The 429,873-nt window shown below is 37.8% G+C and overlaps 6 protein-coding genes, 1 long non-coding RNA gene, 2 other non-coding genes and 2 pseudogenes across 30 annotated transcripts; 6 read left to right on the forward strand and 5 right to left on the reverse strand.

The window, feature by feature from the left end:
- The first annotated feature begins 13,313 nt into the window (after positions 1 to 13,313).
- Positions 13,314 to 160,838, forward strand: RUNDC3B (RUN domain containing 3B). 6 transcript variants are annotated; one of them, XM_067746130.1, is made up of 12 exons: positions 13,315 to 13,825; positions 37,221 to 37,336; positions 73,185 to 73,235; positions 79,075 to 79,208; positions 86,127 to 86,212; positions 96,827 to 96,916; positions 99,280 to 99,360; positions 113,347 to 113,515; positions 119,490 to 119,647; positions 134,735 to 134,881; positions 142,733 to 142,851; positions 158,363 to 160,838. In XM_067746130.1, exons 1-12 carry the CDS (start codon positions 13,704 to 13,706, stop codon positions 158,506 to 158,508), a joined length of 1,419 nt encoding a protein of 472 aa, XP_067602231.1. In that variant the 5' UTR covers positions 13,315 to 13,703; the 3' UTR covers positions 158,509 to 160,838. The 6 variants fall into 6 exon arrangements, with proteins under 6 accessions (XP_067602233.1, XP_067602231.1, XP_067602232.1 ...); XM_067746132.1 differs by lacking the exon at positions 134,735 to 134,881 and having other exon boundaries at positions 13,314 to 13,825; XM_067746131.1 differs by lacking the exon at positions 73,185 to 73,235 and having other exon boundaries at positions 13,316 to 13,825.
- Positions 52,011 to 53,561, reverse strand: LOC137228954 (sugar phosphate exchanger 3 pseudogene; annotated as a pseudogene).
- SLC25A40 (solute carrier family 25 member 40) lies at positions 154,079 to 219,586 on the reverse strand. Of its 7 annotated transcripts, none has more exons than XM_067746137.1 (13): positions 219,429 to 219,581; positions 206,374 to 206,491; positions 196,856 to 196,921; positions 194,104 to 194,224; positions 192,761 to 192,820; positions 190,934 to 191,040; positions 176,414 to 176,481; positions 174,600 to 174,724; positions 173,761 to 173,934; positions 169,899 to 170,008; positions 167,395 to 167,476; positions 165,020 to 165,100; positions 163,464 to 164,660 (listed from the first exon to the last, which is right to left on the reverse strand). In XM_067746137.1, the coding sequence occupies exons 4-13, from the start codon at positions 194,198 to 194,200 to the stop codon at positions 164,548 to 164,550; spliced, it is 1,017 nt and encodes a 338-aa protein (XP_067602238.1). In that variant the 5' UTR covers positions 194,201 to 194,224; positions 196,856 to 196,921; positions 206,374 to 206,491; positions 219,429 to 219,581; the 3' UTR covers positions 163,464 to 164,547. The 7 variants fall into 7 exon arrangements, with proteins under 7 accessions (XP_067602244.1, XP_067602238.1, XP_067602240.1 ...); XM_067746139.1 differs by lacking the exon at positions 206,374 to 206,491 and adding an exon at positions 202,290 to 202,527 and having other exon boundaries at positions 219,429 to 219,580; XM_067746138.1 differs by lacking the exon at positions 206,374 to 206,491 and adding an exon at positions 202,290 to 202,596 and having other exon boundaries at positions 219,429 to 219,580.
- Positions 219,587 to 219,848: 262 nt separating this feature from the next.
- Positions 219,849 to 243,163, forward strand: DBF4 (DBF4-CDC7 kinase regulatory subunit). Of its 7 annotated transcripts, none has more exons than XM_067746123.1 (12): positions 219,849 to 220,138; positions 221,413 to 221,585; positions 228,127 to 228,306; positions 230,328 to 230,378; positions 231,085 to 231,154; positions 231,357 to 231,433; positions 232,101 to 232,137; positions 233,347 to 233,389; positions 236,247 to 236,375; positions 236,915 to 237,029; positions 240,078 to 240,202; positions 242,014 to 243,163. In XM_067746123.1, exons 1-12 carry the CDS (start codon positions 220,093 to 220,095, stop codon positions 243,005 to 243,007), a joined length of 2,040 nt encoding a protein of 679 aa, XP_067602224.1. In that variant the 5' UTR covers positions 219,849 to 220,092; the 3' UTR covers positions 243,008 to 243,163. The 7 variants fall into 7 exon arrangements, with proteins under 7 accessions (XP_067602224.1, XP_067602228.1, XP_067602225.1 ...); XM_067746127.1 differs by having other exon boundaries at positions 221,413 to 221,508; positions 233,344 to 233,389; XM_067746122.1 differs by having other exon boundaries at positions 219,850 to 220,138; positions 233,344 to 233,389.
- Positions 239,127 to 239,233, forward strand: LOC137229596 (U6 spliceosomal RNA). The gene has a single exon (XR_010945753.1). It is a non-coding gene; the product is annotated as a U6 spliceosomal RNA (small nuclear RNA).
- Positions 243,164 to 254,742: 11,579 nt separating the features above from the next.
- On the reverse strand, positions 254,743 to 256,183 carry LOC137228691 (ATP synthase subunit alpha, mitochondrial-like; annotated as a pseudogene).
- A 15,049-nt stretch (positions 256,184 to 271,232) lies between these two features.
- CCDC126 (coiled-coil domain containing 126) lies at positions 271,233 to 379,875 on the reverse strand. Of its 4 annotated transcripts, none has more exons than XM_067746149.1 (3): positions 379,778 to 379,875; positions 297,792 to 298,180; positions 271,233 to 273,040 (listed from the first exon to the last, which is right to left on the reverse strand). In XM_067746149.1, exons 2-3 carry the CDS (start codon positions 298,027 to 298,029, stop codon positions 272,856 to 272,858), a joined length of 423 nt encoding a protein of 140 aa, XP_067602250.1. In that variant the 5' UTR covers positions 298,030 to 298,180; positions 379,778 to 379,875; the 3' UTR covers positions 271,233 to 272,855. The 4 variants fall into 4 exon arrangements, with proteins under 4 accessions (XP_067602250.1, XP_067602249.1, XP_067602248.1 ...); XM_067746148.1 differs by having other exon boundaries at positions 379,660 to 379,799; XM_067746147.1 differs by lacking the exon at positions 379,778 to 379,875 and adding an exon at positions 325,551 to 325,823.
- LOC137228564 (uncharacterized) lies at positions 330,172 to 334,438 on the reverse strand. The gene is made up of 3 exons (XR_010945306.1): positions 333,182 to 334,438; positions 331,646 to 331,772; positions 330,172 to 331,182 (listed from the first exon to the last, which is right to left on the reverse strand). It is a non-coding gene; the product is annotated as an uncharacterized lncRNA (long non-coding RNA).
- Positions 367,561 to 369,198, forward strand: LOC137228957 (nucleosome assembly protein 1-like 1). The gene is made up of 2 exons (XM_067746144.1): positions 367,561 to 368,685; positions 368,924 to 369,198. Exons 1-2 carry the CDS (start codon positions 367,670 to 367,672, stop codon positions 369,084 to 369,086), a joined length of 1,179 nt encoding a protein of 392 aa, XP_067602245.1. The 5' UTR covers positions 367,561 to 367,669; the 3' UTR covers positions 369,087 to 369,198.
- On the forward strand, positions 369,262 to 369,368 carry LOC137229597 (U6 spliceosomal RNA). Its single transcript, XR_010945754.1, has one exon. It is a non-coding gene; the product is annotated as a U6 spliceosomal RNA (small nuclear RNA).
- A 69-nt stretch (positions 379,876 to 379,944) lies between the features above and the next one.
- On the forward strand, positions 379,945 to 401,039 carry TRA2A (transformer 2 alpha homolog). 2 transcript variants are annotated; one of them, XM_067746145.1, is made up of 8 exons: positions 379,945 to 380,174; positions 390,535 to 390,668; positions 394,102 to 394,267; positions 395,762 to 395,950; positions 398,106 to 398,221; positions 399,302 to 399,448; positions 399,919 to 399,986; positions 400,154 to 401,039. In XM_067746145.1, exons 1-8 carry the CDS (start codon positions 380,139 to 380,141, stop codon positions 400,162 to 400,164), a joined length of 867 nt encoding a protein of 288 aa, XP_067602246.1. In that variant the 5' UTR covers positions 379,945 to 380,138; the 3' UTR covers positions 400,165 to 401,039. The 2 variants fall into 2 exon arrangements, with proteins under 2 accessions (XP_067602246.1, XP_067602247.1); XM_067746146.1 differs by having other exon boundaries at positions 399,323 to 399,448.
- The last annotated feature ends 28,834 nt before the right edge of the window (positions 401,040 to 429,873 follow it).

Here is a 429,873-nt window from a genome sequence, read left to right on the forward strand (position 1 = left end):
GCTTGGTAAATACCTGAATGATAATCACAACATTCTTCTTCTCCGTATGTTACTGAGCTCAGGTTCAGCTGCTCACCGCTCAAAAGCCAATAATTGCGGGACAAGTGTCGGTAGAAATGAAAGGTGCTTTATTCAGAAAAGCCGGCGGTCCGGGGTAGAAGGTGAACTCTTCTCCAGAGACCAACTCCGAAGATTCTGCGCAGCCATGACAATTTTTAAAGGGAAAGAGGTGTAACAATCTCAGTTAATCATTAAGGTAGGAGGTCAGATTCTTCATCATCTTTCCGTTGCATGCAGACCTGCTGACTTCTCCTGATCTCCCTTTGGACACTACCTTGCTCCTGTGGTCTGCCTGCAACTGGATTCTCTCTTGCCACTGTAGTCTGCTGGCACCCATGGGGTCTGCGTGCAAACTTACCAAGGGGAAGCAAGGGATAGACAGCTTAATTCTTCTTAATTAACTACTTAATTCTTCATTCTTACTCCTTCTAATCCAGGAAAGGAATCAACAGGTTAGGCAAGCAATTGTGTACATTCAGTAAAGCAAAAATCAGGAGCTAGGTTAAATGTTACCTAGTTACCTAATCATTTTTATGATTAAGGTTTAAGGGGAACAGAAATAGACAAACAGGCAAGGGGCAAAAGAGCTGCTTACACATATGGGCAGAGCAAGCTACAATTATTCTAATGCCCACAACGATAGATTATTATGAGCAGTAGTGTTAATCTCATTCTTTTTTTTTTTTTTTTTTTTTTGCGGCACGCAGGCCTCTCACCGTTGTAGCCTCTCCCGTTGCGGAGCACAGTCTCCAGACGCGCAGGCTCAGCGGCCATGGCTCACGGGCCCAGCCGCTCCGCGGCATGTGGGATCTTCCCGGAGCGGGGCACGAACCGGTGTCCCCTGTATCGGCAGGCGGGCTCTCAACCACTGCGCCACCAGGGAAGCCCTAATCTCATTCTTTTATCAGTCACTGAGTCTCTGACTCTGTTGTCCTAATCATTAACTGCTTGGGCCTGTTCCTTTGTGACTCTGAGAGGCCTGGGAGACTTCAGCTTTTCTACGAAATAGAGGCAGGAGACATAGAGGGGTTTTGTACTTGGGAGTGACCATGCAGTGTACTGCTCGGTTCCACTTAACTTTAGGTTCATTGGTTGGCACAGGGAAATATACTTGGCTAGAGCTGAAGTATGCAGCTGTCCAATTTTTGAACAACAAGCAGCAATCTTAATGGTCATAAGGTAGTATATATGTATATATATAATAATATATATAATAATATATTATATATATATATATATATATATATATATATATATATAAAATGAAACCGAGCAGGACCCTGTGAGGCCCTCCTGGGTACAAATCCTTTCCGTGTCCTCCCCACCCCCTTTCTTGTTTGTTGAAAATAGGCTTCATTCAGCCTGCTTGACCTTCCCTGAGTTCCAAAGGGCAGATCCTAACATATGTTAATTGGGGAAGGGAGGGAATGCAGAAACAATGGAGGAGCAGTCAAGAAACAATAGTGCAGCAATAAAGCAGGGTCCTGGTTCCTCCTCAAGGGATATATATAATAATACCTTTGAGTTTTTCTGCAGGAGCTAAGGTCCCACTCAGGTGGAGAATGGTAACTTCAGGCTGAGTACAAGATTCCTAGAACACCGCCCTGTTACTTCACCACCAACCAATCAGAAGAAAGTCTGCACACAGTGGTAGATAATGAAGACTCTGACCCCCTCCCCAAATGAATCTCCCTTTAAAAACTTTCATGGTCGAGCAGAATCTTCAGAGTTGGTTTTTGGACACAAGTCTACCTTCTCCCCAGGTCGTCAGGGAAAAAAGCAACTTTTCTTTTCTAACCAACATTTGCCTGTTTAGTATTGGCTTTTGAGTGGTGAGCAACCAGATGTGAGTTCAGTAACAATATAATTAACGTGACCCTGAAAATTCAGGGAGGCAATCATTACTGTCATTGTCTTTTTGATATATTTTAAACATGTTTACACAGAATTCAACTGTGGACATAGTAAACTGGTACCAAAATGTATTTTAATTCTCTTAACTTTAAGAATCTCTCAAGGAGAACTTCCCTGGTGGTACAGTGGTTAAGAATCCACTTTCCAGTGCAGGAGACATGGGTTCGATCCCTGGTCAGGGAACTAAGGTCCCACAGACTGTGGGGCAACCAAGCCCATGCGCCACAACTAGAGAGAAGCCTGCTCGCAGCAACAAAGAGTGGGCATGTGATCCTACGTGCCTCAACTAAGAAACAAGGCAGCCGAAAATAATAAATAAATAAATTTTTTTTTTAAAAGAAGCTGTCAAGGAGAATTTTCCTGAAAATTGTTTTAAACTTAAGAAGTCTCACTTAGTCTACCTGCAGAAAGAATTAAAGCAATATATATTTTTTTATATCCTTGACATCATAGTTTAAAATCCTATTTGGAAGTTTGTAAGTAACCCGTTTCTCACTGATGTTTAGCTTTTGCCAAATATCCCCAAGATGATTATTTTTAAAGATCTTACGTTTAAATAAGTTAGATAACTTGCAGAAATATACTTTATAGAATTGGCATTCACACAGTTTTACCTATGAAAATGAATTCTTGATATTAAAGAGATTTGTGTGTGTACTTCACTAACTTCTCTATTAATCTTTCTGTTTTTGAGCTAGTATCTTGCTATTTTATAGTATGTTTTTATATACTTTACAATAGATTTTAATATCTGATAAAGCAAGTCTTCCCTTGTTACTCTCGTTTTACCCAATGATCTCGGCTATATATGCATGTTTATACCACCTTTAGATGAAACTTAGAATGATTTTGCCAAGATCCAAAAATATAAGCCTACTTACTTCATCATGGACAATTTAGTCTTTCTAATAACTTACTAATATAAATAGTAATAATCATAATAATTATATCTAGTGGTTATTGCATATGTACCAAGTGCCTGTCAATATTGTTAGTGCTACATGAATAAACTCAGATGATATAACTGTTTACCTGGAAAACTAAGAGAATCTACTGAAAATATATTAATAACAATAAACACACTTAAAAAGATAATTGTGCAAAATTAAATATCTTTCCTATGTAAAAATTATAACTAGTTAGACATATAATGAAAGAAAAAAAACTAGTCATACTATCACTGGAACTTTACAACAAAAGCTCCACAAGTGAAATAAAAGAATATGCAAGGACATGAAGACACATACCTTGGTCTTAGAACATTGTGAATATTGCAAAGATGTTTATATTTTTTAACATAATCTATTAATGCAGTGCATTCTTATCAGAATTTCTATAGCCTTTTTTGGGAGAAGAATGTGTCAAAATGATTCTAATGTTGTGAAGAACAGACATTCTAAAATTGCCTAAGAACCTTCTGAAATATATTAATTAGGAGATAAGCCCTACTAGATATTTAAAGTAATTATAAGGCTTCAGTAATTATGAAATTTTGGTACCAGTAGCTCACAAATGATAAATCAGAGGATCAGAATAGAAAATCCAGCAATAGACTCAAATATATATAAACATTTAGAATCTAACAAAAGTAGCATTTTATATCAGTGGGAAAGAATGCATTATTTAACACCAGTATCAAACTATCGGTCATTTGGAAAAGTTATGCTTTTTTACCAAATGTCTCTTACACCAAGATAAGTTCTGTAAGTATCAAATATACAAATGCAAAAAATAAAGAAAGAAAGAAAATTAAAAAAGGAAAAACACACTGCAGAAAGATAGGTAAACATTTTTATAATCTAAGCATAAAGAAAAGCTTTTTAAAGCATGAAAACCCAGAAAACATAAAAATAAAAATACATAAATTTGACTATAAAAATACAAAATTTTTGAAAGGAAGAAAACTTTGTAAACAAACACATACAAATAGTCACAGGTGGTGAAAATATATATTGACTGTATGTAGCATGAGCCCATCTGGATAAAATTCAGTACGTATATTTGTATTGTGTGTCTGGAGAGATATCTAGAAAAAAGCTGCTGTGAAACATTTATGCAACATAAGTTCATTGTCTCTGTGGATTTATTATCATGAGCACAAATCTTTATTACAAATGTAAAATTCTTATTAAAATTATTGCATGATAAATTTAATATTTCAAATCAGTAGGGAAAAGATGAATCATTTAATAAGTAGAATTGGACAAATGGCTAATCATTTGGAAAAAATAAACATATATCTTAATTTCACACCTTCATGTATTTCAAATAGATGAGTTATCTTTTTCATTCAAAAAATATTTATTGAATTTTAAAAACAATGTGCCAGATGCTAAACATAATGAATGTGATATCTGTCTTCCTGGAGCCACAGTGTATAGAAATTTTTACAGAAATACGGTTTTCTGGTTTTTTTGTTTTATTTTTTAAATTTTATTTTATTTATTTTTTTATACAGCAGGTTCTCATTAGTTATCCATTTTATACATACTGGTGTATAGACGTCAATCCCAATCTCCCAATTCATCCCACCACCACCACCACCCCCCGCCACTGTCACCCCAGAAATACGGTTTTAAATGAGAACAATAGATGAACTATTTTTGATGTAAAAAAGAAACCATAAAATATCTTTATAATCTTGGGGGTGGCAAAGGCCTTTCTAAAATGACCAAAGGAAAGACCAATAAAGGAAAAGAACGATGAATTTAATTTATATAAAATATTTTCAACATCTCTCTATACAATAACTCTACAGGCACCATAAACGAGGCAACAGCAAGCTAGAAAAAGTATTTGCTATACATACAATAGACCAATATGATAATCACTATAAAAAGACTCACACTCTTAGAAAAAATGGGCAAAGGACATGAATAGGCAAAGACAAAATATAAGTGACAAATCAGCACATGAAATAAATGTACAATTTTACTACTAATAAAAAAAGTTAAGGGACTTCCCTGGCGGTCCAGTGGTTAAGACTTCGCCTTCCAATGCAGGGGGGTGCAAGTTCAATCCCCGGCCAGGGCGCTAAGATCCCACATGCCTTGTGGCCAAAAAACCAAAATATAAAACATAAGCAGTATTGTAACAAACTCAATAAAGACTTTAGAAGCGGTCCACATCAAAAAAAAAAAGAAAAAAATTTTTTAAAAGTTAAAATTTAAACAAGGGACTTCCCTGGTGGTCTAGTGGTAAAGAATCTGCTTTCCAAAGCAGGGGATGAGGGTTCGATCCCTGGTCGGGAACTAAGATCTCACATGCCTTGGGACAACTAAGCCGTGCCAAAACTTGATTCCAACTACTATATTATTTTAGACAACATCAGCATCGCAACATCTGTATATCCACAATTTCTGCTTTAAGACAAATTGTTGCATACAGTTAGTTGCGCGCCTCAATGAGAGAGCCCGGCTGCTGCAAACTACAGAGCCCACACACTGTGGAGCCTGTGCGCCACAACTACAGAGAGAAAACCCACACGCCACCACTAGAGAGAAGCCCACGCACCACAACGAAGACTCGACGCAGCCAAAAAAATAAATATTTTAAAAATTTAAATAGGATATTGCCCTTTGCTTATTATATGGAAAAACAGCCAAAAGAATGATAGTTCTCAGAATAGGGGAGGGTTTAGGAAAGCTCTTTTACGTACTGTTAGTAGACATGTAAATTGGTAAGACAGCTCTAGAGAAAAATTTAATTTCTAACCATTAAAATTTTCATATCCTTTGACTCAGTACATAGCTGAGTGTATGCAACAATTTCTCTTAAAGCAGAAATCGTGGATATACAGATATTGCAATGCTGACGTTGTCTATAATAATATAGTTGGAATCAAGCTAAAAGTTTAATAATGTGGGGTTGATGGAGTAAATTATGATACAACCACACCACGGAATAGTGTTTTGTTATTATGATGGTGTAGAAGAGTTTTTATTGTCATTAAGATGACATAGAAAAATGTTGATGATGTGTGATAGAAACACAGAAGAGGAGGGGACTGGGTAGAAAACAAAGTTAATGTACTGGAAAATGCTGACAACAGTTCCCTTTGGCACAATTTCCTTTGGCGTAAAGTAATTCAGTTTGGTGCAACATGAGGCTGAGTTTCTAGTTCAAAAAGAATGGTAAGAAGGAGGAGAGAAATGAAAGAACTGCTGCCCTCCCTAAGCTGGTCAGGTGACTTTCTTGCTGATTCCAATGGTGAAATGCATTCTATATTTCTTATAAAGCATTATCGAAGCCTGAGCTCTGGTGCTCTCAACTCCCTGGAGACTGTATTGCACAAGGCATGCAGTTGGTCATTGCCTACCATCCTTCTTGATTCTTAAGTACTCTGTGTGCAAAGCAGGGGTTTTATGTTAAGCCTTACCTGGAGCTACTTTCTCAAAAAGATAGTAAACATGTTAGGAAAAATAATGGACCTTTGCATCTAATAGATCAAGATTTCAATCTCAGCTCTGCCACTTATTTTGTGACTGTGTTACTTAGACTTTCTGCTTCCTTGCTTGTAACTGGGAGAATATAACTACCTATATCAGAGAATGGCTCTGAATATTCATTGATATAACCCATGCAGTGTCTGGAGTCTGTAATTTTTGGTTTATTAACACCGCTCTCCAAGACAAAAAAAAAAAAAAAAAAACCAGAAGAAGAAAGAACCCATATTGCCCTCCTCAAAGAAACTGTAAGACCAAATCCAACTTGTTTTTATCAACCTTTATTCAAAGAGTAAGCCTTTTCACACAGAACAATTTGTGAGAGCTGTCAAGGTACTCTTCAGCATAGCCTGTAATGCCAGCCTCACCATCCACACCAACATGTTTTGCACTTCCTTGCCCTGGACCTTGTCGGCCACCCTCTTCCATCACGCCCTCTGGAACTTTTGCTGTATGACTAAGACTACCTTGTATCCTCCATGGGTACAATGGAAACATGGATCTCCCATAAAGACTCTGCTTCCCTTGTCAAGCTCTCAAATGGATATTTTTGTTTTGTTTTGTTTTGAATAATTTCATCCCTTTTATACCTCTGGCCCAGAGGAGTCGTGTTTTTCCTGGTTTCTGCTGCCACTTCTAGACCATTATTTCTCCACCTTCTTGTAAAAAGCAAGCAAGCCAACAAAATTTGCTCTCAATGCTTGAGGCTTAGGTAAGTTGACAGTATTGTTATCTACTAATCTCCCACTTATTTTCACTGAATTATTGACGATAACTGGCTATTGTGTATTCTAAATCCTGTCGTAATTCTGGATGACTTCATAACAACATAAATTGCCATTCAACACTCTGACTTACGAATTTTTTTTTTTTAACCTCTTTTCATCACCAGCTCTACTCCTCAACCCCTCCACTGGTACATATGACCATGGTTACAAACCTTGGATTTTGTCATCACCCATAACTGCTCTAATTCTAAAACTGCTATTCAAGCACATCACTCTCTGACCACAATCTCCAATCTCCGCCCCTACCTTGCTTATCCAACTATATCCGTTATGATTATTCTTCGGACTTAATAGATCATCCAGGCCTTTGATCCTTCTTCTCTACTCCAACCCATCATTTCTCTCTTTTCGTCTTTCCCTCTGTGTCCAACCTAACGTGCTTTAGAATCACACTGTTCATATCCCAAACTTCCTTGTATTTTTGTCTTTTCCTTTTACCCTTTCATAAAGATCTCATTCCTGAATGAAATCAACATTTTCCTTATTACCTGCATGCCAGCAGTCTAATCGTTCTGGGCTGAATGTTGTGTTCATCCCAAATTCATACATTGAGGCACTATCCCCCGCCCCACCCAGTGTGATGGTATTTGGAGATGGAGCCTTTGGGAGGTGATTAGGGTTAGATGAGGTCAGGAGGATGGGTCCTAATAATGGATTAGTGCCCTTCTAAGAAGAGACACCAGAGAGCTTGCTCTCTCTCTCTCTCTCTCCCCTGCTACCCCACCTTCTGCACACAAAGAGGTCTTGTGAGCACACAGGGAGATGGCGCCACCTACAAGCCAGAAAGAGAGTTTTCACCAGGAACCAAATTCGCACCTTGATCTTGGACTTACCAGCCTCCAGAACTTTGAGAAAATAGATCTATATTATTTAAGCCACCACACTATGGTGTTTGTTACGGCAGCCTGAGATGACTAATACACTAATAGTATCAAGGAAAGTCACACAATAGGATGGATATGTCCATTGTAAATTCATCATCGCCAGTCTTAAATAGGTCCTTAAACACTGACCAGGAGTCCTAAATTTCATTAGTCAACTCATTCTACTATTCACTGTAAGATGGACTGTTTGAATCTTTCAGCGGGTGACTTTGTCTTTTAATTTGCAGATAAAGCAGAAGTTACCAGATGGGAACTTCCTCAACCTCTTTTTTTTTTTTTTGCGGTACACGGGCCTCTCACTGTTGTGGCCTCTCCCGTTGCGGAGCACAGGCTCCAGATGCGTAGGCTCAGCGGCCATGGCTCACGGGCCCAGCCGCTCTGCGGCATGTGGGATCTTACCGGACTGGGGCACGAAGCCATGTCCCCTGCATCAGCAGGCGGACTCTCAACCACTGCACCACCAGGGAAGCCCTTCCTCAACTTCTAATAATAAATGCTTAAAACTACTTATGTTTGCACCTGTGCTCCCACCCTTCTCTTACGGTTACAAGTGAGAATTAGTACCTTTAACGGAAGCTCAATCCATGCACCTGTGCCTTGGATCCCAGTGCTCTTCCACATTCTCACTTCTGGTCATTTTTTCTCTCTCTTGCATTTCTAACGTATCCCTCCCAGTGGATTCATTCCATCAGCTTTAAAATGTGCTGAAGTCATTTCCATGAAAAGTAACAACACAACGATAGGGATAAAATACCAATATCCCAAGTGAGGGGTGTGATTCCCACTTCCCACTCCTTTAGTCTCTCCTATTTGGCTTCCACCTTCATCATTCTACTGAAATTGTGCTTAAGGATCTGCAGGAACATTGTGTATAAAAGGAAGCTAGCTATTTGTCCATGATGAGAATGTCAAATATGTTTTCTCGGTCTGTCATTTTTCCTTTGTGTTTATGGTGAAACTTGCTTCATGGATTAAAAAAAATGTCTCTTCAATTTTATCAATCTTTTCTGCTGGGTTTGGGCATACACAGGAAGTCCACTTCTTTGAGGGACTTCCCTGGTGGTCCAGTGGGTAAGATTTCACACTCCTAGTTCAGGGGGCCCAGGTTCAATCCCTGGTCAGGGAACTAGAGCCCTCATGCATGCCACAACTAAGAAGCTCGCATGCTGCAACTATGAGCCTGCATGCCACAGTTAAAGATCCCGCGTGCTGCAATGAAGACCCTGTGTGCTGCAACTAAGACGCTGTGCAACCAAAATAAATACATAAATGTATTTTTTTAAAAAAAGAAAGTCCACTTCTTTGAGATTATAAATGATGCTTTGGTAATCTCTCTGGCTTGTAGTATTGTAGATTTGAAGATATTTTATATGTCACAGTTGTAATTTTGTCTTTTTTTAAAAAAATCTTTGTCTTTTTTGATGGGGAGAACAGGTGATTGGGAAAATGGCGAATGAGTATGATCTGCCCATTCAGTTCTACAGAATTCTTGTAGGTTAAATTTGGCATCTACTGTTTTCATTATTATTATTGTGTATTTTTACCTCTCTGAATAACCTTTGTGCAAATTCTTGGATAAATAAAGAATTGCAATAGGTGCCCAAAAAAGTTCAAAAAGTAATGTGAAGGTTCATGTGGCTGTATAGTATTATTTTACTCTGCACTGCATATAATTGTTTAGTTATCACCAGATTAGTAATCTGGAGAAAGAATGAGACCCAGGACCTATAGCTCAAGATAATTAAGAAAAAAGCTTTAGCACATAAGGCCCCCATGTGGCAGTTTAATGGCACACTGTACATAGAAAAGATGGTTTAAGGCAAAATCTTGTTCAGCAAGTGCCAATGTCAACTGAATCCCCCTAAAAGTAGCATTTGAAAAAATAACATCATCACCTAATCATCTAAGATGGAGTTTTACCAAGTCTTCAGTCATAAATATAAATTCATAGTACAAAAAACATGAAAATGTACTTGAAAGGCTAGAAAGCCAATTTTGAGAATAATGACACCTCACTTTTCTCTATTTGACATGACCACTCATTTTTGTCTTCCTGATAAATGTTTCAGACATATGTATTCTCTGACTCCTGCAGGACAAACCAGCATGGAATTTTCTTGATAACTGATGGCTTTCCACTCTCTTTTCTATGCAGTTTTCTTTTTTTTTTTTTAAACATCTTTATTGGGGTATAATTGCTTTACAATGGTGTGTTAGTTTCTGCTTTATAACAAAGGGAATCAGTTATACATATACATATGTTCCCATATCTCTTCCCTCTTGCGTTTCCCTCCCTCCCACCCTCCCTATCCCACCCCTCCTGGCGGTCACAAAGCACCGAGCTGATCTCCCTGTGCTATGCGGCTGCTTCCCACTAGCTATCTATTTTACGTTTGGTAGTGTATATACGTCCATGCCACTTTCTCGCTTTGTCACAGCTTACCCTTCCCCCTCCCCATATCTTCAAATCCATTCTCTAGTAGGTCTGTGTCTTTATTCCTGTCTTACCCCTAGGTTCTTCATGACATTTTTTTTTCTTAAATTCCATATATATGTGTTAGCATACAGTATTTGTCTTTCTCTTTCTGACTTACTTCACTCTGTATGACAGACTCTATGTCTATCCACCTCATTACAAATAGCTCAATTTCATTTCTTTTTATGGCTGAGTAATATTCCATTGTATATATGTGCCACATCTTCTTTATCCATTCATCCGATGATGGACACTTAGGTTGTTTCCATCTCCGGGCTATTGTAAATAGAGCTGCAGTGAACATTTTGGTACATGACTCTTTTTGAATTATGGTTTTCTCAGGGTATATGCCCAGTAGTGGGATTGCTGGGTCATATGGTAGTTCTATTTGTAGTTTTTTAAGGAACCTCCATACTGTTCTCCATAGTGGCTGTACCAATTCACATTCCCACCAGCAGTGCAAGAGTGTTCCCTTTTCTCCACACCCTCTCCAGCATTTATTGTTTCTAGATTTTTTTGATGATGGCCATTCTGACTGGTATGAGATGATATCTCATTGTAGTTTTGATTTGCATTTCTCTAATGATTAATGATGTTGAGCATTCTTTCATGTGTTTGTTGGCAGTCTGTATATCTTCTTTGGAGAAATGTCTATTTAGGTCTTCTGCCCATTTTTGGATTGTTTTTTTGTTATTGAGCTGCGTGAGCTGCTTGTATATTTTGGAAATTAATCCTCTGTCATCTATGCAGTTTTCATCTGTGTTTAAACAACAGTTTCAACTTGAGTAGGGTAAACCTCCTTACAAGCCTCTATGTCACCACAGAGCCAACAAGAAATGTTTGGCAACAAGTGCACTGACCTGGAAAAACCTCCTACTTTTTTTATGTGAAAGATAATGTTTAAAGTCTGTCTGAATTGTTTCTTATAATTTTAATATCTGAATATTTATCGTAGTAAATTAGTTAAGAGAGTTTTTTTCTACATGTATTTTCATTCTACTATGATTAGGATGAGTGGATGAAAGGGCTCAGTCTTTGCCCTAATGATTTAAAATTTTTTACAACCTCGGAAATTAGTAACCTACAGCTTTAATATACATAACTCTGTTTTAAAAGCATTCCACATAGAGTAACAGTAACCTCCTGTAGTACTTTGTATAATATATAAGAAGTACAGAGGTATCTACACTATATCTATATATCTATTCTATAATATTCTTTGACAGGAATGTCAAAACCAGAGCTGGAAGTTTAATGGATTTTAGAACCACCCAAACTGTAAAATTAGAGTAAAATAATTCCAAATGTGACTTCCAGTTAAATTTAATGAACATTTGCGAACCTGTTCTATGCACAGCACCGTGCTAGGCTCCACAGGGATAGCTGTCAATGAGGATTTCACTCTAAAATCTGCACATATTCATTTGCAGCAACATGGATGGATCTAGAGATTGTCATACTGAGTAAAGTAAGTCAGACAGAGAAAGAGAAATATATGATATCCCTTATATGCAGAGCCTAAAAAGAAATGATACAAATGAAGTCATTCACAAGACAGAAACAGACTCACAGACTTAGAGATCAAACTTACGGTTACCAGAGGGGAAGGGGTGGGAAGGGATAGTTAGGGAGTTTGGGTTAGACATGTACACACTGCTAAATTTAAGATGGATAACCAACAAGGACCTACTTAGAGCACAGGGAACTCTGCTCAATGTTATGTGGCAGTCTGGATGGGAGGGGAGTTTCGGGGAGAATGGATACATGTATATGTATGGCTGAGTGGCTTTGCTGTGCACAAGAAACTATCACAACACTATAATGGTCTATACCCCAATATAAAATGTAAAGTTAAAAAAAATCTGGGCATATTGATGCAAAGAGAGGTGAACGGCCGACCTAGATGAGCACCAGAGAACTCGGGCCGAAGCCAGGACCTCCCTGCTGGTAAGGCCGGAGGGGTGGAGAGGCTCTGGAAAGTGGGCGCTAGGTTCCAAACACTGCCCGGAGGCTCACCGCCCCCCCCACTAATTCCGGGGGCACTGCCCAGGACGGGAGAAGGGTGAAAGGAGCAGAGTGTACACTCGCACCGCTCTCGTTCTTCTGTGGGTGGTCAGTCCGGGCTGCAGGCCTTGCTGGGGGCTAGGGTAGGAGCGAAGTGGCGGCAAAAATCCCACCACCAGACGCCGCAAGAGGGATGTTCTGCGGGCAGTTTCCCTCTTTGGGCTATCTGTAGCTGTCTACTAGGCCAGGGGAGGGCGGTAGGACAAAAGAAAATCCGCTCCCTTCCTGGGAGTCAGCCCTGGGTCAGGTGCGGGAGCCGGCGCTGCTGCTGGCTTGGCGTTGTAGCTCCGGATGCCACTAGGCTGGGGAGTCGGATTCTGGGAACGGGATCAGCCGTTAGAGCTAGCGATCCCAGCCGTTAGCTGAGCTCCTGGCAAGGGTCGTCAACACGCCCGGAGCAATCCCGAGTCCCGCATCCCACAATCCCCAGGCCAGCTGCGGCGCTGCTCCCCTGAGTGCGGACTGCCTGCGGCTCACCAGCTGAGAGCGCGGGCCGGGAGTCTTGACAGCTGCCCACGCGCCTGGGCGGGGCTCTAGCAGATTGCTTTAAAGATCTGCGCGGCCAGCCCCGCCCCTCGCGCGCTGCGATTGGCTCCAGCTGGGGCGGCGTTGGCCCGATAGAGGCAGGGAGGGCGGGGCTGCGCGCGTGAGGCCCGTGGCTCTCTGCGGTGCCCGCAGCTGGGGAGCCAGTGGCGGCCGAGCGCGGGTGGTTGGGCCTGCGGGGCCGGCGGGCACGCGCCTGCGCGGCCGCCGAGGTCCCTGGGGGAAGTAGGGGAGCTGCTGACGCCGGCCTGCACGCGCCTCCCGGCGGCTGGCGGCGCGCGCAAGGGCGGGGGTGGTGCGTGCGTGTGTGTGGTGTGTGTGTGTGTGTGGAGCTCTGGCGCCGAGCGCCAGCCACTAGTCCCCGGGTGCGAATCCCCCACCGTCCTCCACACCCTCCCTCCGTCCCCCCCTCCTTCCCTTCCACCCTCCCGCGGCCCCACGGCCGCAAGCAGAGCGAGAGCCCGGGGAAGCAGGTGTGGGCAGCGGGCGGGGTCGCACGAGACAAAAGGGGCGCGGGGGTCAGCCCGCCATGGCCTCCCGGAGCCTGGGGGGCCTGGGCGGGAACCGCGGCGGGGGCGGCGGCGGCGGCAGGAAGAGCCTGAGCGCCCGCAACGCCGCGGTGGAGAGGAGGAACCTGATCACGGTGTGCAGGTACGGAGCGGCCCGCCGCTTGGGAGAGAAGAGGGGGGCCGCCGGCGCCGCGGGCTCACGGTTGGGGCGAGCGCGAGTCCCTGGGGGTCCCGGAGATAACGGGCTGTAGCCCCGGCCGCTACTGCGCCGGGTGTGTCCGCAGCGCAGAGCGTCCAGAGGGGGGCCGGTCTGGGTACCGCCAAGGCCCCGGACTTTCCATCAATTTCAGTGCTGGGAGCAGCTGAGGGTAGGGCTTGGGGCGGGGCTGGGGGAGGATTTGTTTCGAATGTGCAATCTAGTGCCTGAGTAAAAGAGGAGGGCAGGGAAAAAGAGCTCTTTCATTTAGTGCGCGTTAAGCTGTTGGGCAGCTTTTAGTAAAGTAATCTTTACTGTGATTGTTTACTGTATTGCCTCAGAATCGGAGTGCGTTTTGTTTGTGTTTTGGCTTGTTTACATATATATTGTCCTTTCGTGCCACAAATATTAAGTGCCTACTACATGCTAGCTAAGTGTGTGTGTGTGTGTGTGTGTATCTCCGTCCGTGTCCTCTCCACTCTAAATTGCAGTGTTAGTGCTGTTTCTGCAGTTGAAAGCAAGAGTGGGACTGTCGAGGATACCTAGTCAGTGATTTATTTCAAGATCTGCCTTTCTTTAGTTGTTTTCTAACTGTAATTGTAGTATTCCCTTACTTTAGAAAATGTAGAAACATAAGAGGCGTAATGACTTTCAGCCAGCCCAGTATTCAGAAATAACTAACTTTTAACATGCTGACATTTTCTTTAAGTCTTGTTTCTGGGTATTAAAAAAAATTGAAGTCCTAAGCATTCATTCCTTAGGAACTTCTTTAAACCATTAAGTTGCTGTAAAATTACGTTGTTCCATCAAATCCCTCTTCATCAGCTGTCGCAAATCTTGTAAGATGAGAGAATGATGAGACCTTTTCCTCCTTTGCAATTTATATCTGTATTTTTTTCTTTTCCTTGTGTAAATAATGTCTAGCATCTTAAGCAGAATATAGGTATTTATACGATGACTATATTCAATAACTTTCAAATATATATTCAAACTTTCAAAATAACAAGTGATTTTTTTGTTTTTTTACCTTAGACTATTACAGCTGTTTGCCCATCTAGCAGGAAGACCTGCCTTACTGACTTATATGGCACTTGGAGTTATAAACAGTAAAATATTAATATGGAATCTGTTGAATTTACCATTTGTGCTGTCTAGCATGCAACCTTTGGAGGAAGATAGGTTGTATGAAATTTTTTTTACATCTAAGCAAATTTCTAAAAATTAGGTAAATAGAACAGTAAGCAAGGCTGATTTTCTTACCTTTACAGGTATTAAAAAGAATTATTTTTTAAAAAGAGGACGTTTTCAGGCAGACCCCAACATATACACTGATTCTTGGGGTGATGTATTTCATAAAGGCTCCATAAGTGTTAAGCTTCACAGGGCAGCGACCATGTCTGCTTTTTGCTCAGTTTTCTTTTTTCTTTCATTCTTCCTACCATAGCATCTGACACTCAGTAAATATTTATTGTATGAGTAAATCCAGTGGAGGGTAACAGTTTTTGTTTTGGGGAGTTTTGTTTTGTAGTAGTGGCAGCTGAAGTGATTTTGAGTGTTTGCAGCATGGTGTTAATTAACCAAATGTTTCAACCTAAAACTTTAAACACCTGGGCTGACATATATTGCTCTGAATCAGTGTGGCCATCTTTGGAATGGTGGATGTTGAAGATTTGGGGTAAAACACAGTACATGGGAAGAGGTTTTATGCTCCACTCATTTTTTAAGACAGAATAAAAACAGATGAGAAAAAAATATCAGTGGAGGGTACTATTCCCTTTGCATCTCCATTTTTGTCACGGCATCAGAGGCAGTTCAGGAGAAGAAAGGGACTTGTACCTCAACCTTATTTAAGATACATATTAAGTTATGTTTTAAGAAATTTCAGTCACATCACACTGATTTGTGTGGACTGTTGTCTGGGCTAGCTGTATTTTTGTTACGTTTATTTGCCTAATTCTTGTTCTCTACTCTGAAGTGAGTATAAGTGCTGACTTTAGTTACAGTTTACATGTAAATTTAGTATTGTAGCTAAAATAAATTTTAATTTCTGTCTTAGATTTCAACTTGTGTATTTATTTATGTGGATAATACTACAAACACTGTTCTTTACATCCAGATAGTTGATGGTGCATATAAATTATTATCCTTGTGTAGTAATGGGATGTATTTGATAGGCTTTGTCTAAAAGCCTTCTATTTTTTGGAAAAAAGTCACTGTAGGCCATTTGGATGTTTTAAGTATCCCCACCTAAATTCAGCAAAATGAGCAAATCAGTATTTATGCATTTCTGTCGGTTTTCACTTTCAGAGTTAACCAAACCCTGGGTATCTCACCCATGTCCCTTAATGAATTTATTTAAAAATTTTTATGTAGCAGATCAGACGTGATTTGGTATTTAAGTTGGGAAGAAGCTGGTTTAGTGGACATATAATTGAGTTCTAAGTTTACTTTGTCATTAATTGTGTGTCCTTTAATAAGCCCATTTTCTAGTTTTCTCATCTGTAAAATAAACTTGGACTAGATCATTGGTAATCTTCAATGATAGCCCTGAAACTAATAATAGTCTTCAAGCAGAATGAGTTTATATTTGGTTTTGAATTTCTCCAAACATGATCAGGGTAATGGTAGACATATGTTTAATGGTAGCTGGATGAGGCATGTGCATTTTTTTCTGTAAACAAAAACATTTTGAATTGTGCCTTCCGTATTGTGACTCTCTGCTGATATTCTGGAAAAATGGAACAGTATAGAAAGCCAAACCAAACCAAAACAAACTCCCCCCGCCCCCTGACTATCATTCTATCATATGTATTAATACTTGTAGAGTAATGATTTTCATTACCCCTTAAACAATTTAGGCATACTGTACTCTCAGTTTAGGTTTACAAGCTTATTATGTAACTACACAATTTTTTCAGTTTAAAAACGCCTTATATAAGAACAATATTATTACAGTTTAAACTTTGGAAGTGAGTTATTTTGTTAGGTGGGATAGTCAGGAATTGAATTTTGGTTCATTGTGATTGTGTATGTAATTATTTCATCAGTTGTATTTTTTCATGAACATTTATATATTATAGACTAAGAACACATAGTACTTCTCTCAGCAAATAAGTACTCCTTTATCATATTTTTCACAGATTGTGGTGGAGAGAAAGTAGGTCATTTGAGATCTCTAAATGTTCCACACTCAACTCCAAAATATTCATAGACTGTCTTTAGTTCTGTGTACCAACTAGTATTTTCCCTGCATATTCTCTACCATTTAGAAAAATTAAATTGTTAAAGTCCTTCAGGATGTTTTTTAACCTTCATTTTTCATCCATAGAAAATCAGGTACTACTCATTTTTTTCTATCATTTTTAAGCTTCATAGGTTATTGAAAAACGTACATATTCCTTTGATTTTAGTTCTGGTGACAAGGAGAATTAAAATATAAATTCTCTTTCTGTGGGTTAACATCAGTTTATGAAAAATAAATTATTAAGATAAACATTTAAATATACATGGATAAATATTTTAAAATAACATTTGTTAAATGTTCAAACCAGTTCTTTAAGAGAAACTCCCCAGACAAAGTCATAAGTTTCCCGTCTTGTGCATGGAAAGGATTGATGAGAGATTGAAAGAGGTAGTATGATGAGCTAAGCACAGTGGAGACCAGTGATGATTTTCAAAATTAAAGTACTTTTAATAACATGTACATAGTTCTTAGTTTTCTATAGGTCAAGATATTATTTCATAACATGAATGTTAATTTAAATAACAGTAGCACCTCATTTTCTCAGTGTTTTTGGGAAATGAGATGCTCATATTTTTCATGTAACTGATGTTTGAGTTAAAATTCTCCTATCAACTGCAGTGCTTTACTCAGCATTTATTGTGGGGTGCAATCTTCCGTATAACTGAAGCTTATAAATTAAGTGTTCCGATTTAAACTACAATAAAGAATATTTTAAACATTTTGGATGAACTCCTTTTAAAAAAGGATTATGCAGGGACTTCCCTGGTGGCACAGTGGATGAGGCTCCACGCTCCCAGTGCAGGGGGCCTGGGTTTGATCCCTGGTCAGGGAACTAGATCCCACATGCATGTCACAACTGAGAGTTTGCATGCCACAACTAAGGAGCCAGCGAACTGGACCAAAGGAGCCAGCCTACCGCAACTAAGACCTGGAGCAACCAAATAAATAAATAAACATAAAAAAAAAAGGATTATACATTTCCCTACCTTATTTAAAAAAACTCTACGTAGTATAATATAATCCTTATCAGTGACTTTACTCTGGATCTGTTTCCGTGAATATACCCTGTGTAGTGGTTGCCCTTGGAGACTCTTGAGGCATAGAGCTGTTTGCTACATGGCCTCAGAAGATTGTGTGTTTGGAGTTCTTGGTCTGTTTTTGCATTTACTGTCTCCTCCTACCAAGTTAGCTGTTATTTCTTGCAACTCTGCCTGTTTCTACCAGCTTTTTTCTTTGTGCTTCTCATCCTGACTTGCTCATTATAATTGGTTGTGAACTAGGAAAACAGAGAAGTAATTTTATTTATTTTTTTGTTAAAAAAAAAAAAAGTCACTGAGAGGCCTGAGTTCAGTGAGTGAGCTTTAGCACTCTGAACTTCTTAACATTCTGGTTGCTGAATAATCGGGAAAAAAATGATCTATTCCTGTGTTTAAGCAGGGTGGAGGCTTTGCAAATATGTGAAATATTACTGAGTATTATTGGTGGTATAAACCTCTAAATAACTTTAAATTCAGTGACTTACTTTCCTTGTTACTATTGATATTTGCTTGAGAATGCCCTTTTAAGACTGTTCATACCTTGCCTCTCGTGATTATATTTTTGGCTAAAGCTCTTTTAGTCATGCTTTACATAGTAGAACTTTGGGTTGGGACTTTGAGCAACATTACCTGAACTGTATTGCTTCGGAGCAGATTCAGTATCATTTCTAAAGATTCTTAGAGCCCTAGTAGTAGGTTTTCACAATGGAGGTAGGATGATCATCTTACCAGTCGGAGGTAGGCTTCTCAGCATTCACAGAAGGTCATTATCTCTTCCCCTAGCTTAACTGGGTTCATATTCAACTGACAACAGAGAATAGCTCTCCCCTACATGTTTATTAGAGGGTATTATCTTCACTGCTGACTGATAAATGTCAGAAGTCAGGTGAGAGATATGATATTGAGGGGGGAGATATGTGAAGCTTATCCACTATTATATGCAGTCTTACAGGTTTATAAAATGTATCTCTGGATCAGTCCAGATCATCAGAGAGCAGTTGAGTATGTAGACTGCATTGCTTTGCTCTCTCCTATCCCAGTTGCTTTTGCCCCTCTCGTGCATTGATAAGATTCCATCAGCCTACATTGAGGGTCAGCAGAAGAAGCAATTACAGAGGATCTTCTTGAAATTGTTGTCAAGAACATTGTTTATTATGTCAAAAAGTATCTTCTTTGTGAAGATTTTTATGAGAAGTATCTGTCTTTTTTTAGTGCCAAGAATTGTAGCTTTAGGTAGTTGATTTATTTATAGCTACTGGGCATGAATGTGTAACTGACAACTTCTCTTTTTCTCATACAGCTATTAGAAGTCTTAGTGTTAAATCTGTGGCCAACCTCTAAAACACGTGTAGAGCATCATAGTGATGTATCAGTATTTAGTCTCATTTCTAGCTACAATTTTTCTGTATGCATATAAGTCAATTTTTATTGACTTATATGCATACAGAAAAAAAGTACACACAGCATAGGTGTATAATGAATTGTTTTTGCAAAGAGAACACAACATTGTAACCAGCACCTAGGTCAAGGAAAAGAGCATTACCCCGAGGAAATGAAATCACTATGTCAGAAAGGTATCTGCACCCGCATGTTCATTGCAGCATTATTTCCAGTAGTCAAGACATGGAAGCAACCTAAGTGTCCATCGATAGATGAATGCATAAAGAAGATGTGGTACATAGATACACAATGGAATATTACTCAGCCATAAAAAAGACGGAAATCCTGCCATTTGCCACAGCATGGATAGATCTTGAGGGCGGTATGCTAAGTGAAGTAAGTCAGAGAAGGACAAATACTGTATGATCTCACTTATATGTGGAATCTTAAAAAAATCATACTCATAGATACAGAGAACAGATTGGTGGTTGCAAGAGGCAGGGGGGTGGAAGGTTAACAGAAGGGTGAAGGTGGTCAAAAGGCACAAACTTCCAGTTTTAAGATAAATAAGTTATGGGAATGTAATAATAATAATAAAAGAGAGTATTACCCAAATCCCCAGAAACCTCTTCCTTGCCTTCTTTCATACTACTCCTATGAAGGGTAACCATTCTCCTAGCTCTCAACACAGTTGTATAGTTTTGCCTTTTTCTGAATTTGAATGTGTTGGGTCTTTGTCGCTGCACGCGGGTTTTCTCTAGTTGTGTTGAGCGGGGTCTACTGTTTGTTGCCTTGCGCGGGCTTCTCATTGTGGTGGCTTCTCTTGTCGCGGAGCATGGGCTCTAGGTGCTCAGGCTTCAGTAGTTGTGGCTCGCGGGCTCTAGAGAGCAGGCTTAGTAGTTGTGGAGCACGGGCTTAGTTGCTCCGCGGCATGTGGAATCTTCCCCCACCAGGGGTCGAACCCCTGTCCCCTGCATTGGCAGGCGGATTCTTAAACACTGTGCGACCGGCGAAGTCCATGTACCTTTTTCTATTTAGCTTATTTTGCTCAACATTATGTGTGTGAGAGTCACCCTTTTTCTTGCACGTAACTGTAATTTGTTAATTTTCATTGCTGTATCTTTTTCCATTGTATGAATATACCGCAGTTTATCCATTCAGCCTAATGGACATTCGAGTTGTTTTCACTTTTTTGACTATTACTAATTGAATATTCATGAATATGTATTTTGGTGAATATATGTACATATTTCTGTCAGATATATACTTATGAGTGGAGTTCCTGGGTTATATGGCATGCATATGTTCAGCTTCAGTGGATATAACAGTTTTCCAAAGGCGTGGTACCAGTCTGCATAGTAGTGAGCAGTGTACAGTTGACCCTTGAACAATGCAGGGGTTAGGGGTTCTGACCCTCAGCGCAGTCAAAAATCTGCATATAACTTTACAGTGGGCCCTTTGTATCGGTAGTTCTGCATTCTCAGATTCTACCAACCGGTGATTGTGTAGTGCTGTATTTATTGGAAAAAAATCTGCGTAAAAGTGGACCTGTGCAGTTCAAATCCATGTTGCTCAGTGGTCAACTGTAGAAGAATTCCAGTTGCTCTACATGCTCACCAACCCTTGAAGTTTTGTATTTCCCTGATGTCTATTGAAGTTAAGCACCCTTCCATAAGTCTGTTGTCCATTTGGAGAGTCTCTTCTGTGAAGTGCCAGTTCAAGTCGTTTATCATCTGGAATATCTGACTTTTTGTTTGTCTGATGTGTAACTCTTTGCACGTTCTATGTGGGTCTTTTGCTGGATATATTTAAGGCAAGCATCTTTTCCCATTTGGTGGCTTGATTTTTCATTCTCTTTGCAGTGTATTTTTATGAATAGAAGTTCCTAATTGTAAAGTAGTCCATAACTTTCCTTCATGGGTTGCTTATTGTGACATGAAATTGGCAGTAATGCAAATATTATTCTATTTTCTTCTAAAAGATTTATTGTTTTGCTTTTTTACATTTATATCAACAATCTACCCATACTTGATTTAAGTATTTACCTTAGGAAAATCAGTTTGACCTGTTCCCATTTATTAAAAAGACCATGCTTTCCCCACTACACTCAAGTGTCACATTTATCGGAAGTCAGGTGACTGTTCTGGACTCCCTCTTGTGTTCCATTAGTCTATTTGTCTGTCCTTGAGCTAATATCATACTGGCGTAATAACTATAACTTTATAATATATCTTGATGTTTGGTAATGTAAGTTCTTCAGCTTTGTTGTTCAATATTGTCTGTTCTTGGGCTTTGCAAACTAGATTTTAGAATCAGCTTGTCAATTTCCATTAAAAAATCTGCTGGATTTTTATTAAGATTGCACTTAATCTATAAATCAGTTTTTGGAATTGTCATTTTTATGAGACTTAAATGCAATCCATGAATATACTATATCCATCCCTTCATATATTTAACTATTCTGAAATTTTTCTCGAAGATGTTTTGTAGTTTTGAACATATACATATTATATCTCTTTTTAGATTTGTCCTTCCATATTTGATATGTCTGTATTATTATAATAGATCGTTTAAAAACTTTTTTGGGCTTCCCTGGTGGCACCGTGCAGGGCACATGGGTTTGATCCCTGGTCCGGGAAGATCCCACATGCCACGGAGCAACTAAGCCCGTGTGCCACAACTACTGAGTCCGCACTCTAGAGCCTGCGTGCCTAGAGCCCTTGCTCTGCAACGAGAGAAGCCACCGCAATGAGAAGCCTGTGCACCGCAACAAAGAGTAGCCTCCGCTTGCCGCAGCTAGAGAAAAGCCCCTGCGCAGCAACGAAGACCCAACGCAGCCAAAAATACATAAATAAATTTATAAAAAAAAAAAAAAAACCTTTTCATTTTCTTTCTTTTTTGCTGATACATAGACATGGAATTTACCTTTTAAAATACTGGTCTTGTAATCTAGCAATTTTACCAGATTTACTTATTAAATCTAATAGATTTTCTGCAGTTTTTTGTTTGTTTATTTGTTTTAGCATTCTGAGTACATTGTCATGTCTTGTGCCTGTTTTATTTCTTCCCTTTTTAAACTTTATGTCTTTTCTTTTTTGTCTTACTGCACTGGCTAGGACCACAGTATTACAGAAAGCATTAATAGTTTTACCTTTAAGTAGGATGTTTGCAGTAGGTTTTTTTTTAGTTCCCTTCTACTTGTAGATTGCTGAGAATTTTTTTCATAAGTGGATTCTGAATACTCTGTTAACAAATATTTTTTCTATCAAGATGAACGTATGATTTCTCTCCTTTTTTCTTTTTATGTAGTGAATTACATTGATTGACTTTTTAATGCTAAACTACCCTGGAATAAAAAAACTGGGTTGTGCTGTATTATCTTTTTTACATATATTTACATTCAATGAGTTGATATTTTATTTGGGATTTTTGCATATTTGTTCATGAAAGTGATTGGTCTGTGATTGTTCTTTCTTATAGTTTCCTTGTCTCGGTTTGTCGTTAAAATTATCTGACCTTACAAAACAAGTTGGGAAATGTTCTTTTGTGTTCTGTAGAATAATTTGTGTAAGATTAATATTATTTCTTTCTTAAACTTTTGGAAGAATTCACCAGGGAAGAAATCTGAACCGCAAATTGTCTTTGTGGGAAGTCATTTAGTAACAGATTCAATTTATTTAATAGATACTGAACAATTGAGATTTCCTGTTTCTTCTTTTATCAGTTTCAGCGAGTTCTTCAAGGAATACACCGATTTCATGTATGTTATCAAATTTAAACTTAAAACTTTTCTTAATATCCTCTTAATATCTTTCTATTGTTTAAAAATCTGTAGTCATTTTCCATTTTTCTCTCCTGATATTGGTAATCTCTGTTTTTCCCATGTTTTTTTTTCTTACTCGGAGTATATAAATTTTATTAATATCTTCAGAGAACCAGCCTTTGGCTTTGTTAATTTCCTCTGTTGTATATTTCTTAATTTATTGATTCCTCTTCCTGTCTTTATTTCCTTCCTTCCACTTTTTTTAAAGTTCATTTTCTTTTTCTAATTTGAGATGGGAGTTTAAATCATTGTTTTTCAGCCTTTTTCATCTTTCCGTTCTATACATTCTAAGACTGCACATTCCCTTGTTTGACATTGCTTTGAGATAGCAAACAAGATTTAAAATTTGTATCTTCACTATTAATTAGTTTAAAATGTTTTCTACTTTCTGTTGGGATTTCTTTTTTGACTCATGGGTTATTTTAAAAGATATTGTTTAATTTTCAGACAGCTGAGGATTTTCTATTTTTAGTTATTGAATTCTAACTTAATTCCACTGTGCAGAGAATATTCTAAAAGATTTTAAAGTTTTGAATTTTTATTTATGCTTTTATGATGCAACATATGGTTAATTTTGATAAATATTTTATATGCATTTGAAAAGAATATAAACAGCCCTCTGTATCCACTGGTTCCACATCCGCCTATATGGAGGTCCAACTTTAAGGGACTTGAGCATCTGTGGATTTTGGTATCCTCAGGGGTCCTGGAACCAATTCCCCACAGTTATCAAGGGACGACTGTATGCTGTCATTGTTGATTGCATGTATGCCAATTAGGTCTAGTATGTTAATTGTGTTTATATCTTCTGTATCCTTACTAGTTGTTTGTGTGCTTAGCCTGATATTAAGAGAGATGTGTTAAAGTCTATCTCTGTGAGTGTAGATTTGTCTTTTTCTCCTCTTAGTTCTGTCATATTTTTAAAAATTTATTTTCTTTATTATTGTTATTATTTTTCTTTGGCTGTGTTGGGTCTTCGTTGTGGCATGCGGGTTTCTCTCTAGTTGCGGCATACGGTTTTTCACTCTTTAGTTGTGGCGCATGGGCTCCAGGGTGCATGGGCTCTGTAATTTGTGGCATGTGGGCTCTCTCGTTGAGGTACACGAGCTCAGTAGTTGTGGTACGTGGGCTTAGTTGCCCCGCGGCATGTGGGATCTTAGTTCCCCACCAGGGATGGAACCTGGGTCCCCTGCCTTGGAAGGTGGATTCTTTGCCAGTGGACCACCAGGGAAGTCCCTGTCATTTTTTTTTTGTTGTTGTAAGTATTTTGTTGCTCGATTACTAGGTGGGTGCAGATTTAGAATTGTGATCTCTTCCTAGTGATTTCATTCCTTTGTTACCATGAAATGTCCTTCTTTATCTCTAATACTGTTCCTACCTTAAAGTCTATTTTTTTCCCTGCTATTAACGTAGTTAAAACAGCTTTCTTGTTGTTAGCATTTGTATGATGTACTTTTTCCATTCTTTTTTTCCCCTTAATATTTATTTATTTATATAGGCTGTGCCAGGTCTGTGTTGCAGCATGTTTAGTTGCAGTATGTGGGATCTTTTAGTTGTGGCATGTGGACTTCTTAGGTTGCGGCATGCATTCAGGATCTAGTTCCCAACCAGGGATTCAACCTGGGCCCCCTGCATTGGGAGCGTGGAGTCTTACCCACCGGACCACCAGGGAAGTCTCTACTTTTTCCATTCCTAAATTTCAGTATTTCTGGGTCCTTAAATGTAAAGTGTCTCTTGTAGGCAGGATAGAATTGAATTTTGAATTTTATCTAGTGTTTTATTTAGAGTATTTAGCCCATCTCTAATGTTATTACATTTGGGTTTATGGCTACCATTTTACTATTTATGTTCACTTTTTCTCTCTTCTTGTTTTGTTATATATCAGTATTTTTTATTATTTCATTTATTCCACATAGAGTTTTTCTCTCTATGAACTTGTTGGTCATATATTCTTTTCTGTTTTCTATACAGTGGACCCTTGAACAATGTGGGGGTTGCGATGCTGATCCTCCACAAGTCAAAAGTCCATGTGTAACTTTGCAGTCAGACCTCCATACTTGTGATTCTGCAGCCACAGATTCACCCAACCGTGGATCATATACTACTGTAGTATGTATTTATGGGAAATAAATGGTCCATGTATAAGTGGACCTCTGCAGTTCAAACCTGTGTTGTTCAAGGGTCAACTATTCATATATTTGGTTTCTATGCTTTGGGCAGTTACCCTTGATTTATTACATATAATGCAAATTTAAATTTTATTGCCTCTCCAGTAGTGTTAGAACCATTTATCCCCGCTCATCCTAAAACATACTTTTAAATAAATATGGCTCTCATTATGCTGTAATCTAATTATCTTTTTGTCTCCTATTAGATTGTGCATTTCTCAAGTCCAGGAATCATAGTTTATTCAGCATCTGTTTTATTCCCAGCATCTAGTATGTAGTGGGCATGTTTATCAAATGAGGTAATTCTCCCTAACTAGTGAAGAATAATAGCAGTGGACATTTCCAAAATAAGGTTGAAGGTGAATTAAAGAACCATCCTCACTTATTTTTAAACAGTCACCCTAGGGACTAATCTCTAATGATAGTAGAGTTTTAAACATCTAATAGCTTTAGACTCACAGATATAGAGAACAAACTAGTGGTTACCAGTGGGGAGAGAGAAGGGAGGAGGAGGGGCAATATAAGGGCAGGGGATTAAGAGGTATAAACTATTAGGTATAAAATAATCTATAAGGATATATTGTACAACACGGGGGAGATAGCAAATATTTTATAATAACTATAAATAGAATATAACCTTTAAAAACTGAAAACAAATAAAAAGCTTTCAAATTTAAAAAAATCTAATAACTTCAGTAGTAGAATTGTCTATCTAGTTACTGGATAACTTACCTATGTTAAAATATATTACTTGAATATTTTCACTTGTCATTGAGTAAAGAAGAATTGGGTTCCAAAGGGATATGTGATCCAAGTGTACAGTGAAAGTATTCTTTATTAAAATGATTTTAATTGGGAGTTATTTCATATAAGAAGTCAAATGAGATATTTTAAGATGAGAAATTTTCTTGGTTTGAATACTTTGTAATTTTAAATAAATTTTTTAAAATTGTCCTTTTTTTTGAAGATAGTGCTTCAATGTTATTTTTCATGTTGTGCAATCTTGCTCTCATCAGTCTGCTTATACAGCAGGACAAGATGTTAATAATATACTATCTCAGCCTTAAGGTACCTAGATTAACAATTCTATTTTGAAAGAAATTTTGACAGTAGAGGGGGGGAAAATATTTTAAAATATACTTCTCTCCCTTTTTTTGATTTTTACATTGAGCAAAAGTTAAAAAAATGGTAAACACTGCCAAAATAGACTTTTGAGTTTCACAGTATATATTCCAGATGGTTGGAACTTTTTTATTCTGTGTTTCAATAAAACTTTATTTACAGAAACAGGCAACTGGTTGGTTTTGGCCTGTGGACAATCGTCTACAGACTGCTGCTAAATGGATCTATGAAAAGTATTTTTTTCTCCTTACCAAGGAATTTAAAGTATAGAAAAAAATAAAGGGGAAAATACACATGATGGTTGGGAGTTCTTAACTTGCATAAAACTTGAAAAAAGAAGGCAAATTGCTGATTCAAAAAGATTTGGGGGGGGTTCTTTTTTTTTAAATTTAATTTAATTTTATACAGCAGGTTCTTATTAGTTATCCATTTTATACATATCAGTGTATACATGTCAATCCCAATCTCCCAATTCATCCCACCACCACCCCCACCGCCACTTTCCCACCTTGGTGTCCATACATTTGTTCTCTACGTCTGTGTCTCAATTTCTGCCCTGCAAACTGGTTCATCTGTACCATTTTTCTAGGTTCCACATATATGCGTTAATACACGATATTTGTTTTTCTCTTTCTGACTTACTTCACTCTGTATGACAGTCTCTAGATCCATCCACAACTCTACAAATGACCCAATTTCGTTCCTTTTTATAGCTGAGTAATATTCCATTGTATATGTGTACCACGTCTTCTTTATCCATTCGTCTGTCGATGGGCATTTAGGTTGCTTCTATGACCTGGCTATTGTAAATAGTGCTGCAATGAACATTGGGGTGCATGTGTCTTTTTGAATTATGGTTTTCTCTGGGTATATGCCCAGTAGTGGGATTGCAGGGTCGTACTTCTATTTTTAGTTTTTTAAGGAACCTCCATACTGTTCTCCATAGTGGCTGTATCAATTTACATTCCCACCAATAGTGCAAGAGGGTTCTCTTTTCTCAACACCCTCTCCAGCATTTGTTGTTTGTAGATTTTCTGATGATGCCCATTCTGACTGGTGTGAGGTGATACCTCATTGTAGTTTTGATTTGCATTTCTCTAATAATTAGTGATGGTGAGCAGCTTTTCATGTGCTTCCTGGCCATCTGTATGTCTTCTTTGGAGAAATGTCTATTTAGGTCTTCTGCCCATTTTTTTGATTGGGTTGTTTGGTTTTTTTAATATTGAGCTGCATGAGCTGTTTATATATTTTGGAGATTAATCCTTTGTCAGTTGATTTGTTTGCACATATTTTCTCCCATTCTGAGGGTTGTCTTTTCACCTTGTTTGTAGTTTGCTTTGCAAAAGCTTTGAAGTTTCATTAGGTTCCATTTGTTTATTTTTGTGTTTATTTCCATTACTCTAGGAGGTGAATCAAAAAAGATCTTGCTGTGATTTATATCATAGAGTGTTCTGCCATGTTTTCCTGTAAGCGTTTTATAGTGTCCGGTCTTACATTTAGGTCTCTAATCTATTTTGAGTTTATTTTTGTGTATGGTATTAGGGAGTGTTCTAATTTCATTCTTTTACATGTAGCTGTCCAGTTTTCCCAGCACCACTTATTGAAGAGGCTGTCTTTTCTCCATTGTATATCCTTGCCTCCTTTGTCATAGATTAGTTGACCCTAGGTGCGTGGGCTTTCTATGCTGTTCCATTGATCTATATTTCTCTTTTTGTGTCAGTACCATATTGTCTTGATTACTGTAGCTTTGTAGTATAGTCTGAAGTCAGGGATTCTGATTCCTCCAGCTCTGTTTTTTTCCCTCAAGACTGCTTTGGCTATTGGGGTCTTTTATGTCTCCATACAAATTTTAAGATTTTTTGTTCTAGTTCTGTAAAAAATGCCATTGGTAATATGATAGGGATTGTATTGAATCTGTAGATTGCTTTGGGTAGTATAGTCATTTTCACAATATTGATTCTTCCAATCCAAGAACATGGTATATCTCTCCATCTGTTTGTGTCATCTTTAATTTCTTTCATCAGTGTCTTATAGTTTTCTGCATACAGGTCTTTTGTCTCCCTAGGTAGGTTTATTCCTAGGTATTTTATTCTTTTTGTTGCAGTGGTAAATGGGAGTGTTTCCATAAGTTCTCTTTCAGATTTTTCATCATTAATGTATAGGAATGCAAGAGATTTCTGTGCATTAATTCTGTATCCTGAAACTTTACCAAATTCATTGATTAGCTCTAGTAGTTTTCTGGTGGCATCTTTAGGATTCTCTGTGTATAGTATCATGTCATCTGCAAACAGTGACAGTTTTACTTCTTCTTTTCCGATTTGGATTCCTTTTATTTCTTTTTCTTCTGATTGCCGTGGCTAGGACTTCCAAAACTGTGTTGAATAATAGTGGCGAGAGTGGGCAACCTTGTCTTGTTCCTGATCTTAGAGGAAATGCTTTCAGTTTTTCACCATTGAGAATGATGTTTGCTGTGGGTTTGTCTTATATGGCCTTCATTATGTTGAGGTAAGTTCCCTCTATGCCCACTTTCTGGAGAGTTTTTATCATAAATGGGTGATGAATTTTGTCAAAAGCTTTTTCTGCATCTATTGAGATGATCATATGGTTTTTCTTCTTCAATTTGTTAATATGGTGTATCACATTGATTGATTTGCGTATATTGAATCCTTGCATCCCTGGGATAAATCCCAGTTGATCATGGTGTATCATCCTTTTAATGTGTTGTTGGATTCTGTTTGCTAGTATTTTGTTGAGGAATTTTACATCTATATTCATCAGTGATATTGGTCTGTAATTTTCTTTTTTTGTAGTATCTTTGCCTGGTTTTGGTATCAGGGTTGATGGTGGGCTCATAGAATGAGTTTGGGAGTTTTCCTTCATCTGCAATTTTTTGGAAGAGTTTGAGAAGGATGGGTGTTAGCTCTTCTCTAAATGTTTGATAGAATTCACCTGTGAAGCAGTCTGGTCCTGGACTTTCGTTTGTTGGAAGATTTTTAATCACAGTTTCAATTTCATTACTTGTGATTGGTCATATTTTCTGTTTCTTCCTGGTTCAGTCTTGGTAGGTTATACCTTTCTAAGAATCTGTCCATTTCTTCCAGGTTGACCATTTTATTGGCATAGAGTTGCTTGTAGTAGTCTCTTAGGATGCTTTGTATTTGTCTGGTGTCTGTTGTAACTTCTCCTTTTTCATTTCTAATTTTATTGATTTGAGTCCTCTCCCTCTTTTTCTTGATGAGTCTGGCTAATGGTTTATAAAGTTTGTTTATCTTATGAAAGAACCAGCTTTTAGTTTTATTGATCTTTGCTGTTGTTTTCTTTGTTTCTATTTCATTTATTTCTGCTCTGATCGGTTTCGTTTGTTCTTCTTTCTCTAGTTCCTTTAGGTGTAAGGTTAGATTGTTTATTTGAGACTTCTTGTTTCTTGAGGTAGGCTTGTATTGCTCTAAACTTCCCTCTTAGAACTGCTTTTGCTGCATCCCATAGGTTTTGGATCATTGTGTTTTCGTTGTAATTTGTCTCTAGGTATGTTTTTTTTTTTTTAATTAATTTATTTATATTTATTTTTGGCTGTGTTGGGTCTTCGTTTCTGTGCAAGGGCTTTCTCCAGTTGCAGCAAGCGGTGGCCACTCTTCATTGTGGTGCGTGGGCCTCTCACTGTCATGGCCTCTCCCATTGCGGAGCACAGGGTCCAGATGCACTGGCTCAGTAATTGTGGCTCATGGGCTTAGTTGCTCCGCGGCATGTGGGATCTTCCCAGACCAGGGCTCGAACCCGTGTCCCCTGCATTGGCAGGCAGATCCTCAACCACTGCGCCAACAGGGAAGCCCTCTAGGTATATTTTGATTTCTTCAGTGATCTCTTGGTGATTTAGTAACGTACTGTTTAGCCTCCATGTGTTTGTGGTTTTTTTACGTTTTTTTCCCTGTAATTGATTTCTAATCTCATAGCATGGTGGTCAGAAAAGATGCTTGATATGATTTCAGTTTTCTTAAGTTTACTGAGGCTTGATTTTTGACCCAAGACGTGATCTATACTGCAGAATGTTCTGTGTGCTCTTGAGAAGAAAGTGTAATCTGCTCTTTTTGGATGGAATGTCCTATAAATATCAATTAAATCTAGCTGGTCTATTGTGTCATTTAAAGCTGTGTTTCCTTATTAATTTTCTGTTTGGATGATCTCTCCATTGGTGTAAGTGAGGTGTTAGAGTCCCCCACTATTATTATTTTACTGTCGGTTTCCTCTTTTATAGCTGTTAGTAGTTGCCTTATGTATTGAGATGCTCCTATGTTGGGTGCATATATAGTTATAATTGTTATATCTTCTTCTTGGATTGATCCCTTTATCATTATGTAGTGTCTTTCCTTGTCTCTTGTAACATTCTTTATTTTAAGGTCTTTTATGTGATATGAGTATTGCTTCTCCAGCTTTCTTTTGATTTCCATTTTCATGGAATATCTTTTTCCATCCCCTCACTTTCGGTCTGTAGTGTCCCTAGGTCTGAAGTGGGTCCCTTGTAGACAGCATATATATGGGTCTTGTTTTTGTATCCATTCAGCGACCCTGTGTCTTTTGGTGGAGCATTTAATCCATTCACATTTAAGGTAGTTATCAATATGTATGTTCCTATTACCATTTTCTTAATTGTTATGGGTTTGTTTTTGTAGGTCCTTTTCTTCTCTTGTGTTTCCCACTTAGAGAAGTTCCTTTAGCATTTGTTGTAGAGCTGGTGTGGTGGTGCTGAGTTCTCTTAGCTTTTGCTTGTCTATAAAGCTTTTGATTTCTCCATTGAATCTGAATGAGATCCTTTCCAGGTAGAGTAATCCTGGTTGTAGGTTCTTCTCTTTCATCACTTTAAATATATCATACCACTCCCTTCTGGCTTGTAGAGTTTCTGTTGAGAAATCAGCTGTTAACTCCTATGGGAGTTCCCTTGTATGTTATTTGTCATTTTTCCCTTGTTGCTTTCAATAATTTTTCTTTGTCTTTAATTTTTGCCAATATGATTACTGTGTGTCTCGGCATGTTTTTCCTTGGGTTTATCCTGCCTGGGACTCTCTGCGCTTCCTGGACTTGGGTGGCTCTTTCCTTTCCCATGTTAGGGAAGTTTTCGACTATAATCTCTTCAAATATTTTCTCTGGTCCTTTCTCTCTCTCTTCTCTTTCTGGGACCCCTGTAATGTGAATGTTGTTGCGTTTAATGTTGTCCCAGAAGCCTCTTAGGCTGTCTTCATTTCTTTTCATTCTTTTTCTTTATTCTATTCCGTGGCAGTGAATTCCACCATTCTGTCTTCCAGGTCACTTATCCGTTCTTTTGCCTCAGTTATTCTGCTATTGATTCCTTCTAGTGTATTTTTCATTTCAGTTATTGTATTGTTCATCTCTGTTTGTTTGTTCTTTAATTCTTCTAGGTGTTCTTTAATTCTTCTAGGTCTTTGTTAAACATTTCTTGCATCTGCTCGATTTTTCCCTCCATTCTTTTTCCAAGGTCCTTGATCATCTTCACTATCATTATTCTGAATTCTTTTTCTAGAAGGTTGCCTATCTCTGCTTCATTTAGTTGTTTTTCTGGGGTTTTATGTTATTCCTTCATCTGGTACAGAGTCCTCTGCCTTTTCATTTTGTCTATCTTTCTGTGAATGTGGTTTTCCTTCCACAGGCTGCAGAATTGTAGTTCTTCTTGCTTCTGCTGTCTGCCCTTTCGATTTGGGGGGTTTCTGATGTGAAATATAAGAAAAGAAATAAACCTTCTTTCTAATGAACATATACCTGAATACTGTGCTCATTATCATCCATAGTCACTATTTTACATTACATTTGGGGTGGACTGTATCATATCTCCTTGTTGATTATTAACGGTAGGTATTATATTAATGGCAGAGGATCATTACCCCCACACCTTGGTAAAGACTGATAGTGATAATAATATATTATAAGGAATCCTGTAAATTTGGTCTGAAGTAGTGGAAAGAATTCTCTCTTACAACTTGGATACTTATGTTCTTTTAAAAAATATCACTCTTATGAATGACTGTATACTTTTCTGAACCCCTTTTAGTTTAGGTTTTTTTGGCTGTTTTGGGTCTTTGTTGCTGCGCGCAGGCTTTCTCTGTGGCGAGCGGGGGCTATTCTTTGTTGCGGTGCGTGGGCTTCTCATTGCGGTGGCTTCTCGTTACAGAGCACGGGCTCTAGGCACGTGGGCTTCAGTAGTTGTGTCATGCAGGGTCAGTAGTTGTGGCTCGCAGGCTCTAGAACGCAGGCTCAGTAGTTGTGGCTCACTGGCTTAGTTGTTCCACGGCATGTGGGATCTTCCCAAACCAGGGCTCGAACCTGTGTCTCCTGCATTGGCAGGTGGATTCTTAACCACTGTGCCACCAGGGGAGTGCCCCCCCTTTAGTTTTGAAATGTGATGATGCTGTATGCTTTTATGTACTTTACTTATCTTAAGGTATAATTCCATGTAAAGGGATATAACAATATAGATAAGAAAATCTGGTTTTTGTGAAATGATTTTTTTTCTGAAGCATGTTTGATAAATGGTTAAGATTACATAAGCTTGTTGTAAAGAGATGGGAATACATTTCTTTCCTACTCGATTGCTCTGTGTATATGGGACTATATCTAGGTATATTACTAATGCAGGGCCTAAGTATTAAAGGTGAATTTTCATTCTTTAAATAGTTTCTTTCCAGTAAAGAGTGTACATATTTAACACAGTAAGTTATTTTGGCCTGCAAGAAATTCTTTTTTTATTATTGAAGTGTAGTTGATTTACAATATTGTGTTAGTTTCAGGTGTGCAGCACAGTGATTCAGATATATATGTATTTAGATATATATATGTGTATATGTATCTATATATAGATATATACGTATTACTTTTCAGATTGTTTTCCCTTATAGGTATTACAAAATATTGAGTATAGTTCCCTGTTCCCTGTGCTATACAGTAGGTCCTTGTTGGTTATCTATTTTATATATAGTAGTGTGTATATGTTAATCCCAAACTCCTGATTTATCCCTCTGCCCACCCCCTGTTCCTCTTTGGTAACTGTAAGTTTGTTTTCTATGTCTGTGAGTCTCTTTCTGTTTTGTAAATAAGTTCATTTGTATGATTTTTTAAAAATTTCATATATAAACAATATCATATGATATTTATCTTTCTGTGTCTGGCTTACTTCACTTAGTATGATAATCTCTAAGTCCATCTGTGTTGCTACAAATGGCATTATTTCATTCTTTTTTATGGCTGAGTATATTCCATTGTATATACATACTACAACTTCTTTATCCATCCATCGATGGACATTTTGGTTTGCTTCCATGTCTTGACTGTTGTAAATAGTCAAGTTAATAGTGCTGCTATGAACATTGGAGTGCATGTATCTTTTTGAATTATGGTTTTCTGAGGATATATGCACAGGAATGGGATTGCAGGATCATGTGGTAGCTCTATTTTTAGCTTTTTAAGGAAAAGTAATTTTATTTTTGACTTTATTGTCACATTTTTTGCTTTTAACTATTTGTTGTTACAATTATGTTACAAACTTATGAGCTGTGGAAGGAATTGATATGGGTGTAATGAATATTGTTTTAAACATAGTTTTGGTAACCATCTCACCTTTCTTGGTATGTTTCCAAAGGGAAAAAGGTAGTTCCTGCTTTAAGTTTGATGGTTTTAGTCACATTTTTTCTTATTTCTAAGCTAACAAAAATTTCCTTTGGACATTGAAGGTGGGAAAGAAAATCTTTTAAGAGAGAGACATTTCAAAAACCACACTTAATTAAAAGACCCTTTCATGTAAATTTTTGACTTTTTAATTCTTATGTAAAAGCTGTTACTTAGACTTGATTTGGTATTTTTAGACATTCATCAAATTGTCATTTCATTATTTTAAAATCAGTCCTTTTTGGGAAATAGATGACTAATATTGTCATCATTATCAGGAAATAGCTCAGCATCTGTGTGGTGTTTTTTGGATGTATTGAAATTCTTTTTACAGGTTTGGTTTTTATAGCATGTCTTAGTTACTGTGTTATGGAGGAAAAGCTTCTCACTCTTCTGGCATGATGGAACTAGCCACATGACTAGAGAAGTAGATGTTGAGTGGGAAGACCTGGCTAGCTAGAAGTAAAACATGGACTCTAAGGAACTAATTTGCCTTCTGAAGTTTTGATTTGTGTTGACAGGAGGAGAGTAGGCTATAAATGATAAAGCAATGCTGGGAAACATTATTTTTCTTCATTATTAACCTTGTTAAAATAGAAATTATTTAAAAAGCTTTCTCACCCTTAAAATAGCTTCATGCTTAGAAATAACAGAAATTGTGTCTAATGATATGCTTTGGGATATTTGCACCTTTGTTTTAGTTTTTAGCCAGATACTGAGTTACAAGTAATATAGTGCTCTGAGGTTCACCATTTTAGGTTTTCATCATGCAGATAGTGTCTTCTAGAGGAGATGATGCACTAATAACATGATAGAAAGGCATGTTTTATTGACTGCTGATTTATCTGTACATGGCTCTTGATGCTACAGAGATATATGTTACTCTCCATGGCTTTTCCTTCCTATTACATTTACAAAGAAGAAAATTTCTTAGGTAATTTTGTGTTATTCCTGGAGGACAGTAGTGGCTAAAATCTTACCAGGCTGTTACAGGTGGAAATTGAGTTCTATCCTAGCTCGTTTTGATGAAATAAGCACTCTATTATTTTTATCTTTAAATGTCGTTTTCAGTTCATTTCACCTATGTGCTTACTATCTTAGATGCCATGCTTTTTTGAAGTGGTAGATTACTCCTACCTCGGGTGTGATTGCAGAGTTAGATTTCCCATTCCGTTCTATCTGTTAGAGATTAGAGGGAAACATTCAGAAGTTTCCTTCTTTTTAGGTCAAAGGTGGAGGTGGAGACTGTATGGTTTTTGTTTATTCATTTTAGGAACACTTAGCGTTTCATTCTTTTACTGAATAAGAACGTTATACTTATTTATTCTTATTAGAAGTTTGCTGCAGATTGGCAGCACTTTTCTAGTGTATTGTCAATGAAAAGGGCATAGGACACAAAAATGAATTCTTAGTATTGCTAATGTTCTAAATTACAGTGTAGTAAATAAATACGTTTGACTGTTTTTTTCCATTTCCCTATACATAATAACTGGCAGTGAGAGAGTTTTTAATGTTTTGACAAAAATTTGTAAAGGGCACAGAATAATTGTAATTCTTTCCATTGATTATTGGGATCACTTTGCATGGTTTCAGCTTGCACAGTCATTTTTATGTGCAAAGGGAGGACTGCCTGTATTTTAGACATTACTCAGTTCTAATATAGTAGTAAATGTTGATAGATATAACTCATATAAACAAATCTCTTTATATTTGCGTTTATACTTGTCTCCTATATTTTTTTGTCCTGATTGAATAAGCATTGCCAATAAGCCTAAAACCTAAGGAACAATTTATACTCCTTTATCTCCCTCATAGTTTACATTTCTAATGATTTAACAACTCTCATCGTTATCCCCTTCTCTTCATACCCTATTGATTGTCTTTACTTAGGCACTCACATATCACCCTTCATAGGCTATGACTGTAAAGGGATGGTATGGTTATAAAGGGATAGCATGAGGGAAATGCTAGGGGCAACAGAACTGTTCAGGATCCGGATTTTGGTGGTGGTTACAGGAAGGGTATACATGTTAAAAATCATAAACTTCCTTTTTGTCTTGCTGTGACGTTGGCCTTTAAATGTTTCTTTGCCACGCCTTCAAAATAGATCTTAAAAATAAATCAACAAGTACTTACAGAGTACATCGTTCAAGGCATTGTCCTATGTGCTGAGGAAGATATAAATACACAGAAGCAATGTTTCTGCCCTGAAGGAACTTATATTCTAATAAAATAGAGTTAGACCACACAAGTAACAGCAGTAAGATAAATTGTACTCATCTCTTAAAGGAAATACCAACAAAATGCTAGTTTGTGCTAGGAATCTGTAGGAGGATAATTCTTCATTGAAGAGATGGCATTTAAGCTGAGTCTTGAAAAATGCACTGGTACTTGGCAGTCAAAAATAGAGACAAAGGACGTTCTGAAGAGAAGGAAAAGTATAGTGCACTTTACAGAGTTGTAAGTTTTCCTATTATAGCTCATAAAAACTTGGGATCTACACCTCATGAATACTCACAACCTGTTTTATTCCATTTTGTGCTCGAAACTCTTAGAAACATTTTGGTCTGACGCTGCAGTCTCTTACAAGTAGTATTATGGCTTTCAACTTAATAATTTTGTTCATCTTTCTTATTCTGATTTTACTGGTTCTGTGGACAATGAACTATTTCTAACTCTTAATGTAGTCAACAGATAGTAAATATATAAGTGAAAAGTCTGATATTTCTGTAAAATTTTCTATTGACAGAATGAATTTGAGTAAATGGAGTTTTCAGAATATATAATGTTATAAAGTATTTCTGTAATACTTCTCTCAATTGCTTTCCTCTAGTTTTTCCTATTTAGGTGAATGAATCAAGTCTACTTAAAAGCAATCGTAATCTCTTCTTTTCCATAGGTTTTCTGTGAAGACCCTGATTGATCGGTCCTGCTTTGAGACAATTGATGATTCTTCTCCTGAATTTAACAATTTTGCCGCTATTTTGGAACAGATTCTAAGTCACCGGCTGAAAGGTAATAGCGCTAATGTATTATTTATTCTGCCAACAGCTCTCATATTAACAAGGTTGAAATTTTAGAAACCATACAGTCTGGTGTGTGTAGCAGCCAAGCAGCATCTTGAGAAACATAAAACTGATTTTAGAAGGTCTAATCTTTTGGCTGTGTTCCTGTAAAGAATCTCTATTCTTGGATTTATACCCATTTCCAGGATGCATTAAAAATATTGAATATATTAATTGACACATACAAGAAGCAGGATCACTTTCTATATGCAATTAAAATAAAAGTTTAAATTAAAAGGTAGCCCATCTTCAAAGATTACTAGTTGGTATTTTAATTAGTTTACAGAGAAGCATCCAGGCATTAAGTTTGTTTGCTTAATCTTTTCTTCATTAAACTCAGAATCTTTGAAAATTTTTTAGCTGTAAGTAGGTTAAAAAAGAGCTATGTAAAAGAGATGCTGGACTTTAAAAAAAATAAATCAGTAAATGTATTAATGTCAGAAATGTAAATCTCTTAAAATTTAAAAGGGAAGATGGGAGCTGTGTTCTCTCAGAATTATAAAATATTTTTAAATTAAAAATATACATCTGTAAAACATAGCTGATAACATCAAGAAATATTATGTAGTATAAATTTTCGTAATAATAAATAATAACTTTATCACAATTCCATTATCTAGTTTTCCTAAAGGAGACTTGATCTTAGATGTTTTCACTTAAGTTTTTATTATCTTTACAATCTTAATAGTATAGTAGTTTCAAATAAGTAATCTGTGTGGTAATATAATTTATGAGAATCTCAAATTTAATCTGAAGGTTAATCTGTTTTGTGCTTTTTGATGCTGAAAGCATCAGTTGAGCAGTCCTGTGGGCTTATAACAAATGGTTGGATTTAATAAATGGGGAAACAAAATCTGAATTCATTCAGCCCTTTGCAATTTAAAATGAGATCCATAAAAATCACTGGTGCTTTTCTGTTAAAAGTTTGTTGTTCTGTATTTTTAAAGGGTTATTTATTTTTCTTATTTTGCTGTTCTGTATTTTCTAAAATTTCTGTCATTAGTGTGTTACCTTTTATGAGAAAATAAGTTTTTATGAATGCAGAGCGTCTGAAAGTATTTTGAAATATTGTCATGGTTACTATATTGTGTGGTGATCGTATTTTAAAATTTTATACATAATCTTATAAATAATACTTTAAAACACATCAAGTACAGCAGAGCTTGATGTATCCTAATGTTCCAAGGATTTTATCATAAGACCTCAATTCCCTTGATTTGGTGTACCATTTAGCATTTAATTCGCTCACAAAATACGTAAACAACTCTAACAGAAAACAATTAGACCGTGTTGATATAGCCGTGCTGAGTTGCGGGGTTGACTAACTACCGCATAAGTGGACCCCTCCTGCATGCCTGTGTGCCATCTTCTGAGTCATGCCTCAGCAAAATACAGATCATAGGCCTTTAGACTTACTTCATCACCATGAATGTTATTTCTGAGAAGCCAGTGAACTACTGTGTTGAGAATAGAATCTCTAGTTGATTTATGGATAAGAATTCCACGAGTATGACAGTAAGACAGTAAGAAAGATGATCCAATGAGGTTTGTGTGAATTTTTTAAGCTAGGTAAGATTAATAATTCAAAACATGCTTTTTAAAAAAAGTACCTGTTGGGACTTCCTTGGTGGTGCAGTGGTTAATACTCCACACTTCCACTGCAGGGGGCATGGGTTCGATCCTTGGTCGGGGAACTAAGATCCCGCATGTCAGACATAAATTAAAAAATTTAAAATAAAAAAAAAGTTCCTATAGGCCGACTATGGTGGTCACTGTTATTACTATAGATATGAATTATGAAATGATCTGTAACTCTCAAGATGAGGTAGTTTATTAAAGATTCAAGTGTCTAGAAACTTCATATAATATTGCCCATTTTTTGGTATTCTAATATGTAATAAATTGCTTTTACTTTTGGAGATGTTATGTAATTATTTGGGAGGTTTTTTTGAGTTTTTTGGTTTTTTAAATATTTATTTATTTGTTTTGGCCGCGCCGGGTCTTAGTTGCGGCAGGTGGGATCTTCTTTGCGGCATGTTTAGTTGTGGCATGCAGACTCTTAGTTGCGGCATGTGAACTCTTATTTGTGGCATGCATGTGGGATCTGGTTCCCCGAGCAGGGATTGAACCCAGGCCCCCTACATTGGGAGCATGGAGTCTTACCCACTGGACCACCAGGGACGTCCTGAGAAGTTATATAATTATTTCAATAGTACAGTGTGTTCACTTAAAATTTAGTTATTTTTTATTTTTTTGCGGTACGCGGGCCTCTCACTGTTGTGGCCTCTCCCGTGCGGAGCACAGGCTCCAGATGCGCAGGCTCAGCGGCCATGGCTCACAGGCCCAGCCGCTCCGCGGCACGTGGGACCTTCCCGGACCGGGCACGAACCCGTGTCCACTGCATCGGCAGGCAGAGTCTCAACCACTGCGCCACCAGGGAAGCCCAAAATTTAGTTATTATAACAACTCATTTTTTCAATGTTTTTCTTGATAGAAGTACAAATTTAAAGTGTATAACTTCATGGGTTTATAAGATTTACTTTTCTCTAGCTACTTTTTATTTTTGAAATAAAAGGGTGTTTAGTTTATCAGTTTTTTTCAGAGAAAACCAAAATTCATCCCCAGACACAATGTAGGCTGTGCTGACACAGGTAACGGGGAGAGCTTCATTCATTCTAACAGCCCCATTATTGAAAAAAAAAGGAGGCTTTTAAAACCACATATATTAATCTTGTTTGCAGTAATTCCTTAATAAGATGATGATCTTACTTTTCTGGACTATATTTGAGAACTAAGAATTAACACACCACCAAATGTAAAATAGATGGCTAGTGGGAAGCTGCTGCATAGCACAGGGAGATCAGCTCGGTGCTTTGTGACCACCTAGAGGGGTGGGATACGGAGGGTAGGAGGGAGATGCAAGAGGGAAGAGATATGGGGGTATATGTTTATGTATAGCTGATTCACTTTGTTATACAGCAGAAGCTAACACACCATTATAAAGCAGTTATACTCCAATAAAGATGTTAAAAATAATAATAATAAAAACTATTTATTTCCTTTAAAAAAGGAAAAGAAAGAATTAATCACAGAATATAAAATTCAAAGAGGCCTTAGTTCATGTCTTCAGTTCAGTCATTTTTGGACTTTTACTTTAAAGCATACTCCTTCTCTCCAGCCCACTCCCACCTCCCCTAATAAAAGACACTGCAGATGCTGGACATGTAAGCGGAAGGTCTGGTTGAAGCTGAGTAGGGAAATCGGGCATTTTGTCAGCTCGGCAGCAGTCACACCCCAGTTCCACAGCACCACTTCAGGCAGCGCTGTGAATCATAGCTTAAAAATCACTACTCCAGTTTCCCTCCTACTGAAGCCATCCACTCAATGATATTTACAACCTGTGGACATACAGTCTTTGTTTTAATACTTCTGATATTGGGGAACTTAGGACAGTAAAGTAGGGCCATCAATTTTGGGGCAGTTTAGATTGTTAGAAAATTCTTATGTATAAGAAGCCAACTTATATGACTGTGCTTTTCTGCCTCTTTAAAATTGTGGGCCTCATAAATATTAAACGGTTGCTATTCTATAATTCTTTCTCCTTAGTTACCCTTTTTCTTTCTTCCAGGTAAAGTGTCTCTAGTTATTTCGATCTTCTGGAACCACTATAGTCTTAGTTATTCTTCTGGTTTATCACTGGTTTACCGAGATCTTAAAATGTGGTACTCAAAGCTGAGTAAAGTGCTTCAGATAGGCTAACTTCTGTAATTTGAGATTACAGTGACTTTTTGATTCCCGCATCACACTTTTGCTCACATTGAAATTAAGGCCAAGTAAAATCCCAAGGCTTTTAAAAAATTGCTTGTTTTATGTTTTAGATTCTCTAAATTAGTTGCCTGAGATCAAGTTTGAAAGGAATAAATGAAGTGTTATTTTCTTCATCATTCACTTTAGAGATAGATGAGGTGGCTATAAAATTGAAATTCTACTTCTGGGAAGATAAAGTGAACATACTTTCCCCTATTTCTCCTACTTACTGTAACCCAAAACCCTGGACCTATAAAACACAAGACTCTGAAAGGTAGGGAGAAGTCTAGGGACTTCAGGACCTTAAGAATGGCATGGTGGTGGGTTTCTTGGATTTTCTGGTTGCTTTACATCTGACACTGAGTACTGGATACGCCAGTAGCTTGCAGACATCAACAAGCACATGTACACACACACAAACACACAGTCTGACAAGGACCTGCTCTTTCTAGCGAAAGGACCAGGAATAGAACAGCCTGGCAAGACAGAACACTTTTAGACAGTATCTGCTCTAGTTTAGTCAAATACCACAGAAAAAGTGTGGCACTACCCCTAGCCAGGCCTGAAGAGGCTGAATGGAGAACCTAGAAGTCCACCCTCATGAGACTGTAACAGGGCACCTCAACACCACCACAGTGTGGTATCAAGTAAGACCAAGCAGAGAGCTGGCACTTCTTCCCTTTTCAGTGGTTGTGAGCCTTCTCTTCCCACCTGCCCCCACAGTGTGTCAGTGGAGAGCCTGGACTTTCATCCCCACCCAGCAGTAATGAGGTTGTGTCGGAAGAGGTGTATTGGAGAGTTATATCTTTGACCATCACCCAGCGGGTGACAAGGCTACCCTCAGTGCATTGTCAGTTAGCCTGTACTCCCACCTCCACCCAGCGGTAATGAGGACCCCTCCTTCAAGTGTCAGTGAAGGCCAACTAGGAAACTTGGACTTCTCCCTCCACTTGCCAGGAATGAAATGTGGTGCCCTCCACCCTCCAACCTTCCCCTGATGGAGCAGTGTCATAGAACGCCAGTTAAAACAGGTTTAGGGACTTCCCTGATGACGCAGTGGTTAAGAATCCGCCTGCCAATGCAGGGCGCACCGGTTCAATCCCTGCTCCGGGAGGATCCCACACGCTGCGGAGCAACTAAGCTCGTGTGCCACAAGTACTGAGCCTGCACTCTAGGGCTTGTGAGCCACAACTCCTGAGCCCGCTTGCCCCAACTACTGAAGCCCACGCACATAGAGCCCAGTGCTCCGCAACAAGAGAAGCCACTGTAATGAGAAGCCTGCGCACCACAACAAAGAGTAGCCCCCGCTCTCCACAACTAGAGAAAGCCTGCACGAAGCAATGAAGATCCAACGCAGCCAAAAATAATTATTTAAAACAAACAAATAAACAGAAGGTTTAAATAAGATCATAGTCTCATAACATAGTATGAACATATCCAGGTTTCATTTGAAGATCACTTTTCATACCAAGAACCAGGAAGATCACAAGTTGCGTAACAAAAGACAATAGATGTCAACACTGAAATGATAAAAGGTGGTAGAATTACTGACAAAGATCACAGATCAGTCATGATAAAAATGCTTCACTGAGCAATTCCAAAGACACTTGAAACAAGTGAAAAAGTAGAAAACCTAAGCAAAGAAATAGAAAGTAAAAAGAAGAAGCAAGTGGAAATTTTGATATGGAAAAGTACAAAACTAAATTAAAAAGCTCAGTGGATAGGCTCAACAGGAAAATGGAGGGGAAAGAAGAAAGAATCAGTGAACTGGAAGACAAAACAATAGAAATTTCCTAATCAAATAACAGAGACTCAAAATAATCTAAAATTAGAAATAAGAGACTGAAAAAAAAAAAAAAAAGCCTCAGGGATCTGTGGGACCGTAAAAAAAGATCTAAAATTCCTGTCATCAGAGTCCTCAAAGGAGAGGTGAAAGAGGAAAAGACTGAAAATGTACTCCAAGAAATAATGGCTGAAATTTTCTCAAATTTGGCAAGAGAGGTAAACATACAGATTCAAGAACCTAAGTGCATCACTGAGTAAATCCAAAGAAATACATGCCACAGCACATTATAATTAAACTTTTTAGAAATAAAGACAGAGAAAATGTTGAAAAGTAGCCAGAGGGAAATGATATCTTGTCTATAAGGGAAAAACGATTTGAATGATAGCAGATTTCTCATCAGAAACCATGGAAGCATTTCTGTCAACTGCTGAAAGTAAAATGTCCACACAGAATCCTATATCCAGCAGAATTAACCTTCAGTAATGAAGGGAATATCTAGACATTCTCAGATGATGGAAAACGAAGGGAATTTATCGCCAGCAGACTTAACTCTAAAACTGTGGCTAAAGAACCCTCTTTAAGCAGGAGTGAGTCATAAAAGAAGGAACTTTTAAAAGGAAAGAAGAAACATGGTAAACAAGAATGTGGGTAAATACAATAGGCTTTCCATTTTATTTTGTAGTTTTCTGTTCGTTTCCTCTGGTTTTGGTTTCTCTGTTTCCTTTTTCCTATTTTCCTGTGAGTTACTTGAAAATTTTTTAGAATTCCATTTTTATTCATCTCTAGTCTTTTTGAGTGTATTTCTTTGTGTATATTTTTTAGTGGTCGCTCTAGGTATTACATTATATATACATAACTTGTCACAGTCTGTTAGTGTCATCATTTTCCAGACTGAAATTTAAAAACCTTACCTTTCTTCATAGACATTACTCTCCCTCATCTATAATTGTTTTAGATATTTCCCCTACATGCATTTAGAATTAGTGTTATAATTTTTGTTTCCACCATCAAATTTAATGTAGAAAACTCAAGAGGAAAAGGCAAGTCTGTGGTTTCAGGTTGCTGCTTTGTCCAGCACACAGTCTGGGATAGACAAGGCAAAGGGACTTAACTGCTGTGTCATTTCTTGAGTTCCAAGGTCCCTAGACAATCTTCCTTTTATTCTCCACCTTCAGAATCTTCTTACAGTTTTTTTTTGCGTATAATATCCAGGATTTTTGGTTGTATTTAACCGGAGGAGAGTACATCTACTTTATCTTTTCCGGAACCAGCAGTCTCCTTTAATTTTGTAATGTGAAGAATTGCATCAATAGTTTTTCTAATGTTAATTCATGCATATATACTTGGGAAAAATCTAACTTGAACCTCATGTATTGTTTTAGTATACTTTATTTAGGATTTGGTTTTGATTCTGAGTTTATGAGCAAAATTTGTCATTTTTCTGTTTGGTACTTGTTTTGGTTTTTGTTATCAAGATTATATCACCTCATTAAACAAATGAAGGTGTTTTATCTTTTATTATTCTTTGGAAGAATTTTGCATGAGCTTGCAATCATCTGTTAGGGAGAATTTGCCAGTAAAAACTGGGTCAAGCAGGGCGGGGCGGTGTGCATGCACAAGTGCACTTTAACAGCTAATTTACCTCCTTTAATGCTTATAGGTCTGTTTAGGTTGTTGATTTCTCTATTCTATGTTCTGTTCTACAGTTGTCAATGTCTTCTATATCCTCTTAATTATTTACTCTCTAGTGAGTTGCCATTTTTCATTTCAGTGTGACACACTTAAAGTAGACGAATTCAACTGTGAATGGTTTAAAAAAGTCAAAGCTCACTGAAGAGATCTAAAGATAAGTCACATATTCATCCTTATGGCATTGTTAAAAGCTAAGATTCTGCTTTTTAAAAAAAACCCACTCCCTACCCTCATTGTTTGCCAGCTGTCCCCCTCCTCTGAACAATAGGGTATACAGTTGTTCTTTAATATCCATGGAGGATTGGTTCCAGGACCCCCTGGATACCAAAATCTGCAGATGCACAAGTCCCTTATATAAAATGGTGTAGCATTTGCATATAACCTACGCACATCCTCCCATAGAGTTTGAATCATCTCTAGATTACTTGTAATACTTAATACAATGTAAATGCTATGTAGATAATTGCCAGCACCTGGCAAATTCAAGTTTTGCTTTTTGGAACTGTCTGGAATTAAAGAAATTTTTTTTTCCGTTCATGGTTGGTTGAATCCATGGATGCAGAGGGCCATCTGCATTTAATTCAGTCTGCTGTTAAAGAACGAAACAAAAGCTCCATTAGTGAATACCTGGTATTATTTTCTACACAGATGTCCCCTTTTGCGTCCCTAATATTGATTATTAGTTATTTTTCTCTTTTTTCATGAGCACTATTGCCAGAGATTTGTTCATTTTATTAGTCTTTCAAATAATTAATTTTTGGCTTTGTTGATTTCCTTCTCTCCAAATACTGCTTTGGCTACATTTACAAGTTTGGATATGTATTATGTTTACTAATATTCATTTTTAAGTAATTTCTACTTTTCATTATTATTTCTTCTTTGGCTTAGTGTTATTTGGAAGTTTAGTTTTAATGTTTCTGAAAATAGCTTTTCATTTTTACTTCTATGTTAATTGAATTATGGTCAGAGAATTTGTTCTGTATGGCAGATTTTTTTGAAAGTTGTAAGATTTGCTTAATGGCCTAGTTTATGATTAGTTTTAATAAATGTTCCATATTGAGAAGAATGTGTATTCTCTAACTGTTGATTATGTTTTTCAAATGCTAGTCACATTTTTGTCAGTTTGATCTGTTGATAACTTAGAAATTTTGAACTATTTTATTATTCTGATGGATTTATCAGGTTATTCTGGTAGATATGTCTCTTTTTGCTGTCTGTATTTTGAGTCTATTTGATGCATTCAGTTTCAGGGTTTTTGTAAATTCCCTTATTTTCTGTTTATTTTTCATTTTTGGCCTCTTAAGTATTTCCGTGGGGTTTTTTGTATGCTTGCTATGTTTAAAAGTGTATCTATTATATTTTATCCAGCATTTCTAATTTCCTTTTGTTTTGTGTTGGGAGGAAAGATTTTCCTATAATTACATGTTTCCCACTTGAAAGACAAATTCTTGCTATTGCTAAAGAGAGTTCTAAAACTTTTTCTTTTCTTTGAAAATTATCATTGCCCTTTGTTGTTGATTTTATAGTGAACAGTTAAACTTAATGGTCAAAATGTATAATGTTGAGGTAAAACAAGTCTGGCACCAATAGTAAGTATTCATTATTTCCTTTTAGATAGTTTCGATTGTCATGTAATTAAAAAAAATTTTAATTAAAAAATACTCAGGTGTATATATCTGTATATTATATATCACAATGCTATAGTAATATATAATCACTACATTATATATATTCATATTTAGGTAATACAGTATATAATGTATTATATATTTTTTTAAGTTTAGATCCTTTTTCCTATTTCCCTTTTTATACATAAATTCACCCATTTCCATCCTCTAGCCCTGGCTTTTAAATACTTTTTTGTTCCTGTAGATACAAGGTTTTTTTCTACTTGACATTGAGGTCTATTTCTGGTTATTACCCACTGAAACTATTACCTGAGTAACCATTTCAATTTCCACTTCAGTGGCGCTCTTCTGTTTCCTCTTTATTCCCTTCTAGCCAGTTCCTAATAAGCTTTTCCTATAGGTGGATTTTCTCCTTCCTCTTCTATGTATTACTGCGTTCTAAACTATCCATTTCAATTTTCTTAGCTCTGGAAATTTTTCTAAGAAAACTTGCCTGATTTTTCTACTGTATCCTTTTTCAGACAGCATGGGTTCTGTTTATCTTATGTCTTTTAGTATGCCGTACACTTTACCATACTATAGCCTTCAAAAAGTTAACTCAACTTATGATGCTAGAGAAGGTGGAGTAAGTCCACTACTACCCTAACTCTCTGTCTTAGCATGCTTGGGCTGACAGGACAAAATGCCACAGACTGGGTGGCTTAAACAACATAAATTTATTTCTCACAGTTCTGGAGCTTGGCAAGTCCAAGACCAAGGTGCTGGCTGATTGAGATTCTGGTGAGAGCTCTTTTCCTGGCTTGTAGATGGTTGCCTTCTTGCTGTGTCCTCAGACGGCAGAGAGAAAGAGAATGAGAGTGCTTTGTGGTGTCCCTTCTTATAAGGACACTAATCCTACAGGATCAGGACCCTACCCTTATGACCTCATTTAACATTAATTACCTCCTTATAGGCCCTATCTCCAAATATAGTCACATTGGGTGTTAGGGTTTCAACATAAGACTTTGGGGGGAATCAGTTCAGCCCACAGCACTCTTCTACCGATTGCAGTTAAAAACTCTGGACAGAATGCAACAAGCAACTACTTATCTACTTTGGAAAGTAAACAATAGCAGCCAGGTTGGGGAGAGAGATCAAAATCTGAAGAAGAACCATCATAGGAATGAGTGTCCTTTGTATTTTTTTCCCTCCTATATCCTCAGCCTTAACCTGAGGGGCCCTTTGTCTTTAATTGTGCTATGGATGCAGACAACAGCAAAGACTCCAACAGTAACCTTCTCTTTCTGGCCAGAGTATCTGGAAAAGGTCCCTCTGTGAGCCAGAGAGTATTGAGGCTTCCCATTTTTTCTCTTTTTTCTTGCTGCTTTTCCCCAAGAGCTGCTTGAGTTGCCCAGGATTGTGCCGTAGTGTGAGAGGCTAAAACTCTAAAACTTTTTATTTACATTAATGTTGCAGGAAAAGGAAGGATCTGGGGGCTGGAGTCTATCAGGGAAGAGAGCCCTGGAAAGGGGAATGCCCTAATTCTGTATGTAATGACCAGCATAAGTTCTGGCCTCACACCCAAGAATGTGAGGACTGAGCTAGGATACAAACCACCACCCAAATCCCAGAGCAGCATATATATCGGTAAGGCCCAAAGAAGCATAGCTAAGGCTTTACAAACTGAACTTAAATTGTAACCACTGCCCACATAAAGCAAGAAAGAACTTGGCTATCTGAATCTAACTGGGTCTATTGCCTACCAAAAAAACCCAAAACAAAACAAAAATCAACATATTTTAGGGATTTTAATAGGATTTAGAGTGTCAAGATAATATTTAAAACATCCAATATAAAACTTAAAGTTACTTCACGTATAAAGAACCAGGAAAATATGACCAATTGTCAGAGGAAAAGACAATCAAAGATGCCAATCCCGAGATAAGTTATCAGGCAAAGATGTTAAATCAACCATTAAAACCATGCTCCATGATGTAAGGTAAATATTCTTGAAATGAATAGAAAGATAGAAGTTCTGAATTGAGAAATAAAAACCTCATAAAGGACCACGTGGAAATTTCAGTACATAAAAGCAAAATATCTGAAAACATTTACTAGGTGGGGTTCTATAGCAGAGTGGAGATAATAGAGCTGTGTATGAATTTGAAAATAGATCAATAGAAATTATCCAAACTGAAGAACCAGAGCCTCAGGGACCTGTTGGACAATAGCAGAAGATATAATGTTTGCATCTTTGGAATCCCAGAAGGAGAGGGGCAAGAGATTGGTGCAGAAAATACGTTAAAAAAAAAATAAAGCTATAAGTTCCTGGATCTGGGAAAGGAATAAACTTATTGGTCCAAGAAGCTTAGCAAACTTCTGAAAAGGTAAACTCAGAGTTAAGCACTCCGAGATACATCATAACTAAACTTCTGAAAATAAAAGATAAAAAATCTCGAAAGCAGACAGAGAAATATAGTACATTATGTACAGGGAGGAACAATTCAAATGACTATAGGTTTTTCATCAGGAACCGCAGAAGAGAGTGGAAGAACATCTTAAAATTCTGAAAGCAAAGAACTGCCAACTCAGAATTCTGTATGCAGTGAAAACATACCTCAGAGATGAAGGCAAAATAAAGAAATACTCAGATGAAGGAAAAGTAAGAATTGTTACTAGTAGACCTGGTCTAAAAGAAGTGCTAACTAAAGTTCTTCAGACTAAAAGGAGATGATACCAAGGAAACTTAGAACTTTGTGAATGAAGAAAGAGCAACAGAAATGAAGAAAGAGCAACAGAAAATATAGCAGATTTTTTTCCTTCAAGATTTTTAAAATATAACTGTTGAAAGCAAAAATTACAACATTTCTTGAGAGGTTTCAGTGTTTGCATATATAGTGTAAATGACATTTAAAACAAAGAGGGGAAAGTAAAGGGACCTATGTGGTCATATATTTTACTTGAAATGGTAAAATATTAACTGTAAGTAGACTGTTAAAGGTTAGTTTTTTTTTTAATTGGAGTATAGTTGATTTTACAATGTTGTGTTAGTTTCAGGTGTACAGCAAAGTGAATGTTATATGTATACATATATCCGTTCTTTTCCCATATAGATTATTACAGAATATTGAGTTGAGTTCCCTGTGCTATACAATAGGTCCTTATTATCTATTTTATATATAGTAGTGTGTTTATGTTAATCCCGATCTCCTAATTTATCACTTCCCCCGACACTTCCCCTTTTGTACCATAAGTTTGATTTCAAGATCTGTGAGTCTGTTTCTGTTTTGTGAATAAGCTCACTTGTATTTTTTATTAGATTCCACATATAAGTGATATCATATGATATTTGTCTTTTTCTGTCTGATTTACTTCACGTAGTATGATAATCTCTAGGTCCATCCATGTTGCTGCAAATGGCGTTATTTTGTTCTTTTTTATGCCTGAGTAATATTCCATTGTATATATGTACTACATCTTCTTTATCCGTTTCTCTGTCAGTGTACATTTAGGTTACTTCCATGTCTTGACTATTGTAAATAGGGCTGCAGTGGACACTGGGGTGCATGTTATCTTTTCGAATTACGGTTTTCTCTGGGTATATGCCCAGGAGTGGGATTGCTAGATCATATGGTAGTTCTATTTTTAGTTTTTTAAGGGACCCCCATACTGTTCTCCATAGTGATTGTACCAACTTACATTCCCACCAACAGTGTAGAGGGTTCTCTTTTCTCCACACCCTCTCCAGCATTTATTGTTTGTAGATTTTTTGATGATGGCCATTCTGACTGGTGTGAGGTGATACCTCATTGTAGTTTTTTTTTTAAGGTATTTAAAATTTTTTTTTTATTTATTATTTTGGCTACATTAGGTCTTTGTTGCTGTGCGCGGGCTTTCTCTAGTTGCGGTGAGCAGGGGCTACTCTTTGTTGCGGTGCATGGGCATCTCATTGTGGTGGCTTCTTTTGTTGTAGAGTATGGGCTCTAGGCACCCGGGCTTCAGGAGTTGTGGCTCCCGGGCTCTAGAGCACAGGCTCAGTAGTTGTGGCGCATGGGCTTAGTTTCTCCACGGCATGTGGAATCTTCCCGGACCAGGGCTTGAACCTGTGTCCCCTGCATTGGCAGGCGGATTCTTAATCACTGCGCCACCAGGGAAGCCCCTTATTGTAGTTTTGATTTGCATTTCTCTGATAATTAGTGATGTTGAGCATCTTTTTGTGTGCTTTTTGGCCATCTGTATGTCTTCTTTGGAGAAACGTCTATTTAGATCTTCCACCTATTTTTTGATTGAGTTGTTTGTTTTTATATTGAGCTGCATGAATATATTTTGTATATTTTGGAGATTAATCCCTTGTAGGTCGCTTTATTTGCAAATGTTTTCTCCCATTTTGTGGGTTGTCTTTTCATTTTGTTTATGGTTTCCTTTGCTGTGCAAAAGTTCTTAAGTTTAATTAGGTCACATTTGTTTTTTAGTTTTTTTTAAATTATAAAAGTCAGTTTATTTTCCCTTTCTGTGTTTTGTATTTTCCCTTTTTGTCAGTAATGAGCAATTAACTGATTGGGAATCTGCTTGATTAAATAAATTAGCAAGTTCATAAACACACCACATTTAAGAGTATAGAGCAAGAGGTTGAAAAATATTCAGTAACCCAATGCAAATTAGGCAGTCCTCAAAATTGAACATTTTTCGCCTGTTAATTTCCATAATTTAAAATATATATACAGTATGACCTTAAAATATTTATAATTAGTATAAAATTCACAGCTTTGAAGACATATATTCTACAAACTTCTAAAGAATAGATACCTAGGTATGCCTCAGGCCTTAGTAATCCATTAATGTGATTCAGTGTCACATACTTAACGCTTACAGGGCCAAAAGGTCTTTCTTCTTTCTCTAATTCTAGTCTTCAGCTGAGGTAACGCAAGGAACCCGGTTGTGACGCAGATCAATCCTCTGAAAATAGGGCTAAGCCAATTACCTTCCTAGTGGATCCTAAAGTTCCCAGAGAACAAATCTGGGGTTGAGTGCTTTGGTTGTAAGTTACACACTGGAATGTTCACAGTTGAGGTACATTATGGTCCTTGAAAGGAAGACTAAAGACTTCCAGGAGTCAAAGGGAATTCTGAATGAAGACAGAGGAGAGCAAGTTGGCAATCATTTGAAGGTATTTCTGCTTCTGGAGCTGAATGACTTTAGAGCAGATACAGAGTGAGAGCCAATCAGCATGTAGTGTGATTTTTTCCCCACCGTGGTTAACAAAGGGATTCTCTGTCCAAGGCATGCATACACTGGACCTGGCTGGAGTGCTTTATCCTGATTTGATGCGTCAGAGATGAGCCACTCTCTGCAAACTCGTGACCAAGCAAAATGCAACAATCCTTTCTATTTGTGGAGCATGTCGTTGGTACAAACCATGCATGAATGCCTCGTGGTCACTTGGCTTTCCAGGCTGGAGAACTAGGTCCGAGTCCAATATAGCATTTACGGTTAAAAGGATAAACCTTCACAGGCCACCAAAGACACTGGCAGGTTCATAGGCCATTCAGTACATTCAACAATAGCGATAAAAATCATTAATTATTCCTGTAGTGTAGAAAAACAGCCCAGCCTTCACTTTGGTCAGCATCTACGGTGGCTGACACTGTTGAAAGAGGCTTGACAGTCTGAGGTTATGTTGGAGCTCTTAAGACAACCCCAAAGTAAGGTGAATGAAAAGGAATAGTCCTGATGTGTCTCCTATTTTTCTTGTTCTTTTGTGGGCACTGGTCAGTCACTCAATATGCGAGCTTGTCGTCCTTGCGTAAGATAGCATATTTCCCTCACTATTAATGGTGAAATAAATAGAACTGTGCAAATTGTCATAAGAATGAAAAAGTAGAAAACCCACATCCATCCTGGGTTGTCCTGGACCAAAGACACTAAATACTGGCTCACCGCAGCTCCAGTGCTCCCGGTTCCATCAGCTATTCTGTGATGATCGCCAAAGCCTCACTGCTCCCTTGGATCAGCTCTTGATGACCCAGGTCCTCAGAAATAGCAGAGCTAATCATATTAGAAGGTCCACCAATAAAAAATCCTGTGACAGCCGTCAGAAGTGCATTGATAGACTTATTGTTTGGAGAATAACTACATCCAACGAGGGACCCGACTGCCAGAAGCAGACTGAGAGCTAACACCGGGGCTCTCTTCTGTAGCACATAAGAGATGAAGCCTTGCAGAGTTCCACCTATAATTCCTCCAACATTGTATCAAATGGACAGCTTGTCGGCTTCAGCCTCCTTCCATCCGAAGTTATTACTCAGATAAAAGGGCAACCAGAAGAAGAAGGAGTAATTCACTAACTTCAAGCAGGCACAGGCCAGTGAATATGCTATAACTCCGGGAAGGCAACAAGCTTGGTAAAAGCTTATCGCCTTGACTTGGGTAACAGACTTGCCTTCTTGGATTGAGTAATTAGGATCAGCTTCATCTTCATTTTCAGCACCATTAATTAATGGCCTGTGCAAATCTTCTTCAAAATCTTCTGCCTCAATACCTGGGAGACCAATTTCTTTGGGTGACGCGAGGAGTCTAAAGAAGATGATGATCCCACCAGCAAACTGCACAGCCGCTGTCACCACAAAGCCATACTCATAACCATACTGCAGAACAGAAGAAGCTAGACACGGTCCCAAAATATTGCCCACTGAGGCACAGGCACTCCAGAGACCAAAAACAACTCCTCGTCCAGCTTTCCCAAACCATTTGCCCATAACAGTAACCACACAGGGCCAACCAGTGGACTGCAGCAGGCCATTCATGATCCACAGGCTGCAGTACAGCCCCTTGCTGTAGAAATGCAGCCATTCTGTGAGAGTACCAGAGACAAACACCACGAATGCAGAGGAGCACATGCCAAAAGACAGAACCCATCACAAATTAAGCTGATCCCCGACGATACTGCTGATGAAAAGGCCCACAGCGTAGGAGAGGAAAACGGTGTCGAGTGTTCCGAGGAAAAGAATGGCTTCCTCTGCACTGGGAAACAAAAGGTTGCTGCTCCAGATCTCTACAGGCAGTTCAGTTGACTTGTTAAAAGCACTTGGGGTCCACTGCTTAGAGATACTGACTTTGACATTGCTAAGTGTTTTTCTTGATGCATGGAGCAACGAGTAACTGAAGAAGGTGAGCAGGAACATGAGCACATGATGATGGCTGAACCGGGAGAGCAAAGTTCCTCTTTGAAAAATATTTGGCCAGGCCATGTTCCTCCTGACCTTCCTTCTCACCTTGACCTTAAAGTCAGGTGAGGCCAGGCCATGTTCCTCCTGACCTACCTTCTCACCTTGACCTTAAAGTCTGGATAATGAATGGTTTACATCGTTTCTTCTTTCCGAGTCCTGCAGTAGTCGTCGTGCTCCAGCCGGCTGCTCTGCTCACTCCACTGCGCCTGCAACCCCGCCACTCACATGTTTGTTTTTGTTTTTATTTTCATTACTCTAGGAGGTAGATCCAAAAAGATATTGCTGTGATCTATGTCAAAGAGTGTTCCGACGGATTTCCTCTAAGACTTTTATAGTATCTGGCCTTACATTTAGGTCTTTGATCCATTTTGAGTTTATTTTTGTGTATGGTGTTAGGGAGTGTTCTAATTTCATTCTTTTACATGTAGCTTTCTAGTTTTCCCAGCACCACTTATTGAAGAGACTGTCTTTTCTCCATTATAAAGTCTTGCCTCCTTTATCAAAGATAAGGTGACCATAGGTGTGTGGATTTATCTTTGGACTTCCAGCATTGTACATTGATCTATATTTCTGTGTTTTGTGCCAGTACCTTACTGTGTTGATTACTGTACCTTTGTAGTATAGTCTGAAGTTAGTTAGCTGATTCCACCAGCTCCGTTTTTCTTTCTCAAGATTGCTTTGGCTATTCAGGGTCTTTTGTGTTTCCATACAAACTGTAAAATTTTTAGTTCTAGTTCTGTGAACAATACCATTGGTAATCTGATACAGATTGCATTGCATCTGTAGATTGCTTAGGGTAGTATAGTCATTTTCACAATATTCTTCGAATCCAAGAACGTGGTATATCTCTCCATCTGTTTGTGTCATCTTTGATTTCTTTCATCAGCATCTTACAGTTTTCTGAATACAAGTCTTTTGCCTCCTTAGGTAGGTTTATTACTAGGTTTTTTTATCCTTCTTGATGCAGTGGTATACGATATTTGTTTTTCTCTTTCTGACTTCAGATGCATTGGTAAATGGGATTGTTTCCTTAATTTCTCTTTCTGATCTTTCATTGTTAGTATATAGGAATGCAGGAGATTTATGTGTATTAATTTTGTATCCTGCAACTTTACCAGATTCATTGAGGAGCTCTAGTAGTGTTCTGGTAGCATCTTTAGGATTTTCTATTTATAGTATCATGTCATCTGCAGACACTGACAGTTTTATTTCTTCTTTCCCAGTGTGGATTCCTTTTATTTCTTTTTCTTCTCTGATTGCTGTGGCTAGGACTTCCAAAACTATGTTGAATAAAAGTGACAAGAGTGGACATCCTTGTCTTGTTGCTGATCTTAGAGGAAATGGTTTCAGTTTTTCACCATTGAGAATGATGTTAGCTGTGAGTTTGTTGTATATGGCCTTTATTATGTTGAGATAGGTTCCCGCTATGCCCACTTTCTGGAGAGCTTTTATCATAAATGGATGTTGAATTTTGTCAGAAGCTTTTTCTGCGTCTATTGATATGATCATATGGTTTTTATTCTTCAGTTTGTCAATGTAGTGTATCACATTGTTTGATTTGTGTATATTGAAAAATCCTTCCATCCCTGGGATAAATCCCACTTGACCATGGTGTATGATCCTTTTACTGTATCGTTGGATTTGGTTTGCTAGTATTTTGTTGAGGATTTTTGCATCTATGTTGATCAGTGTTAGTGGCCTGTAATTTTCTTTTTTTGTGGTATCTTTGTCTGGTTTTGGTATCAGGGTGATGGTGGCCTCATAGAGTGAGCTTGGGAGTGTTCCTTCCTCTGCAATTTTTTGGAAGAGTTTGAGAAGGATGGGTGTTAGCTCTTCTCTGAATGTTTGATAGAATTCACCTGTGAAGCCATCTGGTCCTGGACTTTTGTTTGTTGGAAGATTTTTAATCACAGTTTCAATTTCATTACTTGTGATTGATCTGTTCATATTTTCTATTTCTTCCTGGCTCAGTCTTGGAAGGTTGTATGTTCCTAAGAATTTGTCCATGTCTTCTAGGCTGTCTGTTTTATTGGTATATAGTTGCTTGTAGTAGTCTCTAATGATCCTTTGCATTTCTGTGGTGTCATTTGTAACTTCTCCTTTTTTGTTTCTAATTTTGTTGATTTGAGCCCCCTCCTTTGTTTTCCGTGATGAGTCTGGCTAAAGGTTTATCAATTTTGTTTATCTTTTCAAAGAATGAGCTTTTAGTTTCATTGATCTTTTCTATTGTTTTCTGTGTCTCTATTTCATTTATTTCTGCTCTGTTCTTTTTTATTTCTTCTACTAACTTTGGGTTTTGTTTGTTCTTATTTCTCTAGTTGTTTTAGGTGTAAGTTTAGGTTGTTTATTTGAGATTTTTCTTGTTTCCTGAGGTAAGACTTTATTGCTATAAACTTCCCTCTTAGAACTGCTTTTGCCAGGAGCCATAAGTTTTGGATCATCGTGTGTTCATTGTCATTTGTCTGTAGGTATTTAAAAAAATTTATTTATTGTATTTATTTTATTTTTGTCTGTGTTAGGTCTTTGTTGTTGCATGTGGGCTTTCTCTAGTTGTGGCAAGTGGGGGCTGCTCTTTGTTGTGATGCACGGGCTTCTCATTGCGGTGGCTTCTCTTGTTGCGGAGCATGGGCTGTAGGCACATGGGCTTCAGTAGTTGTGGCATGTGAGCTCAGTAATTGTGGCTTGCGGGCTCTAGAGCGCAGGCTCAGTAGTTGTGGCGCATAGGCTTAGTTGCTCCGCAGCATGTGGTATCTTCCTGGACCAGGGCTCAAACCCATGTCCTCTTCATTGGTAGGTGGATTCTTAACCACTGCGCCACCAGAGGAGCCCTCTCTAGGTATTTCTTAATATCCTCTTTGATTTCTTCAGTGATCCATTGGTTGTTTAGTAACATACTGTTTAGCCTCCATGTGTTTGTGCTTTTTACAGTTTTTTTCTTGTAATTGATTTCTAATTTCACAGCATTGTGGTCAGAAAAGATGCTTGATATGATTTCAACTTTCTTAAATTTACCAAGCCTTGATTTGTGACCCAAGATGTGATCTATCCTGGAGAGTGTTCCATGTGCACCTGAGAAGAAAGTGTATTCTGCTTTTGGATGGAATGTTCTATAAATATCACTTAAGTCCATTGATGTAATGTGTCATTTAAGGCCTATGTTTCCGTATTGATTTTCTGTATGGATGATCTGTCCATTGGTGTAAGTGGGTTGTTAAAATCCCCCACTATTGCTGTGTTACTGTTGATTTCCCCTTTTATGGCGTTAGCATTTGCCTTATATATTGAGGTGCTCCTATGTTGGTTGCATATATATTTACAATTGTTATAACTTCTTCTTGGACTGATCCTGTAACCATTATATAGTGTCCTTCCTTGTCTATTGTAACACCTTTATTTTAATATTTTAAAGTCTCTTTTGTCTGATACGAGTATTGCTACTCTTTCTTGTGATTTCCATTAACATGGAATACCTTTTTCCATTCCCTCACTTTCAGTCTCTGTGTGTCTCTAGATGTGAAGTGGGTGGCTTGAGAGCATATATATGGGTCTTGTTTTTGTATCCATTCAGCCAGTCTGTGTATTTTGGTTGAAGCATTTAATCCATTTACATTTAAGGTAATTATTGATAGGTATGTTGCTATTGCCATTTTCTTAATTGTTTTGGATTTGTTTCTGTAGGTCTTTTTTCTTCTGTTCCTCTTTTTGTTCTCTTGTGATCTGATGATGGTCTTTAGTGTTGTGTTTGGGTGGGGTTTTTTTGTGTGTATGTATCTATTGTAGTTTTTTGGTTTGCAGTTCCCGTGAGGTTTTGATATAGCAGTCTATATATATACAAGGTTGTTTTAAGTTGCTGGTCTCTTAATTTCAAATGCATGTCCCATTTCCTGCATTTGTACTCTCCTCTTATCATGGCTGTTGGTTTTGATATCATATTTGTGTGTGGATGATTTCCTACTTTTACTGTATGGCTGCCTCTACTGGTGAGCTTTCACATTTGTGATTTTCTTGTTTTTAGTTGTGGCCTCTTTTTTTTTTTTCCTGCCTACAGAAGTTCCTTTAGCATTTGTTCTAAAGCTGGTTTGGTAGTGCTGAATTCTCTTAGCTTTTGCTTGTCTACAAAGCTTTTGATTTCTCTATCGAATCTGAATGAGAGTCTTGCTGGGTAGAGTTTTCTTGGTTGTCGGTTTTTCCCTTTCAGCACTTTAAATATATCATGCCACTCCCTTCTGGCCTGGAGAGTTCCTGCTGAAAAATAAGCTGTTAACTTTATAGGGATTCCCTTGTATGTTATTTGTTGCTTTTCCCATGTTGCTTTTAATATTTTTGTGTTTAATTTTTGTCACTTTAATTAATATGTGTCCTGGTGTGTTCCTCTTTGGGTTTATCCTGTATGGGACTCTCTGCACTTCCTGGACCTGAGTGTTTCCTTTCTCACTTTAGGCAAGTTTTTGGCTATAATCTCTTCAAATATTTTCTCAGGCCCACTCTCTTTCTCTTCTTCTTTTGGGACCCCTATAATGCAAATGTTGGTGCATTTAATGTTGTCCCAAAAGTCTCAAAGGTTAGGTTTTACATTGTAATCCCTAAAGCAATGACTATAGAACAGCTAAGAGATCCAGTAAAAATCCAATAGATAAATTAAAATGGAATGCTGAAAATATTAAAATTACCCAAAGAAGGCAGGGGGAATAAAGGATAAATGGAAAACAATGAAATGGTAGACCTAAATCCAATTGTATTATTAATTACATTGAATATAAATCATCTAGACACACCAATTAAAAGAGATTGTTTGGATTAAAAAAATGTTAATTTTTTAAAAAAACGTTTAATATAGTGATACAGATAGTTTAAAAGAAAAAGATATTTTTATAAAACAGAGCTTTAGGGCTTCCCTGGTGGCACAGTGGTTGAGAGTCCACCTGCCGATGCAGGGGACATGGGTTTGTGCCCCGGTCCGGGAAGATCCCTCATGCCGTGGAGCGGCTGGGCCTGTGAGCCATGGCCACTGAGCCTGCGCGTCCAGAGCCTGTGCTCCGCAATGGGAGCAGGCCACAACAGTGAGAGGCCCGCGTACCACAAAAAAACAAAAACAAAAAAAAAAACCCCAGAGTTTCAAAGAGCAAAAGCTGGTAGAACTGACTGGAGATTAAAGACAGAAAAATCCACAGTTGTACTTATCAACTACAGCACTCTTTTCATGATAATCAGTAGGTCAAGTAGACAGAATATCAATAATACAAGAGATCTGAACAGCATTGTTAACCAACTGACTTGATTGACATTAATAAAACACTCCACCCAGTAACAGCAGGTTGTATGTTCTTTTCAAGGGCAAATGGAACATTCAAAAATATCTTATTCTGAGCCATAACACCAACCTTAACACATTTGAAAGAATTAAAATCATTCAAAATATGTTCTCTGACTGTAACAGACTTAAACTAGAAATTGAGAACGGAAAGATCTGAAAAATCACCAAATATTTGGGAATTTAAAAAAAATTGTAAGTAACTCATGGGTCAAAGAGGAAGTCTCAAGGAAAATTAGCAAGTATTTTGAACTAAATGAAAAATGAAATGCATCATATCCAAGTTTATGGGATGCAGTTAAAGCAGTGCTTAGAGGCATATTTAAGTCATTAAAAGCTTATGTTAGAAAAGAAGAAAGGTTTAAAGTTAATAAGCTAAGATTCCACCTTAAGAAACTAGAAAAATGAGAAAACTAAACCCAAAGCAAGTGGAAAGAACAAAACAATAAAGATAAAAGCAGAAATTGATAAAATTAAAAACAGTAGATAAAACCAATCATGTGAAAGGCTGTTTTTTTTAAACATCAATAAAATTCATAAACCTCTAGTTAGAGTGACCAAGAAAAAGAGAAGACGCAAGTTACCAGTATCAGGAATGAAAGTGGACATATCATTATAGACCCTATATTCAAAGGATAAGTAAATTCTATGAACAGCTCTTAACATAAATTTGACTTGGATGAAATGGACCAGTTTCTTCAAAGACAAATCCTAACAAGAGTTACAAAGAAATAGATAAGTTGACTAGGCCTATATCTATTAAAGAGATTGAACAGGTAGTTGAAAACCTTCCAACAAATGAAACTCCAGGCCTACATGGTTTTACTGTTGATTGTGACCAACAACTTAAGAAAGAAATAATAATAATCCCACTCAATCTTTACCAGAAAATAGGAGGGGAGAGAATATTTCCCACTTCATCTTATGAGGTCAGCGTTAGCCTGATGCAAAACTAGACAAAATATTACAAGGAAAGGAAACTGTATACCACTACCCCTCATGGAAATAGATACTGGAATCCTCAATTAAATATTAACAAATCAAGCCCTGGATGCAAGGACATTTCAGTATTTGAAAATCAGTTCATGTATTTCATTTTATTAACAGACTAAAAACATTAATTCATGATAAAACTACTCCGTAAACTAGATATGAGAAGAGAACTTCCTTAAATGGTCTTAGTGCATTGGATTACTTTAACAGAATACCATAGACTGGATGGCTTATAAACAACAGAAATTTGCTGTGTCTTCACATGGTGGAAGGAGTGAGGGCTCTTTCTCGGTCTCTTTTATAAGGCCCTAATCCCATTCGTGAGGGCTTATGATGTGATAACCTCCTCAGCACCCCACTTCCAAATACCGTCATCTTGGGGATTAGGTTTCAATACTGGGGAGACACAAACATTCAGTAAGATACAAACATTCAGTAGCAGGCATCTACAGATGTCTGCAGCAGGGTTTCTCAACCTTAGTACTATTGACATTTTAGACGAGATAATTCCTCTAAAACTCAACATTGTTAAGATGTCAGTTCTTAACATTGTTAAGATGTCTGTATTGATCGATAGAGTCAATGCACTTTCATAATCTTAGCAGGTTTTTTTGTAGATATCAAGCAGATTCTATAAATGGCTAAACAAAGTAAGTAGAAAAGGCAAAACAATTTCACAAGGGAAGAACAAAGTTGGACACTCAAGCTCTCTGATTTCAAGACGGTCAGGATACAATGATTAAAAGAGTGTGTTATTGGTGAAAGCTTTTACATATAGATCAGTGGAATGGAACAGAGTCCAGAAATAGAGGCACACAAATATGCTTGATTGGTTTTGGCTAAGATGAAGAGGCAATTCACTGGTGAATTGATAATCTTTTTCAACAAATGGTGCTGGAACAATGGGATTACTGTATGTAAAAAATGAACTATGAGTCATACCTCACACCACATACAAGAATTAATTCAAAATGGATCATAGACTAAATGTAAAAGTATAAAAACCTTAAGAATATAAAACATCTTTGTTACATTCAATTAGGCAAACAGATTTTAGATAAAACAATAGAAGCATAATCCATAAAAGCAAAAAATAATGAAGTGTTGACCTCATCAAAATTAATAACTTTTGTCTTCCAGAAGACATTGTTAAGAGAGTAAGACAAGCCATAGGCTGGGAGAAAATAGTTGCGAATCACATATTTGACAAAGGGCTTGTGTCCAGGATATCCCAAGAACTATAAACATGTAATAGTATGAAAAGAACTAACCCAATTTAAAAATGGGCAAAAGGTTCGAACAGATACTTCACCAGTGAAAATACACAAATGGCAAGGAAACACATGAAAATGTGCTCATTATCATTAGGTACTTGGGAAGTGCAATTAAAACCACAATCAGGCCCTACTGCACACCTATACCAAGTTCTAGTGGGGATGTGGAGAAACTGGAACTCTCATGTGTTACTGGTGGGAATGCAGAATAGTTTCCCAGAAATCTCACTCCTTTATTCAAGAGAAATGGAAACTTATATTTACACGAAGACCTGTTCATAGCAGCCTTATTCATAATCACTAAAAACTGGAAACAGCCCAAATGTCCTTTATGTGATGACTAGATAAACCAACTGTTATATATCCATACAATGGACAAAGTGAGCGATAAAAGGAAAAAACTTCTTTCTACACACAACAACCTGCATGAATCTCAAATGTATTATGCTAAGTGAGAGAAGTGAAACTCTTAAGGTTAGATACTGTATGCTTCCATTTATATGACATTCTAGAGAAAGCTGAACTATTGTGTCAGACTTCTCTGGTTATCAGGGGTTAGAGTTTGGGGGTGTTGATTATATAGTGTCAGCATTAAGGAGGTTTTTTGGGTGGTTGGAACTGTTATGTGTCTTATGGACATGGTCACATGACTGCTTGCATTTAAAAAAAATCATAGAACTGTATACCAACGGTAAATTTACTGTAGGTTAAAAAATATATTTATAGCTCCCTCAAATTTTATCACTTTCCATTAAAACATATTAAAATGGCAAGGATCCCGCTCTTTCATTGTAATACTTAAAATTACCCCTTATTGATCCCGACTTACTTTAGGAAGTTGAGTAGTTTTTCATAAAGCAGAGTAGAAGGAAACCCCAAGGAAAATTCCTTTACTATCAGCCCTTCACATGTTTCTTGGCTAAATGTAACTCAACTTTTCCTCTGCTTTGGAAATGAGTCATAGTATGAGTTCCCTATACTTTTTCTGGAGCAGATGCTTTAAATTTGACATTGTACTAATGCCCTCCTCTTTTGTCCGTTTTCCCTAATCTTTTCCACACATACACACCCTATTCTCTTTATCCCTTTCATTCTCTTATTTAGCAGTCCATGTAGGCCCTGTGCTAGGGGATGGGATACGAAGATTAATCAGGCATGCTTTCACATGAAACTCAGTTTTGGAGGGCAAAGGGAGGATACATTAAGAAATAATGATGTATAATATTGTCGTTGAGTCATAGTAGAACTATTAATGAGGGTGATGTAGTGCAAAAGGATGAATAATCCTTTCTGCTTGGATGGGTCAGGGAAGGCTCCACACAAGAAAGGGGTATAAAAGTACCTCAAATAAAAATTAAAATTTCATTTTTTATGGGAGATTGAAAAAAATAAAAATAAATTAAAAAAAAAGAACGACATAATGGCATTTGCAGCAACATGGATGCAGCAAGAAATTATCATACTAAATTAAGTAAGTCAGAAAGAGAAAGACAAATACCATATGATATCACTTATGTGTGGAATTTAAAATATGATACAAATGAACTTATCTATGAATCAGAAACAGACTCACAGACATAGAGAACAGTCTTGTGGTTGCCAAGGGGGAGAGCATTGGGGAGGGGATGGAGTGGGAGTTTGGGGTTAGCAGATGTAAGCTATTATATAGAGAATGGATAAACAACAAGGTCCTACTGTATAGCACAGGGAACTGTATTCAATATCCTATGATAAACCATAATAGAAAAGAATATTAAAAGAATGTATGTATGTATAACTGAATCACTTTGCTGTACAGCAGAAATTAACACAATATTGTAAATCAACTATATTTCAATTTAAAAAAAGAAGCTCGTTAATCATTCTTTTTAAAAATTTGTTAAACTTATTTTCAAGGGAAATGTTATATTTATGTCTATTCACCACCTCTGGACACTAGGAAAATGTTATGTCTATTCACCATCTCTGGATGCTACTTCGGTAAATGCTGTGAAATAAAGTCTGCTTCCTGTAAAAAAAAAAAAAAAAAAATCTTGCCCACACATACTGAATTCTTTGTTGATTAAATTACTCTAATCTCCCTTAAAAATGTTAAGCATAAGATATATGTAAATATCAAGAAGGATATCACTTTTCTGGAAGAAAGAACATTTGAAATATTCCAGTCCACCAAAAAACTAATCAAGATAGTGGTATAAAATATCTCAACCATCATTTACATATAGAGTTAACAGTCATTAAAATGCTTATAAAATACAGCAAATGTCTAAAAAATAATTTCATTTTTTAAAATGTCATCTGTGACTTTGATTATAGTAGTGTATTGTAGACCAGACAGTTTAAGAAAAATATGAAATTTAGCAGTAAAGTGGTCAGAAACAATCTTGAAAACAAAAGGAAACAATCTCGTAAACTTCAGCTAGGTGGTGTGGGGATGGAATACAGTAGCGAATTTTGTAAAGGTTATATGGAAAATAACTGATTAAAATGAAAAATCTTCTGAGTATCGTAGAGGACTAAAGCCTATCAATTAGCAATACACTACTAATTGAAGAAAAAATGACCAAATATAATGACATACTATTGAATATATCAAATTTCCTATGAATTAATCTGCTAATTATACTTACTAACATTGGGCTTGCTGACTCACATTCAGTTTAGATTTTCGTCTTGATTCCAAACATTGTTTCCGCATTATACTTATGTACAGAGAATCCTTTTTTTGTTTTTAAATTGGTGTGCTCTAGCCTCATGGGTCTTTTCCTTTTTCTTGACTATACCAGACACATTGCTGTCATAGAGCACCATTGCACTTCTCCTAGATATCCAACTGGTTAACTCCCCATCTGTTTCAAAACTGCTCATTGAAGCCTAAACCCTTCCAGCATATTTTATTTTATTTTATTTTTTAATATCTTTACTGGAGTATAATTGCTTTAGCAGTATATTTTAAATTATAACTCACCTTTCCTCCTTTCACCCCAAGCACTTCTGACCTCTTTTCCCTGTCCTATTTTTTTTTAATTAATTAATTAATTTGTTTTTATTTTTGGCTGTGTTGGGTCTTTGCTGCTGCGTGTGGGCTTTCTCTAGTTGCGGTGAGCAGGGGCTACTCTTCATTGCGGTCTGCGGGCTTCTCTTTGTCGTGGTTTCTCTTGTGGCAGAGCACGGGCTCTGGAGCGCAGGCTCAGCAGCTGTGGTGCACGGGCCCAGCTGCTCTGCAGCATGTGGGATCCTCCCAGGCCAGGGCTCGAACTCATGTCCCCTGCATTGGCAGGCAGATTCTTAACCGCTACGTCACCAGGGAAGCCCCGTCCTACTTTTTTTTTTTAAGTCTTAGCTTCTAACATATTACGAGATTTACTCATTATGATTATTGTTTATTATATTCCTTTACCTCTGCTAAAATGTAAGCTTCGTTAGGGTAAAGATCTTTGTCTGTTTTGTTCATTGATGTATCCCACATTTCTATAACAGTGCCTGGGATATGGTAGGCACATAATGAATATTTGCTGGAAAACAGAACTCTGAGAAATTCCTACTTCTTGAGCCCCAGAGTACTGAACTCTGGGTTGGTTTTTTTGGGCTTTTTTGTTTTTGTTTTTTTCTCTGATAGTATCTGGATTCAGACTCTTAAAATAAGGTAGAACGCCTGTGACTTGACATTTTAGAATTTCTCCAATCCAGTTGAACTGTTATGATACCTAAGCATTGTTCAGGAACACTGGCTTGAACCTCAAAGCTCTTCCTGACTTAAATGATAAACAGTTACCTCCCCATGAGGCCACCTTTTGAAGTGTAGTAATAACACTTTTAGAAACAATGGGTAAAGATAAACCTATCCATTTGGCTTTTGAATTTTCTTTGTTCATTTTTGAAGGTTTTCCAACTTTTGATTCTTGGTTTGCACACAAAATGAGACTTGAATTGTTTCTGTTGTAACATAAGAACACAACTCACCCAATAAAACCCACCTACTCCGGCCAAAAAAATATGATACAATAGATAAGAAAGTGGCTCCGACGGTTACCAAAATTTGGCTTTTAGACAGTGGACAAGGCCACTTTGAACTTGGAATGTACTTCCATTATATACTTGGAAATGTAGGAAACCTTCAGCAGATTTTGTATCTCAGGAAATCATAATATTCAAAAAATTCTTGAAACATCCAGGGTTATATGTAGCATGGTAAATTTGGTTCAGTGTCTTAAATTGTATAGGAAATAAAATTAACCTATATATAATATAGTAAATTTAAGGTTTGGTAGTAACTAAACAACTATGTAGATTCTAAAAACAGAGAACTTTAGTCTCTAAAGCAAGTATGGTTAAAACAAAAAAGGTAACTGGAAAAATTTAAGTGTCACTCAGATTTCCATATTCCTCATGTAGCTTTTTTGATTAAAATCATATTCCTAAACTTTTATTTACTTCTAAGCTTATAGCCCTTATCATTTCTTGTTTTTCTGATGCCTTTTGAAAAACCTCTTTCTTCATTTTAAGATTTTAGCCCATACTGGCCATGTAGACTACTTGACTTTGTATTCTTGTTAATGTTCTACTATGTTTTAAAAAAAAGAAAGAAAGAAAATTATAAACCTCTAGCACGATTCCTTAATTTAACCCCTTTCTGTATATATATACTTTTTGTGTTCTTGGACTGCCAGTCTTTTTTGGCCTTCCCTCTTACCCCTACTCCATGTAAAAATAACAAGAGGATCAAATATAAAGCCATAGGAAGTATTAATAAAAACTTCCAGAAATACCAGATATAATTGCAGCTGGCAACTTTTTGTATTTCTGTCATGTAAATTATCTGCGTATATACATATGAATGTATATACATAGACAATATGTGTATTTTCTTCGTTATGACCTGTATTTTGCCCTTAGTATTGGCCATATTATATTTTTCCATTTCATTTTGTTTTATTAGTATTTTAAGACTTGAAATTAAATTCAAATAACATAAAGTTCACAAATAACATAAAGTTTAAAATTGTACATTTTAAAGTGTACAATTCCTTGGATTTTAGTATTCACAGTGTTGTGAAACTATCACTACTGTCAGTTCCAGAACATTTTCATTACATTAAAAAGGAACTCTAGGGGGCTCCCCTGGTGGCGCAGTGGTTGAGAGTCCGCCTGCCGATGCAGTGGACACGGGTTCGTGCCCCGGTCCGGGAAGCTCCCACATGCCGCGCAGCGGCTGGGCCCGTGAGCCATAGCCGCTGAGCCTGCGCGTCCGGAGCCTGTGCTCCGCAACGGGAGAGACCACAACAGTGAGAGGCACGCGTACCGCAAAAAAAAAAAAAAAGAAAGAAACTCTAGGGACTTCCCTGGTGGTCCAGAGGTTAAGAAACTGCCTTACCATTCAGGGGACGTGGGTTCGATCCCTAGTCGGGGAACTAAGATCTCACATGCTGCTGGGCGACTAAGCCTGCGCTCGGCAACGCCTGAATCCTCGCGCTCTGGAGCCCGTGCGCCGCAACCAGAGAAGCCCACACACAGCAGTGAAGAACCTGCACGCCGCAACGTAGACCCAGCGCACCACAACGAAGACCCAGCACAGCCAAAGTAAAAAAAAAAAAAAAGTACAAAGAAAAGAAAAGAAAGCCCAGTTCTGATTAAATCCCTCTATTTCAAATTCTTAGAATAAAATTAAATTTCTTTACAAAAAAATGTATACCCACTAAGCACTCACTTCCTCTGCTCTCCTCCCCACCATTTCCTGGAAACCACTAATACACTTTTGGTCCTTATGGATTTATTTTTCTAGACATTTCATGTAAATCAAATCATAAAATATGTGGCTTTTATGTTTGGCTTCTTTCATTTAGCATGTTTTTAAGGTTCGTCCATGTTGTACAGGTACGAGTACTTCATTCCTTTTTATGGCTAATATTTCGTTATATAGACACACCACATTTTGTGTAACCATTAACCATTTTAATTAATTTATTATTAATATTATTTAATTATTTATTTTTGGCTGCATTGGGTCTTCGTTGCTGCGCGCAGGCTTTCCCTAGTTGTGGCGAGCGGGGGCTACTCTTCCTTGCGGTGTGCGGGCTTCTCATTGCAGTGGCTTCTCTTGTTGTGGAGCACGGGCTCAAGGCATGCGGGCTGAGCACGGGCTTAGTTGCTCCACAGCTTGTGGGATCTTCCCGGACCAGGGATCAAACCTGTGTCCCCTGCATTGGCAGGCGGATTCTTAACCACTGAGCCACCAGGGATGTCCCTCCATTAATCATTTAATGGACATTTAGATTGTTTCCATTTTTTCTCTTATAACTAGTACTGTTGTAACATTGATGTACAAGATTTTGAGCATCTGTTTTCTATTTCCGTGTGTATATTTCCATTTCATTTTTAAACAAATATATAATATTCCATTGTATGAATGAACCATAATTAATATCATTTTTGCTTACCAAAGTTTTTTACCAAATTTCCCTTTCATAAACATACTGTCATGTATCACTGAAAATTTTTTTACATAGTTTTCTAATTTCTTTAAAATTATTTTATATTAATGATAATAGCTAATGAATTCTTAGAATTGTAATTACTGAAATTAAAGGGTATGCACATTATGATATATATGCTGTTATGTTTAATATATGTTGCTATATTGTCTATCAGAAAGGTTGTACCAACAATAATATATGTGGTTATTTTTCTCATATCCTCATTATATTATTATATTAATATTTTTAAGTTTTAATTTGGTAAGGGGAAAATATCTTTTTTTGGTATTCTATTAATATGAAATATATAAAACATTTTGTTATTTTAATTTGTTTTTATTTACAAATGAGATTGAATGTAAGTTCATGTTTATTCATCTTTTTTCCTAATATTTTTATTATGACCTTTGCCTGCTTGTTTTTTTCTTTTTTTTTTTGCGGTATGCGGGCCTCTCACTGTTGTGGCCTCTCCCGTTGCGGAGCACAGGCTCCGGACGCACAGGCTCAGCGGCCATGGCTCACGGGCCCAGCCGCTCCGTGGCACGTGGGATCCTCCCGGACCGGGGCAAAAACCCGTGTTCCCTGCATCGGCAGGGGGACCCTCAACCACTGCACCACCAGGGAAGCCCTGCCTGCTTCTTTTGTGGAGTGAGTTTTTTTAATTAGTCTGGAATAGAAAAGCACTAATTATTTACATCATGTGGAACTAGTTTTTATATAACCCATTTTGATCAGTGACCTTTTTTCTCCCTTGATATTAGTCTTCTTACATGATTAATATTGGTAGTTTATTATTTTACTCTTATTTTTCATTTGAGAGTTTATTTCTGTTTTGAAACGTCTGAAATACTTTTCTTATCTTAGTTTTGTAATACTTTATATGGTTTTGAATGTCTAAAATTCTGAAACAGACTATTCCCACATACTTGGTTATTTGCTTCTCTTTGGAGCTATGTGATTGTCATAGTACTCTTAATAACTGTATTTGTTGTAGGCATTTTGGGGTGAAGAGCAAGAAAAGTATCTCAAATATTTGTACTTATTAGGAGAAGCAGACTAAACAGTTTTTATATTTTGTAACCAAACCATAATTTTCAAGGAGTCATTTTAACCTCCAAATTTAAATATTTTTCTTATTTATAGAAGGAGAGATTTATTAATGGTTTTAAACTTTGTTATCCCTGGAGAATTTTTCAAGTTTATTTTACATGAACTTCACTTTCAAAACCCCTTCAAGAATTCCAATTTAGATTTGGCTTCTGAGAGGGAGTACTACATAGAAAGTATTATGAAAAGATTAATTAAATAATAGCTACTATTGATAAAATTGCCCAGGATATTTTTAGTGTTTTTTTTAAATATATGAGAGAGTTAAAAAATTTGTGATTCTACCAGGTAATTCCGAATTCTTGGATTTAGCAGGAATTGATGGTCTCTGATGGTAGTTCATGTTTGTTTATCTGTGTTTGTAGCCCTTTGAGTTTCCGCCAGAAGAATAATGGGACATTTCCAGTTTGACCTTATGATTTTTGCAAATTAGCATAGAGCAACTTACAGTACTTGTAATAATCAAATCATAGTTTATTTTCAGTAATGGAAAGTTGTTTTCTTGAGAAAATTTTTTGTTACATAATTTCAGCAACAGTTTTGATCACTTTAAATGCTCAAATATTGCTCATTTAAAGGAAGTAAATATTTCTCATTTTATAGAACATGGAAAAGATTGCACAATTTAATGGACTTTAATTCATCTTTGGAAAGCATCATAATTTCAGTTCCTACACCTTTCTGATTTTCTAATCTCAATGAGTTGTTGATGCATATAATCTAATATTTTTATTCTTCGTACATTCCTTTTCTTTCAAGTCACTATGACTTTTCAAATGTAAAATATTTGCATGATTTTGGTGCTCAGTTTTTAAAAATTGTTGAATCAAATAGCCAAATACTTTTTCTAATGTACCTAGCATCTACCTGTAAATGGCATTTTAAAGTAAACTTATAAAAAGTTTACGATGTCATATATAATATTAAATTTTAATTTCAGAAGCTATTAAAAAATGGAAAATGGCTACATAGAAAAGAAGATAATATTGTTTCATTGTTAGCTTAATTACAGTACATAATGCAGTTGTAAATATTGCTTCACTGAATGATTTTTCTCTTACATATAAATACATGGTTGAAGATTCAAAATGTCAAACAATAAGAACTTGCACATTATTATTATCAATGACAGAAGAGAGTATATGCTATCTGGTATTGCTAGTTTAAAAAGAAAACTTGTGAAAATTCTGACTTACTATCTGATCATTTATAATCAGTTTTGTTATTTGCCTTATAAATAGCAGTCAGTTTACAAATCACTCCATCTCGGGATCTTTTCAGGAATCCATCTTGGATCACGTAAAAATAAAGTCATCTACCTGTAGCCTTATTAGCAGAGTATATACACAGAGAGAAAGAAAATTAGACTAAATACAACAAAGGCAAAAGGCTCACCTTCTACATAGTTGTCAAATTTTATCAATCATGATAATGTAGCTCAGTCGTCAAAGAAATCAAAATAATTAGAAAGCTGAAGTTATAACAAGGGCTAACATGAAAAAATGGAATAAATGTCATATTTATGGATTAGAATTATATTCAGTCTTATCACCAAGGCTGATTCATGTGTTTAAAGCCGTGGTCAGGGGGCTTCCCTGGTGGCGCAGTGGTTGAGAGTCCGCCTGCCGATTCAGGGGACGCGGGTTTGTGCCCCAGTCTGGGAAGATCCCACATGCCGCGGAGCGGTTGGGCCCGTGAGCCATGGCCGCTGAGCCTGCGCGTCCGGAGCCTGTGCTAAGCAATGGGAGAGGCCACACAGCAGTGAGAGGCCCGTGTACCGCAAAAAAAAAAAAAGAATAAAGCCATGGTCAGTAATCTTTTCTGTATGATGGCCATTTTCCACCTTAATATAAAGATTATAAAGTTGATTTACTTTCATTTATTTGTTTTTGAAAAGTATATACTTTTTGAGTCAGAAGACACGGTATCTTCAGTATGATTAAGCATTCTTTCATTGCATATCTATTTCTTTTTTAAAAAATATTTATTTATTTATTTATTTTGGCTGTGCTGGGTCTTAGTTGCGGTATGTGGGATCTTTGCATGCAGGATCTTTAGTTGTGGCATGTGGACTTCTTAGTTGTGGCCTGCGGACTTCTTAGTTGTGGCATGCATGTGGGATCTAGTTCCCCAACCAGGGATTGAACCCAGGCCCCTTGGATTGGGAGCGTGGAGTCTTACCCACTGGACCACCAGGGAAGTCCCCGCATATCTGTTTCTGAGTAGGTTCTTCTTTTGGCTGAAATTTCAGAAACTAACACCTAATATCACAGTATATTATATAATTATAATGGTACATTTGAATGAATTTTGTTCTTGAACAAAACACTTTCAGTTTATTTGGTCTTGTCTCAACTGTCTTAACATCATATATTTTAAATATGTAAAGAAATTTTATGTATTTTATATATTAATATCCTATATTTATATGTGATATTATGTATTTTATGTTATAAATATATTTAAATAAATATTTAATATTGTATACTTTAAAACAAAAGTTTTAATTTCAACTGCAAATGAGAACGTTTTCTAACAAGCACTCCTTGAGCCACTTTGAAATAATGTAAGCTTTGTCGTTCATTTATATATATATTTTGGGGAGCAACTAAGCTAAGACTTTAAATTTTATATGAAAAATGTTTACCTCATTCTCAGTGCATGTTTACTGCCCCATTATTTTTCCTATTTCTAAGGCTGTAGTGAGAACTCATATCCAACCAGAAAAGCCAGCTGACTGATTCTCTCCATGTGTCAGATCTTGTCTGTAGCCAAAGGAGTAGATCAGTATGAGGCTACAGGGAACAGGGGTGTGCTGGGTCTAGGCAGGCTCTCTCTGGGCCTCTCCTTTCCCATCTACAAAATGACAGTGGTGTTGAAATTTGACTACAGATAATTTGGAATCTTGTGGATTGTCATTTGGTCTGGATGCTTCTTGTTGCTTATAACTGACCTAGAGTGAGATATTAAATTATGATTAAAGCAATTAATGCCTACAAATAAGTGAAAATGTTTTAATTGTTAAAATTTTCACATGGTGTTCCATAGCCAGGATCAAAATAACATGCATAACCAGGGCATAAAGGCTAACATATTAAAAGCTTAAAAAAAAACACTAAACTATAAATTGAGCTTCATAATAGATTCAGTAGTTGTTTCCCATTTTGTACCAAGGATTGATTAAGCCATGACATAAATCTGGACATGATACATTTTACTTGATACATTTTTTGAAGTAAAATTACTTTAAGTACAGTTTTCCTGGAAATTGTTTTTACTTTGATAACTTTTGATTACGTAAATGACTACAAGTAAGATACATAACTTTCAAGGCAGAGCTAGTAAATATGGTTTAAACATTAAGAATTGGTATTCTTAATATTTTCAATGAAAAGCATTCTGTTCTGATTTACATTTAATGCGGAGAGATTTTCATTTTGTTTGTTGTAGTTATAGAAAGAGCATTATGTTTTAACATGGGCTTAACTAGGGTACCTTTTGGTTATAGATCCTTTTGGATATGTGTTTCCAAATTTAATATTCATTTACAGTGATACAAATAGGAGGATAGAGGTGAATAGTAGAGACATAGAAGTGACCAATAGCACAGCTATATATATATCTCCTTCCTTTCATTTTTTTTATACACTACTGACTGTGTTTGGTTGGTTGGTTTTTGTTTAGTTTCATAAAGTATTTGGAAAGGTGTGGAACCATGTCCTATGGGAGATTTCAGTGTTTGCTTATGAAACAAAAAGATATCATCTGTTGGGAATATGACTTCAGAAATTTGGCTTTGGAGTTTTCCTGTATAGGAATTGCCAAACAACATAGGCAAGAATTTATAGTACTTTTCCAGATGGTGATTGTTAAACAATAATTGGAAGCTGTAGGAAAAACAGTATTTTGCATGAAGTAGGCATTTAGTCAACGTTGGTTAAACTGAAGAACATTTTACTAGATATTTAAGTGCTGTTCTCATAATTCTGAAAAAAAAAGACATACAAACTTTAACTCTGCTTAGACCAAAAAAAGAAACAACTGCTCTTCAAAATGAATTTTATAACTTTTAGAAAAGTTAACAGTAAAAAAAGTATATTTATTTTTAAAGTTGAAACCTTTCTAAGCCGTATAGTTCAATAAGTGAGTAATTTTTCTAACCAATCGTATAAATTTTGAGGTGCAAAGCTAGCAAATTCAGTCAGGCTTCTTTATGTTTGTCTAAGAATAATGGAGGTGAAAGTAGACAGGGAAAAATAGCTTCTCATTTATTTCTGTGACTTAAAGACATCCTATCATCTCCAATAGAATAGGCTACAGGAACCAACTTGATTTCCGTGCTGAGTAGAGCATGAGCTCAATTCATCTTCATTGAGTTCATTTTATTTATTAGGTAAAAGTGATGTTTACTGCATCAAGATTATGTGTAGCCATCTTATTGGGGCCGTTCAGTTTGCTATTGTAAACTTGATGTCAGGTTTCTTAAATATCTGTGTGTTGTTGTTGTTTATTTTTTTTAAAGAGATTTCCCAAAGTTGCCGATGGCTGGCTCATCTCCAAATACCTCTTCAAGGTACTCTATGCTGGTGATGCCTCCTGCCACTGAGCTGCACGGCAGCATGGAATTGACTTACTGGGGAGGGCTGTATCAGTTAAGTGATCTTTCTTAGTACATTGCATGGGTTTTGCAAAGCTTTCTATTTTTGTTTTTGTTAATCCAGAGGGCAGAACTATGCTTTATGCTAATTTTTAAATCAAAAGCTTTTTGTGAATCCACACAATATAATAATCCATTTGCTCTCCTTCTCCTACATGACCCCTCTATATTTCTATTAAGTTTCATGGTTTTAAGCACAATTTTATTAATCATGCATCTCTGTGTTATTTATATTTTATTATAATATAAGACTTATTGGTTATTTTCTCAGTTTTATAAGTGCTGTGTAGTAATATTTGTATTACATGCAAACTGGGTCTCAGGGAAGCTGTGTGAATTTCCAGAGTTACTCAGTAAAACATACATGGGCGCTGTCAACAGTAACTGTTTCACTGTTCTTGAACCACTAGTGGAAGTATATTTCTTAGTTTCCTTTCTTCCAGGTAGAATATATGCCTTTATTCACTTACTCAAAACTTTTTTATTGAGTTCCTGTTGTATGCAAAGCACTGCTAGGCCTCTGTGCTAATGACCTAGCCTTTTATTATATTTTTCACTTAGAAAAGAAATACATAGTTATTATTTTTAAAGATTACTTATAATAAGAAAGGTAGAAAGTAGAAAACAAATGTCTTCTCATTTCCTCAATCCTGATCCCCACAAACAATCCTTTAAACAATTTAATGTCCCCTATGTATAACCTTAATCACTACTGAAACACATTATTCTTGATTTCTTCAGGGCTACACGTTTATGCGTGGCTCTCTGTGTGGACGTCAGCCCTCGGTACTCTAATTCAGTCTACTGGTATTCTAAGCTTTATGTTAAAAAATGCTGGTGGAAGAAAAAAACAAAACCTTTGAACTCTGCTTGGAAAGATGGTAAAATTACCTGGATAAAAAAGCCTATGAAGTAAAATTCAGTTTTCAGATTTTTGGTGAACCTGGTTATCTTAATATTTTTTTGTTTTGGAAGATTAAGAATTGACTAATTTTTATGGTGTAGATACATACTTTAGATGTTTGTTTGTGATCAATTCCTTACCAGTGAACAAGACATTAATTGTCAGTACCAAAGCGTAGTAATTACATTTTATAGATTAGTGACTGTGATTCATAGTTGCTAAATGATTTACTTGAGGCACCTTGTAAGTAACGTAGTGAGCTAGCTGTATTAAGTACAGTTGAGTATCTAATCTAGACTCAGACTTCTTCAGATCAGCTGAAAGTGTAATTAAAGGGTTTTTTTAAAGTGTTTAAATTTGTTCTTTTTTTTAAAAACATTAACATGAGACTTTATCTAGAAAATTAATCAAGGTCGTAATTTTACTTTCAAACCTGGGTTGTCTGATAAATATAAGCTTCAACTAATAGTAGTACTTTTTAAAAGGAAAAGATTCTGACCTTTTGTTGACATGGGAATTTTCTCTATTCAGTAAAAAGATAGTAGAAAATATTAAACTAATTTTCATAAGTTAGCAGTAAGAAATTTAGGATTGCTGCTATAAAATTTACAGTGAAAAATTAAGTACTGAAATATTAATATACTGGCAACAATAAATCCATAAGTAACCAGTTTCCTTTAAGTATCTGAAACTTTTGCAATATCAGAGTAGCTTATTAAAATTAAAATGGGACTGTATTTTATTGCTTGTCTAGATGAATAGCAGCTCCAAGGTAATAGTCTTTGTTGTTATCATCTAGGTGATATATTGTAGCACTAACAAAACTTAAGCTTGTGAGACCAGTCTTACATTGGCTCTTTACATAGCGAAGTACTAATACAAAGGGTGGAGAAAGGAAGTCACTTAACAGATTCATTTATATTTTATATTATCAAACGATGATATGTCATTAGCCACTACTAAATAGAGAACCACTTTGGAAAGTTTAGTTCTTGTTTTTAGAAGGTCTCATCTTGCCATAAAATAAGATAAAAGCAAAACACGAGTATATTGCATGATGTGACTATATTATTTAAGTTAGATACCTTAAAAAATATTAAGGTAGGTATCTAAAGTAATATTAAGTTAGGTGTCTAAGTTAAATAAAGAAGAGTAATTTTAGAATAACATTGGATCTTAGAGATCACAGGCCATTTTAAGTTGCTGAAAATGAGGCAGTTTAGTGGGAAAGACATCACGTAGCTGGTTAGTAGCAGATCTTTTAGTCTAGCAAACTTTCATCATTTATTTCTGTGCCTAAAATGCATTAGAGTTGGATTGATGGGTTGGGAATAAGTTTTGAAAAGCTTGTTTAACTTTGTCTTTGGTAAAAAGTCAACTACTAAAAACATATAAAATTGAAAGCACTTTATACACTTACACTTGTCAGCAACGTTAAAAAGAGAATTGTTAGTGACAGCATAATTCTTCTCCTGAATAAAATTTCTTCAAAATGTAGGCTAGTTAGCTTCTTGCTATGTGATTTGCTTTTCTGATTCTTTTTAAAGGAAATGAGAATATCTTTGGAGTGGTTATTTATTACCTCAATAATTATTTTTAAAGGCATGATCACCCTGTAGCTTTGTTTTTTAATTTTCCTGTTGAATACTGGTTACAGACTAATAGCCCAAGTACATCTTTTGCTAGCAGTTAATCTGTGTTTAAGTAAAAGTGATGTTCAAGTAATAATATCTCAAATAACCAATTGAACACTTCCATTATTTTTAATTAACTTCAACCTTTTTCATAGATGCAGAAATTATTTAATTATTTAAATAAAACCCTAGGATACATGGACAATTTACATGAGAGTTCATTTGGAGGTTCTAACAAGGGACTCTTAACCCACATCCTTCTGAATGTGAAAAATTCAGGGTCTTGATTTAAAAACTTCATTTTGGAAATGATGCACATGAAAGAGAAAGGAAGGCAGAATCAAGCCAAGTCATCCTCTCATCTAGTTTGTTGAGTAGGTAGCAGTGTTGGGAAGATACTACTGGTATACTTAAGGCCCTGCAAGTCATGGCAACATGTCATTTTGTTAATTGTTTAGTTTCTCAGTTCGTTAGCTAGGAAATCTTGTCATTGTCTCTTGGGTGAACGTCTTGTAGACAGCATATCCTACACATAGCAGGAATCCGAAGGATTTAGCGCCCATTCCTTTTCTGTTTAACCTAAGCCTAGACTTTTAGTTTCTCAATATCTTTGTTTCCTCTCCTCCAAAAGGGGGCTCTGTTATATTCTTTTGGTTTTCAACAGCTCTACTTTGAAACGTCTCATAAATTAATTTAGTCATGCCAAACTCATGAGAAGATTTAAAATAAAGTCACCAGAGAAATCTTGTGACTCTCCTTTTGAGGTCCCTGGCAGTGTATGGTACTCCATTTCTTGAGGGAAGTGTGGTAGCTATTCCTCATTTTTAAATTGCGGGACAATCCCAATTAATAGAAGCCAAGGAAAATTAGTCAAGACTAGATTTTAGAGAGGTAAATTTAGAATGGTTGATATGGTAAAAGGTTGGATTAGGGAGTAAATTTTAAAGATTTTTCTAGATTCTAAGCAAGTAATGGGAAAAACTTCACTGTGCATCTCATTCCCACTTTGGAATGCAAGGGGACCTTGGGTCTCTTGACTATTTGTATGATAATAGTAATAACAGTAGTAATCATTGTTAATATTTGTATTAGGCTGTATACTAATTGCTGCACATACATTATTTAATCCTCACAGCAGTATTATCATGTAGATACCACCATTATTGTCAATTTATAGAAGAAACTCAGATTGGTAGAGTGAAGTTAAGTCATTTGCTTAAGATTGCATGTCTAGAAAGTGATATAATTCTGGCCCACCAGGCTCAGAAGCTCATATTCTTACCATTAGGCATCTTGTTTCCTCTCCAAATGGCTAACAAATTGACAACATGAAAATTGCCCCAAAGACAGACTATACTGAGATCCTGTTCTAGGAACTTTTTTTAACTAAAGAAGAGAGGGGGCAAAGAAAAGTGATGGGGAGAGATTGAGAAAAAGAAGGAAGACTATAAACATTCCTATAGATTTGTATTTTTTGGTAGTAAGATTTAATTTTTAAGGAGACATTTGAGTTATATAGATGTTTGAGTAAAGATTTCTAGATGCTTTTGTATTTTTAGTTATTTGTAGACAAAGCTAAATGTATTTGTCCAGAATATTTGATATCTGTAATCTAGCATGCAGACATCTTGATACCAGGTTGTCACTGAGCTGTTTCTGTAAAAAGATACTAATTAGATTTTTTAAATTCAAATTTCTATATGCATTGCAATTAAGATTTTGTTTTGTGCTGATTAACCAGTCGATTTGTTTAGTAAATATTTATTAAATGCCCACTATGAGCCAAGCACTGTGTTAAGTGCTGGAGATAGAATTGAGGACAAATAAGATACAGTCCTTGTCTTAGTGATCTTCCCACCTAATATGTGAGACAATCAAGTAAGCAGATAATTATAAGGGTAAGTAAGCTCAGGGTGATATGCCAGCACATAGGGAGGAGTAACTTACTGCAGAGATCACACGTGGCTTACCAGAAGAGGAGCCCTTGGAAATGTCCTCCATGATGAATAGGGGTTACCTATCATGATATGTGAGCTTTCTGTTGGTTGAGTAACCATACTATTAGAAATACCAGGGGGATCTTTTAAAAAATACCAGTGTGTAGGCCCACCCCCAAAGATTCTGATTATTTAGTTTGGGTAGAGCCCAGACATGAGAACTTTTTAAAAGAAGCCCAGTCATTCTTATGGGCTGCCCTGGTTGGACACCACTCAAATATTTCAGACGTTGTTCCTAAAATGCTGCTTGTGGACGAGAACACTTTAACTCTTTTTGATGTTGCTTAGAGAGAACGTGTTACTGGGGAAAAGAAGATTGAGATAAATATTAACTGAAAACAAAGAAGCAGAGATTTTAAAATATAAAAGCTAATCTTTCTTCATTAAGATTGAACAACTTCCCTAGGTAAGAATAATTATTCCAGACACCTGAAGAAATATTAAGATGTCTCTCATGTCCCATTTAAAAATATTCAGAGTAAAAAATTGTTCCCCTGGACCCACTACTCAAAGTCCTGCATAGAAATATTAATACTAATATAAGATACACACAAAAGAACATTTGTTCTTGAACAATACATAATTACCCAAATCTGGAAGATTAGAATAGTAAATGCCTGAAGGACTTCTCACAGGTTGGTGACTAGAAGAGAGCAGATGAATGACAGTTAGATGAAGGTTTGGTAGAATGGTGGTGAATGGGTGGGGATGATTAGTGAATGTAGGAGTCTCACTGATTATAGGTACTTACAGACCACACATTGTTTCATTTCTTTGAAGTATCCCTCTGAAGAGGAGAAAAAGTGTTGCCTTTTAAGTTTTTTCTGTTTTTCCAAGAAGAGGAAGCTTCAGGATGCAACTGGTGAAGTTTAAATTAACGCTTAACTAGAACCACAAAGAGGCATACCTGTGTGCTCTCTGAAAGACTGTGTTAGAATAACAGGATATTAACCTATAAGAGATTTTTTAGTGTCTAGACCCTTTTTACTTCATTTAATTTAATTTTATTGTTGAGAAAACTATGATCCAGATACATTAAATAAATTGCCCAAAGTAACACAACTAGGTAAAGGTAGAACGGGACCAGACTTAAGGCTTTTTGACCCCAGGTGCCCTTTCCACAATCGCACACTCTACTGACATTTATTTCTCAGAGTTTTATTCTTGAGTTTTGAATTTCTAGTCTAGTTTTATTTTGTATTACAATTTGTCTCCTGAAGGTCAAGTAACCTGGTTTGGTTATGAAAGTCCTCGTAGCTTCTGGGACTATATCAGAGTGGCTTGCCGGAAAGTTTCACAGAACTGTATCTGCAGCATTGAAAATATGGAAAATGTCAGTTCCTCTAGAGCTAAGGTAAGGCATAAATAATAATGTGCAGTATGTGTAATCTAATCCTAAACAATTTTGACCCAAATAGAAAATTTTGAGCTCTTTGCTATATAAAAGCTTTCTTTTCTTTGTTGGAATTAAGCACTTGACCAAATTTAACATCTTTCAGAGGCTTGTTTCATTTTTTATTTTTAGTAGCATGTAGTTATTTTAGAATGCTCTTGAATCTTCACTGTTGCCTTATAAATAGCAGGAAGGTATGAAGCTAGTAACTATGAATTTCTTTTTTGAGAAGCACAGTAAAATATTTCCTAGTCTATGAAGTTTCTACATTTCTTGAATTACCTAAATCAGTGACTCTTAGTGTCCTGCGCTGGCAGTCCATAATGTCAAAACTATTTTCACATAGTACCAAATTGTTACTTGCCTTTTGCACCGGGTTGATACTTGCACTGCTTATGCAGAAGCAATGGTGGGTAAAATTAACTGGTGCCTTAGCATAAATTAAAACAGTAGCATCAAACTATACTAGTAGTCATTGAGTTCTTCCTCACCATACATGCAGTCTTAAAAACAAAAACAAAAACCAGTTTCACTTAATGTCCATGATGGTGAAGTAAACATTATTAATTTAATTAAATCTCAAGCTTTGAGAAGCTGTCTTTTTAATATCTTGAGTGACAAAATGGGAAGTACGTATACAGCGTATTGACATGTGATGGTTGTCTCAAGGAAACGTACTCATGCAGTAGTTTGAATTGTTAACTGAACTAGACACTTTTGTCATGTAATACTATTTTTACTTGAAAGAAAAACATTCAAACTATAGCCTTTTTAGACGTAGGCATTTTGTAGACATTTCATAAGTAAAGATGAATGAAGTAAACCTGTTCCTTCAAGAAAAACAGCTTGAGAGTATTTGTTGCCAATGGTAAAATGAAAGCTTTCCAGTAAAAATTAGAATTTTGGAAAACTTGTAGTGTATTCACCATCTTAACTCGATAACTTCCTAGTACTTAAATGCTTTTCTAATAACACTGATGTTGATATTAACAAAAATATATATTATTTAATGGAATGTGTCAGTATTTTGTAGACCTGCATAACTTATATTTTTTATTTTTTTAACATCTTTATTGGAGTATAACTGCTTCACAATGGTGTGTTAGTTTCTGCTTTATAACAAAGTGAATCAGTTATACATATACATGTGTTCCCATATCTCTTCCCTCTTGCGTCTGATGTGTGGAATAATAAAATCATGCATGGGTAAAATATCCATTCAAAGTGTAACAATGTAATACAGTATGAAACATTCATTGATATGGTTATAGAGTCCATGTTGCAATTAACCTTTAAGAAATTATCACTTACTGAGTTTCGATTAGAACCAAAGGAGAATATCATCCACAATTATCTGAAAAGGCTATTAAATGATTCCTTTTTCCAATTATGTATCTGTGTGAGGGTAGATTTTCTTCACATGCTTCAACCAGAACGACCCATTGCAACAGATAGAATGCTGAAGCAGATATCTAGTTCTCTTTTATTAAGCCATACATTAAAGAGATTTGTAAAAATGTAAAACAGAGGTCTCTTCTCTCTAATATTTTTTTTAGGGAAAGATATTTTTTCATAAAAATATGGTTTTCAGTGTTAACATATAATGAGTTCATTATTTTTTTAATAACTATATATTTTTAAAGTTTCCAGTTTTGACTTGTAGTGCAGTGAATATGGATAGATATAACCTATGTAAAAACCCTTTGGAGTCCTCAAAATTTTTAAGATTGTAAAGGTCTGAGCTGGTGACATAAGGTATGTTAGCTTTAGTATAGTAGTTTATTTATTTTTATTGGTTTGTCATAATAACTTTCCTTACCATTTTTGACACTTAAGAATTACAGAATGAAATAAAAATGAAGTAGAAAATAAAGGTTGAAAATATTAGATAGTTTTAAGTCGACATAATTTAATTCAATTCATTATTTGACAATCATAACCTAATAAATTACATGTCTGTATAATACACAAATGTATAACAATCATCTTTCAACAGTGTAGTTTCTAAGTTTATTGTTCCTGTATCCATTTTTATTTAGAAAGATTTTTTTTCTTATGGAAAATTTTTGGTTAGCAAAATTGACACATATATTGAAATTAAATATTTTGTAAAACATGGACCAAGTACCTAAATTTTAAAACAATTTATTTTTACTTTTTTTAATATAATTTTTAAAGGTTACTTTCCATTTACAGTTATTACAAAATATTGGCTCTATTCCCTATGCTGTATAGTGCATCCTTGTAGCCTGTCTTACACCCAGTAGTTTGTACCTTCCACTCTCCTACCCCTATACTGCCCCCCCATCCTTGTTAGGATAAGCAACCTTATCCCTTGTTCCTTCTATGATATAAATTTAACATATTAGACCAATTTCTGAATATACTACTCACATCAACCATTTACATCCATGCATCCTTCCACCTGATAAATTTTTATTGAGCACCTATACCATGACAGAACTGTGAGTGTAGTCTTTAATACATTCTTATGACTTATGTCCCTAATCCTTCCTAGTTATTCCTGGTCTCATCTTCTTGTTTACTTTTTCCTTGTTCAGAAGCTGGCCTTGTCAGTGCTTTGTCCCAGAGGCTGGTTAGCCAAATTTTCTACTGAAAGAGGCAGAGACAGAGAGAGGGTGTTAATCACAGATACACCAGAATTACCAAATACTAGAACTTTGCAATAAGATATAGTATTGCAGAGAGGTCATTTTTATGTTCATTTTCTATTACTGATTCACAAATCTACCTCCTCTTTTAACTACCACTCGACTTTTCCTATCCCTAGTTCTTTAGTGTGATGGCCCCAAACCTGGAAGTGACACAAATTGGAGGGGCCCTGTAAACACTCCAGGCTTTTATTTGTGACCCCAGAAAGGCTATACCTTGGGAGTAAGGGGAATTCAGATGAAGACTAGCCTTCAAAAGACCTAAAAGCGGTGTCCTTAAGTGGTACAAGGTGATTTTCAAGTACACTGTCTGTCTACCAGAAGAAAAGCAAATCTACTCTAGAGAAAGGTAGCACTAGAGTTGCTACAAATTTTCCTCCACAGTGTCCATTATTTAATCAGAAATCACCAGGTATATACGGAAACAAGATTAAATGAATAAAACTAAGAAATATAAAAAAGACAATTGAAACAGACCTATGGGAGATGCAGATAATGAACTTTTAAGTAATTATGATATAAATAAAGAATAAAGATTAAGAATACTAGAGAACTGGAGTATATAAGAAAATCCAAATAGGAAGCTACAGGATATTCATTCTTATAGAACTTGTACAAAAATCGGTCGTTTGCTAAGTTGTAATTCACCTCAATGAATTTCAGAGGATTGAAATATAAGTATGTTCTCTAACCACAGTAGAATCAATAATAAAAAGATAACTAGAAAATGCTTATATAAGTTGAATTTGAGAAGAATTTCTAAATAACTCATGGATGAAAGAAGAAATTACACATGAAATTGAAAAATATTTGGTAAGTAATGATAATGAAAATATATAAAAAATTATGCTTAGAGGAGAATAGATAGGCTTAAATAGGCTTTTATGTATTTTTTTTAAAGAAAGGCTGAAAAATCAGTGATCAAAGCTTTCATCTCAAGAAGCTTAAAAAAAAGTAATAAACCCAAAGTAGAAGGAAAGAAATAATGAAGAGCAAAAATTCAATTAAATTGAAACAAATGTACACTAGAAGCATATCAACAAAACCAAAAGTTGGTGTTTTTTGGTTTTTTTAACTAATTAATTAATTTATTTTTGGCTGCGTTGGGTCTATGTTGCTGTGTGCTGGCTTTCTCTAGTTTCGGCCAGCAGGGGCTTCTCTTCATTGTGGTGCGCAGGCTTCTCGTGGCGTTGGCTTCTCTTGTTGCAGAGCACGGGCTCTAGGTGCGTAAGCTTCAGTACTTGTGGCAGGCGGGCTCAGTAGTTGTGGCTCACAGGCTCTAAAGCGCAGGCTCAGTAGTTGTGGCACACGGGCTTAGCTGTTCCGTGGCATGTGGAATCTTCCTGGACCAGGGATCAAACCCGTACCCCCTGCATTGGCAGGTGGATTCTTAACCACTGTGCCATCAGGGAAGTCCCAGTTGGTGTTTTTAAAAAGATTAATATAACTGTTAAGTTTCTAGCAAGGCTACTCAAGAAAGAAAAGAAAAAGAGAGATTATAAATTACCAGTATCAGTAATGAAGAAGAGGTAAAACCCATCGACCCTACAGACATTAAAAATCCTAAAAGAAAATATTATGAATAACTTCACACCTATAAATTAAAAAATTTAAATGAAATGGGCAGATTATTTGAAAACTGTCACTTACAAAGCTAACACAAAAAGGAAGAAAGCCTCTGAATATTCTGATGTCTACTAAAGAAATTGACGCTATAATTTAAAATCTTCCCCTTGCAGCTCATTTTTAAATTGAGTTATCTTTTTCTTATGGATTTGTAAGAATTTTTGGCATTCTACAAATGAGATTCTTTTGTCAGATACATATAATGCAAGTATTTTTGTCCACTCTGTGATTTGTCTTTTTACTATCTTAAATGATTACAGTTCATCCCCTGAAATAGGAGGGAAGGTAGAGTGTATGGGTATTAGTTCAATTAGGTTGGTTGGTTTGGTGGCATGAGTTTCCTGTCTTCCAGTTGTGTCTATTTTTTGTTTCTTCATATAGTAAAGTAGGGATAGTATTGTAACCTGACTCACACACAGTTCTTGTGAGGATTAAATATCTTAATGTGTAAAACGCTCTTAAAACAGAGGTAAGCATGTATTAATTACATTCTTAAGAAGTGTTGACTATGTTTATTTTTTGGAAAAACCTTTAGTGGCAAACAAACAAATATTTATGTCTCCCAAACAATAACAGCAACCTTCAGTGGTTCACCATTATCTGATAAAGTCTAAAATCTTAAACCTAATTTTCAGCTTTTCCCCCTTTATGGCCCCAACAAGCTTTGTATCTTCTGTTTCTTTTGTTGAAAGAAAAGAAACTGTTAAAATCAGCACCATTTATTATGACAATATAACAAAGAATTCTACAAACATCTAAGGACAGGAAACTAGGTGCAGCCCAGTTCTGTGTGGATTGAAATTAATAAATCAGGAAGCAGGACTTTCCCCCATATTTCTTATCTTAACAATAGCACAGTCTCCTGTGTCTAACTTTCTCTGGAGAGCAGCTTTTCCCGCTTCTGTTTTAGAATGTAGCTTTTTGATTCAAGCCACTACTACTAGTCTCTGTGTCTTTTAGATGAAATTTTAAGAAACTTGAGACTGGGAGCTCATGCTTGCCTCTTCCTTCCTCTGTTCCAATCTGCTACAACTAACTGTAGGTTTCCCTGGGCTGACTCAGCAGAAACAATGGACTGAGCACAGGGCAAGCTAAGGGATTTTTAGGTTAAAAAAGGTGGGCAAACTGACTGGCATACTAATCACACCCATATCATTTCTTTATTTCCCAACAATACTGCTGCTTGTAGCCTGCTAGGTTGTTTTTTTTTTTTTAATTTATTGTAATTTTTTTTTGGCTGCATTGGGTCTTTGTTGCTGTGCGTGGGCTTTCTCTAGTTGTGGCGAGCGGGGGCTACTCTTTGTTGCGTTGTGTGGGCTTCTCGTTGCGGTGGCTTCTCATTGTGGAGCACAGGCTCTAGGCGCACGGGCTCAGTAGTTGTGGCTCGCGGGCTCTAGAGCACAGGCTCAGTAGTTGTGGCACACGGGCTTAGTTGCTCTGCGGCATGTGGGATCTTCTCGGACCAGGGCTCAAACCTGTGTCCCCTGCATTGGCAGGCGGCTTCTTAACCACTGCACCACCAGGGAAGTCCTAGCCTGCTAGGTTTTTCCACGTCTCGATTAACTCCGTTTTCATCCTTCTGTCCGACAGTTTTGGTGAATTCACTAGAGTTGTAGACACTTCTACAACTGTAGACATTTCAGTGCTTCTTTTTCTATACTGGTAGTCGACCATCATATATATTGGTTAGCGACACCTTTATTCTTAGCTGCCATTGCAGTGTTTTGAATTTCTATATAGTTAATCTTCATAGATTTTCTGGAGATGTGTGAAAGGGTTGAGTGAAAAGGAAAGTAATTGAATTATAAAATTCCCACTAAAAAATATAATCTTTATAGTCTTTCATTCTAAACAAAGAATCCAGAAGAAATGCTTTGGATTATAACAAAACTGGCTAGTCCCAACTATTGAATGATGTTATCTCTTTTCAAAAGTAAAATTAAATTTTTCATATTTTGTTAGAATTGTGTGTTTTCTCTGATTTTGTTCTAGAGTATGCTTCTGGGTGCTTTTGTTGTGCGTTTGTTTTTTCTGGTTTAAATTTTCGGTAATAGTCTTTAGAATATGCTCTGGAGGCACCAAATTCAGTAACTCATGATTTGGATGCATGATAAATAATGAAATTTGGTTGTCTGAAACGTTCCTCTGGAAAGACTAAACAAGTGGTGTGAAGGTGATTATTAATGAGAACGGACTCTTTTCTTCATGTTTTATAAGGGGGCTCATTTTAATTGGCATGTTGATTTGGGCATTGAAGTAAAGAGATATGTCTTGTGATTTCCTTCTATAATTCACAAGAAGTCTGTAACCCAAGTTAAGTCAATATTAATGGTTTTGTCCCTTCAGATGCTAGAAAGTTAATCTGACATGATCTACCCTGCACCTTCAGAGAACAAAGTATATACTATATATAATTAAAATTTACCTCATCTTATCTACTTATTTTTTAGTCTTTATCAAATGCATATTTTGAGTTATTCTTTGCATATTAAAATGTTTATATTTTTATGACATAGCAGGCAAAATATATTTTAACTTCTAATTTTTTTTTTCATGTTTGATTCTTTCTTCTTCCTTTTAGGGTAGAGCCTGGATCAGAGTAGCACTCATGGAAAAACATTTATCTGAATACATCTCTACAGCTCTGAGAGACTTCAAAACAACCAGGTTTAAAAGTCCTTTTAATTTTCAATATATATTTAAAAGATTTACCAGAAGACTTAGCAGTAAGAATAGATGAAGACGCATTTGTTTTTAAAGTCCTTGCCTATTTTATTTCCTCCTTTTTGTACTTCTCAGATAAATCCACTGTCTTCTCAGGAAAATGCAGTTTCTCAACTAAACATACATCTTACCTTGGTTTATCTTTTCAGGCCTCACATTCTGCCTGGAATATCTTTTTTCTGAACAATTTCTGATTCTTACTTTTTCAACACGTGAAGTTTCATTTTCTCCACAGACTTTTTTCTAACCAATTTGGAGAAAAATCTGTGAAATTCCTATAGCATTCTTTCTCTTTCCACACCACAATATTTATTTCTTTAATTCTTATATAATATAATTAATGGTTGCTCAATTGTCTTTTTAGGGCAGTCTATACCAGTGTTCTTCTTGGGTTGTAAGATGGTACATTGTGCAAAACAGGACTTTATTAATTTTTTATGATGGTCAGGAAAAGGTTCATATTAGGACAACAGTCATTCCTACTCAGCTGTGGTCTGCTAATCTATATTTATAGCTTTTGTTAAAGAAACCATTTTTTTTTCCATTTCAGTAGTATTTGTAAATGAAAATATTCAATATTTTCAATATCCTAGATATGTACTATTCAATACAGTCACCACTAACCACATGCCACTGTGTAAATTAAAATTGAAATTAAGTAAAATTACTGGGTTCCCTGGTGACGCAGTGGTTAAGAATCCACTTGCCAACGCAGGGGACACGGTTTTGAGCCCTGATCCAGGAAGATCCCACATGCCGCGGAGCAGTGAAGCCTGTGGGCCACAACTACTGAGCCTGCACTGTAGAGCCCACGTGCCACAACTACTGAAGCCCGTGCACCTAGAGCCCATGCTCCGCAACAAGAGAAGCCACCTCAGTGAGAAGCCCGCGCACCGCGATGAAGAGTAGCCCCCACTCGCCGCAACTAGAGAAAGCCCACACGCAGTAACAAAGACCCAGCACAACCAAAAATAAATAAATAAAATAAATTAATTTATTTTTTAAAAAAGTAAAATTACTGATTCAGTTCTTCAGTTGCTTTATCACATTTTAGGTGTTCACTGGCCTTCTGTGGTTAATGGCAGCCAAATTGGACAGCACAGATATAGAACAGTGCTTCATAGCAGAAAGTTCTATCAGACAGCACTGCCTTAGACACTTCTAAATTACCATACTTATTGCTACCTCGTTAATTGTATTTCTTAAAGAAGAGAGTGTCTGTAAACCAGTTTTGACAGAAAATAAGGAATATATATACAGAAATCATGTATCTGGAATCTTAAGTTCATGTCCTGATGCCATATTTGACATTTTGGATTTTGAGAAAATCTGGTCCTTTATTATGACACATTCTTTTAGCTAACTAGCTAATATAGATTACAATATCTTTACTTAGGTGTCTTTATGTTTTTAGGTAATAAAACAATAAATTTTTTATTTGGAAGATACAAAGAAAAAACTATCATTATAAATTTGACCAGGATATAAAGACTTCTAACTCCAAGAAGCATTTGCATAAAGTAAATCTGATATATGCTTATTGAATTCTTTTAAAGCAGTATGATACTCTTGAGATATTTCTAAAGATAGACAGTGAGATGATGATAAACTCTTAGACATTTGAAATAAGTCTTATGCAATGAAACATTTGTTTTATTTATCATCACTAGTAAATACGTTTAATTATGGAAGATAATAAATATTGAAGATAATAAGGCTTCAAAAATAAAAGTAGTATCAGAATCTCATAGATCAAACCTAAAAATCCTAAATTAATGAAATCAAAACCAAGTTTATACCATAATTATTTCCTGTACAATAACAAGATAGTCTTTTCTAAATAGAAATTAAAGCATTAATAATCTCTCTAGGGTTTCCCTGGTGGTGCAGTGGTTAAGAATCCACCTGCCAATGCAGGGGACACGGGTTCAAGCCCTGGTCCAGGAAGATCCCACATGCCGCAGAGCAACTAAGCCCATGTGCCACAACTACTGAGCCTGCTCTCTGGAGCACGCGAGCCACAACTACTGAGCCCATGTGCCACAACTACTGAAGCCCACATGCCTAGAGCCCGTGCTCCGCAACAAGAGAAGCCACTGCAATGAGAAGGCCACGTACCGCAACGAAGAGTAGCCCCCACTCGCCGCAACTAGAGGAAGCCCACGTGCATCAACGAAGACCCAGTGTAGCCAAAAATAAATAAATAAATTTAAGAAAAAAAAATCTCTCTAAGTTGTTAGTCTTGTTTCTTAGTTTACACAATTGGGTGGAGTAGAAATAGTACTTGAATAGACTATTTTTAGAGTGAGTAGCTTAAATTTTTTAAGGGAAATCCTTTTTGCCTTGTTTTTAGGTATTAGCTGGGTTTTTTTTGAAAAAAGGAAGTGATTCAGCTGTAAAAAGTTCATGAAGTAAAAATATTCTTGTAACAATATATAAACATATATTACTCAAATAGAAACATGGCTTAGTATATGTTTATACACGCACAGAAATACATCATATTTATATACACACACAGTATTTAAATGTGACTATGATGGCTCTGTAATTATCAAGAAATGAAGTAAGTAGTTACTTCAGAACTCTCATCCTAAAAGTTAACTAAAAAAGGCAGTTGCCAAAAGACGAAGTCTTTTTTTTAACTCTTTACACTACTTATTTTTTATTAACTGAAATCAAACCAGAGAAACTTAATTATAAATAAATTTGATTGTGAACCCATAGCGAAAACATATGTATTTGGAAGATTACGTTTGTAAAATAACAAGCGTACTTTTAGAAAGAAGAGTTATTCCTTACCTTTTGTCTGGATGCTCCCTGACATAAGCGCTTGTAGAACAATAAAAAATGATCTCTAATTCTTTAGGAGTCTTGAGAGTATCTGAATCAAGTGATTTCTTCTTGTTCTACTCTTCACAGATAGAGAGTAATGAGGTCTTTTAAAATGGTGATACAAGTGTTTACCCCAGTACAGAAGGAGGAGCTACATGAGCTAAGACAGGCAGCTTGAAAGTACTGATCAGTGAAAATCCAAGGATAAGGACTGGGTAGAGGAACTGTGGGGAGCACAACTACGATAAATCTTCTGACGTACGTGACGATCGCTCCAAAGTATTAGAGAAATTCATGTGATCTTTTTGCTATGGTGGAGGATATCTTGGTGAGCAATTGAAAAAATCCTTGAAGAGTTTCACGGTTTACGGATTGGGGTGTTGTTGGGAAAGAGCCAGAGGTGGGAAGTTGGCAGACTCAAGAAGAGAATCCAAGCTAAAAAAAAAAAAAAGGAATTATTTTGGTAGGTTACTGGGAAAACCTAGAGATAGAGAAGTAAGGTAGAAACTGAATAATTTGCTCAAAGTTTTACTTTCTCCTCACCCGTGGCCTGAAAAATAATTAGAAAAGTTAAGCTAAAGAATACAAATGTGACATTTGAAACAAGATCGAAAATATTCTGGTAAGATTTTGAAGTAACAACTGTGGAAAATATAAAGTAGAGAAAAAATTACTCTGTGGAATCCTGTTTATTACCTTGCAGTTGCACCACAGTACTTCATTTATGATGACAAAAGTAGTGTTCAAAAAACGTTAATCTTCTCGATATGATAGTAGGAGTAAGAGAAGAGGAACGTATAAAGTAAAACTTCAAAATTACTCAGCTGTCACAAAGGGGGAAGAAAAAGGAATGGATAAACACTTTTCTAAAGGATAGAAGAGTAGATGGGGTAGTGATAAATTACCACACCTTTCAAGAACTAAGAAGGTCTTTAGGAATTTGAATGTTTGAAAGTTTTACATTATTAAGATGAAAAAAATACACGTGATTAAAATGTGCTTGTGGACTGCTGCCACACAGCACATATAAAGTTAACTCAAAATGGCTCAGACCTAAAAGTAAAGCTCTTAGAAGAGAACATAGATGTAAATCTGCATGACCTGGGATTAGATAGTAGTTTCTTAGACATGTTACTAAACACCCAAGCAGCAAAAGGAAAATAGATAAATTGGACAGAATCAAAATGAAAGCTTATCGCTTTGAAGAATATCTTCAAGAAAGTGAAAAAACAATCCACAGAACTGGAGAAAATATTTGCAAAGCCTATATCTGATAAGAGACTTGATTGTGAAATATATATGAAGAAGTCTTACAACTCAGTAATAAAATATTTTTAAATTTTAAAATGGGCAAAGAATCTGAATAGACATTTTTCCAAAGAAGGTACACAAATGACCAAGAAACACATGGAAGATGTGTAACATCAGTAGGCATCAGGGAAATGCAAATCTAAACTGCAAGATACCGCTGCGCACCTGCTAGGATGGCTATGATCAAAAGAACATATATGGGCTTCCCTGGTGGCACAGTGGTTGAGAGTCCGCCTGCCGATGCAGGGGACACGGGTTCGTGCCCCGGTCTGGGAGGATCCCACGTGCCGTGGAGCGGCTGGACCCGTGAGCCATGGCCGCTGAGCCTGCGCGTCCGGGGCCTGTGCTCCGCAGCGGGAGAGGCCACAACAGTGAGAGGCCCGTGTACCGCAAAAAAAAAAAAAAAAAGAATATATAATAACAAGTGTTGGCAAGGATGTGGAAACATTGCAACAATTATACATTGATTGTGGGAAAGTAAAATGATGCAACCACTTTGAAAAACAGCCTGGCAATTCCTCATAAAGTTAAACGTAGAGTTACTATATGTCCCAGCACATGAATCCTAGATAAATAGATACAGATATCCAAGAGAATTAAAACCATGTGTTCACAAAAAAAACATGTACACAGATGTTCACAGCAGCATAATCCATAAGAGCCAAAAAGGCGAGAGAACCCGAATATCCATCAACTGATGAAGGGGTAAGCAAAATGTCCATTCCATGCGGTGGAATATTATTCAGCCATAAAAAGGAATGAAAAGCTGCTGCTGCTGCTCTCCTGGTGCTTGCTTATGTGCTTGTTCTGTGGGACCCAGTACCTCATTTGTGAAGTGGTAGCTGAGGAGGATCTGGACCTCGCCACAGCCGATGAAAAGCCCAAGGAGTCAAGACTGAAGACAACAATCATATTAACAATCAAGACAATCTTTTTTTTTTTTTTTTTGCGGTACGCGGGCCTCTCACTGCCGTGGCCTCTCCCGTTGCAGAGCACAGGCTCTGGATGCGCAGGCCCAGCAGCCATGGCTCACGGGCCCAGCCGCTCCACGGCATGTGGGATCTTCCCGGACCGGGGCACAAATCCGTGTCCCCTGCATCGGCAGGCGGACTCTCAACCACTGCGCCACCAGGGAAGCCCAAAGACAATCATTTTTGTTGTGATGGAATGTGTCTCCTGTCAGAGGCTGCTTTCTTCTAGATCCTATCCCCATTCAGTTCTTCCTTTAGTTATCACCTCTCTCTTTCCTCATCCTCAATCTCTTTCCCATTGCTGGATCATTCCCACCCACGTAGAAGCATATACTGGTATCTCCTACCTTAACAGCAAAAACTTCTCCCTTGAACCTGCATTTCCCTCTCATACTGCTCATTTCCACGTTCTGCTTCATCACCAGACTTCTCAAAAATCTTTATACACACTTTCATCTCCTTACCTGAGAGTCGCTCTTTATTCTCGTCCAGCTTCTGCCTCTCACCACTCCACCAAGGATAATTTTAAAAGAATACCAATAATCCACAAGCTACCCAGACGTAATGGACATTTCTCTGTCCACATTGTACTTCCTTGTACAGCTAAAATAGTTGAAAACTTCCTCTTTCTTGAAAAACCTCTCTGCTTTTAACTTATATAGCATTCCCTGGTTTTTCTTTCTCCCTCTGTAGTTGCCCTTCCTCAGGCTTCTTTTACTCTTCACAGCTTCTTAGTGTCAGTATTCTCTGGGCTCAGTCCTCTGTTGTCTACTCTTCTCAGAATTTCATCCATCTCCCTGGAACTTTACCAGCTGTATGGTGGCGGCACCACATTTACCAACTTTACCACCATACCTGCTGTATGGTGGCGGCACCACATTTAAACCTCTAGCTAGATAGTTCAGATTTCTTGATTCCGTGCCCCACCCCATCCTACAACCCCGTTGACCCACTTCTTGGCAAATGGTTTCGCTGCCCTACTTACATGGCTGACGAAGTCAGAATCTGAAATTCATGTTTGATTCCTCTTTCTCCTTCATTTTTTAAAATATAAATTTATTTTATTCTGGCTTCATTGGGTCTTCGTTGCTGCATGTGGGCTTTCTCTAGTTGCGGCGAGTGGGGGCTACTCTTCGTTGCAGTGCGCGGGCTTCTTATCGCGGTGCTTCTCTTGTTGTGGAACATGGGCTCTAGGCGCGCAGGCTCAGTAGCTGTGGCTCTCAGGCTCAGCCGTTGTGGCGCACGGGCTTAGTTGCTCCACGGCATGTGGGATCTTCCCGGACCGGGGCTCGAACCCCTGTCCCCTGCATTGGCAGGTGTCCCCTGCACTGCGCCACCAGGGAAGCCCCTCTCCTTCATTCTTTCCAGTCGTTCCAGTAGCAACTCTTTTCGATCCTATCTCCAAAATTTATCTCGAATCTACCCATTTACCTTTATCGCCATGGCTGCAAGTGTAATGCATACCTTTCTCATCTCTTGCTTATACTCCCCTATTGAAATGGTTTCTCATTACTTTAGCCAGCAGGCTCTGCAAATACATTCCCTGGAGTCAGACCCTGGATTCGCCACTTTCTGGCTGTGGAATCTTCGGTAAATTGCTTACTCCCTCCATGGCATAGTATTTGGTGGTAAAGTTAAGCAAGATAATTCACGTAAAGCACTTATAACTGTGCCTGGCACTCAGTAAATGTTTACAATTATTGTTAATGTTATGTGGCCTACAGAGCCCTGGGTGATCAAACTTCTCTGGGCCTAAGGTCTCAGACTAAACACTTGAGAATGTCTTTCCTAATGACTTTCTTCAAAGTTGGGTTCTCCTTTATTTTTTCTCTACCTCAACAACTTATTTATTTACTTTATACTACTTACCATCTCTGATTATCTTTTTTCAGCCTGTCCTCTCCCCTAGACTATAAGCTCCATAAAGAGGGGTCATGTTTACCTTGTTCACCATTTTATCTATAGGATATATAGCACAGTTCTTGCTATATTATGTATTTATTGATAAATATAATTAAAGAATCTCACATTCTTAGCAAGACCTTTTGGAGATTTATTTTTTGGCCAGTTTTTCATCCTGATTCCATTTGACTTAGAATAGAACATTTCTTTATAATGCTGTAATTTGTTTTGTATGTCATGAGGGAGAATCTTCTTTATCTCCTCCCTTCAAGTTTCTTATGTAAGGGCTAAACTGGGGAAGAGAACAAGATGTTGATAAAGAAGTTTCTTTGGTTTATAAGATAAGCTTTCTCATATTTTAATATTGCACTTTTAGTGTGTGGAATAACTTATGACTCAAAAAAGGAAATTTTGAAGCATGATATTGTGCAGTATCAACATCATCTATTCTGGTTGTTCACTTTGGATCCCACCCAAAGGATATTTGTTATTGAAGTACCTGAAAGGCCTTAAAATAGTCTTTCAGAATGAACACTAAGGATGGCATTATAGACACATATTTCAACTAAAATTAAATTATATGTGTTAATAAAAAGTATTATTCTTATTAGGGTATTATTTTAAATACTTTTTCTAGTTTCTAATATATTTCTAGTCAACATACAAATAATTGGAAAGAGTATACCTAATAGAAAGTGGGAGCTTTTCTTCCAGACCACAGTAATATCAAATAGTTGCTCACAGTTTTCCTTTGCTTCTAAAATACAAAACTTCTTTAAAGATATAGTCTACTGTATAAATCTTTAAACAGAAGTATTTAATATATTTTTCACCTTGGTACTTTCAATATTTATAATACATTTTTGCAAGTCAGTATGCTCTTTTGGTTAGATCCTGCTCATAAAAATATTTTCTTTAGAACAAAAAATATTTTCAACAAAAAAGGGAATTTTTTTAGTATATACCTTACTATTATTGGATTAGTCATCTTAGGCTTTGCTCTTGGCTCATTGGTTACATAATCTTGGTTATATAAGCAAACTTTATTAATGTTCCAATTTTTCTATGAGATAAAATGAAGAAATTGAAAGCTTACAGTCTTTAGAAGTCTTTGAAAATATTGATAACAAGAATCAGATTTTCAGTCAAAATTATTGATATGTTGGTTTAAGGGAATATAAAATAAATTTTTCCTAATAGCTTCTACCTCTCTAATATACATGAATGAGTGTGTTGTCTTTGATTAATTCTTTGATTAAATGATAGAAATATAATCTTTTGCAGATCACTTAGTATTCTTTTAAATATTGTTATTTTAAAAATTTGTTATCTCAAAGTTAGAAGTACATTTACTGAAAATTTTTTGTTTTTTTAACCAGGACTAATAATGAAAAGTTCAGCATACAATGGACAATTCTCTTAACTAGCCTTTCCTCTTCCATTTTTCCTCCCTTCCCTTCTGTTGCAGTGAAAACTGTTAAATTAAATCAGGTCTTTGCAGCATTATGCTTCATGCTTGGTTTTATTTGAGTGGAATTATTGATTTCACGTATAGCAAGCACTTCACTTATATAGGTTAGCTTAAAAAAATCAGTAGTAAAACAAAAGCCAAAAAACCTCAGTAAAACAATATGATATACACACACATAAATGACCTTTAGGCTTAAAATTTTTTCTAAAAACCAGTTAGTTTTTGTTTCAGGTATTTTTCATTAGTTCCTAATATAATATTAACATTAGGAAACAAGCAAGAATAGTTTTGATCTGACTCCTAGAATGTACTTTAAAACATGGTGGGCTCAAGGTAGCAAATAAAAGTATACCTTTTCTTATATAGGGAAGTACTAGGAATAATGGGTGATTGCCAGTGTCAAAAGCCAGAACAAACACCTGTGTCCCATAGAATGTGGTGGTCTAGAACCACTGGAATCATAGTTCTTCCAGGAGTTGATAAAATATTCAATCAACGGCCGAATTAGCCATTGGGGCAGAGACAAGATCTCAGATATATAGATTTGTCTAAATATCTTTTAGACAAATCTATATATCTTAGATTACCTTTTTGTGGAACACCTCAGTTGAATATGTAGAAATTACTTCCATTTATTTTACTAATCTTTGTTAGGCTGGAACTTTTAGTTTTTCTCCTTTTATGTAAATGAATGAAAACAATTCCCATATTTCCAAGGAAACAGAAAACATCTAATCCAAGCTAGTCTTCCCACCATGTTTGTTGGCAGCCTTACATCTGTCAGAGGGTAAAGAGTCTTTTATTTTTCTTTGTACTCTTTATTCATGTAAAATTCCTTAAGGTCCGTAACAGAGGTTAAATTCTCTTTAAATATTTTTGTTTTAAAAGAAGTATTATGGTTTAATAGAAAATATGCAGAACTTAAAGTAAGAAGGATTGGTTTTCCTCCTTGATAAGTTTATCCACATAAGCTTGGGCAAATTGTTTTAACCTGACTCACTTCTTGGTGGTGAATTTGAAATGAATGACAATTCCTTCAGCATTTACTTCATGGGCTTTGCAATTATTAAATAGTATGATTGTAAAAGTATTTGGTAAACTGTGGACTGTTTCAGTATTGATGCTAGTATTATAAACTTTACATGCAGCCTTTATAAACTCATGAATATGGAAAAGAGCAAGACAAATTTCCTTTAATAAGAAACTTTCCTTTTAGTTAGTGGGGTGTTACAGAGTGGTGTTGACTATGTGTAATATAAATAGTTATAATAATTTAATTATCCCTGTTACTGGACATAAACTAGTTTTTGCATACTATTATTCTTAAAAAGAAGTAAATTCAATGATCTTACATTCTTTTGTGGAAAAATACCTTAAGCCCATATTAAATAATATTTTTTTCAAAATATTTATTTTAAATATTTTAAAATAAAACTTTAGTATTTTAAAAATTAACATTGATCAAAACAGAAAGCTTTCAAGGAATTAGCAAAATAGATTCATATTCACTTTTTGTCAAAGATATGATGAATACTTTTTTTCCATAGGCAGCCACCTTGCTAGCCCACCTGCCCTATTAGTATTGTAGTGTTAAAGGTTATCATAAATTACTATTAATCACACCTTCCTAGTTCTTAATTTAGTTAATAACCTTTGGAATTACAGAAAAACAGAATGTGTGTTTGTGTTTGTTCTATGTATAGAATAATAATCTACCTAGTATTGAAAATAGACCAGTATAAATGACTGTGAATTTACCACCTTTCAGTTGACATTTATATTGCTTCACTCTTAGAGAAAAATGCTAGACACTGTAGACCCCTTGAATGAGTCACTTTGGGGATTCTTTTTAAGAGAGGTATAAGCACTTAGAATGATTTTCTTTGTTACAGTGGCAGCTTTTTTTCCTAAGTATCTGCAAGACTTGAGTGATCCAAGTTTGTTCTTGTTGTGACAAATTAAATAAAATTTAGTTCTTTCTACTTGAGCTTGGGCTCTAAGTGATTTCTGTAGATGAAACTTCAGTCCGTTTTTAATATTTATGTGTTCACCCATGTCATTTTTTAGGAGATTTTATGAAGATGGAGCAATTGTCTTGGGTGAGGAAGCAAATATGCTTGCTGGCATGCTGCTTGGACTCAATGCTATTGATTTCAGGTATTTCATCTACCTATATGCATTATGACTTAAAGTTATTCTACCTCATAATAGTTTCCACTTATGATTCTTTTCTTTCAGTTTTCTAAGTAAAGCACACTGTTGGATATTGATTTGATTTATGTTGTTCCCTTTCGAATGAGATCAGTTTTCTAAATAGGTTTGCTCTCAAAAAAGAGGCTGTCTCAAACTTAGGGAATGAACTGACAACCTTGCTCTCTAGTTTGGGTAAAAAGAAAGCTTGGACCACATCCTGCCAAGCAGAGAAGTCATGCGCTCTGGTAGCACTGAAGGAAGGTTTTGGATCTCATCTCTTAGTATTTTTCAACTACTGCTTTAAAATGAAAAAGAAATACACTAAAAGAAGATTCAAATCCAGAAAGATTTTCATTGTCTCATGTGGTGAGATAAAGAGGATATTGACAGGCTATCTTAGGTATGTTATGTTTCTTGTTTTGTATCTAAAATATTAAAAATTTTGTTAATATTTGCTTTTATTATCAACAAGATGAATTGATTTCAGAATAAGATTACAAGTACTAAAAATGGACATTGTAAGTTCTTTTTAGGTTGATGGCAGCATCCTTTTGCATTTCTTTAATTGATCTAAGATTTTACATTGTACTAAAAGTAAAAGGTTTGTCTAGAATAAGAACTGAAACATGAGAATGAAGGAAGTATTATATGTATATATATATGTGTATATATATACACATATATATATATTTTGTGTGTGTGTGTGTGTGTGGTATGCGGGCCTCTCACTGCTGTGGCCTCTCCCGTTGCGGAGCACAGGCTCTGGACGCGCAGGCTCAGCAGCCATGGCCCACGGGCCCAGCTGCTCCGCAGCATGTGGGATCCTACCGGACCAGGGCACGAACCCATGTCCCCCGCATCGGCAGGTGGACTCTCAATCACTGCGCCACCAGGGAAGCCCTATATTTTTATTGAAATATATCACTTAAATATATCGCTTAAAATATATCACAAGAATGTTAACAAATAAGTATAAAACTTAAATGAAAATCTAGTTTTCATTTTTAGTTCATTTTTTGAACTAAAAAATAATGCTACCCAGTTTCACTGAGGTTAACTTTTTCTAGTAACTCACTTCTTTTGCAAAATACTTTTCACTTTGTAAGTGTAACTTTCCTCTATTTAAAATTTGATAAGTGGGATTGGGTTAATTAGCTTAATTCTTTATGATGAATGTGATAGATGCAGTTTTGAAGGTTGTCTTTATGATCCCTCTAAGGGTGTTAACTTTTTACATGGCATGTTGCTGGCTCTGTCCAAATACTTTACAACTTCATTTAGTTTTTGGTTGGGAAAAAAAAAACCTGGGTTAAGAATCTAAACTCTTGGCTTATTGTAACCCACTGATAATGTATAGAGAGAAAGTGTCTTAAAGATGCATTAGTAATGTTTCTATAAATGAAGGAAAACCCATGTAAAATGTTGCCACTTTGATTCTTTCCTTAGTCAATTCTGGAAAAATACATACTGCACCCTTGCTATTAACATATTAGAACAAGTATTTCAACAGGCACATTTCCCAAAGAAACCGGAAGGTAGTGGTTCATATATGAATTTTTTTCTTTTTTTTTAAATTAATTAATTGTATTTATTTATTTTTGGCTGCACTGGGTCTTCGTTGCCACTTGTGGGCTTTCTCAAGTTGAGGCTAGCAGGGGCTATTCTTCCTTGCAATGCACGGGCTTCTCATTGAGGTGGCTTCTCTTGTTGCAGAGCACGGGCTCTAGGTGCGCGGGCTTCAGTAGTTGTAGCAGGCGGGCTCGGTAGTTGTGGCTTGCGGGCTCCAGAGCTCAGGCTAAGCAGCTGTGGCGCACGGGCCCAGCTGCTCCGTGGCATGTGGAATCTTCCCGGACCAGGGCTCAAACCCACGTCCCCTGAATTGGCAGGCGGGCTCTCAACCACTGTGCCACCAGGGAAGCCCCATGAATTTTTTTCTAATTAGGAGATTTTCTTTTTAGGAGATATTAAGTATCACCTGAGAATTTGTAAATGTGAACAACAAGGCTTCATCTGAAAATTCTCTAGCGATGTCTTAAGAATTTAGTAAAGACGAGGATAGTATGAAATAAATAATGTTTGAACAGATTTCTCAGTAAATTTTACTTTTGCATGATATATTTATGTAACTGTTATTAACTCATACAAGCTTTTGTTATTGATATGGAAGGTAGAATATCTTTATGAGGTGTTTATAACAAGTCACATTTAAATTACAAATAAGAAATTCACCTGCAATTTGATGAAACAAATGTCTCTAACAAGAGATTGTTTATAACACTTTGATTTAAATTTTAATGTATTAATATATTTACTGTCTATTGTCTTAGCTTCTGCCTGAAGGGAGAAGGATTAGATGGCAACTTTCCTGCTGTAATAGACTATACACCATATTTGAAGTTTACCCAAAGGTATTTGACATTTTGAAATATGTTATTGAAATCTTAATTTATAATTGAATGTCTTGTGCAATATATTCATCTGATTAAAACTACTTTTTATAAAACATTTATTTCAGTATCAGAGATCATTCAAAAATATAAACTCCAGTTGTGTTTTTAGTGTATATATAAATATATAGTTTTTACATAATTGTAATCCCAGTGTAAATATAGTTTTTAAAAAATAGCGTGTATTTCTACTGCTGTAGTCAATATAATAACTTTAATAGCTCTGTAATAGTCCATTGAGATTACAAAACTATAATTCATTATTTAAATTGTTTTTCATTTATCTCCATTATAATGAAAAGAATAATGAACATTTTTGTGCAAATAAATTTTCCTTTTGTTTCTGTTGTGCATTTATAGAGTTATTCAGGTAAGTACAGTGAAAACTTTTGTGGCTCTTAAAGTCTGTTCTTAGAGTTGTATCAATTTATCCTGCTACCAGTATTTTGTGAGAGTTACGGATTTTCCATAATCTCATCAGCATTGAAAATTAATCAGATGAAATCTATTCTGAAGATCTTCTTGCATAATTGACTTCCCAAATAGAATAATGATCTTTATATACTTCTTTCTTTTTCACATCTTTATTGGAGTATAAATGCTTTACAGTGTTGTGTTAGTTTCTGCTGTACAACAAAGTGAATCAGCTATATGTATACATATATCCCCATATATATCCCCATATTCCCTCCCTCTTGCGCCTCCCTCCCACCCTCCCTATGCCACCCCTCTAGGTCGTCACAAAGCATCGAGCTGATCTCCCTGTGCTGTGCAGCAGCTTCCCACTAGCTATCTACTTTACATTTGGTAGTGTATATATGTCAGTGCTACTCTCTCACTTCGTCACAGCTAACCCTTCCCCCCTTGTGCCCTCAAGTCCATTCTCTACGTCTGTGTCTTTATGCCTGCCCTGCCACTAGGTTCATGAGTACCACTTTTTGAAATGCCATACATATGCATTAGCATATGGTATTTGTTTTTCTCTTTCTGACTTACTTCACTCTGTATGACAGATTCTAGGTCCATCCACCTCACTACAAATAACTCAATTTTCTTCCTTTTTATGGCTGAGTAATATTCCATTATATATATGTGCCACATCTTCTTTATCCATTTTTCTGTCAGTGGACGTTTAGGTTGCATCCATGTCCTGGCTATTGTAAATAGTGCTGCAATGAACATTGTGGTACATGACTCTTTTTGAATTATGGTTTTCTCAGAGTATATGCCCAGTAGTGGGATTGCTGGGTCATATGGTAGTTCTTTTTTTAGTTTTTTTAAGGAAACTCCATACTGTTCTCCATAGTAGCTGTGTCAGTTTACATTCCCACCAACAGTGCAGGAGGGTTCCCTTTTCTCCACACCCTCTCTGGCACTTATTTTTTCTAGATTTTTTGATGATGGCCTTTCTGACCAGTGTGAGCTGATACCTCATTGTGGTTTTGATTTGCATTTTTCTAATGATTAGTGATGCTGAGCATCTTTTCATGTATTTGTTGGCCATCTGTATATCTCCTTTGGAGAAATGTCTATTTAGGTCTTCCACCCATTTTTGAATTGGGTTGTTTGGTTTTGTGATATTTAGCCGCATGAGCTGCTTATATATTTTGGAGATTAATCCTTTGTCCATTGTTTCATTTGCAAATATTTTCTCCCATTCTGAGGGTTGTCTTTTCGTCTTGTTTACGGTTTCCTTTGCTGTGCAAAAGCTTTGAAGTTTCATTAGGTCCGATTTGTTTATTTTTGTTTTTATTTCCCTTACTCTAGGAGATGGGTCAAAAAGGATCTTGCTGTGATTTATGTCATATAGTGTTTTGCCTGTATTTTCCTCTAAGGGTTTTATAGTGTCTGGCCTTATTTAATCCATTTTGAGTTTATTTTTGTGTACGGTGTTAGGGTGTGTTCTAATTTCATTCTTTTACATGTATCTGTCCATTTCTCCCAGCACCACTTATTTAAGAGGCTGTCTTTTCTCCATTGTATATTCTTGCCTTCTTTATCAAAGATAAGGTGACCATATGTGCGTGGGTTTATCTCTGGGCTTTCTATCCCGTTCCATTGATCTATATTTCTGTTTTTGTGCCAGTACCATACTGTCCTGATTACTGTAGCTTTGTAGTATTTATAGTCTGAAGTCAGGGAGCCTGATTCCTGCAGCTCTGTTTTTCTTTCTCAAGATTGCTTTGGCTATTCAGGGTGTTTTGTGTTTCCATACACATTGTAAAATTTTTTGTTCTAGTTCTGTAAAAAATGCCATTGGTAATTTGATAGAGATTGCATTGAACCTGTAGATTGCTTTGGGTGTAGTACAGCCATTTTCACAATGTTGATTCTTCCAATCCAGGAGCATGGTATATCTCTCCATCTGTTTATGTTATCTTTGATTTCTTTCATCAGTGTTTTATACTTTCCTGATTACAGGTCTTTTGCCTCCTTAGGTAGGTTTATTCCTAGGTATTTTATTCTTTTTGTTGCAATGGTAAATGGGATTGTTTCCTTAATTTCTCTTTCTGATCTTTCATTGTTACTGTATAGGAATGCAAGAGATTTCTCTGCATTAATTTTGTATCCTACAACCCTACCAAATTCATTGATTAGTTCTAGTAGTTTTCTGGTGGCATCTTTAGGATTTTCTATGTATAGTATCATGTCATCGGCAAACAGTGACAGTTTTACATCTTCTTTTCCAATTTGTATTCCTTTTATTTATTTTTCTTCTCTGATTGCTGTGGCTAGGGCTTCCAATACTATGTTGAATAATAGTGGCGAGAGTGGACATCCTTATCTTGTTCCTGACCTTAGAGGAAATGGTTTCAGTTTTTCACCATTGAGAATGATGTTCGCTGTGGGTTTGTGATATATGGCTTTTATTAGGTTGAGGAAGGTTCCCTCTATGCCCACTTTCTGGAGAGTTTTTATCATAAATGGGTGTTGAATTTTTTTAAAAAATTGTATTTATTTATTATTTATTTCTGGCTGCATTGGGTCTTTGTTGCTGTGCGCAGGCTTTCTCTAGTTGCAGCGAGCAGGGGCTACTCTTTGTTGCGGTGCCTGGGCCTCTCATTGTGGTGGCTTCTCTTGTTGCGGAGCATGGGCTCTAGGCACACGGGCTTCAAGTTGTGGCACACGGGCTTCAATAGTTGTGGCTTGCAGGCTCTAGAGTGCAGGCTCAGTAGTTGTGGTGCACAGGCATAGTTGCTCCGTGCCATGTGGCATCTTCCCAGACAAGGGCTTGACCCAGTGTCCCCTGCATTGGCAGGCGGATTCTTAACCACTGTGCCACCAGTGAAGTCTCTATGATTTCTTTCCTTCTACTAACTTTGGGTTTTCTTTGTTCTTCTTTCTCTAATTGCTGTAGGTGTAAGGTTAGATTGTTTATTTGAGATTTTTCTTGTGTCTTGAGGTGAGTTTGAATTGCTCTGAACTTCCTTCTTAGAACTGCTTTTTCTGCATCCCATAGGTTTTTGGATCGTTGTGTTTTCGTTGTCATTTGTTTCTAGGTATTTTTTAATTTCTTCTTTGATTTCTTCAATGATCTCTTGGCTGTTTAGCAGCACGCTGTTTAGCCTCCATGTATTTGTGTTTTTTACAGTTTTTTTCCTGTAATTGATTTCTAAACTCACAGCATTGTGGTTGGAAGAGATGCTTGATACGATTTCAATTTTCTTAAATTTTCCAAGGCTTGATTTTTGTCCCAAGATGTGGTCTATTCTGGAGAACGTTCATGTGCACTTGAGAAGAAGTGTATTTTTCCGCTTTCAAGTGTAATGTCCTAAAGATATCAATTAAGTCTGTCTGGTCTATTATGTCATTTAAAGCTTGTGTTTCCTTATTGATTTTCTGGCTGGATGATCTATTGGTGTAAGTGGGATGTTAAAGTCCCCCAGTATTACTGTGTTACTGTCAATTTCTCCTTTTATGGCTGTTAGCATTTGCCTTATGTATTTTGAGGTGCTCCTTTGTTGGGTGCATAAATATTTATAATTGTTACACTTTCTTCTTGGATTGATCCCTTGATCATTATGTAGTGTCCTTCCTCATCTCTTGTAACAGTCTTTAATTTAAAGTCTATTTTATCTGATATGAGTATTGCTACTCCAGCTTTCTTGTGATTTCCGTTTGCATGGAATATCTTTTTCCACCCCCTCACTTTCAGTCTGTGTCCCTAGGTCTGAAGTGGGTTTCTTGTAGATAGCATATATAAGGATTTTGGTTTTATATCCGTTCAGCCAGTCTGTGTCTTTTGGTTGGAGCATTTAATCCATTTACATTCAAGGTGATTTTCGATATGTATGTTCCTATTACCATTTTCATGACTGATTTGGGGTTGTTTTTGTGGGTCTTTTTCTTCTCTTGTGTTTCCCTCTTAGAGAAGTTCCTTTAGCATTTGTTGTAAAGCTGGTTTAGTGGTGCTGAATTCTCATAGCTTTTGTTTGTCTGTAAAGCTTTTGATTTCTCTGTCAATCTGAATGAGATCCTTGCTGGGCAGAGTAATCTTGGTTGTAGTTTCTTCCCTTTAAATATGTCCTGCCACTCCCTTCTGGCTTGCAGAGTTTCTGCTGAAAGATCAGCTGTTAACCTTATGGGGATTCCCTTGTATGTTATTTGTTGCTTTTCCCTTGCTGCTTTTAATATTTTTTGTTTTTATTTAATTTTTGATAGTTTGATTAATGTGCGTCTCGGCGTGTTTCTCTTTAGGTTTATCCTGTATGGGACTCTCTGAGCTTCCTGGACTTGATTGACTATTTCCTTTTCTATGTTAGGGAAGTTTTTGACTGTAATCTCTTCAAATATTTTCTCAGTCCCTTTCTTTTTCTCTTCTTCTGGGACCCCTATAATTCAAATGTTGGTGCGTTTAATGTTCTCCCAGAGGTCTCTGAGAGTATCCTCAATTCTTTTCATTCTTTTTTCTTTATTCTACTCCCCACCAGTTATTTCCACCATTTTATCTTGCAGCTCACTTATCTGTTCTTTTGCCTCAGTGACTCTGCTATTGATTCCTTCTGGAGTATTTTACATTTCAGTTACTGTGTTGTTCGTCACTGTTTGTTTGCTCCTTAGTTCTTCTAGATCTTTGTTAAACGTTTCTTATATTTTCTCCATTCTGTTTCTGAGATTTTGGATCATCTTTACTATCATTACTCTGAATTCTTTTTCAGGTAGCTTGCCTATTTTGTCTGCATTTATTTGATCTTGTACGTTTTTACCTTGCTCCTCTGTCTGTAACATATTATTTTGTCATTTCAGTTGTTTTTTTTGATGGTTGGGTTGGGGCTTTATTCCTGTCTTACTGGTTGTTTAGCCTGAGGCGTCCAGCACTGGAGTTTGCAGGCAGTTGGGTAGAGCCAGGTCTTGGTGCTGAGATGAGGACCTCTGGGAGGCCTCACTCCAATTAATATTCCCTGGGGTCTGAGGTTCTCCGTTAGTCCAGCAGTTTGGGCTTGGCACTCCCACCACAGGAGCTCGGGCCAACCCTCGGCCTGGGAACCAAGATTCGGCAAGCTGCATGGTGTGGCAAAAAAAAAAAAAAAAAGCAAGCAGTACAATAACAAAGAATAAAAAATAAAATAAAATTAGAAAGATAAAAAATATATTAGAAAAAATAAAAATATAATTGAAACAACTTCAACAAAGTAAAACAAAACCACAACAGAAAAAAGAAAATAAACAAATAAATAAATAAATTTAAGAAAAGGGAGGGAACAAGCCAAAAGGAGCAGAGCAGTAACAAAGTGTAAAGAATACAATAAAATTAGAAAAATAAAAGATTTATTAGAAAAAATAAAAGTATAAATGAATCAACAACAGGGTAAAATAGAACCCCAACCTAAAAGAAGAAAAAAGAAAGCCTTGACTAAGTGGGGCAGAGTTCAGGCAGGGTTTGGAACATAGGCAGGGGTGGGGTTTAGGGTGGGGCGGAGCCTAGGTGGGGGGTGACATTTCAGCGTGGGGCCTGATGTTTCAGTGTGGGGCAGGGTCTAGGCTCAAGACCCACGCCAGCTGGAAAAGGCTTTGTGGGCGGGGCCTAGGCTGGCGACGTTCAAGTGTAGGGCAGGGCCTCTGCTTAGGCCCCGCCCAGAAGGGGAGGAATAGCACGTCCAAAGAAGGGCCTCTGGCGTGTGGGGTTCCAGAGTTTGGAGGTAAGGTCGTGGGTGAGGGCGTGTGGGTGGGGTTTAGGCCCAGCACGTTGGAGGGGGTCTCTGAGGTGTCTCCAAGCGTAGAGGTAAGGCCCTGGGTGGGGGTGTAGGGGCGGGGCTTGGGTTCTGCGGGCAGGAGGGAGGCTCCGAGGGCAGAGGATTAGGCCCGGGAGCCCAAGAGGCTCCCCGGTGCCTAAGTGGACAGGGAAAGCCTGGCCCCGTTCCCTTCCATTCCTTCACGCCCCTCCCCCACTGTCTCCCCCAGGGTCTCCCCCATCTCGTGGGTGGGTCCCACTGGGTGTAGGAACTCCTCCCCTCCCCCAGCCGCCCCTCAGGGCCGCCAGTCCAGGGCTGCCAGTCCTTTCCCGCCTCCACTTCTCCTCCCCCGTCCCTTCCACCCAGGCCCCATGTCCTACCCGGTCGCTGGGGGTTCCTCCCGTCCCCTTAGGTGTCTGTGGTCCCCCACCGGTGCCAGCTAGGTGCCCTAGTTGTGCGGGAGATGCGAATTCCGCGTCCTCCTAGCCTGCCATCTTGACTCTGCTCCCCTCTCTTTATATACTTCTGAAATGTTATGATCAGGCCAAAGCTGTAAGGGAGATAGAGTGAGTAATATATGTATATATGTAATATATGTATATGTACACACAAACGTACACACACACCCAAGATACATTTATTGAGTGCCTAAAGAAACTTTCCTAGGGATACATACATGTCAAGACTATAGGAACTCTGTGAACTTCTAAAAAGGAATGCAATCCCTGTATCCAAGATAATCACCATCTAGTAAGAGAAGTCACTATGATTTCAGAGCTAGGAGTGTGAAGATATTTTAGGTGATGAAGGAGAAGGAGGAATAGAGTATTATGGTACAAAGATTTCTAACTTAAGTAAGTAGATCCCTTGGGAAAAGGGATAAGTCTGTTACATTAGATCTAGAAAAGAAATACACCAAGAAGATGTTTTTAACAGGCATAAAATTGTACTCTTTTGGGATATGTTTGGATTATAGGACATTTTGTGAAGATAACGGATAGTTCAAAACAATACTAGTAAAAATGTCAATACCATTTATTGCATGTTTATTATATAGCAAGCATTGTTTTAAGTCATTTACTGCTATTAACTCATTAATCTCCTCAGAAGCCAGTGAGGTAAGCACCACTGTCCTTATTTTTAAATGAGAAAACTGAAACACAGAGAGGTTAAATACCTTGGCCATAGTCACACAGCTAGTTTGTGCAGAGTGGGCCTCAAGTCTGAAATTAAAGAGCAAGATGACAGTTGGAGAGAGGAGTTTGGTCATCAGAATGCAGTTAGAAAGGCTATTTTTAGCGATTTAGGAAATAATTTAAATTAAAATATGAAGAAAAATGTAAATACAGATTTTTCTCTTTTCGTACCTAAGAGACTGTAGTAATTATTACAGTGCTTTTAAAAAGATATGATAATGAAGCCTTCTCATCTGGTGCCCTCAGAATGAGTTTAATGACCTATATTCTGTGTCCCCAGCTGCTTAGCCACTTTTGTCTGATTTTTTTGTGCAATTTCCTCTTTCTTTGATGCACTAATCCAAACATATATGTATAGCTTCCTCTTCTTTGTATACTAAAGGATTCCTACCATCTTGTTATATAAACAAGAAAGGAAATACCAATTCAACCTAGTCGTAACCCAGTTAGCATTACAGACCATGGAGCTTTTCTTTTTAGAAAGATTTAAACTATCCTAATAGTCATAAAGAGCCAATATTTTAAAAATTGAATTACTTCCACCCAAATGTACCTGTAATTAGACACAATTTTTAAAAATTCTATTTGATGCCTCATTTAAGAAACCATAAAAGTCTGTCCCTCCCCAAATTACTGCTTTTAACTTATTTGGAAAATTAAGTGTTTATTGTAGAATAGTTGGAAAGTACAGAAAAGTAGAAAGTAGAAGAAAGCTTAAGTCACTCATCTTACATTTAAGGAGCAACTGCTAGAAGCATTAACATTTTGATGGATAGCTTTCAGCCTTTTCTGTACATAGGAATATTTTTAAATTAAAATGGAAGCATAATATACATGTAACTGTTTCCCTTAATACTGTATAATGAACATTGTTGCACGTCTTTAACTGTCCTTCTATAGCATCATTTCCTAAAATAAATAGAATTCATTGTTAGTATAGTATGTTAACCCAGTTATTGTACTTCTGGAGTGCATTTAGTTTCGTCGTATATAGTATTGCAGTTAATATCCTTGTCACTACATCTTTTTATGCAGAACCATCATTATTTCTTTAAGTTAAAATCCTGGAAGTAGGGGCTTCCCTGGTGGCACAGTGGTTAGGAATCTGCCTGCCAATGCAGGGGACATGGGTTTGGGCCCTGGTCCAGGAAGATCCCACATGCCACAGAATAAGTAAGCCCGTGCACCACAGCTACTGAGCCTGTGCTCTAGAGCCTGCGAGCCACAACAACTGAGCCCGCATGCCACAACTACTGAAGCCCGCGCACCTAGAGCCCATGCCCCGCAACAATAGAAGCCACTGCAATGAGAAGCCCTCACACCTCATCGAAGAGTAGCCCCCGCTTGTTGCAACTAGAGAAAGCCCACGTGTAGCAACGAAGACCCAGCACAGCCAAAAATAAATTTAAAAAAAAATCCTGGAAGTAGAATTTCTAGTATATATGTCATTGAAACTTTTGAAACATGCTGTCAAGAGAGCATGTCCAGAGAGGCCATACTAATGTAGATCCTATCAGCAATATGTGACAGTGCCTGCCTCCACAGTTTCCAACTTAAAGGTGTGGCTAATTCTGTAAGTAAAAAATGATATCCTGTTGTTGTTTCGGTTTGCATTTATTTGATTGCTGGTGAAGTTGAACTTTAAAAAATATTTATTAGCTATTAGTCTTTTGAAATAGAGTTTTATCCTTCTGAAGCTAAATACATGAAATATGTTAAGAGAAAACATCCTAAAATATATTTCATATTTAAAATTGGTTTAATTAAGTTTTAGGTTGTGTACCAGTGAGAAAAGTTAAGTTTTTTCTGAGTTACTGCTTGGTGTAACTTTAAACATTTTTTCCTTGAATGGATTTTAGGCCAAAAAAGTCTAGTAGTAGCCAATGATTATTGGTCTTTTATGATGCCTTCAATTTTTCACTTTAAAGTATAATATTCTAGTAGCTAAGTCTTTATACTTAGAATGATTATTTCCTAAAGAGGTAAATTTCTGCAAACAAAATTGCTGAGTTAGAGAGACTGTAAACGATCCAGCATGCTGTTCAATTGCCCTTCCTAAGCGTAGCATTCCATGTACTGTTGGCTGTCCATATCTGCAGGTTTCACCTCCATGAATCAACCAGCTGTGGATCAGATGTATATGGGACTTGTACATATAAGGGACTTGAGCACCCATGGACTTTGATATCTGGGGTGGCTCCTGGAACCAGTCCTTCATGAGTACTGAGGGACCACTGTACTCTGCCTTTTCCCCCTCTTAGTAGGGAGACGCTAATCATTTGCTACCAAAGGCCAGTCTTTTCGCCTGTGTACTGCATCCCATCCTGTCTTTTCTGTTTAAGGTCTTAGCTCCAGCGGTTGTCCCCTTCCATTAATTTTTCCTTTTCTAGATCTTCCCACACATCACAGCATATAAGCATGTTGTTATTTTCCCCATCTTAAAAAATGAAACAGAGAAACTTTCCTAACCCCACATTCACTTCTAGCTTTTTCTTAGTACCCCTTCCTTTATTACAAAACCATGCCTCCCTTTTTTTTTTTTGTCTCCATTCACTCTTGAACTATTCATATGAGCTTTAATACCTACCACTGAAACTGCTATTTTCAGAGTCACCAGTAATTGTCTTGTTGCGAAATCCAGGGGTTAGTTTCCTCACCTTACTTGACCTTGGAGCAGTGTTTGATACACATGACTGCTCTTGTCAGCACTCTTCTGCTTTTCCTCCTTTTTACTCCCCTTCACTGCTTTCTCCTCATTTCCCCAACCTCTAAATGTTGGACTGTTTCAGAGATCAGTCCTGAATCATCTTCTCTGTCTGTACTAAGTAGTTTCATCTAGTTTCATGGCTTTAAATACTATCTATGTGCTGCTCTTTCCCAAATATATACTTCCACCTGGAACACTACTCTAAACTCTGAAACTCATACATCCAGCTGCCAAGTTGACACCTCCACTTGGATGTGTAATAAGTACCTCAGATATAACAGGTACAATAATGAACTCCTAATCCCATCACCCCACACCCCCTCACACAAAACAGCTTTCCTTCCTTTAGTCTTTGCCATTCCAAGAATGGTAGTTCTAGCATTCCAGTCATTTATGCTCAAAAACTTTGGAGTCATTGTTGAATTCTCTCTTCCGTAATCCACATACGATCCATCAGCAAATATTTTTGCACCACCATCACCTCCTAAATTTAAACCTGGAGATTTGCAAGAGTCTTCGTGCTCCACCTCTTGCCTCCTGTAGTTTATTTCTCCATAGAGCAGCCAGAGTGATCCTTTTGAACTATAAGTCAAATCACTTCATTCCTCTGCTCACAACTTTCCAGTAGTTTCTTTCCTTCTGACCCGAAGTGAAAAACAAATTCCGTAGTTGATCTGGCCTTCAGTACCTCTCTGACCTCATGTCTTAATCCCTGCCCTGTTACTCACTGTGCTTCAGTAACACTTGCCATCTTGTTATCCCTTGAGCACACCGGGCACACCTGTGCATCTTTCTGTCCTCTACCAGGAGCACAGTCTCTCTCAGATATTTGCATGGCTAGTTCATTCATCTTCTCTAAAACTCAGCTTAATACCACCTTAGTAATGAAGCCTCCACTGAATGTTCTGCCTAAAATAGTGATACCAGTTCCCCTTACTGGTGTGACCTCAAGCATCTGCTTATCATCTCATATTCTCATTTTCTTCATTTGCTGAATGAACCTATTAAATAGTACAGCAGTACCTCATGGGGATATCATGAGGATTAATGAGGCGATGTATGTGAAGTGTTTATATAGTTCCTTGGACCACCGTAGTTAGCATTTATTTTCTTCCTTGTCCTTATAAGGAACTTCCTTGTTATCAGTTCTCCCTTTCTACTCTTGGATTTTTTAATTTATTTTTTGTTTTTTAATTTTTTTGTGTATTCATTGCTTTTTTTCTTTGTTTCCACAAATATATCTATTTATTTATTTTTATTTTCGGCTGTGTTGGGCCTTTGTTCCTGCACACAGGCGTTCTCTAGTTGTGGTGAGCGGGGGCTACTCTTTGTTGCGGTGCGCAGCCTTCTCATTGCGGTGGCTTCTCTTGTTGCGGAGCACGGGCTCTAGGTGCATGGGCTTCAGTCGTTGTGGCACACGGGCTCAGTGATTGTGGCTCACAGGCTCTAGAGCACAGGCTCAGTAGTTGTGGTGCATGGGCTTAGTTGCTCTGCAGCGCGTGGGATCTTCCCAGAACAGGGATGGAATCCATGTCCCCTGCACTGGCAGGCAGATTTCTAACCACTGTGCCACCAGGGAAGTCCCTCTTGGATGTTTTTAAAACTTACTGATTTATTTATCATCTTTCCAGTTTCTATTATTGGTTCAGTTTTGGTAAATTTTATTTTGTTAAAATTTTCAGAATTTTATATCATGATGTTCAGAGAATTTCTTTTAATATCTTTTAAATCTCTTTTCATCTCTAGTTATATTATCTTTTGCTTTTTGTTATTGTAACTTTTATTTTTTTGTCTTTTAAATCATCCTTACCAAAGCTTTATCAATTTTGTTAGTCATTAAGTGTTTGTTTTTCTTTGTTGATCCTCTGTTGTACCTTTGCCATCTAGCTCATTAATTTCTGTTTTTATCTATATTATTTTGTTTCTTCTACCTTCTTTGGGTTTGTGATGATCTTTTCTTACTCTTTTGTAAAATCAGCTTTATTGATGTATCATTAACAAATAAAATTCTGAGATATTTCAAGTGTACATTGTGGTGATTTGATACTGTATTTTGATAATGTATACCTTGCGGAAGGATTTCCCCCGTGTTGTTAATTAACATATCCATCACCTCATGTATTTATCTTTTTGTGTGTGTGTGTGAACATTTAAGTTATACTCTCTTAACAAATTTCAGTTATATAATACAGTGTTATCAACTATAATCACCATGTTTTACAGTAGATGCTCAGACTTTATTAATCTTACAGCTGAAAGTTTGTACCCTTTTACCAACCTCTCCCTATTCCTCCTCCTCGCCCCTGGGAACCATGTTCTAGTCTCTATTTCTATGAGTTTGACTTTTTTTTTTTTTTTTAAGATTCTACATATAAGTCATACCTCCAGTATTTGTCTTTCTGTGTCTGGCTTATCTCACTTAGCATAATGCTCTCAGGATCCATCCATGTTGTTGCAAATGGCAAGATTTCTTAACCTCTCATGGCTGAACGGTATTCCACTGTGTATATGTATACACCACATCTTCTTTATCCATTCATTTATTGATGGACACTTAGCTCATGTCCATATCTTGATTACTTGTGCTGCAGTAAACATGGGAGTACAGGTATCTCTTCAAGATTCTGTTTTCATTTCCTTTTGATACATTCCTGGAAGTGGGATTGCTGGATCATATGGTAGTTCTATTTTCAATATTTTGAGGAAACTCCATTCTGTTTTCCATAATGACCGTATCAGTTGACACTCCCACAGCAGTGCACAGGGGTTCCCTTTTCTCCACATCCTCATCAACACTTATCTTTTTTGTTTGTTTGTTTTTTTGCGGTACGCGGGCCTCTCACTGTTGTGGCCTCTCCCGTTGCAGAGTACAGGCTCACGGGCCCAGCCGCTCCGCGGTATGTGGGACCTTCCCGGACCGGGGCACGAACCCATGTCCCCTGCATTGGCAGGCAGACTCTCACTGTGCCACCAGGGAAGCCCAACACTTATCTTTTTGATGATAGTCATTTTTTTTTTTTAAGATGATAGCCATTATGACAGATGTGAGGTGATATCTTGTGATTTTGATTTGCATTTCCCTGATGATAAGTGATGTTGAGCACCTTTTTATGTACCTGTTGGCCATTCGTATGTCTTTTTTTGAAAAATGTCTATTCTATTCCTCTGATTATTTTTCAATCACGTTTGTTTTTTGGCTGTTGAGTTCTCTATATATCTTGGATATTAACTCCTTATCAGATATATGATTTGCAGATATTTCCTCCCATTCAGTATGTTGCCTTTTCATTTTGTTGCTGGTTTCCTTTGCTGTGCAGAAGGCTTTTAGTTTGATGTAGCCCCGCTTCTTTATCTTGCTTTTGCTTTTTTTTTTACTTTTTTTTTTTTTGGTGTCAAATCCAAAAATCGTTGTCAAGATTGATGTCAAGGGCTTACCCCCATGTTTTCTCCTAGGATTTTTACAGTTTCAGGTCTTACATTCAAGTCTTTAATCTATTTAGAATGATTTTTGTATATGGTATAAGATAGGGTTCCAGTTTCATTCTTTTGATCTACGTGGGACAGTAAAAAGAACACAGCTAGACAGGTCTTCTCAGCACATGTGGAGTTTCTGGTTCTCTTCTTTAGAAGTGTTTTCTCTCTCCTCAGGACATTCTCACAGTTTCTGTGTTAGTGCCCTTAGGTCTGTAAACCTCACTTGAACTTCTGTAGCATCTCTAGGCTTGATGATAATATCATTATTATTGCATAGTCAGTGATGAATATTTTGGAGCTTGCTCACCAGTAGCTTGCAAATACAGAAGTGTTTCTAAAAAATCAAAGTGGAACATATTATGAATTTTGTTTCTTTAAAAATTTTTAATCTTCTCAGTTCTGACAGCATCAGCAGTGATGAGGAAGAGCTGAGGACTTTGGGAAGCAGTGGTAGTGAAAGCAGCACTCCAGAGAACATCGGGCCTCCTTTCATCATGGATGAGAATAGTTGGTTCAACAAGTGTAAGAGAGTTAAACAAAAGTATCAACTAACACTGGAACAGAAGGTATTTATCAGTTGTCAAAAGTCATTTAATTTGGTTCTAGTACTACCTTTAGACTGTCACTACCAAAAGACCTTTTAGCTGTATAGAAGTATTTACTTATTGCTACTTCCTTTCTGTTCTTGGATTGTCCTCCTTTTAATTAAAAATCAGGGCCTGGGCTTCCCTGGTGGCACAGTGGTTGAGAGTCCGCCTGCCGATGCAGGGGACACGGGTTCGTGCCCCGGTCCAGGAAGATCCCACATGCCGCGGAGCGGCTGGGCCCGTGAGCCATGGCCGCTGAGCTTGCGCGTCCAGAGCCTGTGCTCCGTAACAGGAGAGGCCACAACGGTGAGAGGCCCGCGTACCGCAAAAAACAAACAAACAAAAAAATCAGGGCCAGTTTTAGGAGAGGCTTTTGTTTCTTAAATAATTTTATGTTTTAATATATATAATAAGCCATTTATTCTTCTGTATGCAGTTTCATTTGTCTGAGGTATTAGTTTCTATGATTAATTTTATAAAGGATTATTTGGTTTATGAAAATGCAGTAATTGCCTAAGAAATTCCATATATGTGTCTCACTCTTTTTTTTTTTTTAAATCAGGTATTTTAGCAGCTCTTGTGGGTTAAGCGCTGTAGTAGGCAAAGTGGGGTACATAACAGAATGGAATATAAACTCTATCATCTTGAGTTGTAACCTCTTCTTTTTCACTGTATGATTTATTTTCCTTCCTACCCTTCCTTTCAAATTATCATTATTCATAGATGAGCTGTGTAGGGAGAGCCCAATTGAATTATCCATAGAATTATCAGAACAATAAAAAATACACTGAGGAAAATGGTTACAAAGGAAATTTACAAATATGAAGAGATTTCCTGTAGACAAACAGCTGCTAGTTAGAAATATAAAGAAAACTTTAATACCCTGTTAAAGGAGAATTCTGGTACCAGCTACCAGCCGGAAGTCACGCTATGATAACTGAAAGCCTTTACATTGCGAAAATCTGAAAATGCCAAGTAGGATAAAATTTGAAAGAGTTTCATACAGAGCTGCTCTCTCAAAGAATAGGAGCTCACTAAGGACTGTAAACAAAGAAGGGCCTAAAAAATAGGAGCTCACTAAGGACTGTAAACAAAGAAGGGCCTGGAATAAGTCATGAGTTACAGTCACTGCAGGCTTCTGGGGTGGGGGTGAGGGGCCATTCCCTTAACCTAGGTACTTGTGTTTTAATACCAACCGGGGAGCAGCAAACCTAGGCCCGCTATCATTCGAGTTGGAAACTGAACCTAGAAGGCAGGATGCGCTGCAAAATGGCAGAGTAAGCACAGAAATTGACAAATAAACCTTGACTACATGAAACAGCAACAGCAATATTAGTGACCATTATGGGGTGGCAGTGTTGTTCTGGGATATGATTAACAACTTGCTTTGCAGAGGAATTAGATAAGCCCTGATTTGTAGCATTTGCTGATTTCTCTGGGATGAATACTCCCATCATGGCCAACTTAAAACTACCAATTTGATGTCACTGAATGTAGAATCAGGAAGAGAGGCACAGTAGCACACCATACCAGGCAGACACAGTAAATATAAACGACTTGAAGAGCACAGATTGTAATAGTAAAATATAGTAAAACACTTGGGAAACGATAGGTTTTGTAGTTATTCTGTTTTTTGATATAATTTACTTAATGGTAAGTTTATAAAATTTAATTTTTTATAATAGCAGTGTTTTAACAGCTGAATTACAAAATATCTGAAGCTTAACAATTAGTTCAGGCTTCAGCCTTCTCTGGGAAGTAAAATGGAACTAAAACACTATCTAATAGTGTCAGAAAGAGAGAGAGAGGGTGATTGAAGCTAAAGCCTTTTGAGGTCTTTGTATTACAGCAAAGGAGTATAGACATATTTTTTAATGTGTATTCCTGTTTCCAAAGTTGCAGTTAAAAGAAATAGAATATTTAGCTTTTAAACTAATAATAAGAAAGAAACAAAATAAGGAAAATTGATTAACACAATAGCAAAGAGCAAATGAGAAAAAATAAGGATGGTATAAAGAAAACACAAAATAAAGTGGTAGAAATAAATCTCAATACAACCAAAAGAGTCAACATCACCATAAAAGTAAATGGTGTAAACTTGCCAGTTAAGACAAACTCTTGGGAATTCCCTGGCAGTCCAGTGGTTAGGGCTCTGTGCTCTCACTGCCGAGGGCCCGGGTTCAACCCCTGGTTAGGGAGCTAAGATCCACAAGCCTCATGGTGAGGCCAAAAAATAATAATAATAATTTTAAAATTAAGAGAAAAAAGACAAACTCTTAAATTTATGTTTTAAATCATTAATTTTAGTTATATGCCGTCTGTAAGAGGCATACATAAAAGAGGGACACAAAAAAGTTGAAACTAGGAGTATAAAAATAGAGTAGGCAAATACTAACCAAAATAATTCTGTATCAGTATCATTCAAGATAGACATTAAGGCAAAAAGCATCATTAAGACTAAAGAAAGAATTGCCTTTTTAAAAAAGAACAATTCATCAGGAATGTTGTTTAACAGTGCTGAACTTACATGCATTTAACAATGTAGCCATGAAAAATATGAGATAGAAATTGTTAGAATATCCATGAGAAATGGATAAATCCATAATTATAGTAGAAAATTTTAACATCCTAATAATTACAGATTAAACAGACAAAAAATTGATAAGGATGTAATGAACAACACAGCTAGTAAGCTCAATCTAAAATATGTTAAATGCTAACAATTAGAACACACATTCTTTTCAAGCACACATGGGACAACTATTCAGTTTTTATGGACTATGCTAGATCACAAAACAAATGCCGTTAAATGCCAAAGAAATGATGTAATAGTGATCACAATGCAATAAAGTTAGATTCAATAGAAAAATTTTACCACACCCTGAAGTACACCAATGGGGATTTAAAAAAAATAAAGTCTTCTAAATTTTGGGTCAAAAAAGAAATGTGGAAATACTTAGAAGTGAACAGGAATGAAAACAATGCATACTCTTAGTACTAAGTTGCAACTTGTTCAGTGCTTGGAGAATTACTTATCTTAGAAAAGAAAGAATGAAAATTAAAGAGCTAAGCATCCAAGAAGTAAAAAAACCAAACCAGTTCAAAATAAGAAAAATAAGAGCAGATATTAATGAAATAGAGATACAGAATTAATAAAACCAAAAGCTGATTATCTGTAAAAACTAATGAAATATACAAATCTCAACCATAATTAAATTTAAAAGAGTTAAGGCACAGATAGACAATTTTAAGAATTAAAAGAGACTAGACAGGGACTTCCCTGGTGGTCCAGTGGTTGAGAATCTGCCTTCCAATGCAGGGGATACAGGTTCAATCCCTGGTTGGGGAACTAAGATCCCACATGCCGCAGGGCATCTGAACCCGTGCGCCACAACTAGAGTGCCTGTGTTGTGCAACTACAGAGCCCACGTGCACTGGAGCCCGCATGCAACAACTACAGAGCCCACATGCTCCGGAGCCCGCGTGCCACAACTACAGAGCCTGTGCACCCTGGAGTCCGCGCACCAGACAAAGCCTGCGAGCCGCAACGAAAGATCCCGTGTGCCACAGCTAAGACCCAATGCAGCCAAAATTAAATAAATAAATATTAAAAAAAAAAAAGAAGAGGCAGCATAACTATAAATGCAGTGGAGACCCCCCATAATTATTAACGAATAATTTTACCAATTTTATGTCAACACCTTAGAAAACTTAGATGAAGAATTTTTATAAATATTACTTCTCAAAACTAATAGACCTATAATCATTGAAAAAATTAAGCAAGTAGTTTAAAATCTATTCCCTCCTCTCCCCAGAATCACCACACTTGTTTGGTTTTTGAGGTAAATGATACCAAATGTTCAAAAGGCAGTAATTCCTATTTTATACTGACTGTTCTTGAGAATAGGAAAAGAAGGGATATTTTCCAATGAGTTTAGGAAGTCAGTATAACTTTGATACTCATGTAAAGTCACGTGAATTAATACAGGATGTGATTAATATAAAAACCATAGTACGAACCATTTGGTGTTATCTAGTAAATGTGGAGATATGTGTGGCCTGTGGCCCAGCGACTCTGCTCCTAGTCCTGTCTCCTAGAAACTCTCAGATGTGTGTCCCAGCTGTCTCATAACTGACTGTTCACAGGAATATTGTTTATATTAAGAAAAATCTAAAATGATCCATATGACCATTGATAGGAGAGTGAATAAATAAGCTGTAGTATTCATGCAGCAGAACGCTGTCCACGATTGAGAGTGACGAGTGAGCTACAGTTAGACTCATCACTGTAGACGAAAAAGCAAGTTTCAAAAGAATATAGATAAAACCCATCCAAACTAAATATATTGTTTTTTTTGTTTTTTTGTTTTTGTGGTACGTGGGCCTCTCACTGTTGTGGCCTCTTCCGTTGCGGAGCACAGGCTCCGGACGCGCAGGCTCAGTGGCCATGGCTCACGGGCCTAGCTGCTCTGCGACATGTGGGATCTTCCCAGACCGGGGCATGAACCCACGTCCCCTGCATCGGCAGGCGGACTCTCAACCACTGCGCCACCAGGGAAGCCCAATATATTGTTTAAGATGACATACATTTGTGGTAATGCTAGAAGGGAAAGCAAGGGGATGATAAACACAAATCTCAGGGTATTGTTATCTTTGCAAAGGAGGCAGGGGATGTGATCAGGGAAAGACATTATAGGGGCTCTGAAAGTATTGCTGGTTGATCTAAGTGCTGGGTATTTAAGTATTGTTTAATTACTGATGTTTATAAATAATCATATTTATATAGTTTCTGTTAAGCTGTGTATACCTACCGAATTTCATTTGTAAAAATTAACTTTAGTTTTTGAGATTTTTATTATGGAAAAAGCAAATATTTGAGAATTGTCAGGAAAAAAACCTGAAAAAGAAGTTCGGTAACAGGAACAGTGTTAGTTACTATTAACATGTATCATGAAGCCAAAATAGCTAAAGCAGTTTGTTAATGGCACGTGAAAAGGATAAGAAATGGAATAGAAGAATACTCTAAGAAAAAAAGATTCTAATTGATATCCTGAGAGGAATTTTAAAGCACACTGATCTAAAAAGAATAGGATGCCATGAGAAGGGAACAGTCAGAAAACAAACAAAAAAAACTGGAAATGAAAAATAAGATTCCCTGAGTTCAAAAATTTAGTATAAGGATTTGGAGGATAAATCCAGTGAAGACTCCCAGAAAGCAGAGCAAAAGGACAAAGAAACAATAAATGGGTGAAAAGATAAGAGAGGATCTGTTCAAAAAGTCTCATATCTATTAGGTGTCTGCTGATAATAATAGCTAGGAATTATACATTGCATACAGGGTACCAGCTAGTATTCTAAGCACTGTATTAATTCATTTGATCTTCCCAGCTAGGTACCCTTATTGTTCCCACTTTTTTAGATGATGAAAATAAGGCACAGAGAGATTAAGTAATTTACCCAAGGACACTTAGATTATAAGTAGTAGAACTGAGTATGACACGATATAATCCCTAAGCCTGCAGGCCTAACCTAGACAGTATACTGCTTCCCACTAATTTGTTAATGCTAAAATGTTAATAAGTGTTTTTGAATAATAATCACAGAGAGGCAGCTTTATAATTGATCATTCTGTAATTAGGTCTGTATTTTGAAGCTAGGAGGCATTGAGAGTGTTTATCACTGTTGTGGAGCTTAGAAATTATAATGTTTTAATGAAGTTTTACCTTAAATTACAAACATATTTTATTGAACTTTAGAGAAGAGCTTTAAATAATGGAAAACATATATTAAATTTTTAATTCAATTAAAGCTTTTTTTTCTATTTCTTCAGTGATACTTTGAAATTGTTTCATTACAATATAGATAAGAATAACATTTAAGCTACTCAGCATTTGTCTTCAAGATACATATTAGAGTTTTGCACTTGCTATATCTTGGTGATCTGTATTTCCAGGGTTATCTTGAAGAACTCTTACGACTTCGAGAGAACCAGCTGTCTGAATCTGTCGCTCAGAATAAAATACTACTACAGAGGATTGAAGATTCTGATCTGGCTCATAAATTGGAGAAGGAACAACTAGAATATATAATTGTGGAGCTTCAAGATCAGCTGTAAGTGAGTCCTTTTGGAAAAATTTTGGCAGTAAAGTTAAGCAAAATGGCATGTGTGGCATAGGATTCAGGTTCCAAGAAGTCTGATTGCCTTCTGTTTAGTTCTTTTTCACTTACTCTTTTTAAAAAGTTTACTTTTTTCTTATAAAAGTAATCATGGTCACTGTAGAAACTTTACAAAATATGGGAAGAAAATAAAAATCACCTGCAGTTGTGCTATCCAGAGTTAACGCGATAACTTGGTGTGTATTATTCCAAATGCACATGCATATTTTTAAAGTATTTATTTAGTGATTGATTGATTGATGCAAAAAGATGGTATATAAGGTCATCTATTCGAAGTACACTGTACTATTTAAGTACAGTGCCATTATAGAAACTGTTTGTTACCAGGTTGTGCCAGGATGTCACTAAGCACAGTTTAGTAGAGCTGACTTTTTTTCATAGCAAGACTTTTTTTGATGAAGAAAACTGTGTATTGATCTACATTCTGGTACAGCTCCTTAACTTATTACTGTTCAAATCAGTTGCACTAACCATACCATTTTGTCAAGCTTAATTTTATCAATTAGTTGTTTATGGTGAAAATCTTCTCATATTAATATTTACTTAATCTTAAGGATGACTTTTAAATTTTTTACTTTGAAATAATTTCAAACTTTCAGAAAAGTTGCAAGGATAGTACAAAATAATTCCCACATGCCCCTTCTTAGATTCACCGATTTTCAGCATTTTCCACATGTCATAATTCTCTCCCTCTGCTTGTATATACAAACATTATTTTTTGAACTACCTGAGAGGTTGCATACATCATTATCTCTTTACCCCTTAGTACTTCAGTGTGTTTTTCCTAAGAACAATGGCATTATCTTAAATACCCACACTTTGGATCTGATTTTAAGAAATTTAAATCAGTAAAATACTTCTTTTACCTGTAACTCATATTTCACTTTCATCAATTGTCCAAGTAATGTTTCTTATTGCTTTTGCTTTTTTGGTACAGGATCCAATCCAGGATCACATTTTGCATTTGGCTGTCATTCTCTTTAGTCACTCTTAACTTAGAATAGTTTTTCAGTGATTGTCTCACATGAGATTGTTATTTCTGAGAATGCAGGCTAGTAATTTTATAGACTATCCATCAATTTGAGTTTGTTTGCTTTTCCTTGTGATTAGAATGAGCTTATCCATTTGTGGCTGGAATATAGCGTAAGCAGTGTGTCCTCAGGATATCACATGCAGAGGTCAATGAAGTCTGTTGGCCTTTTATTAGTGATGTTAATTTTAGTCATTTGGTTAAGGTGTTTTTCTCTTCTGTATAGTTACTGTTGTTCCTTTTGTAATTAACAACTAATTTGCAAGGAGATACTTTGAGACTAAAAGCATAAAAAATGATTTTTTTAAGTAAAGTTTTATTAAGGAGCATAAAAATTAAATGTTTTCTGGGAATTTGTATCTTGATAAAAAGAATTATGTTCGCATATTGTTTTTTACTTTTTTTCTAATTTTTTAAACATATTTTTAATTTTATTTTATTTTTTGGCTGCATTGGGTCTTTGTGGCTGCATGTGGGCTTTCTCTATTTATGGCGAGCGGGGGCTACCCTTCGTTGCGGTGCATGGGCTTCTCATCGCAGTGGCTTCTCTTGTTGCAGAGCACGGGCTCTAGGCACGCAGGCTCAGTAGTTGTGGACCCGGGTTCTAGAGCACAGGCTCAGCAGTTGTGGCGCACGGGCTTAGTTGGTCTGCAGCATGTGGGATCTTCCTGGACCAGGGATCGAACCCGTGCTCCCTGCATTGGCAGGCAGATTCTTAACCACTGCGCCGCCAGGGAAGTCCCATTTTTCTAATATTTTAAAGAGAGTGTGTCGTATGGGGTATCAGTCACTGAGGGGCAGATTAATACCTCCCGTAGCCCCTCACTACTATAAGCAGAGAGAAGAATATTATGAAGCAAACAGTAGAGATTTCTGGTTATTTCTTTACAATTAAAAGATTAAGAAAATAATTTTTCTTTTGCAAATAATACTGGTAGTTTGTCTAAATGCTTTTAACTTATAAATAATTATGTCGTCGGTTTTTATTTCATCACAGAGATATTTTCATTTGAAGAATTAAATCTGACTGTATCACATTTATTTTGCTTCTGATAATTTAAAGGAAACAGTCTCAAACTTTTTAGCTTGAAAAAGAATCTACGAGTTATGGTTTTATCTTACTTTTGTGATACAAGTGTCATTGATCTTCCTGATTTTGCAAAGAAACCTTAGAGTTATTTTTAATCTCTTTAAGTTAATAGAGCAAAAAATAAAAAATTAAGGCCACTGATGAGAATTAGACTATTGAGTTTAGAGGTTAAAGATTTATTTTCACATACCATGGCTACAATCTCTGGCTAGGTTGTAAATTGGTGTCTTACAAGGTTCCTTTGTACAAAAACCATTACAAGAATACTTAATGGAAGAGTAAGATATATGCCTTCCAGAATGTTTACGATTTACTTCGTTATCAGAATCATATTTAAGGTGCAGATAATCTCTGGGCACCTTGAAACTATAGGGAGAGAGTAGACATTTTTTCCTTCCTGATATTTTTTTTACCAACAGTTAGGAAGGCCTGCAGTCAAAGTTGGGCACTGAAGTTCCCTTTGTTAATCCAGAGGAGATAAAAGTGGCCTTGAGAAGATTAAAATGTATAATGTATAAAGAAAAAGGTCAGAAAAGGAGCATTAAATAGAATATGAAGCATGAAGTATTTGCTTCTACATTATGTTGATTAGCTTTTCCTGGGTGATTTAAATAATTTGTCACTTAGCTTTTTATATATTTCTCAACAGTTATCTGTGTTGTTGAATTACTGTTAAAGTATGCTTTAATAATGTCTTTGAATACTCATAAAATCTGAACATCTTGTAGTTTGGGCAGTAGAGTGCACAGTGTGATATGGTAGAGGAGTACCCCAAAGCTTTCTTGCAGATCAGGACTGTGTTCAGATACTGGCTCTGTCCTTGCCTAATATGAGCTCAATCTTGATTAATATCTTGGAGCCTCTGTTTCCTTATTTGTAAAACTGAGATAATATTCACCTTGTGGATTATTATGAGTATTAAGTGGTATCATGTTTAACACAGGTAGGACAAAGAAGGTAGTCAAGATTATTAGCCTGTTTTGGCTTACAGAAACCTTAAGATCTCCTTGATAAATTCACTCGGATAAATAGTGAGTTTAAAATGCTTTACCTTATCATGCCCAGACCATGAATTTGGACTTGATTGTATTATTCCTGAGTATCACTTTTGAGATCTAGTTTCTAAATGGTAGTTGGATTAATATTTATAATAATATTATGGATCTGTGATAGACCTTCAGATAGATGTTCTACTGTACAAAAGATTCTTTGTAAAACACTGATTGCAGACCTCAAGAATAGACAGCTTCAGAACAGTATGCAAAAGCTAAATTCTTTGTCATAATTAATACCAATAAAATGTGTAATAGGGAGTCTTTTATATTTAGTTGATGAAATTTTTCTATTCATGATTTGAAGAATAGGAATAGTAAAATGTCTTAAGGGCTTCCTAGAGAAGGGACTGAAGAGTCTAAATAGTAGAGTGAAGAATCATGCATTGCTAAAACTAAGCCATTGTCATAGTTCAACAGCCAGTTTGGTGTAGTTCATGGTGAGTAGTGATGGTTTGATCTGTCGGCCTGCAAACCAGAAGCCAAGGATGCTGTGGCATCCTGGTTCACAAATTTTAGGATGAGTGGTATGGATTCTAACAGGAGAATGCAGTGATGTCATCACAGCCCAGTTAATAATGGACAGATCATGACAGTTGCTGGTCATATATATTTTTGGCAGGTAACAGTTATTAAAATAGTAAATTACAATCATGCTAATATATATTACATACTCTATTATCCATATAAGAACAGAAAAGTCAAGAAAATGCATCCAGAAGAGAAAAAGGCCAGGTACCAGATAGGTAGAACCATTTCTATTGTATTTTCTTGGTATTAGTAAGAAATTATATATTACAACAGGAAAGGGGTACTTATTTGATATGAATGGCATTCCATTGCCTTTATAGTCCTGATGTTAGATTAAAAGTGCTGGCAGAGTCTCTTATATCTGAGCAGATGTCCTTATATCTGGGCCAGGGGCCTCCAGCAGTTAGAACTGCCCTACAGATTTCATGGAGAAGTGACTCATTTTATTTGGCAAGTGTTTTACATTGAGTACATGAAAAAGGGAAGCATCCCTAAATTACAATTTATAAATAGGACAATATCACTATTAACATATAAATATTGTTTTGTTTAGTTATTTCTGTTATTTAGCATTTAATACTTATAAAATTATAATTAGCATTTAAATTCTGAAGCTATTATTATATTTTTAATTTTTTATTAAGAAATTTTCAAGGGACTTCCCTGGTGGGGCAGTGGTTAAGAGTCCACCTGCCAATGCAGGGGACATGGGTTCGAGCCCTGGTCCGGGAAGATCCCACATGCGGCAGAGCAGCTAAGCCCCTGCACCACAATTACTGAGCCTGTGCTCCTGCACCACAATTACTGAGCCTGTGCTCTAGAACCCGCAGGCCACAACTACAGAGCCCACGTGCCAAGAGCCCGTGCTCTGCAACACGAGAAGCCACCACAATGAGAAGCACATGCACCACAACCAAGAGTAGCCCCCTCTCACTGAAGACCCAATGCAGCCAAAAATAACTAAATTTATAAAATAAAAAAAAAAGAAAATTTCAAGTATCCACAAAAGAAAGAATTGTAGAATAAACCCCTGATTGCCCGTCACCCAGATTGAACAGAATTTGTCACATTTGCTTTACTTGTCTTTTTTCTTTTTCACTTTTTGCTGAATGATTTTGAAGCAATCATGCCCTTTGATTCCTATGTACTTCATTGTACATCTGTAAAAACTATGGATACTTTCTCACATAATTTCATAATCACACCTGATAAAATTAGGGACAATTGTTTTTATCATCGAATGTGCTTTCATACCAAGTTTCCGTAATTGTTTTAAAAGAAACTTTTTTGTAGTTGATCTTTTTCAAATCAGGATTCACTCATACTTTACGTATAGTTATGTCTCATAAGCCTCTTAATTTAGAACAGTTTTCCCCACTTTTACTTTTCCTGTCATTGTCTATTTGCAGACTTTTCCTGCATAGCATCCAGCATTCTGGATTAGTTCTTTGTAGTTTATTTACCTTGTTCCTATATGCCTATGCCTCCCAGTATGTAGCCATTAGCCACATGTGACTGTTGAGCACTTGAAATGTGGCTAGTCGGAGCTAAGTTATGCTGTAAGTATAAAATCCACACCGGATAGTGTGAAATAAAGAATGTAAAATGTCTCCTTAGTAACTTTTTATATTGACTACCTATTGAAATGCTAATGTTTGGGATGTATTGGGTTAAATAAGTGCATCATTAAAATTAATTTCACCTGCTTTTTAAGGTGGCTACTAGAACATTTTAAATTCCATATGTGACTCTTCTTGATTGGTGCTGGACAGCTGTATTCTCTGTACTATATCCTCTCTTCTCAAAGTGGACTGGCTACATTTGCATCATCTGGGAGCAGATTCTCAGGCCCCTCCCCAGACCTGTGGAGTCAGAATCTGTATTTAATAAGATCCTCAGGGGATTAATCGACACATTAAAGTTTGAGAAATCACTGCTTTGTACTGTTTTTCTGTAAAGTATATCCTCTTAACTCTGGATTAGTAGTTCTCAATCTTGGTTGCACGTTTAGAATCCTTCAGGGAGCCTTTTAAAAGTATATTTTGAAAAATGAGGATGCCTGCCTGAGCCTTACCCCAAGAGATGTTCATTTAATTTGTCAAAGGTGGGACCCAGGCAAGTGTACAAGTGTTTAAAAGGCTTCCCAGGTGTTTCTGATGTCCAGTCAGCATTGAAAACCACTGCTCTGAGGTGCTGGGCTAAATTTGAGTTTAATTTTATGACAAGAATATTTTATAGGTAGTGCTCAGTACTTCCTATCGGGAAGCAGACAAGTTGTCCCACTTTTATTGATCTTAAAATAGGACAGTGGATTTAGGTGGTTACAGCCGTATTTCTCCTTTGTGGAGGTTCTCATCAGCCTTTCATCTAATGGCTTGACCATGGATAAGCATTACTTGGAGCAGTTGGTTCATCAGGATTTGTAAAATGGTGATTTCCTAATTGTTATTCCCTCCGTGCTTAAAGGCTAGAATCATCTATAAAGAACTTTTCCTTATTAGGGCTATTTGGTGGTTACCATGACAGTTCTTACAGGGTATTATTAATTTTCAAAGTAAGATGCTGATGTCCTGCTTAGCTCCTAATGAAGTGAAGATTTTGCTTTGCTTTCTCTCTTCTGAGATTATGAACTTGTTACATATAATCTCTTCTATAATGTGAATTAGCGCATACAAGGTTCATAAGTAAGGGGATGATGTTAGTATAGCAAAGAAATCGCCTTGATTCATAATTGATTTTTTCCTAGAGGTTTAACATTTCTCAAAAAAGTAACACCAGCAGGGACTTACCTGGTGGGTAAGACTCCAAGCTCCCAACACAGCAGGCCCGGGTTCGATCCCTGGTCTGGGAGCTAGATCCTACATGCACGCTGCAACTAAGAGTCCACATGCCACAATTGAGAAGCCCGCAGTGTGCAACTAAAGATCCCGCACGCCACACCTAAGACCTGGCACAGCCTAAATAAATAAATAAATAAATAAAACACCAGCAGAATGCAGAATACATTAATACAGGCAAATACTGCAGGCCACCAACAGATGGCACTCTCTCACTGTACATAATACTCTCTCACCGTGCTTTCCTCTAGCTCAGTTGAGCTAGAACTTGGAGGTGCTTGTTCTGTAGTTGTCCTTGCCCCCATGGCAAACCTCAGCCTCAGCAGCCTTGACCCTTCCTTGCACCCTCTTCCATCAAATGGCTTTTACTTTTTTGTTGTTGTTAAAGCTGTTGTCGTTGTAAAGTTATTGTAATATTTCTTTAATTAATAGGAATTTAACAAATATTTTAAATTGGGTTTGAAGTTTTGTTAGGTTTGTCACAGTTTTTCTTAGTGTTGTAGTTGGAAGGTTGAATAGACTTTGAGTTGTCAGCCCCTAACCCTGTTCTCCCCATAAGGCCAGCTATTTTCAGTGTGTAATTGCAGAACGCTGTTTTGTTTTGTTTCTGCACTATAGCAGAAATGCCTATATTCAGGGTATTTCTGTCCCATAAATTTATTTTTCTTTTTGATGCTCCAATTGTCCTATCTTTGACTAATGGAAATGCCTTTATATTCATTCCTGTGTCCTTCTGACATGACACATTAGTCTTTGCTAATTTTCTTGCTTTCTGGTACAAGATATCCCAGGCTCATCTTCTATATTTCCTGTCCTGGAATCATCCATTCCTCTAAGGATCCAGGGTTTATCTTATATTATAAAATGAGAGGGAAAAGGAAGCATTTGAGGGAATTCCCTGGTGATCCAGTGGTTAGGAGTCTGCGTTGGGGGCCTGGGTTCAGTCTCTGGCCGGGGAACTAAGATGCCACAAGCCACACAGCACAGCCAAAAAAAGAAAGAAAGAAAAGGAGGCATTTGAGTGTTTTTCGAGGTTCTAAATTACTCATTAGGGCTTTCCCGGTAGCGCAGTGGTTAAGAATCCGCCTGCCAATGCAGGGGACACGCGATCGAGCCCTGATCCGGGAAGATCCCACATGTCACGGAGCAACTAAGCCCGTGCGCCACAACTACTGAGCCTGCGCTCTAGAGCCCACGAGCCACAACCACTGAGCCCACGCACCACAACTACTGAAGCCCGCGCACCTAGAGCCCATGCTCCGCAACAAGAGAGGCCACCGCAATGAGAAGCCCGCGCGCCGCAACAAAGAGTAGACCTGGCTCGCCACAACTAGAGAAAGCCCGCGCGCAGCAACGAAGACCCAGCACAGTCAAAAATAAACAAATAAAATAATTTTTAAAAATAAATAAATAAATAAATTACTCATTAATGTTTCTTTCTTTTCAAAAGATACTGTCAAGTTAAGGTCTAAAGTGCAACCAGGATAAAATAAATAAGATACAAGGATGTAATTTATAGCAAAGGGAACATAGCCAACATTTTATAATAATTTTAAGTGGAGTATAATTCATAAAATATCGAATAACTACACTATATACTTGAAATTAGTATACTATTGTAAATCAGCTATACTTCAATTTTTTTTAAGTGTAAACAAGGTTGAAAAGCATTTAAGAGACTTTGATTTGGGGTTAACTTTTTGGGCAAGAATACTTCATAGGTAAATAATTTAAGATTTTGGGGTATGTGGCTCCTTTTTAGGCTTCTTTTTTCAAAATGTTTTATTTGAAGGGAAATAATTGTAAAGTGATACAAAGTGAGTCTTTATCCCATGGCTGTGTCTAAAATTAACAGAAAACAAAACGATTTATTTTTTAAAAATATTTATTTGGCTGCGTTGGGTCTTCATTGCGGCGTGCAGGCTTCTCTAGTTGCAGCGCTTGGGCTTCTCTAGTTGAGGCATGTAGGATCTTAGTTCCCAGCCAGGGATTGAACCCGCATCCCCTGCATTGGAAGGTGGATTCTTAACCACTGGACCACCAGGGAAGTCCCAAAGAAATTTTTATATTAAAATTATGAAGAAATTAGGATATTCACAAGCTATGTGAGCATTTTCCAATTCTGGTAAACTTTAAATTAAGATGAGTAGGGACTTCCCTGGTGGTCCAGTGGTTAAGACTCCATGCTTCCACTGTAGGGGGCACAATTTTGATCCCTGGTCAGGGAACTAAGATCCCACATGCTGTGCGGCACAGCCAAAAAAAAAAAAAAAGTAACTCTCATTATTTCTTTTGGTGCTAAATTGCTTTTGTAACTTCTCTGGCCTTTATTCATTCATTTGACAAATAAATATTGAGAATGCCATGAAGAGCCAGGCCCTGCTCTAGGTGCCGGTGATTCAGGAGTGAATAAAACAAAGTCCCTGCCCTCATAGAGTTTACACTGAGTGGACGGCAGCCACCAACACCGACAGTAAACAAATAGTGCCTGAGTGGTGGTCCTCTTCCTCTTCCAGGGTCGTCAAGAGAGGCTTGGAGGCCGTAACTCTCTTACCCTGTGTTCCTAGGAGAGTGAGGTGTGGAGTGTATCAACACCTGGTGTTCGGTGGCTTTCCCTTTCTGGAACTTCAGTGCTCTTTACCTCATTCTCATTATTCTCATTATGATTCTCAATATTACGCTCATGAGCATAAAATTTTGCACTCCTGTAGTCCTGCTAGATTAGGTCCTTTATTTTCATGAAGGTTGTAGCCTAAGATTTTCTCAGTGTGCCCTGTCACAAATAGTAGTGGACTATATCCTGAGAATTACAGTACATCAGGAAATAAATAGTAAGTGGAAAGTAACAGAGGTGTGCAGCAGGGGTGTTGGGCATTTTCTAGACTCACTCTCAGAACTTGCCTTGTAGCCATCGGCGTCCAATGTATTGACTCATCAAAATTGAAAGTTGCCTCATGCCATGGACCTTTGGGATTACTTAGGAGCACGTGGAGTCACAGATATTAAATGCTAAGTGCCAAGGGCTATATGCCTTATGTATCTCTAGAGGCTGAAAGTAAAGCTTCATCATGAGCATCAGCACAGCATCTGCGGTAGGTGGGAAAGGAGCTAAGTGAGGGAGAGAGGATAACCCTCAAGTTTGGAGACACAGGATAAAGAATCAAGTAAGTGAACAGAATAATATGGACAGCTTTGAATTGACTAAGCACTGCTCTCAAAATATAGAGAATGGGATTCTACATCTTTTTTTTTTTTTAACATCTTTATTGGGGTATAATTGCTCTACAATGGTGTGTTAGTTTCTGCATTATAACAAAGTGAATCAGTTATACATATGGGATTCTACATCTTTTAAAAGAGCTTGTAAGTAGCAGTAGACTTGAGCCTAATCTCTGAAAGGAAGGAAAGAGACCAAACTGTGGAGATTTCATCTTTTTGTCTTTCATTAAAATAATGAATGTAATATTGAGGGCTCAAAAGAATGTAAGATCTAGTTTTTGAAGCTAGGGTGCTCTGGCTGAAACCCTCACCTTAAATACCATCTTCAGCTAAAGACAAAAGAGGGTAGGATGTTGGAAGTAGTGGTTTGGGACTTCACAGTGGAGGGATGAAATTTACATGGAGATGAGAAAGTAAATGTTTGGTAAACAAATGTTTGCTTGACCATGCAGAGATAGTGAGACGCAGAGTAGACTCTGATCTCTCCCTTACCACACCTAGCCCATATTCTTTGCAGGTGTCTTTGGTGATAGCTCTGTTCCTGGAACCAGACCCATTATCTAAATTCTTTAGGTAGCTAAGGGGATGGTAAAAATAAAGACTTCTGAGTCTTCTTTTTCTTAAAAACAATCATTCTAAATTAATTCTTATGCCAAAGAGACGTATTTTGGGGTGGCAAACATTGCTCCCTTACAGAGTTAATATCCAAAATATATAAGGAACTCGTACAACTCAATAGGAACAAACAAACGAACCAATTAAAAAATGAGCAAAAGATTTGAATAGACATTTCTCCAAAGAAGACATACAGATGACCAACAGGTACATGGAAAGATGCTCAACTTCGCTAATCATCAGGGAAATGCAAATTACAAGTACAATGAGCTATTACCTCACACCTGTGAGAATTTCTGTTAGCAGAAAGACGATAGATGATAAGTGTTCGCAAGGATGTAGAAAAAAGGGAATCCTTGGTCAATGTTGTGAGAATGTAAATTGGTGCAGCCTCTTTGGAAAACAGTATGGAGCTTCCTCAGAAAATTAATAGAACTATCGTATGATCCATCAATCCCACTTCTGAGTATTTATCCAGAGGAAGGGAAGTTAGGATTGTTGTCAAACCCAAGTTCATGTGCCCCACGCACAGTGAGGCCAAACAAACTGAAAAGTTGGAGTTTGGAGCAGAGAAAGGTTTATTGATCGAAAAGGGTGCTGAAAAGATGGGGAGACAAAGGTTTGTCTCAGATCCATCTTACCAGCTGGCCAGGGCATAACGTTTTTAAAGGCAACATTTGGGATGAGGGTTGCAGGGGACTTGACTTTCTTCTGATTGGTTAGTGGTGAGGTAACAGGGTGGTGTTTCAGGAATCTTAATCATCAGGCTTCTTGTTCCACCCAGTCTGGGGTCCCGTGCTTGTGCCCAGCCTGTAGTCACCATCCTCCACCTGGGTGGGGGGGCGGGGTCTTAGTTCCTACAGAACAGCTCAAAGATCTGTGTCAGATTGTTTTGTATATGCCTCGAGGAGGAATTCAGACTCTGTTTTATCACTGAGCTCTTGTTTCTCAACTGCTTTTCCTTTGTTTCTGCATTCCCTCACTTCCCTAATTAACAACTGCTTGAATCTCTTCTTTGGAACTCAGGGAAGGCCTAGGAGACAAAGCCTTTTTCTACAAACAAGAAACTGGGGACACGGAAAGCCTTTTGTACCCAGGAGGACCCCTCAGGGTCCTACTCTTTTTCAGAATCTTGAAGAGATGTCTGCATTGTTATGTTAATTTCAGCATTATTAACAGTAGCCAAGAGGTAGAGGTGACTTAAGTGTCCATGTGTCCATGGATGAATGGATGAAGAATAATATATATATAAAGACCCTGTGTCTGTATACACACATAGAGGCACAATGGATGATAATTCAGCCTTAAAAATGAAGGAAATCCTGTCATTCATGACAACATGGATGACATTATGCTAAGTGAAATAGACTAGATGCAGAAAGACAAATATTGCACGATCCCACTTATATGTGGACTCTGAAATAGTCAAATTCAGAGAAACAGAATAGAATGATTGTTACCAGGGCCTGCAGAGAGGGGAAGTTGGGGAGATATGGTTCAGGAGTACAAAGTTTCAGTTATGCAAGATGAATAAATTCTGGAGATCTAATGTATAACAATGTGACTATAGTTAACAATATTGTATACTTGAAATTTTCTGAGAGGGTAGATAAGTGTTCTCATCACACAAAAAAGAGGTTAACTATGAGGTGTTGGATGTGTCAATTAGCTTGAGTGTGGTTATTATTTCACATTGTATATCAAATCATCAAGTTGTACACTTTAAATGTATACATTTTAAATTGTCAGTTATACCTCAGTAAAGCTGGGGAGGAAAAGATTGAATTATATTTGTGTGTGTGTGTGTGCGTGGCCAAATTCCTACATAATTCCTACTGAGAATCTAAAGAGAAAATAGCTGACTGTCTCCCAGTTTAGAGGTAGATACTACAGGAAAGTTCTTAAAATTAGCTGGAATACATATATGATTTCTACTTTCTTAGTAAATTAAACAATTTCCCCTTAGTGTATTTTTCTGTAGAATTATTACTTTAATGAGAGAATGTTAAATTGACTTATAGACATAAGCGACAAGTAGTATCTGTCTCATATGGAATGATTTAGTTTTTAGATTAGCTCAGTAATGTTAGCGTTGGTTAGAGTTTTAATTAGTTAAATGCTAATTATCACATAGTTTCACCTTTAATTGCCCTTGATTTTGCACTATGAAATAACAGTAATTGTTGAGTAATTTAAGATGAACCCATTTTTAAACTTGGCCAAATGAGAAATTTCTTCATTCTTCGTATATTAACATCAGTTGGATTACCGCTGAGTAGGTCTTGAAGTTAACTTGGTACGTTTTGCTTGTTCTAAGGTAAGTAATGGGATTCTTTGATTGCAAGCCGTCACAACCAACTCTTAAAGCACAAATGGAATTCATTAGATTGATATCAATAACTCATGGAATGGATAAGATACTGGGAAAGTAGGCCTGGAGAGAGGTAGGCTGAGCTACTTCAGAGGGTTGGGAAGTAGGAACATCTGGAATATCTCTTTGCTGGTACATTTTGGTCAGGACCTCACTGCAAGAACAAATAAACTGCTTCGTCTATTTATCACTCTAAATGGACTCAGGTCAAGATTCAAAATTCAGGGATGGGGTTTTCAACCTAACTTAATTCACTTGCCTGCCCCCTAGTGTACTGGAGTGGTGAGAGAAGAGGCCTGCCTTACACAGCATCCTCCAGGAGGCTTTCCTTTTCATAGTAGCAAGGCAAGTGCCAGGATTTACTGTGTCCACATTCCTCACAAACGGTGGAACACAGATGTGGCACGGATGAAAACTAGGCCTATTCAATACGCTGAGATTTCTTATCTCCTGTTTCAGAGGACCAGGCAGCTTCCCATAGAAAAAGGCGGTACCTTAATTCGTCATAGGGCAAAAATTCTCCACAGGCAAATAGTGTGTAAAAACTCTTGTGAAACTTCAGTTCCTTTTTCCATTTTATATGCTGTAAGACTTTTCGCTTTCCAGAAAGAATATATTCTGAAGTGGAAGATCGTTCATTTACTTATCATTGAGTTCTACCAATGGCGTTTCCTCAGATGCACATTTGCCTTTCTTCCCTTCTGCTCTGAATATTTCCTGTAGGCCAGTTATGACATTGGAATTGAGTTCTCCAGTGACATTCACTGGGAACCCTAAAGAGGGAATATGTGAAAGAGAGAAATCTAGTAAGAGAACCCAAAATAATGGTAGTTTATTATAATAGATTCTCTGGCCAGTGATCCCCATTTCTGCTTTATACTATTTTTCTGTCAATCTTAGAAGATTTCTAATCACTCTTTACTGTTTTCATAAAAACCGATGTTAAATTACCTTAAAAGCCTTTTAAAATTTTTTCATTCCTTTTCTAGTGAAATGAAATCGTTGGACCTAGCCTGAAGGAATACCTTGATGGGAGACATTCTCACTGATTCTGCCTATTTCACTTGTAGTATTTCCATTGTAAGAGAGAATCTAGTGTTGACATCAGATAATGTTTCTTTATGGACATAGTGGAGCAAATATTTATAAATGCACACAGATATTCCGTAAAATAAGAAATATTTGTATGGAGCTTGCTAGAGACATTAAAAAAAATGGGATTATTCCATTAGAATCATGGTTAATAGCCAGAGGTGTTGCGCCGGCGGATTTTCTCCAGTGTAGGAGCGTCTTGCTAGCGCACCACTGACCCTCTGCCACCCACAACAAGACTATGATCTCTGAAAGTTAGTGGCAGGCACGTTTTACTTCCTGCTTCTGAGCCGGTGGGTCAGGACCTTGGGACGCTAAACTCGTGGACTCCTGTTTGAGAATGCAGGTTGCCTAGGTGGTATTTTAAGGCATTTTAGAGGTAGAATAAGAGCTTTCCAAACAGAATTATGCTTTTAAACGAACTACCAGTTCAAATGTTGAATTAGTCTTGTGACAGTTGGTTTGTGAAATTGAAATCTTGGGAGAAAGCTAGTTCTTTTGCAACTTGTTACTGACAAGTAACAGCTCTACAAAAATGGAAGTAAACCATGAGTTGTTATAATGGCTTCGTTCTGTGGTTGAAATATCTCCAGTAGATTATATTGTTCAATGTAATTGTCATTGATATAATTATGTTCATGAAGATTTATTAGTAGTCACTTTTATCAAAAACAATTACAGGAACCTCATGGATTTTTTATTTTATATTTTTCTGTATTAGTTTTATTTTTATTCATTTTAATTGTGTTTGTTTGTTTACTGAGTTAAATTACTTCAACAGATTGTGAATTTTGAAGCTAGAGAATCATACACGTGGACTCTTTACTCTCTTCTGTATTTTAACTGGCGTCTGATCACCTGTAACTCTAAGATATCACCATTGTTCTTTAGTTAAGATGTAAAATGCATCTTGAGTCCTTTAGTAGTATCTCTGGGGAAAAGATAGGAAGTCTGAATTTCACAGGTAGTGATTTATTGTAGCAGTAGAGAAAGAATGAAACACACATATTGCAGGAGACGAAACAGTCATAGCCCCAACTAGCCTTCCTGTAGTTCTGGTCACATTCTGTTAACATACCATTTTAAAAAGGTGAATTTGGGGGCCTAAGTTGATACCATTATCAGGTTCCTGTGCCAATGCAGAACAGTGAAGACAAAAGCACTCACCATCTTAATATTCACAGGACTGTGCTAAAGAATAATGATTTAAGATCAAGACAAGAGTTAACTGCCCACCTCACCAACCAGTGGCCTTCCCCAGGAGCTCTGGATGTCAATGCTGTTGCCTTGGATACGTTGCTTTACCGAAAACACAATAAACAGTGGTATGAGTAAGTGTGATACTTTTTTTTTCCAACTAATTACGAACTTAGTTGTACCAAACACATGGCTATCCACTTTGGTTTCTCATTCTTTCTGAATTCGTTATTAGCTTAGAGCAAAAGTAGGATTTAAGACTATTGTGGCTTAGTAAGTTTAGATTAAGGCAGTGAATGTGGTAATGTTATGAAGCCAAGGCACCCTGGAGAAGTAAAAAAAATTTGAGAAATCCACCAGCTACCTACTTCTCCTCTAGTTAATCTTCAGGCAGTCCTTCAGTGAAATCTGTGAGCCTGTATTTTATGAGCCATCTATTTTTTTTTTTTTTTTTTTTTTTTTTTGCATCACGCGAGCCTCTCACTGTTGTGGCCTCTCCCGTTGTGGAGCACAGGCTCCGGACGTGCAGGCTCAGCAGCCATGGCTCATGGGCCCAGCCGCTACGCAGCATGTGGGATCTTCCTGGACCGGGGCACGAACCCGCGTCCCCTGCATTGGCAGGCAGACTGGCAACCACTGTGCCACCAAGGAAGCCCGAGCCATCTATTTTTTAATTGTAGCTTTGGTGTTTGTGTTAGGACTAATTTTCATGCTTGTTATAAAACATAAAATTCCATCTCATGAAAGGGTAGAAAGAAATTTACTTGTTCTTGATGGGTCTGGAAGACTTTTGTTCATTTTCAGTAAATCTAATATTGGGGGGATATTGAAGATATAATCACTCCACCTATAGGCCACAAGATCCTTCTCCTGTTTCTTTGTCCCAGTGTTCAGGACTATTTCGTTTCTTTATTGTTTCCCAGTGTTGAGAGAGCAGCAAAATTTTAGGATCTCTTTCTTTAGGTAGTCTTCATTTTGGAACGTGTAAATTGTATTACCTTCTTTTGGCTTTTAGCCATTTCCCATCATGGTAATTTTTTTTCAATATCTTTATTTTCCTATATGTCTTCAGCTAATTTTCTGATTATTTTCCCTGCTCTCCCTGCAACTCCTTCTGTTCTTTCCCTTCCCTTCCTCCCTTTCTTCTTTTGTCCCTCCTTCCTCTCTTTCCCTCTCTTCTCTTCTCCCTCTTTTTCTCTCTCTGTTTTTCTCTCCGCTTTTCTTTTAGAGCCCTTGCTTTAAATTTCGCTGGTAGAGCAACACACTTCTTTCCCTGCTTCATAGGGTGCCTTTCACTAGGTAATTAGTAGCCAGACTGTTTCTACAAGGAATGTTTTAGCATAGACATAATTTCTGCCTGCTTTACTCTGTGATTTTTTTCATTTATCGGAGGTAGAACTCAAATTTTACCTTTCGTTGTTTAAAAAAAATTGCTAGAGGCTTTAATGTTTGTTTCACTGATTGTTAGAGATACGTAGGGAAACATAAGCCAGTTATTTACAGAATGAATCGGTAGAACTCTCTTCAGCATCTCCTGCACCGCACTTAGTATGATTCAAGGTGTTGACTGGACCTTTCATGGATTGGAACTGAATTCCCCTTACATCCTTAAGAAAGTCATAAATAACTGGAATATATCTTATTATCCTAGTATATAATTTTATCTTTCTGTGACATTGAATGAATGGAAGAATATTAGTTTATTTGTATTTCTGATTTATAGTTGAAAAACTGAATTTATAGCAATACTTGGTAGACTTACCCATGTATAACATAAGATACTCCAGCTTTTTTAACTGCAAAAATATTATAATATTATATCCTGACAAGTTAAAAGACTAATAACTATGTCTTTTTATTGCAATACCTACATGGTCACTTTAGACAGTGGGAGGGAAAATATTTTAGCCAAAGACATGTATGTACCACTGCCTGCCCATAGAGCTACCTATTGAAGAACGAATAAGGACATCTAAGTGGAAGATTTATTTCCAGATTACCTTTGCATGCAGTAATAGTGACTTTTTTTACAGAATATTGTAGCAGCAACAAAAGTTATTGCAGTCTCAGAAAAGAATGCAGTGAAACTGCCTGTTTGTCTGTTTAGAATGGATCTAGATTTTATACCTCTTGACTCAGTTACTCCATTAGTTTAAGAAGGGGCACCCTTTCCTTCCCAGCATCATCCTTTAATCTAACCTGCCCTCAGATGTTGGTATTGCTTTTCTGTGGCCCTATCGCCAAATTGATATCCCTGAACAAAAAGTATGCACGAGGGGGTAGCTCTGAGATCCCTGGACCTACAGTTTAAAGTCAGGACTTAAAAGTATCTCTGCTGCTTCCTTGCTGTGTAACACTAAGCATCACTTCCTCTCTCTCTCTTTTTTTTAAAATATATTTATTTATTTGTGACTGCGTTGGGTCTTCATTGCTGCACCCAGGCTTTCTCTAGTTGCGGCAAGCGGGGGCTACTCTTCGTTGCGGTGTGCAGGCTTCTCATTGCGGTGGCTTCTCTTGTTGCGGGGCACAGGCTCTAGGTGCGCGGGCTTCAGTAGTTGTGGCACGTGGGCTCCATAGTTGTGGCTTGCGGACTCTAGAGCACAGGCTCAGTAGTTGTGGCTTGAGGGCTTAGCTGCTCCACAGCGTGTGGGATCTTCCTGGACTCGAACCTGGACTCCAGGGCTCGAACCCGTATCCTCTGCATTGGCAGGCAATTCTTAACCACTGTGCCACCAGGGAAGTCTCACTTCCTCGTCTTCCCTTCTGTTTCTGCACATGTAATGTTGGAGGGTAATGCCTATTTAAACAGAATTGTAAGTCATATGAGGTAATAAATTGCCTGAAACCTAATCATTTCCTGGTAAATCTTTATTTATTTATAGCCTATATAATCTTTTTTTGTTTATACTCTCACATAACCTTGTATCTTTCATGTTTGGAGAATATACACTCACCCAACATCCCAAGCTCTACTTTCTTAGAGAGCTTGTAAAACCCTATATAAAATTAAAATGACCAGCAAATCCCCAGTTGTTCAAAGTACATAATACCAACTTTTTCATGTAAAAATGGAGACTTCGGATTTTCAGAACAGAGTAGTGCTGTATAAATCATGTTTGAAACAAATCATAGCTTTTCATCGGGATCCAGTTTTTGCTCTCTTCAAATTCATAATATAAGCCAGAGCTCTCGAACTGACTTGGTAACTAATTCCTCTTCATTTGACCAGTATCTTAAATAAGTCCAACACATGTTTCTGAGAGACTGCACATTATGGAGGTGGTAGCCAAAGCCTCTTTAGTAAGGAGTACTAGCTCTCTTGATAATATGGAGAAAGAAACTGGCCCTATAATGAGTCATCATAATTTTCTGCTAAGAGTATGGGATGTCTATAGTTATTTCTCTGGGGCTCTGGAAATTTATTCGCCCAGTTGGCTTTGAGAAGAAAGAGAGCGCACTGTTTGATTTAATGAATTTCATGGATTTGTTGACATTTCTTAGAATGAGCCAGATAACTTGGCTATGGTCACCTGGTCGTGGAAGGATCCCTTTCACAATAGATCTTAAATTTATTTCCATTTAATATACTGTTTATAAAACTTTAAAAATATCATTTCCAGTTTATTTCTTTATTATTTAGACCTGGCAAGATTAGTTATGATGGATTTTACTATATCTTTTCCTTTATTTCAAACATAGGAGTATCATGTTTGATATTATAGCGTTATAGGCTCACTGTAGAAGCTCAACAATAAATAAATATGTAAAGCACACTCCCAGACACACATAGAGCAATTGATTCTTTTTTGTCTCCAGTGAGTTCTGTTTTAATATGTATCTTTTTATGTAAAGTCTAGGTTACATGAGCTTGTTAGATATTTGTTATATAATCTTGTTAGATTATCCGTTACATAGCCTTGTTAGATTATTGCCTAACGCATCATTCCCATCCCAAAAGATGAGATTCATTGTCACTTTTTTGCGGTACGCGGGCCTCTCACTGTTGTGGCCTCTCCCGTTGCGGAGCACAGGCTCCGGACGCGCAGGCTCAGCGGCCATGGCTCACGGGCCCAGCCGCTTCGCGGCATGTGGGATCTTCCCGGACCGGGGCACGAACCCGTGTCCACTGCATCGGCAGGCGGACTCTCAACCACTGTGCCACCAGGGAAGCCCTACTTAAGCTTCTTTTAGTCTTCTAAATTTATCATTGTCTTCCAGTTTGGCTATTATTCACAAAATTATTAAGAATTATGAGCCTTTATGTGCCCTTTATGATCTATCATTTAGGCCTACTTTTCTTAATGACTCCGATGCATCAGATATAATCACTTCAGGTGTATTAGAGGTTCTCCTTCTCTTGTGTGTCTTTCCAGTCTTTTTAGAAGAGGACTCCCTAAGGCACTGAGGCTGTAGAAATCTCTTTAAATAAGTTTTGCATTGACCTGACTCACATGTATCCTTTCAAGCTCCCTTGCATCCTTCCATTTTGTAGCAAATTGAGACTTTATAGATGTTCTGCTCTACCAAATGCTTAGTTTGTTCCTTTAACATACTTCTATGAAAATCAAACCAAGAATAAAAAGAATGGCATATTTCTGTTTCCACACACAGTCATGTGCCTCTGTGTAGACAGTGCACATTATTTGTTTTTATTTTGTACATGTGGATAGTTTCTTCTTCTATCTCTCTGTTGCCCAATGACTACCAGATAATGTGAATTATCATTGACCTCCGTATGTCTACTGGGCGAATAAGTAATGTAGATTATCCATATCATTGCATCTGCATTGATATAAAGTATAAAATTGTAGAAAATTTTACTTATAATTGAATTCAGCCCTGTTGCTCAGTTTCCTTTTAATTTGCCTTTATTTGGTACCCAGTTCTATGTATATAAGTCTAAACTTGAATGATTTTATTTTTTTATTTTTTATTTTTTTGGCTACAACACGCGGCTTGTGGGACCTTAGCTCCCCGACCAGGGATCAAACCCATGCCCCCTGCAGTGGAAGCGCAGAGTCTTAACTGCTGGACCGCCAGGGAAGTCCTGATTTTGAGTGGTTTTAAAATGCTTATATAGTAAGATATTGAATGCAGTGGATTTTATTATATCCCAGGTACTCATGACAATTCCTACAAGTTTAATTTAAATTATATTTAACAATGTAATGGCATAGATTAAACTGCAAACTTTTATATAGTCATAATGCATGACTCTTACTATCTTGGGTTCTTATTTTGATTAAACTCTTGCCGTTTAAAAAATTATACTCTGTGAGAAACAGAGACATAGATGTAGAGAACGAACGTATGGACACCAAGGCGGGTAAGGGGGCTGGTGGTGGTGGTGGGATGAACTGGGAAATTGGGATTGACATGTATACACTAATATGTATAAAATAGGTAACTAATAAGAACCTGCTGTATAAAAAAATAAATAAAATTTTAAAAAAATGTATCAACCCCCAGCAACACATTAAAAAAAAAAGAAATTATACCCTGAGAAATAGGAACAGACTGTTAACTGGTTTGACGTATCTGGTGGGTTACACTTAAATCTTTCAATGTGTTTAAAGTGAGTCTAGAATTCTAAGATAGGACTTAGTGATGACCTTTTGAAGACAGAACTCCCATAGACAGGTAGTTTGCTCCATGACAACAAAACGTTTGTCAGATGGAGCTGCCGGTCGCATTGGAAATATGGTAAAAAATGAGGAAACCACAGCCATTCTTTGTCATTACTGAAAGCAGCTGAACTAGATTCCTACCAGGTGGTGGGAAGTAGTTTCGTGCAAGGAAGACATTGTATGGTACTATTCTTAATATCTTATGAATAATGTGCTTAGTTTTGGCTTGGAATTTTTACTTCAGAACATCATTGTCTACCAAATTTTATTTTTATATTCATTGACATTTGGTTAAGTAAATAAAGCCAATAAACTCAGAGTTTATTCACTGAAGGGTAGAAAGGTCCCTAAATCACTTTGGGCTTAGAAGTGTGGTATTCTAAAAGGTACTTCAGTAGGTCACACAGAAAGCTCATTTTGTGTTGCCATTACCATAGGATGCTTTCACATGCTTTCCTCCCTTGAGAGTCTGTAAATGTGTGCTGTCAAGTTCTCAGTCCTTACTCGCCAGAGTCTTTTTTGCTTCTGGGTATCTTGTTGTTTGTAAATACTTCTACGCATAATTTTTTAAATTTAATAATATTAAGTTTCCTATAGTGAAATATCAGTGTCAGAAACTCATCTTAAGCCCTTCATTTTTAAAAGCAAGTCCTCTGCCTATTAGGCACAGAAAAATAATTTGGAAAAGAAACTTATTTATAAATAACTTCCTTTATTCAATTCCTCTGTTCCTGATTTCTGCTATAGCTAAAGAAATAAGATTTTACTGGAAATCAAGTGAAATTTTCAGTGATTTGATTAAATACAGTATAATTTACATGGTCTATCTCAGCAAACAAGGCTATTCTTTAAGAAGGGTTTCTAATAAAATAGGAAGACATCTTTTCTTCTTACACTAGAGAGGAGATAGCATAGTAGTTAAGGGGATAGAATTAGAGCTAGGCTACCAAGTTCAAATCTCATCTCTTGTGCCCCAGTTTCTTCTGCTGTAAAGTGGGGATAATAATAATTCCAACCTCTTCTGGTAGTCGTGAGGATTAAATAAGTTAATGTATATAATATATGTAGAACAGTGCCTAGCGTTTGGTAAGTGCTATATAAATATCGGTATCATTTTTTTGTTACATGTTGTATAGCTTATATATGTGTCATCTATTATAATTATCAGAAGTTTCCTACAGTAGACTTTCCTGCTACTTAAAATTATAATTAAGAACTTTTATACTCTCACCATTTAAAAAATGATGTTATAACGTGAGAATGCTGCTCGCATTGTAGGCTGGGAAGGCTATTCCATCACCTCATCCTTCACCTCATTTCTTAGAGGAGAAAACAAATAGATGCCTGCTGTATATATCCCCCTTAATATACATACACCTGATAAATTTGTAAGTCTACTCTTATGTGTATGAATAGAGAGTAGCTATGTAATAGATATATGTTTTCTATAACATTATCATAGACTATATAACATTTCTAGGAAATTAGATAGGGTTTGGTTACCTTGGGAAATAAATATTGAACCTGAAAAACATATTCCCTTTCCTGGATCATTTATATTTAGAAATAAAAATGAATTTTGTTCACGTACTTGAAATGTCAGTAACATGAAAGCTGCATATATCTCTTGAGTTGGTTTTATGTTGACAAAACAAATATGAGGAAGGTTTAAACATTTGCACATAAACATTCATTAACATTTAAACATAAATATTTATTAACTTTCCATTTATAGCTGAATTTTTTCATCTATTATAATTTATTTCTAGTGAATTTGTTTACTAGAAAATGAGCTCACAGTTATAAATAGATGATGGAAGGAGGTTAATTATCTTGATGGTGTATTAACACAAGTAGGTATTTTACTACCCAACATTTTTTAAACTTCTCAGTTACAGGAATTGATAACAGTAATTTGTTATTATTTTTATGTAATAACCATCTGTAACGGTATCAAGGCACTGTGCTTAGGAGATACACAATCATCACTAAGTTATGTCAGTTTTGTTTCTGTATTAGGAGAGATGTAAGATTTTCTGCACCTTTGACAATTAATAATGACCAGAAGTCCCTATTTCTTAGCTAACTTGATCATCAAAAATTGGTGTAAGGAATTAAATTTGTTTGACAAGTTATTTCTCTTTTCCTTTTTTTAGTGGATTAAACAGACCTCCAGAGAGGGTGGAGGGAAAAGGATAAGGGAAATTCTATTGCTGCCACGATAAAGACAGTTTAGGGGAGAAATTGGGGAGAAATTAACCAGAAACTCAATAAGTTGGAGAAAACCATTAAAGACTATCTCTAGAAATGCTTTATTGTGAGAAGAAGGTAAAGTAGTATCTCACCCTTGTTTTACAGAAAAAGTTGTCAAAGTCTTGACCAGTTATCAGCTGAAGTTAGCCTTTCTCAGACTTCACTGGATCCAGGTCAGTCACAAGGAGATGGAAAACGAGACACATTAAATTTAATCAGTGAAGGTAAGAAAAAAAAAATCTATTTAAAAATTGCTTTTTCCTGAACTATACATATTTTGGTTGCAGAGGATTGCTAAAGAATAATAGTGACATTTCCGTGAAGCATGCTAGGAATTAAGCTGCCATTATGATTAAAAATAGTCTGCTCTTGTTTTTTTCTCATGTGTTTGTAGCTAACCTTCTCGATAGATATTCTGTAATTGTTACCTTTATTTCCTCATTTCCTGTATTCTTTTTTACCCACTCCGGTTTGGCTTTTGTGTCTCTACCACTTATTAAAATGACTTTTATCAAGGTGATCAACCACTGCAGTAGTGCTGACATTGGTCCTCTGTCTTCATTCTTTTAAACTTCTCAGCAGCTTTTGATCCAACTGATGATTTCCTCATTCTTGAGTCACTTTTGGTACTTCATTTTCTGAGTATTCTGAAAAACTTGGGGAATAAACATAAAAGAGTTTTCTTTCCCTGTTACTGCTTTCAGCTGTGTTCTAACCACCCCTCTTTCCAGTGGGTTGCATCTTCCTGAACAACATATTGATCCAATTTCATAAGTTTTCAGGCCACTTTCAATTATATGATCACATTTCAGTTTCTAAGACACAGTCTATTCTTTTGTTTTTTGGTACGTGGGCCTCTCACTGTTGTGGCCTCTCCCGTTGCGGAGCACAGGCTCCGGACATGCAGGCTCAGTGGCCGTGGCTCACGGGCCCAGCCACTCCGCGGCACGTGGGATATTCCCGGACCAGGGCACGAGCCCGTGTCCCCTGCATCAGCAGGCGGACTGTCAACCACCGCGCCACCAGGGAAGCCCCAGTCTATTAATTTGTAAACTTCAGTAAAATAGCTGGTTCAAAATCTTTTCTTCCCGTCCCCCCCTCTCCCCCAGTATAGGCTAGATCTGTTACTCTAGCACTTTGGATTGGACACCTGGCGCTGATATGATCTCATGCTCACATATTTTACCTCTCCTTCTTCCCAGTTCCACACCTGCTGGTGTGTGAGGGCTAGGGAAAGACAGACAGTTCCTTACCTCAGAGGAACCTGTATTCCTCTATGCCTCCTTTCTTCTCTTGTCTTCTCCATTGCAATAAATGACCACCGTAGACATTATCTTAGACACTGCTCTTTCGCCTTATAACTGCAAGTCAGTTCATTAGCAAGTCCTGTCAGCTTCCCATACAACATGTGCTGTATACATTGATTCATCATCTCCATTACTACAACTCTAGTCTGGGCCACCTGGGTCAAGCCTCTTGGATGGACTGCTTTCGTCTCTCCTTCCTGCCTCCTCACAAGTCATTCTCCATGTGGTGAACAGTGATCTTTGAAAACATAAATCAGAATCTACTATACGCCCCCCTTAAAATTCTCCAGTCGCGCTCAGTGACAATCAGAATAAAATCCAAACTGCTTATCTTGGATGGCTTCCTTCATAATCTTGTCCTTACCAGCTTCTGCCTCATATCATACCATTCTTTTGTTTGTTCTCTACACCACAGCAAACTGACCTCCAAACTGTTCTTCCAAGCTGGTTTCTGCCTCAGCTATCTTTACACTTGCTTTTCCCACTGCCCTGAAACTACTTTCTTAAGGTCTTTGCATGGTAACTTCTTTATCAGGTCTCTGTACAAATATCAGCTCTTTAAAGTAGTTGGGTTGTTTTTGTTTTTGTTTCTGTGGTACACAGGCGTCTCACTGTTGTGCCTCTCCCGTTGCGGAGCACAGGCTCCGGACGCGCAGGCTCAGCGGGCATGGCTCACGGGCCCAGCCGCTCCACGGCATGTGGGATCTTCCCAGACTGGGGCACGAACCCGTGTCCCCTGCATCGGCAGGTGGACTCTCAACCACCGCGCCACCAGGGCAGCCCTAAAGTAGTTTTCATTGGCCGCCACACCTTAATTAACCACCCATGTCAATGCCCACCCCATCCCAGGCACCTTACCATATTGCCATACATTATATTATGAGTCTTGTCTATAACTCCCCACTAAAATAGAAGCTTCATGAGGGTAGGGTATCTTATCCATATTTTCGCCAGCATATTATTAGAGTCTGACACATAACAGACAACCGTTAAATATTTGTTGATGGAATAAGTATATAATGAATAACTGTCATAGAATATGAGGAACAAGTTACAGGTAGTATAAAGTAAAAATTCAATTAACCAGAAGTCTCAGGCAATGGGAAAATTGTGATAAGATGAATTCTGCTTCCTTTAAGATGGTTGTTGAAATGTTCTCAAAGGACCTTAATCTGTTTTACGAGCTTAGTAAATAGTGTATATTGACTACAGATAAATCTTTTTTTTTGATGATGTGGAAAATAAAAATAGCATATTAGAGTGTCTTAGTGGCACTAATATAAATGGGAAAGAGTAAACTGATTGTCATTATTTAGAATATGTATGTTTAAAAAAACTAATCCATACTGTGAGTGGATTTCTTTGTGTTGACTTTTCATATAAAAATACATTTATTTAGGATTTTAATCTAATTTCTAATTATATGCATTTTAATATCAATAAGACAAGATTAATAATGAATACTTTTATACTATAAAAACAAATGTGGGACTTCCCTGGCAGTCCATTGGTTTAGACTCCGCGCTTCCACTGCAGGGGGCACAGGTTCAATCCTTGGTCGGGGAGCTAAGATCCTGCATGCCGCCTGTCATGGCCAAAAATAATAAAATTTGTTTAGAATAAACAAAGGTATGGAGGAGGAGGGAGGGATGAATGGGTGGAACATACAGAATTTTTAGGGCCATGAAATGGCTCTGTATGATACTAAAATGGGGGACACATGTCATTGCACATTTGTACAGCTCACAGAATATACAACGTTAAGAGTGAACCCTAATAGGGACTCTGGGTGATAATTTTGTGTTCATGTAGGTTCATCCATTGTAACAAATGTACACTCTAGTGGGGGTGTTAATAACAGGGGAGACTATGCATGTGTGGGAGTAAGAGGTATATGAATACTCTCTGTACCTTCATGCTCAGTTTCTTTGTGAACCTAACTACCCTAAAAAATAAAGTATATATACATATACATATATATATATATATAAAGTACTGGCTTTAAGAATTCAAGCTGGTTCTTCAAAAAGGTAAACAACACTGATAAACCTTCAGCCAGACTCATCAAGAAAAAAAGGAAGAGGCCCAAATCAGTAAAAATCAGAACTGAAAAAGAAGTTACAACTGACATCACAGAAATACGAAGGATCATGATAGATTACTGTGAACAACTGTGTGCCAGTAGAAGGGATGACCAAGAAAAGATGGACAAATTCCTAAATGCACCGTCTGCCAAGACTGAACCAGGAAGAAATAGGAAATAGATGAATTACCAGTAATGAAATTGACTCAGTAATTTAAAAACTCCCAACAAACAAAAGTCCAGGACCAGATGGATTCACAGGTGAGTTGTACCAAACATTTAGAGAAGAGTTAACACGTATCCTTCTGAAACCATTCCAGAAAACTGCAGAGGAAGGAACACTTTTGAACTTACTCTATGAGGCCAGCATCATCCTGCTACCAAAACCAGACAAAGATATCACAAAAAAAGAAAATTACAGGTCCATATCCCTGTTGACCATAGTTGCAAAAATCCTCAACAAAATACTAGCAAACCAAATCCAACAATCCATTAAAAGGATCATATACCATGGTCAAGTTGGATTTATCCCAGGAATGCAAGGATTTTTCAGTATCCACAAGTCAATCAGTATGATACACCACGTTAACAAAATGAAGAATAAAAACCATATGATAATAGATACAGAAGAATTTTTTTTATAAAATTCGATATCCATTTCTAACAAAAACTCTCCAGAAAGCAGGCATAGTGGTAACATACCTCAACATAATAAAGGCCATATATGACAAACCTGCAGCTAACATCATACTCAGGGTGAAAAGCTGAAAGCATTTCCTCTAAGATCAGGAACAAGGCAAGGATGCCCACTCTCACCACTTTTTTTTTGGCTGCGTTGGGTCTTCGTTGCTGTTGTGGGCTTTCTCTAGTTGCATTGAGCGGGGGCTACTCTTCGTTGCGGTGCTTGGGCTTCTCATTACAGTGGCTTCTCTTGCTGTGGAGCATGGGCTCTGGGCACACGGGCTTCAGTAGTTGTGGTGCGTGGGCTCAGTAGTTAGGGTGCATGGGCTTAGTTGCTCCGAGGCATGTGAGATCTTCCCCGACGAGGGATCGAACCTGTGTCCCCTGCATTGGCAGGCGGATTCTTAACCACTGCACCACCAGGGAAGTCCTCTAGAAATTTACCTTGAAGATATATACTTAAGTAGTACAACTGTGTATGCACAAGGTTATTCTGCCCACTTAGTATTCGTTCACATTCTGTACTTTTCCGCGATTATCACTTTAAGGAATTTTTCTAGCTACCTCCTTTTTAAAATTTAACTTTTTATTTTGAGATAATTATAGATTCACATGCAGTTTTAATAAATAATACAGGGAGATCCATGTACCCTTCACCCAGTTTGCCTCAGGGGCAACATCTTACAAAACTGTAGAACAGTATCACATCCATGGAACTGACAGTACAATCCACTGATTTCACACAGATTTACATGTACTCAGTAGTGTGTATGTTTTTAGTTCTGTGTAGTTTTACCACATGTGTAGGTCCATGTATACCCCACCATAGTCAAGACATGGACAGTTCCATCACTACAAGGATCCCTTGGGCTGCCTTTTTATAACCATACCCACCTCCTTCCCAGCCTTGCCCTATCTCTGCCCCTTCCCTAACCCATGGCAAGCGCTAATCTGTTTCCTATTACTGTAATTCTGTCATGAAATTATGAAGAATATTATATAATGAAATCACGAAGAGTGCTGAATAAGTCAGATAGTATATGGACTGTTTGGATTGGATTTTTTTACTCAGCATAATTCCCCTGAGATCTTTCCAAGTTGTTATGTGTATATTCATTCCTTTTTTATTGCTAAGAATATTCCATGGTATGGATGAACTATATCATTTTTGTTTTGTTTCTGAACCAGTCACTGAGGAACATTTGGGTTGGTTTACGTTTGAGGGCTGTGAAGCTGCAACTATTGGCTGAATGTCTGTGTCCCCCTAGATTCATATGTTGAAATCAAATCTCTAGTCTGATAGTATTAGAATGTGGGCTTCGGGTGGTGATTAGCTATGAGGGTGGAGGCATCATGAATGGGATTAGTGCCCTTAAAAAGAGGCCGCAGAGAGCTCCTTTACCCCTTCAGTCATGTTAGGACACAGTGAGAAGACTGCTGTCTGTGAACCAGGAAATGGACTATCACCGGACAGTGAATCTGCAGGCACCTTGATCTTGGATCTCCCAGTCTCCAGAACCGTGAGAGATAAATTTCTATTGTTTATAAGCCACCCGATTTATGATATTTCTGTTATAGCAGCCCAAAGGGACTAGGCTGCTATGAACATTTGTTTATAGGTTTTTGTGTGAACTTAAGTCTTCATTTCTCTGGGATAAATACCTTAGGAGTACCGTTGCTAGGTTGTGTGGTAGTTGCATGTTTAGGTTTTTAAGAACCTGCCAAAATATTTTTCAGAGTGACTGTACCATTTTGCATTCCCACCAGCAATATATGAGTGATCCAGTTTCTCCACATCCTTGCCATCTTTAGGTGTTGTCACAATTTTTTATTTATTTATTTATTTATTTATTTATTTATTTATTTATTTAGCGGTACGCGGGCCTCTCACTGCTGTGGCCTCTCCCATTGCGGAGCACAGGCTCCGGACGCGCAGGCTCAGTGGCCATGGCTTACAGGCCGAGCCGCTCTGCAGTATATGGGACCTTCCCAGACCGGGGCACGAACCCGCGTCCCCTGCATCGGCAGGCGGACTCTCAACCACTGTGCCACCAGGGAAGCCCACAATTTTTTATTTTAACCATTGTGATAGGTATGCAGTAATATCTCACCATGGTTTTAATTTGCATTTGCCTGATGTCAGATTATGTTCTTCATCTTTTCACGTGCTTATCTGTATCGTCTGGTGAAATATCTCTTCGTGTCTTTAACCTGTTCTCTAATTGAATTACTCTTTTTTTAACTGTTGAGTTTTCAGAGTTCAATAGATAATTATAAAATTGATACACTCAAACTTGATGGGTAAAACTATACATTTTTTCATGCTCTCGCAACATAGGTTACTCTTTCAAAAAATATTAACTCTTGAGGAAAAAAATTTTATTGGAAGTTCAGCATTTCTTTTCCTAGCCTTTTCTTATATTGCATTCCAGTAAAAATAAAATGAAACTTTTAAATTAAAAGACATTCATGACATCATCCCAATTTTATAATATTATGTATACCTACTTTTCTGTTTGAATGTAAGCTGGATGGTAAGTTCATTAAAATTTCTTTTGTGCTTTGCTGCACTGATTAAATTTTTATAATGAACATGTCATTTTTACAAACATAATAGATGTGTTTTCCCTTCTGAAAACAAACACGAAGTCAAATACATCAGATGTATTCGAAGTGGTTAATTTAATGCTAGAACTGTAAATGATTGTTACTTTTACATATTTTATGCATTTTTAGTTAAAAGTGTTATTAACATCTTCGTTTGAAAAGTCTTAAGAAATAGAGCTTTGATACTTACTACTTGAAAAAAAGAGATTTATCCTTGTACTCTAAAACTTGGTTCAAGTAGAAAAACCTTTTATGCCTTTATATAGTACCTTACATTCCTCAAGGCTATATTTTAATGAATGGTATAGTAAAAAAGGTATAAAACAAAAAGCAATTCTATATTCCTACTGATTATTAAAAGAATTTCAAAAAATGTCATAAGTTAAAATGCACCATAATTGTTGATAGGAAGGGTGAGAAGTTGTCATTTTTCTCAAGAAGCATGTATTAAGCCTTTCTTATGTGACAGGTATTACGCTAGAAACTACTAGCAGATACCATATTTCATCAAATCTAATCAGATGCCTTAGGTTTTAAGATATACTCATTTTATGTACCACCAAAAAAAAAAAAAAAAAAAGAAGAAGGGGGGGTGGGGAGGAAGGAATATGCCAACAGTTAAACTATAACACATTGTCTCCTTATCCTGTAGCACTTTTGTTTATCTTAAAAGATCTTTTAGACTTTTAAAGAACTGTTTTATTATAATTCTCATAACATAAAATTCACCATTTTATAAAATAAAATTCACCAGTTTAAAGTGTACAGTTCAGTGGTGTTTAACATATTCACAGTGTTGTGTATCCCTCACCACTGTCTAATTCCAGAACATTGCCAGTAAAGAAACCCTGTTGTACCTATTAGCGTTCAGTCCCAGTTCCTCCCTCCCCCTCCCTTTGGGTAACTACTAATCTACTTTCTGTCTCTTTGGATTTGTCTATTCTGGACATTTCATAAAATGAAATCATACAACGTGTAGCGCTTTTTTTTGGTCTGGCTTCTATGGCTTAGCATAGTATTTTCACAGTTCTTCCATGTTGCAGCATTTATCAGTGCTTCATTCCCTTTTATGGCCAGATAACATTCCATTGCATGGATATACCACAGTTTGTCCATTCATCGGCTGGACATTTGGATTGTTTCCACTTTGGGGCTTTTATGAATACTGCTGCTGTGAACATTCATGTACAAGTTTTTGTGTGAACTGTAGTTTTATTTCTCTTGGGTATATAACTAGGAACCAAATTGGCTGGATCATATGTTTAACCTTTTGAGGAACTGCCAAACTATTTTTTGAAGTGATGATATGTACCATTTTATAATCCCACCAGCAATTAGGGTTTGTTTCTCTATACCCACAGCAACACTTATTATTGTCTGTCTTTTAATATAGCCATCCTAGTAGGTGTGAAGTGGAATTCCATGGTTTTGATTTGCATTGCCCTAGTGAATAGTAATGTTGAACATCTTTTCATGGGCTTATTGGCCATTTGTATATCACCTTCAGAGAAATGTCTGCTCAGATCCTTTGACCATTTGAAGATTGCGTTGTTTGTCTTTTTATTGTTGAGTTGTGATAGTTCTTTGTGTATATTCTGGATGGTAGACCTTTATCAGATACACGAATTGCAAATATTTTCTCCCATTCTGAGGCATGTGTTTTCACTTTCTTGCTAGTGTTCTTTGACTCACAAAGCTGTAAGTTTTGACGAAGCCCTGTTTATCTAGTTTTTCTTTTGGTTGCTTGTGCTTTTGGTGTCACATCTAAGAAACTGTTGCCCAATCCAAGGTCATACAGGTTTATTATACATGTTTCCTTTTAAGAGTTTTATGGTTTTAGACCTTACATTTAGGCCTGTGATCCATTTTGAGTTAATTTTTTGTATATGGTGTGAACTGAGGTTCCAATTTCATTCTTTTGCATGTGGATATTGAGTTGTCCCTGGACCATTTGTTGAAAAGACTATTCTTTCCCTCACTGAATGGTCCTAGAACTCTTGTTGAAATCCATTACCCCTACATGTATGGGTTTATTTCTGGATTTTCATTTCTATTCTCTTGGTCTGTGTGTCTGTGACAGTGCCACATTAACCTTGCTCCATACCACACTGTCCTAATTACTGTAGCTTTGTAGTAAGTTTTGAAATCAGGACATGTGAGTCCTACAACTTTGTTCTTTTCCAAGGTTGTTTCAGGTATTTGGGGTCCTTTGCCTTTCCATATGATTTGAGAATCAACTTGTCATTTCTGAAAAAAAGGCAGTTAGAATTTTGACGGGGATTACATTAAATTTGTAGATCAATTTGGGAAACATTGCCATCTTAACAATATTGTCTTGCAGTCCACAGAAATAAGGGATGTTTTTCCATTTATTTTGACCTCGAGTTTTTTTCAACACTATTTTGTAGTTATCAGTGTACAGCTCTTGCATACTTCTGGTTAAATTTATTCCTAAGTATTTTATTCTTTTAGGTGCTATTGTAAATGGAAATGTTTCTTGATTTTATTTTCTGATCATTGCTTCTTTTAGACTTTAAGCATAGGTTTTAAAAATTAATTTCACTCCTCTGTAGCTGTAGAAGGGAGAATAAAAGTGAATTGAGTTGTCAAGAACTTCTTCATGTTCAGAGCCCATCTATTCTGAACCATTTCTTAATCAAAATTGTCAGTAGCTATGTCTTTCCTCACAGTATCATCCTCTGTTCCAACAGTGAACCATTTCCTAAAATAGTACTCCACTGCTGTAGGGATTTTCTTTCAAATTATCAACAAGTATCCTGCACATTTTTAATGCAGACACTTTCCTGTTTGCCTTAGTTTCATTTTCTTCCTCAGTTAGATCAGATGCTTCTGAAAGTTAAACAGTGTCTCTTCAAAGACCATAGGAATTCCATGATAAACTGATGTTTGACATTTTAACAGAAATCCTGCATGATTCATGAATCGGTCACATCAGTTGCCTATGCTTCAAAATTTTTTATCTGTTCTGAGGGGTTTCTTCTGCCTTCAGTTACATGCCTGGCATGTGAATAAGCAGTTCCTTTGCATATGTCACAAAGCTTCATCAACTTCCCTGGTTTTTCTCTTTATTACAGATTTCTTTTTTTCACAAGCACTTTTATGCTGTTTTACAAGAAATTATGAATTGCACTGATTCCTGTAATGAGTATTTGTTTTACTGATATGAAACTTATATCCTGCTGTCTGTTTGTTTTCATGCTTTTCTTTGAACAAACTCTTAATTTTAAGGGCAAATTATACTACAATGTTTTTGAAGGCATTTTAAGCGACATACAAACACAACTAACTCAAAGTGATATCAGTACGAATACCTGTGACCAAGTTCATGTACGTTCATGCAAAAACAACTATGTCAAAGCTCCCTCTTGGCTAGCTACAACCACAACACACATTGGTTCTAATATTTTGAAATTCTATTGCATAAAATTATGACCACCCATTTTCTTGACTGTTGATCTCAAAAAAGGTGACGTCGTCCTTGCACAACAGTTTAATGTAACATTTTCTCTATATTTATGGGTGTATGATAGTGGCTAAGTAATCTCTTTAGGCGTTCCTTAAAATTAGGATATGTATTTACCTCCTCTTCATTTCTTCACTGACCCCTTTCCTCCCTACTCCAGACTTCTCTTCCTTATTATAATGTTGATGATCTCACCATTCACTTATCACTTCTCATAATCTACTGAATCGTTCATGGCTCCTCCCACCTACGTTTTGCCTTCACCAACTCCTACCAGTTTAACTTTCTGAAGATCTCTGCACGTGTTCCATTCTGTGTCCCTTCTACTGCTAACATGGTTCAGGTAGCTGCCATAGCCTTCTTACTGGTTTCACTATATCCATTTTATTTCCCTCAAAGTCATGTTTCACAGAGTCCTCACGTATTTAAAATACAAACTAAGCATGTAATTCCCTTATGTAAAAGTCTTCAGTGGCTCACTTCCGTCTAAGAGTACGATGAAGAATGTAGTCTCTGAATTTGAAGACTTGATTTCAAGTCACAACACAGATGTATTGTTATGATTACAACAAGATCCTTTCCAGGCTCCATAACATCACCTCTCAAGTCTCCTGTGGCCTTTGTCTATTCTTCTAGTCTCATTTCTTGCTTGTAGCTCCCTGTACCTTGGGTGCTGCTTCTTCCCTCTCTGCCTTTGTTCATGTTGTCCCTCTGCAGAGCCTCGTCTGATTTTTGCCTCCTTGGGCATGAACGTCCACTAGGGTTCAGTTTAATGGTCACTTTTTCCCTGAAACTTCCCAAATTACCCCCCAACCCATACCTTCTGATTTGGTTTGGACACTTGTCCTTTGAGCTTCCATAATACCCTTTACTTATTATTCTTACACTTACTGCATTTGATTATAATTTTCTGTTTGTATTTATTTCTATCATATACTAAGTTCCCTATGGGCAGGAAGTGGGTTTGATCACTTCGGGATAGAGGACACATAAAGAATACCCAGTAAATTGGGCTGAATGAATGACTTCTCATTTAATGATGTTTGTATTATTACCATCTGAAGACTTGTATAGTCCAGACTCCATATCAAGACATTTAAAACAAGACTGATCTTTCTTGGTATAAAACAAACATCCATTTTCTGCTCCTGATGACTAACTTATTTCTGCTAGGAACTACCACTCTCCCAGCTGTCTGGGCTAGAAAGTTTCATTGACCCTGACAAGTTCTTTCCTCCCCATATCAGTAAATTGCTTTTAAAATATCACTATTAACTCACATTTTAACATGCTTGTTATTTTTAATCGACTGTAGTAATTTTACATGCATTTAGGTCTATGCATATATATATACACATACATTAGCTGCTGTTGACATTGCAACAATATTGAAGAACATTTTGGAATAATCACCTGTCATCCTCTACCTTAATACAGTTTTGCTTATTTCCTTTTATAAGCGTAGTTGCATAGCTGCAGTCACAATGAACATAACCATTTTGGATCCTTATGCACCTTTTTAAAATTTTTTATTTTTAAATGAAGTGTTGGAATGAAGCTTCTTTTGGGGTTCCTTGAGGGCACCACACTACCCTGAAGGCTCCATAGCATCCGTATTTTCAGAGGTCAGCTGTCGGTCTTGGAAGGCTGGCATCTGTAGATCTCCCCATGCTTTCCTTGCTATGCCACTCAGCTCTGCTGTATGGTTTATTTCCTTAAGGCATAGCTGAGGACTTCATGTACCTTGCCTTCTTTCCCCACTCCAACTTTTTGTTTTGGGTAATTTCAAACCTACAGAAAAAGTGAAAGAAAAGGAGAATGAACACCTATATATGCTTTACCTAGATTTGCCAGTCGTTAACATGTTACCACACTGCTTTATCTTGCCCGTGTGGGCACATGCTCCCTCCGTTTACTCGTGTATCTGTGTTTTCTGTTTTGCTCAACCATCTGAAAGTAAATTGCAGAGACCATGACACTTTAAATACATCAGCATGTATCTCCTAGGGATAAGGATGTTTTCTTACAAAGCCACACCATTATGACCTCAGGAAATTTTTTTTTTTTTTGCCTTTTTAAAATTTATTTATTTTTATTTTTGCTGTGCTGGGTCTTCGTTTCTGTGCGAGGGCTTTCTCTAGTTGTGGCAAGCGAGGGCCACTCTTCATCGTGGTGCGCGGGCCTCTCACTATCGCAGCCTCTCTTGTTGTGGAGCACAGGCTCCAGACGCGCAGGCTCAGTAGTTGTGGCTCACGGGCCCAGCTGCTCCGCGGCATGTGGGATCCTCCCAGACCAGGGCTCGAACCCATGTCCCCTGCATTAGCAGGCAGATTCTCAACCGCTGCGCCACCAGGGAAGCCCTAGGAAATTTAACCTTAGTACAATATTACCTGATAAGTATTGAATGTTATGATTTCTCCACTTTTCCAGTAATATCCTAGCTTTTTTTTTTTAGGTCCAGTCCAGTCAAGGATCCCACAACGCATTTAGTTTTCAATCTCTTTGGTGTCCTTTCATCTAGCAGAGCAATCCCCAACTTTTCTTTTTCTCTCACTTGACATTTATATATTTTAGGCACCCAAGCCAGTTGTTTTGTTAAATGCCTGACAATTTAGATTTCTCTGATTGTTCATTGCTATCATATTCAGGTTAAACGTATTTGGCAAGAATACAACATGAATAATGGATCTTTTTCAGTATGTCTCATCAGGAGGTCACTGTCCTTTTTGGACACTGAGAGACCCTTATGAAAAAGATGGCCCCTATGTCCTTTTGACATCCTGGTAGTCTGTCACAGCTTCCTTGCTCTGTGTAAAACAAGATGATCTGAGTTACTTCGGTATATTTCATGCCCATACCCAGGATCAGCTATTTCTCCAAGAAGTCCTGTTTCCTTACACTAGAAAATGATGTTAGAGAACATAATCTGGGCCATAGGGGTGCCTGTTGTGACTGAATTGGTCATTGTTTCTAACCCTCTTCACTAGACAGTTAGGAATTTTTTTTAAAGAAAAATGTACCTTAAATTTATCTTATTTTGTAATTCACACATAAGAGTCCAGGTTTCCATGTACTTGATTTTGTATTTTTATATCTTATGATAAAATATTGGCTCCTAATTTATAGAAACATAATGACTTATTTGCTTTTTTCTATTATATGTTTTAATTTCAAGCTAATAGTATCTATATTACTAAAATAGGGTAAGTTAAAATAGCTTAAGATTTGTTTTTAATTATTTTATCTTGAGAATATATCCCAGAGTCAAAGTACTATGTTTAAACTTCACCTCAACTCTGTTCACTTCTACTTTTGTAAGTAACCATTTTTATTTTTAAATTATCTTTCTATTGATCTTTAAAACATATGCAAATTTAAATAAATTCATATTCCTTTTTAAGATAAAAGGTAACATACTATGCACTATTTCGCACTTTTCTTTTTCCACTAAATAGTACATTCTGGAAATCACGACACAGCAGTAGAGATCTTTCTCGTTCTCTTCTACAGCTGCATATTACTCCACTGTGTAACTATGTTAGACATTTAGGTTTAGTCTTTTGCAATTACTGTGTTATAATCTTTATATTTGAGAAATATGTGTAACCTAAGTATATACTCTCAAAGAACTGAAAACAGGATTCAAACAGATACTTGTGTGCCAGTGTTTACATCAGCATTATTTCCAGTAGTCAAAAGGTGGAAGCAACCCAAATGTCCATACAGGTGAATGGAGAAGCAAAATGTAGTATGTACATACAATGGAATATTACTCAGCCATAGAAAAGGAATGAAGTTCTGATACATACAACACGGATGAACCTTAAAAAACATTATGCTGAGTGAAATAAGCCAGACACAAAAGGGCAAATGCTGTATGATTCCACTTATAAGAATAAATCTAGGATGGGCAAATTCACAGACAGAAAGTAGATTAGAGGTTTCCCGAGACTGAGGGGAAGGGGAGAATGTAGAGTTACTGTTTAAAAAGGGCAGGGATTTTTTGTTTGGGCTGATGAAAATTTTTGGAAATAGCGGTTGGTGATGGTTGCACAATACCATGAACGTAATTAATGCCATTGAATTGTACACTTAAAATGACAGAAATGGTAAATTGTACGTGACATATATATTTACAATAAAGGAAATAGTTATATATACATACATATGTATATGTAATTAGTAGTAAATCTCTTTAAAACATTACAGGTCAGTAATGAATTAGAAATTTGGGAGAGACTATCCAAAGCAGTTGAGTTCCTGGAGCATTTAGCAGGAACTCTAGAGCTCATTTTGGCCTGAAATAGGTCTCTAAACTTAGACATTAAAAGGGTTCTTGAAACATCTATATCTTTTGATCCTGACATAAGATGATAAAACATTTGAAACCTGAATGTGACAATTACTCTTCTATATCTTTTCCTAACCCGTTGTATTTTCCTGTATTTTTTAGTCAGCAAAACTATGAAGTTAACGTTGTCATCTTTTGGTACCTGTTCTCATTTTACAAAGGAAAGAATAGGCTCAGAGAAGATGCCTTTCCCCAGGGCACATAGCTGTAAAGAACACAGGAGTTCGTTCGTGTCCCAGTGCAGTTCTTACTGAATTATCATTAATTACATAATTATTTAATGAGTGTCTACTGTGTGCTAGCACTGGGAATATAATAACGAACACAAGAAATTCCATGTCCTTTCTCAGAGTCTATAGTTTAATAAAGGAGAGAGCCCCACAGTTATCATACAGTATGACAAAGTGGGTTAAAGCATTAATACGACAACTATGAGAACAGTGCAGAGGGACTGTTTGAAACAATGTGTAATATTCAGAAACATCTGATATCTGGTTCAGTTTATACTTCTATAACCACGTGAGTAAAACCTAAGCTTTCCATCTTCTTTGGAAAACCGCTAGTTTTCAAAGACGTTATTAGCCTTTCACAGCCTCAGACCAGCCACTTATCGCTGGTACTTGCACACTGTGGGTTGAAACTTACTCAGCTCTGGAAAGAACTTGTTTTCCCCGGCTGCGGAAACAGATCTGCTATTCCTCCTTCTTGGGCCTACTGAAGTCCAGCACTGTGTAACAATACTCCTGATGCAGAGTAGGTGCTGAATAAACATTTATTCAGTAAGTGAATAAAAACTTCCCAGATCAAGCCCTCCAACTGAATTGAAGCAATTCTGCTTCTGCTGTATTACGTTACCTACATACGGATTTCCTGGTATTCCTGTGGCCTGAGCACTGGTATTGTTACTTTAATTTTTTGTTATTCTTTACTAATTGAATATGATCATATTCTCCAAAACAAGGTAAACTTTCTTGTTCCAAAACATCTCAAACTTCCATATCTAGAACTTTTACAAGAAGCACAAATATTCCCTCTGTAATGTTTTATAAGGGTACCACTGAAAGTACTGAAAGATCAAACATGTTAACATATAGGTGTTTGATTTTATAGTTAGATGTTTGTACTGTTTTGTAGAGTATGTAAGATTTTAATGGCTTTAGGATCTTTTTGGTATTATGCTTCAAGGGAAATTAAATATTTGTTATTTTATCCTAATTTTCAGGTAAAGAAGATACTCCCTCATTACTTGGTCTCTGTGGGTCTCTAACATCAGTGGCAAGTTACAAATCTCTAACAAGCCTAAAATCTAATGACTACCTTGCAAGTCCTACAACAGAGATGACAAGTCCAGGTCTAACTCCATCCTGAAAAATTTTATGTAAAAGCCAAAAGTTTTTATGTTGCAAATGTTCTATTTATGTAAGTTTGACTGCTGGGAAAACATCTGGAATTTTATATTGCTCTGGCACATGTCTGGAATTCTGTCGCTTATATTAGAGAATTCAGTCCACTCCATGTAAACTTCTAAGTGAAAACAAAATGACTCTGCCACTTTTCATTTTAAAATTCCTATATTTGTCACTGAGGAAGTTTAAAAATGAATAGGCTTGAAAAAAACTTTCAGAGATCCTCTAATCATCCATGGCAAATTGTACACATTTATTATTGAGCTGATTTTCATATATTTAAACGTGTCATAATTGCCAGAGACCGAGTTCAAGGTTTTATTCTAGAGACTTAAGCTAAGTATTTTCTTTTGCTCTTTTATTCAGTGATTAAATTTTCTAAGAATGAGTTACTTCATTTTTCATGAATTTCTTCCCAAGTTCTGATATTGAAATGCCTTGTCTTTAAAGTGAAGAGAAAGGTTCTTAGCTGCAGTTTCACAGTGGCTTATTCAGTTTTTCTTTATCATTTGGCATCAACCTAACATTCCACTTAACATTTTATACATTTTGTAGGATGTGTCGTTAGGCAGTTACTAAAGTTGTTAGGGTCACAGGGAAAGTGTTTTACAGTATTTTAGACCATTAAGGTAAAGTGAATACATTTCTTGTTTTTGTTTTTCCAAGATTTTCTTAAAAGTTTATCAATTTCAAAATTGATCAAATTTATGTCTCATAAACTGGAAACATTTAAAAATGTAGAACAGATTTTGAAAAAGTATTTTATCAGGAAAGAGTTCAAGTTCATTTAAGGATCTGAGAAGCTTTTAAAGTTAAGGATCAGTAGGCTAATCACCATACTTAACAATGTGTCTGACATCCAGTGCTGTTTTTCTGCCTCGTATGCAAGAATGAATTGTGTCATACATGCTTTACAGCTTCCGTCATTAATCATACCATAATCTCATTTTAAAATTGATGTTAATGTTAAAAGTTACTCCACTTCTACAGGTAAAAAATTATTTTTTTTTAAAAAGCCATGAACCATCTTTTAAATTTTTGCAAATTTTGGAACTGTTCATTTGTCCCTAAAAATTCCACCATGTTGAAAGAGAAAATGTATGAAGTATATTTTCTGTAGTAAGTAATATGAGGAAAACATGATCAGCTGTGCCAAAGAAGTTTTTATACATTGTTTACATGAAGAGGCTACTACAGTACTTATTGGGGACTTCATATGCCATTTTTATTTGTTAACAAAACACTACATTCAAACTTAGTAACTTTGACATATAGAATGTTCCTCCTAAAATATTTGATTGAGAGGAGACAAGAAGCACTTGTTACAGTCATTCTTTGTATTAGAAATGTGGGAGTGTGGTGGTTCTCTGAAATATTTAGAGCTTTATGCTCATCATTTGGAATTTAAGATAATAAATAGTAACAAGGCTAGTCTTATATGTAAGACCATTCAAACAGGGTCATTTCAGGGACAAAGAAGCCCTGAAATCCCTTAAAATAAATTATCTTAGATGTACCAGAACATATTCAGAGCTTTATTCCTTTAGCTTGAGGCTTTAGTACTTGCAGTAATGCAAATATTGAGAAATGGTACCTTTCTTCTTAATTCTGTACACATTATTGTGAGTGAGAGGTATCTAAAGCAATTTGTAATCAGCCTGGGGGAACAGAAGGAAGGTTTAAATGAGGACAGTGGAAACCTTGGGAGGAGGGAATGAGAATGGTTAAGGAGGGGAACTTCAAAAATTTTAGGCTAGCCTTAAGCACTATTGCTGCTTTCCTAACAGCTATCAGAATGTTTAAATGCTTTCATTCATGGTCCACTCTCAAATGTCATTTATTATCCTTCAGTAATTAAAAAAAAAATCATTGTTAAATTTTTTCCATACATTTTTATAATATAGAAACACAAGGTTCCATAATTGATCAAGTTTTTCAGATTTGCCTAATGTGTATAATAACTTGTGCATCTTAACATGCTGCTAAATGCAGATTTAAACATGACATCTGAGGATAATGACTTTTTCTCCTTTCTTGGAGCTCTTGGTATAAAATTCATCTGCTAATGTGACTTCAGGTTTCTACACAGTTCATTTCACACTAGTTATAGAGGTAGTTTGTTAATGTTTGCATGAGGTATGTCTCAATCTCTAATTTTAGGTGGTAGTGTTTCTTGTTCACACACCCTCCCCTAAATAGAATGCTGAACTATATGCTACTATTTCCATGTGTATTTTGTTGCCTTGATGTACGACACTTGTTGCATGTATATTAAACATTTTGTACCATGCAGTAGCAGTCTTATTTTTTTCCTTGACAAAAAGTTACTTTATTCAAGATGTACAGTGAACTTTCGTTTCAACAAATGTGGTAAGTGTATATCAACACCTAAAATACTAATATGAAAATGGTTTCGGAGAAATCCTCATTTTGTATCAAATTAAATACGTTTTATTTTTTTTTTAAATGACATGATATGCTTTAAAGCTGACAACATCTTTTGAAGTGGTACAGTACAGTAGTGGTTTTGGCAGTGTTCTGATTTTATTATGTAACAACCATGTTTGTTTTCTCACCTGTAAAATGGAAACATCACCATCTTCTCAGCACCTGCCTGATGGCATCAGGATGTCAACATTAAATAAAATCATATGTATAAGTTGTTAAGCGGTAAGTACCAAATACAGACTACTATTAATTATGATTGACAGAAACCTTAAAAATCCAAGTAGACTCAGCTGGTTTTTATTTAAGTCATCTTTATTAGATTTACATACAAGTTTTCAAGTGGTTAAAAATGTTTCTCAAATTTACAACTTATGTAAATTCTTTGTTAAATTTCCTGCTGTTGGTTACAGTTTCTAGTTTTGATAAACTAATACATTGGATTACCTTGGAAATGTCACATGACTGCTTTGAACATCAGGGCTCCTTATTTTTAAACTAGTCCACTTTGCTCTTCTGTAAGCAAAGCTCCTTGTATTTTGCTTTAGCATTTTTTTTTCACTGATAGAAGATAAAATTATACCAATGTCACAGTGGTACCTTTTAAAAATATATTTTAATCCAAACCCAAACTTCTGTTTTTAAATAGATCACCTTATTATAAGTCCTATTTTTCATACTGCCAGTTATTTTTCTAAAACCCAACTAAAACCAAAGTTTCACTACACAGCACTTGGCCTTAACACGTGACACATTCTAGTGTTTTCTGTTCTATAGCTGTGCTAAACTGTGCTACTCTGTTTTCTTTCAGTTAAAAGAAAATACTGGTCTTGGGGGGAAAACAAAACAGAACACAACTGTAACTTCTAAAGCTGTGCCAAAAATACTTACTTGGCTCCCTGTTGCTTCTTGTTCCTCCTTTGGCGGACAAGGCCCCTTGGACTCCATCTCCAATCTTATCTCCTACCTCATGGCCATGTATACTCTCCGCTCAAGCCACTGGTGCTAAATACCACTGCCTGATTGAAGACTCCCAACCTCCAGGTATGTTTAATTGGATCGCATGTCCTAATCTTAGAAGCATCTCCTGACCAGTCCCTCCACCACAGGCTGAGGGGAGAATTCTTCAGCTTTTCCATCACTCCTTTTGTATACTTGTAGCAATCACAGCTGAAACCTGAAGGCCAGTGAGAGTATCTGAAATGTCATCTTATCTCCAGTGCTTTTTATACTGCCTACCACATAAAAGGTCTCAGTAAGTGCTGAATGATAGATTAAAATATAACAGCAGTAATTTATTTTTAAAAGTTCATTTTGGAAAAAAAATTTCAAGTGATACACTAAACTTTCCCACATCCCTGTAATTTGTGCCCCAGAAAAAAAGAGGTTAGGATTTAAAGTAGTCAAATGTGGCTAAATAAGCATAGTGAATAGTCTTCCTAGAAATAAAAGAAAATTTTACTTTAATTCTATATTACTTTTTTAAAAAGTCAAACGTGTATTATATGAAAGGTAGCAAACATGTAATACTTGCATAAGACATTTTTCTTAAAAGATTTAAATGTGTAGGTTAGAAATTAACATTAACAGAATGAAACTGTTTCCTTTCAGAAACATTACCAAGGACACAATTTGTAACCAAATGCTTTTCAGTTGGTACTGTTAATGCTTCTGGACCACTTAAGTATAGAGAAAGCTTCAGTTCAGCCTTCATTTCATTCAGATACATTGCATGTAATGTATGTTAGAAAAACTGTAGGGAATTAGATTTATTTAAGTTATTCTAGTCATAAAGTAAGAATTTTTCACAACTGCAGTCAGTAGTGGGGTGGGGGGAGGATGAAAATTTCCCTTCCGTTGTTTATAAGTGACATTAAGTTGAAATACGTGACCGCTTTTTTGAAAGCATTTCAAAACCTAAATTTTTCTGCCTTTTTCTACCAGTTATCAAAAAGAAGCCTAGCAGAACCAAGGTAAATTTAAATTTAATACTGTTAAACATCAGTGTTCAAGATAAACTTTCATGTGTGTGTGTTTTTTATGTATATGTGTGTAGTATAGCATTAACATAATGATTTTATATGAAAATATTTAGCTAGAAGCACAGTGATATTTTAAGAAAGCACAAAATATTTTAATGAAAATATAAGTCAAAGTTATAAATATATTTTTATGGATATATATGTTGCAAACTTAAGGTAACACAGGATAAAATAAACACAAAAGGTTAAAGACAAACCCTACAGAGTTTATTTCTGGTGAAACATAAACAGTTTTCTGCTATATTAGAAAATAACATTAATTCCTCTACCAACACTAGAGATTTGGCACTTAAATATATTACTCTATTTTAGGGAAAAAAATGCTTCACATTTTCATAAAATTCACAGAGACTGCAATAAAGTGCTTTTTCTCCCAGGATACAGATCCTGAGAAAAACAAAAATATTAAAAAAGAATATTGTTTCCTGTCTTGAAATCATATCCTTTTTATTTCGTTCTTACATTCATTAAATTATTTAGGCATTAGCATCCAGTGACCAAAAGCTCTTTCTTCAAGGAAACTGCTGCCTGTTTAGTTCTTGGTCTAGCATACTAATGTGAGATGTGTAAAATCAAGGGACATTTTGGAAATACTCTGTGACTGATACTGTAGTAATAGTCTCAATTTTGCTAGAACAAGCCAATAGAAATGACCTAGAGAACTCCACAAATGGTAATATTTACATTACAGGACAGCTGAAACCTGTGCTGACAGAGCATTTTTACTGGTCTGAATATAATGTGGTTTTCCACTGTACACCCAAGTTTGACTGAAGTGAACATCTGATACAGGCAGTAAAAGCTCCCTCTCTCTTGCAGAGACAGTAGATAATACAGGGTCTTCAGTCATCAAGAACAGCAGCATATCATACAAATTAGTATATTTTTGGTTCATGAAGATAAAATAACCATACACCTCTGATCAGAAAAATCCTAATATTCATGAGGCCTTAGAACAGTAACAAGGTAAAAAAACAAAATACCAAATGCATGTGAATTTAAAAAAATAATAGGTAATATGTGGTATATGTGAATAATGTTATCTGAAGACTGCCTTCCATTATCTACTTTGCTGAAATACTTAAATATCTATGTCCGTGATTTAAATTGTATAAAAGATTTGCGAATTTTTCTTTTAGACTCTCTACATCATTCAGCACACAATTCAAAATGTTCTGTTGTCTCTGACACACTCCCAATAGGATTAACTTAAACCAAGATTTGTATCAAACTCTGAGATTATTGCTTTCAGTGTAGGATAATTCTTCGTTTCTTTACAAGAATGCTCAATGGTTATGATTTCTGGATTTTTTCAAAATCTCAAAAATTAGGATAAAAAATTTATTTAAAAATTAGGATTATGATTTAAATGCAAAGTAGAAATTTTATTCATTTAAATTATAGATAAGAAAGATATAAAACCACTGTAAGATAATGGTGAAAAAAAGCTCTTCTCTAAGATTCTCCATTTTATTATTTGGCCATGGTTGTTATTTCAGGTTGAAATAGCATCTCTAGTATTGCTGTCTTCGAGCATTTTGTTTCTGGAAAAAAGACTTCGCAAATTCATATGTACTGATCATAACAGCACAAGCAGGAGCAATTTTAATTAAACGAGGAATTAGGCCTGAAAGAGAACAGAAAAAATTCACAACAAATTTTACCTTATTTTTTTAAATGTAACTTATTTGGTTTCGTTCTGATGATAGTTATCAAAGTAAGTGAAGTGATATATGAAATACTGTCCCATAAACTGTTGTCAAAGAAGAAGCCGAACTGCTCACTCCTCACCTCCCTAGAAATATCAATAGTAAATCTACTGTTACTTAACATTTTTAAACTTTTATAGCAAAGATATTTAGGAGGAAATAGTAAATGTGAAATATTTTCAGTTATTTCCTACTGAAAGGTAATTTAGGAAGGTGATAGATTTAAAGGTAAAAGTAATCATTTTAGTCAATGGTTTGATAAAGGAAATATTTTTACCTGTAAATAATCCGGAAAATCCATTCTTAGCAACAATGTTCTTCATTATAGCCCACGTTGACATTTGCAAAGGCATAGAAACTGTTAAAATAAAGAAATGATGCTATAATAAATTACCACTTAATTTCTAATACAGATAATACACATAAAAGAGTGTTTATGGCCTTTGTGGTATATCGTTTCACTATAGTAAGAACAGATCTGTTTACCTAAAGAGCTATTTTAAATCTTATTTTTAATAGTTGGATTCATTAAAAAGAAAAAATCATGAAGGCAATAAGTTTTAAGGTACACAGGACCAGATGCAGTCAAGGAGGAAAATACAGAAGACTTCTTCTGAATGGATGATGTCTGTTTCTTAAGCTTGGTGGTATGTATATCCTTTGTACTTTTTTCCACATCTTAACAATCTTTCTTTCATAATGAAAACTTTTAAAGATGTACAGAAATCTTCATGGGGTTCCCAAAGCCAAAGTAAAGCCCTGATAACCATTTTTCATGAATTTTTATTGCATACATTAAAAAAAAATTTTTTTCCCCAAAAAGAGGTTTTTTGAGGAAAACAGTTCATTCCTCTCTAGTGAGGTCCTGCTTTATTAAAACCTTTCTGAATACTAGATGAACCAGTCTTGAAATAAATTAAAGCAGCACTGTCTCCTCCAAAGGGAAGATTTTTCCTGTAACTAACAGTAACATCTCACTTATTTGCAATTACTCAAATATCTGGAACACAGTAAAAACTAATTTATGTATCTTTTGAAAACAACAAAAACAGATGTTACTGAAGTTCAAACATAAACCTCATGAACAAGCTGTTCATACATAAAGTTTGCTTACCTTCATTTTACACAACGATTACAAACATCTGGCTTAGCCCACAGACTACTAGATGCAACAGGTGAAAAAAGTCGGCCGAGAAGTAGGCATACTACCATGTGAAAACTGTGAAGCTGAAGATTTCAAAGTCGTGGTCTCAGACCACTGAATGTTGGGCAAACACTCCTAAGTGATCCTCACTAGCTTCTGAGAGCTGCATTATGAAACTCTACAGTAATCAATGTGTACAATGATGACAACTCTGTCATGAAGAAAGACTAAAGTGTGTATTATTAAGTATGCCTAGGAAAAGGAAAAATTAGAGAAAGATAGCTTTCAAAAACAGCTTTTTAGAATTTGCCACTTAATGAAGAGGGGCTCATTATCTCAAAATTTCTTTCATATAAAATATCAGATTCTCTGCCTATGAAGATAAATGAGGTCTTGTTGATTTACTTAAGAAGCTAAACTATCAATATAAATAGTGTAAGTATAAATATAGTAATTACATACACATTTTAAAACCAAGAACAAAATATTTATGACTAGAATTTAACTTTCTAAAAAAAGTCAATGACAAAAACTTTACAAGTTGGTAACTTATACTTCATGTTTAAATTATTTCATTTAAATTCTGGAAACAACTGGTAAAAGAAAGGAGGCCAAGTAGCTGGGTATTTCTAATCTTATAGAACTCAAGTCCCAGACTGGTCTCTATTTTAATAGGGTGAAATTAATGTAAAAGAGAAAGAACAGAAAGAGTTATCAACTGGAGGTAAGCCACTGCAGAGCTCTAACAGAACCTTGAAAGTATCTCCTGCCTAAAGATCCAACATCAAAGAGCTAATCCTACAGGTGATAAGCAACTTCTTACAGTGTAAGGAAACACCGTGATTATTAAATATTTCAAGCAGAGACAACAATAAAATAAACACTCATCTACTGACCATTCAAATTTATCAAATCCTAACAATTGTATGTTTCAGAAACAATCGAAGCCCCATTTCCAGTGGGCTTGCTATACTTTCTATAACAACGACAGACTGGATCTAGTAGAAGCAACTAACAGTATGCTTTTGTTCTAGAAGAAATTAGAGGTTATAAAGAAGTAGATGGGATAATAGGCAGAGAAAACACATCAAAAGAAGGGAAGCTAAAAAATCAACAACAACAACAAAATGTGTATGCATACGAATGAAACAAGATGCACTAAGAAAAAAGGTTTCCCAGTAATTGCCTATCCTTCATCCTGGTTTGCCTACATTTATTTCAAAGACTACTTACATAATTTAATCTTCTACATAGCAGGTATGAGACTTAACTCATGGCAGGCAAAATACATAGTCTTTAAGATTTCTTAAATTTTTTGTTTAGGTTTAGAGTATTTTTTTCTGGGTATTCCATTCTGACCGAGTATTAGTTTGAGTTAGATAAAGAGTAAGGTAACAAAGGAAAAAAAAAAGTCTTGTTTTCCCTATTTTAGATATTCCTAACTTAGTATCTGGAAAGAAAAAATTTTTCATGGCATCTTAAAAATGTTGTAAATTCATTACACTTACTTTTCCGACTGTCATACATCCAAAGTTGTGTCTGCTTTTGTGTTTTTACCACATCAAATGGCAAAGTTACAACAGCTGCAAACTAACAAAAAGTAAAACTGATTTAAATCTATTTTTCCTAAAGTATTTTAATATTCTAATTAGCACATTACTTAATAAGGATAGTAATAAAAATCACAGCTAAACTGAAACATAAAATGAAACCAGAGGTATTTTAAAAGAAGCTCTATTAAAGAAAACAGATATATGTCTTACATATTCCTCCCAAAATTCAGGAGTAAGTAAACAGTCTCAGAAAAGTTCCCCTATTCTCCTGAGGTCACACAACTATCAGTGGCAGAGTCAGAATTCCAACCAGACCTCTTTGACTCTGAAACCAGTATTCACATTTTCTGATGCTCCTGTGTGTTCCATTATTCCTTTTCTACATATGAAGGTATAATATTTTAAAGTGGAACTTCTCAAGTATCTAGTAAGCATTTAAAATTTTTCAACAAATGTTTTTAAAATAAATATAATTTAAAATTAAATTTAAATAAAGAAAATGTACTTTTAGTTCTATATACCTTTTCTTTATAGGTTTCAACATATTTATCAAATGTAGCTCACAAGTCACATTTTTTAAAACTTACCTCAAAATGAATCAATTTAACAATTATTTTCATAATGCCCTAATTAAGCAATGAAGGTTTTTTGAAATAATAAATTCCCTGAAGAATGTCTCATAATATTTGATACAACAATCATACAAAGTAAAACCTGGTCTCTATTTTTTGCTTCCCAACTCACATTTGGCCAATATGCTCATAAAATACCCTTTAAAATCATTATATTTATTTCACCTGTCAATGTTAAAAGATTTAAGTTCTTGAAATCAGTTTCAAAGATCTCAGGTAAGATAAAATCAATTATTGTGTCTCCATCTCCACAACCTAACACATACAGTTGTCCCTTAGTATCTGGGGGTATTGGTTACAGATACGCAAATCTGCAGATGCTCAAATCCCTTATATAAAATGGTGCAGTAGAGGCGGCCCTCCATATCTGCGGTTCTGCATCCGTGGATTCAACAATCAGGAATCGAATAGGTTGACTCTGCAGATGCAGAACCTCTGGATAGGGAGGGCCGACGGGAGTATCAAAGGTAGCAACAATGTGGTATGAGCCTGACACTTGGTAAAATGATATGGTTTAGGCTATTTTGTTTTCTGACAGAAAGCCTAGACATTGTCCCACTGATGTGCTTTTTCTGCTGTTATTTGATAACAGTCAAAAGGCAGCAATATTTTCTAAATCATTAAAATTTTTTAAAATAAATTTTCTATGTTAGGCAGAAGTAGTAGAATAGAGAACGTTCCTTCGTATTACTGGAAAGCTGGGACAACAGCCTATAGCCATTATTCAATGGCTATAGGATATATAGCCTTTTTTTTTTAAGATATAAAGCATTAAGTACAGAATTGGTTCTATAATTCCAACTGTTATGAATCTCTAAATATAAATAGTACTTGTTTTTCTTCATTCGTGCTGGATTAATATATAAATAAAATAAAATCAAGTTACTTTTAATCACCTCACAAATAAGAAAGATAATGAAAAGATTTTGCTGGTATTCTAACTACTTAAATTGCTAAAAAGAATTGCTCTTTTACCTCAATAGTTTTATACCCCACTAGGCTTAATTTGATAAGATCTCAGACCCGGGAATATTCACGTCTAAATTTTGAGCACAATCTCAGGGGCTTCCTTAGCCTAGGTTTTCTGACACAGTTACTCCAGTATTTTTCTGCAGGTCTCCATGACCTCACTATGCTCCTTCACTCTTGTTTTCATTTGGTTCCAATATGTCAGCACATCACTCTGTGTCATCACAAATTCATTTTCTAAGTATGTGGGTATAAGAAAGCTCTTTGTGAGCAAGATCATGGTGATGAGAATGTGCATAAAGGAAGTCCACTACACAGCTTTTCATTATGTGGAGGGGTGGCAAAAGGTGAACTCTCTACTACCCAAAAATGGTCATTTGAGATTTCTCCCTTCTGACTATAACTTTTATTAAAATTCTTTTAAGAGGTACTCAGCCAAAATGTTCCCAAAGAAACAGGAATTAGCAGCAAAGGATGAAATTCCTTCTATTCAATCCGATTATACATATGAGATGACACTCTATAAAATACTAACTAACCAGATCTACTGGCATTTAATGACCAAACTGCCAAATACCTTGTAAAGAATAAAGTACTATTTAAACTCTTACCATTATCACAACTGTCATCTAACAAATCCAGAAGATTCAGAAAAATATAATGTATTTGCATTTTAAAATATTTAATGGCTAGTAATTTATCTTCAAAATAGGGTAGTAAGTACTTATAAAAATTTTAAAGCACTGCAGCCCCAAAGTACTATCTCAATAGACATGAAATGCTACATAATATTTTGTTCTATTTTAGTAAGACAATTATCACTATTGTGGAATATTAACAACAAAAGAATAAACTTACAGAACCAGATAATGCCCCTGAAGTAAAGTTGATCATAAACGTCGGTTCACATAAACCAGATTTTGCACACAACCACTTCTTTAAAACTTCATAGTTATACCAGTACATTGCTGTAAAACAGAGAATGAGATGAACACATATTTTTAAATGTGGACTTTAAATAGTTAAGGAATACTGTATGTTAAAGGAAAGAGAATTCTAGTCTTGACACACCTTGCTTTCTGCTTAGACACATACTAGGTGAGATTTAAAAAAAAAAATTCTCAATTATATTCTAGTCGTCTTCTTATAAACAAAAAAACTATGCATCAGTAAAAAGTAGGACTTTAATTTCAAAACCTGACAAGGACAGGAGAGGAAAGGAAAAGTACAGTTCCATCTCATTCATGAACATTGATGTAAAAATCCTAAAAAATAAAAAATAATCAGCAACTGAAGCCAGACTATCTCATAAATGATCACATGCTATGACTAAATTGAGTTATCTGATGAATGCAAAGGCAGTAAACATAATAAGCACTTTAGATGCCATATACCACATTAACAGAATTGTATGATCATCTAAAAATGATGGAAAAGCATTTTATAAAATTCAGTACACTTTCATTTAAAGCAAATAAATGTCTTAGAAACCTAGGAATAAAAGGGAAATTCTCCAACTTGATAAAGGATATGCGTCAAGAACTTGTAGCAAAAATTATTAATGGTGAAACAACAGAACTATTCCCTTTAGAATGAGGAAAATGATAGGGATGCGACACTATCGCTGCTATTCAAAATTGTACTAGGCAGCACAGGAAGCACAGTATTCATAGAAAAAAAGCTGTAACTATTAAAAAATGAAGAAATAAAGTAGTTACAATTTACATATTATTGTCTACATAGAAAACGTAAAAGATAGGCAAATTAGAATCTATAAGAGTTTACAAGTAGCTGAATATAAGCTAACAGACAAGAATTGACGGTAACACTGCAGCAGCCACAAAGATTCAGACAGCTTTTTTTTAAATAGGTCTTTTAAAATAGGCACTGAAAGTTGTGGGTGAGTGGTACCTATAAATGAATGTTAGAAAAAGAGGTTATATATGTAACCTTTATAAAGAAAATTTTAAATCTCTACTAAAAGACTTTAAGAGTTATAAAGAAAAAGGACATTCCTACGGCAAAAACAAAAAAAGGTATCATGAAGATTTTTTTATTACGCACTTTAATTTAGAAGTACCGTACTGTTAGCACAGGGTTAAACAAATTGGCCAGTGAAACACATCCATGCATATATGAAACTTTGATACGACAGGTGACACAACAAATCCCGGCAGCAGGTGTGGTTATTCAATAAATGATGCCCAGATAACTATCCATACGAAGAGGAAATGAACACTTACTTCAGCCGTAATCCCTAATCAATTATGGATAAATAAATGGCCAGTGAAACATGTCCAGCCTCATTAATGAGCAGGGAAATATAAGTTAAAGTGAGATACCATTTTATATTACTAGGTAAACAAAAATTAAGAACTTTTGGCAATAAAAGTGCTGGTGAGGGTTTGAAATGAAGCAGCAGGAAGCTGGTGGTTGTGATCTGCACAATCACTTTAGAAAAGGGTTCGATATTACCACATAAAATTTAAAATGTGTATATTTACATGAACCAGCAAATCTAAAACTGAAGAGATTCTTACACCCATACACATTAAAAAAAAAATGTTCACAGCACTGTTTTCTCAGACATAAACACGAGTGAAAACAAAACAGTTACACATGAAAACCAAGAATGAATCTTACATTTTTGAGTAAAATAAGTTATAAACCTCAAAAATAGGCAAAAGTCACTAACATTATTTAGCAGTAATACATACATGGTAAAACTACTTTTTAGAAATCAAATAAACGATAAAAATTCAGTGTGAGTGGTTACCACTGAGGATGTAACAGTGGAGGTGGACGTATGTGGTTTCATGATTTTAAAAATTCAATATTCTAATTCATATATTGAAGTGATGACTTCACAGGTGTCCATTTTATTAGTGCACTGCATAATTTATATCTTCATTACTTTTAATGTATCAAATATAATTTAAAAAATGAAAAAGTATTGGTCTAGGAATTTATGATGTTTCTAAAAAGCATAACTGAACACAAAACGTTGAAGAAAAATACTAATGGAAAGGGAAAGATGCAGAGATGTGAATGACAGCCCAAGAAAAGGAGTAAGTCAAAGGGAAAAAGAAAGGAATGTTAATACAAGGGTTCTCAATAATTATTTCTTCCAGGTTTTATATTTTATTTTTTTAAGATATTTATTGGAGTATAATTGCTTTACAATGGTGTGTTAGTTTCTGCTGTATAACAAGGTGAATCAGCTATATGTATACATACATCCCCATAACCCCTCCCTCTTGCGTCTCTCTCCCACCCTCCCTATCCCACCTCTCTAGGTGGTCACAAAGCACCGAGCTGATCTCCCTGTGCCATGCAGCTGCTTCCCACTAGCTATCTATTTTACATCTGGTAGTGTATATGTGTCCATGCCACTCTCTCACTTCTTCCCAGCTCACCCTTCCCCCTCCCCGTGTCCTCAAGTCCACTCTCTACTTCTGCATCTTTATTCCTGTCCTGCCCCTAGGTTCTTCAGAACCATTTTTGTTTTAGATTCCATGTATGTGTGTTAGCACACAGTATTTGTTTTTCTCTTTCTGACTTACTTTACTCTGTATGACAGACTCTAGGTCCATCCACCTCACTACAAATAACTCAGTTTCACTCCTTTTTATGCCTGAATAATATTCCATTGTATTCTATGTATGTGCCACATCTTCTTTATCCACTCATATGTCGATGGACACATAGGTTGCTTCCATGTCCTGGCTATTGTAAATACTGCTGCAATCTTCCAGGTTTTAAATGGAAACCTCTGAGATTCACGAGAGAAATACTGGGTTGGCCACGGGATTTTCCCATGTTACCAAAGACCCAAAAGAACTTTTTGGCCAACCCAACACTACTGAAGTATGCACATTCTACAAGTTATTTGTTATTTTTGCACTTCTTATCATGATTTTTCTCCCTTTGTATAATTCAATGATTAGAACTATCTCAAATCTGATTTATTAACAGTCCCTACAGGACACTCAGTGGGGGAGATTTTTATCTTTAATAACTGAAAAAAGTAGGAGTCAATATAATTCACAGGTGGTCTTAAACGTATGTATGTATGTATGTATTTATTGCCACATTGGGTCTTCGTTGCTGCACACATGCTTTTCTCTGGTTGTGGCGAGCGGGGGCTACTCTTTGTTGTAGTGTGCAGGCTTCTCATTGCAGTGGCTTCTCTTGTTGCGGCGCGCAGGCTTCAGTAGTTGTGGCACATGGGCTCAGTAGTTGTCTTGCAGGCTCTAGAGCGCAGGCTCGGTAGTTGTGGCACACGGGCTCAGTTGCTCCGCGGCATGTGGGATCCTCCCGGACCAGGGATCAAACCCGTTTCCCCTGCATTGGCAGGCGGATTCCTAACCACTGCACCACCAGGGAAGTCCCTTAAATGTATTTTATAATATCTTGATTTGTAGTACTTTACTTATCTTACTAATTATGACTTAATTTTAAAGGTACTTTGCATTATCTAACTATGAATACACACCAATTAATGTTTAAAAAGAAATTAAACATAAACACAAAGAGAAAAGAAAGCCAGGCTTGAATTAGAAACTGTTCATTCAATAAATACTTATCAAGATCTGAGAGCCCAACACTGAACTAGGAGTGTGTGGTCACTAAAGAAGATAACTTACCTTTAGCCTTAAAGGGTTTAAAATTTACTTGATTTAAAAGTGATATGTAAGGCAAACCTGCAGATAAACCCTACCTGAGAATGGTACATCTCTAAGAACGGTAGGAGCCCAGCCCTTCCAGAGGGAAATCCAACCATCTTCAGACACTTTCTTGCTGACAAATTGATGCAGTTCCTCGTAAGAAAACTTCTTAGATTGCATCTTGGTTCTAATCAATTCCAGTGGACTTATTACAGTTACTGCACCAACTAGTACAAACAAGCAAATACAACAAAAATAAAGCCATGCATTATGAAAACACACATGCAAAAATTAATATTTCATGCATTTTTTTATTTTAAGCTTTTATTCTGAAATGAAGCAAACCTTAAAATCAAATATCTTATGATACCAACCATACTGGCTCAGATTTTTTTCCTTGATAAAGCTATTTCACATACCTTACTCTTTCTGGTTTCAGCTCTTTCAAGAGCAGTTCCAACAACCCTTATACATCAACCAGGACTACTACAAACCTCACTTCCACTGCACAGAGAAAAATGTTCTTCTGTGCAGAGGCAAATTTCCTTATGATTAAACTCTGAATCTCAAAGTCTATAAGGAAAATGATTAAAGACGTTGGCATTAATTTGACAGCTATTTGTTATCATCCTAAAATCTAGAATCTAAAGTCTAAAATCTCAAATCTCTGTCCAAGATTTGACAGGGATAGGTTGATCCCATCTCATTCTGATAGCAATCACCATACAATATGACTTCTAGAGTATAGATATTAACAAATCAGTACAAACTACAATGCAAAATATATCTTTACCAATACTCTGTATTTTAAACAAATTCTCTATGAATATCAAAATTTTAAAACAAGCGTTAAGCAGAAATCAGAATGAAAATACAGTAATTTATTACTTACGTCTAGCCACAATTCCAGCAACAATTGGTATGTGGCTTTCACTTTCTCCTAATTTAGATCTCAGAAGAACAGTTAATTGATCATAGCAGGTAAAATAAATAACTGTGGCAGGAACTGCCATCACTCTGTTAGAAACACAAAAAGATTTGTACAACATTGTCAAAGGCTTAAGCATATTCTTATTATTAATTATAAGATAAAATCCTTCTATTTTATATAAGCTGAAAACCACAACAAATCAGCCATGAGATCAATTTTTTTTTTAATTTAAAAAATTATTAGTGTTTAACTTAGGCAACAAAAAGGTGTAAAGTAGGTATGTGCTCTCCAAAGGTTTATATTGTAGTTGGGAAGTTAAGTTACAGAGCACCCAGTCAGGTCATAAATAGGAAAAGACAAATGAGGACTTCTCTATCTCCTTGACTTACTCTGTTTCTGGTCTTCCTTCCCAACTACATTACGATAACATGAAAATCACTAAAGTTAAAAGTACAAGCACAATTGTAAAATTCTTTTGAACTGTGGACCATATACCATACCTATTTATAACTGAAAATAAATTACAATTAATGTCGCTGGAATTATATATACTAGAGTTTTGAGGAAATTCCAATGACTTACTCTTTTAAATGAAAATATTAAGAGGGAGTCATTAATTAAACACAAAGTTGCAGGTACTGTCATGTCATAAATATTAATGCAACAAAAAACCAGTCTGTTTATGGCCTAACCAAGGACATTAACAGACCACACATGGAAATGCCTGATGTTCTACGGTGAAGTGTGACGATGAGAATGTAGGAATAAGACCGACTGCTGCTCTTGGATCTACCGCTAACTTTATAACCTCAGGCACTGTTTAGAATATATGCCTCAAAACTGACTAATTTGCTCTATAAAAAGATAAATTAGAAAGAAAGGAGGCAGAGAAAGTCAAGATATTATGGGATTTTTACATCCAGCCTTACTAGCTTGTCATGTTAATTCATATAATAGCTAGTTAGTAGAGAATTATAATTATCTGGAAAAGGAAAGTATACATAGCACAATACCTCTCATTATTTTAGTAAAATAAACAGTCAAATGAACACTAAATTCTTAATTTCTGAACATGAAAAAAAAAGTTATGCTTGTGCACCAAAGTGAACACAGCAGGCCTAGCTGCTCTAATCTGTATCTTCAGGAGGACCTATCTGCCTGCTTGACCTTTGGTCACCCCCAAGGAATTTAGCCCTTGGAATGTTCCCTGTAACAAGGTTTTTCTGTATGTCTGGAGCACTAAACCAGCTTGTCTAGGTTGGTTTGTGCAAATGATGTGATTTTTGGTAAACATCTGCTTGCTTTTTGGGGCGCTGGAGTTTTGGTAATCACAGCTGGTCACAAACAGAATGTGCCTATGTCATCAGCCCGCAATACAAGCCCTAGACTCAGACTCCAGGGCTGCATGAGACAGAAACACTGCGTGTGCTGCTGCAGCTCGGTGCTGGGAGAAGCAGCACACGCTCTGCAGTGTCACACTGGAGGGCTCAGGGTGCCTTTGCCTGGTCGACTCCTGTTGTGTCCTTTCCCCTTACTGATTCTGCTTCGTTTCTTTTGCTGTGATAAACCACAGACATGATTATCACCTTCTTTAGGTCCTGTGAATCCTTCCAGCAAATCATCAAATATGTGGACAGCTGTGAGATTCACAAAAAAATACTCTAGAAAATGAAAAAGCACTAACATTAAAAATGCATGATGTTGTCCAACGAGGCTGATTATAAGGCAAAATAACAACCATCATTTAGTAAGAAAAATATTAAATTTCAACTTACAAGGTGGGAGGAAGGCCACTCCACAGGGATTTAATGCCCTCATTTCGAATGATTTTCAAGAAGGCATCCTAAAATTATAATAGAAAGAAGTGGTCAAAATATATACCTGAACCTTATATACAAAAAAGTTTGTAGTGATAATTGATTGGTAATTTGCTTCTTTCAAGCACTTATTTCTAAAATAAAAAGCTTCTCAGATTTATGTATGCCCATTCTTTAAAAAAAATAAAAAGAATTTTTCTCAACTTTCAAACACAAGTAGAGCATTTCTGGATGATACTTCCTGCTTACAGAATAAAATCTATATTACTCAGCTTGGGATTGTTCTACTTTAGGGCTTAGAAGCAATGTTTTCAAAGATTATTATAAAAAGGAAGTGGACGAATAGCAGAGATTAACTCTCCTGTCCAATTATGAAATCTGAGAAAATATTACTTAAACCCAATATCTGAAATCTCTGGAGAAGAACCAAAAGCAAGTAGAAACTATAGGGAAGCTTACTGTTGAAAGACAGAGTGCAGTGAGTGAGATTTGCAAATTTACAGCTTTTTGCCTGTGGGAGTTCCAAGGAAAAGCACATTTACTTGCTTGAGATGGCAAATATTAGAGTTTAGTCTGGTAGACTAATCAGAAAGTTACAAGGGGAATCGTAGGGAAAAAGCCTGCAGAGGACATAAGCCCCCAAATTTAGAGACAAAATCAGCCACAAAACGTGGCTCACCACTAAATTATGCAACCCCAGGAGAAGACAAGAGTTCTGGCAGAAACAAACCAAAAAAACCCCAGCAACTAAAGGCTGGGCGGAAATTTCAGCTGCAGCCCACCACAATGGTGCCTGAGCGTGAAAGACTGAATCCAGCCAAAGTTAACTGCCTTCTAGAACAGAACCAACTCTTCAGAAGAATATAAAAAAATCCACAGTCTTTACAATGCATTCTTCATAATGTTCACTATCCAAACAAAATTCATTAGACATAAAAAGAAACAAGAAAATGTGCCCATACTCAAAGAAAAAATAGTCAACAGAAACCAACACTGAGATGATTAAGATGATGCAATCAGCAGACAAGCACTCCAAAGCACCTATTATAAACACGTTCAAGAATTTAAAAGATGATGTGTGCATAATGAATGGACAAATTTGTAATTTCAGCAAGGAAATAGTTACTATAAAGAAACTGCCAGGGCTTCCTGGGTGGCGCAGTGGTTGAGAGTCTGCCTGCCGATGCAGGGGACGTGGAGTCGCGCCCCGGTCCGGGAAGATCCCACATGCCGCGGAGTGGCTGGGCCCGTGAGCCATGGCCGCTGAGCCTGCGTGTCCGGAGCCTGTGCTCCACAATGGGAGAGACCACATCAGTGAGAGGCCTGCGTACCGCAAAAAAAAAAAAAAAAAAAAAAAATGCGAAATGAAAATTCTAAACCTGAAACTAAAAATTCACTAAGTGGGCTTAACAGCAGAAAGGAGACATCAAGGAGTCATTGGAGTTGAAGACAGAACTTATTAAATTTGAAGAAGGAAGAGAAAAAGAATGAAGAAAAATGGGAATTTATTGGCAGTCCAGTGGTTAGGACTCTGCATTTTCACTGCCAAGGGCCCAGTTCAATCCCTGATCAGGGAACTATGATCCAGCAACCTGTGCAGCGTGGCCAAAAAAAGAGAATGAAGAAAAATTATCAGGGCCTCAGAGACCTGAGGGGAAATACCAAGTGGTATAACACAGGTTAATGTGGAGTCATAGAGGAAAGGAAACATAATAGAACAGGAAATTACCTGATAAAATGATGACCAAAAACTTTCCCCAATTAGTGAAAGATATCAGAGCCCCAAATCTCAAAAAAATCCCAACTGAATAAAAACAAACAGGGACTTCCCTGCTGGCGCAGTGGTTAAGAATCTGCCTGCCAATGCTGAGGACATGGGTTCGATCCCTGGTCCAGGAAGATCCCACATGCCATGGAACAACTAAGCCCGTGTGCCCCAACTACTGAGCCCACGTGCCATAACTACTGAAGCCCATGCACCTAGAGCACATGCTCCGCAACGAGAAGCCACCACAATGAGAAGCCCACGCACCGCTACAAAGAGTAGCCCCCACTCGCCGCAACTAGAGAAAGCCCGCACACAGCAACAAAGACCTAACACACCCAAAAATAAATAAAATTAAAAATAAATTTTTAAAAAATGCTGTGAATTCAGAGCACGATAAAAAATTATTTAAAAAACCAAACCAAAACATACAAACAAAAAGCAAAATGACAAAATACATATAGGGAAAGGATGATAAATGAAGACTAACTTCTCATCAGACACATGAAATTTTGGCCAAAAGACAATGTAATGACATATTTAAGGTGCTGAAAAAGAAACTAAGCCAGAATTCTATATGCTGCCAAACACACTTCAAAAATGCTTTATAAAGACATTTCTGTAAGAACAAGAACTTAAGAGACTGCACTGCCAAAATACCTTCACTAAAGAAATGCTGTAAAAAGTTCTTCAGGATAAAGGGTCATGATGGCACATTGTAACCACAATCTTCAGAAAGGCAGGAAGTACAAAAATGGTAAATAAGTGGTTACATGTAGAATATGTATTTCTCTCTTTTCTCTTTTTAACTATTTAAAAGACATAAGACTATTTAAATCAAAAATTCTAATTGTGAATTGTGGAATCTGTAAGGTAACAAGATGGACTATCAATGAAGCAATAGCACAAAGGAAGAGGTGGGAGTAAAGGATGTCAAGACTGTAAGGGGTCTGAGATTTCACCCTACTTCCTAGTTAGCTAGTCAGCCTGCCACGGTATCATGAGAGATGGTAAAGACAAAACTCTCTGGGGTGAGACAAAGTTTATTACTTGCGGCAGTAGCAGCAGAGTATCAGCATTTTGATGCCTGTTTCCTGAGCCCCAATTTCCAAAGGGCAATGTGAAGAAGGATAGATGACACCCAGACACACAGTGGGACTGCATTACAGGAAAGGAAATCTGACCTTAGGGAATCTAAATCCTTTAGAATAGGAAGTAAGGATGCCACCCCCTTGCTCTAGAGGGAAGCACTGAATCTTCCAAGGTTATTCACTCTACAAACATCCTTGAAAAGATGGTCAGGAACAAAGGGCAGCCAATGCCATGCTCACAAGATATGAAGAAATGTGAAACACTTTTGAAGAACTGTCTCCCTAGAAATGGGAATAGAGAAATCAATGTAATATTATTAAAATTCAAATAATCCAAAAAAAGGCAAGAAATGAGGGAAAAAGGGAGCAGTTAAGGGAAAAAAAACCATACAGAGATAGTAGATTAACACCCAACCACATGAAAAATTATATTAAAGGACTAAATTTCCCAATTAAAAGCCACTATATCAACAGGGCTCCTGTAAAACAACAGACGATCACAGCTAAAAGAACTGCAGAAGTCTCAGATCCTATCTGAAGAGTCTCTAGGGTAAAAAAACAAGGCACAACTATATCACTGTCTTGGAGTAAAAGAATGGAAAAAGAGGCCATATAAACACTAATATGAGAAAGCTGAAAGGTGGCTATATTACGTACAGATAAAAGACTTCAAGATAATGAACATTACGAGTGATAAAGAGATTTCACTATAATAAAAATGTATCAGAAAACATATCAAGTGAATGTTCCTAATGAGAGGTTCAAAACCCATGAAGCAAACCTGACAGAACTAAAAAAGAAAACAGACAAATCCTCAATCATAACTAAAGTTTATTATATCCTCTATCAGAGAATGATAGAATAATTTTAAAAATCTGTAAGAATTCAGAAGATCTAAATGAAGTATCAGCCACCCTGACCTAATGGTTTATAGAACACTATACCCAACAACTACAGAACACAGGTTTGAAAGTGCACTAGAAATAGTCACCAATGGGCTTCCCTGGTGGCGCAGTGGTTGAGAGTCCGCCTGCCAATGCAGGGGACACGGGTTCGTGCCCCGGTCCGGGAAGATCCCACATGCCGTGGAGCGGCTGGGCCCGTGAGCCATGGCCGCTGAGCCTGCGTGTCCGGAGCCTGTGCTCCGCAACGGGAGAGGCCACAACAGTGAGAGGCCCGCGTACCGCAAAAAAAAAAAAAAAAAAAAAAAAAAAGTCACCAAGAGAGATCATACGTAGGTCCATTACACAAGACTCAATAAATTTCAAAAATCTGAAAACTTAAGAGTATGTTCCTTTGACCACATTGGAATTAAATTAGAAATCAGGAACAATAAGATATCTAGAAGAAAATCCAACATTGGGAAATTGAATATTGGACTTCTAAATAATCCATGGCCAAAAAAATTACAAAGGAAATTAGAAAATATTTCAACTGATTGATAATGGAAACACAACATCAAAATTTGTGGAACACGTCTAATTTAGTGCTTTGAAGGAAATTTACGGCATTAAATGCTGAGCTGAGAAAAGGCAGGCTTAAAATCAATAATCCATGTTTCCACCCAAGAAAGCAGAAGACAATGACCAAAATAAATCCAAAGAAGAATTCTGATTTCTGGTCCTATATGTAAAGAGCTTGGAAGTCGTCACTTCCGTCCTCACAACAAGAAAAAACCTGAACAAAATGAAAAATGAACAACTCCTCTTAGACTGGTCGGAGGATTGAGGTCACAGGTCAAACTGCTGCCTTGAACATTGGAGAGATGGACAGACAGATACAGAGACTCACTCACAGCTTAATAGAGTAGAAGCCCAAAGTAAGAATCAGGACCAACAGGTAAACTTTATAATTGACAGATTGCTCAGTGTATACTAACTCGAGAATCAAAAACTCTGAGGAGGCTACTGTAGGAGGGTCCTTATGCTTTCATGAGTTTCAGTTCCATGAGCCCTACCATATTCTCACTGTTAGGATCAGAGAAAAATCCCCTCCTGTTTCCAGCAGGGTAAGGGGAAAAGTAACCATTTTTGACATATGCCCCAAATCTTCATTCTCCTTAAAAAAAAATCTTACACTCAAGGGAAACTATTTTACTATCTGAGGAGTCTCCAGGAAAACCCAAAGACAACAGGCAAGACAAAAACTAGGACAGTAGAGGAAATTTTAGCCTCTGACAACACAGCTATAACAAGAAGTAAACACAGCCTAATGTCTAGCCAGATAAAGCTCACATTAAAGGTCTATCTACCTCAGTCTTTTAACCAAATACATCATGTCCAGCTTCCAACGAAAAGAATTACAAAGCATGCTAAAAGGCAAAATATATCGTCTGAAGAAACAAACGAAGCATCAGAACCAGATTCAGATATGGCAGAGATTTTGGAAGGATCAGACTGGGGATTTTTAAATAACAATGGTGAATATGCTAAGGGTTCTTACAGTGGTATCAGAGAAGGAGTAGTGGAGAATCAGGACTTTTACCATCACTTGACAGTAATGAGACTACCCCCCAACCAGTGGCAGTGGAAATCACAAGGGGAGTCAGAAATTCCACGCCCACTATCTTAGTCTGTTAAGGCTGCTAAACAAAACACCACAGACTGGATAGCTTATGAACAACCTAAATTTATTTCTCACAGTTCTCAAGGCTGGAAGTCCAAGATCAGGGTGCTGGCAAGGTCAAATGAGGGTCCTCTTCTGGATCTCAGACTTCTCACTGTGTCCTCACAAGGCAGAAGGGGGAAGGGAGCTCTCTGAGGTCTCTTTACTAAGGGCATTAATCTCATGAGGTCTCTGCCCTCATGGCCTAATCAACTCCCAAAGGCTCCACCTCCTAAAACAACTGCATCAGGCTAAGGATTTCAGCATATGAATTTGCGGGGGGGGGAGGGACACAAACATTCAGACCATACTGTCCAACAGCAAAGAGCCCTCTCCCACACCCTATGTATCAGTGGAGGCTGAGTGAGGAACCTGGACTTCAGTTCTGCCCAGACATAACAGGGTGGCACCCCTCTTCCTCTGAGTTAACAGTGTCAAAAAGGCCAGTTAAAATAGAATGTTTAAATGAGATTCAGAGTTGCATAACATAATACTCAAAATTTCCTGGTTTCAGTAAAAAAGAAAAAATCATTTGTCATTTTAAGAAGCAGGAAGAGGGAATTCCCTGGCGGTCCAGTGGTTAGGACTTGGCGCTCTCAGTGCCAGGGGCCCGGGTTCGATCCCTGGTTGGGGAAATAAGATACCGCAAGCCACACAGCGTGGCAAATAAATAAATAAATAAGCAGGAAGATGTCAGACTGAATGAAAAGAGACAATAAACAGATACCAACACTGAGACTGACAGAAATTAGAATTATCTGACAAAGATTTTAAAACAGTCAACATATGAATCATTGAATGATCACTTACAAACATGTCTGAAACTAATGAAAAATTAGAAAGCCTCAGCAAAGGAATATATACACAAAAACCTATAAGTCAAAATGGCGTCTTACAACTGGCACCACAGAAATACAAAGGATCATAATAGATTACTATGAACAACTATATGCCGTAAAATGGATGACCAAGAAAAAAAATGGAAAAATTCCTAAATGTACACTCTCCAAACACTGAACCAGGAAGAAATAGAAAATACAAACAGATGAAATACCAGTAATGAAACTGAATCAGTAATTTAAAAACTCCCAACAGGGCTTCCCTGGTGGCGCAGTGGTTGAGAGTCCGCCTGCCGTTGCAGGGGACACAGGTTCGTGCCCTGATTCGGGAGGATCCCACGTGCCGCGGAGCGGCTGGGCCCGTGAGCCATGGCCACTGAGCCTGCGCGTCCGGAGCCTGTGCTCCGCAATGGGAGAGGCCACGGCAGTGAGATGCCCACGTACCGCAAAACAAAAACAAAAACAAAAAAAAACTTCCAACAAACAAAAGTCCAGGACCAGATGGCTTCACAAGTAAATTCTACCAAACACTTAGAGAAGAGTTAACACCTATCCTTCCAAAACTATTCCAAAAAATTGCAGAGGAAGGAACACTTCTGAACTCATTCTATGAGGCCAGCATTGCCCTGATACCAAAATCAGACAAAGATCACACCAAAAAAGAAAATGACAGGCCAGTATCACTGATGACATAGATGCAAAAATCCTCAATGAAGTATGAGCAAACCGAATTCAACAATATGATAAACAATGATCAAAAGGGATCATACACCAGGTTCAAGTGGGACTTATCCCAGGGATGCGAGGATGGTTCAATATCCATAAATCAATCAATGATACACCACATTAACAAACTGAAGAATAAAATCCATATGATCATCTCTACAGATGCAGAAAAAGGTTCTGAAAAAATTCAACATTCATTCATGATAAAAACTCTCAACAAAGTGGGTATATGGTTATAGAGGGAGCATACCTCAACATAATAAAAGCCATATACAACAAGCCCACAGCTAGCATCATATTCAGTTAAAAGCTGAAACCACTTCCTCTAATATCAGGAACAAGACAACGATGCCCACTCTTACCACTTTTATTCACTATAGTTTATTCAACATAGTTTTGGAAGTCCTAGCCACAGCAGTCAGAGAAGAAGAAAATAAAAGGAATCCAAATTGGAAAGGAAGAAGTAAAACTGTCACTGTTTGCAGATGACATGATACTATACATAGTAAATCCTAAAGATGCCAGCAGAAAAATACTAGAGCTCCTCAATGAATTTGGTAAAATTGCAAGATACTAAGTTAATATACAGAAATCTGTTGCATTTCTATACACTAACAAGCTATCAGAAAGGGAAATTAAGGAAATAATCCCATTCACAATCACATCAAAAAGGATAAAATACCTAGGAATAAATCTAAGGAGGTAAAATACTGAACTCAGAAAATTATAAGAAATTGAAGATGACACAAACAGATGTTCTTGGATTGGAAGAATTAATACTGTTGGGACTTCCCTGGTGGTGCAGTGGTTAAGAATCCACCTGCCAATGCAGGGGACACGGGTTCGATCCCTGGACCAGGAAGATCCCACATGCCGTGGAGCAACTAAACCCGTGCGCCACAACTACTGAGCCTGCACTCCAGAGCCCACGAGCCACAACTACTGAGCCTGAGTGCCACAACTACTGAAGCCCGTGCACCTAGAGCCCATGCTCCACAACAAAGAGAAGCCACCGCAATGAGAAGCCTGCACACTGCAATGAAGAATAGCCCCCTCTCACCGCAACTAGAGAAAAAGCCCGTGCATAGCAACGAAGACCCAATGCAGCCCAAAATAAAAAAAAATAAAATAAATTAAAAAAAAAAGAATATTGTTAAAATGATCATACTACCGAAGGTAATCTACAGATTCAATGCAATACCTATCACAATACCAATGGCATTTTTCACAGAACTAGAACAAATAATTCTAAAATTTGTATGGAAACACAAAAGACCCTGAATCGTCAAAACAATCTTGAGAAAGAACAACAAAGCTGTAGGTATCATTGTCCCTGATTCCAAACATATTATAAAGCTACAGTAATCAAAACAATATGGTACTGGCACAAAAACAGACACACAGATCAATGGAACAGAAGAGAGAGCCCAGGAATAAAACCACACACTTATATGGGCAATTAATCTATAATAAAGGAGGCAAGAATATACAATGAGGAAAAGACAGCCTCTTCAATAAACAGTGTTGGGAAAACTGGACAGCTACATGCAAAAGAATCAAACTGGACTACTCTCTCACACCATGCACAAAAATAAATTCAGGGACTTCCCTGGTGATACAGTGGTTAAGAATCTGCCTGCCGGGCTTCCCTGGTGGCGCAGTGGTTGAGAGTCCACCTGCCGATGCAGGGGACATGGGTTCATGCCCTGGTCCGGGAAGATCCCACATGCCACGGAGCGGCCAGGCCCGTGAGCCATGGCCGCTGAGCCTGTGCATCCGGAGCCTGTTCTCCGCAATGGGAGAGGCCACAGCAGTGAGAAGTCCGCATACCGCAACAACAACAAAAAACCGGCTTCCAGTGCATGGGACACAGGTTCAATCCCTGCTCCAGGAAGATCCCACATGCCACAGAGCAACAAAGCCTGTGCACAACTACTGAGCCTGTGCTCTAGAGCCTGCGAGCCACAACTACTAAGCCCGCTTGCCACAACTACTGAAACCCGTACGCCTACAGCCCGTGCTCCACAATAAGAAAAGCCACCTCAGTGAGAAATGAGAAGCTCATGAAAGCCCGCATGCAGCAACGAAGACTCAACACAGCTAAAAATTAATTAATTTAAAAAAATTAAAATGGATTAAAGACTTAAACTTAAGACCTGAAGGCAAAAATCTTAATAGAAAAAAACATAGGCAGGGGATTTCCCTGGTGGTGCAGTGGGTAAGACTCTGTGCTCCCAATGCATGGGGCCTGGGTTCAATCCCTGGTCAGGGAACTAGATCCCACATGCATGCCGCAACTAAGAGTTCCCATGCCACAACTAAGAAGTCTGCATGCCATAACTAAGAAGCCCACATGCCACAACTAAGAGTCCACATGATGGACTTCCCTGGTGGCGCAGTGGTTGAGAGGCCGCCTGCCGATGCAGGGGACACGGGTTCGTGTCCCGGTCCGGGAAGATCCCACATGCCACGGAGCGGCTGGGCCCGTGAGCCATGGCCGCTGAGCCTACACGTCCAGAGCCTGTGCTCCGCAACGGGAGAGGCCACAGCAGTGAGAGGCCTGCGTACCGCAACAACAACCACCAAAAAAAGAGTCCACGTGCCACAACTAAAGATCCCACATGCCGCAACGAAGATCCCGCGTACTGCGACTAAGACCTGGTGCAGCCAAATTAAATAAAATAAATAATTTTTTAAAAAGAAGAAGAAAACATAGGCAGTATGCTCTTTGACACTGGTCTTTGCAATATTTTTTTGGATATGTCTCCTCAGGCAAGGGAAACAAAAGGAAAAATAAACAAATGGGACTACATCAAACTAAAAAGATTTTGCACAGCGAAGAAAACTATCAACAAAACGAAAAGGCTACCCACTGAACAGGAGAAAATATTTGCAAATGATATATCCAACAGGTGGTTAATACCCAAAATATACAAAGAACTTATAGAACTGAACATCAAAAAATCCAAAAAAACCTGATTAAAAAATTGGCAGAGAATCTAAACAGACATTTTTCCAAAGAAGACATACAGATAGCCAACAGGCACATGAAAAGATGCTCACCATCACTAATCATCAGGGAAATGCCAATCAAAACCACGATGAGATATCACCTCACACCTGTAAAAATGGCTATTATCCAAAAGACAACAAATAAACAAGTGTTGGCAAGGATGTGGAGAAAAGGGAACTCTTATGCACTGTTGGTGGGAATGTAAATTGGTGCAGCCACAATGGAAAACAGTATGAAGCTTCATCAAAAAACTTTAGGGCTTCCCTGGTGGCGCAGTGGTTGAGGGTCTGCCTGCCGACGCAGGGGACGCGGGTTCGTGCCCCGGTCCGGGAAGATCCCACATGCCGCGGAGCAGCTGGGCCCGTGAGCCATGGCCGCTGAGGCTGCGCGTCCGGAGCCTGTGCTCCACGACAGCAGAGGCCACAACAGTGAGAGGCCCGCATACTGCAAAAAAAAAAACCACTTTAAATAGAAGTACCACATGACCCAGCAATTCCACTCGTGGGTATGTATACAAAGAAAACAAAAATACTAATTCAAAAAGGTATATGCACCCTATGTTCACTGAAGCATTATTTACAATAACCAAGATATGAAAGCAACGTAAATAGATGAATGGGTAAAGAAAATGTGAGATACAGATACCTATCTATTGATAGGTCGATAGATAGATAGATAGATAATGGACTATTACTCAGCCATTGAAAAGAATGAAATATTGCTATGTGTGACAACATGGATGGACCAAGAGGGTATTATGCTAATTGAAATAAGTTAGAGAAAGACAAACACTGTATCATTTCCCTTATATGTGGAATCTAAAAAAACAAATGAACAAACATAACGAAACAGAAACAGAGTTACAGATACAGACAACAAACAGGTGGTTGCCAGAGGGGAGGGGGAGGAGAGAGAGGAAAGAAATAGGTGAGGGAGATTAAGAGGTATAAACTTCCAGTTACAAAGTAAAGGATTCAAGGGGATGAAATGTATCTTGTGAGGAATACAGTCAATAACTATGTAATATTTTTACACGGTGACGTATAGTAACTAGAATTATCATGGTAATCATTTTGATATGCATAGAAATATATCAAATCACTATGTTGTGTAACAGGAACATAGTATTGTAGGTTAATTATACTTCAAAAACAAACTCATAAAAAAGAGATGATTTTTCCTAGCAGACATTAAAATCTTTTGTTTGTTTGTTTAAAAACAAGCTCTGGCCAGTTTTACTAAAGAAAATTTGTGCATGATTTGCCTTTCAAAAAAAAAAGAGATGAGATTTGTGGTTACCAGAGTTGGGGGGTGGGGGAAGGGAGAATTGGATGAAGGTCAAAAGGTACAAACTTCCAGTTATAAGATAAATAAGTACTAATAAATGATGTACAACATGATAAAGATAATGAACATGGCTGTATGTTATACACCGAAGTTGTTAAGAGAGTAAATCCTAAGAGTTCTCATCACAAAAAATTTTTTTTCTGTTTCTTTAATTTTGTATCTGTGAGATGGTGGATGGTAATTATTCTGGAAATCATTTCATGATGTATGTAAGTCAAATCATTATGCTGTACACCGTAGACTTATACAGTGCTGTATGTCAATTATATCTAGAAGAAAAAACAGACTGGAGCACTCAGCACAGTAAATATGTCATTTCTCTCCAAATAAGACATACAGGTTTAACACAATTCCTATAAAAATCTCATCAAGATTTTTTGTAGGTATATACAAGATTATTCTAAAATTTATATGGAAAGACAAAGAAACTTTGGAAATAGATAAAACAACTTTCAAAAAGAAAAATAAGAATAAAGTGGGAGGAATCAGTTTACCTGATTTCAGGACTTATTCTATAGCTACACTAAGACCGTGTGGTATTGATGTAGGTAACAGACAAATGTTACAGAATAAACAACCTAGAAATAGATCCACACGATATGCCCAAGTGATTTCTGACAATGTGCAAAAGCATCTCAATGGAGGAAAGATAGCCTTTTCAACAAACGCAACTGGACAACCACATGCTAAAAAACCAAAAAGGATCAAACTTCAACCTCAAACCCATACATTATATAAGAATGACTCAAAATGGATCAAGGACTTTAAAAACAGGAGAAGAATCTTCAGATCTTAGGGTAAATAAAGAATTCTTAGATTTGACACCAAAAGCATGATCTATAAAGAAAAAATTGACAAATTGGACTTCATCAAAATTAATAACTTTTACTCCATGAAAGACCCTGTTTAAGGGTATAAGAAGGGAAGTTAGAGTGGGAAGGAATGTTTAGTAATCACACATTCAACAAAGGACTCGTATCTAGATAGTATAAGGAGCATTTAAAACTTAACAGTAAAAATACGAACAGTTAAATTAGAAAATGGGCAAAAGACATGAAGAGCCATTTCACTGAAGAGGATATACTGATGGCTAAAAAACATATGAATAGGTTTTCAACATCACTAACCACCAGGGAAATGTAAATTAAAACCACAATGAGATACTACTACACACCTATCATAATTGCTAAAATAAAAATAGTGACAACACCAAATGCTCGTGAGGTTGTGGAGAAATTAGATCAGTCATACATTGCCACTGGGAATGTAAAATGGTCCTACCAGTCTCATAAACAGGTTGGCAGTTTCTTAAACCTTAAACATGCAACTACCATATGACCCAACAACTGCACTCATGGACATTTACCCCAGAGAAATGAAGACTAACACTGATATTATGATTAATAATAAGAAATATACATTTTGGCCTTAATCCATGGTTCCTGGCACACAGCTCCAAAACTCCTGTAATTTCCTAATTAATACAGAGCAAAGGAAGCATCTTTTGTTGATAATTTTTGGTCTTTTGTTCTCAGTCCTGAAATAGCTCCAGGAGATAAGAGGTGAAAGTAGCGTCTTTTGTTATTCACAACAAGCCTCTTTCAACTACACCTAAGTTTATGTTAATGAGGTGATTTTTGGAAAGGCCCTAGAGAACCAAAGGATGGGGGCTGGTTGCCAGGAGGAACCAACCACTTGATTAGAAGGCTGGAACTTTTAGTCCCACCCTCCCCACCCTATCCCAGTCCCCAGCCTCAGGGGTTCTGGGAAGGGAGGCAGAACTGGAGGTTTAGTCAGTCACCAAGGGCCAGTGATTTGATCAATCGTGTCTATGTAATGAAGCCTCCATAAAAATCTCTAAAGAATGGCATTTGGAAGCTTCCAGGCTGGTGAACACAGGGAGGTGCTGGGAGAGTGACACACCTGGAGTGGACATGGAAGCTCCACACCCCTTCCCCCAAGTCTTGCCCTGTGCATCTCTTCTGTCTGACTGTACCTGAGTTGTATCCTTTCATAATAAACTAGTAATCTAGTAAGTAAACTGTTTTCCTGAGTTCTGTGAGCTGTTCTAGCAAATTACTGAACCCAAGAGGAGACCTTGGGAACCTCTGATTTACAGCCAGTCATTCAGAAACATAGGTGACAACCTGGACTTGGGAGTGGCATCTGAAGTGGGAGCAGTCTTGTGGGACCTGACACTAACTCCAGGTAGATGGTGTCAGAATTGAGTTAAATTGTAGAATACCCAGTTTGTGAACCCTGGAGAGTTGCTCGGTATGGGGGAAAAAACCCACATATCGGTTCAGAAGTGTTCTAAGTAGAGTGTTCAGAGAAAAAAACGTGAGTTTTTTCTTACACTTACTTTCACACAAAAACCTGTGAATGAATGTATGTATCAGTTTTATTCAGAGCCAAAAACTGGAAACCACTCAGAAAACAAACTGTGGTACACATCCATACCATGTAATACTAGTGAGTAATAAAAAGGAACAAACTATTGATACATTAAACAATTTGAATGAATCTTCAGATAATTAAGGGAAAAGTGCCAAACCCAAAATGTTCTGTTATTTCATTTATGTAACATTCTTAAAGTGACAAAATTATATAAATAGAAAACAGATTAGTGATTGCCAGGAGTTAAGAAGTAGATGTAGCTATAAAAGGGAAATAGGAAGGATCCTTGCTGTGATGGAATTGTCTGTATCTTCACTGTATCAATGTCAATATCCTGTGGTCTACTGTACTCATCCTGTCACCTGTTACCACTGGGGGAAACTGGAAAAAGGGTACATAGGGTCTGTCTGTATATTTTTCTTAAAATTGTATATGATCTACAAGTATCTCAAAATAAAAAAGTTTAAAAAAACCCACTCCCTAAGCATAAACAGATGAAAATAAAGTTAGCAAAGAATTAAAAGCAAAAAAAGCACTTTCCCTTTCCTGCTTCAATGTCTACTTTTTAACTGTGGATAAGTGTGCCAACTACCTGATGGACATTTTACTCTCCTGTAATCGTTAAATATTTCATATATAAGAGTAAATATTAGAATAGAAAACATACTGTGATTATAAATAATATAATCTCTTTACCAATGTTCCCTGGAAACGTCCTGGCTTCTTATACCATGCTTTGTTGCCTTCCTCGTCACAGACACATAGATGATCCATAAGTCCATTACTATATAAGAAACATTTTCCTAAGAAAGAAGATTCTAACAGTCAGTGATTATTTCACAAAACTGTATTATTTTTACATATGAACAAAATGAAAGTACGATGAGCAGGCTACACAAAGACATAACTTTGTCTTCACCTTTTAGGATGAAACATAAATAATTTGACTTGCTTAATGACATAGCACTGGGCTCTAAACTCACAGTGGTGAAAAGCAATTGAGTAAATTAGTGGATTATGTTTTCAGAACTGCAGTCAGCAAATGCACATGGAAATAAATTCTTTTCGGTTATCTGAGGGAGCGGAGAGGGAAGACAGAGGAGAAAACCTGTTTTGAAAAGACAGCATGGGTGTACGTCTTCTCTATTTGACCAGAAGAAAACCCTGTGGTATGTAAGGGCAATTCAGACAAAAATATATTATGAAATCTAATGTATATCTGAAAGTTGCTAAGAGAGTAGATCTTAAAAGATCTCATTACATGGAAAAAAATTTATTAACTATGTGAGGTCATGAAAGTTGACTAAATTTATTGTGGTAATCATTTTTCAATATATACATATATGAAATCATTACAGTGTACACCTAAAACTAATACAATGTTATACATCAATTGAAAAAAGACTATGAAAAAATGTTTTTCTCAACCAATGTAAATAATGCTGTGCTTTGTCCCTTTCTCTGTATTTATACTGCTCAATCTAGACATTTGTCAGCTCCCTCTTAACTGACTACAACTTTCTCTAATAACAATCCTTCCCATTATTGGATTCATTCTTGCTGCCAAAACTGTCTTCTCTATTCTACCATATATAATTCTGTCAATTTCATAATACATTAGTCTAACTTTAATGTACAGGAAACCACTTTACTTTTCAGTCTCTTCCTACAACCCATCTATCCTCTCATCCACCTGAAACAAAGCTAGCTTTCTCACAGTCTGTTTTCTGCTATTTAAACATGTTTGAAACAGCATTATCTTTATAAAACCGCAAAATATTGATCAAGGAATCACTAATTTTGCCCATCTAATAAAAACATATAACTACTCTTTCTTCTCAAAGTCCACATAAGCTATAATGTCCAGCAATTAACCAAGCTGCCTGGTAAAATAATGACTTTCCTATCACTATTCAAGCAACAATTAGATGACTGTTGGATGAATACTGTAGGATGAGCACAGCTCTTGGACTAAAGTAGGAAGCTAGATTCTAAGATGCCTTACAAGTTTAATTCTGTTCTTACTTGTGAGGCACATACTCAAATATAAAATTGTCCTCTGCTTTAATCAGTAGGTTCACGAAAGTGTTATATGTTTTATATACACATATACACAGGCAGTTGACCCTTGAACAACACAGGTTTGAACTGTGAAGGTCTACTTATGCAGATTTTTTTCAATAGTAAATACTGCAGTACTAGACAGTCTGTAGTTGGTTGAATCCAAGGATGAGGAACTGCAAAAACACAGGAACTGTGGACACTGAGGGCCAACTATAAATTACAGGCAGACAACTACGTGGACAGTGGGCAGTGTTAACCCCCTCATTGTTCAAGGGTCAACTGTATTTGTTTTCTGCCTAGACCTCATCATGTACAACTAAGAAATGAGAAAATGTTTCTGCATGAGGATAAAGGCATCAATTTTTAAAAACTAACAAAAAGAATATTATTCAAACAAAAAAGAATACAGTGACATTTAAAAATCTAACATAATGTTTTCAGGATAAGCAGAACACATACCTTTGGAGAATGGGTTGTTTTGGGCTTGGAGTCGAATTTTAACAACATCAAAGGGTGTCACTATGAAGATACATAAATCTCAATTAACAAGTGATACCTATAAATTGTACAGACATTTGTCCAAAGAACACAAAATACACTGAATGATACCTTTCCTCGTGACTACACAATGGGTAAGATTATTTATCTTAAAGTGGTTTTGAGTGTTAACATTCTGATTTCTTGCCCTTGAATTTTATTTAGAGTACCAGTGAGAAAATGTAATTAGTCCTCTCACAAGTACTAAACTCTCATTTATAATATTTCTACAACTATAATTCCATTAGCATTAAAACTAAAATACTAGTATTTATAAGAAAATATGTTATCTAAGGTAAAGAATGAAAGTTCCAAAAGTCCATTTAAATATTTGAGAATAACTTTGTACAAGTAATAACTTTGTACAAGTAATCAATAACTTTGTACAAGTAATCAATAACTTTGTACAAGTAATCAATAATCAAACAATATAAGTCTTCCTATTCTGTTAAATTCACCTATATCAAACAAAAACTATAGATAATGCAAATTTGAGTAAGCTAGTCATAAATCATCCTTCCTACCACATTGTGTAACTCCATTTGGGAACAGTGAAGCAAAGGAGAATGGTTTTAATTTGCAGGCTGTATTTCCTCTTCTGAGAATGAAGAAGTCACATTAGAAGATCTCTAAAGCCTTTACAACCCTAGCATTCTGACCTAAAGACACTACATTCTAAAGCAATTAGTTTACATTTTTTCTAATCATCTGCTATCTTATTTAAATAAACTAGCCAAGTTAAAGTCATTAAAATGCTAAACTGTCACCTAACTATGTCATTTGGCTGTGTCTACAAGAAATTCATTAAAAAAGACATAAAAATGTGGTCCAGAGGAATTTAAGCAATTCACTGTTACTAAAGCAAAGTAAAATATAATTTGAATTTGTTGCCACTATAAGTTGTCCAATTTCTGTATTTTTCATTATGCTAATATTTTATTCCATCTTCTTACTGTCTATTAAAAAAAGGATAATAGAGTCATAAAAGTTTAATATTGATAGGGACCTCAAAGAACTCCTGATCTAAGCTCCTAATTTTAGAGATGGAAAATTAATTTCAAAGAGAATAAGGACTATCCCAACGTGCATTCACCCTGAGAATGGCAAAGCAAGGACTAAAATTCTGTCTCTTGGTTCTCTGTCCAGGGTTCTTTTCATGTTATCATGATGAAGCATGAATGATAATATTATCATTATTTCACAGATGGTAAAACTCAAATGGAATCAATGATTCATTCAGTTACATGATCTACATATTATTTTACCCATCAGTGATGTCAGTATAGCTCCAGTACAAGAGGCAATCATTTGTTGAAGAGGAGTCACTTTGATAATTGGTGGTCCCTCTGCTTCAGGATTCATATTTTTAACTAATAGAAGAAAAATCTGTTAAAGAAAAGCAAGATGTAAAATAAAAGTGTAATAGAAAATGCCCTTAAAATCAACAGCTAAGAGTTAAATAAACTATAAAAACAATAACCAGTATTACTATCAAAGCACATGTTGTTGGACTTCCCTGGTGGCGCAGTGGTTAAGAATCCGCCTGCCAATGCAGGGGACACGGGTTCGAGCCCTGGTCCAGGAAGATCCCACATTCTGCAGAGCAACTAAGCCTCTGCGCCACAACTACTAAGCCTGTGCTCTAGAGCCCGTGAGCCACAACTAATGACCCCATGTGCCACAACTACTGAAGCCTGCACGCCTAGAGCCCGTGCTCTGCAAAAAGAGAAGCCACCGCAATGAGAAGCCCATGCACCACAACGAAGAGTAGCTCCCACTAGCCACAACTAGAGAAAGCCCATGCATAGCAACGAAGACCCAATGCAGCCAAAAATAAATAAGTAAATTTACTTAAAAAAAAAAAAAGCACATGTTGTTGACCACTATCAGAAGTAAACGTGTAAGTTCTATACCCCAAGGCACTAAACAATCATCATTAATAGAACATGTTCTCTATTTTCCAAAAATGGTAATGTACTTCAGCTAAGCTATGTGAGCAGCATCACATTTGAAAGACAATTAATAGATCATTAAGAAAATGGACCCTGGCCATGTAAAAGAATGAAAGCAGCTGACCAACAAGGCTCAAAATCTGAATTTAGCCTCAAAAGAACTACTCAGGTACTCGAACCTAGTACAGAATTATCAGCAAATATAGCACTATTTTTACTGCATATCAAACACTGTTGCAAAGGTACAAAATAAAATCAAAAACATAACCTTCGTAAGAAGTGTTATCTTAGAAAACTTTAATGAGAAAAGCAACATATATACTCTGTTGAAAAACTCAGTTAACACAAAAGAATACAAAAATCATTTAGAAACTTATTTTTAAGAAATAACCACTTGGGGCTTCCCTAGTGGCACAGTGGTTAAGAATCCGCCTGCCAATGGAGGGGACACCAATTCGATCCCTGGTCCGGGAAGATCCCACATGCCACGGAGCAACTAAGCCCGTGCACCACAACTACTGAGCCTGCGCGCCACAACTACTGAAGCCCGCGTGCCTAGAGCCCGTGCTCCGCAATAAGAGAAGCCACTGCAATGAGAAGCCCACGCACTGCAATGAAGAGTAGCCCCCGCTCACCGCAACTAGTGAAAGCCCACGAGCAGCAACGAAGACCCAACGCAGCCAAAAATAAATAAATTTAAAAAATAAAAAATAACCACTCATGGCCAAAAAAATAAAATAAAACAAGTTTTTTTAAAAAAAAGGGGATTCCCTGGCAGGCCAGTTGTTCAGACTCCATGCTTCCACTGCTAAGGGCCCAGGTTCGATCCCTGGTCCAGGAACTAAGATCCCGCAAGCCGCACGGTGCAGCCAAAAAAATAAATGAAAAAGTAACCACTGGCAACATACAGTATCACCTTTCCAAATGTCTATGTGCATAAAAATACATATATGTGTATGTATACACACACGAAGATTACATCTAACTAATCAATTACGTACAAACATTCGTATTATCTGTGTATATGTATTCCTGTATCTGTGTACATGCACCTTTTTTGAAAGACAAAATAGATTACTACTACTCATATTGTTTAGTAGCCAGCTTTAACACTTAAAAATGTATTACAAACATGCCAATAAATAGATTTACATTATCATTTTTAATGCTTACATGGTTTTTAATTATATTTATTTAGTCATCCTCATATTCTTATTTAGGCTACTGCCAATTTATCATTAATTCATTAATTTCATAAACTCTCATATAAATGTCCTTATACATACATCTTACTGTAGTGTTCCTACAATTACTATAGAAAAAAAAGTAAGATTGCTAGGCTAAGCTAAAAACTTGAGACAAATTGCCAAAATGCTTTCCAGAAAGATTGGACCAACTTATACTTCCATATTGGCAATAAATGAGTTCCTATTAGCCCATAAACTCACCAAACGCCCTCTCATATTACATATCATTTATTTTTTCTAAACCATTTGGAAGTAGATTGCCATACATCACACCCCTTTCATCCTAAATACCTCAGAATATTCCTATATAATCAAGGTACAATTATCAAATTGAGGAAACAACGTTGACAGTACTCTACAGTTCATTTTCCAATTTTGTCAATTATCCCAATAATGACCTTTATAAAAATGAATGGTAGTTGTATTGTTTATTTTTTTTTATTTATTTTATTTTATTTTTGGCTGCGTTGGGTCTTCGTTGCTGTGCACGGGCTTTCTCTGGTTGGGGCGAGCAGGGGGCTACTCTTAGCTGCAGTGCACAGGCTTCTCACTGCAGTGGCTTCTCTTTGTTACGGAGCACAGACCCTAGGCATGCGGGCTTCAGTAGTTGTGGCACATGGGCTCAGTAGTTGTGGCTCACGGGCTCTAGAGTGCAGGCTCAGTAGTTGTGGCGCATGGGCTTAGTTGCTCCGTGGCATGTGGGATCTTCCCGGACCAGGGCTCGAACCCATGTCCCCTGCACTGGCAGGCGGACTCTTAACCACTGTGCCACCAGGGAAGCCCTGTATTGTTTCTTTAGACTTTTATTGTTTACCTACCTGGTTTAAGTCTTTTCCTCAACTCTATGCTCCAATATTTTGTTTGTAACATCAGTAGCTGAAAATCTGTAGTGAAAAAAGAAAGTAACTGTCTTATCTTTTCAGACAGGAATGGGATAACAAGCCTAAAGGAAAGGAGTATATAAAAACTTTAAAACACAAATCAGCAAATATTTATTAACTATTATTTTTTAAATATTTCTATTAAGTGCTTTGAGGAATATGAAGAGCACTCCACAAATGTTATCATTAGAGTTATGAAAGTATTTTCACAAAAATATCTTCATATTTTCCCAGTAAATATACTCTGCTTTAAAAACAATTCTAAACCTGAACATACGGACCCATCTTAGTTTCAAGAGAAGTTGAACAACCAGATTTTGTGACACTTACAGGAAATTCAGAGACTAAAGTAACATGGTAAAGCTTGCCACAAAATATAGGAGAAGGTGTAATACTCTGGTCTACAGGACTACTGTCTTAGTTTCTTCAACAGGTCAAAGTAGGGTGGGAAAAAAGGTGGCAGGGGAGGTATAACCATTCTAGAATAAAGGAATCCAACCAAACGCATCCTGGTTTGAAAAAACGAACTTTAAAAAGCCAGTCTGAAAGTAACTAAAGAAATCTGAACATGGGCTGGATATCAGATAATATTTTTAAATTTTGATTTTGTTAGTGAGATGTTATTACGGTTACGTAGAAAGTGTCTTTTTTTTTAAAAAGGTTCATACTGACGTATTAAGGGCTGAAGTGTTATGATAGCTGTAGTTTATAATAATTCAGAAAAAATATATTATAATGTTAATGATCTGTTAAATCTAGGTGTTAAGTATTTCACTCTTCTGAATTTTTCTGTATATGGGAAAATTCGCACAATAAATTTTTTTTTTAATTCCTGAAATGTATGTAGAACCTTCAAATCTAAGCACCTACTTCTAACATTTGAACACAGGTCTTTTAAGTGGAAAAATAACACACATATGCTATAATACAGGTATATGCCTCCTCCAGAAAGGTAAGAAGACGTACAGTGCTTTATTTTGGCACCATCCTAGCAAAGTTGGCAACCTGAATATTCTCACCTTAAATTAAGGCCAGAAAAATTGACATATTTCTAGCAATTATTTAGGATGTAAGGGGAAAAATCCAAAAATTAGATGTAATTTTTTAGAACCAAAAATTAAGGTTATTTGAACTTTTATTTCTTAACATATATATATTTCAGAAAAATGTCATATCAACAATCTCTGAAGATCATAACATGAATCTACTTATGAGATCTGAAAAATTAGTCTCCTTTTCAAAATATTGTGGGTCAAATGGATAACATACCCAAAGATTCAGTAAATATGAAGGAAAAAATGGCAAGTTATATATATATAATCTTAGTGGAATGTCTAGAACTCAAAATGTATTCTCCAGTGCTTTAAATTCCCTCCAGTCCAGGGGGACTTCCCTGGTGGTCCAGTGGTTAAGAATCCATCTTGCAATGCAGAGGACGCCGGTTCGATCCCTGGCTGGGTATTAAGATCCCACAGCTACTGAGCCCGCGCACTGCAACTACAGAGCCCACGCACCACAACTAGAGAGAAGCCCGCACGCCACAACGAAAGATCCCGCGTGCCGCAACTAGGACCCAATGCAGCCAAAAAATAAATAAATATTAAATAAATAAATTCCCTCCAGTCCAATCAACCTACTTATCTTTTTTCTTTGTATCCACTCTTTTATGGGCAGGTACCATCCCTTTTTTAGGGAGCACACGGACTAGTGAGAAAGATGACTTTAACATTAATATCTCCTTTAACTTTGTGAGTCATAAACAAATCTTCTAGAAGAATAGCTTCCTTGCTCAACTATACAAAATTCCTATACAACTATACAAAATTCCTCTTTTCTATACTTTTTCTGCATTCTGTACTCTACTTAAGTTAATATTAATGATTTGCTATACCTGGCCAAGGTGGACTTCAAATATAAATGGCAAACATTCTTAACATGAAAAATCAATGAGCCCCTGTTGGGGGAAGAAAGCTACCTGATGACAAAATCTACTCAATCAAGCGATGAATGGAGATGCTTTAGTAAAAGGATTAGAGCAATATCCAAGTCAGAAAATAGTAAATCAATATATACTTAGTATCATCAGAACTTTAAATTTTTTCCATCAAATGTGTGTTAAATGCTATCTTATTATAGTTTTATGTTCCCTGATCATTAACGATGCTGAACATCTCTTCATATTATTACCAGTATGTATTGCCTCTTCTGTACTATGTCCATTCATATCTTTTGTCCATTTTTCTCCTGGGGCATTTACTTCTTTTTATTGGTTTGAGGAACTTTTTATTCTTAGTACAAATTATTTGCAGGCTGTGTGAACTGTCTCTTCTCAGAGTCTATGATTTACTTTTCCTCTTTCTTTAAAGTATCTTTTGATAAAGTTCGTAATTATTTTTTGTGGTTAAAAAAAAAACACAACATGAAGTCTACCTTCTTAACAAAATTTTAAGTGTACAGTACAGCACTGTTAACTATATGCACATTGTTTTACAGAAGATCTCTAAAACTTTTTCATTTTGCATGACTGAGACTCGATACCCATTAAATAGCAACTCCTATTTCCCCCTTCTTTTCAGCCCCTGGCAACCACCATTCTATGTTCTTCTGCTAAGAGTTTGACGACTTTAGATACCTCTTATGATTAGAATCATGCAGTATTGCTCCTTCTGTGACTGCCTTATTTCGTCCAGCATAATGCCCTCAATGTTCGTCCATGTTGTAGCATATGACAGGATTTCCTTCTTTTATAAGAAGTATATAATACTCTATTGTATGTATGTACCACCTTTTCATTATCCATTCATCCACTGATGGACATTTACATTGTTTCCATTTCTTGAATTATGCATATTGCTACAATGAACGTGGGAATACAAATATCTCTTTGAGATCCTGATTTCAATTCTTTTGGATAAATATCCAAAAGAGGGATTGCTAGATCATATAGTTGTTCTATTTTAAGCTTTTTGAGGAATCTCCACACTGTTTTCCATAGTACACCATTTTACATTCTTACCAACAATGCACAACGTTCTGATTTCTCCACATCCTCACTAGCACGTTATTTTGTTTTGTTTTTTAATAATGGTCATCATAACAAGTGAAGTGATAACCCTTTGATTTTGATTTCATTTGCTTGATGATTAGTGATGCTCACCGTCTTTTCATATTCCTGTTGGCCATTTGTACATCTTCTTTGGGGAAATGTCTATTAAGGTCTTTTATCCATTTTTAAATCAGATTATTTGTTTCTTTGTTGTTGTGTTGTAGGTGCTCCTTATATATTTAGGATACTAATCCCTTATTTGATATATTGTTTGTATATATTTTTCTCAACCCATAGACTGTCTTTTCACTCTATTATTTACTTCCTTTGGTGTATAGAAGCTTTTCAGTTTGATACAGTCCCACCTGTCTTTTGTTTTTATTGCTGTGTTTTTGGTGTTACATCCAAGAAATCACTGCCAAGATAAATGCTATAAGGTTATTCCCCTGTTTTCTTCTAGGATTTTTTAAAACTGTGGGTCTTATATTTAACTCTTTAATCCATTTTGAGTTGATTTTGTATATGGTATAAGGGTCAAAATTCTTAATGTAGCCAAATTCATTGGCCTTTTCCTTTATTTTTTTAAAATAAATTTATATATTTCTTTGTTTGTTTATTTATTGGCTGTGTTGGGTCTTCGTTGCTGTGCACAGGCTTTCTCTAGTTGTGGTGAGCAGGGGCTACTCTTCACTGCGGTGCGCAGGCTTCTCATTGCGGTGGCTTCTCGTTGTGGAGCAAGGGATCTAAGCGCACGGGCTTCAGTAGTTGTGGCACGCGGGCTCTGAAGTGCAGGCTCAGTAGTTGTGGTGCACGGGCTTAGCTGCTCCGTGGCATGTGGGATCTTCCCGGACCACGGCTTGAACCCGTGTCCCCTGCACTGGCAGGCAGATTCTTAAGCACTGCACCACCAGGGAAGTCCCGGCCTTTTCCTTTATGGATAACACTTCTTTTGTGTTTTCTTTAAACAATCTTGCCCTACTCAAAAGTCCAAAAGATATTCACCTATATTTTCTCCCTAAAAGTTTTAAACTTTTGCTATTGACAAATTTTAAGTCCTTAATCCACGCAGAAAAGTATTTTAATAGCAAGTGAAGTAGTGACCTAATTTCATCTTTTTCCATGTTAAAATAGATAACTACTTTATCCAGCTCCAAGTATTAAATAATCCCTCCTTTCTCCTTTCAGCTGACATACTACTTGGTCATAACTAAGTTCCATTCCTGTGTGGAACTGTTTCTAGTCTCTCTATTCTATTGGTCAACTTATCCATCCTTAAACTGTACCACACTGTATTATTATTGTGTCCTAATAAGTCCTCATATTTGGTAGGGCAAGTCTTTCCTCCCTGTTCTTCTTCAGAAGTGTCATGATTATTCTTGGCCCTATGGTCCTTCATGTAAGTTTAAAAATCAGCTTACCATTTTCCTTGAAAAACCTCTTTGGGATTTTGGTTTGAATTGAATTGAATCTACAGATAAAACTGGAAAGAATTATATCCACAAATAGTCTACTCCTTCATTTATTCAGGTCTTCCTTAATGTTGTTCTGAAAAAATTAATTTGTCCTATAGAGATACTGCATATTTGTGGCAAATCTAACTCTAGATACTTGATAATCTCTAATACTAACAGTGTCTTCCTTTTAATTACACGTTCTCCTTGTTGCTAGCACATGCAACTAATTTTGTATATTCAACATGTATCCAGCCAACCTTGCTAAAAAAAATCCTCTATTATTTCTAATTATTGACTTATAGACTCTTGAGTTTTTCATGTTGTCTGCAAAAGTATATATTGTAAGTTTATACTGTTTGCAAACAATGACATTGATATCTGCCATTCCCAATCATTATGCTACCATTTGAAATTTTCTTACTGCACAGACCAGGATCTCCAACACAGTATTTGAGAAAGAGTGGTGAAAATGAGTATCATTGTTCCATACCTGAATTTAAAAAGAATTCTTCTAAGATTCCCCATTAGGATGATGTTTGCTCTAGACTTTTTATTTATCTATTCATTTTTAAACGAACACTCTTCATCACATTAATGAATTTTCTTTCCAATCCTAATTTATTATACTTTCTTTCCTTGATACTTAGTTCCTTTCTACTACTAAGTAGTATGCCACTGCATGGATATACTACAATTTCTTTATCCATTCACCGGTTGATGGAAATCTGGGTTGTTTCAAGTTGGGGGCTAGTACAAATAAAGGAGCTATGAATATCCACATCTAAATCTTTTTTTTTTTTTTTTCTGGTTTTAATAGATTTTTTTTTACTGTTCCATTTTGATCCCTTACAGTTCTATTTCACATACTTACTGTCATATGGCGCTGTGCCTGGGGCGTGGAGATAAGTCCTCGTAAACTCTGGCATCTATCCCATGGTCATGGGATAAGCCTGGGCCTTGGACGTGGATTCAGAGCCGTCACCAAGGAATCAGTCCGACAGACCATCTCCTCGGCAACTGACTGCTTTTGGGAGGTCTGAGGTCTTCTGCCAGCCTTCAGTAGGTGTTCTGTAGGAGTTGTTCCACGTGTAGATGTATTTCTGGTGTATCTGTGGGGAGGAAGGTGATCTCCGCGTCTTACTCTTCCGCCATCTTCCCGACTATTCCCACATCTAAATCTTGAGCAAACAAGTAGAAATAAACTGGCTGGATCAAATGGCAAATGCATGTTTAAATTCTTAAGAAATTGCCAAAGTATTTTCCAAAGCAGTTGTATCATTTTATATTCTCACCAGTAAGTTCTGGTTACTCCACATCCTTAACAACACTTGGTATGGTGATTTTTAAAAATTGTACCCATTTGAATAGCTGAGTAGTGATATCTCAATGTGGTAGTACTTTGCATTTTCCCAAGGGAAAATGATGTTTTACATCTTTTCACAGGGTTATTTGCAATATCTTCTTTACCCAGTTTTTTCCTTTTGTTCCTTGTGCCACTTCTAAAGAACAGAATAGGACAGAGAGACAAAATGTCACTTTTAAGATTATGTTATAAATGACTGTGACATTCATCCTACTTGACTCTTTGCTCTCTCTCGCTTGCTCTGATAGAAGCTGTTATGGTGTGAACTGCCTGACGGAGAGGCCCACTTGGGCACCAAGGGCCAGCATGGAACTAGGGCCCCTCCAGTCCAACAAGTAATAGGAAACTGAATCTTGCTAACAAGCACATTTGTGAGACTGGAAGCAAATCCCTCCCCAGTTGAGCCTTGAGATGAACGTAACCTCAGCTAGCATCTTCATTGCACCCTTGTGAAAGACCAAGTTTTACCCACTTGAGCCACATCCAGATTCCTGACACACAGAAACTGTGAGACAGTAAATAATTGTTGCTTTAAAGCACTATATTTTGGAGTAATTTGTTACACAGCAACAGACAGGTAATATAGCATCTATTGGGATGATTGTATGGCCTTTCCTTTTAAGCTGATTATATGGCAATTTACATTGCTTGACTTTTTAATGTTTAAACTTCTCTGCATTCCTAGGATAAACACCACTTGATTATGTTTTATCCTTTTTGTATAGCATTAGTTTTGACTTGTTAAATTTTTGCTAAGAATTTTAGTATCATGTTCATGAGGGATACTGGTGCATAATTTTTTTTTATTAATTAATTTATTTTTAGCTGTTTTGGGTCTTTGTTGCTGTGTGCAGGCTTTCTCTAGTTGCAGCGAGCAGGGGCTACTCTTCGTTGTGGTGCAGGGGCTTCTCATTGTGGTTGCTTCTCTTGTTGCGGAGCATGGGTTGTAGATGCACGGGCTTCAGCAGTTGTGGCTTGCAGGCTACAGAGCACAGGCTCAGCAGTTGTGGCACACGCGCTTAGTCGCTCTGCAGCATGTGGGATCCTCCTGGACCAGGGCTCGAACCCGTGTTCCCTGCATTGGCAGGCGGATTCTTAACCACTGCGCCACCAGGGAAGTCCACTGGTGCATAATTTTCTTTTCTTGTATTGTTTTTGTCTTATTTTGATTAATATTGGACAGAATTGAGCCTGGGGTTTTCTTTAGGAGATATAAGGATATTTGGGTTATTTCTTTCTTCTTGTGTAAGTGTTGGCAGTTTGTGTATTTCAAGGAATTTGTCCATTTAAGTTGTTAAACATATGAGCATATGATCATAAGGTTGTTCATAATATTGCTTTATTGTCCATTTAATGGCTATAGGCTCTGTAGTTATGTTGCCTCTCTTTCTTTATATTAGTTAATTTGCATCTCCTCTTTCTTTCCTGATCTATCTGGCAAGAGAGTTGTAAATTTTATTGACCTTCGCAGAAAACCAAATTTTGATCTCATTTCCTACATTGTTTTTGTTTTCTATACCACTGCTTTCTCACATCATCTTTATTTCTTTACTTTTTACCTTGGGTTTGTGGACATTATTGATTTAATATCTTTCTTCTTTTTAAGATAGGCTTTGTAGGGCTAAAAATTCCCTTTCAAGCACTGTTTATATTGCATCTCACAAATCTGGATATATTGTGTTGTCATTTTTATTCTGCTCAAAATATTTTCTAACTTTCTGGTATTTCTTATATCATACCTATTGGGTTTTAGTATCAAGGCTATGCTAATCTCATAAAATTAGGTGGAGAATATTTTCCTTTAGAAGAGTCTGTAAGGTTGGGATTATTTGATCCTTAAATATTTGATAGACTATAACTGTGAATTATAACTGTATCTGTGAATTTTATTTTGTGTTTTCAAAATATGCATAATTTTATTATTTGTTAAACAGATACTCAGAAAAATCCATGCATTTTTTTGGTGATGAAAAGGCTATGATTATTTTGTACATAAACAATCACCAACCTTACCACAAAAATATAATAACATATACTAAACCAAAGAAGAAGAGAAATCTTCATTGAGTTTTATAATTTTTGGTCATTTGAGTCACTACAATGTAAACTAACCACTGTAACATAAGAGATACAATATTATTCACTATATACATGAGTTTCTCATAGCCACAAGTATTCGATTCCACAAATCACTGAAAAGTTTAAATGCATAAATAACACTCTATTTGGTAGTAGCTACTTCCATAGGGAATTTTGGACGGGCTATCTAACATTCATTCTTTAAAACACCCTCAAGTACGAAACTACTCTTGCTACTGGGAAAATCAGACACACACAAAACCAATTTACCACGATAGGCTTCAATCTGGGCCATGAGAAAAGTCTCAATGAATTTAACAGGTTTTAAGTCATATAAAGTATGTTCTGTGACAACAATGGAATTAAACTAGAAAACAAAAACAGAAAGGTATCCGGAAATCCCTAAATACTGGGAAGCTGAATAGCACACCTCTAAATATCTCATGGGTCAAAGTAGAAATCAAAAAGCATTCTTACACATAATAATGAAGTGTTGAGGGGACTTCCCTGGTGGTCCAGTGGTTAAGAATCCACCTTCCAATGCAGGGGACGTGGGTTTGATCCCCGGTCAGGGAAGTAAGATCCCACATACCACAGGGCAACTAAGCCCGTGTGCTCTGGAGCCTGCACACCACAACTAGAGAGCCTGCACTCCACAACTACTGAGTCCACACCCTCTGAAGCCCACACACCACAACTAGGGAGAAGCCCACACACTGCAACGAAGACCCCATGCGTCGCAATGAAAGATCCCACATGCTGCAACGAAGATCCCGCATGCCACAACTAAGACTCAATGCAGCCAAATAAATAAATAAATGAATATTTAAAAAAATAATTTAGTGTTGAAGGTTTCCTTTTGACATCAAGCACATGATAAAAATACACATTACCGCTACACATACTTAATATTTTATTAAAGTTTTTCTAGCCATCTAGGTAAAGCAAAAAGTATATATAAAGTTTAGAAAGAGAAAAAAATCAATATTTGCAGATGACATAATTGTGAACACAGAAAATTTAAGCCCATCATTGAATTATTAAAACGAGTAAGTTAGCAGTGTTGCTAGCTATAAAAACCAATATTCTAAGTTAAATACATTTCTATATACCTGTAACACATAGCAAATTAAATTTAAAATAAACAGCATGTACAGAAGCATGGAAGAATTTCACGTACTCTGGCAATAAATCTCACAACATATTCTCAAGACATCTGTAAAAAATATATATAAAATTTAACCAATTTAAAAGTATTTATAATTCAAAAAGATACATGCACCCCTATGTTCATAGCAGCACTATTCACAATAGCCAAAACATGCAAACAACCTAAATGTCCATCAACAGATGAATGGATAAAGAAGATGTGGTACATATATACAATGGAATGCTACTCAGCCATAAAAAAGAATGAAATAACGCCATTTGCAGCAACATGGATGCAACTAGAGATGATCGTATTAAGTGAAGTAAGTCAGAAAGAGAAAGACTAATATCATGTATCACTTACGTGTGTAATCTAAAATATGGCACAGGGACTTCCCTGGTGGTCCAGTGGTTAAGACTTCACCTTCCAATGCAGGGGCTGCGGGTTCGATCCCTGGTCAGGGATCTAAGATCCCACATGCCTTGCGGCCAAAAACACCAAAACATAAAAACAGAAGCAATACTATAACAAATTCAATAAAGACTTTAAAAAATGGTCCACCTCAAAAAAAAAAAATCTTTAAAAAAAATAAAATAAGGGCTTCCCTGGTGGCGCAGTGGTTGAGAGTCCGCCTGCCGATGCAGGGGATGGGTTCGTGCCCCGGTCTGGGAAGATCCCACATGCCGCAGAGCGGCTGGGCCTGTGAGCCATGGCCGCTGAGCCTGCGCGTCTGGAGCCTGTGCTCTGCAGCGGGAGAGCCCACAACAGTGAGAGGCCCGCGTACCACAAAAAAAAATAAAATAAAATAAAAAATAAAATAAAATATGGCACAAATGAACCTATCTACAAAACAGAAACACACTCACGTACATAGACAACAGACTTGTGGTTGCCAAGGGGGAAGTGGGTGGTGGAGGGAAGGACTGGGAGTTTGGGATAAACAGATGTAAACTATTATATATGGGATGGATAAACAAGGTCCTACTGTATAGCACAGGGAACTATATTCAATATCCTGTGATAAACCATAATGGAAAAGAATATAAAAAAAAGAACGGGGCTTGCCTGGTGGCGCAGTGGTTGAGAGTGCACCTGCCAATGCAGGGGACACGGGTTCATACCCCGGTCCGGGAAGATCCCACATGCCGTGGAGCGGCTGGGCCCGTGAGCCATGGCTGCTGAGCCTGCGCTTCGCAACGGGAGAGGCCACAACAGTGAGAGGCCCACGTACCGCAAAAAAAAAAAAAAAAAAAAAGAACGTCTATGTGTATAACTGAGTCACTTCGCTATACAGCAGAGATTAGCACAACACTGTAAATCAACTCTACTTCAATTAAAAAAGTAAAATTTTGTTAAGAAGTCTTAATATAAAAAAAAAAATACGATTTCGGACTTCCGTGGTGGCTCAGTGGTTAAGAATCCGCCTGCCAATGCAGGGGACACAGGTTCAAGCCCCAGTCCTGGAAGATCTCACATGCCATGGAGCAGCTAAGCCCATGCACCACAACTACTGAGCCTGTGCTCTAGAGCCCACAAGCCACAACTACTGAGCCCACATGCCACAACTACTAAAGCCCGCGCACCTAGAGCCCATGCTCTACAACAAGAGAAGCCACCGTGATGAGAAGACCGCGCACCTCAACAAAGAGCAGCCCCCGCTCACCACAACTAGAGAAAGCCCGCGTGCAGCAACAAAGACCCAACACAGCCAAAAATAAATTAATTAATTTAAAAAAATACCACTTCATGAACTGAAATAATGAATGCTATGAATATATCAATTCTTCCAGATTATAAATTCACAGGAATCACAACTAAAATCCCCAATTTTTTTTCATTTGTGGATTTGATAAAATACTTCCCCAAACCTATATGGAAGTAGAAAATGACAAGAATTGCCAAAAATTGTGAAATGCGCTAAAGCAGAGCTTACAAGGAAATTTATAGCATTATATGCTTATATTAGAAAAAATCTAAAAACCAATGGTCTAAGCACCTCCCCTAAGAAACCAGAAAAAGAGCAAATTAAAACCAAAAAAAGCAGAAACAAACAATTAAACTAAAAACTGTAACAATTCACTAGAGAGATTCAATAGCATATATGAGGGGGCAGAAGAAAGAATCAGCAAACCTGAAGAAAGATCAATTGAGATCACTCAATCTGAGAAATAAAAAGAAAAAGAATGAAGAAAAATGAACGGTCTCAGAGACCTGTGTGACATTATCAAGCATACCAACCTACACATAATGAGAGTCCCAGGAGAGGATAGAAAGGGAAAGAATACAAGCCAAAAACTTCCCAACTTTGATTAATGGGGGGGGGGCTGGGGGGGAGAAGAAAAAGAAACTATACATCCAAGAGGCTCACCAAATTCCTGGTAGGATAAACTGAAAGAAAGCCACACTGAGAACCTTATAATCAAACTGCCAAAAGCCAAATACAATGAGAATTCTGAAAGCAGGGAGAGGAGCAATTCATTATATTAAAAGGATCTTCAATGATTAAAAGCTGATTTCATATCTAAAACCATGGAGACCAGAAGGCAGTGGAATACCATTTTCAAGCAGTGAACAAAAAACTTAACGAAGAATTCTATACCTAACAAAATTATCCTCCAAAATTGAGAAAAAAGTTAAGATATTCCCAGATAAACAAAATCAGATAGAACTTGTCACTACTGATCTTGTCCTACAAGAAATACTAGGAGGAATCCAGTCAGGATAAAATGAAACACACCACTAGGTAGTAACTGGAATTCATATGATGAAACAAAGAGCACTGGCAAAGGTAACAACATAGATGAATATAAAAGAAAACTGGATAAAGCAATAAAATAAATCTTTATTGATAGGCATTCAATATTATAAAGATGTAATTTGTATGACAACAATAGCACAAAGGAAGGGGGAAGGGAATGGAGCCATATACTGTTGAAGTTAAAATCATACTAATCTGAACCAGATTGTTATAAATTAAAATACTAATTATAATTCCGTAGGCAAACACTAAGAAAATAACTCAAAAAAATATAATAGAAGAGACAAGAAAACTAAAATGGTATATGAGAAAACATCTATTTAAAACAAGTGAAGGCAGTAATAAAGGAAGAATGTGACTATACAAATGTACAGAAACAAATAGAAAAATGGCAGACATAAATCCTTTTAAATGTAAAATGGATTAAACAATCCAATAAAGGGCAAAAATTGGCAGAATTTTGAAAAAATCAAAGTATACCCTATCTATAAGAGACCTATTTTATATTCAAACACAAAAACAGATTGAAAGTAAAAGAATAGTACATAAGTAAAGGCAACTACATACATAAACATAAAAGTCTGCATTAATGGATTTTTGGTTAGTAATTCCTCTTTTTCCCTTCTAATGACTTAAAATACAATTATATAAAACAATAATTAAGGGCTTCCCTGGTAGCACAGTGGTTAAGAATCTGCCTGCCAACACAGGGGACATGGGTTCGAGCCCTGGTCCGGGAAGATCCCACATGCCGTGGAGCATCTAAGCCCATGTGCCACAACTACTGAGCCTGTGCTCTAGAGCCCGTGAGCCACAACTACTGAGCCTGCGTGCCACAACTACTGAGCCGACGCACCTAGAGCCCGTGCTCTGCAACAAGACAAGCCACGGCAATGAGAAGCCCACGCGCCACAACCAAGAGTAGCCCCCGCTCACCGCAACTAGAGAAAGCCCGTGCGCAGCAACAAACACCCAATGTGGCCAAAAATAAATTAATTAATTTTTTTAAAAAATTAAAAATCTATGTTAATCACTGCCATTTATAACATTGTTATTTGTAACATACAATGTCATTAACATTGCATATTTATTTATATATGTTATATGTTTACTATATATATCAACATAACATATACAAATATAATACTTATATTTATTACATATTTATAATATACACATTTAAATGCACATTATATATGTGCTTATACATATTGCATACATTATATATGTTATACATACAACAGTAACAATATGTCATTTATAACAATAACAACGTAAGGGGGTTGGGGGAATGGAGTTATACAGGAGTGAAGTTTTTGTATACTATTAAAAACAAGTTGTTATTAATCTGAAATCACTGTTATAAATGTGAATTGTAATCCTCAAGACAACCACTAAAAACATAACTAAAATATATACAGAAAAAATGAGAATGCAATCAAAACAGTACACTAGAACATCTAACACAAAAGAAGGCAGTGAAGGAACTGAGTAACAAAAACATATGACATACAGAAAACAGAGCAAAATGGCAATGCAAGCCTTCTATTTGAATAATTTCATTAAAGATAAATGGATTAAACTCTCTAAGAGACAGAGACTGGAAGGTTAAATATAAAAAGTGATCTAACTATATGCTGTCTACAAGAAACTCATTTTAGTACCAAATACACAAATAGGTCGAAAATAAAAGTGTAAAAGATATGTTATGAAAGTGGTAACCAAAAGAGAGCTAGAGTGACAATACTAATATCAGACAAAATAAATTTTAAGACAAAAATTGTTAAAACAAAGAAGAATGTTATATGATGATATAAGAGTCAATCTATCAAGATAAAAAAATTATAAACATATATAAACATATATAACACCTAACAACAGAGCCCCAAATTATATGAAGCAAAAACTGACCAGAAGATGGCCCAACAATAGTTGGAAGCTTCAATATATTTCACTTTCAATAATGAACAGAACTAGACAAAAGATAAACAAGGAACTAGAAAACTTAAAACAATACTGTAAGGTCGGATCTTAACAAACGGCACCGCGAAACAGAGGAAAGCTTCAAGTGAGCTTTATTAGGGAGCGCTCCCGGGCAAGGTTCACTGGTCCGAGAGAAAGGGGCCAGAGAAGTCGCACCTGGGCGAGGGTTGGGCAAGATTTTATAGGGAAAGAAGGTAAAGGGGTGTGGTGAATCTGGGAGGGCGCAGGGTATTCCTTATTTGGTGGTCTTTTCGGGTATCCTGGGGGACCGTTAGTCCCGCCCCTCGAAAGGCGGGATGGCTGGGCTGGGTTCAAAGTCCCCAGGTCAGTTCCTGGAACTGGGTGGTCCGGAATGTCTCCAGGGCAGTTTCTGGAACTGGGTGGTCCGGAGAATTTCGGTCTGATGCAACCTGTGAATCTGATTGTGTTCCCCTGCCTCGGGCCACTTGGCCTTACAAATACTATAAACCAACTAGACCTAACAACACACAGAATACTCCACCAAACGAGAAAAATACACATTCTTCTCAGGTGAACATGGAATATTCTCCATGATAGATCGTACGTTAGGGCACAAAAAAAGTTTCAAGAAGTTTAAAAAGACTAAAATAATACAAAGCATCTTCTCTGACCACAGTAGAATAAGAAATCAGTATCAAAAAGAAATTTGGAAAATTAAAAAATGTTGAATGAAACAATACACTCTTAAATAACCAATAGGTCAAAGAATCCATTACAAGGTAAATTAGAAAACACCTTGAAATGAATGAAAATACAACATATCAAAACGTAAGGAATGCAACAAATGCAGTGCTAAGAGGGAAATTTATAGTTGTAAAAGCCTACATTAAAAAAAAAGAAAGATCTCTCAAATCAATGGCCTAAAATCCCCCTTATGGAACCCCCAAAAAGAAGAGTTACCTAAACTCAAAGCAAGAAGAGGAAAGAAATAGTACAGATTAGAATGTGAATAAACAAAATAGAAGAAAAACCATAGAGAATCAATGAAACCAAAAGTTGCTTCTTTAAAAGGATCACCAAAGTTAACATTTAGCTAAACTGACCAAGAAAAATGAGAAGACTCAAATTAGTAAAATCAGGCATGAAAGTAGAGATATTACCACCAGCTTTACAGAAATAAAAATTATTATAGGAGAATATTACAAACAAGTATCTGTCAACAAATCATTTAACCTAGATGAAATAAACAAATTCCTAGAAACATACAAAGTACCAAAAGTGATTCAAGAAGAAAGGGAATACTTTCTAACTCATTCTATAAAACAAATATTACTCTGATACCAAAGCCATAAAAAGACATCACTTGAAAACTACAGACTAATAATGTATCATATGAAACAGGAGGGAAGGGGGCAGGGCACAACTCTTAAAGAATGACAGAGGGCTTCCCTGGTGGCACAGTGGTTGAGAGTCCGCCTGCCGATGCAGGGCACACGGGTTCGTGCCCTGGTCCGGGAAGATCCCACATGCCGCGGAGTGGCTAGGCCCGTGAGCCATGGCCGCTGAGCCTCTGCGTCCGGAGCACAGGCTCCGCAACGGGAGAGGCCACAACAGTGAGAGGCCCGCGTATCGCAAAAAAAAAAAAAAAAAATTACAGAGCCGTTGAGGATACAACATAAACTGGTTAAAACCAACTAGGTCCAAGATGGTGGAAGATTCCACTTCCAATAGACCTTGAGCCTCATCATACTGTCATTGTAATACATTAGCATGCTAAATGACACACCCACGGGTGTCATGACAGTTCCGAGGCTGACCATAAAAGGACAAAAAGTGGGTGGCAGCCCAATTCCTAGAAATCCCCGCCCCTTCCCCGAAATAGTTGGAATAATCCTATGAAATTACCCGGGCCCGTAAAAACTAACCTCCCCATATTCTGGGCCACTCTCACCTTTTGAGACAGACCTCATTCTGTCTATGGAATGTGTATCTCTCTAAATAAATCCACTTCTTATCTATAACTTTGTCTCTCACTGAAATCTTTCTGCTACGAGACAGAAAGAACCTGAGCTTCATTAAGTCCTGAGACCAGGTGTGCGATCTCAATCAGAAGACAGTGGGTTCCAGTCCCAGTCTGACTGAGTTTTGGCTGAGCAAAAGTCTCAGCCTGTGGGTTCAAGTCCCAATCTGAGTTTTGGCTGGGTTCGAGTCCCATCTGAGTTGTGCAGTTTCACATAGATGCAAAAGTTCTCCACAAAATACTAGTAAACTAAATCCAGCCTTATATTGAAACAATTTACACCATGACCAAGTTGGATTTAACCCCAAACATGCAAAGGTGGTTCACCTTACGAAAATCAATCAATGGAATTCACCATACTAATGAGATAAACAGAACCACATGATGAACTGTTATTACAGTAAAAATTGAAAAAAAAAATCCAACATCTTTTCATGATACAAACGCTCAAAAATGTAGGAAAAGAAGGGAATTTCATCAACATGATAAAGGGCACCTAAGAAAAACCCACATATAACATCATACTTAATGGAGAAAGACTGAAAGCTTTCCCCCTAACATTAGGAAAAAGACAGAGACGTCTGCTTTCTTGCTAATCATGGAAGTTCCAGCTAGCGGCAATTAAGCAATAAAAACAAAGACATCCAGACTTGAAAGAAAGAAGTAAAACTATCTCTATTCACAGATGACTAGATTTTATCTCTTGAAAACTCCTAAGAATCCACCAAAAAAACCTATCAGAGCTAATAAATAAATTCAGCAAACAAAATCAGCATATAATAATCAATTGTAATTCTATATAGCAATTAACAATCTGGAAATGAAACTAAGAAAACAATTCCAGTTAGAAAGCACCTGAGCATAACTTTATAGTTATGCCCTCTGGCCTCCTGTATCTGAGCTTCCTTGGATTCAAACAACTGCAGACCATGTAGTACTGCAGTACATATTTAATGAAAAAAAAAAATCCACATATAAGTGGACCTGCACAGTTCAAACGTGTGTACAATGAAAATTACGGAACATTGCTGAAACAAACTAAAGCGGACTTAAGTAAGGGGGAAAACATCCTGTGTTCATGGATAGGAACCCATAATACTGTTAAGATGGCAATACTATACAAATTCAATGCAATCACTCTCAAAATTCCAACTGCTCTTTTGTAGAAATGAATAAGCTGACTCTAAAATTCATATGAAATTTCAAGACCCTTTCAATAACCAAAACAATCCTGAAAAAGGAGAACAAATTTAAAGGACTCAGACTTCCCAATTTCAAAACTTACTATAAGGCTACCAGTAATCAAAGCAGTGTGGAAGCAGCTTAAACATATAGATCATGGAATAGAACTGATAGTCCCAAACAACCTCATACATCTATGGTCAACTGATTTTCAACAGTCTTTTCAAGAAATGGTGCTGGGACAAATGGATATCCACATGCAAAAGAATGAAGCTGGACCCTTAGCTCACACAATATACACAAATTAACTTAAAATGGGTCAAAGACCTAAGCTACTACAAAACTCTTAGAAGATGAAGTAAAGCCAAATGACCTTGGATTTGGCAATAGTTTCCTAAATATGACACTAAAAGTACAAGAAACAAAAGAAAAACATAAAATTGAATTTTATCAAAATTAAAACTTTTGTGTATCACAGGACACTGCCAATAAAGTGAAAAGACAAGCCACAGGATTGGAGAAAATTTTTGCATATCTATCTGATAAGAGTCTAGTATATAATGGCCACGTTCCCTGCATCGGCAGGCGGACTCTCAACCACTGCGCCACCTGGGAAGCCCTACAAAATCTTTAAGAACACTTACAACTCAACAACAAAAAGACAAGAGCCCAATTAAAAAATGGGCAAAGGACCTGAAAAGACACTTATTCAAAGAAGATATACTAATGGCCAAGTAACACATGAAAAGATGCTCAACATCACTGATCATTGGAGAAATGCAAATTAAAACCACGATGAGATACCACTTCACAGCCATTAGGAAAGCTATAATTAAAAAACAAAAAGGAAATATAACAAGTGTAGGTGAGGATGTGGAGAAATAGGCAACCTTTTACACTGCTGGTGGTAATGTACAATGATGCAGCCACTGTGGAAAAGCTTGGCAGTTCCTGAAAATGAAAGAAGCCAGGCATAAAAAAACACTTATTTTATTATGCCATTTATATCAATATGAAATGTCCATAATTGGCAAATCCATAGAAACAGAAAGCAGATTAGTAGTTGCCACAGGTTGGGGGGTGGGGGGGGATAAGGAATGACCGCCTAATGAGTACTGGGTTTCTTTTTGAAGTATTGAAAATGTCTGGAATTATATGGTGGTGATCGTTGCACAACACTGTGAATACACTGAAAGTCACTGAATTATACACTTCAAGATAGTTGAAATGAATTTTATGTTAGGGAATTTCATCTCAATTTTTTAAAAAACTACATGAGATAACCAGTTCACACCCAGTGAGTGACAAGGATGTTTAACAACTGGGACTCTCATACATTGCTGCAAGGAACAGTTACTAAAAACTTCTGTAGTTTCTCACCATGTTAAACATTCAGTAAACATATGATCTATCAATTCCAAGACAAATAAAAGCCTATGTCCACAAAAAGACCTATATACAAATGTTCATAGCAGCATTATTCATAATAGCCCCAAATTAGAAATAACCCAAATACCCATCAAGAGGGGATGGGTAAACTGTGGTATATTCACAGAATGGAATGCTACTCAACAATAAAAAGGAATGGACCACTGATACATGTAGCAACATGGATGAATCATGAAAATATGTTATGCAAAATAATGGAGATGCAAAGCATATAAATTACATGATTCCATTTATATGAAGTTGAAATACAGGAAAAATTATTTATGATATTAGAAATCAGAAGAGTGGTTACCACTGGTGAAGGGAGATTGGAACAAGGAGTGAAATAACTTTCTGTGGTGACAGAAATGTTCTTTATTTTGATGGGGGTTGGTAATTACATGGATATACATATTTGTTAGAACTCATCAATCCGTACGCTTAAAATGGGTGCACTTTATTGTATGTGGATTATAAAACATACTAGAAATTTTTAAAACTTACATGATGAGACTTCAATGGGAGTCTTAAAGTAAACAAGTCTCACTGGGCCTAGCCCACTGCAGGTGCTCAATCAATATAAAAGGAAAAAAAAAAGTGGGCTAGGAAGGTAGATTGTTTTATAACCATGGCTGGGAGTTCCCTCGTGGTGCAGTGGTTAAGAATCCGCCTGCCAATGCAGGGGAAACGGATTTGATCCCTGGTCCGGGAAGATCCCACATGCCGCGGAGCAACTAAACCCGTGCGCCACAACTACTGAGCCTGCGCTCTAGAGCCCGTGCTCTGCAACAAGAAGCCACCGCAATGAGAAGCCGCGCACTGAAGAGTAGCCCCCGCTCGCCGCAACTAAAGAAAGCCCACACACAGCAATGAAGACCCAAAAAAGTCAGAAAAAAATCACTGCCAAATATGTATTGTGTAATATCCTAAAGGAATTTACAATCTAGTTCAGAATGTAATACAACCTATGAACCAACTCAGTATTCTTAACAGCTCCGACAGGTACCACAGCAGCCTCTGAAGTATACTGTCTCAACGTGATTCACTCTCAAATTTTGAATTTTCCTGTCTTGCTTATTCTCCATTTTTGACCCTTCTCTTAGGTTATGTTCAGGGACTTGATATGCTGAATTTTCCTTGGTTTCCCAGCCCAGCCTCACCTGAGACACGGACTCCAGCGCCACAGCCACTAACCAACTCTATCCCTTCATATGCTTAGCTTCCAAAACTAAGAACTTAATCTCAGAAAAACCTTAGACCCTCCAATTCACCAGGGTAATGAGACTCTAAAATATGAAAATTAATTAATAACAATAGCAACAGAACACATTCCAGGAAATAATATATCAAGAGCTGGCAAATAAATCAAACTGGACTATTACTGAAGTCCCCAAATGAGCAGGAGATAAAGGCTAAGTCAGGCTTGTTATGAAAAGGAAAGAGGAACACCTGTGAGCCAGGTGGAGAGGCTTAAGGAAAAGAAATAAGGAAAGTGGTATTGCAGAAAAATGAATAAATCCATTTGTCTAGACTCTAGAATAAAAATTATACTTGTATATTCATGAGGCAGTCTGAAAAAGCAAATTAAGGCCTCATTGGATAATTACAGAAAGTTGTGGAGTAGACAGAGCACATTATTTTCATTTACAGATGAGGAAATTGTAGTATGGCAAGGTTAGTATTTGCCCAAGGTCATAAAACTACCTAGGAATAGAGCCAGTACTGAATGAAATTCATTTTCTCTTGATTCACAGTCAAACATTCATTTACTTAGACCATGATTCTACTCAATGTTTTCCAACTTTGTTTAATAGAATTCTTTAAGCAACTTTTCACAAGTAACGCTGCCCCCATTTATTTCTTCTTGCATGTATACCTTTCACCTGAAGCACATCTCAAGACATACTTTAAATAAATCTTATTCTTTGACCAATAGCCCTGATTATTTGCATGATAGTAAGGAGGTTTCTATGTTTACAGGCCATAGATATATGACCACATCCTTCTTCTGGTGGCTACTACAAGATTTGAGTTCCAATAATAATTTTTTTTAAATTGTCCTTGGGTTACAGATCAAAAAATTTCTAACACTGTCCAGCAAAACAAACTTTCTGCTTATTCACAGCTTGACATTATCTCCTGCAGTGCAGTCAAGGGTGTGTCTAAAAGCCTAGGGTGCCACTATGTTACTGTCCTTCCTCATTGTAGTAAATAAGAAAGGTACCTCATCTTTCACTGGAACATAAAATGGGCTTCCTGTTTTTATTTTCTTCAACAGAAACCTATCTTTCCCATATCCCCTAAACCTTCCAAAGACCCTAACTTCCCTTCCTATCATGATAATTTCCTACACTGACAAATTTTTTGCAAGAGTATAGTCAACCCATCTCCACTTCAAGCCTATCTTTTTTATCTAGTACTTACCTTAGCCATCTCCTGAAATTCTCACTAAGGAACCAATGACATCTTAAACACCAGAATCGAAGGCCTATTTTTCAAGTCTTAGCCTTTTGGAACGCTTGAAGATGGAGAGAGGCTGATATATAGAGTTCACCAGAATGACAGCACTAACTCAGCTCTCACTCTGTGCCAGGCACTGTACTAATTAAGGTTCCAAAAATGTTTCAATTAATTCTCACAACGTCTGAGAAGTGTTTATTACCTCCATTTTCAGATATTAAAATTTAGGATCAAAATTACCCAAAACCATATAGTTAGTGAAGCCTGCACGATCCCAAAGTTTGTAATTCTGTGACATTTGAAGATTAGTTCCCAGTTCTCTTCCTAACTCTGTGGCCTTTTCTCCGTCTCCTTCACTAGCTCATCATCCTCCGCTCACCACTACCTCTCTTATTTCACATGCTCTCCTGGGCAATTTCCATTTCCTCCCGTGGCTTTAACTACCTTCTACACTAGTGTTTCTCAATCTTTTAAGACTTTTTATAAACATAAAAATCATGTGCTCTTTTGGTAGCTTACATTTTGAAAAGATTGTTTTTCCCAAATAGAAATTCTAGTGTTGTTCAAACTACACCTCCTGCCTTTTAAGATCTGATAACCTCTTAGGCATCACCCCATGACTGAGAATCAGCGACTGGTCTGTATGACGTCTCTCAAATCAGTCTTCCCTCTCCTGACCATCCCCACTCTCTCCCAGACATCTCTCCTGAATTACAAATATTACCCGGTGTCTAATAAAAATAGATCCATTATCGTCTCCCCAAACTAAGATCATCCACAGCAAAACTCATTTCCCTTACCAAACCTGAACCACCTCTTTGTGTTCTCCATTTTGGCTAAAGGTATTACAATCTACCCTTTTCTATGCTTTTAAGGTACCTATCTGTGAAACGGCAACACTGGCACTAACTTCCCTTAGCTACTAAATTAAAAATCAACCATCAAACAACGAGACACTATCGTGTCCACGAGGTAAGGAATGTAAAGCATAGTACAAGATTCAACGCTTTTACTCCTTACGAAGTTTACGAGAAAAAAACACACCAAAATCCATTTTTTGTGTGTGAAGCGTTTCCCACTTACCAAACAAAATTAATTTACTTTCCAAAACATTTAAATGTAATCCTTACTACAAATCCCATTTTAGAGATGAAAAAACCTGATATTCAAAGGGATTAGGTAATTTAACCCAAGTTTTACAGCTGGTCGGTGCAAGGTCCAGACCCTAAACCCTAGACTTGAGATTTCAAATTCCCTTTCCTGTTATTGTTGAAATAAACTTCTACACAATAAAACGAAATCTCGGGTGTGCACAACAGAGGTCAACGGAGCAGCGCACGCAAATACCAGAAAGCACAAGGCATCCTGGACGCGCTCTAGGCCGGGGTCCTCCTTGCCCAACCCTCGCTCCGACGCCCCCCGGCCACTCTTTCCCCGCCAAGACCCTCTGCGGCCTGCCTCCAGCCAGCCCGGTGACCGCGGGAAAACGGCGCTCTGAGACTCGGGGCGCGCTGGGTAGAGGCTGCCGCCGCCGCCAACCGCCCCACCCCAATCTGCTTCCCGGCTCGGCCGTAGCCGCCGCGCCTCCAGCCGCCGGGACAGCCGACCCGGGGGGAGCAAGCGTACCTGGTGGAGGAAACGGCTGAAGGGCAGGCGGTCCCGGCAACCTTAGAAGGTGGGAATGACCTCGGAGGCGAGTTGGTCTGGCTGGCGGCGCTAACTGCATTCACTCCCTTTGGCCACCTCGGGGCCACAAAGACTCTTCAAACCAGTACCGGGTACAGTACACCGGCGACGAGAACCCGGGGCGGATCTGAGGGCGAGAAGGCGTAGCAGTGGGTAAGGCGCAGGGGCGGAGACGCGGCCCGTGGGGGCGGGGCGCAGGCGCGAGGAGGCGGGGTGTGAGGGGCCGGATGCGCAGCGCGAGGAGGCGGGCACCAAGGGGCTGGGCGCGCGACGCGAGCACGTGCGGGAGAGCGAAGGCGGAGCGCGCGGCGTGAGAGGGGGCGGGGCGCGCGTATCGGCGCCGCGGCCGCGTGACGCGTTTTCAAATCTTCAACCGCCGCAGCCCACTCGTTTGTGCTTTGCCACTTCCTCCTTCGCGCCCGGAGGCCGCATTCCGCCCCCGGAAACTCGGCGGGCAGACGCGGCATCTCTACTGCGTGGGTGTGGTGGCCCGCGGAAGCGGAGAAGCTACCGGCCGGTCAACGGGCCTTGAGGAGCTGTGTTTCCGCGGCCGCCCGGCGCGACACCCTCTCCGGACCCAGCATGTAGGTGCCGGGCGGCTGCCATGAACTCCAGAGCCATGAGGACCCACAGCAGAGGACATTTCCAGGGTACGAAGCCCCTCCTCCGGCTGCAGTCCCTTTAATCCTTTCCTTCCCTCATGGTTCCATAATTGATTCTTCAGAGTTCTCACGCTGGGTTTCTGCTTTTCTCTTCTGACACGTGCATCCTGCTCTGGCCTGAAAGAAGGCTTGCTTCAGGGTTTTGCCGCAGGAAGGGAACGGATCCCGGCCCGGCCCCTGGCGCTCTCCACGCTCCAGCCTCGGCCGCAAATTCCCGGTAGCGCTGTCGGTTATAAAACTAGAAGACAATGCGGGACCCGGGAACCCGCCGGGGCTCCCACAGATGCTGCGACCCTTTGAGGCTGCCGCTTGAGCCTCGATTTAAATGCAGATGTGCTCGGGGCTTTTCGCTTCCTGATTAAACTGGGTGATTATGGGTGGATTTTTGGTCTTACTCATGAAGTTGAGGGAAAGTGTTTGTATTTCAAACACACCGTTGCTGTTTTCAACATTACAGACAGAAACAAGAGCAAACTTTCATTTTCAATCACTTCTATTTGGTAAAGCATTCCAGCCTGTTTTTCTTTTTAACATGTATAGTGTGTGTGGGTATATATTGATATGTATAGTGTGTATATATGGTCTCCTACTTATGAACAGATTGAGTTCTTAAAGTTAATTTTTAAGCAGCTGTTTGGATCTGATGTTTTCAAAGGAAAGAATGAAATGAATGGTGATTTGGTTCTTCAAATGGACCGCCGAGTTCTTCATAATATACACACTGACTCTATGTGAAACTCAACCTTGAGCAGTCAGGAACCTTTGAGGTCTAGGTCATTCTGAGTAACAGGTTTCTTGCATTATTAAATGTTCAACATTTTAAGTACCAGTTGTGAGTGTTCAACAGAATGGCAGACGCTCCATGAGTATTTGTTGAGTAAATACTCCATGCAGTTTACATACTAGGAAAACTCTTTCAAATTGGTTTTACATAGTTCACTGCCTTCAAATTGGTTTTACATAGTTCACTGCCTTAATGCATAAAACACGGATAAACACATGAATATTTCTTGCAGAGTCAACTGTTGACTGTGAACAATAGTCGTTTTGCGACATATAATATCTGTTAAAATAGAGTATTTTGCCTTTATCTTAAGTGATACCACAAAGAAATATATTAAAATGTTAATGACTGCCTAAACTAGTAGGATTATAAAGATTTTTCTCTCTGTGATATTATCATATAAACAAATATTTTTAAAACAGTAGAAATTTTCTGTCTGCGTAAAACATGATCTAATTCTAAATTTTTTAAACAATAGGTGGAATCCAAGTCAAAAATGAAAAAAACCGACCGTCTTTGAAATCTCTGAAAACTGATAACAAACAAGAAAAATCCAAATATGAGCCACTCTGGGGTAAAGTATTTTACATTGACTTACCTTCTGTCACCATATCTGAAAAACTGCAAAAGGACATTAAGGATCTGGGAGGGGTAAGTCAAAACCATACACTGTAACAAAAAAGGAAAACTTGTTAATTTGTAATCATTTAACATTTTCCTTTTGGAAAAAAACTTTTATAAGCACCAAGCTTAACATTTTTAACAGCTGTTTATCATTAATGAACAGTCATTTGTTTTAACCTTTTGTAGGCTGACAAAACTTTCAGGTTTCTGTGATTATTAGTCTGGTGTGAAGTTCACAAGTGTGAGAAATGAGACTCCCTTGTCCTGAAGGAACTGCTGATTGCCTTCTCATGGTAATGTTGGGATGTCCTCCAGATGGCAGAAACTCCTTGATTATGATTATTGGGAAGCTACATGAAAGTAAGATGTTATTTACAGAACAAGGAAAACCTGTTCAAACCACAAAGAGTTAAAATTTCTCTTGACTGATACAGTCTCAACAGAATGAATGTCATTAAGGGAACGATTTTGGATTATAAATATGGAAAACGTGCTTCTTTCCTACCTTATACATTGAGTAACTGGTTAGGAAATTAGAAAATTTGGGTAAAATTCTAAGACTTTCTTAGGATTAAGGGTAGTACTGGGTAAATTTTAGCAAGGTTAAGATTTTATTCATTTATTTCCTGATTATTCCTGTTTCAAAGATTTCTGCTGCACTTTGTCATGGTTAACATTTTTTGAATAATATGAACAAATCCTGCCATTACTGGAATAGAAATTCGCAGAACATGTAACAAGTTTTTTGGAATCATTTTTTGATATGATATTTTACTTAACTGTCTTTGAAAAGCTATTCTACGTTTTTGCTATTCATTTTCTTAAAATAAAACATTGTTACACATTTGTCATAGTAGTAGCATGTACCATAATGACCATATGACTGCATTACTAAAGTTCATGTTTTATAACCTGCCATCATTGAGTAAAGATCCCTTATTTTAAAAATTAAGTACTTAAGTGTCCAGAGAAGTAAGTGACTGACCCAGGGTAGAATCAGCCTAATACCTGGACTCATGCTACTGCACCATTCTGTTCCTCTAGCAATCAGTGGCTACAAAGTAGCTATCTGATATGGTTTGAGAGCTTTCTTAAATATAATGGAAAAACTTATTAACCCTTCTAATCTAAATCATTAATTTTAGATTTGTGCTTTTAGCAGTGGAACCCTTCAAACAAAATCATGTTCAGAAGTCCAATGTGTAAAGCCAATAAAGAGGGAATTGCTGTAGCTAAAACAGCAGTATAGAAGCTAGTGCAGGGACTGCCTGCCCTACCCCCTTTTTCTCTCTTCTCTCATCCCCATAGCAGTTCCTGAGGCACTTGCAAGAAACAAATTTTGAATTCACTTATGTGTTAGATAATAGCTGAGAAAGAGCTGAAAGTTGGTTTTATACACTTCAAATTTTTATCCTAAAATGGTTTGAAATACGTCAATGAAATGAGGAGCATATTAATGTCATAAGTTTCCAAATTTTTCCCCAAAGCTGTGGATTTTCAACTGAATTTGATTTACTGACTTTATTCTTTTAATTTCTCCTAATATTTTTTATCAAATTCTGATCTCCCCCCACACTATCTTTCCAATAATTCATGATGTCATGATTTCTGTCTCTAGCACAGTACTATTTCTATCACTGAAAAAGACTGTTACGAAAATCTCGTATGGCAGCTATAAAGGAACTTTGATTTCTATACACTAATTTAAGATTCAACTTTAAGAAACGTGTAGTTAAATATTGATAGATCTTCCTCAAAAGGACTGTGCTTATTAATTTTTAGGATTACTTAGATCCTTTAACCATTTGTAATTTATTTTGCCTCAGGTTATTAACAATGTCATCTTTTTTTGAACTGTCCATTTTATGCATTTGCTTTCTCTAGTCTGAATGAAAATATCTAAATACACCTTTTATTTGGAGAGTACACTTCTGAAGATTCAGCCACTGAGAGCACATCAGTGAAGTGCTGACATAATGGGGGAATATCTCTAATAGTGGCAAGAAAGGTTGCTGTTGTAAAACCAACCATGCTTAAGCCCATATCTAAACAGTTTGGGCTAAAATAAGACAGCTGGAGAAGAAAAGAGATGTAGGGTCAGATACCTTGGCATAGTTCTGTCCTCATGAACTTGAGGACAGAATTACTTGTTTTGGATGTTCAGTGTGACCTTGAAATCAGAAAATAAGTTTTGAGTTTACTCTTTTAAAGACCTAGATTCCACAGTAGCTAATAAATTAAAGGCCATGATAAAACTAACTCAACAGTACAGGACACAGTATTAAGTACTTTGGTAGATTCAAAAATGAATCTGATGTCCATCCCACCCTCAATTTCTAATCTAAGCAGAGATGGCATTGGTACAATTAATTGTAATATAGAATGTTATAAGAGGGAAAGATTGCTTCCAACTAAGGAATCTTGGAGACCATTGTACAGACACAAGTTGAACTCAGCTTTGAAGAATGGTTATGATTTGGGCATATGGAAATTCATTCATAAATTATTCCACCAGTGTCTCCCATATGCTAGCACTATTTTAGATGCTGGGGAATGCAAAAATAAGATGTAGTCTAATCCTCTAGGAATTCTCAGTCTATGGGAACATCAGACACCTAAATCAATAAATTACAGTATAGCATTGTCAGTGCTTTAACAGAAGTTATGTAGAAATTGCCATTAGAATATAGAAGTGGAAATATTAACTCTGCCTTTTGGATTTATAGCAGGAATAAAATTTGAGCTGAGTCTTGAAAGCCTAGTAGGAATATACCAGGTAAAATGAACAAACTAAATAGAGGAAAGAACATATTTAAAATATAGGTCTGTGTGGTTTGTTTGAGCAACTGCTAATATTAAGAATATGACTTGAGCTTGGGATTTAGATGGGGGATATGGCAAGAAACAGTGTTACATTGGGACCAGATTGTAAAAGATATTTTTCATTATTAAAGACTTGTAATTTGAGGTACAGGAAATGGAAAACCAAGGGAAATGTGTCATATTAGCATAAGGACAAACATGTAGACCAATGCAATAGAAGAGAGAACCCAGAAATCCTCTCATATAGTAAGGTGATTTTCAACAGGGGCACCAAGACCATTCAGTGGGGAAAGGATCATCTTTTTAACAACTGATGCTAGGAAAACTGAATATCAACATGCAAAAGAATGAAGTTGTACCCTTACTGTACATTATGTGCTACAATTAATTAAAAATGGATCAAGATCTAAAATATAAGAGCTAAAACCCATAGAGGAAAGTATTGGGGAGAATCTTCATGACGTTAGATTTGGCATTGAGTCCTTGACTATGACACCAAAAGCACAGACAGCAAATGAAAAAATAGATAAATTGGACTTAGTAAAAATGAGAAGATTTTGTGTATCAAAGGACACTATCGAGAGGGTGAAAAGACAACCCACATAATGAGAAAAGAAATATTTGCAAATCATACATCTGATAAGGGATTAATATCTAGAATATAAAGAACTACTACAACTCAACAAAAAACAATCCAATTAAAAAATGAGCAAAGGACTTGAATAGACATTTCTCCAAAGAAGATATATACGTATAGATGGCCAATAAGCACATGAAAAGATGTGCAGCATCACTAATCACTGGGAAATACAAATCAAAAACATAGAGACAGACATAGAAAACCAACTTATGGTCACCAAAGGGGAGAGTGGGGGGAGGATGTAAATTAGGAGTTAGAGATGAGCAGATAGAAACTACTATATACAAAATAGGTAAACAAGGTCCTACTATATAGCATAGGGCACTATATTCCATATCTTGTAATAAACTATAATGGAAAAGAATATGAAAAAGAATATGTATATATATGTATAACTGAGTCACTTTGCTGTACACCAGACACACAACATTGTAAATTAACTATATTTCAATTAAAAAAAAACACACACTGAGGTACCATCTGACATCTGTTAGAATGGCCACTATCAACATAGGTGTTGGTGAGGATGTAGAGAAACTGGAACCCTCGTGAACTGTTGGTGAGATTGTAAAATGGTGCAACTGCTACGGAAAACATTATGTAGTTTCCTCAAAAAATTAAAAATGGAATTACCATATGATCAAGCAATTCCACTTCTGGGTATATACCCAAAAGAACTGAAAGCAGGGTCTGGAAGAGATACTTGTATACCCATGGTCATAGCAGCATTATTCACAATAACCAAAAGGTGGAAACAACCCAGATGTTAATCAGCAGGTGAATGGATAAACAAAACGTGGTTTATACATACAGTGGAATATTACTCAACCTTGAAAAGGAATGGAATTCTGATCCATGCTGCATCATGAGTGAACCTTGAAAACATTGTACTAAATGAAATAAACCAGACACAAAAGGACAAATACAGGATTCCACTTATATGAAGTACCTAGAATTATCAAATCCATAGAAACAGAAAGTAAGCATCAAAAGGGGCTGGCAAGGGACTCCCCTGGTAGCGCAGTGGTTAAGAATCCATCTGCCAATGCAAGGGACACAGGTTCAAGCCCTGGTCTGGGAAGATCTCATGTGCCACAGAGCAACTAAGCCCGTGCGCCACAACTACTGAGCCTGCACTCTAGAGCCTGCGAGCCACAACTACTGAGCCTGTGTGCAACAACTACTGAAGTCCGTGCACCTAGAGCCCGTGCTCTGCAACAAGAAAAGCCACCGCAATGAGAAGCCCGCGTACTGCAACCAAGAGTAGTCCCCGCTCGCCACAACTAGAGAAAGCCCACGCACAGCAACAAAGACCCAGTGCAGCCAAAACTAAACAAATAAATATACTTTAAAAAAAAAAGAAAAGGGGGGCTGGCAAGAGGGGAAAATGGGGAGTTATTGTTTAATGGGTACAGTTTCAGCTTAGAATGATGAAAAACTTCTGGAAATGGATAGTGGGGAAGGTTATACAACATTGTGAATATACTTAATGCCACTGAATTGTACACTCAAAAATGGTTTAAATGGTAAATTTTATGTTACGTATTTTATCACAATTTTTTTTTTTTTTAATGGTTGGGAGATTGGGCAGATCTCTTGAAAAACTGGAAGCTCTGTCAGTGCTGGGGCCACATATTTATGAAGATGAAAAGAGTATTGGACATGTAATCGTTCATTCGTATTCTTGCTGGCCCTTGTAGGCATTTGAGTCCGTCATCCTTAGAATATATAAATGTACTTTATTTACTGGTGGATGAAAATGTTACTCAGAAAAAAAGGAACTAGTGATTTGCATTTAACCAAGGCAGCTGGTGGTCTTAGCAACAAATTGTGCTTAATGCTTAGATGAAATTAATTACATACTTTGCTTCATTTTTTATCATCTTCATTTATGTCGTGAGACCCTACAGAAATTAGATACAGCTGCTTAAAATACTTTGAGTCTCTCATTTATGCAAATAGTTAATGATTAATAGTATTTTTTCTACTTAGTATAATTTTCCTGCCTTTGGATGGCAGTGATTTTCAACACTGACTTATTGACTTTGGTACATGTGTTTATAAATTCAGACATTTAAGCAGTGGTTTTCAAACTAGGGAAATTCTCTTCAAAACAGTCATACACTTTTTTTTGGGGGGGGGGGGTTGCTATGTTGGGTCTTCATTGCTGCATGCAGGCTTCAGTAGTTGCAGCATGCTCAGTAGTTGCAGTACAGGGGCCTGAGAGCCCTCGGGCTTCAGTAGTTGTGGCGCACGGGCTCTAGGGCCCCCAGCGTTGGTAGTTGTGGCACTCAGGCTCAGCTGCTCCACAGTATGTGGGATCCTCCCGGACAGGGATCGAACCCGTGTCCTCTGCATTGGCAGGCAGATTCTTAACCACTGCGCCACCAGGGAAGTCTCAGTCATACACTCTTAAAAGTAAGGGTTTCCTACCTTTTAATAGTTTAAGTCTTAAGGAAAGATGTTATAACTTTATAAGTTTGAATTGTGCTATCCAGTATTATAGCCATTCACTACATGTGCCTATTGAAATTTAAGTTAATTAAAATTAACAGTTTAAAATTGTTGCTCAGTCACATTAATTACACTTCACGTACTCAGTAGTCACATGTGGCAGTTGTTACCATATTGGACAATGCTGATAAAGAACATTTCCATCATTACAGTGAGTTCTATTGGACAGTAGTGCTTTAGAGCATGGATATGAAACAGAATACCTATGTTCACACAACGTTGTAAATGAACTATACTTCAATTAAGAAAAAATTAAGGTTAAAAAAAAAGAGTACCTGTGTTCAAATTCTCTTACTACTGGTGTAACCCTCAAGGCAAGTCACTTAACTTCTGTTTTCTTCTCCACAAAATAAGGATAATATTAGTATTATGGGTTGTCATGTGGATTAAACTAATTACGATATATAAACTACATGCTGTTGTTGTGTTATTAGAATTCTCATTGTACTTTCTCAACTCTAGGTTCAGAATAATACAGTATAGAAATTTAGAATATTAAAATGCATCAAATTGGCATTTTCTACTGTGCCTAGAATATGAAAGAGTTTATGGTTTATATGACTTACTTAAAAATACTTTGTTTTCCTTTAGCGAGTTGAAGAATTTCTCAGCAAAGATATCAGTTATCTTATTTCAAATAAAAAGGAAGCTAAATTTGCACAAACCTTGGGACGAATTTCTCCTGTACCAAGTCCAGAATCTGCATATACTGCAGAAACCACATCACCTCATCCCAGCCACGATGGAAGTTCATTTAAGTCTCCAGATACAGTAAGTCTCTGAAATATGGTTTGAGACTCTGGGAAAGGCTATAGGATTTTATAATTTTCAAGAGTGGGCTGATAGCAGAGTTCACTTAGGTAGAATAATATCTACACTAAGTGTGGCTTTCCAGTCGTTAATAAGGTTGCTGTTGTATATAGAAAGGTGATTTTTCTCCTAACAGTGCTTGTGTAGTCACACTGATTCCTAAAATATGCCCTTGCATTTAGTGATGGCTTTTATTTTTAGAGTAATTTACAACTAAAGAGTGACAGCAGATCATTTTTTAAAGAAGGAATAGAAACCTTTTGTTTGTTTCAGAGCAGGGGTAAGCAAACTATGGCCCATGGGCCAAATCCATCCTGCCACCTGTTTTTTTTTTTTTTTTTTTGCGGCACGCGGGCCTCTCACTGTTGTGGCCTCTCCCGCTGCGGAGCACAGGCCCAGCGGCCATGGCTCACGGGCCCAGCCACTCCGTGGCATGTGGGATCCTCCCGGACCGGAGCACAAATCCACGTCCCCTGCATCAGCAGGCGGACTCAACCACTGCGCCACCAAGGAAGCCCCAAGCCTGCCGCCTGTTTTTTACAGCCTGCGAGCTAAGCATGGATTTTACATTTTCAAGTGGTTGGGGAAGAATTCAAAAGAATACTTTGTGACAAGTGGCAATTATGTGAAATTCAAATTTCACTGTCCATGAGTAAAGTTTTATTGGAACAGAGACATACCATTCATTTACATATTGACTGGTTGCTTTACTGCTGTAAAGGCAGAATGGGATAGTTGCAACAGAGACTATATGGCCTGCAGAGCCATATAAACATGTACTATCTGGCCCTTTAAAGAAAAAGTTTGCCAGCCCCTGTACTAGAATTACTAACATCATATCCCTACCACTCAGTTGCCAGTAAGTTGTAAGATACAGTGAAGGATAAATTAAATTGATTTAATTGGGTATGAAAAGGGCAAGAGGTTGAAAAATAGTGTTTATCTCATTTTTAGATTGAAATTAATTATTTAAAATTATCCTCCCCGGGGCTTCCCTGGTGGTACAGTGGTTAAGAATCCGCCTGCCATTGCAGGGGACACGGGTTCAATCCCTGGTCCAGGAAGATCCCACATGCTACGGAGCAACTAAGCCCGTGTGCCACAACTGCTGAGCCTGCACTCTAGAGCCCGCGCGCCTAGAGCCTGTGCTCTGCAGAAAGAGAAGCCACCATAGTGAGAAGCCCGCGCAACGCAACAAAGACTGAATGCAGCCAAAAATAAATAATAAATAAATAAAATTTAAAAATAAATTTAAAAAATATCCTCCCCAACTTATCTACTGCAGCCGTTTGGAAAACAGGGAAAAATGGGAGCGGGGGAGAACAGGTAAAAGAAATGATTGTTACATAAAAGATATCTCTTGAAAAAAAAGAGACAAATACAAAGAAGAAAAAACGTCAAAGAAGAAGAGACCAAGGAAGCCTCATACATTCTTTCAGTTAATGCTTTTTTGGAGGAACACAGTTGTACACCAGTGACTAGTTCCAAATTAACTGCTGCTATTAGCATTTCAACTGCTTTTCCTACTGTTTTGTTTAAAAAATGAAATGCTATGTAAAAACAGTATATATGGTTTACTTATATCCTTAGATCTTTGGTTAAATAGGAAATTAAAATGTAAACTTACTATTTAATTAGATAGAATTTCAGATCAACCTATTTTATTTTTCATGTTGAATAACATTTACTACAGAACTGACCTTTTTTTTTTAAGCTGAGTTTAGGCTCTACCAAAAAAAGAAACAAACTTTTTAATAGATCTTACTACAAACAAAGACCCTAAGGAAATCACTTTTTACGGTACATTTATTATGTTGATGGTCATTAAGACTTGTACAAATAAACTTTATGTATTTTAAATTTCATATTTATATTAAAATTCATCTTTAAATTTTATCTACTTGCTTTAGCTATTTTATCTTTTAAAAATTTTTTCCAGTGAGGCACTATGTTACAACTATTGTTCTCTGGTCTTTTTATAGGTGTGTTTGAGCAGAGGAAAATTATTAGTTGAAAAAGCTATCAAGGACCATGTAAGTAGGAATTTTAAAAATTCACAGTGTATATTCTATTACTAAAAACTGAAATGTAAAATAGAGATGTTCTTGAAATCTCTTCCTCATTTTTAATAGGAAAAGCCTAAATATCAGCATGTATCTCATAAAGAACAGAATCTGCTTTTCATGAAGAAACGCCTCCATCTTGTGGCCTTTTAAAATATTACTGGCCACTTCTGAAGCCTGTGGCATTTTTGTGTCTTTAAAAGAAATAATTTCTTGAAACTATTAACTGTAAGGCTACAGGGTACATTAATTGTCAAGAATATGGGAGTAAGGCTTCCCTGGTGGCGCAGTGGTTGGGAGTCTACCTGCCAATGCCGAGGACACGGGTTTGTGCCCTGGTCCGGGAAGATCCCACATGCCGTGGAGCGGCTAGGCCCGTGAGCCATGGCCGCTGAGCCTGTGCACCTGGAGCCTGTGCTCTGCAATGGGAGAGGCCGCAACAGTGAGAGGCCCACGTACTGCAAAAAAAAAAAAAAGAATATGGGGGTATATTAAACAGAAATGGTTTTAGAAATTTCAGAAGAAAAAAACTGATGTCCTCAATGCTATTGTAACTGTATAGGGTCTGTTCTGAATAACCATCTCAGTGACATTAAGCTTCAGATAATATTTTTAATTTAGCTCATTTAAAAGAGTAATTTCCTAGAAAAAACTATCAAACTTTTTTTTTTAACAGGATTTTATTCCTTCAAACAGTATATTATCAAACGCCTTATCATGGGGAGTAAAAATTCTTCATATTGATGGTAAGGATTTTATTACTGCTTTTGACAATATTTGTTATAAGTGTCTGTCTCTTCATTCCTAATTTTAGATAGAATTCTGATAGCAAGAGATACCTCTAAGGGTAATTCTTTCATCTAAATTTACTACAATTATAAGAAAATAGCAGCATTTAACTCCAAAGGTAAAAATGCTAATCTTAAACCCTTCTTTCTTTTAATAAAGACATTAGATACTACATTGAACAAAAGAAAAAAGAATTGTATTTACTCAAGAAATCAAGTACTTCTGTAAGAGATGGGGTATGTTATTTTCCTTAATTTTTAAACTAATTAAAGAAAATGGTAAGCTTGGTTTTTATTTATGTATCTATAAATTTTTTTGCCAAGTGGAAAATATTACTGCCAGAATATCCTAGGGGTAATCCTGTGTACTATATGCATGTTTCTGTCATTTGAATAAATTGTTGCATATCATTTTACTTTAGGATTTACTCATGAGGTAAAAGTTGTTCCACCTTTGATGAGTTTATCACAAAGGTTTTGCTGAATGAGGGCATAAAAATAACTTACATGACTATTTTTAGATTATTTTACTAACCATGCCTTTTCTCTATTGGTTGATTTCTTTCTGTGAAGACATAGCTAAAATGCAAAATGTTTGTTGGGGGTATTGTAAAAGTGAGCTTGTATTACTAAGTTCCATACCACTGGATAAAATCTTTAATTCCTGAATGATCTTTGTTTCCTTTCATTTCTTTGGTTGAGCTGATTTTGAAAAGCAGCTTTTTCTCTTTTTTCCCCATGAAACTGCAATAATCACCCTTCCTTTATTTAGTTGTTTTCCTATATGATTTTTTAGTCTTGAGAATATTGAGCAATTGCAATAGCTGTTTTCACTGTACTTTCAAGCCCAGTGTTTTTACCATGTATATGTTTTTTTATATATATATATACATTTTTTTTTTAGGGGAAAAGAGTAAGTATTGGCACACAGAAAGCAAGAAGTAAGTATTTTGATTTCCTTATGTGTGTTTGTTTTGCTTTTAGAAAATAGAATAAAACTTATAAAAATCTTCTAACATATCATGTAACCAACCCTTTAAATGACTTTTTCAGTGATTCTTAGCCTTTTTTTTTTCTTTAGAACATTGACCCCTATTGGCAGTCTAGTAAATTCTACGGACCTTTGTTAGAATAATGTTTTTTAAAACATTTTTTCTTATCATTATATCACTAAGAAAATCAATTATATTGAAATTCAGTTATCAGAATATTTTTCAGTATAAAATAGTTATATACTTGTTTTTATTACACATTAAAAAGTTCTAGCAGTGATTATAATTGCTACTGTAATTTTGTTTTGAAGTGATGAGTATAAATGATGCTTTGAGATATTTGTAGTAACTAATATGATATGAAAATATGTTTCAACTGATATCAAAATTACAAGCACTGGGCCTCCTTGGTGGCACAGTGGTTTAGAATCCACCTGCCAATGCAGGGGACAGGGGTTCGAGCCCTGGTCTAGGAAGATCCCACATGCCGCGGAGCAACTAAGCCTGTGTGCCACAACTACTAAGCCTGTGCGCCACAACTACTAAGCCTGTGCTCCAGAGCCCGTTAGCCACAACTACTGAGCCCGCATGCTGCAACTACTGAAGCCCGCACACCAAGAGCCCATGCTCCGCAGCAAGAGAAGCCACTGCAATGAGAAGCCCACGCACGGCAACAAAGAGTAGCCCCTGCTCGCTGCAGCTAGAGAAAGCCTGTGCACAGCAAGGGAGACCCAACACAGCCAAAAGTAAATAAATAAAATAAATAAATAAATAAAAATTACAAGCACTGCTAATACTACTGTGATTCTTTTGCTTATATGCAAAATTGAAGGACATGTTACATTTCAGTTAGAGAGTAGTGAACATAAAAGTTAAATTTTTTTTCCTGTTCTAGCTCAAAATCCTCCGGAATTCTGCTTATAGATCCTTTAGGAGATCCATTCCATTTAAGAATCACAGAATATAGACAGAGCTTCTGTCATTTTGGAAATGGATTTATAATTGCAGGATACCTTACCTGAGGCTAAAAACTTCAAATTGAAATGAAATGGATAATGGATACATAGTTGGATTATTTTAGCCAGAGTAGTTTTGTTTAAAAAAAAAAATTCTGGATTTGTAAGCATCTAATATCATGTTTTGTATATTCCCAAGCAGGTAGACTCAAAAAGCCTTTTGTAAAGGTGGAAGATATAAGCCAGTAAGTATCTTAAATTCAATCTGTATGATTTAATACAATATTAAAGGAGAAAATCTAACTAATTAAACTGTTCCCGCTAATACTGTTAGGTCCCTTTACGTTAGATTTATATGATATTAATATGCATGTGGCACAGTTTCAAAAAGTAGCATTACTTCGTGCTCAAGGACTGAATTAAGTTTCAGTAGGTTTTAGATAATAATTCCTTGAAAATCTACTTTAGAGCAATCACGAGACCAGCTCATTTTTCAGTATTTCAAATAACCATTCTCTAGCTAAAGGTAATACCATATGATTTAGAACTACTACTTAAAGACTGCATCTACATTTGTAAAAAAGAAATTATTAGTTACTACTTGGAAATACAAAATCTGAGTATAACATCTAATTTGGTAGTTTCGCAAACTCATTCTGAAGCTCTATAGAATAATCTTAATGAAGACTACAGATATAAGTAGACTAATTTGGCATGGGAGAATTAGATTTCTTTCCCTACACATTCTAGTTACTCATTTAGACATGTGTGATTAATTCTCTTGGGTGCTCAATGAGGTGACAAAGATGTGTTGAACGCTTCTTTTTTTTAAATGTGCTACTGTAAGGAAAAAAAAGTACAATTTAAAATTAGGCCTGGAGGGACTTCCCTGGTGGCCCAGTGGTAAAGAACCCTCCTTCCCATGCAGGGGACACAGGTTCAGTCCCTGGTTGGAGAACTAAGATCCCACATGCTGCGGGCAGCTAAGCCCTCGCACCTCAGCTATAGAGCCCGTGTGCTGCAAACTACAGAGCCTACATGCCCTGGAGCCCACGCACCACAACTAGAGAAGAGAAAGCCTGCATGCCGCAAGAAAGAGCCCACGTGCCACGACTAAGACCCGACACAGCCATAAAAATAAATATTTTAAAAAATAAAACTAGGCCTAGAGAAGCATCAATAAGTGGAAAGACAGCCCATATTCATGGATTGGAAGACTTCATATTTTAAGATGTGAGTACTACCCAAAGTGATCTACAGATTTAAAGCAATCCCTATAAAATCCCAATGACTTCTGTTGCAAAAAGAGAAAAATCTGTCCTAAAATTCATATGGAATCTCAAGGGACGCTGAACACCCAAAGTAATTTTGAAAATGAAGAACAAAGTTGGAGGTCTACACTTAACCAATGTCAAAACTTACTACAAAGCTGTAGTAATCAAAAGTTTGGTACTGACATAAAGACAGATATATAGACCAATGGAATAGAATAAAGAGCCCAGAAGTAAATCTTCATATATATGATCAAATGATTGCTGACAAGGATGCCAAGAACATTCAGTAGGGAAAGGACAGTCTTTTTTAATAAACAGTATTGGGGGCTTCCCTGGTGGCACAGTGGTTGAGAGTCCACCTGCCGATGCAGGGGACATGGGTTCGTGCCCCAGTCCGGGAAGATCCCACATGCCGCAGAGCGGCTAGGCCCGTGAGCCGTGGCCACTGAGCCTGCGTGTCTGGAGCCTGTGCTCCGCAATGGGCGAGTCCACAACAGTGAGAGGCCCGCGTACCGCAAAAAAAAAAAAAAAAAAAGTAATAATAATAAACAGTATTGGGAAAACTAGATAGCCACATGCAAAAGAATGAAGTTGGACCCTTACTTTATACAATATATAAAATTAACTCAAAATGAGTCAGAGACCTAAAACTATACAACTCTTGGGGAAAAAAACATAGGGGGAAGCTATATGACATTGGAATTGGCAGTCATTTCTTGGATATGACACTAAAAGCAGAAGCAAAAAGATAAAAGAACTAAATTGGATTACATCAAAATTATAAATTTCTGTGCACAAAAGACATAACACAGAAGGCAACCACAGAATGGGAGAAGATAGTTGCAAGTTATGTATCTAATAAGATGGTAATATGAAGAACTCAACAACAGAAAATCAAATGACCCAATTAAAAAATGGGCAAAGGACTTGACACTGCTCCAAACATACCCAAATTGCAAACAAGCATATGAAAAGATGTTCAACCTTACTCATCATCAGAGAAATGCAAATCAAAACCACAATGAGAAATCTATTACCTCACAACCATTAGGATGGGTACTATTTTAAAAAGAAAAAAGTTGGTGAGGGTGTGGAGATATTGGAACTCTTATGCAGTTTGTGGGATTAGAAAATGGTGTAACCACTATGGAAAACCATATGGAGAGTCCTCAAAAATTTTGAAATGCTTGCTGTATGATCCAGCAACTCCACTTCTGAGTATATATCCAAAAGAACTGAAAACAGGGTTTAGAAGAAGCACTTGTACATGCATGTTCATAGCAGCACTATTCACAATAGCCAAGAGGCAGAAGCAACCCAGATGTTCATCAACAGATGAATGGATAATATGGTATATACATAAAATGGGATATTATTAAACTTTAAAAAGGAATGAAATTTTGACACCACAACATGGATCAACCTTGAGGACATTATGCTTAATGAAATAAGAGGAAAATACTACATGATTCCACCTAATGAGGTACCCAGAGTAGTCAAATTCATGGAAACAAGGTAGAATGGTGGTTGTCAGGGGCTGGTGGGGAAGAGAGAATGGGGAGTTACTTATTTTATATGTGGGTACAAAGTTTCAATTTTGAAAGATAAAAAGAGCTCTAGATATGGACAGGTGTTAATAGTTGTAAAACATTGAATATACTTAATACAACTGAACTGTGCACTTAAGAATAGTAAATAGTAAATTTTAACTGATTCCTATTGTTTATTTCAGATTCCAGGTGAATTACATGATTTTGAAATATAAGACTTCAAACATGTTTTCTTTCATCATAAAGATTCTCATGTATTTGTCTTTTTATTCTTTTAGGCTTTATAGGCCATTTTATCTTCAGCTGACCAATATGCCTTTTATAAACTATTCTGTTCAGAAGCCCTCCAGTCCATTTGATGTAGATAAGCCATCTACCACCCAAAAGGAAACTCAGGTTAAACTAAGGTTGGTTTAACCATCAAGTAATTTTTTATCTTTTTAAACAAATATTTAAAATAATTCATTTAACGCCATGGTGTGTGTGTGTGTGTGTTGGGGTGTGTGTGTGTGTGTGTCTGTGTGTCTGTGTGTGTCTGTGTGTGTGTGTGTGTGTTGGTTTGTGTGTGTCTGTCTGTCTGTCTAATCACTGTTGTGCTTTCTCCCCTGGATATTTTTAATGCCCCTTTGCTAGATTTAAAGTCTGAATCTCTTTTTCAAGTATGTCACATTTAGCCACTTTAGATGGGGGCTCTGGGGAGGAGCTTAAAAATATTTGCAAATAATTCAAATGTGTTGTTTCTTTTCAGTGATCTGAGATATTCTCCAGAATAATCATTACATTCTCAGTTTGCTTCTCAATTTCTTAAAAAGAAAAATGGCTAAAAGTATTTGTTTATATAAATCTCTGCAAATTATGGCAGATGCTGTTTGATAGCTGAGGAGTAAATTTTTTAAAATTATTCCTTACGTTCAGCGGTTAATCTTTTACCATATATTTCTATCAGGATCCAAACAGATGGTGATAAATGTGGTGGAATCCCAGTTCAACTCCAGTTAAAAGAGAAGAAAAAAAAGGGATATTGTGAATGTTGCTTGCAGAAATACGAAGATCTCGATACTGTAAATGTGATTTTGTATTTAGAGGGTTGATATTTCCAAAACTATGAATAATATTTGCTGTTTAAATTTTAGTTTATTCTTTTGATTGTGGTTTACAACTTGGTAATTATTAAGTAGTAGATACTTCTTTTTGGTAGAATTATCTTGAATTTTAAGAACCCAAAGTGGGGAAATGTGTATTGAAAAATCATTTTTATCCATTCAGCAAATATTTATTGAGCACCTGCTGTGTACCAATTACTGCTCTGGGTGAACAGCATTGAACAAAAGTGACCAGTTCACAACCCTTGTGAAGATTACATTCTGTGGAAGGCGAGGAGAGAGAGCTAACCACAGGATAAGAGAATAGTGAAGTATATAGAGAGAACATTAGATCAGTGCTATGAGAAAATAAAGCAGGAATGAAGGTGTTGTTGCTATTTATTTAGACTAGACAAGGAATACCTAACTGATGAGGTGGTATTTGAGTAGAGACCTGAGAGAAGTTGAGGGAACAAGACTTGTGAATGTTGAAATAAGCAATGCAAAAGTGCTAAATGAAACTGATTGCCAGGATCAAAGAACAGATGTTGGTGGACTGAGCAATGGTGGTAGAAGTCAGTTTGCGGATATGATTGTAAAGGCGAGGCCAAGAGGATGTGCAGTGGATTGGATGTTGGGAGGGAGAGAGGGTGGGTCATGGGTCACTGCATGCTTCAGGCCTTAACAATTAAAAAATGGGCAAGTGATTTACTAATGGGAGGATGAGAAGAAAGTGGAGACAGTTCTTTGAAATAGCAGAAAAAGAAATTGTTGAAAATATATATGGGATGAAGAGAAAGTTTAAAAAATGGGAACAATTACAATTTGTAAACTGATAAAAAGAGCAAGAGCTTTGGATCCAGGCTAGCCCAAGGTTGAATCCTGGCTTCCTGTCTATGAGACTTTGGACAGTACCTGGCACTGTGCTTATTAAATATTAGCTGTTATTGTTTGAATTGTTAATTTTTAAAATACTGGGACAGTCTGTTTTGGTGCTTGGTTTTGGTAGAAGATGGTGGGAAAGTTGAGAAAAAATATTTGAAAATATCTGATCCATAAACTACCTCTGTCTTCAGTTTCTAAATTGGAAGTTTGTTTTATAACTGAAAGTTTGTGTCAGTTTTTTGTGTTCAGTTTATATAATAAAGTAGAAAAATAGTTAATTTTAAAGTTAGTTTAAAATTATTTTTAATCATAAGCTGACCTTTCTCAGAAATATTTGCCCTTCTCAAAAATCATTTTGAAAATTTAAATTGTAGATTGGTCCTGAAATTTTACTTTGCTGTTGCAATAAATTAATCTAAAATGGATGTTTTCCTTAATATCAGTTTGTGGATCCTAATTTGATGCTCAGAGGATGTTGGGGCTAAAAATCAACCACAAGAAAGGAAAATCAAAGTAGAGGCTGTGATGGATATTTTTTAATTTTTAATTTTTTTTTTTTTACAGTTTTTCATGTATATGATCCCTAGTCACTAAGAATATAGAAAATATTTTGTTTTTTGAAACTTTGATTTCACAGTGATTCAGTTCCACCTGTGTCGAGGCATTCATTTAACAAATCTGATCACAGGAAATTAAGCAGCAAACAAGGCAGATATATTCCCTACCCTTTTACCATCTTACGGTCTGACAGAGGAAATAGATATGAAACATGTATTTGCAAGTAGGATGAAAAGTGAAGTATGAAGTGCAGTGGTAATAAATAGAGTACTGAATGTAGAATGAGGGACAAGGAAGGCTCAACTGAGAAAGTGACATTTAAATCAAGACTTAAAGGATGAAAAAAAAGAGTTAGGTGGAGGTAGAGAGGAGCTACACAAAAGTTGGAAGTCGTTTTTCTTAGTTCAGTTAGTACTTTTTCCTTCCAAGAACATGAATAAACAGAATCTGAACTTACAAAGTTAATGTTTCGTTTCTCATTAGTTTTAACATTACTGAGCATACATAATTTGTATATGGTAAATTTTGCAAGCAAGGAAGGAATACGTTTATATTCCAGAATACTGTATTTTTTGTGACCAGTGAAGAATTTCATTTTTGGAATTAAAATCAAATCATCGCAAGTTAAAATTAGTGCTTGCTTCGGCAGCACATATACTAAAATTGGAATGATACAGAGAAGATTAGCATGGCCCCTGCGCAAGGATGACACGCAAATTCGTGAAGTGTTCCGATGTTTTTAATAAAGATGTTAAAAAAATAATAAAATGGATAACCAAAAAAAAAGTTAAAATGATATGAAACTAGGGAAACAGAAATGAGGTTCTTCCATGATCACCTTGATACAGGCTTCTAGTTACAATTCCCTGATCAGCTGATAGACAAATGATAGAATTAGCCTGGAGATTCCACCTATTCAGAAGGAACTTTGTTTCCTCTGAGTTTTATCCCAATACACTGAACTTGTTGACTTTTGTTCTTAACCACCCTTAAGATTGAGAAAAGCTTCTCGGTACTCAGTTATAAGCACTGGGTAATTGAGATCATTTATTCCCTCATTCTCAAAATTTTTTTTATTCTTCACAGCATTAGTTGTACTTCATCTTTTTTTACTTAATCTCTCTTCTAGATTCTTGTTTTAGATTCTTGTATGTTACATAACATTTCATGTATTTAATATTTTATAAGCCCTACCTTACTTATTACTTAGTGGTAATTGCATAAGGATAAAGTAGTAAAGAGAAGTGTTTTCAAAAATATTAGCACACTAAATGCTATATGTTACGGTTTTTCTTCAGCTTTATCTTCATTTTCTGATGTAGCTCATTGGTTTTCAGTTCCCTTAAACTACTAATTAATTAGTACTTGACTTTTCTGATTGAAAAACAGAAGACTAAAAACCAAAGTACTTTTAGTGGTTTCTCAGCAGTTACTTTTATTCTACTTATTTTAAGTTCTGATAAAGGATATTTCTTTGGAGTAGTTATTAGATACTTAATTTTAGGGGCATAAGAATATTAGAAAAAAGTATCTATTACTTTTAAAATACAATTATGATTTATGTACTTTTTTGTTTTATTTTAGCATCTTCTAAGTGAGCAACACAGAAACTTTGCACAGAGTAATCACTATCAACTTGTTGATGACATTGTATCTAAGTTAGTTTTTGACTTTGTGGAATATGAAAGGGACATGCCTAAAAATAAAAGGTAATTATCAACCCAAGTTTTAAATTTTACAAGAATATTAAACCATTAAACTAAAAATAAATCCAATGTTTTCTGTTCTTAGAAGGATTATATTTTCAGCATAGAAATATGGTTAAGAACTGATTGCTTCTTTTCTCTCCCTCCTCCACCGCCACCAAAAACGCTTACCTAATTATTACTTTTAAGGCTCTCTTCTTAACATAGTCTAAAAGGGGAGTTGGCAAACTTTTTCTATAAAGAACCACATAGTTAATATTTTGTGAACCACAAAAAATAAATAGATGGCAGACTAGATTTGGCCCGAGCTGTATAAAGTGTGAATACAGTGATGTTCAGTATACAGTAACTGTACATTGACAAAATGAGCCTCATTAAGATTATTCCCATAAATCTAAAATAAAAAGAAATGCTTTCATATGAATATACCCTAGAATTGGTAATAACTCAATAGGTTGTTTAGTCCTTATATCTGTTTTTAGACCAATCTTAAGGCATAAAGAAGACTATAAAATGATACCAAGCTACAACTCCTGAAAATTAACTAGAAAGTTTTTTGGCTATATCTGGGTAGAACAGTTCCTAAACCTCTTATTTCTGTAACATTCAGAATGATTGTTCATGACTGATGTAATATTTGGAGAGGAAGCATATTTCCAACTATTAAAACTTATATGGGCTACTGTAAGAATTTAGAATTCCCTAAAAACTCATTCTGCAGCAAAATTCTGAACTAGTACTTATATATAAACTGGTTTATTCCTTAATTATCTTATCATCTGCACAATTTTTATCTCTATAGACCAGTCACTTAAACATCTCTGGACTTTAAAGAAGAGTGATGTTGGACTAGTGTTTTTACATTTTATATCCTCCATTTGTTCAAGAGGAGTCTTAAGTGAAAGTATCAACAAAATAAATAGAAAAGTAACCATTCTGGTTTTGAAGGGGCAGGTGGAATTCTATATTTCTCTTCATTATCTGTGACATGTATAACATAAAACATAATTAGTGAGCCGTTAAGTTTTTTTCTCTTTGTAAGTAATTTAGGATTGTCTAATACAAACTAGCATCCCAAGGGTATTAAGAGACTCCATGAAGAAGAGAGTTTTAAGTCAAAAATGTGTGTGAAACTTAAGGATTACTGACTTGTCATCTTTAGAAGTATAATGATATAAGGTTTCTGGCTTACTATAATATTGGATTGTTTATTTTTAAATATAAATAAATATCCATTTCTGCCTTAGGTTTCCCAATACTCATTCTCCACATGCTAAGTCAACATTAATGTAAATCAAAGCACAGAAATTAAGAAATTTTTCAGGATAGTGAAAAAATTAAGAACAGACCCAAATCCCTTTACTATCATCTTTCTTTGATTTATATGATCAAAGTAGTTTTAAATACCAAAGTCAAGAAACTGCTTACCTCTGGGAGGAAGTGGAAGAATGTGGATGAGGAATGGTACACTAGAGTTTTTAGCTATATCTGTAAAGTTTTATTATTTTAAAAACATCTAAAGTGGACTTCCCTGGCAGTCCATTGGTTAAGACTCCCCACTTCCACCGCAGGGGGCATAGGTTTGACCCCTGGTCGGGGAACTAAGATCCTGCATGCCACGTGGCGTGGCCAAAAAAATAAAGGCATCTAAAGTAAATGTGGCTAAACAGTAAAAGTTCTGTATTTTTGTAGTGTTTTCTAAGTTAAATAAGTTTTATACACAGTTTTTAAAGATTTTTACTAATTTAGTTTTTAAATACTCAGGAATTTTTGATAGCAATTTTAATTTTTTTTCTTTTCTTTTTCCTCTAAAGAATAAAATACAGTGTTGGTTCCCTTTCTCCTATTACTGCAAATGTTTTGAAAAAGTTTGAACGTAAAGAAAAGATGGAATTACAACATACTTCTCAGAAAAACTCCAGGGAAAATGTACAGGTGATGGAGCACGGTTTCCTGGATAAAGAAACCCAGGAACCTGAACAAAAGTTTATGTCTACTTCAGAACACATCCCACACCCTTCAAGTGAATTAAGAGGACATGATGATAAAACATCTAATAAATGTTCCATGTTAAATCCAGCTGAAAATGACATAAAAGAAAATTTTGTATCTCTAAATTTTATATCTCTATCTCCACATAAAAATAAACAGGAATGCATTCTTAATGTTCCTAAACATAAATTAATCATAAATGAAAATGACTTAGAAGTAAGGGTGGATCACTGTCCACATAGGCAACAGGCATCTGTACAAGTTTCTCATTTCAGTACGGATAATAGTGCATCTCAACCAAAACAAAAGTCAGATACTGTACTTTTTCCAGCAAAGGATATGAAGGAAAAGGACCTTCGTTCAGTATTTCATCGTGATTCTGATCTGTTAGCAATAAACAGTTCACAGAAGCACCTAACAATTCAGGCAAAGGCTCCATCCCAAAGCCCTACTGAGGAACCCAACCCATGTGACATCAAGAATATGGATAGTTTACCTTCTGGTAAAATCCATCGGAAAGTGAAAATACTATTAAGAAGAAATAAAAAAGAAAACCTGGAACCAAATGTGGAGTTAGATAAGAAAAGAACTGAATTTCTTACTACACAAGAAGAAAACAGAATTTGTAGCTCATCAGTACAGTCTCTACTGGACTTATTTCAAACCAGTGAAGAAAAGTCAGAATTTTTGGGTTTCACAAGCTACACCGAAAACAGTGGTATATGTGATGTTTTAGATATTTGGGAAGAGGAAAACTCAAATCTGTTATCAGTGTTTTTCTCTTCCCCTTCAACTTCTACATTTTCTGGTTTTTAGATTTTAAAAAATAAATACCTTTCAGAAGCAATGCAGATCATATTCTTGAAATTTTTAAGAATATGTATAAAAATTCTTAGTTTTGGGGGTGAGGTTTTGCCAATTTTGTTTACAGGATGAAATGTAAATATTAACAATAAAGGTGACTGCATTTTTCTACAGAATTGAATATTCTAGAAAAATTGTAGAATAAATTGTGACTCATTTTGCATACTATGTTCATAACTGTTTTCTAAGAACTATTATGAATAATAAGTTTGCTTTATGTCAGTGAAAACTAATTTCAAGGGAAATTTTGAGAATATCAAAATTTAGCATTATAAATTTAGATATTCTAGTTATATCTATTGTCTATTAAAACAGATTTCCATGATAACATGATAATATTGCTTTTAAAAACCTAATTTTCATACAGAAAGGAAAAATTGTATTTCAGTGTCTGAGTTCTGGAAATCATTATTACCAGAAACATTGACACATGAGGGTGAACTAGTTGGACCATGCTAGGGTGTTGGCACTGAGGAGTTAGGTTATTTGTGGAGATAAATAGAAGCCATGAGGGAAGAACTTAACCAGGCTAGCATATGGAGTGAAATAATTTTTCCACTGTTCTTATTTACCTTTGGAAATAATTTCTTCCAAAAATGACTCTTTAATCCCTAATTTGGTATCAAGAAAGGAAAGGGAAAGGATGGCAATGAACTAGATATGTTTTGAAACATGCAGATTGCCTTTGATCAGTTACTTGGCGATTCAATAATTTAGAGAAGAGAAAATTCAAATATCAGGAAAATTTCAACTCTCACCGGTAGATGGTTCACAATAAAAATTAGTGCCAATGAATATTATATGAACACACTGTCAACTAAAATTAACAGTTTTATTGTTCATGCCAGTACTTAAAGGAGGATCACTGAAATATCCTTTATAGTGCATACGTGCATTTATGTTTTAAACAAAAAACCCCTTGGAAGATTTTTATGCAGGACAGAAAATTCCATTTATAAGTAGGAGGGTTCTTATAATGACATATCATTTTCAGTAGTAAACTCATGTAACAACAGACAAATAGCCATTTTCAAAATGCTCTCATATCGTGACCATTTCAAAAGCAGTTCCTTCTCTTATTGTTAACAAACATCTTTAACTTTGAAGGGACAAATTAAGTGGTTGGTTTTTTGTTTTTCAAAAACTCTTTGAGGTCCCAAAGACTACATTAGTTACCCCTAATAGTAATCCCATAAAATCTTTTCCTTTACCTTGTCTTAGCACTTTCAAACAGTATAAAAACTGAGTTGTAATGGCAACTCATCACAGGTTGGGTTCCCACAGGAAGTAAACTCTATGATGGAGTTTAGCATGTAGGATGTTTTCTAACGACTGCCTTTGGACATAGTTGGCCCCACAAGAATCTCAGAGTTGCTAGGTGAAGCTGACTGGTAAATCACTGAACGGTTCAATGACCACTCAGATGGGGCATGACCAGGCAACGAGGCTCTGCAGATGAGAATGCCTTCAGGAGCTGACAGCTGTAAGCTGTCTACTGCCTGTACTCCCAGCAGCTGGGGCAGCACCTTCTTTATTAAAGATGGATCAGAATCAATTACTCCTACCAGGATGGTGACTCCTTGTCTGGGGGTCTCTTGGAACAAGGAACCCAAAGGGGCTAGGTGGTAATTGCAGCTTATAATTCAACAGGAATTGCTAAAATGGGAAGCACAAATTACAACAGGGACACAGGAATAATAATGGCAAGTAGGGACACTCAGCTTCCACCTGTTGGTTCCCAGACGCATGTATTCTTGTATCAGAGACATAGCACCATATAAATGTTTTGAACTCAAAAGTGTATCCTGCATCCTAGGTTGATACCCCATCCTCAAAAATATCTCCTCCAAGCTAATGCTACAGCTGTGCCTTTAACAGGCCATTCCAATACTCTATCATTTAGGAAGCTTCTGGGTGATTCTATATGAGTTAAGACCGTGGACCACCTGACCGTGGGCACACTCCCAACACCTTCGCCATAAAGTCAATCCCCTGGTGTAACATGAAATTATGTATGATTCCATGCCAATAAATCAAATCCTCAAAAAGTGATGGCGTGAGCAAGAAAGACAATCTCCTACCTGGAATATGTCTGTTACTGTGCCTAGCGTGATCAACTTGTCATCATGTGCCAGGCTGGTCTCCTGGAGGGATTGTGCCGTATCAGGAGCTCAGTGTTGGTCGCTGTTTCTGGCAAGTTGAACTTCAGGCAAAAGCAGAAACACTAGATCAACCTAAGTGAATAGGAGCCCATACCATTAAGCCCATACATGGCTTTCATCCCTGCCACCGTAGCCCTTTTTCTTATGTACCCATCGTGTCAGCATTAGGGTGGTATTAACGTATGATATGGAGATGCTCACACTCCATGCCCACTCCCATATGCCACGTGCCTCTACCCCTTACATGTAATCTTCCAATCTGTCTCTCCACAAATCACTTAACAGCCAGTCATTTCTCACTGCCCAAGAAGAGTTCACATATATTCTGAACTCAGGCCACTTCTCTCTCCACACAAAGGGGGTGACTTCAAGCTTCACCTCTTGAAGCTCTGCCCATTGGGAAGATTTTCCCTTGTGACTGGCTTTCAGTACCACCCCTGAGTGGAGCTGTATGGAGGATGCTATCTATTTTCAGCTTGCAACCACAGAAGCAACTAGTCCATGAACCAAGTTTGGGTTTTTCCTCCTTTTTACATCTGGTCTTAAAAGATGGCCCATACACCTGTAGGTGTGACATGGGGGTCTGGGCTGCCTGCTCGTGCAATTTCCATGAACCCTCGGGTCCTGCTTTTGCTCAACCCTGTATCTACCAGTTCCATCTTACCATGGATTACTGCTGCACCTGCTGCAAGTTATGACTGGATGGTTCTGATAGAACCCCAGCTCAAGATTGCCAGTTGTAACCACATGGTGATTTTGCCCCATGGTCAGGTAACTCATCTCTCATACATCATCATCTCATACAACAAACTAGCTTCATTTTTCATAAAGTATATAATTCTCCACTGAAGATGGCATGGCCTTATCCTAAAACCCCCAGGGCCTCGGTTGTGATTCCCTATTGACGGTGGCCATAAACTGCAACTTTCCTACCACTGATGTCTAGAACCTTTGAACCTGCCTGGTTACATGACTGCAGAGCCCTTTTCTGCTCATAGCTGGCAGCCTTTCATGCCACTGGGTGGAAGCAGTATTCCCAGTTGGAATATACTGCCTCCAAGATCTGAAGAGGCCTACTAGGCATTATCCTTCCTTTTTCATGTTTAGGAAGTTCAGGGTGCAATAATTTGTCCTTTACTTTGGATGGCATGTCCTGGAATGCCCCTGACCAATGGAACTCTAAAAATATTACTGATGTGACAAGGTCCCTGAATCTTCTTACGGTATCTCTCTCACCCTCTAGGGAGGGTGTCTTATCAAAGCTTCCAATATGTTAGCGACCTCTTGCTCATATCGTCCAATAAATATGTTACCATTGATATAATGTATTAATGTGATGTTCTCTATGGCATCCTCTTCAACTTACTGGATGACAAAGGACAAGAACGTTTAAATAGCCCTGAGGTAAAACTACCGTCATCTTTTCCCTGTGAATACACACTGTTTCTGATCTTTTATTTTCCTAACAGGGATGGAAATTATGCATCTACCCAATCAATGTCTGCCTACCAGGTACTTGGGAGTATATTCATGTGCAATGGAAAGGACACCACACCTGGCACTTCAACTGCAGTTGAGCCTATGACTTAGCGCAGTTTGTGGCAGTCTGCTGTCATTCTTTACAGCCCAGATGATGGGAATCAACCATCTTTTAGATACTTAACAGGCTCACTAATCTCCTCCACCACCACCCCAGGTTAAGATAGTGTTTTTGATTTATTATTTGGCTGAGGGATAGAGGCAGTTTCAGAGATTACCACTTACTTGGTGTTTTCCTTTTCTTTTCCTTTTCTTCTCTTCTCTCTTCCTTCTTTCTTTCTTTCTTTTTTTGTCTCTCCCACTATAATGATTCTTGTCCTGTAGGTCAGGAACACAACGCGAGGGATTTTATGAAGTACTAAGTATTCGCTCTAATAAAATATTCAGAGGCTCAACAAATGACATTGTTGACCCACTGTGAGCCAAACCTTGGCCAGGACTCCATTTATTACCTGGCTGCCATATGCATCCATTATACGAGGTGCTTTGGACCCCAGGTATCACTGTGAATTCAGACCCTGCATCCAACAAATATTGGGTTATTCTTACCCTTTTCCCCAGTGCAATTACTCAAATACCTGGAGGTAAGTCCCTTTGGGGAAGGACTAGGGGAATCATTACCACATGTATTTGACATGTGTTGCAGTGTCCTTCTCCTGGGGACATAACTTTTCCTCAGTCAATGGTTTCTGGGTTGAGAAACTGACTCAAGTTTGGAAACAGAACAAGACAGCGTGACTTTATTGGAGCAACTCCTCTCAGCCTCCTGAGGTGGATTTATTTTAATGATACATATTGAGTAAATTCCTTTGTTATTGTCCATCCATTTCACTCCTAAAGGAACTGTGTTCTATTAACCAACTCCACAACTCTCTGAGGATCAGGCCTCCTCTGGCTTAACCTTGCCAATTATTATTATGGTTATGTGCACATGGCATCTGTATATGTGATGGGTTTCATTCAAATATATATAATTATATATAGATATACAGAACAGGCAAGATGTGGCCAGAAGCACACACCTGCAACAACAGTCAAAGGAGATTAATATGATACATCACACAACAAAATGAAGGTTAAAAATTGTATGATCATCTCAACAGATGCAGAAAAAGCACTTGACAAAATCTGAAATCCATTCATGATAAAAACTGTCAACAAACTAGGCACAGAGAGAATGTTTCGCAACATAAGAAAGGTCATATATGATAAGCCCACAGCTAACATCATACTCAGTGGTAAGAAAGTTTTTCCTCTAAGATCAGGAGCAAAACACACATGCCCACTCTTGCCACTTTTATTAAACATAGTACTAGAAGTACTAGCCAGAGCAATTAGGCAATAAAAAGACATAATAAGGATCCAAATCAGAAAGGAAGTAGTAAAACTGTCTCTGTTTGCAGATGACGTGATATTATATATAGAAAACCCTAAAAACTCACCCCCAAAACTGTTAGAACTAATAAATGAATTCAGCAAAGTTGAAACATGTCTTTGAGAGCTCCAAGCAAAGTCCTGAGCTAGTTTACTTAGCTGAGGGTTCTAAAGAATGCATCAAGAGTTCTGTAAAAAAGCCTTCCTTGTCTCTAGTCTATCAGGGACATTGTAGTAATCAAGGAACTACAGGAATTGCTCCAAGTCCTTCCAAGGCAGGGAAACCCCAGCCATTTTCCACCACAGGGGCTGTAGAGTAGACAGCAGTGCCTCAGATAGGTCACCCTGCGTGTCTTATCAAAAAGATCCTGGCTTAACAACTAGCACTTCAGGGGTTCTTTCCAAGTTTTATCTCCATTCGACTCTGAACCCACTAGCTATATCTGGCCTGGCAGATAGCAACAAAGGAGTAAGATAATGATTCTGGGCGATGTAACCCAACGAACAGAGAATGTTTCTTTTATGGTGGAGAGATATCTCACTGGCCTTTACCAGGACCTAGGACAAATATTCTATGCCGATTCCCAGCAAACAACTTTCTGATTCAAAATTTAGCATCTCAGGCATCTTAATACCAAAAAAGTAGAACCTAGGAGACTCTTAGCACCATGAGAAAAGAACAAAGTTCACTTTAAATGAACAAAGTAGCATTTTTGTTTAAATACTAGTCTCAAGTAATACTAGTACTTAGTACTTATACAGAGCTTCCTATGTACCAGGCACTATTCTCAGAGCTTTGTATCTATTAACTTCTTTTATCCTCGTAACAATCCTATGATGAAGTAGGTTCTGCCATTATTGTTCTCATTTTCCAAATGAAGATACTGAGGCATAAAAATGTCTGGTAACATACCCAAGGTCACATCCGCTGGTTAGAAGTGGCAGAGCTGCGATTTAAACCCAGTCTGGCAAAAGAATTTGTTTTCTTAGCCATTCTGCTATTCAGTGTGGAATCTACCCCCAGGAGACCTGCCAAGTTAAGGCCCAAGCCTAGGACGTGAAGTTCTAACCCATATGCTAATACGAACAAGCCCTGCCAGCACTCCAGCCCTTGATAACTCAATCAGATGATTCCTCATTGCCTAAGCCAGATCTTTGTTTGAATATGGAAATACAGAATGTGTGGTAGATGATGAATAAATCAAAGGCTTATAGAAAAGTTCTCACTAATGCTCAAATCATTTCAGAGTTCAATGTCTTTGCATATGCTGGCAATATTCTCCACTCTTCACCATGCAAACTCCTCCCTACCTTTCAAATTCAGAACAAGTATCCTGTTCTTTGGAAGGCTTTCCTCATTCCCAACTCCAAAGGCAACCCTTCCTCTGCACCCTTTCTTTATTGTAGCATTTAGCACTTTATATTCTATCTACTGCTATTCTCATCGCTCTAGATGGCAAACTTTTTGAAAACAGAACTCTTTGGAAAGCCTCTATTCCCTCATTGGAATACTGAGAGTAATAAAATTACCTCTTTTGCGAGGATTAACTAAAATAATCTCTGTAAACTTACTTGACATTTAATTAGCACTCAGTGAAGGACAGCCACTCTGAAAGTATAGTTTTGTAACCTTGGGTAGTTGGTACAGTGTTGACATACAATATACAGTTAGTAAATGTTTGTTAAACAAGCACAAAATAATATTCCAAAATATCACTGAGGAAAAAACAAAAAAATCACTGAGGATGTACTTCAAACGTCTTAGTTAAACGTCTTTAATATAATGCTAGCCCTGATTCGTCAGTTTTGCCTATTGAAATTTCACAACTCAAGTTGTCACATACCTTGTTGGTGTCATTTCATTTTTCCTGTTACAGTTGAAGGGATGCTGTGACCAAGACTGTTTAAAATTAAAATAGAATTTGCAAGTATATTCAGATAAGGAAAAGATATCCTTGCTTTTAAATTATTTCATTGGTACATTTAGTCATCTTATATTTTAAAATGAAGATAATAAATTAAAAATATTCCTTTCTCATTTCTCCTTTTTTTGGTTCCTTTCCCTCCTTCATAGTTTTAATTTTAAATAAAAAACAATGGCTGCCTTCAAAAGTTATTTTATAAACAGAGTAAGTTATAATTACTAACACAAGAAAAATTTCAGTGTATCCAAAAAAACTTCTAAGCTCCTTGACATAGCCCACTTTACTGGGTTACCATGAATACAATAAAAATGCCAGACTAATAAGAGAATTTGGAAAACTCCTTGGAGAAACTGGATATTATCTACTGGATAAAAAACATTTCTGACCCTTAAGTAAGTCTTGGTCTGTATTTTGTTTACTTTCTTGAATATCTCCTAAGTATCTCTAAACTCTCCATCTTACTAATTATACAAATACATAAAAATTATTTAGTATAAGGTTATTTTACCTTAATTCCTTTGAAGGGAATAAAGTAGCTATCATATCATTTTATAAAGCATCTGTTTCCTCATGCAGGGAATTACATGTAGTTATAATTAAAGTTTATTTTACTCTAATAATTTTTACCCTTTATATATTTAGGAAACCTGAACCTTATTGCAGAAGAAATCAGTATTGAACTTAACATAATTACTTGCACAATCTATAGACATCCATTCCACAAACTGTTACCAAAAGCCCTACGCTGTATAAGCATTATGCTAGGTGCTCAGGATACAGGAATACAAATTAACAAAACACAAGTCAGTAGTGATAAGTATTACAAAGAAAAAGAAAGCAGATTAAGGGGAATAGAGAGGGAAGGGGATGAGGTGTTATACAGATCAGGTAAGTATCTCTGAAGGAAACAAGAGAGTGAGTCACAGGACACTGAGAAAGGGACCTCCAGGCAGACAGGTTAGCAAGTGCAAAGGTCCCGAGACAGAAATGTATTCTGCTTGTTCTAAGCAGAGAGATCGGTGTGGTTGGAGTGGTGTGAGCTAAGGAGAGGAAAAGGCACCTCCCTGGAGGTCTAGTGGTTAGGACTCTGCGCTTCCACTGCCGAGGGCCCAGGTTCAATCCCTGGTCGGGGAACTAAAATCCCACAAGCCGCGTGGCCAAAAAAAAATAAGGAGAGAGAAAAACGTAGGAGATAAGTTCAGAGAGAAAGCATGGCCACAGATCCAATGGAAAGATGATGTGAGCCACACACAAAGATCTTCTAGCAGCCATATTTTTAAAAATACAAAGAAACAATTTTTTTTTTGCCACGCCACTCAGCTTGTGGGATCTTCCTCGACCAGGGATTGAACCCGGGGCCACAGCAGTGAAAGCACCAAGTCCAAACCACTAGACCACCAGGGAAGTCCAAAATGAAATTAATTTTAATACTGTATTTTATTGGAAGCACCATATCCAAAATATGATTTCGATACATAATCAATATAACAAAATATTAATGAGGTATTTTACGTTTTTTCCTTCTGAAGAAGTCTTTAAAATCCATTGTGTATTTTATACTCACAGTACATCTACATTCAGTCTAGCACATTTCAAGTGCTCAGTAACCACATGTGGCTAGTGGCTACCATATTGGTGCAGTTACAGACAACTGTAAAGCCTTTGAAGAGTTTGGATTTTGTTTTATGTATCAAATGTATATGAAAATAAAAGAAAAATATAATGAATTTAAAGTTGCCATCGCTCAGTTTCAGCGATTAGCAATACATGGCCATCTATACCTCTATCCACCTTCCCCAAACCTAGATTATTTTGAAGGACTGTACTGGAGAGTTTTGAACAAAGGAATGACTTTTAACAGCTTACTCTGACTGCCAAGTAGAGAATACCTTGTAAAGAAGCATGGATGGAAACAGGAAGACCTGTTATGAGGCCATTACAATAATCCAGGTGAATTTACAGCAGCTTAGTTGGGGGTGATGGCAGTGGACTTGGTGAGAAATGGAGGATTGATTGGATTCTTAATATATTTCAAAGGTAGAAGCTGACAGGATATATTGGTGAATTGGGTACAGGATTTGAGAGAAAAGAATCAGAGATGACTTCAAGGTATTAGGCCTGAGCAAGGTGATAGAGTTGCCATTTACTGAAACAGGGGAGACTGCCAGAGGAACAGCTGGATGGAAATTGAGGGCTCATCTTTGGATATGCTAAGTCTAGACGTCCTACTAGACATTCAAGTGCCAATAGTGAATAAAAAGTTGTATACCTAGATCTGCAATTCAAGGAAGAAGCCCAGGCAGAGATATAAATTTGTGAGTGATCAGAAAATAGGTGGTATTTAAAAGCATGGGACAAGATGCATTCACTAGGAAATGAATATAAACAGAGGAGAGGTCCTGGTACACTCCAAAGTTAAGAGCAGGAAGAGGAAGAACCAGGAAAGGAGACTTAATCGAAGCCCCAAGTGAGACAGAAAAAAAATAAAAATAAAATGTAAGAAAAAGTAGTGTCCCAAAAGAAAATTAAAGTAAGTATTTCAGTATAGCAATATATATTATTATATACAAATATAGTAATATTCAATATAGCACAGGGAACGATACTCAATATCCTGTAATAACCTATAATGGAAAAGAATCTTAAAAAGAATATATATATGTACATATATGTATAACTGAATCACTTTGCTGTACACCTGAAACTAACACAACATTATAAATCCAACTATATGTCAATAAAAAAATTTTTTAAAGAACTGCTTCAAGAAGGAGGTAGTACACAAAACACAAAACTAAATTTAAGAAAATAAAAACCAATGCCTAGAAGTTGAAAACTAACTGAAACAAATGAACCTAATGGTATATCAGTTTGGTAAAAAAATCACACAGAGAAAAGAATTATTCCAATTGATCTTAGAACAAAATACTCTGACTATACACTTTTTAGTGCAATACATTCCTAGGACAAAAATATTAAAAGGGCAAACAAATCTTAAAATACCTAATGTCACTTAGTATTCTTATTGTTAATAGTAACAATTGTATTATTATTAACATGAATATATTTTAACATAATACAACTAAGAAACTATGTTAAAGCTGCTAAGGACTAATGTTCAGCATCAAAATGTCAGTTAAAAAACCTTGTAATTTTAAATTGTGGTTGTAAATATCAGTATAAACTTGTAACTTTATTTTTAAAAAGGTACTTATTTTCTAACTGTCCACTGAAGGGCCAATTAACAATGATAATCAAGTAGCAACAAGAATTCCATACTCTGGTCTCAAAACACCTTCACACACTAAAAGGACTCAGGGTTTTTTATCAACAGTCAATTCCAGGAAATGTACCAACTGAGCTTGGGATACCACATTATGATAGAAAGCAAGGAAGCTATCAAAAGCTAATATTGCCATATTAAATAAATACAGAAAATATCAAAATGTTCCCCCTTGTGGCCAAAATAGAATAATGTGAGTATCAAACAACTGCAACTGATAGAAATACATTGAATGTGTAAAGCCATGAGTTCGTAGTGACATGCAAAAAAGGAAAAAGACAGAGAGAGAGATTCTTTGGACAGCATGGAGGTTGCTAGGTAACCAACACATTACTCTGAAATTGGATAATTTAAAGGAAATAATTAAAGATCTTTCCTGTCTTTTCGGTATGAACAGTATTTCAGGGTAACCAAATAAGCCTAAAGGATGCAGAAAAGTTTTTCTATACAGAAGACTTCTAGCTAATAAATGTAGAAGTAATGATCAAATTAGAAAATCACCATCTTGCAACCCCTATTTCAAAATGAATCAGACAATAGTCATCAATAGATATTAAAATCATTAGTTAAAAGACTGTTGGGAAACTTCACAATGAAGGAACTACGCTGTCACCACCTGAATTAAGCATTACTACAAACGTGAGACAACCTGACACTATGTGGTTCTCCAGGTGATGAAACAATATAAAGTCTGTAACATCACCTACAGCTAGTCTTGTCAAAACTTGAAACAGAATTTAATCGAGTCTTTAGATCTCACTTCTAGACAGCAGGACTACTGACCCACTTTCTTCAAGAAGTAAATGGAGGGGCTTCCCTGGTGGCGCAGTGGTTGAGAGTCTGCCTGCCGATGCAGGGAACGCGGGTTCGTGCCCCGGTCCGGGAAGATCCCACATGCCGCGGAGTGGCTGGGCCCGTGAGCCATGGCCGCTGAGCCTGCGCGTCCGGAGCCTGTGCTCCGCAGCGGGAGAGGCCACAACAGTGAGAGGCCCACGTACTACAAAAAAAAAAAAAAAAAAAAAGGAGTAAATGGAATAAGGGAGGGGAAAAGGAGCAGTCCTCCAGATGAAAAGAGATCCTAGAGACCCTAAGAACCAAATTCAAGATGTGGACCTTGTTTGGACTCTGATCTGAAAAACATAATTGTAAAAAGGCATTTCTTGAGACAATTGGAGAAATGTTAATAGTTTATATTAAAACCTCAGAAATGTTTTATTTCCTTTGTTAGATGTAAAAATGGATTTGCGGTTACCTAAGGAAAAAAATTTTGTCTTTCAAAGCATAGTGAAGTGGCTGGGTAAAATAGCATGCCATCTAAGATGTGCTTTTAAATACTTCAGCAAAACCAAAAACAAAACACACACACACACAAATAGAAACAGCCCCAGTTACCAAGATACTCACTTAACCCAGCATAAGAGCTGCGAGTTCTTCAACAGCCATAGAATATTGTCCCTGCTTCAGCAACTCAGATACTCACGACGACTCAAGAGTTGTCGAGTAGAAGCATGGAGGTCAGAACTGAACTGGGCAAACTCAGCAACCTCACCATAGGAGCCAATTTTGACTTCACGGTGCCTGGCCCTGCTTCACAGACCTGGTGTGGGCAGCATTTCTGACGTAGGACACAGAAAAAACAATGTAAATGGTAGGGCAGATACCTTTGTAGAACAATTCTGTTTCCAAGAAGATCTGTCCATCACTGATAGGAACGATATTCGTTGGAATGTAAGCAGACACATCACCAGCTTGTGTTTCTGGTAAAGAAGTCAAGGAGCCACCACCAAAAGAATCGTCCATTATGTCTGCTCTCCTGTAGACGGGAGTGTAAGTAGAACACATCATCAGGCTGGACCTCACGAGTAGCTGAGTGGTCTGTAGACCAGCAGAGGCACCAGCCTGCTTGGATAATTCATCACAGATGATCAAAGCATGTTTGCCATTATCCCTAAAATGCTCTCCCACAGCACAGCAAGAATAAGGAGTCAGGTACTGATGGAGGGCAGTGTCAGCAGCAGTGGTTGAAACCACACTGGTGTTCTTCATGGCATCCACATCTGTAAGTGTTTTCACCAACTGGGCAACAGTGGATCTCTTCTGACCGATAGCAGTGTAGATATAGTATAGCTGCTTCTTTCCATCAGATCCATCACTGAAATGTTTCTGGTTAATAATTATGTCAATCATTGATGTTCTGCCAGTCTGTCAGTCACCAATCGTCAGCCTGTACTGACCACAACCAATCAGCGCCAAGCTATCCACAGCATTAATGCCAGTCTGCACTGGTTTCTGCACAGAGATTGGAGAAATGATGCCAGGGGCTTTCAGGCCAACTCACCATTGGGTCTTGGAACCAACTGGATCCTTTTCATCAGTGACATTACCAAGGGCATCTACTATACAACCCAGTAGCTTCTCACCAACTAGAACATTCACAATGGCTCCCGTCCTCTTCACAGTATCTCCTTCCTTAATTAGTTTATCATGTCCAAACACAACAAAACCAACATTGTCAGTTCCCAAGTTGAAACATACCCTTTAAGCCTGAAGAAAACACTACCATTTCGTCTGCTTGAACATTCCTCAGCCCATGTATTCAACCAATACTATCATCAATACTTGAGACACACCTGTTTCTTCACAGTCAACAGAGGTTTTGGCTCCAAGATTACGCTCTTCAAGAACAGAGGATACCTCAGCAGTGCCAGTCGTCTGAAGACAAGTGTTAAGAGGCATGGAGGTTCCCTGTGGCAATGAAGGATGATCCCAAAGCATTCTGAAGACCAGTCTGGCCTGCCAAGGGAGGGTGCAAGCCACAGTCCAAGGCCACGTGTCCAGACAGCATCTTTGCAGCTCTCCTTGGGTGGTTCCTCTGCAGCTGCAACCTCTGGACCGACTTCCAAGCAAATATTAACCAAAAGAAATTACACCAGTATCTTGAGATACTATGTAAGAGGATTATGAGATAATTACATTAGTATCAGACAAAATGTTTCTAAGAAATAATCCTTAGTATGGATAAAGTCACATGTAAAGATAAAATAATGCAAGAATAACTCACTAGATACATAATATATATGCTTGTATAATTTTTTTACTTTTTATTATGAAATTTACAAACATACAAAAGTAGAAAAAAATAGTACAATGAACGCCTATAAATCCACTGAGATTCAGCCACTGTTAACATTCTGTCATAATAGCTTTATTGATTTATCAATCTATTTCATTTTTTATTATTCTGGTTGAGTTGTTTCAAAGTAAGTGTCACACATTATGACATTTTATGCCAAAATACTTTACACTTCTAAAAGAAAAAAAAAATTCTATCTAAATACAATGGTATTGCCTCCCCAACATGAAAATAGCTCTCTAGTTTCAACTCACACCCATTCTGTATTTAAATTTGCCCACATCCTCAGTGTTATTTATAGCTCACTTTTTCATAGCAGGATCCAATCAAGGATCATCTACCGTATTTGGTTGTTAAAGCTCTTAAATTTAATCTATAGTTATTGCCCCTCCCCCATTTTTAGGAAATCCCATTTCTAGAAATCTATCCCAAAGATAACACTAGCAAAAAATTTTTTTAATTAATTTTTTATTGAGGTATAACTGACATACAACTTTATATGTTAGGTACATTACATACAACTTAGGTACATAACATAATGATTCGATATTTGGTACATAACATAATGATATTTGATATCATATTCGATATTTGGTACATATCATAATGATATTTGGTACATAACATATGATATCATAACATATGATATTTGATATCATATTCGATATTTGGTACATATCATAACGATATTTGGTACATAACATAACGATATTTGGTACATAACATAATATTTGGTACATAACATAACGATATTTGGTACATAACATAACGATATTTGGTACATAACATAATGATATTAGGTACATAACATAATGATTCGATATTTGTATACACTGTGAAATGATCACCACAGCAAGTCTAGTTAACATACATCACCATACATAGTTACGGAATTTTTTTCGTGACATGAGCTTTGATGATTTACTACTCCCCTAAGGATTTTCAAACATGCAATACAGTATTATTAACTATACTCGCCATGCTGTACACTACATCACCACGACTTATTTATTTTATAAATGGAAATTTGTACCTTTCGACTCCCTTTACCCATCTGCCCACCCTCCAACTCCCGCCTCTAGCAACCACCAATCTGTTCTATCTATGAACTTGGTTTTTGTTTTTGTTTGAGATTCCACATATAAACGAGATCATAACCAGCAAGTTTGTTTTAATACATACATACAAAGGTATTCCCTTCAGCACTATTTGTTACAGTAAAAAGACTGAAAACAAACCAAATATTCATTAAAAGGGAACTGGAGGCATGAACAGCCACACAATGAAGTCCTGTGCAATGTTTAAAAATGAGAAACTCTTGAATACTGCTATGAAGTGATCTCCAGAATATATTTTTAAATGTATAAATCATGTCAGACAGTGGGCATAAAATGCTACCTTTGTTTTTTTTTGTTGTTTTTTTTTTGCAGTACGTGGGCCTCTCACTGTTGCGGCCTCTCCCGTTGCGGAGCACAGGCTCCGGACGTGCAGGCTCAGTGGCCATGGCTCACGGGCCCAGCCGCTCCGCGGCATGTGGGATCCTCCCAGACCGGGTCACGAACCCGTGTCCCCTGCATTGGCAGGCAGACTCCCAACCACTGCGCCACGAGGGAAGCCCAAAAATGCTACCTTTTATCTAAGAAATAACTGAAGAGCAAAGCAAAAACTAATATAAATGAAAGGCAACATCATTACAAACCATGCAGTAGATATAAAAAGGACAATAAGATATTACCAACAATTTTATGCCAATAAACTTGAAAATTTAAATGGACAAGAAAAACAGAGAAAAACCAACTTACTAAAACTAACACAAAAATTAAAAGTAAATCTAAATAACCCTATACCTATGAAAGAAAATGAACCCATAATTAAAGACCTTCCCCAAAAGAAATCTCCAGGCCATATCACTTCACTAGTGACTTCTAAATTAACAAAGAAATAATATCAATCTTACACATGCTCTTATAGAGAATACTTTTCAAGTTGTCTTATGATATCAGAATAAACTCAATACCAAAACTGAAGGACTTACAAGGACAGAAAATTACAGACCAATTTTTTTCATAAATCTATTGATTTAAAAACCCCTAAAACAAAATAGTAGCAAATTGAATCCAATAACATAAAAAATAAATAACACATTACAACATTTAATGCAATGTTAGTTTAATATTTGAAAATCAATCAATGCAATTCACCGTATTAACAGAATAAAGAAAAACATGCAAACTGACAGGAATATGGAATAGAAATTAAAAACCCATTCTACAGGTACCTGAAAGTTGTGCAGTAAATCTACAGTACAAGAAAACAATTATACACACACACACACACACACACACACACACAATTATTCCCAGGGAAATAGGCAGCAACTTGGTTTAGAATATTGCCAGAGTTACTCTCTCCTCTGGGCTAGGCCTCACTTTCTTTAAATTAGCAATGAGATAAGTTTGGGGACACCAACAGAGACTGGTCCAAGGGTCCTTCTATTAGTCCCTTTATTCTGTCTTGAAGACAATGCTTTTTCATCCTTCTGCTGGTAGAACTTTCTTTTTTCCCGTGTGTGCATGAACAGTTCGGGACCTCCACTCACACGACGTTACGTGTTTGCTCACCATCTACAACTATGTCCTGTGGGCACAACGGAGCAACTGTGTCAAAGGAGTGAGGTGTTATGGCCCTGCTATTACCTCCCTGAGTGTGGGCAAACATGGAGACATCTAATCAAAACTCTACTGCCAGTGAGAGTGCCAAATGCACAACCACTTTGGAAGACACCGTGTATTTCTTAACACACTTACCATACGCCCCAGTAATGTCACTCCTAGGTATCTATCCAAAAGAAATGAAAATTTATGTTCACAAAAAAGACTTCTATAAGAATGTTCATGGGAATTCCTGGTGGCGCAGTGGCTAAGAATCTGTCTTCCAATGCAGGGGACGTGGGTTCAATCCCTGGTCAGAGAACTAAGATCCCACACGCTGCGGGGCAGCTAAGCCCACGTGCCACAACTACCGAGCCCGTGCACTCTAGAGCCCATGTGCTGCAACTACTGAGCTGGCGCGCTGCAACTACTGAGCTGGCACGCTGCAACAATGAATCCCACGTGCAGCAACTAAGACCCAATGCAGCCAAATAAATAAATAAATATTTTTTAAAAAGAACATTCACGGCAGTTTTATCATAATAGCCCTAAACTAGAAAGAGCCCAAATGTTTATCAATAGGAGAAGAAATATACAAACTGTGTTACGTTCATATAATGAAATGCTACTCAGCATTAAACAAATTACATACGCAACAACGTAAATGAAAATCAGAAACATTATGATGAGTGAAAGCAGCCAGAAACAAGAGCACACACGGTATGGTTCCATTTATATGAAATTCTAGAAAAGGCAAAATTAATCTATGGTGGAAAAAACTGCCTTGGGGTGGGGTAGGATTTGACTAGGGACCATATAAGGGGCCTTTTTGGTGGGATGGTAGTGTTCTACATATTAACAGAAGTTTGGGGAGCAGGCTAATGAATTTGTCAAAACTCAGCTAATGTATGCTAAAAATGTGTGCATTTCATTGTATATAAACTTTACATCTAGGGAATAAATTTTAAATACTAAACTTGAGTTAATGACATGCGTGTTATAGTACTTAGGGAAAAGTGGCTGAAAACTGTAATTTGTTTCAAAGAGCATAAAAAAATAAAATGGTTTAATTGATAGATGTGGCAGAGTATAACAAAAGAATTAATGGTAGAATCAAGATGGTGGGCATATCCTTTCAACCTTGCTGTATGGATGAACTTTTCATAGTAAAACAAATGTAAAGCTCTGTCGCCTCGTTTGAAATAGGTTCAGTGAGGAAGCTTTCCTCAGGTAGATATATTAAGTAGCAAGCATAATTTGAAGAAAGAGAGGGACTTGTTACAGGAATGTGAACAATATAAATTTTCATTCCTTTTAAGCAATATGTAAAATTTGTCTTCATGATAGCATGTGCACAGTTCTTGGTGTGACTTAAAAACATTAGTTGATAGTCATAATCTGACAGTGCCATTTGTTTCCTATAAGAAATGAGAAAATCATTAATTGCACAGTATGAGAGGAAGGAAGCTTATAAAGAAAAATTTGACCGGGAAATTCCCTGGCGGTTCAGTGGTTAGGGCGCCATGCTTCCACGGCAGGGGGCACGGGTTCAATCCCCGGTCAGGGAACTAAGATCCCACATGCTATGCGGCATGGCCAAAGGAAAAAAAAAAAAATTGACCAAGGACCTCCCAGGACATGACTTGATTAGTAAAGCAGATGTATTTTAGTTTCTTCTAATTACCCCCCCCAACCGGGGTTGCAGTGGGGGGAGTCCTATACAGCTTTTCTGGCATAGAATTCTGTTATTTCCTTGCTGCTTAGCAGCAAACTACAATTCTGTTCCAATTATTTGTCTTCTTAAATCAAGCAAAATGAGAACAGGTCTGTGTAAATTATAATCTGTATAATTATATCGGTGGCCTTCAAAACTTTTTTTAACCTCAACCTACCAAAGAAATATATTTTACATCATGACCCAGGAAACACACACACACACACAGATATATGAATCAAAAGTTTCAGGAAATACTGTTATTATTTATGATGCCATCTGATATTTATTTCCATTTTATTCCATTACTTCAAAATGCTAGTCATAACCCATTAAATTGATATCCTATTGAAATACTGTACCATGTAACAGAGTTTTTTAGAAAACTCTAAGTCCTGGATGTGGACTGCATTGTGACACAATCTAAGAAATGTAAAATATCTTTCTATTGCTTTATAAGTGCTACTCCACAGACTCCTTTTCTCGTGATAATTAAATATGTATTGAACCAACTCTGTGCAAGGCCTCGTGCTAGGAACTTGAGATGAACAATTTCATTATACTTCTTTTATATATTTCCTTCCTAAGAACTCAAAGGGTTTTAGATATACTCTGTTTATTGTAACAAAACCCCATGGGGTCACAAAGGATAGGCATCATCAATGCTTTGGAGTTGAAGGCACTGACTGAGTCAGAAATCACATATTTGCCTAAAGTCATACTATTAAAGTAATGGAAGTTAAGAAACAAATTTTCTCAACTTCAACTCTAAAATGCTAGAGTATTTTAAAAAATCAACTTCAAAAATCATATTTATTTTCTATATTAAAATACATAATGACTCTTTTGCACAGAAATAACTAGATTAAAAGTTTGATCATGTCTTATTTAAATTATATCCATCTATCATAATACAGTCAGATGTGCATTAAACACTGTTTAAAGATTAAAAAAAACATTTTTCTCAAGATCCCCAGAGAAAAACTAGGAGAACACCACAGAGAATATGAGCGGAACATGCAGAGTCATTCCTGTTTACTTGTACTACTACCCTTGAAACACACCCTGGCATCCCACAGATTTCATCTACTAGCATGAATTACTTTGCAGAAAATTTCTTAGTTCCTTACACAAGCAGACGTGTCGCATCTCTTCTGTTTATGTCTCAATTCTAGGAGTTATCAAAGTTTTTGTTCTTTTTATTTTTCTATATGCAAGTAATAAAAACTAAATGTAAATAGATACTATTTATAAATTACATCTAGTAGTAAATATTGGGCAGGCCAAAAAGTTCCTTCGGTTTTTAAATAAAAATAAAAGATACACTTTTTATTTTCACCAGGAACTAGTTATTGAACACATTCACCGTTTTGTTCCACTACCTCCTGCCATTTTTCAGGCAACTTCATAATTCCATCTTCCCAAAACTTTTAATCTTTTTGAGCAAAGAACTGTTCCAGGTGCCTTTTACAGCCTTCCAGGGAATTGAAATTTTTTTCCATTATGAGAATTTTGTAAAGACTGAAATAAATGGAAATCCAAAGGTGCAATGTCTGGTGAATACAGCGGATGAATCAGAACTTCGCAGCTGTAACAATTTTTGCTTGGTCATCAAAGAAACATGTGGTCTTACGTTATCCAGATGGAAGATTATGCACTTTCTATTGACTAATTCCGGAACTTTTCGTTGAGTGCTACTTTCAGTTGGTCTAATTGGGAGCAGCACTTGTTGGAATTAATTGTTTGGTTTTCTGGAAGGAGCTCATAGTAGAGGACACCTTTCCAATCCCATCATATATACATCACCTTCTTTGGATGAAGGCCGGCCTTTGGTGTCGTTGGTGGTTGTTCATTTCACTTCCCCATGATCTCTTCCATTCCACGTTATTGTACGGTATCCAGTTTTCATCACGCATCACAATTTGTTTTAAAAACGGAACGTTTCCTTACGTTTAAGTAGAGAATTGCATGTGGAAGTACCGTCAAGAAGGTTTTTTCGCTTAACTTATATGGAACCCAAACGTTAAAGCAATGAACATAACGAAGCTGGTGCAAATGATTTTCAACTCTTGATTTGCTTATTTTGAGTATGTCGGCTATCTCCCACGTGGTATAATGTTGATTGTTCTCAATTAATGTCCCAATTTGATCGCTATCAACTTCAACTGGTCTACCCGACCGTGGAGAATCGTCCAGAGAGAAATCTCCAGCACAAAACTTCACATACCACTTTTGACATGTTCGATCAGTCACAGCACCTTCTCCACACATTGCACAAATCTTTTTTTGCGTTTCAGTTGTGCTTTCCCCTTTCGTGAAATAATAAAGCATAATATGCCAAAAATGTTGTTTTTTCTTCCATCTTCAATATTAAAATGGCCACACAAAAATTCACCAATTTTGGTAAGTTTTTTTTTTCAATGCACGCTGATATGATAGCCGTCACAATACAATCTAAAGAAACTGTTTCGAATGAAGTTAAAGACCACTAAGCGCTACTAGAACCATCTTAGGGAAAAACCCGAACGAACCTTTTTGGCCAACCCAATACAACAAAACACATATAAAGCCTCTGCAAGGAAACTTACAAAAGTTTACTGAGAAACTTTAAAGAAGACCTTAATAAATTCTGAGAGTTACCATATTTGCGGAATGAAAGACTCAGTATTTTAAAGATTTCAATTCTTTCCAATTCATAGTTTGAATTTACTCCCAAAGTTTTTGTTCTTAAGCTGAAAATCATTACACATTAAATTGAACTAACAAATAAATTCATTTGTTAATTCATTCAACAAACATTTACTATGTGCTAGTTACTGTGCTGGGTACTAGGAACCTGACGGTCTCTGAACATACAGAAAGGCCTCCTACTTTAGAATGGTAGTGAGAGAAGGTCTCTCTGTAGAAGTGGCATTCAGTTCAGACTTGAAGAATTTCTCAAGAAAAAGCCACTCGTGCAAAGACCTGGGAGAAGCGTAATCGGACAGAGGGCACAGTGTGAATGAAGGACTAAATGCATGAAGCAGGGACAAGTCAAAACGGGATTCCAGAGAAAAGGGCGATCTCTTAAGGCTGGGAACGGAAAACTTGTAATCCTAAGTAGGTAAAACTTGAGAAACACATTGGAAAAACTAATCGTACTCAAACCAAAGAGAGTAAGAGAAAGGCATTCCAGGCAAGGAAATGGAAAAGAACAAATCTGAACTACATGATATAAAATAGGGCAGCCAAAGCCTGAAACAATAGGATTGTTTCATAGTTGTGACTACTTCTGGGCTCGGCTTCATCTGCTTGGAATTCCAACAGGACGTTGTAAGACGGCAAAGGGTCCCAGCTGTGCCTAGAGTTGGGACACTACTTCTATGCAGCCAGCCCTCATGTCTTATCATCAGCAAGAAATACTAGCTATCTTGGTTTTGCAGAGGCAAAGAATACTTTCCATCTAGCCTTCTGCGTTGTGAAGAAGCCAATTCTCCCCACCTTAGCATCAGTGTATGTGAAGTGAAGACTCTGAAGAAAGGTGTAGAAGGTATAACTTAAAGTCTTTCCCAAGCTCATTACTTCCCTGATAAAGTTAACTGAGCACTAATCGACAGTAAGAAAAACTTCCCCCTTTCAGAGCTGTGGCCTTGGCCTCCTTCTTAGCCTTAGGAAAAATTTATTTCTAGAAACAGAAGGCAGAGTGACCACTTATGCAGTCTCCAAGCCCCTCAGCTGAGGCTCTGTTAGAAGTCACTTGTTTTAATCAAAGAAAGAGCTTCCTGTCTTCTGCTGTTAACCATGGTTATTTAGCACTGTATTTAAACTCAATATTGTTTTTAACACATGATATTTAGGAAAAAAGGTAAGAAGAATTAAATCATGCAAAGACACAGAAAGTGATTTTTAATTAAAACTATCAATATTCATACCACCTTCCCTTGGAGAGTTTATTTCCAAGCACCACTTAGGTACTTTCCAAGGCAGAAAATGACAGCAGCCAGCAGAGAAAAAGAAAACAAACTATATTAATATGTCAACCCTCCAACCCCCAACTTCTGCCTGCCCTTCTCCTCCAAACTGTGTCTTTGCCTGGAAGCTAAAAGGAGAAGGCCATTTTTAGCTAAAACGCACTCTTACAGTTCACAACAAGCATTCTTTACATTCATTCTATTTTTAAATACATCAGCTTCAGGGGAAGACCAGAGGAAGAGTTGCCCTTTTATTATACAGGACAAGTAATAAAGAAGATGCTAAAAAGAGGATTTCCATGAAAGTTTTTCCTCGGTTCTACATGGAGAGATCAATTCCAGTCTGATTATCAGCGCATGGACCATGTGCAGTAGGCAGCAGTCTTCCAGATAAAGAAAAAAGATGGACCCAGAGCTTCTGCAATTTAAAATGCTCTCAAATCAACACGGAAGCTTTGGAGAAATGGCTAGAGGTTTTTAAGGCTCAGACGGTGTTCTAGAAAACTCAGAGATATTCTGTGAAACGCTTAGGTCAGACATATCAAGTCAATATCAAGACAATCTGAGGTTCCTTTAAAGTCATCAAATGATACATGTGTGAAACCCAAAGAGATTACAAAGGGCAAAATAATAGACCAAGAATGTGGTCCTGAATCCCACTCTGTTCTCCAATAAGTGGAAATATTTTGGCCCCAGTAAGTCCCTAACCTAAGCCTTGCAAATAATATCTTAGTACTAGACTTGACATTGATGGAGAACTGCCATAGGTGAGTTGACAGTGCCCTGAATCCCATGCTGGATACAAAAAAATGGCCTTAATGAGGAGACTGAGAAGATTCTCCTCACCCTGGAGAATATGCACTAAGCCGATTCCTTGTTTCCCTTTATTCCAAGAAAGGATGTAACAGCCGCTATCGTGGCAGGCGTGTTCATAAGCTCCCAAATACCATGGCATGTGTTCATCTCCCGTCACCCCCAAACCCAGCCATCCTGGGCCATCAGCCTGGGTGGGGTTACCACCAATGCCTGTGGGCCCAATACATACCGTGTGATGCCTTTGCAGACTCTGTGCGCTCTGCTGACCCAGGCCGTTGAGGACACAGTGAGAAGATCTCTCTTGGATCAGAGCAGAGAAGTTTGTAAGTCTTGGGGACAAGATTAGGGGAGGGAAGGGGAATGCTTGAGCTTATTTAAGCCCAGATTGGCAGAACCGCTGGTAAGGCACGGTGGTCAAGAGCACAGACTCGTTCTGGGTCTGAATCTCTGCTGTGCAGCTTAAAAGATGTGTGAAAATGGGGGTACCAGAACCTACCTCACAAAGCTGTTCTGCATATTAAAACAAGACATTGTACATGATGAGCACAGTGCAGGGCACAGCCCTTAGTAAATGCTCCGTAACTGTTACGTAATGATCTCATTACATGAGGGATATTATTAAAAATAAATTCTCCAAATCCTTCCTGCTCTAAATCCTTCCTCCCAGAGCATTTTGTGGTTTTGAACAGTTTTAATATACAAGGTATAGAGTCTCTTTCAGGAAGCAGGGGCCCGTGGCCCCTCTCACCTGGCAGAGGGCCCCTTTCTGGCCTCTCCTGATTCAATCATCCACTCAAGGTTTGGGGCCTGAAACTCCTAGTTCAGATTTGAAGAAAAAAATAACAGAGGATTTTTTCCTCCTTTTCAAACTCATGAAGATGAAAAACAAACAAGCAAACAAAAAACACATTTACCTCAAAATTGAACATAATCTGTTATGGGTCAATTTCCAAACACCAGTGGTTCAAAATGTTTCCTCTCCTCAAGCTTTCTTATTATATCTCATATCACCATCCCACTTAAAAACAATCCTCAGAACCATAGTTTACTTCTTTGCCTGAAAAAAATCAGTGTTAACTATTAATGTCTAATTGGTATGAGATAGTAAAGAAAGAGTGGGTGGGTGGAAGAATTAAGCACCTGAGAAAGCTAAATGAAAAATAGTGATTTATTTAAATGAATGATGATGCTAATCAACACTTAGAAGCAACGTGAAGTTACACTTGACCTAATAAGGACTCACTGGAGGTCCTAAACTCATTCAGGAAAGATGTCTGAAAGATACTAACATGGATAAAATCTTAAAAAAAACACAATAATTTAAAAAAATCTTTATGGCTTAACTTCCTTACCTAAATACACACTTATATTACTGATTCGTTTTAAGCCAAAAGCTATAAAATGACAAACCTGATCTGATTAAGCACAAGTCTGACTACTAACCAATCCCCTCCCAGTGCTCTAACCCAATTATGGATTAGCCACCGTACATTTTATTCTCAGTCTTTTCCCTACTTCGCAAAATGGTTCTAGCCTGCTGCTCATGATATAAAACAGAGCCAGTTTTGGATTTTCTCTGTTCTTCCAGTAGAGATATTTCAACACTTTATTTTGTCTCCCCCAAATGGATATTAACCACACTTTATTAGGTTACCCTCTAGCATCTAGACAACAAGGAATAATGGAAAGAGGGCAGGCTTTAGATTTGTCCCACACCAAGGTTTAAATCTTTTATATGCAACCAAAATGCCCAATAATTGAGTGAAAGATATATCAACTGTGATATTCATTTCACACAATGAAATAACCATGAAAGTTATATACTTACTGACTTGGAAATAAGTTCATGATATGTTGTACAAAAAGAATGTCTTTTTTTAATATAAAGGTACAGATGCACAAAGCAAAAAGTGTAAAATGGCTGAGGAACTTGCATTAACAAATATTTATCAGGCACCTATTATGTGCCAGGCACATAATGTATATGTGTACACAATTGTATATGCCCAGGTTATATCAGTGAATTAAACTCTAATTCACTCAAAAACCTATGGGACACGGCAAAAGCAGTTTTAAGAGGGAAGTTTACAGCAATACAATCTTACCTCAGGAAACGAGAAAAATATCAAATAAACAACCTAAACTTACACCTACAGCAACTAGAGACAGAAGAACAAACAAAACCCAAAGTTAGTAGAAGGAAAGAAATCATAAAGATAAGAGCAGAAATAAATGAAATAGAAATGAAGAAAACAATAGAAAAGATCAATGAAACTAACAGCCGGTTCTTTGAAAAGATAAACAAAATTGATAAATCTTTAGCCAGACTCATCAAGAAAAAGAAAGAGAGGGCTCAAATCAATAAAATTAGAAATGAAAAAGGAGGAATTCCCTGGTGGCACAGTGGTTAAGAATTCGCATGCCAATGCAGGGGACACGGGTTCAAGCCCTGGTCTGGGAAGATCCCACGTGCCACGGAGCAACTAAGCCCGTGCGCCGCAACTACTGAAGCACGCACACCTAGAGCCGTTTAAAACTTACTGTAGCCTTAATGTACAGAACAAAATGACTTACAAGCAAATTTTGTTAGCAGTAGCTAGAGAATGGGTAACTGACCATTCTGGTGAATATAGTGTTAGTCCCGCACCTGGTCCTTCTTGTGGCGTTTCTAAAAGAGCTCCCAACAAAGATCCACCTTGTTGACTATCAGGTAAAATAAAAGAACATATTCTAGAGGAAATAATACCCACAGGACTAACAAAAAATGCCACCGGAAAGTATAGAGTCTGCTCTTCCAGGGGAAAGTGCAGTGAAACACAGTATATTTGTAATAGATGTTCTGTTCCCCTGAACAGAGGTGACTGCTATACTGCCTATCACACTCTAATGAAATATTAGAATGCTTTAGTATGACATGTATGAAGTTTCAAATAAATACATTAAGTGCAAAAAAAGTTGTTGATATTTACTCAAACGCGGGTGTTTCAATATTCACTTACATTACAAATCGCCAGCCACAGGTGTTAGTTTCTGCAAAAATCCCCCAGTCAACAATGTGTTAATACACAGAAACTGGTGGAATTTCTACACACTAACAACGAAAGATCAGAAAGAGAAATTAAAGAAACAACCCATTTACCATCATATCAAAAAGAATAAAACACCTAGGAATAAACTTACCTGAGGAAGCAAACAACCTGTACTCCGAAAACTGTAAGATGCTGATAAAAGAAATCAAAGATGATACGAACAGATGGAAAGATATACCCTGTTCTTTGATTGCAGGAATCAACATTGTCAAAATGACTATACTACCCAAGGCAATCAACAGATTCAATAAAATCCCTATCAAATTACCAATGGCACTTTTCACAGAACTAGAACAAAAAATCTTAAAATCTGTATGGAGACACAAAAGACCCCAAATAGCCAAAGCAATCTTGAGAAAGAAAAACGGAGCTGGAGGAATCACGCTCCCTGACTTCAGACTATACTACAAAGCTATAATCATCAAAACAGTATGGTACCGGCACAAAAAAACAGAAATATAGATCAATGGAACAGGATAGAAAGCCCAGAAATAAACCCACGAACCTATGGTCATTTAATCTATAACAAAGGAGGCAAGACTATACAATGGAGAAAAGATAGTCTCTTCAATAAATGGTACTGGGAAAACTGGATAGCTACATGCAAAAAGATGAAATTAGAACATTCTTTAACACCACACACAAAAATAAACTCCAAATGGATTAAAGACCTAAATGTAAGACTGGATACTATAAAACTCTTAGAGGAATATATAGGCAGATCACTCTCTGACATAAATCACAGCATATCTTTTTTTGATCTGTCTCCTAGAGTAATGAAAATAAAAACAAAATTAAACAAATGGGACCTAATTAAACTCAAACGCTTTTGCACAGCAAAAGGAAACCATAAGCAAAACAAAAAGACAACCCACAGAATGGGAGAAAATATTTGCAAACAATGCAACTGACAAGGGATTTAATATCTGCAAAATTTACAAACAGCCCATGCAGCTCAATATGAAAAAAACAAACAATCCAATCAAAAAATGGGTAGAAGACCTAAACAGACATTTCTCCAAAGAAGACATGCAAATGGCCAAGAGGCACATGAAAAGATAGTCAACACCACTAATTATTAGAGAAATGCAAATCAAAACTATGATATCACCTCACACCAGTCAGAATGGCCATCATCATAAAGTCTACAAACAATAAATCCTGGAGAGAGTGTGGAGAAAAAGGAACCCTCTACACTGTTAGTGGAAATGTAAACTGGTGCAGCCACAGTATGGAGGTTCCTTAAAAAAACTAAAAATAGAGCTACCATAAGATCCAGCAACCCCACTCCTGGGCATATATCTGGAGGAAAACATGGTTTGAAAGGATACATGTGGGACTTCCCTGGTGGCACAGTGGTTAAGAATCTGCCTGCCAATACAGGGGACACGGGTTCAAGCCCTGGTCCGGGAAGATCCCACATGCCGCAGAGCAACTAAGCCCGTGCGCCACAACTACTGAGCCTGTGCTCTAGAGCCCACGAGCCAGAACTACTGAAGCCTGCACGCCAAGCACCTATGCTCCACAACAAGAGAAGCCACCACAGTGAGAAGCCCGTGCATCACAACGAAAAGTAGCCCCTGCTCACTGCACTAGAGAAAGCCCACGTGCAGCAAGAAAGACACAATGCAGCCAAAAATCAACTAATTAATTAATTAATTTTTTTAAAAAAGGAAAGGATACATGCACCCCAATGTTCATTGCAGCAATGTTTACAACAGCCAAGACATGGAAGCAACCTAAATGTCCATCAACAGAGGAATGGATAAAGAAGGTGTGTTAGATATATACAATGGAATATTATTCAACCATTAAAATGAATGCAATAATGCCATTTTCGCAACACAGATGGACCTGGAGATTATCATACTAAGTGAAGTAAGTCAGAGAAAGATAAATATATGATATCAGCTTATAAGCAACACCTAAAAAAAAAAAAAAGATACAAATGAACTTATTTACATAATAGAAAGAGACTCACAGACTTAGAGAATAAACTTATGGTTAACAGGAAGGAAGGGTGGGGGGTAGAGACAGACTGGGAGTTTGGGATTGACGTGTATACACTGCTATTAAAATAGATAACCAACAAGGACCTACTGTATAGCACAGGGAACTCTACTCAATACTCTGTAATAACCTAAATGGGAAAAGAAGTTGAAAAAGAATAGATACACGTTTATGTATAACTGAATTACTTTGCTGTACACCTGAAACTAACACAACATTATTAATCAACTATACTCCAATATAAAATAAAAATTAAAAAATTTAAGTTTAAATTAAAAAAACTCACCAGTAAACTTTGACTTGACAGTTCAAGTCTAGGAACCACCTCCAATCACAATCCCCAGATTTGTTCCCATCAGTCCCTAAACTCAGACTCTCCTAACCTGGACAAGGCAATCTTCCATTTTTCTCTTTTGAAACAGCTATCTGGAATTCATGGAACAAAACCCAAATTATCTAAGATTCCTTTTAATCATTTACCATTTATTAAATGCACAATCACCATTAAAGAAAAAATTTATGATAACACTGTAAAGTACAAATAATACATTTTATTTCATCCCTGAAAACAAAAACAAAAATGTCAGCATCTAATGAGACTGAACAATTATTCCAAACTTTACCCGGAAATGGTATATAAATAATTCCTTCACATAAAGGTAGGGTGCAGGGAAGAGTCTGGAAAGATATCTTTCATGAAATATTTTCTCATACTTACTTTAATAAAACATTATAATTATTGCTACTATGTCTGGTAGCACATTGTAATAATGAACAATACAATATCCAAAACTAAATTCAATACAGTCTAAATCTAGAAGCTAGCTGCACTTAAGCAGTTGTTATAGAGAATAAATACTATGAAACATAGGGCACCATATGGCAATTAAATTTGCTACAAGGTAAATTTAAATAAAGGTGTACTTTTCTCTATAGTAGAATTACCCAAGATTAAGATCTCTTGTGCTATATAGAAGAGCTGTTTTCCTGAAAAGATGGTCCATCTTCATAATTTAAATTACATTTTAAACGTTCTTAATTATTTTTAAGTGCTCATTATATAAAATGAATATCTAACGTATCTATTATACAAATCCAAAATTTCATAAAGCAGGATATTCTACGTACTATGTTACCATTTTCCAAGCAATTTAATGCAACACAAATACTTTTATTATATACATCTGGCTAAAGTCCTTAAGAGTCCCAGTCTCACAAATATCTCAGTTTTTCTCTCCCTTGCCAATATAATATAAGCAAAAATTACCGGAATATGGAAATAATGTGCTTTCTTGACAACATAATCAAAGGGTTACACTTTTAAATTAACATTCATGTATATGAAAATCATGAATTAATACTTACTTTTAATCTCATCATAAAAATCTTTTATTCTTCAGAACATAAGTATATAAGAAAATGTTACGTATGAGATTAGAAATTACTATTTTAATGTTATTTAATTGTCCCAATGTTTAGAATAGGTTACAAACAGTGGCTACTACCCATTTCAAGATTATACTCTTATAAATGTAATTTTTAAAACTATACAATAATTAACCTCCAGTTATTCTGAAGGGATAGTGCAAATGAAGACATTCTTTGGGTCATGATTTCAAAACATTATTTTCAACATTATACTTCCTTTCTCTCTGCTCATAATCTGAATAACAAAATATAGTAAGTACTGGAAGTAAGCACATTTTCTAATAGTATTAGTCAAACAGTCACATCTACTGATAACAAATGACAGAATGATTCAGTAACAATATTCTTCACTTGTCTGAAAGACAAGTCATATATTTAAATAAATATTTTATAGAAATGAATCCATGTCTTTCAGTGTTTTTGTTCCAACTTGATCTCAAACACAAAGATTTATACAAAGATCACCTACCTGCTTACTACATCAACCATGTTACCAAGTTCCCTTTAAGGATATAGTACAGCGTTGAAGAGTTGTGCCTGAAAGCAAACTAATAACTTTTAAGATTTATATACAGAATTAGAGTTCCATGAATCCAGCATATTCCTTGAAAATGCATAGAGGTTTTATTGTAAAGTATTACTCTATGCTAGTCAGCGATATAAAAGCTTTTCTGCCATAGGATATAATCCACGGTGAACGTAGCAGCACAAGCTCATCTTCAACTGCTATCTAATGCTGCCTGATACATTTATCCTTTTATTTGTCGTCACAGGCACCAGATTCCCACTAGTACCATTGGTAGTGTTGGTTGCTGAGCCGTTTACAACAATATAGTCGACTTTGTTCTCCAGCTTTACCAAACGTTGTAAAATGTCATCCAAAAGGACAGCAATTGTTCTTTTTAAATCAGCTAGGGGAAAAAAAATGAGAATAAACCATATTAAAGACTGATAGAGCACTTAATATTTGTGTTTTCATAGTTTGAGGGGAAAAGTGAACAATTATCAAGTCATCCGAAAGGAAATATACTAGAGGGAAAGCACTCATACCACACATAGAAAAAGCCTATTTTAATGAATAGCATCACATACAGAGCTTCCTAACGGAATTTCAGAGTTATAAACGTAGGGAAACTTACTTTTCTAGTGCAATAAAACAGATGTAAAGCCTGGTTTAAAATGTTAGTCTCTCTGTAAGGAACCCATTTACTTTGAGTTTCTTAGTGTGAAAAGACAACTGTGGACTACGCAGGTAAGGTAAAAAGCTAGCTGAGCTAACTAAGAAATTCAAGGAAATGTAGAAACAAGAAACCTGGAACCTCCACAGGCTGAAGTTTAGGGGCAGCCTAGGATCCAGAGCAGATGCCAGGAACCCAATCAGTGCAGTACAGATACTAGTTCTGACTAGAAAATGATGGGGAAGACTGTATCTTCTAATCTCTCTGGGAGGTTAAAGGGTTTTAGTAGAATTTACCTGGAAAGAATGAAATTTTGACCCTTTGCTTCCCTAGAATCCTCTTTTCTCAGGTTTCCCAATGGCACCTAACACATATTATGTATTCAGTCAGTGGCAACTGATATTGTTATTTTTTGTTGGTCCTGGACCAAAAAACACAGCTCAAACCCTAATCTGTGATCAGGGGAAAAATAATTTAACAACAACTCATAAAGTTGCTGATGGTTCTGTTACTAAGCTATCAGGAAAAGCAGAAGAAAAAACAGATAAATTGGACTTCATCAAAATTTAAAACTTTTGGACATCAAAAGATATTACCCAGAAAGTGAAAAGACAATCTAGAGAATGGAAGAAAATATTTGCAAATCATATATCTGACAAGGGCTTAGTATCAAGAACATATAAAGAACTCCTAAACCCAACAACAAAAAGATAAACCACTCAATTTTTAAAATCATCAAAGGACTTGAATAAACATTTCTCCAAGGAAGATACGCAAATGAACAGTAAGCACATGAAAAGATACCCAACATCACAATGAAATACCACTTTACGTCTACTAGGATGGCTATAATCAAACAAAGGGAAAATAAGCATTGGCAAAAATGTGAAGACACTGGGACCCTCATACACTGCTGGTAGGAATATAGAATGGCACAGCCACCATAGAAAACAGTTTGGCAGTTTCTCAAAGAGCTAAACATAAAATGACCATGTGACCCAGTAATTCCACTCCTAGGTATCTACCCCAAAAAGTGAAAGCAGAGACTCAAAGAGATACTTGTACACCAATGTTTATTTCAGAATTATTCACAATAGCCAAAAGGTGGAAACAACCTAAGTGTCCATCAGTAGATCAAAAGATCAACAAAATGTGGTATTAACATACAGGGAATACTATTTAGCCATAAAAAGGAATGATGTTCTGATACATAATACAAAATGGATGAACCTTGAAGACATTATGCAAAGTGAAATAAGCCAGACAAAAAAAGGACAAATACTGTATGATTCCACTTATTTGGACTACCTAGAATAGAAAAATACGTAGAGACAGAAGGTAGATTAGAGGTTACCAAAGACCAGGGGAAGGGGGGAATGGCAAGTTACTGCTTAATGGTAAGGTTACAGAGTTTCTTGTTCGGGGTGATGCAAGTTTTAGGTAGCAGTGATGGCTGTACAACATTGAATATAATTAATGCCACTGGACTGTACATCTAAAAATGGTTAAGATGGCAGGGCTTCCCTGGTGGTGCAGTGATTAAGAATCCAACTGACAATGCAGGGGACACAGGTTCGAGCCCTGGTCTGGGAAGATCCCACATGCCGTGGAGCAACTAAGCCTGTGCGCCACAGCTACTGAGCCTGCACTATATAGCCCGCGAGCCACAACTACTGAAGCCAGCGACCTAGAGCGTGTGCTCTGCAACAAAAGAAGCCACCGCAATGAGAAGCCCACGCACCACAACGAAGAGTAGCCCCTGCTCACTGCAAGGAGAGAAAGCCTGCGTGCAGCAACGAAGACCCAACGCAGCCAAAAATAAACAAATAAAATAAATTTTTTTTAAATGGTTAAGATGGCAAATTTTTTTTTTTTTTTTTTTTGGGCGGTATGTGGGCCTCTCACTGTTGTGGCCTCTCCCGTTGTGGAGCACAGGCTCCAGACGCGCAGGCTGAGCAGCCATGGCTCACGGGCCCAGCCGCTCCACGGCACGTGGGATCTTCCCAGACCGGGACACGAACCCGTGTCCCCTGCGTCAGCAGGTGGACTCTCAACCACTGCGCCACCAGGGAAGCCCAAGATGGCAAATTTTATGTTACATACATTTTACCATAATTTTCTTAAAGTGAAAAAAGAAAAACAGATTTCAGAAAGGAGTAGTGAGAGTAGTGGTAGCAGGTGGTTGTAAAAAGTGATTAGAAATAAATCAACAAAAAAATCAAAGTAATATAAAGTGAGGGGAAAAACTATTTGGAGAAAGTCTAGTGATGGAGGAAATCAAGCAGTGTATCTTTTGGCGTCATTCATCGGGAACACTTAAATATTCTAGTTTAGTGGGTATGCACAAGAAAAAAAGTATAAGAAAAATTCTTTGATAAGAAGTATTTAGGGATAAAATGTCATGATATGTACAACTTGTTTCAAATGGTACCCCCTAAAAGCATATATATTTGTATAGAGAAGGAAAGATAAAAATATAGAAAAATTTTTAGTAAATGATGAATCTAGAGGAAAGATATATGATGTTTACCACATAATTTTCCCTAACTTTCTGTAGACTGAGAATTTTCAAAATAAAAGATTAGGGAGGGCTTCCCTGGTGACGCAGTGGTTGAGAGTCCGCCTGCCGATGCAGGGGACACGGGTTCGTGCCCCGGTCCGGGAAGATCCCACATGCCGCGGAGTGGCCTGGCCCGTGAGCCATGGCCGCTGAGCCTGCGCATCCGGAGCCTGTGCTCCGCAACTGGAGAGGCCACAGCAGTGAGAGGCCCGCGTACCGCAAAAAAAAAAAAAAAAGATTAGGGAGAGGGGGCATTTCTTTATTAAGACCTTTCAATCAAGAGTTATAATAGTATTTGGTAAGTTAAAATATATATATTTTAAAGAATCTTCCAGCAACAAGATTAAAAGATTAACTGCTGAATCTGTTTTTCCCTGGCAGCCACCTCATGTATAATATTTGAAGTAGTCAACCTAGGCCAGAGAAGGCTACATAGAACAGACTGGGGTGGGAAGCTTACCATCATGTTAACATAAAATGAAGCTAAAGCCCTCAGAGGTTTGACAGCAAGCTGAAGTGCGACATGAATTATAAAGGTACAGCCTACTCACTGATTAGTTACAGTTAGGAATAGCAATTAAAGGAAAAGTTGGGGTTCTTTAAAATCAAACACAAACAAATTTATTGTAATGTATATGTATTTTATATATATATATATATGTGTCTGTATACATATATATGTATATGTGCACATCAGGGGGTTTTTTTCCATACATTATTTAATATTTTCATTAGTAATAAGGATTAAATGATACATAAGGCTTAGCTCAATGTGTGGTACACAAAGTCTCAACAAACCTTACTTGTTATTAGTTATTTTAATATTCAGTATACATGTCTATTTTTTTCCCGTATAAAATAGACTGAAAAAGTAAACATTTTAGGGGCTTCCCTGGTGGCGCAGTGGTTAAGAATCTGCCTGCCAATGCAAGGGAAACGGGTATGAGCCCTGGGCTGGGAAGATCCCACATGCCGCAGAGCAGCTAAGCCTGTGCGCCACAACTACTGAGCCTGCGCTCTAGAGCACGTGAGCCACAACTACTGAGCCTGCGTGCCACAACTACTAAAGCCCACGTGCCTAGAGTCCGTGCTCCGCAACGAGAAGCCACTGCAATGAGAAGCCTGTGCACCGCAACAAAGAGTAGCCCCCACTCGCTGCCCTAGAGAAAGCCCATGTGCAGCAATGAAGACCCAACTCAGCCAAAAATAAAATAAATAAAATAAAATTTATTTTAAAAAAAGTAAACATTATTAGCAGGTAGGAAAACTAGAATTCAGACCCCAGTCTTTTGCTTCCCAGGCCCCAAATTCAGGGTTTTCCACTACAATGCAGATGCAAAAAGAATATATATATATATATATGTGTGTGTGTGTGTGTGTATATATATATATATATATTTACCTCTATGGTGTCTAAATGCTGAGTAGATATACTGTATCTCATGATTTTTTTTTTTAACATTTTCAATTTTTTTAATTTTGGAAAATTTCAAACATACACAAGCAGAGATAGAATAGTATAATGAGTACTCATGGACCTAATTCTCATCACTTGGCTTTCACAGTGAACAATATTTTGCCATTCTTGGTTCATCTCTCCTCTTCCACCTTTTTTCTCCAAAAGTATTTTAGGTCAAATCCCAGACATCATGTCATTTCACTGTAAATTCTTCGGAATGCACCTTTAACTTTTAAAGAACTTAACCATTGTGCTATTATCATGCTTAACAAAATTTATAGTAATTTCTTAATTTAAGTAGTTTAACACCTGTTCCATATCCAGATTTTCCTGATTATCTGAAAATTGTCTTCTTACAGCTGATTTGCTTGAATCAGAATTCAAATGAAATCTACACATTGCATTTGACTATTGCTTCTTTAGAGGAAATGTATATATATCTTCAGCCTACCACAACAATTTTTTCCTTTTATGTTATTACTTTCTACATGCATACACTTTTTTTTTCACACACAGGTTTTTTTATTACAAATAATTTGGGTTATAACAGTGACAAAGGCCACTACGTTTCCAATCTAAAATCCATGTAGCATATATCTGAGCTTCCTGCTTATATTTTATTACGATGCTGCAGAATAGTGGTGTCCACAGCCTTTGATAAATGCTTACACCAATTCTCTTTGGAAAAATTCATTTTATTTTAAACATAATTTGTAAGTTAAGTAATCAGTTTTCCATCAAAAAAATACTCAAAGGAAAAGTTGGGTTTAATCAGAAAAAACTATATATTACTTTAACAATGTTCTAAATTATCACATATCCTCCTTTCAAATTTTCTAAAATCAGTTGTTTTGTTTTGTTTTGTTTTGTTTTGCAGTACGCAGGCCTCTCACTCTTGTGGCCTCTCCCGTTATGGAGCACAGGCTCCGGACGCGCAGGCTCAGCGACCATGGCTCATGGGCCCAGCCGCTCTGCGGCATGTGAGATCTTCCCGGACCGGGGCACGAACCCGTGTCCCCTGCATCGGCAGGTGGACTCTCAACCACTGCGCCACCAGGGAAGCCCTAAAATCAATAGTTTTAATAAAATATTTTAAAAGACTAAGAAATCTAAATTACCTTATTCGATGATATAAAATCAGTTAGTTGAAAAACCACAATGATCCCTTTGAACATAGCAAAACTCACCCTTTCTCTAGATTCACATTACAATTTTCTGTTTACATTTCATGTGACTATATAGTTATGGGAATTATACATTTACACTCTATGGGAGTCCACAGTACTTCCCCACAAAGCCCTATCACTGAAAGTGCTAGCAATAAGAACTCCTACCTCGGGACCCGGTTCAGAACCCCTAAAAACAACCTGGAATTGGAGACCATACCATATCCTTTTACTCAGCTCATCCAGCTTGATGCTTTATCACATAGTAGACAGTCAACAAATGCTGGAAATGAACATTTGCTGAATGTCTGATTCATGCTTGGTAGGTGGTATCATGGTTGAGATTAACATGAAGAACCAGACTTAGGAAATAAAACCCTTTAAGGTTGTTCTGCTCCTGCTTTAAGTTTCCCTACTCTGGGAGAAGAAATCAAATAGTTTAAGGGAAAAATAACAAAAAACAGGCTAAAACAAAGGCACATAAGAACACACATACTATCAAAATAGCACCTAGCCCAATTATTCCACAGTATACAAAAATCAAAAGGAGGATATAATGGAATCTAAAAAATAAAACAAACGAATGAATATAACAAAAAAGTTACAATGCTATTAAATATACTAAAGATATTGGATATAAAAAGATCTTGCTACAATAAACATAATCAAGAGATTGTGAGGCACAGCAGGAAGCCACTATCATCCCGAGCCTAAGGAACAGAGGGAAAAATCAGTAATGTTACAACAGCCCAAGTCCAAGGACACCTAGTGGAATAACAGAGCCAAGGAGGCTGTCTGGCAGAAGGTGGCGCTACAAAGGAGACATCACCTGAGGCAGAAAGGGAGAAAAATACCCTAGTCTCTCTTTTCCTCCTACATTCCGAACTCCTGCCAGTACTTCTCATTGGCTGAACCCAGGCAGTAGCTAGTTGATTTAGGAACTTAGAAAGTGCCACCTACTAGAATCACCCTCCCTTGAGATACAAAACAGAGAAAAGTAAAGGAACAAATCTGAAGGCAACCAGGAAAAGGACCAGCACAAACACCAAGTACACATGCCTTTGTGCACCGCATGCTTATAGGTCTCTGCTGATTTATCTCTTATTTATATCTCAATAGGTTTTATTATTTGTATTCTTAATGTGGAGAGGCAGATACAAATAAAAATAGTCATGTGAAAAAAAAATAGCCATGTGTACACAAAAAAGAAATTCAATTCTTAGTAAATGTAGTAGTAGTAAAATAGTAGTAAAACGCAAAAATGACTAATGAAAATAAAATACATAAGTGTGGGACTTCTCTGGTGGCACAGTGGTTAAGAATCCACCTGCCAATGCAGGGCACACAAGTTTGATCCCTGGTCCAGGAAGATCCCACATGCCACAGAGTAACTAAGCCCATGAGCCACAACTACTGAGCCCGCATGCCACAACTACTGAAACCCACGTGCCTAGAGCCTGTGCTCCACAACAAGAGAAGTCACCGCAGTGAGAAGCCAGCACACCTCAACGAAGGGTAGCCCCCGCTCACCACAACTAGAGAAAGCCCACACACAGCAACAAAGACCCAAAGCAGCCAGAAAACAAAAGTGTTTAAAGTATCTAAGTCAAAAACTTTTCCTTATTAATATTTTTCAAATTCATATTAATATTTTACCACCACTAACATATGCTTAATTGTACAAGGGAGAAAACTCAGAAGTCACTTCTTGATTATCAAGTGAATTACTCACTGTAAAGTTTTATTATGAAGCTAGCAATAAAACAAGAATACTTCCTAAACAATATGAACGAATTCAAATATCAGAGCAAATTGCTAGGTAAAAGTGGTTTCAAAAGCCTCATAAACTCTGTAATTAAATGTACATTAATTGTTTAGTCTTTTACACTTTTAATACAGCTACCTTCTCCTACTGAGTGCTGAATAAATTATATCATTCAACAAATATTTTATTACTTCCCTACTTAAGGCTGCAAGGCACACTGTTTAGGTCTCATGAGTAGATCGACATGTTCTCATCAAACTTTATAAACAAATTAAATGCCTAGGACCATAAAATAAGCCTAATTTTTTCTTAAGTGAGAAAACAAAAGCTAGATAATGGATTTGACTAAATAATACAAATCATAAATAATCTACATTTTAAATAGCCACATTAAAACCACTTCTAGTAGGAATTCTGAGATTGACTTCCCTCTAACATGTTTAGAATATAAGGACTATGCATTTTACAGGTTTGTTAGGTTTTTTTTTCTTAATTGGTAAATAACTTATTTTGAGATAACTGTACATTTACATCCAGTTGCAAGAAATAACAAATACAGAAATTCCTGTACCCTTTACCCAGTTTTGCCCAACAGTGACATCTTGTAAAACTACATACATCACAGCTACAGTACTGACACTGGTACAGTCAAGATGCAGAATATTTCCTTCACCACAACTATCTCTGTATTGCCCTTTTACAGTAACCCCATCCTCCCTCTCATTAGCCTGTTAATATGATGGAATACACTGATCGATTTTTTTTTTTTTTTTTTTTTTTACGCCTGCCATGTGGCATGTGGGATCTTAGTTCCCTGACCAGGTCTCAAACCTGTGCCCCCTGCATTGGGAGCATGGAGTCTTAACCACTGGACTGCCAGGGAAGTCCCTACACTGATTGATTTTTGAAAATTAAACCAGCCTTGCATTCCTGGAATAAATGCCACTTGGTCACGGTATTTCTTCTTTTTTCTTTTCCTTTTTTTTTAGGGTCATACATATAACATTTTAATCACTTACGTGAAACTAATATAAAATAAATTGCCATATACTTACTTTTTTTCTTAAACAACAGAAATTTATTTTCCCACAGTCTGGAGACAGGAATTCCAAGATCAAAGCTATGGCAGGTTTAGTTTCTCCAGAGGCGTCTCTCCTTGGCTTGCAGATGGGTATCTTCTCACTGTATGCTCATGTGGCCTTTTTTCTGCACATGCATCTCGTGTCTATTTCTCTTCTATAAGGACACCAGTCCTATTGATTAGGGTCCCAAACTTCTATGTGTGTCATTATACTCACAGTGAATCTCTTATAGACAGCATATAATTAAATCCTGTTTTTTTAAAAAAATCCATTCTGCCAATCTATGTATTTTGATTGGGGAGTTTAATCCATTTACTTTTTTTTTCGTTTTCTGATTTTTTGATTTTATTTTTTAATTTCATTTTACTTTTTTTTATACAGCACATTCTTATTAGTCATGAATTTTATACACATAAGTGTATACACGTCAATCCCACTCGCCCAATTCATCACACTACCACCCCCACGCCCTTGGTGTCCATACGTTTGTTCTCTACATCTGTGTCTCAATTTGTGCCCTGCAAACCAGTTCATCTGTACCATTTTTCTAGGTTACACATACATGAATTAATATACGATATTTGATTTCTGACTTACTTCACTCTCTATGACAGTCTCTAGGTCCATCTACGTCTCTACAAATGATCCAATTTCGTTCCTTTTCATGGCTGAGTAATATTCCATTGTATATATGTACCACATCTTCTTTATCCATTTGTCTGTCAATGGGCATTTAGGTTGCTGCCATGTCCTGGCTAATGTAAATAGTGCTACAATGAATACTGGGGTTACATGACTCTTTTTGAATTATGGTTTTCTCAGGGTATATGCCCAGTAGTGGGATTGCTGGATCATATGGTAATTCTATTTTTAGTTTTTTAAGGAACTTCCATACTGTTCTCCATAGTGGCTGTATCAATTTACATTCCCATCAACAGTGCAAGAGGGTTCCCTTTTCTCCACAACCTCTCCAGCATTTGTTTGTAGATTTTCTGATGATGCCCATTCTAACAGGTGTGAGGTGATGCTTCACTGTACTTTTGATTTGCATTTCTCTAATAATTAGTGAGGCTGAACAGCTTTTCATGTGCTTCTTGGCCATCTGTAGGTCTTCGCTGGAGAAATGTCTATTTAGGTCTTCTGCCCATTTTTGGATTGGGTTGTTTGTATTTTTAATATTGAGCTGCATGAGCTCTTTATATATTTTGGAGATTAATCCTTTGTCCATTGATTCATTTGCAAATATTTACTCCCATTCTGAAGCTTGTATTTTCATCTTGTTTACACTTTCCTTTGCTGTGCAAAAGCTCTGAAGTTTCATTAGGTCCCATTTGTTTATTTTTGTTTTTATTTCCATTTCTCTAGGAGGTGGGTCAAAAAGGATCTTGCTGTGATTTATGTCAAAGAGTGTTCTTCCGGGCTTCCCTGGTGGCGCAGTGGTTGAGAGTCCGCCTGCCGATGCAGGGGACATGGGTTCATGCCCCGGTGCGGGAAGATCCCACATGCTGCCGAGCGGCTGGGCCCGTGAGCCATGGCCGCGGAGCCTGTGCTCCACAACAGAAAAGGCCACAACAGTGAGAGGCCCGTGTACTGCAAAAAAAAAAAAAAAAAAAAAAAATGAGTGTTCTTCCTATGTTTTCCTCTAAGAGTTTTATAGTGTCCACTCTTACATTTAGGTCTCTAATCCATTTTGAGTTTATTTTTGTGCATGGTGTTAGAGAGTGTTCTAATTTCATTCTTTTACATGTAGCTGTCCAGTTTTCCCAGCACCACTTATTGAAGAGACTGTCTTACTCCATTGTATATCCTTGCTTCCTTTGTCATAGATTAGTTGACCATAGATGTGTGGGTTTATCTCTGGGCTTTCTATCTTGTTCCATGGATCTATGTTTCTATTTCCGTGCCAGTACCATGTTGTCTTGATTATTGTAGCTCTGTAATATAGTCTAAAGTCAGGGAGTCTGATTCCTCCAGCTCCGTTTCTTTCCTTCAAGACTGCTTTGACTATTCGGGGTCTTTTGTGTCTCCACACAAATTTTAAGATTTTTTTGTTCTAGTTCCATGAAAAATTCCATTGGTAATTTGATAGGGATCGCATTGAATCTGTAGATTGCTTTGGGTAGTATAGTCATTTTCACAATGTTGATTCTTCCAATCCAAGAACATGGTATATCTCTCCATCTGTTGGTATCATCTTTAATTTCTTTCATCAGTGTCTTATAGTTTTCTGCATACAGGTCTTTTGCCTCCCTAGGAAGGTTTATTCCCAGGTATTTTATTCTTTTTGTTGCAATGGTAAATGAGAGTGTTTCCTTAATTCCTCTTTCAGATTTTTCATCATTAGTGTATAGGAATGCAAGAGATTTTTCTGTGCATTAATTTTGTATCCTGCAACTTTACCAAATTCATTGATTAGCTCTACTTGCTTTCTGGTGGCATATTTAGGATTCTCTACATATAGTATCATGTCATCTGCCAAGAGTGACAGTTTTGCTTCTTCTTTTCCGATTTGTATCCCTTTTATTTCTTTTTCTTCTCTGACTGCTGTGGCTAGGACTTCCAAAACTATGTTGAATAATAGTGGTGAGAGTGGACATCCTTGTCTTGTTCCTGATCTTAGAGGAAATGCTTTCAGTTTTTCACCATTGAAAATGATGTTTGCTGTGGGTTTGTCGTATATGGCCTTTATTATGTTGAGGTAGGTTCCCTCTATGCCAACTTTCTGGAGAGTTATCATAAATGGGTGTTGAATTTTGTCAAAAGCTTTTTCTGCATCTACAGAGATGATCATATGGTTTTTATTCTTCAGTTTGTTAAAGTGGTATATCATATTGATTGATATGCATGTATGGAGGAATCCTTGCATCCCTGGGATAAATCCCACTTGATCATGGTGTATGATCCTTTTAATGTGTTGTTGGATTCTGTTTGCTAGTATTTTGTTGAGGATTTTGGCATCTATATTCATCAGAATTCATTCATGATATTGGCCTGTAATTTTCTTTTTTTGTAGTATCTTTGTCTGATTTTGTCATCAGGGTGATGGTGGCCTCATGGAATGAGTTTGGGAGTGTTCCTTCCTCTGCAATTTTTTGGAAGAGTTTGAGAAGGACGGGTGTTAGGTCTTCTCTGAGTGTTTGATAGAATTCATCTATGAAGCCATCTAGTCCTGGACTTTTATTTGCTGGAAGATTTTTAATCGCAGTTTCAATTTCATTACTTGTGATTCGTCTGTTCATATTTTCTATTTCTTCATGGTTCAGTCTTGGAAGGTTATATCTTTCTAAGAATTTATCCATTTCTTCCAGGTTGTCCATTTTATTGGCATAGAGTTGCTTGTAGTAGTCTCTTAGGATGGCTTGTATTTCTGCCATGTCTGTTATAACTTCTTTTTCAGTTCTAATTTTATTGATTTGAGTGCTCTCCCTCTTTTTCTTGATGGATCTGGCTAATGGTTTTTCAATTTTGTTTATATTCTCAAAGAACCAGCTTTTAGTTTTATTGATCTTTGCTATTGTTTTCTTTGTTGCTATTTATTTCTCCTCTGTTCTTTATGATTTCTTTCCTTCTGCTAACTTTGGGTTTTGTTTGTTCTTCTTTCCCTAGTTCCTTTAGGTGTAAGGTTAGATTGTTTGAGATTTTTCTTGTTTCTTGAGGTAGGCATGTATGGCTATAAACTTCCCTCTTAGCACTGCTTTTGCTGCATCCCTTAGGTTTTGGATCGTTTTGTTTTCATTGTCATTTGTCTCTAGGTATTTTTTGATTTCCTCTTTGATTTCTTCAGTGATCTCTTGGTTATTTAGTAACGTATTGTTTAGCCTCCACGTGTTATGTTTTTTACGTTTTTTTCCCTGTAATTCATTTCTCATCTCATAGCTTTGTGGTCAGAAAAGATGCTTGATATGATTTCAATTTTCTTAAATTTACTGAGGCTTGATTTGTGACCCAAGATGTGATCCATCCTGGAGAATGTTCCATGCGCACTGGAGAAGAAAGTGTAAACTGTTTTTAGATGAAATGTCCTATAAATATCAATTAAATCTATCTGGTCTATTGTGTCATTTAAAGCTTCTGTTTCCTTATTTATTTTCATTTTGGATGATCTGTCCATTGGTGTGAGGTGTTAAAGTCCCCCCACTATTATTCTGTTACTGTCGATTTCCCCTTTTATAGCTGATAGTAGTTGCCTTAAGTATTGAGGTGCTCCTATGCTGGGTGCATATATAATTGTTATATCTTCCTCTTAGATTGATCCTTTTATCATTATGTAGTGCCCTTCCTTGTCGCTTATAACATTGTTTATTTTAAAGTCTATTTTATCTGATATGAGTATTGCTATTCCAGCTTTCTTTTGATTTCCAATATGTTTTTCCATCCCCTCACTTTCAGTCTGTATGTGTCCCTAGGTCTGAAGTGGGTCTCTTGTAGACAGCATATAGACGGGTCTTGTTTTTGTATCCATTCAGCAAGCCTGTGTACTTTGGTTGGAACATTTAATCCATTCACATTTAACATAATTATCAATAAGTATGTTCCTATGACCATTTTCTTAATTGTTTTGGGTTTGTTTTTGTAGCTCCTTTTCTTCTCTTGTGTTTCCCACTTAGAGAAGTTCCTTTAGCATTTGTTGTAGAGCTGGTTTGGTGGTGCTGAATTCTGTTAGCTTTTGCTTGTCTGTAAAGCTTTTGATTTCTCCGTTGAATCTGATTGAGATCCTTGCTGGGTAGAGTAATCTTGGTTGTAGGTTCTTCCCTTTCATCACTTTAAATATATCATTCCACTCCCTTCTGACTTGTAGAGTTTCTGCTGAGATATCAGCTGTTAACCTTATGGGAGTTCCCTTGTTGGTTATTTGTCATTCTTCCCTTGCTGCTTTCAATAATTTTTCTTTGTCTTTAAATTTTACCAATTTGATTACTATGTGTCTTGGCATGTTTCTCCTTGTGTTTATCCTGTATGGGACTCTCTGTGCTTCCTGGACTTGAGTGGCTATTTCCTTTCCCACGTTAGGGAAGTTTTCTACTATAATCTCTTCAAATATTTTCTCTGGTCCTTTCTGTCTCTCTTCTCCTTCTGGGACCCCTATAATGCAAATATTGTTGCATTTAATGTCCCAGAGGTCTCTTAGGCTGTCTTCATTCCTCTTCATTCTTTTTTCTTTATTCTGTTCCGCAGCAGTGAATTCCATCATTCTGTCTTCCAGGTCACTTATCTGTTCTTCTGCCTCAGTTATTCTGCTATTGATTCTTCCAGTGTAGCTTTCACTTCAGTTATTGTATTATTCATCCGTTTCTTTGTTCTTTAATTCTTCTAGGTCTTTGTTAAACATTTCTTGCATCTTCTCCATCTTTGCCTCCATTCTTTTTCTGAGGTTCTGGATCATCTTCACCATCATTATTCTGAATTCTTTTTCTGGAAGGTTGCCTATCTCCACTTCATTTAGTTGTTTTTCTGCGGTTTTATCTTGTTCCTTCATCTGGTACATAGCCCTCTGCCTTTTCATTTCGTCTATCTTTCTGTGAATGTGGTTTTTGTTCCACAGGCTGCAGGATTGCAGTTCCTCTTGCTTCTGCTGTCTGCCCTCTGGTGGATGAGGCTATCTAAGAGGCTTGTGCAAGTTTCCTGATGGGAGGGACTGGTGGTGGGTACAGCTGGCTGTTGCTCTCCTGGGCAGAGCTCAGTAAAACTTTAACCTGCTTGACTGCTGATGCATGGGGCTGCGTTCCCTCCCTGTTGGTTGTTTGGCTTGAGGGGAACCCAACACTGGAGCCTACCTGGGCTCTTTGGTGGGGCTAATGGCGGACTCTGGGAGTGCTCACGCCAAGGAGTACTTCCCAGAACTTCTGCTGCCAGTGTCCTTGTCCCCACGGTGAGCCACAGCCCCACCACCACCTCTGCAGGAGATCCTCCAACACTAGCAGGTAGGTCTGGTTCAGTCTCCTATGGGGTCACTGCTCCTTCCCCTGGGTCCCGAGGTGCACACTACTTTGTGTGTGCCCTCCAAGAGTGGAGTCTCTGTTTCCCCCAGTCCTGTTGAAGTCCTGCAATCAAATCCCACTAGCCTTCAAAGTTTGATTCTCTAGGAATTCCTCCTCCTGTTGCCAGACCCCCCAGCTGGGAAGCCTGACATGGGGCTCAGAACATTCACTCCAGTGCGTCGACTTCTGTCGTATAAGTGTTCTCCAGTTTGTGAGTCACCCAACCAGAAATTATGGGATTTGATTTTACTGTGATTGCGCCCCCCTACCATCTCATTGTGGCTTCTCCTTTGTCTTTGGATGTGGGGTATCTTTTTTGGTGAGTTCCAGTATCTTCCTGTCGATGATTGTCTAGCAGCTAGTTGTGATTCTGGTGTTCTCACAAGAGGGAGTGAGAGGACCTCCTTCTACTCTGCCACCTTGGTTCAGGGCTCATCTTAATTCTTTTTATGTGTTGTTGAATTCCGTTTGCTAAGTTTTTCCTGAGGATCTACACATATATATTCATGAGGGGTATTGGTCTGTAGTTTTTAATTACCTATACCGTCTTTGGTTTTGGTGTAAAGATAATACTAGCTTCATAATTGAACTGGGAAGTGTTCCCTCCCCTTCTGTTTTCTGAAAATGACTGTGTAGTATTTATACTAATTCCTATTAAAAAATTTTTTAATGAAATTTTTTTAAAAAAATTTATCTTTGGCTGCGTTGGGTCTTCGTTGCTGCGCGCAGGCTTTCTCTAATTATGGTGAGTGGGGGCTACTCTTTGTTGCGGTGTGCAGGCTTCTCATTGCAGTGGTTTCTCTTGTTGCAGAACACGGGCTCTAGGCGCGCAAGCTTCAGTAGTTGTGGCACATTGGCCCTAGAGTGCATGGGCTTCAGTAGTTGTGGCCCATGGTCTCAGTAGTTGTGGCCCACGGGCCCTAGAGCACAGGCTCAATAGTTGTGGTGCATGGGCTTAGTTGCTCTGTGGCATGTGGGATCTTCCCAGACCAGGGATCAAACCCGTGTCCCCTGCATTGGCAGGTGGATTCTTAACCACTGTGCCACCAGGGATGTCCCCTATTAAAATTTCTGATAGAATTCTCCAGTGAAACCATCTGGGCCTGAAGATTTCTTTTTTGTAAGTTCTTGAACTATAAGTCAATTTCCCTAACAGTTACAGACATATCTCGCTTTATTCCACTTTGCAAATATTGCATTTTTTACAAACTGACAGTTTGTGGCAACCCTGTGCCGAGTGAGTCTATCAGTGTCATTTTTCCAACAGCATCTGCTCTCTTCATGTCTCTTTGTCACATTTTGGTAATTCTTGCAATATTTAAACTTTTTCATTATTACTGTATTTGTTATGGTGATCTGCAATCAGATGTGCAGATGTGGTAGAAACAGCAAAAGAACTAGAATTAGAAGTGGAGACTGAAGATGTAACTGAAATCATGCAATCTCATGATAAAAAAAAAAAAAACTTTAATGAATGAGGAGTTGCTTCTCATGGATGAGCAAAAAAAGTGGTTTCCTGACATGGAGTCTACTCCGGGTGAAGATGCTGTGAAGATAGTTGAAATGACACAAAAAGGATTTAGAATATTACATAATCTTAGTTGATGAAGCAGCAGCAGGCTTTGAGGAGTTACTCTAATACTGAAAGAAGTTCTGTGGTGGGCAAAACACTATCCAAGAGCATTGCATCAAACAGCATTGCATGCTACAGAGAAATCATCTGTCAAAGAGCCAAGTGATGTGGCAAACTTCATTGCTGTCTTATGTTAAGAAACTGCCACAGCCTCCCCACCCTTCAGCAGCCATGGATATCAAGGCAAGACCCTCCACCAGTAAAAATAAATAAATAAATAAAATAAAAATTATGACTTGCAGAAGGCTCAGATGATGGTTAGCATTTTTTAGCAATAAAGAACTTTTTAATTAAGGTGGATACATTTGGCTTTTTAGACATAATACTATTTCACATTTAATAAACTATAGTGTAAACGTAATTTTTACATGTGCTGGGAAACCAAAAACTTCACGTGACTTGCTTTATTGCGGCGGTCTGGAACGGAGTATCTCTGAGGTATGCCTGTATACGGCTATTCAAATTATCTATTCCATACTGGGTGAGTGTGCTAGTTTGTGTTTTTTGAGAAACTGACCCCTTTCATATAAGTTATAGTGTTTACATGTAGAGCTGTTCATAATAGTCTCTTATTATGATTTTGATGTCTGCAGGTTCTGCAGTGACACTCACTTTTTCATTCCTGATATTGGCAAATTATTTTTGGTCAGTGTTGCTAGAAGTTTGTCAGTTTTTTCCCCCATCTTTCAAAAGAAAAGCTGTTACACTGATTTTTTCTGTTTTTCTTTCAATTTCATTTATTTCTGTTCTTATCGTTATCATTTCCTTCCTTCTGCTTTGATCTGGGTTTGTTTTACTCAAGAACCTAGGTTCTTGAGGTGGGAGCTTAGATTATGGATTTAAGACACTTCCTCTTTTCTAAAGTATGCACTCTTTTCTAAAGTATGTACTTTTCTAAAGTAAACTTCCCTCTCAGCATACTTTAGCTGTGTCCTACAATTTTTATGTTGTGTTTTCATTTAGATCAGTGCATTTTTTAAAATTTCCCTTGAGGCTCCCTCTTTAACTTACAGATTATTTAGAAGTGTGTTATTTAATTTCTAATTATTTGGAGATCTTCCTATTATCACTCTGTTATTAATTTCTAGTTTGAGTTCACTGCAGTCACAGAATACACTCTTTATGATTTCAATTCTTTTAAATTTGTTGAGATTTGTTTTATGGCCAAGGGTATCTATTTGGGTGAATGTTCCATGGACTGTTAAAAAACATGTATATCCTCCTGTTGCTGATGGAGCTTCTGTGTATGTAACTAAGATTCCACTGATTAGATTACATTCTTCAGATCTTCTATATCTTTGCAGATTTTCTGTCTAGTTCTATCAGTTCCTGAGCAAGGAGTGTTTTAAATTCTCAACTATAATTGCCGATTTATCTATTTTTACTTTCAGTTCTATCATTTTTGTAGATACATTTAGGATTGTTATTTCTTCTGGGTGGGCTGACTGTTTTATGATTATATAATTTAATTCTCTGACTCTGGTAGTTTTCTTTGCTCTGATGTCTATTTTACCTGTTATTAATGCAGCCACTCCTGCTTTCCTTTGATTAATGTTTGCATATCTTTTCCCATCCTTTTACTTTCAGCCAGCCAATATCATTAAATTTGAAGTGACTTTCTTGTAGACAGCACATACTTGGGTCATGTTTTTTAATTCAGTCTGCCAATGTCCTCTAACTAGCGTATTTAGAACATTTATAATTAATGTAATTTTGATATATTAGGACTTAAGTCTGACATTTCATCTTTTGTTTTGTTGGTTCTGTTTTTCACTTCGTTTTCTTTTTCCTGCCTTCCTATGGGTTATTTGAATATTTTTTAGAATTCTTATTTTTCTGTAGGGTTTTTAAATGTCTCTCTTTGTATAGTTTTAGTTATTGTTCTAGATATTACATCATATACATAATGTGCCACAGTCATTTTACCAATTTGAGTGAGCTTTACCTCTCTTTACCATCTGTGATGGTTCATTTTGGGTCAGCTTGGCTAGGCTATGGTACCTAGACAAATCTACCAGTCTAGATGTTGCTGTGAAGGTAGTTTTTAGATGTGATTAGCATTTAAACCAGTAGACTTTCAGTAAAGCAGATTATTTACCATAATGTGGGTGGACTTCATCTAATAAGCTGAAGAGCTTAAAAAAAAAAAGACTAAGGGGCTTCCCTGGTGGTGCAGTGGTTGACAGTCCGCCTGCTGATGCAGGGGACACGGGTTCATGCCCCGGTCCGGGAAGATCCCATGTGCCACGGAGCAGCTGGGCCCGTGAGCCATGGCCGCTGAGCCTGCGCGTCCGGAGCCTGTGCTCCGCAACGGGAGAGGCCACAACAGTGAGAGGCCCGCGAACCAAAAAAAAAAAAAAAAAAGACTAAGGTTCCTGGAACAGGAAAGAATTCTGCCCCCAGGCTGACTGCCTTCAGACTCAGGACTGGAACACTGGCTCTTGTCAGAATTTTCAGCCTGCCCTGCAGATCTTGGACTTCCCATAACAGGCCCATATGGGAACAGGCCCATAACAGGCCCATAACAGGCAGTAACAGGCCCATAACAGCATGAGCCAGTTTCTTCAAGTCCATCTCTCCCTCTCCCTGCTCTGTTTCTATCAAAAACCCTAATACACCATCCTTTTACCCTACTTCATTTATAAGATACTGCCTTAAATATTTCTTCTTCATACATTTAGAAGGCAATGTTATAATTTTTGCTTCAACTATCATAATTTAGAAAACTCAAGGAGAAAAGGAACCTACTGACCTACCCTTATTTTTACTTACTGTGTTCTTTCCTTCCTCATTGTTCCAAGGTTCCTCCTTTTTATCATTTCTTTTCTGTTGAGAGAACTTCCTTTAGCCTTCTCTTAGGGTAGGTCTGCTGGTGACAATGTTTTTCCTTCATCTAAGAAATATCTTTGATTTCCCTTAATTCCTAAAGGATATTTTCACCAGGTATAGAATTCTGGAATGATAGCTCTTTTCTTTAAGCACTTAAAACAAAATATGCCACCTATTTCTGGCCTTGATGGTTTCTGATGAGAAATCCACTGTCATTTGAATTGTTTTGTCACTATAAGTGTCATTTTTCTCTAGGTGCTTTTTTTAAAAAATAAGTTTATTTATTTTTATTTTTGGCTGCATTGGGTCTTTGTTGCTGTGCACAGGCTTCTCATTGCGGTGGCTTCTCTTGTTGCGGAGCACGGGCTCTAGGCACTAGGGCTTCAGTAGCTGTGGCTTGCAGGCTCTAGAGCACAGGCTCAGTAGTTGTGGCACACGGGCTTAGTTGCTCCACGGCATGTGGGATCTTCCAGGACCAGGACTGGAACCCGTGTCCCCTGCATTGGCAGGTGGATTCCTAACCACTGGACCACCAGGGAAGTCCCTCTAGGTGCTTTAAAAATTTTTTCTTTTCCAGATGCCCTTTTAAGTTTTCAGAAGCTTAATTACAATGTGTATTGGCATGGACTTTTTTGAACTTATCCTACTTGGGGTTCACTCAGCTTCCTGAATCTGAGGGTCTATGTCTCTTGCAAAATTTAGGAAGTTGGTAGTCATTATATTTTTGAGTACTTTTCCAGCTCTGCCCTCATTCTCTTCTCCTTCCAAAACTCTGACAACACAAATGTAAAATCTTTTGTTATAATCCCACAGGTCCCTAAAGCGTTGGGATTTTTTTTTTTAAGTCTATTTTCCCTCTGCTGTTCAGATTGTGTAATTACATTATTCTACACTCCAGTTCACTGATTCTTTCCTCTGTCCTCTCCTTCCTGCTTTTGAGTCAATCTGCTGACTCACACATTTTACTTCAATCATTGTATTTTTCAGTTCAAAATTTTCCATTTGGTTTTCCTTTATGTGCTCTATTTATCTGCTGAGACTTTCTATTTCTTTGTTGATGCTTTCTGTTCTTTCACTTGCTTTGTGTTCATTAATTCCTCATTGAAGCACTTTTAATGCCGACTGCTTTAAAACCTTTTTCAGATAACATCTGTCATTGGTTGTCTTTTTTCATTCAGTTTGAGATTTTCCTGGTTCTTGGTATGACAAGTGATTTATACTTAAAACCTGGACATTTATATATTTTGTTATGAAAGTCCAGATCTCATTTAAGCTTCCTATTTTAGGTAGTTTTCTCTGATACCACTGTGGCAGGGCAGAGGGCTGTCACCTTGTTACTACCAGGTGGAGGCAAAAGTCTAGGTTCCCACCTGGCCTCCACTGTTACCTGTGAGCTCCTCATCACTGCTGGATGGAAGTGGGAGTTCCAGGTGCCCACGTACTCTTCACTGACATTGTGACGGGGATGCTCTTTACCACTGGGCCATGGTAGAAGTCCTGACTCTCCACTAGGATTCCTCTGACATCACCCCCAGAGGGAGGGAGATGAGCACTTCATTACTGCCATGCAAGGGTGGAAGTCCTGGCTCCCCATGTGGTCTCCACTGGTACCATGTGGTGTGGGGGGAGTTTGGATGCCTCATTATAGCCTCACAAGGGGGAAGTCTGTGCTCCTCACTTAGCCTTTGATCATGTGGTTGGTGGTGCAGTCACCAACTTTTTTCTGAGGTGTCTGGCTGGAGGAGAATGGTTTCCTGTCTAAAAGTTTTTTGTCTTGCTAGGCTGCCCCTTCTTTGGCTATAGAGAAAAGCCTTCTGTAGGGGTATTTGTTTTATCTTGTTTTGTTTTTATCTGTGTCTGGTAGCATTTCTTAATTTTCAGAAAGCATTTAAATATTAATACTGAACTGCTCTCCAATTCTCTGAAAATATTTTTGGAGTCCATTTTTTTTTAAAGTGTTCAGCAACCACAGTAGATAGTAAAACCAAAACTCTTAAAAGAAAGCAGGGTCAGACTTCAGCTGGGAAAGCCTGAGGGGTTAAAAGACTGGTGTTGCTGTACATTCAGGTGTAGGAAACCACATGTCAACTGCAACGTGTTCTATAACAGTCATTGGGCATCAGAACAAGAACCCCCAATTCATTGTTCTAGACAAACCCCAGAATCCAAAAGAGATGTTACATGGGAAGAAACAAAAATCTTCTTTTCTTAGGGAAAACTAAGAATGCTGAGAATAAGACATAAGACAGTTAGAAATGTTATCATAAAGAGAAAGCACAAGTTACTGCTCAAGATTTACAGACAGTAATCTTTAGAAGTTCAATTGATTTGTTCATGGCCTTTGCAATAGTAACAATTCATTGTAGACTAGCATTTTTAAAAATATATTAGCTTATGTTTATTTTACCAACAAGGAAAATCAGGTTAAATAGCTCAAGGGAAGACCATTCAATAAATATTTTTGATGGACTAGCCTTTTTATATAGTAGCAACGAAAGAAATGGGTTTTATAGATGGCTGAAAGTTCAAGTTCTCCAGTATTCATGAAATTCCCATCTTATTGTCATTCCAAATTAATGGAGGAAAGGACAGAATTTAAGTAATGAAACTAAAATAACTGGCTACCTAGTTTGGAAAAATGACCCTGCATCTCTTACTGCTTCCATCAGAAATCTCAACTATATTACAGACATAAATGTTAAAAAAAAAAAAAGTAATATATGAGAACGTAAGTTTTGGAAGAAATATGTTAAGCATATAACTAAACCATAAAAAATGATGTACATGTTTAACCACACAGATTTTTAAAAACAATATACCAAGTTGTTAGACAACTGAAAAATCAAAGGAAAGACATCTGCTACATATACTGACAGCATGAATATCTTTATAAAAGATCAGTCAATTAACAAATTTCCCAGCAGAAAAACTGACAAAGGATACAAACAATTCATTCTCACATACAAGAAATACAAATAGCTAACAATCAAGAAAGTCTTTCAACCTCTCCTGTAAACAAAGAAATGCAAAAGCAAACAATTAGAAGCCATTTAAAATTAAATAGAATGGGTATAGTGGGGAGAAACTGGCACTTTCGGACTTCCCTGGTGGTGCAGTGGTTAAGAATCCACCTGCCAATGCAGGGGACACGGGTTTGAGCCCTGGTCCAGGAAGATCCCACATGCTGCGGAGCAACTAAGCCCGTGCGCCACAACTACTGAGCATGCATTCTAGAGCCCGCAAGCCACAACTACTGAAGCCCGCACGGCTAGAGCCCAAGCTCCCCAACAAGAGAAGCCACTGCAATGAGAAGCCTGCGCACCGCAACAAAGAGTAGCCCCCGTTCGCCACAACTAGAGAAAGCCCAAGCGCAGCAATGAAGACCCAATGCAGCCATAAATAAATAAATAAATATAAATAAATAAATAAATCTATTAAAAAATAAGAAAGAAAGAAACCGGCACTTTCACTCTGCTGGGAGAATGCTAGTAGGGCCGGTAGAGCCACCCTGGAGGGCAATCTGACAAGTGTCTATTAAATTTAACATGCCTTCAGCCAAAAAATTCCACCTTGAGGAAATCTATCCTTCTGAAACATTCACACAAACATAAAATGTCCACACATTTATCACTCACACATATACTTCATATACACAGATACACATATATCACAGCACTAAATCCAGCACACAAGGTTACCAATAAATTATCCATTACTACAGAATAAGCAGAAAAAAAGGAATATTTATAAAATGAAACAATGTTAAGTCATTAAAAAGATGAGACAGACCTATCTGTAATAACATGGAAAGATATCTACAACAATTAAGTGAAAACAAATAAGCTGCAAACTAGTATATGTAGTACAATCCCATTTTCAAAATAAAACAATGTGCTTGACGAACAATGTGTCTGCAAACTACGGCTGGTTGGCTGCCTGTCTTTGTAAAAAAGTTTTACTGGAACATAGCCATGTTCATTTATTGAAAAGGAGACCACATGACCCACAAAGCTGAAAATATTTACTATTTAGCCCTATAAGAAAAAGTGTGCTATCCCCGATATACGCCAAATTAACTGACATTCTCTCTCTCTGCTCTACTTTTACTTATCTATGTTGTACATTTCTATAATATTTGAATGCTTATAATAATTTTTTTATAATCAGAAATAAGCAAAAAACATTTCAGGGAATTGGTTAAATACCGTGTGGCCATTAAATGATGCAGGCATATATTCACTGATATTGAAATATCTCCACCATACATTAAATTTTAAAATACAGTTTATAGGATACGATGTGTATATGAGTCTCATTTTGCTTTCAAAACTGAGCTGTCATACACAGCTGGGCAGCATAGAACAGCTACCTTTTAAAATATCACAGTTATTTTGTTCAAGCAGAAAGAATTTTTTTCCAAGTATTTCTCTTGTTCCAAAAGAATTGCTTCTTCATTGTTTCTATCAGTGTCCTTGGACTAAGCAGAATGCAAAACAGTACAACATCTACTACATGTGTATCTGCCACAAGTACCTCCATCTCCGTTTACACCAACTCCTTCATCTGTAGTCATCGATATTTGATCCTCAAGAGCCAATGCAGACTAACCCTCGTCACTTCAAAGACACCATCATAAGTGGGAGAAGAAAAAACAGAAAGTGTCTTGGGCATTCCCAGATAAAGATGGTAAACTCAACCAAGGCACTTAACCTCTGCTGACTGTGGCTACCCTACCAAAATAGTAAAGGTGTTTTTTTCTCTTTTTTTAAAAAAGCATAAATCTATGGGGCCAAAACAAAGATAGCAAGAGAGGAGACAACAGCAACAGAACTCCAGAAGCTGGAAAGCATATGGATGAGTGTTAACTGATTTAGCAGACCTGAAAAACTTGGATATTAAAAGAGAAACCAAAAAGAAACTGAAAAAATAAGAAAAATCAAACAGCAATTCATTTTTCTCCACAGAAGCCCACCCCGAAAAGGCCCAGAAACAGCTGCACCAGGTACCAATGAAAACAGGGTGAAAAGGGGACCAAAAACAGAAGGAATGGGTGAAAATTTATCTATAAAGCAGTTTGATTTCTAAACTTTTTTTACCACTCCAAACTAGACAACAGCCCCTCCATCATTGCAGAAAATCTGAGATGTGTTTTTGGAAGCCAGTAAAACATTTAAGGGCCTGGGCACCAAACTGAAAACTGGGGAAGTAAGTGAAATTCACATAGTGAGTGCTGAGGCTACCCCTCCTCCCCAACCCTTTTCCTCCCATTCAGATCCCACACACCTGGAGGCATATACATCCTGCAAGAGACTGGAAGTTCTTCTCTAGAGAATCTGACCAGCCCAAGAGAAAAGACCTAAATATACTAATATATACCAAAAAAAATAGACACTGATACTATGTAATAAAGAATTCGGCTGGCCTTTGTCCCAGGTTCCTGGGAGGTAGCCTCCAAAAGCCTGGAAGTTCCTGACTGATTGTCTTTGTTATTCATGGTGGGCCCCTAAATAGTTCGTGCTGAGATAACTCAGAATGGGGGTTCGCCATGTCAGAAAGACCAACCCTGCCATTAGAGGGTTAGGGCTTTTCAGTTGGGGGAGGCAGGGGAGACCAGGAAATTGAGTTCAACCAAGTGGCTAATGATTCAATCATATCTACACGATAAAACATCAATAAAAATACTAATTATGTAGAAAAAAGTCATTATTTTAGAGATACACATGGAAATATCTAGCAGTGAAATGTCACAATTTTTAATTTAAATAGTCTCCAAAAATTGGAGAAAACAAATATTGCAAGATGTTTAAATTGTTAAAATCTAAGTGATGGATATATGGGTATTTATCATGTTTCTATTTTTCAGTACATTTGAAATTTTTAATAATAAAAAGTCAAGATAAAGTTACTTTGGGAACACCTGTGCATGAAGTAGTGAGTTGGATTTCCATGACTATCTTTAAATGGGGACAGGATGAAGAGGAGAAAACTAGGAATATTCTACCATTATCTTACCATATCCTGCCATAGAAGCGCCATTCTCGACATCCACTGTGTTCTTATTTTCCTCTGCTAGAGCTTTAACGTATCTTTTGCTTAAATCTAGTATTTGTTCACGTAACTTGACACTGCTTTGATGTCTTGGTTGTTGAAAAGTATAGTGCAGTAACATCAATCCCCAAATGAGTCCAAATATAAGCAACAGTAAACTCAATTTTTGGGACATATTTTTTCTTGAGATTGTAAAAATCATTTCTGATGAAGCAAACAGACTCAATTGAAAAACGGTAACTAGAGGCAAGCCACCAAACAATCAAGACTTTTCAAAGAAAAAAGAAAAAAATCTTCTCCTCTAATGTATATTCTTCATCTTCAGCAAGGTTGCCTCCAACTCTCAATTAACTCTGTAAAATTGAGAAGAAAAAAGGTGATTAGTCTTAACCTGCATCAGTAACAGAATAGACAATGATAGATAAGAAGAGATTCTATAAACAGTTTTTATTCAGAACTGGATCAACTTCTTTGATAACTTTCTCTACCACTAAATAAGCTTCTGGGTCTTTTATCAGCTCCATTTACATAGCTCTTCAACAATTTAAACTAGAAATAAATGTCAATTCATTAAAACTACCTGAAAGAAATGCCACCATGGTCACAAAATTCTTTGAATGACTTCTTATCATTTGTAACTAAAACTATGGATATATAAGATTTATAGCAGATCTCAGCCCATTCAAATAGAGGTCACCAACCTAAATGTGTAAAAGCAATTCCTCCTCCTCCTCCTTTAAAAAGAAAAAAGAGGTTGATGCCAAAATGAAAGTATGAAATAAGGAAAGGTGAAACAGACTGGAAGATGAAAAAGGCTGTCTGACTTTAAAAAAAACAAAACCAAAAACAAAACCCACAATATAAATAAGAATGCCAGTATTTGAAAATGTCACTAGAAAATACTACTAATGGCAATGAGATAATTTTAAAAAGCATCCAATCTTAAGTTGAAAAATAAGTTGTAATTTCTAAGTTCACACTTTTAAGTTTATACCAGACATGACATGTGCTAAAACAGGTAGAAATTTTTTTTTACCTTTCCAAATTTACAATTTACAATTCTAAATTTTAAATAATGCAGGTATTTTTATAATTTATAAAATTTATAATTTTTATAATTTAAGGAAAAATTGAAAGGTTATATACTTCAGTTTTTTAAAAAAGAGAAAGGTAATGACCATCATGGAATCTTCAAACACCTGGACAGTAACAATGTGCATGAATCACCAAAGTGTCCAGTGAAGAAAACTCTTCAATTACGTCTAATGGAGTAAAATTCGTTAGGAAGAAATATACCTGGAGTCAAAAAGTGCATTTAAGAGCTTAATGAAAATAATCTTAAGAACTTTTTAACTTCCTAGAGTAGTATGGTCAAATAAAACATGCTAATTCTAACCCACTTAATAGAGTATAATCAGTGAACTAAAAAAATCTAGTTTGAGGATAGTAAGACTAGAAATGAATACAGTATCAATAAAGGTGAAGCACTCAATCATTTTCAACACATATTTATGAGTCAGCATATATGCTAGGCAGTAGGAAAACCATGTTTTGCCCTAGAAATTTGCTTTCCAGCATAGCTGCTTTCAAACCTTTTTTTAAATAAAATAAAGTATTTACTCAATAATCTTATGCAAAATATCAAAACAAAATACATACAATCAAAGCTTCTCTAGCAGATGCATGTGTGCTGAGGTATGTGTAAGTGGGGGACCTCTTGCCCTGCCAATTCTTGTTCAGAAAATGACCACTCTTACTTTCCCCCACCCGGCTACGTAGTCCCCGACACGCGTCTAATAAATCCTGGAGCTCCAAGGTCTGAAGAACACCAATCTACTCTTGATGAAGTGTACTCATCCTGCCAAACCTCACTACAAGCATGACTACACCACTAACTGGGTATATTAATTACCATGGTAAACTAATAACAGTATTAAAAATTAGGAATTAACTCATTTTCTAATTTTCTTCCACTTCTGCTTTTTTCTTTAGTTACCATGCACACAATAAACCCCCTCAGATCTCATTGAAACAAAACCATTAATATCAATACTGGATTTTACTAAACTTTGCTTAGCAAAGTAAGGTAAACGTTACCTAATATCTTTTTCTACAAAGATTTTTACATTTGAGTTCAGAAAGTAGAAATTCTGGATTCTCAAGCAAAATTTTAAAACATTCTTTGATAAATGTATGTTAAATGTATTCTTTTATAAATCTTTACAGGCTCCTATGTCTTTTCAAGTTTGACCTGAGTGCTAGATTATCTGACCCAGCACTCAGTGTAAAAGTCAACTGGGAATCTGTCCTGAAGCAGTCGGAACAGGGTTCTAAAGGTGGCATGACAACAAAGCCAGAAAAGTGACATCACCAGAGAATCGAGAACATAGACTTGAAGGTATTTTGGCAAATGAAGGTTAAAATGACAGCTGAGAAAGCTCTAGGTTACTATACCTATCCAAGACCAAAAAGGGAGAGACTGAAAACCAGAAGGACAGAGCATACTTCAATTAAATAACATCAACAATCATTACTACAATCACTTACTTTACCAGACTCTGCTCTAAGCTCCTTACATGAATTAACTTATTTAATCTTCACAACATCCCACACTAATATTCTCACTTAAACAGGTGAAAACACTGAAGCGAAGAGACATTAAATAACTTGCCCAAGGTCCAACAACTAGATACCGTTGAGAAAGAGGATTCAAAGCTCAGGCTCTTAACCACCGCCCCTCTTTTACAGCAATGCCAATAAAACAGGAGCAGCACAAACTGCAGCGGTGAACGAGTGCTGAGTCCTTATCATGGGCCTAGCTCTGAAATAAACACTTCACAAAGGTTACTTCATTTAATATTTGCATAACCTCAGAAGAAAAATGTTGTTGTTATTCCCACTTTAGAGATGATTAAATTAAGGCTTTGTTTGAGTGGTTAGCCTGCCTAAGATTTTTAGCCAGGTCCACTGACTTCACTTGCCCAAACTCTGGCAAGGGCTACAAGTCCACAAATTCGGAATCTCCATCTCCATTCAGGGTCTCTCCTTTCCTTTAAAAGGGTCCTTAAACCCAGTCCTATTAGAACTCCTAGGTTTTACAAAACTCTACAATAAAGTGACAACTCTCTAAACTGTAAATGGCATCAGGCAGAGAACAGGAGATTCGTGGGTAAGGAAGCAGGGGTGGCTAGTGGAGGAAAATAGTCAAACAGGGAGCCTGATAGTAAGAGGTAAAATCCTTCTAAGTAGGTACAAGATTAAGAATGACAGGCTGCTCACCATTATGAACACAAACTTTGCTTAACGTGTGAGTGGCAGTACCAAAACCAGACACAGAGAGAAAACACTGGTAGTGGACAAGGCAGAAGCACAGCTGAGGAGGATATGCCCCCAAAGTAATAAATCCCAGGGAACAAGGAGGCCTAGTTTAAACCTAGTGTTTCTCAGTGTGAGGGACCCAAAGATCTAAGCTGCAAACATTAAATAAAGAGCCCCTTATTGCTCTATATTGACTGTATATTACCCAACTGTACCATCAGATTCAGAAAAGAGTCTTTCATCAAAGGTCTTCATAGGCTTGACTCTACATGGAATGTGTCTGCTCACCACTGCCCTCAACAAAATTAAAGCAGGCCATCGCAGGAGGAAGTCAGGAACTTTTACAGGGACTCTACAGTAAGAAATTTATATGCTTTGTATCAATAACTTGCTTGTGTTCCTTATATGTTTTTCTGTGGAGATGAGTAAAATATTTACTGTAAAAGGGTTTGTCTTTGGGAATAGCAAAGAGGTGAGAAGTTGGGAGCAATTAACCCCATGCGATATTACAGAACTACAAAAGGACACGAAGGAATAAAGTGAGTGTGGGAGCTACCAGGAAGAAAGGATAGCCTGAAGCCTTCTCTAAGTTGAAAAGATGGCCCAGAGCCAGCTTATGCCTGACAAAGAGCTGAGCAGTTCAATGGCCCATGAGGATTCTCTGCTGTGACACAAGACAACCTGAAAACTGTTCTACCTAAGGGTTCACTTCCACAAGCAATTCCAAGCAAGCCCAGCAGAGGTGACTAAAATTCCAACAAGGATACAATTCTGCCTTTGGTCTCTTCTCAGGCAATATTTCACATTAAAACCGCGTGGAGAGTTTTGTTGTGTTGTTTTTTTTTTAATCCCGATGCTGGGTCACACCCCATATCAATTAAATTAGAATGCCTGGAGCTCAGAGCCAGGCATCAGTATTTTTTGAAGAGTCCTATTTTATTCCAATGTATAGCAAAGTTTGTCCAAATCGCAAATTGCTTCATTAAACAGCAACGACAGCTACAGGAAGGGCCACTAATTTCAATGTTACAAGTCAGTTCATCAGGTATGACACAGGATTCCTACCTGTGCCTACCTATAATGACTTTGAAGGGGAAGGGGTTAGAGAGAGAGAAAACAAGGGATCTCTGCTGGAACACAAGTCATTCCTGCCAGGGTGGGCTAGGCCCTGCATTTACTAGGCAGGGGTGGGGGTGGACTGAATAGAAAGCAATTTCCACTGGGACCACTTCAGTCCCTAGGATTAACATGAATATACTCTTCTGTTCTCTAAGAGATATTTCTGTGGTTTCGTATAGAAAAAAAGCAGACAAGAAGTTTTTGAATTCTTTAGCAACTAAAGGTAATGTACTTTAGTGCTTTTAAAGAGAAATAATTCTTAGACTCAATCTTTAGGAAGGAGAAAGAAAAGGGAAAGTTCATTCTCTCTCCTTTCTGTGCAATGTTCAAAGTTGCAAATGGCATAGAACATGCACTTTGAACCTCCCCAGTTTTTCTTTGTGTTTCAAGTACTGGTCCAGCTCCTGGAAGGCCACCTAGATCAGGATGGAGACAATAACTAGAAGTCTAAAAGGCCTACACTGTCGTTGAGAACTTATGGCTACCATCCAGCAGATTATTTATTAGAGTTCTTCCTCCACCAAAATAGTCTAAAATCCAAAAACTTTTAAATCCTAACTTCTAGGCCACTATATTAATTTCCTACTAATCACTTAAAAAAATAAAACTTCAAATATGTCCCAAGTAACAACTGGAGTTTTTAAAGGCAAAAATAAAATCATTATTGAAATGGAGCAAGACCCTGTGTGGGCCTCCTGGGTACAAATCCTTTCTGTGTCCCGTTTCTTGTTTTTAGGAAATAGGCTTCATTCACCCTCCTAGACCTTCCCTGAGTTCCAAAGGACATATTCAAACAGTCGCTAATTAGGGAAGTGAGAGAATGCAGAAACAAAGGAGCAGTCAAGAAACCACAGTGCAGTAACAGGGCAAGGTTCTGGTTCCTCCCCAAGGAATGAACGTAACACGCCTCTGAGTTCTTCTTCAGGAACTAAAGTCCTCACCCAGTTGGAAGACAGTAACTTCAGTCTGAGCACAAAATTTGTGGAAGACCACCCTGTTACCTCACCCCCAACCAATCAGAAGGAAGTCACACACCACACAGCTCTCACCCTAAATTTTGCCTATAAAAACTTCTCCCTGGGCTTCCCTGATGGCACAGTGGTTAAGAATCCCCTGTCAATGGAGGGGACATGGGTTCCAGCTCTGGTCCGGGAAGATCCCACATGCCGCGGAGCAACTAAGCCCGTGCACCACAGCTACTGAGTCCGCGCTCTAGGGCCCGCGAGCCACAACTACTGAGCCCACATGCCTAGAGCCCATGCTCTGCAACAAGAGAAGCCACAGCAATGAGAAGCCCATGCACTGCAACGGTGACCCAACACAGCCAAAAATTAATTAATTAATTTTAAAAAAATTCCTCCATGTCCTTAAAAAAAAAAAACACTTCTCCCTGAAAACAGGCTTTTTGTGTATTAGCTGTCCCAGACTCCTTCTATGGCGCCTTACAATAAACACTGTGCTTCCCCTTCCGACAACCCAGTGTCAGCAGACTGGCTTGGCTTTACTGCACACAGGCGGACCCAAGTTTTGGTTCAGTAAATTTATCACCTTCATCATCATTATTATTTTGACTTAAGAGAGACTTCTGAATATTTTTAAGACTCCCAGGGGAAATTTCTCATCCTGTGGTGGGAGACAGATGGACCCCAGGCTGAACAGTTTCTCCCCTGTGGACAGAAACTCCATAAAAGCAGGATGATGGAGGAGGCTGGGCCCTGCCCAGATAAGGGATGAAAGACCATATATTCCTCATTCTCAAAGTCAAGGAGACCTCCCTGACTACACATGAGCAGAAAGACTCCTTGGAGGTCAAAAACGGAGGGGGCACCACCCCACAGTGATATCAACTACCCATAGGCCTCTTAGCTAGAATCCACCTTGGCTAAGAGATGTGCATCACACATGGGATGACCCTGAGATATACATAATACAGACTCAGAACCAGGCAAAGCAAGATGACTGGCCAAAGGAAACCCAGAAGAAATGCCCCATAAAAGTGATTCAAACTGCCACAAGGGCATGACTCTCTCTCTGAGCCCACCCATGCATCTATCCACACGTACTGTACTCTTTTTCCTCCTAATAAACACTTTACTTGCTTCACTACTTTCCATCTCTATGTGGAAATTCATTTCTACACAGCTGACAGGCCAGGGCCTTGTCACTGGCCACTGGTCCCTGGTGGTACAGTGGCTAGGATTCAGCACTCTCACTGCCGCTGCCTGACCTCAATCTCTGGCCAGGAACCGAAATCCTGCTTCAAGCCACTGTAGGCCAAGGCCATCCAAGATCAATCCAACTGCAGAAATTACAAAAGAAAATTACACACCGAAATAGAGACACAGATGTAGAGAACAAACGTATGGACACCAAGAGGGAAAAGCGAGGTGGGGGGGATGAACTGGGAGACTAGGATTGACATATATACACTAAAATGTATAAAACAGATAACTAATAAGAACATGCCATATAGCACAGGGAACTCCACTTTGCTGTACAGTAGAAACTAACACAACATTGTAAAACAACTATACCCCAATAAAAAAAAAATAATAAATTAATTTAATTAAATTAAAACAAGTAGGTAACATACCTACTAAATATTTAAGGGGAAAAAAAGAAAAAGAAATTACACACCATGTGGCCCAAAGGTAGAAGAATTAAGGAGAGGAGACACACTTAAAATGAAGTATCTGTAGAGCACTAGATTTGAAGAAGGGCAAGAGAGTGTGGTCCAAGTACCATCATCTCCAACTGAATTCCTGCAGCTACTTCTCAAGTGGTTTCCCAGATTCCTCTCCAACCCCACTTCAAGCCATTGTCCTCAGCAAAACAAGTCATGATTTGAATAGTCACAATTTAAATTTCTCCAAAGGAGATATGCAAATTGTCCATAAGCACATGAAAAGATGCTCAAATCACTAATCCTTAGGGAAATGCAAATTAAAACCACAATGAAATACCACTTCACACCCATCAGCATGGCTATGAAGGGCATCAGAACATGCCAACCCAAAATATGCCACTTTGGTATAAGGATTATTTTGAGCTGAAGGTAACTGACAAATAACAGATGCAGGAAGGCCTCCCTGTACTCCCCTTTTCTGCCTAAAAGCAAGACATGAATTACCTATGAGAAAGGTGAGAACACTCTTATCACAGGAGACAAGGCACAGATGCTGAGATAAATCTGAACAAATACACCTTACTAAAAGAAACCTTATCTTCCATTAGTTTCCCCCATTTATTCACCTTCCCACAATTTACTACCTCCAGAAGCTCAGACTCCTTTTCCTTTGTCTTGTCACATTTCCACAATTTATGGCTCTTTGTTTAAATGGTATATAAGGTCTCAGCACTAACTACTTCTTTGGCGCTTTCATTTCATTTCTGTGATGCCCACCATTTGCACATGAAAAAAACCTTTTTCTCCAGTTGATCGATCTTTTGTCAGTTTAGTTTGCAGAGCCCTGGGCACTGAACCTACGAAGGTAGATGAAAAGGTTTTTTCCTTCCCCTACAGCAATTATTAAAAAAAAAAAAAATCAGAGAAATTGCCGAGGCTTCTGGGAAGACGGCAGAGGAGTAGGACGCGGAGATCGCCTTCCTCCCCACAGATACGCCAGAAATACATCTACACGTGGAGCAACTCCTGCAGAGCACCAACTGAATGCTGGCAGAAGACCTCAGACCTCCCTAAAGGCAAGAAACACGCCACGTACCTGGGTAGGGCAAAAGAAAAAAGAATAAACAGAGACAAAAGGACAGGGACAGGACCTGCACCAGTGGGAGGGAGCTGTGAAGGAGGAAAGGTTTCCACACACTAGGAAGCCCCTTCACGGGCAGAGACTGCGGGTGGCGGAGGGGGAAGCTTCGGAGCCGCGGAGGAGAGCGCAGCCACAGGGGTTGCGGAGGGCAAAGCAGAGAGATTCCCGCACAGAGGATTGGTGCCAACCAGCACTCACCAGCCCAAGAGGCTTGTCTGCTCACCCGCAGGGACGGGTGGGGCTGGGAGCTGAGGCTCGGGCTTTGGTCGGATCCCAGGGAGAGGACTGGGGTTGGCGGCGTGAACACAGCCTGCAGGGGATTAGTGCGCTGCGGCTGGCCAGGAGGGAGTCCGGGGAAAAGTCTGGACCTGCTGAAGACACAAGAGATTTTTTCTTCCCTCTGTTTCCTGGTGTGCGAGGAGAGAGGATTAAGAATGCTGCTTAAAGGAGCTCCAAGAAACAGGCGCGAGCCACGGCTAACAGCGCGGACCCCAGAGACGGGCATGAGATGCTAAGGCTGCTGCTGCCACCACCAAGAAGCCTGAGTGCGAGCACAGGTCACTATCCACACACCCCTTCCGGGGAGCCTGTGCAGCCCGCCACTGCCAGGGTCCCGGGATCCAGGGACAACTCCCCCGGGAGAACACACGGCGCGCCTCAGGCTGGTGCAACGTCACGCCGGCCTCTGCCGCCGCAGGACCGCCCCGCACTCCGTACCCCTCCCTTCTCCCGGCCTGAGTGAGCCAGAGCCCCTGAATCAGCGGCTCCTTTAACCTCGTCCTGTCTGAGCAAAAAACAGACGCCCTCCGGCGACCTACACGCAGAGGCGGGGCCAAATCCAAAGCTGAGCCCCTGGAGCTGTGAGAACAAAGAAGAGAAAGGGAAATCTCTCCCAGCAGCCTCAGAAGCAGCGGATTAAAGCTCCACAATCAACCTGATGTACCTGCATCTGTGGAATACCTGAATAGACAACGAATCATCCCAAATTGAGGAGGTGGACTTTGAGAGCAAGATTTATGATTTTTTCCCCTTTTCCTCTTTTTGTGAGTGTGTATGTGTATGCTTCTGTGTGAGATTTTGTCTGTATAGCTTTGCTTCCACCATTTGTCCAAGGGTTCTATCCGTCCGTTTTTTTCTTAATTTTTTCCTTAATAATTACTTTTTATTTTAATAACTTTATTTTATTTTACTTTATCTTCATTCTTTCTTTCCTTCCTTCCCTCCTTTAGACAACGAATCATCCCAGCTTGAGGAGGTGAACTTTGACAGCAAGATTTATGATTTTTTCCCCTTCTCCTCTTTTTGTGACTGTGTATGTGTATGCTTCTGTGTGAGACTTTGTCTGTATAGCTTTGCTTCCACCATTTGTCCTAGGGTTCTATCCGTCCGTTTTTTTTTTTCTCTTAATAATTATTTTTCTATTTTAATAACTTTATTATATTTTATCTTATTTTATTTTACCTTATCTTTTTTCTTTCCTTCCCTCATTCCTTCCTTCCTCCCTCCCTCCCTCCATCCTTTCTTTCTTTATTTCTTTCTTTCTACTTCTACTAATTCTTTCTTTCTACTTTTTCTCCCTTTTATTCTGAGCCGTGTGGATGAAAGGCTCTTGGTGCTGCTGCCAGGAGTCAGTGCTGTGCCTCTGAGGTGGGAGAGCCAACTTCAGGACACTGGTCCACAAGAGACCTCCCAGCTTCACATAATATCAAATGGCGAAAATCTCCCAGAGATCTCCATCTCAACACCAGCACCCAGCTTCACTCAACAACCAGCAAACTACAGTGCTGGACATCCTATGCCAAACAAGTAGCAAGACAGGAATACAACCCCACCCATTAGCACACAGGCTGCCTAAAATCATAATAAGTCCATAGACACCCCAAAACACACCACCAGACGTGGACCTGCCCACCAGAAAGACAAGATCCAGCCTCATCCACCTGAACACCGGGCACTAGTCCCCTCCACCAGGAAGCCTAAAGAACCCACTGAACCAACCTTAACCACTGGGTAGAGACACCAAAAACAACGGGAACTACGAACCTGCAGCCTGCAAAAAGGAGACCCAAAACACAGTAAGATAAGCAGAATGAGAAGACAAAAAAACACACAGCAGATGAAGGAGCAAGATAAAAACCCACCAGACCTAACAAATGAAGAGGAAATAGGCAGTCTACCTGAAAAAGAATTCAGAATAATGATAGTAAAGATGATCCAAAATCTTGGAAATAGACAAAATGCAAGAAACAGTTAACAAGGACCTAGAAGAACTAAAGATGAAACAAACAATGATGAACAACACAATAAATGAAATGAAAAATACTCTAGATGGGATCAATAGCAAAATAACTGAGGCAGAAGAACGGATAAGTGACCTGGAAGATAAAATAGTGGAAATAACTACTGCAGAGCAGAATAAAGAAAAAAGAATGAAAAGAACTGAGGATAGTCTCAGAGACCTCTGGGACAACATTAAACACACCAACATTCAAATTATAGGGGTTCCAGAAGAAGAAGAGAAAAAGAAAGGGACTGAGAAAATATTTGAAGAGATTATAGTTGAAAACTTCCCTAATATGGGAAAGGAAATAATCAAGTCCAGGAAGTACACAGAGTCCCATACAGGATAAATCCACGGAGAAATACGCCAAGACACATATTAATCTAACTGTCAAAAATTGAATACAAAGAAAACATATTAAAAGCAGCAAGGGAAAAACAACAAATAACACACAAGGGAACCCCCATAAGGTTAACAGCTGATCTTTCAGCAGAAACTCTGCAAGCCAGAAAGGACTGGCAGGACATATTTAAAGTGATGAAGGAGAAAAACCTGCAACCAAGATTACTCTACCCAGCAAGGATCTCATTCAGATTTGATGGAGAAATTAAAACCTTTACAGACAAGCAAAAGCTGAGAGTTCAGCACCACCAAACCAGCTCTACAACAACTGCTAAAGGAACTTTTTAGGCAAGAAACACAAGAGAAGGAAAAGACCTACAATAACGAACCCAAAACAATTAAGAAAATGGGAATAGGAACATACATATTGATAATTACCTTAAATGTAAATGGACTAAATGCTCCCACCAAAAGACACAGATTGGCTGAATGGATACAAAAACAAGACCCATATATATGCTGTCTACAAGAGACCCACTTCAGACCTAGAGACACATACAGACTGAAAGTAAGGGGATGGAAAAAGATATTTCATGCAAATGGAAAGCTGGAGTAGCAATTCTCATATCAGACAAAATAGACTTTAAAATAAAGACTATTAGAAGAGACAAAGGAGGACACTACATAATGATCAAGGGATCGATCCAAGAAGAAGATATAACAATTGTAAATATTTATGCACCCAACATAGGAGCACCTCAATACATAAGGCAAATACTAACAGCCATAAAAGGGGAAATCGACAGTAACACATTCATAGTAGAGGATTTTAACACCCCACTTTCACCAATGGACAGATCATCCAAAATGAAAATAAATAAGGAAACACAAGCTTTAAATGATACATTAAACAAGATGGACTTAATTGATATTTATAGGACTTTCCATCCAAAAACAACAGAATACACATTTTTCTCAAGTGCTCATGGAACATTCTTCAGGATAGATCATATCTTGGGTCACAAATCAAGCCGTGGTAAATTTAAGAAAATTGAAATTGTATCAAGTATCTTTTCCGACCACAATGCTATGAGACTAGATATCAATTACAGGAAACGATCTGTAAAAAATACAAACACATGGAGACTAAACAATACACTACTTAATAACAAAGTGATCACTGAAGAAATCAAAGAGGAAATTAAAAACTACCTAGAAAAAAATGACAATGGAAATATGATGACCCAAAACCTATGGGATGCAGCAAAAGCAGTTCCAAGAGGGAAGTTTATAGCAATCCAATCCTACCTTAAGAAACAGGAAACATCTCGAATAAACAACCTAACCTTGCACCTAAAGCAATTAGAGAAACAAGAACACAAAAAATCCCAAAGTTAGCAAAAGGAAAGAAATCATAAAAATCAGATCAGAAATAAATGAAAAAGAAATGAAGGAAATGATAGCAAAGATCAATAAAACTAAAAGCTGGTTCTTTGAGAAGATAAACAAAATTGATAAACCATTAGCCAGACTCATCAAGAAAAAAGGGAGAAGACTGAAATCAATAGAATTAGAAATGAAAAAGGAGAAGTAACAACTGACACTGCAGAAATACAAAAGATCATGAGAGATTACTACAAGCAACTCTATGCCAATAAAATGGACAACCTGGAAGAAATGGACAAATTCTTATAAAGGCACAACCTGCCAAGACTGAATCAGGAAGAAATGGAAAATATGAACAGACGAATCACAAGCACTGAAATTGAAACTGATTAAAAATCTTCAAACAAGCAAAAGCCCAGGACCAGATGGCTTCACAGGCGAATTCTATCAAACATTTAGAGAAGAGCTATCACCTATCCTTCTCAAACTCTTCCAAAATATAGCAGAGGGAGGAACACTCCCCAACTCATTCTACGAGGCCACCATCACCCTGATACCAAAACCAGACAAGGATGTCACAAAGAAAGAAAACTACAGGCCAATATCACTGATGAACATAGATGCAAAACTCCTCAACAAAATACTAGCAAACTGAATCCAACAGCACATTAAACGGATCATACACCATGATCAAGTGGTGTTTATTCCAGGAATGCAAGGATTCTTCAATACACGCAAATCAATCAACGTGATACACCATATTAACAAATTGAAGGAGAAAAACCATATGATCATCTCAATAGATGCGGAGAAAGCTTTCGACAAAATTCAACACCCATTTATGATAAAAACCCTGCAGAAAGCAGGCATAGAGGGAACTTTCCTCAACATGATAAAGGCCATATATGACAAACCCACAGCCAACATCGTCCTCAATGGTGAAAATCTGAAACCATTTCCACTAAGATCAGGAACAAGACAAGGTTGCCCACTCTCACCACTCTTATTCAACACAGTTTTGGAAGTTTTAGCTACAGCAATCAGAGAAGAAAAGGAAATAAAAGGAATCCAAATCGGAAAAGAAGAAGTAAAGCTGTCACTCTTTGCAGATGACATGATACTATACATAGAGAATCCTAAAGATGCTACCAGAAAACTACTAGAGCTAATCAATGAATTTGCTGAAGTAGCAGGATACAAAATTAATGCACAGAAATCTCTGGCATTCCTATACACTAAGGATGAAAAATCTGAAAGTGAAATCAAGAAAACACTCCCATTTACCATTGCAACAAAAAGAATAAAATATCTAGGAATCAACCTACCTAAGGAGACAAAAGACCTGTATGCAGAAAATTATAAGACACTGATGAAAGAAATTAAAGATGATACAAATAGATGGAGAGATATACCATGTTCTTGGATTGGAAGAATCAACATTGTGAAAATGACTCTACTACCCAAAGCAATCTACAGATTCAATGCAGTCCCTATCAAACTACCACTGGCATTTTTCACAGAACTAGAACAAAAAATTTCACAATTTGTATGGAAACACAAAAGACCCCAAATAGCCAAAGAAATCTTGAGAACGAAAAATCGACCTGAAGGAATCAGGCTCCCTGACTTCAGACTATACTACAAAGCTACAGTAATCAAGACAGTATGGTACTGGCACAAAAACAGAAAGATAGATCAATGGAACAGGATAGAAAGCCCAGAGATAAACCCATGCACATATGGTCACCTTATCTTTGATAAAGGAGGCAGGAATGTACAGTGGAGAAAGGACAGCCTCTTCAATAAGTGGTGCTGGGAAAACTGGACAGCTACATGTAAAAGTATGAGATTAGATCACTCCCTAACATCACACACAAAAATAAGCTCAAAATGGATTAAAGACCTAAATGTAAGGCCAGAAACTATCAAACTCTTAGAGGAAAACATAGGCAGGACACTCTATGACATAAATCACAGCAAGATCCTTTTTGACCCACCTCCTAGAGAAATGGAAATAAAAACAAAAATAAACAAATGGGACCTAATGAAACTTAAAAGCTTTTGCACAGCAAAGGAAACCATAAACAAGACAAAAAGACAACCCTCAGAATGGGAGAAAATATTTGCAAATGAAGCAACTGACAAAGGATTAATCTCCAAAATTTATAAGCAGCTCATGCAGCTTAATAACAAAAAAACAAATAACCCAATCCAAAAATGGGCAGAAGACCTAAATAGACATTTCTCCAAAGAAGATATACAGACTGCCAACAAACACATGAAAGAATGCTCAACATCACTAATCATTAGAGAAATGCAAATCAAAACTACAATGAAGTATCATCTCACACCAGTCAGAATGGCCATCATCAAAAAATCTAGAAACAATAAATGCTGGAGAGGGTGTGGAGAAAAGGGAACCCTCTTACACTGTTGGTGGGAATGTAAATTGATACAGCCACTGTGGAGAACAGTATGGAGGTTCCTTAAAAAACTACAAATAGAACTTATATGACCCAGCAATCCCACTACTGGGCATATACCCTGAGAAAACCATAATTCAAAAAGAGTCATGTACCAAAATGTTCATTGCAGCTCTATTTACAATAGCCCGGAGATGGAAACAACCTAAGTGTCCATCATCGGATGAATGGATAAAGAAGATGTGGCACATATATACAATGGAATATTACTCAGCCATAAAAAGAAACGAAATTGAGCTATTTGTAATGAGGTGGATAGACCTAGAGTCTGTCATACACAGTGAAGTAAATCAGATAGAGAGAGACAAATACCGTATGCTAACACGTATATATGGAATTTAAGAAAAAAAAAAAACTGTCATGAAGAACCTAGGGGTAAGACAGGAATAAAGACTGTGTCCTACTAGACCTACTAGAGAATGGACTTGAGGATATGTGGAGGAGGAAGGGTAAGGTGTAACAAAGCGAGAGAGAGGCATGGACATATATACACTACCAAACGTAAGGTAGATAGCTAGTGGGAAGCAGCCGCATAGCACAGGGAGATCAGCTCGGTGCTTTGTGGCCGCCTGGAGGGGTGGGATAGGGAGGGTGGGAGGGAGGGAGACACAAGAGGGAAGAGGTATGGGAACATATGTATATGTATAACTGATTCACTTTGTTATAAAGCAGAAACTAACACACCATTGTAAAGCAATTATACTCCAATAAAGATGTAAAAAAAATAATAAAATTAAATTAAATTTAAAAAAATCAAAAACAACTCTTAGTACAGTTGTGGAGAAATTGAAACTCTTACACATTGCTTTTGGGAATACAAAATGGTGCAGATGCTGTGGAGAACAGTATAGCAGTTCTTAAAAAAATTAAACACAGAATTACCATTTGACCCAGCTATTCCACTTCTGGGTATAACTACAAAAGAACTCAAAGTGTTATGGAACCCAAGTTCATGTATCCAATGCACAGCAAGGACAAACAGACCGAAATGTGGGAGTTTGGAGCAGAGAAATGTTTATCATAGGGCCAAGCAAGGAGAATGGGTGGCTAGTGCTCAAAAACCCTGAACTCCCCAATGATTTTCAGGAAGAAGTTTTTATAGACAAAATTTGGGGTGAGGGCTGCAGAGTGTGTGACTTTCTTCTGATCAGTTGGTGATGAGGTTAACAGGGTGGTGTTCCAGGAATCTTGCGCTCAACCTGAAGTTAACCGTCTGCCACCTGGGTGGGGACCTTAGTTCCTGCAGAAAAGTTCAAAGATATTATGTATATTCCTTAATGAGGAACCAGGATACTGCTTTAATCGCTGCAGTACCATTTCTTGATTGTTTCTCCTTTGTCTCTGCATACCCTTACTTCCCTGATTACCGTTTGAATCTGCCCTTCAAAATTCAAGGAAGTCTAAGAGGCTGAAGTCTTTACCCCGCAAGTAAGAAAAGGGGGACATGGAAGGGCTTTTGTACCCAGGTGGGCCCCAGAGGGTCCTGCTCAGTTTCAAAAGCAGGGACTCAAAGCGGAACTTGTACACCCATGTTCACTGCAACAATGCAAGGTGGAAACAACAGATTAACGGATAAACAAAATGAAATACTATTCAGCTTTAAAAGATAATAAAATTCTGATACAAGCTACAACATGGATGAAACTTAAAGATATTATATTGAGGGCTTCCCTGGTGGCGCAGTGGTTGAGAGTCCACCTGCCGATGCAGGGGACACGGGTTCATGCCCCGGTCCGGGAGGACCCCACATGCCATGGAGTGGCTGGGCCCATGAGCAATGGCCGCTGAGCCTGCACGTCCGGAGCCTGTGTGTCCGGAGCCTGTGCTCCGCAATGGGAGAGGCCACAACAGTGAGAGGCCCGCATACCGCAAAAAAAAAAAAAATATATATATATATATATATAATATTGATACTAAGTTAAAGAAGCTAGACACAAAAAGACAAATATTATATGATGCCACTTACATAGGTACCCTGAAGAGTTAGATACAGAGATAGAAAGTAGAAAGGTAGATACCAGTGGCTAGGGGGATGAGAGAATGGAGAGTTATGGTTTAAAGTTTAGAGTACAGGGACTTTCCTGGCAGTCCAGTGGTTATGACTCCGTACTCCCACTGCAGGGGGCCAGGCTGGATCCCTGGTCAGGGAACTAAGATCCCACATGACGTGTGGCACAGCACAAAAAAAAACCAAGAAAACTGGGCTTCCCTGGTGGCGCAGTGGTTGAGAATCTGCCTGCCAATGCAGGGGACACGGGTTCGAGCCCTGGTCTGGGAAGATCCCACATGCCACAGAGCAACTAGGCCCGTAAGGCACAACTACTGAGCCTGTGCATCTGGAGCCTTTGCTCCGCAACAAGAGGCCGCGATAGTGAGAGGCCCGCGCACCGCAATGAAGAGTGGCCCCTGCTTCTGCAACTAGAGAAAGCCCTCACACAGAAATGAAGACCCAACACAGCCAAAAATAAATTAATTAATTAATTAATTTAAAAAAACACAAAAAACAAGAAAACAAAAATAAAGTTTAGAGTACAGAGCTTTACTTTGGGATGAAGAAAAAGTTCTGGAGATGTACAGCAGTGATGGTGAGGTAGGAGGTAGATGGGCTCCTGGGCTGAGCCGCTGGAGTTTGTCAAGTGGAGTAAATTGTAGTTTGTTTTCCCTGACACTTCAAGGTAAAATTAATGGCAGAAGCTGAGCTCTGCTGGGGTAAAGAGATAAGATGACCACATCTATCACTACTGAGGTCAAGGAGACCTCCCCTGCTGCACGTGCACAGGAAGGATCCTCAGGGGTCAAAAGGGAGAGGGCACTACCCCCATAGTATGTGTCGTCAAATTTTCCCAGAGGCCTCCACACTGGAACCCATCTTGGCTAAAAGATGCACACACATATTGGATAGGGCACTGGGACAGGTCAGATGTGGGAAAATAGCCAAGATAATTGGCCAGAGGACAACAAAAACCCTGAAGAACTGCCCCATGTAAGGAATTTAAATCATCTTTCTGGTGCACTCCTCATTAGGAAGGATAGCCACACTCTTCTCTGGGTGTGTATTTCTACTTTGCTCCTGCTCTAAATAAGCTGCTTCTTTGTTCTCTTTGCACATACAGTGCCTCCAATAAACTCTGTGCCTGCTTTACAATGTCTCTCTGTGGAATTCTTTCTTCAAAGAGGACAAGGACCAAGGTCCTCTCATCTGCCGACATCAATGGTTGCACAAGAACGTGAAAGTACTTAATGCTACTGAACTGCACACTTAAAAATGGTTAAAATGGTACATTTTATATTATATATTTTACCATACACAACCCTTCAACGCACTATGGAGAACAGTACGGAGGTTCCTTAAAAAACTAAAAATAGAACTACCATATGATCCAGCAATCCCACCCTTGGGCATATATCCAGAGAAAACCATAATTCAAAAAGATACATGCACCCCAATGTTCACTGCAGCACTATTTACAATAGCCAGGACATGGAAGCAACCTAAATGTCCATCAAGATGTAGTACATATATACAGTGGAATATTACTCAGCCACACAAAAAAAGAATGAAATAACGCCATCTGCAGCGACACAGATGGACCTAGAGATTGTCATACTGAGTGAAGTAAGTCAGACCGAGAAAGACAAATATCGTGTGGTATTGCTTATATGTGGAAACTAAAAAAATGGTACAAGTGAATTTATTTACAAAACAGAAATAGAGTCACAGATGTAGGAAACAAACTTACCGTTACCAAGGGGGAAAGGAGGGGAGGGATAAATTGGGAGACTGGGATTGACATATACACACTACTATGTATAAAATAGGTAACTAATAAGAACCTACTATAGAGCACAGGGAACTCTACTCAATACTCTGTAATGATCTACATGGGAAAAGAATCTAAAAAAGAGTGGATGTATGTATAACTGATTCACTTTGCTGTACAGCAGAAACTAACACAACATTGTAAATCAACCACACTCCAATAAAAATTAATTAAAATAAAAAACTCTTCAAGAGTTTCCCACTGTACTTAGAATAAAATTAAAACTATTTACTGAAACCAAGCAGGACCCTGTGGGGTCCTCCTGGGTACAAATGTCTTTCCATGTCCCCCCGCCCCCCATTTCTTATTTGTAGGGAAAAGGCTGCAGCCTCCTAGGCCTCCCCTGCGTTCCAAACGGGAGATTCAAACAGATACTCACAAAAGGCAGGGAATGCAGAAACAAAGGAGGAGCAGTCAAGATACAATAGTGACGGGCTTCCCTGGTGGTACAGTAGTTAAGAATCCCCCTGCCAATGCAGGGGGCACAGGTTCGAGCCCCGGTCTGGGAAAATCCCACGTGCCACAAAGCAGCTAAGCCCATGCGCCACAACTATTGAGCCTTCACTCTAGAGTCCGCGAGTCACAACTACAGATCCCGCATGCCACAACTACTGAATCCCATGTGTATAGAGCCAGTGCTCCGCAACAAGAAGCCACCGCAATGAGAAGCCCATGCACTGCGACAAAGAGTAGCCCCTGCTTGCCGCAACTAGAGAAAGCCACACACAGCAACGAAGAACCAAAGCAGCCAAAAATAAATAAATTTTTTTAAAAAAGATACAACAGGGATAAGCACAAGATTCCAGAGTTCAGGATTTTTGAGCAGGAGCTGCCCATTCTCCTTGCACGGTCCTTGCAATAAACCTTTCCTAGCTCTGAATTCACATTGGTTAGTTTGGCCTCACTGTTCATCTGGCATACAAACTTGTGTTCAGCAATATGACCACAATCCCGAAGGTTCTGCATAGCTGACTTCTACCCTTATCTCTGTCTGTCCTAATCTCACACCACTTTCCCCCTTGCTCACTATGCTACAGCCCAGCTAGGCGAAACACACCAAATTCTTTCTGAACTCAGGGTCTATACAACTGCTATTGCCCTGCTTGAAATGCTCTCCCCATGGCTTATTCCTTTTCATCCTTTAGTATTTAGCTAAAATGTCACCTCTTCAAAAAGTAGCACTCCCACTGCTACCCCACCTCCAGCCTCAAAGAACTCTCTATCAATCTCCATATAAAATTATGTACAGTACAATCCTCCCTCAGTATCTGCAGGGGACTGGTTCCAAGACCCCCAATAGATATCAAAATCCACAGATGCTCAAGTCCCTCATATAAAGTGGCATAGTATTTGCATATAACATATGCACATCCTCCTATATACTTTAAATCATTTCTAGATTACTAATAACACCTAATACAATGTAAATGTTATATAAATAGCAGCAAATTCAAGTTTTGCTATTTGGAACTTTCTCGCATTTTTTTCCCAATATTTTCAATCCACGGTTGAATCCACAGATGCAGAACCCGCAAATACAAAGGGGTGACTATATTCTATCTTTAAAACCTTAACCAAGTTATTTTATCTCCCTATACCCTAATGTCCTCACTTATATCATGGAGACAACAGTACCTATGTAATACTGGTGAGGATAAATGACACCTCATACTACTGTCAATAAATGTTAACATTTATTATTAGTATCAGGTACTTACACAGCAATTCCAGTAATTCTTAAGAATCTTAGTAACCTGAGTTAATACAGGGGATGTTTTACTAGACCCAAATAAAACTCCTGATTAGCTCTCATGTCCCTCCCAGAAACCAGTCCCCAAAGACAAAATTTATTTCCCACTAATCACAGAAATATCTCCCCCAATCAAGCCAGTCTCTGTCTCATTCAGTAACAATAATAATGTTACTCGAAAACTGGGTTCGCCTTTTGATGGGTGTTGAGCCAAAAGACACAACCAGGCCGAAGAGCAGAAGGAAGGATTTATTATTATTTGCAGCAAGTAAGGAGGGATCTTTCCCAAAGCAGTGTCTCTCGGAACAGTAAAATTGGGGAAGTTTTTTTATTTATTTATTTTTATTTTTATTTTTATTTTTTTTTTGGTATGTGGGCCTCTGTTATGGCCTCTCCCATTGCGGAGCACAGACTCCGGACGCGCAGGCTCAGCGGCCATGGCTCACGGGCCCAGCCGCTCCGCGGCATGTGGGATCTTCCCGGACCGGGGCACGAACCCGTGTCCCTTGCATCGGCAGGCGGACTCTCAACCACTGTGCCACCAGGGAAGCCCGGGAAGTTTTAAGCTAAGGGTATATGCATATTCAGGAAGGTGCTTGGGCAGCCATTTTATTTGATTGAAGTTAGAAGGATCAGAAAAGGTCAAAGTCATCCCTTAGGTTCCAGCTGATCTGGTAGTTGAGCACTTCAGGCTAATCTTCACCACTGAAACAGAACCTGGAGCCTTTACAACTGATATCATTATCTTTGCTTGAATGTTTCTGCATTCTTCTGTGCCCTTAAGATCATTAATTACTGAGATCTGTTCAAGGGCAAGCATTATGTCTAGGCTTAGATCACAAAATGTCTTAGGCCAAAAATGGCTTCTGTCATGTCAAGAAAGCCATGCCTGGTTCTCTTCCTCCAGGGACCCCCTACCCTATCTACTTACAATAATACCTACGGTTATATAACATTTTTATTTACCAGACATGCTTCCTTACAGCCTCTCATTCAGTCAGTAGCAGTCAGGCTGCAGTCTTGAAAAAAATTTCTTCGCAGAATTTTTGTACAACATGAAATACCACATTGGTAGTGGTCACTAAAGAATTACCCAGTCCTAAAAGATGACATAATACCATGCTGTTGATGAGAACAGCTCCTCTTCCATATAGCCTAAAATGAGACTAGAGTATCTGCTTAAATGCTACCTGCGCCAGAAGGATTTCAGAACCTCATAACCTTACTCTAGCCCACTTTGGCCTTCTCTCACATCTCACAGCACATTACTTTATACCAACTGATTTTACACATCATATCACTCTATCATGTGTGTAAGCCTTGTCTAGCCCACTTTGGCCTTCTCTCACATCTCACAGCACATTACTTTATACCAACTGATTTTACACATCATATCACTCTATCATGTGTGTAAGCCTTGTCCCTTTAAGTTCCAGGTCCTTTAAGGGCAAGAGTAACATGCCCTACACTGCAGCCACAACTCCCATACAGCCTGGAGAAGAATCAGCAGAGATGCCTTATATTTAAGCACACCCCTGAGCCTAACCCCACCATCTCCCAAGCACCAATGTGACCTCCCTGCAATGTTTCTGGGGGTGAGGGGCAGAGGAGATGGAAATTTCAAGATAAAATTACAGTTGGTGGGTTGCATATCATCCACAGACCGAACCAACGGCAGATAGAAAGTATTTAAGAAAAAGCAATTCCAGAAAGTTCAAAAAGCAAAACTTGAATGTGCCATGCACCGGCAACTATTTACATAGCATTTACATTGTATTAGGTATTATAAGTAATCTAGAGATGGTTTAAAGTACACAGGAGGACGTGTGTAGGTTATATGCAAATAATACGCCATTTTATATAAGGCACTTGAGCATCCCATAGATTTTGGTATCCATGGCTGTGGGGTGGTAAAGGTGGAGGTGGACCTGGAACCAATGCCCTACGGATACCGAGAGACAACTGTATCTTCAATTATCCATTTCTAGGCTGGAAGGCCCTGAGAAGAAATCTAATTCAGTATTCTCACGTTTCAGATGAAAGAACTAAAGCCCAGAGATGTTAACTGTCCTGCCTAAAATGAGGCAATGAGTTAGTGGCAGAAAGTGCACTGGTCCTGAACACAGGTCCTGACTCAGTATTTAGGTTTTTCTCTATTCTATACTACCTCCTGTACCTCCATTAGAAGGATTGCGTTTGTCAGTACTGAATGAATTGTAGTATTAAATGAACCTTGTTCTTTTTTGCTTTAAAGGAACGTAACAAGAAAACAGTAATGGCAGTTTAGGGCAATGATCCTAAAATTCTGAAGATGTGTAATTTGTTCTTTAAATTATCAAGTTCACATATTAAAGTTCAAATATGTTGATTCACATAAATCAAAGTATTACAAAGTTGCTACAAGAAGAATTTAAGAAATCTTTGATCTCTTTTTTTTTTAAACATAGGCAAAAAACTACGATAGAAAAAATATGAAGTAAAACAAAGATAAATACAAGGTCTTCTGGATGTAGATATCTTCACCATGATCAATAAATACAATGACAAGAAAGAACACATTTCCAGAAAAAAAAAGGAACGGAGTGGGGGGTATGCAGAAAGACCCATATTCAAACACAACCTTTACTAGGTGCAGTTTCATTTAAAGCATGAAAGAACTTGATTTATTCATTCATTTGCTCACTTATTCATTCACAATATTTATTAAAGCACCTACTATGTGCCAGAAACAGGAAATGTAAAAGATGAAACGAGACAGGATTCCTGCTATTCTGGAGACCACGCTTTAGTAGGAGCGGGATGGTTAACAAGCAAACACAGAAACAAGCCAATTGCAGCTTGTGATAAACCTACGGAAAAAATAAACAGGGTGATGTGAGAATGTGTGAGGAGTCTATATGAGCTATGAGGTCAAGGAAGGCCCTCTAAGGAGGTCTGATCTGAGAAAGAAGGGGAAGTACAAAGTCTGGTTCCAATTTCCTTCTAACTAAAACCATTAGAATTCCAACCAGAATCTTGGGAGGAGGAGTAAATTCCTCATTCCTAGTCTCCTCAGTACAAACACAGGAGAATGAGAGGGATCCCAATCCCCACATGGAATGGCCTGGTTTGGAGAAATTGTCCAAAGTGAACAAAAGGAAACTCACAAGCAAAGAAAGCTCTGTATTCCCCTTTCTTAAGAAAATGACAGTTCCACTGTTCAGTAACATATGAACAGTAATGACCTGACATGGTGGACTTTACACAGAAAAACATACTCTTTTTGGCGTTTTCTACTATGAAAAGGGCGGTCGTAAGATGAGGCAGGAATAAAGTCTATATAGCAATCCACTGGCATGTTACTTTACAATTGTTATTAAGCATTTTAAATACAATTTTTCAAATTCTAAAATATTCCTTGTTAAAAAACACAAAAGTAGTAAAACAAAGAACATGGGGAAATTGTTTTCTTAATTTGTATATTTACTGTGTTACGGGTCTTAATGTATTCACTCCCATTTACAAGATTTACACATAAGCAAAGATCTGTTCAAAGCTCTACTATGCCACGTGCCAAACAGCAAACGTGCAAGCAACTAGATGTCTGAGCAATTTTTCAGTGGTCTCTCCCTAGCCAAAGACCTAAAGACAAATATGTTAGTACAACATTATTACTAGGGAAAAGTAAAGATGGAGAATCAGTGAATATTTAAACTAGAACACCCTCATTTTAAAGACAAGGAAAGGGAAGCACAAGGAGGATAATGACTACCCAATGTCAAAAAACTGGGGGAAATTAGGCATCCAAACTCTCAGCACAGGACTCCAGTGTTTTTTCAAAAGCAAGGAACAAGAATCTACTTTTCAACTGGCACTTTTTAAACAACAAGATGAAACAGAAACCATCAGAGTAGGTTGTACACAATACAGATTTTGTTTTGTGAACCTTTTTTCATTTTTTTATATATATTTTTTTCATACATAGATATGCACACACAGTTACATATCTATGGAGTCTTGAGGTAAGAAGATCTCTTGCTACGGGTTGCAGTCAAAAATATTAAAAACACTACATTTCACACGGCCTATCTAGAAATACTTCCTTGTATTGATATTTTTATGCAAACGTTGCAATAGCAAGGCTGAAAAAATTAATAGATGGCCAATCCTACCTTGGAAATCTTTCCTTCAAATCCCATTTTTGCATTCATTCAGCACTCTACTTTTTGTGCCGTTGACTATAGCTAAAGTAACTATCGACAGCGATAGCAGCAACTAGCAAGCACAGAAGCTCTCATTCAGCCAAAGGTGCTAGAAGAATCACTGGCTATTGGTCTCCTAAGGAATTTATAGCTGGAAAAGCAGATATTTATTACAAAAAGACACAGTATGTTCACTAGAGCGCAGAGGTTCAGAGAGTTCTCTCCAAAAAAAGAAATAAGTACGCCACAGACTTGTCTTTGAATGTAATTTCAGAGGAAAGGCTCATTCCTAAAATATTTTCTATTTTCTCTCCATAATATTGCCTAAGGCTAATATCTAGGGGAAAAAATTTAACATAGGACACAGCATCCACTCCTAAATAGGTCTAAGATTTAAAATGTGAACTGCCTTGGGAGAAGCTACACTAAAATTCCACCTAAGGGGCTTCCCTGGTGGCACAGTGGTTGAGAGTCCGCCTGCCGATGCAGGGGACGCGGGTTCGTGCCCCGGTCCGGGAAGATCCCACATGCTGCGGAGCGGCTGGGCCCGTGAGCCATGGCCGCTGAGCCTGCGCGTCCGGAGCCTATGCTCCGCAACGGGAGAGGCCACAACAGTGAGAGGCCTGCGTACCGCAAAAAAAAAAAAAAAAAAAAAAAAAATTCCAGCTAAGATACAGAAATATCACATCTCAACATATAAGATCAGTTTTCGATGGCATATTGGGGAAAGGCAAGAGAAGACAACAACATTGAAGAGTATAAAGACCGATAAAAGAAAATGGGTAAAATAAGTCAGGGTTAAGAAGAGCATGTTAGAGCAAAAGGTAAACTACCCAATCACTATGTCACAGTAAAAGTTTACTCCAAAATATATTACGCACTACTAGATATTTCCGTCTCGGAACCTGACCTCCCCACTGCCTCAGCCAATCATGTTTTGTGCCGCATGACCCCATGTCCCCTTCCACAGCTAACTAGACTAGCACTGGGCACCTCTGCCTGAGGCCTCCAACAAAAATTGGCCCCTAAAAAAACCAATATGTTGGGGGTAGGAGCAAAAAGTAAAAGAAATCACAGAAACAAACAATGAAGTTGAATTAGGGATTGACAAACTCAAGTTATATGAAAGCAGGCATAATAAAGAGGCTATGAGTAAAAAAAAAGATACGTAGTAGGGAGGAAGACAACTAAGCATGTCAAAAATGCAGAGAAAACATGTGCAGCTCATGAAAGAGGGATGAAGTGGTCAGGAGAGATTCCTGTTTATGGCAGCTTTCTAGTTCTGTCGTGTATATCCCCTTCCTCAAGGTGAGTGGAAAATAAAAAAACCTAAGACACAAATAAATGACTAAAAGGGTTTACATCATTTTTTTTCCCACATTAAAAAAACTTATCATTGCAAAGTCTGAGTTAGAAGAGTCCTTGGAATCAGATCAATTCACTATTTGAGAGAGAAGGAAATTGAGGACCGCAAAGGAAACTAAGGTTGTATAAATAGCGACAGAGGTAGGACAAGAACCAAGGCCTCCTATTTCTACAGCCATTACTCTCTGTCCTAAACAGCACTAAATATCACCAACAGAAAAATTTTTACTCAAAACGAGTATTTCTGCCACACATTTTTAAATGAATCAGAAATCTTTATGCGCATTATGCCATCTCCCACAGTTTAAATTTTTCACTTATTTACTCTCTGGTTCTCTGGTATTCTTATGAAATACATTCATTAAATTTCTCCTTTTCTTTGTAAAGGTGTTTTTTTAATGTATGCGTCACTCAAGACATTACACAAAATTCATCATGCTCCACTGGCTTTTCCTCACCGTACCTTTACATAGCATTACTCAGAACATGTTATTTCACAGACTGCACAACAGTGCTTGAACTCAGAGTAGTACAGAACAGACATTTTAACTGAAAACAATTTCAACTAAGGACCATAATGATTTCCCTGGAGAAAAACTCAACACCTATGTCACTAAAGTTCAGAGAAAACACTGCAAGAACAATCGAAACTGAAGAAGAACTAATGTGAAATGTTTCAAGTCATTCCTTATAAAATGTATTGCAATCATTCAATTTCTCCTGAGACCAAAAACTACAACTTGGAAACACAAATCCCAAAGATGGGAAATTACTGAACAGTGGGAAAGTGTAGAGAGAGGAAGAAAAAAAGTTGGCATAGGGTAAAGATGGTGAAGCCCCACGTCAGGACTGCAGCACACCTAAATGCTTATTCTGCCAGAATAAACACTTAAGCTCCTCTAAGGATCCCCTACAGGACACAGCTGGGGGTGGGGTAAGTCCTTGAACCTAAAGCTGATCCACAGAAAAGCAAAGTCATCAATTTCCTAAGAACATTCTCAGCCATCTTAAAACAGCAGAAATTGAGAAACAGCATATTTTAAAGAATTCTTTGCTTAGGTTTAAGGTGAACAAGGTACATATAAAGTGAAGAACACACAACCTAGAGTGCTAACTATTAAACAAGGAAAAACACAAAACTCACCAATCTAGGGGCCACTTAAGTATAGCTAATGTATCATACTCAAGAGAATTTTTTCGTTAAGCGAAGAATTCATGGCGTTGTAAGCATATTACTTCTTATTCTAGCATCTTAAAGGTGTGTACTGTTACCACCATTTAGTGAGAAAATTCAGGCTTAGAGCCTTTAATTAACCAAGGTCATTAAAGCCAGGCAGTGCGTCGAGCGGGATGGGAACCCCGGCTGTCTTAAGGCTTGCGAGAGTATAAGCCGCAGTCGACACAGCTGTTTAAGTTCATCCTTACCAGTCACCCAGGAGCTGAGTTTTGAAGAGGAAATCTAAAAAGGGCATTTGACTTTCTCTCTCTCAAAGCAGAAGAGAACTGAGCTGTCAGAAACTGAAAGAGAAGTGAGGGCGGCTGGCTCGCGGGCTCTCCATACCCCCAGCTCAGGTCAGTCGCTCCCCAGCGCCAGCGGCCACGGGACCGAGCCCGCCCTGCTCGGATCACGCAGCCCGAGCCACGCTCGGTTCTCCGCCCGGGGCCAAGGGGACGCGGCTGTCAGACCCTGAGGGGCAGGGACAAAGAGCCTCCCCGGCCGTGGCCGGGGGCTGCGGGCCAGTGGCCGAGCCGGGGCTCCGTAGACGCCCGGCGGCAGCGGCCCCGATGGGGCGGCGTGCGGACCGGTGCAGAGTGCGGCAGAGGAGGGGCGGCCGCCGGCCCGAGGGGCTCAGCCAGAGACTCGGACAGGGCGAGCGGAGACGCCTTCCTTCTCGCCCTCTCCCCATTACCTTGTTTGTGGGCTTCTCGTCACCGTCGCCGACGCCAACGGGCTTCCAAGCCGGGGCGGCGCAGCGAAAGCCGATTAGCGGGCGTCAACAGCTTCCTGCGCCTGCGAAACAGCCTCCAGGTCGGGATGGAGAAACGCCGGGGCTGGGAATCAAGGATAAGGTTGGTTCTCAGCTGGTGGAGATTTTACTCCTCTCGTCCCTCACACTCCGCTTCCGCTCCGCCTCCTGGCCCGGCCCTTCCCCCACTTCGGACACCAGCCGCCCGCGACGTGCGGCATTGTGGGGGATGTAGTCCCGGAAGGCGGAAGAGGCGGCACGTGTTTCTAACCCGTCGGCACCTACTCCGGGTCAGGACAACGCCGTTGCACAGCAACCAGAGGCGCCTGCAGGCTCCTTTTTCGGATGAGCTTAGCTTGAGGGAGGAGTTCTCTCTGCCTTAATTCGCTGCGGACGCTGAAAGGAGAGCGTAGGCGTCTCACTCATACCCTCCAGCTGGGAACTAACAGTTAACACGCTGTTGGCTTGAGGTAGAAGGGCTTAGTATGATTAAAAGTGTACTACTGACAAGAATGCCCGTTTTTGCCCCGAATGTCCGTAGCCAACGGAGTAAGGCAAAAATAACCGACTAAAGATTGAACAGGAAGAAACAAAATTGTTGTTTTTCACAGATAATATCAATATTATGTACGTGGCAAATCCAAAAGAATTTGCAGATAAATTGTTACAATTAATAAGTTTAACAAGGTTAATAGACACAAAAATAGTATTCTTAAAAAATACTTATTTCTATATTCCAGGAAAAAAAGAGAATTGAATTTTCTTTAAGTTAGAGAATTTGAAGCTTACAATACCCTCAAACCAATATCAGATATCTAGGAATAAATCAAAGAAGTGCAAGACCTATATGAAGGAAACATTTTAAAAACATTGAACAAGACCTAAACAAATAAGAGAGAATAACACGTTCACAGATTGAAAGATTCCATACTGAAAGATGTCAAGCCTCCCCAAATTAATCTGTAGACCCAGTGCAATTCCAGATAAATTTCAGTAGATTTCTGTGTGTGCATGTGTGTGTGTGTGTGTGTGTGTGTGTGTGCGTGTGTGTGTGAGAAAGAGAGAGAAACTTAACGAGCTAATTTAAGTTTACGGAAGAGCAAAGACAAGTATACATGAGGAAGAGGAGGAAATAAAACAAGTATATATGAGGAAGAGGAGGAAGACTTGCGTCACCAGATATCAAGCTTTATTATAAAGCCATAGTCATTAAGGCAGTGTGGTATTGGATCAAGGATGCACCAATATACCAATAAAACAGAATGAAGAGCGCAGAGATGCGCCAAGTCTTCAGTAGCAACAGCCGCTCCCAACGATAGGTCTGAGCCTCGCCAGCCCCTCCCCCAGGAGACCGATGCAGTCGGCCAACCTCTGATATATTTAAAAAAAAAAAAAAGAATAAAGAGCCCAGAAAGTCTCATCTGTACATGAAAGTTTGATTTACGTTGTCATGATGGGGATGCAGAGCAATGCCTAAAGGATGGTTTTCAAAAATTGGTGCTGGGACAAATAGATTTCCATTTGGAAGAAAAAAAATGAAATTGGGCTCTTTACATTACACACCAAAATCAATTCCAGGTGGATATTAGACATAAATTTGAAAGGCAAAACAATAAAGCTTTTAGAAGATGAAATAGGAGCAAATATCCATGACCTCAAGAGTAGGGGACAGACTTTTTTAATTAATCCAAAAGCACTAATTATAATAGAAAAACTGATAAATTGACTACATTAATATTTAAGACCTGGTTTCATCAAATGACGCCGTTAAAAGAGCTAAAAAGCAAGCCTCAGAATCAAATAAGAAATTACAGCATTATGCTGTACACCTTAAATTTGTACAGAACTGTATGTCAGTTATCGCTCAATAAAGCTGAAAAAAATTTACAGTATATAGAACCAAGAGAAGTCTTGTATCCAGGATATATAAAGAACTACAGTCATAAGAAAAAGAAATGAGCAGGCAAATTACCGAGGAAGAAATCCAAATAACCAATAAACCTGTGAAAAAGTGTCAATCTTGTAAGAGAACAGGGAAATTTGAACCGCAGCAAGATAACACTACACCACCGACCAGAATGGCTAAAATGAAAGAGACTGACAATTACAAGTGTTCTCACTAAGAGTAGAGCAACAGGAATTTTTCACTTTACTATAGGGAGAGTAAATTAATAGAGCAGTTTGGAAACATTGTTTGGCCTTATCTACTAAAGTACAGAGGCCTGTGCATGACTAAGAATACAGGCCTGTACATGACCAAGCATGTCACTTCCTGGTATATACCCTAAGAAAGGCTCATGTGCACCAAGATGCATGTGTAAGAATGTTAACAGCAGTACCGTTGTTATAGCTAAAAACTGTAAACAACCCAATGTCCTCTATCAACAACAAAATGGATAAATTGTCATATAATAATAGACATAGAATATAACAGAGAAATGAACAAACTACATGGAATAATATAGATGAATCTTAAAATATAATGTTAAGAAAAAGAAACCACTCTCGAAAGAATATATAATGTATTGTTCCATTTTTATAAAGTTCAAAAACATGAATAAAGAATGCATACTTAGGTGCTGAAACAGTAAAGAATAGGAAGGAAATAGGTACCATAAAAAGGAGGTTAACGGCTACCTATTAAGACAGGAGGAACTCTATGGGGAGAGGATTGAGACTGGGAAGTCTCTTATGGTAGGGGGAGGGGGGAGAACACAAATATATAAGAAGCCACAGTAGAGTGTGGTATCTATTATATGTAGAGAAAAAACATTTCTATCTGAGTGGGAAAAGTCCACATGGTAGGCAGGCACAAAGGAAAAGAGGCAATACAGGTCATGTATACAAAACATGGGATAACCTGGATACAGATTACCTGAGCTGTCCAGTACAGTAGCCACTAGCCATATGTGGCTTTTTTTTTTTTTTTTTTTTTTTTTGAGGTACGCGGGGCTCTCACTGTTGTGGCCTCTCCCGCTGCGGAGCACAGGCTCCGGACGCGCAGGCTCAGTGGCCATGGCTCACGGGCCCAGCCGCTCCACGGCATGTGGGATCTTCCCGGACCGGGGCACGTACCCGTGTCCCCTGCATCGGTAGGCGGGCTCTCAACCATTGTGCCACCAGGGAAGCCCCATATGTGGCTTTTGAGAGCTTGTAGCGTGGCTAGTCTGAATTGAGATGTGCCGTAAGTGTAATATACACACCAAATTTTGAAAATTTACTACAAAAAACATAAAATATCTCTGTGGTTTTAAAATACTGATTATATGTTAACACAATAATATTTTGGATATATTGGTTAAATAAAATACATTATTAAAAATTAATCCACTTGTTTCTTTTTACTTTTCAAATATGACTACAAAGAAAAATAAAACTGCATATGTGGCTTGCATTATATTCCTATTGGACAATGCTTCTATAGAGATACATCAAACAAACAGACAAACAGAAAGAGAGGAGAGAGCAAAAACTTAGAAGGCTTAAATGCCAAACTAAGAAACTTTTACTTAATTTGAGGAGCCACGCAAAGTTTTAAGATGGGGAGATAGTTATGTATTTGTCTGTGAGATTCTATTTTGTTATCTAATATTTATGTATGTTAAAGCAACCTCCTCTATTAGATTATAAACACATTACTATCCACTGTTTCCAGACACTGGTAGAAGGCACTCGGTAAATATACGATGAATAAATAAATCTTCCTACTGGCCTCATACACAAATCTCTGGATACCATATATAGTTAATAACTGCAGTTTGATAGACGTTTCCCTGGCCAAAAGATTCATCTATTGTTATTTTCAAGATTTTTCATCACCTCCCTTCTATCTCACATCTGGGTAGACAAAGAGTAAATTAATTTGGAATGTTGAAGGTAATAATTATTGTTATATTTTATAGCACTTTACAACTTAGAAATCTTTTTCTTAGATGCAGTGGGATGTATTGCCAAACTCCGCACACTCATCTGTCAAAGGAAGACCTAGAGTCAAAAGAATGTAATCAGCTAAACTCTGGGCTAAACCTGTGGGGAAATGGTGGCTCTTTCCTGAGAGTTTGAAATATGGAGAACAGCAGGAGGGAGAGACACAGGTCAGAAATGAAGGGAGCCTCCCTGAAGGACGCTATGGTTGGGAAAGCCTAAAACTGGAAGCACCTTCCACTGGGCTTTGAGGGGTACATTCAAGTTAACAGAATCTTTGCTCCTCCTACATTGTGATTTGTTTCTGTGATATACCAGACCCTTCGTGGACAGTTCTATTTTTCCACATAGTGGTCCAAGGGTTTGGTCTGGGGGAGTCTGACAGGCTAGAAAAGGGAGGCCCTAACCTGCCCTTCTTTGGGGTTGGGTAATGTGAGAGGAGCCTGCTAACCACAGGAAAAGCTCCTAATCAAAAGTGTAATAAAGAGTTTGGGCCAAGACAGGTTTTTTGGGGTTTGTTTTGTATACAATATGATATGTTTTTATTTAAATGTGTCTTTGTATATGTATATACACATATATATCATTTAACAGTATGTAGAAAAACCTATATCAAAATAAAAACAATGTTTAGTTTTTTTTTAATTGTATATGGGAGTATAGTTGATTAATAATGTTGTGTTAGTTTCAGGTGTATAGCATAGTGATTCAGTTATACATATACATGTATCCATTCTTTTTCAAATTCTTTTCCCATTTAGGTTATTACAGAGTATTGAGCAGAGTCCCCTGTGCTGTATAGTAGTTCCTAGTTGGTTATCTATTTTAAATATAGCAGTGTGTACATGCAAGACAGGTATTTTAATTCTCTGCCCCTAAGCTATGTCCTGTGACCATTAACTGATTGCACAACACAGGTTGCTCTTGCCAATGAATAAATACATCCAAGTCCAGCAAGAACTCATCATATCTTGCCTAATTCAAATTTAGGCTTTCCTTTATAGAAAGCAGATCTTATTTATTTAAACTCCCAAATGTAAACTGCAAAAATGCAAAGATGAGCATTCAAATTATCAAGATCATAATGACCATTATATTTCCTAGCAGGTGCTCACAGTTAGGGAGATAGATTTTAACCAACCAAAAGGTGCAAGTATCTATCTTTTTTTTTTTTTTTTTGCTAACTTGCCTAACCACAAAAATTACCTATATTTTGTTCATTATTACAAAATTCAGAATAATTACTCCATTAAAGCAAATGACTTGATGAATGCTATTGCATTCAAAGCTCATTACTATACATTTTTTCCACATAAGCAGCTAGATTTAGAAATTAAAGCCTCCGAATATTCTAAATTAGATAAAATTGATTCAATTTTTAATAACCATGTTTGATAAATCCCGAGGATTAAGCCACTTTCCTTGGCTATGACTTAGTTTACCCATTCGTTAAAAAAATGTTTAGGTATCTCTCTACCTACTCTTCCTCAAATAGATTATGAGATCTTCTCAATCGAGATGTATGACATTGAGGGCTTCCCTGGTGGCGCAGTGGTTGAGAGTCCGCCTGCTGATGCAGCGGACATGGGTTCGTGCCCCAGACTGAGAAGATCCGCAACGGGAGAAGCCACAACAGTGAGAGGCCCGCGTACTGCAAAAAAAAAAAAAAAAAAAAAAGATGTAAGTCGTTGCAAATTTAGAGAAAAGGTGTGACATAATGCAGAGTTGTATTAATATTTTGGTCTAAGCATTACCCAACTTTATTGCGTTTTAATTCTTACAATCCCAAGAGTTTTGTCTGTCATAAGTTCCACTTTAACATGTACTATAAAATTCACATATTCCAATACCTTCCCCATTGTACACTACTCAGATCAATCCTTTAGCAGAACAGATAGATGCAGCCTTAAAACGCTAGTCCCTGTCAGATCCATCTATTCCCACCCACATCCTGTCAGCCATCTCTCTCAGATTCCATAAAAAGTGAGAGGGAGGAAACAAAGAAAAAGACTTTAATGCAGGCATTAACTACAGTCTCTCCTCATTTCCTGCCTCCCTACTCCTATGGCTGATGATAACAAACAGGGCACACACTCTGTTATCATAAAAATAACCTTATCCATTCAGTTATTCCATCAACAGGTATTTATGGAGCACCAACTTCCCATCTTTATACCCGGTTCCTTGGAGAACACATGGCAAGCACAAAACAGGCCCGTGATTGATGATTTCATGAGGAGGCTGGAAAAACAAGTTTTAAGGAAAGTCATTAAAGAGCAATATATATATTACCAAATATGATACCAGTAATAAGTGTTATAGAAATTCAAGGTGATATAATGTTTATAATGTGCTTAACTCAGACCGGGTGGTAGATAAGTCCAATCATAAAAGGACATTATTAACTTTGGAACACTATTCTTCTGTTATTGTGACTGCAGGGAACACACAACCAAAGTGTTCTAAACAATGTATAGAAACTATACGATCTGTGGAAAAAACACAGTAGCTGACATTTGTGTAATTTTCAAAACATTTTTGCATTATTTCTTCTAATTGTTATAACTCTCCGAGAGGTACACAGAGAGGATACTATCCCAATTTTTTGTTGAGGAAACTAAGGCTCAGAGTAGGGACATGACATGCCCAAGAAGACAAAGCCTGTAGGTGGCAGAGGCAAGATTAGAAATTAGGTCTTTTGATATCTCAACTAGGACCCTACCCTTACAATAATAGTACCAATCTGTTTTCAAGATACTTGTGAAATGGAATGAATAAAGAAAGAAGACATTTCCCTCGCTTTTCCTGTGTATGGGATTAACCACAAGAAAGTCAGAGACTTTAGTTTTCTTTCCTACAGACTCTTAGCACCTACACCAATGCCTGGCTCCTATTAGGTATTCTCAGTAAACATTTGTTGAAGACGTCAACTCTAAACATTTGGGGGAAAGCTTGATTTGTTTAAAGCAGAGGTTCTCAGAGACCCATCTATAATTCAGTGCCTAGCTGTCTAAATATGGATGTTAAAACTACAGATCTCAGAGCCTCATTTGTGGAAATTTTGATACAGGGGGTCTTGAGTGAGACCCAGGAATCAATGTTTTTAAAATGATCCTGTAATGATTCTAATGAGCCACTAGGTTTAGAAACCTCTGGTTTAAACCATCTTGTTTCTCTATTCCTCCCTCCCTCCATCTTAGTCATCTTAGGGAGAAGCCAAAAGCAGATGGGAGAAGCCAAAAAGCAGATGGGAAGAGAAAGGTAAAGATGAACAAACATGTGGCCCTACAGACTGACCCTTAGGAGAGAAACTGCCCCAGGTCCCCGATCATTTTCCAGTTTTCAACTGCAGTCCCTTATGAGCCTCGGTTCTCTTTCATTTATTGAAGTATTCATTCAGCAATGTGCCAGGTGCTGGGGAAATAGCAGTGAGCCATCAAAGTCCCTGCTCTCATGGACTGACAGTCCAGTGAAAGCAATGAACAAATGGATGCTATGTCTGGAGATGGTAAATGCTACGAGGAAAAGTAAAGCAAAATAAGAGGATGGAGAGTGGCAAGGGGGATGGGAACTATTTTATACAGGGTGGTCAGGGAAGACCCGTCTGAATTGTTTCATGAGACACCTCTGTATCCCTCTAATAAATTTACCTTGCCTGAAGCCATCTTGATTGAAGGGATCAGTAGCATTTCTTGACTGCAGACAACAGAAGCTAACTGTAATTGTCTTAAGGAAAAAAAGGAAACATGTCAGGGGTTCAATGAATAGAAAAGAGGCTATAGAACCAAACTGAGAAGATGGATAGGGACTGAGGCATCGTTGGAATGTCCAGTGGCCCAACAATTGTCTTTTAACAAGGATAGTCTGGCCAGAACCCCTTTACCACTACTATGCAACACTGCTAGCCTCTGAAGGTACCCTTAATGAAACTTAATGACCTCTTACCTTTGCATCGTTTGCTGCAGACTTAAGGCTGCAGGTAGGAGAAGCTGTAAGGTCAAGTCTAAGGCCACCTGCTCCAGCTGCAAAGTGTTAGGGAGGAAAGAACTCTCTTCTGGGGCAACCAAGGAGGGGAACACAGCATGAACTCCCCAAAAGCTGCCATCTCATGAGAGATTCCCCAGGTGAAGGCCTTGGATACTACACTAACAAAAAAGACACAATTCCACTATAGTCTATGTGTTTTGCAACTAAATTAGCCTTGACATAACCCCCCAGAGGAAGGCTGTAACCTAGACCAAGTCTGAACACAGAGTGTAAAATTCTATCCTGCCCTTGGACATTTAATAAGCATTAACTAGGCCCAGTGCCAGGATGTTAAAGACCCAAATGTGAGATAAAAAAGAAAAAAGATTCTTGACTTTATGATCCTTAAGGTCTAGATGGGGAGACAAAACACATAAAAAAGAAATTTCAAAATAAGAGAGCATATGAAATGGGCCAAAAAAAAAATATTACTGCTAGTGTGAAGCAGTTCAATGTAGTGCTTTAAAACCCTTGCTCTGGGACTTCCCTGCTGGCGCAGTGGTTAAGAATCTGCCTGCCAACACAGGGGACACAGGTTTGAGCCCTGGTCCGGGGAGAACCCACAGGCCACGGAGCAACTAAGCCCGTGCCCCACAACTACTGAGCCTGCGCTCTAGAGCCCGTGCGCTGCAATTACTGAGCCTGCGTGCCACTACTGAGCCCGTGTGCCACAACTACTGAAACCCATGCACCTAGAGCCTATGCTCCGCAACAAGAGAAGCCACCTCAATGAGAAGCCTGCACACCGCAACAAAGAGTAGCCCCAGGGCTTCCCTGGTGGCACAGTGGTTGAGAGTCCGCCTGCCGATGCAGGGGACACGGGTTCGTGCGCCGGTCCGGGAGGATCCCACATGCCGCGGAGCGGCTGGGCCCGTGAGCCATGGCCGCTGGGCCTGCGCGTCCGGAGCCTGTGCTCCGCAACGGGAGAGGCCCGCGTACCGCAATCAGACAAAAAGAATAGCCCCAGCGAGCAGCAATGAAGACCCAGTGCAGCCAAAAATAATAAATAAATAGATTTGGCTTAAATAAATGAATAAATTAAATTAAATTAATAAATAAATAAAACCCTTGCTCTAAGGCTAGACTGCCTGTTTGAATCCTGCCTCCATCCCTTAGTAAGGGCAAAACCTTGGGAACGTTAGTTTCTCTGAGCCTCAATTTCCTCATTTGTAAAAATGTGGATAATAAACATACCTACCTTGTAGAGTTCTAGTGAAGATTAAACTGAGATAATCCATGTAAAACCCTTCATACCATGCCTAGTCAACACACAGTAAGCACCAATACAGGTTAGCTAAGTTAATAGCTATTGTAGCTCATCAGTATCAATTGATGCCGTCAATTGCCGTCATTATTTTATAAATTACAATGAAAGAAAATCACTTCCCAATTGTCTCTGTGATTCTCTACCACTCTGTCAGTCTATACATCAATTACATCAATTACATTCAATACATATGGTACCAATAATGCCTTTAACTCAGTTGAAGTGATGACAATTTGAAAAGCTATGACCATAATTACTGATATTACATCTATGTCATAACTGCCACCTGGCTGATGGTGAATGCAGACACATCCTAATTTCAGAGATGTTAATGTGTAGAAAAAATGGGTGTCTTAGAATTTTTTTAATTATTACAATTTATAAAATTCTAAGGGACTCAGAAGAAGCCAGGAGTTTGTTCAGGAGCTCAAACTCTGCAGTTTTATAAACCAAAAGGACAAAAAAGCAATAGCTTTGACAGATGTTTGCAATGAATCATCTTTGTTGCTGTAAACTTGTAGAAAACTGTTAAAGTGTTACCACAGTGAATAGTAAAAGGAAAGCATTTTCAGAACTACCAGGCCAAACTGATGTGCAGAGAAATTTTCTCAGAATCCAAGAACTATAAAGGTGTAAGGGAATCATGCGAGACTTGACTCTATCCCTTCTACATCACCCTGACATCTAAAGGTCATCCAATCTTTTTAAAAAATCCCTCCAGTGATAGTAAACTCAAAACTTTCAAAGGAAGTTTATATCATTTTAGGGAAATTCTGCTCAAAGTTCTTCTGTATATTAAAAAAAAAAAATCTTACTTCTGTGCCATCTACCTCTTGGCCCTAGTCCTACCCTTAGGCCCATACCCTCAAACATAATCACTCTTCATTCCACCTCAAGTGCCCTCCCAACAGCCCTCACCTCACCTCCCCACCCCTCTTGGCCACATCTTCTCTTTTCCAAGGTCCGTCAATTCTGAGGGTCAACAGTAAGAGCTGAGCTCAGCTGTGTGATTCTTCTTCTGGGCATATGTGGAATCACACAGCTGTGATCATCTGGCAGCTCTACTGAGCTGGGTGGTCTAAGATGGCTTCACTCAGGTGTCTAGTAGTTGTCCTGGCTGTCAGCTCCAGGTCTCTCCACACAGTCTCTTGTCCCCAAGGGATCTAGACTACTTTACCAATAGCATCAGGTCAGCAAGAAAGCGAGAGCAGAAACTGCAAGGCCTTTTAAAACCTAGGCTCAGAACTCCCACAATGACGGCTCTCCCACATTCTCTTGGCCAAAATGAGAAACAAGCCAGCTCAGACTAAAGGTGGTAGATTAAACAGACTTCACTTCTTATTAGGAGGAGAAGCAAAGTCACAATACAAACAGGTGTGTATACCAGCAGGTGCTTATTGTTTTATTTGCATTATCTCACTTGACTCAACAATGTATGGAGTAGGCACTATTATTATTTCATGTTACATATGAGTATGGCTGATACACTGATAAGGTGGGACTTCATAAATCATAATTGGAAAAACTACTATCTTTCTTTTCTCCACGTTCCATTCAAACCGGTTCTGTAGGGATGAAATCTAAGGCAAATCCTGTGACTTTTGTGGTCACTCTTAGAAAATAAGAAATCTACTTTTTAGCCTTCTGAAACAGTCTTAGTACAGTAAATAAAATATCCAGTGCCACATAAAATTGGCTTCCAACTTTTCACTTTGCAATCATTATAACACTAATTGATCCAGGCAAGAATCATCAGTGGATGCTAAATATAGATGGTGAAAGTTTAATGAGGAGAAGGAGATTTACAGTGTCTCAAAATAGCTCCCTTGGGCTTCCCTGGTGGCTCAGTGGTTGAGAGACTGCCTGCCGATGCAGGGGACACAGGTTCATGCCCCGGTCCGGGAAGGTCCCAAGTGCGCGGAGCGGCTGGGCCCGTGAGCCATGGCCGCTGAGGCTGCGCGTCCAGAGCCTGTGCTCCGCAGCGGGAGAGGCCACAACAGTGAGAGGCCCACGTACCGCAAAAAAAAAAAAAAAAAAAAAAAAATAGCTCCCTTCAAAATAGTTATTCATTACAAATGGGAAAATTGCCCTTTATAGTGGAGAAATCTGGCAGACACCACCTTATGCAAGCAATCAAAGTTAACATAAACAACAATGGGACAAACTGACACCACGTGCCTCTTGATGTGGTGTATGAAGAAGAGCACAGCATCAGTGGTGAAATATTCCTGCTAAGAATGCAAAATTTTCAACTAATCATCAGGAAACGTCCAATAAACTCAAATTGTGGGGTGTGATGCAAAATAAATGACCTATAACCTTAAAAGTTGTCAAGGTCATGAAAGACAAAAACTGCTGAAGAACTGGCCAGATTAAAGGAGAATAAAGACACATGAGGACTTCCCTGGTGGTGCAGTGGTTAAGAATCCACCTGCCAATGCAGGGGACACGGGTTCGAGCCCTGGTCTGGGAAGATACCACATGCCACGGAGCAACTAAGCCCGTGCGCCACAACTACCGAGCCTGTGCTCTAGAGCCCATGAGCCACAACTACTGAGCCTGAACCCTACAGCCCACGAGCCACAACTACTGAGCCCGTGAGCCACAACTACTGAAGACCACACGCCTAGAGCCCGTACTCTGCAATAAGAGAAGCCACCACAATGAGAAGCCTGCTCACCGCACCTAAGAGTATCCCCCGCTCCCTGCAACTAGAGAAAGCCTGTGCACAGCAACGAACACCCAACACAGCCAAAAATAAATAAAATAAAAAGACACATGAAATGAAATGTAATGACTGAGAGGGACCCACACTGGGGGTAAGACCTCACAGGATACTGACAATGACTGTTCTCTCCAAACATCCTCTTCTAGTTACCAGCCTTCCCCTTGGGGTAGGGGTATGGTCAGCTAAGGTTGGGAAATCTGCTCAACCACCTCCTCTTCAGCTCCTGATTTGGTGATCTTATCCATCACTTTGGAATTTGGAATAGTTGGTAGCATTTTGGGGGGACTCATATAAAATGGAAACAAGAAGCCCTATTTTAAAATACCATTGTGTGAGGAAACTAAGACTTTAAAAGTTTAAGTAACTTGTCCTAGGCCACAGATAATAAAAAGAAGAGTTGGGATTCAAAAATTAGTATCAAATTTATGCTTACAAATTTTACCTTAGTAGATTTAGCCTGTTGTTCTGGGCTGTTGCATCTTTTTAGATCCTGATTAAGTTGTTTAAGAAATTTGCTCTACCTGTTAATAATTATTTATCAAGTGCCTACTGTGATGTGCCTTACACACATTGTCTCAGTTTATTTTGTACAACTGTAACATGTAGCTATTATTCCCATTTAACAGATGAGAAAATTGAGGTTGAGAGCAGTTAAATGACATGCCCAAGATCTCACAACTGGTAAGGTGTAAAGCCAAGATTCAGAGCCATGTGTATCTCCACTCCAAACTCACGCTTATATCCAAAATGCTATTCACCTCCCCATATTCACTATATACATTTATCTCCAGCTTTTACCTCACCTCTTTGACAAAGGATTTGAAACAATTTTTAGTGAAATATAATACAAGGATGCATATCAGCCACAAAGTACAAGGGAGAAAAACACTCAACTCAGGAGTGGGAAATCAGTGGCCAGTTGAGATGATGAAGGTAAAGAAGATGATTATACCAAAACAAAAAACAAACAAAACAACAAAGAGAAGACATTCAAAATGAATACAAAAGCGTTCTGAGTTTTCTGGAAGAGAAGGTGGAAAGGAAAATCTCCATGAATCCCATAGCTCTCACGGTAAGGTAAGGAGAAGAAATGGCAACAGTCTTACCAGATCATAAGGGGAGGTGTATCCAGTTATCTGTTACTGTGTAACAGATCACCCAAAACCTTAGTGGTTTTAAACAACAACCACTTTATTAACTCTTAGGATTCTGTGGGTCGGCTAGGCTCATCACCTGGTGGTTCTGGTGTTCTACATCTGGGGGCTCAGTTGGCCTGGAGAGGTTCCAGATGATTCACTCATAATTCTGACATCCTGTCAGGCAGCTGAGAAAATGACTCAGCTGGGATTCTGGAAGGGCTGGGGCTCTCTTTCTATCCATGTAGTCTCGGAGCCTCTGCCTCTCCCTCTCTATCGATCTTCTCCACTTGGTCTCTTCACGTGGCCTCTTCAGCAGGGTAACTGGACTTCTGACACGGGAGCTCAGAGCTCCCCAAAGCAGCATTCCAAAAAACTAGAGGTGGAAGCTGCCAGTCTTCTTAAAGGGTAGGCCTGGGATTAGCACAGTGTCACTTTTGCCGTATGCTATTTGTTAGCACAAGTCCCGGGCAAGCCGGATTCATTGTGGGAGGGTCTACTACCCAAACATGTGACTATCAGAAAGCATGGTTCATTGGAGCCTTTCTATGGAGAACGACTACGACTAACGGAGATCTACTTTTTTCCCTAGCACTTAACTGTAATATGAAATAATTATATATACTTTTTTTTTTGGCTGCGCCTCAGCATGTGGGATCTTAGTTCCCCGACCAGGGATCGAACCCACACCCCCTGCACCAGGAGTGTGGAGTCTTAACCACTGGACTGCCAGGGAAGTCCCTTATGTATACTTCTATAGACATTTTATAAAAAATACAAAGGTATACTACCTTTGAGCATGACTTTTTATGTGACTCCTAAGAAAGTCAAAATATAATGTAAAATGAGACAAAAGGTATGTATTTCCGACAGAACCCAGGGTAATACACTCCAAACATATTGCTTTATGATAATTTGATTGATATAGGGGTAAAACTTACGGAATTGATAGAAATGAATGTTTAACATTTCCCCCAGGTTGTGCCACTTAAATACCTATTGTTTTAACAGGAAATATTTTTTTGCAGATACAAAACAGCTAATAATTGAAAAACTAAGATGACTGTCCCAATGCCCTCCAGCCAAAAGATCATCAGAAACCTATGGTCGAACAATATTAGATGACATCAGGAGACAGAAGCAATTATGATTAGTTGTCTTAATAAGCCTTATCTAGATGTAGAGAAGACTAGAATGAGGCTAAAGCTATATTGGTAAAGACGCAGCAAACACTCATATTTTACCAGGATAGGGAGATGTTTGGTCATTTTTGTGATTTGGACAATGTACATGTTTTGTCTGTGTTCAGATATGAATAAGAAGTGCTCTTGTTTTAGTTGCCCTATGATCCAGCAATCCCACTCCTGGGCATATATCCAGAGAAAACTCTGATTCGAAAATATACATGCACGCCAATGTTCATAGCAGCCCTATTTACAATAGCCAAGACATGGAAACAACCTAAATGTCCATCGACAGATGAATGGATAAAGAAGGTGTGGTAGATGCATACAATGGAATACTACTCAAGCATAAAAAAGAATGAAATAATGCCATTTGCAGCAACATGGATGAACCTAGAAATAGTCATATCGAGTGAAGTCAGACAGAAAAAGACAAATATCACATGATATTACTTATATGTGGAATGTAAAATATGATACAAATGAACTTACTTACAAAACAGAAACAGACTCATAGACGTAGAAAACAAACTTATGGTTACCAAAGGGGAAAGGGGGAGAGGGAGGGATAAATTAGGATTTACGGATTAGCAGGTACAAACTACTATATATAAAATAGATAAACAACAAGCTCCTACTGTATGGCATGGGGAACTACATTCAATATCCCACAATAAACCATAATGGAAAAGAATATATATATACATATATATGTATAACTGAATCACTTTGATGTACAGAAGGAACTAACACAACATTGTAAATGAATTATTCTTCAATAAAATAAATAAATGAAAACAATAATAAAACCTAAAAAAAGAAGTGGTCTTGTTTTGTTTTGATTTATCACAATCACATAGTAGCCTTATCTGATGTGAGTGTTCTATGAAATTATTTATGTTCATCAGGAAAACACCAAGGCCTAGCTGTGCCAGACCAGCTTATAGCAACATCAGGTGCTGATAGTACTAACAGCATAAGCTGATAGTACCAACCCAGGGCCTCTTTTCCTCTGTCTCAACTATAATAGCAAAAAAGAAAAAAAAAACTATTCTTTCTTAATGTCTAATTACAAGGGACAGATTAAAGTAAGTTATGGGGCTTCCTTGGTAGCGCAGTTGTTGGGAGTCCGCCTGCCGATGCAGGGGACGCAGGTTCGTGCCCCAGTCCGGGAAGATCCCACATGCCGCAGAGCGGCTGGGCCCGTGAGCCATGGCCTCTGAGCCTGCACGTCCGGAGCCTGTGCTCCGCAACGGGAGAGGCCGCAACAGTGAGAGGCCCACGTACCACACACACACACAAAAAAATGTAAGTTATGAAACTGTGCATCCATATAATGGAATACAATGCAGCCATTTAAATGATGTAATGAAAGAATATTTAATGACATATAAAGATATTCTCAATACACTGTTAAGTGAAAAGACTGATTACAAATCAGTACTTACAGTGTAATGATAGTTTGGTAATTATATACACATATGCATAGAAAAAAGATTAAGAGAACATAAACAGCAGTATTAAAATTGGCATATCTGGCTGCTGAGATTATGGACAAATGTTATTTTCCAAAGTTTCTCAATGCAGATGTATTACTTTTGCAATGGGAAAGGACAGTTTTGTCGCTATTGCTGTTGTTGTTTTAACAAGGCTCACAACGTGAGTGAAAACTCAGAAGCAGGACTCATGGTGAGACGGCAAGGACCTTGAAGAGCCTCATGAATGAGCGTTTAGGGAGCAAGATTTACATTCCAGTATGCAAGTTAAGAATACTGACTTGTATTTCACTCCAGGTGGGGGTAAAAAAATAGCTTTGGATTTGCTCAAAAGGTTTGGCTCAAAGTCCTAGATTTCTGCATCATTAAGCAAAGAATAAGTGACCAATTACTTTCTGCCAGGCACTGTTCTAAGCACTCTGCATGTATTAAATCAACTAATCTTCAAAGTAACCCTAAGACATAAAGTTTATAATTATTCCCATTTTACAGATGAGAAAACTCATAGAGATCAGTCCAATAACTTTCCCAGTGTCCTACAGCTAAAAAGTGGCAGATCAGCATTTGAATCCAGACCTTCTATTTCTAGAATCTGTGTTCTCAAGTTCTGCTTGAAAGATGATGATGGCAGAATTTAAACGTATTAGTCATAAATTCATATAAATATTCCTGTACTCTCCTTAGACTTTTAAAAATCTATATGGCATCCCAATGGGCCAGCCCTAAATTTCTTAAGCCAGGCAACTGACAAAAATGTTAGGCAGCCTCAAGGATAGAGTCTGGAAGATTTAGATGGAAACCTAAGTAGTATAGTTAATTTGCAATGTTGTGTTAGTTTCTGGTACACAGCCAAGTGATTCAGTTATACATAAACACATATATATTCAGTTATACATATACATATTCTTTTTCATATTATTTTCCATTATGAGTAACCATTATTCTTATCTCTATCCTCATATACCATTATAATGATATACCATCATGTTCAAAAATTATAATGCATATGATAAATTATTGTAACAAAAAATATTACAAAATTTTTCATTTTACCACATAAATAGTTGTCAGTTATATTGCCATTTTCATTATCTACATTTCTAGAGAAACATAGGTCCCTAGAATATTCCTTAAGTTTTTCTTCCAAATTTTCAATGCTCGGATATTACAAAGAAAACCAAAACTGGAAGTATGCTAATCAATTTGTTCAGATCGCTCTTCACTTGAACTATATCTTAATCTATCATGGCCAGAAAACATGTTCTATGGAAATTAGTTTGATGTTTATTTGTACAGGAATCTTCTTATTTATGAAATTTATGTAAAACCTTTGTTTCTTTGCTCTAATTTCTTTATATTTTATTGAATGACATCTTTGTCAAAAACTTTTTGATTTAGAAAAACTATTTTCTCTAAAATTAAAAAATTTATTATTTTCAAAAGTGAAACTTAGCTAAGTAAGGGGTTTTTTGTAAAGCTTTTGCTAATATTAGTAATAACAATGAACAGTTTATACCAAATCACTGTGGCCAGTGCAACTTCAAAATAAATTTCATTTTCCTGCAAAGGCCACAAGTTGCTCTTTGCTCAAAATCTATTATTTTGTTTAACTTTTCTAATGCATCTTGTATCTTGTCTAAATTAAATGCATTTAGTTTGACAAAATTTAGGAAGCATTTTCCTCACGTGGTCAAGAGTGACTTTGTATATGCTTCATCAAGATGTTCAATGTTTGGGCAGATCCAGAACATTGTAGGTGATCTTTGATATGTTCCAAAGAATATGACTGCTGTTGACATGATTAAGTCTAACAGATTTGAACAAAGTTCAGAAGTGGTTTCATGAATGTTTCCAGATTGGGGCTAAATTATGGCATGTGCACTTTATTTTTACAGGACCTTTATCATAGGCTTTATCATGCATGGAGGGGATCACAGTCATAGACTTACACCACTAGTGCCACATGGTACATCTATTAACATAGGATTTACTGGTAGAGCATACACAGTCCCCTGAACTCTCACTACCCCACAGCACAGGCCTGGCATAGGTGTTCTCAATGCACCTTGGTCAAAGTCCCTGGCACCTGTCTGAGGCAAGGGGTTAGTCAGCACAAACGCCACAAACAGAACTCAAGGAGAAAGGACTCTGCCCCCTCTCTGCGTTACATATTTATCAAGTGGACTAAGAGAGTGTAGGGAATATCTAGTTTCTCCAAGAAACAAGAATATAACAAGGGATTTGGAGCCCAGGAAGAGTGACAAGGAGTGTGTAAACCTAAGGCTGAGGTGTTGTACTGACGGCCTCGAGAAGAGCCTTGAAGCTCTACCTGTAGGAACACTGGCACCAAGGGCAGCCTAACCGTCCCTCTGCAAACAGGCTCAGTGTCTCTGAGCCAGCCCTCTGCTAACCTACCAAATGAGGGAAAGAAACATGCCTCCAGGACCATCCAGATTTGTTTCTTCTTTTTTTTTAACTTGCTCTTTTTTTTTTTAACATCTTTATTGTAGTATAATTGCTTTACATTGTTGTGTTAGTTTCTGCCAGATTTGTTTTTTAGAAGACTTGCCTTCAGCAATCTTTTCAATCAGTGCTAAAAATTATAAAATCTTTTTTTAGTTCTTTACTTAAGCCAAAAGCCTATACTTTTTTATATCAGGGGTAATACTAATGGAACATTCCTTAATTTTCCACTTTTTTTTTTGGTAGTTCAAATGTGCGTGCATATAAAATTATTCAACATGACTTTGTACAACCTAGTTGAAGTTGATAATACAAAGATTCGGGGTGTTTTACATATTTTTTCTTCTCTCACTTTGCTAACCACCATATTAATAACCTTATATTTAATTTTCCACCCTAGATAGTGATCATTATCTGTCTTAAATGTTGAGCCATTCTAGCTTCAACTTGCAAAATCATTTATTCTAAATCTAGAAATGTTCCACTATTCTCTGATATGTTATGCTGTTAAAATAATGTTACTTTAAGAGTATTATAATAACGTCCTACATCAGCGTTTACTTCTGATGGTGAAGCTATCACCATTTGCTGTTTATTCAGCCTTTTTTTTTTTCCAGTTCCAGCAATAGCATGTGTGTTTTTGTATGTGCCAGTGACATTTCTGTTCTTTTATTCAGGAACCTAAATATTTCCAGTCACAAATACCTTCATTAGTCAAAGCTGACCTTGAAAATTGGTTGTGAGATGCCTTACAGTATAAAAACACACATAGCCTTTAAACATAAAATACAGGGACTTCCCTGGTGGTCCAGTGGGTAAGACTGCGTGTTCCCAATGCAGGCGGCCCAGGTTCGACCCCTGGTCGGGGAACTACATCTCGCATACATGCCACAAGCCGCAATGAAGATCCTGCTTCCAACAACTAAGACCCGGTGCAGCCTAAATAAATTTTTTAAAAAAGCTTAACTCTTTAAACTTAAAATATAAAATACTATTTCTAGAGTTTCTAAATTTCAATTGAAAGCATTTTGGTATAAAATGAATTACTACATTTTCTGCTAAGTGAAAATAGAAATGAAAAATTATAACCATTCATTTCAAAGAGAAGAGTGTGATTATCTAGGATCATTTTTCAGGATCATTGCTCAATAAACACTGAAAAGCCTCAGGCTTTTTTCTTGATCATTCAACCTGTTGATTTTTCTCTATTCATTTGAATTGCTTTAGCTAGTCATTAAATCTTTATTAATAAAAAATGTAAAATTTCAGAGATTCATTTGGCCTGTTTAAGCTGTGAATCTGAAGAGAATAATTTTCTTCCTAGGCGCACTGTATGGATCAGTTATCAAATCTCTATTAAATAAAAAATTGTAATCTCCTATTCAAGAATCTCATGGGGGTCATTCTCAATAGAAGTCTTCCTGCTTTCATTGTTTCCAATTTTAAAAAATTTAAGAAGACTCCCTCTTTCAAAGACTTTCTTTTCTTTTCAGCTCTTTTTTTTTGTTTTCGAACTCCACTTTTATATTTTCTATATTTATAATGACCTTGACTTATATTCATTCTCAATGATCCAGATTTTAAAATAATCTGTAATATATTGACTTTACACAACTTAAATGTATTTTCTTTTTAAAAGTAAACTAAAATACATGTAAAAGGAAAAATTGAAATGAAATTTCACGTATGTTTTTCAAAAAAGTATTTTTCTACTAAAATATTCAGAAGTATTTAGTACATTAAAAGGCAATATATAAATTACAATTAATGGATATCAGAGTATTCAGTCAAAAAATGTTTAAATAGGGCTTCCCTGGTGGCGCAGTGGTTGAGAGTCCGCCTGCCGATGCAGGGGACACGGGTTCGTGCCCCGGTCCGGGAAGATCCCACATGCCGCGGAGCAGCTGGGCCCGTGAGCCATGGCCGCTGAGCCTGCGCGTCCGGAGCCTGTGCTCCGCAACGGGAGAGGCCACAACAGTGAGAGGCCCGCGTACCGCAAAAAAAAAAAAAAAAATTTAAATAAAGCTGAATTTTCAATTCAGTTTTCTAAAACTTTAAATCTTTTAACATATTTTTATAAAAATAAAACTATTCATAATTCTAATATTCGGTGTCCCTTTAGTTGCCAATGTAAAGAATCAGTTTTCTGTTTTACACATGTTATGTCTAAACCACACATTTAGTAATATGAATTGTTCATTATTACAAATGTTCCTCAGCTGCTATATTTATCTGCTGCAAACACAGTGCTAATGTATGAGGAACTACAAGTTGGAATACCAAGAGAGAAGCAAAGGAAGGGATGCTCAGCGCTACTGGGAAAGGACACTGCATTATGCAAGAATCTATTGCATTGTAGCATCTGAGAGTAAGGATTTGTTAAGTAATTAATTTGTCTTCTCCCTTTTACCTAAGCATTTTTTTTTTTTTTTGCCACTCAGGCGCTCCAAGTCCTCCATGTCCATGTCCAAAGTTGGCCCAGTACACCCTACAGACCTTCACAATAGTCTAAATCAGGGCCACCTTTTTTTTTTTTTTTTTTTTTTGCGGTACACGGGCCTCTCACTGTTGTGGCCTCTCCCGTTGCGGAGCACAGGCTCTGGACGCGCAGGCTCAGCGGCCATGGCTCACGGGCCCAGCCGCTCCGCGGCATGTGGGATCCTCCCGGACCGGCGCACGAACCCGTGTCCCCTGCATCGGCAGGCGGACTCTCAACCACTGCGCCACCAGGGAAGCCCAGTGCCACCTTTTAATCTTATTTATTTATTTTTTTGGCCATACCATGCTTAGTTCCCCAACCAGGAATTGAACCTGGGCCCTCAGCAGTGAAAGCACCAAGTCCTAACCACCGGACCACCAGGGAATTCCCTCAGTGCCACCTTTTTAAAGGACATAAGACAAGATATGTGGATGCATTTCCCTGGAGCCTGAATATCATTAGTCACAAAAGAGGGTATGTAGGTTACAGGTCAGGCCCTGCCGTCCTAAGCACCAAGTCAGAGACCAAGGTGCCCATATGTACTTTAAGAAATGTACTTCTTGTATCTATGTGATATTTGAAAACTTATAATAAAGTGCAGGGTCCAGAGCACAGGCCCCTCTTGCTCACATCTAAGGTCCTGGCCCTACGTTGCTTCATATTCTTTGCTACAAACAAAACCATGATAAACTTTCTCATTTCCATCTCCTTGAGGATCTGTGAAGAGTTTCTCTGGAATACAGACTCAGGAGGCAAATTGTTGGGTTATAAAGTATACCACATTTTTTGGCTTCCCTGGTGGCACAGTGGTTAAGAATCTACCTGCCAATGCAGGGGACATGGGTTCGAGCCCTGGTTAGGGAAGATCCCACGTGCCACGGAGCAACTAAGTCCGTGCGCCACAACTACTGAGCCTGCACTCTAGAGCCCACGCGCCGCAACTACTGAAGCCTGCATGCCTAGAGCCTGTGCTCCGCAACAAGAGAAGCCACCGCAATAAGCCTGTGCACAGCAACAAAGAGTAGACCCCGCTCACCGCAACTAGAGAAAGCCCACGCGTAGCAATGAAGACCCAACGCAGCCAAAAATAAAATAAATAATTTTTTTAAAAAAATCAAAATAAATAAAGTATACCACACTTTTAATTTCACGAAGTACTGCTTTCTGGAACAGCTATACTAGTTTACACACCAGCCTATAATATGTAAAGGTTTTCCCTATTTTACTATGCAAATATATGATTTTTCAAAATTGAAATGGTATTGTCCTATACTTATTGCTTCACAATTTGAATTTTTCGCTTGTATAGTTTGATATTGATTCACTGGTTGGATCCTTTAGGCAAGATTGTCTAGCCAGTAACCATTCAATTGTATTAGCATTAGAGTCATATTTACTGCTTCCTTTATTCAATTAATATATTTGTTTATCCAGAGCACAAACTTCAGCAAACTACTAAAACTGTTCTTGGGACTTCCCTGGTGGTGCAGTAGTTAAGAATCTACCTGCCAATGCAGGGGACACAGGTTCAAGCCCTGGTCCGGGAAGATCTCACATACCACAGAGCAACTAAGCCCACGTGCCACAACTACTGAGCCTGCATGCCACAACTATTGAGCCCATGCACCTCAACTACTGAAGCCCACATGCTCTCAGACCCGTGAGCCACAAGTACTGAGCCTGCTTGCTGCAACTACTGAAGCCTGCGTCCCTAGAGCTCATGCTCTGCAACAAGAGAAGCCACTGCAACGAGAAGCCCGCGCACCGCAACAAAGAGTAGCCCCCGCTCCCCGCAACTAGAGAAAGCCCACGTACAGCAACGAAGACCCAACACAGCCAAATACATAAAATTTTAAAAAATAAATTAAAAAATAAAACTGTTCTAGGCATTGGGGAACCCAAGGACAAATGGGGCATAATCTCCTACACTCAAAGACCTTGGAGTCTGGAAGACGTAATGAGACACCTATTCCAAAGCCTTGCAAAAGTCAAGATTACTCTCATTTTCATTTCTTCTTCTACAAATTCATTAATACTGTCAAAAGAAAGGAAATTAATCTGAAAATACATGTCTCTAGCAAACTCTCACTTCGAATGATGTGCTTACTCTGTAAGAGCTCATAAACAATACCTTAAATAATCCTTTCTTGAGTCTTGCCCAGGATAAAATTAGGTGTGGGTTCTCCACCTTCTCCTTTTGGAAAATTGCCTCTGTATTCACCAATATCCAATCCTGATTTCATTTCCCCTGATTTTCAAAATAACATTTGTTCAACCACTCATTCTGGGCTGTCTGAGTATGCTGGACATAACTCACGTAGTCCAGATGATTGAAGTTATTTAGATCTCTGCACAAGTTAGATACTCTCATTCTTCTAACCCACTTTGGTTTAACCATTTTCAGTATGAAGAGCATTCTCCTTGACACAGAAGACAGACTCAGAGCTCTGCTCACTCTGTCACTTGTTCACATTACACAGTTGACCCCAAGCATCACCTACAAGCAATGATTTTCTTTTTCATGGGCAGCAGAGTAACAGCCAGTGACAACTGTTCTGAGGAAAGACCTGTGCCCTTTCCAAATGGAGAAGGTGCTATTCCATATAAGAGAGAGAATTTGAAGCATCTTTAAATCCCCTGCTTACACATCCCCTTGGGTTAGAAATTCTCGTTGTTTTGTTCTTGATATAGTTGCCTGTAAAAAAAAACACATTGAGAGCATCTATTTTCTGTGTATCTCAAACAAGATTAAGAAAGTTATTGTGATTGAATGTTGCCATGAACTCACAATTTCTCCCCTTGGGAAAGTTGTAAAAGGAGGACAAATCCTTCTCCCTGCTCCCTTCAACCTTTGCTGATAATAGCTCAGCTGTCCCCATGGATGTCCATGATGTGGGATGTGGGCTGTGGGCAAAACCCATCAGGGACCACTTGCAGCCAATTTCAGGCCCAGAGCCATGAAGACTATGAAAGAATCCGGACTTCAGCAGGAATCTGAGTACTTGATGGGTGATGTCTAGATATCGCTTTGCTTTTTATTTGCTAAGGAATTAAGGGGACGTGAACCCTGCTAATTAGTCTTTGTTGTTTCCATCCTTTAGTCTCTGTCTCACAGCAATCGAGGGAACTGAGATGTGTTCCTGCCCGAGAGGGCAGGCAAACCCAATTTGGGTAGTTCTTAAAACTCTGGTAGGAAATATTAAAGCAACTAATTGTTCCAAAACCATAGGTTTTTTCCATCCTGTATATAACTTTGATATTTTAGATGAAATATAGCCTTATTTTGATACCATAGATAAATCTTGCCATTAAAAATTTGTGCTACAGGACTTCCCTGGCAGTCCAGTGGTTAAGACTCCACGCTTCCACTGCAGGGGGTGCGAGTTCAATCCCAGGTCAGGGAAGTTCCGCATGCCGCACAGTGCGGCCAAAAGAGAAAACAAAGGAAAGGAAAAAAAAAATCTGTGCTGTATATTGTATGATTCGATTTATATGAAATGCCCAGGATAGGCAAATCCATGGAGACAGAAAGTAGATTAATGGTTGTTAGAGAATGAAGGGAAGGGAAAATGGGACATGACTACTAAATGGGTATGGGGTGCGTTCTTTTTGGGGTGATACAAATATTCTGGAATTAGATAGTAATGATGGTTGCATAACTTTGTAAATATACTAAAACCCACTGAATTGTGCACATTAAAATAGTTTAAATGCTGATTTTTATGTTATGTTAATTTTATCTCAATGAAAAAAATTTTTAATCTGCTTTGCTCTGCTCCAATAAATTAGTATTGTCGAATGTAAGGGAAAACATAAAGCAACAACTTATATAAAGCTGCAGAAGGCTAATGTTAATAAAAGATGAATTGATCAAAAGAAAAAAATAGGGAAGTGTGTGTGTTTGGGGCACCCACCTGCATGCGGAGACCCCAGTATCCTGGATCCCTGACCTTGGTTTTCCAACACGCTCATACTGCCACCTGGTGGCTTTGAGACTCCAAATCAGGTAAGGTCCAACATTTATGACTGACTGCCGTCTCTTACCTATTATTCTCTCCAAGTTTGCCCTCTTCTGGTGGTAAAGGATATGCAAAATGAATTCCTTAGAAAGATTTGAAAATCCAAGTGGGTCAGTATATTAAGATCTACTAAGCTCCCAAATAGCTGAGCAACATGTTAACTCAGAGAACAGCAGAGGTAGAACTTCAGGCACACCTCATTCATTCCATCAAATAAATATGTATTGAGCCTGCTTTGTACCAGGCACTGTTCGAAGCTCTAGGAATATAGCAGAGAATAAAACCAATGAAAATCTGTGCCTTTGTGGAGTTTATATTCTTGTGGAATGGGGCAGGACAATAAAAATTAATGAACTAGAGTTGCACATATCAACCTGAATACGTCTCAAAAACATAATGTTGTAGGGGAAACATTTTATCAGAAAACATACTATATTAAACCAGTTTTACAAAACTTTTTTTTTTTTACAAATCTTTAAAATTTTTATTTATTTATTTGTTTATATTTTGGCTGCGTTGGGTCTTCGTTGCTGCACACGGGCTTTCTCTAGCTGCGGCGAGTGGGGGCTACTCTTTGTTGCGGTGCATGGGCTTCTCATTGTGGTGGCTTCTCTTGTTGGGGAGCACGGGCTCTAGGCGTGCGGGCTTCAGTAGTTGTGGCTCACAGGCTCTAGAGTGCTGGCTCCGTAGTTGTGGTGCACGAGCTTAGTTGCTCCACAGCATGTGGGATCGATCTTCCCGGAGCAAGGATTGAACCCGTGTCCCCTGCACTGGCAGGCGGATTCTTAACCACTGGGCCACCAGAGAAGTCTCTTACAAAACTTTTAAATGTGCAAAACAACATTATATATACTGCTTAAGGTATATTGCATAAATAGGCAAGGAGTACTTGCTTCCACACCTGGAAAGAGGAAGAGCACGAATTTTTAGCATTTACTGATTTCCATAATATAACCAGATCACAATATTCCTGAAATATTAACAATCAGCCCTTGTGAGCCTATAGGAGCAGCTCCAGCACACTGCTGCTGGATGAGTTGGCCCTATCTAGGAGAATGGATGATTCATTCCTAGTAACAGAAGGGAAGAATCATGGCTGGTATGATGGATGAGTAGATGGGGTAGTGGGAGCTTATGAAAAATTCTCATTTTCCTAGGATATAGGAAGCACGTGAGTTTAAGAGGGAAAAGTTTTGAAAGGAAAAAGGAAAGAGGAAGGAGGAATCAAGATGGTGACATAAGAGGTTCCTGAACTTGCCTCCTCCCACGGATGCATCAGATATACAGTTACACATGGAGAAATTCCCTCTGAGAGAAATCCAGAAACTAGCTGAGTGACTCCTGCACATCAGACAAATGAGAAAATACCCACATCAGAATGGGTAGGAAAGCCTAAGACACACTCTCACTATAAACCCTGACCCTGGTACAGCACCACACAATTGGGAGGGAATCCCCAGTTCCATTTCATTTAGGTCTGTTCTCCCTGAGGAGCAAAGGGTTTGGATCACACATCTAGTGTCCCAACTTTTAAGGCTTCTACAGGAGGGATAGGCCCCCAAATCACCTAGCTCTGATAGTCAATGGGGATTGCATTCACAAGAGCCACGGGACGACAGCAAACACAGAAGCAGTTTTTAAACGTGCAGGAGATCCCTCGCCACTCCCCCTGCAGCTATACACCCTGGCTCAGTGCAGAGGGAACAGGCAAAAATGCCCATCTCCCAGTTTCTTCCTGGAAGGGGTTTCACTCCATCCTTTCACAGCTGCGGCCTGAGTGGTCCAGCTTCTAATTAGCCTGCATCTAGGCGCTAATCGTGATCCTTCCCTTTGGAACTCTGTTAGATATTGACACACCCTCAACTATTGGGAGCCACTAAGTACAAAAATGGCAAACTGGACAATCACAAAGGTTTGAGAAGCAGCCAGGAGCTCGGGCCAGGCTGATTGGACACACACAGAATGAAAATGGGAGGATGGAAATAGGTATTCCATGCAAATAGAAACCAAAAGCAAACAGGGGTGGCTGTACTTGTATCAGACAAAGCAGACTTGAAGCCAAAAACTATAAAAAGAGCTGAAGAAGGTCACTGTATAATAAAGGGGTCAATCCTTCAAAAAGATACAAAAATTGAAAATATTTATGCACTCAACATCAGAGCACCTCAGTATATAAAGCAAACATTAACAGACCTGAAGGGAGAAATAGACATCAACACAATAATATTAAGAGACTTCAGCACTCCACCTTCAACAATGGATAGATCATTCAGACAGAAGACCAATAAGTAAACATTGGACTTAAACCACAAGTTTGTTTCTGCAAAGTAGCAGAAAATGAACACCAGCAGACGTGGACCCCTCCCGGATAGATTTACCCACCAGGGAGAGCCAGTCAGTCGGCAGTGGAGGAAAAAGACATTCCCTGTGGTCAGTTGCAAGCACAACTCTACCATCCTGTCCGTGATGCCAACTGTTATGATTTTAGTAAATCAGCATTTGTTACATAGAGCCCTAGTGAGCTGTGGTTCACAAAAGAAAAATTGAGGTAGAGAGGTTTATTACTCACAGATCCTTGGGAGGCCACTTGTTTTCCGGTCCTTTGTGCTGCAGCGTACCACCTGGGTGGAGTGTACTGCAGCTTCCCATCCCAGAGGGCACACTCCAAAAGAAGCAACCAAAGCTTCCCAAACCTCAAAGCACTGCTCATCGGAGCTGGTTTGAAGTGCCTCAGATGTGTTTTCCTTCTGTTAGCGCCCTACAGCAGGTAAATTTCCCCCAGCGGGTGTTAGATTTGGGATATATTTCCCTACTATACGCACAGACCCAGCTACTGTTAGAACTGGCTAAGATTTTCACAAGGTCACATTGTATTTTTTTTTTATAAATTTATTTATTTTATTTTACTTATTTTCTTTTTGGCTGTGTTGGGTCTTCATTGCTGCATGCGGGCTTTTCTCTGGTTGTGGCGAGCGGGGGCTACTCTTCATTGCAGTGCGCGGGCTTCTCATTGCGGTGGCTTCTCTTGTTGCGGAGCACAGGCTCTAGGTGCATGGGCTTCAGTAGTTGTAGCACGCAGGCGCAGTATTTGTGGCTCACGGGCTCTAGAGCGCAGGCTCAGTAGCTGTGGCGCACGAGCTTAGCTGCTCCACAGCATGTGGGATCTTTCCAGACCAGGGCTCGAACCCGTGTCCCCTGCATTGGCAGGTGGATTCTTAACCACTGCGCCACCAGGGAAGCCTGGTCGCATTGTATTCATGGCAACTCCTGTCCAAGTGTGAGCTCCTCAAGGTGCGGAGCAGTGGCTTTAGAAGGAGGAGAAGGAGACTCCCCTTCCCTGACACCCCATGTTTGTGGACGGCCCCAGGACTCTGAGTTTTAACCAGTACAGTAGGGACACCTTTGCCGGACAAGTCAGGGCTCCTTGCGAACGCAAGTGCGGCTGGGGCCAAGGTCCCTCTGTCGCTGCATACCTTGCTGCTGTCACACTTCATCCTCTGACCCTATGGGATGTCATGGGGTCACTTCTGGTGCGTGGTAGCACAAGATCTAATGGTCTGCTATCAACATTCCTGGCTGTAATAGGCAGAGGAGTGTAAATCACGGTAGCTCCAGGTAACCCTTCTAAATCTCCCAAGCAAACCTCATACAGCCTACAAGGCATAGCAGGTAAAACTATAAAGAGTACAAATTAAGCTACATGTGTCCATTGGCACCATATTTCTCAAACAGTTAGTGGTGGTTGCCCCAATGGCTCTCTCTGTTCCTAGTATAGGTATGGATGCCCTCACTCAGGGACACACCTGGTGGATTAAACCCAAATTGCTGGCCTTCCTCGTGGGAGCTACCAAATGGGGACCTGTCCACCTGCCTCCTCCAGTGAAAACAGTAAATACACTCCAATATTGGCTGAAGCAAGGTACAGAGGGCCTTTGGCTCATCACTAGAGATATGCTTGACCCCAGGGTCATTAGGCCCACCATCTCACCCTTTGATAAACAGCCATAGCTGGCCAATGTTAAAACTGGCCACCAAGGAAAGGAGATTAACAATTGACTATCGAAACTTAGATGCACGGATTCCTACCACTAAGGCTCTCATTGCCAATATTACAGAGATGATATATAACATCCAAAGGGCTCAGGGCCCCTACTTTGCTGTTCTAGATTTAGCCAACATGCTTTTACCTGGTCCCACAACCTAAATTTGTTTTCAATTTCAGGGCACCCAGTAGACCTTTATGCACATGCCCGTGGATTATCTATCTGAACAGCTCCTCCATCGCACGTAACCTATGCAGACAAGATCTACATTCACTCAAACCAAACCACTGCTGCCTTGACGTCCGATAGATGACATTCTACTGTAGGGGCCCTCTGAGGATGCAGTCTCGGAAGACTTATACCTAGTAACACAACATTTACAGCAGAGAGGACGGGCCATTACCCCACATAAAATCCAAGGACTGACCACTTCTGTCAAGTTTCCTCATGATCAAGTCTCCCACTACCTACGGCAGGCACAGCACATATGGGTTCTCTTCCCCTTTGGGAGACAACACATTCCACACTTATCCCTTCTACTCAGGCCTGTTTATGCTGTTTCATGCAAATCGGCTTTTTTCTATTGGGGAGAACCTCAACAAACTGCGTTAGGGCTGGTGCAGCAAGGCACACCGCAGCCGCTGCCCTCAGTCCCTCCAGGCTCAGACTGCCGAGTCGAACTGCTGTCGACGCCTCATTACGCCTCACGGAGTGTCTGGACTAAGGACAGCTCTACCTAGCTGTCCGTGGGGTTCAGGACCAGACGTCTGCCCCAAACAGCAGCTGGTTACATAACACTCAAGCACCAAACTGTGGAAGCCTACTGGGTTCTTTTAGAGACAGAGGCGTTAATAGGCTCACAGCTTTACATACAAGTCCCCATGCTGCCTTGGGTTGGGGATTCAACATAAAAGAAGCTCATCATGGCCACTGAAGCCTCACTGTTAAAATGGGAACGGTATCTTTGGGAAAGAGTGAAACCTGATGTAAAGGGCATTTCCAAATTACAGGAGGGTGTGGCTTCCCCCATGCTCGGCCCCTTGCCCACTGACACTGAGGGGCAGCTAGTGGCACCCTCACTGCCGGTCTAACATTTTGGGGAGTCCCTTGGGATGGAACTATCTGACATGGAAAGGAAGTGGGTGATCTTCACCGATGGCAGCACCACCAATGTACACAATGCAGCCTGATACAAGGTCGCAGTGTATCATCCTGCTAGCGGCATCTCACTAGTCCAGAAGGGTTCTCATGGCTCAGCCTGACTGACGGAGTTGGTGACAGTGTGCCTGACTCTCCAATAGGCCATAAAAATGGGACTCCCAAGGGCACACACTTTTAACTGACCCTGGGTAGTATCCAATAGGCTCACTGTCTGGTCTGGACAATGGCAAAGGGATAATTTCATGATTCAGGGAAAGCCTATATAGGTGCCTCCACTCGGAAAGAGATAACCATGCTGAATATGGTCGCTCATGCCTCTGCCCACACAAGCCAGCAAACACCAGAAGCAAATGATAATAACGTTGCCAACTCCTTTTCCAAAGTACACACCTGTTCCAAGGCCCCCAGTGAGCCACCTCCCAAAATACCAGACATAGCCCCGGACACAACTATTCCTCCAGAGATGTCATACCCACTGGCAGAGGGAGCCCATATTCCATCAGGCCATAAGGGGAGTGACAGCATTCACTGATGGGCATATACAGTTGACGCTTGAACAATGTAGGGGGTTGGGGCGCTGACCGTCACAAAGTCAAAAATCCGCCTATGACTTTACAGTCAGCCCTCCGCATCCGTGGATTCAGACAACTGTGGATGGCGTAGTGCTGTACTGACTGAAAAAAATCCATGCCTAAGTAGAGCCACACCGTTCAAACACGTGTTGTTCATCATCCCCCCTTATCCCCAACTCTAGCTGAAGTGGTGGTTAATAATTGCCTCCTTTGCTCCCGCTCAAAACGCTGAAAGGCTCTCACGTGGGGATATGAACCCCTGGGCAACAGACCCTTCTCACAAAGGCAGATTGATTTTATCACGCTGCTGCTGCCCTCTGCTGGAATCATAAGCACAGGACCATCATCAACCACACCTTCGTGGGACTCCTGCTGGCGGCTTCCTATCACATAATCTTAATCAGGTATCTGCTCGTCCCTTTTGGCCCACCAGACATCATAAATTCAGATCAAGGTACCCGTTTCACCTCCCAAGCTGTCCAGCCCTGGGCTCTAGAACACGAAACCTTGGGGGATCTCCACTTGCTTACCGGTCCCAAGAGGCTACACTTACTGAGCACATGACCTACTCAAAGACATGCTCCTCAAGTTTTTAACAATAAGTGGTCCCCCAATTGGCCAGAAATTGTACCTCAGCTCTAATACCACTTTATTCCTAGTCCCCGGGTCTCCAATCCCCTGAATATCAACTACCAGTCTTCTCGAAAGACTCCCCTGCTAGTACTCACAGGGAACCCCCTCTCCTTTGACATCAGAGAGGATGTAGTTCACATGCATTCACCAGATGAATGCTCCCCTTACCATTTTTTTTCCCCTTACCATTTTAATGCTTCGATCCTCTCACCATCTTTCACATGCTGGTGACCCAACTGAGGGCAAATTGCGCAATATGACCCAAGAGGACAAACCCCCTACCCAGTTGCGTGGAGAGCATGATTATACAGATTTTACTGGCCGAGATAATGGTCCAGTACCAACCTGGAAGCTGAGGCCATAGGCTTTGCCTCATTATTTGGGTTATAAAGGCTGATTAACTAAACCAAATTCATCAAAAATTTTGCAGAAGGTTGAAATGATAGCTCCAGGACCCACTAGCAGAACTGTGTGGACCTCAGAGAGAGGAAAAGAGGGCCTCCCCCTAGTGGATACCAGTCATTTTTGGAAATGAAATCCAAGCAGAAACACTGGCATCTACTGCGCTATCAGTACATTCAGGACAGGTCCCTACCCCACCTTAAAGGAAGAGGTAAACAACTCTTGTTCCAAAGCAAGTACATTCAGCCTTTGGTTAGTATCCAGAATGCTCACCGGAAGGAGGCCCTGCCAGCTAGTCAAATGCAAATACTCTCCTTTGTTGTGGCTATTACTCTTATTGCCTACAGCCTGGGTAATAGGTTGCTAGTAGTCCCCTCAGTCCCAACTCTGTCTTGGGAGATGTGCAGAAGCCAAATCAGCCAGGTGCACAGCTGCATCCCAGGATAGCTGAGCACCAGCTGCTGGCAGGCCCTGTTAAAAGGGCTACAGTGAGTGAGCCACCAGGTGTTGACTCTGACCCAGAGGTCACCTTCCTCTACATTAAATGGTACCAACAGAAACAATGCTTCAATGAGTCACTCCCTCATTATACCATGCTGAAAATTATATCCCAGGCAGAATGGCTCTCCCAATGTAGCCAAATCAAACTTATTGGGCTGGCAGATTTGTACCCTAATGAGCTTACTATAGTTTTAATGGGGTGATCTCTGGATTGTAAAGCTGCTGTCCACAAAATGTCCCTACAGTTAGCCTATCAATGTGCCCAGACTATATATAAATTGTGGATGGAGTTCCCGCAAAGCTCAGTCATGGAGATCACATGCTGCTTTGCAAGATGCACCCCTGATGGAGATCATTGAGACCCTCTCAACCAGCAGTAGAGCCCATTCTTCCAGTTTCATCCTGAGGCAGGCCTCTAGCATATTTGCTCAGAATTTAACCCCAGCCAGCCATTCTTACCCTTCCTGGATCTCTACCTGGCAAGGCGATCCTTCCTTGAGCTGGCCTTGGCCAATCCCAAGCACACCAACCCCTCAGACAACGTGGCCCCAGTCCAAGAGCTCACCGTTGGAGATGACGGCATCTCAGACTGTGACTTCACAACCCAAGAGAAAGTCGAGGAAGGCGATGTACTCCAACCCCACTGGACACTGGGACTTTCCCCTCCCAGATCACCTCCACACCAGGAGGGAAATTACTATGGTGACTGTTAACTTCCAGGCTGAGTTGCAAAAATGTTTTCATTTGATCAACCCTGAGGACCCCATAGAATACTATTTCTCTGAAATAGCTAATTGCTGGCCTCGTGAACCTTGCGTCCGTATCAGAATGCTTGCAAGACTGTAAGTCCCCCGGCAGCGCTAGACATCATTTCACCTTTGTGGTAAGCCAAACCATGTATATTCCAAACCACACTAGCCACAATGAGGGACTTGGACACAACACCCCTAGTTTGACCTACTTAGATCCCACGGTTAGGGACCTCTTGCGGCTGTGTTCACTGCTCAGTGTACTAGATTACAGCTTTTGCTTTCCACACGATGCATCCATGACAGACCCAATTTCTCTTGTTATTCCCACCATGCCTACCAGTACCTCCTCCACACTGGAAAGTGCTACCTCCACTCCTGTCCACATATTATCCATAAGTTCCTCACCATGGCATGCGACAGCACTGCCCCGCACCACAACCAAGTGGGCCAGGGCTGACATGACTATATTCGTACAAATCTCCAAGATAGCAGCCCAGGCCCTGCAAGTAAAATGAAGCTGGACGTGTCACCACACAGGGTCACACCTACAGCCCATTTAGAACTATCTATACTGCAGTTCTTCCTAGAGATCAGCCCTTGGGCTAATTCCCTTCAAAACACAGCAAACCTCATTTAGGCTAAACCAAACCTCTAATCTAGACCCCAAACAGGGTACCCTGTGGGTAAGCATCAAAATAATTAACCCTCCACGGCGATACTTTCTACCAACTCGACTAGAACATGAAAGGCTGGACTTCACCCTGTGTACTCACTGCCCCTTAATGATAAATAACATCTCACTTAAGTTTTATTGTGGACCTAACTCAGGAGGCCAGTATCAAGTCCACCTGACTCTGCCCCATCTGCAAGCAATCTGCAGAGGTGACCTTTATTACTGCAACACTGTCACTTTTGATATTCTAGCCACCTTTTAACCTCTTGGTGTATCTCTGCTAGAGATGTGTCTGGCTCACATACCAAGAGAGCCATTCTTATCCCTATCCTGTTGGGACTGGGTATCGCCAGGCATAGGAACAGGTGCTTCTACCCTAGCCCAACAAGGTCAAATATTAAAAACCACCCAGCAATTATCAGCCACCCTAACCAACTACAGGCAGATGCTACACCATACTCTGAGTCTGATGCAGCAACAACATGACTCACAAGCACAGAAGATGACGGATAATTGACTGGTGTTAGATTTCCTCTTGGCAGAACAGGGTGCAGTCTGTTCTTCACCAGGCACCTCTTACTGCAGGTACATTAACAACTCAGGACAAGTACAGCCCGACCTCCACAAGCCATGTCAAGGTTTACAGATCATGCATCAAATAATTAAAATATTTCAGCAAATTCCCACACTCCTCAAGGTCCCTGATTTGTACTCATGGCTCTCTCCATCCGCCTTGGCACAATGGCTAAACTGTATTTCAAACAGTAGCAAGTCTATTCATCATAGGCTTCATCATTATTGCCCTAGTTAAGTGTGCTTTTTGATGGCTTCTGAAAACAATCCCTATGTCCTTTAACACATCAGCTACACAGGGGATTGTATTCCTAATGTTGAGGCGTCACAGGACGGACTGTTGAGAGTTTAGCTGCTACATGGTATTGCTGCCTTGGCATCCATTTTGTTTGGCCAAATGACTTGCAGGTGCTTTAAAATGACACAAGCCCCTCGTTCAGGTGCATGCCCTAGATAACAACCCATGGAGTACAAACAAAAGTTCCAGATATGACTCCTCCAACAGCCCTGTGATAAAGTTTCCCCTGAGTCCCAGGGCCTTCTTCTACTTTAGATAAGGCCCCTGATAAAGTTTATCCAAATTCCACTCATTTTTGTTTTAACAGACCAATCCAGCCTTAACCCTCGAACCCCAAAGCACATCACCTTTGGATCCTAATAAAGGTATGTTCCCCAGGTCCTGTCATTCTCTCTGTCTACACCCTGCCTTGATCTCCCCATATGGCCTTGTGAGGCGTCCTTTCTCGAGGACCCGAGAGTAATAAACTTCTCTGTTTCTTTTGTGGTCTTTTATTGAACTATATGTCACCCTGGGGCTCTACTTAACAAAAGTTGATTTAGCAAAATCATAACAAAGCTCCTGCACAGCAAAAGAAACCAGCAACAGAAAGAAAAGGCACCTATGGAAAGGGAAAAAGTATTTGCAAACCATGTACCTGGTAAGTGATTAATATCCACAATATACAAGGAATTCAGAAGAAAAAAAACCACAAATGACCCATTTTAAAAATGGGCAGGGCTTTCCTGGTGGCGCAGTGGTTGAGAGTCCGCCTGCCGATGCAGGGGACACAGGTTCGGGTTCGTGCTCCGGTCCGGGAAGATCCCACATGCCGCAGAGTGGCTAGGCCCCTGAGCCATGGCCGCTGAGCCTGCGCGTCCGGAGCCTGTGCTCTGCAACGGGAGAGGCCACAAAAGTGAGAGGCCCGCGTACCGCAAAAATAAATAAATTAATTAGTTTAATTAAATTAAAATGGGCAAAGGGGGTTTCCCTGGTGGTGCAGTGGTTGAGAATCCGCCTGCCAATGCACAGGACACAGGTTCAAGCCCTGGTCCGGGAAGATCCCACATGCCGTGGAGCAACTAAGCCCGTGTGCCACAGCTACTGAACCTGCGCTCTAGAGCCCGTGAGCCATAACTACTGAGCCCGCGTGCTGTAACTACTGAGCCCGCGTGTTGCAACTACTGAAGCCCGCGTGCCGAGAGCCCGTGCTCTGCAACAAGAGCAGTCACTGCAATGAGAAGCCTGCGCACCACAACGAAGAGTAGCCCCCGATCGCCACAACTAGAGAAAGCCCATGTGCAGCAACGAAGACCCAACACAGCCAAAAATAAAATAAAATAATAAATAAATTTATAAAGTAAATAAATAAAATGGGCAACAGGTACATGAAGAGATGCTCAATATTACTAATCATCAGGGAAATGCAAATCAAAACTGGAATGAGATGTCATCTCACAGGTGTAAGGATGGCTATTATCAAAAAGACAAGAGGGCTTCCCTGGTGGCGCAGTGGTTGAGTCCGCCTGCCAATGCAGGAGACACGAGTTCGATCCCTGGTCCGGGAAGGATCCCACATGCCGTGGAGCAGCTAAGCCCGTGCACCACAACTACTGAGCCTGTGCTCTAGATCCCATGAGCCACAACTACTGAGCTCATGTGCCGCAACTGCTGAAGCCCGAGCGCCTAGAGTCCGTGCTCCGCAACAGGAGAAGCCACTGCAGTGAGAAGCCCGCGCACTGCAGCAAGGAGTGGCCCCCGCTCGCCACAACTAGAGAAAGCCCGCGCACAGCAACAAACACCCAACACAGCCAAAAATAAATAAATAAAATAAATAAATTTAAAAAAAAAAGACAAGAGATAAGTGTCGGCAAGGATGTGGAAAAAAGGAACCTTTATAAACTATTGGTGATGTAAACTGGTACAGCCACTATGCAAAACAGTATGGAGTTTCCTCAAAAAATTAAAAATAGAATTATCATATGATCTAGCAGTTCCACTTCTGGGTATATATCCCATGTTCATTTCAGCATTAGTCACAATAGTCAAGTCATGAAAACAACCTAGGTATCCATTGACAGATGAGTGGATAAAGAAAATGTGATGTATATATACAATGGAATATTATTCAGCCACAAAAAGAAGGAAATATTGCAATTTGCAACAACATGGATGATACTTGAGGTTATCATGCTATGTGAAATAAGCCAGACAAAGACAATACTGCACAGTATAACTTATATGTGGAATCGCAAAAAAAAAAAAAAAAGAAAGAAGTCAAACTCAGAAACAGAGAGTAGAATGGTGGTTGCCAGGGACTGGGAGGTGGGGAATTAGGGAGAGGCTGGTAAAAGGTACAGACTTTCAGTTATGAGATTAGTAAGATCTAAAGATCTAATGCTGGGCTTCCCTGGTGGCGCAGTGGTTGAGAATCTGCCTGCTAATGCAGGGGACACGGGTTCGAGCCCTGGTCTGGGAGGATCCCACATGCCACGGAGCAACTAGGCCCATGAGCCACAACTACTGAGCCTGCGCGTCTGGAGCCTGTGCTCCACAGCAAGAGAGGCCACGATAGTGAGAGGCCCGCACACCGTGATGAAGCGTGGCCCCTGCTTGCCACAACTAGAGAAAGCCCTCGCGCAGAAACGAAGACCCAACACAGCAAAAAATAAATTAATTAATAATAAACTCCTATCCCCAACATCTTCTTTAAAAAATAAATAAATAAATAAAGATCTAATGCGTAAGATGGTGACTATAGTTGATAATACTATTGTATTTTATAGTTGAAATTTGCTAAGAAATTTGCAACTATTTTATAGTTGAAATTTGCTAAGTGTTCTCACCAAGGGAAAAAAAAGTAAATATATGAGGTGACGGATGTGTTAATTAACTCGACGGTGGGGATCCTTTCACAACGTATACGGATACCAAATCATGTTGTAGGCTTTTAATATATTACAACTTTATTTGTCAATTATACCTCAATAAAGCCGGGGAAAAAAAGCAAGGAAAGAAATAAAATAGTTGTCTAGAAAAGGAGAGTAAAGAGATTAGGGAAATATATTGTTGGGTAGCATTAAGGGCCCACTTGAGGTTAGTGGTCATAAACTTGAAGAGAGAACAGTTAGCATAATTGAATGCTTTGGTTCAGCCACATTCAGCTGCATGGTGTAGGCTCTGGGTAGATGGATAACTGGATTTTACCGGGGACAAGTAAAAGTTGTGAGGATCAGTAGATTGATTGTCCTCATCAGATCAAAGGTTTGTGGAAATCAGATTGCTAGAAGGAATGGGCTAAACTGACAGGAGGTAGCGGTCAGAAAATGGACCATGTGAATTGAAATGATGGAGACATTGCAATTAAAGTCAATGAGAAACAATGATAAATGAGCAAGTGACTGAGGTAGGGTGGAGAGTAAGATTCTCGCAGGAGAGGAATACAAAGAACTGAGAGTCTAGGATGTTGGATGGATAGAGAAATCACCAAGATTTAAGACAGTTGCAGTGTTGAAGAGAATGACAGTGAAAGAGGAGCTCAAATCAGTAAATGACTGCAGTAAAGAGAGGAAGCGAGTGTCGAGCCTGATAAGAAATTCACAACTAAACTTTTTCTTAAGGATTTAGGGGAAGGGGCGGGGGGTGGGGGGGCGGTCGGCGGGGTGTGTTTGAAAGCAGTGAGAAGACAAAATACTTCCCAATCCTGTTACAAGAAAACACAGACACTAGTTGAGAAGGCTGCAGGTGAAGCAGTTCCTCCAAGACAGAATCAGGGCATCTCAACCCAAGCCCTGCTGATGTTTGAGGCCCGAAGATTCTTTGTTGTTGGGGGCTGTCCTGTGCACTGTAGGAACTTTAGCAGCATCCCTGGCTTCTAACCACTAGTTGCTAGTAGCATCACCGCTAGTGTGACAACCAAAAATATCTCCAGACATTGCAAAATGTTGCCAGGGAGTGGGGCAAAATTACCCCTATTGAGAACTGCTGAACTAGAGCAAGAAGGTGCAGGAAATATTCAAAGAAGAGATTTAAAACATAAGGGCGGGACCTCCCTGGTGGTCCAGTGGTAAAGAATCTACCTTCCAATGCAGAGGACGCGGGTTCGATCCCCGATCGGGGAACTAAGATCCCACATGCCGAGGGGCAACTAGGTCTGTGTGCCGCAACCACTGAGCCTGCATGCCTCAGCAAGAGAGCCTGTGTGCCACAAACTACAGAGCCCACACGCTTTAGAGCCCGCGCACCACAACTAGAGAGAGAAAAACCCGCAAGCCACAACTAGAGAGAAACACGCGCGCCGCAAGGAAGAGACTCCACGCCACAACAAAAGATCCCGCATGCCTCAACGAAGATCCCACGTGCTGCAACTAAGACCCAACACAACCAAAAAATAAATAAATAAAGGAAAAATAATAAAACATAGGGGAGTTTTGCAGATGATTAACCATGAGCCCCAGAAGGCAAAGAGGAAAAGGTGGGGATAAATTTAAGCTTAAAGTTCTTCTGTGCACCAGTCAAATCATACCACTGGCAGCTGACAGATCAAGGCTGGTCCTATCAAGGTGTTTAAAGATGAAGTGAATTTTCTCTGTTTTCTGCAAAGGTGTGTCTCTGCTCTCGAAGTTGCTCTCTTTGATATCACCATTGCCTAATGAAGGTTGGTGACAGGGACAATAAGTTAACAGACCTTGGTATTCCTGTAGCTCTTAAGACTTAAGCTCTACATCAATGCAGGTCCAACTGCCAGTGATAAAATTCCATGGTGCATTGAGGTTGAAATATCCAACCAAGAATGTCATCACAAAAAGTTCTGAAAACTGGAAAAGATGCTATAAATTGAAATTAAGTTTAATCTGATTATCCTGTAAAAATAATGTTGGTTTAAAATATTTTTTGAGTAATCAATATGTTCACATCGTTCAAAATTAAGAAGGTACTGAATGGTTTATAATAAAAAAACTCCTTTCACCTAGGTCTTTCAGTTCCCCGACCTCAGGGAAAGAATGATATCAGGGTTTTTTATACCCTTTCGGAGATACTCTCTGAATATACAAGCCAATATGGATACTGAATAGATTTTTTTTTTTTAACAAACCTCTTATTTATTTATTTGGCTGCGTCGGGTCTTAGTTGCAGCACTTGGGATCTTTGTTGTGGTGAGCGGGCTTCTTTCCAGTTGTGGTGCACGGGCTCTAGAGCATGCGGGCTCTATAGTTGTGGTGCATGGGCTCCAGAGGGCAAGGGCTCAGTAGTTGCGGCATGCGGGCTCTCTAGGTGTGGCAGGCAGGCTCTAGAGTGTGTAGGCTTAGTTGCCCCTCAGCATGTGGGATCTTAGTTCTCCGACCAGGGATCGAAGCTGCATCCCCTGCAATCCACCGTGCAAGGTAGATTCTTAACCAGTGGACCACCAGGGAAGTCCCATGAATAGATTTTTTTTTTAATGTATTATATTCTTAGACATGATCACACCACTATCATATTCAAACAATTATAAACGATATTGTTATATACAGCAAGTTTAAAACTCATAATTTATATATCTGTATTAACAGTGTGTATAATCGATTACTTATCATTTGACAGGTCACACAGCATAATAATTTTTTTAATTAATTTTTTTATTTTTCGGTGCGTTGGGTCTTCTTTGCTGCACGCGGGCTTTCTCTAGTTGTGGCGAGCGGGGGCTACTCTTCATTGTGCTGTGTTTGCTTTTCATTGTGGTGTCTTCTCTTGTTGCGGAGCATGGGCTCTAGGCGAGCAGCTTCAGTAGTTGTGGCCTGCGGGCTCAGTACTTGTGGCCTGCAGGCTCAGTACTTGTGGCTTGCAGGCTCTAGAGCGCAGGCTCAGTAGTTGTGGCGCACGGGCTTAGTTGCTCCGCGGCATGTAGGATCCTCCCAGACCAGGGCTCGAACCCCTGTACCCTGCATTGGCAGATGGATTCTTAACCACTGCGCCACCAGGGAAGCCCTAATAATTTTTATATAGGGTCCTTCTATTACTTGTTTATAACACCTGATTCATTTTTACTGCCGCAATAAATTGAAAAGGAAAAAAAGTCATCATCACAGGTTCATTGTTGCTTCATTGGGGCAATTTTGTCTGGCAGCATTTTGGAAACACTTAAAGTGATTAAGGGTCAACATGGTTTCACATTCCAGAAAGACTGTTTAGCTTTCTCTCTCTTTGGTGATCTTTCTTTTCTTTCCTTTTTTTTTTACTTATGGCATTTTAAAATTTGAGATATACTTCATATAACATAAAATTCACTAGTTTATACAATTCAGTGTGTTTTGGTATATTCGCTCTGTTCTGTAACAACCATAACCACTATCTAATTTAGAACATTTCCATCACCCCAAAAAGAAACCTTGTATGCATTAGCAGTTAGTCCCCAATTCCCCCTTCTCCTCATTCTTTGATAATCACTAATCTACCTTCTGTCTCTATGAATTTGCCTAACTGACATTTCACATTAATAGAATCATACAATATGTGGACTTTTATGTCTGCCTTCTTTGAATTCGTGCAATATTTTCAAGGTTCATCCACATTGTAGAGTATAACATTACTTCATTTTTTTATGGCTAAATAATATTATATTGTAGGGATATACCACATTTTCTTTATCCACTCGTCAGATGACATACATTTGTTTTGTTTTCACCTTTTGGCAGTTATGAACAATGCTTCTATAACTATTTGTGTAAAAATTTTTGTGTGAACACACGTTTTCAATTCTCTTGGGTATACACCTAGAAGTGGAATTGCTGACTCATATGGAAATTCTGTGTTTAACTTTTTGAGGAACTGCCAAACTGTTTTCCACATCAGCTGCACCATTTTACATTTCCACTGGCAATGTATGAGAGTCCCAATGTCCAATTTCTCTGCATCCCTGTCAACACTTGTTATTGTCTGGTTTTTATTTTTTTTAATCTTTTTTAACTTTTATTTTATATTGGAGTATAGTTATGGTTTTGAAAAATTATTTTATAACCATCCGAGTATGTGTAAAGTGGTATCTCATTTGTGGTTTCCGTTTGCATTTCCCTAATGACCCATGATGTTGAGCATCTTTTCATGAGCTCATTGGCCATGGGTATATTTTCTTTGGAGAAATGTCTTTTCAAGTCCTTCCCTCATGTTCAAACTGAACCATTTGGGGTTTTTTTTCTTGAGTTGTAAGAGTGTTTTATATAATCTACATACTAGACTCTTGCAAATATTTTCTCCTATTCTGTAATTTGTATTTTCACTCTGTTGATAGTGCCCTTTGATACCCAAAATCTTAAAATTTTAAAATTTTGGTGGGGGGGCTTCCCTGGTGGCACAGTGGTTAAGAATCCGCCTGCCAATGCAGGAGACATGGGTTCGAGCTCTGGGTCCGGGAAGATCCCACATGTCGCAGAACAACTAAGCCCATGCACCACAACTACTGAGCCTGAACTCTAGAGCCCATGCGTCAAGAGCCCGTGGTCCACAACAAGAGAAGCCACCACAATGAGAAGCCTGTACACCTCAACGAAGAGTAGTCCCTGCTCTCCGCAACTAGACAAAGCCCAATGCATCAATGAAGACCCAACGCAGCCAAAAATAAATAATTTTTTTTTAAAAAAAAAGAAAGAGCTTTTTTAGCACCATCTGCTCGCCACACCGCCTTCTGCTCCTCCCGTCGCCGTCCGGAGTCGCTGCCTGCGCAGCTCCAGCCGCCTGGCTCCCCGTGCTAGCCACCGATATTTGGCGCTCATACAACATGGCAGACATAGACAACAAAGAACAGTCTGAACTTGATCAAGATTTGGACGACGTTGAAGAAGTAGAAGAAGAAGAAACTGGTGAAGAAACAAAAATCAAAGCACGTCAGCTGACTGTTCAGATGATGCAAAATCCTCAGATTCTTGCAGTCCTTCAAGAAAGACTTGATGGTCTGGTAGAAACACCAACAGGACACATTGAAAGCTTGCCTAGGGTAGTTAAAAGACGCGTGAATGCTCTCAAAGACCTTCAAGTTAAATATGCACAGATAGAAGCCAAGTTCTATGAGGAAGTTCATGATGTTGAAAGAAAGTATGTTGTTCTCTATCAACCTCTATTTGATAAGCGATTTGAGATCATCAATGCTATTTATGAACCTACAGAAGAAGAATGTGAATGGAAACCAGATGAGGAAGATGAAATTTCAGAGGAACTAAAAGAAAAGGCCAAGACTGAAGATGAGAAAAAGGATGAAGAAAAAGAAGACCCCAAAGGAATTCTTGACTTTTGGTTGACCATTTTTAAGAATGTTGACTTGCTCAGTGATATGGTTCAGGAACATGATGAACCTATTCTGAAGCACTTGAAAGATATTAAAGTGAAGTTCTCAGACGCTGGTCAGCCTATGGGTTTTGTCTTAGAATTTCACTTTGAACCCAATGAATATTTCACAAATGAAGTGTTGACAAAGACGTATAGGATGAGGTCAGAACCAAATGATTCTGATCCTTTTTCTTTTGATGGACCAGAAATTATGGGTTGTACAGGGTGCCAGATAGATAGGAAAAAAGGGAAGAATGTCACTTTGAAAACCATTAAGAAGCAGCAGAAACACAAGGGACGTGGGACAGTTCATACTGTGACCAAAACAGTTTCTAATGACTCTTTCTTTAATTTTTTTGCCCCTCCTGAAGTTCCTGAGAGTGGAGATCTGGATGATGATGCTGAAGCTATCCTTGCTGAGGACTTTGATATTGGTCACTTTTTACGTGAGTGCATAATCCCAAGATCAGAGCGCATAATCAAGATCAATATACTTTACTGGAGAAGCTATTGAAGATGATGATGATGATTATGATGAAGAAGGTGAAGAAGCGGATGAGGAAGGGGAAGGAGAAGGAGATGAGGAAAATGATCCAGATGAGGAAAATGAGATCTGGATGATGATGCTGAAGCTATCCTTGCTGAGGACTTTGATATTGGTCACTTTTTACGTGAGTGCATAATCCCAAGATCAGAGCGCATAATCAAGATCAATATACTTTACTGGAGAAGCTATTGAAGATGATGATGATGATTATGATGAAGAAGGTGAAGAAGCGGATGAGGAAGGGGAAGAAGAAGGAGATGAGGAAAATGATCCAGACTATGACCCAAAGAAGGATCAAAACCCAGCAGAGTGCAAGCAGCAGTGAAGCACGATGGTCGACCTTCTGCTTCCCTGGAAAGGATGAATTTACATCATTTGACAAGCCTATTTCAAGTTTTTTGTTGTTTGTTTGCTCATTTCTGTTTTGCAGCCTAAAATAAAAACGTCAAATATAATTAAAAAGAAAGAAAGAGAGAGAGAGAGAGGAAGAAAGAGAGAGAGTGCTTGCTTCGGCAGCCCATATACTAAAATTGGAACGATACAGAGAAGATTAGCATGGCCCCTGTGCAAGGATGACACGCAAATTCGTGAAGCGTTCCATATTTTTGAAAAACAAATGCCGCATGCTAACATGTATATATGGAATCTTAAAAAAAAAAAACAAAAAACGGCTTCCCTGGTGGCACAGTGGTTGAGAGTCCGCCTGCCAATGCAGGGGACACGGGTTTGTGCCCCGGTCCAGGAAGATCCCACATGCCGCGGAGTGGCTGGGCCCGTGAGCCATGGCCGCTGAGCCTACGCGTCTGGAGCCTGTGCTCCGCAACGGGAGAGGCCACAACAGTGAGAGGCCCGCGTACCGCAAAAAAAAAAAAAAAAAGTTTACAAAGAACCTAGGGACAGGACAGGAATAAAGATGCAGATGTAGAGAATGGACTTGACACAGAGAGGGGGAAGGGTAAGCTGGGACGGAGTGGCATGGACTTATTTATACACTACCAAATGTAAAATAGATAGCTAGTGGGAAGCAGCTGCACAGCACAGGGAGATCAGCTCGGTGCTTTGTGACCACCTAGAGGGGTGGGATAGGGAGGGTGGAAGGGAGACGCAAGAGGGAGAGGATATGGGGATATAGGTATACGTACAGCTGGTTCACTTTGTTATACAGCAGAAACTAACACACCACTGTAAAGCAATTATACTCCAATAAAGATGTTAAAAAACTAAATTAAATTAAAAATACACCTTTAAAAAAAGAGAGAGAGAGAGAGAGAGAGGAAGGAAGGAAGGGAGGAAGGGCAGAAGGGAGAAAGAGAAAGATAAAGAGAGGGTAGGAAAAATTGGATCACTGTAAATAAAAGAGATTAAAGAGATAAAATGAGAAAAAGCAATTTTGGTGCTTGATTAGATCCAGATTTTAACAAAAAAATTTAAACGAGTTTTGGGACAATAGTGGAAATTCGATAATGAACTATTAGGTAGTATTAGGCAATTATTGTTAAAGTTTAGATGTGATGATGGTATTGTAGGAAATAATATTGCAGTTATATAAGAAAAGTCATTTTTAAAGAGATGCATGTTGAAACAATTATGCAATATCAGAATATTTCAATTTAATTTAAAACACTTCAGCATTATACCAGACTCTCTTTTTTGTGTGCATGTTTAAAGCAAACACTAAAACTCTGTATGTTAAAAAAAGCTATCACTGCAAATAATGACCTTTTTGGACAGTCCTGCCGCACTGTCAAAACAATATAAACTATTCTGTGTTTTTGCTTTTACTTTACTTTTATGAAAATTTTGTGTGATCTCAACACTTTAGTTCTTAGTTAAAACAAGCAAGTTTTGAGTGACTGGACATTAATCTTGGGTCTGCTCACTTGAGCTCTGTATCTGCAATGCCAGAGGCTTGCTGGGGGCATTGGAGCCTAAGTGGTTAGAAGTGTTAATCTGCCAACTTTAAATCCCAACTCTGCCTTGTGCCAGCTGACTGGCTCACTTTGAACAAGTTACTCTACCACTCTCAGCCTCAGTTTTCTACAAAGTGGAGGTAATAATATTAATTATTCTTCAGGTTGCTGTAATAAGTGAGATAAACTATGTTGATTTCTTAGTACAGTGCCTGATACATGGTGAGGACCCAAAGGTATTATTATTGCTACAAGACCTTGGGTGGACCACACAACTTCTGCCTCTGTGAAACCAAGAAATTGGATTAGATTATTTCTAAACTTGTTTCCATCTCTCTTTTGGTGTAAGTGACTTCCCCTCCCTGAGCCTTCATGTCTGCATTTAAAATGAGGAGACTAGGGACTTCCCTGGTGGCGCAGTGGTTAAGAATCCGCCTGCCAATGTAGGGGACAGGGGTTCGAACTCTGGTCCAGAAGATCCCACATACCGCAAAGCAACTAAGCTGGTGTGCCACAACTACTGAACCTGCACGCCACAAGTACTGAGCCCACGTGCCTAGAGCCCGTGCTCTGCAACAAGAGAAGCCACTGCAATGAGAAGCCTGTGCACCACAACAAAGAGTAGCCCCCGCTCACCACAAGTAGAGAAAGCCCATGTGCAGCAACGAAGATCCAAGGCAGCCAAAAATAAATAAATAAATAAATATATTTTAAAAATAAAAATAAAAGTAAAATAAATAAAATGAGGAGACTAGAGGAATTCCCTGGTAGTCCAGTGGTTAAGTCTCAGGCTTTCACTGATAAGGGTCTGGGTTTGGTCCCTGGTCAGGGTACTAAGGTCCCTCAAGCCGCTCGGCATGACCAAAAAATAAATAAAACCTTTTAATAAAAATAAAAATAGAATGAGGAGACTGGAGATACCATCTATTTCTAACATCTCTGACCATAAAGGATCCTCTTCTAAACTTCCATGTACACAGATCTGAACAGGGGAGTTAGACTCAATTAACCAAAACCTCCTCACCTGCTAAGACTGAGAAGGTAAGCTTGGAGAGAGGAAAGATACTTACATATTTTCAACTCCTCCCAAAGTCTGCCTGAGTTTTGATGCTTTATTAAATGAGAAAATGTGCATAAAATGGTTAGTACATAGATGGCATAGCTGGTATAGATGACACCATGATGATAGTAGAGATGGTATGATGATGATAATGAAGAGGGAACTAGGAAGATTGCTCTTTTCCTTTGTCAGGAAGTCAGTAATAAAAAGGTATCATTTCCCCATAAAATGGATAGCGATTATTGAAGCTAACTTTAAAAATATATAAAAATATATAGGAAGGAGACTTGTCCTATCAGACATTAAAACTTAAAAGTGTTTATAATTAAAACAGTGTGGTACTGATGCATGAATAGACAGACCGAGGGAACAGAATAGAAAACGCAGAAATAAAATTTAATGCATAAGGAAATTTAGCATATAATAAAGGTGGCATCTTACATCACTGCAGCAAAGATGAGATTTTTTTTTTTTTTTTTTTTTTTTGCGGTACGCGGGCCTCTCACTGTTGTGGCCTCTCCCGTTGCGGAGCACAGGCTCCGGACGCGCAGGCTCAGCGGCCATGGCTCACGGGCCCAGCCGCTCCGCGGCATGTGGGATCTTCCCGGACTGGGGCACGAACCCGCATCCCTTGCATTGGCAGGCGGACTCTCAACCACTGCGCCACCAGGGAAGCCCAAAGATGAGATTTTTAATAAATGGTGCTGAAACAACTGCGTAGCCATTTGGAAAAAGGTAAAATTAGATCCATATGTCATACCGTATGTGAGAATAAACTCCAAACGGATCAAGAACCTAAATGTAGGGACTTCTCTGGTGGCACAGTGGTTAAGAATCTGCCTGCCTGCCAATGCAGGGGACACGGGTTCGAGCCCTGGTCTGGGAAGATCCCACATGCCGCGGAGCAACTAAGCCTGTAAGCCACAACTACTGAGCTTGCGCGTCTGGAGCCTGTGCTCCGCAACAAGAGAGGCCACGACAGTGAGAGGCCTGCGCACCGCAATGAGGAGTGGCCCCCGCTCGCCACAACTAGAGAAAGCCCTCGCACAGAAACGAAGACCCAACACAGCCAAAAATAAATAAATTAATTAATTAAATAATTTTTTTAAAAAAAGAATCTGCTTGCCAATTCAGGGGACATGGGTTCAAGCCCTGGTCCAGGAAGACCCCACATGTCATGGAGCAACTAAGCCTGTGCGCCACAACTACGGAGCCTGCGCTCTGGAGCCCACATGCCTAGAGCCCGTGTTCTGCAAAAAGAGAAGCCACTGCAATGAGAAGCCCGCGCACCGCAACGAAGAGTAGCCCCCGCTCGCCACAACTAGAGAAAGCCCGTGTGCAGCAACGAAGACCCAACGCAGCCATAAATAAATAAATAAATAAATTTATTTTTAAAAAAAAGAACCTCAATGTAAAATATGAAACTACACAGCTATTGGAAGAAAACATGAGTGAACTTCCCTTTAACCTCAGTGTTCTATGATTCAAAATCCAAAGGCAATAATAAGAGAATAAATCTGACTATGTAAAACAACTGTATGCAAAAAATACCATAAACAAAACCAAAAGACAACTCACAAACTAGGAGAAAATTCTTGCAACATACATCACAGATAAAAGGGTAATATTTCTAATACATAAAGAACTCTTGAAAGTTGAGGGACAAATCCAATAGAAAAATGGAAAAGAGACATGAACAGACAATACACAAAAAGACATAAATATATATGTTTAAACATAAAAAAAATTTAAACTAACTCATAAATAGAGAGTTCACTTAAAGAGACTCTCTATGGACAAATCTGGGACAATTTGAGTAACAAAATAATGATAGCAATAGATTAGAACACACAGAATAAAATAAATAGCCATGAGCTCATACTGATAAAAATGAATAATTGAATAAATAAATTGAATGAATAATGGGAGAAGAGAGAAAGATCTTCCTTAGAGTAGAATTCCAATTAATAAATGTAGAAGGAATGATTGGCAATGGAAAACCATTTGACAAATAGCGTGGTAATACCTGTTGCTGGCAAGAAAGCATTAGGAGAAGCATGGTATTTAGTCTCAAAAAAATCTCCCCACAAGACACTCTTTTTCATTACAAAGAGATAGAAAGTGATTTTACAGTGGAGAAATCCAGCAAATATCACCTGATAAACAGTGATTGAAGTTAACATCATCAGTAATGAGACATATTGACATCATGTATTGTACCTTCAGATATGATGAACTGAGATGAACGCAACATCACTTCTGTGATATTTTTGCCAAAATATATAACCTTAATTTAATCAGGAGAAATGTCAGACAACCCAATTTGAGTTATGTCTACAAAACAGCTGGCCAGTATTCTTCAAAAATTTCAATGACTGAAAGTAAAAGACAAAGACTGAGACGTTATCCAGATTAAAAGAAGATAACAATTAAATGCAATGTATAATCCTGGATTAGATCCTTGCCCAGAAATGGGTTATTAGTGAGACAATTGATGAAATTTAAATAAAGTTTGCAGATTAGTTAACAGTATGTCAATTTCCTGGTTTTCATGATTATGCCTGTGGTTATGTACGCCAAAAATACTTGGGGAAGCTGGGTGAAGAGAATTCTTTGTACTACTCTTACAACTTTTTAAAAAAAATAAGCTTGGGGGCTTCCCTGGTGGCACAGTGGTTGAGAGTCCGTCTGCCGACGCAGGGGACACGGGTTCATGCCCCGGTCCGGGAAGATCCCACATGCCGCGGAGCGGCTAGGCCCATGAGCCATGGCCGCTGAGCCTGTGCGTCCGGAGCCTGTGCTCTGCAACGGGAGAGGCCACAAGACTGAGAGGCCCGCGTACCCCAAAAAAATAAAAATAAAAAATTAGCTTGGAATTATTTTAAAATGAAAAGACAAAAATAGAACTTGTCTGTTCAAATAATTATTATACTTCAAAGTACTGTCACTGAAATGTTATTTATTGTAAGGCTGTGAAAAACAGTTTTTGACATTTTCTTTTGAAAGTGCTTTCCATATCAGTTTATATATATATATATATATTTTAATCTTATTATTATTTTTTTGGCTGTGTTGGGTCTTTGTTGCTGCATGCAGGCTTTCTCTAGTTGTGGCGAGCAGGGTCTATTCTTCGTTGTGGTCTGGGGGCTGCTCATTGCAGTGGCTTCTCTTGTTGTGGAGCACAGGCCTAGAGCACACCGGCTTCAGTAGTTGTGGTGCACAGGCTTAGTTGCGCCACGGCATGTGGGATCTTCCCAGACCAGGACTCGAACCCGGGTCCCCTGCATCAGCATGCGGATTCTTAACTACTGCGCCACCAGGGAAGTACCCTGTATCAGTTTAAAATGACACAAGAAAAGTAATTTCTTCCAATATTTTTTTTAAACTATTATGGAAAATTTTAAACAAAAAAGTAGAGAGAATAACCCTTTGTTTCCATTATGAACCCTGTGTACCCACTATTGAATTTTAGCAGTCATTATCCTCCCCATATTCACAATATTTATTTATTTGGGTTTTTTTTCTGGAATAATTTAAAGCAAGTCCCAGATATGTCATTTTGTGGTAAAGACTTTTTTCTTTAAATATATCCACCATACCATTATCACATCTACTAATATTAATTCCTGAATACGATCAAATTCCCAGACTTAATTCAAATTTTGCTGTCTTAAAACAATTGGTTTGAATCAAGATCATGAGGTACATATTTGATTATGTCTCTTAAGACTTTTAGTCTTTTTTAAAATTAATTAATTTTATTATTAATAATTATAATTTAATTATTTTATTTATTTATTTTAATTATTTTATCTTAATAATTTAATTATTTTATTGATTAAATTAAATAATAGATTAATTTATTTATTTATCTTCGTTACAGCACACGGGCTTCTCATTGCGGTGGCTTCTCTTGTTGAGGAGCACGGGCTCTAGGCACGTGGGCTTCAGTACCTGTGGCATTCAGGCTTCGGTCGTTGTGGTTTGTGGGCTCTAGAGCGCAGGCTCAGTAGTTGTGAGCATGGCCTTAGTTGCTCCGCGACATATGGAATCTTCCCCGACCAGGGATTGCACCTGTGTGCCCTGCACTGGCAGGCGGATTCTTAACCACTGCGCCACCAGGGAAGGCCCAACTTTTAGTCTTTGATAGTCCACCTTCCCCCTTACACACTTGTTTTTATTGATTTTTTTTTAATAAGCATTCTTTATTTATTTATTCATTTTTGGCTGCGTTGCATCTTCGTTGCTGCACACAGGCTTTCTCTAGTTGCAGCAAGCGGGGGCTACTGTTCGATGCAGTGCACAGGCTTCTCATTGCAGTGGCTTCTCTTGTTGAGGACCACGGGCTCTAGGTGTAAGGGCTTCAGTAGTTGTGGTGCACGGGCTTAGTTGCATCCACAGCATGTGGGATCTTCCCGGACCAGAGTTTCAACCTGTGTCCCTGGCATTGGCAGGTGGATTCTTAACCACCCTGCCACCAGGGAAGTCCCTTGTTTTTAAATTTATTCAATTTGTTGGGGAAATTAGGCTATTTGTCCTATGAAACCTGATTACTTCTTGGTGTTCTGGTGCGCTTTTTTAAACTTCTTTTTCTATTCCCTGTATTTCCTATAAACTGTTGGTTAGAGCTAAGGCTTAATTAGATTTGAGTTCAATTTGGAGGAATCATAAATACTTATAGAAGGTGCTTTGTAGTTCCTATTGCATCACCTCAAGAAGTATACCATGTCTGATTATCTCACTTTTTTTTTATTATCGCACTTTTAATGGTATTAAGATTGATTGGGAGGTTCCAATGGTACACACCTGATTCCCTCATTATAAAGTTCAACATCTTTTTAAAAAGTAGTTGTTATAAACAAACAACCCAATCAAAAAATGGGTGGGGGCTTCCCTGGTGGCGCAGTGGTTGGGAGTCCGCCTGCCGATGCAGGGGGCGCAGGTTCGTGCCCTGGTCCAGGAGTATCCCACATGCCGTGCGCGGAGCGTCTGGACCCGTGAGCCATGGCCGCTGGGCCTGCGAGTCCGGAGCCTGTGCTCCGCGGCGGGAGAGGCCACGGCAGTGAGGGGCCTGCGTACCACAGGAAAAAAAAAAAAGGGTGGAAGATCTAAAAAGACATTTTTGGGGCTTCCCTGGTGGTGCAGTGGTTGAGAATCCGCCTGCCAATGCAGGGGACATGGGTTCGATCCCTGGTCCGGTAAGATTGCGCATGCCGCGGAGCAACGAAGCCCGTGCACCACAACTATTGAGCCTATGCTCTAGAGCCCGTGTGCCACAACTACTGAAGCCCGTGCGCCTAGAGCCCGTATCTGCAACGAGAGAAGCGACCACAGTGAGAAGCCCGCACACTGCAACGAAGAGTAGCCCCCGCTCACCATAACTAGAGAAAGCCCACGCACAGCAACGAAGACCCAACACAGCCAAAAATAAATAAATAAATAAATTTATTTATTTAAAAAAAAAACAAAAAACATTTCTTCAGGGAGTTCCCTGCGAGGTCCTGTGGTTAGGACTTGGCGCTTTCACTGCCGCGGCCCTGGGGTTCGATCCTTGGTCATGGAACTAAGATCTTGAAAGCTGTGCGGCATGGCCAAAAAAAGAAAAAAACGAAAAAAAGAAAATAAAATGAAAGCAGTTCTGAAGGGAAAATTCTATGTATAGTGTCTATATGTTTTTTTAAAAAAATTAAAAATAAAATAAAAAGACATTTCTCCAAAGAAGACATACAGATGGCCAAAAGGCATATGAAAAGATGCTCAACATCGCTAATTACTGCAGAAACGCAAATCAAAACTACAGTGATAACCTCACACTGGTCAGAATGGCCAACATCAAAAAAAAATCTACAAATAATAAATACTGGAGAGGGTGTGGAAAGAAAGGAACCCTCCTACACTGTTGGTGGAAATGTAAATTGGTACAGCCACTATGGAGAACGGTATGGAGGTTCCTTAAAAAACTAAAAACAGAACTACCACATATGATCCTGCAATCCCACTCTTGGGCATATACCTGGAGAAAACCATAATTTGAAAAGATACATGCACCCCAATGTTCATTGCAGCACTATTTACAGTAGCCAAGATATGGAAGCAACCTAACTGTCCATCAACAGATGAATGGATAAAGATGTGGTATATATATACAATGGAATATTACTCAGCCATAAAAAAGAAAAAAATAATGCCATTTGCAGCAATGTGGATGGACCTAGAGGTTATCATACAAAGTGAAGTAAGCCAGACGGAGAAAGACAAATATCATATTATTTCACATATATGTGGAATCTAAAAAAATGATACAAATGAAGTTATTTACAAAACAGAAATAGACTCACAGTCATATAGTTTTGTAACTTGTAGTTACCAAAGGGGAAAGGAGGGGAGGGATAAATTAGGACTTTGGGATTAAAATATACACACTACTATATATAAAATAGATAACCAACAAGGACCTACAGGGAACCATACTTAATATCTTGTAATAACCTATAATAGAGAATGTACAAAAAGAATATATATTTTTGAATCATTTCGCTGTACACCTGAAACTAACACAACATTGTAAACCAACTATATTTCAATAAAAAAAATTTTTTTTTTTTTTAAAGTAGATGTTAGGGCTTCCCTGGTGGCGCAGTGGTTGAGAGTCCGCCTGCCGATACAGGGGATACGGGTTCGTGCCCCAGTCCGGGAGGATCCCACATGCCGCGGAGCGGCTGGGCCCGTGAGCCATAGCCGCTGAGCCTGTGCGTCCGGAGCCTGTGCTCCGCAACGGGACAGGCCACAAGAGTGAGAGGCCTGCGTACCGCAGAAAAAAAAAAAAAAAGTAGATGTTATATATGTTTAGCTCTATCAACAGCAGACACATTCAAATCTTGAAATCTTGCCCTGGGGGAGCAATCTTCATAAAAATGTTTTTCAATTACCTTTCCTAACATAAAACTGTGGTTGAAGGTTCACATCAACCTTTCCATCACAAAGTATTATGCAAAAAAAATTTTTATGAGGAAACTAAGTTTAAAATTGCAAAATACAAATAAAGCTCATATTCACCTCAGAAATTACCACCATGATTGGGAACTAAGTAGATAGATTTGGGAGGTCTTGGCTATGAAGATATAAGGAAATATCTAAATCAATGGTGGTGTAGTGGTTAAGAATCTGCCTGCCAAGGCAGGGGACACGGGTTTGAGCCCTGGTCCGGGAAGATCCCACATGCCGCAGAGCAACTAAGCCCGTGCGCCACAACTACAGAGCCTGCACACTAGAGCCTGCAGGCCACAACTACTGAGCCTGTGAGCCACAACTACTGAAGCCCACGCGTTTAGAGCCAGTGCTCAGCCACAAGAGAAGCCACTGCAATGAGAAGCCCGTGCACCGCAACAAAGACTAGCCCGCTGCTCGCTGCAGCTAGAGAAAGCCCGCGTGCAGCAACAAAGACCCAATGCAGCCAAAAATTAATTAATTAATTTAAAAAAATTAGGGAACTAAGTCAAATAATTCTTAGTTCCCTAAGATTAGTAGGGAACTAAGCATTATTAAAAATAAAATTGGGCTTCCCTGGTGGCGCAGTGGTTGAGAGTCCACCTGCCGATGCAGGGGACATGGGTTTGTGCCCCAGTCCGGGAAGATCCCACATGCCGTGGAGCGGCTGGGCCCGTGAGCCATGGCCGCTGAGCCTGCGCGTCCGGAGCCTGTGCTCCACAACGGGAGAGGCCACAACAGTGACAGGCCCGCGTACCGCAAAAAAAAAATAAATAAATAAAATAAAATAAAATAAAATTGACACAGCTGTCTCAGGGAGGAGTGAAGCAAGGAACTGTGACTTTTCATTACAACCCCATCTGTGCCTATATTACTTCAATAGTATTACATAGGGCAGAGAAAAGTAAGAGTGCGGAAAACATTCAAAATAAAAAGCCTACTAATTATGTAGACGATTCCAGTTTTTTCTGTTCCATCAGAATCCACTTGGAAAATATATAAAGGGACCAAGGTCAGTAAAAGCTTATCTGGTGACTGAAAATCTTCAAAAGGACTGACGCGTCGAAAGGAGTCTTCAGTTCGGAGGTCTGGTGGGCATGCGACTCGAAGATGCGGAGGGTCAGAGCTCGGACTGCTCGCGTTGCTAGGCCGGGGCCACCACAAAACCTCGCTGGGGGCGGGGCCACTTGACATCACAGAGACGCTCCGCCTCCTTACGTCGCGCACTCGGGAGGCCAGAAGGTTTCTGGCGGCATCGGCGCCATTTTGCCGGAGCCTGTGACCGAGTGGGAGTGGAGTGGAGCGGCTGTTGTTGCCGACTCTTTCCTCCTCCCCACGGTCCAGTCAGCTGGTTGATTAGGCCATCGGCCCTCAAGCCGAGACCTGTCTCTTATTTAGTTCTGGGGAGTGCCTGGCCGACATGAGTGATGTAGAGGAGAACAACTTCGAGGGCAGAGTGAGTACAAAGCCGCGGGAGCCGTCTTCGGCGGCGGCCCGATGCTCGGGGTTTCTCTGGGACGAGCGCGGTCGGGCGGGGTTGCGGGGAGTTCTGCGGGGGCCCGCGGGGAGCAACCTCTGGAGCCATCGAGGTCGCTTCTTCACATCCCAAGATGGCTTCTGGGTTACACTCTTGCCCCAAACACCACGGATAACCTCCCCTTCCCCCTTTCTTTGGAGACTGATAGCTGGACCCCTGGGTCTGATTTCCCCCAGCGGTGCGCCCTGCCTTCTCCCCACCCCGAGGCTTCCTTATCTGTGTTCCGAGGTGTGGGTCCCGGTGGGGCGGGAGGAGACGGCAGGGAGTTCCCCCCGGCCGGATAGTGGTAGGTGCTTCCTGCGGTGGCGTTTCTGGCGACCCCGAGCATCGTAGAGGGTCTCGGGGTCGAAAGTGCGCGGGGCTGCTGTCCGGGCGGGGAGAAGCTGGCGTGGGACTAGCTGGGGCCTGTGTCTCCTTGGCTCTCTATTGCAGTGAGCGGCCGCGTCTCTGTTGGAACCGGCGGCGTTGCGTCTATAAAGGCGAAAGCCTTGAGGTTGAAGGTGGGACGAGCCTAATGAAGTGGTTAGTCAACGACCGCACCGACCCTTAAGCGTTCTTAAGACGAGAGCTGTGAGGGGAAAACTACGCGAGGAGCCCTTTTCCTTTAATGTCCCTTCTGCTTTCCTTTCACTTCAAAATGAATGTGGAAATGCTATAACGCCTTATTTTTCGAATTCCTTGATGTTGGGCTTTTTTTTTTCTTTCTCTTCTTTATATCTCACCTTTTAATGCTTTTCTTCCTATGACCTTTCACCTCAACACTGACCACTCCTTTACAGGTTTTTACGGTAAAAAAAAAAGAGAGAATCTTCTGTCTTAATCTTACATAACTGAACAAATTTCATGGCTCAGTATTTTTACAGTAGTTAATGCTATGCTATTCTCTTAACTCAAAACGTTACCTGAAAATTACAGGCCCTCTGTCTTCCATTTCTCTTTTCAACCCATCCCCCAGCAAAGAGGGCTCAAAGTTTTTCATTATTTTGGATGTGATGAATATAAACATCACAAAGATACGTTATCCTCAGCTTAAAGATACTAGAACGTTTAGCAATGATTGGGTTATATTTCCGATGTTACCCTCGTAGTGAAAATTGATGTGAGCTAGTGTAGAACCCTGAAAAGAAAACAGTCCCCAGACAGCATTTTCCGGCTCTCGTGTTGGCATTCTGGTCACTAGGGGAAACTCATAAAAAACACTTCAGGTGTATGCTGGATGGAATGAATTTTGTCTTTTTATAAGAAGTTCATAAGATAAGCATCTGGAACCAGACAGTTAAATCAGAAGGTCAATTTAGGGTTTTCTTTTTGAGGTTAGAGACAAAGAAAGCTATCTTTAATGCCTTTAAGATTGGATTTCTCTAATAAAATCTGGAGCGTTAGATATTAATGAATAGTTGAACCTGCTCATTTTTTAGGATGGGGTATTGATTGTCGCAACAAGTTTTTAAAATCATGTAATGGTATTTAGGTGGTCGATAGTCATAAGCTGCTTCTTGTTTTGAAAATGTTAGGTAGTTATGGGAAGAAATTTTGCTGTCTGTTAATCTTCAGTTAGCTTCAGTACAGTTTGGGGCAGTTAATGTTTATTTTGGTTTGTGGTGAAGTGAAGAGGACTACTGTTTTGGACCTTGTTTTCTTTTAAGTTCTTATTTTTTTATGTAGTCATCAGGTTGAATTTGGCTAGTTCTAGGTAATTGTTACCTTACCCATCTGAGAAAGAAATGTAAGATTCCCACCCAGTTTTAAGCTAAACATGTAGGCATTAACAATTTATTTTAATAGAAAAAGGTTTTTACCTTTTCCTTTTAGAGTGTTTGTGGTCATAGAAAATATTTTTTCACATGTGATACCCAAATGTGTCTTAGTATTAATGAACTCCGATTGTATAATAAATACATTCACCTGTTACCTTTTATTTTTTTTGGTTGGTTGAGGTATTTGTCTTTATTCATAATTGGGTGAAGAATTAAAATGCCAGAAACTTTTCTGAGGGTGTATGCTTTGTCGTTGTTGTTCTCTTAAAGCAGTTTCATATTCACCAGTTCTTTTGGTTTTTAAACTATAGTGATCTTTTATCAACTAACCACAAACCAGCAATTAAAAAAGGTTTTATAGAATACAGTTGTTGTGTTATCTTTGTATCTAAATGTAGTAACCTTTTAGAGAGCCTCAGAAAAAGGATTTTCAAATGATGTTTCTGAGGTGTTTTAAGTAGTTATTATACTTCAAACTTTTTGACTAAAACAAATTAGAGAAAACATAGGTCAGTATTCAGATTTCATTTGCTTTATGTACAGAATAAACAACACATTTTAACGCCATCTTATTGAAAAGATATTTAAAATTAGAGGGTAAGTTCCTAGAGACTGCGGAACATATTAAAGAATCAGAACTCATACTAATAGTTACTACTTCTATAGCATTTTAGGATCTCCTCCCCTCCCCGCCATCTTTGACATATTTTCTCATATACTGCTCATAATCTTGCAAGGGCTGGAGAACTCTTAGCATTTTAAGAAATTAAAAACTTAGGCCCAGAAGACCATGCAGCCAGAAATATGAGATTTACAAGTCCCAGTCCATTGCTCATTGTATACTTAAACTATGCTGTGTATATATTTTGATTACTTTTTTTTAAAGGAGCACACTGCACTTCAGTGTCTCAGAGCCATTAATGGAGTTTGCTGAAAACAATGACAGGAGCTTCATTTTCCATTATATATTAATATCTCTTGCATTTTCAAGGACTGGAGTAAAAGAGCTTTAGGAAAGAAAATATAATTGGCTGGATTTTGTTATAAGTAACCCTAACAGTTAACCAACCAATTTCCCTTCTGCCTGGGGTGAAACTTGAGCATCCACTACCTTTTTAGTAAAGGCCAGGTGTTCTTGAGGGAAAGAGAGCTTGGAGTCTGATTTGAGATGACTGACAGCTCACATCTGGGTAAAAGTAAGTATATAATCAAGTGCTGTGTGATAGAATTAATAAGGAATTAAGAAAATAAAGCTGAGCAGTTCCGTGAGCTTAGAGGAAAGGGAAAGCTTTATCTAATATGTAAAACTTACGCTGGACATTATGGTAAGGGAAATACGAATATTGATTATAAGGATGAGACAAGGAAGAGGTTGCTGGACTGATGAGACATGATAGATTTGACTGTGTAGTCAGATAATGGAGGATTTTGAATTCTAGATTTAGAAATTTAGACTTAATCCAGTATGCAGTAAGGAGCCATCTATGGATTTTTAATTCTGGGAGTGGCAAAATGAAAGGAATTTTAGCAAAGAACGGAGACCAATATAGGAAGAGCAGCAGTACACACTTGAAATATTTAAGAAAGGAGCTTATGAAAAATCTGATCTAAACTGGACAACAGTGGGATGTAAAGAATGAGCGAGACATTTTTAAGGGATCCAGGAGAATAGTGGTGCCGATAAAATATCAATAAGTAGGTCCATTAAAGCAGTTTGCTTGGGACATGTATATCAACTTAACAGAATTTTAAGCGGAAATGTCTTTTGGAGCTGGGAGTGATGTTGGCACTTGATCTATGACTTTGAATGTCATCTTCAGAAAAAGAATACATCTTCAACTAAAATTCAATCTCAAAAAATTTTAGTCTCCTTGATAGAAATTAAGGGGAACAGAAATTAAGACTTTCTTGTTATTTTACTTATTCCCCTCTACCTCTAATTTTTTTTTGAACGAAGCTTAGAAAAACGTTCAGTCCAATTTTTTTCTTTGACAGTGGCCCAGTGCTCTTAATAGAGGTTAAGGATTCTCTATCTTATAATTCCACAATTGTCTATGCTTTGTAGAATAGTTTAGAATAGTTGAAGAGGAAGGATACTACTTACTCTGGTGTCCGTTTTTCAGAGCTTATTCTGGCTTCTTGAGTAGCTGGAATATTTTAAAGAGACTCCTAGTGTTCCCTTCTTAATATATGAGATGATTACCTGGATGATAAAAGTGAAGAGCCAAACACAAATTCATCTGTGTCAGTTTGGAATTTAAATTTGTTTGTGTTAAGATATTTTGTTGAAGAATAGCAGAAATGGGGGAAGTTTTGCTTTTTTGGTGTTTTTTTGCTTCTTTGAACCCTGGTTTGTAATTATAATAAGGGTGATGACTATGCCATTAAAAACCCAGCTTGGTGACTGGTTCCTTTTAAAAAAAAAAAAACCCTCTCCTTTCTTTTTTTCTTTTCTTTCTTTTTTTTTTTTTTAAGAATACAAATAAGATTGAATCCCTGTTACAGATTAAGAATGTTAGCACTTTAGCTTAAAAAAAAAAAAAAAACTTGGTTCACCTTCTTAAGCAATTTATATATCTCATCAACCTGTTGCAAAAGGGTAAGGCTTCCTTTTAGTAGGAGTGGTATTAAACTTGGGGGATAGTCTTATGTGTCTTGGGTTTAATTTTTTTTCCCTAAAGTACTATGGTTTATCAAATTTTAATGCTTTTTTATTCCCCCATCCATTTAAGCAGAGAATTTGTGAAACTTAAGGTGACGTTTTAATACTCAAATTTTTGTATTTGAGATTCTTTCACTGAAGGGTGCTAATTTGCTCAGTATAAGCAGAAGTTGGGATTTTTAAAAAGAGCAGTGCAACTAATCATACCCATGGTGCCTAACTAATTTTACAGATTTTTTGTAGATACTTTTTATGATTTGTACCATTCCTAAAACAAGTATAAAGAGTCTTGGGATCCGAAAGAATATCAAGAGATTTAAATATTTAAGAATGAGAGTCATTAAAAAAAGTACAGATAAACTTTGTTTATGGACTTAATTTTGTAAATGAACTGGGGTTACTTACTTATGGTATAGTGTGTAATGTAACAGGTGTGAAATAGCCATGAGTAATCAGCATAATAGTTTTTTAGAACTTGTGAACAGTGCGAAAACCTCTTTGATAGCATCAGAGGGTGCTCAGGCATCAAGTAACTAACCCTGGGACCTTTATGAAAGGTATATATCCACAAGCTGACTGAATTAATACTGATTATTTGTACACATGTCATAACCAATTTAGTAGGACTGAGTGGAGGTGAGAAAATGGTAGCGATCAGATGGGGAAAAGAATCAGTAAACACTAAAAAAAGAAAAGTTGAGAAGAGAATAACAGAAGGAAGTGTTGTTTCCCCTCCCTCCTTTAAGTTACTGCTGTATGTAGTTCTGTATAATCCTTATTGTCTCATGATTTTCACCAAAGTGAGTGACTAGGCCTGACCAATCTGAGGTAGAAGAAAAGTTACGATTTTTTTCCTTGAAACTAAAGCCCTGTAGTCTTACTTATTCAAGATTTGTAAATACTCCATGACATTAGAAGATGAGAACATAAGTAGGAAATTCTGTAACAGGTTCTTAGTAGTCTGTTTTAATATAGTTAAACCACTTTAGCCTTTTTACACTTGTTTCTGTACCTTTGAAGTTGCCACTTACACACTAGCTTTTTGGACATTACAATTGATCATGGCATATAAGCCGGCCGGTTTATGAGCCACATTTAAAATTTGTACAGAAGGGAATTCTCTGACAGTCCAGTGGTTAGGACTCCGAGCTTTCACTGCCGAGGGCAAGGGTTTGATCCCTGGCCAGGAAATTAAGATCCGCAAAGCCCTGTGGCACAGCCAAACTAAATAAATAAATAAAATTTGTACAGAAGATTCGTAGATTTTACAGGTAATTTCACAGTGTGACATGAGTTTAAATTTGATTACCTGTCAATTCCTTAATAATTTGTCTAACACATTGCCAAAATTATTCCAAACTTTAGAGACTTTAAAGACATACAGGTTGGAATATGTGTGAGCCTTTGTAGGTACAAAGACCACTTTAATCTTACTTAGAATGCAGATACTGGCATGACTTTAAAAAAGGGGAAATTATCATTTAAAAATAGCTAATGTTATGAGCAATCGGTATTTTCTTTTTAAGAAATTGCTCTAATACCAGTTATGGATTAAAAAGAGAGTGAAAGTATTTCTTTTACAAGCCTAAGGATGAATCTGTAAAAGAAGCAGTCTATCATACTCGAAAGGAAGGAGGCAGAACTGCTATTTCTGTAGACTGAAATGAAAGAAGTGAGTAAACACAGGAGGTTTCCCTCAAATCCTAAAGAAGGAAATTCTTAGTACAATAAATATAAGTTATTTGGGTAATTTAAAATCCTCCCCACCCCCACATACAGTTTACCTAAATGCACTAGTATGTTTCTGTGGAATTCTCCAGTTTTACAATGTAGTAGGGAAATATAATTTTGAGAATTTGTTTTAAAAGCTTATACTATATTCATATAGACTTGAATTTCTGTAAACTTGGCACTGTTACTTGGCGTTTGCCTTGGAATTTTGCCTTGCCATAATATTAGAATGGGTTACAGCATAGCATTTATATTGGTTTATTTTAATGGGCTTTAAGTATTAAGTATACATATGGTCAGAATTTTTTTTCCCATCTATAATATACTAGCTGTATTAAAAGACCCTGAAGTTATTGTTTGCTGTAGGAATTGTTCATGTTCGACATGAACATATTTAATAACCTTTTTCCTGGTTTAAAAAATAGTACATGGTTATACTATTTTTATACATAGAAAGATAGTTCTTTTCTTGTATTGGATACACTATAGTAATTGTAGTTAGCGCCTTTTTATTTTTGGCTGTGTCCTTCAACTACCACCAGAGGCATCTTGTTAATAAAAAATAGTTCAAAAAACAGTTCAAAAAACAGACAGGGGCTTCCCTGGTGGCGCAGTGGTTGAGAGTCCGCCTGCCGATGCAGGGGACACGGGTTCGTGCCCCGGTCTGGGAAGATCCCACGTGCCGCGGAGAGGCTGGGCCCGTGAGCCATGGCCGCTGAGCCTGTGCGTCCAGAGCCTGTGCTCCGCAACGGGAGAGGCCACAACAGTGAGAGGCCCGCGTACCGCAAAAAAAAAAAAAAAAAAAAAAAAAACGGACACTATTTAAGCAGGTTGTACTGTGAGAACTTTCTGCCTAGCTCCTCGTTTATAGTAGGTAAGGTAGACTGGAAGCCTCCTTAAGATATATTTCTGTTAAAATTCGTGGTATGATTTGGTTGAGTCATTAATCTGCCCATTTCAAGTAGGCACTATATTTTTAATGGTTGGTGGGTCTAGATGCAGGTTACTGAAGAATTTGCAGAACTTCTTGACTGGACAGCTTTAGGAGCAGGTTAAGTAGTCTCCAGTGAAACAGGACAGGTAACACCCCTTCTCAATATTTATTTTTCTCTTTGCAATTTCAGTTCCGTTTCCAAATTCTGAATAGTTGTATGAATTTCTTTGGAAAAAGTTGAAATTACCATTTCATAATGAAGACAAGTCAAAGGTAGAAAAGGATAATCCGGCATTTGTCCATAAAGGGCTTATGGTTGCCTGATTGCCAATGCACAGTTTGGTGAAAGTGGCATTTATTTGGTTGTCAGCCTTGAGGAATGTTATTTTAAAATGGTGAATATGACTATGTGTGTTTGAAGACTAAACTGCTAGTTCTTTACAATGACAGGGCGTTTGTTTAGTATTATAGTAAAAATAATTATGAAGATTGAAAGTTTTTTATGCTTTACAGTTTATTCTTTTAAGTTTACTGACAGTTACTGATTTACTTTTTAGATAGATAAGTCTCCAAATTGCTTTTGGAAGTTAAAATTATTGACATCTTCATAAGTTAAAGGGAAGTTACTCTTTCTTAATCTTGAATGATTCCGGGGTAAAAAAATATGTAGTTTGAGGTTTCCCTGATATAAAAATTGAAGAGTAGGCAACAAAGGAGGTTACGTATATGTGACACCTTGGATAATAAAAAGCAAGCCTTCTTTTAAATTTGCTGATGTCTTTTGAAAAGATATTCTGTCATATCTTAATGCTTTTGTTAACAAACTAAAAGGAAAATAGCATATTTTCCAGTGGGTTGCTATACCAGAAATGGGATTTAAAATTTAAACTTTAAGTTGTTACAGAGTTACCTTGTTAACATTAATACCTAAAAAGTGGTTATTTTCAGCACTACTGAATAATTTTCAATTATTGTTTTTATGATGGAAGGCTTAAACCTAATATATAAAATTTTGATTTCTATCCTAAAAAAGGCTTTAGAGTGTTACAGAACTCAAAGCTTTCTATATGTATAACAAAGGCTGTGGTGATGTTTGTAGATTTATACCAGGGGATCTGTTTTATATGAGGGAAAGCCAAAAGGGAGAGGGGAATATATTTTTACCTAATGAATTATAGGTAATGAACTGGCCTGTGAGGCTTCAATTACAAGTGAATTAGCCATACTTTTGTTTTTGTTTTTGTTTTTAGTCCTGAATGTGCTGCTTTTACAGTTTCAGTGAATGAAAAAGCCTAAGTTGCTGTGCCTGCTCCAGGCATCTGTCCAGAAATTTAGCAAGTATCTGAGATGTGGTGAAAGACTTATTGTAGGTAAATAAATGGGAAAAGCTGATATTAAACAGAAAGGTAGCTATATATTTTGATTTTGTTTTCATCTGAAAAAAATAAATAGGCCTAGCAGCATTAGTACTGTCCTTGATGAGTAAGTCTTTTGATATTAAACCTGAAGGAAAACTTTAAGGAAGTTGTGTGATAGTCTTAATAAATAGCCTAAATGAAAATTGGTGCGAAATTGGGATTATTTTCACTAATAATCAAGGTTTAAGTGGACAGAGAAACCACACTGTCCATCCAACTTCAGTCATAAGTGCTTCATATGTCTATCAAATTTAAAAAAAAACACAGGCTTTTAATCAGTTTTTTATATCCAGCTTCTTCAGAAGCCAATTTTCTGATAAAGGATATAGTTACTGAAGGGAGTATAAGTATGCATAGCTGCATAAAATATGCAAAAACTATGAACAAAAGAGGTAGGATAAACAATAAAGACCATGATACTAATTTTGTAATGTACATTATGTACTTCACTGGATAAAATAGAAGTTTTTAAATGGCTCAGTTGCAAAAATACATCTACTACTAGGAATTTACAAGCCAAAGGGGAAATTTTTAAAATTTCATACTTTCTTTTCCCCTTGGTTTTTTTCAGTATGCTTGTTTTATTTCAGGTTGTATCTTTCTGGTTAAGTCAGAGTGAGCAAAGATAGTGGTCAAACAAAATCAGGAGATGGTAGTGATTTTACTAATTTTTTTTACTTCTTTGAACCTCAACATGTGTCCTGTAATGTGTGAGTTTAGATAGGTGTGTACAAATATTTCAGCCTATGATGCTTTGCTTTAACTATATCTTGATACCTTAGCATGGCTTAGTGAAGGCTTATTTTAAGATCACTTGGAATCTTCAGGTTATAAATTAGTGAAAACTTAAGGCATAGGTGGGGGGTTACAGTTTGTTAGAGTTATGCTTGAATTAAGTATTTATATTAAAATTGTTCACGTTTTAGGAACTAGGATGAAACATGAAAGGGGAGGAGGGTGAAGAGTATGGTAAAAACATTTAGAGAAATTCAGTAAATTCTCTTTAATTGTTAGAAACTAGACTTTTGAACAACTTTAAAGATTATAAAATTGTTTTTTTAATAAACTAGTTATTTGCACTTTACCTGCTGGCTTTTCCATTTGGTAGATAACATTCTGAACTCCAGCAGAGTTTTATAATCCCCACGTGCTTAAATATACTAAATGTTCTTTTTCCATTAAGGTTAATGTTCGTGAAGAAATTGAAGAGTTTTTTCCAAGAATGTGGAAGATAAATCAAGATAAAAGAAGGCTAATGAAAAGTATTAAAGATCAGAAAATTAAAATTGAATGGGGGAAAAAATTGAACAGAAGATTGGTCAGATAGAAGCACTTGAATATTTTTTTTTAAGGCTATTTTGAATTGTTTGAATTGGGGAAGAATACACGAAGTATGAAAAATGAAAAACTCAATGAAGAATGAAGAGAAGTAGAAAGCAAGAGTGAAGTAGAATTAAAAGAATCTGGAAGAATGAATGGGTCCTAGGTTAAGTAAATGTATGGTTTATGTTCCAGTGTCTGTATGATCAAGTTGTAGATGAATTTGCATGATTACTTAGTTAATAGAGAATTGGTGATCTGGTTCAAGTAGGGAATTATTGAGGACAGTTAGCAGTATTAACAATGGGTTATTAATGAGCTGAAATTTTTTCTGGAGGGTGTTGCCTAACCATTTGTTTTTCAGGAGCAATCAATATAAATAATTACGGTACTTTAAATGTTAGGTGTTAGGCATCTACGTGACCAGTGCCATTTGTAATACTGTCTTCTTTGTTAGGAGTCTCGCTCTCAGTCAAAATCTCCAACGGGAACTCCTGCTCGTGTAAAATCGGAGAGCAGGTCAGGATCTCGTAGTCCATCAAGAGTTTCCAAACACTCTGAATCCCATTCTCGATCAAGATCAAAATCCAGGTAAGTGTTTAAAATAATATGTAAGTGTGTTTAAAATGCTTTTCTTGGATTTTTCAGGGCAAAGAGGTTTTTACCAAATCCCTCATTTTTGTTGCATTTTTTGTGGAAATTTCACTGAAGACTCAAAATCATGAAGTTGTCTTTTTTTTTAATCTGTGGTTTAGAAATGAATGATACATAATAGATACAAAGACTTAGATAAGGTAGAATTTTCCCTTCGTCCATTAATCTATCTGATGCTAGCTATTAATACAAATTAAATGTGTTGTTTGATTTAAATGTGCTTGGCATTTGAAGGTTAATGTTTGATATTATTTCAATAATATTTGCACAACAAAAAGGTAATTTTCTCCATTGGAGACTTGGCACGCAGTTTAGTGCAGAGATGGTTGATGTATGTATGTTGTACTGGTTATCAGAATGATTTCAGAAGATTTTTCAAGATTTTTCAAGATTTTTCACCTTCCAGCTACATCCTTTACCTGAAGATTCTAACTAATTAGATCCAGCATGGAACTCTGGTCAGATAAAATTGGCAGGAAGTGGTCCTGGAGTGATTCAGAGCCCCAGCCACTACCACTTACACTGAATAAAACAAAGACTCTAGTGAGCCACTGCAAGGCTCACTGTATCAGATGTCCCAGGTGTACTGGTGTGTGGAAAAAACAGTTAAAAGCAACCTGGGACTTCCCTGGTGGCGCAGTGGTTAAGAACCTGCCTGCCAATGCAGGGGACATGGGTTCAAGCCCTGGTCCGGGAATATCCCACATGCTGCGGAGCAACTAAGCCTGTGCGCCACAACTACTGAGCCTGCACTCTAGAGCTCACAGCCACAACTGCTGAAGCCGTGCCCCTAGAGCCCGTGCTCCACAACAAGAGAAGCCACCGCAATGAGAAGTCCGTGCGCTTCAATGAAGAGTGGCCCCCGCTCGCCACAACTAGAGAAAGCCCGCGTACAGCAACAAAGACCCAACACAGCCAAATAAATAAACAAATAAATAAAATTTAAAGTAAATAAATAACAACCTGGACAGTCGATTTGATAAGTCATTGTAATTTCTTCTTTAAAGAGGTAATTTATGTCTTTGAATAGAGTGTGATTGCAAGGGGGCATGAGACAAAAGAATCAAAGGCGTACTTTTCGTGCAATCCACAGCTATGTCTTTTTCTCTGTTGTATCCAGGATCCAGCCTAGTGCTTGATTTGCTAACCACTCTACATAATTAATTGAATCCACATGTGCAGAATAGTGCTAGATAGAATTCAGGTGTAGAAACAGAAGTGAGCACATTTTCGTTTTAGGACTTTTGTACTTGCTGCCCTTAGCCTAGAGTTCTCTTCCGTCAAGATATTCTCATATCACTTGATGCAGTTCTCTGCTCTTGTATCACTGGAGAACATTAAATACCATGCACACTCTTTATTCCCTTATTCCTAATTTTTTTCGTAATATTTATCACTATCTGACTTAGAGAAAAGGTAAGCAGTCCTGAAAGATTTTAAATTAACATCACTTTTTGTTACTATAGTCCTCCCTCAGTATCTGTTGGGGAAGGATTGGTTCTTCTGCGGATACCAAATCCTCAGATGGTCAAGTCCCTTATATAAAATGGCATGGTACAGTCAGCCCTCCACACGAAGGACCAACTGCATTTAAATGTAACTATTGATATTTTATGTGACAACTTATTAATGTTTTTTATATTTTAAATTGAAGCTATAAATTGGTGCTAAGGAAAATAGGAAATGTCCTGTTTGGTATTCGTATAAAACACAAGTTATTTTCTTGTTTCTCCCCCACCCCGGCCAGTGATTAATTTCTTGCAGATAGTAGGCCATTCATATTATTTTCATTCCCACTCAAGATTGTTTGCCTCCTTTCAATAAAGCTGTACTCTAAGCTTCATACACAAGATTTGTCCCAGTCCTTTCGTCATCTTCATTTTCATTCCATCCTTTATAAGTATCCTAATTCCTAGCAGATTATATACTCTTTTGCAATTCTCTAATCACATTTCCATGTTTTCTTGCTAAGGAACCTTTGTTCTTGGTATTCCTAGAACACTTTTCCCCTGTCTCCCTAGTAGAATCTTATTAAGTCTCCTAGCTTTATTGTTTAAACTTTCTGGCCCTTAGCATTTATATCATTTATTGAATACCTCATAGAAGTTATTTTGTATGACTTTCATGACTACTGGTCTGGGTGTTTAAGGATAGATCATATGAATAGTAATAAGAAATGGCATTTTCTTTGCATTAATAGGCAAAGAAAAAAGACTGTGAGCAATTGGAAATTATCAAATAGGAGATGAACTAGGGAATCAGCAGTAGAGAGATTGGTGAGATGCTGTAGAAAGCTTGAAGAAATGAAGACCATTAGACATGAAGACTTAGTTTAGTGGGGATTTAGGTTGTGACGAGTTAATTTAGCAGATGCTAGATTGCAGCAGGCGAAGGAAAGACTGGGAAGGAAATGATACTTAACAATGGAGGGAATATAGGACTATTTTGAAAATGTGATAAGAGTCAAGCGATTTTATTGTGATGGTAATGGTAGTTGATGGTTTGTTTTGTCTTTTGTGTGTGGTGAAATACACAAAATTTATAGTCTTAACCATTTTTCTGTGTATGGTCACTGGTATTAAATGCATTCATATTGTTGTGCAACCATCCGTCTCCATAATTCTTTTTGTCTTGTAAAACTGAAACTCTACCCATTAAATAATGACTCTCATTCTCCCCCCAGCCGCTGACAACCACCATCTTATTTCTGTCTCTTATGATTTTGACTACTCTTAAGTACCTCATCTAAGTGGAATCACACAGTATTTGTCTTCTTATAACTGGCTTATTTCACTTCGCATAATGTCCTCAAGGTTTATCCATGTTGTAGAATATTAAAGAATTTTCTTGCTAGTGCCAGTTGATTTTTTTCTTTCTAAAGAAGGTGGAGCCTTAACATGTTTGTAAGGTAAGGTGGGAAGAGTGAATTTAGAAGGGATAGACTGGTAACAAGGAGGAGTTGTAGTGAGGAAGAATACTTTTTCCTCTGAAAGGGGAAACGAGCTGAGAATAAGCAGGGATATATATAGGTATAGGTCCTTGGCATTGTCAAAAGTTCAGAAAGCGAAAGTAAAACCAATGAATCATGAACATAATTAGTAAAAATTTACTGTACACATACCAAAAAGACACTTTGCAAACTGGGAGCACTCCAGCCAAACATGGAATGAGGCTCAGTGGTATGTTGTTACAAAGCAGCTTATATGGTGAGCAGGCAGTGTCTTCACAGTATTTGGTGATTAAGGTAAATTAACGACTGATCTGGTTTTGTCTGCTCAGGGAACCTTCATTTGGTGTCCATTTGCTTTTGATTTTAACAGCGTTAGGCATTTTGTTCCAGTATCTTTACCTAAATTTATTTCTCTCAAAGGTCGAGGTCAAGGAGGCATTCTCATAGACGTTACACTCGATCCAGATCCCATTCTCACTCTCATAGGAGACGATCTCGAAGTAGGTCCTATACACCAGAATACCGGCGTCGCAGGAGCCGAAGTCATTCTCCAATGTCTAACCGGAGAAGACATACAGGCAGCAGGGTATGTGTTTTTTAAAAGTTAATGAGGGACTTCCCTGGTGGTCCAGTGGTTAAGAATCTACCTTCCAATGCAGGGGATGCAGGTTCGATCCGTGGTCGGGGAGCTAAGATCCCACATGCTGCAGGGCAACTAGGCCTGTGCTGTAGAGCCTGCACGCCACAACAAAGATTCCGAGTGCTGCAACTAAGACCTGACGCAGCCAAATAAATAAATTTTAAAAAACAAAGTTAATGAAAGCTTATTTTGTCTTTCCTGTGTATTTAGTCATAGTATAACATCTTTTATGGGAGCTAGAGCACTGTTTAAAAGTGGTACTTCAGAAACATCCTTGGCTATATGAATATTGTTTATATGCATTCAAGTGTGTTTTCTTTTTTTGACTTTTGAGTTGTTAAAAGAAATGAAATCTGGGGACTTCCCTGGTGGCGCAGTGGTTAAGAATCTGCCTGCCAATGCAGGGGACATGGGTTTGAGCCCTGGTCCAGGAAGATCCCACGTGCCGCGGAGCAGCTAAGCCCTCGTGCCACAGCTCCTGAAGCCCGCGCGCCTAGAGCCCGTGTGCCTGGAGCCCGTCTGCTTAGAGCCCGTGCTCCACAACAAGAGAAGCCACCGCAGTGAGAAGCCCGTGCACCGCAATGAAGAGCAGCCCCTGCTCACTGCAACTAGAGAAAGCCCGTGTGCAGCAACGAAGACCCAACACAGCCAAAAATAAATTAATAAAATAAATAAATTTATTTTTATAAAAGAAAGAAATTGGGGAAGAAGCAATATGTTCCAATAATTGAGTTGAAAATACTGAGATTAAAAGTTTTACCATGGGAAGGGTAGCAAGGAAATAGCAAAAGCTCTGTAGTAATATTAATAGCTAACACTTATATTGAGCAATGTGCAAAGTTCCTCAATGAAGTAATACTTTTAATCTCTCTTTGAGTCAAGTTACCTTATTATTGATAAGGAAATTGAGTCTTAGATATGTGACATTGAGGTTTGTTTGTATTTAACCATGGTGGAGTCTGCTATTATTTAATGATGCTTTGAAATTTGCATGTTAATTTTTCAAATCTGGATTGTGGGAACCTTGAAAGATTATCCTTGCTAAAGAATGAAAATTGAGGAGGAGAATCTAATCAGCAATTGCAGATGAAGTCAACGTTGAGTACAAATCTATAAGGGATATAAAACATTTGAATAAACTAAAAATATGGCATTAAACTAAGGATGAATTCTTAGGATACGTTCTGAAAATTGCTGGGCTAGAAAGTTAGGGACATTTTTATTCAGGATGCAGCCTGGAGTATATTCTAAAGAAGGCTTGAGTGTACTATGAACTGTAAAATATAGCTCGCCTGTTTTTTTTTCTTTTAAATTCTTGTTTCCGAGTGACTTGAAACAATATAGTCTTTGTGTATTGGGTGAAGTGTTCTAAGCAAAGTATTTCTGTGTGTTTTTATTTTAATTTGGAGCTTAAAGTTAAATAACATCTTTATTCAACAGGCAAATCCAGATCCCAACACGTGTCTAGGAGTGTTTGGCCTCAGTTTGTACACAACAGAGAGAGATCTTCGCGAAGTATTTTCTCGATATGGACCGTTGAGTGGTGTCAATGTGGTTTATGACCAGCGAACTGGACGATCACGAGGATTTGCTTTTGTTTATTTCGAGAGAATAGATGACTCAAAGGAGGTAATTTTGTTTTTGTAATTATTTGTCATTTTGAAAATTTTCTGATGTGCATTATTTAGTATTGAGTTACTGTTAAAAGCTGATTGATAAACTCCCAGTTCTATAAACATTATGTCCTCTTTCATTGTCTGGCATGATTTAAACTCTACCTCTCAGTATTAGAATTGGAATGGCCAGTTTCACTTTCCAGCTAATACTCTCTGGTATAGGCATATCTTTATTGAAATCCGGCTTTGTAAAGTGAGGTTGTGTTTGAGTTAATGGAAAAGGTGAAGTATATATGTGTTCGCTTTTGAATAACCCTTATTCATGCTCCAGGCAAATGATTACATTGACCTTTTAAAAGAATTGTGTTTAGGGCTTCCCTGGTTGCACAGTGGTTAAGAATCCGCCTGCCAATGCAGGGGACACGGGTTCGAGCCCTGGTCCGGGAGGATCCCCCATGCCGCAGAGCAACTAAGCCCATGCACCACAGCTACTGAGCCTGCACTCTAGAGCCCATGAACCACAACTGCTGGGCGCGCATGTGACAGCTACTGAAGCCCGCGTGCCTACAGCTCGTGGTCCGCAACACGAGAAGCCATCGCAGTGAGAAGGTTGCACACTACAACAAAGACCCAATGCAACCAAAAAAAAAGAAAAAAAAAAGAATTGTGTTTAGGTTTAATCTGTTTAATTTTTGTAAGTGTCTATAATTAGCTCCCTGTCTCTACAGAGCTTTGTTTATCTATTCTCTTAAGTTCATCTACCATTCTGTTCTATAAATGAAAATAATACGTGGAAAGAATTGGTACTTTTTCATTTTTGTTTAGTGCCATTCTTAATTTGCCTGACAGAATGATCCTAATCAATGTCAGGGATTTGAAATAGTGCTATTCTAATGTTCTAGATAATGGATTATAGAGGAAGCAGTAGGCTTGCCTTCTCCATATTAAAAGTTCATAGTGACTGAATTAGAAAATTCCATTTTAAGGAATTTTTGAAGGTCATTTGTTAAAGAAATGGAAGGTACTGGCATTTCTTTTTTGTACCATTTTACACGTGACAGTAGTTGGCTATAGGTCATTATTGCTCTTTGCATCAACAATGTTTGATTGCGGTATAAGCAGTCGTAATAAAAGAGTATCTTTCAGAAACAATAAATGCTATTTTTATTTGGTGGTAGAGGCCAGGGATGATACTGAACATCCTACAGTGCACAGGATAGCCACCCGCAACACGGAATTAGCAGGCCCCAACTGTATCAATAGTGGTGTGGTTGAAAAACCCTGGATAATTCTAACAAAATAATGCTCTGAGTTGAAGGCATTTATGTTATAGACATTATGATAGACACAGTAATGGTTTTTTTACTGTTACATGTTTGTGATTGGTTTATTCCTGTTCTCAATTAAGGGATAAAGGTGTAAATTTAGAAATACCAGGATATCTCACCTGAAGTGCGTAGTGCAAACAATATCATAATTAAACATTTTTTTAATATGAAACTTGTTTGTCCAGTCTTTTCACACACCTCCTCCTCTTAGGTTTATTTCTGGATAAGATAAAATTAAAATGGCAACTTTACTTAGTTCCTGAGAACTTCTTAAAATGTGTTAAAGTAGTTGGATTCATTTTTGCATTTATTGGTATTAGTACCAAAGGGCAAAGTGTTATGTAATGTGAGCACAGACATAAAGACAGCACTTGCTGGCGGATTAAGAAGTTCCTTTATATTTGGAGTTCACTAGGTGGCAGTGTGTTACTTAAGGAATGGCTCTACAAGTTTTCAAGGAATGGCTTGACAAGTTTAGACTTGTCCACTGAGTTGCAATTTCTGCTTTGAGTTGCTCAGACTGAAGCTAGTTACTGAAGCCTCAGAATTCTTCAGGCTTCCCTGGGTTGTGTGGTTCCTTCTTTATGGCTGTAGCTGCCCCTAGTCTTTCAGCAGAGGCCTGCTTAAGTGTCCACGTGTACGTTGAAAACTCAGTACTATTGACATGCATATAGCAGGGATTAATACATCAAATCCTAGCCCTTCTTACTTGAGAAAGAAGTGTTTAGAGAATTTTAATTTTTGAAATTTCAAATGAAAAATGTGTTAAATTTTTTGCAGTTTTGATAGTTTCTCCTTGGTGAATTATGCATGACTTTCTGTGCCTGTTCTCCTTTATAGGCTATGGAAAGGGCAAATGGAATGGAGCTGGATGGTAGAAGAATTCGTGTAGATTATTCTATCACCAAGAGAGCGCACACACCTACACCAGGCATATACATGGGCAGACCAACTCAGTAAGATTTCAAGTTTCCTAAGCTGAATTTTAGGAGCCAGAAATCCACCAGAAATGTGTGCAAAATTTTGATGAATCAAAAGATAAACTTCTTTTCTCTGTAACTTGAATTGAAAGTTATTTAATATGACTATATGTATTCTTTGAATCGTTTTATTTCTTTGATTTTTTATATGTATATTTGAGCATGGGGAGAAATTAAAACTATTGAAGTGCACTCCTGGCTATTTTCTTGTACTACAGAAATAGAAAAAATATTAAATACTAGAAAATTGTATGCTTTTAAATATTCTCTAAATGTATATGTGACCTTGGAAGCCTCTGTATATATGGAATGGTTTTACTGATATTAATGTTTGTTTTTTAAAAAGCCAGTTTTGCATTGTGTACAACATAAATAGGGACTTTTATAAAAGTTTTTTAATATAATATAACCAAAGGCAGTATTTCTTAAGAGTGAAAGAAGAAATATAGGCTTTCATTTAATGTGAAGCCTCTTGGGAAAATATAGGATTTGACAAGGAGAGCCTACAGAAAATAGTAGTAATAGTGAAAATAATGTCCCTATGATTAGGAGTTGGGAAAACAGCAGGAAAAAGAGGGCTTAGAGTTTAAATTCACTGCCAGAGGTTTGAACACGAGACCTTGAAATTTTTTAGCGCTGGATGTCAGTTCTCTTTGGTGTTCAGGGTTGGTTACTTTTAAATTCTTGATACTTATTAACTGCTTTTGAACTAGTCATAGGACATACATCTTAGCATTTTGGTACTTTTTCACCTTATGGAAAAAAGCACGATGCTTTTTTCACCTTTCACAAAAGGTGTTGCTGATTTGGATAGTGCATTAATAGAAGAGCATTTTATAGTTTGGAGAGTTTTGTGAAATTATTCGTGGTTATTTATGTTATACATATGAAGCAAAAGCAGAATACCATGGGAGTCAGCAAAGTGAGACGTGGAAGTAATTAGCATGAAAGGGTTATCTCTTCTCTCTCTTGTCTATCTCCCTTCCTTCTTCCATTTTATTTAAGCATCCATTTATATTAAATGATGACAGAAGGTGATCATTCACACTGATGTAGAGTTTTCACATTTTTCTGTAGCAGTGGTGGTGGAGGTGGTGGTGGTGGAGGTGGAGGTGGAGGAGGTGGCAGACGTCGAGATTCTTACTATGATAGAGGATATGATCGTGGGTACGACAGATACGAAGACTATGATTACCGGTACAGGTAATGTTTTAACTTACAATTTCTGTTCTAAGTTAGATGATAGTAGTAGTGTTTGGCACTTTTAATTTATGTTTAATGTGTATTAATAAAAATATTTAAAATATGGGGCTTCCCTGGCGGTCCAGAGGTTGAGGCTCCGTGCTTTCAGCACAGGGGACACAGGTTTGATCCCTGGTCGGGGAACTAAGATAAGATCCCACATGCTGCACAGCGTGGCCAAAAAAAAAAAAAAAAATTAAATAGATTTTATATGATGCTTTCTTGAAAGTAGGAAAAATGATTTTTCTCAAGACCAAGAAAAGTGGTTAATTATCTGTATTGGCCAATACTGTTCTAGTATTGTTGGCACATGGAAAACTTAATAGCTTTCCTCTTAGGTCCATTATTATTTTGAATGATGGAATATTTGGTTTTATCTGCCTCGGTGTAGTGATTATGTGATATGCTGATTAATCTTTTATTTCCTACAGAAGAAGATCGCCTTCTCCTTACTATAGTCGATACAGATCACGATCAAGATCTCGTTCCTACAGCCCAAGTACGTACACTTTTGCTTTTGTTGCATTACGAACCTCATTTCTAATTAATGGTTTATATTTTATAAAATTAAGGTATATAGTGACTGTTAATAGTTGGGAAAATATTAGGCAAGTCAAACTATAATTCTCATTTGATTAAAAAAAATTTTTTTTTACTCTTTTCCAGGACGCTATTGATAAACAGAGTGGTTGCAGTTGAGGACATCTTTTTCTTTCTTTTTTTTCCCTTTCTCTTTTTTTGTTTAATTCTGGATTTCCCCAAGCTTCTAATCCTTCCTACTCCTTAAAAAGAACCCTTACAAACATCTTTGGTTTATTTAGCATCTACACTTTGTCGATTGTATTGCTGTTTTCACCCCTTTTATTATATTCTTAAAGATGTAATTGTCATTTTGAGTAGTTAAGCATCTTGAGTAAAAAAGGAACCCCCAGTGTTATGCTTTTGTAAATGTTTTTTTGTTTGTTTGTTGCTTTTACAGAAAATTAACTCCTGCCTAATCGAATGAGGAAAGAAATGATCTTTTTAAAGCTTCTTTTGTGTTAGATATTGTATTAGACATGGTATTAGAGAGCTGCATTTACTACAAACTCCTTTTTTAACTTTCTTTTGGGAAAGTTAGTAACATAAAGTAGTTCGGTCATGTCAGGTTTGTCTGGGGTGGCATGGAGCAATCAAATAATTGAGTGTAGAAAGTTTGAAGCTATAGAAGGAAACACTTGGTCATTTCTTTTGAAGAACGGAATTTTTGAGCCCTAAAAAATGTCGTTTTTTTAGAGATGAAAAGCTTGTGGACTCCTACAAAACATGTTGTATTTAAAATACATTTGTTAAAACTTAAAAACGTAAAGTTTGATTTTTGTGTTGGAATTTTTGAAGTTTAATCAGTGAAGGACAACCCTTATTATTTATTATTTAGAGCAGTTGTATGCTTTGCTGTTAGAAATTTTGGTATTGGGGAAATGGTTTAAGTAGGCTATTGTATAGAGTCCTTAGAAATAGTGAGGCGAAGGGTGGTCTCCTTTCAAATAAAAGTTAATTTCTTTGAAAATGGGACTGTCTCTTTATTGTGGTACAATGGGAAAATATAACTGGATTAATTTGGATTTCCTTTTTCCTAACATTTTTGCTTACGCATGAATGTATAATCTGTGTCTCTTCTTCAGTCTTGAAAAACCATTTTCTTTCCTCCCTTTTTTGGTCAACGAACTTGGAAATATTGAGAGTATTCTGAATCAAACACTATGCTGAAGGAAAGATAAATAATATGGTTCATTTCTTCAAGAAGCCCACATTCTAATAGGAAACAACACACTTAAATGACTGTAATGTAATGAAAGGAGAGGCTCTTAGGCTGAAGAGGTGGATGATTTTTCAGGTGACCTTTATAAAAAGGTAAAGGAGCATGAGCCTCCTTTGTTTTCTTTCTCAAAGCAATGAGAATAAAATTAGATAATTATGATCTATATAATAGATCAGTGGGATCTATGGAACTGAAGTACCTCAGACATCTTTATTAAAAAGCTAACTCTTCAGGGCTTCCCTGGTGGTGCAGTGGTTGAGAATCTGCCTGCTGATGCAGGGGACACGGGTTTGAGCCCTCGTCTGGGAGGATCCCACATGCCGCGGAGGAGCAACTAGGCCCGTGAGCCACAACTACTGAGCCTGCGCGTCTGGAGCCTGTGCTCTGCAACAAGAGAGGCCATGATAGTGAGAGGACCGCGCACCGAGATGAAGAGTGGCCCCTGCTTGCCACAACTAGAGAAAGCCCTCGCACAGAAATGAAGACCCAACACAGCAAAAATAAATAAATTAATTAATTAATAAAACTCCTACCCCCAACATCATCTTTATTAAAAAAAAAAACCTAACTCTTCAAAATGTGTTTAAAATTTTTTTTGCCAATAAGGGCTATCCAGAGAATGAAGCTGTCTCTTGTTGCTCCCTAGAGGGTTTTTCTTCTTAAAACCAGGTTATTTGAAGACTGGAAATCATTGCCCTAAAGAGAACATTAATTTGTTGACCATAGGAGTACATTAAAGATTTAAGCTGTATATCATCAACGAAAGTAAAAACGTTGGCTACAATCTGGAGAATTAATAGCCATATAAAGAGATAGTGAACATAATTAAAGACAATATGTAGGGAATTCCAGTGGTTAGGACTCCACACTTTCAATGCCGAGGGCGCGGTTTCGATCCCTGGTCAGGGAAGTAAGATTCCGAAAGCCCTGCGGCACGGCCAAAAATTTTAAAAAAAAAAACCATAAAATGTAGACGTTACATATGCATTAATGGAAAGAAAGCAGGGAAGGAGAAAAGGGGAGTAAGGGGGATAGGAGTTTTAAATAGGCCAGTCTTTGAAGGCCTCCCTAAGAAGGTGGAATTTCAGTAAAATTTTAAGGTGAGCAGGGAGGGAGCCTTGTAGATACGTGGGGGAAGCATGTATTAGGTATAGGGTACAGCATGCATAACTGCCTTAAGGCAGTTACATACCTGGAAGTGTTGGAGAAGAAAAGAGGTCAGAGGACAAAGATAATAACCGAGGGCTCGGCACTGCTGGGGAGAATGGGTAAGTAAAAATCCAAGACAATTTTTTCTTTTTTTTGTATTGAAGTAGAGTTGATTTATATATATCGTCTTAAGTTTCAGGTGTACAGCACAGTGACTTTTATATGTGTGTGTGTGTGTATAAAACATACTGTTTTTCAGATTCTTTTCACTTACAGGTTATTACGAAATATTGAGTATAGTTCCCTGTGCTATATAGGTTATCTATTTTATATACAGTAGTGTGTATATGTTCACCCCAACCTGCTAATTTATCCCTCCCCCCACCGCCCTTTCCCCTTTGGCAACCATAAGTTTGTTTTCGGTCTGTGAGTCTCTGTTTTGTTAATAAGTTTGTATCATTTTTTTAGATTCCACATATGAGTGATATTATATGATACTTGTCTGTCTTCGATTTTGTATGGTAATCTGTAGGTCCATCCATGTTGCTGCAAATAGCATTATTTCATTCTTTTTTATGGCTGAGTAATATTCCATTTGTGTGTGTGTATGTGTATGTATATATATATACACATACACCACATCTTTATCCATTCAGGTGTCGATGGACATTTAGGTTGTTTCCATGTCTTGGCTACTGTAAATAGTGCTGCAGTGAACTTTGGGGTGCATGTATCTTTTCGAATTATGGTTTTCTCTGGATATATGCCCAGGAGTAGTATTGCAGTATCATATATGGTAACTTTATATTTAGTTTTTTAAGGAACTCTTCGTCATAGTGGCTGTACCAGTTTACATTCCTACCAACAGTGTAGGAGAGTTCCTACGGTATTTTTCTTTTAATTTTGGCTGCATTGGGTCTTCATTACTGCGTTCAAGCTCTCTCTAGTTGCAGCGAACAGGGGCTACTCTTTTTTTTTTTTTTTTAACATCTTTATTGGAGTATAATTGCTTTAAAATGGTGTGTTAGTTTCTGCTTTATAACAAAGTGAATCAGCTATACATATACTCTTTGTTGTGGTGCACAGGCTTCTCATTGCGGTAGCTTCTCGTTGCGGGGCACAGGCTCTAGGGGCATGGGATTCAGTAGTTGTGGCTCGTGAGCTCTAGAGCGCAGGCTCAGTAGTTGTGGCTCACAGGCTTAGTTGCTCCATGGCATGTGGGATCTTCCCAGATCAGGGATTGAACCTGTATCTGCTGCATTGGCAGGTGGATTCTTAACCACTGCACCACGAAGGAAGTCCCCTACAGTATTAAAGTAAAAATCTACGATAGTGTTTTTAACTCACTGAAAGGTAGAAATAACTTTGGGAGGGGGATGGTAGTGGTGGTTCTTTTGTTGTTAACTCCTTACAACAGTGGTTCCTGCTTAATCTTACTTGGGTCATGGAGCCCTTAAAGATCTGAAAAAATGGAGACTTACCTGGTGGTGCAGTGGTTAAGACTCCGCACTCCCAATGCAGGGGCCCGGGTTCAATCCCTGGTCTGGGAACTAGATCCCACATGTGTGCTGCAACTAAAAAGTTTGCATGCCACAACTAAGGAGCCCACATGCCACAACTAAGACCTGACACAACTAAATAACTAACAAATAGTAAGAAAAAAAAAGAGGCAGGCATATTCCTGACTCTTCAAAAAAGATAAAAAATTTGAAAAATACTTGCAAACTGTCTTCCTAGGTAAAGTGCATGTATAAAACAATATAAGTTCACAGACATTGTGCATACATCTCTTAAGGTAAAAGCACGTAACATACAGACATTGCCCACGGATTCAAGAAGAATAGTTGTCTTTCCTCGGCTGCTTTTTTTTAGGATATTACTGCTTAGAACATTTGAATTTAATAGCACCTTGAGAACTGAGGCACACATGTATATTGCTTCATTATGGCAATTAAGAGACTATTATTTATAATGTAAGTTGAAGGTTTATTTGTTCTAAATAGGTCTACCCCAATGTCATATTTAATGTTTTGAGTGTATGGATTTTCTTCTTCCCACTAAACTGAATTTGAAATTAAGTGGATTCAATGATTAAAATCAGTGCATTTTTTTATGATACAAAAGACACATTAAAAGGTAAGATGAGAGAGATACCACTGAGGAGTAATGAATATAGGAAATGAGAAAGGTTTAAGTAACTTCCAAGAAAGCAAATACACAAGTAAATGGAATAACAGGCTTTGCCAGTTTATACTCCCACCAAGAGTATGTGAAAGGGAGATCTTCTCTTGAAACAAAAGATATTGATTGAACCCGGGCCCCTGAAGGAAAATAAGCTTCTATACTCTGGAATTATTTACACCACAAAATTATTTCAAAATGAAATTAAGGTAACAATTTTCAAAAACAATATGGTGAGACTTCCCTTGTGGCACAGTGGTTAAGAATCTGCCTGCTGGTGCAGGGGACACAGTTTGAGCCCTGGTCTGGGAGGATCCCACATGCTGTGGAGCAACTAAGCCCGTGTGGCCTAGAGCCCATGTGCTGCAACTATTGAGCCTGCATGCTGCAACTACTGAAGCCCGTATGCCTAGACCCCATGCTCTGCAACAAGAGATCCCACCGCAATGAGAAGCCCACGCACTGCAACGAAGAGTAACCCCCACTCCCCGCAACTAGAGAAAGCCCGTGCGCAGCAATGAAGACCCAATGCAGCCAAAAAACTAAATAAAAAATAATGGCGAGGACAACATAATAGTGGTACAAAATATGCATACTATGGAATCCTGTATACTTAAAGTGATTTCACTAATTCTGCCCTACACGTGCTTGCAAGTGACCCTAAAAAGGCTACCCAGTCAGGAAACATCAGCACGATGTTCACAAGTTTAAAAAGAAAGCTGTGAGTCCTCACAGGACTCTATGAAGTGCAACCTAGGTATGTACGGGTCCCCATTTATCCTGGGGGTATGCATTCTAAGACCCCCAGTGGATGCCTGAAACCACGGGTAGTACCAAACCCTGTACTACACATTTTTTTTTCTTTGTGTACATACCTATGATAAAGTTTAGCTTATAAATTAGGCACAGTAAGAGATTAACAATAATAAAGTAGAACAGTTAAAAGAATATACTGGGACTTCCTTGGTGGTCCAGTGGTAAAGAATCCTTCCAATACAGGCGACGTGGGTTTGATCCCCGGTCAGGGAACTAAGATCCCACATGCCACAACTACTGAGCCCACGTGCCTCAACTAGAGAGAGAAAACCCACACGCCACAACTAGAGAGAAGCCCGCACGCCACAACAAAAGATCCCACGTGCTGCAGCTAAGACCCAACGCGGCCAAAAAAGCGAAAACAAAAGCAAAAAACAATATGCTGTAAGAAATTCCATGGCAGTCCAGTGTTTAGGACTCCGTGCTTTCACTGCTGAGCGCCCGGGTTCAATCCCTGGTTGGGGACTAAGATCCCACAAGCAGTGCAGCACGGCCAAACAAAACAAAACAATATAAAATAAAGTTACATGAATGTGTTCTCCAAATACTATACTGTAATTACACTTGTGATAATACGAGATGATAAAAATGCCTATGTGACGAGATTGAGGTGAATGACAGACATTGTTAGGCTACTGTTGATCTGATGATAGGTCAGAAGCAAGATCATCTGCTTCAGGTGATGCTGGATCTTGGATCTATGATGACGTTGATGGTTGGAGATTCTGAGCAGGATGGTGCGAGAGTTCATCACACTACTCACAATGGCGTACAATTTAAAACTTAAGAATTGTTTGTTTCTGGAATTTTTAGTATTTTTGCATCATGGTTGACCTCAGGTAATTGAAACTACAGAAAGTGTGAAAGGAGGGACTACTGTATCTCTCTGATGATAATTTAATCCAGGCATACATTTTCATGGCGTAATTTTCAGACTACTACACATATTGCTTCTTTGTAAATTTGAGAGGATACTTCCTTGATACAGGGAGTGTAACTGGCAACATACTTTAACGATGAGTTGGGGATAAAATTGACAAACTTGGAAAAATTGACTCTTCAAAGAGAGGGCCTAAATAGACTATCCTACTTTCCCCTCAGAGGTGAACATGGACACATGAGTAACTGAAGCATGACAGTTTTAGAACACAGAATGTGGCTCTGATCACTTTAATTTTGAAAAATTAAAAGGACAAATAAAAGGGAGAATAGAAAGTTTAATTTGAATAGAGTTTCAGTTGGAGAAGATGAAAAAGTTGGAGACGGATGGTGGTGATGGTTATACAACAACGAATGTATTCATGCCACAAATCTGTGCACTTACAAATGGTAACTTTTATGTATAGTTTACCACGCAAAAAGGACATAGCAAAAACCCCCAAAGCCTAAAAGATCCACACATATCTAGCTTGGTACTGTTTCTCTCTGGTGTATCCTGCAATTTGAAAATAGCAAAAATGATTAGGCAACCAATGAGGTAATAGTTATAGTACCTATAAGTCCTGATGGAGTAAGTGTCCAATAAATGTATGTATGTATAAATGAGTGAATTAACATAGGGAAATAATTGGTGAGGCCTATTAACTTATGAAATTCCCAGTCCAAAATTACCATCAAATTAAACTGAAAAGCTGAAGTATAAAAGGGGTATGACAGAAGGGGTCTAGGCTGAAACTATATTCAATGACGATGACCCTAAAAAGGGATTAAGAATCACATTTAATATAAATCAGTTTAATAAAGGAAGAGAAAAGGCAATTTAATAATTATGGAATTCCCTGGCAGTCCAGTAGTTAGGACTCAGTGCTTTCACTGCAGGGGCCCAGGTTCAACCCCTGGTTAGGGAACTAAATCCTGCAAGCTGCACGGCGCAGCCAAAAAAAAGGAAAAAAAATTATAAAAGTAATGGAGTTTAAGTCACCTCGAAAATTCATTTACCTGAAACACTGGGATCCCTGGTATCAGATAAGTGAAGCATTCTATTTGATATTTACAAAATCAAGTGCAGCAGAGACATCACAATGGCAAATGTTTTTTGAAATGTAAAAAGGGACATTAGTTTTATTTTCAAGTACTGTTACATTAAAAATTATTTGTGAAGGCATACACATATCTAATTGAACTTGTAATACAATTTTAAATTTTAAATTATGGTTTGTGTGATCTGGTTTCTCAGAATTATTTAGGGTTTACACTTGTTAATATAAATTTAGTAGGTGCAAAACTCAAGAAGAAATAAGGAAAACTAAAAACATTTGTTGTCTTGTATACATGGATCCTGAATCCATTTATACATTACTGAATGGGAAGACCTAGTAGTACTAGTATAAACATTCCAGTCCTTACCCAAAATATATATATGTATAAACATACAAAAGGGCGAAGGTTTTGTTAATTGCTTACAATAGCCCCTACAAGATGGGCAGTTTGGGAGGAGTGGATGAAATTATTCCAAGGACCACATAGAAGAATGTACGTAGGAATGAATAAACAGAGGAATAGAATCCAGAATAGATCCAAGTACATACGAGAATTTATAAAGACATTTCATTTTGGTAGAAAAAGGACAAATCAAGATGGTGCAATTGACTATTTGGAAGAAAATAAATTTAGACCCTTGCCTCATACTACATTATCATGAATTACAGGTGGATTAAATATCTAAATGTGAAAAATGAAGCTGTAAATTACCGTTTGGGAACCACGATAGTATTAACTAAGACAAGCAAGGCTCTTTGGGTGCCAAAACTAGGGTAAAAGTGTGAGGAATAATGAAAAGAACGTAGTATGAAAGTCTCTCCCCAGAAAACACCTAATTACAAAGGGAAAAATTTGTACAGTTGACCCTTGAACAACATGGGGGTTAATCTGTGTATAATTTACAGCTGACCCTCTGTATCTGTGCTTCCTCTGTATCCTCGGATTCAACCAACCAGGACCATGTAGTGCTGTAGTATTTATTACTGAAAATTATCCATGTATAAGTGTACCTGTACAATTCAAATTCACGTTGTTCAAGGGTCAGCTGTAATTGTACACTGGAGAAATCTGTGACACCCCTTAAACCAAGTAATCAAAGTTAACATCACAGGGGCTTCCCTGGTGGCGCAGTGGTTGAGAGTCCGCCTGCCTATGCGGGGAACACGGGTTCGTGCCCCGGTCCGGGAGGATCCCACATGCCGCAGAGCGGCTAGGCCCATGAGCCATAGCCGCTGAGCCTGCGCGTCCGGAGCCTGTGCTCCGCAACGGGAGAGGCCGCAACAGTGAGAGGCCCGCGTACCGCAAAAAAAAAAAAAAAGTTAACATCACAGTAATGGGACTGATGAACATCACGTGCTTCCTGATATGAAACACTAAGGACAATATCACTTTTGTGACAGTCAACAGAAAATGTGTAACTTGACTCTAATCATGGGAGAAAGGAAATCACCCCCAGTGGAGAGGCATTCTATAAGTAACTGATCTGTTTGCTTCAAAAATGCCAATGTCATGAAAGATAAGTTTGAGGAATAAAGGAGACTAAAAAGCCATATAACAATGCAAGCCACGATCTGGGATTGTGTTTTATTCTTTTTACAATATGATTTTTAGAGAAAAACATATATTAATGCATATATGTGGAATCTAGAAAAATGGTACAGATGAACCGGTTTGCAAGGCAGTAGTAAAGACACAGGGCTTCCCTGGTGGCGCAGTGGTTGGGAATCCGCCTGCCAATGCAGGGGACACGGATTCGAGCCCTGGTAGGGGAAGATCCCACATGCCGCGGAGCAACTAAGCCCGAGCGCCACTTCTACAGAGCCTGTGCTCTAGAGCCGGTGAGCCACAGCTACTGAAGCCCGCGTGCCTAGAGCCCGTGCTCCGCAACAGCAGAAGCCACCGCAATGAGAAGCCCGCGCACCGCAAGGAAGAGTAGCCCCCGCTCACTGCAACTAGAGAAAGCCCTTGCACAGCAACGAAGACCCAGTGCAGCCAGAAATGAATAAATTAAACAATTTAATTTTTAAAAAAACTATTAAAAAAAAAGAGACAGATGTAGAGAACAAACATATGGATACCACAGGGGGAAAGTGGGGAGGGTGGTGGTGGTGGTGGGATGAACTGGGAGATTGGGATTGACATATACACACTAATATGTATAAAATAGATAACTAATAAGAACATGCTGTATAAAAAGAATTTTTAAAAATAAGTTAATAAAATATGATTTTTAAGTGGTTTCAGGGACTTCCCTGGTGGCACAGTAGTTAAGACTCTGTGCTCCCAATGCAGGAGGCCCGGGTTTGATCCCTAGTTAGGTAACTAGATCCCATGCATGCCACAACTAAAGAGCCCAGGAGCTGCAACTAAGGCCCGGTGCAACCAAATAAATATAAATATTTTTTAAAAAATAATAAAAAAATTTTTAAAAATGGTTTCATTGTTTTCAGTCATGGGGATTCATACCACTGATTAATCAATCCTCTAGTTCTTCTTAAAATCAGCTTTATTGTACAGTTTACATAAAATTATATTCATCACTTTTAAGTGTACAATATGATTTTTGACTAAATGTGTACAGTCAGGGTTTATATTAATTTTTAAATCTACTTCAGCAGTTACAGAGCACAGAAACCTTTTCATACCAACAATTATTCTTAGTACTTCTTTAGTACTTATCGTATTAGAGAGTTAATTCTGTAAACTGACTTTCCAGACAGACTGAATTGGTGTGAAAAAGAATTTTATATTTGGGGGCTTCCCTGGTGGCGCAGTGGTTTAGAGTGCACCTGCCGATGCAGGGGACGTGGGTTCGTGCCCTGGTCTGGGAAGATCCCACATGCCGTGGAGCGGCTGGGCCCGTGAACCATGGCCACTGAGCCTTCGCGTCTGGAGCCTGTGCTCCGCAACTAGAGAGGCCACAACAGTGAAAGGCATGCGTACCACAAAAAAAAAAGAATGTTATATTTGATTTTAAATAAAAGTTAATTGAGTTCTCACTAAGCTAAGGGTTACTCTACTTTTAGGTGACAGAGATGTGTCATGAGAAAACAAAGTGCTAACCAAAATCTTATTTAGTGAAACAATTTTTATTCCATGACCTTTAGACTGTTTAGTAAAGGTCCTATAATTTCCACAATAAAATACAATTAGACTTAATTTTAAGGTGCGTGAAGATTGCTAAAAAGTTTTTATTGGATTAAAAGCAGGAAGCTAACACATTTAAAAAACTTCAAGAGTTGAAATAAAGGACTTTCTGACTAAAAGTCAATTAATGAGAAAATTCAATTAACCAGATCACTCCAACAGCTGATCAAAACTTTACTAAATCTTGGGACTTCCCTGGTGGTCCAGTGGTTAAGGCTCCACACTTCCATTGCAGGGGGCACGGGTTCGATCCCTGGTCGGGGTTAGATCCTGCATGCCACGAGGCGAGGCCAAAAAATAAAAGATAAATAAATAAAACTTCACTAAATCTTAACACGGATCTTCATAGAAATGGGCCAAAGTTTGAGTTAAATGTGTTCATAATATATGGTACTCCAAATCTGAATTGGACCATTAGATTTAGAATTGTAAGTCATCTTTGGAGAACAGGACACTAATACATTTTAAAAACTAACTGACATTTTAAGTTGAGTTTATATCTTAAGATATACCCAAATATATACACTTATTTTACCTAATAATTGCCAAATTAGTATGAAAAATTTGCTTTTAAATTTAAAGAGCAGGAATTCCCTGACAGTCCAGGGGTAAGGACCCTGCACTTTCATTGCTGAAGGCCCGGGTTTAATTCCTGGTCAGGGAACTAAAATTCTGCAAGCCCCACAGCAAGGCCAAAAAAAAAAAAAAAAAATGCTACTTCTAGAAATATACCTTAGATATACATGAGCATGGGCACAAATATTCACATATGAAACTCCTTATTGATGCAACTTAAATGTCCATCAACAGAAAACTAGTAAAAGTGTATTATGGGGCTTCCCTAGTGGCGCAGTGGTTAAGAATCCGCCTGCCAATGCAGGAGACATGGGTTCGAGCCCTGGTCTGGGAAGATCCCACATGCCGAGGAGCAGCTAAGCCCATGCGCCCACAACTACTGAGCCTGTGCTCTAGAGCCCACGAGCCACAACTACTGAAGCCCGCGCGCCTAGAGCCCGTGCTCCGCAACAAGAGAAGCCACAGCAATAAGCCCGCGCACCACAATGAAGAGTAGCCCCCGCTTACTGCAACTAGGGAAAAGCCTGTGTGCAGCAATGAAGAATAGCCAAAAATAAATATTAAATTAATAAAAAAGTTTATTATGGCAACCCATTCAATAGTTTAGTTATTCAAAAAATGAAGAAAAACATTAACAAAATGATACAATCTGTATGTACTGATATAAAAAACCATCCAAAATATATAGGTAAAGTGTAAAACAAGGTGTAGAATAGTATGTATTCTATGCTGCCATTTGTGTATCTGTATTAATGTAGTGCATGTGTTCATGCATGAAATGGAAATATGTACATATCTGCTGTTAAGTACTTTGGAAACATATATGACATGGACATGGTAGTTTCCAGAAATTAGTTGACTGCAGTTCACATACTGAAGGGAGGCTTAAATTTCACATTTTTTAGTACTGTTTGAAGTTTTTAAAACATACATGTTTTTATCTATTTAAAATAATGTAATCAAATTGTGACTATTTTTTATCTCCAAAGATAGAATGTATAATTTAAAAATATGGAGTGATATGTATACTTCAATTCAGTGAAAAATAATTCTCAATATATGGGAAAAAAACAAATTTTTGTAGAAAATTATTCAAAAGAAAAAAGAGAGGGAGAGAGAGAACCTCTTAACTTGGAAGAATCTCTTAGTTACCATTCTTAAATTCATATAGTCCTTTAAAATTGGTCATTTGTATAAGTAGTCCATAAATGCTTGATCAGTCTTTCATGCTGTATTGTTTTGTTTTACCATTCGGTTAAACATTCTAGATTGGAACCTCAGAGTTGAGTAATGTCTTAAAATGATCTAATCCAACTCTCCACCTAATAATTGAATCCTTTCTAGAACATGATACTCCTTACAGTAGGTAGTTTAAGGAAATGAGTCTTAACCTAGGGTCCTTGGCTAGCGGGTAGCCAAGTGAATGAACTTTAGAGAGACCCTGAATCTTTGAATATGTATTCAGAACTAGATGTGTTTATGTTTATTTTTCTAAAGAAAGAGTTTAGTGCTCCCATCAGATTCTAAAAGGTGTTCATGACCCTCCCCAAGTAAAAAAAACATGGTCTTTTAGGCTAATAGAATTGAAGCTGTGTATGATTTGAAAATAATGAGTGGAAATATGGATGTTGTTGGGAGCCCATATTTTTCATTTTGTGAGAGAAGGAAGATAGAAATGTGGAGTAAGGGAAGGTGAGGAAGATCTCTCTTGTGTTGGATTTGAATTGGAGGTATTAGCATGAACTTACTCATATTAAAATGTGTTTCCTTTTATCAATGTTGCCGTCGTAGAGACAGAAAGCTTAAACAGACCAATTTCTAGAAGAAATAGAGATATTTATTAAAGAACTAATTCAAGAAAAAGCGCCAGGCCCACATGATTTCCAAGGGTAATTCTGACAAGACTCCAAAAACCAGATAATACCAAGGTTATCCAGATTGTTTCAGGGAATTTTTTTTTTAAATCCAAATTGTTTTGTGAAGCAAGTTTAACATTGATATCTAAACTTAAAGGTAGCACGAAATAGAAAAGTACAGACAAATTTCATTTAAGAATAACAATGCAAATATTCTGAATGAGATAAGTAGCAAGTAGACTCCAAGAGCACATTTCAAACAAATACACCAAAGGGGATTTATTCTACATATATAAGAATGTTTAATAGTAGGTAATACATTAATATAATTCACCATATTAATAGTCTAAAGAGAAAAATCGTATGATTATTTCCAGTTGTCTAATGGCTCTTTACAAAATTCAATAACTATTCTTTTTTTTGGGGCTTCCCTGGTGGCACAGTGGTTGAGAATCTGCCTGCTAATGCAGGGGACACGGGTTCGAGCCCTGGTCTGGGAGAATCCCACATGCTGCGGAGCAACTAGGCCTGTGAGCCACAACTACTGAGCCTGCGCGTCTGGAGCTTGTGCTCCGCAGCAAGAGAGGCCGCTATAGTGAGAGGCCCGCGCACCGTGATGAAGAGCGGCCCCCACCTGCCACAACTAGAGAAAGCCCTCGCACAGAAACGAAGACCCAACACAGCAAAAATAAATTAATTAATTAACTCCTATCCCCAACATAAAAAAAAAAAATGTCTACTATCTCCATTACTATATAACTTTGTATTGGAGGTAGTAAATGCAGTTAGGCAAGAGAAAATTAGAGGCATAAAGACTGGAAAGATGAAGTTAAAAAAATCTCTATTTGGAGGTGATATGAAGGTGTACTGAACATAGAAAACCAAAAGGCATCAATGATAAAACTAACATAAACAATAAGAGAATTCATATATAAGGTAGCAACGTATAAAATCAAAAATGCAAAAACCAGGGGTCTTCAAATGTATAAACACATCCAGTTAGAAAATATAATGGAAAAGAAAATCCATGTACAACAGCAACAGTAAAGATTAAATATGTAGGAATACTTAGGAGAACTTTACAACCCTCCTGAAAGACATCAAAGTAGGAAAAGAAATGCTTCATTCTTGGATATAACATCATACAGAAGACAATTCTTCCCAAATTCATATATAAATTCAACACAACTCATCCATTCTAACAATTTTTTTAAATTAATAAACTTTATTTTTTAGAGGGTTTTTTTGGCTGTGCAGTGCGGCATGCAGGATCTGACCAGGGAAAATACCCATGCCCCCCACACACACACACACATTGGGAGCACAGAGTCTCAACCACTGGACAGCCAGGGAAGTCCCTAGAGGAGTTTTAGGTTCATAGCAAAATTGAGTGGAAAATACAGAGAGTTCTCATATGCCCCAGTCCAAGTGTTTTTTTCTTTTCCCCCTTAGAGATAGATAATATGATTCTAAAGTTTATTTGCAAAACTAAACCTGCTGAAATAGCTATGAAAACCCTGGGCATGGAGGCAGCAAATCGAGACTATTCTTACCAGATATTAAAACATACTATAAAATCTCCATAATTAAAACAGTGTGGTACTAGTCCATGAAAATGGACACACAGATAAGTGAGTGGAACAGAAAGTCTAGAAATAGACCAATTTACATATGGAAAGTTGGTATATTAAAGAGGTAGCCTTCTGAAATCACTGAGGCAATGATGGACTTTTTAAGAAATGGTGTTGGGACACCTATGAGTATACAGTGAAACACAGAATTAATCAAGGATTTTTTTTCTTTTTTTTTTTTTTTTTTGCCTCGCCACAGGCTTGCAGGATCTTAGTTCCCCAACCAGGGATGGAACCCAGGCCACGGCAGTGAAAGCGCCAAGTCCTAACCACTGGACTGCCAGGGAATTCCCAGAATGAAGCAATGATTTAAATGAAACGAATGAAACCGTGCCAGTTTGAAAAGAAAACATAAGTGAATTTCTTCATCATCTGGATGTGAGAGAATCCTTGCTAATTACCACTCAAAATCCATTTGCAATAAAAGAAATTGATAAATTCAATTACATAGAAAAAAAATGTGTGACACATACTATAAACAAAGTTGAAGAGAAATGATAAACTGCAGAAAACATTTGTAAATATATTACAAAGGGTGAAACTCCATATATATGTGAAGCAGACACATACCCCCCCACAAACTCTTAAAAATGAAGTCAAACACAGACACGCACGCGCACACACACACACACACACACACACAGAGAAGGAGTGGGAAAGTTCTTTACAGGTGAATGACAGTTAGTGAATGTATAACTGATAGAATTAAGAAATCATTCTGCAGCCTTCAATATAATAACAAATTTAGACAGAAATTATCAATGGATTCTAAAACCTTTGGGTGAATGTTGGAAAGAAGGATATTTGAAGGGACTCAAAGTATCATGCTACAGATTACTTATTAATCATAAAAGAAAGGAATATTCCTTTACAATGGAGAGATCTGGCAGTCATCATATTAACAAGGTAACCAAATTTCGCATCATCAATAGTGGACAACACACGTGCCTCCATGAACCTGTATTGTAATACAGTGTAAGGTTTACAACTTTGCTTAGAAGTATTCTTGCCAAAAGTGTTTAACCCGAACCTAATCTGGAGAAAATAATCTGACAAATTCAGAATGTGAGAAATTCTACACACAACCAGCCTGAAAGGCTGGGGTGGGTGTGTAGTGGTCTAGATTAAAAGACACTGAAAAGATATGATTTTGGTATGCTGTACTTAAACCTTGACTGCATGCAGGATCTAACAAATAAATATCCACAAAAGGTATTTGGGTCACTTTGGGAAACTGAATTTGAACTATGCATATTAGCTAATGTGACTGAATGAATGTTAATTTTCTTAGCTATGAAAATAGCATAATGATTCTATGGGAGAATATCATTATTCTTAGAAGATGCAGACTGAAAGGGTGAAGTGTCAAGATGACTGCAACCTTTTTCAAATAGTTCAAACAAAAAAATTGTATATACAGATACAGAGTTAAGTCAAAAAGGTGTGTGGATTCACTGCACTATTCTTTCAGAGTTTCTATAAGTATAAATTTATTTAAATAAAAATTGAAATGTTTCCAACCCATAATTTGAAGAGGAGACAACTGTGGCTAAAGCGTATTTAATTATAATTTTTTAAAAACTGGGAAAAGGGACTTCCCTCGTGGTGCAGTGGTTAAGAATCCGCCTGCCAAGGCAAGGGACGTGGGTTTGAGCCCTGGTCCGGGAAGATCCCACGTGCCACGGAGCAACTAAGCCCGTGCGCCACAACTACTGAGCCTGCGCTCTAGAGCCGGCGAGCCACAAGTACTGAGCCTGTGAGCCACAACTACTGAAGCCGGCGCGCCTAGAGCCCGTGCTCTGCAACAAGAGAATCCACCGCAGTGAGAAGCCCATGCACCGCAATGAAGAGTAGCCTCCGCTCACCACAACTAGAGAAAGCTTGAGCACAGCAACAAAGACCCAATGCAGCCAAGAATAAATAAATAAATAAATAAATAAATTTGTATTTTAAAAAAACTGGGAAAAACCTTAGCTTTGCAAGTAAAAATGATCCCAGTTTTCAGCACCAAAAAAGAGAGAGAAAAAAAAAAAGTAAAATGAAAGGGAGATGACTGACCCAATTCCTCAAAGAACATTTCTACACTGTATACAGTATGAATTACTACTCCTAGGCTTGCTAGCACAAGGAATTTCACTTAGCTAACTACAGTGCAAGTAGGTTTAGAATCTTTTTCAGCAGATTAATCCTTTGGAAAACACACTATAGTCTCATAGGGTGAGAAAAGTGCAACTAGTAGCAAACTGTGTACTACATAAACAGAAAAGTTAAAAAAATTTAAAAGATCACCCATTAGATAAAACCACAACGTAATAGACAAGAATATATTGACTTCAGATTGAATTGTATCTCATTATTTAATATTCTATAAAAAAATATTCTATGTATATTTAAGTTATGAATTTAATTAGTTTTTATTTCTTGAATCTTAATAGTTTCAGCCTACAGAAAGTGAAAGTGAGTACTAAAGTTTGGCTAGAATTTATGTTTAGTTTTATAAGTACTAGAACCAAAAGAACAAATGATGCCAAGTGTCCATGAAATGTTTGCTCCCTCTCTCCTTAAAAGTGGTGATAAGTAGGGTTTCCCCTTGGGATGACAAAAATATTCTGGAACTAGGTAGTGAGGATGGTCATACAACATAGGGAATGTACTAAATGTCACTGAATTGTACATTTTAATATGGCCAAAATGGTGAATTTTTGAAAAAGTGATGCTAAAATTTCTAAAGGCTGGTGCATGGGGGATGAAAGCCCACTCACTCTTCCTCTCACCCGTATGTATAAGTGAGATTTTTCAAAAAATGAATTCTGCTACGATTACAACTCTCTAGATGGAAATTTATTATCCTTTAGCTTATTCTGCATTTCTTCCCAGAAAATTCAACTTATAAGTCTCCATGTTGGCTGTGATAAAATTTTCTCTAGACACTATTTAAATACTAAATGGCAACAAATAAGCTATAAGCAAAGTCAACCTTGGGTAGCAATTTCCTGTTTCAGGAGAATCAGTAAAATATTAGAGCTCAAAAGGGCTTTAAAGTTCACTAAGTCCAGGCCAGTCATTTTCAAATTAGGGGACAGCCAGACAAAATTATAAGACTAAACTTTTGTGTAACATCATTGAGATGAACCTGATCTGTTTAATCATTAGTGGGTAAGACTATCCTATCTGTGGGATATGACAGTGCTGATGATTTCTACTCACCACTTTAACACACTGGTTAACAGTTATCTATTCTCCTCCTCCATCCATTCACCCAAGAACATAAAGGGTACAAAATAAGCTTCAGTCTAGGTAAGAGAAAAAACAAGGGGCTCTGCTCCAAACAATAACCAATACCTCGGGAAGAGATTGAGGAGTTAGTGTGCATAGTTGCATTTAAACAGCAGCCTGAGATAGAGGTCCAAAAAGCCTGAAATCTCCCCACCCTGGGTGATACTCACAAATCACTGAAACAAGATGGAAAACAGAACTTCTCCTTTCATAAAATCATAGTGAACCCCTGCCTGGATGTTGAATATTGCTCCAAAAACAGTGAAAGGAAGACAGAAGTCTGGAAAAAGGCAACAAATGATCCAAGACATCCATCAATGAGTATCTTAAGAGACCAGGCTGAGAGAACCAGGGCACTACAAACTAGAACCTTAAAATAAGAGGATATATCATTGCGGTTCAAAAATTCCTGAAAGGAACTGGTGGGATGTGTGTGAACTTGTTTGGTATTTAGAATTAGAAAGCATAGTTTCAACCTTGAGAGATCTTTGGAAAAAAGAAAGTTCTTTAGAGGGTACGTAGTGAGTTTCTTGTGGCCCTTTACTGTCAATCTCTGTTAGGACATGATGAACCAAGAAACCTCTGATTGAGAAAAAAAAACTAAATAGTTTATTTGATAGAGTCATTATTTTTTGAAGGCACTTTGATATTTTTATATCATTTAGATATGTTCAAGAAGGGTTTGGATGGATTTCTAAATACAGTCTTTAAAATGGGCCATTAAAGAAAGTTAAGGGCTTTTGGGGTGCATCGCAGACATTTTTAAGGGCTGCATAAATGGCATTTATATGCTGCCTTTTACGGGGTGGTGAGCAAGGACCACACCTTATGCATCAATTTCTGCCCTCCACAGTGCCCTACACCTTTGGGGGCTCAAATATTTGTTAAATAAATAAGAAAACATTATTTCACCAAATATTTTTTGATGACATTTATTAGAGAGAGAATTGTAGACATGAACAAATCCAGTTCAAAGTATACCCAATACACTAAAGTCTTTACAGAAAAATGTATCTGTTATATTCATTATTTTCAGAAGCTAGTGATTCTATAAATCATTTTTGTTAGCTAGCTACATAATTAAAACTTATGACATTATATTACTACATTTTAGATAATGCTAACTATTTGATATTGGCCATTGTGAAATGAGAAATGTAAAAATTAAAGATTCTGTAAAAATCAAAGCATAGATTTCACTATCTGAAAATCATAGCTATTTCAAAGTAGAAGGTGAAATGAGTTTATTGTAACTTCCCAGAATCCCACTTGATAATTTGTATGAGGTTCTCAGCCACTTTACTTTTTTAACTTGAAAATTATTGTTTAAGGAGTTTTAGGTCATAGACTTGCTCTTTTTCTGGACAATTTTACCATTTCTTCTCTTAAAATAGGACTGTATCATAGGGCTACTTAATAAAAACCTCATGTTTACTCAATATACATTGCCAGATGTGACAAAAATCATTCATACAGAGTAAGTCTCAAAAAAGTTTCCTTTAAATTCAATTATACTCTCTACTATTTTTTAGAAGTTAGTCTGTGTATGAAGTGATTAAACTTTATGATGCTCTATCTGACATGATTGTACTGATAAGAAATTATGATCAAAGACTTTTCAGCACCTTCACAAAACTGGAAATGACAGAACTTTGATGTATTTTGTTGCAGAATTAGTCTATATTCTCAATCCCAAAGTAGCTAGTTTTTTTCTTTGCAACAGGATCACCACATGCATATTAGAGGGTGGGATAAAGTATGCATTTGCACCCCAAAAGCCCCAGCATTTGTATGTTCAACAACTTTAATTGAGGGCTTGCTTCATAAAAGGCTGGATGTTAGATAGTATCATGCATTCATTCAACAAATATTTATTGAGTATATACTATGTGTCAAGCACAATTTTAGGTATTGGAAAATTAGCAATAAGCAATATAGACTAAACCAAACCAAAAAAGAAAAACCCTGTCCTCATGGAGTTTACTTATATACAAAGATAAATCAGGCTTTCTAATCAGTTTACACTCTAACAGAGGAGATAAGTGTAAAAAAAAATTTTTTAATGATAAATGTCTTGCAATATATGAAGTGCTATGTCAAATTCATGCTTCTGAATTCTAACATCGGAGGAGTGAGAGGTAATTTCTAGTGTCAAGGATCAGGGAAGGCTTCATGGAAAATAATGACTTAGTTGAGACCAGCCTACATGTGTAGTCTAAGTTATGAATATGTCGTACATGATTACTTTAAATTAAGTTCATTATATTACAAAATAAAAAGAACAAAGAAAAGTGAGGTAAGTTTAAAATATACAGTGCACAATGTGTCTACCTTTGAATGTGTCATGGGCATGAAAGATTTTCAATATGAAAAACACAACAGCACAAGAAGTAAAAGGAAAAATCAACCCAAATTTGATTGGCTTCCTTGTTTTCAAACATTATTAGTTCTGACTTTAGACTATAAGGACTTTTCTTGTTAAAAATATATTTAAATTGTTGCAGTGGAATAGAAGTTTTATAAACTTCTATGTTTTATAAAAATCTCTTCTATATTTACATTATTAATAACTTCAAAGTAGCAGGACAAGATTAAAAGGCTATTATTTTTATAAACACTTGGAGGTATAAACTAAATAGGCTAAATAATCTTTTCTGCTGTTATCATTGAGAGTCTTCATTTACTTTCACATTATGAATTTTTTGTTAACAAAATAGTTTTCAATTTGCCTAGACTCTAAAAATTTTAGTCTCTACAAAAATTTGAAATATCATACCTGAAAAGCACAATAAATTCCAATAAGCTGCTTTTTTTCTTTACAATTTGTTATTTTAAATAAGTGAGAAATAAGAAATGGCTCCTAAATCAGTCAGTTTGTTCCATCAAGCTTCTCCTTCGTTTTATGAGAATGAATTAAGCACATAGAATGCACAGGGATACTCATAATCACAGAGTATTAAAGTTGCATTATAGAGACTTCCCTGGTGGCACAGTGGTTAGGAATCCGCCTGCCAATGCAGGGGAAACGGGTTTGAGCCCTGGTCCGGGAAGATCCCACATGCCGCAGAGCAACTAAGCCCGTGCGCCACAACTACTGAGCCTGCGCTTTAGAGCCTGCGAGCCACAACTACTGAGCCTGAGTGCCACAACTACTGAGCCCGCACGCCTAGAGCTGGTGCTCCACAGTAAGAGAGGCCACCGCAATGAGAAGTCTGCACAACGCAACGAAGAGCAGCTCCTGCTCGCCGCAACTAGAGAAAGCCCGCGCGCAGCAACGAAGACCCAACGCAGTCAAAAAATAAATAAATAAATTTGTTTTTTAAAAAAAGCTGCATTATATAACTGTGCTTATTTCAAATACTGAAAATAAAGATTCATCTGCAGGATCTTTTTTTCTCTTAGAGCCCTGCTATTCCCATTATTTTTGGAGTTTTTCAAGTGCACCACTGCTAAAGCTATTTAGCATGAAAGAGCAACTATGCTGAACTTCTTTAATTCTATGGAAAAGTTTCTCTTGAAAATGTTGCTCAAATGAACATTTCCACTCTAGAGGGGGAAAAGCCAAGCCAGGGATAGTCACTGCAGCACAAACAAAAATGTTATGTATTTTTTCTAAGTAATTCTTGCAGAATAGTTCAAGAAACCACCAGGAATAGAAGTAAACATAGATATTTTAACTGAGCACTTTAAATTCTTTAAATCTAATATACATGGTCTTAATCTAATGATATTTTGTTTACCTTTAGTTTGGTCTAGTATATTTTCAATATAATTGGGCTCAAGAGACTCAAGTTTTTATTCTAATCATCTTAAATTTGTTTCTATAAAATTAAACTATCCAAATTGGTTCATTCTTCAGAAATCTAAGGGAAGAACTTCCCTCGTGGTCCAGTGGTTAAGTCTCCATGCTTCCAATGCAGGGGGAATGAGTTCCATCCCTGGTCAGGGAAGTTTCCCACATGACTCGACTCCCCACAAAAAAAAAAAAATCTAAGGGAAGCAGTTAGAAAATTAATTTAAAGGCCAAATGTAGTTATCAGTAAACATTCACACTGATTGATCATCTAGTAATTTGACATTTGACTCATCAGCTTCAAAATTTTGACATTTTTGGTTTTCTGTGTTAATTCCCTTTTAGCTATAAATTCTGTATTATGGTAATAATTTCTTATCTAAGTTCATCTGAAGCATGAGGTTCTGATTCTAACAGAAGGAAACCGTTTATGGAAATAAATTGTTTTACTCGGAGAGCTGAGACAAATTTTTTACAACCTCTGGTCGGGACATTGGCTTGTTTGGGTGGTTGGCATCAGTAAGGGATTCCTTTACAGGGGATAGTTTTTCATTTTTGTCCTGCTTTCCCTACCAACTCTTCTTACTTAGCTGTGGTATTTAAATGAGCTTTCTTTTCTCTGATACTGGTTCTATATACACAAAGTATCCTACTTGCATTATTTTCCAGTGTCAAGCAATAACCCCTTCCCCTCTTGCATTTGATAGAACTTTCCGAAGTGGTCCAATAATTTCATTGCTATTTCCAGTCTTAGTTCTCTTTCTGAAAACTAAATTCCACAAATATTTGTAGAAAGTCTACTCAGTGCCGGTTGTTGTGGAAAAGGTAAAGGATGGTATAAATAGTTTAATTCTCTTTACAACTGCGGAAACCAGACCAAGGAGGTGAAAAAAAACTGACCCAGGGTCACAGCAGGGTCAGTGACACACAGAGAAAACAGGCGCCTTTGTGGCATCCACAGTTTATGAACATCAACAGATTTACAGGTAAATGAAGTTATTTAAGTGCAGCTTTTAATTCAAAGGCACAGCCAGGGACTTTGAGCTCTGCGAACAGGCCATGGTTCATGTCTCTAGTTAGGGGTGGGAAGCCAGAAGGATTTATGGCCTGTGACCACCACTCTGTCCCGGTGTGAGCAAATAAGAGAAGGGCTAGTGGCAGGGGGCGCTTCTGCCAGCTGTTCTTCACAATGCAGGAGATAGCAGAGGAGGGAAGAGTTTGAACTACAGCACAGGGAGATAGATATGCAAATATATGTACGTGTATATGTATATACACATCTCCCCCCCCCTGAAATTTCACTAAAGCAAAAAGAAAATAAAATTCAAACCCAGTGATAAACTATTGTTAATTTGGACTAAATCTGAACATATCATTTTTAAAGTTTGGTATGAGGAGGAATTTCTTAGCTTACTGCTAAGAGTGTGTGAAGCGGTTGTTGATACAGATTCCTTGGCTTCTGGAGGTTCTGATGTGGCTGGGCCTTGAATCAAGCTTTTGAGAGAAGAAAAGTCATGGGATCTTTTTCCATATCAGCCTTTCACATTAAACTGAGTTTACATGTTTGGGGTAGTTTAAATGAGATCCTGGGGAAAGTGACTGAGATGAACCAGGTAATTTTTTTTTTCAAGGTCTCTTCTACCTTCAAGTCTTTTGCCTTTAGCTTTCAACGACATGTAGAACTTTTGGTCTGGATAAATATAGGTGTTTGTTTGTTTTTTAGAAAGTAATGTTATTGGGTCTGGCCAAATCTCACCTTGGGTCAGTTTTCTTACCACCAAAAATAGGAAGAAGTATTTTTACTACCTTCCACTCAGGATTATTATGTGGTATCATTCTATGATAAACACAGTCTCAGTCCTGCCACCGAACTAGCTGTGTGTCTACCTGCTTTGATCTTCCCTGGCTTCAATTTCCTCAAATGTAAAAGGAGACTCTAGCAGACCCCCCAAAAATCCTCCCAGCCCTCAAATTTTAGAATTGTTTTATAATGAAAGAGGTTCAAATGAAAGACATATAAAAGAGATGATACGCTGTACTATCCCCTAATTAAACACAAAAACGAAATGCCCAAACTTCTTTATACAAAGAATCCAAGATTTTGGAATATATAAAGGACTATTTTCCCACTTTGAGTCTTTTAGGACTAAGTTCTAATATGAACTGCTGCAATCTCTTTCTCTTTCCATTAGATAAAAAAAAGTGCTATAAGTTTACATGTCCAAAGACCAAATCTTAACTACCAAAATTACATTTTAGAGAAATCATAACTTACTATTTACTATAGTGAATCTAGATATTTTCCAGTTCACACAGCCTTTTCCTGTTACAAGTGCTTCAAACACTTTGACTTCCCTTTACGCCACAGAGTCTGCTTTTTTGACTTTACATCCACTCTAGCCTGGGCTTTTGAAAACCATAATTTATTTGCATATTTATATTGGTATATCCATAGTAGAATTGAAAATCCAGAGTCTATGCCACATTTTATATAGCATAATCACTTTGGTAATGCCACTTGGTGACAATTTGCTTAAATTGTATTACTTTCAAAATGAATTTCTGTTTAAATGTCCAACTTCTAATTAGTTACATATACATAAATCAAATTCTCTAATATCCTTAAATTACCTTTAAGACTATTTTTAAAAAAATCAGCAAAACCTGTTTTATGACTTTGTAAATGCCATTGCATCTCTTGGTTTTTAATAGGTTATTATTTCAAGCTTTCATGGAAAAATTCGATGGAAAAGACCATATTTTAACCCACAGATAATAGATTTTAACAAAATAACTAGTAGTCTTCAGCTTAACTTTCATGTTTTCAAACTTATTGAAAAAAATATGAAAAATTGTTTAAAAAACAAAGCAATTGGTTTTTATATTACATACAAAGTTACATTAAATGAAATCACAAGCTATTAAAGAGATTCTACCTATGATAATTAGTAGTAACTGCAAACCAACAATACGTTCAAATTTTAACTGTTATAGACTTTAAACAATAAAAACTATAATCTAGATCACTGGATTTGGTTGTGGGAAGATACTTTAATTTTTAGCTTAATCAAGACATGCTGATTTTTCTCCTTTTCTTGCTTATACAACTTCTTTGCACTTTGGTTGTAATATATTTATTTCCATTAACTACCACATCTGAGAGTAATTCAGCTTATTACTATATTAGCAGAACATTGGTAGAGAATAGGAAAGAAAATAAATGCATCACTTATTACAACAAAAAGACAATGTTTTGTTTATTTAAAAAGCAGTGGTCCTTATTCATCTGTCAAAAGCTCAAAGTGTTAAAAATATTTAGTTATCCTAATGTAACATGACTTTCCCCCAACTCTGTAATGAAATAATTTAGGGATATTTAATAATCAAGGAAAGAGAATCTCTTCTGAGAATAGTAATAGGAAGGGGCTATCATTGATTGAAACAACATCCTTTGTTTATAGCCACTAAAAACTTTATTGGTGGTCAGCCCTGAAGCAATATTACAGTTTAATCCGTTCCCCTATCCGTCAATAAATAGAGAAAATGCAGTAAATAATAGGACCCAGCTTTCACTTAAAATCTGAGCTTCCTCTCTATATTTAGGTTTCAAAACACATTGTTGTTTTCACAATAACAGCACACCATTTTTTTTTTTTTCATTAGGGACATTTTCTCAAATAATGTTATTTACTTTGATTAAAAGGAACCATCCATATATGGATCATATGCAAAAATAAAAGTGGTAGAACAATCCAACAGAAATGGTTTGTGATAATAACTTCATATTTTTTGAGTAAATTTAACACCTAACATTTTCAAAATATGTGATATTATTCTAAGTTTTAAAATTCATTACATGTATGTTTTAATAATGTTATTGGATATTTTTAACCTGTATGTAATAGTTTTTTAAAAATAGAAAACAAGACAAATAGAAAATGCCAAACATATTTGTATTATTTAAATTCTAATGTTGATGTACTAATAGCATCCTAATTCCAGTTCGGTCTATATTATTACTCTTCTCTCCCCACCTTTAAAAGCATCATATTGAAGTATTCTGACAGTTAAGGCAAAAACTTAATAAAATAATGCTTACCTTGCTTGTTTTAACCTGCAACCTCAGAACTGAACACAAGTTCTATCTTGCTTTACTCCACAAATTTCCACAAAGGGTTTCTCAGCAGGAATATGTACATATGTTCTCCTGTCCAATTGCACACACTGACTGCATTCCATACCTTCCATACCTGACAAAACTGCCCTCAACTGGAAGATTTGTTGATATTGAGGGAAAAGAGTAATGTCACCTTTAACCCTATTGTCTATTTCACTGGATTAAACATTTTCTCAACTTCTTTTGCTGTCTATTAATATTTAAAACAAAATTCAATTTAATCTGTTTTTAAAGGCTATGATATTGGCTGTGGATTAAAATACAATTTGAATATAACTCTATGGTTGCCAGAGATAAGCATCTATAATGTACTACACCAAAATTTAAAAAAATTTTAGTTTATTTTCTATTTGGCTTTTTATAGATGGCCATTCATTTAAATCAAAACCAAAAATGGCATTTGAATCTTGGTATTAAAAAATATAAGAGCAGATAAATTACCATAAGATATATGGTAATATTTAGAATGAAGGAGCAAAATTCTAGGCTATTTTCAACAAACGAAAGCAAAAGATGGTGACATCATTCAGTATTTAATTGTCCCAGAACAAACTGTTAACAATATAACAGAAATCATACCTTTTCTTGATGTAACAAAATTGATTTTTTTTGGTATTTATGACCTTTGTTAGTGTCCTTTTTATGAATTAAATTTTTAGTAGCTGGATTTGAATTAGAATGGGTTAGAATTAAAAAGAGGGGCCATACAGTTATGTTAGTTTAGTGGAAAATATTCAATAGTAATATGTTTCATACTTCTTTGTATCAAATTATACACATTTTTTAAAGTTTTAATAATATTTAGAGTAAGATTTAGTTACATTTAAATTTTTTTCCAAGTCTTGGAAAGTGCTAGGAAAAACACTTTTAGATTACAAATAAGATATGAAGAGTTTACAAAGAAAAATAACTTAAAAAATAGAAAAATTACTTCAATGACTGGCACAAGACTCCCCTCCCCCAAACCAAAATTAAATGAGGGGAAATTATCAGTTTCAATTATTGATATTAAATTTAAATCCCAGTTCAAGCAAAATTTTGCCTTTGAGAAGGCACTAGCACTGTCAATTTAAAAATAATTGGTCAGTAAATTTAAGTCATTTGAGAAAAGCAACAAAAAATACTACCAACTTTTATATTTTTAAGCAACCTACTACAAAAAAGAAATGTTTCAACGGAAGTGTGTTAGGCATGAATTTTAGCACAAATCTTTATAGGGTCAATTTTGATAAAGAGTTTAGACTAAGTTTTGTTTATTTTCTGCTGTATCTTATATTCTCAGATTCTTATGAATTTTAGCTGAGATGTTTTGAAATAACAATAAAATCCTCATCTAGCCTGTTGTTTCCATCTTTAAAGCTGGGATCATCACGCTAGAGAAGTTCAGGACCAAAATGCAAACAGAACTCAGAAGGAATGAATTTTAAAGAGTCAAAGTGTAAATGATAATGATCTACCATTATTCCTGCAAGTAAGGAATTTATAAATATACTTTGCCTTATTATATCTAAAAACTGTATTTTCATATATAGACAGCATGAAGGATTCATCAGTTTATCTCTAAAGGAGCTGATTTGTATATCCATGTCATGAAATCTGCATAGTTCCTTTTTTCTTTTGAATGGGATTCTGGAAAAGAAATGGCCAGGAAAACAAAAGGTCCCAATATGAAAATAGTAACCTAAGATGTGTCTTTTAATTGTGTGTTAGAAAATGCTGAGAACTAGTTATAACCTCAGCATGTGCTTTGCTTTCGGATTATTTTAGTGGGGAGAGGAGGTTCTTATTGTTCTCTCCAGTGGGATTTCATGCTTGGATTACTGTCCCATTTTACTCCATCAGTCAATACATTCTCTCTCTACCACCATCCTTACACCCTTAGCAGGAAAACCTGCAGGATAAATTAGTTGCAACCAAGAAACAAATTTAAATATCCAAGTCTTCTCAGCCTCCCCATACCCCTCCCCCCACAAACAAATGTCTATCTTCTTTGTTTCCTGTGGCTGGTCTGCAAATACTTATGTACACATCAATTACCAAAGAGTCTTTTCACTAAAGGTCTCAATCCCCCCACCCCCAGAGTAGCAATAATAAATGAATATTTTTTTAAAGTTTCACTCATGTGAAGCAGTAAAACAAAGAATAGCAATAAAAGGAATCATGTTTATCTACTACTTTAACAATTATGTTTTAAGTTACCAGATAGATGAAAATTCTGATTCCTGACTTAGTAGTTGAAAAGTTTTAAAAAAATAAATAAATTTCTCCAACCAGAAAAAAGTTTCCTTAAATAAAAATATTGGTTATATAAATCTTTGAGTTCGAGAAAACATTTGAAAATAGCTCAGGTTTTAGAGTTTGGGTTTGTCCAGATTATTTTGGAACTCTTTTTTACAATTGAAATTTACTCTGAAAAATTATTTTTTCTACTGTATCATTTTCAAAATATAAAGGTTACATAATATATAAAACCCAATCTAGGTTCATTTTACAAATAATCATGTCTTTACATTTTAAATTTCTTAGGTGTTTAAGGTTTATATAAATTATTAACTGTAATCTTCAGTATTTACACTATAAACTTAGTCTCTAAGCTTTCATTAATTTGTTCAAGTCAAAATAAACCATTTGTAAATTACTCTGGTTTCTGAGAAATAATTTTACATGAAAACTTAAAAAATACATTATCTATTAACCATATTAGTGAAATGTAGTTTAATTATACAAAATGTAAACAAAATGTATTTTAGAACAGTTTTTCTTTACTAATTAAGCCAGTTTTTAAAATTTGTTTTAAAGAGCTGCTCAAATAACTTTGTTTTAGTATCATGGTACATGGCATTTATATTCCTTCAATTAGTTGGTTTTCAGAGACTAAAAAGAAAAAGTACAAAACTAAATAAATAGTTTTTCCAAATGAACTTAAGAGGATGATAGGATGATGTAACTTGACTACTTTAAAATATTTACTGGGGAACTATTGTTTTACTAGTTTAAAACCAAATCAAGTGTTTTGTCAAGACTTCAAAAAAACAACTAAATTATCTGTGAACAAATTGTTATATTTCTAACTGGTACATTTCCTTTTCTTTGGATAATCAAAGAATTGAAAAGTCTGTCATGAAATTAGATATACCAAACAAATTTATACTTCCCTCTTTTCTGTAATGGTCAGAGTCCTGATTTTTAATTTATTTTTGAGACCAGTAGCAACTTATGTATAAAATTACAAATGCATCCAAGATATCACTACCTAGAATACACCACTGTAGCTGTTAGCTTTTTATTTAATCACATTAAATACGATCATTCGTTTGTTTTGTGCTTTTCCAAGCCAAATTCATATTTATTTTTTCTCACCGTCTTCACCAAACGTCAGTAAAATTAGAACATTTCAGCTACAGAAATCGCTAATCCTTCAAGGTCGGTCTCAGCTCCTAGGTCTTAGGGAAGCTTCAACGAAAACGTGGTCTCGGCATAGTTGATTTTACCCGGAATTTTTCGTTTGCTTTTTTTGGAGGGATTGTTTGGTTTTGCTTAAAACAACCCTGTGGACCACAAAGGGGGTTAGTAAAGGAGGGGGCGGAATGAGTCAGTTTCTCTAGAAGCCCCGGAAAAATCAGGCACCTGGAAACGTATTACGTTGTTTTAACTAAAAAAGACGTATACATTCTAAGGTGCTGGAATCGAGCAGGGAAACGATGTGACTCCAGCAGCTGAGCATGGAGCAAACCTACGACCTCTGGGCGCTGGACGATGGGGGAAGGGAAGGGACTCTGCGGGCACCACGCGGTCAGCCCAAGGGGCGGAATTCACACGCACACGCACAACCACTTTCCACTCTTCCTCAGTTATCTCCTTCTTTCCTCCTTGGGGGCTGGGGTTGGGGTCTCACAGTTAAAGGGCAGGAAAAATGAGAGCAAGAAGAGAGGAACCCAATCTCACTCCTCAACAAGAACAAAACCAATGAGAGGGAGCAAAGGGTTATTTTCGCGCCACAAAA

The sequence above is a fragment of the Pseudorca crassidens genome, chromosome 8 (assembly GCF_039906515.1).
Source record: "Pseudorca crassidens isolate mPseCra1 chromosome 8, mPseCra1.hap1, whole genome shotgun sequence".
Lineage (NCBI taxonomy): Eukaryota > Metazoa > Chordata > Mammalia > Artiodactyla > Delphinidae > Pseudorca > Pseudorca crassidens.

Excerpts from the sequence above, each read along its gene's own strand:
- RUNDC3B (XM_067746130.1), top strand. The coding sequence starts at position 13,704 with ATGGCCTCCCGGAGCCTGGGGGGCCTGGGCGGGAACCGCGGCGGGGGC. Across the intron at positions 13,826-37,220 it reads AACCTGATCACGGTGTGCAG|GTTTTCTGTGAAGACCCTGA; the intron begins GTACGGAGCGGC and ends TCTTTTCCATAG. Across the intron at positions 142,852-158,362 it reads ATTAAATTTAATCAGTGAAG|GTAAAGAAGATACTCCCTCA; the intron begins GTAAGAAAAAAA and ends CCTAATTTTCAG.
- CCDC126 (XM_067746149.1), bottom strand. The coding sequence starts at position 298,029 with ATGATTTTTACAATCTCAAGAAAAAATATGTCCCAAAAATTGAGTTTA. Across the intron at positions 273,041-297,791 it reads CGCTTCTATGGCAGGATATG|CTGATTTAAAAAGAACAATT; the intron begins GTAAGATAATGG and ends TTTTTCCCCTAG.
- DBF4 (XM_067746122.1), top strand. The coding sequence starts at position 220,093 with ATGAACTCCAGAGCCATGAGGACCCACAGCAGAGGACATTTCCAGG. Across the intron at positions 230,379-231,084 it reads AAAAAGCTATCAAGGACCAT|GATTTTATTCCTTCAAACAG; the intron begins GTAAGTAGGAAT and ends TTTTTTTAACAG. Across the intron at positions 237,030-240,077 it reads AATACGAAGATCTCGATACT|CATCTTCTAAGTGAGCAACA; the intron begins GTAAATGTGATT and ends GTTTTATTTTAG.
- TRA2A (XM_067746145.1), top strand. The coding sequence starts at position 380,139 with ATGAGTGATGTAGAGGAGAACAACTTCGAGGGCAGA. Across the intron at positions 394,268-395,761 it reads GAAGACATACAGGCAGCAGG|GCAAATCCAGATCCCAACAC; the intron begins GTATGTGTTTTT and ends TTTATTCAACAG. Across the intron at positions 395,951-398,105 it reads GAATAGATGACTCAAAGGAG|GCTATGGAAAGGGCAAATGG; the intron begins GTAATTTTGTTT and ends TCTCCTTTATAG.
- SLC25A40 (XM_067746140.1), bottom strand. The coding sequence starts at position 194,200 with ATGAATCCTGAAGCAGAGGGACCACCAATTATCAAAGTGACTCCTCTT. Across the intron at positions 192,821-194,103 it reads TATACTGACATCACTGATGG|TGACACCCTTTGATGTTGTT; the intron begins GTAAAATAATAT and ends GTATCTTCATAG. Across the intron at positions 164,661-165,019 it reads ATTTTCCGGATTATTTACAG|GCCTAATTCCTCGTTTAATT; the intron begins GTAAAAATATTT and ends GTTCTCTTTCAG.
- LOC137228957 (XM_067746144.1), top strand. The coding sequence starts at position 367,670 with ATGGCAGACATAGACAACAAAGAACAGTCTGAACTTGATCAAGATTTG. Across the intron at positions 368,686-368,923 it reads TGCATAATCCCAAGATCAGA|ATCAATATACTTTACTGGAG; the intron begins GCGCATAATCAA and ends CGCATAATCAAG.